The 560102-nt window shown below is 48.9% G+C and overlaps 1 protein-coding gene and 1 long non-coding RNA gene across 8 annotated transcripts; both read left to right on the top strand.

Annotated features, from left to right (window-relative positions):
- The first annotated feature begins 33000 nt into the window (after positions 1 to 33000).
- Positions 33001 to 33335, top strand: LOC138301846 (uncharacterized). Its single transcript, XR_011205118.1, has 3 exons — positions 33001 to 33054; positions 33140 to 33203; positions 33290 to 33335. It is a non-coding gene; the product is annotated as an uncharacterized lncRNA (long non-coding RNA).
- Positions 33336 to 95218: 61883 nt separating this feature from the next.
- On the top strand, positions 95219 to 527986 carry RAPGEF1 (Rap guanine nucleotide exchange factor 1). Of its 7 annotated transcripts, none has more exons than XM_069237096.1 (26): positions 95219 to 95565; positions 241257 to 241396; positions 241568 to 241746; positions 274359 to 274515; positions 300442 to 300530; positions 301588 to 301749; positions 302730 to 302853; positions 327867 to 328050; positions 334421 to 334906; positions 368372 to 368574; positions 377408 to 377563; positions 437066 to 437347; positions 441398 to 441490; positions 445241 to 445329; positions 447564 to 447675; positions 465385 to 465460; positions 465690 to 465778; positions 484963 to 485051; positions 487439 to 487627; positions 494101 to 494185; positions 511589 to 511683; positions 512736 to 512814; positions 515317 to 515418; positions 515709 to 515806; positions 522635 to 522763; positions 526160 to 527986. In XM_069237096.1, exons 1-26 carry the CDS (start codon positions 95541 to 95543, stop codon positions 526308 to 526310), a joined length of 3663 nt encoding a protein of 1220 aa, XP_069093197.1. In that variant the 5' UTR covers positions 95219 to 95540; the 3' UTR covers positions 526311 to 527986. The 7 variants fall into 7 exon arrangements, with proteins under 7 accessions (XP_069093197.1, XP_069093195.1, XP_069093194.1 ...); XM_069237094.1 differs by lacking the exon at positions 95219 to 95565 and adding an exon at positions 174572 to 174687 and having other exon boundaries at positions 465690 to 465774; positions 484959 to 485051; XM_069237093.1 differs by lacking the exon at positions 95219 to 95565 and adding an exon at positions 174572 to 174687.
- Positions 527987 to 560102: the final 32116 nt, after the last annotated feature.

Here is a 560102-nt window from a genome sequence, read left to right as displayed (position 1 = left end):
AACAATATATCACCATTCAATACTTACCCCATTCCACGGGTAGACAAATTACTCGAAAGGCTGGGCAAAGCCCAATACATGTCCACATTAAATCTTATCAAGGGTTACTGGCAGATTCCCCTGTGCCCTTCTGATAAAGAGAAAACAGCTTTTTCTACTCCATTCAGATTGTACCATTTTACAGTCCTTCCTTTTGGGTTGCACTGGGCCCCTGCAACATTTCAGAGACTGATGGACAGATTATTACGACAACATTCCGAGATGCAGCTGCATATCTTGATGATATCATGATTTATAGTGAATCTTGGGATGAACATGTATTCCATTTAAGTAACATATTCTATACACTAAGAGCGGCGGGACTCACCGCTAATCCAGAGAAGTGTAAGTTGGCATGTGATAATATTGCTTATCTTGGCTATCACATAGGAAAAGGCCAGATCAGACCGCAGTTAAATAAAGTGTAATCTATTCTCAAGGTACCAACCCCGACTTCAAAGAAAGAGATACAGTCCTTTTTGGGGTTAGTGGGCTATTACAGACGGTTCATCCCGAATCATTCCACCTTAGCCGCCCCCTTAACTGACCTATTAAAAAAAGAAAAACATGCAAAGATAACAGGATTAAGTCCCCTACAACACCGTAGTTACAAAAATCTCAAAAGAAGCCTAACCACCGAGCCTGTATTATGTTGTCCTGATTTCGCCAAAGAATTCTATTTACAGACAGACGTCTCCTACGTGGGGATAGGTGCCGTCCTATTTCAAAAAGATGAACAAAATAACAACCATCCCATTGTGTTCATCAGCAGGAAAGTCTTACCACAGGAACAACGATACCCTGTCATTGAAAGGGAATGTTTGACAATCAAATGGGGGATAGAAAATCTCCAATACTATCTCCTGGGCCACCCTTCTGTATTACATACTGATCATGCACCTCTTACTTGGTTGTCAAGGCACAAGGATACGAATCCAAGAATATTGCAGTGGTTCATGGAACTTCAACCATTTAAATTCCAGGTACGTCATCTACCAGGGAGCAAGTTGTGCACTGCTGATTTCCTTTCCAGACATCCCCTGGGTCAGGGTCTTGAACAGCCCTCTCCAAGGGGGAGTGTATGTAACAGGGTCCATGCAACCCTGTTATACGACGATGCCCTGTGACCAGTAACACAGTATCCCGGGGGCACCATCGACAGCAAGGAAGAGGAAACGCCTTGCCATAACCCGGACATCCGGGTTAAAAGAGGGACGAACACTGAAGATGGACGGGATCAGGAAGTGAAGACAGAAAGCGAAGGAGACGACGAAGGAGACGCCAGCCATGGAACGCCAAAGACGCGAGGAGACGAAGTAAGGAAACCTGAGAACCGGCTCCTGGAGACATCACCGCCAAAGGTCGGGACAGAAAGCCACAGAACCCGCCCAGTCCCTGGAGGGACGTGGCTTACGCAGGTACGTGCCTGCTTCACTAATCCTACAGGGTGCTGGTGGTGGGAGAGGTAAGGAAGGGAGGAGAAGTGGATAAAGTATTTGCCTCCCAACACCACGAGGACGGAGGTACCGAGGTGTTTTCTTTTTGTTTTGTCTCTCATTCCACTCTTACCCTCTGATTAACCATTACCCACTGGGCTTCACCCCACTTGGCAACCTTACGGAGCGGAGACACAAATATAAAAATGTTTTTTTAATTATGTTTGTTGATACAAAAAAAGTATTCTTACTTATCATTTATATTTCTATAATCTTTCACCGAGATCTCTTCACACTCGCTTGGTGTTCCTTCCACACATATACTAACACTTTGTTAAAATTGAAGAAAGAAAGATCACTTACCTTTTTCCTTGGTTCTGTTCTCACTTCCCGGGCCCGACAATGGTAAGTGGCATCACAGAGGGACAAGCCTAGAACAGAGAAGGAAAGGAAACAAAGGAAAGAGGATTGCTGAACCAGAAGAAAAAGAACCGCAAATAGTTAAGAAAGGAGGAGAAGAAAAGAAACAAAGAAGAAGAGAAAATAATTACCTAAAGAGACTAAAAGAGTATATGTGGATGAGAAAAACCCAAAACCTTTAATAAAACCATAATAAAATAATTCAGTGACTCAATTGATATCATTGTCTCCCTCAATCTGACCCAGAGAACCCTTACAGTGGTGTAAGACGTGGGATTTGGGAGACGAAATTCGCAGGAAGGATCTACTAGTACATAAGGAAAACGGAAGCTAAGCCTCCATTAGAAGATATGATTCAGAGGTTGGCCGAAGGACAGCGTCACTTGCAGGTTGTATGGGAAGAACAACAAAGAGAGGCTCGGAATGACAGAGAGCCACTTCAAAACGTTGTAAAAAGTCAGGCTACAATAATAGCCAACAACCAGTTAGTGCACGAATCCGTCCTACAAAAATTAACGGATACTATTGTAGCAACCCGAGTACACCCCAATGTCCCTAGTTTGGTTCTTCAAAAATTCCAAGAAGGGGAGGGCCCATATGCGTTGTTTAAAAACTTTGATAGGGTAGCCACTTCTGCTACTTGGCCAGAGGACAGGTGGGGCCGGAACTTTACAGGCAGCATGTCAAGCTTACTAAAATAATTCAGTGACTCAGTTGATGTCATTGTCTCCCTCAATCTGACCCAGAGAACCCTTACAGGGATCTTCTGCATTTCATTGCCCAGCAGACATATGCCCCTTTGAGCCCAAACAGCCATACTTTCTGTAGACAAGGGAGTCCGTGTGTGCTTAGCTTGTTCTGAATGATCTGAGTGAGTGGGCCAACTACATCCAAGAGTTTATCTTGGCAGCTCCTACAGGATCTATCAATGCCCTTTTTAGGGTATTTCATATACTTGATAAAGAAGGTGCATAATTTGGGATCTATATCTGGCGTTGACGCCACTTAGCCTTGTAAGGAGGATCTGGGGCACTCGGCTCTGAGTCTCGCTCTAACTTCTTAATCTAGAGGTTGGCAAATTTAATTAGCCACGTTGTCTGCTACTTTAGAATCTGGGGTCCATTCGGAAGATCTTGGATGATAAATATCTGCAGTATCAAATATATCTGAATGTCCTGCATCTCCCTCAGAGGAATCAGAAGAAAATGAAGCAGGACGCCATGGTCTGCCCACATCCTGATCCTCGTCAGAGGACATTTCCCCATCCAACACGTCCTCCCCACCATGAGGCACCCCACTATCAGGGCCTACATTTTGTGCGACAATATTTCTTTTTTCCCCAGGTTTGTCTTTCAGCTAGCAGGGTAGGTTTTTAAGCATGCCCACATTCTTACAGAATGTCTTGGTAAGTTTATCGAGACCCTCCTGGTGCCCTGTGTCACACATATTGGCCTTTTTACCCCAGTCTTAATATCACTAGGACCGACTCTAGCTTGAATGTGATCACTGAAAACCCCTCCCTAGGATACTTTTGGCCAGTTTATCAACATGGTCACGCAGAGGGACCCACGCTCTAGAAATTACCATGGAAAGCGCTTAGTCCACTCCTGCAGGAAGAAGTTGAGGAGGCCATTCTTGCTCTGCATCCAGAAAGGCTGCTTGTTCTATGTCATTGGAATGTTCCATGTTTATTTGTGAGGGTGATAGTACAAAATGATAATGTCTTTATAAAAAAAATATAAATATCACACCCAAATTATACAAGCAGGGTAGCCCCCTCGCTGATGCTCAAAAAACGTGCAGAACAGTGTTAATTGTGAGAAATTGCCACGAGGTGGAGTTTGTTTAGTAAAGAATATAGGGGGTGATTCCGACCCCGGCGGTCCTTGACCGCCAGGGCCGGGGTCGGCGGGAGCACCGCCAACAGGCTGGCGGTGCTCCCATGGGCATTCTGACCGCGGCGGTTTGGCCGCGGTCAGAAGCGGAAAACCGGCAGTCTCCCGCCGGTTTTCCGCTGCCCATGGGAATCCTCCATGGCGGCGCAGCTTGCTGCGCCGCCATGGGGATTCCGACCCCGTCACCGCCATCCTGTTCCTGGCGGGTTTGCCTGCCAGGAACAGGATGGCGGTGAGGGGTGTCGTGGGGGCCCTTGCAGTGCCCATGCCAATGGCATGGGCACTGCAGGGGACCCGTAAGAGGGCCCCACTTTGAATTTCAGTGTCTGCTTAGCACACACTGAAATTCGCGACGGGTGCTACTGCACCCGTCGCACACCTTCCACTCTGCCGGCTCCATTCGGAGCCGGCTTCCTCGTAGAAGGGTGTTTCCCACTGGGCTGGCGGGCGGCCTTTTGGCGGTCGCCCGCCAGCCCAGTGGGAAACCCAGAATGACCGCCGCGGTCTTTTGACCACGGTACGGTCTTCTGGCGGTTCCCGCTTGGCGGGCGGCTCCTGCCGCCCGCCAAGCTTGGAATGACCCCCATAATGTGTAAAAAACAACCGCAACAGCGGTGAAAGAAGCGAGGGTTGGTTTGGGGAAAAAGCAAATATCTAAATGGAGTTCCCAATAAGTTTTCCCAAGCGGCGTGTATGCGACAGATGAAGCTCTGAAGAGATTCACTTCAGCAGCTCACGACACGCCTGACAGGGCTGAAGAAGGCATGCAATAGTGCCCTCACAGAATGTACAATGTACTAGGAAAGAGTGCTCAGGCGAGAGCCTACTGCGCATTGGAATAAACAATCATTTATCAATAACAATGAATAAAACCTTCTATTCAAGCAGATATATTTGAATGTCACACAAAAAAATGCATAGTTAAGGAGAATGTTGGAAAGGCCTTTCTTTCTGGCATAGTTATCTCCACTTTTTGCCTGATATCAGTGTGCGTAGACTGCTTTCACTGGTATACCGCTAATCAGGACCCCAGTGATTGTGCTCTCTCCTCCAAATTTGGTTGTCTTGGTACCTCTTACACCTCACAATTGTCATACTGGTGCACCGAACCTAGGTATGTTTGGTATCAAACATGTCAGCATCATACCCCAATACTGATCTCAGTATTGGTGGCATTATCCCATGCAGTCTGGGAGTTCCTTAGAGGATCCCCCAGTTCTGCTCCTACCAGTCTTCCAGGGTCTGCGGGCAGCCCCCTAGACACGATTCTGCCCTCCTGCTGCCTGACCAGCTCAAGCAGGGGATACCAGAAAAATGATTTCCCGTAGTAGAGGGGTGCAACCTACTCTCCTTTGGAAATAGGTGTTACTGGGCTGGGGAGGGGTAGCCTCCCCATGCCACTGGACTGCTTTGAAGGACACATTTGGTCCCCTCCTTGCATGATTCGGTTTGCACCAGCTCAGGGACCACTGGTCCCTGCTCTGGCATGAAACACACAAAGGAAAGAGGAGAGACCAATCACCTGTTGAGCTCCACCCACAGGGTGGTGCCCAGAGCTCCTCCAGGTGGCCACTTGGTTCTGCCAACTTGGAAACAAGATGTGCAGAGCCCCCTGGGAGCATATGACTGGGTAGGCCAGGTAGCCGACGTCAGTGACCCCTTCTGATAGGTGGACACCCCAGAGAGTGACCAAACCCCCTTTTTTTGGCTTTTTATGGACTCCCTTGAGGGTGGGTCCAGGATTTGTCATGCAAGACTCCACTAGGAACTCTCTGCAAAGACAGCTTCTGCTCCTGGCCTCTGGAACTGCTGCTGGGCTACATAGGAACCGAACAAGGCTGCATCACCTGAGACTTCTCCTTGCAACATTGTTTCCAGGGCTCCTGTCAGCATACTGCAACATCTCCAAGGCTGTGCATCCTCTGGGTTCAGCAACAGTTCAGTTGTACCAAGAAGCAAGAAGAGATCTCCCTCGGACTGAAGGCGTCACCCCCTGCATCCGCAGGCACCTAAGGCAACTTCGTTCAGCTGGTGGGATCTTCTGTCCTCCGGATCTGTGAAAATTCTCCAATACAGGTGGTGGTTCTGAGGGATCCCCTGGATCTTCTCTGCCTTCTGTCCAACCTGGGAGATGGTGAGCCTTTGCCTCTTCTATTGGGACAGAATCCCTGTGCGCCATGACTCTTGCGCCAACCAAGGTTCATTGACCCCTGCTCTGAGGGATATTCAGGCTCCAAGTAGCCCCAGCACTCTACCTCTCCAAGGACAGTCTCCTCTCTGCTGCTCCAGCGACTCCTCTTCAAGTGTGCTTACTGGGCCTCACTACGACTTACTGTGTCTCCTGCCAGTGGGTTGCTTGTGGGGGCTCCGACTTCTTCTGCTGGCTCTCCTGTCTTGTGAGGATCAGCCAGGACCCCCCCCTCTAAAGGTCGAGTCCCCAGGACCTTGTTGGTCCTCCACAGTTCTGCAAAGATTCCAACAGCTCCATTTGCATTTTCATGTGCTTGTTGGTGGCCCTCCTGACCACCGACCCATCTGCAATCTGGCAACCGTCGAGGGACAGCTCGTAGGAGACTCCCGAGACTTCTCAGCAGCTCCAGGACTCCGCAGCTGGACTTCATCCATCACATTGACCCAGAAGGGTGGGCATGAGTTCCTGCCTCACCTGGACATTCCTGCGTAGACTGGACTCTGTCCCCTTCTTTTGCAGGTCCTCCTCACCCAGAATTCACTCTTGGGTTCCACTGGTCCGGTCCTGCTTCTGCATTCTCCAACTGTGTTAGCCTGTGGGAAAACCGGGTAACTTACCTCTTTGAAACATCGATGCTGCAGATCTTCTAGGTACATACCTTCTGGAGTTTCACTCTTCCCCATTGCTTGCTAACTATTCCATACACTCTGGTGGAGGACGCCCGTTCGCATTCCATTTTTAGGTCGAGCTGCAAGCGCTTCCAACCTGTTGTTAGTATTGGGAGCTTTTCACCCTTTTAACCACTCCCACCACACACTCATCAGTATCACTCGTTCGTGGGCTTGTCTTTCAAAAATCCTTTGCTATCATTGGTAAATGCTTTACATTTGTCCCTCCTTGGGGCAGTTTGGTTACGCCTTGGACACCGACCCTGTTACGTGGATAATTGCACGTTTGACTGTGAGCAAACTTCTTTTTCTTTTTGTGTCTCACCTTCGCCCTCATGCTCATGGCAGTCATGGCGCTTCGAATTGGCTCGATAATGTCAACTGTTTTACTTTTCATTTTCAACTTAAGTGGCAGGAAACGTTCAGTTAGGAATTTACAACACTAATAGCTCTAACTTGAGCAAACACGAGACCCATTGCATTGCAAATGCTTGTTTTAGTATACGGTTTGCCCCACCCCCCCCTATAGGGCCTGTGACGGGGCCCGGGAAACAACGAAGAGCGGGCTGATGTGTGAGTCCCCCAGGGGACTCACGAGAACTTGTTGGATGCAAGCACGACCGGACGTGCTTACAACATCAGGGATTCCCTCAATGGATGAAAAGCCAGAAGGAGGAACAGGGACGTCTATGCAGGAACGGAGAGGAGAAAGCCAGAAGACGGACGACTGGAGAAGGAGCAGTGCAAGCAGGAAGACGGACGAGGACAGGAAACAGAGCGACCGGAGAAGGAGAAACAGGAGGAGACGGAGAGCAGAGACCCAGGAGCAGAACAGGAGAGCCTGGAAGCAGCCACAGGGATGGGGGAGAGTGGGAAAGTCAGCCACGTCCCTAGAGGGACGTGGCTCTTTCAGGTACGTGACTGCTTGCGCAGTCAACTTTCAGAGTTGGTGGGGAAGGTCGGAAGGGATTGGGGAGGAGGGCTGGGGCACAGGGAAGCACGGGCACCTAGAGGTGAAGAGGGCAAAGACCTGGTGAGCCACTACCCAATAGGAAAGAGCACCTTTTAAGCACTGTAGTTTGTTTTGTTTCCTGCGTGAAAAACCCTGTAAGACTTGTGGTAGCAATGCTGGAGGTCCTCCAAGGAGCTTCAGGATTGGGGCATGATTCTGACATGTTTGATACAAAACATGCCTAGGTTTGGAGTTACCATTATGTAGCAAGACATAGGTAGTGACTTATGTCCAGTACACGCATAAAATGGCGTCTCCGCGAATGTATGTCGGAACAACGCATGCTGGAACAACGCATGTCTGAACAACCAGGTCGGAACAACGACCACATTGATACCACTAATGCCCTTACGACGATTGCCTTAACAACGATTTTTCATTGTAAAGGCATTCCTGGTAAAGGCATTAGTGATAGGCATGCATGGTTCCAGCATGCGTCACCCCTGGCCCCCCACCCCTAAAAATTACTACCAACCCCCACCCTTGCCCCTAAAACTACCCGAGCCCCCCACCCTGCCCCTAAAACCTAAACCCCCTCAACCCCCCACCCACCCCTAAAATTACCCGACCCCCCAAACCCACCCCTAAAACCTAAAACCACCCCATCCCCCACCCCTAAAACAACCCCAACCCCCACCCATCCCTAAAACCTAAACTACCCCAACCCCCACCCCTAAAACCACCCCAACACCCCCGCCCCTAAAACTACCCCGAGCCCCCAGCCCCATCCCTAAAACTTAAAAACCCCCAACCCCCCCACCCCGCCCCTAAAATTACCCGACCCCCCAACCCACCCCTAAAACTTAAAACCACCCCAACCCACACCCCTAAAATTACCGCAACCCCTCACCCCACCCCTAAAACCTAAAACCGCCCCCACCCCTAAAACCTAAACCACCCCAATCCCCCACCCCACCGCTAAAACCTAAAACCACCCCACCCCTAAAACCTAAACCTCCCCAATCCCCCACCCCTAAAAACCTAAACCACCCTGACCCCCCACCCCCAAATACAAAAAATACCCGGCCCCCCACCCCGCACCTAAAACTAGAAATACCCCTCCCCAAACCTAAACCGCCCGACCCCCCCACCCCTAAAACTAAAAATACCCTGACCCCCAACCCTCACCCCTAAAACTAAAAATACCCCTCCCCTCCCTCTAAACCTAAACCGCCCGACGCCCCCTCCCCTATAGCTAAAACCCCCAACCCCCCACCCCCGCCCCTAAAACTAAAAATACCCCAACCCCACACCCCACCCCTAAAACTAAAACCCCCCGACCCCTGCCCCTAAAACTAAAATCCCCCGACCCGCACCTAAAACTAAAACCCAGACCCCCCACCCCTAAACCGCCCGACGCCCCCTCCCCTAAAACTAAAACCCCAACCCTCCTACCCCCGCCCCTAAAACAGAAAAGACTCCGACCCCTGCCCCTAAAACTAAAACACCAACCCCCCACCCCGCCCCACTTACCTGACTCATCGCGTCGTCCTCCTTAGCCGACTCCCTTGTTTTGTGCCTTAACCACACATGTGCGTGGTTCAGCACATGCGTGGTTAAGGCACAAAACAACGAAGTGGTGGTTAACGAAAGCGTTCTGCTTTCGTTGCCCACGGCTTCGTTGTTCCGGAGTCGGCATTCAGGGCAATTCCCGTCTCCACACTCACGAAGTCCAGGACAATAGAACTGGAGTTTGTGGGGGCACCTCTGCTAGTGCAGGGGTGCCCTCACACGCAGGTACCTGCATCGTGCCCTCTGGGCTAGGAGGGCCTGCCATAGGGGTGACTTACAGTGACCTGGTGCAGTGACCTGTAGTGAAAAGCCTTTCACGCAGGCTGCAATGGCAGGCCTGCAGAACACTTATCATGGGCTCCCTATGGGTGGCATAATTACATGCTGCAGCCCATAGGCATCCCCTGGTACTCCAATGCCCTGGATACCTGGGTACCATATACTAGGGACTTACACGGGGACACCAGTATGCCAATTGTGGGGTGTGCAGAGTCCTAAGCAACCAAATTTAGAGGGAGAAAGCACAATCACTGGGGTCCTGGTTAGCAGGATCCCAGTGAAAACAGTCAAAAAACACAGATAGAAGGAAAAAACTAAAAGTGGGGGTAACCATGCCAAAAAGAGGGTAATTTTCTAGACTGGCTTCCTGGACACTGTATCACTAAACTAATTGGGGTTTGCCTGGACCCAATACAAGGTGTAACACCATAGGTGTCCACCACACACTGGGCCAGCTTCCTACAAAGACAATTAACTTAATTGATGAGCTGCCCACATTCATGAGGAAATTCATAACAGAAAAAAAAAAAATATTAACAGGCTTGCCCCTGGTGACCACATTGGTCCAGTCACGCGCGGGGCAGGCCAACAGCATTTAGCAGGGCCGTCATAGGTAGCGCTTTCGCAGTATGAATAATTGATGCTCTGCTGACTCCAGGAGCTGGACAACTATATCCCAAATTTGTGCACCCCACCCCGAGAGTTATTTCCCGCACAAATGGTACAAATATTGCTTATTAGTGCGGGAAATAGCCCAATCAGGCAACACTGTGAGCAATGAAGAAAGAGGAACTGGAAGTGACATCATACACTTATATACTGCGGACTGCATTGGGACTATGTTACTGTACTCTCAATCCTTCTGGATATGTAGTCTTTAATGTTTTTTATTTATTATCTTTGAAAATTGTTGTTTTACCAAAGTGAAGAAAGTAATGCGTAGTCCTCACCTCTGGTCCTCACATAGAATAAGAAACCTCTGGTCCTGACACAGAATTACTTGTAGTTTTTCCAGAGTTAGCACCACAAAAGTACAATTTTCTGTGCTATGCTTCCTCATTCTGGTCTGTTTTCTATTTTACTGATCGCCGACCTCACCTACTTTTATGTCTGTAAATTGCTTTATGGTTTTCCAAGCCAGGGGAATGTGTTTGTTCTGGTAAACCAGTGTGACAGTGGTGTGGCGTGGGTGTCAATGCCCCCGTCCATGAAGGCGTCAGCTCTCTATCCCTCCCTCTGGCTCAGCGGTGGTGCCACAGCCCTGGCCACCCTCCCGGCATTGCAAGGCCCTCCGCCGGTATGGTGGTGGCGCTGTAGTCTGAGGCGCTTCTCTCCACCTGTCCTGCACTCTATGGCCCAGCACTTGTGTTCTCTGTGACCAAACTAGCACTGCACCTGCCGGCCTCATGGTGGCGCTGCCATTCTATGTCAGGACCAGAGGCTCTGATTATGCTTCTCAGTCTTTACTACTCCGTAAACAGCATCCAATAGAAAAACAGCAAAAACAGAAAACACACTATAAAACATGAGGCTTTGAACCACGCCTCTCGTATAACCCACCAATAGTAGTCCAACACGGTCTACAAAATCGAGAGGCACCATCTGACTTTCTCTTTCTTTGCTGCTCCGCAGTCAAGATAAGTGCCTCTCTATTTTGTATATTTTCACTATATTGTGTGGTTTATACTTGCCAGCTATATAATTATTGGCAATGCCACTCCGCGTCTTATGCGATCTTTCATTACGTTTCCCCCGTTTGGCTAGGTGCGTGTTGTGCCTACTCTAAATTCCCTAATTTATATTTTGCTGTTTTTTCCCTGGTTCCTTTCCCCCATCCTCCCTCCTCCCGATCCTTTTCCCCATCCGTCCCAGGTCTCCGGCAGGTCAGGCAGCTCTGTGCCTGACTTCCGTAGACCCTCTGCCTGGAAGTGAAGCCGCCCAACGTAGCCCAATTGGGCTACGCGCACGTGCTATTTCAGAGAGAGGCAGCCGTGACGCTTCCCCAGGCTGCAATAATGGGGGTTCTAATTGCAGGAATAACATCGTTAAGTCCCATTTTTCTCTGCTGGAAAGGACATTTTGTTAAAATTGCTTTCCTCGTTAAGGGATCATTTTTGGAAACATTTCAATTTATGCCTGTCATCAGATCCACTCCCACTGACGTCCCAGACCTAAGCAACCAAAGAAGGCTGGGGCTGTAATAATAATTGGATTTGGTCCATCTATACTATATTATCAGCCCTAATTAGGGCTTTATTATTTTTGGAGGACCTTTGCTTCCCATTGAGATATATATTTGATAGCTTCCACTATCATGCCTGATTATGAGACCTGTTGTGTTGAGGTCTGGGAATCTCAACACACTTGGTAAACTGGTCGCGCCCTTCAAAAACACTCACGCGACACAGTCGTTCAATTTGGACGTGGCGTGGTCGCGGAAGGCCGGATCGGCGGTCGATGCTGCAGCACTGATCCGTCTGCTAGCATGCCGTGTGCGTCCCTGCCTCGCGGCCACGCCCCAGGTTTATTTATAGCTCTGGACGCACCGCCTCGGAGCAAACCACACACTTGTGAAAGGAGGGGGAATCTACCCGGCAACATCCGGGGATTCCCCCACATTCTGAATACCATGTCGACTGGTCGGTTACATCACCGACCAGCGACATTACATTCCTCCCCAAAATTTAAGAAAATCAAATAACAACAAAAATACCACACAGTTCGGTAGTCACATAACATAGTCACGCAGCCGAACAGAAGGGCCAGGGTTGCTACGCAGGATGTATCGAATAGATTCCGACCGACGATACAGCACATCCGGACCCACATCACTAGACACAGGGACAGCCGAGACAGGAACGGGATCAACCTCAGACTGACCAGCAGAACAGGACGTTGAGTTCTCCAAACCAAATCCTGAATTATCCGCACCAAGTCCTGAATTGTCCGCACAAAGTCCAGGAGACAGTGGACTTGTTTCATCTGCCTCACAGACCTCACTTCGAACGACGCCTTCAGGAGAATGGAACCTTTTAAATAACGATATGTTGCGGGTTACAGTCTCTTTACCACGTTGGGCCACAACAGCTAAACCATTTTGTTGCACAATTGTCCAAGGGACTGTGCTAAACGGCGTTTGAAACTTGCTTCCCAGCAGTGTTTGCTTTAACAGCACTTGATCGCCAACTCTCAGATCGGATAGCATCGCCCTGCGCCCACAGCTTGCCCGCTGATTTGACATCCTTCTCTTTTCCTGAACTAAATCACTGAACAGAGCGGGAGGAATCCAAGAAGAATGGTGAGGAATTGCATCCAATGATACCCTCCCAAACACAAGATGAGTCAGGGCTCTATTGGTGGTGGAATGTGGCATCTGCCGGTAATTCCTCAGGAATGAAAATATGGCATATTCAACCGCCTGACCACCAGCTACAGCAATTTGAATAACTTTATTTAGAGTCCTCATGAATCTCTCGACCTCACCATTAGCTTGAGGCCATTGTGGAGTGATCCGACGGTGACGCGTACCTGTGACGTGAAGATACTCCGCCAACTCTTTACTTTGGAAAGGAGGCCCATTGTCTGTCTTTATCTCAGATATCAAACCGTGGGTGGCCATTGCTTTTTCTAAACAGGAAATCACGACTTCAGCAGTGAGGGTGGGGATGATCTCCACTTCAGGATATTTTGAAAAGTCATCGATGAGGACCATTGTGTGACGACCATCAGGTAAACTTCCAAAATCCAAGCTAGCTGACACCCAAGGGCCTGCCGGGGCCGGCTCAGTCTGGACCGGATGAGGTCTACTCGGTTCACCTGTGGCCTGGCACCATCTGCAAGACCTCACTAGACTCTCCACTTGTTCGTCCATCAAAGGAAACCACACCTTCGACCAGAGACGGCTCTTTGTTTTAACCATCCCCTAACCATTGACCATTATGAGACAACTCCACCGCCCTGGAAGTGAGAGAAGATAGAACAACCAAACGATTTCCCCTCAACAAGCACCCATCAGCGTCAGTAGTTAGCTCATCTTTCACATGGTACAGACTTCCAATAATGCGTTGAGAACTTGGGGTTAGCAGAGGCATTTGTCCTTTCAGGCGGTGCCACTGATTATTTTGCATGGCCACCATAACTTTCTGCAAACACTCATCCTGTTTAGTGGCTCTCACAATTTCACTCATTGTCATTGGTATCGGCCGGGACCTGTCCGTGACATATCGAACATATTCTTCAGTCTCTTGCGCCTCTTCCATCTACACCAAAGATGCCTCTCGGGGATGCCTTGACAAATAATCAGCAGGATTTTCATACCCTGGCCGGTATTCTAACTGGCACCGATAGTCTTGTAACTGCAACATCCATTTCTCAATCCTGGGAGGTGGTTTAGACGCAGTGCCATTGAAAAGGGGAAGTAGCGGCTTATGGTCAGTAGTCACTATAAATGGGCGGCCATACACATAAATATGGAAATGCTTACAGCCCCAATGTACCGCAATTGCCTCCTTTTCGATCTGTGAATAACGCTGTTCAGTGTCAGTAAGCGACCTACTGGCATAGGCCACAGGGGACCATATTCCTTTGGCATATTCTTGCAGTAATACAGCCCCTAAGCCTTTTGGCCCAGCATCAACAGCAATTTTGGTGCGTCGTTTTGGGTTGAAAAATTTCAAAACAGTTTCACTGGACAGTGCATCCTTAATCAGGTCAAATGCTGCCTGCTCCGGGACTCCCCACCGCCATGGCTCAGAAACTTTGGTAAGACTCCGCAAAGGCTGTGTGAGGTTAGACAAATATTTAATGAAACGGCCACAATAATTCACCATTCCTAGGAAACTCCGGACCTCAGTGATACTGGTGGGAGGGGGCGCATTTTTAATGTCACTAACTTTGGCCGGATCTGGAGCTACCCCGTTCGAGGAAAACACGTAACCAAAGAACTGTATTTTGTCTTTCAAAAATTCACACTTTTCTCGATGAAGGATGAGTCCCGACTCCTGAATACGTTGTAGAACTTTCTGTAACCGGAAATGGTGCTCTGCGACAGTGGGTGCATGCACAAGAATGTCATCACTGACATTGATCGTCCCAGGCAAACCAATCAGCAGCTCCTGAATGACATTTTGGAACACCTCTGCAGCACTGGATACTCCAAAGCTCAATCTCTTATACCTCCGGAGCCCAACATGTGTAGAGAAGGTCGTAATGTAATGTGAGTCTTTGGCCAATACCAGCTGGTGGTATCCAGACCTAAGATCTAGTTTCGAGAACCATCGCGATTCACTGAGTTCCCCCAGGATATCATCTATTGTTGGCGTGAGATGTCTTTCTCTTCTTATGGCAACATTAGGGAGGCGCATGTCCACACAAATTTGCACTTCGCCAGGTTGTTTGGGTTTCCTTGCCACCACAATGGGGGAGACCCATGGAGTGGGTCCAGACACCTTCTCAATGATCCCAGCTTTTTCCAAATTCTCAAGTTCCTTCTCCACTTTGGGTCGAAGATGGAAAGCCACCCGCCAGTGACGAAGAGCTACTGGTTGCACCGTGGGATCAATGTGGAGCTTTATTTCTCTACCTCGGAGGCAGCCTATGCCTTTGAAAACCCCTTCATACCGGGCGACCAGTTCCCCTACGGACTCTTGATGAATGCTGAAAGTGAAAGTCGCAATCGCCAACTCTTCTGCAGCTTTGCATCCCAATAGCATTCCTGTTCCACCTTCAGTTACATAGACTTTTGTCAAGGTGGACTGTGACCCATGCGAGAGATTGGTTTGGAACATGCCTCTCAGCTCCAAAGGGGTACTCTGCCCATACGCATACACTTTGATGTTTGTCTTGGTTAACGCTGGAGTCGGCACCATGCGACCGTACTCTTCTACAGCCAAAAGGTTTATGGAGGCTCCTGTGTCCACTACCGCCACAATCTCATGCTCACCCATCACGATTTGGCACCTTTGAAGTGACGCTTGTTGAGGCTAGAAGGTTTGACAGCAAATAGGGAATGGACCACATGAATCACCGTCTCATCGACATCCATGTCACTCCCTCGCTCCACTTTTTCTGGAAGAGCTCCTTCCAGTGCAACATTGACAGATGAATTTGCAGCTCCCTTCGATCGGCAAACCTTTGCAAAATGAGTCATCTTTCCACGGATGGAACATACTTTTCCTTTTGCTGGGCACTCAGACGATCTGTGCGGTATTCCTCCACAATACCCGCATTGCCTCGCTCGGGCTTTGTTCAGTCTTTGTCTGGGCCTGTTCACAGGCATGTTGACTACATTGACCACCTCTTCCTTTATGGGTCGTTGTAACGCAGCCTCCATGTGTGAGGCTCTGGCTCTCGACAGTTCTTTCGTACGCCCTAACTGCAAAATGTCTGGCAAAGACTTTCCAGATTCCTCCAGGATGCGCTCTCGAAGTCTTAAAGAGGCACACCCTTGAATCAACTGCCCTCTTACTTCCTCCGTCTCATCATTGAATCTGCACGTGCTCGCCAACTCCCTCAACCTTAGGTGGAATGCATCTAGCGATTCTTCCATTTGTTGCCTCGCTTGTCTAAATATGAACCTTTCATAGTCCCTGTTAACCATAGGTTCAAAATGCCTGTTGAGCGCCGCTATCTGCGTAGCATGTGTTTTTGGTTCATTCTCCACTAGGTTTTTTGATATTTTGTAGATATCTCTACCTCCTATGTGGACCAGCAACGCACGCTTCTGGTCATCTTCTACCTTGGTGGCCTCAAAGAATAGGAGTACTCTTTCTACCCACTCTTTCCATTTTGGCGTCTGGGTAGATGGTGCTCCCTCTACAATGAATGGTTCAACCGGAGGTATAGCTTACATTGTGGCTAGTTGGGCTGATGAGCTGCAGTGGACTTGATCTTGCCGTGCCGGTATTAGAGGTGTGGGCTGATGAGTTGTAGTTGTGTGCTTCTATGCTTCCAACACTCCCACTTTTTTTTTTTTTTTTTTTTAGAGAATTGTGAATAGGAAGAAGTCCTTATCAGGGTTACACAGGGGGCCCTTTGGTTATTTAATTGTGTTGTCTTTGTCCTGTTTCACTACTTGACAGAGCAGGCACGAGCACCGTGTCATGCATGGCCGCCTCTCTCTCTACAGACACAACGACTTTCAAAGGGAACCAAAGGCTCTGCAGACATGACGACTTTCAACGGGAACCAAAGAAAACAAATGGAGCTGGCACGAGCACCGCCGTTTCTGTTTCTGGCAGTTAGCCAAGATTTTAGAATTGGCTCTTCAAGCTCAAGAGAAAGGGGCCTCCATCTGCCCAAAAGTTTTGGCCGGATGGACTCAGCGAGCAATCTGCTTTTTTCGGTAATGCAAACTGTGGTCTGGCTTCAGAAAGAAGAAAATCTGTTCTGCTTTGCATTGATCCTCGACTGGTGGATCTGGCGTCTGCTGAGGCGGGGCCCTTGGCTGAGGGTCAGTTATTTGGGGATCGCTTCGTAAAATACATTGCGAAATTCGCTTCGCTTGACAAATCACAAGTCTTCCCTCAAGCGCATATTCAATCTCCTTTTTGGAAGGGCCGGTCGTTTTTGAGGACAGCCGACCGGCTGGGGCTACCAACAAGGTCCTTCAAGGGGAATTTATCAAAGACGCAGAGGTTATGCTCAGGACCCTTGCAGGTGGGTTTCTACATGTCCAGGACCAGAATGGCATGAGGCCGCAGCTTCCGGGGCTCCGGCAGAGGTTAAAGAACCATTGAAAATTCCTCCGCAGGTAACAGACCTTTCTTTTCCTTCTCTTCCTTTGGGGCAGAATTAAAGATTTCATTCACTCTTGGGGCAACATTTCTTCAGATGTCTGGGTGTTAAACACAGTACAGAGCTATGCCATCAAACTAACCGCTATTCCCCAGCAACCCTCTCCCCCTCTCCTTTTTTCCCAACTAGACAAATCGTTTATCGACTGCGAAATTTGAGATTTGCTAGCAAAGCAAGCTATCGCCCCAACCTCCCGGCATCCAAAGGGCTTCTGCAGCAACGTTTTCCTAGTTCAAAAGATAGGAGGTGATCAGAGGTTGGTTCTCAACCTCAGGAATTCCAATCCTTTTATGGTTTACTTCCATTTAAAAATGAAGGGTATCCATCTGTTGAGAGATCTCCATCGAGAGAGAAGTTGGATGGTCCATCTCAATCTCAAAGATGCATACTTAACAGTTCCAATTGCTCGCTCACACAGAAGGTATCTCCAGTTTCTTTGGAGGGACAAATGGTACAAATATCAGACTCTCCCATTCGGCCTCTCCTCAGCCCCTTGGGTTTTTACCAAACTTTTGAAACCCGTTATGGAACACCTGCGCTGAAGGGGAATTTGCATGATCATTTACCTCAACAATATGATTCCTTTAGCACAGGATGAGGCTCTTCTGCTAACCCATCTGTTGGGGGCAGTTTCTCTATTGCAAAATCTGGGGTTTGTGATCAATCTCAAGAAATCCTCTATGATCCCTTCCCAGTGACTCAAATTTTTGGAGTTTCAGGTGGACTCAGTCAGGGCTCAGTTTCTGCTCCCTCCACAGAAAATGAAATTGATCAAGAGATAGTTAAGGGTGACATTGTCGAATCAGATGGTTTCTTTGAGATCCAGAAAGAATGTGGGATTACTTGCTTCCTCGATTCAAGCAGTTGTTCTGGGGCCTCTGCATTATAGAGCCTTACAAAGATTAAAGATTCAGGGCCTGATTCTGACCCTGGCGGCCGGTGACCGCCAGGGTCACCGGCCATGGGAGCACCGCCGACAGACCGGCGGTGCTCCGAAGGGCATTCTGACCGCGGCGGTTCAGCCGCGGTCAGAAAGGGTAAGCCGGCGGTCACCCGCCGGTTTACCGCTGCCCTTCTGAATCCTCCATGGCGGCGGAGCGCGCTCCGCCGCCATGGGGATTCAGACACCCCCTACCGCCATCCTGTTCATGGCGGGAAACCCGCCATGAACAGGATGGCGGTAGGGGGTGCCGCGGGGCCCCTGGGGGCCCCTGCAGTGCCCATGCCAATGGCATGGGCACTGCAGGGGCCCCCATAAGAGGGCCCCGCAAAGTATTTCAGTGTCTGCTATGCAGACACTGAAATACGCAACGGGTGCCACTGCACCCGTCGCACCTTCCCACTACGCCGGCTCAATTCTGAGCCGGCGTCCTCGTGGGAAGGTTGATTTGCCCTGGGCTGGCGGGCGGCCTTTTGGCGGCCGCCCGCCAGCCCAGGGCAAATCTCAGAATCACCGCAGCGGTCTTTCGACCGCGGTGCGGTGTTCTGACGGGGTTACTTTGGCGGGCGGCCTCCGCCGCCCGCCAAAGTAAGAATGACCCCCTCAGTATCTTCAACAGGGTCTCTCTTATGACTATCTGATTCCCTTATCCCTCGAAGCCCGGGAAGAGCTCCAGTGTTGACTTTTGCACATGGAGGTTTGGAACGGCAGAGCCATTTTCAGAGCCTCTCCAGAGATTGTGATAGAGTCTGATGCCAGCCGATGGGGCTGGGGAGCGAGATATAGACATTTCTCAACAGGAGGTCGGTGGTCATCCGAGGAGCTACGGCTCCACATAAACTGCCTGGAGCTCTTAGAGGGTTCCCTCGCCATCAAGTCCCTCTCTCCTCTCAAAAGCAACTGTTGCATCCTTTTGAGGATGGACAATGTGGCAGCCGTTCGTTACTTCAACCGCCTGGTGGGGAAAATGGCAGGGTGTTCTAGCATTTTTGCCTTTCACAACAGATCATGGTAGTTGCAGAATTACTCCTGGGGAAGGACAACTGGGTGGCAGATTGGAATTCTCAGTTACTGATGTATTCCAGTGATTGGAAACTCCATCCGTCTATATTTCAGAGGATCATGTTCATTCTCAGTCCGTGTCATTCGGATCTGTTTGCATCTCGTCTCAGTTATCAACTTCTGAGATTTTACAGTTGGAGACTAAATTTGATAGCTCTGGCAATGGATGCCTTTCTACAAGATTGGTCGAATCAAATGAATTATGCTTTTCCTCCGTTCGCCATGATTCCGAGAGTGGCGGGGCTCACAAGGCGTCAATCAGCAACTTTGATTCTTATCACCCCAGTGTGGAAGAGTCAACCTTGATTTCCCTCCCTTCTGGAGTAATCCATTGCTCCTCCCCTTCTTCTCTCAGTCTTCCCTCATCTCCTCCTGGATCCAGTGAGATTCCCCACCCTCTTCTGTTAGCAGGTCGATTGACCCTCATGGCCTGGAAGATATCGGGAGACATGTGCAAGTGTAGGGCATTTCGTCTTCAGCTGCCTCTTTTATGCAACAAGCTTGGGCTCCTCTTTGGCATGGAGGACGTGGGTGGGTTGGTGCCTTAAAGGGGAAGTGGATATGAGGAATGTACAGCTAGTTATAGAAACAATCCTCTAGGTGCTCTCCTGATTGCAATTCAGAAACCTTTTCTCCCAGTCTGAGCCGCCACTTTGGCTTCTTGGGTTTGTTGGGTTATTTCCGAAGCAGGCATAGATGTATCTGTTTCTGGTGCACACTCCTCTAGAGGAGCCATGGCTTCGAAAGCTTTTCTTTTGGGTTCTAGGTTGGAAGATATTCTGCATGCAGCAAATTGGTCAAATGATTCCATGTTTAGAATGTTTTATTATATACCAGTTGGACATGTTTCTTCTTTGGTTGTTGACCAGCTTTGAACCAGCATAATCAGAGCCTCCGGTCCTGACAGGAATACAAACTTTTCTAGCTTTGCGACAAGAATTTTAGATTATAATAAGGACACGGAGGCGAGGATTATCCCATCCGTTGGGACAAGTTTTCTTGCTGATTAGTTGTAGTGCTTGTGTTGCATTGATAGATCAAGTGTTTTTTTGCCCTCCCTTAATTTAGTCTGTTGGAGCAGAGTTGGAACTCATAATTTCTTTTCTTTCAGGAAATGTTTTCAAACAGATGTAAGGGGTTGTGGCTCTCAAGTTTTCTGTTGAGTACAAGAGTTGGTTTTAATTTCTCTTGGAATTGAAGTAATCCATGGGATCATGGCTGGACCCTTTCATCGTCGAGCAGTGTTGGACTGTTTTGCAAAGAAAGAGGAAGTCAGAAGTCAGATGGTGCCTCCCTATTTTGTAGACTGTGATAGACTACTATTGGTGGGTTATACGAGAGGCGTGGTTCAAAGCCTCCTGTTTCATAGAGTGGTTTCTGTTTTTACTGTTTTTCTATTGGCTGCTGTTTCTGGAGTAGTAGAGATTGAGCAGCATAATCCTCACCTAAGTGTCCTTAATAGAATCTGAAATTCTTGTTGCAAAGCTAGAAAATGTTGTAACGGATCAGACCTTCTACCCCACCAGAACTCGTGGGGGCCACCAATGCTTCTGCAGCGGCTACGGCAGGGGCCAGCAAAGAGGCAACTCATAGGCAGGATACTCAGGTGTACCGCATCCAATTTAGGACATCATCATTCCTCCATCCTCATCACCACTTCTCATCCCTCATCGCTGTTTCTCCTTCATCATTCCTCCCTCTCATCCATCATACATCATCCCTGCTTATCATCGATCATCCCTAATTCTCATCCATCATACATCATCCCTACTTCTCATCATCCCTAATTTTCATCCATCATACATCATCCCTACTTCTCATCGATCATCCCTAATTCTCATCCATCATACATCATCCCTACTTCTCATCCATCATCCCTAATTCTCATCCCTGCGTCTCATTTCTGCTTCTCATCCATCATCCCTACTTCTCATCTATCATCTCTATCATCCCTACTTCTCATCCATCATCCTTACTTCTCATCCACCATCCCTACCTCTCATCCCTGCATCTCATCCCTGTTTCTCTTCCATCATCCCCACTTCTCATCCATCATACATCATCCCTACTTCTCATCCATCATCCCTGATTCTCTTCCATCATCCCTACTTCTCATCCCTCATCCCTGCTTCTCATCCATATTCTCATTCCATCATTCCTACTTCTCATGCCTCAGCCATCATCCCTACTCCTCTATTCTCATCCCTCAGTCATACCAACACATTTTCAGTTTTGTGAGACACACCGGCACACTGATTGGCTGCCAACAGCCAATCAGAGTTATGAGAGAGGCCTGCATTCTATTTCACTGAAAAACAGCCTTCTCTTTGCACATGGTGGGTGAAGACAGAGGAGAGGAAATGTAATTGAGTGTTTGTTTCCTGTGAATTCAAGGCTGCACAATATTTCATTTTATGTAACTGTGTTTTTTGATGTTTACACAGGCCTCTGCAGAAAGCTCTGCTGGTTTGGGAAATACAAGGAGCCCACAGCTTGCGCCATAAATCACCTCTTACAGGAAGGGTGGTTTTTTTTTTTCTGAAACCAGAAAGGTTTTCAATGAACTGTAGATGAGCTGTATAACCCTTTCTGTAAGAGCTGAGTTATGGCCCAAGCTGGGGCTCCTTGTAGTTCACATAATAGTAAAGCTTTCTGCAGAGGCCTCTGTAAACAGAAAAACACTTAGTTAAATAAAATGAAATGTTGTACAGCCTTGAATTCACAGGAAACAAACACACCGTTGCATTTCCTCTCCTCCCTCTTCACCCACCACCTGCAATAAGAAGGCTATTTTTCAGTTAAATAGAATGCAGGCCTTTCTCATAACTCTGATTGGCTGTTGCCAACCAATCAATGTAAAGGTGTGTTTCACACAGCTGAAATGTGTTGGTATGGCTGAGGGATGAGGAGTAGGGATGATGGATGAGGAGTAGGGATAATGGCTGAGGCATGAGAAGTAGGAATGATGGAAGTTGGATGAGAAGTAGGGATGAGAAACAGAGATGAGGGATGAGAAGTAGAAATGATGGATGAGGAGTAGGGATGATGGAAAAGAAGTATGGATAAGAAGCAGGCATGAGGGGTGAGAAGAAGGGATGATGGAAGAGAAGTAAGGATGATGGATGAGATGAGAAGTAGGGTTGATGTATGATAGATGAGAAGCAGGAATGATAGATGAGAAATAGGGATGATGGATTAGAAGTAGAGATGATGGATGAGAAATAGGGATGATGTATGAGAAGTAGGGATGATGGATAATAAGGATGATGTATGATGGATGAGAAGTAGGGATGAAAGATGAGAAGCAGGGATGATGGATGACAAGTAGGGATGATGTATGATAAGTAGGAATGATGGATGAGAAGCAGGGATGAGGAGTGAGGAATGAGGATGTCCTACAACGGATGTTGTACAGGTGAGTCTCATACCGTTATTAAATGTGATTTGGGGGGGCAGGATCAGATTATTTCTTCACAACTGGAAGTCTCTGACTCAGGACCTGTGGGTCCTCGAGTCTGTAATGGGGTACAAGATGGAGTTCTTCAACCCAACCTCAGGAGCTACATTTTTCCCAACAAGATCGGGAACTCATTTCAGAGGAGATTTCCGCTCTTAGGCAAAAAGACGCCATATGTTTTTCTAGCCCTCATCAATGTTCTTCCCCCCACCGCGCAGGCCTCTCTGCCAAGCGCACACGTTGTTCTTCACGTCGCTGCCTGCATCACACGTCACTACCTGCATCACACGAGAGACTGAAACCATACGTCAGCGGTACATTTAAAAAAAGAAACAGCGGGAAAACACGGTCACTCTCTTTGCGGCAGAGCGGGACAAGAAAGGGCAGTGCAGCGACCCGAGGAGAACCCCCTGCACTAGGAGAGCACCAAATGAAAGCAGGTAAGGGTGCTTAGAGGGCATCTTCTCTGCTCTCCTTTCATTTTCCTTCAGATGGCTGTACTGGCTTGCCTACCAAACTGCTTTTAGTCACTTTTGCGCTGCCCAGGGTTTCTACAACCTCAGAGAACATGTCCGCCGCTGTGATGCAAATCCGAGATCAGAGCTCCCAGTAGCTGTGCGGGGTTCACGAGATATCACATGCAGCAGCGAGTGTTCCATGAGCTGCTCATAGAGCATCCCTTGGGCTGCTTGGTGGTACTTGCATATACGCGTGCTCGGCAGACATGTTCTCTCTTTGGGTTACCAGGCTGTGCACGATAGGGTTTTTATTTGGTTGCCACCTGCCTCAGAGACAGCGACCGGGCATTTGTGCGGGTTTTGTCGGTTCTGGAAGGTCAGAAGCCGGTACTTTAAAAAGAGTTCAAGGATAATTAGTGGTGGAGTTTAATGACTTTCCGTTTTTTTTTTTTTAACTTAACATGAAAATACCAGCCAGACCAGAATGGTACTGGTCAGTTGGTGACCTTATTCCCAGTCCCAGAGTATGTGGGTCCTGTGTAGATCCAGACGTTTATAATTGACAACACCTACTATTTTCTACCGTATACAAGTTGGTTGTTGTATGGTATCAATTAATGTTTATGTACTTAATTGGACATGTAATCACCTCTGTGAGCTGGTGCCAAGGGGTTTAAACCTGTGACGCTGAGATTACCCTCGCTCCCCGCAGCAGGCACATGAACCCACTGAACAACAGGGGCCCGGTGCGCACTGGTACATAAAGGCACACCGATTAAGGCAACATTAAAGAGAAGCAAACGGAGGTTGCCCATCAATTGTGAAACTGTTGAGGTGACTCCTTCGTAGGTTGTTTCCGCTTGTTGTCAATGTGTATAAAAGTGACACCGCCGGCCAGTAAATACCTCAGGAGATGGTTTATTTCACGTCCAAGGAAATGACGTCATCCAGCTCTTTCTGTCCTCCTCAGCCGTCATCTCTCTAATTCACATCCTAACATACCTGGAACTCCAAGCTACAGTCTAACTCTGTGTGACGGGTTCTTTATCCCCGGTAGAAGAGATATTGGAAGAAGGCGACAGGCGCGCGAATTGAGGGGTTAATTAATTTATTTCTGTTCGGTTTTAAGACGGTGTGATCATCTCCTCACAATGCCAGTCTTGTTTTAGTCAACCAAAAAAAAAAAAATCCCTTTTTTCTTTCTTTCAGGGTTCTTGTGGTGCTCTGGATGTGGTCTGGTCCAACTTTGAGAAGGGTCCGGTCTTCCCATATATCAGCGGCCCAGGTTCTCCCAAAATAAAGAAGGACAAAACAGGTAAGTGGGGAATAGGATAATATCTATATTTATTGGGTTAGTAGGGTGGTGGGAGAATAGGTAGAAGTGAAGGGAGGTGAGGGATTACTTTTGTTTTGTGTTTTCCCCCTGTGTTTTCTTCGAAATCTCCCTTTCTTTTGGAGCAGTTATTTTGGCTTGTTGGGGTTTTCGTGAGGTTAGAGTTATCTAAGGGTTTCCTTTATACAGTCTCCCCTTCCTTACAGGACCTCTCCCTTTTTCCCTTAATCCCCCTTATTCTTAATAACCACCCTGAGCCAAAACCCCAGTTACGGTACGATCGTACCTGTGGTGGCCACGCCCCTCCAGGGACTCGGCCGGCTTTCTGGCGATCTCCCGACTTCTCTGGGACAGGGGCGGGAGGTTCCCTGAGCTTTTCTCTTCTCTGTAGTCTCTCTTCCTCTGCTGTGGGACCCTCGTTGTCGGTCCGCGGTGTTCGTCGTTCGTCCTCTTCACGTCGCTCTCTCCTAGCGTCTCTCTCCGTCTCTGGTCCTTGGCTTCCGGGTCCGTCTTTTCTGTCTATTTCTTCCCTGACGCAGACGGCGTCCGACGTCATAACCCCTAGAACTTCTCGGGTTCCCCCGGGGGTATCCTTCTGCAGCGGCCGTACCTTCTTGTGAGCCGGCGTCGGGAGACGTCCGGTTACACATCCCCTCCCTCGAATGGGGCTGTTCGAGACCCACAGGTCCCGGGAACCGGGACAAATAGTCAGCCTGTCCCATAAGGTCACCAGGGAGATGGCAAACCTGTAAGGAGAAAGGTTGAAGCTCCATAAACCATCTCAGAATACGATTGTTGGTATCTTTATATCTCGAGAGCCAGGTAAGGGGAGCGTGATCCGTATATAATAGGAAAGATCTTCCCAAAAGTTAATATTGGAGGCTTTCGATTGCCCACTTAATGGCGAGACATTCCCGCTCTATAATGGGATATTTCTGTTCCCTGGGAAACAGTTTCCGACTAATAAAGACCACGGGATGGCTTATATTGTTTTCATCTTTCTGGAAAAGCACAGCTCCCAGCCCTACGTCGGAGGCATCAGTTTGAAGGTGGAATGGGGGTATCAAACTCAGGGCTTTTTAAAATCGGTTGAGTAGTGAGACATCTTTGTAAGGTATGGTAACTATGGTGTTGAGCCGGATTTAGTTTCGTAATATTTTTGGGTTGGCCTTTCCTTAGAATGTCGGTCAGGGGGGCGGCCAAGGTGGAATAATGTGGTATAAACCTTCGATAGTATCCCACTAGGCCTAAAAAGGAACGGACCTCCTTTTTCGTTGTGGGAGCATTGATGCGTAGGATGGCTTCAATTTTATTCATTTGTGGTCTAAGTATACCTTTTCCGATGTGATAGCCTAGGTAAGAGATATCATTAAAGGCCAGTTGGCTTTTGGAGGGGTTGGCTGTCAGTCCAGCCCTTCGTAACGCTGTAAAGATTTTGTCTAGATGCGTTAAATGGTCTTCCCAGGTCTCGCTATAAATAACGATATCATCCAGATATGCGGCAGCGTATCTGGTATGAGGTAGTAGAATGGTGTCAATGAGACGTTGGAAGGTGGCGGGTCCCCCATGTAACCCGAAAGGAGAACATTAAAATGATATAGTCCTGAGGGAGTAGAGAAGGCCGTTTTCCCTTTGTCTTCTGGTGCCAACGGGATCTGCCAGTATCCTTTGGTCAAGTCGAGGGTAGACATGAACTTAGCTTTTCCCAATTTTTCTAAGAGTTCGTCTACCCTTGGAAGGGGATACGTGTCAAACTGGGATACAGAATTGACTCGTCTAAAGTCAATACAAAAACGTATAGACCCATCTGGCTTGGGCACCAATACCACCGGTGAACACCAGGGACTTTGGGAAGGTTCTATAATGTCCAGGTCTAACATTTTTTCTATCTCACTTTCTACCAGAACCTTCCTAGCTTCAGGGATACGATAAGGCCGTAACCGTACTATCTTACCAGGTTGGGTTATGATTTGATGATGTACCAACTTGGTTCTACCGGGTATCGTGGAGAACACATGGGTATGATCATCGAAGAGTTGGTTTAATTGCTTACTCTGTTGAATCGATATTTCTGTATTTATTGTAGTTACCTCGCTTCCGTTAGGGCGATCAGTGGGGCACCACCCTATCTCCAATTCCTTAACTGTGTTAACTAGACATCCCCGGTTCTGGTCTGGCAGAGGTTCTTCCCATCTTTTTAACAAATTAACATGAAAGATCTGTGACCTATTGGGACTATCGGTGAGCTGAATCTTATAGGTCACGGGTGTTACTATCCCTGTCACGTTATATGGTCCCTGCCACTTTGCTAACAGTTTGTTGTCTGAACTGGGGAGAAGCACTAATTCCTTATCTCCTACGGTAAAAGTCCTTAATTGAGTATTTCTATCATAATTTCTTTTCTGTTTATCTTGAGCCTTCTCCATATGTTCCCTTACGTTTTCCCACACTGTGTGTAGGTGGGATTTTAATTCACGGGTATATTCCAGGATGGACTTTTCCCCATCCTCCTCCTCCCATAACTCCGCTGCCATGTCTAATAAGGTCCTGGGCTGTCGTCCGAACAACAATTCAAACGGACTATGGCCCGTAGAAGCTTGTTCCTGGGTCCTGATAGCGTATAATACTAAGGGGAGTTTCCTATCCCAGTCTTTACCTGTCTCTGAAATAGACTTCTTTAGAAGAGTTTTCAGAATACGGTTATATCGTTCCACCAAGCCATCTGTCTGTGGATGATAAACCGACGTCCGCAACTGTTTGATCCCCAGAAGTTGACATATTTGTGTCATCAAGTTGGACATGAATTGGGTACCTTGGTCTGTTAAGATTTCTCGGGGAAAACCGATTCGGGAGAAGAACCCTATCATGGCATGGGCAACACTCTTGGTGTTAATACTGGTGAGTGGGATGGCCTCGGGGTATCTGGTGGCGTAATCTACTAACACTAGTATATAACGGTAGCCTCTAGAAGAGGGTAAGAGAGGGCCTACAATGTCCATTCCTATTCTTGAAAAAGGGATATCTATGATGGGAAGAGGCTGTAAAGGGGCTCTTCTCGTTGAACCAGGATCAATCATTTGGCATTTAGGACACTGCTGACAGAATTTCCTAATTTGTGAAAAGACCCCAGGCCAGTAGAACTTCCTCAAAAGATACTCTTCCGTTTTCTCCCTTCCATAGTGGCCACCCCCTGGCTGGCTGTGGGCTAGGTGTAGGACTTGTTGTCTATAAGGTTCGGGAACTATCAACTGCTTCTTTTCTTCTCGGTCATTGCTAATGACTCGATATAACAGATTTTTAACTATTGTGAAAGATGGACCCTTGTCTTGGAGGGTTCGGGGTCGTGCACTTTTCCAGGCATGAACCAAACTTGGATCTTCTCTTTGACAAGTACGGAATGGGGGAAGGGCAGTAAGGGTAAGGACTTGTGTAATTACCCTATCGGGACTCGAGTTTTCTTGTGCGTAGGCTTTTCTGGTTTCTCTTTTTTCATTTCGGGAGGGTTTGTATCGAACTATCGGAGGTGGTATAGGTATGTTAGAGAAAGGAGAACTTTTCCACCAGGTACTCATATCTTCAGAATTTTTTGTACTATCAAGAAGTTCCGAGAAGTCTGTAAAGTCAGTTCCTATAATAGCTTCTTCAACTAGTCGTTCCACTACCCCCATCCTTATGGGGGTTTCTTTTCCTTCCCAGGATAGGGTTGTCCAGATTAGGGGATATTCTCTTGTGTCCCCATGAATACAACAGATGGATACAGTAAGTCCTGAAGTAAAGGTAGGGCTACCTAGTAACTCAGCTCGGATTACGGACTGATTGCACCCTGAGTCGATGAGGGCCACTGTGGTTCTTCCATTGATAACAAGTCTCTTCTTATAATGGGTTTCTTTTCCCCCTGTATAAAAGACTCTCCCCCTAGTAACTCCTATTTCCATTGGTTCTGGTTTTACTGTTTTTAGGGGGCAAACCCGGGCGATATGTCCCCATTCTCCACAGCTAAAACACTGGGGTTGTTGTATATATGGTCTTTCAAGTCCTCGCGTTTTTCCCGGGTCCTCAGTGGTTCTTTGCCCCAATGATGAGGATGGTCCGGGGCTCTGTCGAATGGGGTTAGGCGTTGGCCGAAAGGGGGGGGCCTTGAACTCGAGGGAGCGGTGAAAGGCACAATCTAACTCAATGGTGGTGTTAGTATCTGGGTTTGGGTGTTGTTTGATCCAGTTACGCGTGTTGGTGGGTAGGGCGTCTAGATATTGTTCTAAGAGGACGATCTCAATGATATCTTCCCTATTAGTCCCAATGGGGCCTAACAATTTGAGACCCAAATCTTTAATCCGGAAGTATAGGGCCCGGGGATTTTCGGAGGGTCCCCACTTGGCTTTTCTAAACCGGACTCGGTAATGTTCTGAATCAAAACCCACCCGCTCCAGGATGCTCTTTTTAATGTCCTGATAGGGAGTTGTTCCGCCTGGGTTTACCGCTTGTTAAGCCGCTTGGAGGGTTCCTGTTAATAACGGGGCGATATATTGGCCCCATCTATCCTGGGGCCAGGTAGCGGAAGTGGCAACTCGCTCAAAATTGGTGAAAAAGGCATCCGGGTCTTCGCCTTCCTGATACCGCTGTAGGACCGAGCTGGGCACATTCGGATGCACCCGGGTGGCTGCAATTGTATCCGTGAGATTTTTTATGGCATTCTCATGAACCAATTGATTGTTGGCCATGATAGTGGCCTGACTTTTAAGAGCGCTTTGCAGGACCTCCCTTTCCACTTTAGCCTCCTTCTGTTGCTCTTCCCACACAATTTGCAGATGCCTCTGTCCCACGGCCAACTGCTGCATCATATCGGATATCGTGGGTGTACCCTCCATGGTCTTAGATTACCTGTCGCCTGGTCCAATACCCCACTTCTGACACCACTGTGACGGGTTCTTTATCCCCGGTAGAAGAGATATTGGAAGAAGGCGACAGGCACGGGAATTGAGGGGTTAATTAATTTATTTCTGTTCGGTTTTAAGACGGTGTGATCATCTCCTCACAATGCCAGTCTTGTTTTAGTCAACCAAAAAAAATAAAATCCCTTTTTTCTTTCTTTCAGGGTTCTTGTGGTGCTCTGGATGTGGTCAGGTCCAACTTTGAGAAGGGTCCGGTCTTCCCATATATCAGCGGCCCAGGTTCTCCCAAAATAAAGAAGGACAAAACAGGTAAGTGGGGAATAGGATAATATCTATATTTATTGGGTTAATAGGGTGGTGGGAGAATAGGTAGAAGTGAAGGGAGGTGAGGGATTACTTTTGTTTTGTGTTTTTCCCCCTGTGTTTTCTTCGAAATCTCCCTTTCTTTTGAAGCAGTTATTTTGGCTTGTTGGGGTTTTCGTGAGGTTAGAGTTATCTAAGGGTTTCCTTTATACAGTCTCCCCTTCCTTACAGGACCTCTCCCTTTTTCCCTTAATCCCCCTTATTCTTAATAACCACCCTGAGCCAAAACCCCAGTTACGGTACGATCGTACCTGTGGTGGCCACGCCCCTCCAGGGACTCGGCCGGCTTTCTGGCGATCTCCCGACTTCTCTGGGACAGGGGCTGGAGGTTCCCTGAGCTTTTCTCTTCTCTGTAGTCTCTCTTCCTCTGCTGTGGGACCCTCGTTGTCGGTCCACGGTGTTCGTCGTTCGTCCTCTTCACGTCGCTCTCTCCTAGCGTCTCTCTCCGTCTCTGGTCCTCGGCTTCCGGGTCCGTCTTTTCTGTCAATTTCTTCCCTGACGCAGACGGCGTCCGACGTCATAACCCCTAGACCTTCTCGGGTGCCCCGGGGGTAACCTTCTGCAGCAGCCGTACCTTCTTGTGGAGAAGTGTGGCACAATGGTTAGAGCGGCAGACCCTGAAGCAGAGTTCTGGCTCAAGACCAGGGTTCAAGTCCCGCTTCGGCAGGTCTTGGGCTCAATTCCCTTGGACCAGATAATTCTTGCCTCAGTGCCTAATCTAACTAATGAATGCAACTCTGGGCAATAGCTTGCTTAATCTCCACACCGGCCCCAACAGCGCTTGGATGACTGGCCTCACCCTGGGGGTGCCCACTAGTGGGCACCTCACAGGGAAAAGCCAGGAGGGGTTCCATAGCGGTATGAGTACAGCGCCTTGAGACCCTAACGGGTGAGTAGTGTGCTATACAAGTGCAAAGTTAAGTTAAGTTCTTGTGAGCTGGCGTCAGGAGACGTCCGGTTACACTCTGCCTAAGTTCCGTGCACATGCCTGGAACCACGCAAGATACCGCAAGGTGCCCATTGACAGCCTTGAATACATTGTGCAATACAGTTTAATAATCATTTTTTAGCTCCTAAGCGTGCATGCTCCACATTCTTACCCTGTGAGATACTGAATGGTAATTGATTGGAAGGGACGAGGTACTTGTCATTTAGTATTAAAAATCCCAGCGGCCCACACTCCTCACTCCTCAACAGGTTGATTCCCTCGCCTCCAGCAGGCCCACTGTCCCTTTACATTCATAGTCCGCTCATATCCCTCTACTAATAAAATCAAACTCTTGCCTGAGTCTTCTTTATTCTCTTCTGCCTGTAATTAAGAGAGGAGTCCACAGACGCGGTGGCTGCTTGTGCTGTCCACTTGTTATCTCAGGACAGTACCCTAATGGGCAGGATTAAATACTGTAAACTTTGCACTTGTATAGCACACTACTCACCCGTTAGGGTCTCAAGGTGCTATACACATACCACTGTGGAACCCCTCCTGGCTTTTCCCTGTGAGGCGCCCACTCCTGAACAGCCCCAAGGGGAAGCCAGGCATCCAAGCGCTGTTGTGGAGATTAAGCAAGCTATTGCCCAGAGTTACACCCATTAATTAGATTAGGCACCAAGGCAAGAATTATCTGGTCCAAGGGAATTGAGCCCAAGACCCGCTGAGGCAGGAATTGAACCCTGGTCCCGATCCAGATCTCTGCATCAGGGTCTGCCGCTCTAACCATTGTGCCACACTTCTCCACCAGGATTTCCTGCGCTTCTGCTGCACGGATCGATGCTCTCCATGGCTTGCAGTGATAGCTGGGTCTGGCAGACAGAAAGTCATCTGCCATACATTTTCAGGTGGTAATGTAGCAAGTTCACCAGCGTTGGTTTGCAGATAACTCCTTTTATGGAGGCATATGAGTGCATGGATTGTTTTTCCTCCTGCAGCTCCAAGCACAGCTGGCCATACTATGGCCCAATTCCCTTCCAGTGACCTTCCATAAACATTGAGCTTTCCCAGTTCTAGACAAGGAAACCCTAACTTTGTAAGGCGAAACACCAGGGGACAGTGATGGGATATTTGTGTAGACACAATTTGAAATACATCCCTTCTCAACATGACACATGCCCTGATGCCTGAAATGTATGTTACTAAATTGCTTTGTGTACCAAAGATAGGTGAAAGCAATGGTGCTGGAACTGCTGAAAGACATTAAAAGCCAGGCAACAACATATTGCTCGATTTCGTTTTATCCAAGCTCAAATAGGGATTTGCTCTAATAGCCTGCTATTCCAAAATACCTGTGCAATCATGTGAGTGCGTGCACACACACACAGCACACATGCGTGCGCATGCATACACATATAAAAACATCAGTCTCTACTTTCATCTCTGCGCATTTCTTTTTTTTTTTTTGCAATGAAACTGTTTTCCCTGCCGGACTTCCTCCAGGCCTTTCGCTGCATTTACATGATAAAAGAGAATGCCTTGGGTTCTCAAGACAGGGGCCTGCCGTGCATGCACAGTGTATTGTGCTGACCAGCAGCAGCCGCCACAAATGTCAAGGGAAGGGGACGGAGATGGAGGAAAAAAAAAAAAAAGGAATAACCTTACCGACGTCTCCTGCCACCTCGCACTGCTTTTCCCTCCGTGTGGTGTCCCATTTCCTCCTCCTCTTCTCCTTTTTCAATCGTCCTCCACTTTGTAACCGTTTGCGCTACATTATGCCTGCGGCAGGCATAATGTATGCAAAGGGAGCGTTCCCCTGGTAGGGGGGGCCGTAAAAATAGCACAAAGAAATCTAACAGATTTCTTTGCGTCATTTTTTCCAGGAGTTTTAATGCCTGCTCAGAGAAGGCATTAAAAGGAGTCTCTCCTTGGTTTCAATGGGCCTCTGGGTGCTTTGCAGGATTAGCGTCAACATATATATAACTCCTATAACCTATGCTAAATATCTTCTTTCCAATTAGAGTCAACATTTGGATCTGAATGGGCAGGTGTGAGTACCGAGGAAGACCAGGTAATTCTGCAGACCCTCCAGGTGGGATTAAGGGTCTCTAGATAAGTCACGTTCATGATCCATACCTTTGCTTCTATTACAGGTTTGTCGGACCGAGCAAGTTATAGATTTGAATGGGCCGACATGCGTAGAAGCATAAGGACCAGGTAATTATTTGGTAGGTACCTCATCTGGGTCACCTGGCACATTATAATATGACAACATGCTGTAACCAACTGTTAACCATCTTTTCTTCTGTTGCAGGCATCTCAGACAGGACTGGTGATAGATGAGGACGGGCAGACCGGAGGAGCAGCAGAAGGAGCAGGTTATTATTTGCTAGTTTTTCCTTGTGGTGCATCTGAGACATTGAAACGATCAGGTGCTATAAATCATTTATTCCTCTTTTACAGGCATCTTAGACCCTGCTACACATAACTTTGAACAGGCACATGTGCATAGAAGCAAAAAGACAAGGTAATAATTTAGCAGATGTTCATTGTGGCGCACCTAGTACAGTGGAAGGTGACAACCTACTTTAATCACCTTTTCTTCTATTGCAGGCATCTCCAACAGCACTACTCGTAGATTACAAAAGGCACATGTGAGTAGAAGCAGAAAGACAAGGTAATTATTTGGTAGATTTCACTTATGATGCACCCAGTACATTATAATATAACAACATTCTTCAACCCCTTTTTTTGTTCTTTTGCAGGCTTCCTAGACAGTGCTAATCATAGATTAGAAAAGGCAGATGTGACTACAAGCAGTAATTATTTAGTAGTTTTTCTTTCTATTGCAGACATCTCAGACTGTGTTACATCTACAGGCAGGTGTAAGAACAAACAGAAAGGCCAAGGTAATTAATTGCTACATTTTCCAAGAGATAGCCCAGACTTGTCTGGTAGACTGCATTCAATAGCATAAAAACCAACTTTAAATAATGTTCCTCACTTTAAAAAATGTTCCTCTTTTTGTTTTTTGCAGGCTTTGCAGCATAGTAGGCTCAGACTGATTGCCACCAAAATGTTCAAGTGCAAAGCTGTGACTTCTGCAGAGCGCAGTGCTTCACCACAAAGGAAGAAATGCTGCCTTGTGTTCAAAGAAGAATGGCTGAAAGAAATTGTGGAGACCGAGACACAGAAGTCACTAAGCAAGGTTCGTGTACAACTGGGAGAGCTATTTCTATACAATCCAGAAGTAGGCCTGATTTCCAAAGTATGTGCAGAAGCAAAGATCGCAGGGGACTTTTCTACTGGGAAGAAATGGACTGATGGCTGGAAGCTGGACTACTTGAAACGCCATCTATGTAGCAAAGTTCATGAATCTGCTTTGGTGACCCTAAGGAATAAAAATGCAGCTGCCAGGCTGGCTTTTGGAATGCGCACCATGCTGACGGAAACCGCCAGTGACAGAGCAAACAGACTGTGGTTGAACGACAAAGATGTCTGCCCGAGGAGATAAAGATTCTCATCAACAATGTGTTGCTAGCAGTCAAAATGAACACTTCAGTGTTATCTGTTCAAGGCATCCATGACCACGTCGCATTGTATGTGACGATACCAGACAGCTGTAGGAGCAAGAACTATGCCTTTGAGTTTTTGGGGGCCATCAACAGTGTGATACGCTCTGACTTCATGGCAGAACTTCGCAGTGCTCTGTATCACACATTGATAATTGATGAGAGCACAGATATTTCAGTTACAAAATTCCTCATCCTATACTTCAAATTCCGATCTGTAACATCAACAGAGCAGTGTTTGGGGGAATTGTAACTCTGAGTACATGCAATGCGGAGGCTATCACTATAGCTGTAAAAGACTTCTACGCTGCCAACAAAATGGACCTTATGAAAATGGTCTTGTTCACATCAGATGGTGCATCAGTGATGCTGGGAAAGAACAATGGTGTTGCTACCCGTCTGTAAGGAAATGCCTCCTTGGTGTGGTTACCCCCTAACGTTTTGCCTTTGCTGAAGCTAAGTTATGATTTGAAAGTGTGCTGGGACCCTGCTAACCAGGCCCCAGCACCATTGTTCTTTCCCTAAACTGTACCTTTGTCTCCACAATTGGCACAACCCTGGCACTCAGGTAAGTCCCTTGTAACTGGAACCCCTGGTACCAAGGCCCCTGATGCCAGGGAAGGTCTCTAAGGGCTGCAGCATGTCTTATGCCACCCTAGGGACCCCTCACTCAGCACATGCACACTGCCTCACAGCTTGTGTGTGCTGGTGGGGAGAAAATGACTAAGTCGACATGGCACACCTCTCAGGGTGCCATGCCAATCTCACACTGCCTGTGGCATAGGTAAGTCACCCCTCTAGCAGGCCTTACAGCCCTAAGGCAGGGTGCACTATACCATAGGTGAAGGCATATGTGCATGAGCACTATGCCCCTACAGTGTCTAAGCAAAACCTTAGACATTGTAAGTGCAGGGTAGCCATAAGGCTATATGGTCTGGGAGTTTGTCAAACACAAACTCCACAGATCCATAATGGCTACACTGAAAACTGGAAAGTTTGGTATCAAACTTCTCAGCACAATAAATGCACACAGATGCCAGTGTGCAATTTATTGTAACATATACCCAGAGGGCATCTTAGAGATCCTGTCACGACTCACGTGCTGCTTGCGCCTGGAATCTGCAGATCTGGTGGCGTGGATGTTGAGTGTTCGGCTTTGGCCCAAAAAGGGGCGACTCTTTCTGGTAGCCACGGTGCTGTAGGCAATAGAAACGCCAAGAACAGACTGTGACCTTCAGAAAATAGTGCCAGAGGGAAAAAAACCTTTACAAAAAGGGGAAAAAACCTCCAAACAGAATAATTCCTGAAAACAAGAACAAAAATACAGGAATCAAAAGAACTAAATTCAAATAACACAGAATTGGCGAAATCCAGAACCAAAAGGCAAGGAAATCAGGAGCGAGGACACCATCCGAACAGAAAGTGTTGCAGCGCAAAGAAAAGAAGAAAACACATCCTTTATATACCAAAAAACAGGAAGTGACCCACAGGAAGAAAAAGGACACCATCTTAGATAGGGAAAAGTACATAGAACAGAATAGAGTAGGAACCATAGAGAATAGGGAATAAGGAATGCTGGGAAGAAAAAGGTAACCTGGGAAGGGGGAAAAGACATAAAGGAAGGTGCAACAAAAAGACCCAAGAAAGAAGAAAAGAAAAAGAAGGAGCAAGAACAGGTAAGAGGGATCAGGAGACCCCAAAAATGCGGAGGGAGAAAGCAGAGCGAGGCCCCATGCCAATTCTGGGGCCTCGTAAAGTGCAGGAAAGGCTAGGGGCGCGCCGCGTTTTGAAAACGCGATGCGCGGCCCAAGCCGAACGCCCGGCTTGCGCCGAACACTCGGCTCGCGCCGCACCACGCGGCGCGACAGTAGGTCCCCCTCCCGAAGGCCCAGGTTTGAGAGGAAATAAACGGTGAAAGCGCTGAATCAGAAGAGGTGCGTGAACAGAAGATGCATCTTCCCAAGAGCATTCACTGAGAGGATAACCCTTCCAATGAATCAGATACTGAAGACGTTTGTGAAAAAGACGAGAGTCACAAATTTCCTGTACCTCATATTGAGGACCATCATCCACTAATACAGGAGGAGGACAAGGAAACTGACGAGAGTAAGGGTCAGGTACATAAGGTTTGAGCTGGGAAACATGAAAGACTGGATGAATCTTCCATGTATGAGGCAAGTGAAGACGGACAGTGACAGGATTAATCAACTGAAGAATACGGAAAGGCCCGTAGTAGCGAGGTGTGAACTTGTTCTGAGAAAGGCGTGAGGGTAAGAATTTGGAGGAAAGCCAGACTTTATCGTGCAGATGGTAGTCTGGAGTGGACCTACGTTTCTTGTCTGCTACTTTCTTCATATATCTCTTGGTGTGTAATAAATTGGATCGAATTAGTCTATGGATTTGTAGTAGTCGTTTGGAGAGATAAGTAATAGCGGGCAGAGGAGAGGTAGACCGAGGAGAAGTAGGGAAAGAGGTAGGATGAAAGCCGTAAGAACAGAAAAAAGGAGTGACCTTGGAGGCACTATGAACAGTATTATTGTAGGAAAATTCAGCAATAGGGAAATAAGTGTTCCAGTTGCTTTGGGTAGAATTGCAAAAACAGCGAAGGTATTGCTCTAATCCTTGGTTCAGACGCTCGGTCTGTCCATTGGTCTGAGGATGGAATCCCGATGACAGGGCTCTATTGATATTAAGTGTTTTACAAAAATATCTCCAAAACCGGGAAATGTACTGAGGTCCTCTATCAGATATAATGGTATGTGGAAGTCCATGGAGACGGAAGATATGATCGATAAATATCTGGCTTAGTTCTTGGGCTGTAGGTAGCTTTTTCAGGGCAGTGAAGTGAGCCATTTTAGTAAAGGAATCCACAGTGACCATGATAACCCGGTTTCCTGCTGATGGTGGAAGCGAACACATGAAATCAGTAGAGATGGTGTGCCATGGAGCTGGCGGAACAGGCAAAGGCTGGAGCAATCCTGCAGGTCTGGTACGGGGAATCTTGACTTGAGCACATATGGGACAAGCCTGAACGTATCTTTCAACATCCAGCTTCCAGGTAGGCCACCAGAAAAATCGTGAAAGAAGTTCTTGTGTGGCTTTGATGCCTCTATGACCAGCAACCGGTGAATCATGGCACATTTGTAATGCCTTTTCTCTAACTCTGTTAGTAGGGAGGAATAACAGGTTCTGATAATAATAAAATCCTTGTCTCTTACGTAATAAAGGTCTCAGGCCCATATTTATACTTTTTGACGCAAAACTGCGCTAACGCAGTTTTGCGTCAAAAAAATTATCGCCGGCTAACGCCATTCTGAAGCGCCATGCGGGTGCCGTATTTAAACAATGACGTTAGCCGGCGTTAGCCGCCGGCGCTGCCTGGTGTGCGTTGAAAAAAACGACATACACCAGGCAGCGCCGGCGTAGGGGGATATGGAGCTTGGGCGCCAAAAAATGGGGCAAGTCAGGCTGAGGCAAATTTTTCGCCTCAACCCGATTTGCGCCATTTTTTTAGACTCCCAACCCCCATAGAAATGACTCCTGTCTTAGCAAAGACAGGAGTCATGCCCCCTTGCCCAATGGCCATGCCCAGAGGAATTCTGTCCCCTGGGCATGGTCATTGGGCATAGTGGCATGTAGGGGGGCACAAATCAGGCCCCCCTATGCCACAATTTTTTTTTTTTTAAAACACTTACCGGAGCTTACCTTAATGTCCCTGGGATGGGTCCCTCCAGCCTTGGGTGTCCTCCTGGGGTGGGCAAGGGTGACAGGGTGTGTCCCTGGGGGCATTGGAGGGCACCTCTGGGCTCCTTCCGAGCCCACAGGTCCCTTAACGCCTGCCTTTTACAGGCGCTAAAAAACGGCGCAAAAGCGGCCGTACGTCATTTTTTTTTACCCACCCACTCCCGGGCGTAAATTTTGCCCGGGAGTGTAAATACAGCGCACATGCCGCGGAATCAATTTTTTAGACGGGAACGCCTACCTTGCATATAATTAACGCAAAGTAGGTGTCCACGCTAAAAAATGACGCAAACTCCATAGACTTTGGCGCTAGACGCGTCTAACGCCAAAGTATAAATATGGAGTTAGTTTTGCGTTGGAATTGAGTCAAATAAAACGACGCAATTGCGGTGCAAACGGAGTATAAATATGCCCATTAGTTTCTCTACTTCGTGATCAGATAGGCTGGAGTATTCAAGTTGTACCTCCTCCAGAAAAGACTGAGCTACTCCAATGATCTTACTGGGTTCCAGTAGATACTGAGATGGGGAAGGAGTACAATCTGGATAACGGCGAGACAGAGCATCAGCCAGAATGTTTTGGGAGCCAGGAATATAAGTAATGTAAAAATCATACTGACTGAAGAAAAAGGCCCAACTAGCCTGGCGACTATTCTGGCATACAAAATTTCGTAAACATTGTAAATTACAGTGGTCTGTTCTCACCTCAAAAGGCTCCTTGGAACCCATCAGAAACTGTCTCCATTCTAGGCAGGCTGTTTTCAGAGCCAATAATTCCCTTTCAAGTACTGAGTAATGTTGTTCTGCTGTAGAGAGTATATGAGACAAATAGAAAACAGGGTGTTCAAGACCATCATCCTCTTGTTGTTGGAGTAAGACAGCTCCAATGGCTCTTTCGGAAGCATCGGTAACTACAATAAATTGTTTGTTGGTATCTGGATGTCTTAAGATGGGAGCTTGAGTGAAAGCCCTCTTTAAATCTTGAAAGGCTGTTTCAGCCGCATTAGTCCAGACAAACCCTTTCGTTAAATTTTCCTTCTTTAAAGTGTGAGTTATGTGGCTGGTCTGTTTCGCAAAGTCTAAGATGAATTGCCGATAAAAGTTTGCTAATCCTAGAAAACATTGTGTTTCTTTAATAGAAGATGGAGAAGGCCAATCTAGAATAGCTTGTACTTTCTCTTGATCCATGGCTATGCCGGTGGGACTTAAATGATAACCCAGATATTTGACTTCCGTTTTGTCGAACTCACACTTTTCTGGTTTGCAAAATAGTTGATGTGCCCTGAGTCTTTGAAGGACTTGTTTCACATTGGAAGAATGGAGTTCGGGATTTCTAGAATAAATAAGAATATCATCTAAGTAGATTACAACTGTCTGGTTCAGAAGGTCAGAAAACACAGAGTCCATAAATCTCTGGAAGATTGCGGGGGCATTAGTGAGACCAAAAGGCATAACTTTGTATTCAAAGTGACCAAATGGGGTCCTAAAGGCTGTTTTCCACTCGTCTCCTTCTTTAATGCGTAAAAGGTGGTAGGCTCCCCGTAGATCTAGTTTGGTAAAACGTTGAGCCCCTCTGACTGCTTCTAGAATATCCCTGATGAGAGGCAAAGGATAACGATCTTTAATAGTTATCTTATTCAGGCCTCGAAAATCCAGGCAAGGACGAAGATCCTTTGTCTTCTTGGGTACAAAAAAGAGAGGAGCCCCGGCTGGAGAAGACGATGGAACAATAAGTCCACTCTGTACATTTTCTTCCAGATACTCTTTTAGAACTTCCTTTTCGGGTTCCGTGAGAGAATACATCCTCCCAAAAGGAACGATAGTGCCAGGTTCCAAGGGAATAGCACAATCGTAGTCTCGATGTGGAGGTAACACAGGTCTGAATGGTTTTTGGAACACATCTTGAAACTCCAAATAGTGTTCAGGGACTCCTTGGACTGTATTAATGGAATAACCGGTAGTACCTTCAGTAATTATTGATCTTTTCGGTGACCAATACTTGTCGGAAGCAAAACAGTGCTCATGACAAAACTATGAAGACAAGGAAACAGTCCGGGTTACCCAATTCACATACGGATTATGTCTGATGAACCACGGAATTCCAAGAATGATGGTATGGTTGGGGGATGTTATGAGATCAAAGGAGATGTGTTCTTGATGGTTACTGATCTGTAAACTCAACATCAGGGTAGTAGTATCAACTGGACCAGAGGATATCAAGGATCCGTCCACTGTGTGTACTTGTTCGGGAATTTCTTTGGGTTGTGTAGGAACTTGTTTAGTAGTGGCCCACGTCTTATCCATGTAAATACCACTAGCATCACAATCTAGTAATGCCATAGTCTTTTCTTGACGGCCGTCAGGAAATTGTAACATGACTGGTAATATGAACAAGGATGTTGTATGGTCATTAAAGGCACTGATGGAAGGTATAGCCGACGATCCCGTCCCCTCCCTTCTTACAGAGGACGGGAAGTGGTGTTTCCCGATGGTCTTGGTGGACGTACAGGACAGGTACGAAGCATGTGACCAGCAGAACCACAGTACAGGCACAACCCTTTCTTTCGTCTGTCTTCCCGCTCGCTAGCGGAGAGCGGGCCTCGAGTAGTATCCACCTGCATGGGTTCTCCTTCGATGTCTCTAGCAGGAGGGCGAGGTTCCTCAGAACGATGCGGATAAGCTCGTGAAGTGCTTGGCTGGGAAGACCCTCTACTCCTTCTCTTCTCCGATCTCCGTTCCTGAAGACGGTACTCGATGGAAAGTGCTTGATCCATCAGGCCACGAAGATCTTCCACTCTGGTGGAATGTACTAATTCATCTTTTAATTCTTCTTTGAGTCCTCTACGAAACAAAGTCACCAGAGTACGTTCCACCCAGGTGGTCTCTGCCGCTAGTTGACGAAAACGTGTTATATATTGAAGGACATCTTGTGAGCCTTGTTGGATGTCGCATAAGGCTTCTTCCGCAGAGGCCTCCAATCCTGGACGACTAAACATTTGTTTGAAGCGATTCACGAAGGTGGAATAGTCCGACAATACCGGATCGTTGGATGATACCATCGGAGTTGCCCAGGCCAAGGCAGGACCGGATAAGGCACTGATAAGATAACCCACCTTTGTCCTGTCATGGGAGAATTGGGTAGGTCGGAAGGCGAAGTACACCGTCAATGCATCAAGGAACTCACGCAGTTTGGTTGGTTCACCGGAGAAACGAGGGGTAGAGGCGGAAATAGTCGGAACATCACTACTGCGGAAAGCCAAAGCCTGTCGTAATGCAGCATTCTCATTGCGTAGTTGTTGCAATTCTTGAGCTTGTTGCTGAATCGTTGTCAGAAGAGATTGATCCGGATCTGCAGCAGCCACCACTGTGTCATCCATGGTGTTTGAAGACGTCGGGATGGTTTGGCGCTGCAATCTGTCACGACTCACGTGCTGCTTGCGCCTGGAATCTGCAGATCTGGTGGCGTGGATCTTGAGTGTTCGGCTTTGGCCCAAAAAGGGGCGACTCTTTCTGGTAGCCACAGTGATGTAGGCAATAGAAACGCCAAGAACAGACCGTGACCTTCAGAAAATAGCGCCAGAGGGAAAAAAAACCTTACAAAAAGGGGAAAAAACCTCCAAACAGAATGATTCCTGAAAACAAGAACAAAAATACAGGAATCAAAAGAACTAAATTCAAATAACACAGAATTGGCGAAATCCAGAACCAAAAGGCAAGGAAATCAGGAGCGAGGACACCATCCGAACAGAAAGTGTTGCAGCACAAAGAAAAGAAGAAAACACATCCTTTATATACCAAAAAACAGGAAGTGACCCACAGGAAGAAAAAGGACACCATCTTAGATAGGGAAAAGTACATAGAACAGAATAGAGTAGGAACCATAGAGAATAGGGAATAAGGAATGCTGGGAAGAAAAAGGTAACCTGGGAAGGGGGAAAAGACATAAAGGAAGGTGCAACAAAAAGACCCAAGAAAGAAGAAAAGAAAAAGAAGGAGCAAGAACAGGTAAGAGGGATCAGGAGACCCCAAAAATGTGGAGGGAGAAAGCAGAGCGAGGCCCCATGCCAATTCTGGGGCCTCGTAAAGTGCAGGAAAGGCTAGGGGCGCGCCGCGTTTTGAAAACGCGATGCGCGGCCCGAACCGAACGCCTGGCTTGCGCCGAACACTCGGCTCGCGCCGCACCACACGGCGCAACAGATCCCCCTGAATACCAATTGGACTTCTAGTGTAGGCAGACCAATTTCTGCCAGCCTGCCACACACCAGACATGTTGCTGGCCACATGGGGAGAGTGCCTTTGTCACAATGTGGCCAGGAACAAAGCCTGTACGGGGTGGAGGTGCTTCTCACCTCCCCCTGCAGGAACTGTAACACCTGGAGGTGAGCCTCAAAGGCTCACCCCTTTTGTTACAGCTCCCCAGGGCATCCCAGCTAGTGGAGATGCCCGCCCCTCCAGCCACTGCCCCCACTTTTGGCGGCAAGGCTGGAGGAGATAATGAGAAAAATAAGGAGGAGTCACCCACCAGTCAGGACAGCCCCTCAGGTGTCCTGAGCTGAGGTGACCCCTGCCTTTAGAAATCCTCCATCTCGAGTTTGGAGGATTCCCCCAATAGGATTAGGGATGTGCCCCCCTCCCCACAGGGAGGAGGCACAAAGAGGGTGTAGCCACCCTCAGGGACAGTAGCCATTGACTACTGCCCTCCCAGACCTACACACACCCCTAAATTCAATATTTAGGGGCACCCCAGATCCCAGGAAATCAGATTCCTGCAACCTGAAGGACTGCTGACCTACTCCCTGAGTCTCCCACAGCGACCCCTGCAGAGAGAATCCAGAGGCTCCCCCTGACCGCGACTGCCTGTGACAAGGGACCCGACACCTGGAACCAACATTGCACCCGCAGCCCCCAGGACCGGAAGGAACCGAACCTCAGCGCAGGAGTGACCCTCAGGCGACCCTCTGCCTAGCCCAGGTGGTGGCTGTCCCGAAAAGCCCCCCCGTGCCTGCCTGCGTGCACCGCTAGAGTGACCCCCAGGTCCCTCCATTGTTTCCTACCTGAAACCCGACGCCTACTTTGCTCACTGCACCCGGCCGCCCCTGTGCCGCTGAGGGTGTGTTTTGTGTGCCTACTTGTGTCCTCCTCAGTGCTCTACAAAACCCCCCTGGTCTGTCCCCCGAGGAGGCAGGTACTTACCTGCTGGCAGACTGGAACCGGAGAACCCCTGTTCTCCATAGTTACCTATGGGGGTCATTCTGACCCTGGCGGTAGACTACCGCCAGGCCAGCGACCGCGGATGCACCGCCAACAAGCTGGCGGTGCATCCATGGGCATTCTGACTGCGGCGGTACCGCCGCGGTCAGAAACGGAAAACCGGCGGTGTCCCGCCGGTTTCCCGCTGCCCTGGGGAATCCTCCATGGCGGCGCTGCAGGCAGCGCCGCCATGGGGATTCCGACCCCCTTACCGCCAGCCTGGCTCTGGCGGTTTTGACCGCCAGAACCTGGCTGGCGGTAACGGGTGTCGCGGGGCCCCTGGGGGCCCCTGCAGTGCCCATGCCACTGGCATGGGCACTGCAGGGGCCCCCTAACAGGGCCCCACCAAGATTTTCAGTGTCTGCCAAGCAGACACTGAAAATCGCGACGGGTGCAACTGCACCTGTCGCACCCCTTCCACTCCGCCGGCTCCATTCGGAGCCGGCATCCTCATGGAAGGGGGTTTCCCGCTGGGCTGGCGGGCGGCCTCCTGGCGGTCGCCCGCCAGCCCAGCGGGAAGCTCAGAATTACTGCGGCGGTCTTTTGACCGCACAGCGGTATTCTAACGGCGGTACTTTGGCGGGCGGCATCCGCCGCCCGCCAAGGTCAGAATGAGGCCCTATGTGTTTTGGGGCTCCAATTTGACCTCTGCACCTGACGGGCCCTGAGCTGCTGGTGTGGTAACTTTAGGGTTGCCTTGAACCCCCAACGGTGAGCTGCCTATGCCCAAGAACTGAGACTTGTAAGTGTTTTACTTACCTCCTAATCTAACCTTTACTTATCTCCCTCCGGAACTGTTGATTTTTGCAGTGTCCATTTTGAAAATAGCTTATTGCCATTTTTACAAAGACTGTATATGATATTGCTTTTATTCAAAGTTCCTAAAGTATCTCAGTGAAGTACCTTACATTTAAAGTGTTTAATGTAAATCTTGAACCTGTGGTTCCTAAAATAAACTAAGAAAAGATATTTTTCAATATAAAACCTATGTAAATGTAAAAATGTAAATGGCCTGGCCTATTGGCCTGGAGTAAGTCTTTGAGTGTGTGTTCCTCATTTATTGCCTGTGTGTGTACAACAACTGCTTAACACTACCCACTGATAAGCCTACTGCTCGACCACACTACCACAAAATAGAGCATTAGAATTATCTAATTTTGCCACTATCTTACCTCTAAGGGGAACCCTTGGACTCTCTGCACACTATTTCTTACTTTGAAATAGTATATACAGAGCCAACTTCCTACACCGCCTCAAACAATCCATTCCCCATCTAGTTGAGCAGCACTGTGTTGCACACAGAGAGGATTTGGGAGTTGATGATGCCTGGAAAAAAGTGCTGATGATCAGGGAAATAGAAACATGACTGAGGACTGTCTACACTGTATTCTCCCGCTCAATTGTAAGGAAGTCCAAGCTGAACGAAATTGCTTTGGTCACTGAATGTGAAGCGGTCTCCTTTCGGCCACTCAATGAAGTGCGGTGGCTTTCAAGGCATTTTCCTGTTGGTGCACTCTTGCGTAATTATGAGGTTGCTCTCAAATACTTTGATCATGAAAGTGTTGAGGAGAATGACCCAATTGCTAAACATTGCTACAAAAAACTATCTGACGCCAACTACCATATTTCCTTTGCACACTGAATGACATTCTGGGTGAACTTGCATCTTTGTGAAAGTTGTTTCAGAAAAGCCCTTTGACCAGTGTTGAAGCTGTACAATATGCAAGAGCAAAAATTGGCCAAATAAAGGAACAGTACTTGGGCGACACTATATTTTGGAGCAACACAGTAAGAGATCTGATGATCAGTATGATAGTGAGCCAATGTTATCTTTCATTAAACGTCTTTGTGAGCACATGGAAAGAAGGTTCCCAGAAGATTAATTGAAGGAATGGACAAGCTTTGATTTCCATGCAGTAGCAACACAATCACAGTTTGATTTTGGGACTGAGAATGTACAAAGACTTGTTGAAAAGTATAAGAAGGTCGTGGTCCTGGGTGATGGTGACACCCCTGATGATGTTGTTCAGCAATACAGAGATTATAAATATGTGGTGGCATAACATATAAAAAGTGGATTGTTTAGGAACGTTCAAGATATGGTGAATTTCACTCTGCGGAATATGCACAGTTTAGTGTTGTATCTCAGCTTGTTGATGTCTGTGCAACTTTCCAGGCTTCAAGTGCAGACTGTGAATGAGGATTCAGCCTCATGAGTGCATCAAGTCCAAATTAAGAAACAGACTCTAGGAGAATCACCTAGATATGCTGATGAGGACAAAGGCCTACCTCTCAAATGGAAGGTTGACTGAGACCGAGTTTATCAGCACTGGAAGAATGGCAAGGATCGGCGAGAGAAACTAACATGCCACACATCTAATGTTGGCACCTGACTTGTCCAAACTCTGATGCAGCACCTCCTACAGTCCATGTGTGGCTTGGGTAAGAACATTTCTCAGCCTGTCTCTTGGCAGGAGCCTCATGGCATTTATCAGTAGTGTGTTCATCAAATTGTAAATGTTAACTAATTGTACAACTTGCTCTGTTTAATGTGCATGGCCCTCTGTAGCACACAGAGAGTATTCATTAAAGTTTCATAATGGTTCAACCTCCTGATTTCAGTTTTCTCTCATTGGGGTGTAGGTGGCACTCAACAGGTCATGTCCTTGGGGTGTGCCACCAGGTCACAGAACTGCCTTAATGCCCAATTACATGGAGCAATGTTTATACAAATATCCCTTTTTTGCTTTAGTGGTAAAACAAAGCTCTGGAGAGGCAAATGCCAAAGATCTTGGTAGTCATGCGCTGCGCTCGCATGAATTGTCAATTTCTTGGCACACGTATGCTTGGCTGCAGCGCATAGAGACCTTACACTGCTGCATACAGTGGAAACAAATTAGAGGGAACATTTCCCCTCATCCCGGGGGATTAATCAGAATCATATTTCTGGTCAGCAAAAGAGGAGGTGGGGCGCGCTTAGTGCTCAATCTAAAACTTTCCAATTCTTGGATTGTCTACTGACATTTCAAGATGGAAGGTATTCACCTTCTTCGAGATCTATTGCAAGAGGGCCACTGGATGGTCCGTCTGGACCTAAAAGACGCGTACCTTTCAGTTCCCATCTTTGCTCCCCACAGGCGCTTTCTTCAGTTCTACTGGCTCGGTCACTGTTACGAGTACAAGGTCCTTCCTTTATGACTCTCTTTGGCTCCATGGTGTTTCACCAAGCTGATGAGGCCAGTGGTAGAGGCTCTTCGAGCTCGAAGCATCAGGTTAATCATTTACCTAGATAAAATCCTCATTATGGCCCAGGATCCTCAGACGGTAACTCTGCATTTGTCATGGACAATTCAACTTCTGCAGGACCTGGGGTTCATCACCAATCAACCAAAGTCGTGCCTGGTTCCCTCCCAGCAGATGGAATTTGTGGGATTCCAGATAGATTTGGTGTTGTCACAGTTGATCATTCCATCGCAGAAGGTCCAGTCGATCAAGAAGGAATTGAGGTCTGCGTTACGAGGCCAGACAATGGCCCTCATTATGAACATAGCTGCAATCACCGCTCCGCTGGCGGTAACTACAGCCAACAGGCTGGCTGTCCGGACCGCCAAATAATGAAGCAATTGTGAAACCAGTAGCGGTCCATCTACACACCGCCATCATTGGAGTGCCGACAATGACGGAAGAGGCCGCCCACAGGCCGACAGAAAGGCCCCACCCGCCCAACAAATAATGAAGCACATGACCACCATCAGTTCCGGGGCGGGAACCACCGCCATGCAAAGCGTGGCGGAAACTAACCAAATAAAAGGAAACGCTCACCATAGGCACATACAACACGCCGAAGCAGACATGGAGAGAGAGTTGCAAATAATGCCAGTCCTGCTCCTTGCAATATACCTCCACGACTGTGACCGCCGACAAAGACAACAACGGTAAGTACTACAACCTAGTAAACATTGGAAGAAAGGGCACAGTTACACACCCACCCCACCTCACCCACCCTGCAATGCACTCCCAACCCCTCCCACCATCACAAGCCATACACACCAGAATAAGAGGTACTTACCCGACACAAGGCAACAAAGACCTGCCTAAAGTACACACATTTGCACCCCACGCCCCCACAATAAAACGATGAACCAAGTCTCCATATTGAGCCAACAGCACCACTGGGCATACAAACTTTAATACAAAAGTAAAATAGTAATGTCCAAATGAAGCCATTGGCCAGTCCATGGAGAATACCCTGAAGGGCCCAAATGGGCCGGACTTGACTCCCACATGTGCACAGCGTACTCCACCGTAAAGGGACATCAATGGGGCAGCCAGGCACCTCAGGGAACAGGGGCAGGGGGTGGTGGGGACTTACGCCTGGTAGGGGGAGGCTTGGGCTTATGTTTGGGAGGTGGAGGGGGTTTGGGTTTACCCTTGGAAGGTGGGGGAGTGGGCTTGGACCAGGGGATGGCAGAGGGACCTGGGGCAACACAGGGCTTCTTCCTCTCTGGGGAAGGGGCACGGGAATGGGAAGGGCGGACTGGGGCGGACTTGGCGAGGAAGGACTGGACAGGGGAAGGAGATGGGCATGTTTAGGGACAAGACGGGGTGGGCCAGTGGGTTCAAACAGGTCAACACGGGAGAGGAAAAGTTTCTTAGGGGCAGTTGGGGTGGATATGGAGGAAGGTGTGGGAGTGGAGGTAGGGGGAGTGGTTGTACCAGGTGTAGGTGTGCTGGACGTGGACACAGGTGCCTGTACAGTATGCTGAGGTGTGGTAGATGTGTGTTGAGTGGGTGTCTGGGAATGTTTGAGTGTCTTGGGAGGCGGGGCTGGACACAGTGGGACAAGACAGGCTGCCAGTGTAAATGGATGTTGTCTGTGTGTCTGCAGGTCTGGTGAGTGTGCTGCATGTGTCAGTCAATGTAGTTGTGGTGAGTGCAGGTGTGGCGTCTGGGGTTGATGACTGGATGTCAGATGTTGTGATGACGGCAAGAATGGGGCCAGCAGCAGTGACTGAGGGTGCAGTGCTTGTGGGTGTGCATGTGGAGGTGACAAACAGGGAGGCGGGAGAGGTGGACACACTGGGGGAAGTAGATGTTGGTGTGTGTGCATGTTGGCTGTGTGTATGCCTGTGGTGGGAAGTGTGGTGCACCTTGTATGTTGAGGTGTGTGCATGGCTGTCTGAACGTCTGCTTGGGAGGGATGAAGGGAGTGGGGTGCTGGAAGGGGTAGAGGTGGTTGGAGGGGGGACGGAAAGACCAGGGACACTGGCTGCCGTCAAAGAGGAGGCCAGAGCCTGAAAAGATCTCTGTAGGCCAGTCATGGCACAGTGAATGCCTTCCAGGTATACATTGCAAGGCTGCATCTGGGATGCTAGCCCCTGGATGGCATTCACAATGGTTGTCTGCCCTACAGAGATGGTCCTCAGGAGGTCAAAAGCCTCCTCTGTGAGGGCAGCAGGGCTGACTGGGGCAGGGAATGAGGTGCCTGGGGCGAAGGAGACACCCACCCTCCTGGGTGAGCGGGCACGGGCAACTGGGTGGGGAGCAACTGGGAAGGCGGTGATGGCATGGGGGGTGGCGGAAGATGACAAAGAATGGGTGTGCCTACTATGGTCCGCCACCACCAGAGAGCGCCCATCGGAGACGGTATCAGAGTCACTACCGCCAGTGGTAGTTACCTCCCCCATGGTACTTCCCTCCAACCCACTGGTCCCCTTGGGCTCCGCCAACTCTGCCTCCTTGGAACCGTGGGCTGCTGCATCCCCACTCGCCGGTGCCACTGCTCCCTCGCCAGATGATGCTGATGTACACAGACAACACAAGAGCACAGGGGTGGGGAGACAAAACTTGAGAGAAATCTGTAAATACTTGAATGAATGTATATATTTGGTGCACATACACTCCCATCCAGCTTACACACCTACAAGCAGCACCTACAACAGTCATGACTATGCCTCTGACTAGTGGCCACTACCCCAGAATGTAACTCATTTCCCACATGAAACACGGACCTGATGAACTGTGTGAACTACACACATGGGGGACCATGGCCAGCCAATGCACCCACTAGTCCATGTGCCCACAAAGAATCCTACAGTACAGGTAGATCAACCCCCAAAAGCCTATTGTGACCGTTGACACCTGCCCCACACCATTTCCATGCCCATGGGGGGCAGGACTGCTGGAACACACTTGACAGAGTGCCTGGCACTAGACAGCAGACATACCACAGCACCCAAACACATCCATCAAAGTGGTATTAAACTGTGTTGATACTCACCCCCGTGTGGCTGCTGTGCTGCCTTCAAGTGCCCATCCAAATCCAGATATGCCAGCACCAGAATGTGGGATATTAGGGGGGTCAGGATCCGAAAGGCACCCCTTTCTTGTTGGGAGGCCTTCCCCAGCTGGGCCTCGCAGGTTTTCCTGGCCCAGGGCCGCAGATCTTCCCACCGCTTCCTGCAGTGGGTACTCTGCCTGTTGTAGACCCCCAGGGTCCGCACCTCCTTGGCGATGGCTTGCCAGAGTCCCCTCTTCTGATGGGCACTGACCTGTATGGGACACACAGAGAAGAAAAACAGACGTCAGGATATGCCCATCTGATACAGTTGACATGTCGTCCCCTATGGGACGGGAACTTCACAGGATCATTTTACCAACTCAGTAACAGTACATGCCATACAATCTCCGCCTGTGCTGTTACAAATCGAGCACACATGCATACAGGCATCCGGGGGTTCATATCGATCGTAGGTTTGCAGTCGGAACCACGTCTCAACATTAACCATAGAGGTTTCTCTCAACGCGATGTCTGCCCCGAAGAGGCCCCGCATTTAGTTTTTGAAGGGTTCTGCTTTCCCTAGTATGGGCAGCCCAAATATTTGAAGGATTAGGTACGTTTTTTGAGGTCCTGACGAATCGCATAGCGAGAAACATGTTGACCATTGATGTAGAGTAACACAGGGGACCCTGTGTTTACCTTATTTCACCTATACCACTCCCTAGTATGAGAGGCGGTAGCTATAAATAGCATTTTTCACGTTTTATGGGGAGTGTAAACATTATTTTACTTTATCCCTAGTCTTTTGCTTTTAATCATGCCAGAGGGTAAAACATTTAATTAAAGAATTCAATAGTCTTTTACCTCTAGACATTTTTAACCTTTTCTATTCCAATCCTCGTTTTCTACTTTTGACCGGTACGCATTTTTCACTCTAAAAGATCTCCGGCAAAGAGCCCCCGTGTGGGGCCCGTCAGGCATTGCAGCGCCGGCTTGACGAGGAGCACAGCCCTATGATGAAGCATGTCACCGAAAGGTGAGTGAGGGCTCGTGCTTACAACCTTTTGGTTTCCCTGATTTGCAGAACCGGTAGATATTACTTCCCGCCTTTTGGAACCGTGTGTGCAATTTTTTGGTTTATACAGGCATCCGCCACCATCACACACATCCATGCAAGACAACCGCCAACTCACCTGCTCCTCTGGTCGCTCATATAACTTGGCATACAGGGGTAGGACCCCATCCACCAGCTTCTCCAGGTCCTCCGTGGTGAAGGCCGGGGCCCTTTCCCCTTTGACTCGTGCCATTGGAGTCAGGACACAGCAGCACACTCAGTGGAGTACTTGCATGCACGGGAATCGGGAGTCAAGTGAAACTGGGGTGACGACATGGCGTACGCTCCGTGGCGATGTACACCGTCACCGGCGATCATGATAAGCCCAGTTTCCCCATTGACAACCATGTAAACCAATGAATGGGTGCACTGCGGTGAGCACCGCCTTCCGCCATCACAACTACCGCCAGCGGAATGATGTCACTTCCACTCCTTCAGATCTGGATGGCAGGAGGCTACCATTTTGCTACCACCACGTACATATTTCCTGGTCAGGGGCCCCATTCAGGGCCTTCAAATCCCAGCCCTTAGTCGCCTGCCCACATGAGTGTCTGTTGTAGTCAAGTGTTCCTCACATTAGACCAGAAATATCACTGCATACATGTGCCTAAAGTTGTACATCATACATCGCTTATGTGTGTAACCTACGTATTGCACATTAGTTATTCATTCACAACATGTTTTGCATGTGTATGTGTGTCCCTCATATGTGTTCATTCCTCCCCATAGGTACAGACCCATGTGGCGAGAGAGGGCCCTATCTGTGTACAGACCTCTTGTTGATTTGGAAACCATGGATGAACGTAACATATTTGTCACCTACAGACTCAATCGTTCAACAATCCAGGACCTATGTGCTTTACTGGATCCTGTACTGAGACTGGCTAATCGGAATCAGCATGCCATCCCTACTGAAGTGCAAGTGCTCTCTGTACTCCATTTTTCAGCTACGGGCTCACTTCAGGTGACAGTGGGCATGGGTGCAGGATTCACATAGACAGTTTTTAGCCTCATCCTGTCCAAATTCCTGGATGCATTTGTACAACACCTGCAGACATATGTTCAGTTTCCCCAAAGGGCTGAACTCCCTGCCATCAAGTATGGAGTTTATGCCTTTGCTAACATACCCCATGTGATAGGTGCCATTGATGTAACCCACATAGCTCTCACCCCCCCCCAGAGTGAATGAACAGGTGTACAGGAACATAAAGAACTTCCACTCAATGGACATACAATTGGTGTGTACTGCTGACCAGTACAGATCACATGTAAATGCCATGTTTCCAGGATTAGTTCATGATTCCTTTATCCTGAGGAACAGCAATGTGATACACATGATGGAACAACTACATGGGGACAGCAGTTGGCTCATAGGTAAGTGTGTATGACACTAGATCAGTACATAGCTGACAGCCAGGCTGTATGCAAGTAATGGCAGTTTGTTCAAGTCCTCTTTCGCCCAGTTTTGCAGGTGGTTCTTTCTACCCCAACTTGCAATGGCTCCTGACACCTGTGAGGAATTCCAGGACAGATGCAGAAAGGAATTATAATGAGGGCCATGGACGTTGAGCGCATTATAGGTCTCCTGAGGGCTAGATTTTGTTGCCTCCATCTCTCTGGGGGTTCCCTGTGCTATGGCCCTGAAAAGGTGTGTAGAATAGTGGTGGCCTGCTGCATTCTGCACAACGTGGCTGGGAGGAAATCTATCCCCCTACTAGAGGAGGAGGGTGCTGTACATCCAGACCTGCAAACTCTGAGACGGGATGAGAGTGATGATGAGGATGAAGAGGGGGAAGATGTCCACTCCAGGAACCAGCTGATCCACCTATACTTCCAGTGACTATGAGGTACTGTTCACTGATGCTGTTGCCTACACTGTATAATGTTTGTCTGACTTATTTGTTTGGGGAAGTGGTGTCTGTAGTCATTGACACTGTTACCTGAAGACTGAGGTGGCATGTGCCATGTAGACAACCATGGTGTACATTTTGAGTTACTCCAGACACTGTTGTGCATGGGTTACCATTCCTGCAATAAAGATATGATTATGGAATTGACTGGTTAATGCATTCACACTAACAATTGGATATTCATTATGGCAGGGGGCATATGAATTTGTGTGAATGTGTTTTATTACATCTCACAATTTCATAGGTGCGCTGTACAGTGATAGGGAGTGGGCTCATGGTGCATGTCCATACCAGGTACATGGGCTCAGCGATTGGTGGCAGTGAGTATTGGTCCAAATGTCCCTTGCAAGTTGGTATGTTGCTATTGGTGGGTCAAAATGATAGCACAGTGGGGGGAGCGTGTCCAACATGGCAACCGGGTGGGGCGCATAAATTGCAGCTCCGTCCCCGTCCCAGAATAGATATCCTGAACCAGACGCCAGGGTCCTCCGCGAGGACGGAAACCACCCTCCCCAATCGTTGGGACATCGCGTCGGGAACGGCAGCGGTCGCAACATTGAGGGGATCGGTTGGATCGGCTGGAGCGCAGCCGTACCGCGGGGCGACCGAGGCGCCCTACCTCGTGGCGTCGTCGCTCTGAGAGGCACCCGGGCGCTGCCCGGGCGGAGGATGCGACCCGGCCTGCACCGAGATCGCGCTCAAGGTCCAGTACCCAAACAGAGGTGAGTTGCGGCTAGTCGAGGCGGGCGCTGTGAGCTGTGATTTGACGCAGCGCGTGTACACCCAACGAGCCCCTCGCGTCCCCCTGATAGGTGCAGGGGCCCGAAGACAGGCATAGCGAGAACTGGGTGTGCCGAGCGGACCCCCAAAATCCGTCTGAAGGACATATGTAAGCTGCTGGACCACAACACTATAGTTACCTAACAGCAGAAGACGTGTGTAAGGAAATGCCTCCTTGGCATGTGTTCAGTATTAGGGAAAGATGCGGAAGACATTGTAACGCGAAGGGTTAATTAGCTTGAGCAGTGTAGATGAGCGTAATGCCTGTTGAAACCCCCTCCCAAACATCGTGGAAAAGTTCCTGATATTATTTTCACGCTTGTTTGTGTAGAAGACTCCGTCTCAACCTTGAGAACAAGAGTACAGGGAGAAGATGGAATGAAAACAAAGGCTGGAGCAGAGCAGCCAAGTACTGATAACATAGCTAGAAAATGCCAGAATGAGATAGAATCCAAGCTTCGAGTGAATTAAGCATTGAAGTGTGGGTGAGGGATTTGGAAGCTCGCAGATGGAATTGTGGAAGCTGCCATGGCCCAGCGCTGCCTCCCTGTTTGCTCGTGGTGCTTGAGGGGAGAGAGGTCCAAGCAGGCGGTAGAGGGCTCCCCAGCATGTCGTGGATTAAGTTAAGTTTCCACACAGGGGTAAAATACCTTTGTTTCTCTACTCTATTATTATGACTGATTATTTATGCCTGCACTGTTTATAACCTGAAGTATTCAGCTCGTTTACATTTTGCTTTCTAAACCTATTAGTGTGAACTGCTACAATAACTGAAACATGCATTTTGGTGTGCAGTAAATCAAAGCTTATCTGAAGTATTCAACTCATTTATATTCTGCTTCCTAAATATCGTAGTGCAATGCATTTTAGTATACAGTTAATTAAAACTTATATCTGTCAATTAGTTCTTTGCTTATATATATAAATAGATGCTTTTCATTGCTATTCTTATTCTACTATTGTTAATGTGCTAAATGCCTACATTTTACCTGCAATTCTAGTAAAGCTAAATTGTATTTATAATTGGTGTGTGGTCCTTCATTGAGCGTCCTTATTGACTTATACCGAACAGGTGTCAACCAGACACCTGGATAAGACAGCATGGTTACCCCCTGACTTTTTGCCTTTGCTGATGCCAAGTTATGATTTGAAAGTGTGCTGAGGCCTGCTAACCAGGCCCCAGCACCAGTGTTCTTTCCCTAACCTGTACCTTTGTTTCCACAATTGGCACACCCTGGCATCCAGGTAAGTCCCTTGTAACTGGTACCCCTGGTACCAAGGGCCCTGATGCCAGGGAAGGTCTCTCAGGGCTGCAGCATGTCTTATGCCACCCTGGAGACCCCCCACTCAGCACAGAAACACTGCTTGCCAGCTTGTGTGTGCTGGTGGGGAGAAAATGACTAAGTCGACATGGCACTCCCCTCAGGGTGCCATGCCAACCTCACACTGCCTATAGGTATAGATAAGTCACCCCTCTAGCAGGCCTTACAGCCCTAAGGCAGGGTGCACTATACCATAGGTGAGGGCATAGGTGCATGAGCCCTATGCCCCTACAGTGTCTAAGCAAAACCTTAGACATTGTAAGTGCAGGGTAGCCATAAGAGTATATGGTCTGGGAGTCTGTCATATACAAACTCCACAGCACCATAATGGCTACACTGAAAACTGGGAAGTTTGGTATCAAACTTCTCAGCACAATAAATGCACACTGATGCCAGTGTACATTTTATTGTAAAATACACCCCAGAGGGCATCTTAGAGATGCCCCCTGAAACCATACCCGACTACCAGTGTGGGCTGACTAGTTTTAGCAGCCTGCCACACACCACACATGTTGCTGGCCACATGGGGAGAGTGCCTTTGTCACTCTGTGGCTAGTAACAAAGCCTGTACTGGGTGGAGGTGCCTCTCACCTCCCCCTGCAGGAACTGTAACACCTGGCGGTGAGCCTCAAAGGCCCACCCCCTTTGTTACAGCACCCCAGGGCACTCCAACTGGTGGAGTTGCCCGCCCCCTCCGGCCACGGCCCCACTTTTGGCGGCAAGGCCGGAGGAGATAATGAGAAAAACAAGGAGGAATCACTGGCCGGTCAGGACAGCCCCTAAGGTGTCCTGAGCTGAGGTGACTCTGACTTTTAGAAATCTTCCATCTTGCAGATGGAGGATTCCCCCAATAGGATTAGGGATGTGCCCCCCTCCCCTCAGGGAGGAGGCACAAAGAGGGTGTAGCCACCCTCAGGGCTAGTAGCCATTGGCTACTAACCCACCAGACCTAAACACACCCCTAAATCGAGTATTTAGGGGCTCCCAGAACCTAGGTAACTAGATTCCTGCAACCTAAGACGAAGAAGGACTGCTGAGCTGAAAAACCTGCAGAGAAGTCGGAGACACCAACTGCTTTGGCCCCAGCTCTACCGGCCTGTCTCCCCCCTTCAAAAGACCTGCTCCAGCGACGCGTTCCACAGGGTCTAGCAACCTCTGAAGCCTCAGAGGACTACCCTGCATCTAAAAGGACCAAGAACTCCAGAGGACAGCGGCTCTGCTCCAAGAAAGAAGCATCTTTGCAACAAAGAAGCAACTTTGAAAGAACACACGTTTCTCGCCGGAAGCGTGAGACTTTGCACTCTGCACCCGACGCCCCCGACTCGACTTGTGGAGAACCAACACTACAGGATGGACTCCCCGGCGACTGCAAGCCCGTGAGTAGCCAGAGTTGACCCCCCTGAGCCCCCACAGCGACGCCTGCAGAGGGAATCCAGAGGCTCCCCCTGACCGCAACTGCCTGCTTCTAAGAACCCGACGCCTGGTAAGGACACTGCACCGGCAGCCCCCAGGACCTGAAGGATCCGACCTCCAGTGCAGGAGTGACCCCCAGGTGGCCCTCTCCCTTGCCCAGGTGGTGGCTACCCCGAGGAGCCCCCCCTTGCCTGCCTGCATCGCTGAAGAGACCCCTAGGTCTCCCATTGAACTACATTGCAAACCCGACGCCTGTTTGCACACTGCATCCGGCCGCCCCCGTGCCGCTGAGGGTGTACTTTTTGTGTTGACTTGTGTCCCCCCCGGTGCCCTACAAAACCCCCCTGGTCTGCCCTCCGAAGGCGCGGGTACTTACCTGCTGGCAGACTGGAACCGGGGCACCCCCTTCTCAATTGAAGCCTATCCGTTTTGGGCACCACTTTGACCTCTGCACCTGACCGGCCCTGAGCTGCTGGTGTGGTAACTTTGGGGTTGCTCTGAACCCCCAACGGTGGGCTACCTTGGACCCAACTTTGAACCCTGTAGGTGGTTTACTTACCTGCAAAACTAACAAACACTTACCTCCCCCAGGAACTGTTGAAAATTGCACTGTCTAGTTTTAAAATAGCTTATTGCCATTTGTGTGAAAACTGAATATGCTATTTTGCTAATTCAAAGTTCCTAAAGTTCCTAAGTGAAATACCTTTCATTTAAAGTATTGTTTGTAAATCTTGAACCTGTGGTTCTTAAAATAAACTAAGAAAATATATTTTTCTATATAAAAACCTATTGGCCTGGAATTGTCTTTGAGTGTGTGTTCCCCATTTATTGCCTGTGTGTGTACAACAAATGCTTAACACTACCCTCTGATAAGCCTACTGCTCGACCACACTACCACAAAATAGAGCATTAGAATTATCTCTTTTTGCCACTATCTTACCTCTGAGGGGAACCCTTGGACTCTGTGCACACTATTTCTTACTTTGAAATAGTACATACAGAGCCAACTTCCTACATTGGTGGATCAGCGATGGGGTACAAGACTTTGCATTTGCTGGACTACTCAGCCAATACCTGATCACACAACTAAATTCCAAAAATTGTCATTAGAAACAGATTTTTGAAATTTGAGCTATTTTTCTAAATTTTTAAAAGTGCTGCTAGGGCCTTGTGTTAGTCCCTGTTAGCATTTCTTTTAGAGTTTAAAAGTTTTGTAAAAGTTTGAATTAAGTTCTAGCGATAGTTTTAGATTCTTAAAAAGTATTCCAACTTTTAGAAACATAGGGGGTCATTACAACATTGGCGGTAAAAGGCGCTTACCGCCGTGCAGAAGACCGCCAATACACCGCCGCGCCCGTGGAATTCCGCCACAGCTATTATGACCCACAGCTCGGAATCCGCCGAAATTCAGACACCCACACAACTCCGCCACACCAAAGCTCAGTGATAAACTGGCGATAACAAAACCTCCACCTCCACGCCAACAGAAACACGCCCATTCTATTACGACCCACGAATCCACGCGGCGGTCTTTCAACTGCGGTATTCCATTGGCGGTACACACCGCAGCGCTCAAAATACACACACATCTCCAAAACACCGCCACATTGGACAATTACAAATACACACACCTGATACACATACACACACCACTCCCACACACCCAATACTATATAAAACACACACCCACATCACCCGCAAACCCCTACGAGCGAAAAATCACGAACGAAGGCCAGAGAGAGAGCACAGAATAGACAACCCCATCACACAGAGGCACACAACACCATCACCCACACAACATCCACGCACCAAACACCACACACCACTACACATTACCACACTCATCACCACATACACCACCCCACACATCACACACACCACCCCATGTCACGCCAAAGACAGCCCCGCTTCTCCGAGGAGGAGCTCAGGGTCATGGTGGAGGAAATCATCCGGGTAGAGCCACAGCTATTTGGCTCACAGGTACAGCACACATCAATAGCCAGGAAGATGGAGCTATGGCACAGAATAGTCGACAGGGTCAACGCCGTGGGACAGCACCCAAGAAATAGGGAGGACATCAGGAAGAGGTGGAACGACCTACGGGGGAAGGTGCGTTCAACGGTCTCCAGGCACAACATCGCGGTGCAGCGGACTGGCGGCGGACCCCCACCTCCTCCCCCACAACTAACAACATGGGAGGAGCAAGTCTTGACCATCATGCATCCTGAGGGCCTCGGAGGAGTCGGTGGAGGATGGGACACTAGTAAGTCAAATCTGAACTATCATATCCCCACCCTACCTGCATGCTCTCACACACCCCCACCCTCACACCCTCCCCTATCACTCCAACTCCTCACTAATGTACTAATAACACAAACCACAAATCCCAACACCAAGCCCTGCATGACACAACTAAGCATGGTCACCCCTCACTAAAGCATGCTCACTGCACATACCCAGAACAACCCCCTAACCATCATCACACAAGCCCCAACACAGGAATGCTTGCACTGGGGTACACAGACGCCCACCCATTGCACACCATCACACACACACATGCAATAATCATGCTCTTATGCCCCTGCAGGAACACGAAGGACTGTCACCACACCAGAGGGTCCAGACAACACCACTCCACCCCCAGAAGAGGCCCACAGTGACGATAGCAGCTCTGCCCTACTGGATCCTGATGACCAGCCCGGACCATCGTGGGCCTCGGGACAGTCGGTTCCCCTTGCACAGGTACAGCCCAACACTGACCTTCCACCCTCTGGTAACACCAGCACAGCACCCACACAGCGGGCCCAAACCTCCCTACCCAGGACAGTTCAATCAGCGGTGTGTCCACCACTACAGGGAACCCAGGATAACCCACCACCCCAACAACAACAGGGACCTGGGGGCAGTGGTAGTGGGCACACGGTCCAGGGGATGGAGGCACAGGAACACAGGGGAACTGGGAGGGCTGCTGTGCGACAGGGGGCGGACAGGCCAAGGGAACCCACTCTCCACGAGGCCCTCTCCTCCATCATGGGAGCATACCACCACTCCCAGGAGACGAGGGCCACGGTCCTGGCCAAGTTTCAGGAGACCCTGCGCCTGCAGGAGGAACAGTATTTGGGGTTCAGGGAGGAGCTCAAGACCATCAGCTCCGCCTTGGGCACCATCGTAGGGGTGCTGAAGGACATACAGCAGACCATGAGGGACACCGTGACACTCCAAGGGGCACCTGACACTAGCCAGGACGATGAACTGCCCACCACCTCCGCCGGCGCTAGTGGACAGGACGCCCCGCCACAGGACCAACACACCAGCACCCCACCCCCTGCAGACGGACAACCACCACGCAAGCGGTCCCTGAGATCCAGGAACAGGACAGAGCAAGATGGCAAGACCCCCGCCAGAAAATGAGACCACCCTGTTTGTCCTCCCACTGTACCACCTTGTTACCCTGTCCATACTTAAACTGCCCCAGCTCCACTTCCAATGCCCAGATGGGCAGTGCACCTGTGAGACTAATAGACTGGACTCTGCCATGGACATTCCTCCACCATCACCCATCACCATTTTACCACCCCCTCCAATAATTAGCACTTCAATAAACACCCTTGAAACACAAAACAATCTGGAGTCAGTCTGTGATTTAGTAAATATGTATTATCAATGACAGTGTGATAATGCGTTTCCCATTGTAAGGCTAACATACCTATGTCACACATCACAAGTCCTTGAAGGATGCAAGTAGATGACACGTTGGTAACCACACCTGTGAAACCGTAATGGAAAGGTACAACTCTGTTACCAAATAGTGATTGTAATCGACAAACAGGATAGAGGTAGACGTGTGAAAGTTAATGTAATGTTAAACATGAAAATGTTCTCACCTGTGTGTCACTGGAAATATTGCTGTATGACTGACTCCCTGTTGTCGTTGTCTTCTTCCTCAGCTTCCTCCTCATCACTGTCCACAGGCTCCACAGGCTCCACAGGCTCCACAGGCTCCACAGCTGCAACAACACCGTCATCTGGATCATCCTCCTGCAGAAAAGGCACCTGGCATCGCAAAGCCAAATTATGGAGCATGGAGCAGGCGATGATGATCTTGCAAACCTTCTTCGGTGAGTAGAATAGGGATCCACCTGTCATATGGAGGCACCTGAACCTGGCCTTCAGGAGGCCGAAGGTGCGTTCGATCACCCTCCTAGTCCGCCCATGGGCCTCATTGTAGCGTTCCTCTGCCCTCATCCTGGGATTCCTCACTGGGGTCAATAGCCAGGAAAGGTTGGGGTAACCAGAGTCCCCCAATAGCCATACGCGGTGCCTCTGGAGTTGGCCCATCATATCAGGGATGCTGCTATTTCGCAGGATGTAGGCGTCATGCACTGAGCCAGGGAACATAGCATTTACCTGCGAGATGTACTGGTCTGCCAAACAGACCATCTGGACATTCATTGAATGATAACTCTTCCTGTTTCTGTACACTTGTTCACTCCTGTGGGGAGGGACCAGAGCTACATGGGTCCCATCAATGGCACCTATGACGTTGGGGATATGTCCAAGGGCATAGAAGTCACCTTTCACTGTAGGCAAATCTGCCACCTCAGGGAAAATGATGTATCTCCTTACGTGTTTCAGCAGGGCAGACAGCACTCTGGACAACACGTTGGAAAACATAGGCTGGGACATCCCTGATGCCATGGCCACTGTTGTTTGAAAAGACCCACTTGCAAGGAAATGGAGCACTGACAGCACCTGCACGTCAGGGGGGATTCCAGTCGGATGGCGGATTGGTGACATCAGGTCTGGCTCCAAATGGGTACATAGTTCCTGGATTGTGGCACGGTCAAACCGGTAGATGACGATGACATGTCGCTCTTCCATTGTCAACAGGTCCACCAGTGGTCGGTACACCGGAGGATTCCGCCATCTTCTCAACTGTCCCAGCTGACGGTGCCTACGAAGGACAACAGCGAAGAATCGGTCATTATTCCTCCAGGTATGTATCCACGACTACACACAAGACTACACCACTCACCCTTCCTGTATGTGTGTTGAGTGTAGGCCTAGCTATGTGTGACGCAGAGGTAAATGAAGCCATGTGGGCCCCAGAAATGGCGGCTGCCTGACCTCTAAAACTGGGAGAATGGGATTGTGGGGTAACTGCGCTGGCGTTGCACACCGTCGCGGTAGGCGGTCGTAGACCGCGGCGTAATGCTGCATTGGTTAACATTGGACCCTATGGGTCCCAGGAGCCAATGAACAGGTGTGCCGGCGGTGATGATGCGCACCGCCGCGGACGTAACCGCCGCGGACGTCACCGCCATTTTCTATCTGTTTAATCACTAGATACCTGACCTTTGACAGGAGAGGACCTACACTGCAACTGCTGCTGTAACCTCGGTCTGGAAGCGACGATGGCTGCTGCGTCTGGGGAAAGGGCACCTGCCTTCACTGCACAGGAGTTGGAGAAACTGGTAGACGGGGTCCTCCCCCAGTACACGCTACTCTACGGTCCTCCAGATCAACAGGTTAGTACACAGGGAGCACGTGGTATGGGCTAGGCCTGGGTGGAGAGGGCTGGCTGGAAGAGGGAAGGGGGCAGAGTTCATAGTACATTAATGCATGGGAATGAATGGGCCACATGGCAAGAGTAGGGAGGGGGCCACTCACAACGACGGTGCAGTTGTTAATGACTGGTCCTCTTTCCTTGTGCATGTCATGTAGGTCAGCGCCCACCAGAAGAGGGACATTTGGCGTGCCATCGCCAAGGAGGTCCGGACCCTGGGGGCCCACCAGAGACGGAGCACCCACTGCCGTAAGAGATGGGAGGACATTCGCCGCTGCAGCAAGAAGACGGCGGAGGCTCAGCTGGGGATGGCCTCCCAACGTGGGAGGGGTGCTCGTCGCACCATGACCCCCTGATGTTCCGGATCCTGCTGGTGGCCTACCCGGAGTTGGATGGGCGCTTGAGGGCATCACAGCAGACACAAGGGGTGAGTACACTCTCATTCTGCAGACTTTGCGCACAGTGGAGGTGTCTGGGTGGGGGAGGTGGGCTGTGGGTGTCCCTAGGCCAGGGCGAGTTCGGTAGGCAAGGCCCCTCCGTAATGTAGGCCATGTGGCACTCTACCTCACCTCAGCAGAGTGCCAAGTCGAGGTATAGTTGCCCCTGTGGCATCCATGTGCGCAGATGTCCAGCATTGCCATGTAGGCCATATCCCAGGAATTGCATGTGCAGAGGGCAGGAGCACGGCGTAATGCAGGTGGCTGCTGTGTCTGTCTTGTCCGCCAACGGTAGCGGTATGCCATGTACTAAAATTCTCTTTCTTCTGTCTCCCCCCCTTTTTCTGCTCTCCCTGTCCTTTTGTACATCAGCATCATCAGGCGGAGGTACAGTGGCACCGGAGCACGAGGGAGCTGCATCCCACATGGCCATGGAGGGCCATACCACGGACTCTGAATGCACCAGTGGGACGGAGGGCGAGGGGAGCTTCATGTCAGCCACCGGATCACCAAGCAGCGACACGGACTCGTCCGCCGATGGGGGCTCCCTTGTGGTGGCGGCACCATCTGTGCGCCCCACTTCTACAGGTACAGCCGCCACCTCCCCTACCAGCACCGCCCTCCCAGCAGCCCCTCAGCGTTCGCCCCGTGCCCGCTCACCCAGGAGGGTGGGCATCACCTTCGCCCCAAGCACCTCAGCTCCTGCCCCAGTCACCCCTGCTGCCCTCAGTGAGGAGGCCATCGACCTCCTCAGGTCACTCACTGTTGGACAGTCTACCATTGTGAATGCCATCCAGGGTGTAGAACGAGAGTTGCAACACGGTAATGCATTCCTGGAGGGCATTCATTCTGGTCAGGCTGTCCTTCAGCGAACCCTGCAATCTCTGGCCTCAGCACTGATGGCAGCCATTGTCTCTGTGTCTCGCCTCCCCCCTCCAACCTCCTCCACCCAGACCCAATCTCCTGTCCCCCAGCCCATCCCAAGCACACCTACAGACCAGCATGCACACAAGTCAGCACACACAGGTAGCTCAAGCAAACATAGGCACCACACAACCCACAGGCACTCACGCAAGCCTCACCCACGTACAGACACAGCAACATCCACTGCCTCCACTGTGTCCCCCTCCTCCTCTCCTCCCTCCTCCCTCCCAGTCTCGTCTACACACACACCTGCATGCACCACATCTACATGCACCATGAATCGCACAAGGAGACCCAGCACCACAAGCCGCTCACCTGCACTCACCACCTCCACTTCCATTTACACGTCCCCTGTGTCCTCTCCCAGTGTGTCTGTGACGCCCCCTCCCAAAGTACCCAAACGCCGGCAATCACTCACCCAACATCCATCCACCTCACAACAGCCTCCAGTACCTGCACCTGCACCCAAAACACCTAATGTGACACCTCCGACAACCACCTCCTCTTCCTCCACTCCCAGGCCCCCTCCAACTACCCATCCCAGTGTTCGTCAGAAACTGTCCCTCTGTAAAGTTTACCTTTTTGCCCCCCCCCTCCAATTCATCAGTCCCGTTGTAGCGCCTCAGCCAAAAAGCCTCCAATACCAGTGGTGCCTGTTCAAGGTTTGTGGAGTGCACCGGCCACCAGGGCAGGCAGTATGACCCGGAGCCAAGGCACTGGCAGCCCACCCCCTGTAAAGGCTCTAAAATTGGAGAGTGGACGACGGGACCGTGTGAAGACTCCTGGTGGGAAAACAACTCACATGGGTTCCAAGGGGATTGGAGAGTCAGCTGTGACTCCACCAAAGGTGGGGAAGGGCCAGAGGAAGTCTGCCCAGCCTGTTGTGAGTGTCACGGCGGAGAAGTGCGCCATCATTTCCGGCGGTCGAGACACAACCGCCAGCACCGTCGTCACTGGTCCAGAGACCACCGCCAGAGTCATTGCCCAGGAGGGCCCAAGTATCGTCACTGGTCAGGAGACCACTGCCCGAGTCACAGCCCAGGAGGGCCCGAGTATCGTCACTGGTCAGGAGACCACCGCCGGAGTCACAGCCCAGGAGGGCCCAAGTATCGTCACTGGTCAGGAGACCACCGCCGGAGTCACAGCCCAGGAGGGCACAAGTATCGTCACTGGTCAGGAGGCCACCGCCACCGCCGGAGTCACAGCCCAGGAGGGCCCCGGCTGCCACAGCCCAGGTGGGCTATGATGGAACGTCATGCCACACACCAATGCCCAGTGTAGGGAACGTCATGCTACACACCAATGCCCAGTGTAGGGAACGTCATGCCACACACCAATGTCCGTACCAGAACCGCCATGGCAAAGCAGCGCTGAACAGTCCTGAACTGCCATGTCGAAGCACCTCTGAACAGGGCAAAGACCGCCATGGCAAAGCACCGCTGAACAGTCCTGAACCGCCATGTCGAAGCACCGCTGAACAGGGCAAAGACCGCCATGGCAAAGCACCGCTGAACAGTCCTGAACCGCCCTGTCGAAGCACCGCTGAACAGGGCAAAGACCGCCATGGCAAAGCACCGCTGAACAGTCCTGAACTGCCATGTCGAAGCACCGCTGAACAGGGCAAAGACCGCCATGGCAAAGCACCGCTGAACAGGGCAAGCACCGGGTAGGACTGAATAGACCACCACATCAGGCATCCTTATCCAATGTGCAGCTGGGACAGTGACAGGACAGGAACTTTCACGGGGAGACTCATCCAGTCTGGGCACCAGTCCCTCTCCAGAACCAGTGGAGACCTGCATCCACTCTGTCTGTCCTGCACAGGATGAAGCACTCTGGGCACCAGTCCCCCCCAGTACCAGTGGAGACCTGCATCTACTTGAGAGACTGTGGCTTTGCACTCCCCAGGATGGCACAGTGGGCAAGCCACCCACTGTAGAGACTTGAGAGACTGTGGCTTTGCACTTCCCAGGTTGGCACAGTGGCCACCCCACCCACTGTAGAGACTTGAGAGACTGTGGCTTTGCACTCCCCAGGATAGAGCAGTGGGCAAACCACCCACTGTAGAGACTTGAGAGACTGTGGCTTTGCACTCCCCAGGATTGTACAGTTGGCAACCCACCCACTGTAGAGACTTGAGAGACTGTAGCTTTGCACTCCCCAGGATGGCACAGTGGGCAAGCCACCCACTGTAGAGACTTGAGAGACTGTGGCTTTGCACTCCCCAGGATGGCACAGTGGCCACCCCACCCACTTGAGAGACTTGAAAGACTGTGGCTTTGAACTCCCCAGGATACATAAATGGGCATGGAGCCCCGTCGTGGATCTGGCTTTGCAGTCATCCGGCTGAGGTGCCCCCCCTTCCCTTCCCCCTGAGGTGCCTGTAGTATTTCTATCTGATGCCCCGGCAGTGTTATCTCCGATTGTGGTCAAGTATCCTTTGTGGGCCTCGCCCATGCATTTTTGGACTGTTGGTGCACGGACATTGTTGTGTACATATCTGCACTACTTCTCGTACTGTATATTATTATGACTGATTTTCATATATATCTGTATATTTTTGTATGACATGTATATTGCCACATTACAATGTTTGACCAAATTTCGCTTTGTCTTTTCATTCTTCCGGGGGGATTGTAGGTTGTTACTGTGATTTTTGTGAATGCATTGGTGTGTATGTTGTATAATGCGAGGTTGGGGGTGGGAGTGTTTGGTGGGTGTCCCCCTAACTTTTGCCTCCCCCCTTCCCCTATGTCGTAGGTGCAGTACTCACCGTTGTCTTCGGCGCCTACGTAGATGATGGCCGTAGAGGAGCAGAAAGACAAGGGCAGGGAGTATTTGAAGTTCCTGGTCCATGGAGTCCTCGTTCCTCGTGTGATGTGTTTAGGTGAGCGTTTTCCCATTGCCAAAGCTGTTTCCGCCGTGTTTTTATCCACGGTGAAACCGCCCCGGAAAAGGTGGCGGATTGGCGGGTTGTGATACTATGGGCGGTACATTGTCTCCCGTCTGGCTGTTGGCGGTGACCGCCGTGCTGCTTGTCTGTACCGCCGTGGCGGGCGGTGTGTTAAAGTGGCTGTCTTTGTTGGCAGTTTCCGCCACGGTCATAATTCCATTTTTTTTACCGCCGGCCTGTTGGCGGTTTTACCGCCGCTTTAACACCGTCCGCCAGGGTTGTAATGACCCCCATAATGTCTGCTGCAGAAGAGATAGTGATGGAACTCAACCTCACCCCTTACCTGCATCTTAGGATGTCAGAGTTAAGATCCCTCTGCAAAATAAAAAAGATAAAGACTGGTTCAAACCCTACCAAAGTACAGCTCCAGGAGCTTTTGGCAGAGTTTGCTAAAAACAACCCCTCTGAGGATACCCTCCCAGAGGGGGAAGCTAGTGATGTGGAGGATTTCCCACCCCCACTCCTAGTTAGGGAGACCAGGGTCCCTCAAACCCTGTCTCCACAAGTGATAGTCAGAGATGCTGCTTCTCTCACAGGAGAGTCCAGCAACTCTGGAAGCATTGAGGGCAGCCTCAATGAAGATGACCTCCTGTTAGCCAGGATGGTCAAAATATTGGTTTTACAGAGACAGCTCCTAGCCATAGAAAGGGAAAGACAAGAGATGGGCCTAGGTCCCATCAATGGTGGCAGCAACATAAATACGGTCAGAGATTCTCCTGACATGTTGAAAATCCCAAAATGGATTGTAACTAAATATGAAGATGGTGATGACATCACCAAATGGTTCACAGCTTTTGAGAGGGCTTGTGCAACCAGAAAAGTAAACAGATCTCACTGGGGTGCTCTCCTTTGGGAAATGTGCACTGGAAAGTGTAGGGATAGACTCCTCACACTCTCTGGAAAAGATGCAGAATCCTATGACCTCATGAAGGCTACCCTGAATGAGGGCTTTGGATTCTCCACTGAGGAGTATAGAATTAGGTTCAAGGGTGCTCAAAAATCCTCGATCCAGACCTGGGTTGATTTTGTAGACTACTCAGTGAAAACACTGGATGGTTGGATTCATGGCAGTGGTGTAAATGATTATGATGGGCTGTACAATTTATTTGTGAAAGAACACCTATTAAGTAATTGTTTCAATGATAAACGGCATCAGCATCTGATAGACCTAGGACCAATTTCTCCCCAAGAATTGGGAAAGAAGGCGGACCATTGGGTCAAGACTACGGTGACCAAGACTTCCACAGGGGGTGACCAAAAGAAAGGGGTCACGAAACCTCCCCAGGGAAAGAGTGTTGAGACATCCAAGGGAAAAAGTAAAGAGTCTTCTATAGGGCCCCAAAAACCTGCTCAGGAGGGAGGGTCCAGAGCCTCGTCACAATCCAATTTTGGGTACAAGGGTAAAAACTTTGATCCCAAAAAGGCCTGGTGTCGTAGCTGTAATCAGCAAGGACACCAAACTGGAGACAAGGCCTATCCCCAGAAAGGTTCCACTTCTAACTCTACTCCAGCTAACACTGGAATGGCCAGTCTCCAAGTGGGATCAATAGTGTGCCCAGAGCAAATCAGGGTTCACAATGAAGCTACATTAGTCTCTGAGGGTGGGGTGGATTTAGCCACACTAGCTGCCTGGCCCCCTAATATGCAAAAATACAGGCAGCAACTCTTAATTAATGGGACAAGTGTAGAAGACCTGAGGGATACAGGTGCCAGTGCCACCATGGTGACAGAGAAACTGGTTTCCCCTGGTCAATACTTGGCTGGACAAACTTATCCAGTCACCAACGCTGACAATCAGACTAAAGTACATCCCATGGCTATGGTAACTTTAGAGTGGGGAGGAGTCAATGGCCTGAAACAGGTGGTGGTCTCCTCAAATATCCCTGTAGACTGTTTCCTTGGAAACGACCTGGAGTCCTCAGCATGGGCTGAGGTAGAACTCAAAACCCATGCAGCCATGCTGGGTATCCCTGAACTGGTGTGTGTCAAGACAAGGGCACAGTGCAAGGCTCAGAGTGAAAAAGTGGTGTTGGAGCCTGGAAAAAGGGCCCAACCCTCCAAGAGAAAAGGAAAGAAGACTGGGGAACCAGCTTCCACACAACAAGAAAAAGAGAACCTCTCTTCTCAGGAAGAAGTTCTGCCCTCTGAGGGAACTGAGCCCATGGAGTTAGAACCTTATCAGGTTGAGCTCCTAGGCCCAGGGGGACCCTCAAGGGAACAGTTGTGTAAGGGGCAAGAAACGTGTCCCTCTCTTGAAGGCCTTAGGCAGCAAGCTGCTGAAGAGTCCAATGGAAAAACAACAGGAACACATAGAGTCTATTGGGAAGATGGACTCCTTTACACTGAGGCAAGAGATCCCAAACCTGGTGCCACTAGGAGAGTGGTAGTGCCTCAGGAGTTAAGGGAGTTCATTCTGACCTTAGCTCATGATATTCCTCTTGCTGGGCATTTGGGACAGACCAAGACGTGGGAGAGATTGGTCAACCACTTCTACTGGCCCAACATGTCCCAGAAGGTCAAGGAGTTTTGTGTCTCCTGTGCCACCTGTCAAGCCAGTGGCAAGACAGGTGGACACCCAAAGGCCCCCCTCATTCCACTTCCAGTGGTGGGGGTTCCGTTTGAAAGAGTGGGTGTGGACATAGTGGGTCCACTTGAACCTCCCACTGCCTCAGGGAATCAACACATACTATTAGTAGTGGATCATGCTACTAGATATCCTGAAGCAATTCCCCTTAGGTCGACTACTGCCCCTGCAGTAGCCAAAGCACTCATTGGTATTTTTACCAGAGTGGGAATTCCTAAGGAGGTGGTGTCTGACAGGGGTACCAAATTCATGTCAGCATACCTGAAACATCTGTGGAATGAGTGTGGAGTGACTTACAAATTCACCACACCATACGATCCACAAACCAATGGTATTGTAGAAAGGTTTAACAAGACATTGAAAGGCATGATCATGGGGCTCCCTGAAAAACTCAAAAGGAGATGGGATGTCCTCTTGCCATGTCTGCTTTTCGCCTACAGAGAGGTGCCTCAGAAGGGAGTAGGGTTTTCCTCCTTTGAACTTCTGTTTGGCCATCCTGTAAGGGGACCACTAGCTCTTGTAAAAGAAGGCTGGGAGAGACCTCTTCATGAGCCTAAACAAGATATAGTGGACTATGTACTAGGCCTACGTTCAAGGATGGCAGAGTACATGGAAAAGGCAAACAAAAACCTTGAGGCCAGCCAACAACTCCAGAAGATGTGGTATGACCAAAAGGCTGCTATGGTTGAGTTTCAGCCAGGGCAGAAAGTCTGGGTTCTGGAGCCTGTGGCTCCCAGGGCACTTCAGGACAGATGGAGTGGCCCTTACCCAGTGCTAGAAAGGAAGAGTCAGGTCACCTACCTGGTAGACCTAGGCACTAGCAGGACCCCCAAAAGGGTGATCCATGTGAACCGCCTTAAGCTCTTCCATGACAGGGCAGATGTGAATCTGTTGATGGTAACAGATGAGGGCCAGGAAGCTGAGAGTGAACCTCTCCCGGATCTCCTCTCCACAGACCCTAAAGATGGCTCAGTTGATGGAGTGATCTACTCAGACACCCTCTCTGGCCAACAGCAATCTGACTGTAGGAAGGTCCTGCAACAGTTTGCTGAGCTCTTTTCCCTAACCCCTGGTCAGACACACCTGTGTACCCATGATGTGGACATACGAGACAGCATGCCTGTCAAAAGTTTTTTTTCAGTCTGACCAAGTTAAGGAAAGCATCAAAGTGGAAGTCCACAAGATGCTGGAATTGGGAGTCATTGAGCACTCTGACAGCCCCTGGGCTAGCCCAGTGGTCTTAGTCCCCAAACCTCACACCAAAGATGGGAAGAGAGAGATGAGGTTTTGTGTGGACTACAGAGGACTTAATTTTGTCACCAAGACAGATGCCCATCCCATTCCAAAGGCAGATGAATTGATAGACAAACTAGGTGCTGCCAAATACTTAAGTACCTTTGACTTGACAGCAGGGTACTGGCAAATCAAAATGGCACCAGGAGCAAAAGAAAAGACAGCATTCTCCACACCTGATGGGCATTATCAGTTTACTGTTATGCCCTTTGGTTTAAAGAATGCCCCTGCCACCTTCCAAAGGTTGGTGAATCAAGTCCTTGCTGGCTTGGAGTCCTTTAGTGCAGCTTATCTTGACGATATTGCTGTCTTTAGCTCCAGCTGGCAGGATCACCTGGTCCACCTGAAGAAGGTTTTGAAGGCCCTGCAAGCAGCAGGCCTCTCTATCAAGGCATCCAAATGTCAGATAGGGCAGGGAACTGTGGTTTACTTGGGACACCTTGTAGGTGGAGGCCAAGTTCAGCCACTCCAGCCTAAGATCTAGACTATTCTGGACTGGGCAGCTCCAAAAACCCAGACTCAATTCAGAACATTCCTTGGCTTGACTGGGTACTACAGGAGGTTTGTGAAGGGATATGGATCTATAGTGACACCCTCACAGAACTTACCTCGAAGAAAATGCCCAAGAAGGTAAACTGGACTGTAGAATGCCAACAGGCCTTTGACACCCTGAAACAAGCCAAGTGCACAGCACCAGTTCTCAAAGCTCCAGATTACTCCAAGCAGTTCATTGTGCAGACAGATGCCTCTGAACATGGGATAGGGGCAGTTTTGTCCCAAACAAATGATGATGGCCTTGACCAGCCTGTTGCTTTCATTAGCAGGAGGTTACTCCCCAGGGAGCAGCGTTGGAGTGCCATTGAGAGGGAGGCCTTTGCTGTGGTTTGGTCCCTGAAGAAGCTGAGACCATACCTCTTTGGTACTCACTTTTTAGTTCAGACTGACCACAGACCTCTCAGATGGCTAATGCAAATGAAAGGTGAAAATCCAAAACTGTTGAGGTGGTCCATCTCCCTACAGGGAATGGACTTTATAGTGGAACACAGACCTGGGACTGTCCATGCCAATGCAGATGGCCTTTCCAGGTTCTTCCACTTAGAAAATGAAGAGTCTCTTGGGAAAGGCTAATCTCATCCTCTTTCTTTTGGGGGGGGGATTGTGTAAGGAAATGCCTCCTTGGCATGGTTACCCCCTGACTTTTTGCCTTTGCTGATGCCAAGTTATGAATTGAAAGTGTGCTGAGGCCTGCTAGCCAGGCCCCAGCACCAGTGTTCTTTCCCTAACCTGTACCTTTGTTTCCACAATTGGCACACCCTGGCATCCAGGTAAGTCCCTTGTAACTGGTACCCCTGGTACCAAGGGCCCTGATGCCAGGGAAGGTCTCTCAGGGCTGCAGCGTGTCTTATGCCACCCTGGAGACCCCCCAATCAGCACAGACACACTGCTTGCCAGCTTGTGTGTGCTGGTGAGGAGAAAATGACTAAGTCGACATGGCACTCCCCTCAGGGTGCCATGCCAACCTCACACTGCCTATAGGTATAGATAAGTCACCCCTCTAGCAGGCCTTACAGCCCTAAGGCAGGGTGCACTATATCATAGGTGAGGGCATAGGTGCATGAGCCCTATGCCCCTACAGTGTCTAAGCAAAACCTTAGACATTGTAAGTGCAGGGTAGCCATAAGAGTATATGGTCTGGGAGTCTGTCATATACGAACTCCACAGCACCATAATGGCTACACTGAAAACTGGGAAGTTTGGTATCAAACTTCTCAGCACAATTAATGCACACTGATGCCAGTGTACATTTTATTGTAAAATACACCCCAGAGGGCATCTTACAGATGCCCCCTGAAACCATACCCGACTACCAGTGTGGGCTGACTAGTTTTAGCAGCCTGCCACACACCAGACATGTTGCTGGCCACATGGGGAGAGTGCATTTGTCACTCTGTGGCTAGTAACAAAGCCTGTACTGGGTGGAGGTGCCTCTCACCTCCCCCTGCAGGAACTGTAACACCTGGCGGTGAGCCTCAAAGGCTCACCCCCTTTGTTACAGCACTCCAGGGCACTCCAGCTAGTGGAGTTGCCCGCCCCCTCCGGCCACAGCCCCACTTTTGGCGGCAAGGCCAGAGGAGATAATGAGAAAAACAAGGAGAAGTCACTGGCCAGTCAGGACAGCCCCTAAGGTGTCCTGAGCTGAGGTGACTCTGACTTTTAGAAATCCTCCATCTTGCAGATGGAGGATTCCCCCAATAGGATTAGGGATGTGCCCCCCTCCCCTCAGGGAGGAGGCACAAAGAGGGTGTAGCCACCCTCAGGGCTAGTAGCCATTGGCTACTAACCCCCCAGACCTAAACACACCCCTAAATTGTGTATTTAGGGGCTCCCAGAAGCTAGGTAACTAGATTCCTGCAACCTAAGATGAAGAAGGACTGCTGAGCTGAAAAACCTGCAGAGAAGACGGAGACACCAACTGCTTTGGCCCCAGCTCTACCAGCCTGTCTCCCCACTTCAAAAGACCTGCTCCAGTGACGCGTTCCACAGGGTCCAGCAACCTCTGAAGCCTCAGAGGACTACCCTGCATCTAAAAGGACCAAGAACTCCCGAGGACAGCGGCTCTGCTCCAAGAAAGAAGCATCTTTGCAACAAAGAAGCAACTTTGAAAGAACACACGTTTCCCGCCGGAAGCGTGAGACTTTGCACTCTGCACCCGACGCCCCCGACTCGACTTGTGGAGAACCAACACTACAGGGTGGACTCCCCGGCGACTGCAAGCCTGTGAGTAGCCAGAGTTGACCCCCCTGAGCCCCCACAGCGACGCCTGCAGAGGGAATCCAGAGGCTCCCCCTGACCGCGACTGCCTGCTTCTAAGAACCCGACGCCTGGTAAGGACACTGCACCCGCAGCCCCCAGGACCTGAAGGATCCGACCTCCAGTGCAGGAGCGACCCCCAGGTGGCCCCCTCCCTTGCCCAGGTGGTGGCTACCCGAGGAGCCTCCCCCCTTGCCTGCCTGCAACGCTGAAGAGACCCCTAGGTCTCCTATTGAACTACATTGCAAACCCAACGCCTGTTTGCACACTGCACCCGGCCGCCCCCGTGCCGCTGAGGGTGTACTTTTTGTGTTGACTTGTGTCCCCCCCGGTGCCCTACAAAACCCCCCCAGTCTGCCCTCCGAAGACGCGGGTACTTATCTGCTGGCAGATTGGAACCGGGGCACCCCCTTCTCCATTGAAGCCTATGCGTTTTGGGCACCACTTTGACCTCTGCACCTGACCGGCCCTGAGCTGCTGGTGTGGTAACTTTGGGGTTGCTCTGAACCCCCAACGGTGGGCTACCTTGGACCCAACTTTGAACCCTGTAGGTGGTTTACTTACCTGCAAAACTAACAAACACTTACCTCCCCCTTGAACTGTTGAAAATTGGACTGTGTATAGTTTTAAAATAGCTTATTGCCATTTGTGTGAAAACTGTATATGCTATTTTGCTAATTCAAAGTTCCTAAAGTTCCTAAGTGAAATACCTTTCATTTAAAGTATTGTTTGTAAATCTTGAACCTGTGATTCTTAAAATAAACAAAGAAAATATATTTTTCTATATAAAAACCTATTGGCCTGGAATTGTCTTTGAGTGTGTGTTCCCCATTTATTGCCTGTGTGTGTACAACAAATGCTTAACACTACCCTCTGATAAGCCTACTGCTCGACCACACTACCACAAAATAGAGCATTAGAATTATCTCTTTTTGCCACTATCTTACCTCTAAGGGGAACCCTTGGACTCTGTGCATGCTATTTCTTACTTTGAAATAGTGCATACAGAGCCAACTTCCTACAACATGGTGCTGCAAACGTGTTCAAGGACTCTTATACCCCCGAACAAAACAGTGTACATAAGTCTCCAAAGCACATCATACCGGGGAAGGAAACGCAACGCAGTTCTAAGCTGGCAGGTTCGTGTAAAGGAACATTATATTAACACAAGAAGTTAATAGATAAACCAAGAGTAGCAGAAAGTATACTGCAGGGGTAGCTGGCCCAAATAGTAACCTGAGGAAACCGTGTGTCGAACTTATACACACTGAGCTCCTGTAACAATAATAAATCCAGCTGCCCAATATCCTCAAGAACCGGGACAAATTAAAGCCCCTTTGCATCATCCTAAATACGATACCAGCATAAAAGCATCAAACTAGTACAATATAACCAACTAACGCTGCGCAAGTCTCAACTACCAATAATAGCACTGCACAGAAGCCAACCAATGGGAAAACCAAAGACCCCACGGGCGCCCCCAGGAACCATGGACCCCGGTACACCGCATCCACCAATTGGGGTCTCAGACACATATCAAGCTCTACAGAAAATGGAAGAAACACTGCAAACCCACTCAATACAACTTGAAAGGGTGTTGCAAGCTATACTAGACACTAAAACAACAGTGGAAGCGAAAATTGGCTTAGTTACTGAGGATGTTAACCTGCTGCGAACAGACCAGCAGGTACTAGCCGAAAAGGTTGCTGGGCTGGAAAAAGACACGTCGCACCTCACACCATCCATACTCGAAATTCAATCACGACTGGGAGCAGTAACAGCAGAGGTGGAAGCACTAAAACGCAGGGCTGAAGATGGCGAAGGCAGATCACGCCGAAACAACATCCGGTTTGTGGATTTTCCTGAACGTGCCGAAGGCCCCAGCGTAGAACTCTTCATCGAACAATGGCTAACTGAGTCGGTCTTGAAGAACAATGTCCCAAAGTTTTTTTCCATCGAACGCGCCCATAGGGTCCCAGGAAGACCCCTGCCACCGGGCACTCAACCTCGCCCCCTAATAGCAAAATTCCTGAAATACTGTGATAGAGACCTCATATTACGGCTATTCCGTAAGTCAGGCCCAATGCGCTTTGAGAATACGCAAATAACAGCCTACCCAGACTTCACAGTAGAGGTGCAAAAAAAACGAAATTCATTTTATCGGGTCAAAGAGCGGCTAAGAGACCAGAACATCAAATACGCCCTGTTGTTCCCTGCCAAACTTCGAATACAAGACAACACCCGCACTCTTTTCTTCTCTACTCCTGAAGATGCATGGACATGGCTCCACGCAAAAGGCCTAGCTGACAAAAACCTACCTCTGAGGGTTAAACGCAGACCCCACAGAAAACAAGATGCCAAACCCACCCCTGAACAATCTCGCGTAAAACGTTCACTACTGTTACAGACTACATCACGCTTTGCCAACGCATCCCCAACATCTATGTCTGCGCAATCGGAAGCAGACCCTGACCTAGAGATAAACTCCGACTCAGCAGAATCTGCCCGCGGCCCCAGCCTCACCCCACGGTCAGCAGACGACATCTGCTTTCTTTTCAACCCTACACATGGGAAAGTGACTCGCCCGCTACTCTTATATGGATACTTTTGAGGCATGTCGCCGCATAATTATCTCGCTCAGCTGGTCCGTTTGGTTTGCTGTCGCTCCCGGACGGCAAAGGCACCAACATGCGCAAAATGGGCCGGGGTCACGACGGTCAGGAACTCACGATCTTGGATCACCCCCCGCTCCATATGGACCGTTACATCAGGATGGCAAGTCCTGTATCTATCCTGTTCTTGCCACAATCACAGTTATTGTTAAGAATAGTAAATGTTACAGTTACAACTGAATGGGACGTTTCCCTGTTACACGTATTGACATATATCAATTGCAAGGCGTCACACCACAATGCAAACCTAAAGGACAAGTCACACAATCCAGAGGCAAAGAGGCTAGGCGTAGCGAGCGCGCACCACACCACTAACAAATATGGGCTTGAGCATGCACAGGCGATACCCTCCCACGCTGACCCACTTAAACTCCATGGCTTCTCAAAATCAGCGATACACCTCACACTATAAAATACTCACATGGAATGTAAAGGGCATGGCGTCCGTAAGGAAACGACAACGGATCCACGCATATCTCAGGAGGCACCAGATACACATTGCCATGTTGCAAGAAACACACTTAGCCAAGCCCTTGTTCGAAAATACCAAAGCAAAATGGAAGGGCCAACTATATAGCACCACCTCCTCAACATATGCCAGAGGAGTAGCAATCTGGATAGCCCCCGGGGTCCCATACACTATGTCCCGTGCACAAAGTGACCCAAACGGATGGTACGTGATCCTAGAAGGTACATTAGACGGTAGCCCCATAGCCCTGATAACATTATATGCTCCCAATGTAAATCAACGTGACTTCCTCTGGACACTAAACAATAGTATGCTCTGCGACCCTGCATCAGACGCCGTATGGGGAGGAGATTTTATCTGCGTCCTAGATATTCTGAAAGACCGCTCCACCCCTCCACTAATCAACGCCCCAGCTAAACGAGCGTCGCTCGACTTGGCAGATTGGGCCTCCAACAATGGGCTAAACGAAATCTGGAGAACTACCCATCCCACCTTACGCGAATACTCTTTTTATTCACCAGTACATAAACTTTACACCAGGTTAGATATGTTTTTCGCTTCGTCCGGCATAATCCCAAAGATAGCTACATCCGGCTATCTAGCTTGCACTATATCAGACCACAACCCACACTACGCCACATTGCTCTGGGGCTATACACACGCTCGTATCCCAACATGGCGCCTACAACCAGATGCCCTAACCGACCCACCTTTTAATGCTAAGTTAGCCAAGTGTCTGTCGGATTATTTCTCTCTAAATATAAACTCAACATCAACACGTGCCACTGAATGGGATGCCCACAAAGTCGTAATCAGGGGGCATTGCCTGGCAGCATCTGTAGGTATAAAAAAAATGCTCACTACGGAGCTATTAAAATTAGAAGCCAGCATACACAGGGCGGAGATTGAGGCCTCAACAAGCAATACCCCACCAGAAACACTAATTTCACTGAAAGCGAAATACAGAGAGACTGACAACAGACTCAGCAGGCACGACTACAGACACTTTAAAGAGAGACAACACACTGAAGGAGACAGATCGGGCAAACTGTTAGCATGGCTGTTTCGTCAACCATCGCAATGATTGCCGATAGGTGGGATCAGGCTACAAACAGGAGAAGTGGTTAACAATCAAGTTGACATTAACAGGGCCTCCTACATGTACTATCGTTCGCTATACCAATCCTCTACCCCCCCTAAAGAACAACAACTGTTTGATCTACTAGCTCAGATTCCCAAAAATCCAAACATTACCAACAACGCTGACATATTAGACGGCCCCATCATTATTGAGGAACTCCGTTTGGCCCTCTCCCAGATGGCACGCAGCAAGACCCCTGGTTCAGATGGACTGCCAGCAGAATACTACAACTCACAAAGCACTCACCTCCTGCAGCCGTTACTAGAAGTGTTTAACGAAGTGCGCAATAGGAAACAGCTGCCAGACCCTATGCGTGAAGCACTAATAGTGGTCCTACCAAAACCAGGCCGCGACCCACTGGATGTCAAATCTTACAGGCCACTTTCCCTCTTGAACTCCGACTGCAAACTCTTAGGGAACATCCTAGCAAATAGACTGCTCCCCCATCTATCGAACTTAATACACCCTGATCAATCGGGATTCATTCCGGGTAGAAATACCTTCTTAAATATAAGACGTCTAATCCGTATCATGCATAACACCACAGAATCAGGTACTGTGACCGTGTCTTTAGACATAGAAAAAGCATTTGACACGCTTGGTTGGGATTATCTCTTCCGTACCCTTAAAGCGTTTGGCTTCCAGAGTGGCTTTATCAACTGGATTGCCACACTATACTCCAAACCAACAGCCTGCGTCAAGACTGGTCAAGTAATATCGGAGGCTTTTCCTATTGGCAGAAGCACCAGGCAAGGCTGTCCGCTTTCTCCATTATTGTTTGCAATAGCTATGGAGCCACTCGCAGTTAAGCTCCGTAGCTATACGCATAAATTGGGCATACAAGAACTTAATGCATATCATATAATATCTTTGTACGCAGACGATGCCCTGATATACCTGCGCAATCACTCCACCTCCCTAACTGAGGTAATGCATATCCTGAACACGTTTGCTCTTGTCTCCGGCTTGCATGTGAATTGGACTAAATCCTGTATTTTCCCTCTCACTCGCATACCCACTGAGCAGCAAACGACTCTTCTCATGCACCAACTACCATGGGCACACCAGACCTTCAAATATTTGGGCGTTGAAGTATATCACTCTATGTCAGACCTAAGGGAAGGGAATCTACAGTATACAGACTGCTCCTTTCCACCCGTGGCTCCTTGAAATTTTGGAGCTCACTACCTTTATCGCCTATGGGCCGGACAGCCATAGCCAAGATGCTGATATTACCGAGATTCTTATATTACTTCACCGCGCTTCCGGTAATCTTGCCGCGCTCTTTTTTCCACAAAGTACATTCCTTACTGACTGACTTACTCTGGGGCAGGGATAGACGCAGAGTAGCACTAGCCATCACACAATACCCACAAGAAGAAGGCGGTCTTGGCATGCCGAACCTCGAACTATATTACGCAGCAGCCCAACTCCAATGGGTCACTATGTGGCTCAACGAACCGACCACTCCAGAGTCCATAGCAATGACTGCTTACACAACACCAAAAATGATATTGGCCTTTTTACTAGCAGGACCTCCCCACCCACCAAACAATTCAGCTCTACTGGACACGGCCAGACACTGCTGGCGGAGATATGTACAGGGCAGAATACTGACCCCCCCTTATTCTCCCCTGCTACCAATGTCACAGGTGCCGGGCATTCACGCTCTATCCTCCTATCATGATATACGGGTGGTTAACACCCTGAGCATGGGAGACCTCTATTCAGGCTCCAAAGCAATGAAGTTTGCAGATTTGGTGGCTGCGGAAGTAATGCAACCCGGGGCCTTCCTGACATTTAATGCCATAACTAATCTCCTACACAATCTCTGGGGCCGTGGACCCAACGAACCGAATGAATCCCTTCTACTTACTGCAATACTCTCTATGGGCGTCGTAAAAGGCGTCGTCACCAAATTATATAAAATACTCCTAGCAAGTAACTGCAAGGCCTTAACTCAGGCCAAATACCGCTGGGACACTGTCCTTGCCACACCAATTACCCAAAAATCCTGGGAAGCAGCCCTTATATCAATTAAGTCTGCATCCCGCAACTCTAGACTAAGATATACGCAATTTAATTATGTACATCAAGCATATCTTTCCCCAGCCCGTATTCATAAAATATACCCAAGCTCTAAATCAATGTGCCCAAGATGCGCCACCCCTGCAGCTACTTTTTACCATATGGTTTGGGAATGTCACGCGATTAACACCGGCTGGAACCGCGTCGTCGACACCAATGCAGACGTAGCAGACCACGTGTTAATCCCTACTCCAGAATCCTGCCTACTTGGCATACGTCACTGTACAAAAGGTGATAAACACATCAACAAGTTTGTAGATTTAGCATTTGTGATATACAAATGCCTGATTGCCACACACTGGAAGGCCCCAAACGCCCCTCCACACTCTCTTTGGCTGCGAGACCTGCATGGTTACACATTGGCAGAGGCTCAAGCATTAAGACAGCTACAACACAAGGGACAGATACAAGGTGGAACTGAAAGCTGGGACCTTTTTGTAGTAAGAATAGAATCCAGAGACGACACGTATCCTCAGTGAGTTAGCCCTCTAGCACTGTCTTGACATGATACCACCATACTTGCCCAAAGCAAACAAACAATTGTTAAACATAGCTTCACCCAACCGTACTGCAGTGTCAAGCCCATATGCCATCAACCCGCCAGCCCCTCCCTGTTACTCGTATCTACCCACACTAAACACATACAAAGCAACGTTGCCCTCAGTGCCTGTATAGCCTAATGCTACCATCATTATATCTGACGCCAATACATACAGTATATTTAAGCGCAATAATTGCTATGTCTAGTGTCAAAAGTTACACAATGTTAAGTTGTATGCCAGTACACTAAAATGCAATCGTATTGAACAAAGAACTATAAATACGAAAAGATATGCACGTGTAGAGAAGATGTGTATTCTCTCACCAAGTTATAAGTAATGTACTGCTGCTCTTGTACTATGTTTTGAATTACGTTGAATAAACAGATGATAGCACAGTGGCACACTTGGGAGACAGTTCAGGTCAGAGTCACTTCTTAGTGGGGGCCTTGGTCTTAGCAGGTGTTCCAGTGCCATATCTGGGTCTGAGGTGCACGTTTGAGTGACTGGTGCTGGGCTGCAGGGGTAGGGGTACTGGTCTCCTCTGTGTCCTCTGCCAGTACCACCAGTCCATGTACTGCTGCAGATGTAGAGGGCAGGTCTGTGTCCTGGGCAGTGGTAGGGGCTTCCAGGTGTGTGGGGGTCTCAGGCTGGCTTGGGTGGTGCTGCTGCAGTACCCCTGCAATGGTGGCCATGGTGGCAGTGAGTTGTTTCCATTGCTCCATGGCCTCTTGGTGTTGTGCTATCTGCAGCCTTTGATTCTGCTCCAGGGTGGCCAGGGTCTAGCCCATCCTGTCTTGGGTATGGTGGTATGCTCCCAGGACCTCAGAGATCACCTCCTGGGCTTCAGCATCTATCCTTTGGCTCCCCCCCTGGGCCACTGATGCCCTCCCACTTGGCCTAGCCCCCTGTGCCTTTGTCCCCTGCACAGGTCTGGCAGCCCCACTTGCACTGGGGCCATCATCATCCTGCCTGTTAGTTGGTGGTGACTCTGGCCTCTGTACATGTGATCTGCCAGTCTGTGGCCTGGAGACACTGGTGTGGGGTCGTTTGGCCACAGCTGATGGTGGTGGCTGGGTGGTAGGGGTGTCAGTGGTATCCTGGATGGGGCTGCTGAAGGGTGACAGTCCAGGACTGTGTGACGGGCCAGGGTATTCCTCACTGTCCATACATCCCTCTTCAGTCTCCTGAGTGGGGCCTCTGTCTTCGTGTGGGGTGCTGGCACTCCTTGGCCTTTCCGTCCGGGTGGCATGGGTGGTGGTGCCTGTGGGGGGAGTGGACATGTATGTTACATGTACAAAAATGGATAAGGTTGCATAGCCCTTCCCTATTTTTTGCTGTTTATTCCCCTGTCAGGCCATGCAGGGACCTTTTGTGGGATTATCCTTTCATTTTGCATGGGATGTGAAGGTGCATTGTGGGTGCTGTAGGCCATTGTGAATCCTTGCAGGGGTAGGTGACTGTGCACAGGGGGAGGGATGTGGGCCTGTTAGTGGGTTTATGGGCATGCAGGGTGACTGGATGTAGTTATTGTGGCCTGGGTGGGGTGGTGGTCCTGGTGGTAGTTGGAGGGGTGGGGTGGTGCATGCATTACAGGTGTGGTGGATATGAAGTAATTGTAGATGACTTACCCGAATCCAGTCCTCCAGTGAGGCCCTCCAGGTGCAGGATAGCCAGTACCTTCTCCTCCCAGTCGGTGTAGCTGGGGGTGTAGGTGGGGGTCCTCCCCCAGTCTTCTATACCGCAATGTTGAGCCTGGATGCCATAGACCTACCTTCCAGCGCAATTCGTTCCATCTCTTGCAGATGTCGTCCTTTGTGCGTGGATGGTTTCCAACTGTGTTGACCTTGTTTACAATCGTCTGCCATTACTCCATCTTCCTGGCGATGGGTGTGTGCTGGACCCGTGCCCCGAAGATTTGTGGTTCAACTTTGAGTATTTCATCCACCATGGTCCTCAGCTCCCTATCTGTGGAGCGTGGGTGCTTAGGGGGTGTCATGGTGTGTGTTATGGGTGTGGTGTTCTGGCTGTACTGGTGAGGGTGCTTTTGTGTATATGTGTGTGTGCCTTTTGTTATGTTGTGTACAGTGTATGCGTGTAGTGTTGTTAGTCTGATATGTGCAATTGGCGTTGCAAAGGATTGTTGGGTTGTGTATGTGAGTGTTTTATAGTGTTGTGGATGTGTCTCAGGTGTGTGAGTTTCAAACTTGCCAATGTGTGCATTTCTTGCTGTTGGGTCCCATTGCAGGCCGTGGAGGTCCGTACTGCCAATGGTCGTTCGACATCCACTATCCACCAGGGTGATTTGTGCATCATTATTTCGTGGGCGGAGGATTTGTCTGCTTGGTGGTGGCGGGGTGGGGTGTACAGCCTTTCTGCCATCATGGGCCCTGGAGGTGGCTGGAGGTTGCTGAATTTTTGGAGGTTTCTGTTTTTGCCATCATTATATGGCGGTATGCTGTTCACTGCCACTGGCGGTCTTCTGTTCATCGTCGCCACGGCGGTCATCGGTGTTTCCTGCCATGTTCAAAATGACCACCAATATCATTGAGGTCAGTAGCTAGTATTGGGGGCCTACTGGCCTCCTCCATCCAGCTCATATTTCCAGGTCCCTTTCATTACAGGGCCCTTCAGAGCCTCAAGATGAAACATCTTCAGAAGGGGTTGAGTTACTCGGAACAGATACAGCGCTCGCCGGAAGCCAGGCTGGAGAGGAATTGGTGGTTATCCTACATGGAGGTCTGGAATGGCAGGGTAATATTTGGCAATACTCCCGACATTATCTTGTAATCGGATGCCAGCAGGCGGGGATGGGGAGCCTGATGCGGGTCCCTCCCCAACAGGAGGCCATTGGTTGGAGCAAGAGCTTCAGCTCCACATCAATTGCCTAGAATTTCTAGCGGGTTCCTTTGTAGTCAAGAGCTTATCGCTGTCCAGGACAGATTGCTGGATTTTACTGCAGTTGGACAACATCTCAGCAGTCAGGTATGTCAACAGGCTGGGAGGTACGAAATCCCGGATGTTGACGGAGATTGCCAAGGACTTTTGATATTTTTGCCTGCAGCATCAGATCTCTCTCATAGCGGAATATCTGCCAAGATCGAAAAATTCGGTGGTGGATTGGCACTCTCGCCACCTTTGGAATTTCAGTGATTGGAGGTTACACCTGAGGGTTTTCTTCCATCTCATTCGCAGAAGGGCCCCCTGCTTGGTGGACCTCTTTGCCTCTCTGCTAAATCGCCAGCTTCCACTTTTTTTCAGTTGGGATCCCGATCTAAAGGCTTTGATGACAGATGTGTTTCTGCAGGGTTGGTCGCCTCACCTGGGTTATGCTTTTCCCCGTTCAGCATGATACCCAGAGTACTAGTTCAAATGCGGCGTCATGGCTTTGGACATGAAATGCGATGTCCCTCTTCTGATCCAATTGAAGCACAATCTCCCTTGGACCCAGCGAACCTTCCTCATCCATTGATCATGTCAGACCAGTTGAGGTTAGTAGCTTGGAGGGTTTCCAGAAAAGATAGAAATTGCCAGGCATTTCGGCACAGGCTTTGGCCTATATCCTCCAGGCCTTGGCACCTAGTACCCACAAACGGTATGCATCCGCTTGGCAAAGATGGGTTTCTTGGCGTAACAAAAGGAATGCAGATCCCTCGCGAGCAGATGTCTGTCTTATAATAAATTTTCTATCCTCATTGGCAGAATCCGGTTTAGCTTACAGGTCGGTAAACAACTACAGATCAGCTATTTCAGCAGGCCATATCCAGGTTAATGGAAAACCTGTTGGTGAGAATCCCTTAGTGTGTAAGTTGCTGAGGAGTTTTGTAAACCTCCCCAAGCCAGATATTCAACCCTGTGGGATGTGAACATTGTGCTTCGGTTCCTGATATCATGGCCTGACAATAAGTACCTATCGCGTAAGCAGTTATCAACTAAATTAACCATGATGTTGTGCCTGATTTCTTGCAAAAGGATCTCAGATGTCCGAGCTCTAGATATCAGAGGTAGGAACTTTTCTCCAGAGGGGGTCAGTTTTTCCATATCCCACAGAACTAAGACTAACATCAAGTAAGTTTCTTATCCAGTTTTTCCTGCTAACAAAAAGCTTTGTGTGGTGGAATGTATCAAAGCCTATGAGGCGACTACCAGTGAGTTTCGGGTAGAGCCCAAGGGCCAATCACTCATCGCTCCCCCGAAACCTTTTGGACTGGTGTCATCAGCCACTCTGTCTAGATGGATGCGATGGTTGCTCTCTGAAGCAGGAATTGACATCTTGATTTTTGGTGCTCATTCATTGAGAGGTGCTATACCGTAAAAATCCTTTGTGTTGGGATCTCGTCTGGAAGATACAATGGAAACAGCGGGCTGGTCTCAGAATCCACTTTCAAATCATTCTATTACAAGCTGATTGTGGATGTGGCGTCTGTGGTGGTGCACAGCTTTAAACAAGCATAATCGGAGCCTCCGGTCCTGACACAGAATAAAAAAAATTCTAGCTGACGTGATAAGAATTTTCAATTCTATTAAGGACACAGAGGCAAGGATTATCCCAGCCTGAGTGATGGCATTACGATGTTAGGTATAAGTACATGGTTTTCAATACTTCCAATGTATGAAATATTCATTCCCACCCGTTGTTATTAATGCTTATGCATGATATAAATACAGATTTTATGGCTCTGTTTCTTTTCCTAGGTAACAAATGGGACTCCCTCGCCACCTTCTTTCACCGCAAGATCACAGACATCCACGACAGCTTCAAGAACAAGACCCCACGAGCAGCCACCATCACCTCCAACTCTTCTCCCCCCAAACACACCAACCTCCTGCTCTCCAGGACTCACGTCAACAACGATGACACCGCCAAAGTAATGAACACCATTCATTCCGGCTCTCCATCTGACCCCTGCCAGCACTACATCTACAACAGAGCGAGCTCCATCATCGACCCCCAACTCCGTATGATCATAAACAGCTCCTTCGAGACCGCCACCTTCCCAGAAAGCCGGAAGCACGCCTTACTCAAAAAAACCATGGCGGACCCTAAGGACCTAAAAGAATACCGGCCCATCTCCCTGCTTCCGTTCCCGGCAAAGGTTCTCGAGAAGATCGTCAACAGGCAACTGACCCACTACCTGGAGGAAAACAACACTCTGGACCCATCCCAATCTGGCTTTCGCAGCAATCACAGGACCAAGACCACCCTCATCGCCTCCACCGACGACATTCGGACCCTCCTGGACAAAGGAGAAACCGCAGCCCTCATTCTCCTTGACCTCTCAGCAGCCTTTGACACCTTCTGCCACCACACCCTGCGCACATGCTCCACAATGCAGGGATCTGCGAAAAGGCCCTGGACTGGATCACCTCCTTCCTCTCCGACAGAACACGGAGAGTCCGCCTCCCTCCATTCCTATCTGAAGCCACCAAGACCATCTGCGGCATACCACAGGGCTCCTCCCTCAGCCCGACACTCTTCAACGTCTACATGGCACCGCTCACCAAAACCGTCCGATCTCACAACCTCAACATCATCTTTTACGCTGACAACACCCAGCTGATCCTCTCCCTCACCAAGGACCCCGCCACCGCCAAAACCAACCTCCACGAGGGTATGAAGGCCGTCCCCAACTGGATGAAGTGCAGTCGACTAAAGCTTAACTCAGATAAGACAGAGGTCATCATCATCGGCCCCACCCCCTCCGCTTGGGATGCCTCCTGGTGGCCGCCCATGCTGGGAGCCGCATCAGCGCCCACCAACCACACCCGCAACCTGGGTTTCATCCTTGACCCATCGCTCTCTGTGACCCATCAAGTCAACGCCGTCTCATCCTCCTGCTTCAACACCCTCCGCATGCTCCGTAAAATCTACAGATGGATCCCTACCAAAACCAGAAGGATGGTTACCCAGGCCCTCGTCAGCAGCAGACTGTACTATGGCAATGCTCTCTAAGCAGGAGCCACGTCAGCTCTCCAGAAAAGACTGCAACGGATACAGAACGCCTCCGCACGCCTCATCCTCAACATCCCCCGCTACAGCCACATCACAGCCCACTGGAGAGAACTACACTGGCTTCCCGTCAACAAAAGGATCACATTCAAACTCCTGACCCACACCCACAAAGCACTTCACAACGCCGGACCAGCATACCTCCTACACCCCGAACCGCCAGCTCCACTCTTCCGACCTCACCCTCGCCACCGCCCCACGCATCCACAGGACAACAACCGGCGGCAGATCTTTCTTCTATCTCGCTGCCAAGACCTGGAACCCCCTCCCCATCCACCTACGGCAGACCAAGGACCTACTGACCTTCAGGAGACTCATCAAGACCTGGCTGTTCGAGCAGTAGCAGCTCCCCACCCCCAAGCGCCTTGAGACCCTCACGGGTGAGTAGCGTGCTCTACAAATGCAATGATTGATTGATTGATTGATTGAAGCAAGCTTGAATTGGTGTTTTGGTTCCAAATGGTTTGGCAGTTTTGCAAAGTCTTCTTCTGAATAAATTCCGTGTCCTGTTCCGTGACAATTCAGACTCTGTTCGATCCTGTTATTTTATGGAGTTTGACTTTTCACTTCAGGTTGCAAAGAAAGAGGAGGTTAAGATGGTGGAAGTGCCTCTTGAGGGGCTGAGTCGTTGGGGATTGGTCCATGTGATACACAAACTGGGGTTCATGGGATTTGTAGTTTTTCATTGCAGTTTTATTGTTCTTGTATTTGATTGGCTGCTGTAAAATATATAGTAAAGAAAGAGAAGCATAATCCTCACTTCCGAGTCCTTAAAAGAATTGAAAATTCTTAGTCCGTCAGCTAGAAAACAAATTATTGTCCTCTTGGTGTGCACGCCTTGGCCTGCACTGTGCTCCTCCGGCCTGGTGGTGCCGCTGTAGACCGAGGCATTAGTATCCGCCGCCTGGACCGCACTCCATGGCCCTTTTGCTCTTCCATGACTCTTTAGACCCAGGCCTGCGCCGCACGGAAATATTTTCAAGCATACATGACAAGGATTTTCACTCTTTTAAGGTCACGGAGGCGAGGATTATGCTTCTCCTTCGTTGCTGTTTATTAATCACAAAACACAGCAGCCAATAAAATAAGAGTTGTACAAAACTACAAATCCCATAAACATGACGTCACGCCTCACTACCAATGGACGTCCATACTGTCACATATTTACGCTAACCGCCATACTCATTCCTCTTTCTTTGCAGTGCGGAATAAAGTCTCAAATGTAATAATCAAACAGTCTTAACGAGAAACTGAGAACTGGATTCAAGGTCGAATCGGCAGGTTCCTCAAAACAGCAGGTCAACATAGCGGAAGGAAGATGTATTCTCCGTTAGATGCATCACAAAGTCTTCTGATTGGATTCTGGAATAAAAGAAAAAATGTCTACATAATATTCGGTTGGATATTGTGTGAATACATGCATTATACCATGCAATCCTAGAGAAATATACATTGCAGTATATATTGCGATAATTAAAAGACAACAAGATCAAAATGGCATTGAATTAGGTGAACAATTGAATGAACACACTAAGCTGATACAACATTTCTGGGTGGGCAAAACCTAGATCCATTGGGCAGGATAATCCTAGCCTCCGTGTCCTTAATAGAATTGAAAATTCTTGTTGCGTATGCTCGAAAAATTTTCATTCTATAGCAGGACCGGGGGCTCGGATTATGCTTGCTGAAAGCTGTTGTAAGACAACCGAGGCTACTTCCAAAACTGGTTTATAAAAAAACGTCTTGAATGTAGAGTCGGATGACTAGTCTACTGCCCTCATTATTTCTTGTAGCTGAGAGGAAAAGACTTTGATGCCATGGCACCTCTCACAAAGTGGGCTCCAAATACAGAAGATACTGGATAAAAAGGTTTCTGAAGCGCAATTAAAAATTGGCCCCTAGGATATTGATGAAATTCTCTGGTACGGTCCTCATACTCCTTTAAACAATGTACCACACATAGGCCCTCATTATGAAATTGGCGGTAAGTACCACTTACCGCCATGCTGACTGCCGCCAACATACCGCCACCGCAGCGGATCACCGCCACCCATATAATGACCCACACATAGCAATCCGTCACTATACAGCCACACACACAAGTCCGCCAGCCCAAAGGTCAGTGATAAACTGGCGGTAGCAAAACCCACACCGTTACGCCAACATAACTACGCCCAGAGCATTATGACCACGAATCACTGCGGCGGACATTCAATGGCACTAAACCATTGGCAGTACATACCTCTGCGCTCAAAATACACACAACCTAACAAAACAACACCACATTGGACTATTTGAATAACACAAACCTGGTACACATACACACACCACACACACACCACTATAAAACACACACCCATGTTACCCACAACCGTTTATGAATACAAACAATTGCCACACGAGAGATAGCAAGACCACAGACAAGACCACAGCCACACACCACCATCACCTATACACCATCCACGCACCGCACATCAAACACCCCAACACATCACCCCACAAACCCTCACCCACACCACTCGCACCACAATGACACCCCAGGTTCTCAGAGGAGGAGCTAAGGGGCATGGTGGAGGAAATCATCCGGGTAGAGCCACAGCTATTCGGATCACAGGTGCAGCAGACATCCATTTCTAGGAAGATGGAGCTATGGCGGAGAATCGTGGACAGGGTCAACGCCGTGGGACAGCACCTCAGAACAAGGGATGACATCAGGAAGAGGTGGAACGACCTATGGGGGAAGGTACGTTCCACAGCAGCAAGACAACAAACAGCTGTACAGAGGGCTGGTGATGGACCCCCACCTCCTCCCTTACAACTAGCAACATGGGAGTAGCAAGTCTTGGCAATACTGCATCCTGAGGGCCTGGCGGAGGACTGGACTCTGGTAAGTCAAATCTCTATTACTATCACCCCCCAATACCTGCCTGCCATCACAAACCCCCACCCTTACTCTCACTCCCATCACTTCACCACCTCACACACACCCCACCATCACAACCCACCCCTCTCAATACCAAGCCCTGCATGTAACACCAATGCATGGACCCCCATCACAGACCTGCATGGACACCCATCACTAATGCATGCACACTAGAGAGAATCACCTAGGCCACAAAATAACTACTCACACAAGGCAAAGCTGACAGGGCAATAACAACCATACAGGGCAACACACCCATGAACAAGATGACACACGCAGAAACAATAACACTGCATTTACATCCCCACAGGTCCCCCACCCAGCGTCACCGGAGAGGAGGTGCCAGCAACATCCAGTTCCCCCCCAGAAGAGGCCCACAGTGATGACAGCAGCTCTGGACGCCTGGATCTGGATGACCAACCTGGCCCATCAGGGATCTCAGGACAGCCGGTAACCCAGGCACAGTCCCATACCACCACAGAGCCTCCCCCCTCAGGAAACACCAGCACAGTACCCACCCAGTGGGCCCATACCTCTGTCTCCAGGTCCAGGACACGTCAATCAGCAGTGTGTCCACCACTACAGGGACCCAGACCACCCCACAAACACAGCACGATCAGTGACCTAGGATCAGTGGCAGTTGGCACACGGTTCAAGGGACAGAGGCACAGGACAACAGGGAAGGTGGGAGGACTGCTGTGCGACGGGGGAGGACAGGCCCAGGGAACCGACCCTCCAGGAGGCACTCACCAACATCCTGGGAGCATACCACCATTCCCAGGAGATGATGGGCCAGATAGTGGACAAGTTGCAGGAGACCCAGCGGCTGCAGAAGGGACAGTATCTGGGGATCAGGGAGGACTTGAAGGACAACAACACCACCCTGGTCACCATTGCAGGTGTGCTGGCAGACATGGCCAACACCATGAGGGAGGCAGTGGCACACCGGCGGGCCTCTGACACTAGCCAAACTGATGAACAGCCTTCCACCTCCGCTGCCGCTACTGGACAGGAGGCCCCGCCACAGGAACAACAGGCCACTAGCACCCCACCCCCTGCAGAAGGAGAACCACCCCGTAAATGGTCCCTGTGATCCAGGCAGAAGCCAGAGACTATTGCCAAGACCCCCATCAGGAAATAAGACTCTCCTGATTGTCACCCTTGTGTCCCACTCTGTCACCCTGTCCACCTAGAACTGCCATTGCTCCACTTCCTATGCCCCCTTGGACAATGCACCTGTGACACAAATAGACTGGAATCTGACCTGGACATTACTCCGCCATCATCCCAGCCCATTGCACATCCCCCTCTACTTATTAGCACTTAAATATACACAATTTGAATAAATACAAGTATGGAGTCTGTCAAGTGATTGAACTATGTATTTGTTTAACAAGCTTTAAAGACTGCAATACAACTGTACTGTAATGTATACATAGGAATGACCTGTAGTTGGCTGCAGTCAACGCACTCGGAGCGATAGAGGGGCACAATTATCTGAAAATAGAGATGCCAAAGGGTAAGTGGCCAAAGAAGTGGGAAAATCAGCCTGCCAGTGACAATGTCAAACACAAAACTGTCAATGTAAAGTGAAATTACAGTGTCTTGCCTGTATGTCATTGGAAGTATTGTCGTATTATAGCACTTCTGTTGTCCTCATCCTCATCCTCTGCCTCCTCATCTTCACTGTCCACAGGGTCCGCTGCTGCCACACGCCCATCTCCAGCCTCATCCTTTTGCAGAAAAGGCACCTGGCGACGTAAGGCAAGGTTGTGCAACATACAGCATGCCATGATGATCTGGCACACCTTCTTGGGTGAGTAGTACAGGGATCCACCTGTTAGATGGAGGCAACGAAACCTGGCCTTCAGGAGGCCGAATGTCCTTTCTATTATTATTCTTGTTCGCCCATGTGCTTTATTGTAACGTTCCTCTGCCCTTGTCCTGGGATTCCTCACAGGGGTGAGTAGCCATGAGAGGTTGGGGTAACCACAGTCACCTGCAAATATCGAGGGACAACTGTTAGACACACACTAACCCTTAGGGCCCAAACCATACCCATACACCAACACCTACTGGGTGAGAGCCAGGGCTCACCTATTAGCCACACCCGGTGCCTCTGGAGTTGAGCCATCACATATGGGATGCTGCTATTCCTCAGGATGAAGGCATCATGCACAGACCCAGGATACTTTGCATTGACTTGGGAGATGTACTGGTCTGCCAGGCACACTATCTGCAAATTCATGGAGTGAAAGCTCTTTCGATTTCTGAATACCTGTTCATTTCTACGGGGGGGACAAATGCAATATGTGTACCATCTATTGCCCCAATAATGTTGGGGATATGTCCCATTGCATAGAAATCTGCTTTCACTGTGGCCAAATCCTCCACCTGGGGGAAAACGATGTAGCTGCGCATGTGTTTCATCAGGGCAGATAAGACTCTGGTCAGCACTATTGAGAACATTGACTGAGACATTCCTGCTGCCAAGCCCACTGTCACTTGGAAGGAGCCAGTTGCCAGTAAATGAAGCACTGATAGGACTTGCACAAGAGGGGGGATCCCGGTGGGCTGACGGATGGCAAATATCAGGTCAGGTTCCAATTGGGCACACAACTCTGTGATTGTGGCCCTGTCCAGTCAATAGGTGATGATAATGTGCCTGTCCTCCATTGTTGCCAAGTCCACCAGGGGTCTGTACACGGGGGATGTCTCCATCTCCTATTCATCCGCAGCCATTGGAATCTAGGGGGCAAATGGTGAGCAGCTGGTCAGTATTCCATATTTCCAAACACTACACTGCACTGCATGTTGTGACTCTAACAGTATATTGTTGGATAGGCCCAAATGGTGCCTATGTGTACTGTGACGCAGTTAGGTGCCCTGGCCTGCCCCCTCCCTGAAATGGCGTCCGCCTGTCCTGTATGGAGGGACAGGTGGAAATGAGGTAATTCCGCTGATGTTGTGGGCCGTTGTGGGAGGCGGTCGATAACCGCCGTGCAACTCCTCATTGTGTACCATTGGGCCCTATGGGATACAGTGGCCAATGGTGATGTACGCCAGCGGTGACGGTATGCACCGCCGCGGACGTAACCACTGTTTTCTATCCGTTCCCTCACTTGCTACCTGACCTTCAACAGGAGAGGACCTACACTGCAAGCGCTGCTGTGACCTGTGTCTGGAACCGACCATGGCTCGTGTGACTGGGGAATGGGTATCTGCTTTTACCGCTGCGGAGTTGGAGTGACTGGTGGATGGGGTCCTACCCCAGTACGGACTGCTGTATGGGCCTCCAGACCAACAGATGAGTACACTGTGAGCACGATGCATGGGGCATGAATGCAAGGCGTGCTCTTTGTGAGGGCCTTGTGTGGGGGGGGTTGGTGGAAGGGCCCTTGGCATAGCGCTGCATGTATGGTGGGCAATGTCTGTGCGTAAGGGGATGTGATGGCTATGATGGGCCATGAGTGTAACAGGCAGGACGGTCTGGCTGATACCTTTTCCTATGTGTATTTCTCTGTAGGTCAGCGCCCATCAAAAAAGGGCATATGGCGTGCCATCGCCAAAGACGTTTGGACCCTGCGGGTCTACGGCAGGCAGAGCACCCACTGTCGGAAACGGTGGGAGGACCTGAGACGCTGGGCACGGAAGATGGTGGAGGCCCAGCTGGGGATGGCCTCCGAACAAGGAAGGGGTGCACGTCGAACCCTGACACCTCTGATGGCCCGCATACTGGCGATGGCCTATCCGGAGCTGGATGGGTGCTTGGGGGCATCACAGCAGCCACAAGGACGTGAGTACAGTGCCCCAATATACTACTTGCGCGTGGTGGTGTGGCATCCGGGTAGGGGATGTGGGCCTGTGGGTGCCCCTAGGCCAGGCTGGATATTGCAGGGTAGGGCCATGTTGGGCAGGGTCTAATGTACACCTCCTCCAACCAAGCTAGTAGGCATCCACTACTGGGCAGGTGTCTGTGGGTCTCAGGTATGCTGCAATTGGTGTTAGGTATCCCTGTCCATGGGCTGGTGACTAGCATTGTGACTGTTAGTGCAGTGCCTAGTGCGTAGGGCTGTTCCCTGTGTGTGTGTGCGTGTGTGTGTCTTGTACGCCAACGGTGGTGTTGTTGCCGCCATTGGCCAAGGGTATCCTTTGTCTCTCCCCCCCTTTTTGTTTTGTCACCCTGTCCTTATGTGCATTAGCATCATCTGGTAGGGGAGCAGAGGTACAGGTGACGGGGAGAGCTGCATCCCATAAGGCCCAGGAGGCCGAATCCACTGATGGTGAGGGCACCAGTGGGATGGAGGGCAAGGGGAGCACCACGGCGGAGACTGGAGGGGACAGTTCTGACAGTGTTACCTCCCCCAATGGAAGCTCCCTGGTGGTGGCGGACACTTCTGTGCCCACCCCAACTACAGATACAACCACCACCCCGTACCAGCACCACCCTCTCAGCAGCCCCTCACCATGTTTCCCGTGCCCACTCACCGAGGAGAGTGGGCATCTCCTTCGCCCCAGGCACCTCAGGCCCTGCCCCAGTTAGCCCTGCTGCCCTGAGTGGGGAGGCTATTGACCTCCTGCGATACATCTCTGTTGGGCAGTCAACCATTGTGAATACCATCCAGGGGCTGGCAGCCCATTTGCAACAAATAAATGCATTCCTAAAGGGCATTCACTCTGGCATGGCAGCCCAACAAAGATCAATCCAGGCTCAGGCCTCCTCCCTGATGGCAGCCATTGTCCCTGTTTCTAGCCTCCCCCGTCCAACTTCCTCTGCCCAATCCCATTCCCCTCAACCCCAACCTATCCCAAGCACACGGGCAGACCAGAATGCACCCAGGACAACACACAGGAGTGGTTCAGGCAAGCAGAAGCACCACAAATCATCACACAGGCACTCATACAAACACCATCCAGATGCAGACATACCAACATCCGCTGCCTCCACTGTGTCCCCTCCTCCTCCTTGTCCACCTCCCTCCCAGTTGCATCTACACTCACACCTGCATGCACTACATACTTATCCACTACCACCATCACGCCCATCACTACACGCCCCTCACTGGCAGTCCCCACATCCATGCACACGTCCTCTGTGTCCTCTCCCACTGTGTCTGTGCCCACTCCTCCCAGAGTACACAAATGCAAGCACTCAGACTCCCAACAGCCATCCACCTCACAACAGCATCCAGCCCATGCACCTGCACCCAAACACAGCAGACACCTCCTACAACCACTTTCTCTTCCTCCACTCCCAAACATTCACCCTCTTCCTGCCCCAAAGTCCCTAAGAAGCTTTTCCCCTCCACCATTGACCTCTTCCCTACCACTCCCCCACCCCCGTCCTTCTCGTCGGGCCAGGGTGGTCATAACCCAGGCCAGCACCTCAGCCACCGAGTCCACGGCCACAGTAGTGTCGACAACTACTCCAGGTGGGAGAGGATACTAGGCAGCAACACTGACAGGGTGCCTGCACCAGGTGCATCAAGGAAGGGCAAGGAGACACCACCAGCTGAGACAGGGAAGGGCAAGGAGGCACCACCAGCAGCGTCTAGGAAGGGAAAGGAGGCACCACCAGCTGCAGGAGGGAAGGTCAAGAAGCAATCCCCGGCTGCTGACAGGAAGGGCAAGGGGCATGCACCAGCAGGCAGGAAGGATAGGACCCTGGTGCTGAGACTCATTTGGAGCCCCCACCACCAACTATGGTGGTTCAGCCATCCGAGGCTGCAGGGGAAGGGCTGGAGCCTTCCCCCACCACTGCCAGCACCGCCACCAGCACCACTACCAGCAGCAGCAGCCCCAGTGGGCAGCCATCCGAGGCTGCAGGGGATGGGCTGGAGCCTCCCCCCGCCACTGCGTTACGCGAACATGACTATTGCTCTGTTTCAGGACCTGGGTTTTGTGATCAATGCGGAGAAATCCTCTCTTCTCCCGTCGCAGTCCACGACCTTCCTGGGGTTTGTAGTGGACACTACATTGGTGACTCTGAAGTTCCCAGAGCACAAAATCTCCAAGATCAAGAAGGAGATTTCCAAGGTGCTCTGCAGAGACAGGACCTCCCTCCGCCAGATTGCCGGGATTGTGGGTATTCTGTCGTCCTCTATCCAGGCGATCTTTCCGGGCCCCTTGCATTACAGGGCCCTGCAACGTTTGAAGGCGTTGCATCTCAGGAAGGGACATTCGTATTCGGCACTGGTGGAGCTTTCTTCGGAGGCTCGATCGGAGATGCAGAGGTGGTTGTACCATATGGACGCATGGATTGGAAAAGCCATCTTTGGCTCACTTCCCGAACTATTGATAGAGTCGGATGCCAGCCGACTGAGTTGGGGAGCCAGGTCTGGTCAGAATTCCATGGGGTTTGAAGTTATATTTGATTCTCGATCATGTTTGAACTTTGAAGTTGCTGTAGTTAATAAAGTGGAGAAAGGACTGCATAATCCTCGCCTCTGGTCCTGATGTAGAATTTTTCATTTATGACCCTTTCGCTCTTTCATGGGTCTTTGGACCCAAGCCTGCACTGCTCTCCTCCAGCGTGACGGAGGCGCTGCAGTGGGAGGCGCTCCTATCCTCCTAGACAGCACTCTATGGCCCTTTCGCTCTTCCGTGGCAACTACGTCCAGGCCTGCACTGTCCTCCGGCCAGATGATGGCGCTGCAGATCAAGGCGCTCCTATCCGCCTGGACCGCACTCTATGGCCCAGCGCTTCTCTTCTCTATGGCCGGACGTCACGGCGGCGCTTGCGCTCTCCAGGCCCAAGCCTGCAGTTCCGCCCCCCGCCTGGCGGTGCCGCTCTCCCCCGGCTCTCCAGGCCCAGGCCCGCTCCGCCCTCCGCTCCTCAGCCCGCACCGCCCTCCTCCGCCCAGGCGGCGGCGCTGCAGCCCAGACCCTGCCCGGGAGGAGGCGGGGGCCGGGCCGTCGGCAGACAGCAGCTCCGGGGAGGCGGCGGACGGGCAGCTGCACAGGCCGGCCAGGGGCGCAGCACGGGTCGGCCACAGCCCCGGAGGGGAGCCGGGCCCTGGGGGGAGCGCAGCCCGGGCCTCGGGGGCGCCTGCGAGGAGGGGGCGCCCGCAGACATGTCCGGGAAGATCGAGAAAGCAGGTAGGGGCGGCCGGGGGGAGGGCCGGGGGCCTGGGGGTGCCGGGGTCCCTCCCCGCGGCGCAGGCCGGGCCCGGGCAGAAGGGGGAGCCGGGGCAGCAGCGCCTAGGCCGGGCGGGGGGTGCTGGAGGGTGGGGAGCGCTGCCCGGGCCGCACCTTTATTTCCATTCTTAAATGAGAGCACCGGTGTCTGTTACCCAGACGGGGCCCAGCCTCCGTGGGGGGCCAGGGAGCTGCAGCTCAGCCGTGGCAGGCCAGGGGGTGGGGTGTCCGGGGGCACCACCCCAAGACTGGGCTCCCAGAAACACATAGGGTACAGTGATGAACCCCTGGGACTAGGGGACGGTGCACATCTAGAGGGGGGGCAGGACAAGCCCCCCGCCCTCCCCCCAAGGTGGCGGTGGGATTGGGAGCACCCCCAAGGAGGTGGTGGGGATAAGAGCAGGGCTCCTGGGGTGGTATCTACAGGAGATTGCTCCTGCTGAAGTTGGTGGTGGTGGAAATAAGAGCAGGCCTTCTTGGGGTGATGGTATCTTTAGCTCCTCCTGAAGGTGGTGGGAACAAAAGTACCCCTCCTCTCGGAGGTGGTGGGGTAGTAAGAGCAGCCACTTGAGCTGTTGGAGATGTCATCAGAATATTGCCCCACCCCCGGAATGTAGTAGGGGGCAGGAGTACGCCCTCTTGAAGGTGGAGGTGGGACTAAGAGGGAGGCTGTTGGGGTGGTGGTATCAATAGCAGCTTGTCTCCTCCCCCCCCCCCCCCCCCCCAGGTGGTGGTAAGAATAAGAGCAGGGATCCTTGAGGTGTTGGTATCAACAGGAGCCTACTTCCCCTGGAGGTGGTGGTGGGGGGAACAGGAGCAGGCCTCCCTGAAAGAGATGGTAGTGGGGAAAAGAGCAGGGCTCCTGAGGGTAATAGGAACATGAGCAGGTCCCCTGGGGAGGGTGAAAACAGGAGCAGCTCCCCTGGAGGTGGTGGGATCAACAGGACCAGCTCCCCTGGAGGTGGTGGTGGTGGTGGTATCAAAAGGCTGTTGCTCCCCGTAGAGGTTTAACTGGATCTTTTAGAATTCTTTTGATAGTTAGTTGTTACCACTTTATGTAGCCGAACTTGTTGCAGTTTCCCTATTTGCTGTTTCCATGTTAATTTGTACCCAAGCACATTTTTTCAAATGTTTGACTAGATATTGAATATTTTACTCATCCAATTTGTGGCCAATTGGAAACTGACCAGCCTTTGTTATTATAACTAAATGTTTCGTTCATGATGGATGGAGGCATTTAAGGCTGACAGTACTTTTATTTCCACATCTGATACTTTCTCGTAATCGTGTTCATCAGATTCTTTGTAAGTCCGACATCAGAAGGAAGAAATACGTGGTCAACAATCTGTGGTTTGGTTTCTATTTGTGCAAATGCGTATTTCATATAATACGCTATACTGCTTTTTAAATGTCGCAAGTTCACCCCACCACCTATCTAAATATTGGCCTGAGTGAGGCGTGAATACTCTGTCCCCCAATATTGTTCTGATCTTGCGCAGAACGCCCAAGAGTGGTCTCCATGGCGCACATCTGGACTGAGTGTTGCTCCACATCAGGATTAGTGGTGGGCGGAAGGCTGCGTGTGTGTTCGTAATATAGACACGCCTAGTCTCAAGATGAGAACGTAAAAGCCGCTTGTAGTCTCGACTGTCATCACAGCACACCATCATTGTTTCCACACAGCTGAGGGTGCTGTTTGGACCGTCTCACATCTGGAGTGCGCATTTCTCTACATCGCAAGTGGATGTGAGAGAAACAAACTGCACGGTGTTCACAGGGCAGCATGTAACCCCCAGGTTTCCACACATGGGAGCGTGCTGTTTGGACCGTCTCACATCTGGAGTGCGTGTTACTACACATCTGAAGTGTGTATATGAGAGCGAGACTGCGTGGACTTTCTGGGGCAGTGTATAACGCCTAGTTTGTCTCCACATGCTTTGTATGAGTGTTTCCGCACAGGACAGGGTGCTCATTGTACGATCTCACACTTACAGTGCGCGTTACTCTACATCTGAAGTGTGACTGAGAGAATTACTGCTTGGTCTTCATGGGCCAGCGTAAACCCCCCTGTTGTCTCAGCTGCCTGCCCTTCCACGCTATACATAGGAATCACTGTCTCTACCCCCGAGAGGTTGCTCTGTGTACGTTCACATCTGTAGAATGCATTACGGTATTCACGGGGCAGTGTAAATCCTTGTGCTGTCTCAGCTGTCTGCCCTTGAGCGCTGCCATCGTTGTTTACACACTGCCTTTCTCGCCCGCCTTTGGGCAGTGCTGGGTTGTTTCCCACCCCTGTCATTTAATGCATTGTGTATTTTTAAGTGTGTTCTGAGTTTGGGTTGTGACACGCCTTGCATGTTTTTACATAAATACATAACATGCACCTTTTATCTCAGCGGCTGCTTACCATTGGCGGTAACCAACTACATTGTTTGTAACCGGCTTCTGTTCACAGCTCTTGTATGACTGCATAGATTTCAGTTGTTTGGAAGCAGATTGTCCTTTTGCAGCTGAAGTCTTCAGTTCCCAGCGTCGTCTATAAAGTGTCATATGTTTCTGCCATGCAGGACTAACTATGTATCCCCAGGGGAGTACACATCCTGCTATAGTAGTGTATTGCTGTCATTTGGATATTATTTTGGAGTTTGTTTTTTGTCTGTGCACAGCGTCATGTTAAAAGCCATGCCCTGGAGATCAAGGCTTGCAGGCTGGTGACTTATTTCAGACGCCTGTGCAGCTGTGCATTCACATGTGCTGCCTGGAATAATTACTGGCTGCTTCCTTGGTTCAGGGGAGAAAAGAGGTATTGGCTTTAATTTGAATAAAGCAGAGGTTCAATTACAGGTAGGCTTTCCTGTTTTCAGTTTCTCTGTTGTAAATTCTTTTTTTTTTTTTTTTTAAATCTGTTTTCCAATGCTTTCAATTTTATTTTATTTTTTACGCTATACGTAATCATGGAATGGTGTTTTTTCCAGTGCTTTTAAAGAAAGTTGCTTTCATTTGCTACCTTTCCTTATGCCTTTCACATTATCAATTATTCCCACTTGCCTTACGTCTCCTAACTCCCTTCTTTGTGCCCTTTAATTGAATTTGCTCTTTCCAAGTACCTTTTCATTTTTTCTCTCACTGCTTATCTAATTTCCGAGTACCAAAATTCTTCTTTCCAGCAGTCCAAGCCCACCTCATGTCAACAAAGTCAATGAATCAAATATATGTTTGCACCCTGTTAAGATTTCATGGTAGCAGATGAAAGATCAGCCGTGGGTGCTGAACACGTCCTCCTTCTGCTCTGTTCTTTAGACAAATGGCAAAGATTTGCTGAATGAAGATTTTCTACTAAGGACATGATATAGACAGTGTACAGCCCTTGAAAAATCTATTCCCCCACACTCTGTGGTGAGCCTGATTGTATCCAAGCAATGTACTATCTAGAGAGCTTGTGCTGGCAAAGAACAGGTGTTTTGCTCATTCAGAAAGTGAATAGGCAATAAAGTTGCCTTTTTAAATCTTGTTTTTATCATGTCACATTTGCTGGAAATTCAAAAACAGAGGCCAAATGTTACCTTATGTCTTCTTACAAATTATTGCTCATTTTATCCTGGAGATTGGTGATTACGTTTCTTTCTTTGACTGCAACATTAGAGGATTTTGGAAAGTGAGTTGTCTGGCAATTGTTCTCAAGTGCAGAGCATGTGATTTTTATTTTTTTTAACACGCATTTCCAATAGCTTGTAAGTCAACTGTACGATATCTACAAAATATTCCTGCAGTTAAGAAAGCATTTTTTTTGTTATTCTAAAGTGTGATTGAAACAAAGATTTTAGTAGGATCAAGACAAATCAGAATACTTTATTTGGTGATGTGTAAATGGTAAATATTTGCTGCAACCTGACGTCCACACATTCTTGCTTTTGTACACCATATAGTTTTGTCATTAAAACTTAGTGTCTGTGGGAAGGTTGCGGTCATTTCAATAAAAAATGTGCGGTCTGTAAATGACAGTGCTCTGCCACGTCAAGATTTAGTACTGTTTATTAAAAGTGAGAAATTTTAAACATGAACTGAGAAACCGCCCTACCTCCATCTGGATGATGCGATCAATGACCTCGGAGGTTCGGTTAGGGGTCATGTGTACCCTCTATCCTGGCTAGATTCTTATTGTATGCATAGAAAATATATAGTCTATTGCTGAACTTGCATATTTGAAGGTGCCCTCCTGTGATAATGAAGAATAAGGCAACTCAGTGAAATATTAGCCTAAGATCACACAATTTGAGACGAGTTCATGGGTCAAGAGCATTACAGGTGGGCCGAGTAAACTATTACATTCACTAGACCTGCAAGTCTGGTAACTTTTTTTTTTCAAGGCCTTGTGGGGTGCTCTGTGCTTATTAATTGCAAGTTGTCACTCTGTTTTTTCCTTTGCCTTGAGATACCAAAAAATAACTTGGCTAATGTGTTGTTACTGTTTGATCTGGGCCCGTCCCTGCTCTACCTGGTCATGGGGGAGAGGCTTGTCTAGAAATCACCAGGCTTTTAGCCATTGGGTCACTGGTTAGAGCGGAGTGTGTTGCTGCATGCAGAAGTAGCTAAGGAATAATGAGTGCAGCTCAATATGTTTTCATTAAATGTGGTCTCTGTGTTTTGTACAGGTGATGTTGCTAAGTCTACGGGCTTGTTTCAGCACCATAAGTTCCAATTTTGAACTGTGAAACAGCCCTGATGATGATGCTTTTAGTGACCTAATAGTCTGGTTAAGGGGTCATGTCTACCCTTTATGTGGGCTAGATTCTTATTTTACACAGAAAAAAATGAATATAAATTGTATGGACCAGGTGATCCTGGGGATGTATGTCAATGCACAGGTTCGTAATGGATCCTAACTGTATGAAGATATTCAACTCCCACAAGTATGCTTTTTACACATTACTATGTAAAACTCGGGAGTGGTCGGTGCAGGGTTCTATACAAGGCCATCTGGAGCAATCTATTCGCACAATGATAGTTGTTCCACACTGGTGATAACTGTGCTTTTAGAAAGTAACGTTCAGTGCAGCTCTGAATGAAGGAAGGGGGAATATTGGAGATTCTGCTTGCCCTCACTGAGATACTTTTGAGAGTTGAGCTGTGAACCTGCTGGCCACTACACAGCAAAAGGCGTTGAACACTGAACTGAAGCCATATGTTGTGAGCCATGTTCTCGAAATGGAAGTAGGTCCCCCAGGGGGGCGGGGCAGGGGGTTTGAGGAATCTGTTGGATGTCCACAAGGGCATATTAAGTGTCTTTGCGTGAGCCAAGTGAGCCATAGCAGGAATATTCATTACAGAAATGTGCTTAGAGGTAGTGGCTGAAATTATACTGTTTGATACCAGAGTGTGCAAAAGCAGTACATATATAGCAAAGTCCAGTATTTTTCAGTTTCTACTGAAAAAGAAAAATAATTTTTGGTAGTGTTCATTAGTTATAATTGGTTTTAATTGAAAACAGGAAACCCTACTTAAAGGCCATCTTGTGCTCTCCTTGAAATTTCTTTGACCCTTACAGCACCAGACCAGAAATTGCTTCTGGTTCGGAGATTTACTTCCAGGTTTTAAAGTTTGGGGTCCTGTGTCTCACTTTTGGGTCAGGACATTCACTTGTGGATCACACATTTTCAGACTCTAATCTCTGGGTAGCCCTCTAGGTTTTACTCTGCCCAGATGTCTGTCTGTCTGATGGGAGTAAGCTTCTAACTCACATCCATCCTTCCTACATTTTGATCACCTTGTAAGTGGTATTAAAGCTGGAAACAGTGTAAGTTAACCACATTACCATCTTAGTGAGTGTGTTAATACCAGGGCTTCCTACTTGCTGGGTGTGAAACCGTTGGAGTGTTTATGAGCCCAGAGCCATGTCTGTAGTTAGAGAGACATTATGAACCGCAGGGGTAGGGAAAAGAAGGTTGGGGGAGGTGTATAACATATGTTGGTCTACCTCTTCCCCCTGACCTTGGTGGCCTATGTAGACAGGGATAGACGTCTTGGGCCATGATGCTGAAAATGTGCTGCATTAGTATTTTTCTTCTTCCAGATCTGGTCTTCAGAGTTCTTACTTGGCTGGTGTCGGTCTGTATCAGAAGGGAATCATTTTAGCAACTTCTTGTTTTACTACAGGACTTCGTTGAGAAGTATCTCTGCCAAACCATTGACAACATTAACTAGTCGTGGTTATTGTATTGCAGCATTTATATTGCGCTTACCACCCCAGTGTGGTACGCTGAAGCGCTTCATATATGGGTAGCATGCAACAGTGTAGGGTGAGCGGTTGAAAGGATGTTGTCTTTGTTTCAATCCTATGTGGGAAGTATTTCCACATTGTCTGTGATGACCACCAGGCTGCGGCCATCATGTTATGGGACGCAGCGCATAGCAGCATGGTAGACTGTGAATTGTGAGAAACCGACACTGAGTGTTATAGTTTTCAGTATGTTGTTAGTTTTGAACGACTCTGCAGGGCCCTTTATGGCAGAGGTATTCAAACTTTTTGATATGAGACCCCTCTGTTAAGATTTTTGGGGCGTAAGGAGCCCCTCCTGACGAAAATGTCTAAAATCTCCTACTACTCATCCTCGACAACCATAATTGCCCTAACTCCCACAGCAAATCATTTTTGCAGTGGGAAAATAATATTAAACAGTGTTTAGCAAACCAAATGTTAGTGGGTGACTGTGGTTTGGTGTCAGAGACTTACCACACAGCTCAAACAAAAAAAGTTTCCAAAAATAATTACCCCCAAAATGCACAATGGTGTTTTTTTTTTTTTCCACAAACAAAACATAATTTGGCAAAACTTATTTAGATCATAACACCTTTCTGAACTAATCCAGTATCTGTGGTTGCACCTTTTTAATACCAGTTTAACACTGAGATATAGCAATAAGCGACAGAAAGGTGATCAGTCCTGCTTTGCAAAGGACCTTCCACTGTGCAGCAACATGTGTTCCTGCTTTTTAGTAACGTTTGATCCGTTTGAGCTACACTCAAATTTTTTGTTGTTGTTGTTAAACTCAGCGGATTATGTGGCAGATGGTTGATTGTGGCAAATGCGTCAAATCTGTAATTAAGTGAAAATCGCCGCACAATCATATAATTCCAGTGGACCTGGGTATAATGGCCGTACCTCATGGGCTACGTGGCAGTGCATGGCATTCGAGGACAACCATGCAGTATTTCATGGGTTGCTGATGGCTTGGCTTTTGCAGCTGCATGGAACTGTAGGTTGCCGAACGTCATTCATCGTAATTAAAACACACCATTTACAATCATTAATGATGAACTGTAAGGTGAAACTAGGATGCTTTCTTTAATTCTAGGGGAGGACGTGGTCCCTTAATCTTTTTCCACATTTTTTTTCTAAAAAGGTTTTTATTTTTTGCTAAAAGAAAACAAATGCTTCTTTCTATTTTAGCAAAATACGACTCTAGGTTATTTTAATTTGATGCTGTTTTTTTTACTTCAGTTTTTAGGTATTTCACCATTGAGTAGCTAAACATAAAATAACTGGCAGTTTAAATGAAAAATAAAAAGAAGTTGTTACTCTGTGGGAAATGCAATATATGCATTATGAAACCTCTATGAGTTAATGCACTGCAGAAGTCTGTGCGTAATCAAAGAGCCACATAAATGAATCTTGGTTGGTGCAGTGGAGAATAGTGTTGTGCATATTTAGTGCTACAAGACACAGCCTGTGACCGGCAGCACTGTGAATACGTAAGTCATTATTTTATATTTGCATTACACACAGTATAAAGTAGACTACTACAAAATGAGCAAAAAGTTTTACCATAAAATGGTGCTTCCAAAATATAATTTTTAATAACACCCAGATCATATGTAATACAACTCTTTTTACGTAACTGTCCCTTCAGCACCTCCTTAGGGGTAGTAAACACTGTAATTACAGTTGAAAGCACACACTTCACAGTTCAGTTAACTCTTTTTACTACCACTCAAAAAGAATACATTTTTGTCATCACAAAGTTTCCAGTGATTCAATCAGTTAAAGCTAGTAGGGCTCCCAAGCATCCTTTACATTTGCATATTACCCTTTAAATTTGCAGATTAACTGGTAGCGCATATTTGCATTTCTTTCAGGCAAGCAGGCCCCCTGGCAAGAACGCTTGTTTAGGTGTCTACCCCTCCCTCAGTTTCACTTAAAAGGCGGCTCACTGAATGACAATTCAGCTGAAGCTTTTTAAACTATCAAAATGAACGTTTTGGATTAGAGGCAGAAGTGAGGCTGCGGAAAGCGTGCTTCTCTTCCAATGACTCCACAGCCCCCCGGGGGTCGTGACCCACAGATCTCTGCTTTATGGTATGTCTTATGGTATAGTCTGATTAGCTTGTCACTGCACTGGGTTGTGCAATCTGAAATGTTGTGTATAGTTGTTCTGAGCTGGCGGATGATAAATGTGGGTGTGCCAAGGCATAGGCTGTTGGCATTTTCAAGCTTGGAGGTTAGGAGTGTAAGGATCGCTTACAGTTTGTCAGTATGTAATGTATGGGAAAATGCAAAGTATGGTTTTCATTGTTTAGAAAACACCCTTTGTGACGGTGTTAACGTGGTATCAAGGATAGGTCTGAATCAAGGTTACTCCTGTGTTTCTAAGTTCTCTTAATGTTTTCAGGGCTTCAAATTCCTTTGCCCATATGGCAGTAGGCTGGAATTTTTGCCATTGTCCACAAGTCCTAATCTTTGTCTAGGAGGTATTGAGCTTTAAATGGTTATTTGTCATCCATGTGTTAATGACACGGAGGCAGTCATCAATTTGTGAATTATGGGGGCTATCCATTTTCAAAATGATTCAGGTGTCATCTGCATAGTTGTAACAGGTCCGATTGTATGATTTAATCAGATTTCAGAAGTGGTGTCCGTAGATACTGAATAGTAGAGTGGATATGATGGACCCCTGAGGAATACCACAGTGTGGTGTGTGAGTAGGTGATGTGAGAGATGGTGGGTAGACTACACATTGCCTGTCTGAGTTGAGGCAATCCATTTTAGAGCATTTTCATGGATTCCGAGATCGTATATTTCTAACCTAGTCAAGATGCAGTGAAGCATGGTACAGGGTCACAGGCACAAATACAGTCGGTGAACAAAGGGATAGGAAACTGGGTTCTGAGAATGAGGAGCGTGTTTGCGGAGCCCCGCTTTCAATATGGTGTGCATGTCTGCAGCTAAGACTATCTCTTTGCAGTCCAGCCTGGTGAGGGCCCCAGACTTGTGTTCCTGTGGTGCAGGACTGGGTGCTGGGGATTCTAGGACAAGTCATACGTAGGAGTTATAGCCACAGGGCATACACCTCCCGCCTCCCTGGTAGTTACCTGTGGTTGAGTGAGCAGCTGTGTCCAGTCCTACTCAGAAGTTGACTGATCCTTAGATATTGTTGCAGTTTATGCTTACGTCATTGAGGGACCAGTGTGTGATGCTATAACATTCTAAAATCTGAACCCGTGTCCGTGTGAAGGCCTTCTGAACAGCTCTGTGAGAGCCTGCGCATTTACCCCTTCCCTGCTCCCTTTCCACTTCCGGGGCCTGGATTGATGTAGGTTCTGAACCGTGGACGAAACATGTGTCCTTATACCAAGGTGTGTTAGGGGAGCCTTAGACCTGTTTTTGTAAGATAAATCTACTGGTGTTGCAGGTGCATACGTTTTGTCCATGCATTGTACGCACAACACGTGTCGCATGTGCATTGTGAATTCGGAAGAAGAGCTGTGTGAGTTAGATAGTTCGGGACTCTGCAGGTCTGTGGAATTTCCCAGATGCGTCCTAAGTTTGTCAGCAAGTGCCCGCGCAACCTTGTAAACACAGGCCTGCAGTAAACGCAGATCTTGCTGAACTAATAGGTAAAATGAGGGAATCCGAGACGTTATCAGTTTTAAAAATGTTATGTTTTGGTTGTTTGCTTTTACAGGAACCCAACTTTTCCTAACTTTATTTGCATATTTTCTTTGAAAAAAAAAACATTCTGACCGCTCCTATTTTTTAAGCTTCTCAACAAAAATTGTGAAGCAACGCATACTGTTTACGTCGATTTCACCTCCATAAACTCTGATTTAATTTGTTTCTCCCTCACTGAATATCTGTGGCAAGTCGGTGGTATTGAGTACAAAGGCGCATGTTGTGCAGGTTTTAGAATTGCAACACATCTGCTTTAGTGTAGTTCGTTGTCAGCATCTTAGACGGTGCAGCTTCTCCTTGGCTCACTCAGTCATTTGGGATCATATTAGGATATTCTTTGGGTCCATACTAGGCAGGTGGCGCCTGACTCGATGTCCGGGCAGCCGTGTCTTTTTTTTTATTTTTTATATAATTATTATTTATTTCTGTGATTTGAGATGCACTTTAGTGTTATAACTTGCTGTTCGGTGAAATCGGACATCCCAGAATGTCTTAAAGCCGTATTTTCGGGGGTCAATATTCAAGCGGTCAGACTACTGGGTTGAAATGGTTTCCGGAGACATTTGGCTGCTTACGCGGCGAGCCGGCGGAATGTTAAATGGCTGATTTTTTTATGAATGATGTAACCTTCACAGAGCTGGTGTCTGAGCAGGAAGGCGGGACAGCCGAGCACAGGACCCCGCAGGGAGAGATGCCAGACCTGTCTGGGGCAGCAGTGTGCCTACGACAAGACGTGAATGTGGGGGCGCAGCCAGCCTGTGATTTCATGCGTCCCCCCCCCCCCTCCCCATCCAGGATAACAAGCCTGAAGAAGTGATGTCAGGTGGTGGTTGAGGCACACGGCATCCATACACTCCCCTAGAGTACAGCTGAGTAGGGTGAATACGTGGAAATGAGATCATAGGGTATATGCGGCAGCAGTAGGCATGTCACTAGAGAGCCCACACCACCCACACCCCTTTCTATGTACCCTGAAGACATGTCAGAGGGTGTTTGAGATACAAAACGTGTACCTGCGCCCACTTAGGGCCCCTGATTTCTTGCACCTCCCCATCTCGGGTACCCTTTGAGCAGAGGCATCCTATGGAGATGTGCTGATGGGGGTCATGTGAGGCAGGGGTACCCCTGCCACTAGAGAAGGGTCTTCACACCGATTCCAGGGGGCGGGGGCGGGGGCGCCAGGCTCTGGTCAAGAGAAGTATAATGCTGACAAGAGGGCTTTGTTTTAAGCAGAAAAAACGAGCAGCAGTAACCCGCTCTGTAAGGGGCCATCACTAACATGTTTTGCCGTTTATATCCAAGCTGGGAGTGTGTGTCACATGGAAGGGACTCCAAATACTCTTCAAAACCCCACCCCTTCTAGTGATCACATGGCGGATACTTTTACACGTTAGTAAGGCCTGTCTGACCAGGATAGTATGTTTGGCATCATGTATTTTGTTGCATCTTGAAACAGAACCTAACTTAACTGCAGTGCTTAAAGAATTCTACACATGTAAACATCGCCAATTTAATAGAATATTTTTAAAAAAATCGTGTGGGCGTTTTTTTCACTGGGTGGGACTCTGTATTGAAAGGTTTGAAGACCACTGGCAAGTCCGACCCCCCTCCCACCACCCTAACTGAATACAGGACCCCAGAGAGATGACTTGTCAGAGGGTCTCTGGGGCAGCAGGATGTTTCTCACCACAGACTTGTAGGGGCCTCGGATCTCGTGTTAGCCCTCTCCTCCCCTCCCCTATAACGAACCCCAAAGAGATAACATGCCAGAGCGTGTCCAGGGCCATCACATGAGATCCATATGGAACTATCTGTGGGCTTTCTTCTGGTCTCACAATAACCCTCCTCCCTTTCCGTGCAGGACCCTCTGAAGAGATAATACTCAGGCTTGTCTGGGGCATGGGGGCTCAGTGCTCCTCTCTCACCCCCCCCCGTGCAGGACCCTCTTAACATAGAACACACTAGTGTGAGTGTGTGGGGGGCTGGCATAGGGGGCTTCCCCTGTTATCTAGTCTAAACACCATCCCCCACCACCCCGTGCAGTTCCTTCTGAAGAGGGAACACGTGTGTGTGTCTGTGTGGCGCATTGGGGGCTTCCCCGGTCTCTAGTCTCACCCCCTACTCTTGCAGGACCCTCTGAAGAGAGCACGCCAGGGTGTGTGTGGCGCATTGGGGGCTTCCCCTGGTCTCTAGTCTCACCCCCTCCCCTTGCAGGACTCCCTGAAGAGAGAACACGCCAGGGTGTGTGTATGGAGCATTGGGGGCTTCCCCTGGCCTCTAGTCTCACCCCCTCCCCTTGCAGGACCCTCTGAAGAGAGAACACGCCAGGGTGTGTGGGGGGGCTATAAGGGGCTTCGCCTGGTCTCTAGCCTCACCCCTCCCCGTGCAGGACCCCCTGAAGAGAGAACACATGGGGGGGGGGGGCATAAAGGGCTTCCCCTGGTCTCTAGTCTTCGAGAACCTTCAAGACCACAACTCCACCTCCCTCATAGACAACCTCACCAACCTCGGACTCAAACAACTGGTCACCTCACCCACCCACTCAGCAGGACACACGCTCAACGCAATTTTCACCTCAAAGCAACACATAGCCTACACCCACACCACCAAACTCCACTTGACTGACCACCACTGCGTCCACTTCTCCTTCACCAAACCCCCCACACACCACCATCAACACACCACACCCTACCGCATGTGGGACAAGATCCCCACAGCACGCCTGAACTCCCAACTGGCTCACAATGCCCCCCCCCCCCCACACCAACGAACCCAACACAGAAGCACACATCCTCTCTAAATGGATCACTACCTGCGCAGACACACTAGCCCCCCTCAGAAAACACATCACCACCCGCAACATACAGAACGCCCAATGTCTCACCCCCGAACACCAAGCGCAAATTCCGCCAAGCGGAGAAAATATGGCGACAAGAACCCTCTACAACCAACTTCCCCACCCTCAAAACCACCATTCGCACCCATCACCAGCTCATACGCACCGCCAAAAGAGATCACTACAAGACATGCCTTGACAACAACTCTCAAAACAGCAAAGAACTCTTCACCATCATAAATGAGCTAGCCAAAGCCAGCAACAGAGACTCCACACACACACAGCCCCTATGTGACGCCCTCTCCAACCACTTCCACCACAAATTCCTAAACATCCACAACAGCTTCATAACACACACACACACCCAACTCAACCCCTACTCATGACCCCACCACCACACTCACCACCTGGGCCCCCACCACACACGAAGAAACCGAAAAATTAATGAACTCCATCCACTCCGGATCCCCTACCGACCCCTGTCCTCATCGCATCTACAACAAAGCCAGCCCAACCATCGCCCCCATACTCCGCAACATAATCAACTCCTCTTTCGACTCCGCCACCTACCCAGACCCCCTGGAAGCACGAAGAAATCACTGCTCTCCTAAAAAACAAAAAAACAAAGCCGACCCGGAGGTCCTCTCCAACTATCGCCCCATCTCCCTCCTCCCTTTCCCCGCCAAGGTTGCTGAGAAACTAGTCAACGCCTACCTATCCCACTTTCTCAAAGAAAACAACACGCTTGACCCCTCACAATCCGGGTTCCGCAAGAACCACAGCACGGAAACCGCCCTCATCGCATGCACTGATGACATCAGGACCAAAGTCGACAAAGGCTAGACCGTCTCACTCATCCTCCTAGACCTCTCCGCAGCCTGTGACACTATCTGCCACCACACACTCCGCACAAGCCTCCACAACACAGGAATTCGCCACAAAGCCTTAGACTGTCTCATCTCCTTCCTCACCGACCAGACCCAAAGAGTCCGCCTTCTGCCTTTTCACTCCACCGCTACCAAGATCATCTGTGGAGTCCCCCAAGGGTCCTCCCTCAGCCCCACACTCTTCAACATTTACATGATCCCCCTAGCCAACATCCTCTAACCACACGGAATCACTATCCTCTCCTACGCAGACGACACCCAACTCATCCTCTTCCCTCACCCGCAACCCCACCACCACCAAAACCAACCTACATGCTGCTCTCCTCGACACCGCCAACTGGATGACCACTAACCACATCAAGCTTCACTCCAACAAATCCGAGATCATTATCTTCGGCCCCAACAAAACCATATGGGACGACTCCTGGTGGCCCACCGCCCTAGGCCCCGCACCCTGCCCCGCAAACCATGCACGCAACCTCGGCATCATCCTGGACCCCTCCCTCTCCATGACACAGCAAATCAATGCACTAACCTCCTCTTGCTTCCACACACTCCGCACTCTAATCCTTCAAATGGATTCCCCCAGAGACCGACAGTCACCCATGCACTCATCAGCAGCAGACTAGACTACAGTAACTCCCTCTACGCCGGCACCACACTCAAACGCAAACTCCAGAGAATCCAGAACACAGCTGCACGCTTCATCCTTGCCCTCCCCCACCACGAACGAATCTCACCACACCTTAAATCCCTTCACACTACGCACACAAATCCTTCCACAACACCGGCCTGACCTACCTCAACGAAAGAGTGAACTTCCACACTCCCACCCGCAACCTCCGATCAGCCGACCTCGCACTAGCTACAATCCCCCGCATCCAACGAACCACCACAGGAGGCAAGGCCTTCTCCTACCTCCCCCACATCCTGGAACTCCTTCCCCACCAACTTCCGCAAAACCAAAGACCTCCTACTCTTCAGAAAAAACCTCAAGACATGGTTGTTCGAACAGTAACCCCCCCCCAACCGCGCCCCACAAGCGCCTTGAGACCCTCACGGGTGAATAGCGCGCTCTATACATTTTTTTGATTGATTGATAGTCTCACCCCTTCCCGTGCAGGACCCTCTGGAGAAAGAACATGCAAGAGTGTCTCTGGGGCATACAGGCTCCCCCTGGCCTCTGATCACACCCCCACTCCTTCCGTGCAGGACCCTCTGAAGAGAATACCTGCGTGTGTGTGTGTGAGGTAGGGGGACTTCCCTGGTCCCACAGTATCTCTATAACCCGCCCCACCCCACCAGTTTCCCTAGGGACCCTCTGAAGAGATAAGACGCCAGTGTGTGTCTGGCGCATGGGGGCTTCTCCTGGCTTCTGATCTCACCCCACTCCTTCTGTGCAGGACCCTCTGAAGAGAATACCTGCGTGTGTGTGTGTGAGGTAGGGGGACTTCCCTGGTCCCACAGTATCTCTATAACCCGCCCCACCCCACCAGTTTCCCTAGGGACCCTCTGAAGAGATAAGACGCCAGTGTGTGTCTGGCGCATGGGGGCTTCGCCTGGCTTCTGATCTCACCCCACTCCTTCCGTGCAGGACTCTCTGAAGAGAACCCCGAGTGTGTGTGTGAGGTAGGGGGACTTCCCCTGCCCCTGGTCCCACGGTATGTCTATAACCCACCCCACCCGTTTCCTTAGGGACCCTCTGAAGAGATAAGACGCCAGTGTGTGTCTGGCGCATGGGGCTTCCCCTGGCCTCTGATCTCACCCCCACTCCTTCTGTGCAGGACCCTCTGAAGAGAACCCCCGAGTGTGTTTGTGTGTGTGAGGTAGGGGGACTTATCCTGCCCCTGGTATCTCTATAACCCACCCCACCAGTTTCCGGTGTGTCTGGCGCATGGGGCTTCTGTGGCCTCTGGTCGGATGACCACACAGCCACCCCGCTGGGGGTCAGAGCATTCCAGCAGCGGGCGCCCGAGGAAAGTGGTGGGTTTGTCTGGTGGGGATGGGGTCTCTGTGGGAGTGGCCTCTCTGGGATTGTCTTGTGGGATTGCACGCGGTGTGCACATCACAAGAGTTGTGGCTGGCTCTCTCACGCCCCCACCAGACTGTACCAAAGCATATGGTGGACTGGCCTGGTACTACTTGTGCACAGTTGGGCCGGAGGAAGACAAGGGCAGCTCATGGCGGTAACTGGACATTACCCTTCAAAAGGGGCAGTGTGTGAAATCGAGGCTTGGTGAGGATTGTGTGTGAGATGGGGGCAGCGGGGCTGGAGAGCACGGAGGGGCCGCGGGGCCTTAGGGGATGGCTTTCTGCGGCCGACCGAAGGGGCTCTTCCTTGGAAGTCCGGGGAGCTATAGGCCTCACCTGCGTGTTCGGTGGGTACCAGTCACAAGCCACCCAACCTGCAGGAGTATTTTCTAACCCCTGTGTTCGCTTTTTTGTATTCTTGTTTATGTACAGTGCGCCAAAAAGACATGTGGGCGCTATATCAGATACACCTAAAGAAAGACGTAATGTTTCCGAAAATGTCAACGAAATTGCAGCTAGGGAAACGAGATAACATCTCAACCTTTGACATTGTGGCCCTGTAAACATGCTGTCCACCCTACACAGCCCGCCGGGTAGGAATGCCGTGCGAGGCACACGCACGGCCCCCAACAAAGCCTCCCTGGGGCAGGGCGCGCCCCTGGATCGCGTCAGCCCCCTGGGGTGTCTCTGAAGTCCTGATCCGATCGGCATTCATGCAGAGTGCCTGGAAGTGCCGGAGGGCGTGTTGGGAGAGTGAGACACGTGTGCCTTCGAGCAATCTGCCTTATCTCCCCAAGAATGTCAGGAGCCGGCACCCCTCGTTGTCTCTAATCCACATAGCTGCTCCCTGGGCATCGGCACCCCCACCCCCGGGCACAGATTCCTTGTGCACTAAAGAGACAGTGCTCTTTGCAAAGAGTGAACCCTCCTCCCGTGAGATAACCACAGGGGCTGCTCCTCCGTAGGCAGACGAAGTTGATAGAGTGGGGGTGCTGCTCAGCTAACTAAAACAATTGTGGTTTTTAAAAATAAGTTCAAGAATCTCCCAGAAACCTTCGTATTCCCATCAGAGGTATTGGTGCCCATTTAAACCGGTTAAAATGAGGCCAAGAACAAAATAAAATCAGATCAGAGCCACTGGGCAGATTTTTGTAAGATAGTTGGCCATCTTGACTTGCCAGGGGGAGCATTGCGTAGCTTTAAGCTGCTTATAAACATGTATTTAAAATTAGGATAATACTTATTTATCCTTGTTAGTATTTGCGAAGTTCTGTAAGAGAGTAAATAAATCTATGTTCCAACTCTTGGCCAACCTGCCCCTCACCACCTGTGCCGCATAGAATACTTTACTGCTATTAAAGAACAGATTCTGCCCCCCCGGGGGCACTTATGGCCGGAGTTCATAGTTGAATCCGAAGGGACACAGACCTGAAGCACGGGGGCTGTCTGCTTTCCAAAGATAAAACAGGCTCCCAACAAACTAATGCTGTTCGCGAGTGAAAAAACTGATGAACTTTTATTAATGTAAGAATATTTTCCCCCTCTTCCCCTAAGACTGGATTACGCTGGCCTTGCGCGCCAGGCGGCCTCGTTGAAGTGTAGACTTGGCCTCATGGGGCTTGTGCTGTGAAGGGGACCTGGTCGGGGGGCCCCTTAGACCAGCAGCATGCTTCAGGTTGGTTCCACTCTATATGGGGTGGCATTGATTGACGTGTGCGTTCCTACTCTACATTTTTACAAAGCTTTCATTCGTGTCCCAACTACTCTGTGAATATTGGGACTTTATTTTGTCTTCGAACGATATTTTTATTTTTTTACTATATTCTTTAGGTCAGTGTTTCGTTTTGTTTTCTTTGTGATTGTGGTGTTTTTTTGTGCATTCTTATGGTTTGTTTTAAACGTGAATACGCTATAATTACACGGAATAGAAGGGGACCTCAAAAGTCGCACTCGAATCCCTTCCCAACACCCCAATGTTGGAGGCGTCGCAGGGTGGAAGGCAGAATAACAGCAAAAAAACAGCACCTATTTCCAGTCCAGTGAGTTTGAATGGAATACTTGCTTGTGTTAAACTGATGGGTTTATACATTTGCTGTCCACGAGGTTCTAGCACTGACTTCCAGCACGTGTACCTGACTGATGGTGGCTGCGATGCCATGACAAGGTACCGACTTCTCACGGTTTCCTTTCAGGCAGCTGAAGGGCCCGGATGGGATTACAGCTTGGGCTCTGCCGCCGGAACAGTCCAGGATATTCTCAGAGGATGCCTGGGCTTGTGAGGGCTCATGGGGCGGGATGCGGAGAGCTCTGAACAATGCAGGGCCAGATATTGTTCCCGGGCAGTCTCACGTTTGAGTCACAAAGCCTGGACTCTTCGTGTTTTATCTTCGTGTGCCAGTGATTATTCTCCTCCGTCCAAGAGGAAGCTGCCCGAAATGTTGGCGCGGTGCCCTGGCATATCCAGGCCGTGCCCCTGCACCACCCTGGACTTGTTTAAGGTTGTCACAGCCCAGAAGGCCCCCCCTGTGACCCCTCGGAGAGGCCTCCTGCGCCAAGAGCAGCTCTGCCAGGGGCCAGGTCACCCTGGTGGTGGTCCTGAAGTGAGTTACGCCTCCGAGTGAATTCTGAATTGACAGCGGTGAGCAGGTCAGCCCTTTACAGATCTGTCCCTGGGGTTGTCCCATAGAAAGGGAGTGCAGAAGCAAATGTCAGCTGTTGACATAGATGATAGTTGCTTGCCCTTTCATAGCCTTGCTTCTGTCAGTGGTGTGTGTATCTACTCTCCTGTGTCTTGTAGTCCTGCGCACGAAGCTGACTTTTCCAAGTACTTACTACACCTCCTCGGCGTCCTTTTGTCCTGTGGGGTTAGTCACAACAAAGGTAGACATTGGAAGGTCCAGGGGTGCAATGTCTCTGGCCCCGCGTGTTTGAACTGGCAGTCATTACTTAGAGTGAGGTGTAGACTTGAGAGAGTAGTATGTGAGATGTATAGGCCTCAGAGAAGGGCACGGTGACTAGCAGTGTAGACGCTTCGGCTCCACCTGTGGACCGCCAGCTTTTGGCCACCAGTTGGGAGGTGGCAACCTTAGCCAGTTCGAAGATGTCTATTACAAATGGATGCTCGGAGTGTGTCCCCGCATCAGTGTGCTTTAAAGCACCACCTCTGGGATTAAATATTCTTGCCTGTTTTAATGCTGGGCCCGTGGGTAGTCTGAGAAGGCTTTCTAGACTTACTTGAAATAATTCACTGGGAGGTGGGGAGCAGCAGGTGGAAGGGTCCTACGTGATCTTATGTACAGCACAAGGCACCGTTGCACAAATGGCATACTCCTACCCCAAGCCCCTGAGGTCCTTGGCTTGGAGTCCGAAAGAACCTCGGGCAGGTAGGGAGGGAGTGCCTGGAGTACAGAGAGGGGGTAGTAGGATGCTAAGTGTCATTTTAGCTCTCTTACTTTTAGCTGTCTATGGTTGGATGTCTGTAATGGACCATAACAGAAACTTCCAGTGGGCTTGGAGCCCACCCTTTGCTTATCCTTGAATAGCTCTATTCTCTCTCTCATTTGATGGCTTATCTTCCCCTTGTTTGTCCCTCCCCCATAGCCTGTTTACCATCCTTTTTATTGGCCTATTTAAATCCTTGAGTTGCTCACATTTATACAACTACTTTATTCTTTTTCATTAAGCACTATAGGAGAGAGTACGTCTATTTTCTTGCTCTCTTGTTTGCTTATCCGTACCACACCTGCCCATTGTTGCTGCCCCTTCACCCTTCAACAACGTGCAGCCTATCAGCTTTGCCAATGCTCTTTTTTAATACTAAATTGTGAGGTTTGTTTTTGTGCTCGATAGTGGGAGGATTTTTTGAACACCGGGACGGGAATAGATGGCCAAGGTGTGATGGGTGTAAGAGCAGATGCTTTTACATTTCCGAGTATGACTGGAAGAGGGGTGCCTGAGGGACATGAGACCCTGTTGTGCATGGCCATCACAGATCAGCTGACAGGGGAGAGCTTACACACCATAAAACTGTGCCTGGGGAGCTGCTGCAGTAAGGTGGAGTTTCCCTTCTCTCAGTTCGAGGTGATGTCGTACACATTTGAAGCTTTGCTGTTTTCTCTCTAACTGATATCATTGGCAATCCATTTTTTGGTATTGAGAAGCCTTTGTATCACCAAATTTCACTAATGCCCTGTGTAGATTTACACGTCCTGGCCCAGTCGGTTCTAATATGCAGCCAATCTCAGCCCTTCAGTTTGTGTACACTTTCATCTTGGTCTCTGTGTGTGTCAAACAAGCTCTGCTGTGTGTATAATTAATTCTAATGAAAACTAAACCCTCACATTAATGATGAAAGTGTAGATTTCATTAAAACTTGTATGTTTTCAGCTTGTATCCAGATTATATCTGCCTGCAGCTGGGCCTGTGTTGTACCACTACACAACACGCTCTTCTGCGTTTTGGGTTTTTGTCAGCAGCAGCTTGTGGTGGGGTGATCCTTGGCCCAGCCAAGACCAGCTCTCCGAGGATCCTCTTATCTGCCTCAGCACATGCCAGAAATAACATCCTAGAAGCTCGCCAGCCCACTTGAACACATCACTAAACGTAGGAGATGGGTGAAGGAACACCCAGAGCATGTCTTAAACCTAAAAGATGGCTTCCTTGTTCTGCCGGCTCTGATAACCTGTGGTGTCCACGTTTCTACTCAGCATGGTAACTCCCTGTCACCTCCGGCTGGGGCTTCCTCACTGGGCTTCTCACTATCTCCACAACGTCCATTGTCTGTTGCCACCATCAGCGATGCGCATTTCTACCCCTCGGGTCTTCCTCTTGTGCGCCACCCTGGTGATACAATGCTGCTCTCCTTATTCCATGTCTCTCCTCCTTCCAAAGCCACCCACCCACCACTCCCCATCCTCCCCCCTGAGTACACCTTCTTCAGGTGCCACCCAGTCACCACTCACCATCCTCTCTCTGAGTGCACCTTCTACCAACGCCACCCAATCACCACTCCCCATCCTCTGAGTACACCTTCTACCAACGCCACCCAATCACCACTCGCCATCCTCCCCCTGAGTACACCTTCTTCAGGTGCCACCCAGTCACCACTCACCATCCTCTCTCTGAGTGCACCTTCTACCAATGCCACCCAGTCACTCACCATCCTCCCCCTAAGTGCACCTTCTACCGACGCCACCCAGTCACTCACCATCCTCCCCGAGTGCACTTCTTCCAACGCCACCCAATCACTCGCCATCCTCTGAGTGCACCTTCTACCAACGCCACCCAATCATCACTCCCCATCCTCCCCCTGAGTGCACCTTCTTCCAACGCCACCCAATCATCACTCACCATCCTCTGAGTGCCCCTTCTTCCAACGCCACCCAATCATCACTCACCATCCTCTGAGTGCACCTTCTACCTTTACCACCCAATCATCACTCCCCATCCTACCCCTGAGTGCACCTTCTACCAACGCCTCCCAATTACCACTCACCATCCTGAGTGCACCTTCTTCCAACGCGACCCAATCATCACTCGCCATCCTCCCCCTGAGTGCACCTTCATCCAACGCTACCCAATCATCACTCACCATCCTCTGAGTGCACCTTTTTCCAATCCCACCCAATCATCACTCGCCATCCTCCCCCTGAGTGCACCTTCTTCAGGTGCCACCCAGTCACCACTCACCATCCTCTCTCTGAGTGCACCTTCTTCCAACGCCACCCAATCACTCACCATCCTGAGTGCACCTTCTTCCAACGCCACCCAATCATCACTCACCATCCTGAGTGCACCTTCTACCAACGCCACCCAATCACTCACCATCCTCTGAGTGCACCTTCTACCAACGCCACCCAATCACTCACCATCCTCTGAGTGCACCTTCTTCCAACGCCACCCAATCATCACTCACCATCCTCTGAGTGCACCTTCTTCCAACGCCACCCAATCATCACTCACCATCCTCTGAGTGCACCTTCTTCCAACGCCACCCAATCACTCACCATCCTCTGAGTGCACCTTCTTCCAACGCCACCCAATCATCACTCACCATCCTCTGAGTGCACCTTCTTCCAACGCCACCCAATCATCACTCACCATCCTCTGAGTGCACCTTCTTCCAACGCCACCCAACCACTCACCATCCTCTGAGTGCACCTTCTTCCGAATCAAATCAAATCATTAGCATTTATAAAGCGCGCTACTCACCCGTGCGGGTCTCAAGGCGCTAGGGACAAAGGGGGTGGTTATCGCTGCTCGAACAGCCAGGTCTTTAGGGGTCTCCGGAAAGCGGAGTGGTCCTGGGTGGTCCTGAGGCTGGTGGGGAGGGAGTTCCAGGTCTTGGCCGCCAGGAAGGAGAAAGATCTCCCACCCGCCGTGGAGCGTCGGATGCGAGGGACGGCGGCGAGTGCGAGGCCAGAGGAGCGGAGGGGGCGGGTGGGGACGTAGAAGTTGAGGCGTCTGTTGAGGTATTCCGGTCCCTTGTCGTGGAGGGCTTTGTGTGCGTGGGTGAGAAGTCGGAAGGTGATCCTTTTGCTGACTGGGAGCCAATGCAGGTGTCTCAGGTGTGCGGAGATGTGGCTGCTGCGGGGTACGTCGAGGATGAGGCGGGCCGAGGCGTTTTGAATGCGTTGTAGGCGATTTTGGAGTTTGGCTGTGGTCCCAGCGTAGAGGGTGTTGCCGTAGTCCAGGCGCCTCGTGACGAGGGCGTGGGTCACGGTTTTTCTGGTGTCGGCGGGGATCCAGCGGAAGATCTTGCGGAGCATGCGGAGGGTGAGGAAGCAGGCGGAGGACACGGCGTTGACTTGCTTGGTCATGGTGAGAAGAGGGTCCAAGATGAAGCCGAGGTTGCGGGCGTGGTCTGCGGGGGTCGGTGCGGTGCCGAGGGCCGTGGGCCACCAGGAGTCGTCCCAGGCAGACGGGGTGTTGCCGAGGATGAGGACTTCAGTTTTTTCAGAGTTCAGCTTTAGGCGGCTGAGCCTCATCCAATCTGCGACGTCCTTCATACCCTCTTGTAGGTTGGTCTTGGCGCTGGCGGGGTCCAACGCCACCCAATCACTCACCATCCTCCCCCGAGTGCACCTTCTACCTACACCACCCAATCACTCCCCATCCTCTGAGTGCACCTTCTACCAACGCCACACAATCATCACTCCCCATCCTCTGAGTGCCCCTTCTACCAACGCCACCCAATCACCACTCGCCATCCTCTGAGTGCACCTTCTACCAACGCCACCCAATCATCACTCCCCATCCTCCCCCTGAGTGCACCTTCTTCCAACGCCACCCAATCATCACTCACCATCCTCTGAGTGCACCTTCTTCCAACGCCACCCAATCACTCACCATCCTCTGAGTGCACCTTCTACCTTTACCACCCAATCATCACTCCCCATCCTACCCCTGAGTGCACCTTCTACCAACGCCTCCCAATTACCACTCACCATCCTGAGTGCACCTTCTTCCAACGCGACCCAATCATCACTCGCCATCCTCCCCCTGAGTGCACCTTCATCCAACGCTACCCAATCATCACTCACCATCCTCTGAGTGCACCTTTTTCCAATCCCACCCAATCATCACTCGCCATCCTCCCCCTGAGTGCACCTTCTTCAGGTGCCACCCAGTCACCACTCACCATCCTCTCTCTGAGTGCACCTTCTACCAACGCCACCGAGTCACTCACCATCCTCCCCCCCCCCTGAGTGCACCTTCTTCCAACGCCACCCAATCATCACTCACCATCCTCTGAGTGCACCTTCTACCAACGCCACCCAATCACTCACCATCCTCTGAGTGCACCTTCTTCCAACGCCACCCAATCACTCACCATCCTCTGAGTGCCCCTTCTACCAACGCCACCCAATCACCACTCGCCATCCTCTGAGTGCACCTTCTTCCAACGCCACCCAATCACCACTCGCCATCCTCTGAGTGCCCCTTCTACCAACGCCACCCAATCACCACTCCCCATCCTCTGAGTGCACCTTCTTCCAACGCCACCCAATCATCACTCACCATCCTCCCCCGAGTGCACCTTCTACCTACACCACCCAATCACTCCCCATCCTCTGAGTGCCCCTTCTACCAACGCCACACAATCATCACTCCCCATCCTCTGAGTGCACCTTCTACCAACGCCACCCAATCATCACTCCCCATCCTCTGAGTGCCCCTTCTACCAATGCCACACAATCATCACTCCCCATCCTCTGAGTGCACCTTCTACCAACGCCACCCAATCACTCACCATCCTCTGAGTGCACCTTCTACCAACGCCACCCAATCACTCACCATCCTCTGAGTGCACCTTCTTCCAACACCACCCAATCATCACTCACCATCCTCTGAGTGCCCCTTCTTCCAACGCCACCCAATCACTCACCATCCTCTGAGTGCCCCTTCTACCAACGCCACCCAATCACTCACCATCCTCTGAGTGCACCTTCTTCCAACGCCACCCAATCACTCACCATCCTCTGAGTGCACCTTCTTCCAACGCCACCCAATCACTCCCCATCCTCTGAGTGCACCTTCTTCCAACGCCACCCAATCACCACTCGCCATCCTCTGAGTGCACCTTCTACCAACGCCACCCAATCCCTCACCATCCTCCCCCGAGTGCACCTTCTACCTACACCACCCAATCACTCCCCATCCTCTGAGTGCACCTTCTACCAACGCCACCCAATCACTCCCCATCCTCTGAGTGCACCTTCTACCAACGCCACCCAATCACCACTCGCCATCCTCTGAGTGCACCTTCTACCAACGCCACCCAATCACCACTCGCCATCCTCTGAGTGCACATTCTTCAGGTGCCACCCAGTCACCACTCACCATCCTCTCTCTGAGTGCACCTTCTACCAATGCCACCCAGTCACTCACCATCCTCCCCCTAAGTGCACCTTCTACCAACGCCACCCAATCACTCACCATCCTCTGAGTGCACCTTCTACCAACGCCACCCAATCACTCACCATCCTCTGAGTGCCCCTTCTTCCAACGCCACCCAATCACTCACCATCCTCTGAGTGCCCCTTCTTCCAACGCCACCCAATCACTCACCATCCTCTGAGTGCCCCTTCTACCAACGCCACCCAATCACTCACCATCCTCTGAGTGCACCTTCTTCCAATGCCACCCAATCACTCACCATCCTCTGAGTGCACCTTCTTCCAACGCCACCCAATCACCACTCGCCATCCTCTGAGTGCACCTTCTACCAACGCCACCCAATCACTCACCATCCTCCCCCGAGTGCACCTTCTACCTACGCCACCCAATCACTCCCCATCCTCTGAGTGCACCTTCTACCAACGCCACCCAATCACTCCCCATCCTCTGAGTGCACCTTCTACCAACGCCACCCAATCACCACTCGCCATCCTCTGAGTGCACCTTCTTCAGGTGCCACCCAGTCACCACTCACCATCCTCTCTCTGAGTGCACCTTCTACCAATGCCACCCAGTCACTCACCATCCTCCCCCTAAGTGCACCTTCTACCAACGCCACCCAGTCACTCACCATCCTCCCCGAGTGCACTTGTTCCAACGCCACCCAATCATCACTCGCCATCCTCTGAGTGCACCTTCTACCAACGCCACCCAATCATCACTCCCCATCCTCTGAGTGCACCTTCTTCCAACGCCACCCAATCATCACTCCCCATCCTCTGAGTGCACCTTCTTCCAACGCCACCCAATCATCACTCACCATCCTCTGAGTGCACCTTCTTCCAACGCCACCCAATCATCACTCGCCATCCTCTGAGTGCACCTTCTTCCAACACCACCCAATCATCACTCACCATCCTCTGATTGCACCTTCTTCCAACGCCACCCAATCATCACTCACCATCCTCTGAGTGCACCTTCTTCCAACGCCACCCAATCATCACTCGCCATCCTCTGAGTGCACCTTCTTCCAACGCCACCCAATCATCACTCACCTTCCCCTGAGTACACCTTCTTCCAACGCCACCCAATCACCACTCGCCATCCTCTGAGTGCACCTTCTACCAACGCCACCCAATCCCTCACCATCCTCCCCCGAGTGCACCTTCTACCTACACCACCCAATCACTCCCCATCCTCTGAGTGCACCTTCTACCAACGCCACCCAATCACTCCCCATCCTCTGAGTGCACCTTCTACCAACGCCACCCAATCACCACTCGCCATCCTCTGAGTGCACCTTCTACCAACGCCACCCAATCACCACTCGCCATCCTCTGAGTGCACATTCTTCAGGTGCCACCCAGTCACCACTCACCATCCTCTCTCTGAGTGCACCTTCTACCAATGCCACCCAGTCACTCACCATCCTCCCCCTAAGTGCACCTTCTACCAACGCCACCCAATCACTCACCATCCTCTGAGTGCACCTTCTACCAACGCCACCCAATCACTCACCATCCTCTGAGTGCCCCTTCTTCCAACGCCACCCAATCACTCACCATCCTCTGAGTGCCCCTTCTTCCAACGCCACCCAATCACTCACCATCCTCTGAGTGCCCCTTCTACCAACGCCACCCAATCACTCACCATCCTCTGAGTGCACCTTCTTCCAACGCCACCCAATCACTCACCATCCTCTGAGTGCACCTTCTTCCAACGCCACCCAATCACTCACCATCCTCTGAGTGCACCTTCTTCCAACGCCACCCAATCACCACTCGCCATCCTCTGAGTGCACCTTCTACCAACGCCACCCAATCACTCACCATCCTCCCCCGAGTGCACCTTCTACCTACGCCACCCAATCACTCCCCATCCTCTGAGTGCACCTTCTACCAACGCCACCCAATCACTCCCCATCCTCTGAGTGCACCTTCTACCAACGCCACCCAATCACCACTCGCCATCCTCTGAGTGCACCTTCTTCAGGTGCCACCCAGTCACCACTCACCATCCTCTCTCTGACTGGGTGGCATTGGTAGAAGGTGCACTTAGGGGGAGGATGGTGAGTGACTGGGTGGCATTGGTAGAAGGTGCACTCACTCACCATCCTCCCCCTAAGTGCACCTTCTACCAACGCCACCCAGTCACTCACCATCCTCCCCGAGTGCACTTGTTCCAACGCCACCCAATCATCACTCGCCATCCTCTGAGTGCACCTTCTACCAACGCCACCCAATCATCACTCCCCATCCTCTGAGTGCACCTTCTTCCAACGCCACCCAATCATCACTCCCCATCCTCTGAGTGCACCTTCTTCCAACGCCACCCAATCATCACTCACCATCCTCTGAGTGCACCTTCTTCCAACGCCACCCAATCATCACTCGCCATCCTCTGAGTGCACCTTCTTCCAACGCCACCCAATCATCACTCACCATCCTCTGATTGCACCTTCTTCCAACGCCACCCAATCATCACTCACCATCCTCTGAGTGCACCTTCTTCCAACGCCACCCAATCATCACTCGCCATCCTCTGAGTGCACCTTCTTCCAACGCCACCCAATCATCACTCACCTTCCCCTGAGTACACCTTCTTCCAACGCCACCCAATCACTCACCATCCTCTGAGTGCACCTTCTTCCAACGCCACCCAATCACTCACCATCCTCTGAGTGCACCTTCTTCCAACGCCACCCAATCATCACTCACCATCCTCTGAGTGCACATTCTTCAGGTGCCACCCAATCACCACTCGCCATCCTCTGAGTGCACCTTCTTCCAACGCCACCCAATCACCACTCGCCATCCTCTGAGTGCACCTTCTTCCAACGCCACCCAATCACCACTCGCCATCCTCTGAGTGCACCTTCTTCCAACGCCACCCAATCATCACTCACCATCCTCTGAGTGCACATTCTTCAGGTGCCACCCAATCACCACTCGCCATCCTCTGAGTGCACCTTCTTCCAACGCCACCCAATCACCACTCGCCATCCTCTGAGTGCACCTTCTTCCAACGCCACCCAATCATCACTCACCATCCTCCCCCGAGTGCACCTTCTACCTACACCACCCAATCACTCCCCATCCTCTGAGTGCCCCTTCTACCAACGCCACACAATCATCACTCCCCATCCTCTGAGTGCACCTTCTACCAACGCCACCCAATCACTCACCATCCTCTGAGTGCACCTTCTACCAACGCCACCCAATCACTCACCATCCTCTGAGTGCACCTTCTTCCAACACCACCCAATCATCACTCACCATCCTCTGAGTGCCCCTTCTTCCAACGCCACCCAATCACTCACCATCCTCTGAGTGCCCCTTCTACCAACGCCACCCAATCACTCACCATCCTCTGAGTGCACCTTCTTCCAACACCACCCAATCACTCACCATCCTCTGAGTGCACCTTCTTCCAACGCCACCCAATCACTCACCATCCTCTGAGTGCACCTTCTTCCAATGCCACCCAATCACCACTCGCCATCCTCTGAGTGCACCTTCTACCAACGCCACCCAATCACTCACCATCCTCCCCCGAGTGCACCTTCTACCTACACCACCCAATCACTCCCCATCCTCTGAGTGCACCTTCTACCAACGCCACCCAATCACTCCCCATCCTCTGAGTGCACCTTCTACCAACGCCACCCAATCACCACTCGCCATCCTCTGAGTGCACCTTCTACCAACGCCACCCAATCACCACTCGCCATCCTCTGAGTGCACATTCTTCAGGTGCCACCCAGTCACCACTCACCATCCTCTCTCTGAGTGCACCTTCTACCAATGCCACCCAGTCACTCACCATCCTCCCCCTAAGTGCACCTTCTACCAACGCCACCCAATCATCACTCCCCATCCTCTGAGTGCACCTTCTTCCAACGCCACCCAATCATCACTCACCATCCTCTGAGTGCACCTTCTTCCAACGCCACCCAATCACTCGCCATCCTCTGAGTGCACCTTCTTCCAACGCCACCCAATCACTCGCCATCCTCTGAGTGCACCTTCTTCCAACGCCACCCAATCATCACTCACCATCCTCTGAGTGCACCTTCTTCCAACGCCACCCAATCATCACTCACCATCCTCTGAGTGCACCTTCTTCCAACGCCACCCAATCATCACTCACCATCCTCTGAGTGCACCTTCTTCCAACGCCACCCAATCATCACTCGCCATCCTCTGAGTGCACCTTCTTCCAACGCCACCCAATCATCACTCACCTTCCCCTGAGTACACCTTCTTCCAACGCCACCCAATCACTCACCATCCTCTGAGTGCACCTTCTTCCAACGCCACCCAATCACTCACCATCCTCTGAGTGCACCTTCTTCCAACGCCACCCAATCATCACTCACCATCCTCTGAGTGCACATTCTTCAGGTGCCACCCAATCATCACTCACCATCCTCTGAGTGCACATTCTTCAGGTGCCACCCAATCACCACTCGCCATCCTCTGAGTGCACCTTCTTCCAACGCCACCCAATCACCACTCGCCATCCTCTGAGTGCACCTTCTTCCAACGCCACCCAATCACCACTCGCCATCCTCTGAGTGCACATTCTTCAGGTGCCACCCAGTCACCACTCGCCATCCTCTGAGTGCACCTTCTACCAACGCCACCCAATCACTCACCATCCTCCCCCGAGTGCACCTTCTTCCAACGCCACCCAATCACTCACCATCCTCTGAGTGCACCTTCTTCAGGTGCCACCCAGTCACCACTCGCTATCCTCTGAGTGCACCTTCTTCCAACGCCACCCAATCATCACTCACCATCCTCTGAGTGCACATTCTTCAGGTGCCACCCAATCACCACTCGCCATCCTCTGAGTGCACCTTCTTCCAACGCCACCCAATCACCACTCGCCATCCTCTGAGTGCACCTTCTTCCAACGCCACCCAATCATCACTCACCATCCTCTGAGTGCACATTCTTCAGGTGCCACCCAATCACCACTCGCCATCCTCTGAGTGCACCTTCTTCCAACGCCACCCAATCACCACTCGCCATCCTCTGAGTGCACCTTCTTCCAACGCCACCCAATCACCACTCGCCATCCTCTGAGTGCACATTCTTCAGGTGCCACCCAGTCACCACTCGCCATCCTCTGAGTGCACCTTCTTCAGGTGCCACCCAGTCATCACTCGCAGTCCTTGACCTCACAGGCCGGGTGTTCACCTTACCTGAGGGGGCAGAGGTGCTTTTTTGGCGGGTGCACTGCGCTGCTTCCGGTCAATGAGCCCTCTCCATGTCCAGTGTAATGCTCTACCGCTTGCATACCATTACGCAAAGTATTACCACCCCCTTACTGGTAGCTGCTCGCGTGCAATCTATGTATCCTTTGAAAACAGCCCCGAATTTCTTTTTTAGATGAAATGAGAGGCTTTGAGAGTGGGTTCCTCGCCCGCCGCTGCCCCTGTGCCCCTGGTGGTATGTTGACCCGGAAGTGGCCGATTGAGGCTGGAGTCCGGCCTCCTGCAGACCAGGGACGTGCCCTCCCGGGGCAGTAACCTTCTGGGGACAGGTCTCACCGCCCGTGGGGCCGGCTCACACTGTCATCATTCCGAGATCAGTCCAGTCCCATCCTGTCTGCAGCAATAGCGCCATGCTTCGATGCCTCCACCACCGAGGAGGCAACACTGAAGTGAACCTTCTGTTCAGCGGGGGCATCCGCCTGCTGCGAGCACCGGTCCTCCCTGTGAAAGGTACCGTCTTAGGCATGTCTACCCGATCCGCTCCAGGCTCTGCGTGTAGACGATCTGTACTTTCTGGTGCCTGATCGCTATGCAAAGCGCTGTATCACCCCGTGGAGGCGGCTTCTTCGCGCTGTAGTTACCTCATCCCTCCGCCTTCTTTGTTTTTCTTCTTTCTTTTTATTGTTTTTTATTTCTTTGTTTATCTGTTTCTTTTTTTCATTCTTTTTAATCTTTTCTTTCATTTCCCCGTTTCTCTTTTTCTGTTTGTGTTTTTTCGTTTTTCGTTTTTCCTGCTACCAAATAGAGTCATCCACAACGGGAAGATAAGACTTTGGAGGCAGACGTACGTCCTCAGACCTCTTCCACCCCGTGTCCTCCTGTCGGCTGCACCGGGGGGCGGCTTTCTTCCTCCCCGCTTTTGTGTGACTTAAGGGGGTGCTTGGAAGGAGGCCAGGCCGCCCGCTGTGATTGGGGTGCGTTCCTGGGTATTACCGTCCAGGTCGGAGCCCCCACTCTTCGGAGGGGCCGGGATCCGACAGGCTGGGGCGCCCTTTGAAGGCAGGCTCAGCTTTCCTTGGCCTGGGGGCCCACATGCCTGGCGTGCCTGCCCGGAGAGGCGTGGCGGGCAGCTGCAGCGCTGCGGAGCCAGGCTTCGAGGGGGTGGGGGTGCAGACAGATGTTTTCTGAGTCCCAGGGAGTAAGTACGAGGCCAGATCCGTGCACATTCCCAGCGCACCCGCCGCAGCCTTTAGCATGAGTAATGCAGGAGGAATGCGAGCCCAGATGCACTGCTCGTCTGCGGCGAGCCTGGAAGTCCTTCCCGGGAGGGGTGGGTCGAGCCCTAGGCACCCCCTGACTCCACGCCTGCTGCCTCTAGGGCTGGCCCTTGTAACACAACATTGAGACCTCATGCATCACCTCCACGATCCCCCGTGTTCATTTAAAAAACCTTTCGAGCACCTTTTAGTTCGTGTCCACCATGCACACCTTGGTATCTTCAGAGCCATGGCAGGTGAACCAGGTACGGCGCTCATGCAGTGCTGGCCTAGCGCTTACCCTCTGCTTTGGTGCTGCAGCGCTACGAGGCGGATGCGGTTCGGGTTTATCCTTTAAAGAAACACACCCCATGGCAGAAAGTAGCTCGCGAGCCCTCGCCTCCCTCTGTGCAGTCCGTTGCACCCCTTACTCCGCACCACCAAGCCTCCCATTGCGGTGCATGGACAGTACAGCCTGCATCCTTACGCAGATGGGTTTGTGATTAGCTTTGCTCTGCAGGTTATAGAAAGCAAAGCAGAGAAGGAGGCTCACCTTGCGAGCCAGACACGCCGGAATGGAAGAAGGAGAGAGGTGACCAAGCTTAACATCTTTTTATTTGTTGCAAGCGTGGGCAGTGTTGAGGGCGTCTCTCGTTCATTCCTTTCCAGCTTGGTCCTGTCCCGGTTTGTGGCATTTGTTACCCGGCTCCATACATCTTGGGACACGTGTCCATCTCGCCACACATACTCAACTCTTTGCTAACAGGGGTCCAGGTTGGGTTCTTGAACTCCTTGCTAATGGCGGTCCAGGTTGGGTTCTTGAACTCCGTGCTAGCAGTAGTCCAGCTTTGGTTCTTGTACTCTTTGCTGGCAGGGGTCCAGGTTGGGTTCTTGAACTCCTTGCTAATGGGGGTCCAGGTTGGGTTCTTGAACTCCTTGGCAGTAGTAGTCCAGGTTGCGTTCTTGAGCTCTTTGCTAGCAGGAGTCCAGGTTGCGTTCTTGAGCTCTTTGCTAGCAGGAGTCCAGGTTGCGTTCTTGGAACTCTCAGCTAGCAAGAGTCCAGGTTGCGTTCTTGAACTCTTTGCTAGCAGGACACCGGGTTGTGTTCTTGGAACTCTCGGCTAGCTCCAGGTTGGGTTCTTGAGCTCTTTGCTAGCAGAAGTTCAGGTTGGGTTCTTGAACTCTTTGCTCGCAGTAGTCCAGTTTGGGATCTTGAACTCTTTGCTAACACAAGTCTAGGTTGGGTTCTTGAACTCTTTGCTAGCAGTACTCCAGGTTGGGTTCCTGGAATTCTCAGCTAGCAGGAGTCCAGGTTGGGTTCTTGAACTCGGTGGCGTAACAAACCCCCCATAGCCTCTGCTATGGACGACCCCGTCCTGAGTTCCCGGGAGCCCTCTCAGCACAGCACCCTGATCTGAGAGTGGGTGGGTGGGGTCGCTCCATGTTCCTTGCAGGGGGAGACCTCTTCCAATTTCCTTATGACATTTCTTGAACTCTTTGCAAGCAGGAGTCCATGTTGGGTTCCTGCACTCTTTTCTAGCAGGATTCCAGGTTGGGTTCTTGCACCCTTTGCTAGCAGGATTGCAGGTTGGGTTCTTGCACCCTTTGCTAGCAGGAGTCCAGGTTGGGTTCTTGCACCCTTTGCTAGCAGGAGTCCAGGTTGGGTTTTAGAACATCTTGGTAGCAGGAGTCAAGGTTGGGTTCTTGAGCTTCTTGGTAGCAGGAGTCCTGGTTGCGTTCTTGAATTCTTTGCAAGCAGGAGTCCAGGTTGGGTTCTTGAACTCTTTGCCAGCTGGAGTCCAGGTTGGGTTCTTGAATTTTTCTTCTAACAGGGGTCCAGGTTGGGTTCTTGCGCTCTTTGCTAGCAGTAGTCCAGTTTGGGTTCTTGCAGTCGTTGCTAGTAGGAGTCCAGGTTGGGTTCTTGCGCTCTATGCTAGCAGGAGTACAGGTTGGGTTCTTGAGCTCTTTGCTAGCAGGAATCCAGGTTGGGTTCTTGAACTCTTTGCTAACAGGAGTCGAGGTTGGGTTCTTGAACTCTCAGCTAGCAGTACTCCAGGTTGGGTTCTTGGAACTCTCAGCTAGCAGGAGTCCAGGTTGGGTTCTTGATTTTTTTTTACTAGCAGTAGTCCAGGTTGGGTTCTTGAATTTTTTGCTAACAGGGGTCCAGGTTGGGTTCTTGGAACTTCTTGGTAGCAGGAGTCCAAGTTGGGTTTTTTAACTTTGTTACCAGGAGTCCAGGTTGGGTTCTTGGAACTCTCGGCTAGCAGTAGTCCAGGTTGGGTTCTTGGAACTCTCGGCTAGCAGTAATCCAAGGTTGGGTTCTTGGAACTCTCGGCTAGCAGTAGTCCACGTTGGGTTCTTGGAACTCTCAGGTATCTGGAGTCCAGGTTGGGTTCTTGAGCTCTTTGCTTGCAGGAGTCCAGGTTGGGTCCTTGAGCTCTTTGCCAGCTGGAGTCCAGGTTAGGTTCTTGAATTTTTTGCTAACAGGGGCCCAGTTTGGGTTCTTGGAACTCTCGGCTAGCAGTAGTCCAGGTTGGGTTCTTGGAACTCTCGACTAGCAGGAGTCCAGGTTGGGTTCTTGAGCTCTTTGCTAGCAGGAGTCCAGGTTGGGTTTTTGAACTTTTTGTTACCAGAGGTCCAGGTTGGGTTCTTGGAACTCTCGGCTAGCAGGATTCGAGGTTGGGTTCTTGAGCTCTTTGCTAGCAGGAGTCCAGTTTGGGTTCTTGAGCTCTTTGCTAGCAGGAGTCCAGTTTGGGTTCTTGAGCTCTTTGCTGATAGGAGTCCATGTTGGGTTTTTTAACTCGATGCTGTCAGTACTCCAGGTTGAGTTTGTGGAACTCTCAGCTAGCAGGAGTCAAGGTTGTGTTCTTGATTTTTTTTGCTAGCAGGAGTCCGGGTTGGGTTCGTGAACTCTGCACGTGAAGGCTTCTTGGCGCCATACGTATCCTATCTATCATGAAGCAGGAGCTGAGGACCGGCAGTCAGTATTGAAGAAGTAATTAAACATTCCTCTCCACGTTGCTCCCAAGTATACATCGGCCCTCTTTGTAAACCACTGTTTCTAATGAAGTGTTTACATATTTTCCATTGTGTAGCTCGTGTTCCAGGGTGTAACTCGGACTTGTGTTGTGTAAATCTTTACCCCTGTGCGCCTTACTGGAGATCACTGGCTTGTTGCCACCCATTTCTACCAGGCTCTTGTATTCCTGAATCCCAAGCAGACACAGGACCGGTCTGTGCGTCATGGTGTTGACATTTCTACTTATGAGGCAGGTATGGTGACGTGGGAGGGCGGCTCCTCTTCGCCTCTAGGGGAGGAGAGAGTATGTTTCCTATATGTAATGTTGCATGTGTTCTGTTTCTCTATGTTTTGAGTGACTGTCCCCTGTACATCGTGATGCTTAGTAGCCCCTTGTCGTGTATGGGGCCTTTCCCCACTAAGCACAGGCTAGTTTGATCTATTTCTAGGACAGCACATTGCCATTGGTACCCATTTGGGTCACATGCCGGCGAAATATTGGTGTTTTTGCAGTCTCTCAAGAACATCTTGCAAAGATGGGGGTGAAAATCAGAAATCAGAGTTAATCACCTTGTGTATACTCAACCTAGAAGAAATGTTAATTGTGCTGGTGAGTTGTGCATTTTGTTTTACGTGAAATTCCTGAAATTAGTTGAAAGTTTACATTACTCAGGTGTACATAATGTTCTCAAATGAGACCTGTTCACACAAAATCTCTTTGGGAATTTTTTGCTCAAACCAGTCTCCTGCCCATGTGCAATTGTGTAAGAAAAATCAGGCAAACCACATTTTTGCCATGAAAGTATTAATCTGCGAAATTGCACGGTAGTCGTAAAATTGAATAGAAAAAAAGTATGTGACAGAAGGGAGGTGGTGTTTGTGTGTGTGTGTATACATTGCAGTTGTATCTATATGCCCCTTGATGAGGCGTCAAAGCGCTTTTTGGCGAATAGCAGCACTCTACTACCTAACTCACAAGGATTAATGGTTTATTAGTATAGGGAAATATGAGTATAGTATTTGTATTGGGAGGTAGGAGTTAATTTGAGCGGAGGGCATGCAAGTCTGTTAGCTGGATTGAAATTAAATAATTGAGGGATAGAAGAGGGAAGAGTCTAGAAAGTGTAAGTTGGGAGATCATAGTAGCAAGATGAAGTTTGGGATGAGTCAAAGGAGAGAGATAAGGCAAATTTAGTAGGGTTGTTTGGGAGATCATAGTAGTAAACTGTGGTTTGGAGTGAGTCAGGAGGGGTAGAGGAGGGAAGAGTCTAGGAACAGTTATTTTGTAGATCATAGCAGAATGAGACTTGGAATGACTCGAGAGTGGAGTAATCGAGGTTGGGTTCTTGAGCTCTTTGCTAACAGGAGTCTAGGTTGGTTTATTGAGCTGTTAGCTAACAGTAGTCCAGGTTGGGTTCTTGGAACTCTCGACTATCAGGCGTCCAGGTTGGGTTCTTGCTCTCTATGCTAGCAGGACTCCAGGTTGGGTTCTTGCTCTCTATGCTAGCAGGAGTCCAGGTTGGGTTATTGAGCTCTATGCTAGCAGGACTCCAGGTTGGGTTATTGAGCTCCTGTGCTAGCAGGAGTCCAGGTTTGGTTCCTGAATTTTTTGCTAACAGGGGTCCAGTTTGGGTTCTTGGAACTCTCGGCTAGCAGTAGTCCAGTTTGGGTTCTTGGAACTCTCGACTAGCAGGAGTCCAGGTTGGGTTCTTGGAACTCTCGACTAGCAGGAGTCCAGGTTGGGTTCTTGGAACTCTCGGCTAGCAGGAGTCCAGGTTGGGTTCTTGGAACTCTCGGCTAGCAGGAGTCCAGGTTGGGTTCTTGGAACTCTCGGCTAGCAGGAGTCCAGGTTGGGTTCTTGGAACTCTCGGCTAGCAGGAGTCCAGGTTGGGTTCTTGGAACTCTCGGCTAGCAGGAGTCCTGGTTGGGTTCTTGGAACTCTCGGCTAGCAGGAGTCCAGGTAGGGTTCTTACTCTCTATGCTAGCAGGAGTCCAAGTTGGGTGAGACAGAGTAATACATTGGAGAGAGTGATGTTCTGATTTTATTTTCTTAACCTTTTTTTTTTCTTATGCAGTAGGACTGTAATGGTTGCGCATATATATATATATATATATATATGTATATATTTATTTATTTTGGGACCTGGCTCTTTTTGTAGGGTAATACCCAAGCTTTTTGCCTTATTCCTCCTATTTTTTCTGACCTGTTTTTGTTGGCTTTAGGACTCTGGGCACTTTACCACTACTAACCAGAGCTAAAGTGCATATGCCCTCTGTCTAAAATGTATTGGTGATTGGTTTCTTCATGATTGGCATATTTGATTTACTAGTAAGTCCCTAGCAAAGTGCACTATGTGTGACGTGGGCCTTCAGCACGGATTGTGCCACCCACATGAGTAGCCCTGTAAACATGTCTCAGACCTGCCACTGCAGTGTATTCGTGTGCAGTTTTAAACTGCCATTTGACCCTGCCAGCGCACCCACTTGCCAGGCTCAAACCTTCTCTTTTACTACATTTAAATCACCTCTTAAGTAGGCCCAAAGCAGCCACATGGGACGGGTGAAGTGTATTTAAAAGGTAGGACAAGTACTGGTGTGTTTTACTTGTCCTGATAGTGAAATACTACTAAATTCATTTTTCTCTATTGCAAGGCCTATCTCACCCATAAGGTAACATGGGGATTGCCTTGAAATAGCTTTTAAGTGTAATTTCCCGTTAGGAGCAGGTAGCGATATGGAGTTTGGGGTCTCTGAACTCACAATTTAAATATACATCTTTTGGTGAAGTTGTTCTTTGATTTCTAAGTTTGAAAATGCCACTTTTAGAAATTGGGCATTTCTTCCTTAACCATCCTGTGCCTCTTCCTGTCTGCTGAATACACGTCTGGGTCAGGATGACTGTTGGGCTGTTTGTTAATTCTCTCTAGACTTCCACACAAAGGGAGCTGAGGTGTGCCCTGCATATCTATATGGCCCATTACCAGGCTGATGGGTCTTCCTGAGCTAGAGTAGTGGGAGGAGCGGAGACTTGCACCTGAATAGAGGTGTGGCTGTCCTCACACAAAGCAGTCTCCAACCCCCTGGAGTGTGTCTGGGGCCATAGCAGGGAAACGCAGGGTCTTGTGCACTACAGAGACTTCTCTTTGAAGTTTGCCTACTTCAAAGGCAGAAATGGGTATAAGTACTGGACTTCTGACCCCACATAGTTAGAACACTTCTGGACTGAGGCCATTCTGCTAGGACGGAGAGCTGGATGCTGTAGGAGGGACTGCCACTCTGCCTGTTGCTCTGTTGTACTGGCTTGCTGCTTCTGTCTTGGGAGTGAAAGGACTGGGCTTTGCTTTCTACATCCTGCTTTCAAAAGTTCTCCACGGGCTTCATCTGAACTTGCCTCCTGCTAAGTCTCAGGGCCATCAAAGACTTACCCTGCCAGCACCTGGGCTCTGTTGCTCGGAGCCCTGACTTGCTAAGTGGTGCCAATTCCAATCCCTGGGCCCTTGGAAGTGCGTTCTGGTGCTATTAAGGAGAAGATCCATGCATTGACTCCCTGTGCCGCTGTAAATCGATGTATTGCTGGCAGGATTTGGTGCATCCTCTGCTTCACCTCTGTAGACCAACAGAGAGTGTCTGGATTTTGCGACGCATTATCCCTGGGCACCAATTTCATCTGCACTGCAGTAAGGAACCTAGGCTGCGTGTTTGGTAACTCTGACACATTACCTCCTTTGACTGTAAGGAACCGACACATCACCTCCTGCGACAGGAAGAATCCAACACATCACATACTCTGGCAGTAAGGAACCAACACATTGCTTGCTTTTTCTGCACCTCACCTCCCCTGCTCCTGTTCTTGTCTTTGATTTTTGACGCATCTAAGGTACTTTGCCCTAAAACAAAAACATCCATTGAATTCTATGGACTAAACATGCTTAAACTTTTAAAAATGATATCTTGATTTGTGTATGTTGGGTTTTTGTAATTATTGGTCTTGTTTTACTTGGATAAATATTAGCAATTTTTCTAAACTAATGTGGAGTATGTTTGTGGTGTTTTCTCTCTGTGCAACTCACATACACAGTAACAAATACTTTACACATTGCCTCTGAGATAAGCCAAACTGCTCGTGCCAAGCTACCAAGAGGGTGAGCAGGGGTTATCTTAGTTGTGTGACTACCTTACCCTGATAGAGTAAGGGTCCCTACTTGGATAAGGTGCAAACCACTGTCAATTAGGGGCCCCATTTCTAACATGTATATTTTTATTCTATCTCTAGGGCCAGGTGCATCTCAAGGGTTACCTGGTCCATAGACCTGCACCTGAACCTAGAGCACTAGGTGTCATTGTGGAGGTGGATTAATGGTGGAAGATGTAGGAAATACTTTTTTGTATAGTTTGACAAAGTCTAACTTGGTGTCTCAGAGAAGCAGGTCTAATATGCCAGTTTCAACTTTTACATTGTTTTTTTTGCCTTCTTATACTCCTCTTGGAAATGTCTTATTCTGAAACCCCGACAATACTTAGTTGTGAAATCGAAAGCATAGGCATATCCTCATGAAGCCACTTGTGGGGGTTCTATGCCTCCAGTCCACTTTGGTTAAACGTGGCTGTGAAATTAGAAGAGTTTCCAGAATAAAGAACATCTTCCTTTAGTTCCTCAATATGTAAATACCCCATACGTTGTCTTTATATCCTTTGTTTAGTAAGACTATAATTCACGCAACTCATGTTGCAGTTCATTTTCTTTCTGCACTTGGTACAAAAAAGCCTTAGTTGTAACTTACATCTGTATGCATACCGTACTTTATGCTTGACCAGTTCTTTACGCTACACATTGACTAAACTTTGGTTCACCGACAGGAGTATCGCCTCCTGCTGTAGTTGTTCAGTGTATCATTCATACAAGCTCAGACCCTTTTCACAAACATTGCAATGAAGGACCAGCCCTTAAGATACACAGTTAGAGTAACAGTTGAAGTAATGTCTTGCAGAAGGCACCATAGTACATTAGTTTTCCAAAAGAACTCGCTGTGCGACGGCCGAAAGTACAGAGCTCAAACTATAGAACCGTAGTGCTGACAAAACTGGTGTCCGACCTCTCCAGACAGATCGCTGTGGCGGTCTCACTGCCCAGGATAAGAAAACAACGTAGCACTCTGGGAACTTACAAGATGACCAGATCCAGCTGATGGTGGTACCGCTGGAAAAGCAAGGCAGTACCATTCACCGCCTGATAGCCTGGTCAGAGGACCTACCCTGAGCTGTTCACCAGATCTAGCTGAAGGTGATACCGCTGGAAAAACAAGGCAGTACCATTCACCGCTGGATAGCCTGGTCAGAGGATCTATCCTGAGCTGTCCACCAGATCTAGCTGAAGGTGGTACAGCTGGAAAAACAAGGCAGTACCATTCACTGCCTGATAGCCTGGTCAGAGGACCTACCCTGAGCTGTTCACCAGATCTAGCTGAAGGTGATACCGCTGGAAAAACAAGGCAGTACCATTCACCGCTGGATAGCCTGGTCAGAGGATCTATCCTGAGCTGTCCACCAGATCTAGCTGAAGGTGGTACCGCTGGAAAAACAAGGCAGTACCATTCACTGCCTGATAGCCTGGTCAGAGGACCTATCCTGAGCTGTTCACCAGATCCAGCTGATGGTGGTACCGCTGGAAAAACAAGGCAGTACCATTCACCGCTTGATAGCCTGGTCAGAGGACCTATTCTGAGCTGTTCACCAGATCTAGCTGAAGGTGATACCGCTGGAAAAACAAGGCAGGGATAGGGAGTGCAGGTGTCCCTTGGCTACCTCTAAATGTCACCAGCACTTGCATATCGTGCTGTTTAGCCTTCATAGTAATGGAGCGTAAAGCCCTTCATACCTCTTTCTTATGCCTCAGGATTGGAGATGTTAGAGGTTTGGTAGGAAGAATGCCCTAAAGATGGAGGGTCCCAAGTACAAAACATCATTCCCAGGATTGCTTCCTCAGTGGGCGCCAACATCAGCTTGGAACTCACTTCTCAGAGACTTTAAACCCCAGTTTTTACTCCTTCTCCTCCGGAAGTTACTTAAGAGACAGACTTTCGGTTTCTACCTTCACTGATTGAGGTGTCTCAGTCTTGTTCTATTCCATCCGTTTTCCTCGCTTTCTCTGCAATAGCCTCCATTGACTTCAGGAGCCACTCAAGATGCACATTCTTCATCTATCCTCACTGCACCGTCTCCCTCTCCTCCCCGACGTTGTTTTGTTCCATCCTCTGTGCATGTTTTGCTAGATATACTTTGGTTCTGTTGTATTGTGAAGCCACCCAAACGTCTTTCATCTGCCGGTGCGCTAAAAAAGGCCAAATAAACAGAAGAGTACGTGGTATGGGTGATGCTAATTTGAGGTTGACAAGATAGTAGGTTCACCTTGAGGTTGGGCTAAAGTTTGTTTTGCTGATGGAATGGTAGGTTGTCCATACTGCTGCCTGCTGTGCCCTAGAACCTGTGACCTTCCCAAAGCAGTGGCATCAGCCTTGGAACTGGGCGATGGCTTCAGCTGGGAGCCAGGACCACCTTCAGCCTTTCTCCTGACGGTGGGCGAAGGTTTCCCTCCAACCTTTTGATAGAGACGGATAGTAGCATCCTAAGAGATAGCTTCGGTGGGGACACTCCACGATTGAAACACTTTTAGCGGATTCCTCTTGCAAAAACGCTTTGTGCAAACGTCAACAAGTGAAATAGCTGATCTATGTTAACTTGCGCCACTTGTGCCGACTTGGAAAGTGCAGTAGAAAACTGCCCCCTTTCCAGGTTGTTGAAGCTTCTTCCGAGTGCCCCCGAATGTTTCACCATCGGTGTGGCATGGGGGTGCCCCCTGGGAACAGCCCAGCAGCATCAGCCCTTGTCTGAAGTGGTCGTGCAGATCTCTTGTCCCTAAAGAAGAGACATCCGTATGAATCGGTGCCTCATCTACAAACTCGAGGACAGGCTGTTGAAAAGACACGTGGAATCATAGAAGTAATAGTGTGCCTTCCCTTGTGATTGCCCAGGCTAGTGTCGCGGATCGTAGGGGTCTGGTATCATTAACTAGTGCGGATTCGGCTCACTTGTCCGCAGTATGGACCCTCACCCTCTGTTTCCTTCCTTCCCTGTCTGAAGCTGTGCTTCTTTCCCCCTGTCTTACGGTCCTTTTATGGGCGAGTGCAAAGCGCTCCGTCCATTCTGTAATCTCTCTTTGGGCTTCAAGCCACACCCATGTCACGTCAGTCACTTTCATTGGTGGGTGGGCTTCTCTTTTAAAATATGCTTGCTTTCATTTGTGAAAGGCATGCATACATCATGCCTTTTTTGGTGTTTAGCCCACCTACACAGCACCGATAAACTACTAAAAACATACGAGGCTCGATGTTTTCATCCTGGGGTCTGGACTACTTTTTCTGTTTATTTTCCACGCAGCGCGATAGCTTTAACTCAAGCAAATGCGAGACCCATTGCTTTGAAAATGCTTGTTTTTATTACTGTCAGGCGATGACTTCTCTTCGGCTGTCAGTGTGTGCCCTCTCTTCGTCTGTCAGTGTGTGCCCTCTCATCTGCCGTCATTGTGTGCCCTCATCTGCCGTCAGTGTGCCCTCTCATCTGCCCTCTCGTCAGTGTGTGCCCTCTCGTCAGTGTGTGCCCTCTCGTCAGTGTGTGCCCTCTCATCTGCCCTCTCGTCAGTGTGTGCCCTCTCGTCAGTGTACGCCCTCTCATCTGCCGTCAGTGTACGCCCTCTCATCTGCCGTCAGTGTACGCCCTCTCATCTGCCGTCAGTGTACGCCCGCTCATCTGCCGTCAGTGTACGCCCGCTCATCTGCCGTCAGTGTACGCCCTCTCTTCGGCTGTCAGTGTGTGCCCTCTCATCTGCCGTCATTGTGTGCCCTCTCATCTGCCGTCATTGTGTGCCCTCTCATCTGCCGTCAGTGTGTGCCCTCATCTGCCGTCAGTGTGCCCTCTCATCTGCCCTCTCGTCAGTGTGTGCCCTCTCGTCAGTGTGTGCCCTCTCATCTGCCGTCAGTGTGTGCCCTCATCTGCCGTCAGTGTGCCCTCTCATCTGCCCTCTCGTCAGTGTGTGCCCTCTCGTCAGTGTGTGCCCTCTCGTCAGTGTGTGCCCTCTCGTCAGTGTACGCCCTCTCATCAGTGTACGCCCTCTCATCTGCCGTCAGTGTACGCCCGCTCATCTGCCGTCAGTGTACGCCCTCTCCTCTGCCGTCAGTGTACGCCCGCCCATCTGCCGTCAGTGTACGCCCTCTCATCTGCCGTCAGTGTACGCCCTCTCCTCTGCCGTCAGTGTACGCCCGCCCATCTGCCGTCAGTGTACGCCCGCCCATCTGCCGTCAGTGTACGCCCGCCCATCTGCCGTCAGTGTACGCCCGCCCATCTGCCGTCAGTGTACGCCCGCCCATCTGCCGTCAGTGTACGCCCGCCCATCTGCCGTCAGTGTACGCCCGCCCATCTGCCGTCAGTGTACGCCCGCCCATCTGCCGTCAGTGTACGCCCGCCCATCTGCCGTCAGTGTACGCCCGCCCATCTGCCGTCAGTGTACGCCCGCCCATCTGCCGTCAGTGTACGCCCGCCCATCTGCCGTCAGTGTACGCCCGCCCATCTGCCGTCAGTGTACGCCCGCCCATCTGCCGTCAGTGTACGCCCTCTCATCTGCCGTCAGTGTACGCCCTCTCCTCTGCCGTCAGTGTACGCCCTCTCCTCTGCCGTCAGTGTACGCCCTCTCCTCTGCCGTCAGTGTACGCCCGCCCATCTGCCGTCAGTGTACGCCCGCCCATCTGCCGTCAGTGTACGCCCGCCCATCTGCCGTCAGTGTGTGCCCTCTCGTCAGTGTGCCCTCTCGTCAGTGTGTGCCCTCTCGTCAGTGTGTGCCCTCTCGTCAGTGTGTGCCCTCTCGTCAGTGTGTGCCCTCTCGTCAGTGTGTGCCCTCTGCCCTCTCGTCAGTGTGTGCCCTCTCGTCAGTGTGTGCCCTCTCGTCAGTGTGTGCCCTCTCGTCAGTGTGTGCCCTCTCGTCAGTGTGTGCCCTCTCGTCAGTGTGTGCCCTCTCGTCAGTGTGTGCCCTCTCGTCAGTGTGTGCCCTCTCGTCAGTGTGTGCCCTCTCGTCAGTGTGTGCCCTCTCGTCTGCCGTCAGTGTGTGCCCTCTCGTCTGCCGTCAGTGTGTGCCCTCTCGTCTGCCGTCAGTGTGTGCCCTCTCGTCTGCCGTCAGTGTGTGCCCTCTCGTCTGCCGTCAGTGTGTGCCCTCTCGTCTGCCGTCAGTGTACGCCCTCTCGTCTGCCGTCAGTGTACGCCCTCTCGTCTGCCGTCAGTGTACGCCCCGCCCATCTGCCGTCAGTGTACGCCCGCCCATCTGCCATCAGTGTGTGCCCTCTCGTCAGTGTGTGCCCTCTCGTCAGTGTGTGCCCTCTCGTCAGTGTGTGCCCTCTCGTCAGTGTGTGCCCTCTCGTCAGTGTGTGCCCTCTCGTCAGTGTGCCCTCTCGTCAGTGTGTGCCCTCTCGTCTGCCGTCAGTGTGTGCCCTCTCGTCTGCCGTCAGTGTGTGCCCTCTCGTCTGCCGTCAGTGTGTGCCCTCTCGTCTGCCGTCAGTGTGTGCCCTCTCGTCTGCCGTCAGTGTGTGCCCTCTCGTCTGCCGTCAGTGTGTGCCCTCTCGTCTGCCGTCAGTGTACGCCCTCTCGTCTGCCGTCAGTGTACGCCCTCTCGTCTGCCGTCAGTGTACGCCCCGCCCATCTGCCGTCAGTGTACGCCCGCCCATCTGCCATCAGTGTGTGCCCTCTCGTCAGTGTGTGCCCTCTCGTCAGTGTGTGCCCTCTCGTCAGTGTGTGCCCTCTCGTCAGTGTGTGCCCTCTCGTCAGTGTGCCCTCTCGTCAGTGTGTGCCCTCTCGTCTGCCGTCAGTGTGTGCCCTCTCGTCTGCCGTCAGTGTGTGCCCTCTCGTCTGCCGTCAGTGTGTGCCCTCTCGTCAGTGTGCCCTCTCGTCAGTGTGCCCTCTCGTCAGTGTGTGCCCTCTCGTCTGCCGTCAGTGTGTGCCCTCTCGTCTGCCGTCAGTGTGTGCCCTCTCGTCTGCCGTCAGTGTGTGCCCTCTCGTCTGCCGTCAGTGTGCGCCCTCTCGTCTGCCGTCAGTGTGCGCCCTCTCGTCTGCCGTCAGTGTGCGCCCGCTCCTCTGCCGTCAGTGTGCGCCCGCTCCTCTGCCGTCAGTGTGCGCCCTCTCCTCTGCCGTCAGTGTGCGCCCTCTCCTCTGCCGTCAGTGTGCGCCCTCTCCTCTGCCGTCAGTGTACGCCCTCTCCTCTGCCGTCAGTGTACGCCCGCTCGTCTGCCGTCAGTGTACGCCCGCTCGTCTGCCGTCAGTGTACGCCCGCTCGTCTGCCGTCAGTGTACGCCCGCTCGTCTGCCGTCAGTGTACGCCCGCTCGTCTGCCGTCAGTGTACGCCCGCTCGTCTGCCGTCAGTGTACGCCCGCTCGTCTGCCGTCAGTGTACGCCCGCTCGTCTGCCGTCAGTGTACGCCCGCTCGTCTGCCGTCAGTGTACGCCCGCTCGTCTGCCGTCAGTGTACGCCCGCTCGTCTGCCGTCAGTGTACGCCCGCTCGTCTGCCGTCAGTGTACGCCCGCTCGTCTGCCGTCAGTGTACGCCCGCTCCTCTGCCGTCAGTGTACGCCCGCTCCTCTGCCGTCAGTGTACGCCCGCTCCTCTGCCGTCAGTGTACGCCCTCTCCTCTGCCGTCAGTGTACGCCCTCTCCTCTGCCGTCAGTGTACGCCACGCCCTCTCTTCTGCCGTCAGTGTACGCCACGCCCTCTCTTCTGCCGTCAGTGTACGCCACGCCCTCTCTTCTGCCGTCAGTGTACGCCACGCCCTCTCTTCTGCCGTCAGTGTACGCCACGCCCTCTCTTCTGCCGTCAGTGTACGCCACGCCCTCTCTTCTGCCGTCAGTGTACGCCACGCCCTCTCTTCTGCCGTCAGTGTATGCCTCCTCTTCCGATGTCCGTGTATGCCTCCTCTTCCGATGTCCGTGTATGCCCTCTCTTCTGCAGTCAGACCATGGTCGTTCTTTCACCATCAGTCCATGACTGTTGTCCTGCCGTCAGTTCATTGAATCTCTTTGCTGTCAGTCCATGGGCTTTTTTTCTGCTGGCATCAGTCCCTGGTCTCCTTTTCTCCCGCTGGCATCAGTCCCTGGTCTCCTTTTCTCCCGCTGGCATCAGTCCCTGGTCTCCTTTTCTCCCGCTGGCAGCAGTCTACGGTCTCCTTTTCTCCCGCTGGCAGCAGTCTACGGTCTCCTTTTCTCCCGCTGGCAGCAGTCTACGGTCTCCTTTTCTCCCGCTGGCAGCAGTCTACGGTCTCCTTTTCTCCCGCTGGCAGCAGTCCCTGGTCTCCTTTTCTCCCGCTGGCAGCAGTCTACGGTCTCCTTTTCTCCCGCTGGCAGCAGTCTACGGTCTCCTTTTCTCCCGCTGGCAGCAGTCTACGGTCTCCTTTTCTCCCGCTGGGAGCAGTCCACAGCAGTCCAGTCTTCTTTTCTCCCACTGGGAGCACTTCACGGTCTCCTTTTGTCCCACTGGCAGCAGTCCTGATGTCTGTTTCTTCTGCTGTCAGACCACATAGCCTCTCGTCGGCCGTAAGGCCACGGCCTCTCTTCTGCTTACTTTATTGATCCAGTTTCTTTTTGTGGCTCCATGGCACTACTTATTGGCTTAGTTCATTTTTATTGCCATTGGGGAAGGTGTGTGTGTGATTAAATGTTTTTTTTTTTTTAATCCTAATAATTTTTAAGAATAATAGATGATCAGATTGTGCAGCGTGCTTGATAGAAGCAATCAATTTACATGATATTTGTAACAATGCGTCCTGACGCGTGCATTGGACGTGGGCCTAGAGAGCTACATTGATCTTACTTTTTGGGTACCAGGGCACACAGAGAAATGATAGTATATACACCCAGTGAGTTACTTCAGTTATTGACTGGGACTGACAGACACTCACTAAATAGCCTATGTAACAGAAGAAGACATTGACTCTCACACTGGGACGGAGAGAGGATTCTCTTTTGTACTCTGACAGATATTGAAGAAGAAACAGGGTCAGGGAGACTTCAACTGTAGTAGATGAAGACATTACCTTGACTTCTAGGACAGGAAGACGCAGATGTGCTCACTTTGAGAGGTGGACAGAGGCCTGCATTTGTAATATGGAGTCAATGACAAGCGAATCACAACTAAAACATGAACCCTACTGCGATGACGCTTGAGGGACGGTTGCAGGACTGCAGTCTATCCGTGGGAACCCTCATGCTTGGGAAGAAGCACAAGCTTCAGGCAACCGCAAGCATTCTAAAAAAAACAACCTCTCCAAGAGGGTAAGTGAGTTGCATAATGTAAAGAAGAAGGGATATGATATGCAGAAACCGTGTAGTGTGCCACAGCACTTGCACAACGGACTTTAGATTTTATTAGCCTCTGTTTTTTTTTTTTGTTTTTTGTTTTTTGTTTTTTTAAGAATGCTTTCACCTCCTGTGGCAGCTTTGATCTGTAGCTAATCTTTGAATCTGTGGCTATTCCTCCACCGGTGATAAGATTTCTAAAGGTACATAGAGTGATGGTCTGCGTTAAGTGTGATGAGACACAACAAGGTGATGGATGAAATGCTTGAATTAATCTCAGCCACTTGCAGTCACTTGGGGCCGCATTCCAATCCATTGTTTTTTGCCCACCACGCCACCTCAGTTTGGACCCTGCCATCTGCAAATCAGTCTTGACCTTGCTCCTCATGGGAACAGTCCTGACCGAACTTCCAGGCCAGGTCCTCCCTGAACCGAACACAAGCAACCTATGACCAGGTTTGCCCTAGTTAGGGCTCTTCAGCCAGGTATAGGTTGGTTCCAGTGGCAGAGTAACTCCGGGACCCACGTATGGGCAAACTCTGCGCACTTAGGGCCGCAAACCAAATAACAACAAGGTGATGGACTGAATGCTTGACTTATTCTCAGCCAAAAGAGTGGGCATTTAAGAGCAGGACTGTTGTTGAGTTATACACTACTTAATCTACTTTACATAGTTAGATATGCAAAACCATGGTAGATGGGGCCAGATCTTCCACAGTGACATGGAAACGGGTGCCTCCTCTTAGGATTCTGCAAGGGTACCTATCAGTGTGCTACTTGGTGCACATTGATCTGCTTCTATGGCAGTTGGTGTTTCGTGAAATATGTCCTCCATGATGGAACGGGCCCCTTGTTCACGCAAAGGCACTGGTAGCAAGTCTCCCATTCTTGTTTCTTTGGAGTTGTGTTGTTGCCAGTCTTGCTGAGGGATGACTTTGCAGGCAACACGTTGTTACCACGGTCTGTGGCGCTCACGGTTCGAGACTGCCTGCAAGCGAGTGCTTGTTTTATTTGGAAACTGTGGGAAAGACGTATAGGAGATCTGTGTTTTAGAAGGTATAATGCTTCTGCAGAAGCTGCTCCCCCAGATATAACCCCCCCCCCCCAAAAAAAAAAGTTCAAGAGAGACTCTTGAGAGGCAGCTGAGCAGTACTGACACCATTCCTACATCTTAGGGTGCTCTTGCCAGGATCCACCTTCGTCTTACCCACAGTGAACAACACCTTAAGTGTTCACCCAGCCGGGCCCTCCTCCCTCGTGGCTTTGCAAGTTTAAACCAAGCCGAAGACCACTTAGAAAACTAGTCTATTCCTTAAGACCTTGGTTATTAGCTAACATGCATTTATTTCCCTTGTGTGGTGAATTTGGTTTTTGATATTTTCATCTCATCTTGATTCTAAAATTGTCTTAAACATGTTTTTTTTTAAAATATCTGTGTAAATACCCTCATTAATTGAGGGTGTGTGTTTTTTTTTTTTTGTTTGTTTTTTGAACCAAGGTCTCGGTTTCTCCTTCTTAGATCTGTCCAAAGACTGCCATATTACAAGTACTAGCACTGAGAAAGTGAGTTTGAGTCGGCCATTGGATAGCAGGTGTTTTTTCGTGGTTTGTCCTTGTTTGTATGTCATCCGTTGAGTTTTGTGAATGATTACATTTTCCCATTTGTGTCTCTATCAGAGTTTGGTGAATGGGTTCAGTTACTCCTGTTGTTAGATTAATTAAATCTATGTGCTCTGTGGTGACACAGCATTTGAATGGCTGTTTTATGTTTTTTTAGGTTTTGCCTGTACAGTGCATTTGCTGGGGTGCTATGCACATTGTTTACAATTCAGAGTGCTTACAACTCGCCCACAGAATACCATTGGTTGTTTTCGTTGAAAGTCTTATCTTTCAATTGCTTAGTACCCGTAGGCTTCCCTTTTTTAATTTATTTTTTTATTGTAGCTCCTGCTTGGAGCATGGACCAGGCACATGTGCTTTTCCATGTCTTTGTTCTTCCTCGTCTTTTTGCAGTACACTATTATTGATTCATCAGCGTTTTGGTATTATTCCTGGCCATGCAATATGCTTTTCTACTTTTAGCACATGCATAAAGCTTCTTATTTTTGTTGCTTTCACTCTATCTGCCATCGTCATTGATGCATTAGTTACACCCACAACTTTAATATTCTATGCCACTCTACACTGCTCCACTCTATGCCTCTACACAACTCTACCCCGCTCCACTCTACCACACACGCCATTTAACTCCACACCACTCCACCCCAACCAGTGACTCCACAGGCTAGCCACTCTGCTCCCCCCTACACCACGCCACTATCTTCTAGGCATGCTGAACAGCAGCCACGCTGCCCCACAACGTGGCTAGAAACATTGGCAAAGCCAATGGCCCTCACATAGGTGAAATCTATCGGCTTTGCGAGTGTTTATGTTTAGGGATTGCTTGCTGTTTGGATTTCTTAGTGTGCTCTAAAGCAGTGCTATTAACTAATCTCCCTTGCATGTTCATTTGTTTTGCTTTGACACATCATGATAACCTCTTGTTGGATTTAGAGAATGTGCGCATGTAAGTTTTTTTTCTTAAAAGTTCAACGAAATACTGGCACTTTGAAATATTTACATTGTGTGACTCCTTTCATAGCACACTATAATGCTGTTGCAGTCTTTTACAGCAAAGGATCCCTACTTCAATTTCCAAAAATGTTGCTTCATCATGGAATTTTCTTTCCTGCACTGCTGTGGTAACACACACAAAGTGGCCATCTATAACCAAGCACCTTCTGTAACAAGAGCCAGGCCTTCTGAATTTGCCAATGCTTGTTCCATTTTTTTGTATGGTTTTTGCGGTTCTCCTGTGGAAGCTCGCCATTTATTAATGCGTCTTTGTAAACACGTTTGAACAAATGTGGATTTTTGTTTTTCACTTGGCAGTTGTTTACAAATGTGTCAGTTTCTTAATCCAGTGTATTGAAATCAACAGCATTGGGACCCCTGTTTTCATGATGCTCCATGCAGTCTTTGGTACGATCTCTTTAATGTGGTTTAGCCTGGTAGCAAAGAGGCAAAGCCAGTTCTACCTGGAGCTTCCGCCATGCTTTAACTCACCAATGTGCTCTGATCTTGCCCAACTTCTACTCTCCCCACAAGGGCACTGGTAGGAATTTTCAAATCTCCCGATATATGTTTGTTGAGACAAGTTTTAAAACCTGCTAAAACTTTTTTTGGGCTTGTGTGCCCTGAAGCCCTTTGTTAGGAATCCTGAGACAGCACATGCGTTGTCACTTACAAAGGTCGTTTGTTAACTTAGAAGTGGACTTAGAGCCCACCCACTTCTTACCATTGGCTGTATTCTTTGTTACTCTTCCTTGCTTCTCCTTGATCATTGGTTGAAATTTCACTTTCTCTTCATGTCCCTTTGTTCCTTTGATGGCGCATGGAACAGATACTGATTAATTTAGTTATAGAATCCCTTCTGCTGGTTGCGCTCCGTTTTAAAGACTTTTTTCTCCTCCTTCCCGATCTGTTGCTTGTTGCCGGACCCGTCCCTCCTGCTCGCGGCTGCTCCCTCTCGGGTTGTAGCAAGGCTGCGCCATGATGTAGCACCTTGGATTGAAGCAGAGGCTGTTCTTTTTCCCCCCACAAACTTTATTGCATTTCAATAAGACACTAGCCATCATATCACAGCATCTCCAATTCAAAGGCCAACACTTTACAATGTAACCACAATATGTGGTTCCTGATGTTAAATAAGAAAAGGCATTTATAACATACAATGCATTATTGTAATTGTCTATTGAAGCAGAGGCTGGTTAACATCTTTAGGTGGACAACACTGGCATTAGGCAAGTATAGCGACCTTTTCAGACTTCTAGGATGGCACCCAGTTCCTTTGCCTGGTAGACCACTCCAACACACAGAGGACACTTCTTCCTAATGTAGCACACACTGACTTGCATCCTGACTATTAGTGGAAATGCTATTGAGGCATAGCCGCAACCCACACAGTGATGCAGTACCTCAATGTCATGGATGGCGGGCGGAGACCCGCCAACTGTTGTGCCAAGGTGGTTAGAGAACGCGCTAGGGCAGGGGCTTTCAAACTGGGGGGTTTGGCCCTCCTGGGTGGTGGGAGAGCTCAATTAAACCCAGGGGGCACCAGGTTCTTGCCAAAAGAATCATTGTGCTGATAGCAGGGCTTTGTTTTAAGCTGCAAGAAATGGGCAGCAGTGAACCTCTCTGTAATGGGCCACCACTAACATGTTTTGTCATTTATATCCAAACCGGGAATATGTCTCAAAAGGGAAGGGACTCAAATTACTCTTCAAAACTCCCACCACCAATAATCACACTTGTTAGTAAGGCTTGCCTGACCAGAATACCATGTTTGGCATCATGTATTTGATTGCATTTTAAAACAGAACGTAACTGCAATGTTTAAATAAGTCTAGACATATTTAAACATTGCCAATTTAATAGAATAATTGTGAAACTTTGGAGGGGGGCACCCATGATTCTCCCCCCCCCCCCCCCCCCCCCCCCAGCCCCTCCACTGGGTGGGGCGGCATGAAAAAGTTTGAAGGCCACTGTATAAGGGTCTCTCTCGTCCACCACCTGGGCAAATGGGAGGTGGGGCTTGAACGCGTCTTTCCCAACAAAGAGTGGGACAGAGTGCTGGATTATCCAGCCACACGCTCTTGTAATGCAAAGTTCAAAGGTATCCCATTTTTTTGTGTCACAAAGGGCGTGTTTATCCCCTGGCACAATTATCAAATTATTTTCTGGGGTAAATGTCTGCTACCGCGATCTGTGCCACATGATGTGGTCATGCCCCTCACCTTCCCACTGGTAGTCTGTACTGGTGGCCCAGCTTTTACAAACATGGATGACTCTCCTCCATAGCTGGGAAGTATGTGCCTTGAGCTCTACCCGCTTACCAAAAAAAACAACCTAGCACTTCTCCAGGTTGAACACTGCTGGAAGGTGCCCCCCTCCCCTCCCTCCTGTGATTGTGGCGTGGCACCAATCACTGAGTGCCTGGGTCACAGCGGAGGGTACCATCCTGAGAACTGGAGAGGCAGAAGGCGCTCTCTTGCTATGCACTGGGATGACCGAGTAGTTCTCGTCTAGGCAATGGCCAAGAATAGGGCTCTCGGTTTTATGGTATTTTATTTTTTTAACATTTCTGTCTGTATTTATCCATATTTATTTTTGTCCATCTTATTATCATTTATCCATATTTATTTTTGTCCATCTTATTATCATTTATCCATATTTATTTTGTGGTTTCTGAATAAGTGATGTCAAAAATGGTACATTTCCTGATTTATTTAACTGCTAAACATGCACTCATTCTTTAATGCCTGTTGTATTTTAGAAAATTCAGCAGCCAAATATAGCAAAACACTACACCCGCAGCTACATATTAGCAATTTACTACCAATATATTTTAACATATGCCTGTTTTGAAAGCTATCTTAATCTGTTGTTTAACTCCCCATGCTGTCATCTGCTCATACGCATGCCTTCTTGGAATTCACAACAGACAGCATGTAAAGTCACTCATTAGAAGCAGAATTTTCAGTATGTTTCTACTTTTAAAGTAAATACAAGCAGGAAACATATTGTTTTTTTGTCTGTAATTTTCTGTCGGAAACCTGGGAGCCTTAATCAAGAGTGACTCCCTCTGTAGGGATACGTCTTGCTGTGCATTTTAACCCACTCGCTGCTGCATTGCCACCCTGAACCCCTCCGCATGCCTCTAGCGCCCTTCCCTGCTGTGGCAGGGCTTTGGGTCTCTTTCCCCTTTGACAGGTGGCTCCCATGTACCTCTCCACGGCCCTTAGTGTGAGCTTGTCCAGCTATGCCCCACTCGCTTCCCTCTTGTGTTTAATGTTGTCACGCTGCTTTCCTCCCCAGGCGACTCATTGATTGCAATCTCTTGCACAGCCTTCTGCTCGCGTTTCATCAGAGCTGTTTCTGTGTAGCTCACTTCTCTAATAGATGTGATCTAAGGATGCGAGATACAAGGATGTGACCTGATGGTTACAAATCTCTGTATAATCACCAGTACTTACGTTTGTTGTGGCCAGGGTCACAGGAATTATGCGGCAGTGGTATTTTTTATGCGGCATAGTTGACTATGCGGCAAGGAAAGCCAGATTATATGGCGCAATAAAGCACATTTTGTGGTATTACTCCATTATTTTATCATTTTTGCACGTTTTAAAACTGTCTGGGCAGGGATTGCAGCTAATTAGTACCAGTTCAACACCCAAACATAGCAATAGGCAAGAGAAATGCAACCAGTCAACATTTGCAAAGCACCTGCGACTGGGTTGCAGGACATGTCACTGCGTTTTTATAAACTTTTGAACCCTTTTAGCTAGAAACATTTTTTGTTGTTGAAATCTGCAGAGTATGCAGCAGATGGATTATGTGGCAAGTGCAGCCGATCCTTAACTGTGCAAAGAACGCCGCAGCTGCACAATCGCATAATTCCAGTGGCCCAGGTTGTGGCTACAATTAGAATTTGTCGCTGCAAAAGCGCCATGTTGTAAAGCTGGCACATGTATTTTAAAAACACAATAAAAAGATGTAAATACCAAAACGATGCAATAACTTGGATTGATACATAGCGCCCAGCTGCTTCCAAGGCGTTCTTGCCCTGGGCTCGGCTGGTTGTGCTGGTGCATTTAATTGAAGATGTAACAAGTACTTTCTGGAATTGTACTCTTGTAGTTAGTCCGCTACTTCCCAAACCAAAGAGCGCTCTCGGAATATGTGGTTTGGTACCTTTCTTCACACATTGCGTGGCAGGTACCAAATCAGAGCTCTGCCAACTCTCTTCTGGAAATCTTACCACGCCAGAGGGCTTTTCTGTGGCGGCAAACCTTCATTTGTACTCCGTGGCAGCTGTGGCTCCTTCGGGTATCACTGCCTCACGTTTCATACCTGTTTGTTCCCCTTTATGCATCAGCTGCGGCTCCTCCTAGTACCACTGTCCCACCACATGCCTTATGCTTCATACCTGCTGATTGGACTCATTCTCTCCTCACTTTCACTGTCGCCCCTTGCTTATCATAGCTTAAGGTTTTTTTTTTTTTTTTTTAAACACTGGCCACTGTGCAGCTTTTTTTGTTTTTTTTGTTTTGGTTGAACGCTCTCTGCCTTGACCTGTTAGAATTACTGGCTTTTAACCACACCCACCGCACGCCCATCACTATCACTCGTTCATGGGCTTGCCTTTCAAAAATCCTTAGTTTTCATTGGTAAATGCTTTACGTTTGTCCCTCCTTGGGGAGGTTTTGTTACCACCTTGCAGACTGACCATGTTACATAGATAATTGCACATTTGCTGATACGTTTCACTGCTAGCGAACTTCTTTTTCCTTTTGTCTCTCACCTTCACACTCATGGCGCCTGTGGTGCTTTGAATCTGCTCGCTTATGTCAACTGTTTTACTTTTCATTTTCAATTTATATGGCAACAATAGTTCAGTTAGGGATTAACAGCTCAAATACCTCTAACCGGAGCAAAGGCGAGACCTTTTGCATTGTAAATGCTTGTTTTATAATGCTGGCCTGAGGTATCTGCACCCTCTTTGTTGCACATTCTCCCTCTGAGATACCTCCCGCAAGCAGTTTAAAGAAAAAAAAAAAAAAAGCAGCAAAAAAAAAAAAGCAACATGGCCTGGCCCGCGCTGGCAGTGTCCTAGTTTTTTTTTTTTTTTTTTTTTTTTTTTTTTTTAACCTTGAGGCGTGCTCTGTTTTGCATGCCATACCTTGCCATCACTGAGTAGCACAGAATTACAAGGAACTGTGCAATATTTCTAAAGTAATTGACAAAGCCAATAGTTCTCGTTGCCTTTGCCAAAGCTTGTTTAGCTGTTCGTTTCCCTAGATACTGCTGTCATTGCAGGGGCGTGCCCGTTATTACCCTCTCATTGGTCTCATTCTATTATCACCCCCTTGCTTGTTACGACCGAAGGTTTAAAACAAAATTGCTTTTATGCAGCCAACCCTGGCCACTGCACGCACTTGTTCTTTCTTATTTGTATATCTGGCCTGAGGTGTCTCCACCCTCTGTTGCACATTCTCCCTCCCACAAGCAGTTACAAAAATAAATATTGATTATAAAGCACCATGACGTGGCCAGCACTGGTGGTGTCCCAGCTTTTACATTTTTTTTTTTTTTTTTAAATAGCTTTTAGACGTGTTGTGCAGCATTGCTAAAATCACTGGCAAAGCCAGTAGCTCTGATTGGCTTTGCCGGTGCTTGTTTAAGTGGTGGTTTCTCTGTATGCTGTTGTAACTACAGGGACAAGGTAGAAGATCTTATGTTGATTGCCATAACATCGTGATGATGTCTTTGAGCCTTATTGTGGTGAAGGGCGATTCATTGAGTGTTTACCCCCTTCTCCTGAAAGGCCAGGCCTGAGTTTAGTTAGATTAGTCACCCGGAGTCTGAAACTACAGGCCAGCCACAGCTCCCGGGTATTTTTTGCTGAAGATTGAGTGGTAGTTTCTCCTGTCATCAAGTCGGTTTAGGCGCCACCACAGCAGTGAACATTTTTGTCCTGGCTCCAGGTGTATCTTGGGCAGTACGTTTCGCAGATCCAAGGCTCGTCTGTGTTTTGGAGAAGAAAGTCGTTGGTATCGGGTCCAAGGAGCCCGTCCTCTGGATTAGGTTTTGACAGTGGTGCTTCGGTGTCGCTGCCACAGGCAATTATATGGGTTTCACAGGAAACTGCACAGCTTCCTTCCTGGATGGCGGCCATTGGCGGAGGCTTAGGAAGTGGCGCTGTTCCAGGAGAAGGCCCTCTTTCCTTCGGTGTTGCTGAAGCTCAGCCAGTGGTGCTGCTCGGGGGGGTGGGGGGTTGTCCTGTTTCCCACAGCCGTGCTGAAGCCTAGCGAATGGTGCTGCTCCAGGAGAGGGTATCGTCTCCCACAGCATTGCTGAAGCCCAGCCAGTGGTGCTGCTCCAGGAGAGGGTCCTGTCTCCCACAGCATTGCTGAAGCCCAGCCAGTGGTGCTGCTCCAGGAGAGGGTCCTGTCTCCCACAGCATTGCTGAAGCTCAGCCAGCGGTGCTGCTCCAGGAGAGGGTCCCGTCTCCCACAGCATTGCTGAAGCTCAGCCAGCGGTGCTGCTCCAGGAGAGGGTCTTATCTCCCACAGCATTGCTGAAGCTCAGCCAGTGGTGCTGCTCCAGGAGAGGGTCTTATCTCCCACAGCATTGACTGACGCTCAGCCAGCGGTGCTGCTCCAGGAGAGGGTCCCGTCTCCCACAGCATTGCTGAAGCTCAGCCAGTGGTGCTGCTCCAGGAGAGGGTCTTATCTCCCACAGCATTGCTGAAGCTCAGCCAGTGGTGCTGCTCCAGGAGAGGGCCCTGTCTCCCACAGCATTGCTGAAGCTCAGCCAGCGGTGCTGCTCCAGGAGAGGGTCTTATCTCCCACAGCATTGCTGAAGCTCAGCCAGCGGTGCTGCTCCAGGAGAGGGTCCTGTCTCCCACAGCATTGACTGAAGCTCAGCCAGTGGTGCTGCGCGAGGGTCCCGTGTCCCACAGCATTGACTGAAGCCCAGCCAGTGGTGCTGCTCCAGGAGAGGGTCTTATCTCCCACAGCATTGATTGAAGCTCAGCCAGCGGTGCTGCTCCAGGAGAGGGTCTTATCTCCCACAGCATTGCTGAAGCTCAGCCAGTGGTGCTGCTCCAGGAGAGGGTCTTATCTCCCACAGCATTGACTGAAGCCCAGCCAGCGGTGCTGCTCCAGGAGAGGGTCTTATCTCCCACAGCATTGCTGAAGCTCAGCCAGCGGTGCTGCTCCAGGAGAGGGTCCTGTCTCCCACAGCATTGCTGAAGCTCAGCCGGCGTTGCTGCTCCAGGAGAGGGTCTTGTCTCCCACAGCATTGCTGAAGCTCAGCCAGCGGTGCTGCTCCAGGAGAGGGTCCTGTCTCCCACAGCATTGCTGAAGCTCAGCCGGCGGTGCTGCTCCAGGAGAGGGTCTTATCTTTCACAGCATTGCTGAAGCTCAGCCGGCGGTGCTGCTCCAGGAGAGGGTCCTGTCTCGCACAGCATTTCTGAAGCTCAGCCGGCGGTGCTGCTCCAGGAGAGGGTCCTGTCTCCCACAGCATTTCTGAAGCTCAGCCAGTGGTGCTGCTCCAGGAGAGGGTCCTGTCTCCCACAGCATTGCTGAAGCTCAGCCAGTGGTGCTGCTCCAGGAGAGGGTATCGTCTCCCACAGCATTGCTGAAGGTCAGCCAGTGGTGCTGCTCGGGGGGGGGTGGAGGGGGTGTCCTATTTCCCACAGCAGTGCTGAAGCCTAGAGAATGGTGCTGCTCCAGGAGAGGGTCTTAACTCCCACAGCATTGCTGAAGCTCAGCCAGCGGTGCTGCTCCAGGAGAGGGTCTTATCTCCCACAGCATTGCTGAAGCTCAGCCAGTGGTGCTGCTCCAGGAGAGGGTCTTATCTCCCACAGCATTGCTGAAGCTCAGCCAGTGGTGCTGCTCCAGGAGAGGGCCTTATCTCCCACAGCATTGCTGAAGCTCAGCCAGTGGTGCTGCTCCAGGAGAGGGTCTTATCTCCCACAGCATTGCTGAAGCTCATCCAGCGGTGCTGCTTCAGGAGAGGGTCCTGTGTCCCACAGCATTGACTGAAGCTCAGCCAGTGGTGCTGCGCGAGGGGGAGGGTCCCGTGTCCCACAGCATTGACTGAAGCCCAGCCAGTGGTGCTGCGCGAGGGGGAGGGTCTTATCTCCCACAGCATTGACTGAAGCCCAGCCAGCGGTGCTGCTCCAGGAGAGGGTCTTATCTCCCACAGCATTGCTGAAGCTCAGCCAGCGGTGCTGCTCCAGGAGAGGGTCTGGCCTCCCACAGCATTGCTGAAGCTCAGCCAGCGGTGCTGCTCCAGGAGAGGGTCCCGTCTCCCACAGCATTGCTGAAGCTCAGCCAGCGGTGCTGCTCCAGGAGAGGGTCCCGTCTCCCACAGCATTGCTGAAGCTCAGCCAGCGGTGCTGCTCCAGGAGAGGGTCTTATCTCCCACAGCATTGCTGAAGCTCAGCCAGCGGTGCTGCTCCAGGAGAGGGTCCTGTCTCCCACAGCATTGACTGAAGCTCAGCCAGTGGTGCTGCGCGAGGGTCCCGTGTCCCACAGCATTGACTGAAGCCCAGCCAGTGGTGCTGCTCCAGGAGAGGGTCTTATCTCCCACAGCATTGATTGAAGCTCAGCCAGCGGTGCTGCTCCAGGAGAGGGTCTTATCTCCCACAGCATTGCTGAAGCTCAGCCAGTGGTGCTGCTCCAGGAGAGGGTCTTATCTCCCACAGCATTGACTGAAGCCCAGCCAGCGGTGCTGCTCCAGGAGAGGGTCTTATCTCCCACAGCATTGCTGAAGCTCAGCCAGCGGTGCTGCTCCAGGAGAGGGTCCTGTCTCCCACAGCATTGCTGAAGCTCAGCCGGCGTTGCTGCTCCAGGAGAGGGTCTTGTCTCCCACAGCATTGCTGAAGCTCAGCCAGCGGTGCTGCTCCAGGAGAGGGTCCTGTCTCCCACAGCATTGCTGAAGCTCAGCCGGCGGTGCTGCTCCAGGAGAGGGTCTTATCTTTCACAGCATTGCTGAAGCTCAGCCGGCGGTGCTGCTCCAGGAGAGGGTCCTGTCTCGCACAGCATTTCTGAAGCTCAGCCGGCGGTGCTGCTCCAGGAGAGGGTCCTGTCTCCCACAGCATTTCTGAAGCTCAGCCAGTGGTGCTGCTCCAGGAGAGGGTCCTGTCTCCCACAGCATTGCTGAAGCTCAGCCAGTGGTGCTGCTCCAGGAGAGGGTATCGTCTCCCACAGCATTGCTGAAGGTCAGCCAGTGGTGCTGCTCGGGGGGGGGTGGAGGGGGTGTCCTATTTCCCACAGCAGTGCTGAAGCCTAGAGAATGGTGCTGCTCCAGGAGAGGGTCTTAACTCCCACAGCATTGCTGAAGCTCAGCCAGCGGTGCTGCTCCAGGAGAGGGTCTTATCTCCCACAGCATTGCTGAAGCTCAGCCAGTGGTGCTGCTCCAGGAGAGGGTCTTATCTCCCACAGCATTGCTGAAGCTCAGCCAGTGGTGCTGCTCCAGGAGAGGGCCTTATCTCCCACAGCATTGCTGAAGCTCAGCCAGTGGTGCTGCTCCAGGAGAGGGTCTTATCTCCCACAGCATTGCTGAAGCTCATCCAGCGGTGCTGCTTCAGGAGAGGGTCCTGTGTCCCACAGCATTGACTGAAGCTCAGCCAGTGGTGCTGCGCGAGGGGGAGGGGTCCCGTGTCCCACAGCATTGACTGAAGCCCAGCCAGTGGTGCTGCGCGAGGGGGAGGGTCTTATCTCCCACAGCATTGACTGAAGCCCAGCCAGCGGTGCTGCTCCAGGAGAGGGTCTTATCTCCCACAGCATTGCTGAAGCTCAGCCAGCGGTGCTGCTCCAGGAGAGGGTCTTATCTCCCACAGCATTGCTGAAGCTCAGCCAGCGGTGCTGCTCCAGGAGAGGGTCTGGCCTCCCACAGCATTGCTGAAGCTCAGCCAGCGGTGCTGCTCCAGGAGAGGGTCCCGTCTCCCACAGCATTGCTGAAGCTCAGCCAGCGGTGCTGCTCCAGGAGAGGGTCCCGTCTCCCACAGCATTGCTGAAGCTCAGCCAGCGGTGCTGCTCCAGGAGAGGGTCTTATCTCCCACAGCATTGCTGAAGCTCAGCCAGCGGTGCTGCTCCAGGAGAGGTTATCGTCTCCCACGGCATTGCTGAAGCTCAGCCAGTGGTGCTGCTCCAGGAGAGGGTATCGTCTCCCACAGCATTGCTGAAGCTCAGCCAGTGGTGCTGCTCGGTGGGGGTTGAGGGGGTGTCCTATTTCCCACAGCAGTGCTGAAGCCTAGCGAATGGTGCTGCTCCAGGAGAGGGTCTTAACTCCCACAGCATTGCTGAAGCTCAGCCAGCGGTGCTGCTCCAGGAGAGGGTCTTATCTCCCACAGCATTGCTGAAGCTCAGCCAGTGGTGCTGCTCCAGGAGAGGGCCCTGTCTCCCACAGCATTGCTGAAGCTCAGCCAGTGGTGCTGCTCCAGGAGAGGGTCTTATCTCCCACAGCATTGCTGAAGCTCAGCCAGTGGTGCTGCTCCAGGAGAGGGCCTTATCTCCCACAGCATTGCTGAAGCTCAGCCAGTGGTGCTGCTCCAGGAGAGGGCCTTATCTCCCACAGCATTGCTGAAGCTCAGCCAGTGGTGCTGCGCGAGGGTCCTGTCTCCCACAGCATTGACTGAAGCTCAGCCAGTGGTGCTGCGCGAGGGGGAGGGTCCCGTGTCCCACAGCATTGACTGAAGCCCAGCCAGTGGTGCTGCTCCAGGAGAGGGTCTTATCTCCCACAGCATTGCTGAAGCTCAGCCAGTGGTGCTGCTCCAGGAGAGTGTCTTGTCTCCCACAGCATTGCTGAAGCTCAGCCGGCGGTGCTGCTCCAGGAGAGGGTCCTGTCTCCCACAGCATTGCTGAAACTCAGCCGGCGTTGCTGCTCCAGGAGAGGGTCTTATCTTTCACAGCATTGCTGAAGCTCAGCCGGCGGTGCTGCTCCAGGAGAGGGTCTTATCTTTCACAGCATTGCTGAAGCTCAGCCGGCGGTGCTGCTCCAGGAGAGGGTCCTGTCTCGCACAGCATTGCTGAAGCTCAGCCGGCGGTGCTGCTCCAGGAGAGGGTCCTGTCTCGCACAGCATTGCTGAAGCTCAGCCGGCGGTGCTGCTCCAGGAGAGGGTCCTGTCTCCCACAGCATTTCTGAAGCTCAGCCAGTGGTGCTGCTCCAGGAGAGGGTCCTGTCTCCCACAGCATTGCTGAAGCTCAGCCAGCGGTGCTGCTCCAGGAGAGGGTCCTGTCTCCCACAGCACTGCTAAAGCTCAGCCAGCGGTGCTGCTCCATGAGAGGGTCCTGTCTCCCACAGCATTGCTGAAGCTCAGCCAGCGGTGCTGCTCCAGGAGAAGGTCTTATCTCCCACAGCATTGCTGAAGCTCAGCCAGTGGTGCTGCTCCAGGAGAGGTTATCGTCTCCCACAGCACTGCTGAAGCTCAGCCAGTGGTGCTGCTCCAGGAGAGGGTATCGTCTCCCACAGCATTGCTGAAGCTCAGCCAGTGGTGCTGCTCTGGGGGGTGTGGAGGGGGTGTCCTATTTCCCACAGCAGTGCTGAAGCCTAGCGAATGGTGCTGCTCCAGGAGAGGGTCTTAACTCCCACAGCATTGCTGAAGCTCAGCCAGCGGTGCTGCTCCAGGAGAGGGTCTTATCTCCCACAGTATTGCTGAAGCTCAGCCAGTGGTGCTGCTCCAGGAGAGGGCCCTGTCTCCCACAGCATTGCTGAAGCTCAGCCAGTGGTGCTGCTCCAGGAGAGGGTCTTATCTCCCACAGCATTGCTGAAGCTCAGCCAGCGGTGCTGCTCCAGGAGAGGGTCCTGTCTCCCACAGCATTGACTGAAGCTCAGCCAGTGGTGCTGCGTGAGGGGGAGGGTCCCGTGTCCCACAGCATTGACTGAAGCCCAGCCAGTGGTGCTGCTCCAGGAGAGGGTCTTATCTCCCACAGCATTGACTGAAGCTCAGCCAGCGGTGCTGCTCCAGGAGAGGGTCTTATCTCCCACAGCATTGCTGAAGCTCAGCCAGTGGTGCTGCTCCAGGAGAGGGTCCTGTCTCCCACAGCATTGACTGAAGCCCAGCCGGCGGTGCTGCTCCAGGAGAGGGTCTTATCTCCCACAGCATTGACTGAAGCCCAGCGGTGCTGCGCGAGGGGGAGGGTCCCGTGTCCCACAGCATTGACTGAGGCTCACTGCACTGCTCCAGGGAGGGCTCTCGTGCGCAGCACTGCCAGTTGCTGACTCTAACCTTTGACCCCAGTGGGAGGAGCCTCTCCCTCACTGCGCTCCCAGCATGCAGCCCCAGGACAGCCCTGCATGGCTGCTCCGGAGGTCCCCGCACTGCAGTAACTTTAAAGGACCGCAGAGCATTAGAGACACGGATAATTGCTTGGGTCTCTAGTACGGGAAGAAAGAACATGGTAACTTCAAGTCACCCCCTCCGAAAGCTGTTGATCATTGACTAGTGCTTCAAGCGAGCCGCTTCTTATCTCAGTGTACCCCGGTCTCGAGCTCTCACAGGAAGTAACTTACTTTGCGTGGTGGCAGATTTTGAAATTGGGGAGTAAGCTGAGTTTTCCAAAGAGACATCCATCCCCACGTCTTGCGCCTGCGCATTGAATCTGAGCTGCCAGTCTCCCTAGGCTTGCGGAGTGATGTGATGGGGCTTGTCAAGTAGTTCCTGGCTCTCATCCATGGCACAAGACAGAGGCCTTCGGCATGGGAAGCGCTCCCTCCCCGAGCTCCTGAGAACCACTGCAGTCTCAATTCCTAATCGGGTTCATAACACGGTGCGGACAATAACAATGGCACTCTTGGTTGCCCAGGGTAACACTGTCTCCGTTTTCCCCACGGGCTCCTGGTGCTCATTAAAACAGTGGCAGTCTGGCGGTTCACCCCTGGGTTGTGTCGCTGTGCAGAGGGGCACTGTGCCAGGTTACACAGGGTGCTAATTACTCACCTACAGATGGCAACCTGGAACTAAGACTCTTGGCTACTGCATTCGCCAAACCGGCGAGGGCTCCACAAGAGCAGTGACCGGTCAGTGTGTCCGCCACCAGCCCCTCCATCGGGGGCTCTAGCTAGGGCAAGGCCTGGCTGCCGACGGGGGCTCTCTCGCTGTCGTGACTATGGGTTATGTTGGCATCTGAAAGTGAGTTTGACTAATATGTTATATAACTACCTGGACACTGAATTGCAATATCTAAGAATTAGATTTTGTATGACACATCCACCTTGAGGTGGTCCCATCACAAAAGCTATTGGCATAGACCGGCCTTCTGCCATTGTCCGCAGCAAAACTGAAGATGTTTCACCAAGAAAACCTGTTGGACAAACTGTGGCGTGTGGGCAGGCGACAGATGTAAAGCTTTGATGTTCAGCCCTGGTCAGGAAATCTACTCCTTTACCATTGGGAAAAAGCATCGTAGTGAGTGTGCGATAAGAGAGCTCGTGCTGGTGGTACCGAACTGTCTAAGGAGGGATTGTGAAATCTAGCTTGTGTAGTCGTCAGTGGTGGTTTTACAAACGCAGGTTATGCTAAAGTCATTTTGCTTTGTTTGACATTTTGCTCTTTCGCCTAATGAAGTACCCTTTTTTAATGCTTCATCGCAACCCCTTTTATGTCTCTTCCAATCGGCTTTATTCGTTTGTTAATCATTTCCTCACTGCCTCCTGCGTCTCTTCCAATGGCTCTGAACTAGGGATGCAAGAGATGCCTTTTGTATCGTCTCGTGGCTCTGTACCTAGAGATGCAAGGGATGCCTTTTGTCTCATCTCGTGACTCTAGAACTAGGGATGCAAGAGATGCCTCTTGTTTAGTCTTGTGGCTCTGGAACTAGAGATGCCTCTTGTATCGTCACTCTGGACCTAAGGGTGGAGGAGACTCCTCTAGTCTCGTCACTCTGGATCTAGAGATGCAAGAGGTGCTTATTTTCTTGCTGGTCTTGTCTGGTGACTCTGGATCTAGAGATACAAGACGTGCCTCTTGTCTTGTGGCTCTGTACCTAGAGATGCAAGATATGCCTCTTGTCTCCTGGCTCTGGAACTAGAGATGCAAGAGATGTCTCTTGTCTCCTGACTCTGGAACTAGAGATGCAAGAGATGTCTCTTGTCTCCTGACTCTGGAACTAGAGATGCAAGAGATGTCTCTTGTCTCGTCACTCCTGATCTAGAGATGCAAGAGATGCCTCTTTTCTCCTGGCTCTGGAACTAGAGATGCAAGAGATGCCTTTTGTCTCGTCTCGTGGCTCTGTACCTAGAGGTGCAAGGGATGCCTTTTGTCTCATCTCGTGACTCTAGAACTAGGGATGCAAGAGATGCCTCTTGTTTCGTCTTGTGGCTCTGGAACTAGAGATGCCTCTTGTATCGTCACTCTGGACCTAAGGGTGGAGGAGACTCCTCTAGTCTCGTCACTCTGGATCTAGAGATGCAAGAGGTGCTTATTTTCTTGTCTCATGGCTCTGGAACTAGCGATGCAAGAGATGTCTCTGGTCTTGTCTGGTGACTCTGGATCTAGAGATACAATACGTGCCTCTTGTCTTGTGGCTCTGTACCTAGAGATGCAAGAGATGCCTCTTGTCACCTGGCTCTGGAACTAGAGATGCAAGAGATGCCTTTTGTCTCGTCTCGTGGCTCTGTACCTAGAGATGCAAGGGATGCCTTTTGTCTCATCTCGTGACTCTAGAACTAGGGATGCAAGAGATGCCTCTTGTTTCGTCTTGTGGCTCTGGAACTAGAGATGCCTCTTGTCTTGTTGCTCTGGACATAAGGTGGAGGAGACTCCTCTTGTCTCGTCACTCTTGATCTAGAGATGCAAGAGATGCCTATTGTCTTGTCTCATGGCTCTGGAACTAGAGATGCAAGAGATGTTGCTTGTCTTGTGACTTTGGAACTAAGAGTGGGGGAGACGCCTCTTGTCTCATCACTCTGGATCTAGAGATGCAAGAGATGCCTCTTGTCTTGTGGCTCTGTACCTAGCGATGCAAGAGATGCCTCTTGTCTCCTGGCTCTGGAACTAGAGATGCAAGAGATGTCTCTTGTCTTGTCCAAAGCTCTGGAACTAGGGATGCAAGAGATGTCTCTTGTCTTGTCCAAAGCTCTGGAACTAGGGATGCAGAAGATGCATCTTGTCTTGTCTCGTGGCTCTGGAACTAGAGATGCCTCTTGTCTCGTGGCTCTGGAACTAGAAATGAAAGAGAGGTCTCTGGTCTTGTCTGGTGACTCTGGATCTAGAGATACAAGACGTGCCTCTTGTCTTGTGGCTCTGGAACTAGAGATGCAAGAGATGCCTCTTGTCTCCTGGCTCTGGAACTAGAGATGCAAGAGATGTGTCTTGTCTCGTCACTCCTGATCTAGAGATGCAAGAGATGCCTCTTTTCTCCTGGCTCTGGAACTAGAGATGCAAGAGATGCCTTTTGTCTCGTCTCGTGGCTCTGTACCTAGAGATGCAAGGGATGCCTTTTGTCTCATCTCGTGACTCTAGAACTAGGGATGCAAGAGATGCCTCTTGTTTCGTCTTGTGGCTCTGGAACTAGAGATGCCTCTTGTCTTGTTGCTCTGGACATAAGGTGGAGGAGACTCCTCTTGTCTCGTCACTCTTAATCTAGAGATGCAAGAGATGCCTATTGTCTTGTCTCATGGCTCTGGAACTAGAGATGCAAGAGATGTTGCTTGTCTTGTGACTTTGGAACTAAGAGTGGGGGAGACGCCTCTTGTCTCATCACTCTGGATCTAGAGATGCAAGAGATGCCTCTTGTCTTGTGGCTGTGTACCTAGCGATGCAAGAGATGCCTCTTGTCTCCTGGCTCTGGAACTAGAGATGCAAGAGATGCCTCTTGTCTCCTGGCTCTGGAACTAGAGATGCAAGAGATGCCTCTTGTCTTGTCCAAAGCTCTGGAACTAGGGATGCAAGAGATGTCTCTTGTCTTGTCCAAAGCTCTGGAACTAGGGATGCAGAAGATGCATCTTGTCTTGTCTTGTGGCTCTGGAACTAGAGATGCCTCTTGTCTCGTGGCTCTGGAACTAGAAATGCAAGAGAGGTCTCTTGTCTTGTCTGGTGACTCTGGAACTAAGGGTGGATGAGACTCCTCTTGTCTCGTCACTCTGGATCTAGAGATGCAATAGATGCCTGTTGTCTTGTCTCGTGGCTCTGGAACTAGAGATGCAAGAGATGTCTCTTGTCTGGTGACTCTGGAACTAAGGGTGGATGAGACTCCTTGTCTCGTCACTCTGGATCTAGAGATCCAAGAGATGCCTCTTGTCCAGTGGCTCTGGAACTAGGAGTGCAGGAGCTGCTTTACTGTCTTGTCCAAAGCTCTGGAACTAGGGATGCAGGAGATGCCTCTTGTCTCGTGGCTCTGGAACTAGAGATGCAAGAGATGCCTCTTGTCTCATCTCATGGCTCTGGATCTAGAGATGCAAGAGATGCCTCTTGTCTTGTCTGGTGACTTTGGAACTAAGGATGGAGGAGACACCTCTTGCCTTGTGGATCTGGAACTAGATATGCAGGAGATGCCTCTTGTCTCGTGGTTCTGGAACTAGAGATCCAAGAGATGTCTCTTGTCTGGTGACTTTGGAGCTAAGGGTGGAGGAGACGCCTCTTGTATTGTCACTCTGGATCTAGAGATGCAAGAGATGCCCCTTGTCTCGTCTTGTGGCTCTGGAACTAGAGATGCAAGAGATGCCTCTTGTGGCTCTGGAACTAGAGATGCAAGAGATGCCTCTTGTCCCTTTTTGTGGCTCTGGAACAAGAGATGCAAGAGATGCCTCTTGTCCCTTCTTGTGGCTCTGGAACTAGAGATGCAAGAGATGCCTCTTGTCTCGTCTGGTGACTCGGGAACTAGAGATGCAGGAGATGTCTCTTGTCTTGTCCAGTGGCTCTGGAACTAGGAGTGCAGGAGCATCTTTACTGTCTTGTCCAAAGCTCTGGAAATAGGGATGCAGGGGATGCCTCTTGTCTCTGGAACTAGAGATGCCTCTTGTCTCGTGGCTCTGGAACTAGAGATGCAAGAGATGCCTCTTGTCTCGTCTTGTGGCTCTGGAACTAGAGATGCAAGAGATGTCTCTCTTGTCTTATCTGGTGACTCTGGAACTAAGGGTGGAGAAGACTCCTCTTGTCCAGTGGCTTTGGAACTAGAGATGCCTCGTGTCTGGTGGCTCTGAAACTAGAGATGCCTCGTGTCTGGTGGCTCTGGAACTAGAGATGCCTCGTGTCTGGTGGCTCTGGAACTAGAGATGCCTCTTGTCTGGTGGCTCTGGAACTAGAGATGCCTCTTGTCTGGTGGCTCTGGAACTAGAGATGCCTCTTGTCTGGTGGCTCTGGAACTAGAGATGCCTCTTGTCTGGTGGCTCTGGAACTAGAGATGCCTCTTGTCTGGTGGCTCTGGAACTAGAGATGCCTCTTGTCTGGTGGCTCTGGAACTAGAGATGCCTCTTGTCTGGTGGCTCTGGAACTAGAGATGCCTCTTGTCTGGTGGCTCTGGAACTAGAGATGCCTCTTGTCTGGTGGCTCTGGAACTAGAGATGGCTCTTGTCTGGTGGCTCTGGAACTAGAGATGCCTCTTGTCTGGTGGCTCTGGAACTAGAGATGCCTCTTGTCTGGTAGCTCTGGAACTAGAGATGCCTCTTGTCTGGTGGCTCTGGAACTAGAGATGCCTCTTGTCTGGTGGCTCTGGAACTAGAGATGCCTCTTGTCTGGTGGCTCTGGAACTAAAACTTCACGAGATGCCTCTTGTCTCGTCTCATGGCTCTGGAACTAGAGATGCAAGAGATGTCTCTTGTCTTGTCTGGTGACTTTGGAACTAGAGATGCAAGAGATGTCTCTTGTCTTGTCTGGTGACTTTGGAACTAGAGATGCAAGAGATGTCTCTTGTCTTGTCTGGTGACTTTGGAACTAAGGATGGAGGAGACACCTCTTGTCTCGTGGCTCTGGAACTAGAGATCCAAGAGAGGTCTCTTTTCTTGTCTGGTGACTTTGGAGCTAAGGGTGGAGGAGATGCCTCTTGTATTGTCACTCTGGATCTAGAGATGCCTCTTGTCTCGTCTTGTGGCTCTGGATCTAGAGATGCAAGAGATGCCTCTTGTCTCGTGGCTCAGTACCTAGCGATGCAAGAGATGCCTCTGGTCTTGTCCGGTGGCTCTGGAAGTAGGAGTGCAGGAGCTGCTTACTGTCTTGTCCAAAGCTTTGGAACTAGGTATGCAGGGGATGCCTCTTATCTCTCTTGGTGACTCTGAAACTTGGGGTGCAGGAGATGGCTCTTGTCTCGTCTGGTAGCTCTGGAACTAGAGATGCAGTAGATGTCTTGTCTCTTCCGGTGGAATTAGCGATGCAGGAGATGTCTCTTGTCTTGTCCAGTAGCTCTGGAACCAGGCGTGCAGGAGATACTTTTTGTCCATCCAGTGGCTCTGGCACTAGGGGTGCAGGAGATGCCTCTGGTCTTGTCTGGTGGCTCTGGAACTAGGAATGCGGGAAATTTCTTTTGTCCAGTGGCTCTGGAACTAGGCGTGCAAGAGATGCTTCTTGTCTCTTCCAGTGGCTCTGTAACTAGAGTTGTAGGAGATGCCTCTTGTCTCGTCCGATGGCTCTAGAACTAGAGATGCAAGAGATTTCTTGTCTTGTCTGGTGGCTGTAGAACTAGGGGTGGAGGAGATGCCTCTTGTCAGTCTGGTGGCTCTGGCACAAGGGGTGTAGGAGATGCCTTTGGTCTTGTCTGGTGGCCCTGAACTAGGGATGAGGGAGATTTCTCTTGTCTTGCCCAGTGGCCCTGAACTAGGGGTGCAGGAGATGTCTCTTATTTCGTTTGGTGGCTCTGGAACTAGGGATGCAGGAGATTACTCTGGTCTTGTTGGTGGCTCTGGAACTAGGGGTGAAGGAGATGCCTACTGTCTCGTCTGGTGGCCCTGGAACTGGGGGTGCTGGAGCGTCATCTTTGTTGGGAGCTCTAGTACTATGGGTGCAGAAGAAGCCTCTAGTCTCCAAGTGGCTCTGGAATTAGGGGTTGCCGCAGATGCCTCTTGGTTCGTCCAGTAGGTCTGGAACTAGGGGTGCAGGAGATGCCTTGTGTCGTGTCCGGTGGCTCGGGAACTAGGGGTGCAGGAGATGTCTCTTGCGCCTCTTCCAGTGGCCCTAGAACTAGGGGTGCAGGAGGCGCTTCAGTCTCGTACAGTGACAGTAGACTCTGAGAAAGAGGGTGCAACGCTATTTTACATGTGGGTGCAAAACCCCATACCTTGCCGGGACAACCGTCCGACATAATTAAATCTTATACACAGAACCATCGTGGCTAACAAAGTACTGCAGTTCTGTTATACCACAGGTCTTGGTTTATGTTTGTGAAGCGTTCTGGAACTTGAAACTGAGAACCCCTTTACAAAGGTCCCTTAAAACAATTTTGCATTTGTTTTACAAAGTGTGCAAATATTTAAAAAAATGTGACCTTCATAGGAACAAAGACATGCTGCTGCCTCTTTAGTAATTAGGTGTTTCAGAAAGAAAGATGTTTTTTTCCTAAAAAGTTGCATAGATTTACAAGATTTAGAGATCAACAAATCAGTGTGTTTTGTAGCATCACATGTTATCGCATCATAACAAGTCCAAGGCATTTAAAAACTAATATTTTACGCTTTTTTTTTTATATATTTGAGTAGCCTTTCCATTGTGCGGCTGGTACTTTACCTCTCTCCTGTTGTTGGATCTGTTCTGCCTGGGCCTGAAGCCCTTGGACCCCACTGGACCTACCATAGCATCTAAAATATGGGTTCGCGTCCACCCTCCTGGTCCGTTGCAGTTCACACAGCCCGAGGACACTGCGGTGCAAGGCATGTGGTGAACAGAGTTCCTGAAACTCGACAGACCTCTAGGCGCTACTCCATTGAAAGCGAATGGCGACCTCCAGCCGGATGTCTAGTTGAGGAAGATGTCGGTAAACCGGTTTTAAATTATACTGTTCGACAGGAAGCTTAGTATTAGGTGACTACAAGTTTCTAATTAGCATCTCGAATGGAAAATTGGTAGCAGCAGCCAATTAGCTTTCATTTTCCACATTTTGCTTGTGATGTGCTTCTGCGACTTGAGGCACCTTCACTGACGTTTGTGTATTCTGCAGACGCCAAATATAAAACCTGGCAAAGCCAACTTGACCGTCCATCCTTTTGAGGTCAATACATTAAGTACCAATAAATGTGGTAATAGTAGTGAGTATGTGTGGGGTTTAGGAGAACTACAATCACTTAATTTTGAGTTATATAAAAATACATTATGTTGTATTCCTCAGTGCGGTGCTTCTAAGCTAACTGGAGGGGATACAAAGGTTTCTCGTGTTGGGTTAGAGACCAGCCCACTTCAGATTTCTTCCTGTTAAAGGGGATCTGACAGTGACCTGTTGGCTCTCCATTACATAGCCAGGCCCCTCTGGTGCATCTGGCTAAGGTGCAGTGTTCAAAGTATGTGAGATTTATCACCATCGTTTTATGAATCGCCTGCAGTGCCCGATGAGGTTGGTCCTTATCTGGAAGGCCACATTGAGCACACAAAAGATGAACTGAAATGTAGTCCGAGTCATTACTAGTAGCTTTACACCCTTGCAGGGCACTGATATGCGGCATTGTTTTTAAATGATGCACACTGTTCTTCCAGTGAGTTTCTTTCCTGGGTAAACTTTAAATGAATCCACCTAATATCGAGGACAGAAACATGAGTGAACGTATCAAAGTCCTGCACCCACTTTTTAGAGTGTATTATTAATGTCCATGTCCTGCATCCACCAAACTCTGACTCTGGGTATTGTTACCAGGAAAACATTTAAAGTAGGTGTGTCTTCGTCATCATGACATTGAAGACGTAGGGGACTTCTCAGGAACAGGGTGCTGAACCAACCTGTTAACTTGAAGTAGAACAGTTCTGAGTTGCTCAGTTATATAGAGTGTTAAGTACAATATGGGATGTATTCATTCGACTGTAGGGTTCTGTTGGTGGTAGTTGGAGGGAGGATACTCTGGATGTGGAGTATCCACCAATGCTCCTCAGATGAAATAAACTCATTTCTGGAATCTGCAGTGTTTTACTACATAAGAGTCGACGAGGACAACTGAGGAGCAAGAGCCTGTGTATTTTTGGAGTCACATAGTGAGGATCTGTGGATTTGACAGCATGGCCACCTCTGAACCTGGTTCCGCTTTGGGAGGGCACATCGTGAACACCTCGGACCCATACTTTAAAGGTCAGACTTTGTTTAAGACTTATTTTTTGGGCGACCGCTTACTCTGTCTCATGCTGGGTCATTGGTGTACGGTCTTCATAGACTGAATGTGCCGCTCCACGTGGTTACTTGTAGGTGCTGCACCGCGTGCTGCTGCTTGCCTGTGGTGCACGCTTTCTCTGGATCGCTGCTACTTGGCTCAATTGTTAGGGAGGGGACATCATCACGCGGCATCACACTACACGACCTTGCATGTCCGCCATGTTGGATTAGGCGGAAACTGCTCTTTCAACGGTTTTAATCATTTTACAAGTGTCATATAATTTCCTATTCAAGTTATGGATCTTCTGGTTACTCTTGGTAGGCAAGATACCAACTTTTAATTTAGCTTTACTTATGGCAACTGTGCTCTAATTGTAATGGGAAATAAAGGACAGTCAACTAGTCCATTGGTGAAGAGTGGACACTTGACAAATCCATTAATTTGCATATTGAGCACATAAAGTTTTAACATCAGCCATCCCCAGGCATTTTGGCTATCGGTACCCTACCTTAAAGTGAGCAGAATTGAAAGCGTACTTCTCGATTTATATTGTAGCAGTGGATGAGTCATGCGAAATGTTTCCGGGGCAAAAGAAGAGGATTTTGTTGCACTCTTTGGTGCCACAAGTATTAAAGGTGTACAGTCAAGTGACTAAAGCACATGTTTCTGTTGACACTAATGTTTTTGACTTTGTGTTCTTAGATTTAGATAATTTCTTTGCACCCAAGGTTTATATTGGATTTACAAGATTCAAATGTTTTTCAAGGGAGACAAGGCAAACTAGAGTAAGTGGGTGAATGTGTCTCGGAGTTTAAAAAAAATATATAATAATTGGTGTTGGATTGCAAGTTTGGGAATCTTCATGGTGATTTGATTAGAGATCAGGCAGTCATGCACACTTGTAATCCTGCAGTTCAGGAGAGGCTTTTTGGTTAATGGCAATACTACATTGGAAGAGGTTCTGGTCATTGTACGCAGAATGGAAATTTTCAGACGTGCAGTAACTCTTAAACGGACACACAAGATAATGATGTTGTGGGAAAAGTAAATATTTGTATGGATAGGATAGAATTCTCTAAGTTTCGCAAAGAGAAAATGAAAGGGAAGGAACACGCTAGATGCTACTGGGGTGACAGCAAGGATAATTTAGCTTATAGCAATAATTGCCCTGTAGCTCAACAAAACTGCAGCAACTGTGGGATTACAGGACACTTTGCAAAAGTATGTAGGGAAAAAATATGTGTGAAATGTGTAAGTGGTGGTGGGGTGGACGGTTGCAGTGATGATCCAGAGTATGAATTACAAAGTAATAATTAAGAAAACAATCTTGTAATTAATGTTAATAATGACCTTGTGTTAAACATTAATGATTCCTCGTGCTAGAACACACCTGAATGCTGGATGACTGTTGAAGACTTTTGTTTGCCATAAACCATTATTTATGAAAAATTGTGGAAATCGTGTTTTGTACATTAAGTTTGTGCACAGTTGTTAAAACCTGACATACACTGTGCGGGTATAGTGTTGGGGGGATGTAGGGGATTGACATGTTGAGGTACAGGTGGTTCACTTTCAAGTTTAGAAACAGGGATACTTGGGGAAAATTAAATGTAGCCAACACAAGTCCACCTGGTTTGACCGGAAAAAGTTACACATTATTTTAAATCCCAATAGTAAGGAGCAGGTTTTCGTGGTGGATGAGGGCAGTACATTAGGTAACTGGATGTTGAACAATTTCCTACTGTGTTCAGTAATACCTTGAGTAATCTCAAAGGATTTTAACACAGACTAATCCTTAAGGAGGATGCCTTTCCCAGGGTGCACAAAGTTCTCAACATACCAGTGCTGGTAAGAGATGAGGTGTCAAAGGAGCAAGATAAATCCATAAGTCATCGAACCAATTAAAGCCTCAACTTGGATTTCACCCTTGGTGGTGGCCAAACGAAGCAACAGAAAATAAAGAATATGAGTGGATTTACGCCATTTAAATAACAATGTTGTTATAAGCAAGTTTCCTTTGCCAAGGATAAAAGAGGTGGTCACTTAAAGATGCTAAATGCTTTTCCACCATGGATCTTTCCTCTGCGTCCCACCAGATTTCATTGTCATTGTAATCAATGAAATTTACATAAATTGTCACTACTTTTGGCTTCTTCCAGTTTAAACGCATGCCAATCAGGCTGGCATCAGCAGCTGCTGTTTTTCAGCATGGTTCCAATTATTCAGCAGGGAAAATGGAATAATATTTTTTCAGGACAATATTTTAGTATTTGAAACAAATAAAGAAGAACGTGATTCAATGTTATTGATGGTTTTAAGAATTTTGTAGCAGGGACTTTCAGTGGAGCATTCAAAGTGTAGGTTTGCAAAGAATAACGTCACTTATTTAGGACACATCATTGATGAGCACAGTGTTAAACCAGAACTGACTTTAGTGAGCTCCATTGTGAACGTGCCCATTCCAACAAGGATGATGTTATATGATTCTGAGGCGTGGCTGAGTTTTGCGCAAAGTATGTTCCCAACTACTGTAGAAAAACTACACAATAATCCCCAGTTACTTTTTTTTTTTTATTTTTTTTTTTTAAGTATGTTCAATTGGTCCTCTGATTGTGATGTGGATTTTAGAGTTAACAAATCAGTGATTGCCAATGCCAGTGTCCTTAGGAGTTTTGACACTGTATGGAAAGAATCATTACTACAGATAAGAATAACAAAGATTTGGGGGCAGTCTTATCACAGATGATGAAGGGAGACAGCATATAATTGGTTATGCTTCTAGATCATTATCACCTACTGAGGAGAAGTATCCAATTATTGAGAGGGAGGCTTTGTCTTGTGTGTGGACTTTGGAACATTTCAAATCTTTCAAATGTGGGAAGTCATGTATGACTCGTGATAATAAAGCTGGTCAAAATCGTAACTGCAGAAGGTTCCATCACCGCATCTCAAGACTTGCCAGGATTACAATGGGCCTGGAAAATGTTGTTTACAAAATGGTCTACACTCCTGGGACAGACAGTGTAGTTGCCGATTTTCTTTCAGGGATGTCTGTTATGTTAGAAGAGTGTGAGGATGAAGCATGGAATAGATTTCAGGTGGCCTTGGTACATAGTAATGTTTTTTCTTCGATAAACATGGATGACAGAATACATGAATGACACGGTAATGCCAGAGGTTATGTGGTACATGTTGAATGGTTGGCCTAAGAAAGAGAGTTTAAATAGTTTTATTAGACCTTTTGGGGAGGTGAGGTCAGAATTGGAGGTGGATAGTAGAAGACCATCTAGAGGCCATCGGATTATTCTTAAACCTGAAGGTTTACACAACTGTTGTGGAATGATGCCGTGAAGGGCATTCCGATACAGTCCGAACATTCTGTTTTGACAAAATTGTTTAAAGCTGTTGATTTAAATTAAGACTGTTCATGTTTAAGTAAATAGCGCTTTGTGGCTGTAAATCCTGGGTCACAGTGAAGGGTCTGGCCCAAACTACAACCACAAAAGGGAATCTTGTTTGTTGTACGGTTAACTACATCATTCGGTTTTTACACAAGTTCCAAGCTTTAAGTTAAAATATATGTATCTTTCATTCCGAAACGTACACATAAACCATCTTTTTGTCATGCTTAAGTGTTACTGTCAAATATTTCACGTCCTGTTTTCTGCGCTCTACGTACTCCAGTATGAACAGAGTCTCATTTAGATGTTTTAATTCTTATCCAAGATCCTCTTATGTCTTCTTTGGACATCCTGCCTGTTCGTGATCCTTCTGTGCGCCTGCTGCCCTGCCCTGCACTGACCCTTCTGTGCGCCTGCTGCTCTGCACTGCAGTGACCCTTCTGTGTGCCTGCTGCCCTCCACTGCACTGCAGTGACCCTTCTGTGCGCCTGCTGCTCTGCAGTGACCCTTCTGTGCGCCTGCTGCCCTGCCCTGCAGTGACCCTTCTGTGCGCCTGCTGCCCTGCCCTGCAGTGACCCTTCTGTGGGCCTGCTGCCCTGCAGTGACCCTTCTGTGGGCCTGCTGCTCTGCAGTGACCCTTCTGTGGGCCTGCTGCTCTGCAGTGACCCTTCTGTGGGCCTGCTGCTCTGCAGTGACCCTTCTGTGGGCCTGCTGCCCTCCACTGCACTGCAGTGACCCTTCTGTGGGCCTGCTGCCCTGCACTGACCCTTCTGTGCGCCTGCTGCCCTGCACTGACCCTTCTGTGCGCCTGCTGCCCTGCACTGCACTGACCCTTCTGTGGGCCTGCTGCCCTGCACTGACCCTTCTGTGGGCCTGCTGCCCTGCACTGACCCTTCTGTGCGCCTGCTGCCCTGCACTGCAGTGACCCTTCTGTGGGCCTGCTGCCCTGCACTGCAGTGACCCTTCTGTGGGCCTGCTGCCCTGCACTGCAGTGACCCTTCTGTGGGCCTGCTGCCCTGCACTGCAGTGACCCTTCTGTGCGCCTGCTGCCCTGCAGTGACCCTTCTGTGCGCCTGCTGCCCTGCACTGCACTGACCCTTCTGTGCGCCTGCTGCCCTGCACTGACCCTTCTGTGCGCCTGCTGCCCTGCACTGCACTGACCCTTCTGTGCGCCTGCTGCCCTGCACTGCACTGACCCTTCTGTGCGCCTGCTGCCCTGCACTGACCCTTTTGTGGGCCTGCTGCCCTGCACTGCAGTGACCCTTCTGTGGGCCTGCTGCCCTGCACTGCAGTGACCCTTCTGTGCGCCTGCTGCCCTGCCCTGCACTGACCCTTCTGTGCGCCTGCTGCCCTGCACTGCAGTGACCCTTCTGTGTGCCTGCTGCCCTGCACTGCACTGACCCTTCTGTGCGCCTGCTGCTCTGCAGTGACCCTTCTGTGGGCCTGCTGCCCTCCACTGCACTGACCCTTCTGTGCACCTGCTGCCCTGCACTGACCCTTCTGTGCGCCTGCTGCCCTGCACTGACCCTTCTGTGCGCCTGCTGCCCTGCACTGACCCTTCTGTGCGCCTGCTGCCCTGCACTGACCCTTCTGTGCGCCTGCTGCCCTGCACTGACCCTTCTGTGCGCCTGCTGCCCTGCCCTGCACTGACCCTTCTGTGCGCCTGCTGCCCTGACCCTTCTGTGGGCCTGCTGCCCTGCACTGACCCTTCTGTGGGCCTGCTGCCCTGCACTGACCCTTCTGTGGGCCTGCTGCCCTGCAGTGACCCTTCTGTGGGCCTGCTGCCCTGCAGTGACCCTTCTGTGGGCCTGCTGCCCTGCAGTGACCCTTCTGTGGGCCTGCTGCCCTGCAGTGACCCTTCTGTGGGCCTGCTGCCCTGCAGTGACCCTTCTGTGCGCCTGCTGCCCTGCACTGACCCTTCTGTGCGCCTGCTGCCCTGCACTGACTCTTCTGTGCGCCTGCTGCCCTGCACTGCAGTGACCCTTCTGTGGGCCTGCTGCCCTGCACTGACCCTTCTGTGCGCCTGCTGCCCTGCACTGACCCTTCTGTGCGCCTGCTGCCCTGCCCTGACCCTTCTGTGGGCCTGCTGCCCTGCACTGCAGTGACCCTTCTGTGGGCCTGCTGCCCTGCACTGACCCTTCTGTGCGCCTGCTGCCCTGCACTGACCCTTCTGTGCGCCTGCTGCCCTGCACTGCACTGACCCTTCTGTGCGCCTGCTGCCCTGCCCTGCACTGACCCTTCTGTGCGCCTGCTGCCCTGCACTGACCCTTCTGTGCGCCTGCTGCCCTGCACTGACCATTCTGTGGGCCTGCTGCCCTGCACTGACCCTTCTGTGCGTCTGCTGCCCTGCACTGACCCCTTCTGTGCGTCTGCTGCCCTGCACTGACCCTTCTGTGCGCCTGCTGCCCTGCCCTGCACTGACCCTTCTGTGCGCCTGCTGCCCTGCCCTGCACTGACCCTTCTGTGCGCCTGCTGCCCTGCAGTGCACTGACCCTTCTGTGGGCCTGCTGCCCTGCAGTGCAGTGACCCTTCTGTGGGCCTGCTGCCCTGCACTGCAGTGACCCTTCTGTGGGCCTGCTGCCCTGCACTGCAGTGACCCTTCTGTGGGCCTGCTGCCCTGCACTGCAGTGACCCTTCTGTGGGCCTGCTGCCCTGCACTGCAGTGACCCTTCTGTGGGCCTGCTGCCCTGCACTGCAGTGACCCTTCTGTGGGCCTGCTGCCCTGCACTGCAGTGACCCTTCTGTGCGCCTGCTGCCCTGCCCTGACCCTTCTGTGCGCCTGCTGCCCTCCACTGCACTGCACTGACCCTTCTGTGGGCCTGCTGCCCTGCACTGCACTGACCCTTCTGTGGGCCTGCTGCCCTGCACTGCAGTGACCCTTCTGTGCGCCTGCTGCCCTGCCCTGCAGTGACCCTTCTGTGGGCCTGCTGCCCTGCAGTGCAGTGACCCTTCTGTGGGCCTGCTGCCCTGCAGTGCAGTGACCCTTCTGTGGGCCTGCTGCCCTGCAGTGCAGTGACCCTTCTGTGGGCCTGCTGCCCTGCAGTGCAGTGACCCTTCTGTGGGCCTGCTGCCCTGCACTGACCCTTCTGTGCGCCTGCTGCCCTGCACTGCAGTGACCCTTCTGTGCGCCTGCTGCCCTGCACTGCAGTGACCCTTCTGTGCGCCTGCTGCCCTGCACTGCAGTGACCCTTCTGTGCGCCTGCTGCTCTGCACTGCAGTGACCCTTCTGTGCGCCTGCTGCCCTCCACTGCACTGACCCTTCTGTGCGCCTGCTGCCCTGCACTGCAGTGACCCTTCTGTGCGCCTGCTGCCCTGCACTGCAGTGACCCTTCTGTGCGCCTGCTGACCTGCACTGCAGTGACCCTTCTGTGCGCCTGCTGCCCTGCCCTGACCCTTCTGTGCGCCTGCTGCTCTGCACTGCAGTGACCCTTCTGTGCGCCTGCTGCCCTCCACTGCACTGACCCTTCTGTGCGCCTGCTGCTCTGCAGTGACCCTTCTGTGCGCCTGCTGCTCTGCAGTGACCCTTCTGTGCGCCTGCTGCCCTGACCCTTCTGTGCGCCTGCTGCTCTGCACTGCAGTGACCCTTCTGTGTGCCTGCTGCCCTCCACTGCACTGACCCTTCTGTGCGCCTGCTGCTCTGCAGTGACCCTTCTGTGCGCCTGCTGCTCTGCAGTGACCCTTCTGTGCGCCTGCTGCTCTGCAGTGACCCTTCTGTGGGCCTGCTGCCCTCCACTGCACTGCACTGACCCTTATGTGAGTCTGCTGCCTTGCACTGCACTGACCCTTCTGTGCGCCTGCTGCCCTGACCCTTCTGTGCGCCTGCTGCCCTGCCCTGACACTTCTGTGCGCCTGCTGCCCTGCCCTGACCCTTCTGTGCGCCTGCTGCCCTGCACTGACCCTTCTGTGCGCCTGCTGCCCTGCACTGACCCTTCTGTGCGCCTGCTGCCCTGCACTGACCCTTTGTGCACCTGCTGCCCTGCACTGACCCTTCTGTGCGCCTGCTGCCCTGCACTGCACTGACCCTTCTGTGCGCCTGCTGCCCTGCCCTGCAGTGACCCTTCTGTGGGCCTGCTGCCCTGCAGTGACCCTTCTGTGGGCCTGCTGCCCTGCACTGACCCTTCTGTGCGCCTGCTTCCCTGCACTGCACTGACCCTTCTGTGCGCCTGCTGCCCTGCACTGACCCTTCTGTAGGCCTGCTGCCCTGCACTGCACTGACCCTTCTGTGGGCCTGCTGCCCTGCACTGCACTGACCCTTCTGTGGGCCTGCTGCCCTGCACTGCACTGACCCTTCTGTGGGCCTGCTGCCCTGCACTGCCCTGCCCCTTCTGTGCGCCTGCTGCCCTGACCCTTCTGTGCGCCTGCTGCCCTGCACTGCCCCTTCTGTGGGCCTGCTGCCCTGCACTGCAGTGACCCTTCTGTGCGCCTGCTGCCCTGAACTGCAGTGACCCTACTGTGCGCCTGCTGCCCTGCACTGACCCTTCTGTGCGCCTGCTGCCCTGCACTGACCCTTCTGTGCGCCTGCTGCCCTGCAGTGCAGTGACCCTTCTGTGCGCCTGCTGCCCTGCAGTGTAGTGACCCTTCTGTGCGCCTGCTGCCCTGCAGTGTAGTGACCCTTCTGTGCGCCTGCTGCCCTGCAGTGACCCTTCTGTGGGCCTGCTGCCCTGCAGTGTAGTGACCCTTCTGTGCGCCAGCTGCCCTGCACTGCACTGACCCTTCTGTGCGCCTGCTGCCCTGCAGTGTAGTGACCCTTCTGTGCGCCTGCTGCCCTGCACTGCACTGCCGTGACCTTCCCATGTGCCTGCTGCCCTCCAGGGACCCTGCGCCCGCTGCCTGAGTACCCTGGCACCAGGGGGCATGTGCTGGCGCTGCCCACAGATCGGAAGTGGAGTGGACATGAGCAGCTCCCCCCGAGGCTCGGTGGAGAGCAGTGACTCGGGCTGGTTACTTGAGAGGTTAGTGGTTCACTGCCGGAGCCACCCTGTAGGGTGCTCGGTGGCCGCCTATTCTGGGACCTGCGGGCTGAGTCACACCGAGGAGCCCGGAGTGTCACATCCAAGCTTCGCCCTCAGACGGCCGGAGAGGAGCTGCTCTGCTCGGCGCCCTTGGCCTCTGGACCCTCTCGGAGACCCCGGAAGCTGCAAGTGGCCTCCCTGGGAAAGGCGCTGCGAAGCACCTATTCCAGCCGCGCTCTCCTCTCCTGCAGAGCTCGATGGGCGCCGGGCGGCACAGCGGACCAGCGAGGTACTCGAGGCGCTTTCCAGCAGGGCTCGGCTCACACCCGGTGCGTGAAGAGGCGCTTGGATCCCAATGGGGAACGCGACCGGAACCCCACCGTCCTTGAAGTGCTTCGACTCCGGCGCAGCGAGGCACAGGAAGAGAGGTAGCTATGCACAAGAAGCTCCGAGGCCTGGGCCCACACCCAGCCCCCCGGGACACTTTTAGATCCAGAGCCGGGGGCTTGTTCGAGGAGCTTCAGTCCTGGCAGCTGCTCGGGTTATTATTGGTCTGTTCTGGGGGTCTCTGAGGCCCGCAGTCTCTGCTTCTACGCGTAATGCGAGACATCTGAAGGGGAGTCTCTTCCGCCAGGACCCCTGTTCATTTATAGCATTACCTGTTTGTTTAAGAAGTTACATTCTTTCTGCTATGCTTGTCCCTCCCTCTTCTTAAATCCTAAATTACAATGATACCGATTTGGGGTGATCAGAGACAGGGGGAGCGTTCACCCCTCATTCTGAATCCCTTCCATGCAGTGTGTGCCCCTGCAGTACACGTGTACCTTCCGCACAAGCTGCCATGCTTTGGCTGCTGAAAGGTACTCGAATCCTTCATGTGTTTAGTGCTGACCTTGTGTACAGGTAAGGATCGTGGCACGAAACGACTGAGTGTTGCAAAAACGGGGCTGCGCGAGCTCTGGTACTGTTGGTAGATTGGTGATCGTCCGCCCCTTACAGAGAAAACGGGGACAAGCGAGGCGGGTAGGACTGTTTGGGATTCCTCCTCCGTGAAAGGGTTTCCGCACAGCTCCGTTCTTCACTCTTGTGTGTGGCTGGTTGCGTCTGAGGGCCCTTGTGAACTCCTTCAAAGACTGACTTTCAGCACAGCTCCGTTCTTCACTGTTCTGTGTGGCTGGTTATGTCTGAGGGTTCATGTGAACTCCTCCAAAGACTGACTTTCAGCACAGCTCTATTCTTTACTTTTGTGTATGGCTGAGGGCCCATGTGAACTCCTTCAAAGGCTGACTTTCAGCACAGCTCCATGCTTCACTCTAGTGTATGGCTCGTTATGTCCGAGGGCCCATGTGAACTCCTTCAAAGGCTGACTTTCAGCACAGCTCCGTTCTTCATTCATGTGTATGGCTGGTTATGTCTGAGGGCCCATGTGTAAAATCAACATGTCATGAGCGAGCTTCAAGCTCTTTAACAGTCCAGCCTCATTTTACCTCACAAAGATTGTCTTCTTTTTCACAGTGGACAGTCCCATCACTCAAGTGGTATTCTTTGCCCCTCCCCTTCCTTCGAAAGAGGAGAAGAAACTATTATTTGGATCCCCAAAAGAGCACTGTATCTCTCGTACCAAGGACCATCATGTGGACGATCAGCTCTTTGTTGGGTCTCTGGGAGACAAAGTCACTGTTGAAGAAGCCATCATCCAGGCAAAAAGTCCTCTGTACCAAGATTTGAAACGCGTGGCAAAGAAGTAACCTCCAGAGGGGTTGAGGCCCTATTCCCTCAGAGCCATGGCTGCTAGCTTCGCATTAGCTCCCAGGCTGCCAGTCCTAAATATCTGTCAGGTTGCAGCATGGGCATCAGTAAACATGTTCACAAAGCACTACTGCCTTCTCAGTTATGGCCAACGGAAGGGATATTTTGGCTGTTCAGTTCTGCAAGCCTTTTGGTTTGTCTCATTTCACAGACCCACCACTAGGAAGTGCTGCTTTGGTACCTGTTCTAAAGGTGAGGAATTTGTGGCTAGAAGTATCCGTTAGAAGAAGGTAACACGCTGTCTGGTGGTCAGCCGATCGAACGCAGATTCCTCATAATCCTTCTGCCTTATTTTTTTGTGGCATGAACTCTTTTCCATCTAACAATGTCCTAAGTAGGTGGTCTTGCACACTGGCATAATGGATTACTTTTAGGTTCCACATGTAGGGGAGCAGGAGATGTCAAGAAAAAAAATTGGCATCAGAGTGCTTGAGTAGTGCCCTGTAAATCATTTCCAGGACCGAACCCGTTGGAGTATCAATCAGAAAGAGTATTACCGAAACTAGGTAACTTGTTAGTCTGTAACTTTGCACACAGTCTGTGGTAATGCCTGTGTTGGCACCGTCTGCATAGCCAGTGCTCCCTGTGTCTGCATCCTATACATTGACTGCTCATCTGTGACCTATTTATAGACCTGACACTCACTGTGCAGAGTTTGCAGATATTGTGCCACCTTCGCTGTTACTCCTATGTCGTGACTCATTCATCCTCATCTGAGTGTCCTGCCGCCCAGTGCCAGGACCATACACTCCTTTCGAAGGCTGTTCTTCAAAGCACAGCAGCCGGCACCTTAGTGCATGCAGCCACCAAACCTGACATGACCCTTCCTTTGCACTGTGGGGTACTGATGCCAGTTACCTTTTTACCCATGATTTACTCTGAGCACCAGCAAACCAGTATGTCTTACTCCCTGTATGTCTCGATACTTACACACAAGCTTACAGACAGCCAACTGTTACTTGGTAGGGCCTGTCCACCCTCTTCCACTAGAAGAAATTCAACTTCATCTTGCAGAGTGACAAGATGTAAGTGAATGCACTTCGAAAGCGGGCACCTGGTGAGGCCCAGAGGTCCATGAATGGTCAGCCTTTGCAAGACGAAAGCTGAGCTGCTGCATGGGGACATGCCTCCATGTCCACGAATGTCGCCCTTTTCCTAAGGCACTGAACTTGGTTGAAGTATTTGGGTTTGGAACTGTAGGCGCGTGACCAGGCCCTTGACCTCCCATGCCCTGGGAAGACTTTCTAGACTGATGTAGTGCTCCAGCATTATAAAGCATACCATTGTGTCTAGACTACTAGGTTCTGTTCCAGTGGTCCTCCAGCAGCACAAAGCGTACACCGACCGTGATGTCTTGACCACTACATTACATTCTGATGGCCCTTTGTCACTAAAAAGCACATATTACCATCCCTAGACCACTAGGTTCTGATACTCCTCAATCAGTACAAAGTATGTACTTTTCCGCATAGACCCCTACGTTCTAATGGTTCTACTGCATGAAAAAACAGATACCATCACGTCTAGATCATTAGTCTTTGTTTCAATGCTCCTCCAACAATAGAAAGCATATACCATCATGCTTTTTAGCAGTACAAAGCATATACCATCATGTCCAGACCACTAGGTTCCTTTCAGGTGGTTTACCACCGTTACAAAGCGCTGGCCATCACCTCTAGTCTGTTGAGCTTCATTCCTGCTGGTCCAGTGGTACGAAGCATATGCCTTCATGCCTAGACCACTTGGTTCCATTCTCAAAGGTACTCCAGTAGGGCTAAGCTTATACCAGTCTGTCGTTCAATGCTGCGAAGTACGTACACCACCATGTCTAAACCACTAGGTTCCTTTCCCAATGGTCCTTAAGCAGTGCAAAGCACATACCAGCCCGTCCTTCCGCGGTGCGAAGTACATACACAGTCATGTCCAAACCACTAGGTTCTGCTTCCAATGATCCTTCAACAGTACAGAGTATATACCATCCTGTGCTTTAGCGGTACGAAGTATGTACACCATGTCTAAACCACTAGCTTCCATTCCCAGTGGTCCGTCAGCAGTGCAAAGCATATACCAGCCTGTCCCTCAGCAGTACAGGGTATATACACAGTCATGTCTAAATGACTAGTTTCCATTCCCAGTGGTCCTTCAGCAGTACAAAGTGTGTACCATGATGAACTGATGACTAGTTTCTGCATGCCAAGCATATACAACTCTGTCTAAGCAACCAGGTTCCACTCAAATGGTCCCCTAGCAGTACACAGCAGGCTCCAGGACCCCCACATCAGAGCTTGTCAAGGGTGTCAATCAAACAAGGTCTTTCAGTTGTTCAAGGGGAGGAGGGGAATCATTGCTGCTTCCTGGTGCTGGCAACTGCGCACTGATGACCACTCCAACGCTCCGGGGTCTCCCAGGCCAGAGCTCAGCAGACGCCATATGCAGTGTCTTGCTCTCTTCCAGGGCTGTGCAGAGAGTACACAGTCATCCTGGTTTCTCGCTCAATGAGAGACATCTGGGCTGTTGCTGGATCTGTTGCCTAGTTTACCATGTATCCATCTGACACACACAATTGTTGTAATGGGCGTGATTGGAAAGGCACGTGTTTTTTAATGTAAGGAAAACAGTCACCCCTACCTTTCTGTTTTTGTTTTTTAAATAACGAGAACCGTCCTGGGACGGTTGACATGCTTCAGCAGAAGTCTAAGGCAGGGAGTCTCCTGTGCTGTCAAACCAAGGGAGGGGTAGACAGCTAAACAAGCCTTCTTGCCAGGGTGCCTGCTTCCCTGAAAGTAAATGTGCATAAGTGGTCAATCTGCAAATGTAAAGGGTGACTGGACCGGTATTGACTTTAATTGATGGAATCGCAGGCTGTGACCTCGTAGTACCAACCAGGATTCAATTCTCTGACTCTCTGGTTACACACTCAGACCTCTGCAGTGCATGAACTAATAAAGGTGTCATAATGTACACTAGTGCAGTGGTTCCCAACCTTTTGACTTCTGAGGACCCCCCACTGAGTCATTAATGGAAGCCGGGGGCTCCGGCCTATACATTGGCGATCTGATCCGCAAAACAATGTACAAAAAATACAGAAACAAGCATTTCATCAAAAACATACACAAATGATAACACATGGAGCTTTTCGAAAATGCAATTGAAGCCACACATCGTCCATACTATATTCTGTTTGATGCAACTGCACTCCTCCCACAAAACAATCTGAGGATATTAGTTTAATTTTTTGCCCCCAATTTAAAATTCCTTGACATTTACAATATATTTTAAGATTTTCAATTGTACATTTAAGCCACTTTGTTTATAGCTACTTTATTAATCTTTTAATATTATTTAATTTTCTAAGAAGTCAATGGCCCCCTGAGGAAGCTTTGTGGGTCCCCAGACCACAGGTTGGGAACCACTGCACTAGTGAAATTCCCACTGATTAACTTTACGCGCATCTAATTTTCACTTAAGCTCTGTTTTTTTATTTTTATATGGAGTTATCTGGAAAGGAAAGCCAAAAGAAGTTACAGAATACTTTGTAGGCATGCTCTGTAGCCCTCAACTAGCATCTAATTTTGATTTAAGCTGTGTGTTATTTTATATGTAGTTACCTAAAAGTCAAAGACCGAACAACGTTTCAGAATACTTTTTCAAGGCACGCTCCTTGCATCTAATTTTCATTTAAGGTGTGCGTTACTAGCTTGAGCGCACCTGCGCTTTGACCTGTTGTTAAGTATTGTGGGCTTTAAACCACGCCCACTGCACGCCCATCACTATCACTCATTCCTGGGCTTGCCTTTCAAAAATCCATTATCACTGGTAAATGCTTTACGTTTGTCCCTCCTTGGGGTGGCTTTGTTACTGCCTTGGACACCGACCCTGTTAGATCGATAATTGCATGATTTCCAATATGTTTGACTGCGAGCGAACTTCTTTTACCTTTTGTGTCTCTCCTTCGCACTCATGCTGATGGCGGCCGTGGCGCTTTGAATCAGCTCGCTTATGTCAACTGATTTACTTTTCATTTTCAATGTATGTGGCAAGAAAAGTCCAGTTAGGAATGTACAACGCCAATAGCGCAGTTTTTTTATGTAGTTACCTGAAAGTGAAAGACTGAAAAACGTTACGGAATTCTTTGTAGGCGCGCTCTATCCCCCGCCCCATCTCAGTTCCAATACTTTATTAATGCACTTGGACCGCTGGACACGCAGCTAGCCTCACCACCCGTCTCTCTGCCTTTCAGTGCATCCCAACAGATTCTGCCCCGTTCAGGCGATGTCGGCCTCAGGCTCCTAAATAGAAAGCCTCTTGTGATGTCTAGAATTGCTGTGTTTTCGTTCGAGCACTGTGCTCCGATGCTCTTTGCTGATAAAGAAAATGAGTTCCCCCAAAAGTAAGTCAGTTTACAGGTGGGGAAGAATAGATTTCAAATACCACGGAACCCGCTTAACCTGTGGTTGCCACTCTACAAAAAAAATATTGTTTATTCATTTTTATTTAACAATTTCCATAAACCTTGTCTCATAACTATCTTATTTTCATGGTGTCACAAAACATACGCATATGTACAGCTTCTCTGCTATAATTTACTCAGGCTAACAAAATTTGCAAGAAAAAACTTGCACAAGACACAATACATTACCACCAATCTTTCAACAAGCCATATGACCCCGACAGAGGTGGTGCTTGGCTGACACTCGTGCTGTAGAAGCCTCTGCCTTGGTAATGGAAGAGCCATGCAGTGCCTGGGTAGAAATCACTGCTGACTCAGTGGTTCTGAAGGCACTGCCGCCCTGGTGCTTGCGGTAGGAAACCGCTGCTCCTGGAGTCAGACCCCTACTGCTTCGAGGCGCTTCCGTCCTGGTGCCTACAATGACCATAGCTCTGTCCCCTCAGTGCCTGGAGTCAGATCCCTACTGCTTCGGGGCTGCTCGAGGCGCTTCCGTCCTGGTGCCTGCAGTGACCATAGCTCTGTCCTCTCAGTGCCTGGAGTCAGATACCTACTGCTTCGAAGCTGCTCGAGGAGCTTCGGTTCTGGGGCCTGCAGTGACCATAGCTCTGTCCCCTCAGTGCCTGGAGTCAGATCCCTACTGCTTCGGGGCTGCTCGAGGCACTTCCGTCCTGGGGCCTGCAGTGACCATAGCTCTGTCCCCTCAGTGCCTGGAGTCAGATCCCTACTGCTTCGGGGCTGCTCCAGGCACTTCCATCCTGGGACTTTCAGGGATCATGGCTGGTCCTGCAGTGATCATAGCTCTGTGTCTGCAGTGCCTGAAGTCAGATCACTCCTGACTCGATGCTGCTTCAAGCTCTGCAGTCCTGGGGCTAACAGTGAGCATGGCTTTGTGCCCCTAGTGCCTGGAGTCAGTTCACTGCTAGATGAGGGCCGCCAAGGCACTTCAGCCCTGGGGCCTGTAGTGGACAGGTTTTGTGTCTGTGCTTGCAGTAGGCATGGTTGTGTCTGCAGTGCCTGGAGTCGGATCTCTGCTGACTTGAGGCTCCTACAGGCACTGCTGTCCTGGGTCTTGCAGTAGGCACGGTTTTGTGTCTCCAGTGCCTAGAGCCCGGATCTACAGGCACTGCGGCCTGGGGTTTGCAGTAGGAATGGTTGTGTCTGCAGTGCTTGGAGTCGGATCACTGCTGACTGTAGGCTGCTCCAGGCATTGCCATCTTGTTTCTTGGCTTTTGTGCTGCCAGTAGGCGGATTTGTGTCTTCCAAAGTGTTAATTAAGTGATTCGGAACACATGCTTCACTCTGCACCTCCCACCTAGAAATGGAAAACCTTGGTAGGACTGATAAATGAAGAAGCTAATGGCTTCTATGTTTGCACACACTGTACTCACACATCCTCGTGATGCCCAGCGAGGGAGCTGTCTACCACAGAGGCAAGTGGAGGAGGGCAGGCTGTGAACAGGGGGAGTGCTAAAGGGCACAGAAAACTAGCTGTTATTTTTAGGTCTGGCCTCGTCCTGGGTTTTTTGTTTTTAATAAAACAATATTCTTATGGGGGCTTTCAGCCAGCTTTTGCTTTCGTTGGCCTGTCAGCGTGTCACACTTTTCTTCTGCCCAGCACAGCATACAGCAAGGGGCACAGGGACAACCCACTGTAGACATGTGCTTGCCTCTGTGAGTCACATAGTTGTTTTTACGCGGTCTGCATTTGCACACAAAAATAGGTCCCCTTTTGTAATTTTACAAAAACGACAAGCATTAGCAATCCAAAAGATGCCACCTGTTGCCGACCTCACCCCTTACCTCAGAGTCCTTCATTGGCTCCCTATCCGAAAGAGATGTCAGTTCAAGATCCCCCTCATACGTCTTCAAAGCCTTACACAATCAAGGACCGTCATAAATCAACCGCCGTCGACCTGCCAGACACGTGCACTCCACCTCCCGGGCTCTCGCACACACCCCCACGCATCCGTCGCAGCGGTGGCTGCTGCTTCTCTGCCGCCAAGGCCTGCAACGGCCTCCGTACAGCACCCTCCCTTGCGGACTTCAGAAAGAAACTCAAGACCTGGCTCGTCAAAGGGAGACCTCCCACTCCAGCGACCAGATATCCCCAGGGGTGATCGCGCTGCACTCTGCAAAGGACTGACTGATTGATTGATTGACCTGTTGGCAATGCTTGTTTTGTATGTATAGAGCCTCTCTGCTCCCCTTCGATGAAACACTGCAGTGTGGGGGGAGGGGACGGCTCGTTCTAGTGAAGCACAAATGTGACCTTAATGGATCATTTCATGATTCCATAGCTCTCACTCATGGGTACGGCTGACCTCTTGGTGATGGGCCCCATCAGTCGACTATTGATTGACCACGCTCCGTTTGGTGTTTTCCATGTACTGATCATATATGGTACGGGTCACGGGAAGGAGTTTCCGTCCCTCATGGTTTGAGAATGGTTCGATGGACCAGCGCCTGTACCAACCACCTGAGCTTTGATGTATCTGTGTCTGGCAAGGCAAGCACCCTCTGAAACTCTTGTTGTATTTATTTTATAAATGTTCTTTGTACTAGTGAAGAGCTAGTCACGTGGTCTCATAGCGCTTTACAAGCAACGAAGGCAGAGACTCAGAACATTCCATTTGTACAGGATAGAAAGTGAGTCATCAGGGTGATGAGTGTGATGGTACAGCGTGTTTGATGAAGGCGCTGCAGGCGAGCTCTTCATTACACCATCAGCAGCTCCTAAGAGAACTCACTGGCCCAACACTCCTAAGTGCAGGAGAGATTGGGCAAGAAACACTATTCTCTGTTCTTCTGGTAGAAATGTCATATCCTCAGTGTGATTGCGGAGGGGTGTGGGTGGCTATTGCATTTTTGGTCCTGAGAGGTAATCAAACATCATGGGTGGACTGAGAAGGCGAACCCCTGCAGCCTGTGCACCCGGAGAAAGGCCTTATGGGTACTGCCGTGTGACATTAAAGAACAGACCGCTTCATTCAATATGGCCGCTTCCTCTCGACCGTCCTTGTGCTCTGTATAACATGTACGGTACCTCGAGATGCGTTATCGGAGGTTGTCTAGAGCAGCAGGATACCTCTCACAAGAGATGTGTAATGGGCCACCCTGGAATCTGATCTCATGCTAACTCTCTCTACCTCCTCCTCCCTTAAACCACCTCACTACAGATGTGTAAATTGGTGCCCCGGCATCTGATCTCATGCCAACCAGGAGCGAGTTGCTGCATGTTTGAGTGGGGTGGGGTTAATTTAAAATAATAAAAAACAAAAAACACCTGAATCGCTGCTGCAGTGCTCCTCTTGCCTTCACTGCAGGCACAGGCTCCCATCCTGCCCTAAGCCAATCTGATCGCTCTTGTCATGCTGTGAGCAGCATGACAGCAGCGTTCGGATTGGTTGGAGCGCCCAGCCAGGGCGCCCCAAGGCAGAGTGGGAGTCTCTGCCTGCTCTCCTCCACCCGGCAACGCTTTGCTGGGTTGGAGAGAGGATAGTACGCATGTGTGTTTGGCTGGCCCGAGACGGCTGGCCAAAAATACATGCGCACTGAGGGGGGGTGCTGTACACTCCTCCTCTTCCCCCGTCACGCTCCATGCCCTGCCCCGCCCCGCCCCTTGTACTAAAAAACGACGATAAATGTAGTGGGGGGGGGGGGGGGGTCTCCTAGATAGATACGATACCACCTCAGACAGGGCCCAGCCATATGCAAATCAGCCTCGGTCCTGCTGCTATAGGGTGAGTCGAGCCTGAACTGCAATCTCTGTCTAGAGGGACAGTGTTAGAAGAATGATGGACTGGACTTGTAATGTGGCCTTTTCTACTCTTCACTTCTCAAACTCGAAACGTGCTACCCTCACTGGATGGAGTTTCTACAACCCCCCACTTCTGTGCACATTGTGTTTACTTTGGGCTACCTTGATTGTGAAGGGCTTCCCTCTTTCCAGGCACTCACCTGCAACTCGGGCTCATAGCTCAAGTCAAGGGCCTTCATCATCCGGTATAGCTCCCAGGTGGACTACAGATTACAGCTGGTAGAAGTTGCTCATTTCGGACAGCCTCTCAAACATAGCCAGAGTGGGCAGAACTATTCAAGGTTCTGTATAGATGGCACTAGACGATGGCGAGCCAAGAAGGCTTAGAGCCTGGCTCAGGCTAAATCTTTTGCTCTCGCCCATCCCAGTGGGGAGTGACGAGCCACACTTGCCATGCCAGTCGCTGTACCTTCCCTTCCCTTCCTAAAGCAATTTTAAATCACAAAACCCGCTGAGTGCATTAAATCTAAAATAAAATGATGCATTTGTCTTGGAAGTGTGTCTGACTGCAGCCGAGCTGCTTTTACACATCATTGGAGTCCTGTGCAGGATGTCTGCATCCTGTTTGTTTTCTTAACTATGTAGTTGTTATCACTAGGGTCCTTAACAGTTTAAGCCAGGGTATGGGGTTGCTGTTAACATAAAAATAGTCTTCTGCCTTCCCTTACACTAAAGTTTTTTTTTTCCCTAAGAAAGTGTACATGTATTCTCTCTCTCTCTCTCTCTCTCTCTCCCTATCCAGAATTATATTACTACTTGGTTCAGAGTACCCGACACAACCTAGATGCAGAATTGTATGTTCATTAATGAGCCTCCCCCTGATGCAGGTGAAATGAGTTCACTCTATGGCTGTCGATAGGTCCCCCTTCTCTCTAGCCATTGAGATAAAGGATTAGAAGGAATTTGCATATTGTTACTGTCACTTAGAGACATGTATCTCATTGATGAATTTTTCATAACATGTGGAATTGTTTATATATGAGGATGTTGGAAAACTTGAATTGATATATGTATGTTTGTTTTCATAGTTCTTTTTTTTCACATTTTCTTAATCTTTAGAATTTTAGTTGAGTTAGCACTTTTGCACTAGACACTTTGGATAATATGGCCGTCATTTGATACTTTGACATCGTAATAATCATTTATATAGTTCATCAACATGTATGTTTAAATGCCTGTCATATGGTGAGCTATTGATTACTATTTTATATTTTGAGCGACTGTTTCTTAGGTACACTGCTGCTATTTAACATCATGCTTTTTTAACAATTGCACAGAGGATTTATGCACTAGGCACTTTAGCGACCTGATTATGACAAGATTGATGTTTTCAGGTTTAAAATTATTTATATCACCAATTATGTATATATTAATATATGTGGTTTGACCTAATTTTTATTCAATATGTAGAATTCTGCTAAAGAATGACTGATAAGTGACCATAGTTTGTCCCTGTTTAAACATAAATCGCCTCTCTCACAATCCTGCGATCCACTATTGTCGATTGTAGGCTGTGTTTGTAACAACGTACATGCTTCAAGATGGCTGTCACAGACGTTTTCACTAGTGTGTCACTGCAATAAATGAAGGACTATGATTATATTCATAGATGTGCTAAAAAGATGGCTGTCAATGTCCAGTAGAAGGCGGTAGCCGAAACGCGTAGACATTTCTGTGGAGACAACGTTGTTTCGGTTTTAATCAACAATAAAGCGGATGAATTATAATTGAAGAATTTTTTTTTTTCTCTGCGTCCTTTGGAGCCATATTCAACTTGGTGCAGCCGGTTGAGTATCTTCTCGTCCTTTGTGGATTTTATATATATATATATATATATATACACAGGGAGTGCAGAATTATTAGGCAAATGAGTATTTTGACCACATCATCCTCTTTATGCATGTTGTCTTACTCCAAGCTGTATAGGCTCGAAAGCCTACTACCAATTAAGCATATTAGGTGATGTGCATCTCTGTAATGAGAAGGGGTGTGGTCTAATGACATCAACACCCTATATCAGGTGTGCATAATTATTAGGCAACTTCCTTTCCTTTGGCAAAATGGGTCAAAAGAAGGACTTGACAGGCTCCGAAAAGTCAAAAATAGTGAGATATCTTGCAGAGGGATGCAGCACTCTTAAAATTGCAAAGCTTCTGAAGCGTGATCATCGAACAATCAAGCGTTTCATTCAAAATAGTCAACAGGGTCGCAAGAAGCGTGTGGAAAAACCAAGGCGCAAATTAACTGCCCATGAACTGAGAAAAGTCAAGCGTGCAGCTGCCACGATGCCACGTGCCACCAGTTTGGCCATATTTCAGAGCTGCAACATCACTGGAGTGCCCAAAAGCACAAGGTGTGTAATACTCAGAGACATGGCCAAGGTAAGAAAGGCTGAAAGACGACCACCACTGAACAAGACACACAAGCTGAAACGTCAAGACTGGGCCAATAAATATCTCAAGACTGATTTTTCTAAGGTTTTATGGACTGATGAAATGAGAGTGAGTCTTGATGGGCCAGATGGATGGGCCCGTGGCTGGATTGGTAAAGGGCAGAGAGCTCCAGTCCGACTCAGACGCCAGCAAGGTGGAGGTGGAGTACTGGTTTGGGCTGGTATCATCAAAGATGAGCTTGTGGGGCCTTTTCGGGTTGAGGATGGAGTCAAGCTCAACTCCCAGTCCTACTGCCAGTTCCTGGAAGACACCTTCTTCAAGCAGTGGTACAGGAAGAAGTCTGCATCCTTCAAGAAAAACATGATTTTCATGCAGGACAATGCTCCATCACACGCGTCCAAGTACTCCACAGCGTGGCTGGCAAGAAAGGGTATAAAAGAAGGAAATCTAATGACATGGCCTCCTTGTTCACCTGATCTGAACCCCATTCAGAACCTGTGGTCCATCATCAAATGTGAGATTTACAAGGAGGGAAAACAGTACACCTCTCTGAACAGTGTCTGGGAGGCTGTGGTTGCTGCTGCACGCAATGTTGATGGTGAACAAATCAAAACACTGACAGAATCCATGGATGGCAGGCTTTTGAGTGTCCTTGCAAAGAAAGGTGGCTATATTGGTCACTGATTTGTTTTTGTTTTGTTTTTGAATGTCAGAAATGTATATTTGTGAATGTTGAGATGTTATATTGGTTTCACTGGTAATAATAAATAATTGAAATGGGTATATATTTTTTTTTGTTAAGTTGCCTAATAATTATGCACAGTAATAGTCACCTGCACACACAGATATCCCCCTAACATAGCTAAAACTAAAAACAAACTAAAAACTACTTCCAAAAATATTCAGCTTTGATATTGATGAGTTTTTTGGGTTCATTGAGAACATGGTTGTTGTTCAATAATAAAATTAATCCTCAAAAATACAACTTGCCTAATAATTCTGCACTCCCTGTATATATATATTTTTATTTTATTTTTTTCACTTAAAAAAACAAAGGTTTGAGTGACATTATAGTTAGGTGAAAATTTCAGTGCCAACGTATTGTTTTAAACGTGAAAAAAAAAGAAAAAAACAACGCACTGAAATTCAGCGCTTACTTATTCTTAGTAACTCTTAACTTGCGCATCCTTGTCATCAATGATGTAATTTCAAATGTTATAGTGAAGTTACCAGTGATGTTATAGAACTTTTCATAAGTGATGTAATATGTGGGATAATTAGAATTGAATGGCAAGGGCACTACATTGCTTTTAATTTCTAAATAAAAACGTGCTGGTGCCCAGAGCTCTACTCTTAAACTTGTGGCTGCTGCAATTAAATGTGGAAGCCTGGAATACTGAGGCAGCGTAATCCTGAAGCCTTCTCAGGCCTCTTTAATCCATTTACAGCCACTCCCTGCCCCTTCAGCTCACTCTTGCAGCTTTCTGCTTTCACCCTGTGTGACACTTTTTCGTTTTTCTCTTCCTCCGTCTTTCTCATATGTCTCTTTTGCTCTCAGCAAATGCCTGAGGCAGAAATATAAGCGCCGGCCCTCAAAAATAAGCACTGGAAACAACAAACACAAATGAAGCACTGGGGCACGAGTTACAGTTACCTTAGGGCATGAGTTGTAGCTACTAGGGCTAACTATACCTGGTGTTTTTCAATGTTTTTGTAAGATTTAAACGTTAAGTTTACTCAGAAATTTCACCTAAGTAGAGCATCACTTTAACTTTTGTTTTTTTCAGTGAATTTCTATTTTTAGAACAATCTGTAAAGCAAATTCCCCTCCATGCGTGACCTTTGGCCAAGTGGGGGATGGGTTGGGGGGGTTGGCCACCGGGCCTGCACCCAACCCCTGGCAGGCCAGCAACCCCTGCCACGCATGGCCGAAGGCGCACAGCCTCCCTCCCCATGCCACTATTGGACCCATGAGCCCCGTGCCCTGGGCCAAGAAATATATTCCCTCCTCCCTGAACCAGAAGAGGCCCTGGGGGCTCCCTCCCCGGGGGCTAAAAACCTATTATGGAAGAGGGCCTTGTGGCACCCAGCCCCCATCCACAGGTGCTAAATACTAATTATCACAGAAGGAGCGCCTGGCACCCTTTCCGAGTGCAAATGGGTGCTGAGGACCTATCTCTCTGGGCCAAACACTGTTAATAGGAGATAGTGGCAAGTGCCCCCCACTACCCCTCTGAGCCTTAAGAGGTCCCTGGGACCCCATCCACCGAACCTTTTCTATGTGCCCACCTGAGTCTCCCACAAAACATATTGTTGGGGGCCGTAGGGGGATGCCCCAGGGTCAGAGCCGGCATTGCTCCCACCCGATGGGAGCAGCTATTTCTGCTCTCGGTAGGAATTCGATTTTTGACTTGTATCGGCCACTAGAGCCATCATTTGCGATTTGGAAGGGTCATACGTGTACAGGAGAGTGAGTGTTTCTCTTGCCCCATATTGAAATGTTGTAATTGACAGGGTACTTGACTGGGGTTCCCTCCGCCTGTACCCGGGATCCTTCGTGTATAGATATTTTTTGTTGTTTTGTGTTACTAAGCCATTGTAATCAGCACTAAGCCGCAGGCTAGGTAAGCGAATCAGTGCAAACCACAGAAATCCAGTTGTGTTTTGATTTATGTTTGAATGTGGAAACATTGTAACAAGAGTCTGGTAACATGGTTAACAATGTTGCAGTCTGTTTTTGTTTTCTTTTGTTTATCACTCAACTGATACTTTAAAAGGTAACCTGAGTGACGCTGCAGGTCATGTGATCAAGATCTGTGTTATGGCCGAAACATGTTGTTGTGTTGTTAGCTAGATTAAGGATATTAAAGGACACCGATTAAAGTGGCTCGTTCCTTGCGCTGGACTAAAGTGTAAAACCATTGATAATAGTCACCCACATCAAATACATGTTTTATTTGAAGAAAAAAAAAATAAGCATTGACAAAGCCAAAATAGTGGCAGCCGCGTCAGACGTATTGTCTTTGCCCATGTGTGTTTCATTTAGCGCTAGACACCTCACTTGTGCCTTTTTGAGTTGAACGTAAGTGTATGACCTCTTGTATACTTCTAAGTATACTTCTGTGGGTTTCCAGCTATTTCATTTTTTAGTTTGTCATTTAAAAATCCTTGCTTGCTAGTGGTCAGTCATGCCTCTTTGTTCCTCCTTCTTCTGTGTGGGAGCAGGGAAGAACTACTGTATTATTACGCTTTGTCCTGCTTATCTGGTCTGTGGGGAGGACTTTTTTGTATACTTTGTTTCCTATTCCTGTCCAGGAAGGATTCCCTTTTCATTTGCAGAGCATTCTTCCTCTGAGCTTAGCTGTAAACAAGGCTATAAATCAGGCTGTTGTCTTGGTCACATTTGGTCTTTGTGGGCTCTCTGCACCCTTTCTCAGCTGCCTGGCTCCCACCCTTCTTTGGCTTGGATTTTCTTTACAAAGTGTACCTGCCTGTGGTCCCCAGTGCTGACAGCAAGGGCGAAGGATCACTTGTAATTGCTTATAGCCTAGGCACCCAGCTCTACCACGGCTCTGCAATCCTTAGAGACAGTGATGACTTCTGCTCCATACTGAGATCCCATTCGCAGCTCCATCAGTACACCTCAGTTCACACACTCCAAGCTCTCAGTGGTGCCAGCGCCAGGAACCCCACACGCGATGTCTGCCAGAGCACCTCAGTTCTTGCGGTCAGTACCCTCTCCTGCTCCCGTACTGTGACCTTAATGGAACTCCATCAGTGCACCTCAGTTCACAAACTACAAGCCTCTCAGCGGTGCCTGTGCCAGAAACTCACACGTCTGCCAGAGCACCTATTTTCCTATAGTCAGTACACACTGCTGTTCCAGTACTTGGACCTCGGGCGCAGCTCCATCAGTGCACCTCAGTTTACACACTCTAAGCCCCTCAGCTGTGCCCGTTCCAGAACCCCAGACAAGCTGTCTGCCAAAACACCTCAGTTCTTACAGTCAGTACACACTGCTGTTCTAGTTCTCAGCTGCATCAGTGCAACACATTTCTCACACACTCAAGCCCGTCAGCCGTGCGCGTGCCAGAACCCCACACATGCTGTCTGTCAGAGCACCTCAGTTCTTAGAGTCCGTACACACTGCTGTTCCAGTACTGGGTCCTAGGGCACAATTCCATCAGTGCACCTCAGTTCACAGACTCCAAGCCCCTCAGCTGTGCCAGAACCCCACAAACGCTGTCAGCCAGAGCACCTCAGTTGTTTCAGTCAGTACACTCAGCTGTTCCAGTACTGGGACCTCAGACGCAGCTCCATCAGTGCACCTCAGCTTTACACCTGCGAGGTCACCTCCTTTCCTATACTGGGACCCCGCTCACATACAGTTCCATGACAGCAGCTCAATTCTAATATTCAGTCCCACTAATAAGCCAATATTGGACCCAAAAGAGCAAAAAACAGCCCAGCCAGTGCACCTCAAGTCTACCATCCAACGCCACTGTTGATGGGAACCACCACAACTCCGCCAGAATCCATAATTTTTAACATTCAGTGCACGTTTCTTCTAAGTACTAAGGCTCACACACACGCCCCTCATCACTTCTGTGGTTCAGAGGCAAAGCCACTCCCATGCTGGGCCCCGTTCGCAGCTTCACCAGGGTACCTCCAGGCTAACACTCGGCAACACTGGCTTGCCAATAATAGGGTCCACACACAGCTTCATTAACATACCTCACTTCTGACCGTTTGTGACTGCTGTTAATATTCTAGTACTGCAGCCCACACACAACTGTCGGTGCACCTCAACCCTAACCTGCAGCACCCCATTATTCCAGTACAAGGAATTACACGGCTCTCCATTGCTCATTCCTCACCCACTGCCTTTCTGTTGTTCCAGCACTGGGCTGGGACACAGCTCTGTCTATACCCCCAATCCTGATCTGAAGCGCCTCAATATTTGATGTATTGGGGTTCACATACAACTCTGCTAATGCACATCCTGCTGTTCTGCAGTGCCCCTTGCTGTTTCACACTCTGACTTCTGTTTGAGGATGTGGGGGAGCCAATTAAATCTCTTCTTAGCTGCCATCTTTATCTGGGAGAGTCTGTTTCACCTGTCTCACTCTATTCTTTCCTTTACTCTGTGTATTCTTTTTCCTAAACTTTTCTCAATCCAGCTCTTAAAATCCACGTTAAGTTTCCCTCTTTCTTTCAACTGTTTATTTTTACTCCTCTCCCTTTTTTTTTTTTTCCTCTTCCTACCTCCTCTCTCAAACTCTCAAAATGTGGTTATTTCTTTCCTTGTTTCGTTCCTCTTTTTTTCTTTATCAGGCGTTCATTCTTTCACTTTTTTTTTTTCTCTTCCCTTTATTCTTTGTCTTTTTTTTATTTGCTCTTTCCTTGACTCGGTATGCGTCCTTTCACTTTTTTTATTTTTTAGATCTTCCTTCCTTTCTCTGGAGTTTTTCTTATCTTTATCTGTCAATTCATGTTTTACTATAAAACCCTCTTTTTCCCGTCTGTATGTGGCAGCCACAAGTAACGTGTCCGAACCCGAAGTGTCGAAGTAGTTTATCCAGTCTGTGTCTGTGGGAAATGTCAGTACATACATGCCCTGATTCTTTTGCTACTTGTTTCTCTCACCATCTCTTTTTTTTCTCTAATGTTCATTTTTCTCATTCTTTTCACACTTCTTTCATCATTTTTCCTCTTTATCTTTTGTTCCGCTAGCTTCTTTCCCTTTTTTCTTTTGTCTCACACCAGCTCTATTTCTTCTCTTAGTTGTTTTCATTTTCTTGTTCTTTCTTTCCCTTCTTTGTTTTATTTCTTTGCGACCCCTTCTCTTTCTTCCTTTTTCCTGTTGTATTCCTTTTGCTTCTCTTTTTCTGCCACATCTGCTTTCTCTCCTGAGGCCTAGTTATCAGTGGAGCAACAGGTGCTGTGGCATCAATGCCCACAGACCTACGGACCTCACTCAACTCTAATTACCGCTTTATTTTCCTATTGAAATTCCAGTCAACCATTTTCCTTTCTTACTCCAAGGCCCATGACACCGTTACTACGCCACTTGTCCTCCCCATCTTTACTCCCGACTCCCTTTTTCCTTTCACCCTCCAATCCTCCCAAATGATATTTTTGTTATGGTGTTTGAGCATTACACTCTAATGCCAAAAGTTTATTTCTGATAAGGGTTTATATGATAATTGTATATATTTTAAGATAGGGGAAGAAGGTAAATGGAGGTGCTTTAGTTAAATGCTAGATTACTGGAATTATATGGCAGCAAAAGACGACATTATAAGGCAGGGTTGACCAATTTATGTGGCCAGAAAAGTCCAGTTATGAATTTGCAATGCCAGTAGCTCTAACTCACGAAAATGTGAGGCCTATTGCATTGAAAATGCTTGCTATAATTGCTGTAAGTAACAAAAGTCAACAGAACCGGGTTTATGGTACTCTTTCCACTCTCCAGGCACTTCCCTTGCTCTTTGTACATCTTGCAAGTTAATGGTGGTGTCTCCCATCACTATCCTTGTTCACGTGCGTCTTCCACATTAACAGTGGTGCCTCTGATAGCTACCCTTGTTCTTTGTGAGTCTTCCACATAAACGGTGTTGTCTCCGATCACTACCCTTGCTCTGTATGTGTCTTCCACGTTAATGGTGGTGTCTCCGATCCCTACTCTTGTTCTTTGTGCGTCTTCCACATTAATGGTAGTGTCTCCCTTGTCTTCGATCGCTACCCTTGTTCTTTGTGAGTCTTCCACATAAACGGTGTTGTCTCCGATCACTACCCTTGCTCTGTATGGGTCTTCCTCGTTAATGGTGGTGTCTCCGATCGCTACCCTTGTTCTTTGTGTGTCTTCCACATTAATGGTGGTGTTCCGATCGCTACCCTTGTTCTTTGTGCGTCTTCCACATTAATGGTGGTGTCTTCCAGCACTACCCTTGTTGTTTGTGCGTCTTCCACCTTAATGGTGGTGTCTCTGATCCCTACCCTTGTTCTTTGTGAGTCTTCCAAATTAATGGTGGTGTCTCCCATGTCTCCGATCGCTACCCTTGTTCTTTCTGCATCTTCCACATTAATGGTGGTGTCCCTGATCGCTACCCTTGTTGTGTGTGCGTGTTCCACATTAATGGTGGTGTCGCCGATCCCTACCCCTGTTCTTTGTACGTCTTCGACATTAATGGTGGTGTCTCTGATCGCTACCCTTGTTCTTTGTGCGTCTTCCACACTAATGGTGGTGTGTCCGATCGCTACCCTTGTTCTTGGTGCGTCTTCCATATTAATGGTGGTGTCTCCCATGTCTCCGATTGCTACCCTTGTTCTTTGTGCGTCTTCCACATTAATGGTGTCCCTGATCGCTACCCTTGTTCTTTGTGCATCTTCCACATTAATGGTTGTGAGTCTTCCACATTAATGGTGGTGTCGCCGATCCCTACCCCTGTTCTTTGTTCATCTTCCACATTAATGGTGGTGTCGCCGATCCCTAACCCTGTTCTTTGTGTGTCTTCCACATTAATGGTGGTATCGCCGATCCCTACCCCTGTTCTTTGTGCGTCTTCCACATTAATGGTGGTGTCTTCGATCCCTACCCTTGTTCTTTGTGCATCTTCCATATTAATGGTGGTGTCTCCCATGTCTCCGATCGCTACCCTTGTTGTGTGTGCGTCTTCCACATTAATGGTTGTGTCCCTGATCGCTACCCTTGTTGTGTGTGCGTCTTCCACATTAATGGTGGTGTCCCTGTTCGCTACCCTTGTTGTATGTGCGTCTTCCACATTAATGGTGGTGTCCCTGATCGCTACCCTTGTTGTGTGTGCGTCTTCCACATTAATGGTGGTGCCCCTGATCGCTACCCTTGTTCTGTATGTGTCTTCCACATAAACGGTGGTGTCTCCCAGCACTACCCTTGCTCTGTGTGCGTCTTTCACTCTAATGGTGGTGTCTTCGATCGCTACCCCTTTTCTTTGTGAGTCTTCCATATAAATGGTGGTGTCTCCCAGCACTCCCCTCGCTCTGTGTGTGTCCTCCACGTCAATGGAGAGGGGAGTGCCCTTCCCAGCGAGGTCAGGCGTGCACCGGGTGCGAAGCAGGGTTCAGACGGGTCCACCCAGAGCCTTCCTGTCCCAGGTCCCTCCGTACACAACCTCTCTGAGAGCACTCTCCTCAGGGGCGTCTAGGGAATTACCTCATTCCCTGATTAAAGTGCTCCTTGGGTGCCAGGCAACCGGAGTCCGCAGCTGAGACTGGGCTTCGAGGCTCTGACCGCTGCCAGATGTAGAAGGATGCTTCCCATGAGAAGGCCTGGTCCTCCAGGGGTCCTGTGTGCGCAGGCATAGGAGCTTGCATGGGTAGGGCTGCGCGGGAGCTTCCTTTAGAGGTCCCTTTTGTCAGTCTCTCCCAGTGTGATGGTGAGCGCAGGCATAGGAGCTTGCATGGGTAGGGCTGCGCGGGAGCTTCCTTTAGAGGTCCCTTTTGTCCGTCTCTCCCTGTGATGGTGAGTGCAAGCATAGGAGCTTGCATGGGTAGGGCTGCGCGGGAGCTTCCTTTAGAGGTCCCTTTTGTCCGTCTCCCAGTGTGATGGTGAGCGCAGGCATAGGAGCTTGCATGGGTAGGGCTGCGCGGGAGCTTCCTTTAGAGGTCCCTTTTGTCCGTCTCTCCCTGTGATGGTGAGCGCAGGCATAGGAGCTTGCATGGGTAGGGCTGCGCGGGAGCTTCCTTTAGAGGTCCCTTTTGTCCGTCTCTCCCTGTGTGATGGTGAGCGCAGGCATAGGAGCTTGCATGGGTAGGGCTGCGCGGGAGCTTCCTTTAGAGGTCCCTTTTGTCCGTCTCCCAGTGTGATGGTGAGCGCAGGCATAGGAGCTTGGATGGGTAGGGCTGCGCGGGAGCTTCCTTTAGAGGTCCCTTTTGTCCGTCTCCCAGTGTGATGGTGAGCGCAGGCATAGGAGCTTGGATGGGTAGGGCTGCTCGGGAGCTTCCTTTAGAGGTCCCTTTTGTCCGTCTCCCAGTGTGATGGTGAGCGCAGGCATAGGAGCTTGCATGGGTAGGGCTGCGCGGGAGCTTCCTTTAGAGGTCCCTTTTGTCCGTCTCCCAGTGTGATGGTGAGCGCAGGCATAGGAGCTTGGATGGGTAGGGCTGCTCGGGAGCTTCCTTTAGAGGTCCCTTTTGTCCGTCTCCCAGTGTGATGGTGAGCGCAGGCATAGGAGCTTGCATGGGTAGGGCTGCGCGGGAGCTTCCTTTAGAGGTCCCTTTTGTCCGTCTCCCAGTGTGATGGTGAGCGCAGGCATAGGAGCTTGGATGGGTAGGGCTGCTCGGGAGCTTCCTTTAGAGGTCCCTTTTGTCCGTCTCCCAGTGTGATGGTGAGCGCAGGCATAGGAGCTTGGATGGGTAGGGCTGCTCGGGAGCTTCCTTTAGAGGTCCCTTTTGTCCGTCTCCCAGTGTGATGGTGAGCGCAGGCATAGGAGCTTGGATGGGTAGGGCTGCTCGGGAGCTTCCTTTAGAGGTCCCTTTTGTCCGTCTCCCAGTGTGATGGTGAGCGCAGGCATAGGAGCTTGGATGGGTAGGGCTGCTCGGGAGCTTCCTTTAGAGGTCCCTTTTGTCTGTCTCCCAGTGTGATGGTGAGCGCAGGCATAGGAGCTTGCATGGGTAGGGCTGCGCGGGAGCTTCCTTTAGAGGTCCCTTTTGTCCGTCTCCCAGTGTGATGGTGAGCGCAGGCATAGGAGCTTGGATGGGTAGGGCTGCTCGGGAGCTTCCTTTAGAGGTCCCTTTTGTCCGTCTCCCAGTGTGATGGTGAGCGCAGGCATAGGAGCTTGCATGGGTAGGGCTGCGCGGGAGCTTCCTTTAGAGGTCCCTTTTGTCCGTCTCCCAGTGTGATGGTGAGCGCAGGCATAGGAGCTTGGATGGGTAGGGCTGCTCGGGAGCTTCCTTTAGAGGTCCCTTTTGTCCGTCTCCCAGTGTGATGGTGAGCGCAGGCATAGGAGCTTGGATGGGTAGGGCTGCTCGGGAGCTTCCTTTAGAGGTCCCATGGGTAGGGCTGCTCGGGAGCTTCCTTTAGAGGTCCCTTTTGTCCGTCTCCCAGTGTGATGGTGAGCGCAGGCATAGGAGCTTGGATGGGTAGGGCTGCGCGGGAGCTTCCTTTAGAGGTCCCTTTTGTCCGTCTCTCCCTGTGATGGTGAGCGCAGGCATAGGAGCTTGCATGGGTAGGGCTGCTCGGGAGCTTCCTTTAGAGGTCCCTTTTGTCCGTCTCCCAGTGTGATGGTGAGCGCAGGCATAGGAGCTTGGATGGGTAGGGCTGCGCGGGAGCTTCCTTTAGAGGTCCCTTTTGTCCGTCTCCCAGTGTGATGGTGAGCGCAGGCATAGGAGCTTGGATGGGTAGGGCTGTGCGGGAGCTTCCTTTAGAGGTCCCTTTTGTCCGTCTCCCAGTGTGATGGTGAGCGCAGGCATAGGAGCTTGGATGGGTAGGGCTGCGCGGGAGCTTCCTTTAGAGGTCCCTTTTGTCCGTCTCTCCCTGTGATGGTGAGCGCAGGCATAGGAGCTTGGATGGGTAGGGCTGTGCGGGAGCTTCCTTTAGAGGTCCCTTTTGTCCGTCTCCCAGTGTGATGGTGAGCGCAGGCATAGGAGCTTGGATGGGTAGGGCTGTGCGGGAGCTTCCTTTAGAGGTCCCTTTTGTCCGTCTCCCAGTGTGATGGTGAGCGCAGGCATAGGAGCTTGGATGGGTAGGGCTGCGCGGGAGCTTCCTTTAGAGGTCCCTTTTGTCCGTCTCCCAGTGTGATGGTGAGCGCAGGCATAGGAGCTTGGATGGGTAGGGCTGCTCGGGAGCTTCCTTTAGAGGTCCCTTTTGTCCGTCTCCCAGTGTGATGGTGAGCGCAGGCATAGGAGCTTGCATGGGTAGGGCTGCTCGGGAGCTTCCTTTAGAGGTCCCTTTTGTCCGTCTCCCAGTGTGATGGTGAGTGCAGGCATAGGAGCTTGCATGGGTAGGGCTGCTCGGGAGCTTCCTTTAGAGGTCCCTTTTGTCCGTCTCCCAGTGTGATGGTGAGCGCAGGCATAGGAGCTTGGATGGGTAGGGCTGCTCGGGAGCTTCCTTTAGAGGTCCCTTTTGTCCGTCTCCCAGTGTGATGGTGAGCGCAGGCATAGGAGCTTGCATGGGTAGGGCTGCTCGGGAGCTTCCTTTAGAGGTCCCTTTTGTCCGTCTCCCAGTGTGATGGTGAGTGCAGGCATAGGAGCTTGCATGGGTAGGGCTGCTCGGGAGCTTCCTTTAGAGGTCCCTTTTGTCCGTCTCCCAGTGTGATGGTGAGTGCAGGCATAGGAGCTCCTTTTGTCCGTCTCCCAGTGTGATGGTGAGCGCAGGCATAGGAGCTTGCATGGGTAGGGCTGCGCGGGAGCTTCCTTTAGAGGTCCCTTTTGTCCGTCTCCCAGTGTGATGGTGAGTGCAGACAGTGCAGGAGAGGGTGAGAGAGAGGAGTGAGAGACGATGTTAGAGACTGAAACTTCCTTTTAAGGGTCACATTTGTCTGTCTACCCATGTGATGGGGAGTCCTCGCAAGGCAGGAGATAGAGAGACTGAGACTTCCTTTAAAGGGTCTTCTCGTCTGCCCCCTATGTGATGGTGATTGCTGGCAGGGCAAGAGAGAGAGTGAGCTTGTGTGAGAGAGAGAGAGACAGAGGGAGGGACTAAGACTTACTTTTAAAGGGTCTCGTCTCCTGCCTGCCCATGTGAAGGTGAGTGCTGGCGAGGCAAGAGAGAGTGAGCTTGTGTGAGAGAGAGAGACACAGAGGGAGGGACTGAGACTTCCTTTTAAAGGGTCTTCTCATCTGCCCCCCATGTGAAGGTGAGTGCTGGCAGGGCAAGAGAGAGTGAGCTTGTGTGAGACGGAGGGTGAGACTGAGCCTTCCTTTTAAAGGGGCTTGTCTCCTGCCTGCCCATGTGATGGTGAGTGCTGGCAGGGCAAGAGAGAGTGAGCTTGTGTGAGAGAGAGAGAGAGAGAGACAGACAGAGGGTGAGACTGATCCTTCCTTTTAAAGCGTCTTGTCTCCTGCCTGCCCATGTGATGGCGAGTGCTGGCGAGGCAAGAGAGAGTGAGCTTGTGTGAGAGAGAGAGACACAGAGGGAGGGACTGAGACTTCCTTTTAAAGGGTCTTCTCATCTGCCCCCCATGTGAAGGTGAGTGCTGGCAGGGCAAGAGAGAGTGAGCTTGTGTGAGACAGAGGGAGCGACTGAAACTTCCTTTTAAAGGGTCTTGTCTCCTGCCAGCCCATGTGATGGTGAGTGCTGGCGGGGCAAAAGAGAGTGAGCTTGTGTGAGACGGAGGGTGAGACTGAGCCTTCCTTTTAAAGGGTCTTGTCTCCTGCCTGCCCATGTGATGGTGAATGCTGGCAGGGCAAGAGAGAGTGAGCTTGTGAGAGAGAGAGAGAGAGAGAGAGAGAGAGAGAGAGACAGACAGACAGACAGAGGGTGAGACTGAGCCTTCCTTTTAAAGGGGCTTGTCTCCTGCCTGCCCATGTGATGGTGAGTGCTGGCGGGGCAAAAGAGAGTGAGCTTGTGAGTGAGTGCGTGAGAGAGACAGAGATAGAGTGAGAGACTAAGACAGACAGACAGACAGACAGACAGACAAAGCTGGCAGGGCGTGAGAGAGTGAGCGAGAGGCTGTGAGACTTCCTCTTAAAGGGGCTTGTCTCCTGCCTGCCCATGTGATGGTGAATGCTGGCAGGGCGTGAGAGACTGAGCGACTGAGCCTTCCTCTTAAAGGGGCTTGTCTCCTGCCTGCCCATGTGATGGTGAATGCTGGCGGGGCGAGAGAGACTGAGCGACTGAGCCTTCCTTTTAAAGGGGCTTGACTCCTGCCTGCCCATGTGATGGTGAGTGCTGGCAGGGCAGCGGGACGAGGACTGTTAGCTTCCCTTAAAGAGCCGTCTCGTCTGTCTGCCCAAGTGATGGTGAGTGCGGGCCGGGGGAGGAGAGAGAGGGGGGTCCTGCTACTCAGCATCATTTAAAGGGGCCACCTCACCTGGGACATTGTCTCACGATGATCTTCGTGTCTCTCGGTGGCCTCGCCTTTTGGCCGGGTTCTGTCTTTAAGCCGTCTTTCCTTTTCTATACTTTGTCAGCTCAGAGTATTAGGCTGAGCTTCGTTTGTAGGTAGAGTATCACAGGGCAGGGTGGCAACTAGAAGTGAATCTGTAAAGCGCTTAATATCCTATTTCAAAGCGTCGAAGCACATCAGGGGAAGGGTAGCACATGCACACCCGTCTTTCTGCTTGGCGCAAATTGAAGCATAAACGCTGCTCCCCAGTTGTAGCTTCACAGTCCGTTCTAGTGATAGTCAGACAGGACCCCACACCCATGGGCGTAGGAAGTGTGGGGGACGCAGGGGATATGTCCCCCCCCCCCCCCCCCCCAGATTTTGGAGTGGGGGTGACACAGGGGACAAGGGTGGGGGGGATGAGGGGACAGAAGAGTTTTCCATTCTCTTCCGTAATTCGCAGGGCCATTAGCGCATGAAAGCGCAACCTATACTGGCCCTGCACTTGACCTGTGACCAGCCTCCAGGACACTCGCCCTCTGCCCTTTTGTTGTGCTGCAGCACACAAGGGATTCCTTCTCACCTTGCCATCAGCTGCCTGCAGTATGCACTTCTGAGAACAAAGGGAGATGAGAGAGGCCCTTTGTTGATTGGTGTCTGCATCCCCTCCCTCCTGAGCCCGACCTTCCTGTCCCTTGAAGATCGAACCCTGAAGACAGCAGCCTGGCTTCTACACACTGCCTAAACTTCACTAATAAGGTGATACCTGGACCTTGGATAAGGTGATAATACCATAGGTACTCACCACACACTAGGCAAGCTTCCTACATCAGAGAGCTCCTTTTTTTCTCCCCCGCAAGTTATAAATTAAAACTGAATATATAACAGTGAGCAATTAATTCATTAAAGAGCTGCATGGAAACATCAAGGTATAGATTAGAGCGTTATGATTTCCCCTCACTTTTTCATTAACTTAATGTTGCAAAACAAGTTAATTTGAGCGCAAATCAATTCTTATTATTGAACCATTGTGTTATGTTTTAAATTCAGAGTTTGCGCTTCTCCAGATAAAGCACTCTTAAACTTTACCTGCTACCAGTATGGATGACCTGTGACACCTACACCTTGTGGTCCTCTGTCTTATGTAACATTTCATATACACTGATTTACACACACATGATGATTGTCTCTGCGTAATGTCTGTGTGATGTAAAGTGCTTTGACACCCTAGACTGGTGTGAGGGATGAATGATGGACCAACACATGCGTATATCGTGCATGCCTTAACATCGCGGTCTCAACGACGACCGTGTCTTTACTACGCATGCCTTTACAACAAATGTTGTTGTAAAAGCATTTTTGGTGAAGGAACAAGCGTGGTAAATTCTCCCCGCCCTGCTCCCTTACACCTGATACCATACTCCACCCCGCCCAAGCACTTAAAACTGCCTCTGCCCTGATCCCTAACCCCCCCGGCCCTGAGCCCTAAAAGTAACCCTGCCCTGTCCTAAAAACGACCTGACCCCCACTCTGAACCCTAAAACCTACCCTGAACTGCCCTAAAAACTACCTTGATGCTCCTGCCCCCACCCTGAACCCTAAAACCTACCCCGCTCTGTCCTAAATACTACATAACCCCCACCCTGTCCTCTAAAACGTACCCCATACTGTCCTAAAAGCTACTTGTCCCCCAGGCCTTTGTCCTGAACCCTAAAACCTACCCCACCCTGTCCTAAAATCTACCCTGACCCTACCCTATCCTAAAAATGACCCCAACCTCCCACCCTAAACCCTGCCACAGCCCTACTTACCTCTCTTCTCTACTTCTTCCTGTTCCACCCAGACTGCTAGACTGCTCTCTATGCTGTAACCACGCATATGCGTGGTAAAGACGTGTGGTAAAGGCATGTGTGCTAGACCCATATCTGTGGCAATGGCAGTGTGGTCATTGCATTGCATTGCATTGCATTGATTGCGTTGTAAGGGATATTTCCTGGTATGAGTGGTGCTATAAAACTAATGAAATGCATCTGAGAGAGAGAGTGGTGATGGATAGTAGTGAGGAAATCCGTGGCAGAGGTGGTCACTGGGGGGGTGCCAACAAACAATGTCGCACAGGGCGACACCAGCACTAAGGCCGGCCATGTCAGACAGCACAGCAGTTCACAGGAAGGCGGCAGCACAGAGACTGCCACTTGACAGTCAGACAAGGACCTAGCAGCAATCATAGGCCTTACTGGCCTTCATAGGCAGGCGGGGGGCAGAGACTGACACAGCCTGACTAGAAAGAAAGCTCCCAACAGGCAGCACAGTGCATGGCAGGCAGCACAGGAATCAACAGGAAGCACTGTACCCAGCAGGCAGCACAGGCCTCATAGGACTTCACACAGGCGAACAGCAGCACAGAGCCTGTCGCTGTCTAACAGGCAGCAAAGGGTCTAGCAGACAGGGAATTGCAGGCCTCACAGGACTCGACTGGAAGTGATCCCCTTCCCCTATCTACCCCCCCCCCCCCCCCCCCTCCCCCCCACACAGCAACCCTTCTGTGTGCAAACTTTGTGCAGGGGGCCCACCTCAAGGTTGTCCCTGTCCCCCCCAGAAATTTAGTGTCTCCTACGGCCCTGCCCACACCCTCCCAGCCAGCCCCACAGCTTGTGCGGTCTGTCCCTCATTCATCACCCACTACCCACACAAGGACAGCGACTTGCGCCTGGGTTAGGGCCGCGCTGCCGACCCTGTCACCCCAGCGATCTTTATTCACCAGTCTGCCCGCCTCCTTGCGTCTCTGGCATTGTTTGCTAATTACATTCAGTCTGTCGGTGAAAGACCTATGTACCTGTAATACATCGATGAATGAATGGATGAATAATCGAAGCCTGGCAATGTCGAGCTGGCCAGGAGGGCAGTCTGGCAGTGCCCGTGGGCTGGTCTTACAGGTCAGTGCGTTGAACCTTTTTATTTTTTGCCTGTTTTTCTTATTTTAAAGTCCGGTGGCCCTTTTTTTTGCATTCGGTTTAGCTGATATTACAACAAACATTGACTGCAACACACACATGCAGCCCGTCTTTACAATTTTAAATCCACCCGATTTACGATGTGGATCAGTTTTTCGCCTCTTGATTCCCCAAAGCTGCCGGCACTTTCATATTGGTGCCCGGACCTCTTTTTGTCCCAGTCCGGCCCTGCAGCGAGATGACGCCTTCTTCCATGCCTCCCAGGCCACCGTCCACTCCCGAGGACCGTGCGCCCTGGGTTGGCAGCATCCAGTGAGAAGCCAAGGTTTGAGTGGGCACAGGCTGTGCTGGCTAGCGGTGCCCTCTTCATCTAGCAGGGCTCTGCCGAACGCTTTCACTGCCAGGCACGAGGTTCCGGTCACCCAGCCAGCACCATAAAACGCCAAGCATTTACACCCTGGTGCCAGTCCTCGTCGTGCGCACAGGGAGGGGTGCAGTCTGCCTCTGTGCAGTGAGGCCTGGCCTGCCCCTCTGGGCCCAGCTGAGGAAGTGAGCGCAAAACGAGCGTCCAGTGGAAAGGGGCATGAAGGGAGCTGTGCCACGCAGCTCCCCTGGAAAGGGCCACGCAGGGAGCTGTGCCAAGCGGCACCTTACCTGCCAGTGGAAAGGGCCACGAAGGGAGCTGTGCCAAGCAGCTCCTCACCTGCCAGTGAAAGGGGCACGAAGAGAGCTGTGCCAAGCAGCACCTCACCTGCCAGTGGAAAGGGCCACGAAGGGAGCTGTGCCAATCAGCACCTCACCTGCCAGTGGAAGCAGGGGGCACGCAGGGAGCTGTGCCAAGCAGCACCTCACCTGCCAGTGCAAAGGGCCACGAAGGGAGCTGTGCCAAGCAGCACCTCACCTGCCAGTGGAAGCAGGGGGCACGCATGGAGCTGTGCCAAGCAGCACCTCACCTGCCAGTGAAAGGGGCACGGAGAGCTGTGCCAACCAGCACCTCACCTGCCAGTGGAAAGGGCCACGAAGGGAGCTGTGCCAAGCAGCACCTCACCTGCCAGTGGAAAGGGCCACGAAGGGAGCTGTGCAAAGCAGCACCTCACCTGCCAGTGGAAGCAGGGGGCACGCAGGGAGCTGTGCCAAGCAGCACCTCACCTGCCCGTGCAAAGGGCCACGAAGGGAGCTGTGCCAAGCAGCACATCACCTGCCAGTGGAAGCAGGGGGCTGTGCCAAGCAGCACCTCACCTGCCAGTGCAAAGGGCCACGAAGAGAGCTGTGCCAAGCAGCACCTCACCTGCCAGTGCAAAGGGCCAAGAAGGGAGCTGTGCCAAGCAGCACCTCACCTGCCAGTGCAAAGGGCCACGAAGAGAGCTGTGTCAAGCAGCACCTCACCTGCCAGTGGAAAGGGCCACGAAGGGAGCTGTGCCAAGCAGCACCTCACCTGCCAGTGGAAGCAGGGGGCTGTGCCAAGCAGCACCTCACCTGCCAGTGGAAGCAGGGGGCTGTGCCAAGCAGCACCTCACCTGCCAGTGCAAAGGGCCACGAAGGGAGCTGTGCCAAGCAGCACCTCACCTGCCAGTGGAAGCAGGGGGCACGCAGGGAGCTGTGCCAAGCAGCACCCCTGGAAAGGGGCACGCAGGGAGCTGTGCCAAGCAGCTCCTCACCCGCCAGTGGAGAGGGGCATGAAGGGAGCTGTGCCAAGCAGCTCCTCTGGAAAGGGCCACGAAGGGAGCTGTGCCAAGCAGCTCCTCACCTCCCAGTGCAAAAGGGCACCTAGGGAGCTGTGCCAAGCAGCTCCTCACCCGGCAGTGGAAAGGGGCACGAAGGGAGCTGTGCCAAGCAGCTCCTCACCTGGCAGTGGAAAGGGGAACGAAGGGGACTGTGCCAATCAACTCCTCACCCGCCACTGGAAAGGGAGAGAAAAGACTTGTGCCATACCCTGCTAAGATCAGCGCAGAAAGGGGTGCGAAGAGAGAGAGCTGTGCCGCTAAGAGAGCGGTGCCATGCACCTCCATGACCAGTGCAGGAAGGGGGCGCAAAGAGAGTGATCTGTGCCATACACCACCAATGACCATTATTAGGTGTATTTAATGTCCTCAGCAGGCGAACAAGCCAGGTGTGTGCCAACAGAGGTGTGTGTAATGTCACCAGCAGACGAGCAAGCCAGGTCTGAGGTGTATGTAATGTCAGCAGATGAGCAAGCCTGCTATATGGCAACAGAGGTGTGTGTAATGTACTCCTTCACCCCTACGAAAAGCGGACGTCACCACACAATGCCTTTCACCCTGAGAGGACATGTGCTCCAAATGTACGGTTGATGTGTGTGCACCAATACCAGGCCTAAAACACTCTCACTCCCTGTTCGTATTTCACATTAGTAGAAAAAAAAAAATATATATGCATTGATAGCAGAGAAATGGATTTGAAGTTTGCACTCTAACGCTGACAGAAGCAGTAACTAAAATTCTGCAGTGCAAAACGAAGGACTGGTCTGTGTGAGGCGTGCATGGATGAGATATATAATTAAATGTGCGGTGGCAGAGGTCTCGTCAGATATAAATAGTCCCTTATGCATTCCATTGTAGCACAACAGTACATCTTAACAATCAATAGAAAGAAGACGAGACTGAAATAGACCCTGGAGCTTATTCCACATGGGGCTGATAGTCTCCAGCGAATGGGTGAAGGTTTCTGAGCCAAAGAAGCCAATGACTGAAGAGGGCTGAATCGGGTCCCTTCAAAGTGTGTATAGAGCAGTGGTTCCCAACCTTTTGATTTCTGTGGACCCCCACTTTATCAATACTGGAACCAGGGGAGCCCACTGAATCTTTACTGGAATCTGGGGACCCCCCCAGCTGAGTCATTATTGAAAGCTGGGGACCTAATCTGTTAATAGGATTTAATTTTCTAAGCAGCCGCGGCCCCACTGAGGAGGCTTCACGGACCCCCAGCGCTCCACGGACCACAGGTTGGGAACCACTGGTATAGAGTACAGCATGTTTGCCGTTGGACTCCAGATTCTGAAGTGCTGCTTGGAGTAACCTGATGTGCTGTTCTCCTGGGAGGTTATAGAACGACAGATGGTGGAGCACCTATTCATATGCTCACCTCCACCCCTGCGCTGTTAATTTGTGGAATACATGTGGGATAAATTATACTTACAGAAGTGTATGGATAGCTGTCAGTTACACAAGCAGTCCTGATTGGACTATGCCATTGTCCTTTACGATGGACTTCTGCAGTATCTGCTGTAGAAACTATGAACTGGTCAGAACGCAGCTGTCCATCTGACTCTCTAGTTACCTAGGTGAACGTCTATCTCGTCTCATCTGAGGAAGCTACTCTGGCTTCCTGTTAAAGGATCCAGTTTAAGACCTTGACCCCCATGCTTAGGGCTTTGCACCAGTCTGGACCTGTATATCCGTCCTCCAGGATTCAATTCTCCTTCCCCCCTTAGAACACTGCACTCATTCCTCGGCCATTTTGCCAAAGTTCCAAGGGTAAAACAGACAAAAGGTAGAGGTAAATCATTCCCCTTCCTGGACCCGCAAGCTTGGAACAGCATGCCTGCTGAGCTACGTTAAATGGACAATGAACGGTCTTTCAGAAAGCAACTTAAAACCTGGCTTTTTAATCATTAATTCTCCCCTTTTCACTCTTACTTTCTAACCCAGCACCGGGACACTCCCTGGAGTAGCCACGCACTTTAGAAATCCCGACCATTCATTCATTGACCTGTGTTGTCACTCAGAACCCTCAGTGGGAACAAACCTGATACTGAAAGCTACCAAGTTCTTATAAAGTGTGTTTGTTCTTTCCCTGCCCCTGGTCGTTAACGACTATTGGAAATATTGTCACTTTCTTGTATTGCACTCAAGCAGACAGATAATAAACTAAGCAGACACTAGATGCTGGTCTGGACAGACAACATAGAAGCAGGCATGCCAAGGCACACGCTTACCAGTGCCATGACATTCACGCCCGACAAAGTAGTGCAGAGTATCACGAGGTATATGAAGAAGAACAGAGTCATATGGCCCCTTGGCACTGGGAGCTCCTGGCCCCTTGTTCTGATGGTTTTGGCATCCTCTGGTGTCACCGTATTTGATTTGCTCCTTTAGCACCTTGTGGTTGTGTTTACAGCCGTTGAGGTCCAGCTTCTCAAGCCAATGAAGTCCGGACCCCCTATTGTGATGGTGATCGTAGGGACCAACATCACCAATGTTTGATGCTGGTTCGTAGCCACTTATTGTTGTTGCATTTACAGTCATTGAGATCCATCTTTTCAGGCCAGGCTCTGAACCTCCTGATCTGATGATGATTGCAACCTTTGCGGTCACCCATCTTGAGGTAATCTCTTGACTCGTTCTGATGATGATTGTAGCCTCAGAAGTCATCCTTCTTGAGATAGTCTCTTGACTCCTTCTTCAGATGATTGCACCCACTGAGTTCACCCTTCTTGAGATAGTCTCTTGACCGCTTCTTCTGATGATGATTGAAACCTCCGAGGACACCCTTCTTGAAACCACCTCCTCATCCCTTACTCTGATGGTGATTGTAGCTTTTGGGGCCATTCTTCATGAGGCTGGCTCCAAAGGTCCACAACTGACCCCATGTTCTGGTAGTGATTGCAGCCTCTGAGATAATTGGAGGCCACCTCCTCACCCCTTGCTCTGATGGTGATTGGAGCCAGCCTCAAGAGCCTGAAGAAGAATGCCCCCAGAAGCTACAATCACCATCCGAACAAGGGGGCAGGGGTTTCCTCAGAAGCTACAATCACCATCAGAGTAAGGGATGAGGAGGTGGTCTACGAAAGAGGACCTCGGAGGCTACAAACCCTATTAGAGCAAGGGGTGGGAAGGTGGTGTCAAGAAGGGTGACCTCAGAGCCTATCAAAGCAAGGGGTCAATAGACGACCTCAATCGGACCTTTGGAGCCAGCCTCAAGAAGAATGGCCCCGGAAGCTACAAAGGTCCGCAAATGACCCCATGTTCTGATTGCAGCCTCTGAGGTCATTGTTTTTAGGGCCATCTTATGACCCCTTGTTCTGATGACGATTGCAGACACTGACATCACCCTTCTTGAGGTCTCTCGACCCCTTGCTTTGATGGTGATTGTAGCCTCTGAGGTCACCCTTCTTCAGACCACCTCCTCATCCCTTACTCTGATGGTGATTGTAGCTACTGAGGTCACCCTTCTTCAGACCACCTCCTCATCCCTTACTCTAATGGTGATTGTAGCCTCTGAGGTCGCCCTTCTTCAGACCACCTCCTCATCCCTTACTCTGATGGTGATTGTAGCTACTGAGGTCACCCTTCTTCAGACCACCTCCTCATCCCTTACTCTAATGGTGATTGTAGCTACTGAGGTCACCCTTCTTCAGACCACCTCCTCATCCCTTACTCTGATGGTGATTGTAGCCTCTGAGGTCACCCCTCTTGAGTCCACCCCTGGTCCTTTGTTCGGACTGTGACTGGAGCTTTCAGGGCCATGCTTCTTCAGGCTGGCCCTGAGAGTCCGCTCCTGAGCCCTTGTTCTGATGGTGATTGTAACCTCAGAGGTTACCCTTCTTGAAGCTGGCTCCGAAGGTCTCCTCCTGACACTGTGACGGCGAAAATAGTCTCCTAACATACAAAATATTGCTGGCTGAAAACATCCAGGGCTGGCTGAAAAAACAGTAATCACCATGGCCTTCCTGTTGTATATCACTATGTGCCCCTGCTATACAACACCATCTTCCCTTGCACTGTACATCACTCAGAGCTCTTCTAATCCACAAACCCAGTGCTCCCATCATGCCTCCATCCAGCGCTCACCTCATGCCCCATGAACTGGATCCCTTGGATTTCATTCAACGTGCACCAGTGATGTGGTCTTGCTGCACTAATGTCCTGCGCTTTCTCCTCATCGCACAATCCATGGCTGCTCAGCATCTAGTCATTCCCTGCTGCAAAATATCCTGTCCTCTCAGTCTACACATTATCCTTCACGCCTCTGCTGCACATCTTCCTGTCCTTCCTTGCCGCACGTCTTCCTGTCCTTCCTTGCCGCACGTCTTCCTGTCCTTCCTTGCCGCACGTCTTCCTGTCCTTCCTTGCCGCACGTCACCCTGCCGTCCTCCCCTGCACGTCACCCTGCCGTCCTCTCCTGCATCCTCTCCTGCACATCACCCTGGAAAATTCTGCTGGATATGAACCTGGGATCCTCTGCTGCACATCATCCCGGGATCCTCTTCTGCAAATCACCTGGGGAAATGTGGCCGCAGGACAGCGTGACACCCTCGGCCCCAGGAAGGTGTGGCTCCTCAGCTGCACCCCATCCTGCCCTCCCGTGCTCCACTTCACCCCGTGCTTCTCTCCTGCACCTCACTTTGTCCGTTCCTTGTTACAGATAGTCCTGCGCGCCGCCAGTGCTTGGAGGCGTGCGTTAAGGCGCTGATGAGCCAGGGCAGGTTGTGGGGAAGACCCGGGGACGGGAAACGCCCCTCTATTTCCAGAATTGATTCCGCGGAGGGGATTTTTCTTCTGTGCCTTAGTCATAAAAGAAGCGCCGGGCGGGGTGCGTGGGTGCCGGGGTGCGGGCTCCGATTACGCGGGGTGTGGCCCGTAGCCGAGTCGGCTTTGGGACCCTTCATGCCCGGGGTCCCGTTCAGTGGCTCTTTATTTGCCTCCGTCCATTGTCCGGCACCGAGCGCGTGTTCACACTGGGGTTTAAATATTAGAAACCTTTAGGGCTCGGTGCGCACTTCGGCAGAGCCCTGGATAACACTCGCTTTGGGGGTTAGATTATCTGCTCACCGTCTTTCTCGAGAGTCTGGAAATGTCCGCAGTGTACGCGGGGCTGAAATTAGTTTCTAATAAGATGACCTCGCTTTGATAGTTTTACGAGGGGCCAGCATGAACCTATTTGTGCATTAGTCCTGGCCCTTACTGTGCGCTGCCACAACTCCTGGTCCGGGCCCTTAGTGCACACCGCCAATCCGGGTCCTGGCCCTTAGTGCGCGCTGCCAGTGCTGGTCTGTGCCTTTCCTGTGCACTCCAGTTCCTGGTCCTTAGTGCGCGCTGCCAGTCCCGGGTCCTGGTCCTTAGTGCGCGCTGCCAGTCCCGGGTCCTGGTCCTTAGTGCGCGCCGCCAGTCCCGGGTCCTGGTCCTTAGTGCGCGCCGCCAGTCCCGGGTCCTGGTCCTTAGTGCGCGCCGCCAGTCTGGGGTCCTGGTCCTTAGTGCGCGCCGCCAGTCCCGGGTCCTGGTCCTTAGTGCGCGCCGCCAGTCCCGGGTCCTGGTCCTTAGTGCGCGCCGCCAGTCTGGGGTCCTGGTCCTTAGTGCGCGCCGCCAGTCTGGGGTCCTGGTCCTTAGTGCGCGCCGCCAGTCTGGGGTCCTGGTCCTTAGTGCGCGCCGCCAGTCTGGGGTCCTGGTCCTTAGTGCGCGCCGCCAGTCCCGGGTCCTGGTCCTTAGTGCGCGCCGCCAGTCCCGGGTCCTGGTCCTTAGTGCGCGCCGCCAGTCCCGGGTCCTGGTCCTTAGTGCGCGCCGCCAGTCCCGGGTCCTGGTCCTTAGTGCGCGCCGCCAGTCCCGGGTCCTGGTCCTTAGTGCGCGCCGCCAGTCCCGGGTCCTGGTCCTTAGTGCGCGCCGCCAGTCCCGGGTCCTGGTCCTTAGTGCGCGCCGCCAGTCCCGGGTCCTGGTCCTTAGTGCGCGCCGCCAGTCCCGGGTCCTGGTCCTTAGTGCGCGCCGCCAGTCCGGGGTCCTGGTCCTTAGTGCGCGCCGCCAGTCCGGGGTCCTGGTCCTTAGTGCGTGCCGCCAGTCCGGGGTCCTGGTCCTTAGTGCGTGCCGCCAGTCTGTGGTCCTGGTCCTTAGTGCGCGGCCGCCAGTCTGGCTGCTGGTCCTTAGCGTGCGCCGCCAGTCCGGGGTCCTGGTCCTTAGCGCGCGACGCCAGTCCGGGGTCCTGGTCCTTAGCGCGCGACGCCAGTCCGGGGTCCTGGTCCTTAGCGCGCGACGCCAGTCCGGGGTCCTGGTCCTTAGTGCGCGCCGCCAGTCCGGGGTCCTGGTCCTTAGTGCGCGCCGCCAGTCTGGGGTCCTGGTCCTTAGTGCGCGCCGCCAGTCTGGGGTCCTGGTCCTTAGTGCGCGCCGCCAGTCTGGGGTCCTGGTCCTTAGTGCGCGCCGCCAGTCTGGGGTCCTGGTCCTTAGTGCGCGCCGCCAGTCTGGGGTCCTGGTCCTTAGTGCGCGCCGCCAGTCCCGGGTCCTGGTCCTTAGTGCGCGCCGCCAGTCCCGGGTCCTGGTCCTTAGTGCGCGCCGCCAGTCCCGGGTCCTGGTCCTTAGTGCGCGCCGCCAGTCCCGGGTCCTGGTCCTTAGTGCGCGCCGCCAGTCCCGGGTCCTGGTCCTTAGTGCGCGCCGCCAGTCCGGGGTCCTGGTCCTTAGTGCGCGCCGCCAGTCCCGGGTCCTGGTCCTTAGTGCGCGCCGCCAGTCCGGGGTCCTGGTCCTTAGTGCGTGCCGCCAGTCCGGGGTCCTGGTCCTTAGTGCGTGCCGCCAGTCTGTGGTCCTGGTCCTTAGTGCGCGGCCGCCAGTCTGGCTGCTGGTCCTTAGTGTGCGCCGCCAGTCCGGGGTCCTGGTCCTTAGCGCGCGACGCCAGTCCGGGGTCCTGGTCCTTAGCGCGCGACGCCAGTCCGGGGTCCTGGTCCTTAGCGCGCGACGCCAGTCCGGTGTCCTGGTCCTTAGTGCGCGACGTCAGTCTGGCTGCTGGTCCTTAGTGCGCGACGTCAGTCTGGCTGCTGGTCCTTAGTGCGCGACGCCAGTCTGGCTGCTGGTCCTTAGTGTGCGACGCCAGTCCGGGGTCCTGGTCCTTAGTGCGCGCCGCCAGTCTGGGGTCCTGGTCCTTAGTGCGCGCCGCCAGTCTGGGGTCCTGGTCCTTAGTGCGCGCCGCCAGTCCCGGGTCCTGGTCCTTAGTGCGCGCCGCCAGTCCCGGGTCCTGGTCCTTAGTGCGCGCCGCCAGTCCCGGGTCCTGGTCCTTAGTGCGCGCCGCCAGTCCGGGGTCCTGGTCCTTAGTGCGCGCCGCCAGTCCGGGGTCCTGGTCCTTAGTGCGTGCCGCCAGTCCGGGGTCCTGGTCCTTAGTGCGTGCCGCCAGTCTGTGGTCCTGGTCCTTAGTGCGCGGCCGCCAGTCTGGCTGCTGGTCCTTAGTGTGCGCCGCCAGTCCGGGGTCCTGGTCCTTAGCGCGCGACGCCAGTCCGGGGTCCTGGTCCTTAGCGCGCGACGCCAGTCCGGGGTCCTGGTCCTTAGCGCGCGACGCCAGTCCGGGGTCCTGGTCCTTAGCGCGCGACGCCAGTCCGGTGTCCTGGTCCTTAGTGCGCGACGTCAGTCTGGCTGCTGGTCCTTAGTGCGCGACGTCAGTCTGGCTGCTGGTCCTTAGTGCGCGACGCCAGTCTGGCTGCTGGTCCTTAGTGTGCGACGCCAGTCCGGGGTCCTGGTCCTTAGTGCGCGCCGCCAGTCTGGGGTCCTGGTCCTTAGTGCGCGCCGCCAGTCTGGGGTCCTGGTCCTTAGTGCGCGCCGCCAGTCCCGGGTCCTGGTCCTTAGTGCGCGCCGCCAGTCCCGGGTCCTGGTCCTTAGTGCGCGCCGCCAGTCCCGGGTCCTGGTCCTTAGCTTGCGCCGCCAGTCCCGGGTCCTGGTCCTTAGCTTGCGCCGCCAGTCCGGGGTCCTGGTCCTTAGCTTGCGCCGCCAGTCCGGGGTCCTGGTCCTTAGCGCGCGCCGCCAGTCCGGGGTCCTGGTCCTTAGCGCGCGCCGCCAGTCCGGTGTCCTGGTCCTTAGTGCGCGCCGCCAGTCTGGGGTCCTGGTCCTTAGTGCGCGGCCGCTAGTCTGGGGTCCTGGTCCTTAGTGCGCGCCGCCAGTCTGGGGTCCTGGTCCTTAGTGCGCGCCGCCAGTCTGGGGTCCTGGTCCTTAGTGCGCGCCGCCAGTCCGGGGTCCTGGTCCTTAGTGCGCGCCGCCAGTCCGGGGTCCTGGTCCTTAGTGCGCGCCGCCAGTCCGAGGTCCTGGTCCTTAGTGCGCGCCGCCAGTCCGAGGTCCTGGTCCTTAGCGCGCGACGCCAGTCCGGGGTCCTGGTCCTTAGCGCGCGACGCCAGTCCGGGGTCCTGGTCCTTAGCGCGCGACGCCAGTCCGGGGTCCTGGTCCTTAGCGCGCGACGCCAGTCCGGGGTCCTGGTCCTTAGCGCGCGACGCCAGTCCGGGGTCCTGGTCCTTAGTGCGCGACGCCAGTCCGGGGTCCTGGTCCTTAGCGCGCGACGCCAGTCCGGTGTCCTGGTCCTTAGTGCGCGACGTCAGTCCGGTGTCCTGGTCCTTAGTGCGCGACGTCAGTCTGGCTGCTGGTCCTTAGTGCGCGACGCCAGTCTCGCTGCTGGTCCTTAGTGCGCGACGCCAGTCCGGGGTCCTGGTCCTTAGTGCGCGCCGCCAGTCTGGGGTCCTGGTCCTTAGTGCGCGCCGCCAGTCTGGGGTCCTGGTCCTTAGTGCGCGCCGCCAGTCCCGGGTCCTGGTCCTTAGTGCGCGCCGCCAGTCCCGGGTCCTGGTCCTTAGTGCGCGCCGCCAGTCCCGGGTCCTGGTCCTTAGCTTGCGCCGCCAGTCCCGGGTCCTGGTCCTTAGCTTGCGCCGCCAGTCCGGGGTCCTGGTCCTTAGCTTGCGCCGCCAGTCCGGGGTCCTGGTCCTTAGCTTGCGCCGCCAGTCCGGGGTCCTGGTCCTTAGCGCGCGCCGCCAGTCCGGTGTCCTGGTCCTTAGTGCGCGCCGCCAGTCTGGGGTCCTGGTCCTTAGTGCGCGGCCGCTAGTCTGGGGTCCTGGTCCTTAGTGTGCGCCGCCAGTCTGGGGTCCTGGTCCTTAGTGCGCGCCGCCAGTCTGGGGTCCTGGTCCTTAGTGCGCGCCGCCAGTCCGGGGTCCTGGTCCTTAGTGCGCGCCGCCAGTCCGAGGTCCTGGTCCTTAGCGCGCGACGCCAGTCCGGGGTCCTGGTCCTTAGCGCGCGACGCCAGTCCGGGGTCCTGGTCCTTAGCGCGCGACGCCAGTCCGGGGTCCTGGTCCTTAGTGCGCGACGCCAGTCCGGGGTCCTGGTCCTTAGTGCGCGACGCCAGTCCGGGGTCCTGGTCCTTAGTGCGCGACGCCAGTCCGGGGTCCTGGTCCTTAGTGCGCGACGCCAGTCCGGGGTCCTGGTCCTTAGTGCGCGACGCCAGTCCGGGGTCCTGGTCCTTAGTGCGCGACGCCAGTCTGGCTGCTGGTCCTTAGTGTGCGACGCCAGTCTGGGGTCCTGGTCCTTAGTGCGCGCCGCCAGTCCGGGGTCCTGGTCCTTAGTGCGCGCCACAACTCCTAGTTCGGGCCCTTAGTGCACACCGCCAATCCGGGTCTGTGCCTTTCCTGTGCACTCCAGTTCCTGGTCCTTAGTGCGCGCCGCCAGTCTGGCTGCTGGTCCTTAGTGTGCGCCGCCAGTCCGGGGTCCTGGTCCTTAGTGTGCGCCGCCAGTCCGGGATCCTGGTCCTTAGTGCGCGCCGCCAGTCCGGGGTCCTGGACCTTAGTGCGCGCCGCCAGTCCGGGGTCCTGGTCCTTAGTGCGCGCCGCCAGTCCGGGGTCCTGGTCCTTAGTGCGCGCCGCCAGTCCGGGGTCCTGGTCCTTAGTGCGCGCCGCCAGTCCGGGGTCCTGGTCCTTAGTGCGCGCCGCCAGTCCGGGGTCCTGGTCCTTAGTGCGCGCCGCCAGTCCGGGGTCCTGGTCCTTAGTGCGCGCCGCCAGTCCGGGGTCCTGGTCCTTAGTGCGCGGCCGCCAGTCTGGCTGCTGGTCCTTAGTGCGCGGCCGCCAGTCTGGCTGCTGGTCCTTAGTGCGCGGCCGCCAGTCTGGCTGCTGGTCCTTAGTGCGCGGCCGCCAGTCTGGCTGCTGGCCCTTAGTGCGCGACGCCAGTCTGGGGTCCTGGTCCTTAGTGTGCGACACCAGTCTGGGGTCCTGGTCCTTAGTGTGTGACGCCAGTCCGGGGTCCTGGTCCTTAGTGTGCGACGCCAGTCCGGGGTCCTGGTCCTTAGTGTGCGACGCCAGTCCGGGGTCCTGGTCCTTAGTGTGCGACGCCAGTCCGGGGTCCTGGTCCTTAGTGTGCGCCGCCAGTCCGGGGTCCTGGTCCTTAATGAGCGCCCGCCAGTCCGGGGTCCTGGTCCTTAATGAGCGCCCGCCAGTCCGGGGCTGAGCCCTTAGTGTGCGCCCGCCAGTCCGGGGCTGAGCCCTTAGTGCGCGCCCGCCAGTCCGGGGCTGAGCCCTTAGTGCGCGCCGGCAGTCTGGGGCTGAGCCCTTAGTGCGCGCCACCAGTCCGGGGCTGAGCCCTTAGTGCGCGACGCCAGTCCGGGGCTGAGCCCTTAGTGCGCGACGCCAGTCCGGGGCTGAGCCCTTAGTGCGCGACGCCAGTCCGGGGCTGAGCCCTTAGTGCGCGACGCCAGTCCGGGGCTGAGCCCTTAGTGCGCGACGCCAGTCCGGGGCTGAGCCCTTAGTGCGTGACGCCAGTCCGGGGCTGAGCCCTTACTGCGCTACGCCAGTCCTGTCCCTTAGTGTGCGCCCAGTCTGGGTCCTGGCCCTTAGTGCGTGCCACCACTCCTGGCTCTGTGCGCGCCACCAGTCCTGGTACTTGCCCTTAGTGCTCGCCGTCAGTCCTGGGCCCTAGCTTTGCACCGCCAGTCCTGGTCTGCGCCGCCAGGTGCGCGCCACCCGCCTGGGTCCTGGCCCCTTGGTGCGCGCCACCCGCCTGGGTCCTGGCCCCTTGGTGCGCGCCACCCGCCTGGGTCCTGGCCCCTTGGTGCGCGCCACCCGCCTGGGTCCTGGCCCCTTGGTGCGCGCCACCCGCCTGGGTCCTGGCCCCTTGGTGCGCGCCACCCGCCTGGGTCCTGGCCCCTTGGTGCGCGCCACCCGCCTGGGTCCTGGCCCCTTGGTGCGCGCCACCCGCCTGGGTCCTGGCCCCTTGGTGCGCGCCACCCGCCTGGGTCCTGGGCCCTTGGTGCGCGCCACCCGCCTGGGTCCTGGGCCCTTGGTGCGCGCCACCCGCCTGGGTCCTGGGCCCTTGGGGCGCGCCACCCGCCTGGGTCCTGGGCCCTTGGGGCGCGCCACCCGCCTGGGTCCTGGGCCCTTGGGGCGCGCCACCCGCCTGGGTCCTGGGCCCTTGGGGCGCGCCACCCGCCTGGGTCCTGGGCCCTTGGGGCGCGCCACCCGCCTGGGTCCTGGGCCCTTGGGGCGCGCCACCCGCCTGGGTCCTGGGCCCTTGGGGCGCGCCACCCGCCTGGGTCCTGGGCCCTTGGGGCGCGCCACCCGCCTGGGTCCTGGGCCCTTGGGGCGCGCCACCCGCCTGGGTCCTGGGCCCTTGGGGCGCGCCACCCGCCTGGGTCCTGGGCCCTTGGGGCGCGCCACCCGCCTGGGTCCTGGGCCCTTGGGGCGCGCCACCCGCCTGGGTCCTGGGCCCCTGGTGCGCGCCACCCGCCTGGGTCCTGGGCCCCTGGTGCGCGCCACCCGCCTGGGTCCTGGGCCCCTGGTGCGCGCCACCCGCCTGGGTCCTGGGCCCCTGGTGCGCGCCACCCGCCTGGGTCCTGGGCCCCTGGTGCGCGCCACCCGCCTGGGTCCTGGGCCCCTGGTGCGCGCCACCCGCCTGGGTCCTGGGCCCCTGGTGCGCGCCACCCGCCTGGGTCCTGGGCCCCTGGTGCGCGCCACCCGCCTGGGTCCTGGGCCCTTGGTGCGCGCCACCCGCCTGGGTCCTGGGCCCCTGGTGCGCGTCACCAGACCTGCTCTGGGCCCCTGGTGCGCGTCACCAGACCTGCTCTGGGCCCCTGGTGCGCGTCACCAGACCTGCTCTGGGCCCCTGGTGCGCGTCACCAGACCTGCTCTGAGCCCTTGGTGCGCGTCACCAGACCTGCTCTGGGCCCTTGGTGCGCGCCTCCAGTCCGGATCCTGGCCCCTATTGAGCGCCGCCAGTCTGGCTCTTAGTGCGCGTCACCAGTCATGCTCTGGGCCCTTCCTGCTCCTCACCAGTCCATCCCACTTACTGATGTTTACACCTGTTTACAGGGGGGAGTGCAGGGAATCTCTTCTGCGGCTTTCCCCGGTATTTGACAGTTAATGTTTGTTTTTATCGTTCTCGCTTCATGGGATCGGCAATCCTTGCCCATCGTGTTTGGGAAGGTTTCTGCTAGTGGCTCCTTCTCCGTTTTCCACTGGGGTTCATACCAGGCAATCATTGAGGGTACTGGTGCTGGAGAGGTCCTGGCAGGAGCAGTATTCCAAATGCATAAGGTCTCTGTGCTCCTGTAACAGCGGGCCAGTGGCTGAGCACAACATTGTGATGCGCACAGTTTCAGGATCACCCCCTCTGCCGCGTCCTCTCACTGATGGAGGCTGGAAGCACCATCTTGGAATGGAACTGGGAGGTTGGATGTACTTGGGATCTTGCTATATAAATAGAAGGGACTATTTTTTTCTGAATATTGAAAAATACAGCTCGTTTGCCCTGTCGAAGAAACAAATACTTTTATAAAAGTAGCAAAACAGGTGTTGGCCCTTCGTTCTTGGTCCTTCGTTCTCTTTTAAGTATTAAACAGTGATGTATCTATATACTCAGAACTAGTCTCGTGTGGTTCTGAGCACTGCATTAACTACCTGTGACAGTTGCTGTCATGGTAACTACCTGCTAGTACTTTAGCGCTAGTCCTCAAACATTGCCCTTGCGCGGCTGCAAGAGTGATTCGGTGCCAGGTCCTCGGGCACGTGCACCGTCTGGGCACAAGCGCTTCGAGTACCCCTTGGTGGAAGAGGCTCCGGGTGCCTCGTTTGTATTCTGAAGCCCTGACCCCGTGCAAGTACCACAAGGAGGTCTCTGCCTTCTCCCGAGTCCTTCAACTCGGAGGTGGGTCGATATTTCAAGGCTCTTTAAATTTAAAAAACAAGTCTCTTTTTTGTGGTTTAATGTACTAGCTTTACTTACATGAGTACTTAGTGTAACATTTATTAAAATAAGGTAAAGCACACGTTTAAAAGTTTGAAGTAGGGAATCACGGAGAATGCCATGGTTTGCAGTTACATTTTTGCTGTCCAGTACATGTGGTCCATGGTGCAGCTATGCAGTGAGCATTGATGTCTCTTGTCTGTGTGTACTGTCTCCTGTGAGCCTGTAGATTTCCTCTGGGGCGCAGTGAGGGGAAGTTGTTCGGCCGAGTTAGGACAACCTGGATTGGAGGCCAGGTTTAGGGCAATGTAATGAATCAATACTACACTCCGTCGTAGGTATTATTAAGTATTATGGTTCATTTGTGAGTAATCCTTGGTACCGTCAGTGCGCCCTCTTCAGCCAGCTGTGAACCGCAACCCTGCAGCCTCCAAGGACACAGAACACTACACAACATTCCACTTTAAAGATATACACACAGGGGTGTGGAATTTATTAAAATATCTACTTGTCCAGGGGACAGGTTGCTTCTCAAATCTACTTGTCCTGTAAAAAGATCTACTTGTCCCTTTGGTGCCATGTAGTGTGGCGACAAATTATGGCAGCAATCTCATTATGTAAGAGCTCTGATAATAGCCTCTCTGATTATGCCAGGGCTACTACCATAATAGGGCTTGAATACTTGCAGTTTTAATCCCTACTGTAGCAATTTCCTTATTTTGCCACCTTTCTGCAGATCTGCATACTGGGGCTGGAGGAAGCAGTAAGCAATAGTTCCAGGGCTGGAATGCCTTTGAGTCTGCAAACCTACTAACCTGCATGTTTTAAAGATTTTCACCAGCTTCTCTCTAATATTTTCCCATAATAAGAAAGGTTGGACATTTACTCCTGACAATGGCAGAATTAGAACTTCTTCCAGGGTTGGGAAGAAAGTGGCCGGAGGGAAAATGAACTTGCAGATGCTCAATAGATTTTCACATGAGCAAATCTACACATGCGTATTTACCCATGCTAAAATACAGTTCACAAATATTTTATAGGGGTACGACATATACCATGGGTGCACTTTTGTGACTTTCTTTAAGAATTTGGGGCCACATGTAGGTAGGTTCAGATTTGCGACCCGCAAATTGCGAGTCGCAAATCCGAATGTAGGATGGTGTCCCTGACACCATCTGTGATTCGCAAGGGCTTCGCAAATGCCCACCTAGTGAATAATCATGAGGTGGGTCGCAATTTGCGACCCCCTTGCGAATAGCGGCCCTCATAGGGATGGTGGCCTGCTGGAGACAGCAGACCACCATGTCTGTGACTGCTTCCTTAAAGGAAAACGAGATGCATTACAAAAACGAAAAATTAAACGTTTTTGTTTCATTTTTTCAGAGCAGGCAGTGGTCCGCAGGACCACTGCCTGCTCTGAAATTTTTTTTACAGTGACATTCACAATGGGGAAGGGGTCCCATGGGGACCCCTTCCCTTTTGCGAAAGTGTTAGCACCCATTTGAAATGGGTGCAAACTGTGATTGGTTTGCGCCCGCGTTCGCGGTCACAAAACAATCCTACATTGCACCTCGAGTCGCAATTAGGAAGGGAACACCCCTTCCTAATTGCGACTCGCAATCCCGTTTTGCGATTCGGTAACCAGGTTACTGAATCGCAAAACTGGGTTTGTGCATCGCAATGTGCTTTTTGCACGTCGCAAACAGCGAAAGTCGCTGTTTGTGACATGCAAAAAGCTACCTACATGTGGGTCTTGGTCCCTAATTAGGTCTGGTGTTAAAGACATTTTGTTTAATAAAAACTTCGATTTCTCTCTCTTTTGGCTGGCTTTACTGTGAGTGATTGCATTCTGCTCTTCCACAAGGAGCATATTGGCACACAAAGTAGTTTTGTTCAGTGTCGGGAACTACAGTGGCAATCAGTGACGTAACGAAACTGGAGGGTGCCCCTTTGCAAAGAACATGGAGGAGCCCCCTCTCCAGACTCACTCAGGGCAGGTGCTGTGCTGAAGGGGCCCCCTGGAGGGCAGCTGCGGGGCCTTTGTTATGCCACTGGTGGCAACATGTGCTTTTAGAGTTCAAAATTTTTTTTTTTTTTTTTTTTGGCAGTGTTTGTTACAATGTTGAGGGCCTGGTAGCTCCCACAACAATAAAGTGTTACAAAAGCCATGTCAAAACAAGACACGCATTGATGAAACTAAAAGACTTATAAAAATATGTCAGATCAGTTGGCTTTGTCAGTGTTTGTTTATTTTCATGCTTCCCATATTCGTGTTGAAAATGGTTACACTGATTTTCCATTAGAAATGTTTTTGGGAAATACTAGCATGCATCAACACATTTTACTAAATGACACTTCATTTGCATCTAATCAGAGAGCATTCTGGGAGCATTATACTTAGCCTCATAGCCTAAAGTTTTCAAACATGTGTATACACAGCTGTTTGTTTTGTACTGGAACCAACGTCAGTAGTGAAGTGTGACCTTAAAACATTTATTTACAGCACTCACCCTAATAATCAAGGCTTTCAAATAATGAACCATAAATACAAGTTCGAACAGCATTATCTTTTGGAAACACATTACCTCAACTGCAGAGAGTTCCACTCTCTGTAAACAGGCAGCCGAAGGGTTTGTGCTGCAGTGGGTTGGGCCTACTTGTCCCAAGGACAAAGTAAACATAAAAACTTGTTGCCCTTGACCCCAAACAATATGTCCCGGGCGTCGGGAGATAGGAATTCCACATCCCTGACACACATTACAACATCTCTTCCCCCTTTATAGACCTTGGATACATTCTCCCATATCTTCCCCCCTGTACATTAAATGAGTGCATCATAACACGTATACTATTCTTATTCAAACAACTACACTTTAATAACACTATTCTCCCTTATAATTATGACTATGTTAGAAGACATAATCTTCTAGTTAGTTCGGTGGCATTCTTTGTCATATCCCTCTTGATACTTCTACTACTCTCTCACTTTGCTTCTCAATCTCTGTATCTGTGCATTGTTCACTCCCCTCCTTGTCCAACATTTCCTTGTCATCCATGATCATGAACCCGCAAAACTTCTCTCTATTTGTTTCATACCTGTCACCACCTCACCACTATTTTCCCTTTCATGCACCGATACCCTTCGCATGTTCCACTGCTCTCCATTCTCCTTAACTTTGTATGGACCTCGGAATTTAGCTAACCCACCACCAAACCTACCAGGCTTCACCTTCACCCAGTCTCTAGTTTTTATTCTTCTTCCATTCTCTCCCAGACTCTTATCCTGCTCTACAGCCATATCAGAACCCTGGGACACAAGAATCTTCATCCATGCGGGACATTTTGGTCCTACCTTTCCTTCCCTTCATTATTTCAAAAGGTATTTTCCCCGTAACTCCATTTTCGGTGGGACGATAAGCTCATACTAAGTCACACACCATCCTCCTTACATTCTTTCTCTTTGCTATATCCATCTGAATTGCTCCTTTCACCATGAAGTTAGTCCTTTCTACAATACCATTTGCTTTGGGGTTATATAGCGAGGTGCATGAATGTGACACACCAACGTACTCCAGATGCCTCTTAATTTCTTCTGATGCTAATTGGGTTCCATTGTCTGTGACTAATCTATGCCAGTACCCTTCCTCCTTGAACACTTCCTCCAGTACCCTAATGGTGCTCTCCGTAATAATTTCACACATGAATCTTACTATTAACCATGGACTATGGACATCCACCATTACTAAAGCATACCTTAGTTCCGAAATCAATTTCCTTTTTTCTCCTTCCTTACAGTCACCACAATGTTCCACCCATTCATCCACTTCTTTAGCCATACCTGGCCACCAAAAATGTTCTCTTAACCTTTTTTTCGTTAACATTTGGCCTAAGTGACCCTCATGGGCCAATGTAAACAATTTGCGTCTTGGATTCTCAGGTGGCATTACTTTATCTCCCCTCATAACGATCTTATTGTCACACACCATCAATTCATCAATAACTTTTACCTTCTGCCTCACCAATAGCGGTAACGTACTCTCCCTCCTACTGCCTTTTATCACCATGTTCACAACCTGTTGCAATACTAGATCTTTGTCCATACTCTCATACCAATTTCCTTTTCCCTATCGCTCCTTCTATCTACTCTACTACATCTTCTACACTTGCTACTGCACCTTCACCCCGCAACGCTTCCACTTCGCCCTTATCAACTTCATACCACGGTGAGGGTAATCTAGACAAACCGTCCGCTTGGACATTCTTCCAACCTGGAGTATATTCTATAATATACTGGTATTTCTGCAATTGTGCTGCTAATCTAGCTAGTCTTGCCAACGCTTTTCCACTTCCACCCGGTACTAAGACTTTCCCTAACGGTGTATGATCAGTACGTATTGTGACTGGTGACCCCCATAAATACACCCTGAAGTACTCTACTGCCCACACTCCTGCCAGTGGTTCTCTTTCAATCACTGAATAGTTGCGCTCTGTGTTAAAGAGCGCAAAGCAAACGCTATTGTTTTTTCTCCACTTCCACACCTTTGCGTAAACGCAGCTCCCAACCCTACCGCACTAGCATCCACTGTAATTAGGGGTGTACGTTTTGTGTCAAACGGAGTTAATATCCCCGCTAACCAAATTTCTTTTATTATATCCTCAAAAGCTCTCTGTTGATCTTCCATCCACTCATATTTGCACCCCTTCCTTAATTTTTTGATGCTTTGTTTTTTTCTGCAAAATTCCTTACAAATTTTGAATAAAACTCAATGAGACACAGGAAAGATCTCAACTGATCCTTGTCCCCAGGGCAGGGTGCCTACCTTATCACGTCTATCAGGTCTCTCTTCTGCCTAACCCCAAACAAAATGTAAATTTCTCTTTTTAAGTATCAATCCTCTATTATTCTATCTAACACTCTTTTAAGGACCATGTTGTGATTTTCAGTGGTATCAGCAGAGACCAGGATGATGTCTTGAAAATATACTACTCCGTCTATTCCCTTCAACACTTGAGTTATCCTTTGAAATACCCTAACTGCTGATGATAATCCAAATGGCATCCTTGTAAATTGGAATACCCCCTCTGTTGTTATTTACACACATTACAACAGATAAATGGGATTAAAGACCAGGTGTAGGACACAGGGGTTGGAGGCCAGGTGTAGGACACAGGGGTTGGAGGCCAGGTGTAGGACACAGGGGTTGGGGGGCCAGGTGTAGGACACAGGGGTTGGGGGGCCAGGTGTAGGACACAGGGGTTGGGGGGCCAGGTGTAGGACACAGGGGTTGGGGGGCCAGGTGTAGGACACAGGGGTTGGGGGGCCAGGTGTAGGACACTGGGGTTGGGGGGCCAGGTGTAGGACACTGGGGTTGGGGGGCCAGGTGTAGGACACTGGGGTTGGGGGGCCAGGTGTAGGACACTGGGGTTGGGGGCCAGGCGTAGGACACTGGGGTTGGAAACCAAGTTCAGAACACTGGGATTGGCGGTCAGGTTTAGAGCTCTGGGATTTGAAGGCAGCGTTTCAGCTCAGGCAGCAGACAATCCCAGGAGACATTGCTTATACCAAAGGACGCTGCTTGGTGCATTTCTGTTTTTGTACGAAGACTGTAATTAGTAAAAGTTAAGTGTAAGGCATATGAATTCCTGTGATAACACTTCCTGACACTCTGTAAGGTCTCTGTGTGTGACCATGGCAGGTATGCCAAATGTGATTCGCTTACAAAAGGATCAGAGCATTCAAGAGAATGAATACATGTAAAATGAATAGATAACCAGAAAATGATAAAGAATAACCCTCTGTACACAGTATAGCACACATCTCTTGTGTAGAGGCGAGTCGGAAATCCAAACCCAAATTCACTCAAACAATACAATAGGGCTTTCCATTCATTTGAACAAAAAACATATAATTTATTGTTATGTGAACAAAAGGCCAGGGCACACCAAAGCAAAATCCGTGTGGTTGATCCAAGTGGTCATTCAATTAAAGTCGACGTCCAAAGAACAAGTGAAACTGGACATTTATTAGCGGATGAAAGGGTGTGGTCAATATTCAGGTCAAAGACCACATGTGTTACAAACAATCCAAAAAACAGCCAGCAGCCGCTAATAAATGTCCAGTTTCACTTGTTCATTGGACTTCGACTTTAATTGAATGACCACTTGGATCAACCACACGGAATTTGCTTTGGTGTGCCCTGGCCTTTTGTTCACATAATTTATGTAACCACTGACCGTTCTCCAGTCAGCGGTATTGGACACCTTGGGTGGTAGGTGCCCGGCCAGTTTGGCACCCATCGTATTTCCAATGCTGGATATGCTTAAAGACTGTTGTTTATGGACACTGCTCAGAAACCTGTGTTGATGTGCGAGCGCTGTGGCATCTTCCACCTTCTCCTTGTGTACTTTACATCATTTATTGTTGCCAGGATTTCATATTTGTTTGTAACCAACGCGCTTCGGTCACTTTGAACTTCTCCAAGGCTATAATAAAATATAAATATGCATCATTTTATTTTCAGTGTATAATTAAATACATTTATATGTGCAGTCGCTTTTAAAGCAACCAGTAAGCAAATGCTTCATCTAATGCAGCCGAATGGGACGCGTACAAAGAGGGGCAGTTAATAATCTTCATATACGGATATCTATCTATCTATCTATCGTATCCCGTAAGTGGCAGAGACTCCAGCACTGATATTATTCGACTCTGCACTGTGTCCGACACCAGTAATCTGGCTGGTGAGTACTTTCTTGTCTAAAACCCCTGTGAGGACCCTGCTTGTGGGAGCTGGAGGCAGTGAATAGCAGTAAATGTCTAGTCCTTTCCAACCAGGCCTGGATGCCCCCCCTCCGGCAGTGCCTGAGCCAGCCAGCCCTCCTCCCCCCCAAGTAGTGCAGGAGCCAGGGTCCCCAGTAGTGCAGTCTCGTATATAGCTCTTTACTGGACACCTGAGTGTACCTCCACCGTGTCCTGCTCTCAGTTTCTGCGTATGCAGCAAAGTTTCAGAAGAGATGGACCAGCGGTGTGTTCACAGCCCCGGATCCTGCTCTCAGCTTGTGCACCGGCGGTCTGCAGCATCGTGTCAGAAGCGATGGACCAGCGGTGTGTTCACAGCCCCGGATCCTGCTCTCAGCCTGTGCACCTGCAGTCTGCAGCATCGTTTCAGAAGCGATGGACCAGCGGTGTGTTCACAGCCCCGGATCCTGCACTCAGCTTGTGCACCTGCAGTCTGTCTGCAGAATCGTTTCAGAAGCGATGGACCAGCGGTGTGTTCACAGCCCCGGATCCTGCTCTCAGCTTGTGCACCTGCAGCATCGTTTCAGAAGCGATGGACCAGCGGTGTGTTCACAGCCCCGGATCCTGCTCTCAGCTTGTGCACCTGCAGCATCGTTTCAGAAGAGATGGACCAGCGGTGTGTTGACAGCCCTCGATCCTGCTCTCAGCTTGTGCACCTGCAGCATCGTTTCAGAAGCGATGGACCAGCGGTGTGTTCACAGCCCTGGATCCTGCTCTCAGCTTGTGCACCTGCAGCATCGTTTCAGAAGAGATGGACCAGCGGTGTGTTCACAGCCCCGGATCCTGCACTCCCGGATCCTGCTCTCAGCTTGTGCACCTGCAGCATCGTTTCAGAAGAGATGGACCAGCGGTGTGTTCACAGCCCCGGATCCTGCTCTCAGCTTGTGCACCTGCAGCATCGTTTCAGAAGCGATGGACCAGCGGTGTGTTCACAGCCCCGGATCCTGCACTCAGCTTGTGCACCTGCAGCATCGTTTCAGAAGAGATGGACCAGCGGTGTGTTCACAGCCCCGGATCCTGCTCTCAGCTTGTGCACCTGCAGCATCGTTTCAGAAGAGATGGACCAGCGGTGTGTTCACAGCCCCGGATCCTGCTCTCAGCTTGTGCACCTGCAGCATCGTTTCAGAAGAGATGGACCAGCGGTGTGTTCACAGCCCCGGATCCTGCTCTCAGCTTGTGCACCTGCAGCATCGTTTCAGAAGAGATGGACCAGCGGTGTGTTCACAGCCCCGGATCCTGCTCTCAGCTTGTGCACCTGCAGCATCGTTTCAGAAGAGATGGACCAGCGGTGTGTTCACAGCCCCGGATCCTGCTCTCAGCTTGTGCACCTGCAGCATCGTTTCAGAAGAGATGGACCAGCGGTGTGTTCACAGCCCTCGATCCTGCTCTCAGCTTGTGCACCTGCAGCATCGTTTCAGAAGAGATGGACCAGCGGTGTGTTCACAGCCCCGGATCCTGCTCTCAGCTTGTGCACCTGCAGCATCGTTTCAGAAGAGATGGACCAGCGGTGTGTTGACAGCCCTCGATCCTGCTCTCAGCTTGTGCACCTGCAGCATCGTTTCAGAAGCGATGGACCAGCGGTGTGTTCACAGCCCTGGATCCTGCTCTCAGCTTGTGCACCTGCAGCATCGTTTCAGAAGAGATGGACCAGCGGTGTGTTCACAGCCCCGGATCCTGCTCTCAGCTTGTGCACCTGCAGCATCGTTTCAGAAGAGATGGACCAGCGGTGTGTTCACAGCCCCGGATCCTGCACTCCCGGATCCTGCTCTCAGCTTGTGCACCTGCAGCATCGTTTCAGAAGAGATGGACCAGCGGTGTGTTCACAGCCCCGGATCCTGCTCTCAGCTTGTGCACCTGCAGCATCGTTTCAGAAGCGATGGACCAGCGGTGTGTTCACAGCCCCGGATCCTGCACTCAGCTTGTGCACCTGCAGCATCGTTTCAGAAGAGATGGACCAGCGGTGTGTTCACAGCCCCGGATCCTGCTCTCAGCTTGTGCACCTGCAGCATCGTTTCAGAAGAGATGGACCAGCGGTGTGTTCACAGCCCCGGATCCTGCTCTCAGCTTGTGCACCTGCAGCATCGTTTCAGAAGAGATGGACCAGCGGTGTGTTCACAGCCCCGGATCCTGCTCTCAGCTTGTGCACCTGCAGCATCGTTTCAGAAGAGATGGACCAGCGGTGTGTTCACAGCCCCGGATCCTGCTCTCAGCTTGTGCACCTGCAGCATCGTTTCAGAAGAGATGGACCAGCGGTGTGTTCACAGCCCCGGATCCTGCTCTCAGCTTGTGCACCTGCAGCATCGTTTCAGAAGAGATGGACCAGCGGTGTGTTCACAGCCCTCGATCCTGCTCTCAGCTTGTGCACCTGCAGCATCGTTTCAGAAGAGATGGACCAGCGGTGTGTTCACAGCCCTCGATCCTGCACTCAGCTTGTGCACCTGCAGCATCGTTTCAGAAGAGATGGACCAGCGGTGTGTTCACAGCCCCGGATCCTGCTCTCAGCTTGTGCACCTGCAGCATCGTTTCAGAAGAGATGGACCAGCGGTGTGTTCACAGCCCCGGATCCTGCACTCAGCTTGTGCACCTGCAGCATCGTTTCAGAAGAGATGGACCAGCGGTGTGTTCACAGCCCTCGATCCTGCACTCAGCTTGTGCACCTGCAGCATCGTTTCAGAAGAGATGGACCAGCGGTGTGTTCACAGCCCCGGATCCTGCTCTCAGCTTGTGCACCTGCAGCATCGTGTCAGAAGAGATGGACCAGCGGTGTGTTCACAGCCCCGGATCCTGCTCTCAGCTTGTGCACCTGCAGCATCGTTTCAGAAGAGATGGACCAGCGGTGTGTTCACAGCTTCGGATCCTGCTCTCAGCTTGTGCACTGACAGTCTGCAGCATCGTTTCATTTATTCATTCATTCATTCATTCTACTGCCGGTCCCCTTTTGGAAAAAAAATAATAAAGGGGCGCATGCGCGATTGAAAATAACATGATTACATCAGTCGCACCCCAAGCTATAGAGGTACCCCTCTTTTATGTGTCAGCCTCCGCCTGCCTGGGTGACCCGTCGATCTCTGGTTTCAGATGTGAATGGAGGAGGGTGTGGTTGCCACAACCTGTGACTCAGTAGCCACACCAGAGCCCCCCCCCCCCCCCCCCCCCCCCCCCACACCCTGCACATCCCAGGGTGGGGGTCCGAATGGCACAGGCTCTAGATCTGGTGTGGGGGTGTCAGGCAGGAGTCCACCCACCGTGGCTGCCCCCTCCCTCCCCTCGCAGCCATGTGTTTATATCCTGCTTTTTAAAGCTCCGAGGGGGCTATAAATAACCGGAAGCAACCCATCTTTGCAGCCGAGGAATGCGCCGGCCCCCCCATTATAAATAGTGTTTGCTTACCCCGTCTATCACCCCGCAGCCAGCACCTGTGCCCGGTGCGGCAGCGCCATCCAGCGGCGACTCAGGTGCACTGATGGCAGAACAGCATGGACCGGCCTCTCCGGGGCTGCTCTGAAGGATGCGCTCATCAGTCCTCACTGCACCGTCTCTTTCTCGGCATGCTGTTCCCCCCCAAGATGTCTGTACCAAGCTTACTGAGACCACCAGCTTAGCAAAAACAGCTTTTTAAGGTCATCACTGGACATAGTTTCCAAACCCTCCCAAAGCTGCGTGGATCACGTGCAATGCCTGCTTGAGAAACACTGTGCACATATTTAAATAACTCCTCAATAGAAGGAGGGTCCTGGAGACATCCATGTCCTGGAAATCTCTCGCCTTGCGAGTAAGATTTAGTTAAATTCTCTTGATCCGTTCCAACATACACAAATTGGGGGCTTACCTCGATGTCCGGCTGTTTCACTTATAGTGTTACTCAGTGTTCTCGTATGAGGACAGCACAGGACATTCCATAACATGTGTAAGTCATTCCCCTGCTTTGATTCACATTTCAGGCAGGAGGGGGGGGTCTTGTCCTCTACTATTGCCAAGTTTGGAGTCCAGTAAAGCCCTATGAATTGCAAAGAAATGCTTCTTTAGGCTGGGCTGATTTTACAACAGAGTATAAAACTCTTAGGGTCCTGTAGCACATGTTCATACAGCTCTTAGAAACCCCGCGCCACGGATGGTCCAAGGGTTCACTTGGTTCATGTTGGTGGTCTCCTTGGGAGTGTGTGTTGTGGTGCTATCGTCTTGTGAGATCCATTATTTGCTGCACAACAAATCTCCATAACAGCATATTCTCTTCGTTTATTGCAGCAGTGTTCACTAGGCCTTAAAGAGCGCTTGGGCTTTTTGGCGCTATATAGTTGAGGGAAAGTGCTAGTTAACCGAGGGAGTCATCCAGGCACTGCATGTAAAGGTTTTCAGGATGGAGCCCAGGGGAAGCAGAGAAGAGTTCTTCCAGACACTGACATCTGCAGTCGAAAAGGCATAACCTCTTACCAGCTCTCTGCTAGTCTGTGGCAGACAATCTGAAAAAAGCAAAGGCAAACCTGAGAGAGAGAGTTGGAATTTGTTTTTTAAAATACAGGAACTTCTGAGCTCTGCTGGGCTGGTGTAGAGCTCAGAGCTCCTTTAAGCGGACTTTCTTCAGTACTTGAAGCCAGTGCAAGGTGCACAATTGACACTGATGGTGTTTCTTTGAGGCTGTTGGAGCAGTGGGCGAGTTGCCACGGGTGGCACGTGGTGCGGTCAGTGGTGGCCGGCAGCTTTGGGAGGGAGGCGGGTGGGCGGGGCAGACACACACACACACACACACACACACACACACACACACACACACAGACTGTAGGAAGTTGGCTCTGTATGCACTATTTCAAAGTAAGGAATAGTATGCACAGAGTCCAAGGGTTCCCCTTAGAGGTAAGATAGTGGCAAAAAGAGATAATACTAATGCTCTATTTTGTGGTAGTGTGGTTGAGCAGTAGGCTTATCCAAGGAGTAGTGTTAAGCATTTGTTGTACCCACACAAGCAATAAATGAGGAACACACACTCAGAGACAATTCCAGGCCAATAGGTTTTTGTATAGAAAAATATATTTTCTTAGTTTATTTTAAGAACCACAGGTTCACATTTTACATGTAATACTTCAAATGAAAGGTATTGCAGGTAGGTACTTTAGGAACTTTGAATAATCACAATAGCATATATACTTTTCACATAAATCACATATAGCTATTTTAAAACTAGACAGTGCAATTTTCACAGTTCCTAGGGGGAGTAAGAGTGTGTTAGTTCTTGCAGGTAAGTAAACCACCTACGGGGTTCAAGTTTGGGTCCAAAGTAGCCCACCGTTGGGGGTTCAGAGCAACCCCAAAGTTACCACACCAGCAGCTCAGGGCCGGTCAGGTGCAGAGGTCAAAGTGGTGCCCATACCGCATAGGCTTCAATGGAGAAGGGGGTGCCCCGGTTCCAGTCTGCCAGCAGGTAAGTACCCGCGTCTTCGGAGGGCAGACTAGGGGGGTTTTGTAGGGCACCGGGGGGGACACAAGTTAGCACAGAAAGCACACCCTCAGCAGCACGGGGGCGGCCGGGTGCAGTGTGCAAACACACGTCGGGTTTCCAATGTAAATCAATGGGAGACCAAGGGGTCTCTTCAGCGATGCAGGCAAGGGGGGGGGGGGGCTCCTCGGGGTAGCCACCACCTGGGCAAGGGAGAGGGCCTCCTGGGGGTCACTCCTGCACTGGAGTTCCAATCCTTCAGGTTCTGGGGGCTGCGGGTGCAGTCTCTTTACCAGGTGTCAGGATCTGGTAGTCGGGCTGTCGCGGTCAGGGGGAGCCTCGGGATTCCCTCTGCAGGCGTCGCTGTGGGGGCTCAGGGGGGGCAACTCTGGCTACTCACGGTCTCTCAGTCGCCGGGGAGTCCTCCCTGAAGTGTTGTTTCTCCACAAGTCGAGCCGGGGGCGTCGGGTGCAGAGTAGCAATTCTCACGCTTCCGGCGGGAGATGCAGTTGTAGTCCTTTGGAAACAAAGTTGCAGTCTTGGGTGAACAGGGCCGCTGTCCTCTGGAGTTTCTTGGTCCTTCTAGAGCAGGGTAGTCCTCTGAGGATTCAGAGGTCGCTGGTCCCTGGGGAAAGCGTCGCTGGAGCAGTGTCTTTAGAAGTGGGGAGACAGGCCGGTAGAGCTTGGGCCAAAGCAGTTGGTGTCTCTGTCTTCTCTGCAGGGTTTTTCAGCTTAGCAGTCCTCTTCTTCTTAGGTTGCAGGAATCTGAGTTCCTAGGTTCTGGGGAGCCCTTAAATACTAAATTTAAGGGCGTGTTTAGGTCTGGGGGGTTAGTAGCCAATGGCTACTAGCCCTGAGGGTGGGTACACCCTCTTTGTGCCTCCGCCCAAGGGGAGGGGGTCACATTCCTATCCCTATTGGGGGAATCCTCCATCTGCAAGATGGAGAATTTCTAAAAGTCAGTCACCTCAGCTCAGGACACCTTAGGGGCTGTCCTGACTGGCCAGTGACTCCTCCTTGTTATTCTCATTATCTCCTCCAGCCTTGCCGCCAAAAGTGGGGCCGTGGCCGGGGGGGGCGGGCAACTCCACTAGCTGGAGTGCCCTGTGGTGCTGTAACAAAGGGGGTGAGCCTTTGAGGCTCACCGCCAGGTGTTACAGTTCCTGCAGGCGGAGGTGTGAAGCACCTCCACCCAGTACAGGCTTTGTTACTAGCCACAGAGTGACAAAGGCACTCTCCCCATGCGGCCAGCAACATGTCTCGAGTGTGGCAGGCTGCTAAAACCAGTCAGCCTACACAGGTAGTTGGTTTAAGGTTTCATGGGGCACCTCTAAGGTGTCCTCTGGGGTGTATGTTACAATAAAATGTACACTGGCATCAGTGCGCATTTATTGTGCTGAGAAGTTTGATACCAAACTTCACAGTTTTCAGTTTAGCCATTATGGTGCTGTGGAGTTCGTGTTTGACAGACTCCCGGACCATATACTCTTATGGCTACCCTGCACTTACAATGTTTAAGGTTTGGCTTAGACACTGTAGGGGCACAGTGCTCATGCACTTGTGCCCTCACCTATAGTATAGTGCACCCTGCCTTAGGGCTGTAAGGCCTGCTAGAGGGGTGACTTATCTATACTGCATAGGCAGTGTGAGGTTGGCATGGCACCCTGAGGAGAGTGCCATGTCGACTTACTCGTTTTGTCCTCACCAGCACACACAAGCTGGCAAGCAGTGTGTCTGTGCTGAGTGAGGGGTCCCCAGGGTGGCATAAGAAATGCTGCAGCCCTTAGAGACCTTCCCTGGCATCAGGGCCCTTGGTACCAGTTACAAGGGACTTACCTGGATGCCAGGGTGTGCCAATTGTGTAAACAAAAGTACAGGTTAGGGAAAGAACACTGGTGCTGGGGCCTGGTTAGCAGGCCTCAGCACACTTTCAAATCAAAACTTAGCATCAGCAAAGGCAAACAGTCAGGGGGTAACCATACCAAGGAGGCATTTCTTTACACAGACACACACACACACTCATTCTTTCACACACAGACACACACACACTCATTCTTTCACACACAGACACACACACACTCATTCTTTCACACACAGACACAGACACACCCACTCATTCTTTCACACACAGACACACACACACACATTCTTTCACACACACACACACACACACACTCATTCTTTCACACAGACACACACACACTCATTCTTTCACACACACACACCCACTCATTCTTTCACACACAGACACACACACTCATTCTTTCACACACAGACACACACTCATTCTTTCACACACAGACACACACTCATTCTTTCACACACAGACACGCACGCTCATCCATTAACAACACTCATTCCATTCAAACATGCACGCGCGCACCAAACATTCATTTTACAAGATCACACACATTCATTCTTTCACACACGCACGCATGCACATCCATTAACAACTCTCATTCCATTCAGACATGCACGCGCGCACCAAACATTCAATGTAAAACATAACACACACACACACACACACACACACTTACCTTTAGCCTCCAGGTCCCAGGAGGGTTGGGACTGCTGCCTTCCCTCATTGAGGTCAGCCAATGAGGGAAGGCAGCAGTCCCAGCCTCGCCACAGAGTGGGATGGGGTCAGTGAGACTGCTGACCCCACCCCACTCTGTGACAAAGTGGCACTGATTGACACTCGCCCTGGGGACTTCAGGGCTTAAACTGAAGCGCCCAGGGAGAGTGTCAATTGGTGACGCTTTCCTCGTCACCCAGGGGAGGGCCTCGAGGCACCTTTGCTGGGCCGAGGAGGTCACGCCCATAGGAGCTGTGATCTCCTCAGCCCAGCAAAGTTCAGCTGAGGCAGCCAGGAGTCTGCGCAAATCGCGCATGTCTGCTCCTGGCTGCCTGACCTGAGCATGAAGAGTGTCTGTCAGGCTGACCTTTGTTCAGCCTGACAGACACTCTTCATGGGGAGGGGGGGCGTGGCCCCTCCGCCCTAAAGGACGGGCCGCCACTGCACTGGGTACATGGTAATGGTACACTTGAGTGCAGCTTGTTAGTGTAATCCTGGGCTAAGATGGCCAGGTCTATGATGGCCCTCGGAGGAAGGCCATGTAAGGGAAGCTACCTCCAAAGGTTTATTTGGGACTAATATGCACTGATTTTGCACCAGAAAAGCAAGTCTATCTTTGAGGACACGAGTTTCCTAAACTTACAGTATACATTATATCGAAGAAGGTACGACCTCAGCACCTCATATTTACCCTTGTATTATAACACGAAATTATAGATTGTAAATATAAATTATATATTTGATGAGTTGCTGCATTATTAAATGACATAACATTTGAATGTAGACTCCTTCCTAAGTAAACTGCATGAAGAAAGGCTAGAATACACTAGGTTTTGGTTTGGAGACCTCCAAGGGTGCGAGGAAGTCAATGACCAGAGCAGGGGTTGGACATTAGGACTACAAAGCAAAGCGTCTCATCTCTAGCATCAACAGTCTCCTGGTCCTCCCCGGCTACGTTTTTAGCAGCTCTGTTCACTACTGGTTCAGAAGTGTCACCATTCACTCATTTCAGGTGCTCTTGGGCTTCCCAGAATGTGGTTTTGCTGCCAGAGTCAAATGTTTGCATGTCCAGATCACACTGTTGAAGGTCCACATTATGCATGTGTAGGTTCGAGAGAAAGTGTGTTTTGTTCCTGGCCACTTTGATGCGTTTAAAGGTCACACACATTCCCTAGGTCACGTGGTCGCTTCTGTCCTGGGTAATTGCGTTTGGGCCCAGGTCACAAGTTTGTGTCCCCGGATGACATTCACTATAGTGCATATGTGTTATACGTGTATCTTACACAACATGTACAGGGCAGACTCAGCAGATTGTGGGCTGGAGTGTTTAGGTGCCAGGGAACGTGGGGTGGCATATGTGTTATACGTGTATCTTACACAACATGTACAGGGTAGGTTCGGAAGATCAGGGTCTGGAGTGGGTGCCAGGGTAGACTTTGAGCTTGGTAAGTAGGGTGCTATATGTGCTATACGTGTATCTTACACAACATGTATAGGGCAGCCTCAGAAGATTATGTCTGCAGTGGGTAGGTGCCATATGTGGTATACGTGTATCTTACACAACATGTACAGGGCAGACTCCGCAGAATGTGGGCTGGAGTGTGTAGGTTCCAGGGAGCGTGGGGTGGCATATGTGTTATACGTGTATCTTACACAACATGTACAGGCAGGGGTGTGGAATTTATTAAAATATCTACTTGTCCAGGGGACAGGTTGCTTCTCAAATCTACTTGTCCTGTAAAAAGATCTACTTGTCCCTTTGGTGCCATGTAGTGTGGCGCCAAATTATGGCAGCAATCTCATTATGTAAGAGCTCTGATAATAGCCTCTCTGATTATGCCAGGGCTACTACCATAGCAGGGCTTGAATACTTGCAGTTTCAATCCCTACTGTAGCAATTTCCTTATTTTGCCACCTTTCTGCAGATCTGCATACTGGGGCTGGAGGAAGCAGTAAGCAATAGTTCCACGGCTGGAATGCCTTGGAGTCTGCAAACCTACTAACCTGCATGTTTTAAAGATTTTCACCAGCTTCTCTCTAATATGTTCCCATAATAAGAAAGGTTGGACATTTACTCCTGACAATGGCAGAATTAGAACTTCTTCCAGGGTTGGGAAGAAAGTGGCTGGAGGGAAAATGAACTTGCAAATGCTCAATAGATTTTCACATGAGCAAATCTACACATGGTATTTGCCCATGCTAAAATACAGTTCACAAATATTTTATAGGGGTACGACATATACCATGGGTGCACTTTTGTGACTTTCTTTAAGAATTTGGGGCCACATGTAGGTAGGTTCAGATTTGCGACCCGCAAATTGCGAGTTGCAAATCCGAATGTAGGATGGTGTCCCTGACACCATCTGTGAGTCGCAAGGGCTTCGCAAATGCCCACCTCATGAATAATCATGAGGTGGGTCGCAATTTGCGACCCCCTTGCGAATGGCGGCCCTCACAGGGATGGTGGCCTGCTGGAGACAGCAGAGCACCATGTCTGTGACTGCTTTTCAATAAAGCAGTTTTTTTTTTTGTAATGCAGACCACTGCCTGCTCTGAAAAAATGTTTACAGTGACATTTATAATGAGGAAGGGGTCCCAGGGGGACACCTTCCCTTTTGCAAAAGTGTTAGCACCCATTTGAAATGGGTGCAAACTGCGATTGGTTTGCGCCCGCGTTCGCAAAACAATCCTACATTGCATTGCGAGTTGCAATTAGGAAGGGAACACCCCGTCCTAATTGCGAGTCGCGAACCCGTTTTGCGATTCGGTAACCAGGTTACCGAATCGCAAAACTGGGTTTGTGCATCGCAATGTGCTTTTTGCGACATGCAAAAAGCTACCTACATGTGGGTCTTGGTCCCTAATTAGGTCTGGTGTTAACAAAGACATTTTGTTTTTATTAAACTTCTATTTCTCTCTCTTTTGGCTGGCTTTACTGTGAGTGATCGCATTCTGCTCTTCCACAAGGAGCATATTGGCACACAAAGTATTTTGTTCAGTGTCAGGAACTACAATGGCAATCAGTGACGTAAGGAAACTGGAGGGTGCCCCTTTGCAAAGAACATGTAGGAGCCCCCTCTCCAGACTCACTCAGGGCAGGTGCTGTGCTGAAGGGGCCCCCTGGAGGGCGGCTGCGGGACCTTTGTTATGCCACTGGTGTCAACGTGTGCTTTTAGAGTTCAAAGACGTTTTGGTTTTTTTTTGCCAATGTTTGTTACAATGTTGAGGGCCTGGTAGCTCCCACAACAATAAAGTGTTACAAAAGCCATGTCAAAACAAGACACGCATTGATGAAACTAAAAGACTTATAAAAATATGTCAGATCAGTTGGCTTTGTCAGTGTTTGTTTATTTTCATGCTTCCCATAATCGTGTTGAAAATGGTTACACTGATTTTCCATTAGAAAGATTTTTGGGAAATACTAGCATGCATCAAAACATTTTACTAAATGACACTTAATTTGCATCTAATCAGAGAGCATTCTGGGAACATTATACTTAACCTCATAGCCTAAACTTTTCAAACCTGTGTATACATCTTTTTTTTGTACTGGAACCAACGTCAGTAATGAAGTGTGACCTTAAAACATTTATTTACAGCACTCACCCTAATAATGAAGGCTTTCAAATAGTGAACCATAAATACAAGTTCGAACAGCATTATCTTTAGGAAACACATTACCTCAACTGCAGAGAGTTCCACTTTCTGTAAACAGGCAGCCAAAGGGTTTGTGCTGCAGAGGGTTGGGCCTACTTGTCCCAAGGACAAAGTAAACATAAAAACTTGTTGCCCTTGACCCCAAACAAGATGTCCCGGGCGTCGGGCGATAGGAATTCCGGAAGATTGTGGTCTCCAGTGGGTAGGTGGCATACGTGTTATACGTGTGACATGTACAGGGCAGGTTCAGAAGATCATGGTCTGGAGTGGGTCGGTGCCAGGGTTGAGGCTGCGTTTGGTATATAGGATGGTAGCTTTACTATACATGTTTGTTAGTACCACAAACCACTGGGCAGGTTGAGGTGATAGTGGTTTGTGGTGGCTAGGTTGCACTCTGCTTTTGGGAGTTAGGGTGGATTTTTTGTCATGCAAGTAAACAACGAGAAGGGAGGTTGGTGCTAAGCTGGACTCTGCACACGGTGTCTAGGGTGGCTTCTGTTATACCTGTAACCAGTAGATTCAGCAATGGTTGTTACAGTGGTTGATGGTATGTTTGCTCTGAACTAGTGGTTGGTAGTTTGTGTATGTTTTTAACACACTGGAAGCTCAGCCTTACTCATTAACCGAATGACGTCACTTCCGTAGCAGCCTTGAAAGGTAGGAGGAGGATTTATTGACCCTGCCATTGCCAGGAAGTCTCACTCCACCCACCTGTCAGCATGTTCGAGTCAGACAGAGTCTGCCCTGTCTTGCATTCCTAGAAGTTACTTTCTCACTTTCTAAGCTCTGCTTTATTCTGGCCAAGCAAGAGGGGCCAAGCTCACCCTTTGTCCCGGTTTCCTGGGTATATTAAATTCATAAAAGACTGTGTAAAAACACGTTCACTACGTGGCCACGAAAGACAGTGTGATTAGCCACGAAAGACAGTGTGATTAGCCTAGAGCTAAAACTTGTATGAAAGGTGCATTTCAAGGAAACAAACCGCTGTGCAACTTAAAGATCACACAGATTCCCACACTTGTCCATCTCCTCCGAAGCTGCTGAAGCACTTGAGTAGCAGTAAATAATGTAAACCTTTATCAGTAATGTAGGCCAGAAATATAAAAATTCATTCGTATTCTAGGCCAGAAATGTAAACCTTCATCTGTAGTCTAGGCCAGGAATGTAAACCTTCATCTGTAGTCTAGGCCAGGAATGTAAACCTTAATCTGTAGTCTAGGCCAGAAATGTAAACCTTCATCAGTATTCTAGGCCAGAAATGTAAACCTTCATCCGTATTCTAGGCCAGAAATGTAAACCTTCATTAGTATTCCAGGCCAGGAATGTAAACCTTCATTAGTATTCCAGGCCAGGAATGTAAACCTTCATTAGTATTCTAGGCCAGGAATGTAAACCTTTTATCTGTATTCTAGGCCAGAAATGTAAACCTTTATCCGTATTCTAGGCCAGAAATGTAAACCTTTATCCGTATTCTAGGCCAGAAATGTAAACCTTCATCAGTATTCTGGGCCAAGAATGTAAACCTTCATCAGTATTCTGGGCCAAGAATGTAAACCTTCATCAGTATTCTGGCCCAAGAATGTAAACCTTCATCAGTATTCCAGGCCAGGAATGTAAACCTTCATTAGTATTCCAGGCCAGGAATGTAAACCTTCATTAGTATTCCAGGCCAGGAATGTAAACCTTCATTAGTATTTCAGGCCAGGAATGTAAACCTTTATCTGTATTCTAGGCCAGAAATGTAAACCTTCATCAGTATTCTAGGCCAGAAATGTAAACCTTTATCCGTATTCTAGGCCAGAAATGTAAACCTTCATCAGTATTCTGGGCCAAGAATGTAAACCTTCATCAGTATTCTAGGCCAGGAATGTAAACCTTCATCAGTATTCTGGGCCAGGAATGTAAACCTTTATCCGTATTCTAGACCAGAAATGTAAACCTTCATCCGTATTCTAGGCCGGAAATGTAAACCTTCATCAGTATTCTGGGCCAAGAATGTAAACCTTCATCAGTATTCTAGGCCAGGAATGTAAACCTTCATCAGTATTCTGGGGCAGGAATGTAAACCTTCATCAGTATTCTGGGCCAGGAATGTAAACCTTCATCAGTATTCTAGGCCAGAAATGTAAACCTTCATTAGTATTCTAGGCTAGAAATGTAAACCTTCATTAGTATTCTAGGCCAGAAATGTAAACCTTCATCCGTATTCTAGGCCAGGAATGTAAACCATCATCAGTATTCTAGGCCAGGAATGTAAACCTTCATCAGTATTGTAGGCCAGGAATGTAAACCTTCATCAGTATTCTGGGCCAGGAATGTAAACCTTTATCCGTATTCTAGGCCAGAAATGTAAACCTTCATCAGTATTCTGGGCCAAGAATGTAAACATTCATTAGTATTCTGGGCCAGGAATGTAAACCTTCATCAGTATTCTAGGCCAGAAATCTTGCTATCCTGTGAATTTACCAACCCCATAAACGTCTTCTTTAAGTAGCCCCAGAGGACACTTTAGAACATTGTAGCAAAGCAAACCCCTTGCCAGAGCCCCTTTGTTTTTTTACTGGAGCTAGACAACCACTGTTCCAGGTCAGTAACTCCTGACTGGGGCTAGACAGCCTCTGATACAGGTAAGTAACTGCTGGGGATAGACAGCCTCTGATACAGGTAAGTAACTTCTGGGGCTAGACAGCCTCTGATACAGGTAAGTAACTGCTGGGGATAGACAGCCTCTGATACAGGTAAGTAACTTCTTACTGGGGCTAGACAGCCTCTGATACAGGTAAGTAACTTCTGGGGCTAGACAGCCTCTGATACAGGTAAGTAACTGCTGGGGATAGACAGCCTCTGATACAGGTAAGTAACTTCTGACTGGGGCTAGACAGCCTCTGATACAGGTAAGTAACTTCTGACTGGGGCTAGACAGCCTCTGATATAGGTAAGTAACTTCTGACTGGGGCTAGACAGCCTCTGATACAGGTAAGTAACTTCTGGGGCTAGACAGCCTCTGATACAGGTAAGTAACTGCTGGGGATAGACAGCCTCTGATACAGGTAAGTAACTGCTGGGGATAGACAGCCTCTGATACAGGTAAGTAACTTCTGACTGGGGCTAGACAGCCTCTGATACAGGTAAGTAACTTCTGACTGGGGCTAGACAGCCTCTGATATAGGTAAGTAACTTCTGACTGGGGCTAGACAGCCTCTGATACAGGTAAGTAACTTCTGGGGCTAGACAGCCTCTGATACAGGTAAGTAACTGCTGGGGATAGACAGCCTCTGATACAGGTAAGTAACTTCTGACTGGGGCTAGACAGCCTCTGATACAGGTAAGTAACTTCTGACTGGGGCTAGACAGCCTCTGATATAGGTAAGTAACTTCTGACTGGGGCTAGACAGCCTCTGATACAGGTAAGTAACCTCTCCTTCCGCAGCTTTCTCTGTACACTCAAGCTGGAGGAAGCCATCTTTGATGTTTTTTGGTAGCTTTAGAGGCAATGCAGGTGATTGCTTTCAGGACACAGCGAGAAAGTGAAATGAAGCACTTAGACATGCTGCAGAAGCACCACGCCAGGGACTGATGGCCATTCTGTGCTCAGTATTAATAGCTTTAATTACTTTTGATCGTTGGGTGCAGAGGCTAATGATGAAAGCCACGTCCGCACCCTGTTAATCCACTGCTGTTTGTTTTGCACAGTTGCCTGTAGCAATCCTCACAGCTTCCTCAGTCCCGACATGAATGCTGTTTTGGAAAATTCATAATGGCAATAATGCATGTCAGGTTGCTATACATCTACAAACATAGCCTTCAAGTGCTTAACATGTTTAACCTTGAAGCTCCAAGTCCCAGAAGGCTCCAAACTTTGACCAAAAAAGAGGACTGACTGAAGGGCCCACACATGTGAAGCCCTTGATAACGTAGCTGACCCATCACATGCATATTATATATAGATACTCTTCAGGCCTGCTCAACAAATGTATATATTACTTACCAAGATATATACACTATGCTTAACATGTTCATAGGTCATTGCATTGATTAGATGCTTATAAGCCTCTGTTTTATTTATCTATCCCAATAGGTAAATATTACCATAACTAATATTCTACAAGCACTTCACTATTGAAATATTGAGGAGCAGATAAAAAATACAGAAATAAATTACCTTTAAATACTGCGACACTTGAAAGTCTGCATTTATCCAATACAACTTTAAATCTCTATATTATCTTCCTTACACATATATTCTTTCTATGTAATCATGTATCTGTATATTTCTTTTACTTTACTCCTACTCTAGAAGAGAGAAACAAAATCGCGCTCTCCAATGCACTACTCACACCCCATATCTCTTAATCTGCCCTTTACCTCCACTCTCTGACTCATCCTAAACCTCATTCTCCTTCTATGATCTCCAACATAACTTTTCCTAGACTCTTTCCACCTCTGTTCCTCCCGGCTCATCCCAAACCTGTTTACTGTGATCTCCCAAACAACCCACTAAATTATTTTCTCATGTGTATCTCCTTTTTCTCACCTCAAACCTCATTTTACTACGATGATCTCCCTCATACCTTTGTACAGACTCTTACCTCCTCCATCTCTCCTTTACTCGTCCCAAACCTCATCTTACTACTACGATCTCCCAGTTAACACTTTCCAGATTCTTCCCTCTTATCCGTCCATTATTCTATTCAATCCAGCTAGCAGACTCACACGCCCACTGCTCAGAATAACTCCTTATTTCCCTATTCTAATCCACCACTAATTATTTTAGGTTCCGGAGTAGATTGCTATAAGACAAAAAGCGCTTCAACACCTTGTCAGGGTTAGTAAGCGCTGTATAAATACAATACAGTGTAAGGAAGAGACTCCTTTGAGATTGACTGGACAGACATACCTTGGTTCGATCTGCCTGGGAAGCCAGACTGGATACTAGCACAGCAGCACGTCAGTCTCATGTCCAGTTGTATGGTGGCTGTGTGCTCCACGTCCACAACACAGGAATGGCTGCAGCACACTGTAATAATGTCAATTAACAATGTCAGAGCTTCTCAGTTAACAATCCATAGCGAGTGAGAAATTGAGCCATTCATTCTGCGAGAACGCCTGTGTGCTGCTGGTAATGTTTAGGGTCGGGCAGTCATGTACATCTGAGGCTTAGCATTCCTTCTTTGTATTTTTCAGACTCTCAGCGGTCCCACCTATCTTCCTTCACCATGAAGCTGAAAGACAAGTTCCACTCACCCAAAATCAGGCGCACAAACTCCAAGAAAGGGAAGTCGGTTGACCTGACTGTGAAGCCAACGGAGAAACCAGTGAACAAGGTGAGTGGAGCAATGCTGTGTCCTCTCTCCATGTATTGATCCTTTATCCTAGGTAAATATCTCAATGGGCTGGGGCGCCCTGCAGGGAGGGATGGAGAGGATCTGGCACACCCAGGGATTGCAGACCGTGAGTAGGTGGACCTCTAATAGCTTCTCTCCTTTTCTCCTCAGAGCTTAAGTCATTTGGAGGAGCAGGAGAAAGACGTAGTCAGCGCCCTGCGGTACTTCAAGACCATTGTAGACAAGATGGCCATCGACAGCAAAGTCTTGGAGATGCTGCCAGGTTCAGCCAGCAAAGTGCTAGAAGCCATCCTGCCCCTGGTGCAGGTGGACATGCGTGTTCAGCAGAGGTTAGTCCATCCAGCTATTTTCTCTTCTGCCTTATCTCGCTCTATCTTTGTCTCTCACTTTCTCTTTCTTCTGTTACTCTGTCTCTCTCAAGATTTCTTTTTGCCCATCCTTTGCTCCTTCCTTAGGTCTTTATCTCCTGCTCGTGGTCTGTTTGCCTGGCTTCCGAACAGGGGAATCCTCAGTTCACCTGTGCCTTTTTGAGCAGTTGCATCTTTTCATTGCGCACCAGAGCTGCCTCTGCGGATTGACACTGGATCTTTGTGGATAATGTGGTGCGGGAGGCACATATGAAGTTGCATAATATCGGAGGGCGTAGAAGGAGGGTTGTGCAGTCTGGTCTGTTCACCATTCTGATGCTCTGCAGAACAGGGAAAATTGTTAGCGCTCATGTAACGCAGTGGAAGTTCACTTCTTTTCAGCATGGCGTAAAGGCACATCAGAGAAGCTCGCATGATCACCCCTGTTCCCTTGAGAGGTGACATCCATGGATTTCACCCAAGAAGAATGAAAGCCTAAGAAGACTGTGGTTGTACCTGTGTCCCTGAACTTTAGCAGCCGAGCTTAGCACTGGCTAAAATACCAGTCCCAGAAGCAGCCTGGGTGTATGGTTAGAGCAGTGTGTTCTGACCACTAGGTTGGAAGAGTCCTGGATCTATCATGTCAAATGTGGGGTTCACTGGCAGAGATGTGTGAGGATTCTCAATACCACAGCAGCTGGGGCGCTGCGGATCCAGGTTGGGATTCACTGGCAGAGATGTGTGAGGATTCTCAATACCACAGCAGCGGGGGCGCTGCGGATCCAGGTTGGGATTCACTGGTAGAGATGTGTGAGGATTCTCAATACCACAGCAGCGGGGGCGCTGCGGATCCAGGTTGGGATTCACTGGTAGAGATGTGTGAGGATTCTCAATACCACAGCAGCGGGGCCGCTGCGGATCCAGGTTGGGTTTCACTGGTAGAGCTGTTTTGATGCGGCTGCAGTACTAGAATGAAGCCTTGTAGTGCACTTGTAGGGAGAGGTTCACACTAATAGTCAAGTTTGAGATGCACCTCATAGATCTGTGTGAGGTTCATGTGCTGCTGGTCATGGCTTTGCTTCACATTTTGGAGGCTTCTGGCCTGTTCTGGCTCTATGGGGCAGTGACAGGTCAGCGTGTCAGAAGCCCTCATTTTTACTGCAGACTCACCTTTTACTGTCAATTGCCACTGAAAAACACTTTATGGCTGCTTAGAGAAAAGACTTGATTTCAAAGCAACTTTTGCAAAATGTAGGGATCACGAGATAAAGGGGAATGCACAGTGGAAAATGCATTGACAAATCCAGTAGGTCTGATCTTGGCAAGCCTTCAGTTCATGTATATTTGTTTGCAAGCATTATGCAATAGTCATTAATAATTTAAAAGTGATAAAAATGCTGCTGGCTAACTGTGGTGTGCACACTTGTTAAAAAAAACAAGTAAAACCTGACTCATCACAAAAGAAGCATGAGAAGAAATCAGAGAGGGCTCCATCAGTCTTGGCGCGTTAACTACTTTTTAGACGGATGAGCACAAGTGAAATGCTTGAGCTGTCCAGTATGTGAAGAGGGTTGAAGAAAGCCTATGTGTGTCTGTATATATATATATATATGTGTGTGTGTGTACATTGTGTGTGTGTGTATATATGTGTGTATATATATATATATATATATATATATATATATATATATATATTTAATATGCTGGTGAGATAGATAAAGCTGTCTCGATAGAACTAATAATGGAAGTTAAAGCAGATGAGGCAAGCAAGAGGGCTGTGTGTTCGGTGGCAAAGCAGGCAGATATTGATCTAGCCTTGAGCGCTCCTAGCTGGACCTTTATTGAGTTTCCAGTAAACACGTTTGAATTCCTGTCAGAATTCCAGTTTCCCGCAGCTACAAACTTGCCTTCTTGCATGTTGGATGATGTAGCTGTTTTTCATCCGAGTGAGAAACTGCTGGATGAGTAGTTTCCAGAGAAATCACTCATCCATCAGCTATTCTGATGAAGATGTTACGGATAGTATTTGATGTTTGGAAATTCAGGGTGTTGTCTGTGGTGAGGCCTTTGGCAGGTGCAGGCTTCATGCATGACCCCTGAGTTGGAGCACTGCCCAGAGGGTCCCTGCACACACAAGAGACTTTGCATCAGACGAAGTTTAAAAGGCCACCCTGCATGCAGACATAGGACCAGGTTTGAGGTAAGTGCAGTCCTTCTCCTTTTCGGCTGTGGCTCGCCGGGCGCAAAATGGGAGTTATTATGCAATGCAGGTCCTGTTGATGTGCCCCTGTGTTTGATTCTAGTGGTGTGCATGACCTGTTCAAGTCCTGAGGGTACAGAGTGGTTGTGAGTCAGGAGGAAGGATGCATGCAGAGTGGTAGAGCTGGTCTGCCGGCTGGAGGCAGCTGCCACTGCTCAAGCTCTGCTAGTACAGGATGAATTGAGATCAACTGAGGGCATCAACTTGCTGGTGTGTGTGACCCTGTATCACCACTTATCTTCCCTCCTATTGAAAATTATCTTCTTGAAGATTGTACTCTTGAATATGCGCGAGTTCCTCAGTCTTGTGTTGGTAGTTGTAGGAAGTTGGCTCTGTAGGTGCTATTTCAAAGTAAGGAATAGCATGCACAGAGTCCAAGGGTTCCCCTTAGAGGTAAAATAGTGGTAAAAATAGATAATACTAATGCTCTATTTTGTGGTAGTGTGGTCGAGCAGTAGGCTTATCCAAGGAGTAGTGTTAAGCATTTGTTGTACATACACACAGACAATAAATGAGGTACACACACTCAGAGACAAATCCAGCCAATAGGTTTTGTTATAGAAAAATATCTTTTCTTAGTTTATTTTAAGAACCACAGGTTCAAATTTAACATGTAATATCTTGTTTGAAAGGTATTGCAGGTAAGTACATTAGGAACTTTGAATCATTTCAATTGCATGTATACTTTTCAAGTTATTCACAAATAGCTATTTCAAAAGTGGACACTTAGTGCAATTTTCACAGTTCCTGGGGGAGGTAAGTTTTTGTTAGGTTTACCAGGTAAGTAAGACACTTACAGGGTTCAGTTCTTGGTCCAAGGTAGCCCACCGTTGGGGGTTCAGAGCAACCCCAAAGTCACCACACCAGCAGCTCAGGGCCGGTCAGGTGCAGAGTTCAAAGTGGTGCCCAAAACGCATAGGCTAGAATGGAGAGAAGGGGGTGCCCCGGTTCCGGTCTGCTTGCAGGTAAGTACCCGCGTCTTCGGAGGGCAGACCAGGGGGGTTTTGTAGGGCACCGGGGGGGACACAAGCCCACACAGAAATTTCACCCTCAGCGGCGCGGGGGCGGCCGGGTGCAGTGTAGAAACAAGCGTCGGGTTCGCAATGTTAGTCTATGAGAGATCTCGGGATCTCTTCAGCGCTGCAGGCAGGCAAGGGGGGGGTTCCTCGGGGAAACCTCCACTTGGGCAAGGGAGAGGGACTCCTGGGGGTCACTTCTCCAGTGAAAGTCCGGTCCTTCAGGTCCTGGGGGCTGCGGGTGCAGGGTCTCTCCCAGGTGTCGGGACTTTGGATTCAAAAGAGTCGCGGTCAGGGGAAGCCTCGGGATTCCCTCTGCAGGCGGCGCTGTGGGGGCTCAGGGGGGACAGGTTTTTGTACTCACAGTCTTAGAGTAGTCCTGGGGTCCCTCCTGAGGTGTTGGATCGCCACCAGCCGAGTCGGGGTCGCCGGGTGCAGTGTTGCAAGTCTCACGCCTTTTGCGGGGAGCTTGCAGGGTTCTTTAAAGCTGCTGGAAACAAAGTTGCAGCCTTTCTTGGAGCAGGTCCGCTGTCCTCGGGAGTTTCTTGTCTTTTCGAAGCAGGGGCAGTCCTCAGAGGATGTCGAGGTCGCTGGTCCCTTTGGAAGGCGTCGCTGGAGCAGGATCTTTGGAAGGCAGGAGACAGGCCGGTGAGTTTCTGGAGCCAAGGCAGTAGTCGTCTTCTGGTCTTCCTCTGCAGGGGTTTTCAGCTAGGCAGTCCTTCTTCTTGTAGTTGCAGGAATCTAATTTTCTAGGGTTCAGGGTAGCCCTTAAATACTAAATTTAAGGGCGTGTTTAGGTCTGGGGGGTTAGTAGCCAATGGCTACTAGCCCTGAGGGTGGGTACACCCTCTTTGTGCCTCCTCCCAAGGGGAGGGGGTCACATCCCTAATCCTATTGGGGGAATCCTCCATCTGCAAGATGGAGGATTTCTAAAAGTTAGAGTCACCTCAGCTCAGGACACCTTAGGGGCTGTCCTGACTGGCCAGTGACTCCTCCTTGTTATTCTCATTATTTTCTCCGGCCTTGCCGCCAAAAGTGGGGCCTGGCCGGAGGGGGCGGGCAACTCCACTAGCTGGAGTGTCCTGCTGGGTTGGCACAAAGGAGGTGAGCCTTTGAGGCTCACCGCCAGGTGTGACAATTCCTGCCTGGGAGAGGTGTTAGCATCTCCACCCAGTGCAGGCTTTGTTACTGGCCTCAGAGTGACAAAGGCACTCTCCCCATGGGGCCAGCAACATGTCTCGGTTTGTGGCAGGCTGCTAAAACTAGTCAGCCTACACAGATAGTCGGTTAAGTTTCAGGGGGCACCTCTAAGGTGCCCTCTGTGGTGTATTTTACAATAAAATGTGCACTGGCATCAGTGTGCATTTATTGTGCTGAGAAGTTTGATACCAAACTTCCCAGTTTTCAGTGTAGCCATTATGGTGCTGTGGAGTTCGTGTTTGACAGACTCCCAGACCATATACTCTTATGGCTACCCTGCACTTACAATGTCTAAGGTTTTGTTTAGACACTGTAGGGGTACCATGCTCATGCACTGGTACCCTCACCTATGGTATAGTGCACCCTGCCTTAGGGCTGTAAGGCCTGCTAGAGGGGTGTCTTACCTATACTGCATAGGCAGTGAGAGGCTGGCATGGCACCCTGAGGGGAGTGCCATGTCGACTTACTCGTTTTGTCCTCACTAGCACACACAAGCTGGCAAGCAGGGTGTCTGTGCTGAGTGAGGGGTCTCCAGGGTGGCATAAGACATGCTGCAGCCCTTAGAGACCTTCCTTGGCATCAGGGCCCTTGGTACTAGAAGTACCAGTTACAAGGGACTTATCTGGATGCCAGGGTCTGCCAATTGTGGATACAAAAGTACAGGTTAGGGAAAGAACACTGGTGCTGGGGCCTGGTTAGCAGGCCTCAGCACACTTTCAATTGTAAACATAGCATCAGCAAAGGCAAAAAGTCAGGGGGCAACCATGCCAAGGAGGCATTTCCTTACACAACCCCCCCCCAAACGAAAGAGGATGAGACTAACCTTTCCCAAGAGAGTCTTCATTTTCTAAGTGGAAGAACCTGGAAAGGCCATCTGCATTGGCATGGGCAGTCCCAGGTCTGTGTTCCACTATAAAGTCCATTCCCTGTAGGGAGATGGACCACCTCAACAGTTTAGGATTTTCACCTTTCATTTGCATCAGCCATTTGAGAGGTCTGTGGTCAGTTTGAACTAGGAAGTGAGTCCCAAAGAGGTATGGTCTCAGCTTCTTCAGGGACCAAACCACAGCAAAGGCCTCCCTCTCAATGGCACTCCAACGCTGCTCCCTGGGGAGTAACCTCCTGCTAATGAAAGCAACAGGCTGGTCAAGGCCATCATCATTTGTTTGGGACAAAACTGCCCCTATCCCATGTTCAGAGGCATCAGTCTGCACAATGAACTGCCTAGAATAATCTGGAGCTTTTAGAACTGGTGCTGAGCACATTGCCTGTTTCAGGGTGTCAAAGGCCTGTTGGCATTCCACAGTCCAGTTTACTTTCTTGGGCATTTTCTTGGAGGTGAGTTCAGTGAGGGCTGTCACAATGGATCCATATCCCTTCACAAACCTCCTGTAATACCCAGTCAAGCCAAGGAATGCCCTGACTTGAGTCTGGGTTTTTGGAGCTACCCAGTCCAGAATAGTCTGGATCTTGGGTTGGAGTGGCTGAACTTGGCCTCCACCTACAAGGTGTCCCAAGTAAACCACAGTTCCCTGCCCTATCTGGCATTTGGATGCCTTGATAGAGAGGCCTGCAGATTGCAGAGCCTTCAAAACCTTCCTCAGGTGGACCAGGTGATCCTGCCAGGTGGAGCTAAAGACAGCAATATCATCAAGATAAGCTGTGCTAAAGGACTCCAAGCCAGCAAGGACTTGATTCACCAACCTTTGGAAGGTGGCAGGGGCATTCTTTAAACCAAAGGGCATAACAGTAAACTGATAATGCCCATCAGGTGTGGAGAATGCTGTCTTTTCTTTTGCTCCAGGTGCCATTTTTATTTGCCAGTACCCTGCTGTCAAGTCAAAGGTACTTAGAAATTTGGCAGCACCTAATTTATCAATGAGCTCATCAGCTCTTGGAATTGGATGGGCATCTGTCTTGGTGACAGAATTGAGCCCTCTGTAGTCCACACAAAACCTCATCTCTTTCTTTCCATCTTTGGTGTGAGGTTTGGGGACTAAGACCACTGGGCTAGCCCAGGGGCTGTCAGAGCGCTCAATGACTCCCAATTCCAGCATCTTGTGGACTTCCACCTTGATGCTTTCCTTAACATGGTCAGATTGTCTAAAGATTTTGTTCTTGACAGGCATGCTGTCTCCTGTGTCCACATCATGGGTACACAGGTGTGTCTGACCAGGGGTTAAGGAGAAGAGTTCAGGAAACTGTTGTAGGACTCTCCTACAATCAGCTTGCTGTTGGCCAGAGAGGGTGTCTGAGTAGATCACTCCATCTACTGTACCATCTTTTGGGTCTGATGACAGAAGATCAGGGAGAGGTTCACTCTCTGCCTCCTGATCCTCATCTGTTACCATCAACAGATTGACATCAGCCCTGTCGTGGAAGAGCTTAAGGCGGTTTACATGGATCACCCTTTTGGGGCTCCTGCTTGTGCCCAGGTCCACCAAGTAGGTGACCTGACTCTTCCTCTCTAGTACTGGGTAAGGGCCACTCCATTTGTCCTGGAGTGCCCTGGGAGCCACAGGCTCCAGAACCCAGACCTTCTGCCCTGGTTGGAACTCAACCAGTGCAGCCTTTTGGTCATACCAAAACTTCTGGAGCTGTTGGCTGGCCTCAAGGTTTTTGGTTGCCTTTTCCATGTACTCTGCCATTCTAGAGCGAAGGCCAAGTACATAGTCCACTATGTCCTGTTTAGGCTCATGGAGAGGTCTCTCCCAGCCTTCTTTAACAAGGGCAAGTGGTCCCCTTACAGGATGACCAAACAGAAGTTCAAAGGGTGAGAACCCTACTCCCTTCTGTGGTACCTCCCTGTAAGCGAAAAGCAGACATGGCAGGAGGACATCCCATCTCCTTTTGAGTTTTTCTGGGAGCCCCATGATCATGCCCTTTAATGTCTTGTTGAATCTCTCAACCAAGCCATTAGTTTGTGGATGGTATGGTGTAGTGAATTTATAAGTCACTCCACACTCATTCCACATGTGCTTTAGGTATGCTGACATGAAGTTGGTACCTCGGTCAGACACCACCTCCTTAGGGAACCCCACTCTGGTAAAGATACCAATGAGGGCCTTGGCTACTGCAGGGGCAGTAGTTGACCTAAGGGGAATAGCTTCAGGATACCTGGTAGCATGATCCACTACTACCAGGATATACATATTTCCTGAGGCTGTGGGAGGTTCCAGTGGACCAACTATGTCCACACCCACTCTTTCAAAGGGCACCCCCACCACTGGAAGTGGAATGAGGGGGGCCTTTGGATGCCCACCTGTCTTACCACTGGCTTGACAGGTGGGGCAGGAGAGGCAAAACTCCTTAACCGTGCTGGACATATTGGGCCAGTAGAAGTGGTTGACTAACCTCTCCCACGTCTTGGTTTGTCCCAAATGTCCAGCAAGGGGAATGTCATGGGCCAATGTTAGGATGAACTCTCTGAACAGCTGAGGCACTACCACTCTCCTAGTGGCACCAGGTTTGGGGTCTCTGGCCTCAGTGTACAGGAGCCCATCTTCCCAATAGACCCTATGTGTTCCATTTTTCTTGCCTTTGGACTCTTCAGCAGCTTGCTGCCTAAGGCCTTCAAGAGAGGGACAGGTTTCTTGTCCCTTACACAGCTCTTCCCTTGAGGGTCCCCCTGGGCCTAAGAGCTCAACCTGATAAGGTTCAAGCTCCAAAGGCTCAGTTCCCTCAGAGGGCAGAACTTCTTCCTGAGAAGAGAGGTTCCCTTTCTTTTGCTGTGTTGCAGTTGGTTTCTCAACTGACTTTCCTGTTCTCTTGGTAGGCTGGGCCATTTTTCCAGACTCCAGCTCTACTTTTTCACCCTGTGCCTTGCATTGTGCTCTTGTTTTCACACACACCAGTTCAGGGATACCCAGCATTGCTGCATGGGTTTTTAGCTCTACCTCAGCCCATGCTGAGGACTCCAGGTCATTTCCAAGCAGACAGTCCACTGGGATATTTGAGGAGACCACCACCTGTTTCAGGCCATTGACCCCTCCCCATTCTAAAGTAACCATTGCCATGGGATGTACTTTTCTCTGATTGTCAGCGTTGGTGACTGTGTAAGTTTTTCCAGTCAGGTATTGGCCAGGGGAAACCAGTTTCTCTGTCACCATGGTGACACTGGCACCTGTATCCCTCAGGCCCTCTATTCTAGTCCCATTAATTAAGAGTTGCTGTCTGTATTTTTGCATGTTAGGCGGCCAGACAGCTAGTGTGGCTAAATCCACCCCACCCTCAGAAACTAGAGTAGCTTCAGTGTGGACCCTGATTTGCTCTGGGCACACTGTTGATCCCACTTGGAGACTAGCCATACCAGTGTTACCTGGATGGGAGTTTGGAGTGGAACCTTTCTTGGGACAGGCCTTGTCTCCAGTTTGGTGTCCATGCTGTTTACAGCTATGACACCAGGCCTTTTTGGGATCAAAGTTTTTACCCTTGTACCCATTGTTCTGTGAAGAGGCTCTGGGCCCACCCTCCTGTGCAGGTTTTTGGGGGCCTGTAGAAGACTCTTTACTATTTTTAGTTTTGGTTGTCTCATCACCCTTCCCCTGGGGAGTCTTTGTGACCCCTTTCTTTTGGTCACCCCCTGTTGAAGTTTTGGACACCCTTGTCTTGACCCAATGGTCCGCCTTCTTTCCCAATTCTTGGGGAGAAATTGGTCCTAGGTCTACCAGATGCTGATGCAGTTTATCATTGAAACAATTACTTAACAGGTGTTCTTTCACAAATAAATTGTACAGCCCATCATAATTACTTACACCACTGCCTTGAATCCAACCATCTAGTGTTTTCACTGAGTAGTCAACAAAGTCAACCCAGGTCTGGCTCGAGGATTTTTGAGCCCCCCTGAACCTAATCCTGTACTCCTCAGTGGAGAATCCAAAGCCCTCAATCAGGGTACCCTTCATGAGGTCATAAGATTCTGCATCTTGTCCAGAGAGTGTGAGGAGTCTATCCCTACACTTTCCTGTGAACATTTCCCAAAGGAGAGCACCCCAGTGAGATCTGTTCACTTTTCTGGTTACACAAGCCCTCTCAAAAGCTGTGAACCATTTGGTGATGTCATCACCATCTTCATATTTAGTTACAATCCCTTTAGGGATTTTCAACATGTCAGGAGAATCTCTGACCCTATTTATGTTGCTGCCACCATTGATGGGTCCTAGGCCCATCTCTTGTCTTTCCCTCTCTATGGCTAGGATCTGTCTTTCCAAAGCCAATCTTTTGGCCATCCTGGCTAACTGGATGTCCTCTTCACTGGAGTTATCCTCAGTGATTTCAGAGTTGTTGGTCCCTCCTGTGAGGGAACTAGCATCTCTGACTATTATTTGTGGAGTCAGGGCTTGAGAAGCCCTGCTCTCCCTAAGTAGGACTGGAGGGGGGGAATTTCCCTCCAAGTCACTATCTTCATCCTCTGAGTTGCCATCCTCAGAGGGGTTGGCCTTTTCAAACTCTGCCAAAAGCTCCTGGAGCTGTACTTTGGTAGGTTTGGGGCCCATTGCTATTTTCTTTAGTTTACAGAGTGACCTTAGCTCTCTCATCTGTAGATGGAGGTAAGGTGTGGTGTCGAGTTCCACCACATTCACATCTGTGCTAGACATTTTGCTTCTAAAAGTTGGAATACTTTTTAAGAATCTACAACTGGTTCTAGAATCTAATTCAAACTTTTACAAACTTTTAAACTCTAAAAGAAATGCTAAACAGGATCTAACACAAGGCCCTAGCAGGTCTTTTAAGAATTTAGAAAACTTTTCAAATTGCAAAAATCAATTTCTAATGACAATTTTGGAATTTGTCGTGTGATCAGGTATTGGCTGAGTAGTCCAGCAAATGCAAAGTCTTGTACCCCACCGCTGATCCACCAATGTAGGAAGTTGGCTCTGTAGGTGCTATTTCAAAGTAAGGAATAGCATGCACAGAGTCCAAGGGTTCCCCTTAGAGGTAAAATAGTGGTAAAAATAGATAATACTAATGCTCTATTTTGTGGTAGTGTGGTCGAGCAGTAGGCTTATCCAAGGAGTAGTGTTAAGCATTTGTTGTACATACACACAGACAATAAATGAGGTACACACACTCAGAGACAAATCCAGCCAATAGGTTTTGTTATAGAAAAATATCTTTTCTTAGTTTATTTTAAGAACCACAGGTTCAAATTTAACATGTAATATCTTGTTTGAAAGGTATTGCAGGTAAGTACATTAGGAACTTTGAATCATTTCAATTGCATGTATACTTTTCAAGTTATTCACAAATAGCTATTTCAAAAGTGGACACTTAGTGCAATTTTCACAGTTCCTGGGGGAGGTAAGTTTTTGTTAGGTTTACCAGGTAAGTAAGACACTTACAGGGTTCAGTTCTTGGTCCAAGGTAGCCCACCGTTGGGGGTTCAGAGCAACCCCAAAGTCACCACACCAGCAGCTCAGGGCCGGTCAGGTGCAGAGTTCAAAGTGGTGCCCAAAACGCATAGGCTAGAATGGAGAGAAGGGGGTGCCCCGGTTCCGGTCTGCTTGCAGGTAAGTACCCGCGTCTTCGGAGGGCAGACCAGGGGGGTTTTGTAGGGCACCGGGGGGGACACAAGCCCACACAGAAATTTCACCCTCAGCGGCGCGGGGGCGGCCGGGTGCAGTGTAGAAACAAGCGTCGGGTTCGCAATGTTAGTCTATGAGAGATCTCGGGATCTCTTCAGCGCTGCAGGCAGGCAAGGGGGGGGTTCCTCGGGGAAACCTCCACTTGGGCAAGGGAGAGGGACTCCTGGGGGTCACTTCTCCAGTGAAAGTCCGGTCCTTCAGGTCCTGGGGGCTGCGGGTGCAGGGTCTCTCCCAGGTGTCGGGACTTTGGATTCAAAAGAGTCGCGGTCAGGGGAAGCCTCGGGATTCCCTCTGCAGGCGGCGCTGTGGGGGCTCAGGGGGGACAGGTTTTTGTACTCACAGTCTTAGAGTAGTCCTGGGGTCCCTCCTGAGGTGTTGGATCGCCACCAGCCGAGTCGGGGTCGCCGGGTGCAGTGTTGCAAGTCTCACGCCTTTTGCGGGGAGCTTGCAGGGTTCTTTAAAGCTGCTGGAAACAAAGTTGCAGCCTTTCTTGGAGCAGGTCCGCTGTCCTCGGGAGTTTCTTGTCTTTTCGAAGCAGGGGCAGTCCTCAGAGGATGTCGAGGTCGCTGGTCCCTTTGGAAGGCGTCGCTGGAGCAGGATCTTTGGAAGGCAGGAGACAGGCCGGTGAGTTTCTGGAGCCAAGGCAGTAGTCGTCTTCTGGTCTTCCTCTGCAGGGGTTTTCAGCTAGGCAGTCTGTAAAGAAATGGCTCCCTGTTGCAGTTACCCCCCACTTTTTGCCTGATACTGATGCTGACTTGACTGAGAAGTGTGCTGGGACCCTGCTAACCAGGCCCCAGCACCAGTGTTCCTTCACCTAAAATGTACCATTGTATCCACAATTGGCACACCCTGGCATTCAGATAAGTCCCTTGTAACTGGTACTTCTAGTACCAAGGGCCCTGATGCCAAGAAAGGTCTCTAAGGGCTGCAGCATGTCTTATGCCACCCTAGAGACCCCTCACTCAGCACAGACACACTGCTTACAAGCCTGTGTGTGCTGGTGAGAACAAAATGAGTAAGTCGACATGGCACTCCCCTCAGGGTGCCATGCCAGCCTCTCACTGCCTATGCAGTATAGGTAAGACACCCCTCTAGCAGGCCTTACAGCCCTAAGGCAGGGTGCACTATACCATAGGTGAGGGTACCAGTGCATGAGCACTGTGCCCCTACAGTGTCTAAGCAAAACCTTAGACATTGTAAGTGCAGGGTAGCCATAAGAGTATATGGTCTGGGAGTCTGTTTTACACGAACTCCACAGCACCATAATGGCTACACTGAAAACTGGGAAGTTTGGTATCAAACTTCTCAGCACAATAAATGCACACTGATGCCAGTGTACATTTTATTGCAAAATACACCCCAGAGGGCACCTTAGAGGTGCCCCCTGAAACTTAACCAACTAGCTGTGTAGGCTGACTGGTTCCAGCAGCCTGCCACACTAGAGACATGTTGCTGGCCCCATGGGGAGAGTGCCTTTGTCACTCTGAGGCCAGTAACAAAGCCTGCACTGGGTGGAGATGCTAACACCTCCCCCAGGCAGGAGCTGTGACACCTGGCGGTGAGCCTCAAAGGCTCACCCCTTTGTCACAGCCCAGCAGGGCACTCCAGCTTAGTGGAGTTGCCCGCCCCCTCCGGCCACGGCCCCCACTTTTGGCGGCAAGGCTGGAGGGAACAAAGAAAGCAACAAGGAGGAGTCACTGGCCAGTCAGGACAGCCCCTAAGGTGTCCTGAGCTGAAGTGACTCTAACTTTTAGAAATCCTCCATCTTGCAGATGGAGGATTCCCCCAATAGGGTTAGGATTGTGACCCCCTCCCCTTGGGAGGAGGCACAAAGAGGGTGTACCCACCCTCAGGGCTAGTAGCCATTGGCTACTAACCCCCCAGACCTAAACACGCCCTTAAATTTAGTATTTAAGGGCTACCCTGAACCCTAGAAAATTAGATTCCTGCAACAAGAAGAAGGACTGCCCAGCTGAAAACCCCTGCAGCGGAAGACCAGAAGACGACAACTGCCTTGGCTCCAGAAACTCACCGGCCTGTCTCCTGCCTTCCAAAGATCCTGCTCCAGCGACGCCTTCCGAAGGGACCAGCGACCTCGACATCCTCTGAGGACTGCCCCTGCTTCGAAAAGACAAGAAACTCCCGAGGACAGCGGACCTGCTCCACGAAAAGCTGCAACTTTGTTTCCAGCAGCTTTAAAGAACCCTGCAAGCTCCCCGCAAGAAGCGTGAGACTTGCAACACTGCACCCGGCGACCCCGACTCGACTGGTGGAGATCCGACGCCTCAGGAGGGACCCCAGGACTACTCTGATACTGTGAGTACCAAAACCTGTCCCCCCTGAGCCCCCACAGCGCCGCCTGCAGAGGGAATCCCGAGGCTTCCCCTGACCGCGACTCTTTGAACCTAAAGTCCCGACGCCTGGGAGAGACCCTGCACCCGCAGCCCCCAGGACCTGAAGGACCGGACTTTCACTGGAGAAGTGACCCCCAGGAGTCCCTCTCCCTTGCCCAAGTGGAGGTTTCCCCGAGGAATCCCCCCCTTGCCTGCCTGCAGCGCTGAAGAGATCCCGAGATCTCTCATAGACTAACATTGCGAACCCGACGCTTGTTTCTACACTGCACCCGGCCGCCCCCGCGCCGCTGAGGGTGAAATTTCTGTGTGGACCTGTGTCCCCCCCGGTGCCCTACAAAACCCCCCTGGTCTGCACTCCGAAGACGCGGGTACTTACCTGCAAGCAGACCGGAACCGGGGCACCCCCTTCTCTCCATTCTAGCCTATGTGTTTTGGGCACCACTTTGAACTCTGCACCTGACCGGCCCTGAGCTGCTGGTGTGGTGACTTTGGGGTTGCTCTGAACCCCCAACGGTGGGCTACCTTGGACCAAGAACTAAGCCCTGTAAGTGTCTTACTTACCTGGTTAACCTAACAAATACTTACCTCCCCTAGGAACTGTGAAAATTGCACTGTGTCCACTTTTAAAACAGCTATTTGCGACTAACTTGAAAAGTATACATGCAATTTTGATGATTTGAAGTTCCTAAAGTACTTACCTGCAATACCTTTCGAATGAGATATTACATGTAGAATTTGAACCTGTGGTTCTTAAAATAAACTAAGAAAAGATATTTTTCTATAACAAAACCTATTGGCTGGATTTGTCTCTGAGTGTGTGTACCTCATTTATTGTCTAGGTGTATGTACAACAAATGCTTAACACTACTCCTTGGATAAGCCTACTGCTCGACCACACTACCACAAAATAGAGCATTAGTATTATCTATTTTTACCACTATTTTACCTCTAAGGGGAACCCTTGGACTCTGTGCATGCTATTCCTTACTTTGAAATAGCACATACAGAGCCAACTTCCTACATTGGTGGATCAGCGGTGGGGTACAAGACTTTGCATTTGCTGGACTACTCAGCCAATACCTGATCACACGACAAATTCCAAAATTGTCATTAGAAATTGATTTTTGCAATTTGAAAAGTTTTCTAAATTCTTAAAAGTCCTGCTAGGGCCTTGTGTGTTAAGTCCCTGTTTAGCATTTCTTTTAGAGTTTAAAAGTTTGTAAAAGTTTGAATTAGATTCTAGAACCAGTTGTAGATTCTTAAAAAGTATTCCAACTTTTAGAAACAAAATGTCTAGCACAGATGTGACTGTGGTGGAACTCGACACCACACCTTACCTCCATCTTAAGATGAGGGAGCTAAGGTCACTCTGTAAAATAAAGAAAATAACAATGGGCCCCAAACCTACCAAAATACAGCTCCAGGAGCTTTTGGCAGAGTTTGAAAAGGCCAACCCCTCTGAGGGTGGCAACTCAGAGGAAGAGGATAGTGACTTGGAGGACAATTCCCCCCTACCAGTCCTATCTAGGGAGAACAGGGTCCCTCAAACCCTGACTCCAAAAATAATAGTCAGAGATGCTGGTTCCCTCACAGGAGAGACCAACACCTCTGAAATCACTGAGGATAGCCCCAGTGAAGAGGACATCCAGTTAGCCAGGATGGCCAAAAGATTGGCTTTGGAAAGACAGATCCTAGCCATAGAGAGGGAAAGAAAAGAGATGGGCCTAGGTCCCATCGATGGTGGCAGCAACTTAAATAGGGTCAGAGATTCTCCTGACATCCTAAAAATCCCCAAAGGGATTGTAACAAAATATGAAGATGGTGATGACATCACCAAATGGTTCACAGCTTTTGAGAGGGCTTGTGTAACCAGAAAAGTAAACAGATCTCACTGGGGTGCTCTCCTTTGGGAAATGTTCACTGGAAAGTGTAGGGATAGACTCCTCACACTCTCTGGAAAAGATGCAGAATCTTATGACCTCATGAAGGGTACCCTGATTGAGGGCTTTGGATTCTCCACTGAGGAGTATAGAATTAGGTTCAGGGGGGCTCAAAAATCCTCGAGTCAGACCTGGGTTGATTTTGTAGACTACTCAGTAAAAACACTAGATGGTTGGTTAACTGGAAATGAAGTGTGTGACTATGTTGGGCTTTATAATTTGTTTATGAAAGAACACATTTTAAGTAACTGCTTCAATGAAAAGTTGCATCAGTATCTGGTAGACCTAGGTCCAATTTCTCCCCAAGAATTGGGAAAGAAGGCAGACCACTGGGTCAAGACTAGGGTAACCAAAACTTCCACTGGGGGTGACCAAAAGAAAGGGGTTACAAAAACTCCCCAGGAGAAAGTGGGTGACACTAGAAACAAAGAAAAAGAGTCCTCTGTAGGCCCCCAAAAACCAGAACAGGTGGGTGGGCCCCAAGACACAACCCAAAACAAAGGTGGGTACCAGGGTAAGAACTGGGATGCCACTAAGGCATGGTGCCACATCTGTAAACAGTCTGGGCACCACACCAAGGACACTTCTTGTCCCAAAAACAAACCTCAGAACAAAATTCCAGGGGTAACCAGTATAGCCATGGGAGATGACTCTTCAGATGAGGAGGTCTTCATAGCCTTCAACTGGAAACAGGGCCCAACAGGTGAGTTGGAGATTCCAGAGGGAAGTAGACACTTCCACCACCTACTGGTGAATGGAATCCCAACCACTGCCCTGAGAGACACTTGTGCCAGTCACACTATTGTGCATGACAGGCTGGTGCTCTCAAACCAGTACATCCCAGGTGAGACTGCCAGGGTAAGAGTTAGCCTAGACAGGGTCACTAAGAGGCCTGTGGCTTTAGTACCCATAGAAGTGGGTGGCACTCTTAGCTGGAGAAGGGTAGTAGTCAGTACAGACCTCCCCCTTGATTGTCTCCTTGGAAATGACTACCCAGAGGTTAGTCAGAGCTCAAGAGAGGAACTGGTCCAGTGCCAGTCCTCTCCCAAGGTTTCTGGAAGTCCTGCCTCTGCAGTAAATGCAAGCAGGCCCCAGAAGAAGAAGAAAAGAAAACAGAGTAGGAAGGGTGGACAACCTTTAGCCAAGGTTACAGCAAGCCAAGGAGATTCTGCTCCAGTAGGGGAGAACTCCAAAAATGGCCCTGATAAAGTCCAACCTGACCCACAAGAAGTCCTGGCTAGTCAGGCAACTGTTAAACCTGAGTGGGTGGCTCCTCAGCTAACAGAAGAAAGAGTGGAAGAAGGGTGTTCACTACAAGATGTGGTAACCCCCCACTCCAATACAGCAGACAGGCAACCTGAACCCAAAGAAGCCTGTAACTTAGCCCCTTCCCTTTTAGGTGAAGAGCTAAAGGTGTGGTTCTGGGCACTGACAGCTGTCAGTGGCCTCTGCTGGGTGTTAGCCTTTATGGCTGCACTATCCTTGGCATGGTGGTCTGACCCCATGCCAAATAACAAGTTAGGCCCCCTGACCCTGTTGGTCATGGTGGGGTTACTCCAGCTCTGGGTAACCTCTTTGGGTAAGCTAGGGGTGACCTTGGCTAAGATAAGATTAGCAGAGGTGGATACCTCTGACCTCAAAATAGAGAGAATGGGTGAAGACATAAAAAGCACAGACAAGAGGCAGTTCAGACTAGGTCCTATCACTGTGGAAGTGGGTCAGTTCCCCAGAGGGAATGACCTGAACAGGAGGATGTAAGGCAGAGTAGGCCCTGCAACAAACCAGCCATTTCCTCTACTCTTCCTCGCCTGACAGACTAGGAAGACTCTTCCAGCGTTGGCTGAGTCTCCTGGCCTGTGGGCTGGGGGGGGCTTGTGTAAAGAAATGGCTCCCTGTTGCAGTTACCCCCCACTTTTTGCCTGATACTGATGCTGACTTGACTGAGAAGTGTGCTGGGACCCTGCTAACCAGGCCCCAGCACCAGTGTTCCTTCACCTAAAATGTACCATTGTATCCACAATTGGCACACCCTGGCATTCAGATAAGTCCCTTGTAACTGGTACTTCTAGTACCAAGGGCCCTGATGCCAAGAAAGGTCTCTAAGGGCTGCAGCATGTCTTATGCCACCCTAGAGACCCCTCACTCAGCACAGACACACTGCTTACAAGCCTGTGTGTGCTGGTGAGAACAAAATGAGTAAGTCGACATGGCACTCCCCTCAGGGTGCCATGCCAGCCTCTCACTGCCTATGCAGTATAGGTAAGACACCCCTCTAGCAGGCCTTACAGCCCTAAGGCAGGGTGCACTATACCATAGGTGAGGGTACCAGTGCATGAGCACTGTGCCCCTACAGTGTCTAAGCAAAACCTTAGACATTGTAAGTGCAGGGTAGCCATAAGAGTATATGGTCTGGGAGTCTGTTTTACACGAACTCCACAGCACCATAATGGCTACACTGAAAACTGGGAAGTTTGGTATCAAACTTCTCAGCACAATAAATGCACACTGATGCCAGTGTACATTTTATTGCAAAATACACCCCAGAGGGCACCTTAGAGGTGCCCCCTGAAACTTAACCAACTAGCTGTGTAGGCTGACTGGTTCCAGCAGCCTGCCACACTAGAGACATGTTGCTGGCCCCATGGGGAGAGTGCCTTTGTCACTCTGAGGCCAGTAACAAAGCCTGCACTGGGTGGAGATGCTAACACCTCCCCCAGGCAGGAGCTGTGACACCTGGCGGTGAGCCTCAAAGGCTCACCCCTTTGTCACAGCCCAGCAGGGCACTCCAGCTTAGTGGAGTTGCCCGCCCCCTCCGGCCACGGCCCCCACTTTTGGCGGCAAGGCTGGAGGGAACAAAGAAAGCAACAAGGAGGAGTCACTGGCCAGTCAGGACAGCCCCTAAGGTGTCCTGAGCTGAAGTGACTCTAACTTTTAGAAATCCTCCATCTTGCAGATGGAGGATTCCCCCAATAGGGTTAGGATTGTGACCCCCTCCCCTTGGGAGGAGGCACAAAGAGGGTGTACCCACCCTCAGGGCTAGTAGCCATTGGCTACTAACCCCCCAGACCTAAACACGCCCTTAAATTTAGTATTTAAGGGCTACCCTGAACCCTAGAAAATTAGATTCCTGCAACAAGAAGAAGGACTGCCCAGCTGAAAACCCCTGCAGCGGAAGACCAGAAGACGACAACTGCCTTGGCTCCAGAAACTCACCGGCCTGTCTCCTGCCTTCCAAAGATCCTGCTCCAGCGACGCCTTCCGAAGGGACCAGCGACCTCGACATCCTCTGAGGACTGCCCCTGCTTCGAAAAGACAAGAAACTCCCGAGGACAGCGGACCTGCTCCACGAAAAGCTGCAACTTTGTTTCCAGCAGCTTTAAAGAACCCTGCAAGCTCCCCGCAAGAAGCGTGAGACTTGCAACACTGCACCCGGCGACCCCGACTCGACTGGTGGAGATCCGACGCCTCAGGAGGGACCCCAGGACTACTCTGATACTGTGAGTACCAAAACCTGTCCCCCCTGAGCCCCCACAGCGCCGCCTGCAGAGGGAATCCCGAGGCTTCCCCTGACCGCGACTCTTTGAACCTAAAGTCCCGACGCCTGGGAGAGACCCTGCACCCGCAGCCCCCAGGACCTGAAGGACCGGACTTTCACTGGAGAAGTGACCCCCAGGAGTCCCTCTCCCTTGCCCAAGTGGAGGTTTCCCCGAGGAATCCCCCCCTTGCCTGCCTGCAGCGCTGAAGAGATCCCGAGATCTCTCATAGACTAACATTGCGAACCCGACGCTTGTTTCTACACTGCACCCGGCCGCCCCCGCGCCGCTGAGGGTGAAATTTCTGTGTGGACCTGTGTCCCCCCCGGTGCCCTACAAAACCCCCCTGGTCTGCACTCCGAAGACGCGGGTACTTACCTGCAAGCAGACCGGAACCGGGGCACCCCCTTCTCTCCATTCTAGCCTATGTGTTTTGGGCACCACTTTGAACTCTGCACCTGACCGGCCCTGAGCTGCTGGTGTGGTGACTTTGGGGTTGCTCTGAACCCCCAACGGTGGGCTACCTTGGACCAAGAACTAAGCCCTGTAAGTGTCTTACTTACCTGGTTAACCTAACAAATACTTACCTCCCCTAGGAACTGTGAAAATTGCACTGTGTCCACTTTTAAAACAGCTATTTGCGACTAACTTGAAAAGTATACATGCAATTTTGATGATTTGAAGTTCCTAAAGTACTTACCTGCAATACCTTTCGAATGAGATATTACATGTAGAATTTGAACCTGTGGTTCTTAAAATAAACTAAGAAAAGATATTTTTCTATAACAAAACCTATTGGCTGGATTTGTCTCTGAGTGTGTGTACCTCATTTATTGTCTAGGTGTATGTACAACAAATGCTTAACACTACTCCTTGGATAAGCCTACTGCTCGACCACACTACCACAAAATAGAGCATTAGTATTATCTATTTTTACCACTATTTTACCTCTAAGGGGAACCCTTGGACTCTGTGCATGCTATTCCTTACTTTGAAATAGCACATACAGAGCCAACTTCCTACACAGTCCTTCTTCTTGTAGTTGCAGGAATCTAATTTTCTAGGGTTCAGGGTAGCCCTTAAATACTAAATTTAAGGGCGTGTTTAGGTCTGGGGGGTTAGTAGCCAATGGCTACTAGCCCTGAGGGTGGGTACACCCTCTTTGTGCCTCCTCCCAAGGGGAGGGGGTCACATCCCTAATCCTATTGGGGGAATCCTCCATCTGCAAGATGGAGGATTTCTAAAAGTTAGAGTCACCTCAGCTCAGGACACCTTAGGGGCTGTCCTGACTGGCCAGTGACTCCTCCTTGTTATTCTCATTATTTTCTCCGGCCTTGCCGCCAAAAGTGGGGCCTGGCCGGAGGGGGCGGGCAACTCCACTAGCTGGAGTGTCCTGCTGGGTTGGCACAAAGGAGGTGAGCCTTTGAGGCTCACCGCCAGGTGTGACAATTCCTGCCTGGGAGAGGTGTTAGCATCTCCACCCAGTGCAGGCTTTGTTACTGGCCTCAGAGTGACAAAGGCACTCTCCCCATGGGGCCAGCAACATGTCTCGGTTTGTGGCAGGCTGCTAAAACTAGTCAGCCTACACAGATAGTCGGTTAAGTTTCAGGGGGCACCTCTAAGGTGCCCTCTGTGGTGTATTTTACAATAAAATGTGCACTGGCATCAGTGTGCATTTATTGTGCTGAGAAGTTTGATACCAAACTTCCCAGTTTTCAGTGTAGCCATTATGGTGCTGTGGAGTTCGTGTTTGACAGACTCCCAGACCATATACTCTTATGGCTACCCTGCACTTACAATGTCTAAGGTTTTGTTTAGACACTGTAGGGGTACCATGCTCATGCACTGGTACCCTCACCTATGGTATAGTGCACCCTGCCTTAGGGCTGTAAGGCCTGCTAGAGGGGTGTCTTACCTATACTGCATAGGCAGTGAGAGGCTGGCATGGCACCCTGAGGGGAGTGCCATGTCGACTTACTCGTTTTGTCCTCACTAGCACACACAAGCTGGCAAGCAGGGTGTCTGTGCTGAGTGAGGGGTCTCCAGGGTGGCATAAGACATGCTGCAGCCCTTAGAGACCTTCCTTGGCATCAGGGCCCTTGGTACTAGAAGTACCAGTTACAAGGGACTTATCTGGATGCCAGGGTCTGCCAATTGTGGATACAAAAGTACAGGTTAGGGAAAGAACACTGGTGCTGGGGCCTGGTTAGCAGGCCTCAGCACACTTTCAATTGTAAACATAGCATCAGCAAAGGCAAAAAGTCAGGGGGCAACCATGCCAAGGAGGCATTTCCTTACAGTAGTCATTCCTTTCCTTGGCAGTGTCAGCTCAGACTACACTATCTGTCTCTTCTACCTTACGGTTGAGGAAGGAGTTGCAGGCTTTATTCCCAGATGGTGTTTTTCTTCCCCTACGGGTCAGCACTGTCGAGGGAACACAATCTTTGGTCGATGACGAGCTTTGTGGGTCACACTTTCTGCACCATGGCAGATGTTTTTCTAGCAAATTTAAGTATTTTCTGTCCTAATGTGTCAGTACGAGTCACATTCCATCCAATCATTTGAACCCTTGGCAGACATTGGCATGTGCCATTCTCTAATGTGCTGGTGTTTGACACAGAACCAGAGCGGGGTTGCCTCACTTTGGCATGGTCTGATGGTAGTGGTTAACTAGAGGGCTTTGGGGAGTCCATTTCCATAGCGGAAACTTAAGTGAATCAGAGAAGATGGCTAAATATATACTGCACAACCCTTTACAAATGCATGTAGAAGAATGGCAGTGGCGCCTGGCACACAGGGTGGAGACCCCCCCAGAAATGGCTTCTTAAGATCTATGTTTTCAAGTTCTTTTCTGCTCGGATGCTTTTTTCATCTTTATCAGCATTATAGCCTCATCACAGAACCAATGTGCGCTCTGACAAGCCTGGTTTTTTTTCAGGATCAGAGAATATGACTAGACTGAGGCAGATGAATGTTGCTCTTCCCTGGCACACAGCTGCATGACATCTCAGGTGGATGCAGTTAGCAGGACTTTTTTGTTCCGCCTCGTTGATCCATATGGGATCTGACCATTAGTTTCCATGCTCTGCAGGATGATGTGTGGAGAGCAGCGACTGTAACATAGAAGTAAATCCTGAACTCAACCCAGGCTAATGGGCTCAGGTTCCACATACTTGGCATCTTTTTAATGTAGATGAATGAATTTACCTCCCGGTCCCATGCTTGTGCTCTTCCTGTTATGCAGAAGGCTAACTTGTACCTCTGCTGTCCTTCCTCTGGTACCAGTGACCCTGTAGTGCTGTTCTTTGTGAAGGACCCTGGTCCTCTCACCTGTGTTCTGTGTGTGTGTGTGTGATGGAGTCTGGAATAGCTTCTGCTGCACCCGTTACTTTAGATGGTTGATGTACCATTGCTGTTTGTTGTGTGAGAGGACAGCTTACGCTGCTCTCAGCTGTTCGGTACCTGTTGTCTCTGTGAGTTAACATTTAAGCTTCCACTGTCCATGCCTCATATTATTGAGGAAAGCATTCCCTGCTCTTTTCTGAGACTTCTGACTTCAGATTCCTCAACTTTTGTATTCTCCTGGAGATGGAAAGGATCTGCAATTCTTTTTAGCAATTTCTCCTGCGTGTTGTTACATATCACCACATGACTCAACGTTGGCTTTATCCCACCTCCGAAAGTAATGGAGCGGAGCAATACATAGGCGCCTTCCTTGTGCCTGATGCCAGTTCCTTTATTCTGCACTCTTCGAAGCAGCTCCAAAGCTCTGCTTCAGAACTTTGTTGGTGTTTTAACAACTCTCAAAACCGTGTTTTTTGTGACTGTGTGCTAGGGATGACTCCAGAATCATATTGTGAGTCAAGTCATGTGTCAGATGCTCCCTGATGCCCTTAAAAGCCACGAGGCGCGGAAGGCGAGGTTCTACGTAGCCAAGCAAAAGTTAGCCCCACTCAAAATTGCACTCCAGGTCAAGGGAGGTCCCTCCCTCGCATAATTCTTAGACTGACAAGGAAAAATGTCATCACAGCCACAAAAAAAAACAGATGGGAGTCCTATGGTTGCCTACAGTGGATACCTACGCTGGTGTGCTTACTGAAAGTTTGCAGACAGTCCCTGCAACTTCAGGGACTTTAATGTCCTTCAGTGAAGCGCTGCCGGACACTTGCTGCACCGTAGGCTAAGCCCTGCTCTGCTGGTCGGTCACAGCATAGCTAGGCGTTACAATGCATTTCCTACTGCTCCACCTGATCGACAATCTAAGCATATTAATTTACTTTGCAAGAGGGTGTTCTCCTCTGCCAGTCTGATATTACGATTTTTCAATGCGCTCTGCCTGTTGGGCAACATACCCGCACGCTGTGGCACATAGTGAGTGGAATCCTGCCATGTTTCAAACCTTAGAACAAACAGTCCGTGACTGGCGTGACACGGCTAAGTACATTTCGAGGTCTAGGATTCAATACTACAGATGGTGTAAGGCTGTCCCATAGGCCCTGTTGTGCTGATTAGTTTTCCGCATGGATTCCACAGATTATTCTGGGGGTGTCCAAGCATACCTCATGGTTATGCCTTCTGACAGCCCAGGCTGATCAGAGACATGGCGGATTCCGCCTTGCAGTGGTTTAAGGAAAGCCATGCTACAGACAGCTCCTTTGGCTTGTTTGCACCAGTCCATCAGTTACCTCATCAGTACAGAAATTGAGGGAATACTTTCAGGGCCTGACTTACTGCCAGATGCAAGCCATATTGGCCCATGCCGCAGTCCGTCAATCCCAGTGATGGAGACAGAAGACTGGGGCACAACATCATGGCCAGTCCTGGTCTTCCTTTTCCCCTGCTGCAGCCAAGCAGCACTGATTGCCCCCTTGAGGAGTCACTTGTGGCCAGTGGGTGGCAGAAAATGCTTGGACCTACCCAGCTGAGATGCAGTTACTTCGGATCAGTGTGTTCTGCAGGTTGTCCTCTTACACCCTTGTCTTTTGTCACCTGTCCCTACACTTCCTCCTCTTTCCATCCGGCTTCCACCTTGGCCAGAGAGGTTCATTCATTGCTGGCCAAAGGAGCAATGGAGTGTCACACATAGAGAAGGAGAGGGGCAACAGATGCTATTCCTATCACTTACTGGGGCCAAAACGGACAGTCGAGAAAAGATGAAAAATTATCAGAGGATCTGACGAACAAGGCTAAAATGCTAGTAAAACGTATTCACCTTCTGATCAACAGGCCGTCTTAAGCAAGAAACATACAATATATCATTAAATTAGAATGCATTAAAACCTGGAAATGTTGCTTGAGAATATGGTCTGGGATAAAGATACTTGTGAAAAAAAAAAGTATGATTATGTAGAACGGATACACACTGCACTGATGTGTTTATGCGGTTGTATGTGTGATCAAGATCAATGAAAAAGATATGTTTTAAAAGCGGATGGACTAACACTAATTTTGGATCTTTGGTTTTTGATCACTTTCCCTCGGAAGGACACATTCAAGATGTTGACTGTGGCCCAGGTCCTCTTCACTCTTTACCTTGGGGATTGGATGGTGTCCTTGGACTTGTGGTATGTGTGCTTTCATGTACCAAACCTAGAGCCCACTGGCCTTTCCTCTGCTTGGTTAGGGTAAATCAACTCATTCAGTTCACTGTCATTGCCCTTTGATCTCACCTAGGCCTCCCGAGTATTTACAAAGGCGATGTACGACTTTGCACGTTTAGAGTGCACACATTCCTGTATCTCAGTGACTTCCTATTGAAAACGGGCTCATCACAGTCTATCGCGGACCACCTGCAGACAACCATCCCTCTCCTATCTTCCATGGTCTTTTCATCAACAAGCCGTAATCCCATCTTCAGCCAGTGCAAAGGATTATCTTTATAGGGGCCATTCTGGAAACTGCGATGTACAAAGTTTTCCCACTCCGACAGCAAGTACAGAAGATTCTTATGTTTCACACTCGGTTCTGTTTCGGGCTGGATGGTTATGAGAATTCTTTGTCTCCTGGCCTCATGTGTCATGCTAGTGCCTCATGCCATATGCTGGCTCAAGGCTGGGGATGTATCTTGGTCAACATCTGTGTGTAAGACGAGGCGGCATGGGACCTTCAGTGTTAGATGAATGATTCCAATTTGACTTGGAGCAGGTCATTCTCCCTACCCTAACCAGAGCACTCAGTGGTGATGGATGCATTAACTATGGGCTGAGGGGGCCACCGGAACATGATCAAGATCAGGGAGTTCTGTTCTCCGTTGTAGCAATCAATCAATCAAAAAAAGTTATAGAGCGCGCTACTCAACCGTGAGGGCTCAAGGCGTTGGGGGGAGGGGGGTTGATTACTGCTCGAACAGCCACATCTTGAGGTTCTTTCTGAAGAGCAGGAGGTTCTGAGTCTTGCGGAGTTTGGTGGGGAGGGAGTTCCAGGCCTTGGGGGCAAGGTAGGAGAAGGCTCTGCCTCCCGTGCAGAGGTATCACTTTAGTCTCCTCAAACTGTATGCCATCCAGCTGGCTTTCGGGTGATAATACCTTCCATTAAGGGCAGTTGTGTGCAAGTTTCGACGGACAGTAAGACCACCATGTTGTAGTACTACTGGGTGGTGTGGTATTGTTCTTTGCTGGTAGGTGCCAAAGCTGTGGCGCTGGTTGCACTATCAGGGAACGTCCTTCACAGTGCAAAATTAGGTCCCCCACCCAAGGATGTGGAAGAGTTAGACGGTAGCTGAAGGAACTCGGGACCCCAAGAGGTGAGTACCTAGGTGACCCCCAGTGACCAGGAGAGCAGAGGTAAGTTACCTGGTCTTCCCAAAGACTAAAAAGGAGACTTGGAAAAGGAAGTTTGCAAGACCAGGACCAGTCTAGTGGAACCCAACAGTGGATTCCGGAAGAAGAGGACCCGCAAGAGAAGGGGACAGAGTCCACTCCACGCAGGAGTGTCCAGGTGGGGCAGGAGCCTCTGCCCCTTTTTCTGTGGATGAAGATCTGGGTCAATGAGGGAAGATCAGCTGTAGAGCTCAGGAGCTGCAGAGAGGTCCTTGCAGTTGTGTAGATGATGTCCGTTGCCGGGTCTTAGATGGTCAGTGGTCAGGAGGATCACCAACAAGCCTTGGCAAATGCAAATCTGGGCGAAGAGGATTTGCATGGAAGAAGAGGACCAGCAAGGGCCAGGAGACTCGACCGTTGGAGGGGAGTACGGGCTGACCATCAGCAGTTAGGCGAGCCAGCAGAAGCAGTCGCAGCCCTCACAGGCAACCCACTGGCAGCAGGCACAGTAAGTTGCAGTGAGGCCCAGTCAGCACACTGGGAGAGGAGTCCCACGTCACTGAAGCATCAGAGGAGAGACTTTCCTTGCAAGGATGAAGTGCTGTAGGACGGGGCTACTTGGAGCCTGAAGATCCCTTAGAGCAGGAGTCAACAAGCCTTGGTTGCTGTAAGAGTCACAGTGCACAGGGGAACTCTCCTGCGAAAAGACGCAAGGGCTCACCATCTCCTAAGATCGGCAGAAGGGACCACTCAGAACCACCACCTGTGTTGGAGGATCCACGCAGGTCCTGTGGAGAGCAGATCCCAGCAGCCAGATGTCATTGCCTTAGGTACCTGCGAATGCAGGGGAGTGACTCCTTCATTCCAGGGGAGATTCTTTCTTGCTTCTTTGATGCAGCTGAAGTCTTGCTGACCCCAGAGGATGCACAGCTGTGGAAATGCTGCAATTACTGGAAGGAGCCGAAGAAACAATGTTGCAAGGCAAGGTTGTCTTGGGAGTTGCAGGCTTGTTTGGTTCCTGTGAAGTCCAGCAGAGGTTCCAGTGGCCAGGACCAGAAGAGTTTGATGCAGGGGAGTCCTGGTGGAGTCTTGCACGTGGAATCTGGGGACCCACCCACAAGGGAGTCCCTAAATAGCCCTAACAGGGGGCTTGTTCACTCTGCAGGGTGACCACCTATCGCAGAGGGTCACTGACGTCAGGCACCTGTGCTGACCAATCAGATGCTGCCAGGGTCCTCTGCACATATTGTTTCCAAGATGGTAGAATCAAGTGGCCATCTGGAGGAGCTCTGGGCACCACCCCAGGAGTGGTGATGGACCGGGGAGTGGTCACTCCCCTTTCCTTTGTGTGCTTTTATGCCAGAACAGGGACCAGGGGTCACTGGTCTGGTGCAAACCGGATTATGCAAGGCCAGCACTAAATGTGCCCTTCAAAGCAAGCCGGTGGTGTAGGGAGGCTACCCCTCCTCAGCCTTGTAACACCTATTTCCAAGTGAGATGGTGTTTGCCCTCCTCTCCTGCAGGAAATCCTTTGTTCTGCCTTCCCCTGCTTGAGCTGGTTGTAAGGAAATGCCTCCTTGGCATGGTTGCCCCCTGACTTTTTGCCTTTGCTGATGCTATGTTTACAATTGAAAGTGTGCTGAGGCCTGCTAACCAGGCCCCAGCACCAGTGTTCTTTCCCTAACCTGTACTTTTGTATCCACAATTGGCAGACCCTGGCATCCAGATAAGTCCCTTGTAACTGGTACTTCTAGTACCAAGGGCCCTGATGCCAAGGAAGGTCTCTAAGGGCTGCAGCATGTCTTATGCCACCCTGGAGACCTCTCACTCAGCACAGACACACTGCTTGTCAGCTTGTGTGTGCTAGTGAGGACAAAACGAGTAAGTCGACATGGCACTCCCCTCAGGGTGCCATGCCAGCCTCTCACTGCCTATGCAGTATAGGTAAGACACCCCTCTAGCAGGCCTTACAGCCCTAAGGCAGGGTGCACTATACCATAGGTGAGGGTACCAGTGCATGAGCATGGTACCCCTACAGTGTCTAAACAAAACCTTAGACATTGTAAGTGCAGGGTAGCCATAAGAGTATATGGTCTGGGAGTCTGTCAAACACGAACTCCACAGCACCATAATGGCTACACTGAAAACTGGGAAGTTTGGTATCAAACTTCTCAGCACAATAAATGCACACTGATGCCAGTGTACATTTTATTGTAAAATACACCACAGAGGGCACCTTAGAGGTGCCCCCTGAAACTTAACCGACTGTCTGTGTAGGCTGACTAGTTCCAGCAGCCTGCCACACCAGAGACATGTTGCTGGCCCCATGGGGAGAGTGCCTTTGTCACTCTGAGGCCAGTAACAAAGCCTGCACTAGGTGGAGATGCTAACACCTCCCCCAGGCAGGAGCTGTGACACCTGGCGGTGAGCCTCAAAGGCTCACCCCTTTGTCACAGCCCAGCAGGGCACTCCAGCTTAGTGGAGTTGCCCGCCCCCTCCGGCCACGGCCCCCACTTTTGGCGGCAAGGCTGGAGGGAACAAAGAAAGCAACAAGGAGGAGTCACTGGCCAGTCAGGACAGCCCCTAAGGTGTCCTGAGCTGAGGTGACTCTGACTTTTAGAAATCCTCCATCTTGCAGATGGAGGATTCCCCCAATAGGGTTAGGATTGTGACCCCCTCCCCTTGGGAGGAGGCACAAAGAGGGTGTACCCACCCTCAGGGCTAGTAGCCATTGGCTACTAACCCCCCCAGACCTAAACACGCCCTTAAATTTAGTATTTAAGGGCTACCCTGAACCCTAGAAAATTAGATTCCTGCAACTACAAGAAGAAGGACTGCCTAGCTGAAAACCCCTGCAGAGGAAGACCAGAAGACGACAACTGCCTTGGCTCCAGAAACTCACCGGCCGGTCTCCTGCCTTCCAAAGATCCTGCTCCAGCGACGCCTTCCAAAGGGACCAGCGACCTCGACATCCTCTGAGGACTGCCCCTGCTTCGAAAAGACAAGAAACTCCAGAGGACAGCGGACCTGCTCCAAGAAAAGCTGCAACTTTGTTTCCAGCAGCTTTAAAGAACCCTGCAAGCTCCCCGCAAGAAGCGTGAGACTTGCAACACTGCACCCGGCGACCCCGACTCGGCTGGTGGCGATCCAGCACCTCAGGAGGGACCCCAGGACTACTCTAAGACTGTGAGTACAAAAACCTGTCCCCCCTGAGCCCCCACAGCGCCGCCTGCAGAGGGAATCCCGAGGCTTCCCCTGACCGCGACTCTTTGAATCCTAAGTCCCGACACCTGGGAGAGACCCTGCACCCGCAGCCCCCAGGACCTGAAGGACCGGACTTTCACTGGAGAAGTGACCCCCAGGAGTCCCTCTCCCTTGCCCAAGTGGAGGTTTCCCCGAGGAACCCCCCCCTTGCCTGCCTGCAGCGCTGAAGAGATCCCGAGATCTCTCATAGACTAACATTGCGAACCCGACGCTTGGTTCTACACTGCACCCGGCCGCCCCCGCGCCGCTGAGGGTGAAATTTCTGTGTGGGCTTGTGTCCCCCCCGGTGCCCTACAAAACCCCCCTGGTCTGCCCTCCGAAGACGCGGGTACTTACCTGCAAGCAGACCGGAACCGGGGCACCCCCCTTCTCTCCATTCTAGCCTATGTGTTTTGGGCACCACTTTGAACTCTGCACCTGACCGGCCCTGAGCTGCTGGTGTGGTGACTTTGGGGTTGCTCTGAACCCCCAACGGTGGGCTACCTTGGACCAAGAACTAAGCCCTGTAAGTGTCTTACTTACCTGGTTAACCTAACAAATACTTACCTCCCCTAGGAACTGTGAAAATTGCACTGTGTCCACTTTTAAAACAGCTATTTGTGAATAACTTGAAAAGTATACATGCAATTTTGATGATTTGAAGTTCCTAAAGTACTTACCTGCAATACCTTTCGAATGAGATATTACATGTAGAATTTGAACCTGTGGTTCTTAAAATAAACTAAGAAAAGATATTTTTCTATATAAAAACCTATTGGCTGGATTTGTCTCTGAGTGTGTGTACCTCATTTATTGTCTATGTGTATGTACAACAAATGCTTAACACTACTCCTTGGATAAGCCTACTGCTCGACCACACTACCACAAAATAGAGCATTAGTATTATCTATTTTTACCACTATTTTACCTCTAAGGGGAACCCTTGGACTCTGTGCATGCTATTCCTTACTTTGAAATAGCACATACAGAGCCAACTTCCTACACTGGTCAAGCAGTAGGAGGGCAGAAACCTGTCTGAGGGGGTGCAGCAGTGTGGGCTTTCCGCACACCCTGAAAGACTGGTAGGAGCATTACTGGGGGGGTCCTCTAAGGAGCCCTCCGAGTGCACGGAATCATGCCACCAATACCAGAATTAGTATTGTGGTATGATTCCGACATGCTTCATACCAAACATGCCTAGATTCGGAGTTACCATTATGTAGCTGGACTACAGGTAGTGTGACCTGTGGCCAGTACATGGGTAAAAAGGCTTCCCTGCACTTACGAAGTCCAGTGCATTGGAGCTGGAGTGCGTAGGGGCACCTCTGCTCATGCAGGGGGGCCCCTCACACACAGGGACCTGCATCCTGCCCTCTGGGCTATGAGGGCCTACCATAGGGGTGACTTACAGTGACCTGGTGTAGTTACCTGTGATGAAAGGGTGGATGCACCTTTTCACGCATGGTGCAAATGGCAGGCCTGCAGACACAGTTTGCATGGGTTCCCATGGGTGGCACAATACATGCTGCAGCCCATGGGAGACCCCTGGTGTACCAGTGTCCTGGGTACCTAGGTACCATATACTAGGGACTTATAGGGGTACACCAGTAAGCCAATTGTGGGGTGTAAAGGGTACCAAAGCAACCACATTTAGAGGAGCGAGCACAATCACTGTGGTCCTGGTTAGCAAGATCCCATTGAAAACAGTCTAAACACACTTATAGAAAGGCAAAAAGTGGAGGTAACCATGCCGGAAAGAGTGACGTTCCTAGAGGGACCTCACTACAGAATGTGATGGGGGGATAGAGGACCTAGTACCCTGACTTGCTGAGTATGAGAATCTGTGCCCCGCTCCATCTCTTTTTGGGAGGAACTGCACCTTCATGCGTGGGGATTGAGTGGAATCTGCTGAGCAACCTGAAGCGCTCGATTGGTTGGCGGATGTCATCTTCACATCCTGCTGCCCACAGTCAGTCCATTTTGGAAATGGGCAAAGTTTGGGCCTGATATGAGGACCATCATGTCAGTCTGCTTCAGGCTAAAGTTCCTGATGTACTGCTGTTTGTCCTGTCTCTAGCCCAGCAAGGCCTTGCCATTTCCTCTGTTAAAGATTGTTTGTTGGCGTTGTCGGCCTTTTTATGTTTACCTCATCAGCCCTCTAAGTTCAAGTCACCGGTTGCGATACGTTTTTTGAAGGGTCTTATGTCCATGTTTCCCCTGCTCCTTTTGATATACCTGAGTGGGACCTTAATGTAGTTGTTAAGTGTCCACACCCTTTGCGCCTATCCACAGCTCTTCCTTAAAACTGTTGATCAGGAAAACTGCCCTTCTCTTATTGTGATCACCTCCTTGTGTCATGTCAACTGTAGACGCTGTCAGTGCAACCACCAGATATCACCTTCTTTCCGGACGAGCTGCTGCTTTGGACTCTAGCATAATTTCTACCAAAGGTGGAATCTCCTTTTCATGTGGGGCAGTCCATCATGCTTCGCTCGGCCACAGCCCTATAAGGAGGAGGAGCGGCTGCACTGGCTAGATCACAAGAGAGCCCTTCACTTTTATATCAATAGGATTCAAAAGCGCGGAGTGAATGGCTAACTTTTAGTGAGGGTTCTCTGGTGCAAGAATCCGAAGGGCAGTCCAGAATCAGACTTTGTTCTTGTACATCTTTCTCTTCAATAAAATGTATTATGCCTCATCCTAAAAGGAACCTTCTGAAAGTGTTCAGACTACTCATTCTACCAGCGCTGAAGCCACCTGCTTGGTCCTGCAGGATTTCCTGGTATTAAGTCCACTACTCAGACCTTTCACCTTTTGGGAGGTACTACCTTGATATCTATTCGAAAAATGAGGAATATACAGTTAGAATTATCCATTAGAACAAGTTACTGGGAACTGTGTGGTGGATACTCTAAACACTGTTTGCTGGCGAACCCACCTTCATTCCCATTCTGTGAAGTGAGCTTTTAGATATTAATCAGGTTCCATTTTAGGCAATCTAAATGGAAGCTGATTAATATCTAGAAGCTCACTTCACAGAATGGGAAGGAAGGTGGGTTGGCGAGCAAACAGCGTTTAGAGTATCCACCACCCAGTTCCCACTGTCATGGTCATCTGTTACTGATGCTCCATACCGAAGGCCAAGCAATTCTTTCTTGCAAACTGACATTAAAGTGAAGGTGTGGCTCCTGCAAACTGCTCCACTGCGTCACTTCTGGTGATGAGATAAAGCAGACGTTTAGTGCTGGCACCTATGGGCACACTGGAGCAACTTCTAAAAAGGTTCCAGATCCAGTCTAGGACCTGGCGAAATTCAGAAGGAATCTGTCATTAAAGTATTCACCAAAAAGTGTTACCAAAGGTAAGTAAAACTTGCAGGTCTTTTCATTATCTATTTAGTCTGCCAAAGTGGAGCTTGGCATTCTCATGTTTTGCAGTACACGTTTTGTATGTCTGGGGTAAGTTTGCACTGTTGATGACCTTAGTCTGCCAATATTTGTGCAATTAGCGGTTTCATTTCTGTTAAGTTGAAAATGGTACCATTTATGGAAATGGTCTTAAGGCTCTGTCCTTGAACATAGTTTAGTCACTTGACTGTGGGAGTTATGAGTAGAGATGTGATTGTTGCTGATGGAGCCCTATGGATAACAGGTGATGGCTAACACCTGTACTTAGTGCGTGACCCCTTGTCTTCTTTCACCCACAGCTCAGCTGTATCCTCCTGCTATAGTCGTGTGTACCAGAGCCTTGCCAATCTCATTCGATGGTCGGATCAGGTGATGCTCGAGGGCATAAACTCTGAAGATAAGGAAGTGGTCACCACGGTCCGAGAAGTCATAAAGGCGGTCTTGGATGGAGTCAAGGTATGGTGCTGAAATGATGCCGACATTGGAGCCAAGATAAATCAGCATTTACAAAGCCAGTCGATCTGGCATTGGCTGGCAGCCTTTTGGCTTTATCAGTGCTTGCATTGTTGTGGAAGTTGCAAGGCTTGCCAGTGTTCAAAAAAGAAAATCAGTGAAAGCAGAATTAATAGTTTGTTCTAAAAATACACACATTGCCATAGTAGTCCTTGGCACGGAAGGAAGTACTTTGTAGGGATATGTGCCTTGTGAAAGAGCAGAATGCCATCACTGAGTCGGAGGCTGAAGTGGGCTGACCGATTGCCCCACGCTGTAGCGGGTGGAATTTAAACATGAAGGACACAACAATAGCATTTGATGAAGAGGGCTGGTTTGAAAGCCCCCTATAAGTAAGGAAGTGTGTATACGTATCCATCGGTCTATATTTATGTATCAAAAGATGTGTGTGTATATATAGATATATATATATGTTCGATGGCATGTGTAGCTGCAGATACACATGCTGTGCATATCCTGCCATCTAGTGTTGGGCTCGGAGTGTTACAAGTTGTTTTTCTTCGAAGAAGTCTTTTCGAGTCACGAGATCGAGGGACTCCTCCCCTTTCGGCTCCATTGCGCATGGGCGTCGACTCCATCTTAGATTGCTTTCTTTCCGCCATCGGGTTCGGACGTGTTCCTCTTCGCTCCGTGTTTCGGTTCGGAAAGTTAGTTAAATATCGGAAAATTCGACGGTTGTCGATTGTTTGCGTTCGGTATCGGGTTAGTTAACGCAGATCGACACCGATTCAAGAAAAGCTCCGGTAGCCCTTCGGGGCTTCGATTCCCCGGCGGGGCCTGGTCGGCCCGACCGCGTGCGTCTTCAAGGCTAATGGAACGGACCCCATTCCGCTTCTGCCCTGAATGCCACAACAAGTATCCTTCCACAGATCAACATCTGGTCTGTAATTTGTGTTTGTCCCCCGAACACAAAGAGGATACCTGCGAGCCCTGTCGGGCGTTTCGGTCGAAGAAAACGCTACAGGACCGGAGAGCACGAAGGCTTCAAATGGCGTCGGCGCCGCCAGGACACCACGACATCGAGGAAGATGAGACTTTCTCCAGTGCTGACTCGGACGAGCCCGAAACAGAGCAGACGCCGAAAACCGTGAGTAAAACCGCCCCGGCCAAAACTCACGCAAAAATCGTGAAGGCCATGGCTTAACCCGTAAAATCTGTGACCGACCATCGGCACCGAAAAAGGGCACACATGTGTCGAAGTCATCCGACTCCGGTCGAGATACAGGCACAGAACATACTCGACACCGAGACTCTGGTTCCGACCAAACTCGACATCGAGATACCGGCACCGAGATGAGTCGGCACCGAGAGATCGGAACACCGAAACCAAAAAAAGTGGCTTCAGAGCCAAAAAAAACTGTAGGAAAGGTTTCGGTACCGAAACATCCAGCTTCGGAGCCGAAAACAAGCTCATATTCAGAGGAGCAAGGCCTTTCAGCACAACTGCAAGGCCATAAATTTGGACAAGAACTAGAAGCAGGGGAGCCAGATTATACACAAAGAAGGCTCCATATTCCAAAGGATACAGGGAAAATAAGAACTCTCCCTCCTATAAGGATGAAAAGGAAACTTGCTTTCCAAGACAAAGACAAACAACCACAACCACAAGCAAAGGTGGCAAAACAAGTAACTCCACCACAAATTTCGCCACCACTATCACCACACCACTCACCACAACCATCACCAATTGCTACCCCACCTATGATGCAGTATCCAACGCACACAGGGATGAGTCAGGAAGACCCAAATGCATGGGATCTCTATGATGCGCCTGTATCAGACAATAGTCCAGACTGCTACCCAGCGAGACCATCACCACCTGAAGACAGTACTGCTTACACGTAGGTGGTGTCCAGAGCAGCTGCTTTTCACAATGTGACACTGCACGTTGAACCGATTGAGGATGACTTTTTATTTAATACTTTGTCGTCAACACATAGGGGGTCATTCAGACCCCGGCGAGCGGCGGGAGCCGCCCGCCTGGCGGGAACCGCCGAATGACCGCACCGCGGTCAAAAGACCGCGGCGGCCATTCTGTGTTTCCCGCTGGGCTGGCGGGCGACCGCCAGAAGGCCGCCCGCCAGCCCAGCGGGAAACCCCTTCCCACGAGGACACCGGCTCCGAATGGAGGCGGCGTAGTGGGAAGGGTGCGACGGGTGCAGTTGCACCCGTCGCGAATTTCAGTGTCTGCAATGCAGACACTGAAATTCAAAGTGGGGCCCGCTTACGGGGGCCCCTGTAGTGCCCATGCCATTGGCATGGGCACTGCAGGGGCCCCCAGGGGCCCCACGACACCCCTCACCGCCATCCTGTTCCTGGTGGTCGGAACTGCCAGGAACAGGATGGCGGTGAGGGGGTCGGAATCCCCCATGGCGGCGCAGCAAGCTGCACCGCCATGGGGGATTCCTCAGGGCAGCGGAAAACCGGCGGAAGACCGCCGGTTTTCCTGTTCTGACCACGGCCAAACCGCCGCGGTCAGAATGCCCTGCGGGGCACCGCCAGCCTGTTGGCGGTGCTCCCGCCAACCAGGACCGCCGGGGTCGGAATGACCCCCATAGTCAGTACCAGAGTCTTCCAATGTTGCCAGGAATGTTGAAACACACGAAGCAAGTATTTTAAGAGCCTGTCAAAGGCAGGGCCATCACACCTAGGGTGGAGTAAAAGTACAAGCCTCCCCCTACAGATCCTGTGTACATCACGCAACAACTGACACCTGACTCAGTAGTAGTAGGTGCAGCACGTAAAAGGGCTAATTCACACACCTCTGGAGATGCACGACCACCTGATAAAGAAAGTCGAAAGTTTGATGCAGCGGGGAAAAGAGTTGCAGCACAAGCAGCCAATCAATGGCACATTGCCAACTCCCAGGCTTTGTTGTCAAGATATGACAGAGCTCATTGGGATGAAATGCAGCACTTTATAGAACATCTGCCCAAAGAGTTCCAAAAGCGTGCACAGCAAGTGGTGGGAGGGGGCCAAAGTATCTCGAATAACCGGATACGATCGGCAAGAATGCAGCAGACACAGCCGCAGGAACTGTGAATACAGCGGTCACTATTCGGAGACACGCATGGCTACGCACCTCCGGATTCAAGCCCGAAATCCAACAGGCTGTACTTAATATGCCTTTTAATGGACAGCAGTTGTTTGGGCCAGACACAGCTATAGAGAAACTGAAAAAGGACACGTATACGGCCAAGGCCATGGGCGCGCTCTACTCCCCACAGAGCAGAGGCACATTTAGGAAGACACAATTTAGAGGGGGGTTTCGGGCCCAAGCACAGAACCCTCAACCTCACCAACCAGACCCACATACCAGAGCCAGTATCAGAGAGGAGGCTTTCGGGGACAATACAGAGGTGGACAGTTCCCAAAAACTAGAGGAAAGTTCCAAAGCCCAAACACCCCTCAAAATAAACAGTGACTTCAGTGTCACAAATCCCCAACACATAACACCGGGGGGGTGGGGGGGAGACTTACAGATTTTTACCAAAACTGGGAAGAAATAACAGACTTGTGGGTGCTAGCCATTATCCAACATGGTTATTGCATAGAATTCCTACAATTACCACCAAATGTGCCTCCAAGAACACACAACATGTCCAAACAACACATGGATCTATTACAGCTGGAAGTCCAAGCGTTGTTGCAAAAAGACGCTATAGAACTAGTACCCAATCAACAGAAAGGAACAGGTGTTTACTCCCTGTATTTTCTAATACCCAAAAAGGACAAAACTCTAAGACCCATCTTAGATCTCAGAACACTAAATCTTTACATCAAATCAGATCACTTTCACATGGTGACACTTCAAGACGTAATCCCCTTGCTCAAACAGGACTACATGTCAACATTAGATCTCAAGGATGCGTACTTCCATATACCCATACATCCTTCGCACAGGAAATACCTAAGGTTTGTAATCCAAGGGGTACATTACCAATTCAAAGTGTTACCATTCGGGATAACAACAGCACCAAGGGTATTTACAAAATGCCTTGCAGTGGTGGCAGCCCATATCAGAAGACAGCACATACATGTATTCCCGTATCTGGACGATTGGTTAATCAAGACCAATACGCAAGAACGGTGTCTTCAACACACAAATTACGTCATAGAAACCCTTACAAACTAGGGTTCTCACCGAACTACCAAAAATCACACTCACAGCCGTGTCCAATACAACAATACTTGGTAGCAACAATCAACACAAAAAAAGGGATTGCCACTCCAAGTCCACAAAGGGTACAAGCATTCCAAAAGTAATACAAAGCATGCACCCAAACCAAAGGTTCCAGGTAAAATTTGTGATGAAACTACTAGGCATGATGTCCTCATGCATAGCCATTGTCCCAAACGCAAGATTACACATGCGGCCCTTACAACAGTGCCTAGCAACACAATGGTCACAAGCACAGGGTCAACTTCAAGATCTAGTGTTGATAGGCCGCCAAACATACACCTCGCTTCAATGGTGGAATCCTATAAACTTAAACCAAGGGCGACCTTTCCAAGACCCAGTGCCTCAATACGTGATCAAAACAGATGCTTCCATGGTAGGGTGGGGAGCACACCTCAACCAACACAGCATCCAGGGTCAATGGGACACTCGACAGAAACAACTTCATATAAATCAGTTAGAACTACTAGCAGTGTTTCTAGAGTTGAAAGCATTTCAACCACTAATAGCCCACAAACACATTCTTGTCAAAACAGACAACATGACAACAATGTATTACCTGAACAAACAGGGAGGGACACACTTGACACAGTTGTGTCTCTTAGCACAAAAAAATTGGCATTGGGCGATTCACAATCACATTCGCCTAATAGCGCAATACATACCAGGAATTCAAAACCAGTTAGCCGACAATCTCAACAGGTCCACAAATGGGAAATTCATCCCCAGATACTACAAAACTTACTTCCAAAGCTGGGGAACACCGCAAATAGACTTATTCGCAACAAAAGAAAACGCAAAATGCCAAAACAGTGCATCCAGGTACCCACAGCCTCACTCCAAGGGCAATGCGTTATGGATGAGTTGGTCAGGGATATTTGCTTACGCTTTTCCCCCTCTCCTTCTGTATGTCGTAAACAAATTGAGTCAAAACAAACTCAAACTAATACGAATAGCATCAACTTGGGCACGAAAACCTTGGTACACAACACTACTAGACCTGTCAGTAGTGCCACATATCAAACTACCAAACAGACCAGATCTGTTAACTCAACACAAACAACAGATCAGACACCCGAATCCAGCATCGCTCAATCTAGCAATCTGGCTCCTGAAGTTTTAGAATTCGGACATCTAGACCTTACACAAGAATGTATGGAGGTCATCAAACAGGCTAGAAAACCTACTACAAGACATTGCTACGCAAATAAATGGAAAAGATTTGTTTATTACTGTCATAATAATCAAATTCAACCATTACACGCATCCGCAAAAAACATTGTAAGCTACTTACTACACTTACAAAAGTCTAAGTTAGCTTTTTCATCCATTAAAATACATCTCACAGCAATTTCGGCCTATCTGCAAATTACACATTCAACTTCACTATTCAGAATCCCAGTCATAAAAGCATTTATGGAGGGTCTAAAAAGGATCATTCCACCAAGAACACCACCAGTTCCTTCGTGGAACCTCAATATTGTATTAACACAACTCATGGGCCCACCATTTGAACCCATGTGCTCTTGTGAAATACAATACTTAACCTGGAAAGTAGCCTTCCTAATAGCTATCACATCTCTCAGAAGAGTAAGTGAAATACAAGCCTTTACCATACAAGAACCCTTTATACAAATACACAAACATAAAGTGGTTCTACGCACAAATCCCACATTTTTGCCAAAAGTCATATCAGCATTCCACTTAAATCAAACAGTGGAACTCCCAGTGTTCTTTCCAGAACCAGACTCTGTAGCTGAAAGAGCATTACATACATTAGACATAAAAAGAGCACTAATGTATTACATTGATAGAACCAAACAAATTCGCAAAACAATTGTTTGTAGCTTTCCAAAAACCTCATGCAGGGAATCCAATATCCAAACAAGGCATTGCCAGATGGATAGTTAAGTGTATTCAAACCTGTTATATAAAAGCAAAGAGAGAACTGCCTATTACACCAAAGGCACACTCAACTAGAAAGAAAGGCGCCACCATGGCCTTTCTAGGGAATATACCAATGACAGAAATATGTAAGGCAGCCACATGGTCTACGCCTCATACATTCACTAAACATTACTGCGTGGATGTGTTTACAACACAGCAAGCCACAGTAGGACAAGCAGTATTAAGAACATTATTTCAAACAACTTCAACTCCTACAGGCTAAACCGCTGCTTTTGGGGAGATAACTGCTTACTAGTCTATGCACAGCATGTGTATCTGCAGCTACACATGCCATCGAACGGAAAATGTCACTTACCCAGTGTACATCTGTTCGTGGCATGAGACGCTGCAGATTCACATGCGCCCTCCCACCTCCCCGGGAGCCTGTAGCCGTTATAAGTTGATAAAAATGAAACTTGTACATTTGTAAATTTGTAAATATATCACTTTTAGTCACATTATGTACATACATACTTACTCCATTGCATGGGCACTATTACTATATACACAACTCCTACCTCACCCTCTGCGGGGAAAACAATCTAAGATGGAGTCGACGCCCATGCGCAATGGAGCCGAAAGGGGAGGAGTCCCTCGATCTCGTGACTCGAAAAGACTTCTTCGAAGAAAAACAACTTGTAATACTCCGAGCCCAACACTAGATGGCGGTATATGCACAGCATGTGAATCTGCAGCGTCTCATGCCACGAACAGATGTACACTGGGTAAGTGACATTTTCCATATATGTATCATTCAAAAAGTCTTGCCTAACGCCAGGCCTAAAAAAAAAAAATTGAAGACCTGTTGTGACTCCTCTCTTGTTCTGGAGTGCATCAGCTGAGCGGCTCTATCACAGATTTGCTTCCGCCGTCGGCTCATCCTCGAGAGGCTGAAGGAAAGTTGAAACGTTAAATACACTATACTACCTTTGTCCTTTCTATTGTAGTTCTGCAGCTTACTATTGCACCCAGGAGATGAAAAGAGCAACTTTACATTAAAGGTCTTCGAATTTCAGAATTAACTCTAAGGCCCTGCGAGATTGACTCGCTGCTTCTCCTTTAAGGCCTGTTGAGGTTAGCCTTGAGAATGCACTGTGGACTTAGTTATAGAGCAAACTCCATTCCAAGACTTTTGCTGACGTCCTGGACGGGATGCTGAAAGAACGCTTCATTCACGCGGACATAGGCAGAATCCTCACTAAGCCTCCGGCTGCAGGAGTTTTCCCTATTGCGCAAAATCTGTGATTGACCTTCAAGAGAAAACCTCATTCACACACTCCTCTACCACAACCAAGCCCTAAGAAAGTTAGTTATTTGTCTACTAGCCCTACTTTCTTCTCACCGCTACGTTCCACACCACCATTGCCTCCTCTATCTCAACATTTCCCCCTTAGGCAAGCAGTCCCTACTACCCTGAGGACCTAAAATTCCTACCTAATGTCTCATCTTTTCACATCAACCAAACTATTACGCTACCTGCTTCCTCCAACTAGAATATGTACCTGAACGGTTGCTTCACGCTCTCAATGTTGAAGAAAAAAAAAATCATGTTTTATTTGGACAGAACAAAACCATTCTCAGTCTGATCAATTTTTGTAGCCTTTATAAAACCTAATAAGGGATCTGCCTTTTCCAAAGCTGGCATTTCCTGATCTGTAGGTAATTTATCTAAACATATTGTACAAAGACTAAGCACACACTATCCGTGCTGCCAAGAGCACATGTGCAAAGACTAAGCACACACTATCCGTGCTGCCAAGAGCACATTCTACAAGGAAAAAGGAAGCCACACTAGCCTTTCTGGGTAACATCTGTATCTTGGATATACGTAAGTCTGCTACTTGATAAACACCAAATACGTTTACCAAGCATTATTGTGGAGACGTGCTCGCAAGCTAACAAGTTCTAGTTGGCCAAGCGGTTTTAATAACACTTCTTGTTATGTAGTGTATTTGTTAAGTGGAGTATCACCTGCAAACGTATCTTGACATTTGTTTGCCTAGCCCTGCCAGTGGTAGGTTGGTTAATTGAAAAGCCAGGTCTTGAGCTTCTTGTAGAATTTAAGAAGAGAGGAGGAAGCTCTGATGTGGAGTGAGAGATAATTTATCGCTTTGGAGTGATGTAAGTAAACACCTGTCATACTGATCTGTTTCTGTGTATGTGTAGGATATATGCATGGGATGAGTGCGAGTAGCAGTCCTGCGAAGGTGTCTGGTTGCTTGGTGAAAGGGGATGCAATTGTGCAGGTGGGTGGGGCTTCTGCTGTGTATATTGGCTTAAATGTGCATGTGAGGGGTTTGAAATTAGATAGTTTGTGTATTCGGAGTTGTGGTGTGCTGCCAAGTTCTGGATGGTTGGTAGTCTTCTAGTGAGTTGCTTCATGATCCCAGCATAGAGGTGTCCACATAGTCCAACTTGCTGGTGACAAGGGCGTGAGTGCCAGTTTTTTGTGTGTTTGGGAGCCTTTTGAAGATCTTCCTTAGCATCTTCAGAGTGTGGCTGTTAAGTGACAGTGTTGACTTGTGAGCTCATGTCCAGTTTGCGGTCTGATTATTTCAGGGTTCCTGGTGCGGGTCTGAGTTCCACTGCTCCACCTGTTGAAGTCCCATTTGAGGTGTTCTTGCTGAAGGTCACTACTCTCTTGTCTGTGTTGCGCTTGAGACGGTTGGCTTTCATTCAATTAGCCCCTTGGGTCAAGCAGACGATTAACTTGTTTGTTGTGTTAGGGTTCTCCGAGAGAGAGCAATATATGTTTTTCAAACATTTGCATCACTGTTAGCTGGCTACAGCTTTTTCTAAAGCATTACATGCTACAAACACATGGTTACAGAGTAAGTAACAATTTTCCATATTACAAAGTGGTTGTGGCCACTGTATAGTTGTAGTTATGTCACGGTTTCCATTTGAAGAATGTGTTTTGTTTTGCTAATACTTTTGGCACCATTTGATTGAATTTGCACAAAACCTTCCCAAAAATGTTCATCCACCACAGCCCTTTCCTGGAAAGTTTTGTGGAGATCCATCAAGGTGAGGCCACGAAAAAAAGCGGGTTGGCAGGAGTCCTAAAATGCTGCCTTTCCATGTTAATTTTGCAGGAAACCTTTCTCGCTGATACAGAAAAAATGTCTGAACAGAATTATACAACTTTGACAAAGTTAAAACTTCACTTATAAAGTGTGAATTTTGCGATTTCGAGTAAATCTGTTCTGCTGTTTTCTAAAATTGCATTTAAAGAGGTGATTAGGGTAGTCTTGAAGGTGTTAAAAAATGGATATTTCTAACTGCAGATTCCTCAAATTGTAAATACCCCAGGGGCCAATCTGGAAATTTTCTCTGCATTGCTACTGCATGTAAGGAGGTGGCATTGTGCAGCTTTGCGTCTGCTTCGTCCCACCAAGAAGTGATGATTGAGCCACATATTCATGCCAGCCCTGCATGCTGATGTCAGTTTGTTTCTTTCCGTGCCATTTAACATAGACCTGGAGCTCACTCCTGTAACCTTTTCTCATAAGTTTGCTGGATTTTTAGCTAATATGTTCTCTTACTGAGGAAGGGATTATGTCTACACCAAAGACTACAAGACTTAAACCTTGTATGGACCGTTACAAGGAGATGTCTGTGACAGGTCCATCTCAGGTATGTCTCTGGTTCTTAGTGTCTCCATCCAACTTCAAATCTTGCAGGGACTGCACCCGGATGAATCCCAGAGCAATCCAGGACTGTGAAGCCTAGCTCTATCTCACTGGGCACCATTATGGCAAATAAGGGCAACTTCCATTCCAAGTTCAGGATGCTCACCGGTTCCCGTTTTCAAGGCTGTTCCTGTAAAAGGTCCTCTTCACACTCCAAGTCTACAGGTAAGAACAACCCCTCCCCCCCCCAAAATACAAAAACACAAGATAAAGCATGACTCTCTCTCGTCACCCGATTCTTATCAGGACGATATCAGGGTGCCTCTTGGTCCCAGTATCCGACCAAATAACTGATTCCACAGCTCATACTGATGCAATCCCTATATCCAGGCCCATTGATGACACTGCAGCAAATAGAAGCTTGCAAGGAAGCCATGTTGCACATCTTTGGCACCCTTCCAATTCCCTTTGATGCCTTTGGAATCCAAGGAGGTCTGCAGACGCTGCTGTTGGCGGATCCATCTTTGACCCCGTTTGTGCCCATTGACTCCATTGCAAAGTCTGCCCTGATTCCGAGGCCGATGCCCAACCAGACTTCGAATCCATTGCCATGATCCTTGATGGTCCTTCCTGTGTCGTTACCGCAGGAAGAACCCATTGTCTTATCAAATTCAGAAATGAACTGAATACAACTTCCATCTGTTGAAGTAAAGGCTAGTGTCCTGACTAAGGTTTTGCAACCTAGGCAGACGTCCACAGAACCACTCAACAGATGGGCTGCCAGAAGATACATACCTGCCCCTGGTGAGCTTCCTTTCCTCATGCAGCACTCTACACCTGAAAGGTTGGTGGTCCAGGTGTCCACGAGTAGGCTGAACTCTAACTCATTCCCTACTAAGCCTCCTGGTAGGGAATCAAAAGCATATGAAGACATTCAAGAACAGAATGCCCTTAGCTAGCCTCGCTCAGTAAATGCCAGCTGTCTCCTAGGACAATACTCACAATCATTGTGAGTTATGGTCAGTAAGATCTTGCTGTTAGTCCCCAAAGACTACCGCACCAACCTTGTACAGATCATCCTAGATTGTCATGGTGCCGCAAAGTATTTCATCCTCTCTGGGGTGGACACCACTGATTGCTTGGGAAGAGCAGCTGGTATCAATGTAGTGCTTCAACACCACACATGGATGAGATCCATAGGCTTCTGAGGTGATGCTGAGTCTTCACTAATGGACATTTTTTTTATGGCAATTGTTTCTTCAGAGATGAGGCAGACTCAGCCTGGAGCGCTTCAAGGAAGGCAGGGTCACAGCCTTTCTGTGTCCATGCAGCACTATCTCAAATAGTTTTTTCCCTTTTCGAGGCTACGGCATGGACTTGGCACAAAGACACCAAGGTCGGCTTCCACAGCAACAGTCCACCCACAGTCATTTTAACATCTGGGTCAGGGATCCAGCCGACAATGTCCAGGCCCTCAAGAACAGAGCACTGCTCAGTCCCATACCCCTCCTGCTACCGCCACCAAGCATCTTTACCTTGCCTTCTGCAGCACTTGGCCACCCTGTTGGAGAAAGTATAAGTTATTAACTCCATGCATGGCAAAATATCACAATCGACAGATTTGTGCTTCAGTCGTCTGACAAGGTTATGCCCTACCATTCTTTCAGAGGCGCCACATATTCCACCAACATCATAGTGGCTGTTGAAGGGTCATTTGTCCATTTTGCGGCAGGTCGTCAAGACTCTTTGGGACAAAAGAGCCATAGAGTATGTCACGGCATTGGAAATGTGATCTGGATGTTGCTCCAGTTATTTCCTGGTTTTGACGAAGGCTGGAGACCTTTGCCCTCTCCATTTCTTCCTGAAAAAGGACACATAAGTTCTAGATGCTGAAACTGGACCAAGCTGTATCTACCCTGGATCCTGAACTTGTTGGTCTTCACATTTCTGTTCTGCAGTCCCATAGGCACTGCCCAAGGTTCAAAGTGGCCAAGAGCTTTTTCAGCTCTCCATGCTCTCTTTTGGCCTCCCTAGTGGCCCTCGGTTGTTCATGAAAGTGATGGCAGAGATTGTAACGCACCTTTGGAGGTTGGGGTACCAATTCCCCTCCCCCCCCCTCTCCACAATTGGCTGTTGAAGACAGGCTCACCGCAGTCAGTTGCAGTCAGTCAACAGCAGACCTCTTAACATTTTCGGTGTTTTTGATTAATGCAACAAAGTCACAACTGACTTCTCCACAGAAGCTCCCATTCATCTGAACTATCCTGGATACGGTACGATTTCGAGGCTTTCCTCCAGTTCAGCCAATTCAGAATATTCGGGCAATGACTTCAACATTTCAACTTCGATCCAGTGTCTCAGTGAGAGTACCTTTGATACTCTCGGCCTCCGGCATCCTGCTTGTCAACTATGCTGTTAAAGCTGAAGTGAAGAAGTCTTCAAATAACGGAGGAGCCCGTCATGGGGAATCTCCAATATCATTTACTGTGCTTCCGCTGCAGCAGTGGAGTCTCTGAGCGTTCGCCAGAGAGTCTGCTTCAGCTTACAAATTGCTAAGCTTATATATATATTTGTAGTCAAATAGGAAATAGTGAAAAACGATTTCAGCAGAAAATTACCATAAAATACAAAGGTCCTTGAGAGATGCTGCTGTAGTGGTAAGATCTCATACAGCTTGCCATTTTTCATTAACGATTTTTTTTGGTTTCCTTCCTTTCTCACATGCCTGGTTACACTTTAAACAAACCGTTATTCGCGGACCTTGACAACACAGTTGGGAGTTTGAGGTACTTATAACTAATCTTATGAGAATATCACAGCTGCCTTACCAGCTATCAGGCCCTGATGACAATTTACAAGACTTAAGTTAGAGGTAACATTCTGCAGTAGAAGCCTTTACTTAGGCACATAATTCAACTACCCTCTCTATGAACCCAGCTGCACTCAGCTAAGCAAGATTATCCTAGGAAAAAGTTCATGTAAAGGATCAAGAAAAGAGAAAAAAGCAATATTAAAAAGGACAATCTATCAATTAAAGAAGGCACATGCAGGCTCTCCAGTGGGATCTGAAGTCTGTGGGATCAGCACCAAAGGAGCTTGTCGGAGTTCATCTGGGCTTTAGAGGAGAACGCAGTGGTGGCTGCTTGGCTGCAGTTGGTCTAGCAGCAGACCCCTATCGCTATCTCACCCAAAGCTGTCGGATGCATCACAATTCGGCTGGGGAGGGCATCTGACAGATGTGGAGATCAGAGGACTGTTGTCTCTGGTGGAGGCTCATCTTCCATCAACTTGTTGAAGTTATGGGACATGCGCTTGGTATTTGAGACATTCCTCCGTCTAGGCTGATCGAGGTCCTCAGTGACAGCAGCACCACCATACGGTCCTGTAACAAACAGGGCAGAGTGTGTTTCTGTGCTCTGGTCACCTGTGAACTGCCTGGTGAGATCTTTGAACGGCATGATGGACGGACTCACCTGCCGATGCCTAGCAGATCACAAGTGACAGCTACACCTGGAGGTGGCACAGGGCACCTTCCAGCAATGTGGGAGAACACTAGCTCGATCTATTTGCCACTGCAGAGAATGAGCAATGTCTGTAAATTTCCCAAGAAGTGTCTCACAGAGACTTATTTCGCCTAGTGTGGAGCATGGAAATCTTTTATGCCTTCTTATCCCTACCTCTCCTGCCGTGAATTTTCAAGAAGATGGGGAACAGCTGGACCCAATTCATCTTATTGGCCCTGGATTGGGCAGGAGAGCCTGGTATCAAGAACTTTGGGACATGAGCATCTGTCCTCTGATCAAACTGCTGCTTTGGAATGATCTTCTATTGCCGAAGCAGGGCAGGGTCCTGCACCCGGGACTGTACAATGTACACCTACATATAGGGAGGTTAGGCGGCTAACGTTGACTTCCTCTTCCCCAGACAAGCATCCATCCATGAAAGCTGTTCATGCCAGATGCTTGTAGAAGTTGTGGCCTGCTGTAATGTCCTCCATGCACACCTATTAGTTGTTGAATGTTTTGCTTTTTGTGCTGTCATTGGCCCAGCAATAACTCGCTGTGGCACTTTTAAAGGGTACTTGTCGTCCCTTTGGGCATATTTGCATTTACCCGACCAGCTATCCTTATTTAAATCATCTGTTGTGATGCTCTTGCTTAAAGGTCTGGTCAGTATGTTTACCTTTTTTGACAGTGGAACCTTAATTTGGTCCTCGCTTTTCTTAGATGTGCCCCGTTTAAACCAAGGCACTGTTGTTTGTGTCTACTAACACTTGTAACCATCTTCCTCATAGCAATAACCTCAGCTTGTTGTGTTAGTGAGCTACAAGCTCTGTCCGTTGATCTACCGCACACTGCTTTTTTTCTCCCCCCCCCCTCCATAAAGAGCTGGAGCGGAGATCAGTAGGGCGCATCCTTACTCGTTAGCAAGGCCTCAACAGTACATTTTTTGGAGCAAACACTGTGGAATTGTGTGTTCCAAGATAGCCTCACTGAAGCATAGACTTTGAATTGGCCTTCACTGTAGCAAGAATTAAGGAATTGATTTGCTGGAGCATTGACTCCGAAGTAGGCGTCACTAGAGTAAGGACTCCAGAATGGGCTTCACTGAAGTATGGTCTCTGCAGTGGCTTCACCAAAGTATGGACTAAATTGGGCTTCACCGGTGCAAGGACTCTGGAGTGGGCCATACTGAAACAAGGTCTCAGAAGTGGGCTTTATTGGAGCAAGGACTCCAGAATGGACTTCACTGAAGTATGGACTTATGTGGGTTCACAGGAGCAAGGACTCTGGAGTGGACCCCACCTGAACAAGGATGCAAGTCTGTGCTTTATTAGAGCAAAGACACCAGAATGGACTTCACTGAAGCATGGAGTTTGGAGTGGGCTTCACTAAAGTGTGGACCGGAGTGGGCTTCACTGGTGCAAGCACTCTGGTGCTGTGTCACTGAACCATGGACTAGATTGTGCTTCTCTGAAGCAAATAGCCTTTACTGAAGCATGGATTCTGGAGTGGGCTTCATTAGAGAAAACACTTCGGAATGGGGAGTGATATATATTGCAACCTTCTAAAGCAGTGGTTCCCAACCTGTGGTCCGGGGACACCTGGGGGTCCGCAAAGCCTTCACAGGGGGTCCGCGAGAGCCTAGAAAATTAAAAAATATAAACAATTATTGACAAATTAGGTCCCCAGCTGCCAGTAGTGACTCAGGTGGGGGTTCCCGGATTCCCATGATGATTCAGTGGGGGTCCCTGGGTTCCATTAATGTTAAAGTGGAGGTCCACAGATATCAAAAGGTTGGGAACCACTGTTCTAAAGAAAGAACTCTGGAATGGCACCCGTCAGCACATACAGGGAGTGCAGAATTATTAGGCAAATGAGTATTTTGACCACATCATCCTCTTTATGCATGTTATCTTACTCCAAGCTGTATAGGCTCGAAAGCCTACTACCAATTAAGCATATTAGGTGATGTGCATCTCTGTAATGAGAAGGGGTGTGGTCTAATGACATCAACACCCTATATCAGGTGTGCATAATTATTAGGCAACTTCCTTTCCTTTGGCAAAATGGGTCAAAAGAAGGACTTGACAGGCTCAGAAAAGTCAAAAATAGTGAGATATCTTGCAGAGGGATGCAGCACTCTTAAAATTGCAAAGCTTCTGAAGCGTGATCCTCGAACAATCAAGCGTTTCATTCAAAATAGTCAACAGGGTCGCAAGAAGCGTGTGGAAAAACCAAGGCGCAAAATAACTGCCCATGAACTGAGAAAAGTCAAGCGTGCAGCTGCCACGATGCCACTTGCCACCAGTTAGGCCATATTTCAGAGCTGCAACATCACTGGAGTGCCCAAAAGCACAAGGTGTGCAATACTCTGGGACATGGCCAAGGTAAGAAAGGCTGAAAGACGACCACCACTGAACAAGACACACAAGCTGAAACGTCAAGACTGGGCCAAGAAATATCTCAAGACTGATTTTTCTAAGGTTTTATGGACTGATGAAATGAGAGTGAGTCTTGATGGGTCAGATGGATGGGCCAGTGGCTGGATTGGTAAAGGGCAGAGAGCTCTAGTCCGACTCAGACGCCAGCAAGGTGGAGGTGGAGTACTGGTTTGGGCTGGTATCATCAAAGATGAGCTTGTGGGGCCTTTTCGGGTTGAGGATGGAGTCAAGCTCAACTCCCAGTCCTACTGCCAGTTCCTGGAAGACACCTTCTTCAAGCAGTGGTACAGGAAGAAGTCTGCATCCTTCAAGAAAAACATGATTTTCATGCAGGACAATGCTCCATCACACGCGTCCAAGTACTCCACAGCGTGGCTGGCAAGAAAGGGTATAAAAGAAGGAAATCTAATGACATGGCCTCCTTGTTCACCTGATCTGAACCCCATTGAGAACCTGTGGTCCATCATCAAATGTGAGATTTACAAGGAGGGAAAACAGTACACCTCTCTGAACAGTGTCTGGGAGGCTGTGGTTGCTGCTGCACGCAATGTTGATGGTGAACAGATCAAAACACTGACAGAATCCATGGATGGCAGGCTTTTGAGTGTCCTTGCAAAGAAAGGTGGCTATATTGGTCACTGATTTGTTTTTGTTTTGTTTTTGAATGTCAGAAATGTATATTTGTGAATGTTGAGATGTTATATTGGTTTCACTGGTAATGATAAATAATTGAAATGGGTATATATTTTTTTTTGTTAAGTTGCCTAATAATTATGCACAGTGATAGTCACCTGCACACACAGATATCCCCCTAACATAGCTAAAACTAAAAACAAACTAAAAACTACTTCCAAAAATATTCAGTTTTGATATTAATGAGTTTTTTGGGTTCATTGAGAACATGGTTGTTGTTCAATAATAAAATTAATCCTCAAAAATACAACTTGCCTAATAATTCTGCACTCCCTGTAGACTAACTAGAGTGAAGCAGTTAACTGTACTCTTAACAAATATTCAGGAGTTTTTATGGAAGGAAAGCCACAGGAATGCTTGGGACACAAACTCAGTTGTTTCCCCAAATAAGACGGTGGTTAAACAACATACACAAGTTCCACATGATTTTGGAAACTCTTCCAGTCATCGCATGTTACCAACGCATCTGTCTTCGGAGATAACCACGTGGAAGAATTGAATTTATATCTTTGTGTGGCATCAGCAAAACGACTATTATAACTGTATTCTGTCAGTGAGTGGAAGAAAGGACCCAGGAATGTTTGACCCAAACTTGAACTCTTTCCCCTAATGGGACAGGACTTAAAAAAGAGCACAAGATTGGCACTCAGTGTTTAAAACTTCTCCAGATGTTGCATATTTCCAGTGTATCTGACATCATGATGTAAGCGTACTTTAGCAAGAATGTTGGAACGAAATTGAAGCCACTGACTTCCCTTAAGCTTTCTTACTACTCCAGGTACTAACAATTCTAATCCTTGTTTTTAAATTGTTGCTTCCCCTTTTCTGAGCTCAGACTCCTACATGTTTTGTTATGTTATACACTAGGAAGAAACTGCTTTGGCTTAGACTCTTCAACATGGTGTAGCATTGAGCTATTTCTATGGTCATTAGAGGAGTTATGTTTGTAGTCCTATTCCAGGACCAGTGACCTGGATTCAGAGCATTCAGTGATTTCACTGTTGATAATTTCTATGCCAAGTAACCTCGCTTTCCCCACCCCCGACTAGGTTGTGTACCCTTAACATCTCCATAACATAACACAAACTATTTACTCTCCCCACATCACCTCCAAGTGCCTTCTCTGGGTTGACCATGTCCCGATCCCTGGTCGTCTTCATCTATTTACTTGCTCACCTGTGAAGAAAAATTAATCCTCGACGATTTTGTTCGAAGCAAAAAAGAGTGCTGGTTGATAGATTGGAAAAAGGGGAGAGAACAAAATCAATACCACCACTCAACACATGCAGTAAAGTTATTTAAAAAAAAATGGGTAAACCTCGAAGGCAGTGAGGTTTTCTAAGTGATCTCCCCTTAATCATGTGTTCGATGGCATCTGTCGCTGTAGATACGCATGTTTTGCAATAGCTCGCCATCTGGTGTTGGGCCGTAGTGTTACAAGTTGTTTTTCTTCGAAGAAGTCTTTCGAGTCACAGGACCGAGTGACTCCTCCTTTTGGCTCCATTGCGCATGGGCGTCGACTCCATCTTCGATTGTTTTTTTTCCGCCATCGGGTTCGGACGTGTTCCTGTCGCTCCGAGTTTCGGAACAGAAAGATAGCTAATTTCGGAAGATTTTCGTCGGTATTGTTGCGTTCGGGATCGGCGTAGTTAGATTCAACACCGCATCGAAGATCGAAGAGCTCCGGTGCCCTTCGGGGTAGTTTTTCGATCCCCCGTCGGGGCCTGGTCGGCCCGACCGCGTGCTGGAGAACGCCGATGGAACGGACCCCGTTCCGTTTCTGCCCCAAATGCCACAATAAATACCCCTATACAGACCAACACTTGGTCTGTAACCTGTGCCTGTCACCTGAGCACAGTGAAGACACCTGTGAGGCCTGTCGTGCGTTCCGGTCCCGAAAAACACTCCGAGACCGTCGAGCCAGAAGACTTCAGATGGCGTCCGCGCCGACAGCCCACCGAGAGTTCGAGGAACAAGAAGAGGAAGGTACCTTCTCGATCCAAGACTCAGATTCCGAAGGATTCGACGATACACAAACCGTGAGTAAGACGTCGAAAACCACACAGAGGAAGATTTACAAGGCCCAGGGGACGCCACTGCCATCAGGCCATGGCTCCACCCATAAATTCGGTGACCGACCGTCGGCACCGAAAAAGGCCCAAACAGTGCCGAGATCGTCCGACTCCGGTCGAGACACCGGCACGCAGCCTTCTCGGGACCGAGAAAGTGCTGGAGACAAGCCTCGACACCGAGATGCCGGTGTGGACACGGCTCGACGCCGAGACAGCGGCACCGAAGAAGATCGACGCCGAGAGGTTTCGGCCCCGAAAAAGAAAAAAGTCACCTCGGAGCCGAAAAAACACGCAGACAGGGTTTCGGTGCCGAAACAAACTGCAAGCCACCCAGCTTCAGGCTCTTATACAGAAGAGCACTCGCTAACCTCCCAAATGCAAAAGCATAGGTTTGAGGAAGAGCTACAATCAACTGATGTGGACCATACGCAAAAGCGTATTTTCATACAGCAGGGGACAGGAAAAATAAGCACCCTTCCCCCCATTAGAAGAAAGAGAAGGTTGGAGTTCCAAACTGAACAGACACCACAACCAAAAGTGGTGAAAAGAGTTACCCCACCACCCTCTCCTCCGCCCGTGATTAACGTCTCACCAGCACAAACTCCATCACACTCCCCAGCTCACACCACCATAAGCCAGGGTGACCAAGATCAAGACGCATGGGACCTATACGACGCCCCAGTGTCGGATAACAGTCCGGAGGCATACCCTACGAAGCCATCTCCACCAGAGGACAGCACCGCGTATTCTCAAGTGGTGGCTAGAGCAGCACAATTTCACAACGTAAGCCTCCACTCAGAACAGGTCGAGGATGATTTTTTATTCAACACACTCTCCTCCACCCACAGCTCATACCAAAGCCTGCCTATGCTCCCTGGTATGCTCCGGCACGCAAAAGAAATCTTTAAGGAGCCGGTCAAAAGTAGGGCAATCACACCAAGGGTGGAAAAAAAGTATAAGGCGCCTCCTACAGACCCGGTTTTCATCACTACACAGCTGCCACCAGACTCTGTCGTTGTAGGAGCAGCTAGGAAAAGGGCCAACTCCCACACATCTGGAGATGCACCACCCCCAGATAAAGAAAGCCGCAAGTTCGATGCAGCTGGTAAGAGAGTTGCAGCACAAGCTGCAAACCAGTGGCGCATCGCGAACTCCCAGGCACTACTTGCGCGCTATGACAGAGCCCACTGGGACGAGATGCAACATCTCATTGAACATCTGCCCAAGGACTTACAAAATAGGGCAAAACAAGTGGTTGAGGAGGGAAAGACCATTTCCAACAACCAGATCCGCTCCTCCATGGACGCTGCAGATACAGCTGCACGGACAAGTAATACATCTGTAACTATCAGACGGCATGCATGGCTCCGAACGTCTGGATTTAAACCAGAGATTCAACAAGCAGTTCTCAATATGCCTTTTAACGAAAAAGAACTGTTCGGTCCAGAAGTGGACACAGCGATTGAGAAACTCAAAAAAGATACGGACACTGCCAAAGTCATGGGCGCACTCAACTCCCCGCAGAGCAGAGGGAATTACAGCACATTCCGTAAAACACCCTTTCGAGGGGGGTTTCGGGGTCAGAGCACACAAGCCAGCACCTCACAAGCAACACCGTCCAGTTACCAGGGACCGTATAGAGGAGGTTTTCGGGGACAATATAGAGGAGGGCAATTCCCTAGGAATAGAGGAAGATTTCAGAGCCCCAAAACCCCTACTACTAAACAGTGACTCACATGTCACTTACCCCCTCCACACAACACCAGTGGGGGGAAGAATAAGTCATTATTACAAAGCATGGGAGGAAATCACTACAGACACTTGGGTTCTAGCAATTATCCAACATGGTTATTGCATAGAATTTCTACAATTCCCTCCAAACATACCACCAAAAGCACAAAATTTGACAACACACCATTCCAATCTCCTGGAGATAGAAGTGCAGGCACTATTGCAAAAGAATGCAATCGAATTAGTGCCAAACATACAAATAAACACAGGAGTTTACTCACTGTACTTTCTGATACCAAAGAAGGACAAAACGCTGAGACCAATCCTAGACCTCAGGGTAGTGAACACTCATCAAATCAGACCACTTTCACATGGTCACACTACAAGAAGTATTGCCATTGCTAAAACTACACGACTACATGGCAACTTTAGACCTCAAGGATGCTTATTTCCATATACCAATACACCCATCGCACAGGAAATACCTAAGGTTTGTATTCAAGGGAATACATTACCAATTCAAGGTACTGCCTTTCGGATTAACAACCGCACCAAGAGTCTTTACCAAATGTCTAGCGGTAGTCGCTGCACACATAAGAAGGCAGCAAATACATGTGTTCCCATATCTAGACGACTGGCTAATCAAGGCCCATTCGTTAATAGAGTGCTCAAATCACACAAATCATATCATACAAACCCTCTTCAAACTAGGGTTCACCGTCAATTTCACAAAATCCCAAATTCTGCCGCGCAAGGTACAACAATACCTGGGAGCCATAATAGACACATCAAGAGGAGTAGCCACTCCAAGTCCACAAAGAATTCAAAATTTCAACACCATCATACAACGCATGTATCCAACACAAAGAATACAAGCAAAGATGATATTACAACTCCTAGGCATGATGTCTTCATGCATAGCCATTGTCCCAAACGCAAGACTGCACATAAGGCCCTTACAACAGTGCCTAGCATCACAATGGTCACAAGCACAGGGTCACCTTCTAGATCTGGTGTTAATAGACCGCCAAACTTACCTCTCGCTTCTGTGGTGGAACAACATAAATTTAAACAAAGGGCGGCCTTTCCAAGACCCAGTGCCACAATACGTAATAACAACAGATGCTTCCATGTCAGGGTGGGGAGCACACCTCGATCAACACAGCATACAAGGACAATGGAACGTTCATCAAACAAAACTGCATATAAATCACCTAGAACTTCTAGCAGTTTTTCAAGCACTAAAAGCTTTCCAACCAATAATAGTTCACAAATACATTCTCGTCAAAACAGACAACATGACAACAATGTATTATCTAAACAAGCAAGGGGGGACGCACTCCACGCAGTTAAGCCTGCTAGCACAAAAGATTTGGTGTTGGGCAATTCACAACCAAATTCGCCTAATAGCACAATTTATACCAGGGATCCAAAATCAACTCGCAGACAATCTCTCTCGAGATCACCAACAGGTCCACGAATGGGAAATTCACCCCCAAATTCTGAACACTTATTTAAAACTCTGGGGAACACCTCAGATAGACTTGTTTGCGACAAAGGAGAACGCAAAATGCCAAAACTTCGCATCCAGATACCCACACAAACAGTCCCAAGGCAATGCCCTATGGATGAACTGGTCAGGGATATTTGCTTACGCTTTTCCTCCTCTCCCTCTCCTTCCTTACCTGGTAAACAAACTCAGTCAACACAAACTCAAACTCATATTAATAGCACCAACTTGGGCAAGGCAACCCTGGTACACAACGCTGCTAGACCTATCAGTAGTACCCTGCATCAAATTGCCCAACAGGCCAGATCTGTTGACACAGCACAACCAAAAGATCAGACACCCAGATCCAGCATCGCTGAATCTAGCAATCTGGCTCCTGAAATCCTAGAATTCGGGCACTTACAACTTACCCAAGAATGTATGGAAGTCATAAAACAAGCCAGAAGGCCATCCACCAGGCACTGCTATGCAAGTAAATGGAAGAGGTTTGTTTGCTACTGCCATATTAATCAAATACAACCATTACACACAACTCCAGAACATGTAGTGGGTTACTTGCTTCACTTACAAAAATCTAACCTGGCTTTCTCTTCCATTAAAATATACCTTGTAGCAATATCTGCATACCTGCAGACTACCTATTCAACTTCCCTATATAAGATACCAGTCATTAAAGCATTCATGGAGGGCCTTAGGAGAATTATACCACCAAGAACACCACCTGTTCCTTCATGGAACCTAAATGTTGTCCTAACTAGACTTATGGGTCCACCTTTTGAACCCATGCACTCCTGCGACATACAGTTCCTAACCTGGAAGGTGGCATTTCTCATCGCCATTACTTCCCTAAGAAGAGTAAGCGAGATTCAGGCGTTTACAATACAGGAACCTTTTATACAACTACACAAGAATAAGGTCGTCCTAAGGACCAATCCTAAATTTTTGCCAAAGGTTATTTCACCGTTCCATCTAAATCAAACAGTGGAACTTCCAGTGTTCTTTCCACAGCCAGATACCGTAGCTGAAAGGGCACTACATACATTAGATGTCAAAAGAGCATTGATGTATTACATTGACAGAACAAAAAACATCAGAAAGACTAAACAACTATTTATTGCATTTCAAAAACCTCATGCAGGGAACCCAATATCAAAACAAGGTATAGCCAGATGGATAGTTAAATGCATCCAAATCTGCTACCTTAAAGCTAAACGACAGCTGCCCATTACACCAAGGGCACTCTCAACCAGAAAGAAAGATGCTACCATGGCCTTTCTAGGAAACATCCCAATGCAAGAAATATGTAAGGCAGCCACATGGTCTACGCCTCACACATTCACCAAGCACTACTCTGTAGACGTGTTATCCGCACAACAAGCCACAGTAGGTCAAGCCGTATTAAGAACATTATTTCAGACTACTTCCACTCCTACAGGCTGATCCACCGCTTTTGGGGAGATAACTGCTTACTAGTCTATGCAAAACATGCGTATCTACAGCGACAGATGCCATCGAACTGAAAATGTCACTTACCCAGTGTACATCTGTTTGTGGCATCAGTCGCAGTAGATTCGCATGTGCCCACCCGCCTCCCCGGGAGCCTGTAGCAGTTTGGAAGTTACCTTCAACTATTTATATATGTATCATCTCAACCTTAAATAGGTGCATACTTAGTCACTCCATTGCATGGGCACTATTACTACAATTCAACTCCTACCTCACCCTCTGCGGGGAAAAACAATCGAAGATGGAGTCGACGCCCATGCGCAATGGAGACAAAAGGAGGAGTCACTCGGTCCCGTGACTCGAAAGACTTCTTCGAAGAAAAACAACTTGTAACACTCCGGCCCAACACCAGATGGCGAGCTATTGCAAAACATGCGAATCTACTGCGACTGATGCCACGAACAGATGTACACTGGGTAAGTGACATTTTCATTCCTTATCATTTCTGTTCCCACTTGTCTACCAGGGCAGAGTCGATCTCCCATCCCGCTCCTCCTTTACTTAATCCCGTTTCTTACCTTGCCTTCTTCCTAACTTTTCAGTGGTGCTCTAGAGCATCACAGTGTATTCCTTAGTTTTTTTCCCTCTCCACTCCTGACTCTTCAGATGGAGGTGGCATATTACCATATCTGTCTATAGCACCCCCGGTCACTGGCTTTCCAGGTTTTGGCTAGAGTGCAGATTGTAATACAGTTTCCAGTTTTGACGCTGGCAATTGCAAACCAAGGAGCCCACCTTATCTGTCCCGGTGGTGTCCAAGGGTTTGGTGGAGGGACAAGGTGGCTAATCTCAGAGGATAGTGGACACCGTCACTGGAGTTCGGGCAAGTAGTTCCCTGTGCTGCTCGATGGAACTAGTAGCTAAAGATGCTGCAAGCTCACCATATATCTCCTTTGAGATGTTTGTAAGTTTGGGGAGAGGGTCTGTATCCCAGGATGTACCTCTTGAGGGAGAGTGTTTCTGCTGATGGAGGCTCCTAATAGAGTGGGGTATCCACTGTGGGAATAGGTGAGTATATGAGCCGGTGGCCACCTGGCTGGTTCCAAGGAATCCCGATTGTGGTTTTACCTCTGAATCGTAAGGGCTAAGAACAGAATTCCATTGGTTCTGCAGTCTGTAAAGTCCCCTACAGCCGAGGGCATGGGACATATGGCCTTAGGTCCACACTCCTCAAGATGCCACAGCGCGACTGAAGAGGTAAGACCCACCGCCGGGCAGGAGGTAGTTCAGAAAGGAAGAAGGCTCATTTTTCTCGATCTCAAAGTCAAAAGAACCTCTTCAGGACCAACATACCATTGTGTTTGGTATTTCTTTGCTTGGTAACTGTCTGTCATGGCCTCTCATTTCTGGCGAAGGTTTGTGCATCAAATCCGTCCCACGCAGTTCCTTCCAGCAGCCGGACTCTTCTTCTGATAAGTGCACTCTAGCTGTGCTGCAGGCAGTTAGGGCTTCCTCTCTTCCAGGTCCAGCCATGTGAGTCAGATGGTATTTGCCAGTCGAAATGGGAAACGGCGATGCTGGCAGCAGTGCGATCGGTCTCTTGTAAGTTGTCTCGCCCAGCGAGTACGCATGCTGTCCTTGGTCGTCAGCTAGAGATGTTGAGGCACGTACTGATTGAGGAGACCGGTATTCAGCTTCCCTTGTTGGCCAAGCCTGTCCAGCCAGAGGGGAGCTGCAACTTTCAGATCCTGGGGGCTCCTCCAATCCTGGAGGAGTATGACCCTAGCATGACTATCTCACAGCTGAGTTACACGGCTCTGCTGCCCTCCCGAGACTAGTTTGGGCTGCCTTGGGTTGGATGTGGAATACCTCCAGGCTTGAGGCCATTTCCAGAGGAATGCAGATCTCCTGCAGGTATATGACTTGGGGCAAGATCCAGTGTCCAAGATGGACATTGGAATCTCATACAAGAGCACCACTAACTTGTGTGATGATTACTCAGATGGATATTGAGCCTCACAGAAAGCTGTCCATTGGCATGAGTGTTAAAGTAAGTCTAGATCACTGAAATGAGACAAAAAAAAACCTCTCTTTTAATCTCTATTCCCTTTAGTCTGACATTCCTTGCATAAAATCATAACCTCCCAGTTAAAATGCAATGGGGTAGAGAAGAGTGGAATTCAATACTTATTTTACTGTACCTTGGTTCTTGCCAGTGACATCTTAAAAGTGCAGCTTAAAAGGACACTATGTAAATGGAGCCGGGGCATCAAATTCTGTAGATTCTTCTCATACTGCACCATATCAGCTTCAGAAACATACTAGTTTTTCAGGTTTCAGTGTATGAGAGAGACTCAGATATTTTCTTTACCAGTTCTGCACCACACCAGCTCTTACCCAAGATCTAGTAGGGTGTAAAACACTGTTGGGACTGCAAAGAGAAGGGCTCAAACAATGGGCTTTTAAGACATAGGCCATGTATTCATCTTGATCCACATGGGATGCACCCCACCCAGTGTGAACAACACAAAAACTTTTGTTGCATTCCTCCCACTAAGTAAAGAACTCACCAACAGTTGGAGCTTCCAGGTAGATGGGCTGTAGGACAGCCACTGAGCAGGGACTGGACCGAGAACTGGGCCCAGATTTGGTGTAAAGCAGCCGGCAGTCAGCAAGCATTCGTTTTACCAGCTTCTTTTCTTCTTTCTAATTAGGAGCTGGTCCGGCTGACGATAGAAAAACAAGAACACCCGTCGCAAACAAGTCCCACCAAACCCAGTCTACCTGCATGCAAGTCTGACAGGTGGGTCACTGAAGCCATTCTACATGTCTGTCTTAAAGGAAGGATTCTTGTCTATGTTTATACCTGTGTATGATTGTTTCCACTAGGAGTAATATTCTTGATATTGTTAGTCAAAAGCTTTAATGCTGCATATGAGATAAGGCCCTGCTCTCTGTTTAAAGCTATGGCAAGTCACTGGGGATTTCCTTGACTACATAGAAGAATTACTCCAAATAATGATATCCCTTATAAAGTCACAGAACCTAAAATTGAGTAGGAATGTCCTTGTGTAAGGAATGGTAGTGGGCATTTATTTCCTTATAATATATGGTCACACTAGTCATCATTTCCCCACCCTTTTTTTTTGCATGCTTTATCTTTTTTATGAACTATTGGTGTTATTGCAGGTACATTGGATAAACGTGAAATCTCTACTATCGAAGTGAAAAGCAGCTGTAGTTCAGAATGTGTAGTAGCATATGAATTAATTTCTTCTTATGAAATCCAGCCTGTGCAATAAATAAGCATATTAGCTTAAAGTTCACCTTATCGACGAATAACTTCTCAGAGAGGAAATAAGTAAGAACTAAAAAGCTAGCTACGCATTTCACTGTTTAAAACACTTTTAATCCTTCTCAGTACCTGCCTTAAACACAGTTTAACTCCCGGCACCATTACAATGTCACTCCTGAACTGTAATAAGTTATAACAGTAGAGTAGCTAAGCCATTTTCTTATTGTACCTGACCAATAAGATCACAGCTTGACTTTAGTAAGAAATTAGAGATAACTTTTCATAAATGCATGGCAAACCATTTTTACTGCAATTTAGAAACATTGATTTTATTATTCTTTGCTTCTCCCAGTCTGGTGTAGGCCACAGGCCTGATGGATAGGAGAGGTCTAATGTAATTCTTAATTGAGAGCTTTTGACTTCAGCAGTCCTGTTCCCCAGCCTCTGACATGGGCTAAGTGGATGTACCCCATTTTTTGTGTAGCACACATACGTTTTCCAGCTGCCTATTTGTATCTGTAGATGTCTTGGTGTGTATATACATTAACCCTCTATTCTTCTTAAGTATCTGCAGCACAACGGATCTGCCTCTGACAGAGCGAGAAATGGAAATCCTGAACAAGTCAAGCCCGGTCACACCACCCGTTGAAGAGCTACCTAATGCAGATGAGGAAGAGGAGGCCCCGCCAAAGCCCCCCCTACCTGGAATCCGAGTGGTGGAAAACAGGTCTAGATCTCTAAGACTCCATGTATTCTTCATCTCTTTAGAATTCATTCTTATTTTTAAGTTCTGGCAGCTCGCCACAGAAGGGATTGGGTGTTGTGAACGCATTATTCCGAAGGGGATGTGACTGCAATAGAAACACAAAGCACATACCTTTTTCATGAGCAATGTGCATTTTATTGATGTTAAATTATCCAGCTGTTGGTTGCAGTGGTGCTTTTTAGGTATGGCATAAAGTGAACAGTTCAGAAAGGTTGCCCAGAAATATTGGGGTTTTTGGTTACCTGTAGCAAGCGGAGGGCTTATTCTGGGCTTCTCCTTTCTGTAAAGCTCTGGAGTTTCCCTAGAAATACATAATGTAGTTCATTAAGCTATTAGGGCTGCTTTGAAGAAGTTTGTCATACATCAGACTCACATAATTTCTATACTGATTGTAGCGCCTCAGTGCAGTGCCGCACCACTGTATAGGAGCCTATGATCTGTAGGTGGTCAATGCCAAGAGAATGAGATCAGGTTGAGGATGTACCGCACGCCCACCAGAAAGTCTGGTCAGATACTGGTAAGCCAGTCTTTCTCAGCGTCCCTTCTTCATGACAGAGAGAGAGGATGCAGACCTGAAAATCCTATTAACTTTGGTTAGCCCTGGATGAGACGCTGGGTAACAAATAGGAGTTTAAAAAGTTATTTTTGTTTTATCTTACAAAACACCATTGAGTTTGAAGTTGTGAGAATATTCTATTACTCCCCCAAGATAGGAAGGGGTGAATAGTTAATGGACGGGCGTACTTTTACGCCCAGGTGTATCCACTACCAGCCTCAGCCCCTTGACACCTTGGCAGACAAGGCCAGCGAGATGACCTCGGTCCAACCTCCGCAAGGTTGACCCAAAGCTCTATTGATGCCTGACCAGGGGGACTGTTTTCCCAGTTTTTGTGCATATGTTTTAATTAATTTACTTAAAATTTCTGTTTTTTTCCCTTCAGTCCACCACCTGCATTACCACCGAAAAAGAGGCAGTCGGCACCATCCCCTACCCGGGTGGCAGTTGTGGCACCTATGAGTCGGGCGACCAGTGGCTCCAGTTTACCGATTGGAATCAGCAAACAGGTATGACTAAAGTGCAGGAAGTTTCCAAGCACATTTGGGCTGTGCAACCTAAGAGACTTGTATGTGCGTGGCACATGCTAATGAAGACACTGTATGCGTGGAATATGTGGAGGGCATTGCAAATGTAAGGTATCCTGAGGGTTCTGCACACGTGACTCTTGTCTGAGGACACTGACCCTCAAGAAAACAAAACTTTTTTCGACATTCTGATTGTCATAAGAAATTCTATTAGTTGGCCACCGTGGCCTACATGGGGAGGTCTTATGAACTGCCAGTGTTCAGACTTGTTACACAATGTCCTAGGCTATGAGATTTCTCTCCTACCTTCCTCTCAAACACCAAGTGGGTGAGGGAAGTAAATCCCCTTGATATGCAATTAGCAGGGTCTCTGGTTTTGAATGCTTTTCTTGTCCACACCGTTGCCAGAAACAAAGGGTGCTGGTAAGTGATTTGAAGTGGACCTCTCACTAAAATGCTGATATTCATAGCATGTGTTGGCTGCAGAAACGCGTGCTGTGCACACTCCTGCCGTCTAGTGTTGGGCTCGGACTCTGTCACGTGTTTTTGATGAAGGTCTTTTTATTGCTGACATGACATCAAAACACCTCCTCTTCGAGAATGTGCATCTTCGATGGCTCCATTTTTAGATTGATTTTTTTTTTTTTCCCGCTATCGGGTTCGGACAGATTGCATCGGAGTTTGGTGCAACTTCAGCGCCTCACGTCCTGTTGACGCAATAGAGACTCAAAGCAGCTCCTAATTGTTACGGGAATCCTACTCTACCTCGACTTTGCCAGCCGTTGGATTAATGTTTAGTGAGCTTCATCTTTTCACCGATTGAGACATCTTCTATACCCCTTCCTCCGTACTGCTGAGAAGCTCTCCGTGGGCAATGAAAGGTACAAAAAAAAAAAAAAACAGCTCTTCAGAATGTGTCCTCAGTGTGGGTCAAAGTACGCATAATCAGACCAACCCGACGTTTACAACCTCTGCTTGTGCCGTAGCACAATGAACAGGACTGCACTGTCTGCAGCCTGTTCAAAAACCAGAAAACTCTACTCCCTCAACACAACCGGCAGGAGGTAAAAGCATTCATGTTGAAAGGCTCCATAGAGCCTGTTCCAAAAAGTCACCATGGCAAAGGGGTATATTCCCTCTACTTTCTAATACTCAAAAAGAAAGGGACGCTCAGGTCCATACTAGACCTGCACCCCCTCAATCAGTAGGTTATGTCAGAACACTTTCACATGGTGACCGTGCAAGATGCATTTCCACTGTTTCAAGAAGGCGACTTCATAACAGCAGTCGATCTGAAGGACGCTTACTTTCATATACCGATTCATCTGGCACACCGCAGTTACCTCAGGTTTGTGGAAGTCACTACCAGTTCAAGGTTTTGCCATTCAGGATGATGAGACCCACATAGCAGTTGTGGCAGCCAATCTGAGAAGACCCAAAATTCCCATCTTTCCACATTTGGACGATTGGCTGATAAAGTCCAGGCAGGCAGCTATGCCTTTAGGACACACAGACAACGATCAATCTGTTACATAAATTGGGCTTCACATTCACTGCCACCATGTCCCACATACAACCTCTCCAGAAACATCCCTGTCTGGAAGCGATCCCCAATTCTGTCTCAACCAAAGCATACTCCAATGCACAGAGGGTTCTCTGTCTCTAGAACTAACTGGCTCCTTTTCAGCCACATCATCTCCTGCCAGTTAGAACAGTGATGTGCCTGCTGGCGCAAAGTCTTCTTTAGCAATCGTACCACATGCCGGGGAGCATATGCACACCTTACAGGAGTGCCTAGCATCTCAGTGGTTACAACGGGGGGCAGTTTAGAAGATCCTGTAGTAGAGCACTACTTAAGCGAGGGCCACAGAGGTATCCAGTGGCAAGTGATCAGTGTCCTCAGATTACCTGAAAGAGGAGGAAATTTGGAACCATTGCTTAGTACAGAAGAATTGAAATGGATTCTGGAGATGGGCACCATGAAAACGGGGCTAAACGACAGTAGGAATGGACTAATTTGATTTTAACTGGCATAGTGAAATTTTTCCCTTTACCTAATGGACTGGATATTGCCTGGAATGTTCTTATGTGCCTTCCTGGGTAGTCCCCAGGGGTTTCATCAGTTTCCCATCAACTGTGTCCATTGCTGCAATCCATTGTAATACTTTTTTTTTTTTTCCATTTGTGATTCTTGTATTTATTTTTTATCATAATCCCCTTTTCTTTCTCTTTCAACGTTTATCTGTATGTTCTGCAAATATCTTCCTTTCAGCCTCTTTTCCAAGATGGCGGCCACTAGACACAGGTTCTCCTTTTGTATACTCTGGGCTGTCCTTTCTCTAGCTATTTTCATGACCCAGGTGTTCAAATGTAGGGCAGTCCCTCCTTCAATTCTATTACCCAGGAGAAACAACGTTTGTTTGGAGCACACCCAGCCCCCTTCACTCCGCTCTCACGTCATGCAGTTTTGTCTGCTGTCAAGAAAGATCTTCCGGTACTCCGATGGAGGCCATTTTATATTTCAGAAGTGTCTCACTCTGCCCCGCTCACATTACATGTATGTATCATCATCATAGGGCATTCATTCCTACATTGGCAATTTTTGACGGCTTTAGGAGTCTATACAGCCCTTGCACAGGTAATTTTGAGACTGTTGAGATTTACTGTAATTCCCATTCATTGTCTCCCTCCCCCCTCCATTTTTTTCCCACCATTTTGGCTGATTCTTTGTGTATTTTGAATCAAAAGATGTAGCTGATTTGAACCCATTGGTGCTTTCAGCAATGCTTGATTGGTATCTAGTGAGTCTCCACTCTTTGTATACATTGGAGTCCTATATTGTGTCCTTCTCTACTCTGACACTTTATTTTCTGTGCTGTAGGAAGTTGGCTCTGTATGCACTATTTCAAAGTAAGGAATAGTGTGCACAGAGTCCAAGGGATCCCCTTAGAGGTAAGATAGTGGCAAAAAGAGATAATTCTAATGCTCTATTTTGTGGTAGTGTGGTCGAGCAGTAGGCTTATCAGAGGGTAGTGTTAAGCATTTGTTGTACACACACAAGCAATAAATGAGGAACACACACTCGGAGACAATTCCAGGCCAATAGGTTTTTGTATAGAAAAATATCTTTCCTTAGTTTATTTTAAGAACCACAGGTTCAAGATTTACATGTAATACTTCAAATGAAAGGTATTGCAGGTAGGTACTTTAGGAACTTTGAATTAGCAAAATAGCATATACAGTTTTCACATAAATCACATATTGCTATTTTAAAACTAGACAGTGCAATTTTCAACAGTTCCTGGGGGGAGTAAGAGTTTGTTAGTTTTTGCAGGTAAGTAAACCACCTACGGGGTTCAAGTTTGGGTCCAAGGTAGCCCTCCGTTGGGGGTTCAGAGCAACCCCAAAGTTACCACACCAGCAGCTCAGGACCGGTCAGGTGCAGAGGTCAAAGTGGTGCCCAAATGCATAGGCTTCAATGGAGAAGGGGGTGCCCCGGTTCCAGTCTGCCAGCAGGTAAGTACCCGCGTCTTCGGAGGGCAGACCAGGTGGGTTTTGTAGGGCACTGGGGGGGACACAAGTCCACACAGAAAGTACACCCTCCGCAGCACGGGGGCGGCCGGGTGCAGTGTGCAAACACGCGTCAGGTTTTCAATAGAAATCAATGGGAGACCAAGGGGTCTCTTCAGCGATGCAGGCAAGGGGGGTGCTCCTCGGGGTAGCCTCCACCTGGGCAATGGAGAGGGCCTCCTGGGGGTCACTCCTGCACTGGAGTTCGGATCCTTCAGGTCCTGGGGGTTGCGGGTGCAGAGTCTTTACCAGGCGTCGGGATCTGAGGAGCAGGCAGTCTCGGTCAGGGGGAGCCTCGGGATTCCCTCTGCAGGCGTGGCTGTGGGGGATCAGGGGGGGCAACTCTGGCTACTCACGGTCTCGCAGTCGCCGGGGAGTCCTCCCTGAAGTGTTTGTTCTCCACAAGTCGAGCCGGGGGCGTCGGGTGCAGAGTAGCAAGTCTCACGCTTCCGGCAGGAAACGCAGGTTGTTTTAAAGTTGCCCCTTTGTAACAAAGTTGCAGTCTTGGGTGAACAGAGCCGCTGTCCTCGGGAGTTCTTGGTCCTTCTAGAGCAGGGCAGTCCTCGTCTCCGTCTTCTCTGCAGGGTTTTTCAGCTTAGCAGTCCTCTTCTTCGGTTGCAGGAATCTGAGTTCCTAGGTTCTGGGGAGCCCCTAAATACAGAATTTAGGGGTGTGTTTAGGTCTGGGAGGGCAGTAGCCAATGGCTACTAGCCCTGAGGGTGGCTACACCCTCTTTGTGCCTCCTCCCAAGGGGAGGGGGTCACATTCCTATCCCTATTGGGGGGAATCCTCCATCTGCAAGATGGAGGATTTCAAAAAGTGAGTCACCTCAGCTCAGGTTGCCTTAGGGGCTGTCCTGACTGGCCAGTGACTCCTCCTTGTTTTTCTCATTATCGCCTCCAGCCTTGCCGCCAAAAGTGGGGCCGTGGCCAGAGGGGGCGGGCAACTCCACTAACTGGAGTTCCCTGTGGTGCTGTAACAAAGGGGGTGAGCCTTTGAGGCTCACCGCCAGGTGTTTCAGTTCCTGCAGGGGGGGGTGTGAAGCACCTCCACCCAGTACAGGCTTTGTTACTAGCCTCAGGGTGACAAAGGCACTCTCCCCATGTGGCCAGCAACATGTCTCTAGTGTGGCAGGCTGCTAAAACCAGTCAGCCTACACAGGTAGTTGGTTAAGGTTTCAGGGGGCACCTCTAAGGTGCCCTTTGGGGTGTATGTTACAATAAACTGTACACTGGCATCAGTGTGCATTTATTGTGCTGAGAAGTTTGATACCAAACTTCACAGTTTTCAGTGTAGCCATTATGGTGCTGTGGAGTTCGTGTTTGACAGACTCCCAGACCATATACTCTTATGGCTACCCTGCACTTACAATGTCTAGGGTTTTGCTTGGACACTGTAGGGGCACAGTGCTCATGCACTGGTGCCCTCACCTATGGTATAGTGCACCCTGCCTTAGGGCTGTAAGGCCTGCTAGAGGGGTGACTTATCTATACTGCATAGGCAGGGTGAGGTTGGCATGGCACCCTGAGGGGAGTGCCATGTCGACTTACTCGTTTTGTCCTCACCAGCACACACAAGCTGGCAAGCAGTGTGTCTGTGCTGAGTGAGGGGTCCCCAGGGTGGCATAAGACATGCTGCATCCCTTAGAGACCTTCCCTGGCATCAGGGCCCTTGGTACCAGGGGTACCAGTTACATGGGACTTACCTGGATGCCAGGGTGTGCCAATTGTGGAAACAAAAGTACAGGTTAGGGAAAGAACACTGGTGCTGGGGCCTGGTTAGCAGGCCTCAGCACACTTTCAAATCAAAACTTACCATCAGCAAAGGCAAAACGTCAGGGGGTAACCATGCCAAGGAGGCATTTGCTTACATGTGCTCTTTCAGTTCTCTATTTTTCTCGGCCTCAAGTATTCTTAGAGTCCTGATGATAATTCTTTCATTTGTCTAAAGGATCTAAACGTTGTTGACTAGTTATACTCACCTAATTTGATTGTACATAAGAACAAAATACTCTGTTCTTACTTGACATGCGCTATTGATCACTAGTGGATAACCTGTATGAGAGCACTGAGCATGTTTCTCACCACACCCTGTGCACCATCACATAGTTTTTAACATTTTTATAATATACAATTGAATAAATCGACCATTTGATGTACTTACACATTGATAGTGATATCTATTGTCTCAGGACCACTGTTCCCTGCACTTATGCCGGGCATCTGCGTGGGCATTCCTCCATTCATTCATGAAACACTATTGCCTGGACAGCCAAGTCTGCAGAGAAGGGCACTTTGCTCAGTCAGCAGGACTTTCTGATTTGAGTAAGTTCACAGCCCGCTTCTATTTAGGTACTTCTTAGGTATCTATTGGTATCTAAGGTGAGGTATCTGCAACTAGAAGATTGTCAGAAGAATATTACTTAGCTTTGGTAACACTCGTTCTAGTAGAGGTTCTGTCTAGCTGCAGATTTCTCACTGACCCTCCCTTTCTCCCCGCTCTGTGGTTGGACTGTATCCTTTAATAAGATCACAAGTCTAAGAATCTGCACAATTGTCTATAAGTTTGCTTTTGTGGCTCCACATCAAGGCGCGCAAACAGTCTTGAAAGCAACTGACAGTTCGCAGGAATGGCACCTATATAAGCCCTGCACATCCTTCTGGAGCGTAACATCAGTATGGAGCCACATGGCAACACCTTCCGGCAAGCAGAGGTACAACGGAAAAGTTTCTGCCTAGGGAATATTCAAAAGGTGATTTACCTGCAGCAAGAAAAATCTCTACCAGAAAAAGAGGTTCGATGGCATCTGTCGCTGTAGATACGCATGTTCTGCAATAGCTCGCCATCTGGTGTTGGGCCGGAGTGTTACAAGTTGTTTTTCTTCGAAGAAGTCTTTCGAGTCACGGGACCGAGTGACTCCTCCTTTTGTCTCCATTGCGCATGGGCGTCGACTCCATCTTCGATTGTTTTTTTTCCGCCATCGGGTTCGGACGTGTTCCTGTCGCTCCGAGTTTCGGAACGGAAAGATAGCTAATTTCGGAAGATTTTCGTCGGTATTGTTGCGTTCGGGATCGGCGTACTTAGGTTCCACACCGCATCGAAGATCGAAGAGCTCCGGTGCCCTTCGGGGTAGTTTTTCGATCCCCCGTCGGGGCCTGGTCGGCCCGACCGCGTGCTGAAGAACGCCGATGGAACGGACCCGTTCCGTTTCTGCCCCAAATGCCACAATAAATACCCCTACTGTAGGAAGTTGGCTCTGTATGTGCTATTTCAAAGTAAGGAATAGCATGCACAGAGTCCAAGGGTTCCCCTTAGAGGTAAAATAGTGGTAAAAATAGATAATACTAATGCTCTATTTTGTGGTAGTGTGGTCGAGCAGTAGGCTTATCCAAGGAGTAGTGTTAAGCATTTGTTGTACATACACATAGACAATAAATGAGGTACACACACTCAGAGACAAATCCAGCCAATAGGTTTTGTTATAGAAAAATATCTTTTCTTAGTTTATTTTAAGAACCACAGGTTCAAATTTTACATGTAATATCTCATTCGAAAGGTATTGCAGGTAAGTACTTTAGGAACTTCAAATCATCAAAATTGCATGTATACTTTTCAAGTTATTGACAAATAGCTGTTTTAAAAGTGGACACTTAGTGCAATTTTCACAGTTCCTAGGGGAGGTAAGTATTTGTTAGGTTAACCAGGTAAGTAAGACACTTACAGGGCTCAGTTCTTGGTCCAAGGTAGCCCACCGTTGGGGGTTCAGAGCAACCCCAAAGTCACCACACCAGCAGCTCAGGGCCGGTCAGGTGCAGAGTTCAAAGTGGTGCCCAAAACACATAGGCTAGAATGGAGAGAAGGGGGTGCCCCGGTTCCGGTCTGCTTGCAGGTAAGTACCCGCATCTTCGGAGGGCAGACCAGGGGGGTTTTGTAGGGCACCGGGGGGGACACAAGTCCACACAGAAATTTCACCCTCAGCAGCGCGGGGGCGGCCGGGTGCAGTGTCGAAACAGGCGTCGGGTTCGCAGTGTTAGTCTATGAGAGATCTCGGGATCTCTTCAGCGCTGCAGGCAGGCAAGGGGGGGGTTCCTCGGGGAAACCTCCACTTGGGCAAGGGAGAGGGACTCCTGGGGGTCACTTCTCCAGTGAAAGTCCGGTCCTTCAGGTCCTGGGGGCTGCGGGTGCAGGGTCTCTCCCAGGCGTCGGGACTTTAGGTTCAAAGAGTCGCGGTCAGGGGAAGCCTCGGGATTCCCTCTGCAGGCGGCGCTGTGGGGGCTCAGGGGGGACAGGTTTTGGTACTCACAGTATCAGAGTAGTCCTGGGGTCCCTCCTGAGGTGTCGGATCTCCACCAGTCGAGTCGGGGTCGCCGGGTGCAGTGTTGCAAGTCTCACGCTTCTTGCGGGGAGCTTGCAGGGTTCTTTAAAGCTGCTGGAAACAAAGTTGCAGCTTTTCTTGGAGCAGGTCCGCTGCCCTCGGGAGTTTCTTGTCTTTTCGAAGCAGGGGCAGTCCTCAGAGGATGTCGAGGTCGCTGGTCCCTTTGGAAGGCGTCGCTGGAGCAGGATCTTTGGAAGGCAGGAGACAGGCCGGTGAGTTTCTGGAGCCAAGGCAGTTGTCGTCTTCTGGTCTTCCGCTGCAGGGGTTTTCAGCTAGGCAGTCCTTCTTCTTGTAGTTGCAGGAATCTAATTTTCTAGGGTTCAGGGTAGCCCTTAAATACTAAATTTAAGGGCGTGTTTAGGTCTGGGGGGTTAGTAGCCAATGGCTACTAGCCCTGAGGGTGGGTACACCCTCTTTGTGCCTCCTCCCAAGGGGAGGGGGTCACAATCCTAACCCTATTGGGGGAATCCTCCATCTGCAAGATGGAGGATTTCTAAAAGTTAGAGTCACCTCAGCTCAGGACACCTTAGGGGCTGTCCTGACTGGCCAGTGACTCCTCCTTGTTATTCTCATTATTTTCTCCGGCCTTGCCGCCAAAAGTGGGGGCCGGGCCGGAGGGGGCGGGCAACTCCACTAGCTGGAGTGTCCTGCTGGGTTGGCACAAAGGAGGTGAGCCTTTGAGGCTCACCGCCAGGTGTGACAATTCCTGCCTGGGGGAGGTGTTAGCATCTCCACCCAGTGCAGGCTTTGTTACTGGCCTCAGAGTGACAAAGGCACTCTCCCCATGGGGCCAGCAACATGTCTCGGTTTGTGGCAGGCTGCTAAAACTAGTCAGCCTACACAGATAGTCGGTTAAGTTTCAGGGGGCACCTCTAAGGTGCCCTCTGGGGTGTATTTTACAATAAAATGTACACTGGCATCAGTGTGCATTTATTGTGCTGAGAAGTTTGATACCAAACTTCCCAGTTTTCAGTGTAGCCATTATGGTGCTGTGGAGTTCGTGTTTGACAAACTCCCAGACCATATACTCTTATGGCTACCCTGCACTTACAATGTCTAAGGTTTTGGTTAGACACTGTAGGGGTACCATGCTCATGCACTGGTACCCTCACCTATGGTATAGTGCACCCTGCCTTAGGGCTGTAAGGCCTGCTAGAGGGGTGTCTTACCTATACTGCATAGGCAGTGAGAGGCTGGCATGGCACCCTGAGGGGAGTGCCATGTCGACTTACTCGTTTTGTTCTCACTAGCACACACAAGCTGGCAAGCAGTGTGTCTGTGCTGAGTGAGAGGTCTCCAGGGTGGCATAAGACATGCTGCAGCCCTTAGAGACCTTCCTTGGCATCAGGGCCCTTGGTACTAGAAGTACCAGTTACAAGGGACTTATCTGGATGCCAGGGTCTGCCAATTGTGGATACAAAAGTACAGGTTAGGGAAAGAACACTGGTGCTGGGGCCTGGTTAGCAGGCCTCAGCACACTTTCAATCGTAAACATAGCATCAGCAAAGGCAAAAAGTCAGGGGGCAACCATGCCAAGGAGGCATTTCCTTACACAACCCCCCCCCAAACGAAAGAGGATGAGACTAACCTTTCCCAAGAGAGTCTTCATTTTCTAAGTGGAAGAACCTGGAAAGGCCATCTGCATTGGCATGGGCAGTCCCAGGTCTGTGTTCCACTATAAAGTCCATTCCCTGTAGGGAGATGGACCACCTCAACAGTTTAGGATTTTCACCTTTCATTCGCATCAGCCATTTGAGAGGTCTGTGGTCAGTTTGAACTAGGAAGTGAGTCCCAAAGAGGTATGGTCTCAGCTTCTTCAGGGACCAAACCACAGCAAAGGCCTCCCTCTCAATGGCACTCCAACGCTGCTCCCTGGGGAGTAACCTCCTGCTAATGAAAGCAACAGGCTGGTCAAGGCCATCATCATTTGTTTGGGACAAAACTGCCCCTATCCCATGTTCAGAGGCATCAGTCTGCACAATGAACTGCTTAGAATAATCTGGAGCTTTGAGAACTGGTGCTGAGCACATTGCTTGTTTCAGGGTGTCAAAAGCCTGTTGACATTCCACAGTCCAGTTCACTTTCTTGGGCATTTTCTTGGAGGTGAGTTCAGTGAGGGCTGTCACAATGGATCCATATCCCTTCACAAACCTCCTGTAATATCCAGTCAAGCCAAGGAATGCCCTGACTTGAGTCTGGGTTTTTGGAGCTACCCAGTCCAGAATAGTCTGGATCTTGGGTTGGAGTGGCTGAACTTGGCCTCCACCTACAAGGTGTCCCAAGTAAACCACAGTTCCCTGCCCTATCTGGCATTTGGATGCCTTGATAGAGAGGCCTGCAGATTGCAGAGCCTTCAAAACCTTCCTCAGGTGGACCAGGTGATCCTGCCAGGTGGAGCTAAAGACAGCAATATCATCAAGATAAGCTGTGCTAAAGGACTCCAAGCCAGCAAGGACTTGATTCACCAACCTTTGGAAGGTGGCCGGGGCATTCTTTAAACCAAAGGGCATAACAGTAAACTGATAATGCCCATCAGGTGTGGAGAATGCTGTCTTTTCTTTTGCTCCAGGTGCCATTTTTATTTGCCAGTACCCTGCTGTCAAGTCAAAGGTACTTAGAAATTTGGCAGCACCTAATTTATCAATGAGCTCATCAGCTCTTGGAATTGGATGAGCATCTGTCTTGGTGACAGAATTGAGCCCTCTGTAGTCCACACAAAACCTCATCTCTTTCTTTCCATCTTTGGTGTGAGGTTTGGGGACTAAGACCACTGGGCTAGCCCAGGGGCTGTCAGAGCGCTCAATTACTCCCAATTCCAGCATCTTGTGGACTTCCACCTTGATGCTTTCCTTAACATGGTCAGACTGTCTAAAGATTTTGTTCTTGACAGGCATGCTGTCTCCTGTGTCCACATCATGGGTACACAGGTGTGTCTGACCAGGGGTTAAGGAGAAGAGTTCAGGAAACTGTTGTAGGACTCTCCTACAATCAGCTTGCTGTTGGCCAGAGAGGGTGTCTGAGTAGATCACTCCATCTACTGTACCATCTTTTGGGTCTGATGACAGAAGATCAGGGAGAGGTTCACTCTCTGCCTCCTGATCCTCATCTGTTACCATCAACAGATTGACATCAGCCCTGTCGTGGAAGAGCTTAAGGCGGTTTACATGGATCACCCTCTTGGGGCTCCTGCTTGTGCCCAGGTCCACCAAGTAGGTGACCTGACTCTTCCTCTCTAGTACTGGGTAAGGGCCACTCCATTTGTCCTGGAGTGCCCTGGGAGCCACAGGCTCCAGAACCCAGACTTTCTGCCCTGGTTGGAACTCAACCAGTGCAGCCTTTTGGTCATACCAAAACTTCTGGAGCTGTTGGCTGGCCTCAAGGTTTTTGGTTGCCTTTTCCATGTACTCTGCCATTCTAGAGCGAAGGCCAAGTACATAGTCCACTATGTCCTGTTTAGGCTCATGGAGAGGTCTCTCCCAGCCTTCTTTAACAAGGGCAAGTGGTCCCCTTACAGGATGACCAAACAGAAGTTCAAAGGGTGAGAATCCTACTCCCTTCTGTGGCACCTCTCTGTAAGCGAAAAGCAGGCATGGCAAGAGGACATCCCATCTCCTTTTGAGTTTTTCTGGGAGCCCCATGATCATGCCCTTTAATGTCTTGTTGAATCTCTCAACTAAGCCATTAGTTTGTGGATGGTATGGTGTAGTGAATTTATAAGTCACCCCACACTCATTCCACATGTGCTTTAGGTATGCTGACATGAAGTTGGTACCTCTGTCAGACACCACCTCCTTAGGGAAACCCACTCTGGTAAAGATACCAATGAGGGCCTTGGCTACTGCAGGGGCAGTAGTCGACCTAAGGGGAATAGCTTCAGGATACCTGATAGCATGATCCACTACTACCAGGATATACATATTTCCTGAGGCTGTGGGAGGTTCTAGTGGACCAACTATGTCCACACCCACTCTTTCAAAGGGAACCCCCACCACTGGAAGTGGAATGAGGGGGGCCTTTGGATGCCCACCTGTCTTACCACTGGCTTGACAGGTGGGGCAGGAGAGGCAAAACTCCTTAACCATGTTGGACATATTGGGCCAGTAGAAGTGGTTGACTAACCTCTCCCACGTCTTGGTTTGTCCCAAATGTCCAGCAAGGGGAATGTCATGGGCCAATGTTAGGATGAACTTCCTGAACAGCTGAGGCACTACCACTCTCCTAGTGGCACCAGGTTTGGGGTCTCTGGCCTCAGTGTACAGGAGTCCATCTTCCCAATAGACCCTATGCGTTCCATTTTTCTTGCCTTTGGACTCTTCAGCAGCTTGCTGCCTAAGGCCTTCAAGAGAGGGACAGGTTTCTTGTCCCTTACACAGCTCCTCCCTTGAGGGTCCCCCTGGGCCTAAGAGCTCAACCTGATAAGGTTCAAGCTCCAAAGGCTCAGTTCCCTCAGAGGGCAGAACTTCTTCCTGAGAAGAGAGGTTCCCTTTCTTTTGCTGTGTTGCAGTTGGTTTCCCAACTGACTTTCCTGTTCTCTTGGTAGGCTGGGCCATTCTTCCAGACTCCAGCTCTACTTGTTCACCCTGTGCCTTGCATTGTGCTCTTGTTTTCACACACACCAGTTCAGGGATACCCAGCATTGCTGCATGGGTTTTTAGCTCTACCTCAGCCCATGCTGAGGACTCCAGGTCATTTCCAAGCAGACAGTCCACTGGGATATTTGAGGAGACCACCACCTGTTTCAGGCCATTGACCCCCCCCCATTCTAAAGTAACCATTGCCATGGGATGTACTTTTCTCTGATTGTCAGCGTTGGTGACTGTGTAAGTTTTTCCAGTCAGGTATTGGCCAGGGGAAACCAGTTTCTCTGTCACCATGGTGACACTGGCACCTGTATCCCTCAGGCCCTCTATTCTAGTCCCATTAATTAAGAGTTGCTGTCTGTATTTTTGCATGTTAGGCGGCCAGACAGCTAGTGTGGCTAAATCCACCCCACCCTCAGAAACTAGAGTAGCTTCAGTGTGGACCCTGATTTGCTCTGGGCACACTGTTGATCCCACTTGGAGACTAGCCATACCAGTGTTACCTGGATGGGAGTTTGGAGTGGAACCTTTCTTGGGACAGGCCTTGTCTCCAGTTTGGTGTCCATGCTGTTTACAGCTATGACACCAGGCCTTTTTGGGATCAAAGTTTTTACCCTTGTACCCATTGTTTTGTGAAGAGGCTCTGGGCCCACCCTCCTGTGCAGGTTTTTGGGGGCCTGTAGAAGACTCTTTACTATTTTTAGTTTTGGTTGTCTCATCACCCTTCCCCTGGGGAGTCTTTGTGACCCCTTTCTTTTGGTCACCCCCTGTTGAAGTCTTGGACACCCTTGTCTTGACCCAATGGTCCGCCTTCTTTCCCAATTCTTGGGGAGAAATTGGTCCTAGGTCTACCAGATGCTGATGCAGTTTATCATTGAAACAATTACTTAACAGGTGTTCTTTCACAAATAAATTGTACAGCCCATCATAATTACTTACACCACTGCCTTGAATCCAACCATCTAGTGTTTTCACTGAGTAGTCAACAAAGTCAACCCAGGTCTGGCTCGAGGATTTTTGAGCCCCCCTGAACCTAATCCTGTACTCCTCAGTGGAGAATCCAAAGCCCTCAATCAGGGTACCCTTCATGAGGTCATAAGATTCTGCATCTTGTCCAGAGAGTGTGAGGAGTCTATCCCTACACTTTCCTGTGAACATTTCCCAAAGGAGAGCACCCCAGTGAGATCTGTTCACTTTTCTGGTTACACAAGCCCTCTCAAAAGCTGTGAACCATTTGGTGATGTCATCACCATCTTCATATTTAGTTACAATCCCTTTAGGGATTTTCAACATGTCAGGAGAATCTCTGACCCTATTTATGTTGCTGCCACCATTGATGGGTCCTAGGCCCATCTCTTGTCTTTCCCTCTCTATGGCTAGGATCTGTCTTTCCAAAGCCAATCTTTTGGCCATCCTGGCTAACTGGATGTCCTCTTCACTGGGGTTATCCTCAGTGATTTCAGAGGTGTTGGTCTCTCCTGTGAGGGAACCAGCATCTCTGACTATTATTTTTGGAGTCAGGGTTTGAGGGACCCTGTTCTCCCTAGATAGGACTGGTAGGGGGGAATTGTCCTCCAAGTCACTATCCTCTTCCTCTGAGTTGCCACCCTCAGAGGGGTTGGCCTTTTCAAACTCTGCCAAAAGCTCCTGGAGCTGTATTTTGGTAGGTTTGGGGCCCATTGTTATTTTCTTTATTTTACAGAGTGACCTTAGCTCCCTCATCTTAAGATGGAGGTAAGGTGTGGTGTCGAGTTCCACCACAGTCACATCTGTGCTAGACATTTTGCTTCTAAAAGTTGGAATACTTTTTAAGAATCTACAACTGGTTCTAGAGTCTAATTCAAACTTTTACAAACTTTTAAACTCTAAAAGAAATGCTAAACAGGATCTAACACAAGGCCCTAGCAGGTCTTTTAAGAATTTAGAAAACTTTTCAAATTGCAAAAATCAATTTCTAATGACAATTTTGGAATTTGTCGTGTGATCAGGTATTGGCTGAGTAGTCCAGCAAATGCAAAGTCTTGTACCCCACCGCTGATCCACCAATGTAGGAAGTTGGCTCTGTATGTGCTATTTCAAAGTAAGGAATAGCATGCACAGAGTCCAAGGGTTCCCCTTAGAGGTAAAATAGTGGTAAAAATAGATAATACTAATGCTCTATTTTGTGGTAGTGTGGTCGAGCAGTAGGCTTATCCAAGGAGTAGTGTTAAGCATTTGTTGTACATACACATAGACAATAAATGAGGTACACACACTCAGAGACAAATCCAGCCAATAGGTTTTGTTATAGAAAAATATCTTTTCTTAGTTTATTTTAAGAACCACAGGTTCAAATTTTACATGTAATATCTCATTCGAAAGGTATTGCAGGTAAGTACTTTAGGAACTTCAAATCATCAAAATTGCATGTATACTTTTCAAGTTATTGACAAATAGCTGTTTTAAAAGTGGACACTTAGTGCAATTTTCACAGTTCCTAGGGGAGGTAAGTATTTGTTAGGTTAACCAGGTAAGTAAGACACTTACAGGGCTCAGTTCTTGGTCCAAGGTAGCCCACCGTTGGGGGTTCAGAGCAACCCCAAAGTCACCACACCAGCAGCTCAGGGCCGGTCAGGTGCAGAGTTCAAAGTGGTGCCCAAAACACATAGGCTAGAATGGAGAGAAGGGGGTGCCCCGGTTCCGGTCTGCTTGCAGGTAAGTACCCGCGTCTTCGGAGGGCAGACCAGGGGGGTTTTGTAGGGCACCGGGGGGGACACAAGTCCACACAGAAATTTCACCCTCAGCAGCGCGGGGGCGGCCGGGTGCAGTGTCGAAACAGGCGTCGGGTTCGCAGTGTTAGTCTATGAGAGATCTCGGGATCTCTTCAGCGCTGCAGGCAGGCAAGGGGGGGGTTCCTCGGGGAAACCTCCACTTGGGCAAGGGAGAGGGACTCCTGGGGGTCACTTCTCCAGTGAAAGTCCGGTCCTTCAGGTCCTGGGGGCTGCGGGTGCAGGGTCTCTCCCAGGCGTCGGGACTTTAGGTTCAAAGAGTCGCGGTCAGGGGAAGCCTCGGGATTCCCTCTGCAGGCGGCGCTGTGGGGGCTCAGGGGGGACAGGTTTTGGTACTCACAGTATCAGAGTAGTCCTGGGGTCCCTCCTGAGGTGTCGGATCTCCACCAGTCGAGTCGGGGTCGCCGGGTGCAGTGTTGCAAGTCTCACGCTTCTTGCGGGGAGCTTGCAGGGTTCTTTAAAGCTGCTGGAAACAAAGTTGCAGCTTTTCTTGGAGCAGGTCCGCTGCCCTCGGGAGTTTCTTGTCTTTTCGAAGCAGGGGCAGTCCTCAGAGGATGTCGAGGTCGCTGGTCCCTTTGGAAGGCGTCGCTGGAGCAGGATCTTTGGAAGGCAGGAGACAGGCCGGTGAGTTTCTGGAGCCAAGGCAGTTGTCGTCTTCTGGTCTTCCGCTGCAGGGGTTTTCAGCTAGGCAGTCCTTCTTCTTGTAGTTGCAGGAATCTAATTTTCTAGGGTTCAGGGTAGCCCTTAAATACTAAATTTAAGGGCGTGTTTAGGTCTGGGGGGGGTTAGTAGCCAATGGCTACTAGCCCTGAGGGTGGGTACACCCTCTTTGTGCCTCCTCCCAAGGGGAGGGGGTCACAATCCTAACCCTATTGGGGGAATCCTCCATCTGCAAGATGGAGGATTTCTAAAAGTTAGAGTCACCTCAGCTCAGGACACCTTAGGGGCTGTCCTGACTGGCCAGTGACTCCTCCTTGTTATTCTCATTATTTTCTCCGGCCTTGCCGCCAAAAGTGGGGGCCGGGCCGGAGGGGGCGGGCAACTCCACTAGCTGGAGTGTCCTGCTGGGTTGGCACAAAGGAGGTGAGCCTTTGAGGCTCACCGCCAGGTGTGACAATTCCTGCCTGGGGGAGGTGTTAGCATCTCCACCCAGTGCAGGCTTTGTTACTGGCCTCAGAGTGACAAAGGCACTCTCCCCATGGGGCCAGCAACATGTCTCGGTTTGTGGCAGGCTGCTAAAACTAGTCAGCCTACACAGATAGTCGGTTAAGTTTCAGGGGGCACCTCTAAGGTGCCCTCTGGGGTGTATTTTACAATAAAATGTACACTGGCATCAGTGTGCATTTATTGTGCTGAGAAGTTTGATACCAAACTTCCCAGTTTTCAGTGTAGCCATTATGGTGCTGTGGAGTTCGTGTTTGACAAACTCCCAGACCATATACTCTTATGGCTACCCTGCACTTACAATGTCTAAGGTTTTGGTTAGACACTGTAGGGGTACCATGCTCATGCACTGGTACCCTCACCTATGGTATAGTGCACCCTGCCTTAGGGCTGTAAGGCCTGCTAGAGGGGTGTCTTACCTATACTGCATAGGCAGTGAGAGGCTGGCATGGCACCCTGAGGGGAGTGCCATGTCGACTTACTCGTTTTGTTCTCACTAGCACACACAAGCTGGCAAGCAGTGTGTCTGTGCTGAGTGAGAGGTCTCCAGGGTGGCATAAGACATGCTGCAGCCCTTAGAGACCTTCCTTGGCATCAGGGCCCTTGGTACTAGAAGTACCAGTTACAAGGGACTTATCTGGATGCCAGGGTCTGCCAATTGTGGATACAAAAGTACAGGTTAGGGAAAGAACACTGGTGCTGGGGCCTGGTTAGCAGGCCTCAGCACACTTTCAATCGTAAACATAGCATCAGCAAAGGCAAAAAGTCAGGGGGCAACCATGCCAAGGAGGCATTTCCTTACACCTACACAGACCAACACTTGGTCTGCAACCTGTGCCTGTCACCTGAGCACAGCGAAGACACCTGCGAGGCCTGTCGTGCGTTCCGGTCCCGAAAAACACTCCGAGACCGTCGAGCCAGAAGACTTCAGATGGCGTCCGCACCGACAGCCCAACGGGAGTTCGAGGAACAGGAAGAGGAAGGTACCTTTTCGATCCAAGACTCAGACTCCGAAGGATTCGACGATACACAAACCGTGAGTAAGACGTCGAAAACCACACAGAGAAACATTTACAAGGCCCAGGGGACGCCACTGCCATCCGGCCATGGCTCCACCCATAAATTCGGTGACCGACCGTCGGCACCGAAAAAGGCCCAAGCAGTGCCGAGATCGTCCGACTCCGGTCGAGACACCGGCACGCAGCCTTCTCGGGACCGAGAAAGTGCTGGAGACAAGCCTCGACACCTAGATGCCGGTGTCGACACGGCTCGACGCCGAGACAGCGGCACCGAAACAGATCGACGCCGAGAAGTTTCGGCCCCGAAAAAGAAAAAAGTCACCTCGGAGCCGAAAAAACACGCAGACAGGGTTTCGATGCCGAAACAAACTGCAAGCGACCCAGCTTCAGGCTCTTATACAGAAGAGCACTCGCTAACCTCCCAAATGCAGAAGCATAGGTTTGAGGAAGAGCTACAAACAACTAATGTGGACCATACGCAAAAGCGTATCTTCATACAGCAGGGGACAGGAAAAATAAGCACCCTTCCCCCCCATTAGGAGAAAGAGAAGGTTGGAGTTCCAGACTGAACAGACACCACAACCAAAAGTGGTGAAAAGAGTTACCCCACCACCCTCTCCTCCGCCCGTGATTAACGTCTCACCAGCACAAACTCCATCACACTCCCCAGCTCACACCACCCTGAACCAAGATCAGGACGCATGGGACCTATACGACGCCCCAGTGTCAGATAACAGTCCGGAGGCATACCCTACGAAGCCATCTCCACCAGAAGACAGCACCGCGTATTCTCAGGTGGTGGCTAGAGCAGCACAATTTCACAACGTGAGCCTCCACTGAGAACAAGTCAAGGATGATTTTTTATTCAACACACTCTCCACCACCCACAGCTCATACCAAAGCCTGCCTATGCTCCCTGGTATGCTCCGGCACGCAAAAGACATCTTTAAGGAGCCGGTCAAAAGTAGGGCCATCACACCAAGGGTGGAAAAAAAGTATAAGGCGCCTCCTACAGACCCGGTTTTCATCACTACACAGCTGCCACCAGACTCTGTCGTTGTAGGAGCAGCTAGGAAAAGGGCCAACTCTCACACATCTGGAGATGCACCACCCCCAGATAAAGAAAGCCGCAAGTTCGATGCAGCTGGTAAAAGAGTCGCAGCACAAGCTGCAAACCAGTGGCGCATCGCGAACTCCCAGGCACTACTTGCGCGCTATGACAGAGCCCACTGGGACGAGATGCAACATCTCATTGACCATCTGCCCAAGGACTTACAAAATAGGGCAAAACAAGTGGTTGAGGAGGGACAGGCCATTTCCAACAACCAGATCCGCTCCTCCATGGACGCTGCAGATACAGCTGCACGGACAATTAATACATCTGTAACTATCAGAAGGCATGCATGGCTCCGAACGTCTGGATTTAAACCAGAGATTCAACAAGCAGTTCTCAATATGCCCTTTAATGAAAAAGAACTGTTCGGTCCAGAAGTGGACACAGCGATTGAGAAACTCAAAAAAGATACGGACACTGCCAAAGCCATGGGCGCACTCTATTCCCCGCAGAGCAGAGGGAATTACAGCACATTCCGTAAAACGCCCTTTCGAGGGGGGTTTCGGGGTCAAAGCACGCAAGCCAGCACCTCACAAGCCACACCGTCCAGTTACCAGGGACAGTATAGAGGAGGTTTTCGGGGACAATATAAAGGAGGGCAATTCCCTAGAAATAGAGGAAGATTTCAAAGCCCCAAAACCCCTGCTACTAAACAGTGACTCACATGTCACTCACCCCCTCCACACAACACCAGTGGGGGGAAGAATAGGTCATTATTACAAAGCATGGGAGGAAATCACTACAGACACTTGGGTTCTAGCAATTATCCAACATGGTTATTGCATAGAATTTCTACAATTCCCTCCGAACATACCACCAAAAGCACAAAATTTAACAACACACCATTCCAATCTCCTGGAGATAGAAGTGCAGGCACTATTGCAAAAGAATGCAATCGAATTAGTGCCAAACACACAAATAAACACAGGAGTTTACTCACTGTACTTTCTGATACCAAAGAAGGACAAAACGCTGAGACCAATCCTAGACCTCAGAGTAGTGAACACTTTCATCAAATCAGACCACTTCCACATGGTCACACTACAAGAAGTATTGCCATTGCTAAAACTACACGACCACATGGCAACTTTAGACCTCAAGGATGCTTATTTCCATATACCAATACACCCATCGCACAGGAAATACCTAAGGTTTGTATTCAAAGGAATACATTACCAATTCAAGGTACTGCCTTTCGGATTAACAACCGCACCAAGAGTCTTTACCAAATGTCTAGCGGTAGTCGCTGCACACATAAGAAGGCAGCAAATACATGTGTTCCCATATTTGGACGACTGGCTAATCAAGGCCCATTCGTTCATACAGTGCTCAAATCACACAAATCAGATCATACAAACCCTCTTCAAACTCGGGTTCACCGTCAACTTTACAAAATCCAACATTCTGCCGCGCAAGGTACAACAATACCTAGGAGCCATAATAGACACATCAAAGGGAGTAGCCACTCCAAGTCCACAAAGAATTCTACATTTCAACACCATCATACAACGCATGTATCCAACACAAAAGATACAGGCAAAGATGGTATTACAACTCCTAGGCATGATGTCTTCATGCATAGCCATTGTCCCAAACGCAAGACTGCACATGAGGCCCTTACAACAATGCCTAGCATCGCAGTGGTCTCAAGCACAGGGTCACCTTCTAGATCTGGTGTTAATAGACCGCCAAACTTACCTCTCGCTCCTGTGGTGGAACAACATAAATTTAAACAAGGGGCGGCCTTTCCAAGACCCAGTGCCACAATACGTAATAACAACAGATGCTTCCATGACAGGGTGGGGAGCACACCTCGATCAACACGGCATACAAGGACAATGGAACGTACATCAAACAAAACTGCATATCAATCACCTAGAACTTCTAGCAGTTTTTCAAGCACTAAAAGCTTTCCAACCAATAATAGTTCACAAATACATTCTCGTCAAAACAGACAACATGACAACAATGTATTATCTAAACAAGCAGGGGGGGACGCACTCCACGCAGTTAAGCCTGCTAGCACAAAAGATTTGGCATTGGGCAATTCACAACCAAATTCGCCTAATAGCACAGTTTATACCAGGGATCCAAAATCAACTCGCAGACAATCTCTCTCGAGATCACCAACAGGTCCACGAATGGGAAATTCACCCCCAAATTCTGAACACTTATTTCAAACTCTGGGGAACACCTCAGATAGACTTGTTTGCGACAAGGGAGAACGCAAAATGCCAAAACTTCGCATCCAGATACCCACACGAACAATCCCAAGGCAATGCCCTATGGATGAACTGGTCAGGGATATTTGCTTACGCTTTTCCTCCTCTCCCTCTCCTTCCTTACCTGGTAAACAAACTCAGTCAAAGCAAACTCAAACTCATATTGATAGCACCAACTTGGGCAAGGCAACCCTGGTACACAACGCTGCTAGACCTATCAGTGGTACCCTGCATCAAATTGCCCAACAGGCCAGATCTGTTGACACAGCACAACCAAAAGATCAGACACCCAGATCCAGCATCGCTGAATCTAGCAATCTGGCTCCTGAAATCCTAGAATTCGGGCACTTACAACTTACCCAAGAATGTATGGAAGTCATAAAACAAGCCAGAAGGCCATCCACCAGGCACTGCTATGCAAGTAAATGGAAGAGGTTTGTTTGCTACTGCCATATTAATCAAATACAACCATTACACACAACTCCAGAACATGTAGTGGGTTACTTGCTTCACTTACAAAAATCTAACCTAGCTTTCTCTTCCATTAAAATACACCTTGCCGCAATATCTGCATACCTGCAGACTACCTATTCAACTTCCCTATATAAGATACCAGTCATTAAAGCATTCATGGAGGGCCTTAGGAGAATTATACCACCAAGAACACCACCTGTTCCTTCATGGAACCTAAATGTTGTCCTAACTAGACTTATGGGTCCACCTTTTGAACCTATGCACTCCTGCGACATACAGTTCCTAACCTGGAAGGTGGCATTTCTCATCGCCATTACTTCCCTAAGAAGAGTAAGCGAGATTCAGGCGTTTACAATACAGGAACCTTTTATACAACTACACAAAAATAAAGTCGTCCTAAGGACCAATCCTAAATTTTTGCCAAAGGTTATTTCACCGTTCCATCTAAATCAAACAGTGGAACTTCCAGTGTTCTTTCCACAGCCAGATACCGTAGCTGAAAGGGCACTACATACATTAGATGTCAAAAGAGCATTGATGTATTACATTGACAGAACAAAAAACATCAGAAAGACTAAACAACTCTTTATTGCATTTCAAAAACCTCATGCAGGAAACCCAATTTCAAAACAAGGTATAGCCAGATGGATAGTTAAATGCATCCAAATCTGCTACCTTAAAGCTAAACGACAGCTGCCCATTACACCAAGGGCACATTCAACCAGAAAGAAAGGTGCTACCATGGCCTTTCTAGGAAACATCCCAATGCAAGAAATATGTAAGGCAGCCACATGGTCTACGCCTCACACATTCACCAAGCACTACTGTGTAGACGTGTTATCCGCACAACAAGCCACAGTAGGTCAAGCCGTATTAAGAACATTATTTCAGACTACTTCCACTCCTACAGGCTGATCCACCGCTTTTTGGGGAAATAACTGCTTACTAGTCTATGCAGAACATGCGTATCTACAGCGACAGATGCCATCGAACTGAAAATGTCACTTACCCAGTGTATATCTGTTCGTGGCATCAGTCGCAGTAGATTCGCATGTGCCCACCCGCCTCCCCGGGAGCCTGTAGCAGTTTGGAAGTTACCTTCAATTATTTATATATGTATCATCTCAACCTTAAATAGGTGCATACTTAGTCACTCCATTGCATGGGCACTATTACTACAATTCAACTCCTACCTCACCCTCTGCGGGGAAAAACAATCGAAGATGGAGTCGACGCCCATGCGCAATGGAGACAAAAGGAGGAGTCACTCGGTCCCGTGACTCGAAAGACTTCTTCGAAGAAAAACAACTTGTAACACTCCGGCCCAACACCAGATGGCGAGCTATTGCAGAACATGCGAATCTACTGCGACTGATGCCACGAACAGATGTACACTGGGTAAGTGACATTTTCATTACCAGAGGTAAGTAACTTATTATTTTAGGCCTGTGGAAGAACAGAAGGGTACGTGACCTGCACTCTGTGACCTTTCAGGATCTCTGAAGGACTAGACCTGCTTCCCCTGTACTCAGGAGGAAGAAGTAGACTCCAAGGGTCAGTTGGCTGACCTCTACACAAAAAAGCTGCAACAGACCTTTTCTCTACAATGCCTAGCTGATAAGTGGCAGCTGCAACATGGACTGGACTTTGCTGGTGGCCTTTGCCAGGCGCACTGTAGTCTGTACAGTTCGCGTTCTTTTTTTTGTTTGTTTTAGTCTTATTTTACACCTAACATTTTTTTCTCTGATAGCCTTTCAAAGATCAATCCCTCCACTGTTTCTTACTTTGGTGGTGAGGGGTGCTTTGGCGCCAGCTTTGATGCCAGTTGTGGCTGAGGTTTTGGTGTTGATTTCGGCTCCGAGTGTGGGTTTTCGAACTCTTACTGACAAGACGGCATCAGCAGGAATAGTCGGGAAGGCAGTCCAAAGTCCCCCAAATACCACATCCAATGGTGTGGACACCTTTTGTGTCATGTTACCAGGAATTGTAGACAGGTTTATTTTATTTAATTTGTGTGACATCTAGGAGGCGGTGGCTTTCTTCTTTGAAGAGGACACATGTCCACCTCAAATAATACTCCACTTTCCTACAGTCATATCAAGAAATTAGTTATTGCTCACAAAATTTTGGAATACTATGTTAGAAACAGTGTTTGGGGCAAACGTTCTATTAAGAAGGATCCTATTAAAAACCTGGAAGATGACCTCTTTCAACATAGCAGAAATCATTTTATTACATCATATACACTAGTCAAATGTTATTCAGCTGCCTACTAGACAGCATAAGCACATCCCCTTTTTAGGGTTGAGCACGCAAGTGCTCTGGCCCCTGTTGTAATCTCTCTGTGAGCTTTTAACCTCGCCCATGTCACGCACATCAGTTTGGTTGGATCGTGGGCTTGCCTTTTAAAATTAGTTTGATTTCATTAGTGAAAGACCTTTTCTGGTGTTTAGCCCTCCTCGAGAGCACCGGTAAACTACTGGAATACTTTTTATTTTTATTTCCTATGCAGCGTGATCTCGCTGGGCAAACTTCTGTTTCCTTTTGTATAGATTTCCTTCATGCTCATGGTGGCCGTCGGCTCGCTTATGTGAAACTGTTTAACTTTTCATTTTCAGTTTATGTGGAAAGAAAAGTCTGGTTAGGAGTTTACAACGCTAATAGCTCTAACTCGAGCAAATGCAAGACCCATTGCATTGCAAATGTTTGTTTGGTTTGCTAGTCACTAAGCAAGGTAAGGTAAATGTGCCTCAGCAACCCACGTATGGGAGGTCATGTCAAATTCTACCTTATTTATCAACAGCTTGAAATGTCTATGCGGAGACTCACATTGGCATTATGGAACAAACAAAACAAAACTACACTAAACAAGCTTCCAAACTACATTAATGCTGCTGTTAGCAGTAGATTTTGATGCAAAGGGACACAACAGGAACCAACTGAAGTCTAAGTTGCAGAATTATTCCCTTCATTTAGTCGACATGGTGTTCAAAAAAATGTTACAAGAAAACATAGGCGTGGGACAATTTATCTAGAATAAATGAGATATGAATGTGTTACAAGTTAATGGGAAGTACAAAGAACAGTGTAAAACTTTATGCTGCGAGGAGAGGTTCTGTATACAATGTATTTACTAAGTCAGGGCTTGAGGTTAAGAGAAGCAAGGCTGAGGTAGTAATGATTTTGAACAAAGATGCCCAGAGCTTGATGTTCAATTAGAATGTCTTTGAGGTGCGCTTTTGATGCATACATTATTATGGGCTGTTTTTAAAAACAAAAAGTAAAACATTGAGAATGAACTGGGATCAGTTTGTAATTATGTGGTTTTATGATTTAAAATTTGTGGAAGTCATTAAATGTGTTTCAAGTCTCCTGGTGTAGTACTATTTGTTCTAAAATACATAGCAAGTTTTTTAGTCTAGGTCACTTTCACATTGTTGAATGCATTCAGTTTGAGTTTTGTTGAATTATAAAAATAAAAAAAAGTGATAAAAACTGAAACATTTGAGATTTAATTGTATCCATGATATTAATTGCTTTCTGTATATGCATTCTGTATATCGCACAGCCATACCCCTGCGGCTCACAGACGCAGAACTTGGCAAACCCATTGGCTCAATACAGCCATTCTGTGATCTGTACTTTCCAGCAATATACAATGTATTCTGCTTCTCTGTTTCCCACTGACTTCCTGCTCCTCTTGTCCCAGGATTTTGACGTTGACTGCTATACCCCGCGACGGCTCTCGGGAGGAAGCCACTCATACGGAGGAGAGTCCCCCCGCTTGTCACCTTGCAGCAGCATAGGCAAACTCAGCAAATCCGATGAGCAGCTGTCCTCGCTGGATCGAGACAGCGGACAGTGCTCTCGCAATACAAGCTGCGAGACTCTAGGTGAGTGTCCAGCCAAGCAGCTGCAAGGCACGTTTTGTTGCTTCACTTCATATTTTTTCAAAACTTTTGTATTGAGGTTATATACACAATATTTCTTGCATAGAAAGCAACTTCAGCCAGGGGGAGGAAGGTGGAGGTTTACAGTACTTGTGCAGTGGCGTGTTTCATAGTCATTCGTCGGAGAAAACAAATAGGTAGTGAAAAAAGAACATTCCAGTAAGGCAGATCATGGCATTGCAAATTGGATAATAATTGATATCATTGTAAACACAATATGAGCCTCATGCAAAGAAGTTCTGTAGCATGTATGTGAACCAACATCTCTTTGGGTTGTAGGCAGTGGGAGGATCCCTGTGGGATTACTGAGCTAAGTGGCTGCGAAGGAAAGAAACAAACACCTCTTCGATATGGGGAGGGGAAAGGAGCAACTAGAAACTGGGGAAGTGGTTAGGGGTGAGATAATCAAACTGGGAAGTACAGTATCTCAGATGTTGTCAGTGAGTAATGTTGAGATATAATAGCTGTGGCGTGTGCAGAGTTGTGCCAGTAGGAGTGTGCGGGGGGCTGATGGGGTAGTGAACACTGGTGTATGTCTTCCAGGGGCACATCTATGGGCATGGGGGGGGTAGTCAGGAGTGGTGTGTATAGTCTCTGATGGCCTGAGGGCTCCTGGAAAGGGGGATCAGGGGTTATAGTCTGGGTAGTAGAAAGTGTGGGGAGGTGGGGTCAGCTTTAATGAGGTCTTTAAGTTGCATGAGCATTGTGTCCCAGCCTGCCACGATGGGGCGTCTGCAGAGTCATCAGGCCTCTTGCCATTGTAATGTTGAACTTTCCACCTCCCCCATCGGGGCATTATTCGTTGCCATTGGTGTGTGGTCGGAGAGTGCTGAGCTCTCCAATGGAGGGAACCCAAGCTGGCAAAGCATGCTCTGGTGCTTCACCTCATTATCCCTCGAGTTCTTGCCTCGTGTTGCTGCCCCACCTTCAGCCTGTGTCAGCGCTGTAATATTCCCTACCTTTAAGAAGGTCTTTCATGGTTATGTCTCCGGAGAAAGAATCTGTTGCTTAATGTACAGCCTTACCGAAAAATCTAATTGTTTTTTAGTAAGTACAGAGTATTCTGTTCTAATGTGCTGAAGGTTGCCAGGTTCTTGTGCTGTGCTGGGATTCACCCATAGCGCAGTGAATGCTTGTTGTGGTCACAAACTGCTTTTTTGTGTGTACTAGCTGTTTTGCCATTGTATTGAATAGGGGTGCTGCCCTGGTAGAGTGATTGCTCACAGACTGACTTGTGTGTGGTTATTGTAATTATTCTACTTATCAGTGAATTGTCACCTAACTACTTTATCTGTGCACAATATTGTCTCGGCACAGTGAATGCGCAACGGTGCCTTAACTATGGGTGCTGTAATAGACCATCATAGCACAGCGCATGCTCTCACGCCTTATTACTGGGTGTTGTCAGGTGCTGTCCTGGCACATTGAAGACTCTCAGGTTGTTTGTGTGAATTGTAGCTATTCCCCAATATTGTATTGAATGTTCAGACTCCCACATTTGTGGACAATATAGGATAAAGTCATGGCACAAGGAATGTTCTCAGTCTTACTTGCCAATATGTGTTGTAAGATGTTGTCAAGGCTATCAATGTTGTTAATGTCTGTGGCCGACTCGTTTGCAGTAGGTGATAGAGGTGTGTCTGGCCAGGGTGTGTTTGCAGTAGGCAATAAGGATGTCTGTGGCCAGCCTTTGTTTCCAGTGGGTGATAGGGATGTTTGTGGCTGACGTTTGTTTGCAGTAGGCAATAGGGATGTCTGTGGCTGGTGTGTTTGTGGTAGGCGGTAGGGATGTTCGTGGCCGGGGTGTGCTTATGGTAGGGACATCTGTAGTCAAGGTATGGTTGCAGGAGACGGTAGAGACGTTAGTGGCCAGTGTTTGTAGTAGATGGTAGGGATATATGTGGCTTGGATGTATTTGTGGGGTGTGTTTGCAGCAGGCAATAGGGATGTCTGTTGCAAGGGTGTGTTTGAAGCAGGAGTGTTTGCAGTAGGTGATAGGGATGTCTGTGGCCTCAGTGTGCTTGCATAGGGACTTCTGTGGTTGGTGTGTGTTTGCAGGAGCTGATAGGGATGTCTGTGGCTCGGATGTCTTTGCTGTAGGGACATCCGTTTGTGTGTTTGCGGTAGGTATGTCTGTGGCCAGGTTGTATGTCTGTGTCCGGTATGAGTTTCCAGCAGGCGGTAGAGATCTCTGTTGCCAGGGTGTGCTTGCTGTGTGCAAGTAGGATGTCTGTGGCTGGGATGTGTTTGCAGTAGGTGGTAGGATGTCTGTGACTGGGGTGTGTTTGCAGCAGGCGGTAGAGATGTCTAGAACTGGTATGTGTTTACAGCATGTGATAGGGAATGTCTGTGGCTGGGGTATGTTTGCAGCAGACTGTAGGGATGTCTGTGTCTGGGATGTGTGTGCAGCAGGCTGTAGGGATGCCTGGCTGCAGTGTGTTTGCCATAGGTGATAGGGATGCCTGGGCCTTCACTGAGCTGCAGACAGCCTAATGTGTTGCCTTTCTGCCATCACACGCGGTCTGAAGGGTGAGCCTTGTGTAGCAGATGTTAAAAGACCAAGTCTGCACTCTGCGCCCGTAGCATAGGCCAGGGTGTGTTAGAAGTGCCATCTATGAAACAAAGACCACGCTTTCTCCTGATAATGACGCCTAGGCAGGGTCATCGTGGGTAAAGAGGAAGGTAAGCATCCAACACACTTCCTGTTCTGTCGCTTCCTTGGTGACGTGGGACCATCATTTCTCTTAACTTGGTCCAGTTTTAGAACATGGGACTGCTTTCGTGGGTAACGTCACATGTTCACATCCCTTCCCACAACAGTGCCCACTTTCTGCGGGTTCAGGAAGCTGCGTCGTTCTTCCCCTAATTGGTAGTCAGAAAGACTCTCTTCTGCAGTTTTTTTCTGTTGCAGAATTGTTCAGGGTGCTGCTTTGAACGTATCTGTTCTGAAATTGTCTCAAGTTGACTTGTTGAACGCTTTATATCACAAAACAGTATGAGGTGCTAGTCTGCCACGATTTCCTGCTTGAAAGGTGATGCTTCATTTGATTTAACGTGTTTGGCATGGTCTTCGCTCTTGGTTTCTGTGAAGGACTGTGTTGTTGAAGTTATGGTAGAGTGCTGTGGTGGGCCCATGGTGGACCCTTTCCTGAAGTGGGGCCTCAGTTGTCCCTCCTCTATTCAAAGACACCAGGTTGTGTCAGAAGTTTGTGGATTTGCCAACAGGTCCTCTCCTGAAGCACATAATGTCTGAAGGAAGGGACTTTGTTTACTGAAATACTAATTTGCTATTTTATTGTGCAGAATGTGTGCAACAAATAGATATCACCTCATTAATGATATTACAGTTTTAATACTTGGCTTATTGTGAAACCGTCAAGAAATGTGACAAACCCAGCATTAAGAATAAAAAAAGATAGCAGAATACATAGCGAAGGCATAGTCTTAAATGAAAGATGCCGTCATAATTTTGATATGAGTTGCATGCAGTCAGACTTTTAACGAGATCACTTTTGAGCATTGTGTTATTGAAGCTGACGGCAACTCAATGCAGGAAGAGGAGGGCCTTTTTAGTTCAAAGCCTGCCAGGCAGTGAGGCCGTCTGGTTTGTTAAAGACAGCTGAGGGAACATTCACTAACCTGCCTTGGGAATGCATTCCTCCTGTTGCTTTCCATTTCCTTTGCGGTTTGTAACTCACGTTTTCTGGCTTTCTATTTGCTGACTTTGTTTTAGGCTGTCCCGTTTCAGTTGGTCCCTCCGTAGGAGCAAAGCCTTTTCACACTACCTCTTCCTTTATTCTTCCACAAGTGCTCCTTCTTGTAAACAGGCCTGTAAAACTTGTTCTTACCTTGTCACATTTGTTGTGCATTGAAAGGCAGAGGTCAAATGTCAGGCTCTGTGTTCTGGGGAAGATTGGTGTTTACTTTTCTTTCTCCAACTTCAACGTGGGAATTTGTGACAATCTTGCTGGATACCAGGGTTAAAGGAATGGGCTTTGTTATTGCATCAGAACATTTAAAATAACTATTTCAGAATATATCAGAATTAGCAACACACAAATGAAACACACTTCTAAATTCTGAAGTGTGTGAAACATACTTTAATGACTGGATGATGCCATTTCCACACACTATCTTTTGTGTGACTTATAGCTTTAATAGTAACCTGTATGTCTGTGCAATAATGGCAGTGCGCGACCACACCATGCATAATCCACTTCACGTCACTGCACTCTACTCTGCACCACTCAACGCCACGCCAGTCTTTCACTGCACTCTATTCTGCACCACTCCACTGTACACCACGCCACTCTAGTCTATGGCAGTGCACTCTAGCCACTCTACACCACGCAGTCTAGACAACTCCAATGTACTCTGCACAGCTCCACTCTATACCACGCACAACGCTGCACTCTACGCCTTTACACTCTGTGCAATACACTCTACCCCAATGCAGTCTACTCTGTTCTACTCCATTCTACACCCCTGGCCTCTGTGCTAATCCACTGTACGTCTCTCTAATCTACTCTATACCACTGCACCCTCTACCACTTTACGTATTACTCTAAGCCACTGCACTCTATCCTGCACTACTCCACACCACTTTTCTCAACTCTGAAACTCCTCTGCACTCTTCGCCACTCTACTCTGCACCACTGTAGTCTACGCCAGTTGCTCCGTATGGAACTGCACTTAGCGCCACTTCTGTCACCGCCACTTCTGTCACCGCCACCTCTTTGCCACCCTGTACTCTCCACCACTGAACTTCATGCCACTCTACTCTGCACCACTGCAGCAGTTCCCTCTGCACTCCACATTACTGTATTCTACTCTACACTACTGCACTCTATGCCACTTTACTCTGCACCACTCTACGCACCTGTACTCTATGCTCCGCCACTGCACTCTACTCCTCTGTATTCTGTGCCATTCCCCTCTGCTCCATTCCACACCACTAATCTGTGCCACTGCATCTATGACGCTGCATTGTACACCAATGAATTCTGTGCCACTTCATTCTACGCTACTATACTCTGCAACACTACGCCTGAGTACTCCTTACTTTTCCACTCTAATGTGCACCACTGTGTACCCTACTCTAGATCACTCTACGCCACTGCACTCTACTCTGAACAACTGTACTCAAGGCCTCTGTAGTGAACTCCACTGAATTCCCCCACTCAACTCTGCACTAGTGCATTCTGTGCAAAAGCACTCTACACTACTCTGAATCACTCGACTCTGCACTACTGCATTCTGTGCAAAAGCACTCTACACTACTCTGAATCACTCGACTCTGCGCTATTGCATTCTGTGCAAAAGCACTCTACACTACTCTGAATCACTCGACTCTGCGCTACTGCATTCTGTGCAAAAGCACTCTACACTACTCTGAGTCACTCGACTCTGTGCTACTGCACCCTGCAGCGCTCCTCTCTATGCCACTACACTCCGCGGCACTATACTCTCCTTTGCACCACATCAGCACTGCACTCTGCCACTGCCTTCTACTATGCAACACACTAATCTATGCCACTGCATTCTATGAAACTGCATTGTACGCCCCTGAATTCTGTGCCACTGCACTCTACTCTGCAACAGTCTACACCAGTGCACAATACACCAGTCCACTGTACGCCACTTTGTGTTCCTCCACTCCATGCCACTCCACTACCCAACACTCTCCTACTCCGCTTTGACACTGCACCACTTTTCGCCCTTACACTCTGACACTCCATACCACTCTCCTCTATACCACTAACCTTTAGCCCTGCTGAACAGCAGCCGCGCTGATGTACAGCTTGCCTCAAGCAAATTGGCAAAGCCTGTAGCTCTTGCAAAAGCGAGACCTATTGGCTTTGCCAATGCTTGTTTAGCATTGTGCCATTGAAGCTGATGGCAGCTCTGTGCAGAAAGTGGTGCATTGTGTCATTGAAGCTGATGGCAGCTTTGTGCGGGGAGGGCAATTTTCAGCATTGTGCATTGAAGCTGATGGCAGCTCTGCAGGCAGGGTAGCATCGTGCATTGAAACTAATGGCAGCTCTGACAATGCACACCTATGTTACACAGCCTATAGCTACAGGCCTTGTAGCTGCTACTGGTGAGACTCACTATCTCTCGATCTCACTGTGAGCCCTGATGCATGCCTCTTCTCATCAGGTGCCTGTCCATCACCAAAGCCTCTGTACATGAGTCTGTTGGGAGTGTGGGATTACAAATGATTGGTGTGCAATATTATACTAATTGTTACAGATCTATGCCTTCTTTGTTATCTAATTTCTGGTCTTTTCTTTTGTTTTTCTTTTGAAACCAGATAATTATGATCCTGACTACGAGTTCTTGCAGCAGGACCTGTCAAGTGCTGACCAGATCCCTCAGCTGACTCCGGGCGTTCTCAGCCCCCTGCCAGAGTCCCTGGGAGAGCTGGGCTCCCCCTTCCATGGTCAGGTCTTCCAGATGCCCCCTGGTGACTCTCCTCAGACTGAGGCCATGCAGGGCGGCGATGCCCCTCCGGCCCTACCGCTGAAGAAGCGAAGGAGTACCACGCCTCACCTCTCGGACATCTCTAGCTGTCGTATCTCCTATGAGAGACACCCTTCCCAGTATGACAACATCTCCGAGGATGAGACGTCTCTTTCCTCTCTGCCCAGTGCCTCTGTGCCTCCCTTCTCAGGCATCTCACCCTTCCAGCAGGCAAACTCTTCCGGCTCTGTGGACTTCATGGGGGACTTTGCAGCACTGGAGTCGGATGGACTTCCGGAAAAGCCTCCACCTCTGCCGGAGAAGAAGAACAAGCACAGTAAGTGGTGGCCAGTTATCTCCTGGGAATTATGCTGGTGGCCTCCTTAGCTCTTGGAATCATATCTTGTGCTTCACATCTGAGTGCAGTCAATGTTCATGGTCAGAAGAGAGCTTAAGCATAGGCAGGACTGGGTAATGCTGATGGTCCTCCCTGACCACCACCTTGGGCTGTATCCTCCTGCTTTAGACCTGGCTGCACTCAACGTTCATGGTCAGAAGGGAGGGTAGGGCTATGTGTGTTCTTAACCAAATCCTCGGCTAGAAATCCGGCTTGGATTTCTTGAAGCGTATCCAGAATTGACCCAATTAAGTAAACTTCTGTGAAAATGAACCAATTTTTTTAAAAAAAAGACAAGATCACAGACCTTATGATCCCACCTGAGGTGTGCATGACTGTGAGGAGTTGTTCTCCAAGAGGCAGTGGGTGAGAGAGAGGTGTTGGTGGCTGGTGCTTGTGTGACAAGATTACAGGTGAGGTGGGTTTGGTGACCAGTAGTCCATGCAATGTGGGTCTGATTGCCAGGAGTTGTTGAGCCTGTGGGATGGGGTGGGAGAAATGGGCTGGTGGCCTGCTGTTCATGCAGGGTTGGATAACAGAGGAATAGTTGCTGTCAGCCATGTGGGGAGTTGGCCGGATGAGAGGGTCTAATGAGAAGATCAGTGGTCTCCAAACTTTTCTGTAGTGAGAGCTACTTCTGATCAGTGAAAATTATTGTGAGCCATTGAAGGATAAGCAATTCATGCATTACCAGATGCCCCCATACGCAGCTTAGCTGACCTTAAGTCTATTGTCCATAGAGCCAGATACTATGCTTTGAGCAAAATAATTTGACTAGGGGCACTATGACAGGGCTGCCATTCGTGTCCGTGAGAGCGTGGTCCTTGTGAGGGATGTTTGAACGTGTGCGCATGAATGGGATACATTTGTACAGGTGATTGAGAGACTATTTTATGTACTTTTGGTACAGGACATACCTTTCACCATATGTGACACCATTACATGTATAACACAAACATAAATCCATTTGTTTAAATGTAAGAAATTTCAAGTGCAGAAAAACTTTCTGCAAAAATGTTCAGAATATGGAACATTTTTCTGCACTTTAAATTTCTACCACTTAAAATAATGACTGTATTTTTCACTTATAAATATGACACTGTCAAGAAAATTAAACTGAAGAGTTAGCTTTGTTCATATGGACTCCATAAAACTCTTCATTACATTTGTTCCCATTTCCAATTGTCACATTTACATACACCAGGCATCTTGCTCCCAGGGGCCTGTGGACATGGCGCCATATTTGTAACAGAAAATACATTTGTTTAAATGGGAGGAATTTTAAGTGGAGAAACACTCAAACCACACGGGAAAACCGACAAAGCCCAGGGGATGCCACTGCCAACAGGCCATGGCTCAACCCATAAAGTAGGTGACCGTCCATCGGCACCGAAAAAAGGCGAACTGGTGCCGAGGTCGTCCGACTCGGGTCGAGACACAGGCACGCAGCAATCTCGGGACCGAGAAAGTGCTGCAGAAAAGGGTCGACACCGAGACAGCACCACCGAGGCTGCTCGGCACAGAGACAGCGGCACCGTAGATGGTCAACGCCGAGAAAGTTCGACACCAAAAAAGAGGAAAATCTCGTCGGAGCCGAAAACAACAAAAGACATGGTTTCGGTGCCTAGACGACCAGCAACCGAACCGACAGTCAGTTCGTACTCAGAGGAACAATCACTGTCCTCCCAAATGTGCAAACACAGGTTTGAGGAAGATTTACAAACCACAGATGTAGACCACACCCAAAAGCGGATCTTCATACAAAGTGGTACAGGGAAGATCAGCACTCTTCCCCCAATCAGGAGGAAAAGGAAACTCGATTTCCAACCACAAGAAAAGACACCACAAGCAAAAGTGGTAAAGAAGGTAACTCCACCACCCTCTCCACCACCGGTAACTCATACATCACCGGCACAGACTCCGTCACATTCACCAGCTTATACCACTATGAGCCAACATGACCAGGATGCGTGGGATCTCTATGACGCCCCAGTATCAGACAATAGCCCTGAGTCGTACCCTACTAAGCCCTCACCACCTGAAGACAGTACAGCGTATGCACAGGTGGTAGCTAGGGCAGCAGAGTTCCATAACTTGTCGTTACACTCAGAGCCTGTCGAGGATGACTTCCTTTTCAACACCCTCTCCTCCACCCATAGCAATTATCAAAGCCTTCCTATGCTCCCGGGAATGCTAAGGCACGCTAAACAGATCTTTAAAGAACCTGTCAAAAGCAGAGCAATAACTCCAAGGGTGGAGAAGAAATATAAAGCACCGCCCACAGACCCTGCTTTTATCACATCGCAACTGCCACCAGATTCAGTTGTCATAGGAGCAGCTCGTAAAAGAGCCAACTCGCACACATCAGGCGACGCACCACCTCCAGACAAGGAGAGCCGCAAATTCGACGCAGCTGGGAAAAGGGTTGCAGTACAAGCTGCAAACCAGTGGCGCATCGCTAACTCGCAGGCGCTCCTAGCGCGATATGACAGAGCCCATTGGGACGAGATGCAGCATCTCATCGAGCATCTACCCAAAGAATTCCAGAAACGGGCAAAACAAGTGGTTGAGGAGGGACAAAATATCTCCAACAACCAAATACGTTCCTCTATGGATGCAGCGGATACAGCTGCAAGAACAATAAATACCGCGGTAACCATAAGGAGGCACGCATGGTTGCGCACATCCGGCTTCAAACCTGGGATACAACAGGCAGTGCTCAATATGCCGTTCAAAGAACAACAATTGTTTGGACCCGAAGTGGACACGGCAATTGAAAAATTGAAAAAACATACTGACACAGCTAAGGCCATGGGCGCACTCTATTCCCCGCAGGGCAGAGGCACTTTTGGCACGTTTCGCAAAACAACCTTCAGAGGGGGGTTTCGAGGTCAAACCACACAAGCTAGTACCTCACAAACAACACCGTCTACCTACCAGGGACAGTACCAAAGGGGAGGCTTTTGGGGCCAATACAGAGGGGGACAATTCCCTAGAAACCGGGGAAAATTTCAGGGTCCCAAAACCCCACCAACCAAACAGTGACTCACAAGTCACTCAACCCCTTCACACAACACCAGTGGGGGGAAGACTAAGCCAGTTCTACAAATTTTGGGAGGAGATAACAACAGACACTTGGGTCTTAGCAATTATCCAGCATGGTTATTGCATAGAATTTCTCCAACTCCCTCCAAACATCCCACCAAAAACACAGAATATGTCAAAACAGCATTTAGACCTGCTAGATCTGGAAGTTCAAGCATTACTACAAAAAGACGCAATAGAATTCGTACCAGGTCCACAAAGAAACACAGGAGTTTACTCACTGTACTTTCTAATACCAAAAAAAGACAAAACATTGAGACCAATCTTAGATCTCAGAACACTAAACACCTACATCAAATCGGAACACTTTCACATGGTCACGCTACAGGACGTATTACCACTGTTGAGACAGCAAGACTACATGACAACCTTAGATCTAAAAGACGCGTATTTCCACATACCGATACATCCCTCGCACAGGAAATACCTAAGGTTCGTATTCAAGGGAATACATTACCAATTCAAAGTGTTGCCGTTCGGTATAACAACCGCACCGAGAGTCTTTACAAAATGTCTAGCAGTAGTAGCTGCACACATCAGAAGGCAGCAAATACACGTGTTCCCCTACCTAGACGATTGGCTAATCAAGACCAACTCCCTAACAAGGTGTTCACACCACACAGATTATGTCATACAAACCCTCTACAAACTAGGGTTCTCCATCAACTATACAAAGTCACACATTCTGCCGTGCCAAACACAGCAATACTTGGGAGCGACAATCAACACAACAAAAGGGATAGCCACTCCAAGTCCACAAAGGGTTCAACATTTTTACAAAGTCATACAAGCCATGTATCCAACACAAAAAATACATGCAAAGATGGTGTTAAAACTCCTAGGCATGATGTCCTCATGCATAGCCATTGTCCCAAACGCAAGATTGCACATGAGGCCCTTACAACAGTGCCTAGCATCACAATGGTCACATGCACAGGGTCAACTTCTAGATCTGGTGTTGATAGACCGCCAAACATACATCTCGCTTCAATGGTGGAACAGTATAAATTTAAACAAAGGGCGGCCTTTCCAAGACCTAGTGCCACAATACGTGATAACTACAGATGCTTCCATGACAGGGTGGGGAGCACACCTCAATCAACACAGCATCCAAGGACAATGGGACGTACATCAAAAAAGGTTTCATATAAATCACCTCGAATTGTTAGCAGTATTCCGAGCGTTGAAAGCATTTCATCCCATCATAATCCACAAATACATTCTTGTCAAAACAGACAACATGACAACAATGTATTATCTAAACAAACAGGGGGGGAACACACTCGACACAGCTGTGTCTCCTAGCACAAAGGATATGGCAGTGGGCAATTCACAACCACATTCGCCTAATAGCACAGTTTATTCCAGGGATCCAAAATCAGCTAGCAGACAATCTCTCTCGGGATCACCAACAAGTACACGAATGGGAGATTCACCCCCAAATTCTAAACTCTTACTTCCAAATTTGGGGAACACCTCAAATAGACCTATTTGCAACAAAAGAGAACGCAAAATGCCAAAACTTCGCATCCAGGTACCCACACCAGCAGTCTCAAGGCAATGCTCTATGGATGAATTGGTCAGGGATATTTGCGTACGCTTTTCCCCCTCTCCCTCTTCTTCCATATCTAGTAAACAGATTGAGTCAAAACAAACTCAAACTTATACTAATAGCACCTACATGGGCAAGACAACCTTGGTATACAACACTACTAGACCTGTCAGTAGTGCCTCATGTCAAACTACCCAACAGACCAGATCTGTTAACACAGCACAGACAACAGATCAGGCATCCAAACCCAGCATCGCTGAATCTAGCAATTTGGCTCCTGAAATCCTAGAATTTGGACACTTAAACCTCACACAAGAATGTATGGAGGTCATAAAACAAGCTAGAAGACCATCCACTAGACACTGCTATGCAAGTAAATGGAAAAGATTTGTTTGCTACTGCCATAATAATCAAGTTCAACCATTACATGCATCTCCAACGGATGTAGTAGGATACTTACTACATTTGCAGAAATCAAATCTGGCCTTCTCTTCCATAAAGATACATCTCGCAGCAATATCTGCATACCTGCAGATTACTCATTCATCTTCACTGTTTAGAATACCTGTCATTAAAGCATTTATGGAAGGCCTAAAGAGAATTATACCACCAAGAACACCACCTGTTCCTTCATGGAACCTCAACATTGTCTTAACAAGGCTCATGGGTCCACCTTTTGAACCCATGCATTCATGTGAAATGCAATACTTAACGTGGAAAGTTGCATTTCTCATTGCCATCACATCTCTAAGAAGAGTAAGTGAAATACAGACGCTTACCATACAAGAACCATTTATTCAAATACACAAAAATATGGTAGTTCTAAGAACCAATCCAAAATTCTTACCAAAAGTTATCTCACCGTTCCACTTAAATCAAACAGTAGAACTACCAGTGTTCTTTCCACAGCCAGACTCAATAGCTGAAAGAGCACTACATACATTAGACATCAAAAGAGCACTAATGTACTACATTGACAGAACAAAACCAATTAGGAAAACAAAACAACTATTTATTGCATTTCAGAAACCTCATACAGGTAACCCAATATCAAAACAAGGTATAGCCAGATGGATAGCTAAGTGCATCCAAACCTGCTACCTTAAAGCAAAGAGAGAGCTGCCTATTACACCAAGGGCACACTCAACCAGGAAGAAAGGCGCTACCATGGCCTTCCTAGGAAATATTCCAATGAACGAAATATGTAAGGCAGCAACATGGTCTACGCCTCACACATTTACTAAGCACTACTGTGTAGACGTGCTATCTGCACAACAAGCCACAGTAGGTCAAGCTGTACTAAGAACTTTATTTCAAACTACTTCCACTCCTACAGGCTGAACCACCGCTTTTGGGGAGATAACTGCTTACTAGTCTATGCACAGCATGTGTATCTGCAGCTACACATGCCACAGAACGGAAAATGTCACTTACCCAGTGTACATCTGGTTCGATGGCATCTGTCGCTGTAGATACGCATGTTCTGCAATAGCTCGCCATCTGGTGTTGGGCCGGAGTGTTACAAGTTGTTTTTCTTCGAAGAAGTCTTTCGAGTCACGGGACCGAGTGACTCCTCCTTTTGTCTCCATTGCGCATGGGCGTCGACTCCATCTTCGATTGTTTTTTTTCCGCCATCGGGTTCGGACGTGTTCCTGTCGCTCCGAGTTTCGGAACGGAAAAAATAGTTAATTTCGGAAGATTTTCGTCGGTATTGTTGCGTTCGGGATCGGCGTACTTAGATTCAACACCGCATCGAAGATCGAAGAGCTCCGGTGCCCTTCGGGGTAGTTTTTCGATCCCCCGTCGGGGCCTGGTCGGCCCGACCGCGTGCTGAAGAACGCCGATGGAACGGACCCCGTTCCGTTTCTGCCCCAAATGCCACAATAAATACCCCTACACAGACCAACACTTGGTCTGCAACCTGTGCCTGTCACCTGAGCACAGCGAAGACACCTGCGAGGCCTGTCGTGCGTTCCGGTCCCGAAAAACACTCCGAGACCGTCGAGCCAGAAGACTTCAAATGGCGTCCGCACCGACAGCCCGACGGGAGTTCGAGGAACAGGAAGAGGAAGGTACCTTCTCGATCCAAGACTCAGACTCCGAAGGATTCGACGATACACAAACCGTGAGTAAAACGTCGAAAACCACACAAAGAAACATTTACAAGGCCCAGGGGACGCCACTGCCACCAGGCCATGGCTCGACCCATAAATTCGGTGACCGACCGTCGGCACCGAAAAAGGCCCAAACAGTGCCGAGATCGTCCGACTCCGGTCGAGACACCGGCACGCAGCCTTCTCGGGACCGAGAAAGTGCTGGAGACAAGCCTCGACACCGAGATGCCGGTGTGGACACGGCTCGACGCCGAGACAGCGGCACCGAAACAGATCGACGCCGAGAGGTTTCGGCCCCGAAAAGGAAAAAAGTCACCTCGGAGCCGAAAAAACACGCAGACAAAGTTTCGATGCCGAAACAAACTGCAAGCGACCCAGCTCCGGGCTCTTATACAGAAGAGCACTCGCTAACCTCCCAAATGCAAAAGCATAGGTTTGAGGAAGAGCTACAAGCAACTGATGCGGACCATACGCAAAAGCGTATCTTCATTCAGCAGGGGACAGGAAAAATAAGCACCCTTCCCCCCATTAGGAGAAAGAGAAGGTTGGAGTTCCAGACGGAACAAGCACCACAACCAAAAGTGGTGAAAAGAGTTACACCACCACCCTCTCCTCCGCCCGTGATTAACGTTTCACCAGCACAAACGCCATCACACTCCCCAGCTCACACCACCATGAGCCAGGGTGACCAAGACCAGGACGCATGGGACCTATACGACGCCCCAGTGTCAGATAACAGCCCAGAGGCATACCCTACAAAACCATCTCCACCAGAAGACAGCACCGCGTACTCTCAGGTGGTGGCTAGAGCAGCACAATTTCACAACGTAAGCCTCCACTCAGAACAGGTCGAGGATGATTTCTTGTTCAACACACTCTCCTCCACCCACAGCTCCTACCAAAGCCTGCCTATGCTCCCTGGTATGCTCCGGCACGCAAAAGACATATTTAAGGACCCGGTCAAAAGTAGGGCAATCACACCAAGGGTGGAAAAAAAGTATAAGCCGCCTCCTACGGACCCGGCTTTCATCACAACACAGCTGCCACCAGACTCTGTTGTTGTAGGAGCAGCTAGGAAAAGGGCCAACTCTCACACATCTGGAGATGCACCACCCCCAGATAAAGAAAGCCGCAAGTTCGATGCAGCTGGTAAGAGAGTCGCAGCACAAGCTGCAAACCAGTGGCGCATCGCGAACTCCCAGGCACTACTTGCGCGCTATGACAGAGCCCACTGGGACGAGATGCAACATCTCATTGAACATCTGCCCAAAGACTTCCAAAATAGGGCAAAACAAGTGGTTGAGGAGGGACAGACCATCTCCAACAACCAGATCCGTTCCTCCATGGACGCTGCAGATACAGCTGCACGGACAATTAATACATCTGTAACTATCAGAAGGCATGCATGGCTCCGAACGTCTGGATTTAAACCAGAGATTCAACAAGCAGTTCTCAATATGCCTTTTAATGAAAAAGAACTGTTCGGTCCAGAAGTGGACACAGCGATTGAGAAACTCAAAAAAGATACAGACACTGCCAAAGCCATGGGCGCACTCTACTCCCCGCAGAGCAGAGGGAATTACAGCACATTCCGTAAAACGCCCTTTCGAGGGGGGTTTCGGGGTCAAAGCACACAAGCCAGCACCTCACAAGCAACACCGTCCACTTACCAGGGACAGTATAGAGGAGGTTTTCGGGGACAATATAGAGGAGGGCAATTCCCTAGAAATAGAGGGAGATTTCAAAGCCCCAAAACCCCTACTACTAAACAATGACTCACATGTCACTCACCCCCTCCACACAACACCAGTGGGGGGAAGAATAGGTCATCATTACAAAGCATGGGAGGAAATCACTACAGACACTTGGGTTCTAGCAATTATCCAACATGGTTATTGCATAGAATTTCTACAATTCCCTCCAAACATACCACCAAAAGCACAAAATTTAACAACACACCATTCCAATCTCCTGGAGATAGAAGTGCAGGCACTATTGCAAAAGAATGCAATCGAATTAGTGCCAAACACACAAATAAACACAGGAGTTTACTCACTGTACTTTCTGATACCAAAGAAGGACAAAACGCTGAGACCAATCCTAGACCTCAGAGTAGTGAACACTTTCATCAAATCAGACCACTTCCACATGGTCACACTACAAGAAGTATTGCCATTGCTAAAACTGCACGACTACATGGCAACTTTAGACCTCAAGGATGCTTATTTCCATATACCAATACACCCATCGCACAGGAAATACCTAAGGTTTGTATTCAAAGGAATACATTACCAATTCAAGGTACTGCCTTTCGGATTAACAACCGCACCAAGAGTCTTTACCAAATGTCTAGCAGTGGTCGCAGCACACATAAGAAGGCAGCAAATACATGTGTTCCCATATCTAGACGACTGGCTAATCAAAGCCCATTCGTTAATAGAGTGCTCAAATCACACAAATCATATCATACAAACCCTCTTCAAACTAGGGTTCACCGTCAATTTCACAAAATCCAAAATTCTGCCACGCAAGGTACAACAATACCTGGGAGCCATAATAGACACATCAAAAGGAGTAGCCACTCCGAGTCCACAAAGAATTCAAAATTTCAACACCATCATACAACGCATGTATCCAACACAAAAGATACAGGCAAAGATGGTATTACAACTCCTAGGCATGATGTCATCATGCATAGCCATTGTCCCAAACGCAAGACTGCACATGAGGCCCTTACAACAATGCCTAGCATCACAGTGGTCTCAAGCACAGGGTCACCTTCTAGATCTGGTGTTAATAGACCGCCAAACTTACCTCTCGCTTCTGTGGTGGAACAACATAAATTTAAACAAGGGGCGGCCTTTCCAAGACCCAGTGCCACAATACGTAATAACAACAGATGCTTCCATGACAGGGTGGGGAGCACACCTCAATCAACACAGCATACAAGGACAATGGAACGTACATCAAACAAAACTGCATATCAATCACCTAGAACTTCTAGCAGTTTTTCAAGCACTAAAAGCTTTCCAACCAATAATAGTTCACAAATACATTCTCGTCAAAACAGACAACATGACAACAATGTATTATCTAAACAAGCAGGGAGGGACGCACTCCACGCAGTTAAGCCTGCTAGCACAAAAAATTTGGCATTGGGCAATTCACAACCAAATTCGCCTAATTGCACAGTTTATACCAGGGATACAAAATCAACTCGCAGACAATCTCTCTCAAGATCACCAACAGGTCCACGAATGGGAAATTCACCCCCAAATACTGAACACTTATTTCAAACTCTGGGGAACACCTCAGATAGACTTGTTTGCGACAAGGGAGAACGCAAAATGCCAAAACTTCGCATCCAGATACCCACACAAACAATCCCAAGGCAATGCCCTATGGATGAACTGGTCAGGGATATTTGCTTACGCTTTTCCTCCTCTCCCTCTCCTTCCTTACCTGGTAAACAAACTCAGTCAAAGCAAACTCAAACTCATATTGATAGCACCAACTTGGGCAAGGCAACCCTGGTACACAACGCTGCTAGACCTATCAGTGGTACCCTGCATCAAATTGCCCAACAGGCCAGATCTGTTGACACAGCACAACCAAAAGATCAGACACCCAGATCCAGCATCGCTGAATCTAGCAATCTGGCTCCTGAAATCCTAGAATTCGGGCACTTACAACTTACCCAAGAATGTATGGAAGTCATAAAACAAGCAAGAAGGCCATCCACCAGGCACTGCTATGCAAGTAAATGGAAGAGGTTTGTTTGCTACTGCCATATTAATCAAATACAACCATTACACACAACTCCAGAACATGTAGTGGGTTACTTGCTTCACTTACAAAAATCTAACCTAGCTTTCTCTTCCATTAAGATTCACCTTGCAGCAATATCTGCATACCTGCAGACTACCTATTCAACTTCCCTATATAAAATACCAGTCATTAAAGCATTCATGGAGGGCCTTAGGAGAATTATACCACCAAGAACACCACCTGTTCCGTCATGGAACCTAAATGTTGTCCTAACTAGACTTATGGGTCCACCTTTTGAACCCATGCACTCCTGCGACATATAGTTCCTAACCTGGAAGGTGGCATTTCTCATCGCCATTACTTCCCTGAGAAGAGTAAGCGAGATTCAGGCGTTTACTATACAGGAACCTTTTATACAACTACACAAAAATAAAGTCGTCCTAAGGACCAATCCTAAATTTTTGCCAAAGGTTATTTCACCGTTCCATCTAAATCAAACAGTGGAACTTCCAGTGTTCTTTCCACAGCCAGATACCGTAGCTGAAAGGGCACTACATACATTAGATGTCAAAAGAGCATTAATGTATTACATTGACAGAACAAAGAACATCAGAAAGACTAAACAACTCTTTATTGCATTTCAAAAACCTCATGCAGGAAACCCAATTTCAAAACAAGGTATAGCCAGATGGATAGTTAAATGCATCCAAATCTGCTACCTTAAAGCTAAACGACAGCTGCCCATTACACCAAGGGCACACTCAACCAGAAAGAAAGGTGCTACCATGGCCTTTCTAGGAAACATCCCAATGCAAGAAATATGTAAGGCAGCCACATGGTCTACGCCTCACACATTCACCAAGCACTACTGTGTAGACGTGTTATCCGCACAACAAGCCACAGTAGGTCAAGCTGTATTAAGGACATTATTTCAGACTACTTCCACTCCTACAGGCTGATCCACCGCTTTTGGGGAAATAACTGCTTACTAGTCTATTGCAGAACATGCGTATCTACAGCGACAGATGCCATCGAACTGAAAATGTCACTTACCCAGTGTACATCTGTTCGTGGCATCAGTCGCAGTAGATTCGCATGTGCCCACCCGCCTCCCCGGGAGCCTGTAGCAGTTTGGAAGTTACCTTCAATTATTTATATATGTATCATCTCAACCTTAAATAGGTGCATACTTAGTCACTCCATTGCATGGGCACTATTACTACAATTCAACTCCTACCTCACCCTCTGCGGGGAAAAACAATCGAAGATGGAGTCGACGCCCATGCGCAATGGAGACAAAAGGAGGAGTCACTCGGTCCCGTGACTCGAAAGACTTCTTCGAAGAAAAACAACTTGTAACACTCCGGCCCAACACCAGATGGCGAGCTATTGCAGAACATGCGAATCTACTGCGACTGATGCCACGAACAGATGTACACTGGGTAAGTGACATTTTCATTCGTGGCATTAGTCGCTGCAGATTCACATGCGCCCACCCGCCTCCCCGGGAGCCTGTAGCCGTTTGGAAGTAATCTCCAACATTTGTACATTTGTAAATATATTACCTTAACCTTTATTTTGTACATACTTATTCATTCCATTGCATGGGCACTATTACTAACATACACAACTCCTACCTCACCCTCTGCGGGGAAAACAATCTAAGATGGAGTCGACGCCCATGCGCAATGGAAACAAAGGAGGAGGAGTCCCTCGGTCTCGTGACTCGAAAAGACTTCTTCGAAGAAAAACAACTTGTAACACTCCGACCCAACACCAGACGGCGGACTATGCACAGCATGTGAATCTGCAGCGACTAATGCCACGAACAGATGTACACTGGGTAAGTGACATTTTCCTTTGTTCTCACACTCTAATATTGAGTCAAAAAGGACTTTTATGTAAGAGTTGAATTCTTCAGTTCTTCACCTCTGTGCCCCAGTCTGGCCCGTAAATCTGACGGAGCTCTGCTCATTACCAGGCTCTGCTATCTGCAGCCTAATGATAATCATGTAAAGTAAACACCGCTTTCCCTTAAGCTTTAAAGAAATATGTGACTCTGTGCTTTGCTTATTTAAAGATGAACTTGAGGCAAGCTACTCTGAAGGTATGTGGGAGCTACTGGTAACTTCCGATCGACTGGTTGGAGACACCTGGCTTAGATGTATATTAGTAAGAGGTCTGCTCTCCTCAAGTTGCAGCAATTTAGAAGGGTTTGTGCCATAGACTCCACAACAGATGGGACTGGTGTGGAGGTGAGGGTGCAGGCCAAGAAGTACTGTCCTCGCCAGGCGCCTGGGACGAGATATGCCATTTCTTTGTTTCATCATGTGGGGCCCCATAGATCCAGTGTGCACTTCAGTTACTCGTGCCTGACTCGGACTTGAGAGACAGAGCTGGACAAAATGCGTTTCCCACCTGATAGCCTATCTGCATCAGAGTACTCTAGAATAGAGTACATGGGGAGGGGACGCAGCGTAGCACTCTCTTGCTAGTGGGTGGCCCAGCAGAATAGTTTTATTGAGAAGAACATCATACTGACAACATGCACCCTTTACCATGGTGAAGCAGCGGTACCCACTACGCCGTGTGAAGGGAGGTAATTGTTAATTGTGGAAGTGCCAGTCAGCAAGGGATAGGTGCACATCAGTCAGTAGGGGGGAGGTGCCAGGCAGTTTAGGAGATGCGTGTCCATCGCTTGATGTCTTGCACAATCATTGTTGCTCAAACTGCATGACAATAAACTACAAAAAAACAAATATTGTGATTTTTGGTCGGAAAAAGAAAAAGGCAGTTGATGGCATCTTAACAACCATTGTCTGACCATATCCAATAAAACAAATATATGGGGTGCGGGCTAGATGATAAGGAAAGTCATTTATTGCATCTTAATTCATTAAAACTAAACACTGCCTCACTACAATTTGCCTTTCAATCCATCTTAAAAGCACAAAACAGCACACCTTGCAGAAAATAGATACTGCCAAACGTACTCTGGCCTTGACATCTGGGTCAGAAGCATTCCCAGGGACCTCTAGCACCTTTTTGAACAACTCGCAGAGTGCAGTATCCAGGACATTGTTCAAACTCCCGCACAATACCTCAGCCCAGATTAGGTTGGAATTTAAGTTGTGACCAAATTCTCATACAGCAGTCCGTGTCTTAAGGTAGATGCACTCTGCACACGCCGCAAAAGAAGGCTCTCTGAAAACCCTTTTCTGGCTTGTAATTTCATCTGACAACACAGCCTGAGGCATCCAGACGCTTGGTCAAATGCCCTTTCCGGTGCCCTGGCGATAAAAGGTGCCACAGTCTTGTGCAATCTAAATCTACCGCACCCACAGTTTAAAGCTGCCTTGAATAAAAAGGTTCAGATGCAAACTTTTTTCATCGGACTACCAGACTTTCAGCAAAAGAAAACCTGCTGCGTTAGTTCTTGCCAGCTATGCTCAAAGAGGGGTTCAAAGATACTTCATGGAACCGTTCCCGTCCTACTATAAAGCCAAATTTTGCCAACTTCGAATGGGCTGTTTCTCATTGTTAGACCTATTAGACCTATTGTTCCCCCCCCCCCCCCCCCCCCCCCCCCCCCCCAATAGGTGTGTCAACCAGCCACGAAAACGTGCTGGTTATGTGGCTTGTTCCAGAAATATTGAGCACTTTTGTTTTGTATATGTCCCGCCTTACTTGAACGCAGACGATTCCTCTGACATCCTTTGATCAAAGCAGGGACACAGACAATTTCAGCAGCGGACACATTTCTTCTGAACTATGCTCAACCCCATGTCATTACCAGACTCCAAGTTAATAAGGCAAAAAAGAAACACTGTTTCAAATGCCCCAGAGTCATAGGCCCAGTTTCAAAGCCTCAGAAACAAATAATTCCTGCTGGTGCTTCAACATCTTAAGCCCTTGGCTTTTTTTAATATTTCCTTCAGACTTTTAGAGAATCACTGCAGTGCCTTAACTACCAGGTTGTGCTGTTTAATCTCTTAGTTTTAGAATTGGAGAAATTAATTGCCAAGTGCCAAATTTTCTGCCTTGTACGGAATCAGTAAGACACATTTTAAACTTTGTATGTTCTGTGCTGCTATTTGCGTTCTCTCTACAGGAATTGATAGAAATTCCATGATTGCGATGCTGCTATCTGTCCTCAATTTTATTTTAATCTGTTTAAATTTATGAATTATGACTATTTTTATTCGCACATGACACTTTAATGGACTTGATTGTCTAAATAAAGTATGATATCTCTCTCTGCCCATCGCATGTCAGTCACATGCAATTTAAAGGATGGATGTACATGTCAGTGAATGAAGGAGTGTCTGTGACAGTCAGTAGTCTGATTTCAGGCATGTGCACAACACGCGCACCCCGCACCCACAAACACGCCTGAATGCACCCTGAAGGGCGTGACATAGATTGTCTCTAGTCATTTAATACACTGACACACAACTTCCTCCAGGGCAGAGTCTGGGCTTGTCAGTGGGCGAGGGTGCATGCAGCTGGCCTGGTGCCAGCCATGAGGTCACTGCTTCAGCTCTGCAGGACGGCTCGGGCCTGGCTCCCTGCCATCATTCAGGAATGTGGCCATGTGCATAGGCGTGCTGCAGGAGTGTTGGGGCTGGCCCCAGACCGCCACTGTACGCATTGGTAGAAAAGAACCATTCCGCCCTGAGCACTTTCATCTTGTGTGCTCTTGACAGCCATGGGTATTGGTGTACATGCGTCCTGCACACTGACAGCCTTGTGTCTGTGCACGCGTCCTGCACACTGACAGCCTTGTGCCTTGTGAATGTGTCCTGCACACTGACAGCCTTGAGTCTGTGTACGCGTGCTGCACACTGATAGCCGTGGCTGTCAGTGCACCCAGGTCCTGCACCCTGGTAGCCGTGGCTGTTGGTGTACCCGCGTCCTTCCTGCATGTTGACAGCTGTGGCCGTCAGAGTACAGGAGAACAGCAGAGTGACAGGGCTGTCGGCATACACATGTCCTGCACACAACCATTACGACATTGGGCACCTCTAGGTGAGCGTCACGGTGCCAAGTGGATAATTTGAGTGCATCATTGTGAAATATTCCATTATAACAATGTAATTTTAAAATGAAAACCACCGGTAGAAGCACAGTGAAAGTAATATTAAAACTAACATCTAATGTAGAACATATAACGTTTAAATAGTAGTTGTAGGAGGCTGCCCTTCTTGTTTCCAAGATGGCAGAATCAACTGGCCACCTGTCAGAGCTCTGTGCACCTCCCTAGAGGAGGAGCTGGACAGGGGAGTGGTCACGCCCCTATCCTTTGTGCAGTTTCGTGCCATAGCGGGAACCAGGGATTCCTGAACTGGTGCAAACCGGTTTATGCAAGGAGGGCACCCCAGCCCAGGCTAGAGCCACCTATTTCAAAGCTAGAGGTGGTCACACCTCTCCCTTCCAGGAAATCCTTTGTTCTGCCTTCCCCTGCTTGAGTTAGGCTCATTAGCAGAAGGGCAGAACCGTGTCTGGGGGTCGGCAGCAGCGTGGGCTGGCAGCCATCCCCCGTAAGGCTGCACATGCTAAACTGTGGGAGCCTCTGAGAAACCCCCAGAATACATGGGATCATGCACCTAGCACTGGAATCAGTGTCGCTGCATGATTCCATCATGTTTGATACCAAACATGACCAGGTCCAGAGAAGCCTTTATTTAGTTGGACCACTCGTGTTGACCAGTGTCCACTACATACCTTAAGATGGCTTCCCTGCACTTACAAAGCCTAGGGAATTGAATCTGGAGTTTGTAGGTGTATCCCGCTCATGCAGGGGTAACCTCACACGTAAGGACATGCACCCTGCCCTTCGGCTGAAGTGCCTACAATAGGGGCGGCTTACAGTGACCGCGATATAAGACAAGCCTTATATCTGAAGTGAAAGGTGCATGCACCATTTCACGCAGGCTGCAGTGGCAGGCCTGCAGACACAGTTTGCATGGGCTCCCATGGGTGGCATAATACATGCTGCATCCCATGGGAGACCCCTGGTGCACCAGTGCCCTTGGTGCGTAAATACCATATACTCAGGACTTACACGGGTACACCAGTATGCCAATTGTGGGTGTAAAAAGTTTAACAGCAACAAAATTTAGAGGAGTAAGCAAAGACACTGGGGTCCTGATTAGTAGGATCCCAGTCCACTACAGTCTAAACACTCTGACACCAGGCAAAAAGTGGGGGCAACTATGTCAGAAATATGCTACTATCCTACACATGCCACATATAACATAGGAAAATGATCAAGTATTGGATAAAAACTGACTCTGACGTTGTCTTGGTTCTTTTCCAAATCTAAAAAAATACTCCTTTCAGTTAGTACAATCTATTGCTCAATTCCAAAGCCTTCACATTGGGCACTCTTTTGGACGTAACTAAAGTAAGCAATGTAGCTAAGTTATTTCCCTTAGAGCCACAACGTATTCAATGGCCACTTTTAAAACAATTTAAAAATCAAGTGAGCATACCAAAGAGACACACACCTGGTTTGGGGTGGCTTTTTAAACAAAACTCCATTCAGAACTCTGCAAATCAAAGGACTTGTAACCTCAGATGAACCATTCAATTGAGAACTTCCTGGTGCTATAAGTAACCTGTAACAATTTACTACTTGTTACTCGTACCTTTTCCAAATAAGTCTGTCAACAAAAGATTGCAATTGCAAACATGACCTCATCAGCCTCTCTGGGATCCAGAACTCTTGCCACGCACCAATGGAACCAGATATTTCAGGTACCTTTGAATCTTTTCTGAGTCCTTGTTGCCAATTCTTCATTGAGGCTCTCTGTAGCTTCTCCAGAAAGACGAGTGAATCTCCCTGAATTCATTACTTTTTCTAGGCTGGGGGGCTTAGCACTCCTGATTAGATTATCCAACGCTCCTCTCTTTTTACACCTGCCAGCAAAATACTGGAGGCAAATTTTCACTATCTGTTCCAAAATTGAAGGAATGCATGACTGACTTGTTTAAATGGGGAGTCATGGGACCGGTCTGGCAATTGTCCATTTAGGTGCAGTAACACTCTCTGAATAATTGTGAAATGAGAAAAAGCATAGCCTTGTATCCCTTTCCAAATCTGACTAAATGCATCCACTGGCAGAGCTCCTGAGTCTGGGTGACAACTGATGTACTTCTCTAACTAAAAAGTCAGATGGGAAGCTAATATATCCACAGCTTATGTTATGCAGATTTGTACAACGCACTATCACCTGGGAGGGTATGCTGGAGCTGACCAGATGTGAGTCTAGCCTAAACTAGGTCGTAGTGGAACTGTTCAATCTTGCAGAAATCAAGAAGTGAGTAGGAGGCTCTTATGTGTGGTAGCAAGACATCTCACGCTTTAGGAGTGATGGGAGACGAGGCTAGACCGCCCAATCTGGTTTTCCATATGTATGGAACTTGTGCAGTCAGGAGTACAGACGAGCAGAGATGTCTAGAAGGTTTGTGAAAGCTGATGTGATTGTTGGGGATGCTGGACTAGAGTTACGGAATGCCCTAAAAGTGTGGGTAAGGAGTTTGAATTGAGCTCATTTGTGAAAGGGGAGCAGTGGAGCTCCTTCAGGTGTGTTGCTATGCAAATGCACCTTGGGAGGTTGAGATTGATTCTAGCTGCTAAACTCTGAATGGCCTACAGCCCTCTGGTGGACCTAAATAGTGCTATATTTTCTGAAACATTTCCCTTTTCAATCTCCAATGTCTCAAATCCAGTAAAATGTGAGAATTCCACACCACTCTACATTCTCCTTTCCTGGTAAATGCTGTTCTTTCAAACCACCTATCTCGTGCCCTAGACAAAATTCCCACATCTACTTAGCGATTTCAGTAGTCTCATTGTCCTGCTCCCCCTAATTTGTTTATGTAGGTCACTGCTGTTACATTGCCCGACACCAACACTGAACATCCTCGAATTTGTCTCTTGAAACTGCAAAGTGCAAAATCGCCTGCCATAAGCTCCAAAAATTAATACGTTTTTCTTTCCTGTACATGGCAATTCCCACAGCACCCTGAAGCCCTACCCCTCCCCCCATTCCATGGTTTTAAGTTTTATATCCGCCCACTCAACTCTTTCTTTGCATCTCATGTAAAAACTACTTTGTCTCTGTACCAAAGACACTTTGATAATCCTACATTCTTCAGACGACATAATGCTGTTATGTAATGGCCCTGTAAACACAACTTGGATAGAGGAAGACAACGAGCCAGTTACTCGAGACAACGCTTAAACTTGCTTCCTGTTTTCCTAACAAATGGGTCAACTTCTGTTTTATCATTTTTAGTTTTTTTTTCTCTGGTAACTAAAGTTGAACCTTCGCTCAGTGTAGCTTGAATCCCAGACACTGAAATCCAAGCTCTGAGCTGGAAAGAAAATAGATTTCTCCTGATTTACAATGAACCATAAACTCCCCAACAAAGACCTTACCAATATTAACTGAAACTGTAATAATTCTACATCCTGATTCATAACCAATATGTCATCCAAATAAACTATATTTGTTTACTCCACACTCTCAGGTACCCTTCTAGTGGTATTAGGACTTTTGCAACAGCCCAAAGAGTGGCTGAAAGGCGAAATGATGCACTGAAATTGATGTCACTGACCTTACCAGCTGAATTGTAGGAACATGCGACTCTCCAAAGCTATGGGCACTTTGAAATATGCATCCTTCTAGTCTAGTTTCACCATTCAAGCTAGATTGTGTGACATATCTCTCAATAAATGCACTCCATATATCTTGAAGTGCCTGTATATCACACTGTACTTTTAACTGTCTAAATTTATTACATGCCTGCCGACCTTACTCTTTATTTTTTTGTATTTTTTTTTGTTTTTTTACAAAAAACAGTGTTCTAACAAACCTTTTTATTCTTCAACACGCCTCGTTCTAATCTTCCTGAAAACTTAATTCCCTTGATTTCTTCTCTCTAAATTGAGGAGAACTGAACTCTATCTGATAATCTGACACTGAACTGAGGATCTCTAGTAATTCTTTTAAATCCGCCAAATAATCTCAAAACTTACCTCCCACTCTTCCTTTGGATAACCAGAAATAGTCTAAGTACTCACCTTGCTGTGAAATGGAAAACTGTCCTCAACCTTTTGGAGGTCTGTTCCTTCCACTTCTGCCTTTTGCAGGAAAAAAAGCTGATGTTCTTTGATTCCCTTTATACATACCTCTTAACTTGTCTACACCGCGACTTGTAATATCTACAAACAAAAGGTTGCCCTCTCTTTCCGGCCCTGCCATATAAATTATTTACACCAAAATACCTTCCACGTTAATGACGGAGCTTTATTTTAAGGCAGTAAATGTGGCTACACATTTTCCAAGAGATTTTACCAGCCCCTCGATAAACAAAGGCCTCTTAGGAAGACTCCTTTTTGACCATGTCTCCCGTTTGTTCTCAATAAAATGTCCTCACACCTTTCTGATGTGAGGCTTGCATTTGCATTGCCAAAAAAGCAAAGTGCTCTCTGGCTCCAATCTCAAATGTTTAAATCAATATCTCCACCCTTAACATATGCCTCTTCCTCCAAATCACAAATTTTAGCAAGAGATCCCAAGACATCCAAAAATGTATCTTTGCACTGCCATAGAGAACGTTCCAACCCTTTGCTTTGATCTTGGTCACTCATACATAGATAAGTTATTATGTTAGGATCTAAATTATTTTCCATTGTCTGTCAGCAGTAACAGGGCAAGAACATTCTTCTCTCATCACATTTCTGTGTCTTCTTTTTAAGGGCTTTCTAATCCAAAACCTTATATACCCTGACATTTATTCTAATGGTCATCAATCAGAACTTAGTGCATGTTTGATATTCCTTGGAACAGAGAGTTTATAACCCACTGAGTCTTTCGCCGTACTTCAGATTTTGAATTATTACTGTCTCCAAACTCATTCCGTGAAAAATCATCATTGTTAGGTCCAAAATGTATTCATCCATAATCCTGTTCAGGTCATTTGGAAACAAGGTGTGTTGAAATAACTCCTCCTTTGCGGGGATATGCTGCGAGTGCCACTTTGGACCCCCTTTTGTCGTGAGTTGCTTGGGACTCCAAAGACTTGAAGCATTTGGTTCATTCAGTTGTTTTATTTTTCTGTGCATTTTCCTTCTGGGTCTTTTTTTTACCCTATCACCAGCTTCTGACGGCTGCCACAAATCCTTGTCCTACACCAATTCTCCTTTCATTTTACTTCCCAGTGGTGATTTAACTGTCTCACGGAACCGTATCCCTTAATTATTTACTTATTCTTTTATTAATCTCTTGTGTCTCTGTTGGAAATATACGAATGTCCTCTGTCATATTTAAAAAACAATTCATAATATTGTAATTTTAAGTATCTATATAGAATAATTTTCACAATATTTTCTTTTTTGTTCAGGTAACCTTCAAATTATCCTATTTATTTTGATCTAAAACCACTTAACTATGTAAAACAGGGCACAGCCAACACAAGGAATCTGCCAACTGACAGAATCGTACTTGCACAATCAGCGGTGCCCGATTAACTCTTTAAGAAACAAAGGCATCTCCAGTCAATTCATGTGACAATCTCAATCACCTATTGAAAATAACAGTGTCTCGTGTAGCGTGGCTACTCAGAGCCCACAATAAATTTACTCCCTTGCAACTTTAAATCAATGCCTCTGATTCTCCCTCAGTGTCATACCCACAGTTTTTTGTGTCAACTTGAACTCGCTTCCTCAAGCGGATAATTGACCATGCAAGCACTTGCTCAACTAAAAAAAACCTCGAATGATAGTCTTCTATTTCACAAGATATTTTACAAATACTATGACTAATTTCTATCATACCTAAAACGGTCTTTTGGTTTAATAATGATATGTAAATGCATTTTACTTAAAATATTGATCACAACAGTTTAGATGTTAATCAATATCGACGCTATGTTTATAATCAGGTCCTGGGTTTTGCATTTAATACATTGATTTATTAATTAAAACAAAAGAATCTCAGTAGTAAAATTGTTCTTTGAGGAAATATTTTGTACAATTTCAATTTTTCTTTTGGTTTGGCCTGCTTTGAGCAGTCTCACCAGCCTTATGTTTTAAAAACAAAAAAAGCATGATACAAATAATTACACGTATACAGATAAAAGGAAACATTGTCAGCCCCCTATTTAAGTTTCAGCAAACATGTTGTGCTTCCGCAGCACAGATTACGAGGCAGTCAGTCTGCCCACTTCATTCTTTGGCTGTCTTACACTGTGAGTGATGTCATTTTTTCTGCTCACAGGTGCGCTGCCACTTAAAAATGAATGAACGTCAGTGCAAAGGCTGGTGTGCCTTGGCTACTGTGCTTATTTTTATAATTTGAATATGTTTTCTAAGCTTTTTAGTTTCTTGTGTTATTTTTTGTTTTGTTTTTGTTTGACACAATGTATGTTTGCCAAAAAAATGAATACATAAGGCCAGACCGTTTGGCCTTGCCAATGCTAGGTGTGATCTGTTCCTATAACCTGATACCATTTGCTGCTTTATTGTATGTAGAAATGTATGTTAAGCTTGATTTAAAGGAATGTAATGTTAACATTACTTTTCATTAAGCTTAACAGTTAGATTCAGATTTCCTCTTTTTATCCTTGCAATTCGCTATTTTTCTTATCGTTGTTTTTGTGTACCTTGATGTTACGTTTAAAGTATTGAGTTGGACTTCTTGGCCACACAGACGTGCCTCTGTCCTGTTTGAGCACAGTTAGTGAGGTATTGTGTGCTGCGTTGCAGAGAGTTTGTGGATGCCAGTGTTCAGGGCCATGTTGCTGATCTCAGTCACTCAGTTTTAGGTTTGTTCTCAGATGTTATACAGTCTTGGTCTTCACCATGAGTGCTTGAGAACTTTTATGGCTTGTTTGATGTCTTCACATTTCTTCCAGCAGAGAGCTGGTTTTGCCTTCTGAAGACAGTAATGCTTATGAGGCTGCCCTGCTGACAACTTGTTCCATCCCTGAAGTGCCTAGGACAAGCTGTACCAAGCACATTGATGATTGTGCACACTATACCTCACTCTGATAAAGTATGTTCGATGGCATGTGTAGCTGCAGATACACATGCTGTGCAGATCCCGCCATCTAGTGTTGGGCTCGGAGTGTTACAAGTTGTTTTTCTTCGAAGAAGTCTTTTTTCGAGTCACGAGATCGAGGGACTCCTCCCCTTTGGGCTCCATTGCGCATGGGCGTCGACTCCATCTTAGGTTGTTTTTTTTCCACCATCGGGTTCGGACGTGTTCCTTTTCGCTCCGTGTTTCGGTTCGGAAAGATAGTTAGAATCTCGGAAAATTCGACGGTATTGTTTGCGTTCGGTATCGGGTTAGTTACAACAGATCGACACCAACTTTTGAAGAGCTCCGGTGGCCCTTTGGGTTTTTTTATTATCCCCCGTCGGGACCTGGTCGGCCCGACCACGTGTCTCTTCAAGGCTGATGGAACGGACCCCATTCCGATTCTGCCCCAAATGCCACAAGTATCTGTATACAGATCAGCACCTGGTCTGTAACTTGTGTTTGTCTCCAGAACACAAAGAAGATACTTGTGAAGCCTGTCGAGCGTTTCGGTCGAGGAAGACACTAAGAGACCGAAGAGCAAGAAGACTGCAAATGGCGTTGGCACCGACAGGACAAACACGCTTGGAGGAGGAAGAAGAAGAAACCTTCTCCATCCAGGACTCAGACGAGCTCGATCCCGAAGAGACGCCTAAAACCGTGAGTAAGACGTCGACACACAAAACTCATGAGAAGAGCACAAAAGCCCAGGGGACGCCACCGCCAGCAGGCCATGGCTTAACCCGAAAAATAGGTGACCGACCATCGGCACCGAAAAAGGGCACGCATGTGTCGAAGTCATCCGACTCCGGTCGAGATACCGGCACACAGCAAACTCGAGCCCGAGACAGCGGGTCCGAGCAAGTTCGGCACCGAGAGAGCAGCACCGAAACAAGTCGGCACCGAGAGACCGGGACGCCGAAAATAAAGAAGGTGTCGTCGGAGCCGAAAAAAGCTACCGAAAAGGTTTCTTTTCCGAAACATCCAGTCTCGGAACCGAAATCAGGTTCCTACACAGAGGAACAGGGACTGTCCTCCCAAATGCAAGGACATAAGTTCGGACAAGAACTACAATCAATGGAGCCAGACTACACTCAAAGAAGGCTCCACATCCAAAAGGGCACAGGGAAGATAAGTATTCTTCCCCCAATTAGGATGAAAAGAAGACTTGCCTTTCAAGAAAAGGACAAACAGCCACAGGCAAATATGGGAAAACAAACAACACCGCCACCATCCCCACCACCATCAACGCACACATCACCGGTAGCCACTCCACCACTGATGCAATCCCCAACTCATACTGGAATGAGTCAGGATGATCCCGACGCATGGGATCTTTATGATGCGCCAGTGTCAGATAACAGCCCAGACTGTTACCCAGCGAGGCTGTCGCCACCGGAGGACAGTACAGCTTATGCACAGGTGGTGTCAAGAGCGGCTGCATTTCATAACGTCACCTTGCACGCAGAACCTATTGAGGTTGACTTTTTGTTTAATACACTATCCTCCACTCATAGCCAATATCAAAGCTTACCTATGCTACCCGGAATGCTAAAACACTCCAAACAGGTGTTTCGGGAGCCTGTGAAGGGCAGGGCCATAACTCCAAGAGTAGAAAAAAAGTACAAGCCACCGCCAACAGACCCTGTATATATCACGCAGCAATTAACACCAGACTCTGTGGTAGTAGGGGCAGTTCGCAAGAGAGCAAACTCTCACACCTCAGGAGACGCACCACCTCCAGACAAGGATAGTTGCAAGTTCGACGCTGCGGGGAAAAGGGTTGCAGCACAAGCTGCCAACCAATGGCGTATTGCCAACTCACAGGCACTGCTGGCAAGATATGATAGGGCGCATTGGGACGAAATGCAACATTTCATTGAACACTTACCCAAAGAGTTCCAGAAGAGGGCACAACAAGTGGTGGAAGAAGGACAAAGTATCTCAAATAATCAGATACGGTCAGAAATGGATGCAGCAGATACAGCTGCTAGGACAGTAAATACAGCAGTAACCATAAGGAGACACGCATGGTTGCGTACGTCAGGATTCAAGCCGGAAATACAACAAGCCGTGCTTAATATGCCTTTTAACGGACAGCAGTTGTTTGGGCCGGAGGTGGACACTGCTATCGAAAAACTCAAAAAAGACACTGATACGGCCAAAGCCATGGGCGCACTCTACTCCCCACAGAGCAGAGGCACATTTCGCAAAACGCAGTTCAGAGGGGTGTTTCGAGGACAAGCTACAGAACCCACAACCTCACAAACAAGGCCCACTTATCAGAGCCAATATCAGCGGGGGAGTTTTCGGGGACAATATAGAGGGGGACAATTCCAAAAGAGTAGAGGGAAGTTCCAAAGTCCCAAAACTCCTCAAAACAAGCAGTGACTTCCAAGTCACAAATCCCCAACACCTAACACCTGTAGGGGGAGGCTAACCAAGTTTTACAAACATTGGGAGGAAATAACTACAGACAGTTGGGTCCTAGCAATTATCCAGCATGGTTATTGCATAGAATTTCACAAATTCCCTCCAAACGTCCCACCGAAAACACACAATATGTCAAAACAACACATGGATCTTCTAGGACTAGAGGTCCAAGCGTTGCTACAAAAAGGAGCAATAGAATTAGTACCAATTCAACAGAAAAGAACAGGAGTTTACTCTTTGTACTTTCTCATACCCAAAAAGGACAAAACTCTAAGACCCATATTAGATCTCAGAACATTAAATACTTACATCAAATCAGATCACTTTCACATGGTGACATTACAGGACGTAATCCCACTACTCAAATAACAAGACTACATGACAACACTAGACCTAAAGGATGCATACTTCCATATACCGATACATCCTTCACACAGAAAGTACTTAAGGTTTGTATTCCAAGGGGTACATTACCAATTCAAAGTGTTGCCATTCGGGATAACAACTGCACCAAGAGTTTTTACAAAATGCCTGGCAGTAGTAGCTGCTCATATCAGAAGGCAGCAAATACATGTGTTCCCGTACCTAGACGATTGGTTAATCAAAACCAACACGCAAGAACGGTGTTCACAACACACAAAGTATGTCATAGAAACCCTCCACAAGCTAGGTTTCTCACTCAACTACACAAAGTCACACCTTCAGCCGTGTCAAACACAGCAATACTTAGGGGCGACTATCAACACAACAAAAGGGATTGCCACTCCAAGTCCGCAAAGGGTACAGGCATTTCACAATGTAATACAGGCCATGTATCCAAAACAAAAGATACAAGTCAAGATGGTGATGAAACTACTAGGCATGATGTCCTCATGCATAGCCATTGTCCCAAACGCAAGATTGCACATGCGGCCCTTACAACAGTGCCTAGCATCACAATGGTCACAAGCACAGGGTCAACTTCTAGATCTAGTGTTGATAGACCGCCAAACATACACCTCGCTTCAATGGTGGAACAACATAAATTTAAACAAAGGGCGGCCTTTCCAAGACCCAGTGCCACAATACGTAATAACAACAGATGCCTCCGTGACAGGGTGGGGAGCACACCTCGATCAACACAGCATACAAGGACAATGGAACGTACATCAAACAAAACTGCATATAAATCACCTAGAACTTCTAGCAGTTTTTCAAGCACTAAAAGCTTTCCAACCAATAATAGTTCACAAATACATTCTCGTCAAAACAGACAACATGACAACAATGTATTATCTAAACAAGCAAGGGGGGACGCACTCCACGCAGTTAAGCCTGCTAGCACAAAAGATTTGGCGTTGGGCAATTCACAACCAAATTCGCCTAATAGCACAATTTATACCAGGGATCCAAAATCAACTCGCAGACAATCTCTCTCGAGATCGCCAACAGGTCCACGAATGGGAAATTCACCCCCAAATTCTGAACACTTATTTCAAACTCTGGGGAACACCTCAGATAGACTTGTTTGCGACAAAGGAGAACGCAAAATGCCAAAACTTCGCATCCAGATACCCACACAAACAGTCCCAAGGCAATGCCCTATGGATGAACTGGTCAGGGATATTTGCTTACGCTTTTCCTCCTCTCCCTCTCCTTCCTTACCTGGTAAACAAACTCAGTCAAAACAAACTCAAACTCATATTAATAGCACCAACTTGGGCAAGGCAACCCTGGTACACAACGCTGCTAGACCTATCAGTAGTACCCTGCATCAAATTGCCCAACAGGCCAGATCTGTTGACACAACACAACCAAAAGATCAGACACCCAGATCCAGCATCGCTGAATCTAGCAATCTGGCTCCTGAAATCCTAGAATTCGGGCACTTACAACTTACCCAAGAATGTATGGAAGTCATAAAACAAGCCAAAAGGCCATCCACCAGGCACTGCTATGCAAGTAAATGGAAGAGGTTTGTTTGCTACTGCCATATTAATCAAATACAACCATTACACACAACTCCAGAACATGTAGTGGGTTACTTGCTTCACTTACAAAAATCTAACCTGGCTTTCTCTTCCATTAAAATACACCTTGCAGCAATATCTGCATACCTGCAGACTACCTATTCAACTTCCCTATATAAGATACCAGTCATTAAAGCATTCATGGAGGGCCTTAGGAGAATTATACCACCAAGAACACCACCTGTTCCTTCATGGAACCTAAATGTTGTCCTAACTAGACTTATGGGTCCACCTTTTGAACCCATGCACTCCTGCGAAATACAGTTCCTAACCTGGAAAGTGGCATTTCTCATCGCCATTACTTCCCTAAGAAGAGTAAGCGAGATTCAGGCGTTTACAATACAGGAACCTTTTATACAACTACACAAGAATAAGGTCGTCCTAAGGACCAATCCTAAATTTTTGCCAAAGGTTATTTCACCGTTCCATCTAAATCAAACAGTGGAACTTCCAGTGTTCTTTCCACAGCCAGATACCGTAGCTGAAAGGGCACTACATACATTAGATGTCAAAAGAGCATTGATGTATTACATTGACAGAACAAAAAACATCAGAAAGACTAAACAACTATTTATTGCATTTCAAAAACCTCATGCAGGAAACCCAATATCAAAACAAGGTATAGCCAGATGGATAGTTAAATGCATCCAAATCTGCTACCTTAAAGCTAAACGACAGCTGCCCATTACACCAAGGGCACACTCAACCAGAAAGAAAGGTGCTACCATGGCCTTTCTAGGAAACATCCCAATGCAAGAAATATGTAAGGCAGCCACATGGTCTACGCCTCACACATTCACCAAGCACTACTGTGTAGACGTGTTATCCGCACAACAAGCCACAGTAGGTCAAGCCGTATTAAGAACATTATTTCAGACTACTCCCACTCCTACAGGCTGATCCACCGCTTTTGGGGAGATAACTGCTTACTAGTCTATGCAGAACATGCGTATCTACAGCGACAGATGCCATCGAACTGAAAATGTCACTTACCCAGTGTACATCTGTTCGTGGCATCAGTCGCAGTAGATTCGCATGTGCCCACCCGCCTCCCCGGGAGCCTGTAGCAGTTTGGAAGTTACCTTCAACTATTTATATATGTATCATCTCAACCTTAAATAGGTGCATACTTAGTCACTCCATTGCATGGGCACTATTACTACAATTCAACTCCTACCTCACCCTCTGCGGGGAAAAACAATCGAAGATGGAGTCGACGCCCATGCGCAATGGAGACAAAAGGAGGAGTCACTCGGTCCCGTGACTCGAAAGACTTCTTCGAAGAAAAACAACTTGTAACACTCCGGCCCAACACCAGATGGCGAGCTATTGCAAAACATGCGAATCTACTGCGACTGATGCCACGAACAGATGTACACTGGGTAAGTGACATTTTCATTACACCAAAGGCCCACTCAACTAGAAAGAAAGGTGCTACCATGGCCTTTCTCGGAAACATACCAATGACTGAAATATTTAAGGCAGCCACATGGTCTACGCCTCATACATTTACCAAACATTACTGCGTGGATGTGTTAGCAACACAGCAAGCCACAGTAGGACAGGCAGTATTACGAACTTTATTTCAAACAACTTCAACTCCCACAGGCTGAACCACCGCTTTTGGGGAGATAACTGCTTACTAGTCTATGCACAGCATGTGTATCTGCAGCTACACATGCCATCGAACGGAAAATGTCACTTACCCAGTGTACATCTGTTCGTGGCATGAGACGCTGCAGATTCACATGCGCCCTCCCACCTCCCCGGGAGCCTGTAGCCGTTTTAAGTTGAGAAAAAATCAGACTTGTAAATTTGTAAATATATTACTTTTAAACACATTATGTACATACATATTTACTCCATTGCATGGGCACTATTACTAGATACACAACTCCTACCTCACCCTCTGTGGGGAAAACAATCTAAGATGGAGTCGACGCCCATGCGCAATGGAGCCCAAAGGGGAGGAGTCCCTCGATCTTGTGACTCGAAAAAAGACTTCTTAGAAGAAAAACAACTTGTAACACTCCGAGCCCAACCCTAGATGGCGGGATGTGCACAGCATGTGAATCTGCAGCGTCTCATGCCACGAACAGATGTACACTGGGTAAGTGACATTTTCCATACAGAGCCAGCTTCTACTAGACCGAGTCCAGGGGTTCCCAAGAGGCTAAAGTAGATTATACTAATGCTCTATTTGTGGTAGTGTAGTCGAGCAGTAGGCTTATCAGAGGGTAGTGCAAAGCATTTATCGTACACCCACAGACAGTAGAAGAAGCACACACTGAAGGACTTAACTCCAGACCAATGGTTTTTATATAGCAAAAATATATTGTGTTACTTTATTTCTGGAACCACAAGATTCAGTTTTCAGGTAAGTACATTTGCAAGTATATGTACCAACACCACTTAGTTTCAATACGGTTTTCAAATAAATAGCAGTAATCTGTTTTAAAAGTTGACAATGCAATTTTCAAACAGAGTTCGGGGGGGGGGGGGGGGGGAGTTAGTACAGTTTTGAGGTAAGTACAAGACTTACAGTTCCATTGTCCGGGGGTTAGGATTTCCACAGATTGGGGTTCAAGTTAACCCAAAATACCCACCACCAGCAACATGGGGCCTGCTGGGTGCAGAGATAAAAGTTGATGCAAGATTTAGAATGGGCTCCTATGGAGACTGGGGGCACTCTGAATTGGATCTGCCAGCAGGTAAGTACCTGCGTCTTCAGAGGGCAGACCTTGGGGGTATAGGTGACCACTGGGGGGAGAGGGGGAGGTCTGCAGTTCAACACCAGACACACAACCTCAGCGGTACAGGAGCGGCCAGGTGCAGGGTGCAGACTCGGAATCGGATTCCCAATGCTTTTGGGTAGGGGAACCCCGGAGGTCATAAGTAGGCTGCAGACTGGGTCCAGGAGGTTGGTTCAGGGAAACCACAGGATGGACATAAAGGAGGACCTCCTACTGAACGTTGCTGGACCGATGGTTGGTTTCCCCAAGGCCGGGGGGCTGCGGGTGCAGGGGTGCCTTTGGCATTAGTAATCTTCGTCCAGTTCTCTCGTGGTCAGGGGGGTTCTCCGGGTTTAGGCTACAGGCGTCCTGTTGGCCAGTAGGGGGCAACCCAGGGTGGACACAGGGTCAGAATCGCCTAGGGACCTGCTCTGGACCAGTGGGCCACCTGGACGTGGGCGTCTGGTGCAGAGTGAGCAGGACTCATGGATCCGGGCAGTTTTGGGTCCTTTTGGAGGGTTTCTTCTGGACAGGGCCGCTGTCCTCAGGAGTTCTTGGTGCTCTGGTGGGCAGGCAGTCCTCTCGGGACTTTTAGGAGGTCGCCAGTCCTGCAGGATGCGATGCTTTTTTATAGCAGGGGCTTCAGAAGCTGGAGACAGGCCGGTAGGGCTGGGGCCAAATCAGTTGGGGTCTTCAGTCTTCCGGGGGTAAGCTTAGCAGTCCTTCTTTCTTCTTGTCGTTTTCTTGAGGTCGCCAGGAATCTGGTGATTTGGGTTCAGGGGTGCCCAGTGCTTAATTTGTAAATAAAAACATGTTGGTGCCCAAAGCCTTCCTCTTAAACATGCGGCTGCTGCAATTAAATGTGCGGACATGGATTACTAAGGCAATGTAATCCTGAAGCCATCTCAGGCCTCTTCAGTCTATTTACAGCCACTTCCTGCCCCTTCAGCTCACTCTTGCGGATTTCTGCTTTCTCCCATTCTGGCGCTTTTTTGTTATTCTTTTCCTCTGTCTTTCCCATATGTGTCTTTTGCTTGCTGTAAATGCTTGAGGCAGAAAAATGAGTGCCGGCCCTCAAAAATAAATGCCAGTGCTTAGCACCGGAAACCACAAGCACAAATCAAGCACTGGTGGTGCCCCTAAATACTAGTCCTAATTCTGGTGCCTACTCCCTTTGAGGAGGGGGGCATATTCCTAACCCTATTGGTCCCTGTCCTCCAAACCACAGTGGAGGGTTCTGCAGGGAGGGGGTCACTTCAGCTCTGGACACCTTAGGGGTGGTACTGGTTGGAGTGGTCATTCCTCCCTGTTTCACCTAATTGTCCTACTAGACTTGCCAACAGAGTGGGGCTTTGTCAGGGGATTGGGCATCTCCACTAGCTGGCGTGCCCTGGGGCTGTAACAGGAGGCCTGAGCCTTTGAAGCTCACGGGGAGTGTTACTGTTCCTGCATGGGGGGAGGTGTGAAGCACCTTCACCCAGAGCAGACTTTGTTTCAGGCCTCAGACGGCACAAAGGCCCTCACCCCAGGGAGTCAGAAATGTGTCTGCTAGGGGCAGCCCTACACTAGAGGGTTGGGTAAAATACAGGGGGCATCTCTAAAATACCCTCTGTATACTTTTTTACAATAAATCCAACACTGGCATCAGTGTGGGTTTATTGCGCTGAGAGGTTTGTTACCAAACTTCCCAGCCTTCAGTGAAGCGATCATGGAGCTGTGGAGTTCGTAATGACAAACTCCCAACCCATGTACTTAATATGGCCACGCTGCACTTACAATGTCCTAGAATCCTCATGCAGCTATGCCCTTACTTGTGGTATAGTGCACCCTGCCTTAGGGCTGTTGGCCTGCTAGAGGGGTGACTTACCTATGCCACAGGCAGTGTTTTGTGGGTATGACACTCTGAGAATGAGCTTGTTGCATTCTCAAGACTCCTTGTGCCCTCACACTCTTGTACCTACCTCTTGGTGATCCTGGGAAATCAAGAAGATTTTAGCACCGGCCTCTCTGCGATTAGCTGGAGGAAGCCACCCTCATTGGGGAACATTCATATGTTCTTCCTGGCCCTTTGTGTTCTTAAAATATTGACAGTTGACCTATCACCATGAGTCCTGAGTACTTGTCAGTGGTCCAGTGATTGAGTGACTTTGGCACCCACTGGAGTTGCCACCAAACCTTGGGTCTCCCCGCGGCTGGAAAATTTGTACGACTGTTGGTCAGTACTAAAGATCAAGACATCAGCCACCTTTGACCAGTTAGAGAAACACAGGGTGAACTGAGCACCCTTGTCAGCCACTGTTCTTCGAGTAGTCCAGCGATCACTGGACTTTGGATTCCTGGAACTGGTCACCCCTCCTATGGGACGACACCACGTACCCTTAAGATTTACTTTGCGGAAGTCATTGGACATGTAGGGATATTTATAAAGCCCAAACCTAGTAGAGGAGGATGGGACGTTACCACACAGAGGCCAAGAGTAACATTGAAGACTGGTTATTACAGAAAGAGAAAGCCGAACAAGTGAGATGATAGTGTTCTGTGAATAGACACATATTCATTGTTGAATTTCATGGCAAGTGTGTCCTGAGAGCAGCTATGCAGGACCTGAAATCAAAGTGCAATCAGCACAAACCACAGTTAACAGGACTGTTAGCCTCTTTAAAGAAATTGTGAGGTATTCTGACGTTTGAATACTTAAGAACAGCCCCTAGTGCAGCTGACCTTACCCCCCCTCCCCATCACATACCATTGGTCATAGGGATCAACGATAAACTAAAGTCTGGTATTAAGATGTTATAAAATTAGAGTTGGTTCTCAGCACTTTTGGTTTTCAATGTATTTCTGTTTAGTATGTTGATTTGTTACCTATAATAAAAATCTCTCTCTGTACAAAGATCAGAGCTGCGTGGACCGTCAGTTTGTTAGGTGTTGAGTGCCTCACGTCCAACCTCACGTTGGTGAGTAGAACTGGAGTAAGCTTTGACTGCCCGGCCTCGCTACCCTGCGAGTGTCAGGTGCTGGAATGGAATATTTGGTGATCCAGTTGTGCAGCAGTATTGTAACCTCAGTGGTAAATTTCCCTAATTGTTACAGTAAGCTATTACTGCCCCAAGACTTCAAGAAAGAGCTTTAAAACAGCTCTACAATTTTCAGCACAAATTGCTGTCTTTAACTACCCTAAACAGCATCTACCACCTTAGTGCAGACTTAGCCAATTTGAGGAAAATGCTCCAACAACTTATGAAATATTTATCGTGATCTCATTTTCATGCTTCTTCAAACAAACATATGACTAGGCACGAAGTGTCCTTGAACCCTCTTCATGCCACTGCTGCTCGCCTCCCTGTTTGTTCTCTCATGGTAATAATAGAAGGAGGTCTCTCAAACAGTCACAAAACTAGAAGCCTTAATGTCCCATGCAGTGCCGAGGGCTTCTAGAGTTCAGGTAACAGCAGTCAGGCGCTAGATGGGCTGGAGAACCATTCCTTCCCTTCTAATGTCCCTGCTGAGGTCTGAAAATGGCTGCTGGCTCTCTTTTGACCCTAAGCTGATATCAATGGTGTGTTTGTGTGCAGGCCGTGAATGTGTTCATTCTCCTTTCAGTGCTGGCCTACATGCAGCTGTTGGAAGACTACTCAGAGCCTCAACCGTCCATGTTCTACCGGACTCCTCAGCACGAGCACGTGTACCAACAGAAGAACAAGCACTTGAGGGAGGTATATGGCTTCAACGACTCCTTCAGCAGCATTGACTCTGGCAATGAGCTCGCCCCTCCACCGGCCCTACCACCCAAGCAGAGACAGATGGTGAGTGACTTCCACTAGGGGAAGAGGAGCAGGGTCCTTCAGTATTACTTCTCTGGAAGGGGGCTGAGGGAGTGGGCGAGGGGTCAGACGCGCCTGCAGCCAGTGATTCGCTCATAGGTCAACCGTACATTGAGAGTCTCATCCAGACTTGAAGATTCAGTGGAGGTTGAGCAGACTCTTCTCCTATATCCACCAGTTTCCGGCTTGTGAACTTTAACAATGAATATGCACCCATAGACTCTGCTTCTCACACATTGTTAAAAAATAGCCCTGGTGCAGTGGATATTGGTGAACTAGTTTAGTAAGTAGCCTACTCAGGGGAAGATGAGAAGTTTTTGGTTTTAAGGTCTGGCGTAGAGACAGCTTTGTGTCGCGATAGGCACATGTTTTCCACAAAATCATAATAAACTGCTAGGAGTGAAATTGCATTCATTTGATTGTCCACCTACTGTCTGCAAAGGTAAATGGTTCAGGAACAATTTGATGTCCAGTGATGGCAAAAACAGATTTTTGGGAGGAACAGATCTGACTGGTGACAGCTTTTATGTCTTATCTGAGCTATAGGCAAGAACAGAGTATTTTCTTCTGGGTTGCTTTGTTTTTCTTGCAGTAGACGCCACAACCTGCAAACCCACTAGAGAGTTTCCACCTTTTAACAAGAGACTTTTAAGATCGGCCCCGCCTCCCAAAGTAAGACATGACACCTATATAGTTCATTACCCATGGTGGGATGATCACCAGCAGTTTCTTCCTAGCAAATGTTCAACACAACCCCAGTAATTGTGATCTTTGATTTTCCTCTGCAGTCTTGTTTCCTCCAGGTTGTGGGCGTGTGAATGTGTCATCTTGCTGGTTTGTGTTTAAGGGCTGTGCCTGAAGTGAAGCTTCATTGTAGGCCGAAGCAGAAGTCACCTTCCCTTCCATTATGAATAGATTTCCCCTGCTCCCCTCAGACATCTAACTTCCTCCTTTCCTGTGTTCTGCAGATTGTCACCAGGCAACCTAAGCTCTGGGCCTAAACCAGCTTTTCTCTAGTGCACAAAATACCTTGATCAGTTTGCCAATAACACCTACATGGAATAGCCAGCTTAAGCAAATTCCTGTTTTTGCATGATCACTCCCAAGTTTTTGGACTGATGGTGCTGATTTTTCAAATGTTAAGATGCACTGAGTCCTGCTAAACAGACCTAAGTGCCATTGCTCTGACCATTAAATGGTATATTGTCTTATTGACTTACCCACAATTAGCCTAAGTTAACTTACTTAAAATGTCCTGATATATATGGCACCTGGCGTACCCGGGGCCTCTAAGTTAGTCTCTCTCATGGCCTGCAGCACTTACTGTGCCTCGTGAGTGTGACAAAGAAAAGCATGACTCCCAGTACACCATTGCTGGCTGGCAGAGCAGTTTTCTACTGCTAACTCGACTTAATGGCAAAGCCCGGACCGTCCTTTTTATGGTCGATCCTGCGTTGCATGCGCATGCGTTTCGCTTGCGAGACCCTTTAGTAGTTAGAAAAGGGCTCAGAGCCCTATCCATGTCACGTCAGTGTCTTTCATTGGTTCGTGGGCTTGCCTGTTAAAATCTGCTTGCTTTCATTAGTGGAAGGCATGCATACGTCATGCCTTTTCCGGTGGTTAGCCCTCCTCGAGTGCAGCGACCAAGTACTGAAAACATGCGAGGCTCGCTGTTTATGGACTACTTTTTATCTTTTTCGCAGCGCGATCTCGCTTGGCAGAAGTTGAGCGCTTTCCATGACATCGACCCTGTTACATAGTTAATTGCACTTTTGCCGGTTACGTAGATAACTGCACTTTTGACAATAGGTTTCACTACGAGTGAACTGTAGCAGCGCGATCACGCTCTTTTTTCCATTTAATGTGGCAAGAAAAGTCCGGTTTGGAGTTTACAACTGCTACTAGCTCTAACTTGGAGAAATGCGAGACCCGTTGCATTGCAAATGCTTGTTAATATTTATTAGTCACCCATAATGCATGTCTACTGAGCCCTAAAAGCAGGGTGCATTATATTAACAAGTTGAATGTGTTTTTCTTAACTTTACATGTCCTGACAGTAAGAACCCTGCATTGTCATTTTTTACTGTGAAAAAGCTAGGAGCCCTAATGGCGAGTACAGGATTACATGCTAACCACTCAGCAGTGCTGATCTCTGAATGGGAGTACTAAATATGATACTGCAAGGTATCAAAAGAATTGTTGGGTTAAACCCAAATTGATGCTGTTTAAATCGAATTTAATGTAACGTTTGCACAAAGGACAACTTTAGTAAGCAGCCACTCTGTTGTCTAATGCTTTCGCACCAGCGTGTACAGTTTTTGGCCACAAGACATTCTTCTGCCCTCCTGAGAGAAGTGTCAGCGACACTGAGGAAGGAACACAATGGGCCTTCTGTTTGAAGAGGTGTGACCCTCCCTGGCAGGAAGACCAAGCAGGGTGTGAGCCCAGTAACCAAGCCTTTGGAGGGCACATGGTGGACACACACCAGAGAGGCGGCTCTTGTGGACAGGTTGGTATTGGGAAGAGCGAGGGGAATGCCGTGGCCAAACTGATTTTCCGTGGGGGTGTAGCCCCCAGGTAGCCACACATGTGATGGGCTAGGGAGCGCCACATGCCTGGAGAAGGGCTTTGCTGTGTTGGGAGTGGTCAGCTTTGTGCATTCTGGACTAGCTAGATGCCACACTTTACAGGACGCTGTCACTAGACAGAAGGGGACCTGGTACCCCATTTGGCTGGTAGTCGCTGCATCCCCTGAGGGTACAAACTGGGCATAAAAGTGCCACATCTCTCACCCAGTCCTCAGTTTATGTATATACTGGAGAGAGGTCCAATGAAGGACTGCCTTGCTGTTCCCTAGAACTAGCAGAGAGAGGCTACACCAAAGACTGGACTGCACCTGTTGCTCCTTGGGCTGGCATAGAGGAGACTGCCTGTGGTGCACTGCTTAACGAAACATCATCTTGAACGTCAGACAGAAGATGTGACTACAAGAGCCAGTTGTTTGACTTCCTGTTACTGCTACAGAGCCACAAAAGTAGAAGAAGCCTATCTTGGTGAGTTTGTAGTTAGGAACGCTTGTCCACCACTCTCTGCCAAAGTGGTGCCTGGGACACCAATTCCCGACCTTCAAATTTGCACCTCCGTCTGCTTAGCCCATTAGAGTTGTTGGTGTGCAGTTTGGTCACTCAGCTGGGATGTTATCACCAGTTATAGGGAACCGCTGGTTTCACAGTAACCAGTAGATCAGTGGCAACTGGGTTTTGACTGGGTTTCACCATGGCTTCAGCCAACGTGATGAAAGCTTTATGGTTGCGAAGCTATGCGCATCTCCCGCCCAGGTCTAGACACAGCACAGATGAGCACAGCGTTTAGCAGGGATTGCCTCTGGCAAGCCTTTCACACTTTGTAAGGTGACCTCTACCAGAGAAGTCTGCAGTGCAGGGACGCTAGTTTTCATAGCCTGAAGGCCTGCAACAGAAGCTACAAATGTCTTGCCTAAATGTGTCCTTTGCTGTTTGTCTTCACGGCAGCCTGGGGGCACATCTTGCGTCTGCATTTCTGCTTCTAGAACAGAAGCTCTTCTTTCAGAAACTGGTAGTCCCACTTCAGCCTCCGGCCTTTCAGCTACTTCCACTTTTACCATAACTAATGCTTTGTATTTAGGGCATGAAGTCAAACGTTGTCTTTGTCAGACCTCAAAAGTTGTGCCATTCAAGCTGTTTAAGTAATGACTGCCTTGTGTTCACCATACCATGCAAGCCAGATGTGTGGAGTGTTTGGGATGTTGGTATCACATGCTTACTTTGACCTTAAAAGACCGTATTTCTTTCAATGTTGCCAGCCTCTTGATAGCCTCTGAAAAGATTCTTTCTTGGTTAGTCTCCTAGTTGGGTGGGACATCTTTGTCTAGACCGGATAGAAATGGCCTTAATACAGGGGAAATGTGAGGCTCTTGCCTTTTATCTGCACTAAGCATCTCACCTGTGCCGTTTCACCACTTGAGGTTTATTTGACAGTGCCTTGGTGCTGCTGGTAGAGTGTTTGGTTTGAAACACTACCCAGCAGCAGGAACTTGCATGAACGAATAAATTAATCGTAAAGTTATGTGAATTGCTAGTACGTATGGAGGCCAATAAGCCCGGTGTGTGAATTTGAGGGTGATGGGTTACACCTGCTCTTACTGAGAATTGCTGTTACAGAAGTGCAGAAGCTGTTCAATTTATATTTTTGATTAATTTTTCAAAATTTTCTAAAATATGTCTTTCACTTGGATGTGGTATAAATAAATGAAACACAATTTGAATGCACTTTAATTATAGGTTATAACTGTTTTGAAAGGGAGCATTGACTTTCTGAAAGCACTATAGGAGACCGTGCACTAAGTCACTTAAAGGCGCAGCCAGCAAGCCGAGACGGTTAAAGAGCATTGACGTCACCTCTTCAGCTCCCTCGATGCTTCCTGCATCACAGGCCTACTCGCCTCTGTGAGACCCTTTGTAGAGGAATTCTCCCCTTATCCCCTCTAGATTTCGTCCAGCACTTCTACAAAGTTGTGGGTCAATCTGTTGTATGAAACATTTTGGAGTTGTCTTCCTCTCCTTTGTTTCATGACAGCGTATTAAACCTTCTGCCACCACTTGTTCCACTGCTGGCACCAGAACACATGAGGACAAGGCCAGAGCACACCACAAGTCCTAGGTGAAAGCAGGGGAGGCTCAGTCCCGTCTACAGTCCGTTGACCCAGTGTGTATCTCCAGTAGAGATTTGTCAAAGTGCACCAACGCCAGGTTCACGCTGATGCCACAGGGTTGTGCTATTTGTGGCTTTGCTGCAAGATTTTGGATTGGCTTACAGTGCCAGCCCTGGCTCGAAAGGCCTTTCTCTACTCAATCTTAAGATGTATTTAGGAGAGAAGATGCATGGTAGCTGCAGACCACAGCCATTTCTGAAAGATTACCCCCAGAAATACCCTCCCAGTTGAAGACTTAACCCTTGGCTCTCCTCTGGCCAATAATGTTGACCACGGTGCTCCTTTTTATAATGTCGCTAGATGAATTTGCTCCACCAGCCTCGTTTCTGCATGTAAATGGACATTCTAAGCCAGGATTTTTCCTCCTAGGTCACAGAACATGTTTGGAAGAACATTGACGTGCAGCTTCCAGCACTGGTTTTGAAACTCCGCCTAGAATCCATTCTCAGCCACTTTACACTTACATGCACTGCAAAGTCTTTAAAGGGGCCGGTTAGATTTTCACCAAACATTCTGTTATTGGTTTAAAACAGCTGGAAAATGGCGCTAATGATTTAAGAAAGAATGTTGTTGTATAAGGATAGTTCATCTTCCTCTTTTCAGTTTTCATCTGAACCGGTCATTTATTGATGAGACGTATTTTTAGGCTGAGTGTCTACCTGTAGGTCATTCGTCCCTGGCAAACACCACCTGGCTTGCTGTTCACGTCCTCTCAGACACAAGTGGTGGTTTTCGGTTTACATAATCTGGGTCCTGACCTGAGCACTGGTGCCACCTTAAACCAATACATCATGTTCCAGTGACTAAGCCTCTCACAGACTCTGTGTAGCTTCACATGCCAGCGTTTGCCACAGGCCCAGCCTGTTTCTTATGATTGAACTGCTGATATTCGGAGTCTGCGCATTTAGTATTCACTAATGAAATTCGCATTTTGTGCATATTGCTAAAACATAAAGAGAAATTAAGACTCGTGTGAATATTTGTAGTTGAATGTAAGGGCACAAAATGTAGTTTCTGACAGGCAAATGCATAAACATGTCTATCATTTATACTGAGGCATCACCAGGTGAGTGCTGGGGAGAGAAAGCCATGCATCTTCTCCGTGCAAATGCCAGAGATGAGAAGGAAGAGTATTGAGGAAGGAGGGAGGCTGGATCAGCCTCTAATTTATAAAGGTTCCTTGGAGGAGACACAGTATACACTGCAGGCTGGATTCATAGAAAAGTTAATTGATACTGAAACCAATAAGTATAGATTTGCCTGGAGAGGGAACGAGTGTAAATGTCCTTCCTAGTGGCATCCCACGTTTTACTGTTTAACTGACCGCTCACTGTGCAGAGGTTTAGCTACATGTGAGAATCCTGTAATAAACTAGAAAGTGACTTTGGGACGGAGAATCAGATTAGGGACATCACCTTACCCCTGGATGGCTCCAGCAAAGAATGTTCACAAAGTCCAGTGCCAGTTCAGTTACATCTGATCTGGTTCACAAGAAGCCCTACTATGCCCTGTTATGTCCATGGCGTCTACTGTGAGATCAGTCTGTGATCCTTTCTCAGAACAAAACACACAGACCTTGATTGGAAATGTTGTGACCTCACCCCAGGGTTCAGCATTGTCTTCTATCGCTCCAAGTCCTTTACTACGTGCACTTGTGATTTGGCTGTCCTCTTCCACGTTTTCAGTTTTCCAGCTGTGTTATGTCTTTTGTAGCATCACAAGCGGTGCTTGTGAGGCTAACAGGCCACTCACATGACCTCCAGCTCCTCTCTTCTCTTCAGGGGCTTTGTCTGTAGTCTTGTAGGTGACAGGCAGTGGGAATATGCCTACAAATGTGATGCTTTTATCTTAAGTAGCACCTAGCAGGGCTGTGGACGAGTGTGCCTTTACTCTGATCATCCACCCTCTCCACTCCCTAGTTTATGATGTACAGGTTTCACATTGCAGAAACTTGACAAAGTGAATGGCCACTTCAAAGCATTTAAATGTCAACTGCTAACAGTGGAAAAATTGCATCGATTCTCTCCCTTTCAAAAAAGTGCTGCTCTCTTTCAGACAACTGGCTTGATGACCTCTGATGCTAAGCCTTCTGGTACAAATAGGCTGCAACCATATGTTCGAGTCCTGTATGGCTGTAGATTCACATGCTATGTATACTCCTGCCATCTAGTGTTGGGCCTGGATGTGTGCAAGTTGTTTTCAAGATCTTCTTTGGTGCCAAGCCACAGCAGGGTGTGGGGTCTGAAGTGGTGGTTCAGTGCTGACCACAGCCATATCAGTGGTGTCCCGGATGCTTGTCACAGAGCATTAAGAGTGCCTATCTGGCCCTTGGGAAGGAGAAGGGTGCTCAGAGTGTGAGTAATGTTGAGGTGGTAATGGGAGCAGGGACCATACTCGCGTCCTATTGAGCATATGGAAAGTCTTTGCTCTCCAGGTCAGAACCGGAACTTGCGTTGGGTGAGCATGCTTGGGTGGCTGACTGCTCTTGTTGATGTTCCCCCTAACATTCTGGGTGCCGAAGAGGTTTGGGTGCCATCTCTCCTTCTGCGTGACATATTGAGGCAACGTGCCCAGCAGTTCAGAAGAGTCTTTTTAGAACTGAAGGAGCAGCAGGTGTCGCAGAGGCCTCATGAGCAGCGAGAGGCAAAGGTTGCAGACCTAATGGAAATTGCGGTAGGGGTATTTGGCACGACACTGAGGACTGAACCGGAGCTCAGTGACGTGTGAACCAGACGACAGAAACAGTCTAACAATGGAGCCGATGCCCATAAGCAGTACTAGGAAGAGGTGGAGTCACACTACCTCGTGAGTCGAGAAGACTTCTCGGAAGAAAAACAACTTACACACAACGGGCCCAACGCTAGATGGCAGGATTATGCACAGCATGTGAATTTAAAACACTCTGTTCCACAAACAGATGCCTTCAGGATAAGTAACAGTTCTTCCCCTCCCCCTCCCCTGCTCTTACAGCATCCCAGCTTTGCTTGACCTTTGGAGATTCAAAGTAGCAATGGGCCTAGTCGACCCTTACCCATTCCTCCCTTATTTCAACTTTGTGCTTACCAGGACTGTGCAGTTGTCCCCTCTTGCAGCTTTAGGCTGTAGGTATCTGCAGGGACCAGCAAAGGAAGTCATTCCCTGCCCTTCTGTAGCACCACCACCTGAAAAGGTAAATTAAATTCATTTAAATGCAAATACCAGCACCCTTATAATGAGGCTTACAACTTACCCCCACATTATAAAGGAAACACTTGAACTGAGAAACCAGTTAGCAGTTTCTCAAAGCATAGTTGATCAAAATACCGGCAGTGTCTAGCAGAGGAAGATTAGGGGAGCCATGCAGACAAAGTGGATGTTCCTGAAGGCCCTAATTTTGCTTTAGGCCAGTTTTAGTTGTGCAGAAAACTTTCAGTCAGGCCAGACAAGCCTGGGGCAATGACCTTTTTAATAGATTGAGCTGCAGACCGTAATCTTCGTTCAGGCCAGTCAGAGCTGTGAGTAGTAACATTCAGTCGAGCAAGCATAGCTGTGGGCAGTAAAGCTTCACTCAGGTTGAGCTGCATGCATCAATCTTTGTACAGGCCAGGCAGAGCGGTGGGCAGCAACCTTCATTTAGGGCAGATAAAGCTGCAAGCACTTACAATAGTTCAGACCACACAGATACCTATGGCACTAACCTTTGTTCATGCAAAACTTGGGGCGGTAAGCTTCAGTCCAGACAGAGCTATGGGTAGTAACCTTCTTCAGGTCAGCCAGAGCTGTGGGCAGTAACCTTGTTCATGCTAGGCCGAGCTTCTTCTAATCGCTCCTGTTAGCCATGTGCCTTTGTGGGGTCGGATGAAATGTGGTTTAGGTGTTCCTGGGACTTTTTCTCTATTTGGGTTCTGTAGTACTTCTTTTTTGCTTATACTTGGACTGACGTGTATGGATTATTTTACCTTTTCACTGCCCGTGAAAATGAAACCTCTGATTCAACCTTAGCTTTCCTGCCACACTGTTCTTATTCACAGCTGTTCTAGGGTCTCTGCCTTTCTCACCTGTTTCTCCTTCTCCTCTGTCCAGCAGGGCTCCTATGCTGCCTCTCACCTCTCCTCTGTCTCCTACTGCCTACAGCCTACTAAAGGGCCCTTGGCGTGTGAGGATCCTAGCGCCGCTCAGGGCATCAGTGTCTCGCTCTCTAACTGCTTTCTCAGCCGGCACGGCTCCTTGCCCATGCATTCGGTGAGTCTCTGCAGCTTGCTTTCCTCTATCCTTCTGTGCCCCATCTTCCTTCCTGATTGCTTGTCGAGTGTAACTGCAGCAACGCAGAGGATGCTGGATCTCAGCATCCTTGACACCCTTCTATCTGGATTCAGTGTCAGCACCTCTTCAGTATGCAAACCTTGATCCTGTCTGGTTTTTGCAAACCTCATGAGATCACCAGGGGAGGCTGGCTTTGGGTGAGGTGGACGCATGCGGTTGGCCTCTAATAGCAAATGGTTTGGAACTGAGGTAGACGCACCACAAAGCTATTTTTAAGTGCAACTTAACAAAATGTCTGTCTGTGAAGTTGGGAAAGGTGTTGCATCCTCTACAGTTACATTGAACAGTAATATGTTTCTGTGAACTTAAAAGATACCTGTTGTAAGTTTGACACAATAGAGATTATTCCACTCAATTTAGGGCTTGCAGTAGCTTTGTGACCTATGTGGGTTTAGGTTTTGAAAAGCACCATCTAATGTTTAGTATATCAAATTGTTAATTTTGTGTTCAAAAGGTTATATTATTTCTGTTTTCTATAAGTTGGCAATATAAACGATACGTACCCATATATCACCAACACTCAATCCTCCAAACGCACCTGTAGGCACACAAACGCATTCAATTACAGGCCAGGTTTATTTATTTATTTTTAAGGAATGTTTTTATTCACTTTAGAGTGGAATTAACGACCAAGACTATGTTGGCCAGTGGACACAACATATTGATCACACACTGCAAAGTTTTAAAATCATTTTAACATAACTGTGGATAGGACATGAAAAAAATCTTGACAGAAGTCTTGGGCTGGAAGTGCTTGTTGCCTCCATGCCAGATGTGGAGCTTTAAAGATGGGCATCCACAGACCTCCAGAATCTGTAGCAAGAGTAAAGGGGTCTTAGAGTGTCACCCACGGATGCAACCATAAAGCTGCTGTAAAAACCCTTGAAGAGAAGGGCGAAAGGACCCCACAGATACCTCTAGTAAACCGCATTAGAACACTCAATTGCCTCTGCATAGATCTAACCATGTGTAGGAAAGTGCCACTGTTGGCATGGTTACCCCCCACTTTTTGTCTAGTGTTGATGCCAACTTTGAAAGTGTTGCTGGGACCCTGCTAACCAGGCCCCAGCACCAGTGTTCTTTCCCAAAATCTGTACCTTTGTTTCCACAGTTGGCACAACCCTGGCACACAGGTAAGTCCCTTGTAAATGGCACCCATGGTACCAAGGGTCCTGTGGCCAGGGAAGGTACCCAAGGGCCGCAGCATGTATTAAGCCACCCTGGGAGACCCCTCACCAAGCACATGTACACTGCCTATCCAGCCTGTGTGTGCTGGTGGGGAGAAAAAGGCAAAGTCAACATGGCACCCCTCTCAGGGTGCCATGCCCCAAACCACTGCCTGTGGCATAGATAAGTCACCCCTCTAGCAGGCCTTACAGCGCTAAGGCAGCGTGTACTATACCACAGGTGAGGGCATAGCTGCATGAGCAATATGCCCCTTCAGTGTCTTAGTCCATTCTTAGACATTTTAAGTGCAGGGTAGCCACATTGAGTATATGTCTAGGAGTTTGTCATTACGAACTGCACAGTTTCATAATGGCTTCACTTAATATTGGGAAGTTTGATATCAAACTTCTCAGCACAATAAACCCCACTGATGGCAGTGTTGGATTTATTGAAAGATTCACACAGAGGGCATCTTAGGGATGCCCCTGTTTGTTAGCCAAACTGCTAGTGTAGGACTGACCGGTCTTTGCCAGCCTGCCACTTTCAGACACGTTTCTGACCACATGGGTTGAGAGCCTTTGTGCTCTCTGTGGCCAGAAACAAAGCCTGTCCTTGGTGGAGGTGCTTCACACCTCCCCCCTACAGGAACTGTAACACCTGGAGGTGAGCCTCAAAGGCTCAAGCCTTGTGTTACAGTCCCCCAGGTAGTGGATTTGCCCCCCTCCCCCAGACAAAGCCCCACTTTTGCTGGCAAGTCTAGCGGTAAAATTAGGGAACACAGGGAGGAGTGACCACTCCAGCCAGGACCACCCCTAAGGTGTCCAGAGCTGAGGTGACCCCTTTCACTGCAGAATCTTCCATCTTGCTTTGGAGGACAGGAACCAATAGGATTAGGGTTGTGCCCCCTCCCCAAAGGGAGAAGGCACAAGGAGGGTGTAGCCACTCTCAGGGACAGTAGCCATTGGCTACTGCCCTCTAACCCCTAAAACGCCCCTAAATCCAGTATTTAAGGGCCTCTCTCAACCCAGCTCACCAGATTCCTGGCACCCTGACAGGAAGGAGGACTGCTTAGCTGAAACCCTCAGCAGAGAAGAAGTTAAGGCGACAACTGCTTTGGCCCTATCCCTACTGGCCTGTCTCCTGCTTCTGTGAGAAATCTATATCTCGGGTCCGGGTAGGCAGAAGCAGCACTGCACTTGGCAATGTACTGTACAAAGGGATTTGGGCTGGCACCTCCCACTGGCAGATTCTGGATTTTTTCTCCATAGCAAGTTTTCAGAGTTTACGTTCACCCATGCAAAGTTGTTCTCGTATTAGAGATTTGTTTTCACTGTATAAAAAGATAATTATCTGTCTAGTCAAACCCATCTATGCTGTACAGTGCATACAGACTTTTTCTCAGGGGCTTTATCTTTTGCTGAGCATTTATACGCAGTGACATTATGTAAAGAAATGGCTCCCTGTTGCAGTTACCCCCCACTTTTTGCCTGATACTGATGCTGACTTGACTGAGAAGTGTGCTGGGACCCTGCTAACCAGGCCCCAGCACCAGTGTTCTTTCACCTAAAATGTACCATTGATTCCACAATTGGCACACCCTGGCATCCAGATAAGTCCCTTGTAACTGGTACCTCTGGTACCAAGGGCCCTGATGCCAGGGAAGGTCTCTAAGGGCTGCAGCATGTATTATGCCACCCTAGAGACCCCTCACTCAGCACAGACACACTGCTACAAGCCTGTGTGTGCTAGTGAGAACAAAATGAGTAAGTCGACATGGCACTCCCCTCAGGGTGCCATGCCAGCCTCTCACTGCCTATGCAGTATAGGTAAGACACCCCTCTAGCAGGCCTTACAGCCCTAAGGCAGGGTGCACTATACCATAGGTGAGGGTACCAGTGCATGAGCACTGTGCCCCTACAGTGTCTAAGCAAAACCTTAGACATTGTAAGTGCAGGGTAGCCATAAGAGTATATGGTCTGGGAGTCTGTTTTACACGAACTCCACAGCACCATAATGGCTACACTGAAAACTGAGAAGTTTGGTATCAAACTTCTCAGCACAATAAATGCACACTGATGCCAGTGGTCATTTTATTGTAAAATACACCACAGAGGGCACCTTAGAGGTGCCCCCTGAAACTTAACCGACTATCTGTGTAGGCTGACTGTTTCCAGCAGCCTGCCACACTAGAGACATGTTGCTGGCCCCATGGGGAGAGTGCCTTTGTCACTCTGAGGCCAGTAACAAAGCCTGCACTGGGTGGAGATGCTAACACCTCCCCCAGGCAGGAGCTGTAACACCTGGCGGTGAGCCTCAAAGGCTCACCCCTTTGTCACAGCACAGCAGGGCACTCCAGCTTAGTGGAGTTGCCCGCCCCCTCTGGCCACGGCCCCACTTTTGGCGGCAAGGCTGGAGGGAACAAAGAAAGCAACAAGGAGGAGTCACTGGCCAGTCAGGACAGCCCCTAAGGTGTCCTGAGCTGAGGTGACTCTAACTTTTAGAAATCCTCCATCTTGCAGATGGAGGATTCCCCCAATAGGATTAGGGATGTGACCCCCTCCCCTTGGGAGGAGGCACAAAGAGGGTGTACTCACCCTCAGGGCTAGTAGCCATTGGCTACTAACCCCCCAGACCTAAACACGCCCTTAAATTTAGTATTTAAGGGCTCTCCCTGAACCTAGAAAGTAGATTCCTGCAACAACAAGAAGAAGGACTGCCTAGCTGAAAACCCCTGCAGAGGAAGACCAGAAGACAACAACTGCCTTGGCTCCAGAAACTCACCGGCCTGTCTCCTGCCTTCCAAAGAACTCTGCTCCAGCGACGCCTTCCAAAGGGACCAGCGACCTCTGAATCCTCTGAGGACTGCCCTGCTTCGACGACGACAAGAAACTCCCGAGGACAGTGGACCTGCTCCAAAAAGACTGCAACTTTATCCAAAGGAGCAGCTTTAAAGAACCCTGCAATCTCCCCGCAAGAAGCGTGAGACTTGCAACACTGCACCCGGCGACCCCGACTCGGCTGGTGGAGAACCAACACCTCAGGGAGGACCCCCGGACTACTCTACGACTGTGAGTACCAAAACCTGTCCCCCCTGAGCCCCCAACAGCGCCGCCTGCAGAGGGAATCCCGAGGCTTCCCCTGACCGCGACTCTCTGAAACCTAAGTCCCGACGCCTGGAAAAGACCCTGCACCCGCAGCCCCCAGGACCTGAAGGACCGGACTTTCACTGCAGAAGTGACCCCCAGGAGTCCCTCTCCCTTGCCCAAGTGGAGGTTTCCCCGAGGAAGCCCCCCCTTGCCTGCCTGCAGCGCTGAAGAGATCCCTTGATCTCTCATTGACTTCCATTGCGAACCCGACGCTTGTTCTAACACTGCACCCGGCCGCCCCCGCGCCGCTGAGGGTGAAATTTCTGTGTGGGCTTGTGTCCCCCCCGGTGCCCTACAAAACCCCCCTGGTCTGCCCTCCGAAGACGCGGGTACTTACCTGCTGGCAGACTGGAACCGGGGCACCCCCTTCTCTCCATTGAAGCCTATGCGTTTTGGGCACCACTTTGAACTCTGCACCTGACCGGCCCTGAGCTGCTGGTGTGGTAACTTTGGGGTTGCTCTGAACCCCCAACGGTGGGCTACCTTGGACCAAGAACTGAACCCTGTAAGTGTCTTACTTACCTGGTAAAACTAACAAAAACTTACCTCCCCCAGGAACTGTGAAAATTGCACTAAGTGTCCACTTTTAAAATAGCTATTTGTGAATAACTTGAAAAGTATACATGCAATTGAAATGATTCAAAGTTCCTAATGTACTTACCTGCAATACCTTTCAAACAAGATATTACATGTTAAATTTGAACCTGTGGTTCTTAAAATAAACTAAGAAAATATATTTTTCTATACAAAACCTATTGGCTGGATTTGTCTCTGAGTGTGTGTACCTCATTTATTGTCTATGTGTATGTACAACAAATGCTTAACACTACTCCTTGGATAAGCCTACTGCTCGACCACACTACCACAAAATAGAGCATTAGTATTATCTCTTTTTACCACTATTTTACCTCTAAGGGGAACCCTTGGACTCTGTGCATGCTATTCCTTACTTTGAAATAGCACATACACAGCCAACTTCCTACATTGGTGGATCAGCGGTGGGGTACAAGACTTTGCATTTGCTGGACTACTCAGCCAATACCTGATCACACGACAAATTCCAAAATTGTCATTAGAAATTGATTTTTGCAATTTGAAAAGTTTTCTAAATTCTTAAAAGTCCTGCTAGGGCCTTGTGTTAGTCCCTGTTAGCATTTTCTTTTAGAGTTTAAAAGTTTGTTAAAAGTTTGAATTAGATTCTAGAACCAGTTTAGTTTCTTAAAAAGTATTCCAACTTTTAGAAGCATAATGTCTAGTACAGATGTGAATGTGGTGGAACTCGACACCACACCTTACCTCCATCTTAAGATGAGGGAGCTAAGGTCACTCTGTAAAATAAAGAAAATAACAATGGGCCCCAGACCTTCCAAACTACAGCTCCAGGAGCTGTTGGCAGAGTTTGCAAAGGCTAACCCCTCTGAGGATGGCAACACAGAGGATGAAGATAGTGACTTGGAGGGTGATTCCCCCCCACCAGTCCTATCTAGGGAGAACAGGGCTTCTCAAGCCCTGACTCCAAAAATAATAGTCTGAGATGCTGGTTCCCTCACAGGAGAGACCAACACCTCTGAAATCACTGAGGATAACTCCAGTGAAGAGGACATCCAGTTAGCCAGGATGGCCAAAAGATTGGCTCTGGAAAGACAGATCCTAGCCATAGAAAGGGAAAGACAAGAGATGGGCCTAGGACCCATCAATGGTGGCAGCAACATAAATAGGGTCAGAGATTCTCCTGACATGTTGAAAATCCCCAAAGGGATTGTAACAAAATATGAAAATGGTGATGACATCACCAAATGGTTCACAGCTTTTGAGAGGGCTTGTGTAACCAGAAAAGTGAACAAATCTCACTGGGGTGCTCTCCTTTGGGAAATGTTCACAGGAAAGTGTAGGGATAGACTCCTCACACTCTCTAAAAAAGATGCAGAATCTTATGACCTCATGAAGGGTACCCTGATTGAGGGCTTTGGATTCTCCACTGAGGAGTATAGAATTAGATTCAGGGGGGCTCAAAAATCCTCGAGCCAGACCTGGGTTGATTATGTTGACTACTCAGTGAAAACACTGGATGGTTGGGTAACTGGAAATGAAGTGTATGACTATGTTGGGCTTTATAATTTGTTTATGAAAGAACACATTCTAAGTAACTGCTTCAATGAAAAGTTGCATCAGTATCTGGTAGACCTAGGTCCAATTTCTCCCCAAGAATTGGGAAAGAAGGCAGACCACTGGGTCAAGACTAGGGTAACCAAAACTTCCACTGGGGGTGACCAAAAGAAAGGGGTTACAAAGCCTCCCCAGGAGAAAGTGGGTGACACTAGAAACAAAGAAAAAGAGTCCCCTGTAGGCCCCCAAAAACCAGACCAGGTGGGTGGGCCCAGAGACACAACCCAAAACAAAGGTGGGTACCAGGGTAAGAGCTGGGATGCCACTAAGGCATGGTGCCATAACTGTAAACAGACAGGGCACCACACCAAGGACACTTCTTGTCCCAAAAACAAACCCCCTAGCAAAACTCCAGGGGTGACCAGTGTAGCTATTGGGGATGACTCCTCAGATGAGGAGGTCTTCATAGCCTTCAACTGAAGAAAGGGCCCAACAGGTGAGTTGGAGATTCCAGAGGGAAGTAGACACTTCCACCACCTACTGGTGAATGGAATCCCAGCCACTGCCCTGAGAGACACTTGTGCCAGTCACACTATTGTGCATGACAGGCTGGTGTTCTCAAACCAGTACATCCCAGGTGAGATGGCCAGAGTAAGAGTTAGCCCAGACAGGGTCACTGATAGGCCTGTGGCTTTTGTGCCCATAGAAGTGGGTGGGACTTTTACCTGGAGAAGGGTGGTAGTCAGTACAGACCTCCCCCTTGATTGTCTCCTTGGAAATGACTACCCAGAGGTTAGTCAGAGCCCAAGAGAGGAACTGGTCCAGTGCCAGTCCTCTCCCAAGGATTCTGGAGTGCCTGCCTCTGCAGTAAAGGCAAGTAGGCCCCCGAAGAAAAAGAAAAGGAAACAGAGTAGGAAAGGTGGACAACCTTTAGCCAAGGTGCCAGCAAGCCAAGGAGATTCTGCTCCAGTAGGGGAGAACTTCAAAAGTGTCTCTGATAAAGTCCAACCTGACCCACAAGAAGTCCTGGCTAGTCAGGCAACTGTTAAGCCTGAGTGGGTGGCTCCTCAGCTAACAGAAGAAAGAGTGGAAGAAGGGTGTTTACTACAAGATATGGTAACCCCCCACTCTAATACAGCAGACAGGCACCCTGAACCCAAAGAAGCCTGTAACTTAGCCTCTTCCCTTGTAGGTGAAGAGCTAAAGGTGTGGTTCTGGGCACTGACAGCTGTCTGTGGCCTCTGCTGGGTGTTAGCCTTTATGGCTGCACTATCCTTGGCATGGTGGTCTGACCCCATGCCAAATAGCAAGTTAGGCCCCCTGACCCTGTTGGTCATGGTGGGGTTACTCCAGCTCTGGGTAACCTCTTTGGGTAAGCTAGGGGTGACCCTGGCTAAGATAAGATTAGCAGAGGTGGATACCTCTAACCCCAAAATAGAGAGAATGGGTGAAGACATAAAAAGCACATGTAGGAAGTTGGCTCTGTATGTGCTATTTCAAAGTAAGGAATAGCATGCACAGAGTCCAAGGGTTCCCCTTAGAGGTAAAATAGTGGTAAAAATAGATAATACTAATGCTCTATTTTGTGGTAGTGTGGTCGAGCAGTAGGCTTATCCAAGGAGTAGTGTTAAGCATTTGTTGTACATACACATAGACAATAAATGAGGTACACACACTCAGAGACAAATCCAGCCAATAGGTTTTTGTATAGAAAAATATCTTTTCTTAGTTTATTTTAAGAACCACAGGTTCAAATTCTACATGTAATAGCTCATTCGAAAGGTATTGCAGGTAAGTACTTTAGGAACTTCAAATCATCAAAATTGCATGTATACTTTTCAAGTATTTGACAAATAGCTGTTTTAAAAGTGGACACTTAGTGCAATTTTCACAGTTCCTAGGGGAGGTAAGTATTTGTTAGTTTTACCAGGTAAGTAAGACACTTACAGGGTTCAGTTCTTGGTCCAAGGTAGCCCACCGTTGGGGGTTCAGAGCAACCCCAAAGTCACCACACCAGCAGCTCAGGGCCGGTCAGGTGCAGAGTTCAAAGTGGTGCCCAAAACACATAGGCTAGAATGGAGAGAAGGGGGTGCCCCGGTTCCGGTCTGCTTGCCGGTAAGTACCCGCGTCTTCGGAGGGCAGACCAGGGGGGTTTTGTAGGGCACCGGGGGGGACACAAGTCCACACAGAAATTTCACCCTCAGCAGCGCGGGGGCGGCCGGGTGCAGTGTCGAAACAAGCGTCGGGTTTGTAATGGAAGTCAATGGGAGATCTAGGGATCTCTTCAGCGCTGCAGGCAGGCAAGGGGGGGGTTCCTCGGGGAAACCTCCACTTGGGCAAGGGAGAGGGACTCCTGGGGGTCACTCCTCCAGTGAAAGTCCGGTCCTTCAGGTCCTGGGGGCTGCGGGTGCAGGGTCTCTCCCAGGTGTCGGGACTTTAGGTTCAAAGAGTCGTGGTCAGGGGAAGCCTCGGGATTCCCTCTGCAGGCGGCGCTGTGGGGGCTCAGGGGGGACAGGTTTTTGTACTCACAGTCTTAGAGTAGTCCTGGGGTCCCTCCTGAGGTGTTGGATCGCCACCAGCCGAGTCGGGGTCGCCGGGTGCAGTGTTGCAAGTCTCACGCCTTTTGCGGGGAGCTTGCAGGGTTCTTTAAAGCCGCTGGAAACAAAGTTGCAGCTTTTCTTGGAGCAGGTCCGCTGTCCTCGGGAGTTTCTTGTCTTTTCGAAGCAGGGGCAGTCCTCAGAGGATGTCGAGGTCGCTGGTCCCTTCGGAAGGCGTCGCTGGAGCAGGATCTTTGGAAGGCAGGAGACAGGCCGGTGAGTTTCTGGAGCCAAGGCAGTTGTCGTCTTCTGGTCTTCCGCTGCAGGGGTTTTCAGCTGGGCAGTCCTTCTTCTTGTTGCAGGAATCTAATTTTCTAGGGTTCAGGGTAGCCCTTAAATACTAAATTTAAGGGCGTGTTTAGGTCTGGGGGGTTAGTAGCCAATGGCTACTAGCCCTGAGGGTGGGTACACCCTCTTTGTGCCTCCTCCCAAGGGGAGGGGGTCACAATCCTAACCCTATTGGGGGAATCCTCCATCTGCAAGATGGAGGATTTCTAAAAGTTAGAGTCACCTCAGCTCAGGACACCTTAGGGGCTGTCCTGACTGGCCAGTGACTCCTCCTTGTTATTCTCATTATTTTCTCCGGCCTTGCCGCCAAAAGTGGGGCCTGGCCGGAGGGGGCGGGCAACTCCACTAGCTGGAGTGTCCTGCTGGGTTGGCACAAAGGAGGTGAGCCTTTGAGGCTCACCGCCAGGTGTGACAATTCCTGCCTGGGAGAGGTGTTAGCATCTCCACCCAGTGCAGGCTTTGTTACTGGCCTCAGAGTGACAAAGGCACTCTCCCCATGGGGCCAGCAACATGTCTCGGTTTGTGGCAGGCTGCTAAAACTAGTCAGCCTACACAGATAGTCGGTTAAGTTTCAGGGGGCACCTCTAAGGTGCCCTCTGTGGTGTATTTTACAATAAAATGTACACTGGCATCAGTGTGCATTTATTGTGCTGAGAAGTTTGATACCAAACTTCCCAGTTTTCAGTGTAGCCATTATGGTGCTGTGGAGTTCGTGTTTGACAGACTCCCAGACCATATACTCTTATGGCTACCCTGCACTTACAATGTCTAAGGTTTTATTTAGACACTGTAGGGGTACCATGCTCATGCACTGGTACCCTCACCTATGGTATAGTGCACCCTGCCTTAGGGCTGTAAGGCCTGCTAGAGGGGTGTCTTACCTATACTGCATAGGCAGTGAGAGGCTGGCATGGCACCCTGAGGGGAGTGCCATGTCGACTTACTCGTTTTGTCCTCACTAGCACACACAAGCTGGCAAGCAGTGTGTCTGTGCAGAGTGAGAGGTCTCCAGGGTGGCATAAGACATGCTGCAGCCCTTAGAGACCTTCCTTGGCATCAGGGCCCTTGGTACTAGAAGTACCAGTTACAAGGGACTTATCTGGATGCCAGGGTCTGCCAATTGTGGATACAAAAGTACAGGTTAGGGAAAGAACACTGGTGCTGGGGCCTGGTTAGCAGGCCTCAGCACACTTTCAATTGTAAACATAGCATCAGCAAAGGCAAAAAGTCAGGGGGCAACCATGCCAAGGAGGCATTTCCTTACACAACCCCCCCCCAAACGAAAGAGGATGAGACTAACCTTTCCCAAGAGAGTCTTCATTTTCTAAGTGGAAGAACCTGGAAAGGCCATCTGCATTGGCATGGGCAGTCCCAGGTCTGTGTTCCACTATAAAGTCCATTCCCTGTAGGGAGATGGACCACCTCAACAGTTTAGGATTTTCACCTTTCATTTGCATCAGCCATTTGAGAGGTCTGTGGTCAGTTTGAACTAGGAAGTGAGTCCCAAAGAGGTATGGTCTCAGCTTCTTCAGGGACCAAACCACAGCAAAGGCCTCCCTCTCAATGGCACTCCAACGCTGCTCCCTGGGGAGTAACCTCCTGCTAATGAAAGCAACAGGTTGGTCAAGGCCATCATCATTGGTTTGGGACAAAACTGCCCCTATCCCATGTTCAGAGGCATCAGTCTGCACAATGAACTGCTTAGAATAATCTGGAGCTTTGAGAACTGGTGCTGAGCACATTGCCTGTTTCAGGGTGTCAAAGGCCTGTTGGCAGTCCACAGTCCAGTTCACTTTCTTGGGCATTTTCTTGGAGGTGAGCTCAGTGAGGGCTGTCACAATGGATCCATACCCCTTCACAAACCTCCTGTAGTACCCAGTCAAGCCAAGGAATGCCCTGACTTGAGTCTGGGTTTTTGGAGCTACCCAGTCCAGAATAGTCTGGATCTTGGGTTGGAGTGGTTGAACTTGGCCTCCACCTACAAGGTGTCCCAAGTAAACCACAGTTCCCTGCCCTATCTGGCATTTGGATGCCTTGATAGAGAGGCCTGCAGATTGCAGAGCCTTCAAAACCTTCCTCAGGTGGACCAGGTGATCCTGCCAGGTGGAGCTAAAGACAGCAATATCATCAAGATAAGCTGTGCTAAAGGACTCCAAGCCAGCAAGGACTTGATTCACCAACCTTTGGAAGGTGGCAGGGGCATTCTTTAAACCAAAGGGCATAACAGTAAACTGATAATGCCCATCAGGTGTGGAGAATGCTGTCTTTTCTTTTGCTCCAGGTGCCATTTTTATTTGCCAGTACCCTGCTGTTAAGTCAAAGGTACTTAGAAATTTGGCAGCACCTAATTTATCAATGAGCTCATCAGCTCTTGGAATTGGATGAGCATCTGTCTTGGTGACAGAATTGAGCCCTCTGTAGTCCACACAAAACCTCATCTCTTTCTTTCCATCTGTGGTGTGAGGTTTGGGGACTAAGACCACTGGGCTAGCCCAGGGGCTGTCAGAGCGCTCAATGACTCCCAATTCCAGCATCTTGTGGACTTCCACCTTGATGCTTTCCTTAACATGGTCAGACTGTCTAAAGATTTTGTTCTTGACAGGCATGCTGTCTCCTGTGTCCACATCATGGGTACACAGGTGTGTCTGACCAGGGGTTAAGGAGAAGAGTTCAGGAAACTGTTGTAGGACTCTCCTACAATCAGCTTGCTGTTGGCCAGAGAGGGTGTCTGAGTAGATCACTCCATCTACTGTACCATCTTTTGGGTCTGATGACAGAAGATCAGGGAGAGGTTCACTCTCTGCCTCCTGATCCTCATCTGTTACCATCAACAGATTGACATCAGCCCTGTCGTGGAAGAGCTTAAGGCGGTTTACATGGATCACCCTTTTGGGGCTCCTGCTTGTGCCCAGGTCCACCAAGTAGGTGACCTGACTCTTCCTCTCTAGTACTGGGTAAGGGCCACTCCATTTGTCCTGGAGTGCCCTGGGAGCCACAGGCTCCAGAACCCAGACTTTCTGCCCTGGTTGGAACTCAACCAGTGCAGCCTTTTGGTCATACCAAAACTTCTGGAGTTGTTGGCTGGCCTCAAGGTTTTTGGTTGCCTTTTCCATGTACTCTGCCATTCTAGAGCGAAGGCCAAGTACATAGTCCACTATGTCCTGTTTAGGCTCATGGAGAGGTCTCTCCCAGCCTTCTTTAACAAGGGCAAGTGGTCCCCTTACAGGATGACCAAACAGAAGTTCAAAGGGTGAGAACCCTACTCCCTTCTGTGGTACCTCCCTGTAAGCGAAAAGCAGACATGGCAGGAGGACATCCCATCTCCTTTTGAGTTTTTCTGGGAGCCCCATGATCATGCCCTTTAATGTCTTGTTGAATCTCTCAACTAAGCCATTAGTTTGTGGATGGTAAGGTGTAGTGAATTTATAAGTCACTCCACACTCATTCCACATGTGCTTTAGGTATGCTGACATGAAGTTGGTACCTCTGTCAGACACCACCTCCTTAGGGAAACCCACTCTGGTAAAGATACCAATGAGGGCCTTGGCTACTGCAGGGGCAGTAGTCGACCTAAGGGGAATAGCTTCAGGATACCTGGTAGCATGATCCACTACTACCAGGATATACATATTTCCTGAGGCTGTGGGAGGTTCCAGTGGACCAACTATGTCCACACCCACTCTTTCAAAGGGCACCCCCACCACAGGAAGTGGAATGAGGGGGGCCTTTGGATGCCCACCTGTCTTACCACTGGCTTGACAGGTGGGGCAGGAGAGGCAAAACTCCTTAACCATGTTGGACATATTGGGCCAGTAGAAGTGGTTGACTAACCTCTCCCACGTCTTGGTTTGTCCCAAATGTCCAGCAAGGGGAATGTCATGGGCCAATGTTAGGATGAACTCTCTGAACAGCTGAGGCACTACCACTCTCCTAGTGGCACCAGGTTTGGGGTCTCTGGCCTCAGTGTACAGGAGCCCATCTTCCCAATAGACCCTATGTGTTCCATTTTTCTTGCCTTTGGACTCTTCAGCAGCTTGCTGCCTAAGGCCTTCAAGAGAGGGACAGGTTTCTTGTCCCTTACACAGCTCTTCCCTTGAGGGTCCCCCTGGGCCTAAGAGCTCAACCTGATAAGGTTCAAGTTCCAAAGGCTCAGTTCCCTCAGAGGGCAGAACTTCTTCCTGAGAAGAGAGGTTCCCTTTCTTTTGCTGTGTTGCAGTTGGTTTCCCAACTGACTTTCCTGTTCTCTTGGTAGGCTGGGCCATTCTTCCAGACTCCAGCTCTACTTGTTCACCCTGTGCCTTGCATTGTGCTCTTGTTTTCACACACACCAGTTCAGGGATACCCAGCATTGCTGCATGGGTTTTTAGTTCTACCTCAGCCCATGCTGAGGACTCCAGGTCATTTCCAAGCAGACAGTCCACTGGGATATTTGAGGAGACCACCACCTGTTTCAGGCCATTGACCCCTCCCCATTCTAAAGTAACCATTGCCATGGGATGTACTTTTCTCTGATTGTCAGCGTTGGTGACTGTGTAAGTTTTTCCAGTCAGGTATTGGCCAGGGGAAACCAGTTTCTCTGTCACCATGGTGACACTGGCACCTGTATCCCTCAGGCCCTCTATTCTAGTCCCATTAATTAAGAGTTGCTGTCTGTATTTTTGCATGTTAGGCGGCCAGACAGCTAGTGTGGCTAAATCCACCCCACCCTCAGAAACTAGAGTAGCTTCAGTGTGGACCCTGATTTGCTCTGGGCACACTGTTGATCCCACTTGGAGACTAGCCATACCAGTGTTACCTGGATGGGAGTTTGGAGTGGAACCTTTCTTGGGACAGGCCTTGTCTCCAGTTTGGTGTCCATGCTGTTTACAGCTATGACACCAGGCCTTTTTGGGATCAAAGTTTTTACCCTTGTACCCATTGTTTTGTGAAGAGGCTCTGGGCCCACCCTCCTGTGCAGGTTTTTGGGGGCCTGTAGAAGACTCTTTACTATTTTTAGTTTTGGTTGTCTCATCACCCTTCTGCTGGGGAGTCTTTGTGACCCCTTTCTTTTGGTCACCCCCTGTTGAAGTCTTGGACACCCTTGTCTTGACCCAATGGTCCGCCTTCTTTCCCAATTCTTGGGGAGAAATTGGTCCTAGGTCTACCAGATGCTGATGCAGTTTATCATTGAAACAATTACTTAACAGGTGTTCTTTCACAAATAAATTGTACAGCCCATCATAATTACTTACACCACTGCCTTGAATCCAACCATCTAGTGTTTTCACTGAGTAGTCAACAAAGTCAACCCAGGTCTGGCTCGAGGATTTTTGAGCCCCCCTGAACCTAATCCTGTACTCCTCAGTGGAGAATCCAAAGCCCTCAATCAGGGTACCCTTCATGAGGTCATAAGATTCTGCATCTTGTCCAGAGAGTGTGAGGAGTCTATCCCTACACTTTCCTGTGAACATTTCCCAAAGGAGAGCACCCCAGTGAGATCTGTTCACTTTTCTGGTTACACAAGCCCTCTCAAAAGCTGTGAACCATTTGGTGATGTCATCACCATCTTCATATTTAGTTACAATCCCTTTGGGGATTTTCAACATGTCAGGAGAATCTCTGACCCTATTTATGTTGCTGCCACCATTGATGGGTCCTAGGCCCATCTCTTGTCTTTCCCTCTCTATGGCTAGGATCTGTCTTTCCAAAGCCAATCTTTTGGCCATCCTGGCTAACTGGATGTCCTCTTCACTGGAGTTATCCTCAGTGATTTCAGAGTTGTTGGTCCCTCCTGTGAGGGAACCAGCATCTCTGACTATTATTTGTGGAGTCAGGGCTTGAGAAGCCCTGCTCTCCCTAAGTAGGACTGGAGGGGGGGAATTTCCCTCCAAGTCACTATCTTCATCCTCTGAGTTGCCATCCTCAGAGGGGTTGGCCTTTTCAAACTCTGCCAAAAGCTCCTGGAGCTGTACTTTGGTAGGTTTGGGGCCCATTGCTATTTTCTTTAGTTTACAGAGTGACCTTAGCTCTCTCATCTGTAGATGGAGGTAAGGTGTGGTGTCGAGTTCCACCACATTCACATCTGTGCTAGACATTATGCTTCTAAAAGTTGGAATACTTTTTAAGAAACTAAAACTGGTTCTAGAATCTAATTCAAACTTTTACAAACTTTTAAACTCTAAAAGAAATGCTAAACAGGATCTAACACAAGGCCCTAGCAGGTCTTTTAAGAATTTAGAAAACTTTTCAAATTGCAAAAATCAATTTCTAATGACAATTTTGGAATTTGTCGTGTGATCAGGTATTGGCTGAGTAGTCCAGCAAATGCAAAGTCTTGTACCCCACCGCTGATCCACCAATGTAGGAAGTTGGCTCTGTATGTGCTATTTCAAAGTAAGGAATAGCATGCACAGAGTCCAAGGGTTCCCCTTAGAGGTAAAATAGTGGTAAAAATAGATAATACTAATGCTCTATTTTGTGGTAGTGTGGTCGAGCAGTAGGCTTATCCAAGGAGTAGTGTTAAGCATTTGTTGTACATACACATAGACAATAAATGAGGTACACACACTCAGAGACAAATCCAGCCAATAGGTTTTTGTATAGAAAAATATCTTTTCTTAGTTTATTTTAAGAACCACAGGTTCAAATTCTACATGTAATAGCTCATTCGAAAGGTATTGCAGGTAAGTACTTTAGGAACTTCAAATCATCAAAATTGCATGTATACTTTTCAAGTATTTGACAAATAGCTGTTTTAAAAGTGGACACTTAGTGCAATTTTCACAGTTCCTAGGGGAGGTAAGTATTTGTTAGTTTTACCAGGTAAGTAAGACACTTACAGGGTTCAGTTCTTGGTCCAAGGTAGCCCACCGTTGGGGGTTCAGAGCAACCCCAAAGTCACCACACCAGCAGCTCAGGGCCGGTCAGGTGCAGAGTTCAAAGTGGTGCCCAAAACACATAGGCTAGAATGGAGAGAAGGGGGTGCCCCGGTTCCGGTCTGCTTGCCGGTAAGTACCCGCGTCTTCGGAGGGCAGACCAGGGGGGTTTTGTAGGGCACCGGGGGGGACACAAGTCCACACAGAAATTTCACCCTCAGCAGCGCGGGGGCGGCCGGGTGCAGTGTCGAAACAAGCGTCGGGTTTGTAATGGAAGTCAATGGGAGATCTAGGGATCTCTTCAGCGCTGCAGGCAGGCAAGGGGGGGGTTCCTCGGGGAAACCTCCACTTGGGCAAGGGAGAGGGACTCCTGGGGGTCACTCCTCCAGTGAAAGTCCGGTCCTTCAGGTCCTGGGGGCTGCGGGTGCAGGGTCTCTCCCAGGTGTCGGGACTTTAGGTTCAAAGAGTCGTGGTCAGGGGAAGCCTCGGGATTCCCTCTGCAGGCGGCGCTGTGGGGGCTCAGGGGGGACAGGTTTTTGTACTCACAGTCTTAGAGTAGTCCTGGGGTCCCTCCTGAGGTGTTGGATCGCCACCAGCCGAGTCGGGGTCGCCGGGTGCAGTGTTGCAAGTCTCACGCCTTTTGCGGGGAGCTTGCAGGGTTCTTTAAAGCCGCTGGAAACAAAGTTGCAGCTTTTCTTGGAGCAGGTCCGCTGTCCTCGGGAGTTTCTTGTCTTTTCGAAGCAGGGGCAGTCCTCAGAGGATGTCGAGGTCGCTGGTCCCTTCGGAAGGCGTCGCTGGAGCAGGATCTTTGGAAGGCAGGAGACAGGCCGGTGAGTTTCTGGAGCCAAGGCAGTTGTCGTCTTCTGGTCTTCCGCTGCAGGGGTTTTCAGCTGGGCAGTCCTTCTTCTTGTTGCAGGAATCTAATTTTCTAGGGTTCAGGGTAGCCCTTAAATACTAAATTTAAGGGCGTGTTTAGGTCTGGGGGGTTAGTAGCCAATGGCTACTAGCCCTGAGGGTGGGTACACCCTCTTTGTGCCTCCTCCCAAGGGGAGGGGGTCACAATCCTAACCCTATTGGGGGAATCCTCCATCTGCAAGATGGAGGATTTCTAAAAGTTAGAGTCACCTCAGCTCAGGACACCTTAGGGGCTGTCCTGACTGGCCAGTGACTCCTCCTTGTTATTCTCATTATTTTCTCCGGCCTTGCCGCCAAAAGTGGGGCCTGGCCGGAGGGGGCGGGCAACTCCACTAGCTGGAGTGTCCTGCTGGGTTGGCACAAAGGAGGTGAGCCTTTGAGGCTCACCGCCAGGTGTGACAATTCCTGCCTGGGAGAGGTGTTAGCATCTCCACCCAGTGCAGGCTTTGTTACTGGCCTCAGAGTGACAAAGGCACTCTCCCCATGGGGCCAGCAACATGTCTCGGTTTGTGGCAGGCTGCTAAAACTAGTCAGCCTACACAGATAGTCGGTTAAGTTTCAGGGGGCACCTCTAAGGTGCCCTCTGTGGTGTATTTTACAATAAAATGTACACTGGCATCAGTGTGCATTTATTGTGCTGAGAAGTTTGATACCAAACTTCCCAGTTTTCAGTGTAGCCATTATGGTGCTGTGGAGTTCGTGTTTGACAGACTCCCAGACCATATACTCTTATGGCTACCCTGCACTTACAATGTCTAAGGTTTTATTTAGACACTGTAGGGGTACCATGCTCATGCACTGGTACCCTCACCTATGGTATAGTGCACCCTGCCTTAGGGCTGTAAGGCCTGCTAGAGGGGTGTCTTACCTATACTGCATAGGCAGTGAGAGGCTGGCATGGCACCCTGAGGGGAGTGCCATGTCGACTTACTCGTTTTGTCCTCACTAGCACACACAAGCTGGCAAGCAGTGTGTCTGTGCAGAGTGAGAGGTCTCCAGGGTGGCATAAGACATGCTGCAGCCCTTAGAGACCTTCCTTGGCATCAGGGCCCTTGGTACTAGAAGTACCAGTTACAAGGGACTTATCTGGATGCCAGGGTCTGCCAATTGTGGATACAAAAGTACAGGTTAGGGAAAGAACACTGGTGCTGGGGCCTGGTTAGCAGGCCTCAGCACACTTTCAATTGTAAACATAGCATCAGCAAAGGCAAAAAGTCAGGGGGCAACCATGCCAAGGAGGCATTTCCTTACAGCACAGACAAGAGGCAATTCAGACTAGGTCCTATCACTGTGGAAGTGGGTCAGTTCCCCAGAGGGAATGACCTGAGCAGGAGGATGTAAGGCAGAGTAGGCCCTGCAACAAACCAGCCTATTTCCTCTACTCTTCCTCGCCTCCCAGACTAGGAAGACTCTCCCAGCTTTGGCTGAGTCTCCTGGCCTGTGGGCTGGGGGGGGCTTGTGTAAAGAAATGGCTCCCTGTTGCAGTTACCCCCCACTTTTTGCCTGATACTGATGCTGACTTGACTGAGAAGTGTGCTGGGACCCTGCTAACCAGGCCCCAGCACCAGTGTTCTTTCACCTAAAATGTACCATTGATTCCACAATTGGCACACCCTGGCATCCAGATAAGTCCCTTGTAACTGGTACCTCTGGTACCAAGGGCCCTGATGCCAGGGAAGGTCTCTAAGGGCTGCAGCATGTATTATGCCACCCTAGAGACCCCTCACTCAGCACAGACACACTGCTTACCAGCTTGTGTGTGCTAGTGAGAACAAAATGAGTAAGTCGACATGGCACTCCCCTCAGGGTGCCATGCCAGCCTCTCACTGCCTATGCAGTATAGGTAAGACACCCCTCTAGCAGGCCTTACAGCCCTAAGGCAGGGTGCACTATACCATAGGTGAGGGTACCAGTGCATGAGCACTGTGCCCCTACAGTGTCTAAGCAAAACCTTAGACATTGTAAGTGCAGGGTAGCCATAAGAGTATATGGTCTGGGAGTCTGTTTTACACAAACTCCACAGCACCATAATGGCTACACTGAAAACTGAGAAGTTTGGTATCAAACTTCTCAGCACAATAAATGCACACTGATGCCAGTGTACATTTTATTGTAAAATACACCACAGAGGGCACCTTAGAGGTGCCCCCTGAAACTTAACCGACTATCTGTGTAGGCTGACTGGTTCCAGCAGCCTGCCACACTAGAGACATGTTGCTGGCCCCATGGGGAGAGTGCCTTTGTCACTCTGAGGCCAGTAACAAAGCCTGCACTGGGTGGAGATGCTAACACCTCCCCCAGGCAGGAGCTGTAACACCTGGCGGTGAGCCTCAAAGGCTCACCCCTTTGTCACAGCACAGCAGGGCACTCCAGCTTAGTGGAGTTGCCCGCCCCCTCTGGCCACAGCCCCCACTTTTGGCGGCAAGGCTGGAGGGAACAAAGAAAGCAACAAGGAGGAGTCACTGGCCAGTCAGGACAGCCCCTAAGGTGTCCTGAGCTGAGGTGACTCTAACTTTTAGAAATCCTCCATCTTGCAGATGGAGGATTCCCCCAATAGGATTAGGGATGTGACCCCCTCCCCTTGGGAGGAGGCACAAAGAGGGTGTACTCACCCTCAGGGCTAGTAGCCATTGGCTACTAACCCTCCAGACCTAAACACGCCCTTAAATTTAGTATTTAAGGGCTCTCCCTGAACCTAGAAAGTAGATTCCTGCAACAACAAGAAGGACTGCCTAGCTGAAAACCCCTGCAGAGGAAGACCAGAAGACAACAACTGCCTTGGCTCCAGAAACTCACCGGCCTGTCTCCTGCCTTCCAAAGAACTCTGCTCCAGCGACGCCTTCCAAAGGGACCAGCGACCTCTGAATCCTCTGAGGACTGCCCTGCTTCGACGACGACAAGAAACTCCCGAGGACAGTGGACCTGCTCCAAAAAGACTGCAACTTTATCCAAAGGAGCAGCTTTAAAGAACCCTGCAATCTCCCCGCAAGAAGCGTGAGACTTGCAACACTGCACCCGGCGACCCCGACTCGGCTGGTGGAGAACCAACACCTCAGGGAGGACACCCGGACTACTCTACGACTGTGAGTACCAAAACCTGTCCCCCCTGAGCCCCCAAAGCGCCGCCTGCAGAGGGAATCCCGAGGCTTCCCCTGACCGCGACTCTCTGAAACCTAAGTCCCGACGCCTGGAAAAGACCCTGCACCCGCAGCCCCCAGGACCTGAAGGACCGGACTTTCACTGCAGAAGTGACCCCCAGGAGTCCCTCTCCCTTGCCCAAGTGGAGGTTTCCCCGAGGAAGCCCCCCCTTGCCTGCCTGCAGCGCTGAAGAGATCCCTTGATCTCTCATTGACTTCCATTGCGAACCCGACGCTTGTTCTAACACTGCACCCGGCCGCCCCCGCGCCGCTGAGGGTGAAATTTCTGTGTGGGCTTGTGTCCCCCCCGGTGCCCTACAAAACCCCCCTGGTCTGCCCTCCGAAGACGCGGGTACTTACCTGCTGGCAGACTGGAACCGGGGCACCCCCTTCTCTCCATTGAAGCCTATGCGTTTTGGGCACCACTTTGAACTCTGCACCTGACCGGCCCTGAGCTGCTGGTGTGGTAACTTTGGGGTTGCTCTGAACCCCCAACGGTGGGCTACCTTGGACCAAGAACTGAACCCCGTAAGTGTCTTACTTACCTGGTAAAACTAACAAAAACTTACCTCCCCCAGGAACTGTGAAAATTGCACTAAGTGTCCACTTTTAAAATAGCTATTTGTGAATAACTTGAAAAGTATACATGCAATTGAAATGATTCAAAGTTCCTAATGTACTTACCTGCAATACCTTTCAAACAAGATATTACATGTTAAATTTGAACCTGTGGTTCTTAAAATAAACTAAGAAAATATATTTTTCTATACAAAACCTATTGGCTGGATTTGTCTCTGAGTGTGTGTACCTCATTTATTGTCTATGTGTATGTACAACAAATGCTTAACACTACTCCTTGGATAAGCCTACTGCTCGACCACACTACCACAAAATAGAGCATTAGTATTATCTATTTTTACCACTATTTTACCTCTAAGGGGAACCCTTGGACTCTGTGCATGCTATTCCTTACTTTGAAATAGCACATACAGAGCCAACTTCCTACACATTATACAGGAGGCAAGCAGGACAAAAGCACTAACAATTCTGCAGCATGAATGTTTTCTGGATTCACATGCTGTGGATTATTGTACTATCTAGTGATTGGGTCTGGAATTGTCTTCTTTCCAGTCCTTTCCCCAACAAACCTTTTCCTCTCCTCCTCCTTGTGGATGTCCTAGTAGACCATTTTGTGTAATGTCACTCCTTGCTTTTCATCAAATGTACTTCCAGAAGCCATCTGTGTGGTCACAATCTTCAATTTTTTTTTTCTGCTATGGATATGGACTCTGGAAGTAAAGTCCGGCTCTCCAGAGCTGTGGAAGTGCCAGACTGGATTAGTTGAGAACACACAGGAAAGGATCAGAAAACACCAGCAAGAAAATGCAGGACAAACACAGAGGAAAATTATTTGTCCATCCCCCGCCCGCCCTGAAAGGACCTTAACCTCATGGCTCGGATAATATTTAACTGAAAAGTTGGTGGTGTTGAGGATGGACTACCCTCATTAGGTACCACCCAAAAACCCACCGCAGGTTTGCCCAGAACAGCATCCGCAAGGTTTGTAGTGTCTGCCAAAGGATCAGAGCTTGAAGGGGTCAGATGTGTTTGCAGAGTTCTTACCCAATACCCTGAAAACCAGGGAGGAACAGTGGTGGTCACGCTACACCATGAAATAGTTACCACACAAACAACCCATCCTTAAAGTGTCTTGGTCTGTCTAGCGAGTAGTAGAACCTCAAGAAAACTGAAGTGGCACAGGAGAATGGTCCAACACAAAGGGGGTAGTTGTCAAAGCAGAAAAACAGGCATCAAAAGGGGTGTGAAGTAAAGAAGAACAAGAGACCAGGTCACAAACCATATGGGCCAAGCAAGACTGAACCAAAATCCTATGGCATGAATTCCTCGAAGGCTCCCCTGATGCTGAAGTGATTTACAGGAAGACATAGCATAGGATCCCCATGTGTTGACGTTGAAAAACATCTTTGGCAGTAAGCCCTCAGAGCCACCCTCCACTCCCAAAGGGAATGTAGAGTGTGGGATTCAGACACATGCCAAATAAAAGGAACTTGGACACAGAAAAAGGCAACATCAACACAGAACAGAAGGCACTCCTTATCGAAAAGAAAAAGCGATGTTTCCAGGCAGAGCTGGAAGCGTGGATAAGGAAGATAGCATTAGATAACTTTCTGGAGGGATTCCAAATCTATTTATGTACTTTGTAGAGCATGAGCGAAGAGGAAGAGCAGGTGGAATTGAAACCTCCAGCAGCACCAGAGCCTCAAGAGGAAGCGCTCTCCTAAGAAGAAGGGTACCAAGTGATAGTGAAGTTTGAGCAGGGCTCATTCCAAGACTCAGAAACATTAGGATGTGGCAGGACCTAGATGCTGATTCATCGGAGGAGGCGCTCAATACACCCAACTCAAGGCCCTCGCCACCTGATGGCATTGCAGTCTGCAACAAGTTAATTAATAGGGCAGCATTTTCTGGCCATGAACCATCTCCAACAAGGAACTGCTCATAAGTTGCAAGCAAGGTAGCATGGATTGAATCCAGAAAAACAGTCACCCAGGAGCTCGTCAGCAGTAAGCCGGTGTAGGAAGTTGGCTCTGTATGCACTATTTCAAAGTAAGGAATAGTATGCACAGAGTCCAAGGGTTCCCCTTAGAGGTAAAATAGTGGTAAAAATAGATAATACTAATGCTCTATTTTGTGGTAGTGTGGTCGAGCAGTAGGCTTATCCAAGGAGTAGTGTTAAGCATTTGTTGTACATACACAAGACAATAAATGAGGTACACACACTCAGAGACAAATCCAGCCAATAGGTTTTTATATAGAAAAATATCTTTTCTTAGTTTATTTTAAGAACCACAGGTTCAAATTCTACATGTAATATCTCATTCGAAAGGTATTGCAGGTAAGTACTTTAGGAACTTCAAATCATCAAAATTGCATGTATACTTTTCAAGTTATTGACAAATAGCTGTTTTAAAAGTGGACACTTAGTGCAATTTTCACAGTTCCTAGGGGAGGTAAGTATTTGTTAGGTTAACCAGGTAAGTAAGACACTTACAGGGCTTAGTTCTTGGTCCAAGGTAGCCCACCGTTGGGGGTTCAGAGCAACCCCAAAGTCACCACACCAGCAGCTCAGGGCCGGTCAGGTGCAGAGTTCAAAGTGGTGCCCAAAACACATAGGCTAGAATGGAGAGAAGGGGGTGCCCCGGTTCCGGTCTGCTTGCAGGTAAGTACCCGCGTCTTCGGAGGGCAGACCAGGGGGGTTTTGTAGGGCACCGGGGGGGACACAAGTCCACACAGAGATTTCACCCTCAGCAGCGCGGGGGCGGCCGGGTGCAGTGTAGAAACAAGCGTCGGGTTTTCAATGTTAGTCTATGAGAGATCTCGGGATCTCTTCAGCGCTGCAGGCAGGCAAGGGGGGGATTCCTCGGGGAAACCTCCACTTGGGCGAGGGAGAGGGACTCCTGGGGGTCACTCCTCCAGTGAAAGTCCGGTCCTTCAGGTCCTGGGGGCTGCGGGTGCAGGGTCTCTCCCAGGCGTCGGGACTTTAGGTTCAAAGAGTCGCGGTCAGGGGAAGCCTCGGGATTCCCTCTGCAGGCGGCGCTGTGGGGGCTCAGGGGGGACAGGTTTTGGTACTCACAGTATCAGAGTAGTCCTGGGGTCCCTCCTGAGGTGTTGGATCGCCACCAGCCGAGTCGGGGTCGCCGGGTGCAGTGGGGCAAGTCTCACGCTTCTTGCGGGGAGCTTGCAGGGTTCTTTAAAGCTGCTGGAAACAAAGTTGCAGCTTTTCTTGGAGCAGGTCCGCTGTCCTCGGGAGTTTCTCGTCTTTTCGAAGCAGGGGCAGTCCTCAGAGGATGTCGAGGTCGCTGGTCCCTTAGGAAGGCGTCGCTGGAGCAGGATCTTTGGAAGGCAGGAGACAGGCCGGTGAGTTTCTGGAGCCAAGGCAGTTGTCGTCTTCTGGTCTTCCTCTGCAGGGGTTTTCAGCTAGGCAGTCCTTCTTCTTGTAGTTTGCAGGAATCTAATTTTCTAGGGTTCAGGGTAGCCCTTAAATACTAAATTTAAGGGCGTGTTTAGGTCTGGGGGGTTAGTAGCCAATGGCTACTAGCCCTGAGGGTGGGTACACCCTCTTTGTGCCTCCTCCCAAGGGGAGGGGGTCACAATCCTAACCCTATTGGGGGAATTCTCCATCTGCAAGATGGAGGATTTCTAAAAGTTAGAGTCACTTCAGCTCAGGACACCTTAGGGGCTGTCCTGACTGGCCAGTGACTCCTCCTTGTTTTTCTCATTATTTTCTCCGGCCTTGCCGCCAAAAGTGGGGCCTGGCCGGAGGGGGCGGGCAACTCCACTAGCTGGAGTGTCCTGCTGGGTTGGCACAAAGGAGGTGAGCCTTTGAGGCTCACCGCCAGGTGTGACAATTCCTGCCTGGGGGAGGTGTTAGCATCTCCACCCAGTGCAGGCTTTGTTACTGGCCTCAGAGTGACAAAGGCACTCTCCCCATGGGGCCAGCAACATGTCTCGGTTTGTGGCAGGCTGCTAGAACTAGTCAGCCTACACAGATAGTCGGTTAAGTTTCAGGGGGCACCTCTAAGGTGCCCTCTGTGGTGTATTTTACAATAAAATGCACACTGGCATCAGTGTGCATTTATTGTGCTGAGAAGTTTGATACCAAACTTCCCAGTTTTCAGTGTAGCCATTATGGTGCTGTGGAGTTCGTGTTTGACAAACTCCCAGACCATATACTCTTATGGCTACCCTGCACTTACAATGTCTAAGGTTTTGTTTAGACACTGTAGGGGTACCATGCTCATGCACTGGTACCCTCACCTATGGTATAGTGCACCCTGCCTTAGGGCTGTAAGGCCTGCTAGAGGGGTGTCTTACCTATACTGCATAGGCAGTGAGAGGCTGGCATGGCACCCTGAGGGGAGTGCCATGTCGACTTACTCGTTTTGTCCTCACTAGCACACACAAGCTGGCAAGCAGTGTGTCTGTGCTGAGTGAGAGGTCTCCAGGGTGGCATAAGACATGCTGCAGCCCTTAGAGACCTTCCTTGGCATCAGGGCCCTTGGTACTAGAAGTACCAGTTACAAGGGACTTATCTGGATGCCAGGGTCTGCCAATTGTGGATACAAAAGTACAGGTTAGGGAAAAAACACTGGTGCTGGGGCCTGGTTAGCAGGCCTCAGCACACTTTCAATTGTAAACATAGCATCAGCAAAGGCAAAAAGTCAGGGGGCAACCATGCCAAGGAGGCATTTCCTTACACAACCCCCCCCCAAACGAAAGAGGATGAGACTAACCTTTCCCAGGAGAGTCTTCATTTTCTAAGTGGAAGAACCTGGAAAGGCCATCTGCATTGGCATGGGCAGTCCCAGGTCTGTGTTCCACTATAAAGTCCATTCCCTGTAGGGAGATGGACCACCTCAACAGTTTAGGATTTTCACCTTTCATTTGCATCAGCCATTTGAGAGGTCTGTGGTCAGTTTGAACTAGGAAGTGAGTCCCAAAGAGGTATGGTCTCAGCTTCTTCAGGGACCAAACCACAGCACAGGCCTCCCTCTCAATGGCACTCCAACGCTGCTCCCTGGGGAGTAACCTCCTGCTAATGAAAGCAACAGGCTGGTCAAGGCCATCATCATTTGTTTGGGACAAAACTGCCCCTATCCCATGTTCAGAGGCATCAGTCTGCACAATGAACTGCTTAGAATAATCTGGAGCTTTGAGAACTGGTGCTGAGCACATTGCCTGTTTCAGGGTGTCAAAGGCCTGTTGGCATTCCACAGTCCAGTTTACTTTCTTGGGCATTTTCTTGGAGGTGAGTTCAGTGAGGGCTGTCACAATGGATCCATATCCCTTCACAAACCTCCTGTAATACCCAGTCAAGCCAAGGAATGCCCTGACTTGAGTCTGGGTTTTTGGAGCTACCCAGTCCAGAATAGTCTGGATCTTGGGTTGGAGTGGCTGAACTTGGCCTCCACCTACCAGGTGGCCCAAGTAAACCACAGTTCCCTGCCCTATCTGGCATTTGGATGCCTTGATAGAGAGGCCTGCAGATTGCAGAGCCTTCAAAACCTTCTTCAGGTGGACCAGGTGATCCTGCCAGGTGGAGCTAAAGACAGCAATATCATCAAGATAAGCTGTGCTAAAGGACTCCAAGCCAGCAAGGACTTGATTCACCAACCTTTGGAAGGTGGCAGGGGCATTCTTTAAACCAAAGGGCATAACAGTAAACTGATAATGCCCATCAGGTGTGGAGAATGCTGTCTTTTCTTTTGCTCCAGGTGCCATTTTTATTTGCCAGTACCCTGCTGTCAAGTCAAAGGTACTTAGAAATTTGGCAGCACCTAATTTATCAATGAGCTCATCAGCTCTTGGAATTGGATGGGCATCTGTCTTGGTGACAGAGTTGAGCCCTCTGTAGTCCACACAAAACCTCATCTCCTTCTTTCCATCTTTGGTGTGAGGTTTGGGGACTAAGACCACTGGGCTAGCCCAGGGGCTGTCAGAGCGCTCAATTACTCCCAATTCCAGCATCTTGTGGACTTCCACCTTGATGCTTTCCTTAACATGGTCAGACTGTCTAAAGATTTTGTTCTTGACAGGCATGCTGTCCCCTGTGTCCACATCATGGGTACACAGGTGTGTCTGACCAGGGGTTAAGGAGAAGAGTTCAGGAAACTGTTGTAGGACTCTCCTACAATCAGCTTGCTGTTGGCCAGAGAGGGTGTCTGAGTAGATCACTCCATCTACTGTACCATCTTTTGGGTCTGATGACAGAAGATCAGGGAGAGGTTCACTCTCTGCCTCCTGATCCTCATCTGTTACCATCAACAGATTGACATCAGCCCTGTCGTGGAAGAGCTTAAGGCGGTTTACATGGATCACCCTCTTGGGGCTCCTGCTTGTGCCCAGGTCCACCAAGTAGGTGACCTGACTCTTCCTCTCTAGTACTGGGTAAGGGCCACTCCATTTGTCCTGGAGTGCCCTGGGAGCCACAGGCTCCAGAACCCAGACTTTCTGCCCTGGTTGGAACTCAACCAGTGCAGCCTTTTGGTCATACCAAAACTTCTGGAGCTGTTGGCTGGCCTCAAGGTTTTTGGTTGCCTTTTCCATGTACTCTGCCATTCTAGAGCGAAGGCCAAGTACATAGTCCACTATGTCCTGTTTAGGCTCATGGAGAGGTCTCTCCCAGCCTTCTTTAACAAGGGCAAGTGGTCCCCTTACAGGATGACCAAACAGAAGTTCAAAGGGTGAGAATCCTACTCCCTTCTGTGGCACCTCTCTGTAAGCGAAAAGCAGGCATGGCAAGAGGACATCCCATCTCCTTTTGAGTTTTTCTGGGAGCCCCATGATCATGCCCTTTAATGTCTTGTTGAATCTCTCAACTAAGCCATTAGTTTGTGGATGGTATGGGGTAGTGAATTTATAAGTCACCCCACACTCATTCCACATGTGCTTTAGGTATGCTGACATGAAGTTGGTACCTCTGTCAGACACCACCTCCTTAGGGAAACCCACTCTGGTAAAGATACCAATGAGGGCCTTGGCTACTGCAGGGGCAGTAGTCGACCTAAGGGGAATAGCTTCAGGATACCTGGTAGCATGATCCACTACTACCAGGATATACATATTTCCTGAGGCTGTGGGAGGTTCCAGTGGACCAACTATGTCCACACCCACTCTTTCAAAGGGAACCCCCACCACTGGAAGTGGAATGAGGGGGGCCTTTGGATGCCCACCTGTCTTACCACTGGCTTGACAGGTGGGGCAGGAGAGGCAAAACTCCTTAACCATGTTGGACATATTGGGCCAGTAGAAGTGGTTGACTAACCTCTCCCACGTCTTGGTTTGTCCCAAATGTCCAGCAAGGGGAATGTCATGGGCCAATGTTAGGATGAACTCTCTGAACAGCTGAGGCACTACCACTCTCCTAGTGGCACCAGGTTTGGGGTCTCTGGCCTCAGTGTACAGGAGTCCATCTTCCCAATAGACCCTATGCGTTCCATTTTTCTTGCCTTTGGACTCTTCAGCAGCTTGCTGCCTAAGGCCTTCAAGAGAGGGACAGGTTTCTTGTCCCTTACACAGCTCCTCCCTGGAGGGTCCCCCTGGGCCTAAGAGCTCAACCTGGTAAGGTTCAAGCTCCAAAGGCTCAGTTCCCTCAGAGGGCAGAACTTCTTCCTGAGAAGAGAGGTTCCCTTTCTTTTGCTGTGTTGCAGTTGGTTTCCCAACTGACTTTCCTGTTCTCTTGGTAGGCTGGGCCATTTTTCCAGACTCCAGCTCTACTTTTTCACCCTGTGCCTTGCACTGTGCTCTTGTTTTCACACACACCAGTTCAGGGATACCCAGCATTGCTGCATGGGTTTTTAGCTCTACCTCAGCCCATGCTGAGGACTCCAGGTCATTTCCAAGCAGACAGTCCACTGGGATATTTGAGGAGACCACCACCTGTTTCAGGCCATTGACCCCTCCCCATTCTAAAGTAACCATTGCCATGGGATGTACTTTTCTCTGATTGTCAGCGTTGGTGACTGTGTAAGTTTTTCCAGTCAGGTATTGGCCAGGGGAAACCAGTTTCTCTGTCACCATGGTGACACTGGCACCTGTATCCCTCAGGCCCTCTATTCTAGTCCCATTAATTAAGAGTTGCTGTCTGTATTTTTGCATGTTAGGCGGCCAGACAGCTAGTGTGGCTAAATCCACCCCACCCTCAGAAACTAGAGTAGCTTCAGTGTGGACCCTGATTTGCTCTGGGCACACTGTTGATCCCACTTGGAGACTAGCCATACCAGTGTTACCTGGATGGGAGTTTGGAGTGGAACCTTTCTTGGGACAGGCCTTGTCTCCAGTTTGGTGTCCATGCTGTTTACAGCTATGACACCAGGCCTTTTTGGGATCAAAGTTTTTACCCTTGTACCCATTGTTTTGTGAAGAGGCTCTGGGCCCACCCTCCTGTGTAGGTTTTTGGGGGCCTGTAGAAGACTCTTTACTATTTTTAGTTTTGGTTGTCTCATCACCCTTCCCCTGGGGAGTCTTTGTGACCCCTTTCTTTTGGTCACCCCCTGTTGAAGTCTTGGACACCCTTGTCTTGACCCAATGGTCCGCCTTCTTTCCCAATTCTTGGGGAGAAATTGGTCCTAGGTCTACCAGATGCTGATGCAGTTTATCATTGAAACAATTACTCAATAGGTGTTCTTTCACAAATAAATTGTACAGCCCATCATAATTACTTACACCACTGCCTTGAATCCAACCATCTAGTGTTTTCACTGAGTAGTCAACAAAGTCAACCCAGGTCTGGCTCGAGGATTTTTGAGCCCCCCTGAACCTAATCCTATACTCCTCAGTGGAGAATCCAAAGCCCTCAATCAGGGTACCCTTCATGAGGTCATAAGATTCTGCATCTTGTCCAGAGAGTGTGAGGAGTCTATCCCTACACTTTCCAGTGAACATTTCCCAAAGGAGAGCACCCCAGTGAGATCTGTTCACTTTTCTGGTTACACAAGCCCTCTCAAAAGCTGTGAACCATTTGGTGATGTCATCACCATCTTCATATTTAGTTACAATCCCTTTAGGGATTTTCAACATGTCAGGAGAATCTCTGACCCTATTTATGTTGCTGCCACCATTGATGGGTCCTAGGCCCATCTCTTGTCTTTCCCTCTCTATGGCTAGGATCTGTCTTTCCAAAGCCAATCTTTTGGCCATCCTGGCTAACTGGATGTCCTCTTCACTGGGGTTATCCTCAGTGATTTCAGAGGTGTTGGTCTCTCCTGTGAGGGAACCAGCATCTCTGACTATTATTTTTGGAGTCAGGGTTTGAGGGACCCTGTTCTCCCTAGATAGGACTGGTAGGGGGGAATTGTCCTCCAAGTCACTATCCTCTTCCTCTGAGTTGCCACCCTCAGAGGGGTTGGCCTTTTCAAACTCTGCCAAAAGCTCCTGGAGCTGTATTTTGGTAGGTTTGGGGCCCATTGTTATTTTCTTTATTTTACAGAGTGACCTTAGCTCCCTCATCTTAAGATGGAGGTAAGGTGTGGTGTCGAGTTCCACCACAGTCACATCTGTGCTAGACATTTTGCTTCTAAAAGTTGGAATACTTTTTAAGAATCTACAACTGGTTCTAGAATCTAATTCAAACTTTTACAAACTTTTAAACTCTAAAAGAAATGCTAAACAGGATCTAACACAAGGCCCTAGCAGGTCTTTTAAGAATTTAGAAAACTTTTCAAATTGCAAAAATCAATTTCTAATGACAATTTTGGAATTTGTCGTGTGATCAGGTATTGGCTGAGTAGTCCAGCAAATGCAAAGTCTTGTACCCCACCGCTGATCCACCAATGTAGGAAGTTGGCTCTGTATGCACTATTTCAAAGTAAGGAATAGTATGCACAGAGTCCAAGGGTTCCCCTTAGAGGTAAAATAGTGGTAAAAATAGATAATACTAATGCTCTATTTTGTGGTAGTGTGGTCGAGCAGTAGGCTTATCCAAGGAGTAGTGTTAAGCATTTGTTGTACATACACAAGACAATAAATGAGGTACACACACTCAGAGACAAATCCAGCCAATAGGTTTTTATATAGAAAAATATCTTTTCTTAGTTTATTTTAAGAACCACAGGTTCAAATTCTACATGTAATATCTCATTCGAAAGGTATTGCAGGTAAGTACTTTAGGAACTTCAAATCATCAAAATTGCATGTATACTTTTCAAGTTATTGACAAATAGCTGTTTTAAAAGTGGACACTTAGTGCAATTTTCACAGTTCCTAGGGGAGGTAAGTATTTGTTAGGTTAACCAGGTAAGTAAGACACTTACAGGGCTTAGTTCTTGGTCCAAGGTAGCCCACCGTTGGGGGTTCAGAGCAACCCCAAAGTCACCACACCAGCAGCTCAGGGCCGGTCAGGTGCAGAGTTCAAAGTGGTGCCCAAAACACATAGGCTAGAATGGAGAGAAGGGGGTGCCCCGGTTCCGGTCTGCTTGCAGGTAAGTACCCGCGTCTTCGGAGGGCAGACCAGGGGGGTTTTGTAGGGCACCGGGGGGGACACAAGTCCACACAGAGATTTCACCCTCAGCAGCGCGGGGGCGGCCGGGTGCAGTGTAGAAACAAGCGTCGGGTTTTCAATGTTAGTCTATGAGAGATCTCGGGATCTCTTCAGCGCTGCAGGCAGGCAAGGGGGGGATTCCTCGGGGAAACCTCCACTTGGGCGAGGGAGAGGGACTCCTGGGGGTCACTCCTCCAGTGAAAGTCCGGTCCTTCAGGTCCTGGGGGCTGCGGGTGCAGGGTCTCTCCCAGGCGTCGGGACTTTAGGTTCAAAGAGTCGCGGTCAGGGGAAGCCTCGGGATTCCCTCTGCAGGCGGCGCTGTGGGGGCTCAGGGGGGACAGGTTTTGGTACTCACAGTATCAGAGTAGTCCTGGGGTCCCTCCTGAGGTGTTGGATCGCCACCAGCCGAGTCGGGGTCGCCGGGTGCAGTGGGGCAAGTCTCACGCTTCTTGCGGGGAGCTTGCAGGGTTCTTTAAAGCTGCTGGAAACAAAGTTGCAGCTTTTCTTGGAGCAGGTCCGCTGTCCTCAGGAGTTTCTCGTCTTTTCGAAGCAGGGGCAGTCCTCAGAGGATGTCGAGGTCGCTGGTCCCTTAGGAAGGCGTCGCTGGAGCAGGATCTTTGGAAGGCAGGAGACAGGCCGGTGAGTTTCTGGAGCCAAGGCAGTTGTCGTCTTCTGGTCTTCCTCTGCAGGGGTTTTCAGCTAGGCAGTCCTTCTTCTTGTAGTTTGCAGGAATCTAATTTTCTAGGGTTCAGGGTAGCCCTTAAATACTAAATTTAAGGGCGTGTTTAGGTCTGGGGGGTTAGTAGCCAATGGCTACTAGCCCTGAGGGTGGGTACACCCTCTTTGTGCCTCCTCCCAAGGGGAGGGGGTCACAATCCTAACCCTATTGGGGGAATTCTCCATCTGCAAGATGGAGGATTTCTAAAAGTTAGAGTCACTTCAGCTCAGGACACCTTAGGGGCTGTCCTGACTGGCCAGTGACTCCTCCTTGTTTTTCTCATTATTTTCTCCGGCCTTGCCGCCAAAAGTGGGGCCTGGCCGGAGGGGGCGGGCAACTCCACTAGCTGGAGTGTCCTGCTGGGTTGGCACAAAGGAGGTGAGCCTTTGAGGCTCACCGCCAGGTGTGACAATTCCTGCCTGGGGGAGGTGTTAGCATCTCCACCCAGTGCAGGCTTTGTTACTGGCCTCAGAGTGACAAAGGCACTCTCCCCATGGGGCCAGCAACATGTCTCGGTTTGTGGCAGGCTGCTAGAACTAGTCAGCCTACACAGATAGTCGGTTAAGTTTCAGGGGGCACCTCTAAGGTGCCCTCTGTGGTGTATTTTACAATAAAATGCACACTGGCATCAGTGTGCATTTATTGTGCTGAGAAGTTTGATACCAAACTTCCCAGTTTTCAGTGTAGCCATTATGGTGCTGTGGAGTTCGTGTTTGACAAACTCCCAGACCATATACTCTTATGGCTACCCTGCACTTACAATGTCTAAGGTTTTGTTTAGACACTGTAGGGGTACCATGCTCATGCACTGGTACCCTCACCTATGGTATAGTGCACCCTGCCTTAGGGCTGTAAGGCCTGCTAGAGGGGTGTCTTACCTATACTGCATAGGCAGTGAGAGGCTGGCATGGCACCCTGAGGGGAGTGCCATGTCGACTTACTCGTTTTGTCCTCACTAGCACACACAAGCTGGCAAGCAGTGTGTCTGTGCTGAGTGAGAGGTCTCCAGGGTGGCATAAGACATGCTGCAGCCCTTAGAGACCTTCCTTGGCATCAGGGCCCTTGGTACTAGAAGTACCAGTTACAAGGGACTTATCTGGATGCCAGGGTCTGCCAATTGTGGATACAAAAGTACAGGTTAGGGAAAGAACACTGGTGCTGGGGCCTGGTTAGCAGGCCTCAGCACACTTTCAATTGTAAACATAGCATCAGCAAAGGCAAAAAGTCAGGGGGCAACCATGCCAAGGAGGCATTTCCTTACAGCCGGACTACGGCAATGCACTCTATGCAGGCACCACCTAGAAGCTCCAAAAGAAGATGCAAAGAATCCAGAACACCTCTGCTAAACTTATCCTGAACGTCCCCCACCACAGCCAATTCTCTGGGCACCTGAGAGACCCACACTGGCCCCCAATCAACAAAAGTCACCGTCAAGCTTTTCACGCATGCCTACAAGGCCCTCCACAGTGTTGGACATCCATACCTCAACCACCACCTCGCCTTCCACACGCCCACCATACACCTCAGATCAGCTCACCTGGCCATGGCCACCATCCCACGGATCCACAAGACCACAGCCAGTCGAAGATTCTTCTACCTCACCGCTAAGACCTGGAACTCTTCCTCTTCATCTCAGGCAGACTCCCTCTCTGCCTCAATTCAGGAAGGACCTCAGGACTTGGATCTTCGACTGAACGAGCCATCCAGCACTTCGACTGAGCTGCAGAGCTTTCCCCCACCCCCTCCCTTCACCCCAGCGCCTTGAGACCTAGACAGGTGATTAACCCTGATTGGTTGATTGATTCCTACCATCATTATGAAAACAAGATGGATAGGACCCACCATCAGAAGAGAACAATATTCCATCACGAACAGTTGTCCACCAGAGCACAGAAGGCAAACAAAGAGAGGCATGCGAAAGAACATCTGGAGGCAAACTGTGGAAACAGAATTCAAGACCCTGAATCACATTGTGGGGGCAGTGTACAGAAACTTGCCCAGGACAGGCGAAGTGAAGGCCCTTTGTTGCTCCCCTACATGCCAGTCGATTAAAAAAGGCAGTCCATAAGACACATCCATGGCATCCACCTTAAGGAAGAACAGACTCCTGCCTCCTGCTAGAAACTATGCTTCTGTCACAGAGTAAAAAAATAAACAAAACAACTTTACAATGCTACCAAGTATCGCGGATAAAGGGAGGGAAGCTTGTAAAGAGTTGTCTTTAGCAACAACTGTGATACAAGCGGTGGAAAAAGTACAAACGTTCTTCCCAGGAGGCCATCTACATTATGGGCAATGGAGCTGCAGACTCCAGCGTAGTGTCCACTGTGAGAAAGAGAGCCAGCGTGCCCGCTTCTATAGCGCCCGCACCAGATAAGGAGAGCCAGGGGGTATAATTGGCAGGAAGCACAGAGAGAAGCCGCCTCACAGTGTCAGGAAGCAAATTCCAGGTTGCTGCTGAATAGCAGAGGAGCATGGTGGAAGGTATACTCCCAGAGCATTATCAAAAAAAAAGGAGGGGGAGGCAAGAACCACCATTTCAAATAGCTGCCTGAAGTGCTACCTGAGGGTGTTGGAGTCTAAGCAAGAGTTCAGGCAGCAATAATAAACATACCCTTCACAGGGAAACCTCTTCAGAGTGGCAGTAACTCCAGAGGATGAAGAAGGGCAATGATACTGCTCCAGTGAGGGGGCCTTGCAGTTCAGAAATGCATTCTGGAGAGGAACTTCACCTAGCAAGAGAATCCCCACAAAGGGAGGGCAGTAGTCCTGTACCACCACCTCCTTTATAGTACAGATCAGTGCACAGAGCACTGCACCCCAGTGCCTGTACCCCACTACACCATGGCAGCCCTTCAGGGCAACAGCAGAGATAAAGGTCACACCCAAGGGGTCAGGGCCTGCAGATAGGTGCCTTGCCAAAGGAGGTCCTTGTGCATAAAACGAGGGGGGGAAGGGCAGAATCGGAGAATTCCTCCCCGAATCAAGAGCAGTCACCTCTGACAAATGGATACTCAGCATGATACATCATGGATATGAAAGGGAAATTGTGCAAATACCACCAGCAGTCAGGGAAGAGATCAAAGACAGTCTAAGCAAGCAGGCAACAGAGAAATTACAAGAAAAAGCACAAACTATGGCGTTTACACCATTTACTTTCTGGTACTTAAGTCACTGAGGTTTGTCCGGGACCTCGGCTACTTTAACAAATTCATCAAAACACAAAGGTTTAAGATGGTTACTGTAAGAAAATGGATTATTATTTGGGATGGGACACTGCTCACTTCAAGCAATAAACCCTCAAAGTCACTAAATTAACCTGAGCTTCAACCCCCCGGTACCTATTGCACGGAGAAGACCGGTTTAATTTAGGATAATGTGCTAAGTATTTATGAACTAACAAAACGGCAATAAAGACAAAATACAAAACAATTAAAATCACAAAAAGGATTAGCGAAATAGAGTAAATGACACCAAAATGATAATCCAATAGACTCGGAGGTAAGTGTTTTTAAAGATTTAAGAAAAATAGTGCCACAAAATGTCAATTATAGTAGATGGTTGTGGTAGACTGAGACATAGACTCAATTTCAAGCTGACCGCGAAAGAACGCTGGTCAGACACATCAACCAGGTTCATCCTGGTCAAAGATTTTACCTTCAGACTTAATTTACGTCCCAATCTATCAGAAGAGTTCACTTCTAAAGTCCCCCAAGAACTCAGAGGAGGCGCTTAGAGACTCTCAGGGTGTCACGTTGGGGCCAACAGAAGAGTCCAGATCAGGGCCAAATGCTATTGGTGAGCTAGGTATTTCCAGGAAAATAGTACTTAAGTCAAAATACAAAACAGCAAAAATCTCAACTTAGAAAAGTAGAGTAACCTGTTATAACCAAAATGACAAAATCCAATATGGGGATTTAGAGATTATTTTTTTTTTTTATTTAAGGGAAACTGCTTTAAAAGCACAAATCACCAATGAAGGTCGCTGTAGACTTTGGACCTAGGTGCAATTTGATGCTGTCCGTGATGGAGAGTAGCTTGAATACTGCCATCAGCTTCGTCCTGGTTAAATATTTTACCCTCTGATTTAGTCCTTTATTTCCCAGTCCACACAGGATTATACTTTTAAACCCCCCCTGGACCTCAAGGACGTTCTCAAAGACTCGCAGGGTGTCAGGCAGAGGCCAGCAGCAGGCTCCAGTGGAGCTCAACTTGCTATGAGGCAGTTGAAGGAAATCTCTCTTCAGAATTGTTGTAACGCTAAAGCTTGAGCAAGGGATGATCCTTAAGGCTTGGAGTCCACCTCTTTGTTCTGAGTACAAGAGGGAGGGGAGCAGATCCAGTCCTTCAGGGCTCCTCTCGGGTCACAGGCAGCAGGTTCAGCCTCCTGCTGGTCCAGCAGTGTTCTGCAGTCCGTGCCTGGTGGTGCGACACTTACACCTGGCACAGGCGAGTGGGTGGGAATGAGTCTTGGACACGCGCTCACCAATTGGGTAAAAGTTCTGGATCCAAAACCGCCCCACTTCAGGCCTTTTAAAGATGGTGAAAGTCTTCAGCCACAATAAACTCGGACTCCGAGGACTGGGGTGTGTACCGTTGTAATCCTAGTGTCCTCCCACACCCATTCCAAAATCCAGTTTGTAGCAACCACTTTACCCTTAATATACCCAGAGTCACAAGAACTCACTGGTAAGACAAAAGCAGGGCTTTTCAGCAGCCAGACAATAGATGCACAAGAATTGTCTTGCCATCCTGTTTTCTTCCTTTCAAGTGTTCCTCGTGTTATATGTAAACACCAACGGGCCTGTCAGGCAGGATTTGACACTCCAGCAGTATGGAAAGGATGCCCGCAGTCTCCACCCTGCATATTCCTTGAGGTTCAGCAGAGTCATGTCTGCCCATCAGTGTCATGTTGTGTAGCTCCTGGGGGATTTTCTCACCTATTCAAATGCTAATCACTGGCTGGGAGGAGTTGGAGATTAAATGCAAATTAACATCCAGGAATTTCAGACAGGGAAAAGGTAACATACGTTTCCTTACTATATATAAAAAATCGGTCCCTACCTGCATTTGATTTTAATAGGTATTAAAAGTAACTGTTTGTTTTACCTAGTCCCATTCCTGAGGGACATTATTAAGATTTAAATCTTACTTTGGTTTTCTACATTGTCACAGTGAAAAATAGTTTGTGGCTGCCACATGCTACAAATATGTTTCCATTCGTCCCACTTTCTGATACCATGCACCCTGACTTGCGGGCTACAAAGTGTACATAGAGGATGACCTAATATTTAAAATGGAGGTTTTGACTCGGCAAAAGGGTCTGACGGGTCGAATTGCAGTCATGCTGCAATAGTAGGCTTGAAGCCATGTTCGCACCGCCACTGGAATTGATGGCACAAAATGTGCTGCAATCCACGAGAGGCGTTTAACTTCCAAGCCACGGGCACAATTTGTATCATATACTAGGGACCTATAAGCAAGTTAATTATACCAATTAGGAATACGACAGTTTGACCATGTTTAAAGAGGAAGCACAGGCACTTTACTTGGTTACTTAGTTGGGGTAAAGCGCACAGAGGCTGAAAGCTAGCAAACAAAAATAAGGTCCAGCAAAGGGGAAAAATCCAGGGTGACCATGGAGAAAAGGCAGATCTCCTATGGTTACACTACAAGATATCGTCCCACTCCTGCAAAGATTGCATATGTTGACCGTAGGCCTCAAGATGCTTCTCTGCACTTACGATGAACAGCAGATGCAAGCAGTTCCTCAAGTTTATGCACAGGGTACATTGTCACTTCAGGTTACTTCCTTTTGGGGGTTTTACTAAGTGCCTTTCAGAGGTGAAAGGTTCTCTCAGGAAGCTATTAAAACAGGAAATAGCTTTAGCCTGTCATAACGATACTTTTGCAGTGAGTCTACAATTTGCACTTTCTAAACTCAGTTGTGCACTATCACTTCTCTATTCATGCTCGGCTGGGATTTTATCGCAAGTATTCCTTACTTTGAGACAGTGCACGTTGTAGTAGACAAAAATTTATATTTCTTTACTAAATAAAGTATCCTGTGGCAGGGACCAGACGTGCTTGTCCCTGGTACTAGGCCACTGTCTAAGAAGGTTAATACTCTTAATAAGGCTTGGAAATGTTCCTCTGAGATCTCCTTAGGGCAGTTTGTTGGATCGGGGAAAAGATTCTTATATGTGTTAGCTCTCAAGGGAGGCAGCCAAGATTTGCGCCAGGTGTTCCTTTTTTGTTCAGTTCTTGCTGAATCTCGTAGACTTTATTTTTTTCTCTTGTAGTTGTAATATGACAAGTAAGGATGATTATTTTGTTCCCTCCTTACGAATGTGTGTGCTATATTTTTTTTTTTTGTTTACATTTTTTTAAAGAGTTTTTGAAGATACTTTACTTAGGTTTTGAATTGAGTTTATTTGTTGATATTTGGTTGAAGGAACTACTGAAACCTTTTAGAGTCTTGCTGTGTTTGTATTTTGTAGGATTGTTGATCTCAGTTGAGGTCTAAATCAATCTGTTAATAAATTTGAAAGTTGAAAAGTGGCGATAGTGCTCTTGAGAAGGCAGATTGATGCAGGTCTACCTCTACCTGGCCGATTGGCTGGTAAAGGCAAAGTTACGCACAATGCCAGTAAAGCTAAACTAAAGCCGTTCGCGGGTTAGGATTCGCCCTGAGCCTACAAAATCCATCCCCAGTCTCGGAGAGACCAAAGACATTCCTGTGAGTTGAGGCTACATTTGACAGAAGCCAGGAGGGTTTGCTGTACAAAGAGTGTCCTAGCATAACTGGGCAAACCTGTCCCTAAGAAAAGGGACAAGGTGAGCATAATGGCATTGTGCATACTCCTTATACTTAAAGCCGGACTCCACATCAGACCAATCCAGATGGAGAAACCGAGCATCATGGGTCCATGGAGCACATAGAAGCACTGAAACCGATTAATGAGCTTGAACTAGAGATGGTCTTCCTGGCCCGACGGCTTTTCAGACTTGCATCAAGGGGAGGACATTGCAAAACCTTATGAATTAAGAGCACCTGCTGCAGAGTTCCTTGTGAGTCCAGCTTTCAAGCAGCAATAAAAATAGTCAAGATAACTCTTGTGATTAATGTTCCTGCTAGAGAGAGAGCGACATATCAGAGTTTTGTCAAGTGGCAGTTTTGACTCGCTATGAAGTAGCGCAGAGGGTTAATGTGCCTGCTGTGAAGAACAGATCTGTATTTTATGTGAATAGCAGCATTTACCAGTGCTTTAAAACAAATGGAATGTATGTGAGCAAGTGTCTATGGAGCGTTGAGGGGCACTTTTGCCAGTTGGTAGTGAGGGAATTCAAGGAGGAGGTCTTGGTGGGGGTGGGGGCGGAGTCCCACTCACTTATGAACTCAGCCTCGCCCTGGTTTCCTCCGCTCTTGGCATTTCGCGCAGCAGGCTGTGCTTCACCCACCCTGAATATGGCACGCCCCCTCCTTTTGCACTGTATCTGCCCCATGCTTTTGTGTAACTTGGAGGGGGGCTCTGATAGACATCTCCCCCCTCCTTCTGCACAGTATCTGCCACATGCTTGTGTGCAACTTTGGGTGGCATCCCTGCCGAGTGCCATGCATCTCACATTAGAAGAACGCTTTTTCAGTAATTTTCCCGCATTAGCACAGAGGACCATGTCCTGAAGTGTGATAAAACTGTAGTTCCAGTTTCTCACTTTGCCGGGACACACAAAAGCGAAGTTCTGAGAACTGTTTACTAAATGCCACAAGGTGGCGCAGGTGTACAACGGCAGGTTTAGGATTCTTGATCAGTCGCGGCTCACAGTAGGGAGAAGGTGGTGGGGTGTTGGGCAGTGCGACCAAAAAATAATAATATATATATATTTTTTTAAAGTACCTGTTTCTCCGCGCCACCTCCAAACCGCACCTCATCTGGCTGGACAGGCTCAGGCTCTCAGCTTGCCCCGCATCCAATCCTACCGCTGCTTTCATGCTGCTGGCCGCATGAAAGCAGCGGTAGGATTGGGCGGAGCCTGCTGGCTGGGTGCTCGGAGGCAGAGTGGGAGCCTCTGCTTGCTCTCCAATCGGCACTGCGTTGACGGGTATGACAGAGCCTACTGCGCATGTAGGTGGGGCCGGCCCGAGACGGCTGGCCAAACATACATGTGCACTGAGGTGGAGTGCTGTGCAGTCCCTCCCCGTCACGCCCATGGCCCTGCCCCTTTTGTAGTAAAAATATAATAACTATACTTTATTATGTTTTTACTGTAAAAGTTTAGCAGCTGCTGCCCCTGTTCTCGATATAGTACGACAACTATCCCATTATCACAGACTCCTATCGCAGCAAAGCGAACTACAGAGACTTGGAGACCTCAACACAAAACCACACACCCGCCTAAACAATGTTCGGAAGCACCCCCTGCCTAAACCATGGTCTCAAACAGATGTGGATCTCCAGCCACAAAACCAAGCTTCTAGGTACATGCGAAAACCTGGTAAAGGAGGGGCCTAGCTGGAGACCTTTAGAGGGAGGAGGAGGTGGGATGAGATGTGGCCTCGGGATCAGAACTACTTTAGAACCGTAGAAGAGAACTTGAATCCCGGCCTCGGCTCAACATTCTGTGATCCTGGGCAAACCATCTTACTCCTGCTAAACAACGATGAATCTGATCCTCATGTAAAGCGCCCCGGGTCAGTTCACGCATGAAGGACGTCACATATATTTCTAAAAATGATCTCTTGACATGAATACAAGTGTCTTAATTCACTCACAATAAAGTTTCACTCAGTGGCGCACAAAAGGATTAAAATGTTACACACAAACGCCTCTACTCACGGGAATGTCACACACAAACTGAAAACTTGGCAGCTGTGGGGGGGGGGGGGGGGGGGGGGGCACCACCTCCTCCACCCCCCCCCACCCACCCTATACGTAGTTGCAGTCATCCTGCTGACTCGCCCCCCAATGCTCATCTCCGGCCTCCTTCCGGGCTGGGCTGCATGCTTGGAATTCCAGGGTGGGGGGGGCTCGGGTGTGGTGGGGGGGCGTGTATCAGGCTAGAACCCCCCCCCCCCCTGCACAGCGCTTCTGTTCCTGCCCCTGCGATCACAGCGCATCCCCTGGATGCCTCAGGCCAGAGCCCTGCAGTGCCCCCTGGTGATAGACCTGAGCGAGTGCACCCCGCTCCTGACCTGCAGCACCCCTGCTCTGCCGGTACTGTGACCCCCCACACACGGCTCTGCAGCTCCTCCTCTAGTATATATAGTACTGGAGCCAACACCCCCGGTCCTGACCTGCAGCACCCCTGCTCTACCAGTACTGTGACCCCCCACACACGGCTCTGCAGCTTCTCCTCTAGTATATATAGTACTGGAGCCAACACCCCCGGTCCTGACCTGCAGCACCCCTGCTCTACCAGTACTGTGACCCCCCACACACGGCTCTGCAGCTCCTCCTCTAGTATATATAGTACTGGAGCCAACACCCCCGGTCCTGACCTGCAGCACCCCTGCTCTACCAGTACTGTGACCCCCCACACACGGCTCTGGAGCTCCTCCTGTAGTATATATAGTACTGATGCCAACACCCCCGGTCCTGACCTGCAGCACCCCTGCTCTACCAGTACTGTGACCCCCCACACACGGCTCTGCAGCTTCTCCTCTAGTATATATAGTACTGGAGCCAACACCCCCGGTCCTGACCTGCAGCACCCCTGCTCTACCAGTACTGTGACCCCCCACACACGGCTCTGGAGCTCCTCCTGTAGTATATATAGTACTGGAGCCAACACCCCCGGTCCTGACCTGCAGCACCCCTGCTCTACCAGTACTGTGACCCCCCACACACGGCTCTGCAGCTTCTCCTCTAGTATATATAGTACTGGAGCCAACACCCCCGGTCCTGACCTGCAGCACCCCTGCTCTGCCAGTACTGTGACCCCCCCACACACGGCTCTGGAGCTCCTCCTGTAGTATATATAGTACTGGAGCCAACACCCCCGGTCCTGACCTGCAGCACCCCTGCTCTACCAGTACTGTGACCCCCCACACACGGCTCTGCAGCTTCTCCTCTAGTATATATAGTACTGGAGCCAACACCCCCGGTCCTGACCTGCAGCACCCCTGCTCTACCAGTACTGTGACCCCCCACACACGGCTCTGGAGCTCCTCCTGTAGTATATATAGTACTGGAGCCAACACCCCCGGTCCTGACCTGCAGCACCCCTGCTCTGCCAGTACTGTGACCCCCCACACACGGCTCTGCAGCTTCTCCTCTAGTATATATAGTACTGGAGCCAACACCCCCGGTCCTGACCTGCAGCACCCCTGCTCTGCCAGTACTGTGACCCCCCCACACACGGCTCTGGAGCTCCTCCTGTAGTATATATAGTACTGGAGCCAACACCCCCGGTCCTGACCTGCAGCACCCCTGCTCTACCAGTACTGTGACCCCCCACACACGGCTCTGCAGCTTCTCCTCTAGTATATATAGTACTGGAGCCAACACCCCCGGTCCTGACCTGCAGCACCCCTGCTCTACCAGTACTGTGACCCCCCACACACGGCTCTGCAGCTTCTCCTCTAGTATATATAGTACTGGAGCCAACACCCCCGGTCATGACCTGCAGCACCCCTGCTCTGCCAGTACTGTGACCCCCCACACACGGCTCTGCAGCTCCTCCTCTAGTATATATAGTACTGGAGCCAACACCCCCGGTCCTGACCTGCAGCACCCCTGCTCTACCAGTACTGTGACCCCCCACACACGGCTCTGCAGCTTCTCCTCTAGTATATATAGTACTGGAGCCAACACCCCCGGTCCTGACCTGCAGCACCCCTGCTCTGCCAGTACTGTGACCCCCCCCACACACGGCTCTGGAGCTCCTCTAGTATATATAGTACCGGTGCCAACCCCCCCCCCCCCCCCGGTCCTGACCTGCAGCTCCCCTGATCTACCAGTACTCTGACCCCCACACACAGCTCTGCAGCTCCTCTAGTATATATAGTACTGGTGCCAACACGCCCGGTCCTGACCTGCAGCTCCCCTGATCTACCAGTACTCTGACCCCCACACACAGCTCTGCAGCTCCTCTAGTATATATAGTACTAGTGCTAACACCCCCGGTCCTGACCTGCAGCTCCCCTGCTCTACCAGTACTGTGACCCCCACACGTGGTTCTGCAGCTCCTCTAGTATATATAGTACTGGTGCCAACACCCCTGGTCCTGCAGCTCCCCTGATCTACCAGTACTCTGACCCCCACACACAGCTCTGCAGCTCCTCTAGTATATATAGTACTGTTGCCAACACCCCCGGTCCTGACCTGCAGCTCCCCTGCTCTACCAGTACTGTGAACCCCACACACGGCTCCGCAGCTCCTCCTCTAGTATACAGAGTACTGGTGCCAACACTCCCGGTCCTGACCTGCAGCACCCCTGCTCTACCAGTACTGTGACCCCAACACACAGCTCTGCAGCTCCTCCTCTAGTATATATAGTACTGATGCCAACACCCCCGGTCCTGACCTGCAGCACCCCCTGCTCTACCAGTACTGTGCTGTGACCCCCACACACGGCTCTGCAGCTCCTCTAGTATATATAGTACTGATGCCAACACCCCCGGTCCTGACCTGCAGCACCCCCTGCTCTACCAGTACTGTGCTGTGACCCCCACACACGGCTCTGCAGCTCCTCTAGTATATATAGTACTGATGCCAACACCCCCGGTCATGACCTGCAGCACCCCTGCTCTGCCGGTACTGTGACCCCCCACACCCGGCTCTGCAGCTCCTCCTCTAGTATACAGAGTACTGGTGCCAACACCCCCGGTCCTGACCTGCAGCACCCCTGCTCTACCAGTACTGTGACCCCAACACACAGCTCTAGCTGCTCCTTCTCTAGTATATATAGTACTGATGCCAACACCCCCGGTCCTGACCTGCAGCACCCCCTGCTCTACCAGTACTGTGCTGTGACCCCCACACACAGCTCTGCAGCTCCTCCAGTATATATAGTACTGATGCCAACACCCCCGGTCCTGACCTGCAGCACCCCTGCTCTGCCGGTACTGTGACCCCCCACACCCGGCTCTGCAGCTCCTCCTCTAGTATACAGAGTACTGGTGCCAACACCCCCGGTCCTGACCTGCAGCACCCCTGCTCTGCCAGTACTGTGACCCCCACACCCGGCTCTGCAGCTCCTCCTCTAGTATACAGAGTACTGGTGCCAACACCCCCGGTCCTGACCTGCAGCACCCCTGCTCTACCAGTACTGTGACCCCAACACACAGCTCTAGCTGCTCCTTCTCTAGTATATATAGTACTGGTGCCAACACCCCTTGGTGCCAGTGAACCCCCGTCCTGACCAGCAGCACCCCTGCTCTACCAGTACTGTGACCCCCACACACGGCTCTGCAGCTCCTCTAGTATATATAGTACCAGTGCCAACCCCCCCCGGTCCTGACCTGCAGCACCCCTGCTCTACCAGTACTGTGGCCCCCACACACGTCTCTGGAGCTCCTCCTGTAGTATATATAGTACTGGTGCCAACCCCCCCCCGGTCCTGACCTGCAGCTCCCCTGATCTACCAGTACTCTGACCCCCACACACACAGCTCTGCAGCTCCTCTAGTATATATAGTACTGGTGCAAACACCCCCGGTCCTGACCTGCAGCTCCCCTGCTCTCAGTACTGTGACCCCCACACACGGCTCTGCAGCTCCTCTAGTATACATAGTACTGGTGCAAACACCCCCGGTCCTGACCTGCAGCTCCCCTGATCTACCAGTACTGTGACCCCCACAAGCGGCTCTGCAGCTCCTCTAGTATATATAGTACTGGTGCCAGTGATCCCCGCTCCTGACCAGCAGCACCCCTGCTCTACCAGTACTGTGACCCCCACACACGGCTCTGCAGCTCCTCCTCTAGTATACAGAGTACTGGTGCCAACACCCCCGGTCCTGACCTGCAGTACCCCTGCTCTACCAGTACTCTGACCCCCACACACGACTCTGCAGCTCCTCTAGTATATATAGTACTGGTGCCAACACCCCCGGGCCTGACCAGCAGCACCCCTGCTCTACCAGTACTGTGACCCTCACACACGGCTCTGCAACTCCTCCTCTAGTATATATAGTACTGGTGCCAACACCCCTGGTCCTCACCTGCAGCACCCCCTGCTCTGCCAGTACTGTGACCCCAACACACAGCTCTGCAGCTCCTCTAGTATATATAGTACTGGTGTCAACACCCCCGGTCCTGACCTGCAGCTCCCCTGCTCTACCAGTACTGTGCTGTGACCCCCACACACGGCTCTGCAGCTCTTCTAGTATAAACAGGGAGTGCAGAATTATTAGGCAAGTTGTATTTTTGAGGATTAATTTTATTATTGAACAACAACCATGTTCTCAATGAACCCAAAAAACTCATTAATATCAAAGCTGAATATATTTGGAAGTAGTTTTTAGTTTGTTTTTAGTTGTAGCTATGTTAGGGGGATATCTGTGTGTGCAGGTGACTATTACTGTGCATAATTATTAGGCAACTTAACAACAAAAAAATATATACCCATTTCAATTATTTATTATTACCAGTGAAACCAATATAACATCTCAACATTCACAAATATACATTTCTGACATTCAAAAACAAAACAAAAACAAATCAGTGACCAATATAGCCACCTTTCTTTGCAAGGACACTCAAAAGCCTGCCATCCATGGATTCTGTCAGTGTTTTGATCTGTTCACCATCAACATTGCGTGCAGCAGCAACCACAGCCTCCCAGACACTGTTCAGAGAGGTGTACTGTTTTCCCTCCTTGTAAATCTCCCATTTGATGATGGACCACAGGTTCTCAATGGGGTTCAGATCAGGTGAACAAGGAGGCCATGTCATTAGATTTCCTTCTTTTATACCCTTTCTTGCCAGCCACGCTGTGGAGTACTTGGACGCGTGTGATGGAGCATTGTCCTGCATGAAAATCATGTTTTTCTTGAAGGATGCAGACTTCTTCCTGTACCACTGCTTGAAGAAGGTGTCTTCCAGGAACTGGCAGTAGGACTGGGAGTTGAGCTTGACTCCATCCTCAACCCGAAAAGGCCCCACAAGCTCATCTTTGATGATACCAGCCCAAACCAGTACTCCACCTCCACCTTGCTGGCGTCTGAGTCGGACTGGAGCTCTCTGCCCTTTACCAATCCAGCCACGGGCCCATCCATCTGGCCCATCAAGACTCACTCTCATTTCATCAGTCCATAAAACCTTAGAAAAATCAGTCTTGAGATATTTCTTGGCCCAGTCTTGACGTTTCAGCTTGTGTGTCTTGTTCAGTGGTGGTCGTCTTTCAGCCTTTCTTACCTTGGCCATGTCTCTGAGTATTGCACACCTTGTGCTTTTGGGCACTCCAGTGATGTTGCAGCTCTGAAATATGGCCAAACTGGTGGCAAGTGGCATCGTGGCAGCTGCACGCTTGACTTTTCTCAGTTCATGGGCAGTTATATTGCGCCTTGGTTTTTCCACACGCTTCTTGCGACCCTGTTGACTATTTTGAATGAAACGCTTGATTGTTCGATGATCACGCTTCAGAAGCTTTGCAATTTTAAGAGTGCTGCATCCCTCTGCAAGATATCTCACTATTTTTTACTTTTCTGAGCCTGTCAAGTCCTTCTTTTGACCCATTTTGCCAAAGGAAAGGAAGTTGCCTAATAATTATGCACACCTGATATAGGGTGGTGATGTCATTAGACCACACCCCTTCTCATTACAGAGATGCACATCACCTAATATGCTTAATTGGTAGTAGGCTTTCAAGCCTATACAGCTTGGAGTAAGACAACATGCATAAAGAGGATGATGTGGTCAAAATACTCATTTGCCTAATAATTCTGCACTCCCTGTATAGTACTGGTGCCAACACCCCTTGGTGCCAGTGAACCCCCGTCCTGACCAGCAGCACCCCTGCTCTACCAGTACTGTGACCCCCACACACGGCTCTGCAGCTCCTCTACTATATATAGTACCAGTGCCAACCCCCCCCGGTCCTGACCTGCAGCACCCCTGCTCTACCAGTACTGTGGCCCCCACACACGTCTCTGGAGCTCCTCCTGTAGTATATATAGTACTGGTGCCAACATCCCCGGTCCTGACCTGCAGCTCCCCTGCTCTACCAGTACTGTGCTGTGACCCCCACACACGGCTCTGCAGCTCCTCTAGTATATATAGTACTGGTGCCAACACCCCAGGTCCTGACCTGCAGCACCCCTGCTCTGACAGTACTGTGCCCCCCACACACAGCTCTGCAGCTCCTCTAGTATATATAGTACTGGTGCCAACACCCCCGGTCCTGACCAGCAGCACCCCTGCTCTACCAGTACTGTGCTGTGACCCCCACACACGGCTCTGCAGCTCCTCCTCTAGTATATATAGTACTGGTGCCAACACCCCCGTCCTGACCTGCAGCTCTCCTGCTCTACCAGTACTGTGACCCCCACACACAGCTCTGCAGCTCCTCTAGTATATATAGTACTGGTGCCAACACCCCCGGTCCTGACCTGCAGCACCCCTGCTCTACCAGTACTGTGAACCCCACACACAGCTCTGCAGCTCCTCTAGTATATATAGTACTGGTGCCAACACCCCGGTCCTGACTTGCAGCACCCCTGCTCTACCAGTACTGTGGCCCCCACACACGTCTCTGGAGCTCCTCCTGTAGTATATATAGTACTGGTGCCAACACCCCCGGTCCTGACCTGCAGCTCCCCTGCTCTACCAGTACTGTGCTGTGACCCCCACACACAGCTCTGCAGCTCCTCTAGTATATATAGTACTGGTGCCAACACCCCCGGTCCTGACCTGCAGCACCCCTGCTCTACCCGTACTGTGAACCCCACACACAGCTCTGCAGCTCCTCTAGTATATATAGTACTGGTGCCAACACCCCCGGTCCTGACTTGCAGCACCCCTGCTCTACCAGTACTGTGCTGTGACCCCCACACACGGCTCTGCAGCTCCTCTAGTATATATAGTACTGGTGCCAACACCCCCTGTCCTGAACTGCAGCTCCCCTGCTCTACCAGTACTGTGACCCCCACAGACGGCTCTGCAACTCCTCTAGTATATATAGTACTGGTGCCAATGCCCCCGGTCCTGACCTGCAGCTCCCCTGCTCTACCAGTACTGTGCCTCCCCACCTCCCTCTGCAGCGCACCTCCACCTCACCTCTGCAGCTTTACACAGCTAGGCCGGTGCACCCCATCCATGCCTGACCTGCAGTGCTCCTGCTCTCCAGTACTGGGCTCTTCTGCTTCCCCTCTCTACCAACATACGCACCCCACCCCATGCCTGAGCCTCAGCTTCCAGCCTTGTTGTACTGAGTGATGAGGACGTTGAATCCTGCGACTCGTCAGCATTGCAGGGCATGCATACAGGGCTGTCCATCCTTGGCAGCAGCCTCTGTCTAATAAGCAGATGCCAGGGCCACCTGTCTGCCCAGTATGGGCCTTCACAAATCTATTTCTTGGAACCTAGGTGCCCTCCTTTCTCCCTCCCCCAATAGTTCAACATTGAATCCACACAGCTACAGGAGAGTTTCAACCTTTTCAGAGGGTGGTGACAGGGCGTTGTGAATTCAGACCTAAGAAACTCCTAGCCTGAGGAGAGGAATCACCTCCCCTCACTCCTATGCAGGCCTCTTCTCAGTTGGTGCACCTCGCCCAGGTCTAGAAGGGCTCTCCAGAAGTGCCTCACAGGTGCATCCGAACCCTTTTGTAGGCTACAACCTCCCAGGGCCCAACCAGTCTATCAGCGCACTCTTGTCTACTCCAAGAGGGGCCAGCGGACTGCAGATAGCCCTGGGCTAGGGACAGTGCCTGCACGTGTTCTGCGGACTTGCTAGGTGCATGGCTGATTAAAGCACCCAGGAGCCCCCGGGCTAGGGACACTACCTACACGTGTTCTGTGGACTCAAAGGGTGCATGCCTGAATGCCCCTGGGCTGGGTACGGTGCCTGCATGCACTCTACGCGATCTCAGGATGCATGCCTGAATGCACCCAGTAGCCCCAGGCTTGGGACAGTGCCTGCATGTGGTCTGCGAGCTCTGACTAGGGATAGTGCCTGAGTGCACTCTGCGGACTTGCAAGGTGCATACCTGGATACACCCAATAGCCCCAGAGCAGTAGGAAAGCCACTCTTTTTGGCATGGTTACCCCCACTAAACAGTACCCAAGTGATTGTGCTCTCTCCTCCACATTTGATTGCTTTAGTACCTTTTACACCCCACTATTGGCATACTGGTGTACCCCAGTAAGTCCCTAGTACCTAGGTACCCAGGGCATTGGTACACTAGGTGTCCCCCCTGGGCTGTAACATGTATTATGCCCCCCATTGCAAACTCTCTATAGGCCTGCCAGTGCGGCCTGCCTGAAAAGGCGCATGCATCCTTTCACGGCATGTCACGGCACCAGGTCACTGGGAGTCACCCCTATGGTAGGCCCTCCTAGCCCAGAGGGTAGGGTGCTGGTGCCCGTGTGTGAGGGCACCCCTGCATGAGCAGAGGTGCCCCTATGAACTCCAGTTCCAATGCACTGGACTTCACAAGTGCCGGGAAGCCATTTTACCCGTGTACTGTCCCCCGTACCTGTTGTCCAGCTACATAATGGTAACTCTGAACCTGGGCATGTTTGGTGTCAGACATGTCAGAATCACACCCCGACACTAATGCCAGTATTGGCGGCATGACTCCATGCACTCTGGGGGCTCCTTAGAGGACCCCCCAGTATTGCTTCTACCATTCTTTCAAGGTTTGGGGGCAGCCCGCACTGCTGCAGCCCCTCGGACAGGTTTCGGCCGTCCTGCTTGACCAGCTCAGGCAGGGGAAGGCAGTACAGAGGATTTCCTGTGGAAGAGGGAGGCAGCGCCCTGTCGCTTGGAAACAGGTGTTACATGGCTGGGGAAGGGTAGCCTCCCTACGCCACCAGCTTGCTTTGAAGGGCACATTTGGTGCCCCCCTTGCATAATCCGGTTCGCACCAGTCCAGGACCCCTAGTCCCTGCTCTGGTGCGAAAGCACACAGAGGTGGCCATCACCACCCCAGAGGTGGTGCCCAGAGCTCTTCCAGATGCCCACTTGATTCTGCCATCTTGAAAACAAGATGTGTAGGGGCCCCTAGGAGCATCTGGTTGATCAGGACAGGTGACTGGCGTCAGTGGCCTCCTCTGATAGGTGGTCACCCTGCAGAGTGTCCTATCCCCCTGGTAGGACTATTTAGGGACTCCCTTGCGTGCAAGACTCCTCTGCAACTACCTCTTCTGCTCCTGGCCACTGGAACCACAACTGGACTCTTCAGGAACCAAACAAGCCTGCAACTCCCGAGACAACCTTGCCTTGCAACATTGTTTCCACGGCTGTGCATCCTTGGAATGAAGGAGTCACTCCCCTGCATGCATAGGCACCTAAGGCAAACAAGGACCGGCTGCTCGGATCTTCTTCCATTCAGCTCCAGGAAGAATCTCCAACACAGGTGGTGGGTCTGAGCGGTCCCCTTGGTCCTCTCTACCCCTGCTGTCCAACTTGGGAGACGGTGAGCCCTTGCCTTTCCTTGCAGAATGGTACCCCTGTGCACTGTGACTCTTGCAGCAACCAAGACTTGTTGACTCTTGCTCCAAGGGATCCTCAGGGTTCAAGTATCCCTGGCCTCTAGCACTTCATCCTTGCAAGGACAGTCTATCCTCTGCTGCTCTAGCAACGTGGGACCTCTTTCCAGGTGTGTTGACTGGGCCTCACTGCAACTTACTGTGCCGGCTGCCAGTGGGTCGCCTGTGGCGGCTGCGACTGCTTCTGCTGGCTCTCCCGAGTGCTGAGGGTCAGCCCGGACTCTGCTCCCTTGGGCCTTGCTGGCCCTCTTCAGCTCTGCAACTCTTCTTTTGCTCCAACTCGCATTTGCCAAGGCTTATTGGTGGTCATACTGACAAACTGCGACCTGGCGACCAACGTGGGACATCAGCTGCATGGCTCTAATGACTTCTCTGTAGCGGCTGGGCTCCAGAACTGATCTTCAACTTCACTCGTTGACCTGGTTCTTCATCCACAGAGGGGTGGGTAGTGGTTCCTGCCCCTTCTGGACACTCCTGTGTGGACTTGACTCTGTCCCCTTCTTTTTTAGATCTTCTTCTTGGTCCTGGTCTTGCAATCTTCCTCTTGGTAAGTCCTCTTGTTAGTCCTTGGGAAGGCCAGGTACCTAAACTATGCTCTCCTGGTCGCTGGGGGTCACTTAGGTACTCACCTCTTCGGGTCCCGAGTTCTCCCAGCTCCCCTCTAACTACTCCATATCCTTTGATGGATGACTTCACTTTGCATGCCACTATTTTAGTATATGGTTTGGGCCACCTAAATGGCCTGTAGGAAAGTGCCCTCTTTCTTGGCATGGTTACCCCCCATTTTTCTGCCTGTTGTGAGTGTGTTTGACTGTGTCCACTGGGACCCTGCTAACCAGGACCACCCCATTGGTTAGGCCGTCTCCCTTCTAACTTGGTAACTGTACAGTTGTCTTCCCACAATTGGCATACTGGTCTCCCCAAGTAAGTCCCTAGTATATTGTACTTAGGTACCCAGGGCATTGGGGTTCCAGGGGATCCCTATGGACTGCAGCAGTGTTCTGCCACCCATAGGGAGCCCATGCAAAGGGTTCTGCAGGCCTGACATTGCCCAGGTTCAGAGTTACCATTATGTAGCCAGACATAGGTAGTGACCTATGTCCAATACACACATAAAGTGGCATCCCCGCACTCACAAAGTCCAAGAAAATGGGCCTGGAGTTTGTGGGGGCACCTCTGCAAGTGCAGGGGTGCCCTCAAACACAGGTACCTACACCCTGCCTTCTGGTCTGAGAGGACCTACCATAGGGGTGACTGGTGGTGACCTGGTGCAGTGACCTGTAGTGAAAACTGGTGCATGCACCTGTTTCACCCGGACTGCAATGACAGGCCTGCAGAACCCTTTGCATGGGCTCCCTATGGGTGGCAGAATAACTGCTGCAGCCCATGGGGATCCCCTGGTACACCAATGCCCTGGGTACCTAGGTACTATATACTAGGGACTTACATGGGGGGACCAGTATGCCAGTTGTGGGAAGTTAGATGGGAGAGGGGTTAGCAGGATCCCAGTGAACACAGTCAAACACACGGACAACAGGCAGAAAATGGGGGTAACCTTGCCAAGAAAGAGGACACTTTCCTACAGTGAGATTACGAACCAGCCCCAGCTGTAAACAGACATACATAGACCAAGAGATACCAGCTGTGAACAGACATAGCGAGAGCAGGGTTACGAGCAAGTCCAAGCTGTAGACAGACATCCTTACAGCAGTGATTTCAACAGCTCCACACTGTGAACAGACCTACAGAGAGCAATAGATACCAGCTGTGAACAGACGCACAGAGAGCAAGAGATACCAGCTGTGAACAGACACACAGAAAGCAAGAGATACCAGCTGTGAACAGACACACAGAAAGCAAGAGATACCAGCTGTGAACAGACATACAGAGAGTGGGCTCACGAATAAGTCCTAGCTGTAAACAGACCTCCTTAGAGCAGTAATTTCCATAGGTCCACACTGTGAACAGACTGACAGAAAGCAATAGATACCAGATGTGAGCAGACATCACTTGAGCGGTGGTATGAATTGGTTAAGTGCAGAGGCAGTTACAGACACCAAGGTTGTGTGCTTGCAATCACCTTTTGTTTTCTCCTGCAGATGTTGTCTGTTTTCCTTTTCCATCTCTTCCTTGGTCTCTCTGTTTCCTCCTTTTATCAACCGTGCTGTTCATCTGCAGTGGGCGTTCATCCCAGTCTTACTCACTGGTGTAAACCTAACCCTGTCCGGTGTTGCTAACGGGGGAGATGCCTAGAGGTACCCTGCCTGGTGTCTCTTGGCTGAGGTTCACTCCTTCCATGTGCTGCTGAGTGCTTAGTCACCCAGTGTATTTTTGCCTAGGTCACAAAACACTTCCCTACCTAGTTTGTCCCAGTGTTTCCCTGCCCAGTGCTCTCCATTGTAGCTGCCCGGCCTAATGATAACAAATTCCTTCTTACCTACTCCTTCTCAGGCTAGTGTTGCCCACTGCTTCATTGCAAATTGTATATCCGATTACTTCCACACAGCCTTCCTCTTTGTATATTTTCCATTTTTAATTTTAAATATAAATATTTTTCTACTTGGTTGTGACATTCCTTGATACTCACTTTCTATGGGTGCCATGCACATTTAATGAGACCTGATGAACTGTGATTCTGCATCCCTTGTAGACCCAGGGTGCCTAGCACTGATACAGATGCTTTCCGTAATGCATTTCAATGTCTGTACACAGTGATACTTGGGTGGGATGTTGATTAGAAGCCACTGACACACGGTCAGCCTCTGAGTCTGCTTGTCCTGTCTGCCCACTTAGCGGCAAGTAGCCTGTTGATCTTCCCCTACCATTTGACATAGCATACTCCACTGAAGTGCCTTCCGCTTCCCTGAACCCTGGTCTTCTGCCAATCTAGGGACCCTGCTCTGCTGAAGTGGGCTATCCCTCTTAATGCATTTTTCTCTGCATCTGATGATGTACCCTGCTTGGGCACTTCAGCGGCTTTACACACCTTGCTCATCCGCTGAGGTTCATTCACCCTGCTTGAATCCCTGCCTGTCATCGTGCCATGCCTGCTCATCTGCGGTTAATTCAACATACAACACTGGCTCTCTGTGTTTCATGTCTGGCCCCGTCTTTCTGGTGATCCATTCTCCTTTCCTTCATCTTTCTCCTTAGAATTTTGCCTGTCATGTGGGTTTTTAGTTTCGCTACAACCAGCTGTGTTTTTGAGATCCTTCTCACCTAAGGTGGTTCATTCACCCTCCCACCCTGACGTTTCACGTGTCACCCATTTGCTCGGGTGCAAACCGGCCTGCCCTTTTCACACTCCTTAGCTCTCTCATTCAGTCTGTCCTACTCCACTGCACTGCTTCCAGACTTGTTACATCCCTTCTGCTACTAACGTTGCTTCCTTACCTGCTGCTGCGTCTGTGCCTTTCTAGTTGTGATCTATGTGCTGAGGCGCCTTCGGATCTCATACACACATGGTGCTGCGTGTCCTACCTACTCCGCTCCACTCAGCTGCTTTGAGAAATCTGCTTTATGTTGTTTTGTTTTATCACCCCTTCACCTGCTAGGGTTTGCTCTTCCTCCTTACTCCATGGTCAATGTAGGTCATATGTCCATGTTCTCCCAAGTTGCTCTCCCTCTTACTAAACCCCTATCTCTTCCTGTATCTTTGTTCTACTAAGGCCTTTTCTGCTTGTTGCATGTGATCAGACGTACTTTGTATCGGTCACCCTCCTTGCAACCTTACCCCTCTCCATGTCCTGTTTGCCCCAATCTGCTGAGGTTCCTCCAGTCCCCCTCACATATCTTTTTTGCTCCTCTCCACTAAGGAAAGGTGCGCACAGTCTGCCAGCTCTCCTAGCTTTCCTTACATCCTTTTTATACCATTCCACTAAGGAGCACCTGTATTCGTACAACCCTGACTGTCCTTCCTGTCTGCCATGCTAAGGTGTACTTAGTCTGCCTACGGCACTTCCCGAACTGTCCTGTCTGTCCCTATGTGCTAAGGTGCACCCTGTCTGTTACATTATCTATATGTCATTTCTATAGTGCTGACGACGCTTGTGGCATTGTGATGTAGTGTCCTCTAAAGAGGTGAGTCTTCAACCCTTCCTAAATTGGAATAGGAGATGGACAGTCCTGATGGCTACTGGAATGTCGTTCCAGATCCTGGGTGGATAGATGGAAAAGGCCTGTTGTCTTGTTTTTTCTTTTTTATAGTTTTCAGTCTGTAGTCTGATGGTGTACTGGCTGCACGTGTGCTGAGTGTAGGAAGTTGGCTCTGTATGTACTATTTCAAAGTAAGAAATAGCATGCACAGAGTCCAAGGGTTCCCCTTAGAGGTAAGATAGTGGCAAAAAGAGATAATTCTAATGCTCTATTTTGTGGTAGTGTGGTCGAGCAGTAGGCTTATCAAAGGAGTAGTGTTAAGCATTTGTTGTACACACACAGGCAATAAATGAGGAACACACACTCAGAGACAATTCCAGGCCAATAGGTTTTTGTATAGAAAAATATATTTTCTTAGTTTATTTTAAGAACCACAGGTTCAAGAATCACAAACAATACTTTAAATGAAAGGTATTTCACTCAGGAACTTTGAATTAGCAAAATAGCATATACAGTTTTCACATAAATGACATATAGCTATTTTAAAACTAGACACAGTGCAATTTTCAACAGTTCCTGGGGGGAGGTAAGTGTTTGTTAGTTTGTGCAGGTAAGTAAACCACCTACGGGGTTCAAGTTTGGGTCCAAGGTAGCCCACCGTTGGGGGTTCAGAGCAACCCCAAAGTTACCACACCAGCAGCTCAGGGCCGGTCAGGTGCAGAGGTAAAAGTGGTGCCCAAACCGCAGAGGCTTCAATGGAGAAGGGGGTGCCCCGGTTCCAGTCTGCCAGCAGGTAAGTACCCGTGTCTTCGGAGGGCAGACCAGGGGGGTTTTGTAGGGCACCGGGGGGGACACCAGTCCACACAGAAAGTACACTCTCAGCGACACGGGGGCGGCCGGGTGCAGTGTGCAAACAAGCGTCGGGTTTTCAATAGAAATCAATGGGAGACTAAGGGGTCACTTCAGCGATGCAGGCAAGTGGGGGGAGGGGGCTCCTCGGGGTAGCCACCACCTGGGCAAGGGAGAGGGCCACCTGGGGGTCGCTCCTGCACTGGAGGTCGGATCCGTCAGGTCCTTGGGGCTGCGGGTGCACTGCGTCTACCCGGTGTCGGGTTTTTGAAGCAGGCAGTCGCGGTCAGGGGGAGCCTCGGGATTCCCTCTGCAGGCGTCGCTGTGAGGGCTCAGGGGGGTCAACTCTGGCTACTCACGGTCTCGCAGTCGCCGGGGAGTCCTCCCTGAAGTGATTGTTCTCCACAAGTCGAGCCGGGGGTGTCGGGTGCAGAGTGCAAAGTCTCACGCTTCCGGCGGGAAACGTGTGTGGCTCAAAGTTGCTTCTTTGTTGCAAAGTTGCAGTCTTTGGTGAACAGAGCAGCTGTCCTCGGGAGTTCTTGGTCCTTCTAGATGCAGGGTAGTCCTCTGAGGCTTCAGAGGTCGCTGGTCCCTGTGGAACGCGTCGCTGGTGCAGTGTCTTTAGAAGTGGGGAGACCGGTCGGTAGAGCTGGGGCCAAAGCAGTTGGTGTATCCGTCTTCTCTGCAGGTTTTTCACTTCAGCAGTCCTCTTCTTCTTAGGTTTGCAGGAATCTGAGTTCCTAGGTTCTGGGGAGCCCCTAAATACTGAATTTAGGGGTGTGTTTAGGTCTGGGGGGTTAGTAGCCAATGGCTACTAGCCCTGAGGGTGGCTACACCCTCTTTGTGCCTCCTCCCAGAGGAGAGGGGGGCACATCCCTAAGGAGGATTTCTAAAAGTTAGTCACCTCAGCCCAGGACACCTTAGGGGCTGTCCTGACTGGCCAGTGACTCCTCCTTGTTTTTCTCATTATCTCCTCCGGCCTTGCCGCCAAAAGTGGGGCCGTGGCCGGAGGGGGCGGCAACTCCACTAGCTGGAGTACCCTGGGGTGCTGTAACAAAGGAGGTGAGCCTTTGAGGCTCACCGCCAGGTGTTACAGTTCCTGCAGGGGGGGGTGTGAAGCACCTCTACCCAGTACAGGCTTTGTTACTAGCCACAGAGTGACAAAGGCACTCTCCCCATGTGGCCAGCAACATGTCTGGTGTGTGGCAGGCTGCTAAAACTAGTCAGCCTACACGGTTAGTCGGTGAAGGTTTCAGGGGGCACCTCTAAGGTGCCCTTTGGGGTGTATGTTACAATAAAATGTACACTGGCATCAGTGTGCATTTATTGTGCTGAGAAGTTTGATACCAAACTTCTCAGTTTTCAGTGTAGCCAATATGGTGCTGTGGAGTTCGTGCATGACAGACTCCCAGACCATATACTCTTATGGCTACCCTGCACTTACAATGTCTAAGGTTTTGCTTAGACACTGTAGGGGCATAGTGCTCATGCACTTATGCCCTCTCCTATGGTATAGTGCACCCTGCCTCAGGGCTGTAAGGCCTGCTAGAGGGGTGACTTATCTATACTTCATAGGCAGTGTGAGGTTGGCATGGCACCCTGAGGGGAGTGCCATGTCGACTTACTCATTTTGTTCTCACTAGCACACACAAGCTGGCAAGCAGTGTGTCTGTGCTGAGTGAGGGGTCCCCAGGGTGGCATAAGACATGCTGCAGCCCTTAGAGACCTTCCCTGGCATCAGGGCCCTTAGTACCAGGGGTACCAGTTACAAGGGACTTACCTGGATGTCAGGGTGTGCCAATTGTGGAAACAAAAGTACAGGTTAGGGAAAGAACACTGGTGCTGGGGCCTGGTTAGCAGGCCTCAGCACACTTTCAAATCAAAACATAGCATCAGCAAAGGCAAAAAGTCAGGGGGTAACCATGCCAAGGAGGCATTTCCTTACAATGGGAGTGATACATTTATATTTCTTCAGGCCCTCAATGAGACGTGCTGCAACGTGAAGGATGCCTCTGAGAGATGCCAGTGTGGAGTCTGGGAGGCCATGTAGTTGGGCATTACTTCCATCCAGATGCAAGAGAACAAGGGCGTGAGCAGGAGTTCTAAAGCTGATTTCTGGAAAAAACTGTGGCTTTCTTTAGAAGAGACAGCTGGTACCAGGTCGCCTTTGTGTGTTCTTTGAGGGAGAGGTTCTTGTCCAGGGTGACTCCAACTGATTTTGGTATTTGGTGAGAGTTGGTCTTTAAAGCTGTCAAGATTCATGCCACAGAGTCAGGATTGTACTGTAACTTGTTTGTTGTTCTTGGCGAACAATACAAGTTCTGCTTTAATTGGATTGTGCTTAAGGGAGGTGCTGGACATCCAGGTCTGGCTGATGTGCAAGCCTACGCCCCTCACTCTGTCCTGTTTGTCCCTCTCCAAGTTGCTCCCAGCCTGTCTACACTACTGGTCCTCTGTCCTGTCTGTTCCTCTCGTCTGCCTACACTTCGGGCCCTCTATCCTGTCTGTCCCTCTCTACTAAGGTGCACTCAGCCTTCCTGCTCGACTCACTCTGTCCCGTCTGTGTGTCTGCTATTGTGCAGTCAGTCTGCCTATCTTTGTCCTGTCTTTCGTGCTCATATGAGATGTACTTGGTCCACCTATGCGACTCCCTGTCTGTCCCTCTCTGCTAAGATGCCCATAGTGCGTCTACATTCTTTGCCCTCTGTCCTGCCTTCCATACTGCTACTAAGCTGCACTCAGTCTGCCTATCCCAGTGGCTGTCTGTTCTTCTCCGTTAAGGTGCCGATAGTCTGCCTACATTCCTTGTGCGGTCTCCTGTCTCGCTCTGTCATGGAAGGTGCTCTTCATCTGCCTACATTCCTGGATCTCTGTCCTGTCTGTCCCTCTGTGCCAAGGTGCCCATAGTCTGCCTACACTCCTTGTGCTGTCTCGCCCTGTCATGGAAGGTGATCGTCTGACTACATTCCTGGATCTCTGTCCTGTCTGTCCCTCTGTGCTAAGTTGTACTTGTCTGCCTATGCCACTGGCTTGCTGTCCTATCTGTTCCTTTGTACCAAGGGGCCCATAGTTGGCCTACACTCATTGCTCTCTCTCCTTTCTGTCTCTCTGTGCCAAGGTGCCCATTGTTTTTCTACACTACTTGATCTCTGCCCTGTCTATTCCTGTCTGATAAGGTGCCCATAGTTTGCCTACTGTCCTGGATATCGGTCCTGTCTGTCCCTCTGTGCCAAGGTGCCCATAGTCTGCCTACACTCCTTGATCTCTGTCATGTATGTTCCTATGATCTGAGGTTCCCATAGTTTGCCTGCACTCTGATTTTTGCTGTGTCTGTCCCTCTGTGCAAAGATGCACTCAGTTTCTGCCTACACTCTAGGCTCTGTCTGGTCCGTCCTGCTTCTCTAAGGTACACTCAGTCTATCTACTCTCCTGCCTCCAGTCCTGGCTGTCCCTCTCTGCTGAGATGCACTCAGTGTCCCTACGCCCTAACGTTTTCAGTTTTAGATCTTTCTCACTCGTTTGCAGTGTGCTTTACTCTCCCTATGTATGTGCAGGCTGGTGCTCTGACCTGTGTGTCCTTCTCTAGGGTGCTCAGCCTGCCTACACTCCTGGTTGTCTGCTGCACTTTCCTAACCCACCCTGAACTCCAAGTCTAGGGTACCTTGCATTCACTGTCTGTGGCAATATATGCAGGAGAGGGATTCCTCTGTCTCTCGCGCTGCACTGAGCGTGTGTTGTCTGAAGTGATCTAATTCTAACAGCCTTTTCTTTTGTCTGTCTTTCCCTCCTTTTCCGTTTCCCCCTTCCACTACCCAAACCCCTTCCACCTCTGCCCTTATAGTACAAATCTGTGTTCCGGTCATACTCGCAGGACTTTGCCTCCCGAAGCCCAGCTTCTGTTCCTTCTCACCTGTCCTCTGCCACCTGTTATTCTTCCCATTTCCCTCCTGTCCACCTGTCTGAGAGCTCTGGGCCGATGGGGCCACTCGCTGCAGAGCCATCACCGAGTGGCCCGGATGAGCCTGTCGGCTCCCTCTCCTCTCAGGACAGCAGTTCTAGCGGGATCGCGCCTCACTGCCTTGCTTCTCAGTCTTCTTTCACTGATTCTCTCCAGACGCCTGTGGTGAGAAATGCGGCGTTTTGTGGGTGGTGTGGCGGTGGGCAGGGAGGGCATCCTTCTGAAATTAGAACTTTGTGTTCCACTTTGTGTGTGTACCCTCTTAGTTAGGAATGACATGACTACTCAAAGGTATAGCTCTTCATGGTATTCAGTGGCAGAGTTTTTAGACATATAAATATGTCCCTCTTTAAAAAGTGCATTACATGCCAACACTGAGGCAGCGGTAATAGTATTTCAAACACGGTTTGTCCATATCTGGCCCATAAATGACGTCCTTAGATAACCACTGTCCTTACATGAGGAGTGACGTATTACCCATCCAGGGTGTGTGATAAACCATGAACAATAGTTGGCTTGTGGTAGACTAGTCTGTGGTGGGGTTTGGTAAATTGTGGTGGCTGGCGTGTACCCTAAGAAGGTGTGTATCCACCAGAATGAATGTGAATGTACACTGATGCCTTTGTTTCAGGCAAAATCAAGACAGTTGCTTGTAGATGCACTTGACTGCTCTGCACTGGGCAAGGCATGCACAAAAGGCACAGGCCTTGGCTCATTAGAGGGGCCTTGAGGGGTGACTTTGGTTTGACATGCTGCAGCAGGCAGATTCTTGGTATGCTGAAGCTGTGTAGTGCTTGAAGAAGTGAGCTCAGGATGCTGCATATGCAAGCAGGAGTGGGCTCAGCAAGTTGCAGATTCACAAGCAGTGACTCTTCTTGCTGCAGGCTCAGAGGTGAACTGTGCATGCTGCAAATTCATAAGAGGCTAAATCTGCAGGCTGCAGATTAACAAGAGGTGAAGTAAGCCTGCTGCAGAATCAGGGGAGGTAGGATATTCATACTTTTAGGATTTAGGAGAGGTGGGATAAATACACTACAAAGTCAGGAGTATTAGCCTGCTTGTTAAGTAGGAGTTCCTTGTGCTGCAGCCTCAGGAGGCTTGGTATCTGCTGTAGGAGATGGTGGCTCTGCCTGCTGCATATTGAGCATACCTGGGCTCTGCCTGCTGCAGAGTGAGGAGACCTGTGCTCTGCCTGCTGCAGGGTGAGGAGACCTGTGCTCTGCCTGCTGCAGGGTGAGGAGACCTGTGCTCTGCCTGCTGCAGGGTGAGGAGACCTGTGCTCTGCCTGCTGCAGGGTGAGGAGACCTGTGCTCTGCCTGCTGCAGGGTGAGGAGACCTGTGCTCTGCCTGCTGCAGGGTGAGGAGACCTGTGCTCTGCCTGCTGCAGGGTGAGGAGACCTGTGCTCTGCCTGCTGCAGGGTGAGGAGACCTGTGCTCTGCCTGCTGCAGGGTGAGGAGACCTGTGCTCTGCCTGCTGCAGGGTGAGGAGACCTGTGCTCTGCCTGCTGCAGGGTGAGGAGACCTGGGCTCTGCCTGCTGCAGGGTGAGGAGACCTGGGCTCTGCCTGCTGCAGGGTGAGGATACCTGGGCTCTACCTGCTGCAGAGTGAAGATACATGGGCTCTATCTGTTGCAGATTGGGAACACCGGAGCTCTGCTTGCTACAGATTGAGGCAACCTGGACTCTGATTGCTGCAGATTGAAGAGGAGTGGGCTGCCTTCTGCAGATTGAGGAGACCTAAGCTGTCCTGCTGTAGATGGAGGCCTGAGCTCTCCTGCTGTAAATGGAGGAGACCAGAGTTGCACCTGCTGCAGATTGAGGAAAATTGGGCTCAGCCTGCTAAAGATTGAGGAAACCTGGACTCTACCTGCTGCTGATTGAGGAGACTAGGGCTCTGCCTGCTGCAGATTAAGGAGACTAGGGCTCTGCCTGCTGCAGATTAGAGACTTGGGCTCTGCCTGCTACAGATTAGAGACTTGGGCTCTGCCTGCTACAGATTAGAGACTTGGGCTCTGCCTGCTACAGATTAGAGACTTGGGCTCTGCCTGCTACAGATTAGAGACTTGGGCTCTGCCTGCTACAGATTAGAGACTTGGGCTCTGCCTGCTACAGATTAGAGACCTGGACTCTGCCTTCTGCAGATTCAGGAGAATTGGGCTCTGCTTCAACAGATTCAGGAGACTTGGGCTCTGCCTTCAACAGATTCAGGAGACTTGGGCTCTGCCTTCAACAGATTTACTAGACCTGGGCCCTTCCTGCTGCAGGTTGAGGGGATTTGGGGCCTTCCTGTTGCAGATTGAAGAGACCTATGCCCTACCTGTTGCAGATCGAGGAGGCCTGGGCTCTGCCCACTACAGCTTGAGGAGGCCTGTGCTCTGCCTGCTGCAGATCCATGAGATTTGGGCTCTGCCTTCTAAAGATTAAGAGGGCCTTGGCTCTTCCTGCTCCAGTTTGGAGACCTGGGCTCTGCTTTGCGGCAGAGAAATGCTACCGTAAACTTTCCTTCCAAATATCCTGGGCTCTGTCTGCTGCATATTAAAGATACCCAAGCTCTGTCTGCTGCAGATTGAGGAGACCTGAGCTGCGTGTGCTTCAGGTTGAGGAGACCTGAGTTCAAACTGCTGCATATTGAGGAGACCTGGACAGTCCCTGATGCAGAGTGAGGAGACCTGGACAGTCCCTGCTGCAGAGTGAGGAGACCTGGACAGTCCCTGCTGCAGAGTGAGGAGACCTGGACAGTCCCTGCTGCAGAGTGAGGAGACCTGGACAGTCCCTGCTGCAGAGTGAGGAGACCTGGACAGTCCCTGCTGCAGAGTGAGGAGACCTGGACAGTCCCTGCTGCAGATTGGAAGGGCCCTGGGCTCTGCCTGCTGCAGATTGGAAGGGCCCTGGGCTCTTGGACAAAAAGAAAAAAGGGAGCACACTGCCTCACACTCCAGCAAAAAGTTAGCCCCAATGCATCATGGTAAATGCAGTCACTTTGTTTTGTGTTGAAAAAGTAATCAAAAGTCTTTCACCTAAGTAGGTGCAGCAAGTGCTGTGTATCTCTGGACACGTGTTTCTAGGTTTAGCCCGTCATCAGCAGAGAGCAGCCAAAGTCTGTGGGGTTGCTTGAAATGCCGCCAAAAGTCTTCTCAGGACCTGGGCTCTGCCTGCTGCAGATTGAACAGACCTGGGCTCTTCCTGCTGCAGAATCAGGGCATCTGTGCTCTGCCTGCGGCAGTCCGAAATGTCCTGGTCTCTGCCTGCGGCAGTCCGAAATGTCCTGGTCTCTGCCTGCTGCAGACTGAGGAGTTCTAGGCTCGTCCTGCTGCAGAATGATGGTTCCTGGGTTTGCCTGCATCAGACTGGGAACCTAGGTTAGTCCTGCTGCAGAATCAAGTTACCTGGGCTCTGCATGCAGCACATTCAATAGATTTGGATTGCGTATGTTACAGATTTGAGGGTATTTGGGCACTGCATTTTGTGAATGGATGAAACCTGTATGAGGAGACTTGACATCTGCATTCTGCAGTTTGTGGATGGGTGACCCTTGAAAGCTGCATGCTAATGATACCTGGGCCCCTTTGAGCTACAGCAACATTGCACAATAGTTGGGTCTGGTACAAATAAAAGGAAAATGGTTTAGTTTTAGCTTGCTGCAGCAGTTTGACTAGTCTTTAACTATGACTGGGACTGCGCCAACCATGAGAGAAAGATTTCTTCCATGGCTGGAAGCAGAGGCTAAAGGCTCAGGGTTTATACGTTTGGTTCAATGGGACGATGGGATGTGGAAATAAGTGAAAGATGCATTGGTCTTACAAAGACTTTGGAGTGAGTCAACGTTTTGGTGTCTACCGCCTCAGTGATGACACTGCCCGATTTCAATAAAGCACTTCAGACACGGTTGCTTACAGCCTATAGGAGAAGCTCGGGAGGTGGCAGAAAGCAGTGGCTGGTGGATGAGATATCCAAGGTCTGAGAGCATAGCCATGACTTTCACAGAAGGTTGGCAATGGGTCTCTTAATCAGGTTGGTAACTTGAAGCTAGGTGGCAGTGCTGGCCCAGTCTTGAGTAAGGGTGCAGAATAGAAAAAGGTATGTAACACAGCATTGGGGTTGTGTGAGTGGGAGACTCGCTGTAAAGTGTGAGTGAGACCTGTGTGTTTAAAATTGATGCCAACCATTGAAGTGGTTGCCTGTCATGCTTTCCTTTCATCCTGTCTCTTCCCATAGAGTGAAAACGCCAGCGAGGAGGCAGGGGAGGGCGAATACGTCAATCTCTATTCCTCCAGCCAAAGCAATGGAGAGCTCCCTCACTCTGACGGAGTAAGTACTGCGCAGGGTGAGGTGCTGGGGCCATCCAGCTTGCTTGGTGCATGCATGCTTCCTGCAGGGCTGTGGTCGCTGGCCCCTGTCTTCTGGTGCTTTTCTGCTCTGCTAAGCCAATGCTTCAGATGTGCTAACTGTGGTACAGAAGAAAACTTCCCTTAAGTGCACCCATCCCTCCTACACCTATCAATGGCAAGGCTTTGTTGATCAATTTGTTTGACAGTCACTTTCCCCACTCACGATGCAGGAAGTGAAGAAGTACAAACAATCCTACGCAACAAAGATACTCCTAACGTTGGCAAGGAGCGTTCATTTATTTGATGAGCATGCTGATCGCTCCTCATTGGAAATGACCAGCAGATGATGCTAACCTTTAACTTTAACCGCAAACCTCTTGTATGCAACATTGATTTGTTGGGCTGGCTCATGAGGTCTCATAGTTCAGCAAGTTTAACCCGCCATAGGAATAAGATGTACATGAAATTCAGAAGCGGAGCACTCCAAATGTATATCCACTTTTCAGATTATATGTAATTCCTAGCCCTATCATGAGACATTATAATCATTTTTTATCACTCCATAAGCCAGCACACTCCATTCCCGTGTTGCAGCCATCCAGGAAAAAAGTTGCTAGTGTGATCGACATTTTTTTATCCGAAGGGCTGTAATGCGTAAACAGTATTTGCTGGTGAATGGAGTGACTTATCAAAATAGGATTATAGTTTATCACAAATTTACTCATTTCTATATGGCTTAATGTTGTCCTTTTCTTTCACAATGGCGCACATGTAATAACAAATGTTATTGTTTTTGATTTTCTACTGTTTGCCCTTCCCGCTGGAAACCTTGTTCGTGACTATCTTTGTGTCAAGTCTGGGGGAAGACAATGTCCCAGAAATAGCCTTGACAAAGTCCAGGGAGTGGACGAAACATGTCTGCTGAATCATCTATATTTCATCTTGTGTCTGGCCATTGGCTGAATTTACTCTATCAGCACAACTATTTAGTTGTGTACACCAGGAGGAAAAAAATACACCAACTCAGCACAATATCAATGTTTGAACATTATCAACTAAAGGAACACTTTTTTGGTTACAAAATCTCTAAAAATATGGATTAAAATGTCTCATGATAGGGCTAGGAATTCCATATAATCTGAGAAGTGGATATACATTTGGAGTGCTCTGCTTCTGAATTTCATGTAGTACATATCGTGGGAACAGATGCGATAAGTCCGTTTAAACACCAGTTAAGTGTTTACTATGCTGTGACTACCAGGTGATGTGCGACAGCTATACCACAATCGCTTGTGTATGTTTGTGTTCAATATAGGAATGAGATGAGCCTGCTTAATTGTGGTGCTAACCGCCTTCATGGCGTTGAAGTATGTTTCCTCCTTCGGGAATACCAGTAATTTTCTAGATGGTCTCGAGAACAGCCTCATCACAGAGCATACCCCCTAAGTGACACCACAAGGAAGTACTCGTCAAATATTACTACCATTTGACCCCACATCCACGTGTACATTGAAATAATTTTCACTTAAAGAGCGTCATTGTTTTTGGGTTTTTTTTTGTATCACTACAAACAATTTGTGAAAACCGGTGTTCCCAATTAAAGAACTGTTTAAAGAATTATGCAAGAATAGGATTCTCTTGGGAGCACACCTAACATATATACCAAAGATTTTTAAAAACTGTGGAGCCTGCCACAATTTAATTGTATTACCCAAAAAGTCATCACCAGAAAGGTCACATCATACATTGGATGTTAAAAGCTGATGAGTTCCTTGAACTTTGTTTCCCAATCTAAGGACTCCGATTAACCAACGTAGGAATTGGACAACAGATTGGCCAATGTGAAGAATTGTGTTGTTCTTCAGTCACTAGAGCAATTGTACTTTAAACATAAAAACACTACATTGAACTTTCCTTCCAAATATCTCTTTGCCAGATGTACGGAAGGTTGCAACACGTCCCTCCATTCATATTTTTAATATTATTTTTGGGTAGCTATGTCTGCAAGACGAGGCTGCGGGAAATCGACAATACTTAGAAATCTCTTTGCATTCAAATTCTGCTTTGTATTTCGAGCGCCGTATGTGAATCTGTTGTAGATTCATGCTACAAAGCTCCTTATAACAGTACTTTTGAGCTTGAAAGCAGTATGGATTTGCAGTTACCCCTCTCGCCATTCCCATCGAGATGGGGTAGCAAACCAGTGTGCCACAGAAGCTGTGCTATCTCACACTATGCAAGGTTGGAGAGGAATACACAATTAGACGGGTGGCTGTGATGTGGGAAATTGAGGGTTTCAAGTTGCTATCCCAGGGTGTTTCAAAATACATCTATTGTCGATGTCACTTTTTTCCATTTACTTATGAACAAGATACTATTCTGAGCCCAGTCACTGGATGAAGGAATTGTGTAAAGTATGTGAATTTAGGATATTGATCTGCAGAATTGTTGAAGGTAAGTACATTTGCCTTTTCTCTAGTTCAGATGAGAAGGTCTTAGCATTGTGTGCATCATTTGTATAACTGTAGCATTAAGCTCTTGCAGGAAATCTGGAAAATGCAGGTAACATTTAGGGCATGGGTGCCTTCTGGCGTTTAGTTGCAGGGCCTTGTTGACCTGGGTTTGGTACAGGGGCACTGGTGTGGTTCTGAGATACCTCTGCTATACAGGACCAGAGTCTGCTTCTAGGACCATTCTCCTCCTCTTTTCTTATATACAGTGTGTTTCTTGCTGCTCTAACCTAGAGTTTGAGAGTTGAAATAAGTCTTCAGAAATCCATTACTTGCAGTTTGTAGTGTACGTTAATCCACAGTTTTGGGCCTTGCTGACACTGGAGAGGCGATGATTTTTAATAAATGTGTCTACTCGGACTGTGTTTGCGAAGGGAATGTGAGAACATGGGTTATCTGACCATTAGCTAAAATGTCTTACTCATCCAGCTATTTCTTGAATCTAAAAAAACAGATTAACAAAGCACATACTAAGTGCCCATTACTTCGCCCAAAGACCCGCAGGCCTCTGTGGTTTGGGTTTTTGTAAATGTATATTGATTTGTGTGTTTTCTAACCTACCTAATTGGTGTGATTAGGGGGTTTATTTCTGAAACTCCCAAGGCTTTATGGTCTATACTTTATTGGCCCTTGATTCAGAAATGCAAGATAGTATTTGTCCATGTGTCCCCCACCCCAGAAGGCTCAATCCAAGGCCCTTGTTATTCTGAGGTTGCCTGGGTCTCTGGGACCCCTTCTATGGTTACTTATAATGGAGACAGATGCTCTGCCCTAGAGAGCCTCTGGGACAGGTAGGTATTGACTCTTCTCTAGATAGCCTCATGAAGGATCCTTGTTTAATCCAGTGTTTACTTTGCCTCTTGGTATCCTCATCGGTGTTCCCTCATTATTCCAACTGGCCCCTGGGAGCCTTGGCCATTTGTATTCAGGTTTGCCATTGGGCACCTCATCAGCAATCGCCTCAGTACTGAGTTTTTAGTACTAGTCTGAGTGCCTCCATCTGGACCCTTTGCTATCAAGACATTAGCTCTTAACTCATGAGCCTCACTCTGGGTTTCATTATTTTCATTTTGGCCCCTCCTTAACCCGCATGGTGCTACTCTCTGTGCATGGTCGGAGAGATGGGGTGCTGGGGGGGGCTTGCACTGTTGCCAGTGCAACACTACCTCTGGCTTGTGTGCGATATGCAGAGATCTTCTCACAGTGTTGTCTCCCCACAGGATTCCCCACCCCTGAAAGATGGCTTCCAGGAGGATGGATTGCCACATGCTGGCCCGTCTGGGAAGGAGAGCCATGGGTCCTTGGAAAGGTGAGTGTGCAGCTCCTGGTGCAGGTGAAGATCAGAGCACAAAATGGCTGACCAATGGGAAGTGGAAGCAAAAGGTGACTTGGGACACCCCTGCTCTGAACACCCTGTAAAGTATGTGTGGGCATGATTGTGGACCTAAATGCAGTGATCGTGCAACACAGGAAGCCTAGTCAAGTAAGGAATCTGATATACTGAGCAACACAAGTATAACATAAAATCATCCTGCACATGCGCACACATCACAGATGCCATCGCGCATGACGTCAGTGAGTCTGCTCCGGGGGCTGGAGCATATCATTCAAAGTTTGGCTATTGGCGTCAGCGTTTGCCCCCAATTTTCTGGGCTCAGTCATCAGAAGAGTACAGTAAGCTCTGGGGTGCAGGGGATTTGCACACAGGATGGAGTGTATGGCATGTACCCACAGATCACTGCACATGGCCAAAGAGCGTGCTCTGGGCTCTTGGAGGAGGTGTCCTAAGTGCAGGCCTGGGATAAAGGCCCCATGCAAAGAGCTCACTGGACATGCTTGTAGGTCCTGACCAGTGGATGCTGGAAGTACTGGTGTTAGTCAGTCACTGCACCCAGAGCAGACCATGCACAGCTGAAGGCTTTTTCCAGTGAACTGAGTCAATCTATCAAGGGAAGAATTTGTACCCTATAAGCAAGGCAGACATACTGGTTATCCAAACTTTCAATGAAGGGTGCATCTTTCCTGCATGAAATGCGGACAGCAAAACCATCCACTCACTCTGCCCAAACAGGTCTCAGCAGGACCCATGCACACCTTAAAATTAACGTCAAACTGCCCACTCAGCTGCAAATTAGTCAAGGGAAGAAGTAATCTCTCCCTAGCCAGTCTGCATATTGAATCATAATGTCAGTTCTCACTGGCCTCATCTAACAACGTAATTTTCCCATTTGACATACACTTTGCACCTTTGTATCATGCGCCAGTACATGTTCACAGACAAAAACAGTGGAGTAGAGAGAGAGATTTTTTTTATGACTATGCTAAAGTTTAGTACTCGTATTCTTCACCCCCTCTTTGTCATCACTTGTGTCCTAATCTTCACTCCTCTGATTAGCCTTTTCTCTGCATCAGTCTCTGCCTTACAACTAGTAGTCCGTGTCACGAGCCCCCCAATTAATAATTTTGGATCCAGATCAATCTCATCAGAGGGGCTGAACCTCCTTTCAGCACAGTGCACTGTTGGGGTGTTCAGCACAGAACCTAGTCAGAGGTGAGGCTCTGCACCCGAGGCCCTTGGTCACTTCCAGTGCATGCTTTGAGGTCAGTACCTTTGACCAAGCGTGGCCTGCATGGTGCCAGTGCCCGCAGCTTCCTGGATCCAGCCATTGCTTGAACCCAGGAGATTCAGTGGTGTGAAGTTCCTTCAGTGATATAATCAGTGATTTAATTAGATGCATGATATGTGATGCCATCAGCCATATGTGATCTAAATTGTGACGTCATGTGAGGTCATGAGAATTGCCTTAGGTGTGTTGTTGTTGTGTTGCGCATCGTAGCTGGCTCATTTCAGTTCTCTCTAAGGTGAAGACTGTTACCATTATAGACCCTCAGATGAAGTTTTTAGGGGGAATTCTTTCTATTTTAGAACATTACTTTCACTGTGGAGAGCCATAACATCAATTTAGGATGTAGTTTATCCTATGGTCATTGTAAGACTTGCTTCATGTACCTTGTGTTGTGAGCACCTGACACCAGGCATGACACACTGGCCCATTTGCTCGAAATGCTAGTGTTTGTGAACTGTTCGAAATCAGAACATGAGCACATCCATGGTAAACACATAAGTGTGCAACACAAAGATGAAAATACACAGGTGTCTGGGGAGATGGAATTGGGCTAGAGAGAGAGGGGGTATAGGAAAGAGAAACCGTAAATCTGGCTTTGCTGCAGCCCTTGCAAAGTGAAAATAATATAACTTGTAGAGGAAAACATTTTCCATAAGTTCTTCTCCCCTCACCAACACTCAGAGAAGGGTACAGCTGGTGAGACATGCTGTGGGTGCCCTAACTGGTGTAGACAGAATGGGTTACGAGATGGAAGACCTCTGATGCTTGTTAGGCTCATACATGGCTTGGTGTGGCCAGTTTCCTTCACCTTGAACCAGACATTACAGTGGTGTGGGTACAGTTGTGTCACACAAGGGTTTACATGAGAATTCAAGCAGGAGTCTTTGTTACTGACTAAAAAGATTTCCATTCACAGGCATCACACGCTACCGGACTCACTGAACGAGGAGGAGGACCTGGACGAAACACACGAGCTGTTTCTGATAGACCACAACGAGATCATGTCGAGGCTCACCCTCAAACAAGAGGTAGGTGAACCAGGGCCCCCTCATTAGCTGCTAAGGGGGGGAGGGGGGGGAGATTTGTGTAAAAAAAAAAAAAAAAGCAGGGTGGGGGGTCCGACGGACAGCAGGTTCTGAAAACGGGGCTTAGACTCCATCTTCTACTTAATAGCTTTTCACGCTGCCCTCGACTGAAAATTCCCATGTTTTGGTAAAAACAGAAAACAGTTTTTACAATGCAGAAAAGGGTTAATTGTTGCAGAGCCTTCCAACTCTTTTTCAAGGGGAGGGATTCTACAGCAAGGCAGGCACACTGGATAAGCACACTTCAAATGCCTGCATCATTCCTCTGCCCATACCCAGATCATCAACTTCACTGACTAGATTGCTCTAGCAGGGCCCATGAACACTGCAAAGAGCTCCGAGTGAAGAAGGCACCAGCCCAGTCCACACGCATGAAGATCAGGAATAATATGGTGAAACCCAACAATGTGTTGATCAACGGGCCCTTTCTACCCCCCTTCTGCAGGTCACCTTTACAAAATACTCGTCTCATTGTGGGGTGGGCTGCTCACTTCTGTTACATAAATATACAAGGCACCTGGAGCCCTCAGTACCAGTGGCAGCACATCACCTACCTGGAACTTCTACGCTTTTGCCTTGCTCTTAGAGCCCTCTTCCAACTCAATTGAGGCAAGACAGTCCACATAGAAGGGTATGACTGCTGGGTATTACATCCAGAAACAGGGTAAACCCTCTCCCTCCAGCTCTCTGCACTGGTTCAAGAAACCTGTCTCTGGGTACTCCACAACAACATTCACGTGTTGGCATAGCATTTGCAGAGGGTGAAGACCTACTTTGCAGACCTGCTTTATCAGAACCCACCAACCAGTCCACAAGTGTAAACTCCACCCACAAATACTTCAGAACTACTTTCTTTGTAGTGCGGTGGTGAGAGTCCCACCATTGACCTGTTGGCCAGCCCTCAAAAAACGTAAAATTCCAAAACTTCATCGCCAGGTCTCTGCACCCACAGCCCATGGGCAATGTACTATGGATCAGCTGATCGTGGATATTTTCCTATGCTTTCCTACTCTCCCCCTCATCCAATATATAGTGAGGAAGATGCAGCAGGTGCCCATGACCTTCATTCTAGTAGCACTAACATAGGCAAGATAGCCTTGATACTCTGTGCTTCTGGCGATGGCCGTCTGTCCCTAGGAGACGCTCCCTCTGAGGCTGGGCCTTCTTACTAAACATCTGGGCCTGGTCAGACACCGAGGTCCCAGGCAGCTCAACCTAACAATCTGGCACCCAAGTTCCTAGAGTTTGGCTACCTCAGACTTCCAGAGGACGGTATGCTTATTCATTGGGCAGCACACATACACACTACATGAGTGTGCTACGCAGCCAGATGGAAGACATTCATAATATGCACTATCTTCAGACAGTTAGACCCCTTAAAGGGCTCCGTGCAGGTGTTTGTCTGCTGCCTCTTACATATATGCAAGGCAGGTATTGTTTAAACTTCCATACACCTAAATTTAAGTGTTGTTGCAGTGTACTTGCAAATCAGGCAACTCATCACTTTGCAAAGTATCTGTCATTATGGTTTTCATTGAGGGCCTCAAAAGCTGCTTTGGAAAGGAACTCCTTAACAGTCTATGCAGAGCATGTGCTTCTACAGCCACACACCCTACGAACAGAACATTTTACACTGTAACTATCTGTTCGTACAGATAGCTTCACATTCACCCATCCCTCCTTCAGAAGCCAGAGATTAACACGTTTTGTTTCCTTTCCATTCACAATGCACAACAGACTCTCTTCAACACTGCTCTCCATTTAGACTACTCTCTCGCTGAATTAAAAACAACTTGAGATGGAGATAATACGCTTGTGCATTGTGGACTAAGGGCGGAATCGCAGCAGGTCTTGTGACTCAAACGTCTATGAAGAAAAAGATTTCAATGCTTGGGCTTCGCACTAGAAGGTATGGGTATGCAGAACACTGCATGTAAAATATATATATATATATATATATGTTCAATGGCATGTGTAGCTGTAGATACACATGCTGTGCATTAGTTCGCAATCTAGTGTTGGGCTCGGAGTGTTACAAGTTGTTTTTCTTCAAAGAATATTTTCGAGTCACAAGATCGAGTGACTCCTCCTCTCTGTAATACTGCGCATGGGCATCGAGTCCTTTGTTAGATTGTTTTCTTCCCACTGTTGGGTTCAGACGTGTTTTCTCTTGCTCCTGGACTTTTCGGTTCGGTATACTCTGAACTTTTCTAAACTTTGTGTAAGGAAATGCCTCCTTGGCATGGTTGCCCCCTGACTTTTTGCCTTTGCTGATGCTATGTTTACAATTGAAAGTGTGCTGAGGCCTGCTAACCAGGCCCAAGCACCAGTGTTCTTTCCCTAACCTGTACTTTTGTATCCACAATTGGCAGACCCTGGCATCCAGATAAGTCCCTTGTAACTGGTACTTCTAGTACCAAGGGCCCTGATGCCAAGGAAGGTCTCTAAGGGCTGCAGCATGTCTTATGCCACCCTGGAGACCTCTCACTCAGCACAGACACACTGCTTGCCAGCTTGTGTGTGCTAGTGAGGACAAAACGAGTAAGTCGACATGGCACTCCCCTCAGGGTGCCATGCCAGCCTCTCACTGCCTATGCAGTATAGGTAAGACACCCCTCTAGCAGGCCTTACAGCCCTAAGGCAGGGTGCACTATACCATAGGTGAGGGTACCAGTGCATGAGCATGGTACCCCTACAGTGTCTAAACAAAACCTTAGACATTGTAAGTGCAGGGTAGCCATAAGAGTATATGGTCTGGGAGTTTGTCAAACACGAACTCCACAGCACCATAATGGCTACACTGAAAACTGGGAAGTTTGGTATCAAACTTCTCAGCACAATAAATGCACACTGATGCCAGTGTACATTTTATTGCAAAATACACCCCAGAGGGCACCTTAGAGGTGCCCCCTGAAACTTAACCGACTATCTGTGTAGGCTGACTAGTTCCAGCAGCCTGCCACACTAGAGACATGTTGCTGGCCCCATGGGGAGAGTGCCTTTGTCACTCTGAGGCCAGTAACAAAGCCTGCACTGGGTGGAGATGCTAACACCTCCCCCAGGCAGGAGCTGTAACACCTGGCGGTGAGCCTCAAAGGCTCACCCCTTTGTCACAGCACCGCAGGACACTCCAGCTAGTGGAGTTCTCCGGCCCGGCCCCCACTTTTGGCGGCAAGGCCGGAGAAAATAATGAGAATAACAAGGAGGAGTCACTGGCCAGTCAGGACAGCCCCTAAGGTGTCCTGAGCTGAGGTGACTCTAACTTTTAGAAATCCTCCAACTTGCAGATGGAGGATTCCCCCAATAGGGTTAGGATTGTGACCCTCTCCCCTTGGGAGGAGACACAAAGAGGGTGTACCCACCCTCAGGGCTAGTAGCCATTGGCTACTAACCCCCCAGACCTAAACACGCCCTTAAATTTTGTATTTAAGGGCTACCCTGAACCCTAGAAAATTAGATTCCTGCAAACTACAAGAAGAAGGACTGCCTAGCTGAAAACCCCTGCAGAGGAAGACCAGAAGACGACAACTGCCTTGGCTCCAGAAACTCACCGGCCTGTCTCCTGCCTTCCAAAGAACTCTGCTCCAGCGACGCCTTCCAAGGGACCAGCGACCTCTGAATCCTCTGAGGACTGCCCTGCTTCGAAAAAGACAAGAAACTCCCGAGGACAGCGGACCTGCTCCAAACAGACTGCAACTTTGTTTCCAGAAGCAGCTTTAAAGAACCCTGCAACTCCCCGCAAGAAGCGTGAGACTTGCAACACTGCACCCGGCGACCCCGACTCGGCTGGTGGAGAACCAACACCTCAGGGAGGACCCCCGGACTACTCTACGACTGTGAGTACCAAAACCTGTCCCCCCTGAGCCCCCACAGCGCCGCCTGCAGAGGGAATCCCGAGGCTTCCCCTGACCGCGACTCTCTGAAACCTAAGTCCCGACGCCTGGAAAAGACCCTGCACCCGCAGCCCCCAGGACCTGAAGGACCGGACTTTCACTGCAGAAGTGACCCCCAGGAGTCCCTCTCCCTTGCCCAAGTGGAGGTTTCCCCGAGGAAGCCCCCCCTTGCCTGCCTGCAGCGCTGAAGAGATCCCTTGATCTCTCATTGACTTCCATTGCGAACCCGACGCTTGTTCTAACACTGCACCCGGCCGCCCCCGCGCCGCTGAGGGTGAAATTTCTGTGTGGGCTTGTGTCCCCCCCGGTGCCCTACAAAACCCCCCTGGTCTGCCCCCCGAGGACGCGGGTACTTACCTGCTGGCAGACTGGAACCGGGGCACCCCCTTCTCTCCATTGAAGCCTATGCGTTTTGGGCACCACTTTGAACTCTGCACCTGACCGGCCCTGAGCTGCTGGTGTGGTAACTTTGGGGTTGCTCTGAACCCCCAACGGTGGGCTACCTTGGACCAAGAACTGAACCCTGTAAGTGTCTTACTTACCTGGTAAAACTAACAAAAACTTACCTCCCCCAGGAACTGTGAAAATTGCACTAAGTGTCCACTTTTAGAGTAGCTATTTGTCAATAACTTGAAAAGTCTACATGCAATTGAAATGATTCAAAGTTCCTAATGTACTTACCTGCAATACCTTTCAAACAAGATATTACATGTTAAATTTGAACCTGTGGTTCTTAAAATAAACTAAGAAAAGATATTTTTCTATACAAAACCTATTGGCTGGATTTGTCTCTGAGTGTGTGTACCTCATTTATTGTCTATGTGTATGTACAACAAATGCTTAACACTACTCCTTGGATAAGCCTACTGCTCGACCACACTACCACAAAATAGAGCATTAGTATTATCTCTTTTTACCACTATTTTACCTCTAAGGGGAACCCTTGGACTCTGTGCATGCTATTCCTTACTTTGAAATAGCACATACAGAGCCAACTTCCTACATTGGTGGATCAGCGGTGGAGTACAAGACTTTGCATTTGCTGGACTACTCAGCCAATACCTGATCACACGACAAATTCCAAAATTGTCATTAGAAATTGATTTTTGCAATTTGAGAAGTTTTCTAAATTCTTAAAAGACCTGCTAGGGCCTTGTGTTAGATCCTGTTTAGCATTTCTTTTAGAGTTTAAAAGTTTGTAAAAGTTTGAATTAGATTCTAGAACCAGTTGTAGATTCTTAAAAAGTATTCCAACTTTTAGAAGCAAAATGTCTAGCACAGATGTGACTGTGGTGGAACTCGACACCACACCTTACCTCCATCTTAAGATGAGGGAGCTAAGGTCACTCTGTAAAATAAAGAAAATAACAATGCGCCCCAAACCTACCAAAATACAGCTCCAGGAGCTTCTGGCAGAGTTTGAAAAGGCCAACCCCTCTGAGGGTGGCAACTCAGAGGAAGAGGATAGTGACTTGGAGGACAATTCCCCCCTACCAGTCCTATCTAGGGAGAACAGGGTCTCTCAAACCCTGACTCCAAAAATAATAGTCAGAGATGCTGGTTCCCTCACAGGAGAGACCAACACCTCTGAAATCACTGAGGATAACTCCAGTGAAGAGGACATCCAGTTAGCCAGGATGGCCAAAAGATTGGCTTTGGAAAGACAGATCCTAGCCATAGAGAGGGAAAGACAAGAGATGGGCCTAGGACCCATCAATGGTGGCAGCAACATAAATAGGGTCAGAGATTCTCCTTACATGTTGAAAATCCCTAAAGGGATTGTAACTAAATATGAAGATGGTGATGACATCACCAAATGGTTCACAGCTTTTGAGAGGGCTTGTGTAACCAGAAAAGTGAACAGATCTCACTGGGGTGCTCTCCTTTGGGAAATGTTCACAGGAAAGTGTAGGGATAGACTCCTCACACTCTCTGGACAAGATGCAGAATCTTATGACCTCATGAAGGGTACCCTGATTGAGGGCTTTGGATTCTCCACTGAGGAGTATAGGATTAGATTCAGGGGGGCTCAAAAATCCTCGAGCCAGATCTGGGTTGACTTTGTAGACTACTCAGTAAAAACACTAGATGGTTGGATTCAAGGCAGTGGTGTAAGTAATTATGATGGGCTGTACAATTTATTTGTGAAAGAACACCTGTTAAGTAATTGTTTCAATGATAAACTGCATCAGCATCTGGTAGACCTAGGACCAATTTCTCCCCAAGAATTGGGAAAGAAGGCGGACCATTGGGTCAAGACTAGTGTAAAGAAATGGCTCCCTGTTGCAGTTACCCCCCCACTTTTTGCCTGATACTGATGCTGACTTGACTGAGAAGTGTGCTGGGACCCTGCTAACCAGGCCCCAGCACCAGTGTTCCTTCACCTAAAATGTACCATTGTATCCCCAATTGGCACACCCTGGCATTCAGATAAGTCCCTTGTAACTGGTACTTCTGGTACCAAGGGCCCTGATGCCAGGGAAGGTCTCTAAGGGCTGTAGCATGTATTATGCCACCCTAGAGACCCCTCACTCAGCACAGACACACTGCTTACAAGCCTGTGTGTGCTGGTGAGAACAAAATGAGTAAGTCGACATGGCACTCCCCTCAGGGTGCCATGCCAGCCTCTCACTGCCTATGCAGTATAGGTAAGACACCCCTCTAGCAGGCCTTACAGCCCTAAGGCAGGGTGCACTATACCATAGGTGAGGGTACCAGTGCATGAGCATGGTACCCCTGCAGTGTCTAAACAAAACCTTAGACATTGTAAGTGCAGGGTAGCCATAAGAGTATATGGTCTGGGAGTCTGTCAAACACGAACTCCACAGCACCATAATGGCTACACTGAAAACTGGGAAGTTTGGTATCAAACTTCTCAGCACAATAAATGCACACTGATGCCAGTGTACATTTTATTGTAAAATACACCCCAGAGGGCACCTTAGAGGTGCCCCCTGAAACTTAACCGACTATCTGTGTAGGCTGACTAGTTTTAGCAGCCTGCCACAAACCGAGACATGTTGCTGGCCCCATGGGGAGAGTGCCTTTGTCACTCTGAGGCCAGTAACAAAGCCTGCACTGGGTGGAGATGCTAACACCTCCCCCAGGCAGGAATTGTCACACCTGGCGGTGAGCCTCAAAGGCTCACCTCCTTTGTGCCAACCCAGCAGGACACTCCAGCTAGTGGAGTTGCCCGCCCCCTCCGGCCAGGCCCCACTTTTGGCGGCAAGGCCGGAGAAAATAATGAGAAAAACAAGGAGGAGTCACTGGCCAGTCAGGACAGCCCCTAAGGTGTCCTGAGCTGAAGTGACTCTAACTTTTAGAAATCCTCCATCTTGCAGATGGAGGATTCCCCCAATAGGGTTAGGATTGTGACCCCCTCCCCTTGGGAGGAGGCACAAAGAGGGTGTACCCACCCTCAGGGCTAGTAGCCATTGGCTACTAACCCCCCAGACCTAAACACGCCCTTAAATTTAGTATTTAAGGGCTACCCTGAACCCTAGAAAATTAGATTCCTGCAAACTACAAGAAGAAGGACTGCCTAGCTGAAAACCCCTGCAGCGGAAGACCAGAAGACGACAACTGCCTTGGCTCCAGAAACTCACCGGCCTGTCTCCTGCCTTCCAAAGAACTCTGCTCCAGCGACGCCTTCCAAGGGACCAGCGACCTCTGAATCCTCTGAGGACTGCCCTGCTTCGAAAAAGACAAGAAACTCCCGAGGACAGCGGACCTGCTCCAAACAGACTGCAACTTTGTTTCCAGAAGCAGCTTTAAAGAACCCTGCAACTCCCCGCAAGAAGCGTGAGACTTGCAACACTGCACCCGGCGACCCCGACTCGGCTGGTGGAGAACCAACACCTCAGGGAGGACCCCCGGACTACTCTACGACTGTGAGTACCAAAACCTGTCCCCCCTGAGCCCCCACAGCGCCGCCTGCAGAGGGAATCCCGAGGCTTCCCCTGACCGCGACTCTCTGAAACCTAAGTCCCGACGCCTGGAAAAGACCCTGCACCCGCAGCCCCCAGGACCTGAAGGACCGGACTTTCACTGCAGAAGTGACCCCCAGGAGTCCCTCTCCCTTGCCCAAGTGGAGGTTTCCCCGAGGAAGCCCCCCCTTGCCTGCCTGCAGCGCTGAAGAGATCCCTTGATCTCTCATTGACTTCCATTGCGAACCCGACGCTTGTTCTAACACTGCACCCGGCCGCCCCCGCGCCGCTGAGGGTGAAATTTCTGTGTGGGCTTGTGTCCCCCCCGGTGCCCTACAAAACCCCCCTGGTCTGCCCCCCGAGGACGCGGGTACTTACCTGCTGGCAGACTGGAACCGGGGCACCCCCTTCTCTCCATTGAAGCCTATGCGTTTTGGGCACCACTTTGAACTCTGCACCTGACCGGCCCTGAGCTGCTGGTGTGGTAACTTTGGGGTTGCTCTGAACCCCCAACGGTGGGCTACCTTGGACCAAGAACTGAACCCTGTAAGTGTCTTACTTACCTGGTAAAACTAACAAAAACTTACCTCCCCCAGGAACTGTGAAAATTGCACTAAGTGTCCACTTTTAGAGTAGCTATTTGTCAATAACTTGAAAAGTATACATGCAATTGAAATGATTCAAAGTTCCTAATGTACTTACCTGCAATACCTTTCAAACAAGATATTACATGTTAAATTTGAACCTGTGGTTCTTAAAATAAACTAAGAAAAGATATTTTTCTATACAAAACCTATTGGCTGGATTTGTCTCTGAGTGTGTGTACCTCATTTATTGTCTATGTGTATGTACAACAAATGCTTAACACTACTCCTTGGATAAGCCTACTGCTCGACCACACTACCACAAAATAGAGCATTAGTATTATCTCTTTTTACCACTATTTTACCTCTAAGGGGAACCCTTGGACTCTGTGCATGCTATTCCTTACTTTGAAATAGCACATACAGAGCCAACTTCCTACACTTTCTATAAAACATCGGTATAGTTTTGATCCCGTTTTCTTACTGTCGATAGCTGATCAGATTATAATCATCAGGTCTGAGTGGACGCCCTTAGGGACGACCACGCCCTTTCTGGGCCTTCTTCGATGCATTATTTGATTGAATAATGTAAGCTCATGGAACATACTCAGTTTTGTTTCTGTCCTCGGTGTCACGCAAAATTTCCTCACACCGATCAACATTTGGTGTGCAACCTCTGTTTGTCTCCGGAACACAGAGAGGAGACCTGTGACGCTTGCAGATCATTCCGATCCAAAAATACTGTTCGGGACTGGAGCGCACGTCTGATAAAGATGATGTCCAAGTCGACAGACCACACACCCGACATTTTAGGAGGATTCGGATCGAGACTCAGATAGGGACATCACACTGGCACAGTACGTGAGTACAGCAGTCCCTTCACAACAAACCAAGATGATAAAGACTCCTACATCAGTCTTCGGTCCTCCACTGCCTTCTGGCCATGGTCGGACCTGAACAATACCTTCGGAAAAACCAACCCTCGGGTTTGGCACCAAAGCAGAAGACCAAAGAGCAGCCAACATATACCAAACAGGCTGCCGCACTGCTTTCGGTGCAGAGTCGAAAATCAGACTCCTCCGCTTTGGAGCCAAAAAAGAGGCTACCACTTTCGGAGCCAACAGTTTCAGTTGCAGTCAAGCATTCCACCAAAATTTCAGAATCGACAGATACCAGTGGTAAACGTTCTTCAATTACTAAGGAGTCTTCGGAAATTCAACCTATTTTGGAGGTTATGGATACCAAACTAAGAAAGATCCATATACACAAGGAGATAGGGAGAATTATAGTATCTCCTCCTCCAGCAACCAAAGGAAAATTTAGTTTTCAGGAGACTCTAGACGTTGGATCTCCACCAACTAAAGTCAATAAGCAAAAAGAGAAGCAAAAGACAATACAACGCAGTCTTCACCCCCTCACTCTCCTGATCTCCCTATTTAACCACCAACACCACTCTCACCCACACATTTGGCACAGTTTTCACCACAGGCCTCACCTATATCACCATTGGCTCTGGCCAAAAGAGGCATTATTCAGATAAGTGCTTTTTTTTTTTTTTTTGCAGAAAAACATTTATTCCTTTTTTTTTAAAGGTTACAGAACTTAACTGCAATGTTTAAATAGGTCTAGACATACTTAAACATTGCCAGCTTAATAGAATATTTGTGAAAAATTCTGAGGGGGGACCCCAAAGATTTTATTTTCCCCACTGGGGCGGCACAGCACTAAAAAGTTTGAAAACTACTCCCCTACATCAACAAAGCAGTGACTTATTAAACATCCTCACAGACCATACATCTCCTGTGGGAGGAAAACTGGCGAATTTCTACTCCCAGTGGCAAAACATCACCACAGATCAATGGGTTCCATCAATTATCCAACATGGTTAGTGCCTAGAACTTTTCTCCACCAAACATTCCCCCACGTTCACATGGAATGACTCAGGAGCATCTTACTCTCTTAAAACAAGAAGTACAATCAATTCTCATCAAAGAAGCCTTAGAGATAGTGCCTATATCCCAACAGGGATCAGGAGTGTATTCACTATTCTTCCTCATACCAAAGAAAGACGGTACTCTCAGACCAATCTTAAATCTCAGGCCCCTCAATCTATACAATCTATCGGAACACTTTCATATGGTCACTGTACAAGATGTAATTTCCCTATTACAAAAAACAGGACTACATGACGGCATTAGATCTCAAAGATGCTTACTTTCACATTCCAATACATCCAGCACATCGAAAACACCTAAGATTTGTAATAGCAAGAGAGCATTACCAATTCAAAGTGCTAATGTTCGGGGTAACAGCACCAAGGGTGTTCACAAAATACTTTACAGTGGTTGCAGCATTTCTCAGAAGGCAACACATACATGTTTTCCCATACGAGATGATTAGCTCATAAAAGCCACAACAAAACAGACTTCCCATCAGCATGCTCCGTATACAGTAAACAGCCTACATAAGTTAGGATTTACAGTCAGTTACCAAAAATCTCATCTTCAAGCATCCCAAATACAACCGTATCTAGGAGCAATTCTAAACGCTCAATCAGGGTTGGCATATCCAAACGTACTAAGGATCCAAGCTTTCCATAATCTATCAACTGCAGTACAACCACAGTTATACAGTAAATCTAGTGATGAAACTTTTAGGAATGATGGCCTCATGTACAGCCATAGTTCCCAAACCAAGATTGCACATGCGGCCACTACAGCAGTGCCTTTCTCGACAATGGTCTCAGGCACACAGTCAACTTCAGGATGTACAGGGAGTGTAGAATTATTAGGCAAATGAGTATTTTGACCACATTATCCTCTTTATGCATGTTGTCTTACTCCAAGCTGTATAGGCTCGAAAGCCTACTACCAATTAAGCATATTAGGTGATGTGCATCTCTGTAATGAGAAGGGGTGTGGTCTAATGACATCAACACCCTATATCAGGTGTGCATAATTATTAGGCAACTTCCTTTCCTTTGGCAAAATGGGTCAAAAGAAGGACTTGACAGGCTCAGAAAAGTCAAAAATAGTGAGATATCTTGCAGAGGGATGCAGCACTCTTAAAATTGCAAAGCTTCTGAAGCGTGATCATCGAACAATCAAGCGTTTCATTCAAAATAGTCAACAGGGCCGCAAGAAGCGTGTGGAAAAACCAAGGCGCAAAATAACTGCCCATGAACTGAGAAAAGTCAAGAGTGCAGCTGCCACGATGCCACTTGCCACCAGTTTGGCCATATTTCAGAGCTGCAACATCACTGGAGTGCCCAAAAGCACAAGGTGTGCAATACTCAGAGACATGGCCAAGGTAAGAAAGGCTGAAAGACGACCACCACTGAACAAGACACACAAGCTGAAACGTCAAGACTGGGCCAAGAAATATCTCAAGACTGATTTTTCTAAGGTTTTATGGACTGATGAAATGAGTGAGTCTTGATGGGCCAGATGGATGGGCCCGTGGCTGGATTGGTAAAGGGCAGAGAGCTCCAGTCCGACTCAGACGCCAGCAAGGTGGAGGTGGAGTACTGGTTTGGGCTGGTATCATCAAAGATGAGCTTGTGGGGCCTTTTCGGGTTGAGGATGGAGTCAAGCTCAACTCCCAGTCCTACTGCCAGTTCCTGGAAGACACCTTCTTCAAGCAGTAGTACAGGAAGAAGTCTGCATCCTTCAAGAAAAACATGATTTTCATGCAGGACAATGCTCCATCACACGCGTCCAAGTACTCCACAGCGTGGCTGGCAAGAAAGGGTATAAAAGAAGGAAATCTAATGACATGGCCTCCTTGTTCACCTGATCTGAACCCCATTGAGAACCTGTGGTCCATCATCAAATGGGAGATTTACAAGGAGGGAAAACAGTACACCTCTCTGAACAGTGTCTGGGAGGCTGTGGTTGCTGCTGCACGCAATGTTGATGGTGAACAGATCAAAACACTGACAGAATCCATGGATGGCAGGCTTTTGAGTGTCCTTGCAAAGAAAGGTGGCTATATTGGTCACTGATTTTTTGTTGTTTTGTTTTTGAATGTCAGAAATGTATATTTGTGAATGTTGAGATGTTATATTGGTTTCACTGGTAATAATAAATAATTGAAATGGGTATATATTTTTTTTTGTTGAGTTGCCTAATAATTATGCACAGTAATAGTCACCTGCACACACAGATATCCCCCTAACATAGCTAAAACTAAAAACAAACTAAAAACTACTTCCAAAAATATTCAGCTTTGATATTAATTAGTTTTTTGGGTTCATTGAGAACATGGTTGTTGTTCAATAATAAAATTAATCCTCAAAAATACAACTTGCCTAATAATTCTGCACTCCCTGTAGTGTTGTTGGACTGCCAAACTTACAATTCTGTGCAATGGTGGAATTCCACCAACCTCTCAAAAGGGCGGCCCTTTCAAGACCCTGTGCCACAGACCATAATCACAACAGAAGCATCACTTATAAGCTGGGGAGTACATCTCAACAACCTCACCATACAAGACAAGTGGGATTCACAACAACAAACTTTTCATATAATTTACTTGGAACTCCTAGCAGTATTCCTAGCGTTAAAAACCTTTCAGACACAAATTACACACAAAGTAGTGTTGATACAGACAGACAATATGACCACAATGTATTATCTGCAAAAAATTGGGGGGGGAGGGGCACTTGTCCCAATTATCTCTCTTAGCACAGACATTATAGAACTGGGCAGTTTACATTCAGATCCAGTTATTAGCAGAATATCTTCCAGGCACACATAATCAACTAGCGGACCTCTTAAGCAGGATGTATCAACAAGTCTACGAATGGGAAATTTACCCACTGGTGATTCAGCAATATTTGATGAACTCCATACAGAGATCTGTTTGCCACAAAAGAAAACGCCTAAGCTCCAGGTACCCACACCCTCAATCCAAGGGCAATGCTCTATGGATGAATTGGTCAGGAATATTTGCTTACACTTTTCCACCTCTCCCACTAATTCCATCTCTCATAATAAAGGTGAAATAAACCTTACTAACAATGATACTCGTAGCTCCAACCTGGGCACATCAACATTGGTACACAACACTATTGGATCTGTCTGTAGTACCACATTACAAGCTGCCAAACAGACCAGACTTGTTGACTCAAAGAAAGGGTCAAATCGGACATCCAAAACCCAGCATAATCAACCTGGCGATTTGGCTCCTGAGGTCAGAGTTTGGCTATTTACAACTTCCATCTGAGTGCATGGATATTATAAAAGAAGCATGCAAACCCACAGCTAGACAATGTTATGCAGCTAAATGGAAACGCTTTGTGTACTGTTGTCAACCAAAACATATTGATCCACTTAAAGCTTCAGTACAAGATATTGTTTGTTACTTGCTTCATTTACAAAAAGCAAATTTGGCATATTCATGTATTAGAATTTATCTAACAGCTATAGCTGCTCATCTTCAAAACAGACAGCAAACCTCATTATTCAGGGTTCCTGTTATTAAAGCCTTTATGGAAGGCCTTAAAAGGGTTATACCACCTAGAGTGCCTCCAGCACCTGTGTGGAACCTTAATATTATACTTACACGACTTATGGGACCACCATTTGAACCCATGCGTTCTTGTAGTCTACAGTTTTTATCTTGGAAGATAGCTTTCTTATTAGCTATTACTTCATTAAGAAGGGCTAGTGAGATTCAAGCATTCTTTCAAATTCATAAACATAAATTATTTTTAAGAACAAATCCTAAATTCTTACCAAAGGTGGTTTCACATTTTCATATAAATCAGTGGAATTGCCAGTCTTCTTTCCACAGCCAGATTCAGTTGCTGAAAGGGCTGTTCATACTCTTGATGGTAAAAGAGCTCTTATGGATTATATAGACAGAACAAAGGAGTTTAGGAAAACAAAACAGGTATTTGTAGCTCTTTCACAAACTCACATAGGTAATCCGAAATCTAAAAATGGATTAGCCTTATGGATAGTCAAGTGCACTCAAACATGTTGCTTTAGCCCATGCGCAGTATTACAGAGAGGATGAGTCACTGGATCTCGTGACTCTAAAACATTCTGAGAAGAAAAATAACTTGTAACACTCCGAGCCCAATACTAGATGGCGGAATTATGCACAGCTTGGGAATCTACAGCACTACATGCCATGAACGGATGTCTACTGGGTAAGTAACATTCTTAAAAACCACAGGTTACAAGGACATTATAGTTAGGTTCACATTTTAAACGTACTACAAAACCGTAGAAATTCAGCTGTTATAGTTAGTTATCTCAAGTAACTATAACTCATGCCCTAAGGTAACTATAACTCATGCCCCTGCCATGCAGTTTTTTTTTGTCAAACATTTTACTGCAAATATTAAATTATTATCAATGATGTTATCGAAGATGTCATGAGTGCAGTATTTTGTAGGATAATTAGTAGTGCATGGCGAGGGCGTGAGTCTCTGTCCGCATTCAGTTTTATTAAAGCACCGGGAAGATGGCAGTCCCTGGCATTGATTTTCCTTAAAGCCCGGGGAGGTGGCAGTCGCTGGGGCTGCAGGAGAGGAGTGGGAGGCAAGCCCTCCCCCTCCCATATTTAAATGTTTCCAGGACCTGACACACCCATGGGCTTTTTAGGTTTCGGCAGCTCCTCTGCGACTCCAACTGAAACTTTTTTAAATTATGCTTTTTTGCTCTGGGAGATGTCACACTGTGATCCCAGTACCAGAGCTAAGGGGTCAGGGTGTACGAATACTAGCCCCTTTCCTTTTTCTTTTTTAAATATTTTTTCTGGGACTCTGCGAAAGGCTAGTCCCAAAATGGCTGCCAACACTTCCTTGTTGAAGTGTTGTCAGCCAGTCGGATCTCAGCACGAGATCGGGAGGGTTCACCGAGCCTACGTGTCCCTATATATACACACAAATGTGTTTTTTCTTTAAATTCTCAAAAACTACTGAACAGATTTACAAAATAACAAAAATGGCACTTTCTTGACCATGAGTGCATGAACATCTTGAAGGAGTCCAGACGACCTTCCACGCGGCGTTCTTACGCGTTCAAGTTGAAGAGGTTCTACATATGGTGCTGTCAGCAAGGGCAGAATCCCATACATTTCTGCCAAATTTGTTGTAATTCCGTCCAGTGGTTGGGGCACTATAAATGTTCTAAATCCTGATGGGAATTTACATAGGAAACAGACCTTTTTATGGCCCCCTTTTTTATCGGCCCCGCTCAACGGATCACACCAAAACTTTCCAGACAGCAGCTGATGTGAGCTTCGAATATTTGAGGAAAATGTTGTGAAGATTTGTCAACCGGTGCCAAAGATATAAGCAAGTACGCTTATAAAATGCAAGCTTTCAACTATAGAGTGTCACCAGGACTCTAGATCTTTGTCCAAAGTTCTAACTTAGTTACAATTGCAGACCCAAGCATTAGATGGCAGTATAATGCTCAGCATCCCAATCTAAAAGAAACTCAAACTTCAAAACTATTGTTACAGCTAAGTAGCAAGTTTCTTACTAGTCAAGGCTAATCTTTCCATGATAGAGTGAACAGAGGGGTTCTTTTGATGAATGTTCAACAGTTAGTATTCATATCATGGACTCTCGTCCCTGGAACGTCAGATCAAGAACAGTAACTCAGCCGGTTGGTCAGTACCCTTGTCCTGAACTTCACTCCCTTGACTAGACTTTGCTCTAGACTGGTCTCTAGCTCACAGGTAGTACTTCTGTCCTGGGCTCCTCCCTGCTGAACTTAGGATCCAGATAAGTCTATGCACCTCTCATTTAGTACTCTTGCCCTGACCTTCCCTCGCCTTACTAATTTAGGATCCAAGTTGTTCTTATCGAAGGGGCCAATTCTGCTTTCGGCATTGATTTATCAAATGAAAAGCCCCTGGACTTTCTTTCATAGTGCTTGTCTTGCTGCATTGACACACAGAGAAATAAATGATGCGACCATCAGATATTTTGAGAGCAGCAGGATGCTCAGGCATGAACTAAAGATATGGTGACCCTGGGATCCAGCCAAAGCCCCGGAGGAGGGGTGCTGCACCAGTGTAGGAGTGTTGCAGTACCACCTGCATCCTCATAATATCAGGTCTCCCTGATGTCCTGTCAAGATGTCCAGTCTAACAGACATTTAAATACTTCAAGGTGTGCAACTGGATCTAAGTCCTCTCAGCTCTTGGTACTCCAGGGTAGTTTGATAAACCTGGCAATGAAAGTGATAGTTCAATGAAAATTGTTTGTAAACAAGCATTGTCTTTGAAGTGTATTGATTTCCAGTGGTGTTGCTCCCTTATTTGAAATATCTTGTACAATTTTCTAAACTTTTTTTAAAGGAGAAGCAAAAGGCCTAATTATATCCCTAACCTCAGTATTTGGCCAACGCTAACTGAACATAACGTGGTCCTTAAGCCCAACCCTTGCCTTTGACCTTCCCCTTAACTAGCTACATCTGTTTTGAAAGCTTGGTGCTAAACCGTACCATAACCCTTGCCCTACTCAAACATCTGACTCTAGCATTTTCTATAAGTGCAGCCCTTTGTCTTGGCTTCAGTCCAGCCTTATTTCCAAGCATACCCCTTGGCTGGAACCGACAGCTAAATTCATCTAAATGAATCCTGACTTTATTCTTTCCTTGTTCCTAAATGTTACTCAAACCTTAGTCCTCAGTTTATTTATGTATCCCCAAACTCAATTTCAAGGTTCTCCCTGGCACCAGTTCTTTCTCGTGCCGTTAAACCCAGGCTAACCCTCCCCAAACCTTCTTGCTATGTCTAACCCTCAGTTTAAAGCGATACCCAAACTAACTCTGTCCTTACTCAAACCAGCACCTCAGTCTTTTCATTGAAATGTTTTTCACTGACGTTGACTGGTTTCCAGGGAGAGGATTCTGTATAGGAGATCCGGAACCAGGGAGCCATGCGTGTATAGAAGAGATTTGGTGCACAAGTGCACAATTGAAATTTTGGTATCAGTGCAAAGGGGTATTACATCTTATCTTGGGGGAGGGGTGGGGTGTTGAATCATTCATAATGCTTTGAACCTAGTAAGTGACGAGTTGTGAAGAGTAGCACTGGCCAGGAAAGGTACATATTTGTGGGAGAACAACCAAGGCAAGCCGTAGCTGGAGACTTTGCAGGCCTGGTAGTGTGAAAGCAAAGACCCAATCGGAGATCTGGTCTGGTGGGTGATCTTAGTAGAATCCCACTACAAATGAGCGCTGCCCATATGTGCACCTTCTAACGCTAACCACTTTATTACAGGGCGACGATGGCCCCGATGTCAGGGGTGGATCTGTGGACATCCTGCTGGTCCACGCTACAGAGACTGATCGCAAAGGTAGGGCCCCTGTGCAAGGGCTGACTTAGGGGATGCTTTTCTGGGTGTGCCTGAGGGACAGGAGCGATGGTTGAGTTTCAATATTAGAGGTCAGCACTGACCTGCAGCTGTTGATGGTAATCTCTTCCCCTCTGGTGTCTATTGGCACAGAAAGCCAATGCCATATTGTGATAAATAGGTGCCTCCTACGCCGGTTCACTTGTCTGTCTGACTTTTCTTGCTTCCCTAGATCTGGTCCTATATTGTGAAGCTTTCCTGACGACTTACCGCACTTTCATTTCTCCAGGAGAGCTGATCCAGAAGCTGCAGTACAGATATCCTTTGTGTGTGGTGCTGGGGTGGTGCTGTGTGGTGCTGGGGACCGTTCGGGGAGGGGGGCTCCGGTCTCACCACTACCCTGATAAGACACCCAGCGTGTTTATTGTAACTCAGCAGCAGTGACGCAAGCCCCCGACTGCACTTTTGTGATAGCAGTGGCACCAGGCCCCAGTCTGTAGATGTAGGTGTTACGGGATCAGCTGTTTTGCTCTAATTGGCTGCAGCCCATTGCAGTTGATCCATAGATCACAGTATTTTCGCATGAAGTCAGTTAGGTTCCAGTGGTGGTCGGTGTGCACACATACTCTCTACTTGGGAAGATATTTTTAGTGATTGGTTTTTGATTAAATCCAGGTGTAGGGTTGAGAAAAAGTTCACTTCGCTGTACAAACCTCGCTCGTACTCTTCCTTTATTTCTCTCTGGTTGACCACATGCACCCTTCTGTCCCAACTCAACATCGCCTATACTCCAGGTACTACTCGATGGAACATCTGCCTACCAAGGTGTGTACATTCTCCAGGTACCAGTCAGCAGAACTTCTGTGGGCCATGAAGAGGACTCTATGTGTAGCCCGTTCTCCAGGTACAAGTCAGCAGAACTTCTGTTGGCCATGAAAAGGACTCTGTGTAGCCCATTTTCCAGGTACCACTCAGTAGAGCATCTGTGGCCCAAGAAGAGGACTGTGGTGTCCGTACTCCAGGTGCATGTCAGGAGAGAGCACCTGTGGATCAGGGAGTGGACTCTGGTGTCTGTAGTTCATACTACAGGTACACGTCAGGAGAGCATCTGTGGACCAGGAGAGGATTTGGGTGACCATAGCCTGTTCTTAAGGTATGTGTCAGCCTAGCATCTGTGGACCAGGAGAGGATTTGGGTGTCTATAGTCTGTACTGAAGGTAAGTGTCAGCCTAGCATCTGTGGACCAGGAGAGGAGAGGATTTAGGTGTCTATAGCCTGTACTGAAGGTATGTGTCAGCCTGGCATCTGCTAAACCAAGAGAGGATTCCTGTGTCCATAGTCAGTCCTCCAGGTACCAGTGAGCAGGACATGCGTGGACCAAGAAGCAGAGTCTGGTGTCCATACTCCATGTATATGTCAGCAGAACACATGTGGAACGAAAAGTGGACTCTGGTGTCCATAGTCTACTCCAGGTACGTGCCAGAAGAACATCTGTGGACCACGGAGAGGACTCTTGTCTGCAGTCCATAATCCATGTACCTGTCAGTGGGACTCCTGTGAACCGAAGAGAGGACTCCTGTGTACATTGTCTGTACTACAGGTGTATGTCAGCAGAACTCTTGTGAACCGAAGAGAGGACTCCTGTGCACATTGTCTGTACTACAGGTGTGTGTCAGCAGAACTCCTGTGAAACAGAGAGGACTCCTGTGCACATTGTCTGTACTACAGGTGTGTGTCAGCAGAACTTCTGTGAAATGGAGAGAGGACTCCTGTGTACATTGGCTGTACTACAGGTGTGTGTCAGCAGAACTCCTGTGAACCGAAGAGGACTCCTGTGTACATTGTCTGTACTACAGGTGTGTGTCAGCAGAACTCCTGTGAAACAGAGAGAGGACTCCTGTGTACATTGTCTATACTACAGGTGTGTGTCAGCAGAACTCCTGTGAAACTAACAGAGGACTCCTGTGTACATTGTCTGTACTACAGGTGTGTGTCAGAACTCCTGTGAAACGGAGAGAGGACTCCTGTGTACATTGTCTCTGTGAATCAAGGACTCCTGTGTACATTGTCTGTACTACAGGTGTGTGTGTCAGCAGAACTCCTGTGAAACGGAGAGAGGACTCCTGTGTACATTGTCTGTACTACAGGTGTGTGTCAGCAGAACTCCTGTGAAACGGAGAGAGGACTCCTGTGTAAATTGTCTGTACTACAGGTGTGTCTCAGCAGAACTCCTCTGAACCGAAGAGAGGACTCCTGTGTACATTGTCTGTACTACAGGTGTGTGTCAGCAGAACTCCTGTGAAACAGAGAGAGGACTCCTGTGTAAATTGTCTGTACTACAGGTGTGTGTCAGAACTCCTGTGAAACGGAGAGAGGACTCCTGTGTACATTGTCTCTGTGAATCGAGGACTCCTGTGTACATTGTCTGTACTACAGGTGTGTGTCAGCAGAACTCCTGTGAAACGGAGAGAGGACTCCTGTGTACATGGTCTGTACTACAGGTGTGTGTGTGTGTGTCAGCAGAACTCCTGTGAAACGGAGAGAGGACTCCTGTGTACATTGTCTCTGTGAATCGAGGACTCCTGTGTACATTGTCTGTACTACAGGTGTGTGTCAGCAGAACTCCTGTGAAACGGAGAGAGGACTCCTGTGTACATGGTCTGTACTACAGGTGTGTGTGTGTGTCAGCAGAACTCCTGTGAAACGGAGAGAGGACTCCTGTGTACATTGTCTCTGTGAATCGAGGACTCCTGTGTACATTGTCTGTACTACAGCTGTGTGTCAGCAGAACTCCTGTGAAATGGAGAGAGGACTCCTGTGTACATGGTCTGTACTACAGGTGTGCTCCTGTGTACATGGTCTGTACTACAGGTGTGTGTGTGTCAGCAGAACTCCTGTGAAACGGAGAGAGGACTCCTGTGTACATGGTCTGTACTACAGGTGTGTTTGTGTGTGTGTGTGTCAGCAGAACTCCTGTGAAACGGAGAGAGGACTCCTGTGTACATGGTCACTTTGAATCAAAGAGAGGACTCCTGTGTACATTGTCTGTACTACAGGTGTGTGTCAGCAGAACTCCTCTGAACCGAAGAGAGGACTCCTGTGTACATTGTCTGTACTACAGGTGTGTGTCAGCAAAACTCCTCTGAACCGAAGAGAGGACTCCTGTGTACATTGTCTGTACTACAGGTGTGTGTCAGCAGAACTGTGAAACGGAGAGTGGACCCCTGTGTACATTGTCTGTACTACAGGTGTGTGTCAGCAGAACTCCTGTGAAACGGAGAGAGGACTCCTGTGTACATTGTCTGTACTACAGGTGTGTGTCAGCAGAACTCCTGTGAACCGAAGAGAGGACTCCTGTGTACATTGTCTGTACTACAGGTGTGTGTCAGCAGAACTCCTGTGAAACAGAGAGAGGACTTGTAAGGAAATGCCTCCTTGGCATGGTTACCCCCTGACTTTTTGCCTTTGCTGATGCTATGTTTTGAATTGAAAGTGTGCTGAGGCCTGCTAACCAGGCCCCAGCACCAGTGTTCTTTCCCTAACCTGTACTTTTGATTCCACAATTGGCACACCCTGGCATCCAGATAAGTCCCTTGTAACTGGTACCTCTGGTACCAAGGGCCCTGATGCCAGGGAAGGTCTCTAAGGGCTGCAGCATGTCTTATGCCACCCTGGAGACCCCTCACTCAGCACAGACACACTGCTTGCCAGCTTGTGTGTGCTGGTGAGAACAAAACGAGTAAGTCGACATGGCACTCCCCTCAGGGTGCCATGCCAGCCTCTCACTGCCTATGCAGTATAGGTAAGACGCCCCTCTAGCAGGCCTTACAGCCCTAAGGCAGGGTGCACTATACCATAGGTGAGGGCACCAGTGCATGAGCACTGTGCCCCTACAGTGTCTAAGCAAATCCTTAGACATTGTAAGTGCAGGGTAGCCATAAGAGTATATGGTCTGGGAGTCTGTTTTATACGAACTCCACAGCACCATAATGGCTACACTGAAAACTGGGAAGTTTGGTATCAAACTTCTCAGCACAATAAATGCACACTGATGCCAGTGTACATTTTATTGTAAAATACACCACAGAGGGCACCTTAGAGGTGCCCCCTGAAACCTAACCGACTATCTGTGTAGGCTGACTGGTTCCAGCAGCCTGCCACACTAGAGACATGTTGCTGGCCCCATGGGGAGAGTGCCTTTGTCACTCTGAGGCCAGTAACAAAGCCTGCACTGGGTGGAGATGCTAACACCTCCCCCAGGCAGGAGCTGTAACACCTGGCGGTGAGCCTCAAAGGCTCACCCCTTTGTCACAGCACCGCAGGACACTCCAGCTAGTGGAGTTGCCCGCCCCCTCCGGCCCCGGCCCCCACTTTTGGCGGCAAGGCCGGAGAAAATAATGAGAACAACAAGGAGGAGTCACTGGCCAGTCAGGACAGCCCCTAAGGTGTCCTGAGCTGAGGTGACTCTAACTTTTAGAAATCCTCCATCTTGCCGATGGAGGATTCCCCCAATAGGATTAGGGATGTGGCCCCCTCCCCTTGGGAGGAGGCACAAAGAGGGTGTACTCACCCTCAGGGCTAGTAGCCATTGGCTACTAACCCCCCACACCTAAACACGCCCTTAAATTCAGTATTTAAGGGCTTCCCTGAACCTAAAGATTTAGATTCCTGCAACTAACAAGAAGAAGGACTGCTGAGCTGAAAAACCCCTGCAGAGGAAGAACAGAAGACACCAACTGCCTTGGCCCCAGACTTACCGGCCTGTCTCCTGCCTTCCAAAGAAACCTGCTCCAGCGACGCTTTCCAAGGGACCAGCGACCTCTGAATCCTCTGAGGACTGCCCTGCTTCGAAAAAGACAAGAAACTCCCGAGGACAGCGGCACTGCTCCACAAGAACTGCAACTTTGTTACAAGGAGCAGATTTAAAGACCCCTGCAACTCCCCGCAAGAAGCGTGAGACTTGCAACACTGCACCCGGCGACCCCCGACTCGACTGGTGGAGAACAACCAACTCAGGGAGGACCCTCCGGCGACTCTACGACTGTGAGTAACCAAAGTTGTCCCCCCTGAGCCCCCACAGCGACGCCTGCAGAGGGAATCCCCAGGCTCCCCCTGACCGCGACTGTCTGAACTCCATTTCCCGACGGCTGGGAAAGACCCTGCACCCGCAGCCCCCAGCCACTAAAGAAACGGAACTTCTGTGCAGGAGTGACCCCCAGGAGGCCCTCTCCCTTGCCCAGGTGGTGGCTACCCCGAGGAGCCCCCCCCTTGCCTGCCTGCATCGCTGAAGAGACCCCTTGGTCTCCCATTGAAAACTAAAGGAAACCCGACGCTTGTTTGCACACTGCACCCGGCCGCCCCCGCGCTGCTGAGGGTGTACTTTCTGTGTGGACTTGTGTCCCCCCCGGTGCCCTACAAAACCCCCCTGGTCTGCCCTCCGAAGACGCGGGTACTTACCTGCTGGCAGACTGGAACCGGGGCACCCCCTTCTCTCCATTATAGCCTATGCGTTTTGGGCACCTCTTTGACCTTTGCACCTGACCGGCCCTGAGCTGCTGGTGTGATAACTTTGGGGTTGCTCTGAACCCCCAACGGTGGGCTACCTTGGACCAAAAACTGAAACCTGTAAGTGTCTTACTTACCTGTTGAAACTAACAATAACTTACCTCCCCCAGGAACTGTGAAAATTGCACTAAGTGTCCACTTTTAAAACAGCTTATTATGTTTTATATGAAAAGTATACATGCTAAAGTAATGATTCAAAGTTCCTAGAGTACTTACCTGCAATACCTTTCAAATAAGCTATTACATGTAAAATTTGAACCTGTGGTTCTTAAAATAAACTAAGAAAAGATATTTTTCTATAACAAAACCTATTGGCTGGATTTGTCTCCGAGTGTGTGTACCTCATTTATTGTCTATGTGTATGTACATCAAATGCTTAACACTATTCCTTGGATAAGCCTTCTGCTCGACCACACTACCACAAAATAGAGCATTAGTATTATCTCTTTTTACCACTATTATACCTCTAAGGGGAACCCTTGGACTCTGTGCATGCTATTCCTTACTTTGAAATAGCACATACAGAGCCAACTTCCTACATTGGTGGATCAGCGGTGGGGTACAAGACTTTGCATTTGCTGGACTACTCAGCCAATACCTGATCACACGACAAATTCCAAAAATTGTCATTAGAAATTGATTTTTGCAATTTGAAATGTTTCTAAATTCTTTAAAGTCCTGCTAGGGCCTTGTGTTAGTCCCTGTTAGCATTGCTTTTAGAAGTTTAAAAGTTTGTTAAAAGTTTGAATTAGATTCTAGAACTAGTCTTAGATTCTTAAAAAGTATTCCAACTTTTAGAAGAATAATGTCTAGTACAGATATGAATGTGGTGGAACTCGACACCACACCTTACCTCCATCTCCAGATGAAAGAGCTAAGGTCACTCTGTACAATAAGAAAAATAATAATGGGCTCCAGACCTACCAAACTACAGCTCCAGGAGCTGTTGGTAGAGTATGATAGAGCCAACCCCTCTGTGGATGGCAACCCAGAGGATGATGATAGTGACTTGGAGCGTGATTCCCCCCCACCAGTCCTATCTAGGGAGAACAGGGCTTCTCAAGCCCTGACTCCAACAATAATAGTCAGAGATGCTGGCTCCCTCACAGGAGGGACCAGCACCTCTGAAATCACTGAGGATAACTCCAGTGAAGAGGACATCCAGTTAGCCAGGATGGCCAAAAGATTGGCTTTGGAAAGACAGATCCTAGCCATAGAAATGGAAAGACAAGAGATGGGCCTAGGACCCATCAATTGTGGCAGCAACATAAATAGGGTCAGAGATTCTCCTGACATGTTGAAAATCCCCAAAGGGATTGTAACAAAATATGAAGATGGTGATGACATCACCAAATGGTTCACAGCTTTTGAGAGGGCTTGTGTAACCAGAAAAGTGAACAAATCTCACTGGGGTGCTCTCCTTTGGGAAATGTTCACAGGAAAGTGTAGGGATAGACTCCTCACACTCTCTGGAAAAGATGCAGAATCTTATGACCTCATGAAGGGTACCCTGATTGAGGGCTTTGGATTCTCCACTGAGGAGTATAGGATTAGATTCAGGGGGGCTCAAAAATCCTCGAGCCAGACCTGGGTTGACTTTGTAGACTACTCAGTAAAAACACTAGATGGTTGGATTCAAGGCAGTGGTGTAAGTGATTATGATGGGCTGTACAATTTATTTGTGAAAGAACACCTGTTAAGTAATTGTTTCAATGATAAACTGCATCAGCATCTGGTAGACCTAGGACCAATTTCTCCCCAAGAATTGGGAAAGAAGGCGGACCATTGGGTCAAGACTAGGGTGTCCAAAACTTCCACAGGGGGTGACCAAAAGAGAGGGGTCACAAAACCTCCCCAGGGGAAAGGTGGTGAGACAGCCAAAAACAAAAATAGTAAAGAGTCTTCTACAGGCCCCCAAAAACCTGCACAGGAGGGTGGGCCCAGAGCCTCTTCACAAAACAATTCTGGGTACAAGGGTAAAAACTTTGATCCCAAAAAGGCCTGGTGTCGTAGCTGTAGTCAGTCTGGACACCAAACTGGAGACAAGGCCTGTCCCAAGAAAGATACCACTTCTAACTCCAATCCAGCTAAAACTGGAATGGCCAGTCTCCAAGTGGGATCAACAGTGTGCCCAGAGCAAATCAGGTGTCACACTGAAGCTACATTAGTCTCTGAGGGTGGGGTGGATTTCGCCACACTGGCTGCCTGGCCCCCTAACATGCAAAAATACAGGCAGCAGCTCTTAATTAATGGGACAAGTGTAGAGGGCCTGAGGGATACAGGTGCCAGTGTCCCCATGGTGACAGAGAAACTGGTTTCCCCTGGCCAATACCTGACTGGACAAACTTATCCAGTCACCAATGCTGACAATCAAACTAAAGTACATCCCATGGCAATGGTAACTTTAGAGTGGGGAGGGGTCAATGGCCTGAAACAGGTGGTGGTCTCCTCAAATATCCCAGTAGACTGTTTGCTTGGAAACGACCTGGAGTCCTCAGCATGGGTTGAGGTAGAACTAAAAACCCATGCAGCCATGCTGGGTATCCCCGAACTGGTGTGTGTCAAGACAAGGGCACAGTGCAAGGCACAGGGTGAAAAAGTAGAGCTAGAGTCTGGAAAAATGGCCCAGCCTACCAAGAGGAAAGGAAAGTCAGCTGGGAAACCAGCTGCAACACAACACCAAAAAGAGAACCTCTCTTCTCAGGAAGAAGTTCTGCCCTCTGAGGGAACTGAGCCTATGGAACTGGGACCTTATCAGGTTGAGCTCTTAGGCCCAGGGGGACCCTCAAGGGAAGAGTTGTGTAAGGGACAAGAAACCTGTCCCTCTCTTGAAGGCCTTAGGCAGCAAGCTGCTGAAGAGTCCAAAGGCAAGAAAAATGGAACACATAGGGTCTATTGGGAAGATGGACTCCTGTACACTGAGGCAAGAGATCCCAAACCTGGTGCCACTAGGAGAGTGGTAGTGCCTCAGAGTTTCAGAGAGTTTATCCTGACCTTAGCCCATGATATTCCCCTTGCTGGGCATTTGGGACAAACCAAGACGTGGGAGAGGTTAGTCAACCACTTCTACTGGCCCAATATGTCCCAGAAGGTTAAGGAGTTTTGCCTCTCCTGCCCCACCTGTCAAGCCAGTGGTAAGACAGGTGGGCATCCAAAGGCCCCCCTCATTCCACTTCCAGTGGTGGGGGTCCCCTTTGAAAGAGTGGGTGTGGACATAGTTGGTCCACTAGAACCTCCCACAGCCTCAGGAAATATGTACATCCTAGTAGTAGTGGATCATGCTACTAGGTATCCTGAAGCTATTCCCCTTAGGTCGACTACTGCCCCTGCAGTAGCCAAGGCCCTCATTGGTATCTTTACCAGAGTGGGCTTCCCTAAGGAGGTGGTGTCTGACAGAGGTACCAACTTCATGTCAGCATACCTAAAACACATGTGGAATGAATGTGGGGTGACTTATAAATTCACTACACCATATCATCCACAAACTAATGGCCTTGTTGAGAGATTCAACAAGACATTAAAGGGCATGATCATGGGGCTCCCAGAGAAACTCAAAAGGAGATGGGATGTCCTCTTGCCATGTCTGCTTTTCGCTTACAGAGAGGTGCCTCAGAAGGGAGTAGGATTCTCACCCTTTGAACTTCTGTTTGGCCACCCTGTAAGGGGACCACTTGCTCTTGTTAAAGAAGGCTGGGAGAGACCTCTTCATGAGCCTAAACAAGACATAGTGGACTATGTACTTGGCCTTCGCTCAAGAATGGCAGAGTACATGGAAAAGGCAAGTAAAAACCTTGAGGCCAGCCAACAACTCCAGAAGTTGTGGTATGACCAAAAGGCTGCACTGGTTGAATTTCAACCAGGGCAGAAAGTCTGGGTTCTGGAGCCTGTGGCTCCCAGGGCACTCCAGGACAAATGGAGTGGCCCTTACCCAGTACTAGAAAGGAAGAGTCAGGTCACCTACCTGGTGGACCTGGGCACAAGCAGGAGCCCCAAGAGGGTGATCCATGTAAACCGCCTTAAGCTCTTCCATGACAGGGCTGATGTAAATCTGTTGATGGTAACAGATGAGGACCAGGAAGCTGAGAGTGAGCCTCTCCCTGATCTCCTCTCATCAGACCCTAAAGATGGCTCAGTAGATGGAGTGATCTACTCAGACACCCTCTCTAGCCAACAGCAGTCTGACTGTAGGAAGGTCCTGCAGCAGTTTGCTGAACTCTTTTCCCTAACCCCTGGTCAGACACACCTGTGTACCCATGATGTGGACACAGGAGACAGCATGCCTGTCAAAAACAAAATATTTAGACAGTCTGACCAAGTTAAGGAAAGCATCAAGGTGGAAGTCCACAAGATGCTGGAATTGGGAGTAATTGAGTACTCTGACAGCCCCTGGGCTAGCCCAGTGGTCTTAGTCCCCAAACCTCACACCAAAGAAGGAAAGAGAGAGATGAGGTTTTGTGTGGACTACAGAGGTCTCAACTCTGTCACCAAGACAGATGCTCATCCCATTCCTAGAGCTGATGAGCTAATAGACAAATTAGGGGCTGCCAAATTCTTAAGTACCTTTGACTTAACAGCAGGGTACTGGCAAATCAAAATGGCCCCTGGAGCAAAAGAAAAGACAGCATTCTCCACACCTGATGGGCATTATCAGTTCACTGTTATGCCCTTTGGTTTAAAGAATGCCCCTGCCACCTTTCAATGGTTGGTGAATCAAGTCCTTGCTGGGTTGGAATCCTTTAGTGCAGCTTATCTTGATGATATTGCTGTCTTCAGCTCCACCTGGCAGGATCACCTGGTCCACCTGAAGAAGGTTTTGAAGGCCCTGCAATCTGCAGGCCTCTCTATCAAGGCATCCAAATGCCAGATAGGGCAGGGAACTGTGGTTTACTTGGGACACCTTGTAGGTGGAGGCCAAGTTCAACCACTCCAGCCTAAGATCCAGACTATTCTGGACTGGGCAGCTCCAAAAACCCAGACCCAAGTCAGGGCATTCCTTGGCTTGACTGGGTACTTTTGGAGGTTTGTGAAGGGATGTGGATCCATTGTGACAGCCCTCACAGAACTCACCTCCAAGAAAATGCCCAAGAAAGTAAACTGGACTGTAGAATGCCAACAGGCCTTTGACACCCTGAAGCAAGCTATGTGCACAGCACCAGTTCTAAAAGCTCCAGATTACTCCAAGCAATTCATTGTGCAAACAGATGCCTCTGAACATGGGATAGGGGCAGTTTTGTCCCAAACAAATGATGATGGCCTTGACCAGCCTGTTGCTTTCATTAGCAGGAGGTTACTCCCCAGGGAGCAGCGTTGGAGTGCCATTGAGAGGGAGGCCTTTGCTGTGGTTTGGTCCCTGAAGAAGTTGAGACCATACCTCTTTGGGACTCACTTCCTAGTTCAAACTGACCACAGACCTCTCAGATGGCTGATGCAAATGAAAGGTGAAAATCCAAAACTGTTGAGGTGGTCCATCTCCCTACAGGGAATGGACTTTATAGTGGAACACAGACCTGGGACTGCCCATGCCAATGCAGATGGCCTTTCCAGGTTCTTCCACTTAGAAAATGAAGACTCTCTTGGGAAAGGTTAGTCTCATCCTCTTTCGTTTTGGGGGGGGGTTGTGTAAGGAAATGCCTCCTTGGCATGGTTACCCCCTGACTTTTTGCCTTTGCTGATGCTATGTTTTGAATTGAAAGTGTGCTGAGGCCTGCTAACCAGGCCACAGCACCAGTGTTCTTTCCCTAACCTGTACTTTTGATTCCACAATTGGCACACCCTGGCATCCAGATAAGTCCCTTGTAACTGGTACCTCTGGTACCAAGGGCCCTGATGCCAGGGAAGGTCTCTAAGGGCTGCAGCATGTCTTATGCCACCCTGGAGACCCCTCACTCAGCACAGACACACTGCTTGCCAGCTTGTGTGTGCTGGTGAGAACAAAACGAGTAAGTCGACATGGCACTCCCCTCAGGGTGCCATGCCAGCCTCTCACTGCCTATGCAGTATAGGTAAGACGCCCCTCTAGCAGGCCTTACAGCCCTAAGGCAGGGTGCACTATACCATAGGTGAAGGCACCAGTGCATGAGCACTGTGCCCCTACAGTGTCTAAGCAAATCCTTAGACATTGTAAGTGCAGGGTAGCCATAAGAGTATATGGTCTGGGAGTCTGTTTTACACGAACTCCACAGCACCATAATGGCTACACTGAAAACTGGGAAGTTTGGTATCAAACTTCTCAGCACAATAAATGCACACTGATGCCAGTGTACATTTTATTGTAAAATACACCACAGAGGGCACCTTAGAGGTGCCCCCTGAAACCTAACCGACTATCTGTGTAGGCTGACTGGTTCCAGCAGCCTGCCACACTAGAGACATGTTGCTGGCCCCATGGGGAGAGTGCTTTTGTCACTCTGAGGCCAGTAACAAAGCCTGCACTGGGTGGAGATGCTAACACCTCCCCCAGGCAGGAGCTGTAACACCTGGCGGTGAGCCTCAAAGGCTCACCCCTTTGTCACAGCACCGCAGGACACTCCAGCTAGTGGAGTTGCCCGCCCCCTCCGGCCCCGGCCCCCACTTTTGGCGGCAAGGCCGGAGAAAATAATGAGAACAACAAGGAGGAGTCACTGGCCAGTCAGGACAGCCCCTAAGGTGTCCTGAACTGAAGTGACTCTAACTTTTAGAAATCCTCCATCTTGCCGATGGAGGATTCCCCCAATAGGATTAGGGATGTGACCGCCTCCCCTTGGGAGGAGGCACAAAGAGGGTGTACTCACCCTCAGGGCTAGTAGCCATTGGCTACTAACCCCCCAGACCTAAACACGCCCTTAAATTCAGTATTTAAGGGCTTCCCTGAACCTAAAGATTTAGATTCCTGCAACTAACAAGAAGAAGGACTGCTGAGCTGAAAAACCCCTGCAGAGGAAGAACAGAAGACACCAACTGCCTTGGCCCCAGACTTACCGGCCTGTCTCCTGCCTTCCAAAGAAACCTGCTCCAGCGACGCTTTCCAAGGGACCAGCGACCTCTGAATCCTCTGAGGACTGCCCTGCTTCGAAAAAGACAAGAAACTCCCGAGGACAGCGGCACTGCTCCACAAGAACTGCAACTTTGTTACAAGGAGCAGATTTAAAGACCCCTGCAACTCCCCGCAAGAAGCGTGAGACTTGCAACACTGCACCCGGCGACCCCGACTCGACTGGTGGAGAACAACCAACTCAGGGAGGACCCTCCGGCGACTCTACGACTGTGAGTAACCAAAGTTGTCCCCCCTGAGCCCCACAGCGACGCCTGCAGAGGGAATCCCCAGGCTCCCCCTGACCGCGACTGTCTGAACTCCATTTCCCGACGGCTGGGAAAGACCCTGCACCCGCAGCCCCCAGCCCCTAAAGAAACGGAACTTCTGTGCAGGAGTGACCCCCAGGAGGCCCTCTCCCTTGCCCAGGTGGTGGCTACCCCGAGGAGCCCCCCCCTTGCCTGCCTGCATCGCTGAAGAGACCCCTTGGTCTCCCATTGAAAACTAAAGGAAACCCGACGCTTGTTTGCACACTGCACCCGGCCGCCCCCGCGCTGCTGAGGGTGTACTTTCTGTGTGGACTTGTGTCCCCCCCGGTGCCCTACAAAACCCCCCTGGTCTGCCCTCCGAAGACGCGGGTACTTACCTGCTGGCAGACTGGAACCGGGGCACCCCCTTCTCTCCATTATAGCCTATGCGTTTTGGGCACCTCTTTGACCTTTGCACCTGACCGGCCCTGAGCTGCTGGTGTGATAACTTTGGGGTTGCTCTGAACCCCCAACGGTGGGCTACCTTGGACCAAAAACTGAAACCTGTAAGTGTCTTACTTACCTGTTGAAACTAACAATAACTTACCTCCCCCAGGAACTGTGAAAATTGCACTGTGTCCACTTTTAAAACAGCTTATTGTGTTTTATATGAAAAGTATACATGCTAAAGTAATGATTCAAAGTTCCTAGAGTACTTACCTGCAATACCTTTCAAATAAGCTATTACATGTAAAATTTGAACCTGTGGTTCTTAAAATAAACTAAGAAAAGATATTTTTCTATAACAAAACCTATTGGCTGGATTTGTCTCTGAGTGTGTGTACCTCATTTATTGTCTATGTGTATGTACAACAAATGCTTAACACTACTCCTTGGATAAGCCTACTGCTCGACCACACTACCACAAAATAGAGCATTAGTATTATCTCTTTTTACCACTATTTTACCTCTAAGGGGAACCCTTGGACTCTGTGCATGCTATTCCTTACTTTGAAATAGCACATACAGAGCCAACTTCCTACAGGACTCCTGTGTACATTGTACTACAGGTGTGTGTCAGCAGAACTCCTGTGAACCGGATAGGATTCCTGTGTCAATAGTCCGTACTGCAGGTACCAGTCAGCAGAACTTGTGTTGACCAATAAGAGGAGGCTGGTGTCCGCACTCCATGTTTGTCAGCAGAACATCTGTGGACCTAGTAGAGGACTTGGTTGTCGTTCATCTGTACTCCAGGTATGTGTAAGCTGAAAATTGGTGAACTCAGGAGAAGAGTCGGATGTCCATAGTTCATACCCCAGTTAAGTGCCAGCAGAACATCCGCGTATCAGTGAAGGATTCTGGTGTGTCTAATTCATATCCTGTTTACCTGTCAGCAGTACATCTGGGGTCGAGGACAATGACTCAGGTCTCCATAGTCCGTTCAATAGCCACACATCAGCAGTACATCTGGGGTCCAGGATGATGACTTGGGTGTCCATAGTCCGTACTCTAGGCAACTGTCAGCAGTACATCTGGGGTCCAGGACGATGACTCAGGTCTCCATAGTCCGTACTCTAGGCACACGTCAGCAGTACATCTGGGGTCCAGGATGATGACTCGGGTGTCCATAGTCCGTACTCTAGGCACATGTCAGCAGTACATCTGGGGTCCAGGACGATGATTCGAGTGTCCATAGTCTGTACTGCAGGCACTTGTCAGTACATATGTGGTCCACAAAGATGACTGGTGTCCATAGATGGTGCTCCAGGTACCGCTCAACAGGACCTCTTTGGTATGAGAGGACTTTGGTGCCTATAGTCTGTACTCCAGGTACCTGTCAGCAGAGAATCTGTGGTATGAGGAGAGGACTCTGATGTCCGTAATCCGTACTCTATGTACCTGTCAGCAGGACATCTGCAGTATGAGAGTACTTTGGTGTCCATAGTCTGTACTCCAGGTACCTGTCAGCAGGATGTCTATATTATGAGGTGAGGACTCCGGGTACCTGTCAAGGACATCTGTGATCTGAGGAGTGGACTCAAGGTACCTGTCAGCAGAGCATCTGTGGTATGAGAAGAGGACTCTGACATCTGTGGCTGTACTCCAGGTACCTGTCAGCAGAGCATCTGTGGTATGAGAAGAGGACTCTGACATCTGTAGCTGTACTCCAGGTACCTGTCAGCAGAGCATCTGTGGTATGAGAAGAGGACTCTGACATCTGTAGTTGTACTCCAGGTACCTGTCAGCAGAGCATGTGTGGCCTGAGGAGAGTGCTCGAGTATCTATAGTCCGTGCTCCAGGTACCAGTCAGCAGGACATTTGTGGTCTGAGGTGAGAACTACAGGTACCTGTCTGTAGGACATCTATGGTATCAGGAGAAAACTCTGATGTCCGTAGTCCGTACCCCAAGTACCTGTCAGAAGAGCATCTGTGGTATGAGGTGAGGACTCTGGTGTTTGTAGTCCAGTCTGTATGTTCGGGGCAGCGCGACATCTGTGGTCTGAGGAGAGGACTCTTGGTACCTGTCAGCAGGACATCTGTGGTCTGAGTTGAGGATTCCACGTACCTGTTTGTAGGACATCTATGCTCTGTACTCCAGGTAGCTGTCAGAGGACATCTGTGGTGTGAGGAGTGGACTCCAGGTACCTATCGGCTGTACATCTCTGGTCTGAGGAGTGGACTTCAGGTACTTGTCAGCAGGACATGTGTAGTCTGTGGAGAGGACTCCGGGTACCTGTCAGCAGGACGTCTGAGGAGTGGACTCCAGGTACCTGTCAGAGGACATCTGTGGTCTGAGGAGAGGACTCCAGGTACCTGTCAGCAGGACATGTGTAGTCTGTGGAGAGGACTCCGGGTACCTGTCAGCAGGACGTCTGAGGAGTGGACTCCGGGTACCTGTCAGCAGGACATCTCTCGTCTGAGGAGTGGACTCTAGGTACCTATCGGCTGTACATCTCTGGTCTGAGGAGTAGACTTCAGGTACCTATCAGCAGGACATCTGTTGTCTGTGGAGAGGAGTCCAGGTACCTGTCAGCAGGACATCTCTGGTCTGGGGAGTGGACTCCAGGTACCTGTCAGCAGGACATCTCTGGTCTGAGGAGTGGACTTCAGGTACCTGTCAGCAGGACATCTGTTGTCTGTGGAGAGGAGTCCAGGTACCTGTCAGCTGGACATCTCTGGTCTGAGGAGTGGACTCCAGGTACCTATCGGCTGTACATCTCCGGTCTGAGGAGTGGACTTAAGGTACCTGTCAGCAGGACATCTGTATTCTGAGGAGTGGACTCCAGGTACCTGTCAGCAGGACGTCTGCGGAGAGGATTTCAGGTACCTGTCAGCAGGACATTTCTGGTCTGAGGAGTGGACTCCAGGTACCTGTCAGCAGGACACCTGTGGTCTGAGGAGTGGACTCCAGGTACCTGTCAGCAGGACGTCTGAGGAGAGTACTCCAGGTACCTGTCGGCAGGACATCTGTGGTCTGAGGAGAGGACTCCAGGTACCTGTCAGAGGACATCTCTGGTCTGCTGAGTGGACTCCAGGTACCTGTCAGCAGGACATCTGTAGTCTGTGGAGAGAACTCCAGGTACCTGTCAGAAGACATCTGTGGTCAGAGGAGTGGACTCCAGGTACCTGTCACCAGGACACCTGTGGTCTTGGAGAAGACTGTTCACATCGGTGAGCTGCGGAGAGTATGTGGGTCAAGCGGTCGGGCAGGTCTGGCCACCTGCATCTACGCCCAGTGACAAATGTGTAGTTTGTAGCCATCTGAAAAGCTGTTGCAAACCTCCAAAAATATTCTATAACCTCGGCTGCTGTTGTGAATGGGCTCTCTGACCACACTCGGGGCGGGGTCAGTCCGACAGGGGCCTCTCAGACTCCTGACCCCCTGGGCACAGACTGTCATTCCTGGCAGGTGTCCCAGATCCATGCCTGGTGTGCTGCTCCAGTCCAGGGTTTTTCATTTGAATTCTGGGACCTGTAGTTTAATAGAATAAACGAAACAAGTCCGAGAATTCAGATTAAAAACCTGGACTGGATCAGCACAACACGCACGGACCTGGGAACCCTGGCCGGGCTGCGTGACAGCAGAACAGTGGTGTGTGAATGTGCGGGGCTTTCTGAGCCTTGTTAAGCGTCCTTTGTTAACTCTTAAACACTCCTAAGGGGCCAGGCCTTCTTCCCCTCTTATTCTTGAATTGCTGTAAAGGTAGGGAGTGTGCGGGGCCACGCACCCTCCCTTGGGCTCTCCAGAGAGCAGAGCGGCCCAGCCCTGGGACCCGGGGCTGGTGTACAGCGCCCAGACGCCCGCACCGTGTTTGCAGCAGGTGGGCGGTTTGGAGCGGGGATTGGTGTGCTGTGCTTCCAGATGTGAGAGCCTGACCCTGCTGATGCGGTCATGAGCATCCTGGGAGGATGATGTCACCGGCCCATGATTGTTACCTGCTGGACCACACGTGGTTCTGCGCCTAAAGGAAGGAGCCTGGAGGCTGTGAGCGTCAGACATGGGCCGCGGCTGACATCTGCTGACCGACACATGGGACTGCAGCGAGAGGAGTCCAGATCCGAGACAGGTTTCTCTCTCTGCCAGACATCTCCTGGCTGGCACGTGGGACTACAGTGAGAGGAGTCTAGAATCTGAGACATGGTCTCTGTCAGACATCTGCCTGCCACGTGGGACTGCAGTGAGAGGAGCCTAGAATCCGAGACATAGGCTCTGTCAGCCATCTATATCCAGACTGACACGTGGGACTGCAGTGAGAGGAGTCCAGAAGCCGAGACATGCTCTCTGTCAGACATCTCCTGGCTGGCACGTGGGACTACAGTGAGAGTAGTCTAGAATATGAGACAGGGTCTCTGTCAGAAGTCTAGAATCTGAGACATGCTCTCTGTCAGACATCTCCTGGCTGATACGTGGGACTGCAGCGAGAGGAGTCTAGAAACCGAGACATTGCCTCTGTCAGACATCTCCAGGCCGAGGACTCTAGAATCTGAGACATGGTCTCTGTGCCAGACATCTTCTGGCCGAAACGTGGGGCTACATTAAGAGGAGTCTAGAAACAGACATGGTCTCTGCACCGGACATCTCCTGGCCGACACGTGGGAATAAAGCGAGAGGAGTCTAGAAACCGAGACGTGATCTCAGTCAGACATCTCCTGGGCGACACGTGGGACTGCAGTGAGAAGAGGCTTGTTATTTAAGAAACAGAGAGATAGCTCTGTGTCGGGCATGGCCCGCTGCTGCCACCTCCTGGCTGACACCGGGGACTGCAGTTTGAGTCCAGATGTCTTGAATGAGACGGTCACCTGCTTTAATTTAGGACATGGCTGCCATCTGGTAAGGCTGCAAGGGAAGGAGTGTCGATGCTGTTGTAGGAAGTGGAGGTAGATTGTGCCACCGGCTATAGAATAACACGGATGGTGTCATCGGCTGGCAGGCATCTTGGAGTGGTAGAGGAGCGCTGGAGGACTCGTTGTGTGAGAGAGGCTGGCCTTGGTACCCAGCTGTTTCTTCGATCTCTCCTGGAGGAAGGTGGCACCCTGCTCAGTGTGCAGACTTTGTGTGGGCGGGGTCCTGTGAGCACCCTCCTCCACACACCGCTCCCTGGCCTGTACCGCCCTGGCCCTTTACACTTGGTGAGTCCTACACCAGCTTGTGGCAGTGAAATGCACTGTTCCTCCTGCATCTTCAAGCTGGGGCTCAGCCATGCAGGGGGTGAAGCGTGAAGCCCCTTCCCACCCGATCAGGTGAGTAGCCACGCTTTACAAAGACTGATTGATTGATTCTCACATAACCCCGCCCTAGCACAGGGGTGGCAGTGCCCCTACTGGGAGACATTGCATGTATTTGTCTGTCTTCAGTCAGTTGTGCAGAGTTTTGTCAGGTGTTTAACAACAAAGAGGCAAGTAAAACCGAGCAGGCTCTGTGTGACTCTGGTGCCTCCATGATGGATCAGTCGGTATGTGAGATCATGTTTGAACAATTGTATCGTCTGACGCATTCCAGCGACCGGTGCTGGCAGAATGTCACCATGCTGTACCTTGTGGGTACATTGGTCAGCCCATATATGGCTAACTCATGATAGTATGACTGTCCGGGTACCCGTCAGCGGGCACTGCTTCTTTAGCGAGGAAGGGGATGTGTAGGAAAGTGCCCTCTTTCTTGGCATGGTTACCCCCATTTTCTGCCCGTTGTCAGTGTGTTTGACTGTGTTCACTGGGATCCTGCTAACTAGGACCCCAGTGAAGATGCTCTCTCCCTTTAAACTTGGTTTCTTGAGCCACTTACACCCCACATTTGGCATACTGGTGCCCCCATGTAAGTTCCTACTATATGGTACCCAGGTACGTTAAGCAAAATGTTCTAAGGACTTGGGGCAGAATCATTAATTTAGCAGTTGGTGTATTCAGAAATTGCCACTGGTGCATGATTAAGGGTGCATCAAAAAGCAAGTAAAAACTGAAGACTTAACCATCATACCTCTGGGTGGATTGTACAGTAAATGCAGTGTGTGGCTTTAACCTGTCTTAATTCACCGAAGGTGCTCGCAGCTTGTGGTGGCTGACATAGTGACGGGTTAGCCGTAAACAGGGGTGGTCAGAGGGGACAGACAGTCTGTAGGTGAGCAAGACAGTACAGGACCCAAGCCTTGTGTCATGTCGTTATTACTTAACCTCCCACCACATATGAGAAGTTCTGTCCCTTCCCGGACACCTTCAAGAAGCGGGTCAGCAAGAACACCTTCTTTGTGTTGGTGCGGGTGGTGGACGAGCTCTGGTAAGTGCCTTTATTTTCTTGCGAGTCTAACGTTTCGCTCTCAAGTCACCTCATCGAGGCATCGGTACACAAGCCCCCCCCTTTACTGGCACACCTGGGCCTATTCTGTCCTTCTTTGAAGGTCCCCTAACTGTGCAGGCTGAACAACATACAGTGGCGCAGAGCTCATTCCTTCGGCCTCACTCCCTCTGGCTGCAGTCGCGCCATGTGTCAGTGGTCGAACATTGGTGGGTGATGGAGCCAGTGCCCACTTTCACAGAGTGTACCGCCTGTATGAAGGGCTTCTGTGCCTCCCTCCCTGGCACAGTCACCCTCCCTGGCACATTGTCACTATCTGTCAGTAAGGCCTAGGGTTATGTCTGCTTGGTGATGTGTGACTGGGCGAACATGGTGGGTGATGGAGCCAGTGCCCACTTTCACAGAGTGTACCTCCTGTATAAAGGGCTTCTGTGCCTGCCTCCCTGGCACAGTCACCCTCCCTGGCACATTATCACCCTCTCTACAGTAATGCCTAGGTTTGTCTCTGCTTGGTGATGTGTAAGGTTGTATAATGGAGAGTTGTAGTTGGTGTCTCAGGCTCCACCCTGGCACTCAGCTAGCACGGCCTACCCAGTAATTAGTCTGAACCGCCCCTTACATCCATTGCACCCCGCAGTACCCCCCTTTAACCGTGGAGCCTTCCTTGCTGCAGAAGCACTCCTGCTGCGACAGCTTCCAAGGTGGTAGTTTTCTTAATTCGAGGGCGGGCCCAGGGCAGGCTTGTGAGGACTTGAAACCTGCAGTAGACACGACATCACATTGTGAAGCTGACTCAACATGTTCTTTGGTTTTCATCTTCTTCTCTTGTCCGCCTCTCCCCAACCTCACTTCCTAACCTGCTCTGCCTACTGCCACCTTCGTGCACTCATTCTCTGCACTTCGCCACCTACCTCTCTGCCCTCCTATCACCCCTCTCTCTAACCTATCCGCTCTGCCTTCTTGCCCCTCTCAACACTCCCCACCTCTGCACCCTTCCCCACCTCTGCACCCTTCCCCACCTCTGCACCCTTCCCCACCTCTGCACCCTTCCCCACCTCTGCACCCTTCCCCACCTCTGCACCCTTCCCCACCTCTGCACCCTTCCCCACCTCTGCACCCTTCCCCACCTCTGCACCCTTCCCCACCTCTGCACCCTTCCCCACCTCTGCACCCTTCCCCACCTCTGCACCCTTCCCCACCTCTGCACCCTTCCCCACCTCTGCACCCTTCCCCGCCCCTCTGCACCCTTCTCCACCTCTGCACCCTTCTCCGCCCCTCTGCACCCTTCTCCGCCCCTCTGCACCCTTCTCCGCCCCTCTGCACCCTTCTCCGCCCCTCTGCACCCTTCTCCGCCCCTCTGCGCCCTTCTCCGCCCCTCTGCGCCCCTCTGCACCCCTCTCCGCCCCTCTGCACCCCTCTCCGCCCCTCTGCACCCCTCTGCACCCCTCTCCGCCCCTCTGCACCCCTCTCCGCCCCTCTGCACCCCTCTCCGCCCCTCTGCACCCCTCTCTGCCCCTCTGCACCCCTCTCTGCCCCTCTCTGCCCCTCTCTGCCCCTCTCCGCCCCTCTCCGCCCCTCTGCGCCCCTCTGCGCCCCTCTGCGCCCCTCTGCGCCCCTCTGCGCCCCTCTCCGCCCCTCTCCGCCCCTCTCCGCCCCTCTCCGCCCCTCTGCGCCCCTCTGCGCCCCTCTGCGCCCCTCTGCGCCCCTCTCCGCCCCTCTCCGCCCCTCTCCGCCCCTCTGCGCCCCTCTCCGCCCCTCTGCGCCCCTCTCCGCCCCTCTGCGCCCCTCTGCGCCCCTCTGCGCCCCTCTCCGCCCCTCTGCACCCCTCTGCACCCCTCTGCACCCCTCTCCGCCCCTCTGCACCCCTCTCCGCCCCTCTCCACCTCTGCACCCCTCTCCACTTCTGTCCATCGCTGCACCCTTCCCCACCTCTGCTCCCTTCCCCACCTCTGCTCCCTTCCCCACCTCTGCTCCCTTCCCCACCTCTGCACCCTTCCCCACCTCTGCACCCTTCCCCACCTCTGCACCCCTCCCCGCCCTTCTCTCCCCTCCGCCTCCTTCACGCCCCCTGCATCCTCTTCTCTACTTTCTGCTCTCTTTTCATCCTTCCTCTCTGTAACCTTCTCTTCCACCCCCTCTCCTCCTCTGCACCCCGTTCATACCTCCTCGCTGTACCCTGTTCTCCCCTCACCACCCCTCTCCGCCTCTGCACCCCTCTCCTCCGCATCCTTCACACCCCCCTGCATCCTCTTCTCTACTTTCTGCGCTCTTTTCATCCTTCCTCTCTGTAACCTTCTCTTCCACCTCCTCGCTGTACCCTCCTCTCCCCTCTGCACCCATCTCTTCGCTCTGTTTGCTCTGATTTCCAGCCTAGTGGAGCTGACGGATGACATTCTGAAGCAGCTCATGGAGCTGGTTTTCCATCTGGTTTGCAACGGGGAGCTCAGTCTGGCAAGAGTCTTGAGGAAGAACATCTTGGATAAAATGGAGAACAAGAGGGCGCTGCGCTATGCCAACTTTGCCAGCAGGCCCCTGGCTGCCAGGGGCGTCGCCGCCAGGTAAGGTGGATAAATGAGGATGATTGGGTAAGGAGTACAGAGGCAGGAACTTTAGATTCTCACTCTTGGGGCATGGCAGCTTTGTAAAGCAGGGTCATAGATGAAACTGATGGATGAAGATGTGTGTAGTGCACCCCCACGCTGTGGCACTTTAATGCCAGGCTAGGCATGATAACCCACACCCTGTTCCCATGCCCTGAGAAGGCAGGTCTGCATTGGTATTCTGCCCGCCTGCAGCACTACTTCACATACATGCTTGAGACTGACCTGCATTGGGGTTTCGCTGTATCAAAACCGAAACTACTGGTAGCACTGCACAAGTTTTATTTTAGGTAAATCTGCATTGCATTTGTGGGGCAGTTTGACCACCTGAAAGGCAGGGCTGGGCAGTTTTTTTCTTTTGAGTTCAGCACTGTACAAAGTCTCCTTGTTGAGTAATGCTGCAAAATGATGTCACTTGAGGTTAGCAACGGGTTTGAGGGTAGCACTGTTTGAGGATTGAGAGTATCACTGCATGTAGATTGCATCACTGCATGACAGTAGCACTTCATGAAGATTATGTTTAAGGACAGCACTGCATGATTGTGCTTGAGGGCAGCACTGTATGATGATTGTACTTAAGGCAGCACTGTATGATTGTGCTTGAGTGAGGGCAGCACTGCATGATTGTGCTTGAGTGAGGGCAGCACTGCATGATTGTGCTTGAGTGAGGGCAGCACTGCATGATTGTGCTTGAGGGCAGCACTGCATGATTGTGCTTAACGGCAGCACTGTATGATGATTGTGCTTAACGGCAGCACTGCATGATTGTGCTTGAGTGAGGGCAGCACTACATGATTGTGCTTGAGTGAGGGCAGCACTGCATGATTGTGCTTGAGTGAGGGCAGCACTGCATGATTGTGCTTGAGTGAGGGCAGCACTGCATGATTGTGCTTAAGGGCAGCACTCCATGATTGTGCTTAAGGGCAGCACTCCATGATTGTGCTTAAGGGCAGCACTCCATGATTGTGCTTAAGGGCAGCACTGCATGATTGTGCTTGAGGGCAGCACTGTATGATGATTGTGCTTGAGGGCAGCACTGTATAATGATTGTGCTTGAGGGCAGCACTGTATGATGATTGTGCTTGAGGGCAGCACTGTATGATGGTTGTGTTTGAGGGCAGCACTGTATGATGGTTGTGCTTGAGTGAGGGCAGCACTGTATGATGATTGTGCTTGAGGGCAGCACTGTATGATGATTGTGCTTGAGGGCAGCACTGTATGATTGTGCTTGAGGGCAGCACTGTATGATTGTGCTTGAGGGCAGCACTGTATGATGGTTGTGCTTGAGGGCAGCACTGTATGATGGTTGTGCTTGAGGGCAGCACTGTATGATGGTTGTGCTTGAGGGCAGCACTGTATGATGGTTGTGCTTGAGGGCAGCACTGCATGATGGTTGTGCTTGAGGGCAGCACTGCATGATTGTGCTTGAGGGCAGCACTGCATGATTGTGCTTGAGGGCAGCACTGCATGATTGTGCTTGAGGGCAGCACTGCACGATTGTGCTTGAGGGCAGCACTGTATGATGGTTGTGCTTCAGGGCAGCACTGCATGATTGTGCTTCAGGGCAGCACTGCATGATTGTGCTTCAGGGCAGCACTGCATGATTGTGCTTGAGGGCAGCACTGCATGATTGTGCTTGAGGGCAGCACTGCATGATTGTGCTTGAGGGCAGCACTGCATGACGATTGTGCTTGAGGGCAACACTGCATGACGATTGTGCTTGAAGGCAGCACTGCATGACGATTGTGCTTGAGTGAGGGCAGCACTGCATGATTGTGCTTGAGTGAGGGCAGCACTGCATGATTGTGCTTGAGTGAGGGCAGCACTGCATGATTGTGCTTGAGTGAGGGCAGCACTGCATGATTGTGCTTGAGTGAGGGCGGCACTGCATGATTGTGCTTGAGTGAGGGCGGCACTGCATGATTGTGCTTGAGTGAGGGCGGCACTGCATGATTGTGCTTGAGTGAGGGCGGCACTGCATGATTGTGCTTGAGTGAGGGCGGCACTGCATGATTGTGCTTGAGTGAGGGCGGCACTGCATAATTGTGCTTGAGGGCGGCACTGCATGATTGTGCTTGAGGGCGGCACTCCATGATTGTGCTTGAGGACAGCACTCCACGATTGTGCTTGAGGACAGCACTGCACGATTGTGCTTGAGGACAGCACTGCACGATTGTGCTTGAGGGCAGCACTGCACGATTGTGCTTGAGGGCAGCACTGTATGATGGTTGTTTTTAAGGGCAGCACTGTATGATGGTTGTTTTTAAGGGCAGCACTGTATGATGGTTGTGCTTGAGGGCAGCACTGTATGATGGTTGTGCTTGAGGGCAGCACTGTATGATGGTTGTGCTTGAGGGCAGCACTGTATGATGGTTGTGCTTGAGTGAGGGCAGCACTGCATGATGGTTGTGCTTGAGTGAGGGCAGCACTGCATGATGGTTGTGCTTGAGTGAGGGCAGCACTGCATGATTGCTTGAGTGAGGGCAGCACTGCATGATTGCTTGAGTGAGGGCAGCACTGCATGATTGCTTGAGTGAGGGCAGCACTGCATGATTGCTTGAGTGAGGGCAGCACTGCATGATTGCTTGAGTGAGGGCAGCACTGCATGATTGTGCTTGAGTGAGGGCAGCACTGCATGATTGTGCTTGAGTGAGGGCAGCACTGCATGATTGTGCTTGAGTGAGGGCAGCACTGCATGATGGTTGTGCTTGAGGGCAGCACTGTATGATGGTTGTGCTTGAGGGCAGCACTGTATGATGGTTGTGCTTGAGGGCAGCACTGTATGATGGTTGTGCTTGAGGGCAGCACTGTATGATGGTTGTGCTTGAGGGCAGCACTGCATGATTGTGCTTGAGGGCAGCACTGCATGATTGTGCTTGAGGGCAGCACTGCACGATTGTGCTTGAGTGAGGGCAGCACTGCATGATGATTGTGCTTGAGTGAGGGCAGCACTGCATGATGATTGTGCTTGAGTGAGGGCAGCACTGCATGATGATTGTGCTTGAGTGAGGGCAGCACTGCATGATGATTGTGCTTGAGGGCAGCACTGTATGATGATTGTGCTTGAGGGCAGCACTGTATGATGATTGTGCTTGAGGGCAGCACTGTATGATGATTGTGCTTGAGGGCAGCACTGTATGATGGTTGTGCTTGAGGGCAGCACTGCATGATGGTTGTGCTTGAGGGCAGCACTGTATTATGATTGTGTTTAAGAGCAACACTGCTTGAAGAATGTTCTTGAGTGAGGGCAGCACTGCTTGAAGATTGTGCTTGAGGGCAGCACTGCTTGAAGATTGTGCTTGAGGGCAGCACTGCTTGAAGATTGTGCTTGAGGGCAGCACTGCTTGAAGATTGTGCTTGAGGGCAGCACTGCTTGAAGATTGTGCTTGAGGGCAGCACTGCTTGAAGATTGTGCTTGAGGGCAGCACTGCTTGAAGATTGTGCTTGAGGGCAGCACTGTATGATGATTGTGCTTGAGGGCAGCACTGTATGATTGTGCTTGAGGGCAGCACTGTATGATGATTGTGCTTGAGGGCAGCACTGTATGATGATTGTGCTTGAGGGCAGCACTGCATGATTGTGCTTGAGTGAGGGCAGCACTGCATGATTGTGCTCGAGTGAGGGCAGCACTGCATGATTGTGCTCGAGTGAGGGCAGCACTGCATGATTGTGCTTGAGTGCAGCACTGTATGATGGTTGTGCTTGAGGGCAGCACTGTATGATGATTGTGCTTGAGGGCAGCACTGTATGATGATTGTGCTTGAGGGCAGCACTGTATGATGGTTGTGCTTGAGGGCAGCACTGTATGATGGTTGTGCTTGAGGGCAGCACTGTATGATGGTTGTGCTTGAGGGCAGCACTGCATGATGGTTGTGCTTGAGGGAAGCACTGCATGATGGTTGTGCTTGAGGGAAGCACTGCATGATGGTTGTGCTTGAGGGAAGCACTGCATGATGGTTGTGCTTGAGGGAAGCACTGCATGATGGTTGTGCTTGAGGGCAGCACTGCATGATTGTGCTTGAGGACAGCACTGTATGATGATTGTGTTTAAGAGCAACACTGCTTGAAGAATGTTCTTGAGTGAGGGCAGCACTGCTTGAAGATTGTGCTTGAGGGCAGCACTGCTTGAAGATTGTGCTTGAGGGCAGCACTGCTTGAAGATTGTGCTTGAGGGCAGCACTGCTTGAAGATTGTGCTTGAGGGCAGCACTGCTTGAAGATTGTGCTTGAGGGCAGCACTGCTTGAAGATTGTGCTTGAGGGCAGCACTGCTTGAAGATTGTGCTTGAGGGCAGCACTGCTTGAAGATTGTGCTTGAGGGCAGCACTGCTTGAAGATTGTGCTTGAGGGCAGCACTGCATGAAGATTGTGCTTGAGGGCAGCACTGCATGAAGATTTTGTTTCGGGGCAGCACTGCATGAAGATTGTGCTTGAGTGATGGCAGCACTGTTTTAAGATGTTTTTTGACAGTACCGCATGAGACCTGTGTTTGAGGGCAACACTGCTTGAAGATTGTGCTTGAGGGCAGCACTGCATGAAGATTGTGCTTGAGGGCAGCACTGCATGATGATTGTGCTTGAGGGCAGCACTGCATGATGATTGTGCTTGAGGGCAGCACTGCATGATGATTGTGCTTGAGGGCAGCACTGCATGATGATTGTGCTTGAGGGCAGCACTGTATGATGATTGTGCTTGAGGGCAGCACTGTATGATGATTGTGCTTGAGGGCAGCACTGTATGATGATTGTGCTTGAGGGCAGCACTGTATGATGATTGTGCTTGAGGGCAGCACTGTATGATTGTGCTTGAGTGAGGGCAGCACTGTATGATTGTGCTTGAGTGAGGGCAGCACTGTATGATTGTGCTTGAGTGAGGGCAGCACTGTATGATTGTGCTTGAGTGAGGGCAGCACTGTATGATTGTGCTTGAGTGAGGGCAGCACTGCATGATGATTGTGCTTGAGTGAGGGCAGCACTGCATGATGATTGCGCTTGAGGGCAGCACTGCATGATGGTTGCGCTTGAGGGCAGCACTGCATGATGGTTGCGCTTGAGGGCAGCACTGTATGATGGTTGCGCTTGAGGGCAGCACTGTATGATGGTTGCGCTTGAGGGCAGCACTGTATGATGGTTGCGCTTGAGGGCAGCACTGTATGATGGTTGCGCTTGAGGGCAGCACTGTATGATGGTTGTGCTTGAGGGCAGCACTGCATGATGGATGTGCTTGAGGGTAGCACTGCATGATTGTGCTTGAGGACAGCACTGTATGATGATTGTGTTTAAGAGCAACACTGCTTGAAGATTGTGCTTGAGGGCAGCACTGCTTGAAGATTGTGCTTGAGGGCAGCACTGCATGAAGATTGTGCTTGAGGGCAGCACTGCATGAAGATTGTGCTTGAGGGCAGCACTGCATGAAGATTGTGCTTGAGGGCAGCACTGCATGAAGAGTGTGCTTGAGGGCAGCACTGCATGAAGATTGTGCTTGAGGGCAGCACTGCATGAAGATGTTTTTTGACAGTACCGCATGAGACCTGTGTTTTAGGGCAACACTGCTTGAAGATTGTGCTTGAGGGCAGCACTGCATGAAGATTGTGCTTGACAGCACTTCTGTCAGAATCTTGCGTGAGGTTAGCACTATGGGCATTTTGTATGAGGGACCTCTCATAGGTCTTTCTAGGTCTTGTACTTGAAATTAGTAATTTGCTGGAGGACAGTTCTGAGATTTCCATTTTTTTAAGATCTATGTTGTATAATTTTGTATGAGGGCAGAATTGCATGACAATGCTGCTTGATGGAAGCACTGCATGCATTTTGGACAGTAATTCTACATGAATTTTTCTTAAAAGTGGTCCTGCATGTGCTCTACTTGAGGGCAGCGCTGCATGAAGGATTTGCAGGAGGGCAGGCGTCGCATGAATGATTCATAGGAGGGCAGCGGTGCATGAAGGATTTGCAGGAGGGCAGCTCTGTATGAAGAATATGATGGAGGGCAATTACTCTAGGAGAATTTGCCAGAAGGGTGCTGTGCATAGGTGTTGCTCGAGGAAAGCACTGAATGAGTTTTGCTGGAATGCTCCATAAGCGCTGTACTTGGAGATGGCACCACTCAGGTGGGTATTGCTTCAAGGCTGCACTGGATGAGGTGTTTGTTTGAGGACAGCTCTGCATGGGATTATTGGTGTAGGGGCAGTACTAAATGGGTTGTACCTCATGTCAACACTGCATTAATTCAGCTTGAGAGCAGAATAGCACTGCATTCTGTTTGTTTGGCTAGCAGTGCCCCGGGATTCTGCCAGTGTGAGACTGTCTCTGTATCCTGTCCATAGATAGCACTCTGTTCAGGTCCTAGGGCTGTTCTACATAGGAAAATCCTTCATTGGTATTTTGTTGGGCGGAACGTTGCGTGGACTGATGTTTCTCCTCTTCTGTTTCAGACCGGGCACTTTACATGACTTCCACAGCCTTGAAGTTGCTGAACAGCTGACCCTGTTGGATGCTGAACTCTTCTACAAAATTGAGGTATATGAACACAGATTAAATGGGGGGTGCAGTTGCATTGAGTCGTTGCCACAGGCGTCTCATGCTGCTTAAATGGAACATTGACTTGAGGCCAATAAAATGCTGGCACTTAGCATCGGTAATGGGTCCTGCCCTTCCTTGGCAGGGAAAGAGTCTTGCCTATGAGTAGGAACTAAAAACTTCAGTTGTAGTCCATCAAAGCTGTATTCACTCTTGCAAACTACTAACCCTCGTCCAGCACACCATGGCCTCTTTCCTGATGCCTTTAGAGTTGCCTTCAAACTTTCTGCTGACTCCCTACCTCCACACACTAAACCGCAGCTCATCTGGTTTGATGTCAGACTATGAAAAACCATAGGGGCAACTAAAAGTATATGAGGGATAACAAAACAAGGTGAGAGAAGTTGAAATTTGCCATCCTTTGTTACTTTCTTTATTTCCTTTCATCTCAACATTGTTATACTGCTTTCGTTAGGAGTTTAATCTTAGGAATAGATGTCATTTATTTGCTTCTGAAAAGATAATATAATTGTAAAAGAGGAGGCGAAAATTAAGAGACCAGTGACCAAGAAGGAATATGAAGTATTAAGAGGATCCATGGTGATTAGCTAATCGGAATGAAGAGTACAGGGGGCTGTAACTATGCATTAATGGAGGAGAAAATTTAGAATTGATGGAGACCTGCGCCTCTCCTGATGTCATAGATGCTGCCGCTGTAGCAACACAAGGTTTGCCTGAGTGTGTTATTTGTGGCATCTCCATCATGTTTGCAGGTTTGGGTTGGTGTTATGCACACACTTTCTCCATAGTCTAGGTCCAGTGCACCATACCAGCCATCAGTGCCCATTAGTAGGTTGACCAGTGTTGCTTCTGCCCAAGATCCTTTGAGAACTGCATTTTACCTTTAGTGTTTGATCTTAAAACTTCTGGTCATGTTTGTGCTTCTCAGTCCCCTCCTCCATACTATAAACGTTTGTCATCAGGTGGCCTTGCACAGCCTCCCAGAGTCACTGACACCAGGTTTTGGAGCATGTCCACATACTAGCAGATGGCAGCAGCCTCAGTGTGTTGGTGTTAGACTTGTTGGTAGCCTTTAACCAGATGGATCACTCCGTCTTGTCTAGCCTGTCGTACCATGTAGGGATCCGTCGGGTAGCTTTGAGGTATACTTGAACATATTTCACCGGAAAAACCCAGCTGATAAAACTCTGCTCCTGCACCCCTTTGAGTCCAGCTCCAAAGGGATCAGAATTGGGATTACAAAAGGGCCCATTCCTCGTTCAATTGCTTTTCAACTTAAATATGAGGTTCTTGGTGGATGTCATATGATGCTGTGTGTTTAGGTCTGCGTATTTGCTAAATGACACATTTTTGCAAAATAAATATCAGTTAAATTTTTTATTTTGCATATCTCGGACTATGGTGCTTTTTGTTTTGTGAGAAATTCACCTAAAGTTTTTAAATAGCTTAAAAGAAGTGTGCCTTAATTCAGAGAGGCATAATTATAAAGGAGAAAGCTAGTTGTAGTAGGTTTTCCTGTATCCTACTCTGTTGGAGACCTGGGATTACAGATATACTTACCTTCCCCTTTTCGAGAGAGAGCTGTAGTATGCATCTTCAAATAGTGTAGGACTCTCATTGCCTTCTGGATGACTAAAATCCTCTTTTTAAACCCTTCTAAAACTGTAGATGCTTGTAAAATAAAGAACAGTGCTTTGGTCTCAGAAGCCTGGTCGCGCAGATACATAGTTTGGTCGCAAGTAGATGTTGAGGGCTTGCTCCATAGTCAGCAGCGGTCACCAGGAGCTGTTCTGTTGAGATGGAATTGCCATAACTGACTTCCTACGTGGCATTTCCACAACAAATGTCCACAGTTAAATGCATTTTGTGGTTTGGGCAACAGTGCAAAAACTGCAAAACTCAGAGGCTCTGGTGCTGCTGGGACTCAAATGTTACTGTTGCTCCTCAGCTTTACAAGCGACACACCGGCTACCAGTGGAGAAACAAAATGTGTTCCTGCTAGCTGCATTATCTGGCAGGCATCTTAAGAGGGTCCTTGCCAGTTAAACAAAAATACACTTACCTATTTATATATTAACAAGGTCTGAAAAATCTGCATCGCAGTACCAGATGATGGTGCTGGGTGTTAGATGCCTTTTTAGGTCGATTGCTCCTGCATTCAAACCTCCAATATCACTCCGTTGGTACACTTGGCAGGAAATATCTTACTGTCTCCTTTGTGACAATGGCCCTCAGGGGGAGAGCAGGTGTTCTTTCGAGGCAGGAACGAAGTCCCCCAGGGCTCCTTGGTGGCAAAGAGCACAATCCAGGATACCCTGGGTTTAGTTGATATTCAGTACTAAATTGCCACAAGGATGCCCCATCCAATCAGAGGGCACCATCCAAAAAGAAGGGCATGTTCCTTTGATGTTTACTATGCCCTGTCAGTGGAAACACAACAGTGCCATTTTCACTCTAGCAAGGCAGGTGGTCCCATTGACGAACATGGAGTTTTACTAGCCTCCACCCTCAGTGCCAACTTCCATTTGGAACCACCAAAGATAATACTTAAAGGTATCAAAGTAATCATTGCATTAAATCTGACTCACTGCTAAGATCAGGAAGAGAAAAGTGACTTTAGAAAGTCAACACTTTGTTTGTGAAACCTCCGGTAACCTTTCCTGACTTTGTGCAGGAGCTATCATTGAGAGGGCATGCTGCCCTCCTTCTAGGAAGTGTGAAGCGCTCCCAGGAACAGGGAACAAAGAGAATTATTGGTGAGAAAAGGTGTGGCCTCCTCCAGTAGGATCACCACCTCGTGGTGACTGTCGATGCCCCAGCTTCAAAGAGTCTACCGCCCCACTGAAGCAAATAGCGATCACACCTTCACCTGCCCACTCCTTTGTGTAGGCAGACAGGCTGCCGTCCCCTCCGGAAGGGGAATCTGTTTGTAGGAAGCTGGCCTGGAGTGTGATGGGTACCTAAGATACTTACACCTTATACCAGGTCCAGGGATCCCCTATTAGTGTAACGTAGGAAAGTACCCTCTTTCTTGGCATGGTTACCCCCATTTTCTCCCTGTCAGTGTGTTTGCCTGTGCTTACTGGGATCCTGCTAACCAGGACCCCAGTGATTATACCCTGTCCCTTCTAACTTGGTAACTTGTACAATTTTTCACCCCATATTTGGCATACTGGTGCCCCCATGTAAGTCCCTAGTATATGGTGCCCAGAGCCATTAGGGTACCAGGGGATCCCCCCTGGGCTGCATCATGTATTATGCCACCCATGGGGAGCCCATGCAAAGTGTTATACAGGCCTGCCATTGCAGCATGCATGAAAGGGTGCATGCTCCCTTTTTTCACTACAAGTCACTGCACCAGGTCACATATAAGTCACCCCTATGGCAGACCCTCCTAGCCCAGAGGGCAGGGTGCACGTACCTGTGTGTAAGGACACCCCTGCACTAGCAAAGCTGCCCCCACAAACTCCAGTGTCATTTTCATGTAAATCGTGAGTGCGGGGACGCTATTTTCCGTGTGTACAGGACATAGGTCACAACCTATGTTCCACTACATAATGGTAACTCCGAACCTAGGCATGTGTGGTATCAAACATGTCAGAATCATACCCCAATACTGTTGCCAATATTGGAAGTATGATTCCATGAACTCTGGGGGCTCCTAAGAGGACCCCCAGCATTGCTCCTACCAGCCTTCTAGGGTTTTCCAGGCAGCCCCAGCTGCTGCCACCCCTCAGACAGGTTTCTGCCTTCCTGCTGCTTGACCATCTCAAGCCCAGGAAGGCGGAACAAAAGATTGCCTTTGGGGGAGTAGGTAACACCCGCTCTCTTTGGAAATAGGTGTTACATGGCTTGAGAGAGGTAGCCTCCCCAAGCCACTGGTGTGCTTTGAAGGGCACATTTGGTGCCGTCTGTGCATAAACCAGTCTACACCAGTTCACCTCCAGTCCCTGCTCTGGCACTAAACTGGACAATGGAAAGGGGAGTGACCACACCCCTGTCCATCACCACCCTAGGGATGCTGCCCAAAGCTCCCCAGAGGGTCCCTGGGTTCTGCCATCTTGAATCCACGGTTGGCAGGGACCTCTGGGAGCATCTGAGTGGCCAGGCAGGGGACGTCCGAGCCCCCTCCTGATAGATGGTCACCTGGCTAGGTGACCAATCTCCCTTTCAGGGCTATTTAGGGTCTCTTTTGGGTGGGTCCTCAGATTTGGCTTGGAATATTCCAGCAGGACTCCTCTGCAACCTCCACTTCGACTTCTAGCCACTGGAACCGTGACTGGACCCTCCAGGAACCAGCAATCTGCTTCCACAAAGAAGACTTTTCTTGCAACATTGTTTCCATGGCTCCTTCCAGCTTCTGCAACATTTCCCCGGCTGTGCATTCTCTGAGGGTGGCAAGTCTTCAGTCTGCATGAGAAGGAAGAAGGAATCTCCCTTGGGGTGGAGGAGTCACTCCTCTGCATCCGCAGGCACCAACGGCAATGACGACCGGCTGCGTGGATCTCCTCTCATCCTGAGCTGTGTGGATCCTACATCACGGGTGGGGGTCTGGAGTAGTCCTCTTGGTCCTCTCTGCCAGCTGTCCAACTTTGGTGGAGTTCAGCCCTTGCCTTCCCACGCAGGACAGTACCCCTGTGCACCGCATCTCTTGCAGCTGCCAAGGCTTGTTTGCATCTCATCCAAGGGATCTTCAGGCTGCTTGTAGCCCCAGCCCTCCTTCCTGTGACTCACAGCCCTCTGCGTGGTTCTTCTGCGACGTGAGACCCTTCTTCAGTTGTGCTGCGTGGGCTCTTCTGCGACTCCTGTGTCCCCCTCCTATGGGAGCTGCCTCTGCTCCTGTGGGCTCTCTGTGTTGCTGAGGGTCCCTGTGACTCCCTCTCTCTCCCCCCCCCCCCCCCCCCCCCCCCCACCTTTCCCTGTTGGTCCCTGGCAGCTCCACTCTCCGCCAACTGTGACATTTGCCTTTGCCAAGGCTTGTTTTTTTTTAAATTCCTGCACCTGAACCCAACTGCAATTCTCCGTCCAGCATGGGACGTCGACTCCATCCCTCAGAAACTATTCACCGACTCCAGGGATGCAGTTCTGACCTTCTTCACATCACCGTCGACCAACTCCTGCATCCACAGCAGGGTGGTTAGTAGCTCCTACTCCTCCTGGACTCTTCTGTGACTTCTGGACTTGGTCCCCTTCTTCCACAGGTCTTCCTCTTCAGGAATCCACCTCTGGTTTCTTGCAGTCTTGTCTAGGTGTTGCATTTTCTTCCCTTCTGGGTGGTTTGGGGAAACTCTAGTAATTTACTCCTTTCCTCGTTGTCTCTAGGGGGCACTGTAGTACTTACCTTTGGGGTTTCCTAGTACCCCTAGCTCCACTCTACACATTCCACTTACCTAGCTGGGGGGTCCTGTGTTCGCATTGCTCTTTTTTAGTAGATGCATTTGGCTCCCCCGAGGTCACTATTGTCTAACTGCATTTGCACTGTTTTCTATCACTTTCTACGCCTATTGCTGATAACTAGTGTATATATTTGGTGTGTTACTTACCTCCTATTGGAGGGTTGCCTCTCTAGTACTTTGTGGTATTGTCACTAAAAATAAAGTACCTTTATTTTTGTAACAGAGTGTTTTATTTCATCTGTGTGAGTCCTGTGTGACTACATTGGTATTGCATGAGCTTTGCATGTCTCCCTAGATAATCCTTGGCTGCTCATCCACAGCTGCCGCTAGAGAGCCTGGCTTTTAAACACTGCCTACTCTACACTAATAGGGGATACCTGGACCTGGTGTAAGTACCTTAGGCACCCACCACACACCAGGCCAGCTTCCTACACCTTTGCATAACCAGCTTTCCAAGAGGAGTGTTTTACTATGCTTGGTACCTCCCAGGGGTGTGCCTAGGATTCCACATCTTAGCAGCAGGAAGGTTTCTGTTGTTCCACCTCAGGCAGCTCTAGCTTCCCCTAATGATGCTTGCAGCCCATCGGCAGCTCAGTCAGACTCTCTGGCCAATTCTCTTCTCTTGTCAAATGCTAAGTGTGCTCAACCGAAAGTACACCTTGTCTCCTGGAATGTGGCAGGACTTAAATCGAAATTATTGCTGCCCCACTGGAACGCCCTGATGGACTCTTTTGAAATATGCATCCTGCAGGAAACCTAGCTTATTGAACCAGCCTATAAACTGGACCATGCAACCTACCATCTTTCTGCAATTCCCAGTAAAGGGGGCCGTCCATCGGGGGGGGCCTCCTAATATGGGTGAAAATTGCACTTCAATGTTCAGTGAAATGGTTGCCTATAGATAGCCTTGATATCCTAGGCATTAGCCTCAAGGGGCCCGGTATAACTGCCATTGACACATTTAACATCTATGCCAGGGAACAAGAGGGGCCAATTATTGTGCCACCTTGCAGTCTCCCAAGAATTGACCCCCCCCTTATCGTAGCAGGGGATTGCAACGTCACGTTTGGACCCCTTGGTTTGAGTGACGTGTGATTACCTGGAAGACAACGACATTTGGCACATACCTAGGCTTGAGCTCCCACCTGTGAAGAAGTGGTACCTGGACGCTTTGCAGCTGAACGCCCTGTCCCTTGGCCTAGGTCTTAGGGCATTCAACGGAAGGACAAAGTCTGACAAGCATGCTTCCTATACGTTTAGTGGCCCACAGGGGAAGAGCTGCATTGATTATATCTTGATCGATCTCAGACATTGGTTTCTAGTGGACAACATGGTAGTTAGGAATCGAACCAACAGCGATCACAACCCCCCTTTGCCTCAGCCTAGAGTCCCTATGGGAAAGGGGGCAACCTGTGCCCACTTCTGACCAATTAACCAGGGAGGTACAGTCTTCGAACAACAGACGCCATATAAGATGGTGTAAGGTTGCCCTCCATGACGATATCCTCTGTAGCATTAGCCAAGATCGGATTTCTTGCGTGACATCAATGCCTAAGCTGGCAAAGGAGGAGGGGAATCATTCCATGCTCTTAAACATTCATACTGGGTTCTTTAAAAGACTAGAGCAGTCATTTACCATGCCAACTCCTCAACTCTCCCTCAGATCAACACCCAGTGATGGAGTCCCGTGGTTTAATCGAGAATGTTGGCTGGTCCGGGCTAACTCAGGGCAATTAAGCTGAAAGATGTTTCCCTCATTAGGACCTTGCGGAAAAAGTACAAGCTGACACAGAGCAAGGCCAGGCGGGAATCAGACGAGTAGAGATGGAGGTTTATCAAGGATGCCTGTGACCGCAAAAATTCCACATCCTTTTGGTCTTTGGTAAGCAGTGGCAGCCACGGGGGAGCCGCCCCCTCTGGCAAAAATATCCAACCCTCGGACTGGTTACATCATTTTAGTTCCCTTTACAGTGTAGAGAGCCAATTTATGACCAGTCCTGTTCCTTCCCCTGTTATACAGCTGTTGGGATGGTCTGTTCAATCTGAGTGATATACATTACTCTATTAACAACCTAGTATGTTCCAAAGCTACTGGCCCGATGGCATCCATGGTGATCTTTTCCTGCTTCACAAAGATAATTGGGCCTAGTACATTTTACTGCTATCCAAAGCAATTGCCAGGGGAGTACTGATTCCCGAGTCATGGAGGGGCGCTGAGGTAATACCTATCTATTAGAAAGGCGGTAGGTCCTCACTCAGTAACTATAAGCCTTATAGACACAATACAAAAGGTATTCCTCTGTGCTCTACTATCTAAAATCCACAACTGGATTACTGACAATAACATCTCATCACCATTTCAGGCTGGCTTCAGGTCCAAAACGAGCACTATCGACCAGGTTTTCCGTTTCTTGCTCTTGTACTGGAAAGTTGTGATCAGGAGGGGGAGTCTCGATGTAGCCTTCATAGACCTGAAATCTGCGTTCGACTTGGTCCCCAGAGGCAAACGCTGGGAGATGCTCAGTGACATGGGAATGCCTCCAGCGATATTGGCCATAATTGTTCATCTCCGTGAAGCCAACTCTGCTAGAGTATGTCGGGGGAGGCATGGTCAGCTCACCAATCCAATAAGGGTAGCAAGGGGTGTACGGCAGGGATTTGTTTTGGCTCCAACCTTTTTTTCTTTATACCTGTCCCAAGTTGTCCAGCATCTCACCTTCCAACCCTCGGACGCTCCAGCCTTAGGAATGGATACAATTGTGACAATTTTGTTCGCTGATGACACCTTGTTAGTGTCCAAAACTCCAAGAGGACTCCAACTGCTATTGAATCGTTTCAAAGATTTTTGCTTCCTGAGAGGGATAGAAATAAATACATCCAAAACCAAGTTTATGGTGATCAACCCGCATAAATCCTATAGGGGGTATCCCTCTCTGGGAGGTTCGAAACTAGAACACATCAAAATCTTTGAATACCTTGGGTTTAAACTGTCGGACAAAATGTCCTGGAAAACCCATATCAACTCCATGTCTGTAGGAGGCTGGCCTGGCTTATAGTGGGTACCACTATATGTAGTTCACGTGTGTAATGGTGTCCCCCGCACTCTCAAAGTCCGGGCTAGAGCCAGGGTGCCCTCACACTTATTAACTTTGCACCTAACCTTCACTAAGTGAGGGTTAGACATATAGGTGACTTATAAGTTACTTAAGTGCAGTGTAAAATGGCTGTGAAATAACGTGGACGTTATTTCACTCAGGCTGCAGTGGCAGTCCTGTGTAGGAATTGCCTGAGCTCCCTATGGGTGTCAAAAGAAATGCTGCAGCCCATAGGGTTCTCCTGGAACCCCAATACCCTGGGTACCTAAGTACCATATACAAGTGTTCCAGTATGCCAAAGAGAACTGGTAAAGTTAGTCACTAGCCTGCAGTGGCAATTGTAAAAGCAGAGAGAGCATAAACACTGAGGTTTCGGTTAGCAGAGCCTCAGTGACACAGTTAGGAACTACACGGGGAACATATATAGGGCTCACTTTATGAGCACTGGGGTCCTGGCTAGCAGGATCCCAGTGACCCAGGCAAAAACAAACATGCATATAAGTAAAAATGGGGATAACGTGCGAGGCAAGATGGTACTTTCCTACAACGTCCCTGAAGTTCAGCCAACTGGTCGGGGTTCCCTTGAGGGAGCACCACTCTTCTACTACCAGACCTATAGCTGCAGCCATTAATATTATGACATGAAGTCCGTTCGCTCAGCACTTTACGGGGCGGAACTTTGGGGATTTGAGAATGTAAATGACCTCACTCGCACTGAACATATGTTCTTGAGAAAGCTTGTCTTTGCCCCCAAGTACCCAGCTCCTTCCCCTGTTCTTGTTTGTGGCTCGCAAACCACTTGCAGCAACAGCCAAACTCAGACCACAGAATTATGGCCAGTCCTGCACTGTCCTCTTATGCCGCCGCCTTTAGGGAAGTCTGTTTGTTGGGCACATTTTAAAAGGCTGAGTAGATCAACTCAGTTAAATCATCTTTGATCGCCATTGGGTTGGGAGATTCATGGTAGTGCCTCCCTTCAGGGCCTCTACCTTCTAAAGAAAGGGTGAAGTCCTGCTATTAGAAATGGGTGGTGCAGTCCGCGTTTCTCCCTTCTGCTGTAGCGTGATTAACCAGCAAGCTGTTGGAGCCTTATCTCAATGGTATCTCAGAGCTGAGCGATAGGAAGCCCTTTATGCAATTTCGATTTGGCTGCCTCCCCCTTAATACATTCACTTCTAGATGGCAGAACAGGGCTTCCCCCAACTCGCACTGCTCTTGCTGTAACTTATGCCAGGAGTCCACTGCTCATGTTTTCTTTGCATGCCCTTCCTATGCTTCCCCCTGAAGGAAATGGCTTGCTTCAACTTGCAAACAGTTGGGGACTCATGATTATGCCATAGCCATGAGGATTTTAAAATCAGACACCAGCTTATCTATTGCTGTTGTATTTGCTAAGTTCCTTGAAGGCATGTGGTGTATTAGAAGGAAGTTTGCCATCCCCATTTCGTTGGCGCTTCTCTTGGTGCCAACATTGCCCGCAGAGCGTATTACTACACTGTTCCAAAAGCTTTTGATAACAGAAGACGTGTTTTGTGAAAAGAAAAAGTTAAGGTGAACTTTAGTGCTGTTCTCTTAGCAGAGCACCTCCTCAGAATTTAGCAGTTAAACTGCTTAGTGGAGATCTTAGGTTCTGACGCTGTTGCAATGCCTGAGGAACATTGCGGTCATACAAAGTACGTGATTTGGAGGATAACCACCTCCTTCTTAGTTAATATAACAATACTGATTTAAATCTGGACTTAAAAAATGCGGATGACCTGGACACTTAGCAGAGGAAGTGTGCCTTACACTCAGGCCCTTTTTCAGAGGCAGTATCCTGATTTAAGACTCCGGTATCAGAAAGCCAAGCAATTGATAGACATATAGATGCAAGAGGCCTGCTCTGAGTGGCCCCTACTCTTTGTCCTGTCACCTGAAAGTCAGGTTGTCCAAAAGCCCTCTTTGAAGCAGAACCAGAATGCCTTCCCATATGGTGCATGTGACGGCGCTGAAGAGCTGTTGCTGTGAAATCATTTACTGAACCTGTCTGAAGCCGAGACAGAATTCATAGGAGTTATAATCCACAGGAACGTTATGTTCGATGGCATCTGTCGCTGTAGATACGCATGTTTTGCAATAGCTCGCCATCTGGTGTTGGGCCGGAGTGTTACAAGTTGTTTTTCTTCGAAGAAGTCTTTCGAGTCACGGGACCGAGTGACTCCTCCTTTTGTGTCCATTGCGCATGGGCGTCGACTCCATTTTATATTGTTTCTTTTCCTCCATCGGGTTCGGACGTGTTCCTGTCGCTCCGAGTTTCGGAACGGAAAGATAGCTAATTTCGGAAGATTTTCGTCGGTATTGTTGCGTTCGGGATCGGCGTAGTTAGATTCAACACCGCATCGAAGATCGAAGAGCTCCGGTGCCCTTCGGGGTAGTTTTTCGATCCCCCGTCGGGGCCTGGTCGGCCCGACCGCGTGCTGAAGAACGCCGATGGAACGGACCCCGTTCCGTTTCTGCCCCAAATGCCACAATAAATACCCCTATACAGACCAACACTTGGTCTGTAACCTGTGCCTGTCACCTGAGCACAGTGAAGACACCTGCGAGGCCTGTCGTGCGTTCCGGTCCCGAAAAACACTCCGAGACCGTCGAGCCAGAAGACTTCAGATGGCGTCCGCGCCGACAGCCCACCGAGAGTTCGAGGAACAAGAAGAGGAAGGTACCTTCTCGATCCAAGAATCGGACTCCGAAGGATTCGACGATACACAAACCGTGAGTAAGACGTCGAAAACCACACAGAGGAAGATTTACAAGGCCCAGGGGACGCCACTGCCATCAGGCCATGGCTCCACCCATAAATTCGGTGACCGACCGTCGGCACCGAAAAAGGCCCAAACAGTGCCGAGATCGTCCGACTCCGGTCGAGACACCGGCACGCAGCCTTCTCGGGACCGAGAAAGTGCTGGAGACAAGCCTCGACACCGAGATGCCGGTGTGGACACGGCTCGACGCCGAGACAGCGGCACCGAAGAAGATCGACGCCGAGAGGTTTCGGCCCCGAAAAAGAAAAAAGTCATCTCGGAGCCGAAAAAACACGCAGACAGGGTTTCGGTGCCGAAACAAACTGCAAGCGACCCAGCTTCAGGCTCTTATACAGAAGAGCACTCGCTAACCTCCCAAATGCAAAAGCATAGGTTTGAGGAAGAGCTACAATCAACTGATGTAGACCATACGCAAAAGCGTATTTTCATACAGCAGGGGACAGGAAAAATAAGCACCCTTCCCCCCATTAGAAGAAAGAGAAGGTTGGAGTTCCAAACTGAACAGACACCACAACCTAAAGTGGTGAAAAGAGTTACCCCACCACCCTCTCCTCCGCCCGTGATTAACGTCTCACCAGCACAAACTCCATCACACTCCCCAGCTCACACCACCATAAGCCAGGGTGACCAAGATCAAGACGCATGGGACCTATACGACGCCTCAGTGTCAGATAACAGTCCGGAGGCATACCCTACAAAGCCATCTCCACCAGAGGACAGCACCGCGTATTCTCAAGTGGTGGCTAGAGCAGCACAATTTCACAACGTAAGCCTCCACTCAGAACAGGTCGAGGATGATTTTTTATTCAACACACTCTCCTCCACCCACAGCTCATACCAAAGCCTGCCTATGCTCCCTGGTATGCTCCGGCACGCAAAAGAAATCTTTAAGGAGCCGGTCAAAAGTAGGGCAATCACACCAAGGGTAGAAAAAAAGTATAAGGCACCTCCTACAGACCCGGTTTTCATCACTACACAGCTGCCACCAGACTCTGTCGTTGTAGGAGCAGCTAGGAAAAGGGCCAACTCCCACACATCTGGAGATGCACCACCCCCAGATAAAGAAAGCCGCAAGTTCGATGCAGCTGGTAAGAGAGTCGCAGCACAAGCTGCAAACCAGTGGCGCATCGCGAACTCCCAGGCACTACTTGCGCGCTATGACAGAGCCCACTGGGACGAGATGCAACATCTCATTGAACATCTGCCCAAGGACTTACAAAATAGGGCAAAACAAGTGGTTGAGGAGGGACAGACCATTTCCAACAACCAGATCCGCTCCTCCATGGACGCTGCAGATACAGCTGCACGGACAATTAATACATCTGTAACTATCAGAAGGCATGCATGGCTCCGAACGTCTGGATTTAAACCAGAGATTCAACAAGCAGTTCTCAATATTCCTTTTAACGAAAAAGAACTGTTCGGTCCAGAAGTGGACACAGCGATTGAGAAACTCAAAAAAGATACGGACACTGCCAAAGCCATGGGCGCACTCTACTCCCCGCAGAGCAGAGGCAATTACAGCACATTCCGTAAAACACCCTTTCGAGGGGGGTTTCGGGGTCAGAGCACACAAGCCAGCACCTCACAAGCAACACCGTCCAGTTACCAGGGACAGTATAGAGGAGGTTTTCGGGGACAATATAGAGGAGGGCAATTCCCTAGGAATAGAGGAAGATTTCAGAGCCCCAAACCCCCTACTACTAAACAGTGACTCACATGTCACTCACCCCCTCCACACAACACCAGTGGGGGGAAGAATAAGTCATTATTACAAAGCATGGGAGGAAATCACTACAGACACTTGGGTTCTAGCAATTATCCAACATGGTTATTGCATAGAATTTCTACAATTCCCTCCAAACATACCACCAAAAGCACAAAATTTGACAACACACCATTCCAATCTCCTGGAGATAGAAGTGCAGGCACTATTGCAAAAGAATGCAATCGAATTAGTGCCAAACACACAAATAAACACAGGAGTTTACTCACTGTACTTTCTGATACCAAAGAAGGACAAAACGCTGAGACCAATCCTAGACCTCAGAGTAGTGAACACTTTCATCAAATCAGACCACTTTCACATGGTCACACTACAAGAAGTATTGCCATTGCTAAAACTACACGACTACATGGCAACTTTAGACCTCGAGGATGCTTATTTCCATATACCAATACACCCATCGCACAGGAAATACCTAAGGTTTGTATTCAAGGGAATACATTACCAATTCAAGGTACTGCCTTTCGGATTAACAACCGCACCAAGAGTCTTTACCAAATGTCTAGCGGTAGTCGCTGCACACATAAGAAGGCAGCAAATACATGTGTTCCCATATCTAGACGACTGGCTAATCAAGGCCCATTCGTTAATAGAGTGCTCAAATCACACAAATCATATCATACAAACCCTCTTCAAACTAGGGTTCACCGTCAATTTCACAAAATCTAAAATTCTGCCGCGCAAGGTACAACAATACCTGGGAGCCATAATAGACACATCAAAGTAGCCACTCCAAGTCCACAAAGAATTCAAAATTTCAACACCATCATACAACGCATGTATCCAACACAAAAGATACAAGCAAAGATGATATTACAACTCCTAGGCATGATGTCTTCATGCATAGCCATTGTCCCAAACGCAAGACTGCACATGAGGCCCTTACAACAGTGCCTAGCATCACAATGGTCACAAGCACAGGGTCACCTTCTAGATCTGGTGTTAATAGACCGCCAAACTTACCTCTCGCTTCTGTGGTGGAACAACATAAATTTAACCAAAGGGCGGCCTTTCCAAGACCCAGTGCCACAATACGTAATAACAACAGATGCTTCCATGACAGGGTGGGGAGCACACCTCGATCAACACAGCATACAAGGACAATGGAACGTACATCAAACAAAACTGCATATAAATCACCTAGAACTTCTAGCAGTTTTTCAAGCACTAAAAGCTTTCCAACCAATAATAGTTCACAAATACATTCTCGTCAAAACAGACAACATGACAACAATGTATTATCTAAACAAGCAAGGGGGGACGCACTCCACGCAGTTAAGCCTGCTAGCACTAAAGATTTGGCGTTGGGCAATTCACAACCAAATTCGCCTAATAGCACAATTTATACCAGGGATCCAAAATCAACTCGCAGACAATCTCTCTCGAGATCACCAACAGGTCCACGAATGGGAAATTCACCCCCAAATTCTGAACACTTATTTCAAACTCTGGGGAACACCTCAGATAGACTTGTTTGCGACAAAGGAGAACGCAAAATGCCAAAACTTCGCATCCAGATACCCACACAAACAGTCCCAAGGCAATGCCCTATGGATGAACTGGTCAGGGATATTTGCTTACGCTTTTCCTCCTCTCCCTCTCCTTCCTTACCTGGTAAACAAACTCAGTCAAAACAAACTCAAACTCATATTAATAGCACCAACTTGGGCAAGGCAACCCTGGTACACAACGCTGCTAGACCTATCAGTAGTACCCTGCATCAAATTGCCCAACAGGCCAGATCTGTTGACACAGCACAACCAAAAGATCAGACACCCAGATCCAGCATCGCTGAATCTAGCAATCTGGCTCCTGAAATCCTAGAATTCGGGCACTTACAACTTACCCAAGAATGTATGGAAGTCATAAAACAAGCCAGAAGGCCATCCACCAGGCACTGCTATGCAAGTAAATGGAAGAGGTTTGTTTGCTACTGCCATATTAATCAAATACAACCATTACACACAACTCCAGAACATGTAGTGGGTTACTTACTTCACTTACAAAAATCTAACCTGGCTTTCTCTTCCATTAAAATACACCTTGCAGCAATATCTGCATACCTGCAGACTACCTATTCAACTTCCCTATATAAGATACCAGTCATTAAAGCATTCATGGAGGGCCTTAGGAGAATTATACCACCAAGAACACCACCTGTTCCTTCATGGAACCTAAATGTTGTCCTAACTAGACTTATGGGTCCACCTTTTGAACCCATGCACTCCTGCGACATACAGTTCCTAACCTGGAAGGTGGCATTTCTCATCGCCATTACTTCCCTAAGAAGAGTAAGCGAGATTCAGGCGTTTACAATACAGGAACCTTTTATACAACTACACAAGAATAAGGTCGTCCTAAGGACCAATCCAAAATTTTTGCCAAAGGTTATTTCACCGTTCCATGTAAATCAAACAGTGGAACTTCCAGTGTTCTTTCCACAGCCAGATACCGTAGCTGAAAGGGCACTACATACATTAGATGTCAAAAGAGCATTAATGTATTACATTGACAGAACAAAAAACATCAGAAAGACTAAACAACTATTTATTGCATTTCAAAAACCTCATGCAGGAAACCCAATATCAAAACAAGGTATAGCCAGATGGATAGTTAAATGCATCCAAATCTGCTACCTTAAAGCTAAACGACAGCTGCCCATTACACCAAGGGCACACTCAACCAGAAAGAAAGGTGCTACCATGGCCTTTCTAGGAAACATCCCAATGCAAGAAATATGTAAGGCAGCCACATGGTCTACGCCTCACACATTCACCAAGCACTACTGTGTAGACGTGTTATCCGCACAACAAGCCACAGTAGGTCAAGCCGTATTAAGAACATTATTTCCGACTACTTCCACTCCTACAGGCTGATCCACCGCTTTTGGGGAGATAACTGCTTACTAGTCTATGCAAAACATGCGTATCTACAGCGACAGATGCCATCGAACTGAAAATGTCACTTACCCAGTGTACATCTGTTCGTGGCATCAGTCGCAGTAGATTTGCATGTGCCCACCCGCCTCCCCGGGAGCCTGTAGCAGTTTGGAAGTTACCTTCAACTATTTATATATGTATCATCTCAACCTTAAATAGGTGCATACTTAGTCACTCCATTGCATGGGCACTATTACTACAATTCAACTCCTACCTCACCCTCTGCGGGGAAAAACAATTGAAGATGGAGTCGACGCCCATGCGCAATGGACACAAAAGGAGGAGTCACTCGGTCCCGTGACTCGAAAGACTTCTTCGAAGAAAAACAACTTGTAACACTCCGGCCCAACACCAGATGGCGAGCTATTGCAAAACATGCGAATCTACTGCGACTGATGCCACGAACAGATGTACACTGGGTAAGTGACATTTTCAATATCCACCAGAAGAATTGTTACAGAAGGGTTATTAACGCTTTCATCTTCATGTACAGTGTATATATGTCTTCAAGCTCTGGCAGCTCACGATCTCTGCTTGCCCAGGGTGCAGTGTGTCCTGTGAGCTGTGTACCTGACTGGATCACAATTCATCTATAATAGACATTTAGCTTCTGACCCAGTGTACATCTGTTCGTGGCATGAGACGCTGCAGATTCACATGCGCCCTCCCACCTCCCCGGCAGCCTGTAGCCGTTATAAGTTGATCTTGAACATTTGTAAATTTGTAAATATATCGCTTTAAACCACATTATGTACATACATATTTACTCCATTGCATGGGCACTATTACTATAATACACAACTCCTACCTCACCCTCTGCGGGGAAAACAATCTAAGATGGAGTCGACGCCCATGCGCAATGGAGCCGAAAGGGGAGGAGTCCCTCGATCTCGTGACTCGAAAAGACTTCTTCGAAGAAAAACAACTTGTAACACTCCGAGCCCAACACTAGATGGCAGGATAATGCACAGCATGTGTATCTGCAGCTACACATGCCACAAACAGATGTACACTGGGTAAGTGACATTTTCCATATATGTCTTCAAGCTCTGGCAGCTCACGATCTCTGCTTGCCCAGGGTGTAGTGTGTCCTGTGAGCTGTGTACCTGACTGGATCACAATTCATCTATAATAGACATTTAGCTTCTGACCCACTGGAGTTTGGTAATACTGTTGTTTACATTCCTTTCATAGTTACATTTCTGCCATCAAACTGTGCATAGTTTCTTTCCTGCATTTGTGCACCCTTGTGCTAAGGTACTCTGGAATATTTCAGGAATTAGTCTTCCATGCTCCCCAGGCTGTGCAGGAAAATAAGATATTACCCTTCATCTCAACTGTATGTTCTGTCCTTTGTGTCCTCAGATTCCAGAAGTTCTGCTGTGGGCCAAAGAGCAGAACGAAGAGAAGAGCCCGAATCTGACGCAGTTCACGGAGCACTTTAACAACATGTCCTACTGGTAAGGAAGGGGTTGTGGCACTGCTGACAGGAAGGGGCACTTTGGTGAAGTAGATGATCCTGGGAGAATGCCAGGGTGCTCTAAAAAGGAGCACTTTAGTGAAGTAGTTATACTTTAGGAGGATATATGATCCTGGGAGAATGCCAGGGTGCTGTAGAAAGGGGCACTTTGGTGAAGTAGTTATACTTTAGAAGGATACATGATCCTGGGAGAATGCCAGGGTGCTGTAGAAAGGGGCACTTTGGTGAAGTAGTTATACTTTAGAAGGATACATGATCCTGGGAGAGTGCCAGGGTGCTGTAGAAAGGGGCACTTTGGTGAAGTAGTTATACTTTAGGGGGATACATGATCCTGGGAGAGTGCCAGGGTGCTGTAGAAAGGGGCATTTTAGTTAAGTAGTTATACTTTAGGAGGAAACATGATCCCAAGAGAGTGCCAGGGTGCTGTAAAAAGGGGCACTTTGGTGAAGTAGTTATACTTTAGGAGGATACATGATCCCGGGAGAGTGCCAGGGTGCTGTAGAAAGGGACACTTTGGTGAAGTAGATGATCCTGGGAGAAGGCCAGGGTGTTCTAGAAAGGGGCACTTAGGTGAAGTAGTTATACTTTAGGAGGATAAATGATCCCGGGAGAATGCCAGGGGGCTGTAGAAAGGGGCTCTTTGGTCTGGCGCAGGACACGTGACAGAGGGGTGGACACAGTGAGACAGAATAGTATGAAAATTAGGGGCGGATGAAATGGTTAGCAAAACAAACTGATTAGCGAGTGTGTAAAGTTTTGAGAAAGGGGAAGCTTGGTATTTCATCGGCAAGGAATGGGACAAGTTTCCAGTGCGCAAGTGGTACAGTGGCATTAATGACAGTGCCCTCAATAAATATTATGAAGGGATCCAGGAAGGGGAGGGGGTTTAATGTAAAGTGTTATTATTTTTTTTTTTTTTTTTTTTTTTAATATGAACTGCTGTTCATTTAAGTTAAGATTGTTGGATTTATATCTGTAATATTAAAGCCTCAAACAAACTCAGTTTATATCTTCCTTTAATTATACACACAGGGTCAGGTCTATAATCATGCTGCAGGAAAAGGCCCAGGACCGGGAAAGGCTGCTGCTGAAGTTCATTAAAGTTATGAAGGTAAGATTATCAGGGGCTTAGGTTTTCAGGGCAGGGGTTCAGAAAGTTCACACAGCCCCATTAGTTGATTAATGTTGTGTGTATTTAAATGCCCAGTTTCTTTTGGCTGCTAGCCTGTGTGTTTGTGATTCATCTTTTAGCAGCTAAAGGCACAGTGGTGAGCAGTTAGAGATTTACCCAGAAGCAGACAGTTTGATCCAGTTGGGAAGCCAGGATTATAGCCAGTTGAATTGACCACTGTCTTCATAGCGGTCACCTCCGCTGAGAGGAGCTCGGTGCAGGCCAGTAGCCCTGTTGTTGACGAAAATAGCATTAGGGGAAAAATACAGGGAGTGCAGAATTATTAGGCAAATGAGTATTTTGACCACATCATCCTCTTTATGCATGTTGTCTTACTCCAAGCTGTATAGGCTCGAAAGCCTACTACCAATTAAGCATATTAGGTGATGTGCATCTCTGTAATGAGAAGGGGTGTGGTCTAATGACATCAACACCCTATATCAGGTGTGCATAATTATTAGGCAACTTCCTTTCCTTTGGCAAAATGGGTCAAAAGAAGGACTTGACAGGCTCAGAAAAGTCAAAAATAGTGAGATATCTTGCAGAGGGATGCAGCACTCTTAAAATTGCAAAGCTTCTGAAGCGTGATCATCGAACAATCAAGCGTTTCATTCAAAATAGTCAACAGGGTCGCAAGAAGCGTGTGGAAAAACCAAGGCGCAAAATAACTGCCCATGAACTGAGAAAAGTCAAGCGTGCAGCTGCCACGATGCCACTTGCCACCAGTTTGGCCATATTTCAGAGCTGCAACATCACTGGAGTGCCCAAAAGCACAAGGTGTGCAATACTCCGAGACATGGCCAAGGTAAGAAAGGCTGAAAGACGACCACCACTGAACAAGACACACAAGCTGAAACGTCAAGACTGGGCCAAGAAATATCTCAAGACTGATTTTTCTAAGGTTTTATGGACTGATGAAATGAGAGTGAGTCTTGATGGGCCAGATGGATGGGCCCGTGGCTGGATTGGTAAAGGGCAGAGAGCTCCAGTCCGACTCAGACGCCAGCAAGGTGGAGGTGGAGTACTGGTTTGGGCTGGTATCATCAAAGATGAGCTTGTGGGGCCTTTTCGGGTTGAGGATGGAGTCAAGCTCAACTCCCAGTCCTACTGCCAGTTCCTGGAAGACACCTTCTTCAAGCAGTGGTACAGGAAGAAGTCTGCATCCTTCAAGAAAAACATGATTTTCATGCAGGACAATGCTCCATCACACGCGTCCAAGTACTCCACAGCGTGGCTGGCAAGAAAGGGTATAAAAGAAGGAAATCTAATGACATGGCCTCCTTGTTCACCTGATCTGAACCCCATTGAGAACCTGTGGTCCATCATCAAATGGGAGATTTACAAGGAGGGAAAACAGTACACCTCTCTGAACAGTGTCTGGGAGGCTGTGGTTGCTGCTGCACGCAATGTTGATGGTGAACAGATCAAAACACTGACAGAATCCATGGATGGCAGGCTTTTGAGTGTCCTTGCAAAGAAAGGTGGCTATATTGGTCACTGATTTTTTTTTTGTTTTGTTTTTGAATGTCAGAAATGTATATTTGTGAATGTTGAGATGTTATATTGGTTTCACTGGTAATAATAAATAATTGAAATGGGTATATATTTTTTTTTGTTGAGTTGCCTAATAATTATGCACAGTAATAGTCACCTGCACACACAGATATCCCCCTAACATAGCTAAAACTAAAAACAAACTAAAAGCTACTTCCAAAAATATTCAGCTTTGATATTAATTAGTTTTTTGGGTTAATTGAGAACATGGTTGTTGTTCAATAATAAAATTAATCCTCAAAAATACAACTTGCCTAATAATTCTGCACTCCCTGTAAGATTGCAAAGCTGGAATTTATTTTCTCTCTCAGATGGTGGGTAGCCCTGAGCAGTAAAAGGTGAATTACCCCAGCTTGACAACCAATGGTTTGCCCTGGTGCATGTGTTTTTATAACAGCACACCAATTTGTTTTTCTTGCAACTGATTCTTTTTGCCATTCAAGGGCACCACATCTGGCATCGGTAAATAGTCGCGTGCATCAGGCCAAGTGGCCTAAACTTTACCTTAGTGCAGTCAGGAAACTCCACTTATATTACTCAACACTGTGGAGAAAACATGTCTAAGGTGGAGTCTTTGTTCTGATGCATTGCGGGCTAAGGGAGGAGTCGCAACAAATCTTGAAAATAAAGAAAAAGAACTTCCAACTGAGTCCTTCCCCAGGCGGCGGACATATGCAAAGCATGTGAATCTACAGCACTCCAAGCTACAAACTGGTGGTTAGAGGGTAAACATTGTCAATCTCCTGCAGTGTTTGCTACACCCTGTTCAAAACAAAGGATTTGTTGCATGTCTGTAATTGTAGAACACAGTGCAGTATGCAAAACTTGGTAGATCTTGCCTCCAGTAGTCAAATTTTTGGGTAACATGTCTCCCCTTTCTCCTCACAGCACTTACGGAAGCTAAATAATTTTAATTCCTATCTGGCAATTCTCTCTGCACTGGACTCTGCACCCATCCGAAGGCTAGAGTGGCAGAAGCAGACATCAGAGGTGAGGCACGGCTTAGGGAGTTGCCTGAGGGATTTATGGAAAGTGCAGGTGATTTTACTGATTTGAAAGGGATCGGGGGGGGCAGTGTCTGGGTTGGGTTAAATATTGTCCTTGCCGGTGGTATGCTTCTGACCTTCAATAACTACAAGTCTTAAGTTCTCCCTCTTCATTGCTTCACAGCATGTGTACTGTTCCTGCAGATATCTGGGATTGCTTCGTATGTGCCATTGCTCAACAGATCTCTAGTGTCATGCATTAGACTTAAACTTCATGTTTGTTTTGTTACTCAGGGCCTGGCAGAATACTGCACCTTGATTGACAGCTCCTCTTCCTTCAGAGCCTATCGAGCAGCACTGTCTGAGGTGGAGCCCCCGTGCATACCTTACCTGTGAGTAAGAGTCACCTTCGGATGCACTCTACATTACATTCTCCAACTAGAAATATCCTTATCTGTTGTAAATAAATGGGCTTATGATTTATTTTCTGTAAATTTACTAATGATGCCAGGAGCTTAATACTAGGTGTGAAGGCAGTTGATGCCACTTGTTAGAAGTCGAAACACAAAATATGGTTAATTACATAAAAGTTTAAAACACAATTTATTGTGTACCCACCTGGAAACCTCTTCTGATAACATTTTGGAAATGAGGGCTGGAGATCTGTTTTGATTTACATATGGTTGAATTAGTTTACTATTATGAATAAAGCACTTTAATTTATTTTTCGCACAGTATTGTAGAAGTGACAAATAACAATTATATATTGAAAGGTTCTCAATGTTTAAGGATATTTAAAAGTGTGTCAAAAGAGTTCCTGAGTATTAATAACCACATCTTTTTTTTTAAACACATATAACAGCTTGTTATTGCTGAGAGTCAAAACCTTACATCTAAGAATGTTGAAAACACTAAAGGACTAATTTAGATGTCGGTGCACGGGTTGCTCCTTCACAATCACAGATATCTCACTCCCCGTTTTACACGTGCATTCCATCCAGAGGGACTTATAATATGGTGGAAGGGATATCCTCAATGTCTGATGAAGTAACCCATCTTCCGAGCTCTGAATCAGGCCCTATGTGCGTAGCATGTGTAGCTGTTGATACACATGCTTTGTACACTCCTGCAGTCTAGTATTAGGCTCGGATGCAATTTGTTTTTCTTCAAATAAGCTCCTAGACACAGGATGTTGTCTAACTCATCCACAGTACACATGAGCACCAACTTCCCTTTAGGCTTTTTTTCCCCACCATCGGTTTCGGACGTGGTTAGAAACGACTCCAAGAGCAACACGTTCTTATTGACTTTTTGGGGCCTACCTGTTCTTCTGTTTGAGACAGACAACTGAAGAACAATCACTGCACGTGGTTCCGCTGACAGGTACACTGCTCATCTTTGACTGACCTCAGCTCCCCTAGATAACCAAGGGTGGACCAGCACAGCATTTGCAAACTTTGTCTCTCCCAAGATCAAAACACTACCAACACCAAAAACAGGCCTTTCACGAGTCCCAAGCAGGCAGAGGATAGTTGAGGGGATTTTACACTGTCAACCAGGGATAGAGGCAGCTAAAATGTTGTGTGGACATTCCAGTTCCCAAAGGAGCACAAGTGGATCAAAGAGTATTAAAGAACAAGCCCGTTTTTCACCCACCTTCCGAGAGAAGAACAATACCACTACAACATCATGTGAATCCAGGAATTCAGACTGCAAAGTGAAATTTTACTTACCTGTAGGTGTAGTTTTGCAGGTCGTAGAATTTTCTGAATACACATTGTGAGAAAGTAGCCTCTTTCTAGCATGGTTACCCATGGCCTGTTTGCCAGTGTGTTTGACTGTGTCATTGGGATAATGCTAACCAGGACCCCAGTGCTTATGCTCTCTCCCATTTAAATTTGGTTGTTGGATACTGTTAACACAGTATTCCACTCATAATTGGCATACTGATGCCTCCTTATAAGTCCCTAGTATACGATACCTAGGAACCCAAGGCATTGGGGTCCCAGAGGATCCCTATGGGCAGCAGCATTACTTTTGCCACCCATATGGAGCCCATGCAAATGCTTCTACAGTACTGCCATTGCAGCCTGTGTGAAATGGTGCATGCGCCATTTCACAACTATTTACACTGCACCAGGACTCCCCTGTCCGTCGCCCCCCAGGGGTTGTGCTCAGAGCTCCTACAGAGTGTCCCTGGGTTTTGCCATCTTGGATTCCAAGTTGGCAGGGCACCAGTGCTTTAAATGGAAAAATAGAAGTGCAGGTACTCTGTAATAGAGTACCTGCTTGTTTCTGAGAAGTGCCGGTACTCTCCAATTAAAAGTATTACGTTTTTCCTGAGATATGCCGGTACTCTCCCTCTCAAAATAAAAAAGTGCCGGTACTCAGTACCGGAGAGTACCGGCCCATTTAAAGCACTGCAGGGCACTCTGGGAGCATCTGAGTGGCCAGTGCCAGCAGGTGACGTCCGAGCCCTCCCCCGAGAGGTGCTTGCCTGTGTATCTGACCAATCCCCTTTTCAGGGCTGTTTAGTGTCTCTCTCCTGGGTGTTACGTCAGATTCGGATTGCAAGACTCCAGCAGGAATCCTCTGCATCCTTTACTTCACCTTCCACTGACAAAACTGTATCGGGACCCTCCAGGAACTCTACAAACTGCAATGAAGAAGCAAACACGACTTCTGCAACATTGTTTCTTCAGCTCCTGCCAGCAACTGCAACTGTTTCCAGGTCGTGCATTTTCCGAGAACTGCCTGAAGAACGAAGGAATCTCCCTTGAAGTGAAGGAGTCACTTCCCTGATTCAGCAGGCACCCCTCTGCAGGGACGACCGGTGGCTTGGGTCCCCTCTCCTGAAGAAGTGCATGGATCCAGCAACACGGGTGGTGGACTGAAGTGATCCCGACGATCCTGAAGTCCAGCTGTCCAACTTTGGTGGAGGAAAGAGCTTGCCTCCCCACTCAAGACAGTACCCCCGTACACTGCGTGTTTTGCAGTTGCCAAGGCTTGTTGGTATAGTTCCACAAAGTTCTTCATGCACTTCCAGCGCCCAGCACTCCTTCCTGTGACACACAGCCTCCTGTGTGGTTCTCCGGTGACATGGGATCCCTTTGTGTAGTGCTGCATGGGCCACCTTTTGCACCATCTTTGTCCTCGTGCTGTGGGATCTCTGTGCGGTGCTGCCTGGTCTTCTGAGGGCTCTCTGAGTTGCTGAGAGCCCCCTCTGTCTCTGCCTCCTGGGTAGAAGCCACTAGGTTCCTCCTGGTCCCTGGCAGTGCCATTTTCCGGCGAGCTTTGCGTGTGCCAAGGCTTGTTGGCGGCATCCAGTGACGCAAACCAGGCTGCAATCATCCATCCGGCGTGGGACATCATCTGCACCAACCAGGAACCCACATCCGTCTTCTTGGGTGCACCTTCATCTGGGTTAGCAGGGGCTCCTGTTCTCCCTGGACTCTTCAGTGCTTCTTGGACTTGGTCCCCTTCTTCCACAGGTCCTCAGGTCCAGAAATCCATTGTTGGTGTCTTACAGTCTCTTCTGGTTCTTGCAAAATCTTCTATGACATGCTCTTGTGTGTTCTAGGAAAGTTACTGTGATTTACTCCTGATTTCCTGGGCTCTGGGGTGGTGGGTTTTATTACTTATCTTTGGTGTTTTCTTACACTCCCAGCACCCCTCTACACACTACACTTGCTTAGGTGGGAAAATGACTTTCGCATCCCACTATTTTAGTATATGATTTGTGATCCTCCTAGGCCCTTTTCTAACAATTATGATTTTCACTATTTGCACTGTTTTCGAACTGTTTTTACAGCTATTACTGCAGTCTAGTGTATATACTGTGTATATTACTTACCTTCTAAGGGAGTATAGTCTCTAAGGTATTTTTTGGCATTTGTGTCAGCTTCTTTCATGTGTGTGAGTAGTGTGTGACTAAAGTGGTATTGCATGAGCTTTGCATGTCTCCTAGTTAGGCCTTGGCTGCTCATCCACACTACCCCAAGGGAGCCTGGCTTCTAGACACTGACTATGTTTCACTAATAAGGGATAACTGGACCTGGTATAAGGTGTAAGTACCTTAGGCACCCACTACAAACCAGGCCAGCCTCCTACACACATGCCTCCCTCTTTCTCCTTAGAAATTAGGTGTCTTACAATCTTACAAACTACAGAGTACTAAAGATATTTGCATGTAACAAATCAGGAAGCCCAAGTAACCTTGGATGCGAGGTCGCCAAGGGAAACAAATAATCTGAAAGTGGCGGCCATGCGCAGGGGCTTTTGGTGCACACGCTGACTTCTAAGGGGCCGGATATACCACCAAAGTGAAACCAACAATGCGCACAAAAAGGAAAAAAGGCTGAAAAGAGAAATATTCTAGCCCCATCTAGTAGATGACAGAATAAAGCACAGTATTCAATCTAAAAAAAATCTTCAATGTGTAAAATTACAGTAACAAAATTGTAAGTAACTTTTTTGTTACCTTTTACACCTTCGCAAGGCAGGTCTTGCATATACATACACCCCTGTATGCCACCATATAGCTGCATACATGCAGAAAAGGGAGCACTTATCTGCTTTCAGGATTCCAATGGTTAAGGCGTCCATGTAGGGACTGAAAACAGTGATAGGCCCAAGAATACCTCCAGCGCCGGTTAGGAACCTAATTGTGGTTCTTGGCTCATAAGGCCTCCTTTTTGAACCGCTCCGCTGATGAAACTTAACGGTTCCTCTCCTGGAGATTGGCTTTTCTTGTAGCTGTAACTTCACAGAAAACTGATGGGCATGATGGGTTCCTGCATTCAGCTGCTCCCACATGCTAGGTTACATATGCAACCAAACCAAGAAGGGCTACTGAATCATTGGTCATTAGCAATGGGAAGTTGGAAAGATCTTCTGGTTGCAACACAGAGGGCAGAGAAGAAAATGGCATGGTGGAACTTGAACAATAACAGTAGGCAGACCATTTGTGCAACCATCTCCATCAGTGACCATCACCGCAGATGCATCCTCCATGGGATATGGGTCGCATACATGAGGAACCTCAACATCGGGGGTTGTGGAAAACATGGGAAGTAGTGCAACATACAAACGTGTTAGAGCTAAAGACAGTCTCCCTACCCTTAAGAGCTTTCCACACACAAGTACGGGGAAGGACTGTACATATCCAGATGGCCAACACAACCACAATGTTTAATCTCTACAAGCAAGAAGGGGCAAGGTCCTATACCGTCAAAACTAGCTCAAGACATAAGGAAATGGGCCATTCAGAAACAGACAACATGGATACCACTACATCTACCAGATGTACAGAACGTAGAGGCAGACGGGCAAAGCATACAAGCAACTTTCCCTCATTCATGGTAGTTAAAACAAATGGTCGAGGGAAGGGTTTTCTAAGAATGGGGTACACCGGAAGTAGATCCATTTGCAACACCAGAAAACGAGAAAGTGCCTGACCCCACGTTGGGCACCCACACCACCTATTCCTAGGGAATATAAACTAGTCAGGGAAATTTGCAGATGCTTTTTCCCCCAGAACCACCGATACCCCTCGTAATAAACAGGTGCAACAGTCGCACATGGCATTAATCTTGATACCCGAATAGTGGCCATGGCAAACATGGCTTACTCTCAATGCAGAAGGGTGGAGTTTATCATCCTGGAGAAATTTGGGTCCCGAAAACAGAGCTCTTGGCGTCTCTCCAGGGCAGTCCTGTATTATCTGGAAAAGATTAAACAAATCAGAAAGTGAAGTCAATTCTTTGTCTATTTTTCACGAGGGAACAAGGGCTCACCAGTAACAGAAGTCACCATTGCATGATGTATGGTCCAAACAATTCAAATATGTTACGCAAAGACCGATGTTTAATCAGACGGAAAGAGCAGGGCCCATTTAACAAGGGAAAGAGGAGCACCCTTGCTTTCTTATCTAATATATCTGCTAATGCCGCGTGTATTGCAGCCATCTGAGCACACATCCACACAACATTATTAAGTGGACGTTCAGGTTAACAAAGAAGCACAAGTGGGTCAAAGAGTACCGAAGCATCTGTTTGCAAGCACACTCATTTCAACCAATCCTCCAGAAATAAGGAAGGCACCACTACAAAATAAATGCACAGGTCGAGAAAAGATGCATGCTGCAAAACGAAATGGTTATTTACCTGTAGGTGTAGTTTGGCATCTACACCTTTCCTAGATTTACATGTGACCCTCACCGAAACATGAGGTGCTTTACGAACGAACTATGAAGGGAAAAATGATTTACACTTGTTCAAATCTGGAAGCCCCAAAAAAAGTTATTGCGAGAAAAAAGGAATCTAAAGATGGCCACGATGGGCGGGGGCTTCCAGCGCTCACATCTGATGCTTTACGAGGACACAAATAGACGAAAAGTGAGGTATTCCCAACCCAGCCACTAGATAGCAGAATAATGCACATTATGTGAATCCAGAAAATTCTTCAAGCTACAAAACTACACTATTCAGTATTTTCCATGCCCTTTAACTCCCTTTGCACACCATACTGTGACTTCAACGCTGCACTCCACCTAGCATACTCACCCGCTGAGCGGAAAACACTCTGGGGTCGAGCTAGTGTGCTTGTTCACGGTGGATCAAGGGCAAAATCACATCAGATCTCGCCACTTGAACTTCTTCAAAGAAAAATAAGTTGAAAAATGTCAGGACCAAGTACGAGATGACAGAATTATGCAGAGCATGTGAATTTAAAGCACTATATGTTACTAACTGATGTTTACGGGGCAGTGTTTCAGGTTCTAGCTTGGCCTGAAAATAAGCAGCTTTCCCACTAGAAAGGGGTCATAGTTGATTGCAGAATTATTGTGTTGTCATTTCCTTAGCATTTATCTGGTATTATTTCTATGTATTTTCCAAATATTTCCCATGTGAAGTTAGTTATAAGCCACATCTATTTGGGAATTTGTAATGGTTCCTTTTAGATGTCCATCCCCATGCCCACCATCTCATTTAGAATTCCTCTGTTTTTTCTTTGCACAGTGTCCTCATTGTTATACTAAAACCCAGTTGTTAATAAACCATGGATTGAGGTGGTTCTTTTCATAGCAGGTTTTTTCTTCGAATGGTGCTAGTAAATCTATCTGCGCCCCACTTTTATCTGCAGCCTGTTGAACGTTGCTGCTAAATACCAAGCTGTTGTGGTCAGTAGCTCCTCCCAACACCTTTCGTCTCTTCTTCCAGGGGCTTGATCCTCCAGGACCTCACGTTTGTGCATTTGGGAAATCCAGATCACATCGATGGGAAAGTGAACTTCTCGAAGCGCTGGCAGCAGTTCAATATTCTTGACAGCATGCGATGTTTCCAGCAAAGGTGAGTGTTGACGGCTCGCTGCCAATGCTTACGGAGGGGCACAGGGGGTGTGCTTGAAATGTACACGCATTTTTGGCAGAAGCGAAGCTGTGGCTGCAGAGCAAAGGTGAGAATGCCCAGACTTGCGACTTGTAAAAGATGGATGGTTGTCTCTTAGTTCAGGGTCTCGCTCTCCTTGTGTGCCATAGAACTGTTGGCCACCATCTTGTAGCTTGTGTGATCACATTCGCCATGCCCAGGCCTCTCGAGTAGCAGCTTCTTTCCATGACTGAGAAACCGCTTCCCAGTATTGCTGTCGATTATAGTGTTCTTATGTGGGCATGCAGTCTGATTGCGATGACCCAGGGTTCTCTGTTGACATGTGCCAAGGCCCAATATTGTCTTTAAGGAGGTCCACAGCAAGGGTACCTGAATACTTGCCATTGGTTTGTGCATTGTACCCTTGGCCACTCATTCGAATGTATGCATGGTTACAGTTGTAAGTCACAAACTTGTTCCTTGGAGGTCTCTTGGCACTGGTTAATATGCTGCCTAGGAAAGGAGTGTCTTTGCAGCTTTGCGGAAGATCATGTGGCTAGTAGCCAGCCAATGGCAGTCCAGCAGGGAGCGCCACAGCATTTGCACTAAGACTGCAAAACCTGTTCTCCTTTGTATTTAAGTATAGACCAGGGCAGATGAAGTTTTGTGCTTGGCTGCATAACGTATGCTTAGGGATGTCTGCGTGATATGACTGCAAAACATTTTGGGGCACGGCTGTAAGTGCAATGAAACACCCAGTTGGTTCTTCCCTGACTGGCAGCTTGTGAAGGGAACATCTGGTTAAAGTAATGTGTTCTTCATCTGAAATGCCTTTTTCAGTCTGATGCTTGCATTCTGGGACGTTTGCAGTCCACTGATATGGTTTGCAGGAAGAATTGCATCAGGGAAGTTAGAGTATCCATGTCTTATGTTAGTGATAAAATCCACTGCCAGTGCCTCGTTGCCAGTGTTGAGTATCATGTTTGCATTAAAAGCATTTTGACCTAAAAGGCAAGTGTAAGGATTTTGCCTAGGATAGCTTAGTCAATGTTGAGTTTAAGGAAGAGTTCTCCCTTACAGCTATTACTCTGCTTAAAATGTTCTGTAGGTCATACATTCTAGTATTGTTGCTTGAGATAATGTATACCTGTTTTTCTCAGTGCATAGTTGTCCCCCCGACCCCCTCAAGAGTTGTCAAAGACTGAGAGTAGAGCAGCCATGCAGACTTTAAAGAGGATTGATTTTGGGGTTGGGGGCGTGGTGCTCCCCAGCAGGTGAGCCTTCTTGTGAGAGAAAATAATTTAGTGCATGGTTTTAAGTGTAGAAGAAATCAGAAAAGGTAGTTGGAATGAGATTATCTGAGTGAGCATCCATTTCCGGTCCATCTAGAGGGTTGGACTGACAAACAGAATTGAACACAGAGAGGTAGTGAGCTCTTTTATCCCCATAACTAAGGGTCTTGTCTGAGAACCCCATCAAGGAGCTTTCAAAACCATGTTATAGGGGTTGGCAATTGTGCAGCATTGTGGCAGACCGTGCAACTTGGAATGTTGAGAGAGACTCGTTGGGGGAAACTACTCCTCTCGTATCATCCAGTCTGCACAAGTAAGCTTACCTTGTCCTGCGGGGCATGCTTACCGTGTCCTGCGGGGCATGCTTACCGTGTCCTGCGGGGCATGCTTACCGTGTCCTGCGGGGCATGCTTACCGTGTCCTGCGGGGCATGCTTACCGTGTCCTGCGAGCACGCTTACCGTGTCCTGTGGGCATGCTTCTCCTGTAAGCACAAGTACCGTGTCCTGTGAGCACGCTTACCATGTCCTGTGAGCACGCTTACCGTGTCCTACGAGCACGCTTACCGTGTCCTGCAAGCAGGAAATACACACTTGTTTCTGAAAGGGTAATAGCGAATGTTCCCAATACTTGGGTCTGCAGTGAGTATGGATAATGTTTTGAAAAGCTAGTGACCTGGTTTTGATACTAAGGATGGACATTGTTGTTGGAGGAGCTTATGAGCTGCTCTAACAGGCACCAAGTAGACATATGGATCTGGTTTTACTTAGGGTGTATGTTGGGTGTTAAGTGATGGGATTTTGTGAAGAGCATGATAGTGGTTTTCTGAGGAGTGCTAAAATGACTGTGAGGTGCATAGAAGTGTTTTATGTATTTTAGTGGAGCGTTGATGGTCTGGTGTTGGGAACATAAAAGAGCTGCTTGTGAAGGCTTGGACGAGTGTGTGTGTAAAGACCAACTAGTGGTGCTGATGGAATGGATGGCTCATGAGTACATTAAAGTACTGCAAATACTTGATCACACGTCACTTTTCTCACAAACCCATGTGGACTCTTAGCACCTTGCTCTTTCGTGTTTGTTACAGGCACAAAGAGTAAAAGCTGAATCTGTACTGTGAAGTTAAACACACCAAAAACAATTGGTAACTCTTGCCAAAATGTATTTGGATCAGTTTCATGTAAGCAGATTTGAAAAATGATTTGTTGAAACACTTATAAAATCTACCTTTCCTGTAATGACCTATAGTCTGGGGGAAAAACATATTGCCATAAATAGCTCCTTTCTGCTCAGTGCTTTTCATTTAAAAAAACTTATTGAGGAAGGAAAAGACCGTTCCCTTTTTCCTTGTTTAAACTGTCACTCTAATGATGCTGTGTGACCTGTCTTTCACTCAGTCTGCTGGTTCTGGCAGTAGGCTTTCTGATGTCAGCCCTGACCTGTAATAACTCATTACCGTCAAACTATCTTATTTTATTGTTACAGGCCATTAGATGTGTCATACCTCACCTGTCATGGAAAGTAGAGATTGCTTTTAGTACAGGAACTGCAGTCGCTCATGAATTATAAAATCATTTAACCCTAATGACTGCATCCAGAAATATGTTCAACTTTACAACTTTAAATATGCACACAATTTAAATATTTTCAGTGTTTTGCCATTTTTCACGTCCACTGAGCCCTACTTTCTTTCTGTGTATTTCTCCACTGACACATTGACACTAACCAGTAAATAGCTTGCAAAATCACTGATCCTGGAGTTATTAGTGTTAACTGTCAAATACATGTCTTAAATCTTGAATGTAAATTAAGTGTAAAAGAAATGCCTATCAAACTCTACTGGATTGTTTTCATTGTTACTTCTTGTAACTGAGCTGTCTGAGGGGCGTGGTTGAGGCAGCCCTGGGAGCTTTGAAGGGATGGGGAGGAGCGTGCGTACTTTGTTATGGGAGGGCATGTGAAAGTTTATCAAGATCATGTTAGGAGTTAAGAAGAGCGTGGTTCTCGGTAGTCTTGCAGCACTGGATGAAAAGTTCAGTCTTCATCTGCTATACATAATGCTTTATCTCATCCTGGTCCTGTCTTTTCAGGCACTACGACATCAAACGGAATGAAGAAATCATCTCCTTCTTCAATGACTTTAGTGACCACCTCGCCGAAGAGGCTCTGTGGGAACTATCTTTGAAAATTAAACCCCGCAACATAACGCGGAGGAAGACAGAACGGGAGGAGAAGACTTAGGAGGAGTCAGGAAGGGGGGTACCTGCTCCCCAGACGGCAGCTATTGGACAGCAGGAGGTGGCTGTTTGCACGTGTTACTGGAGCCCACCTTCCTGCGGCAGAGGGAGGGAGCACCAGAAAGTGGCAGGGTTTGGCAACCCTTCTGTGGACGCTGCTTTCTTCGTAGACACAGAGCCACGCAAGGGCGGAGGAGGCTGTGACCCTGGAGAGCTTCTTCTCCACCCCTTCCCACCATCCTCATCTTCACCAGATCTGAATGCTTCCCAAGTGCCATAAAAATGAACCCTGTCAAGGTATAAGGATACAGATTCTCCAGAGTCGCTCAGCTGGTGGCAGATGTGCTGCCCCAACCATTGTGTTTTTTGTTGTATTTTATTTTTGTATACATTTGCTTTTGTTACACTTGTACCTTACGCCCCAAAAAAGAAGATGGAACATGGACTGCTTGGTGGGTTCCTCACACCGTGACAGGGACCTAGGAGGACACCAGACTTGCTGATGCAGCCCCTGTCTGTCTTCCATGAGATGGTAGAGAAGAGCCGCCACCTCCCTTCGATAAAGAGCAGCGGTAATCTCATAATGAACTGGTTCCTCTCTTCAAAGACTTGACATGGAGAGGAATAAAAAGACTCAACGGTCCCCTCCACCACACCCCACCTCAACGCCTGCAGTGGCCCTAACTTTCTCCGCATAGCAGAGATGTTTCCTTGGAGGGAGCGTTGGCCTCTTATTGTTTACAACCCTTCCCCTTCTTCATCCCCTAGTTTTAAATGACAAGCGCCTTTTCGGGCTCTTGCGTCCATGGACCGGTGGCATTGGCTGCTTAGTCAGACCCCGGGGCTAGCGCCTTGCACACAGCATCCTTTAGAGAACGTCCGTTCTGTACATATGTGTTTCGATGGACAGTGATGATGTTGGTTTTATATTTTATTTTCATGCATGACTGAATGGCAAAGATGATTCTTTCAGTTTATTATGTGAAAGGACTAAGGCCTGCACAAGGTAGGAGTCTTGTTGTTGGTGGTGAGACTAGAAGTAGGTCCTGGAGGCCTTCAGCATCAGTTCCATGGTATTGGGCAGCTCCAGAAGGGAGCAAGAGAAGGTGGGCATGTCTCGGTAGCACGAGAGAGGTAAAAGTCCTGGCTCCTTTCAGTTAGTTGTGTCTGCCTTCAGCTTCAGGATGAATGTCTTTAAGCTAGTTTGGATCCTTCCACTCCAGCAGCTCGATTGTTGGCTGCCTGTGGACCCAGCTCTTCTGCTCATTCACCATGTTACAAGTGAGTTGTCGTCTTACATGGTAGGTGTATTTTATGTCGTAAATTTCAATCTTCCTGCTGTGCAAATTTCTCCTCCTCCTCCCAGCGGGGATTTCTACCTTTTTGCAAAATAGAATTTCTTTCCTTTGCTAAAAAAGTTAGCTGTCTGACCTGTGTAACATGTCTCCATTTTAAGAAGATTTAACCAGAATATTGAGGAAACTGTGGTGCAGCCAGCGCAGCTTGACATTTGAGTCATTTAATATTGCTGAGTTAGTGAAATTAGACTGTACCTATGTAAGGAACACACAGGCCGCTTGCCTGATTTTTCTAGTTTGCAATATTGCGACTTGCTTAGCATTCTGCGACTCTTAAAAAAAAAAAAAAAAAAAAAGAGAACCTTAGTGATTTGTTACAGAACAGAGATGAACAAAAGTTAGTCATTGGAAACTGTGCCAGCTGGGGAAGAACGCAGTGGCCATCTTTGCTGAGATGATGCGTATCGCGCAGGCATTGGCTTTTCCTCTCTCACAAGTGGCGGGCGGCCTGTTCTGATTTCCCCTTTGAATTATGGCCTTCAATTTAGGTGCAGCACCCAATAGACTTTGTTTTTAACTATTTTAATGCAACTTTAATGAGACCCACAGTTTGCCGGTGTCCAAGGAAGCTACCTCTGCTTCACAGTGTGAGGGACAAACATGACATGGCTACTAACCTAAGGTTTGGCTGATGTTGCAAATCCAATGTCTTGCACATAACCTCTACCCGATAACAAATTGACAGTCATTTCCTAGTACGCTTACCATTGTAATATGTTGCCATGCCATGAAAGGCTTTATTTACAATGCCAAAGTGCTCCATTTTACCACTCCGCATCCCATAATCTCCACCTCCACCGGGTTTTAATGGGCCTGCCGTAACATATTGCCTTTTGAGGACTCACTTAGACCTCGCTCTACCTTAATAGACAACATAAGCAGGCCCTCTGCCAGAATATTCTGCCCAGAGGATGTGCTGTGGCTTTTGTTTACTGCAGTGTTGTCCAGGTGAGACAGATTTTATTTTTTACCAGTCCCATATCAGGTAGTTGTCTGGTATAAGCAAGAGCACCTCTGTGCTTAGAACTATGTGTCTCGAATTATGCTCTGTGTCTCGAGAGCTTCTCCCCGCTCATGTTTGAATTTGTTGTGAAGTTGCCTATTTTATAGCAGTATTATTTGATTTTACAATGTTGTCCTGTCATTTCAGTATTTCATTTCACCGTCTTGTGCCTGTGTCTTTGTGCCTGTTTAAGGTCCAATACGCTCATTGTACTTCATTAGTCCTTCCATATTATCTCCAAGAGAAGCCCTCTCGTCTCCTCCGATGCCACTGTCGCGAGTCCTGTGGCCGCCTGGGCAGCAGGCACTGTAGGATGGAATTAGCCAGCCTTGTTTAGTCTGTGTAACGTGGCTTTACCCTCTGGGTAGAAGCAGAATCCTAGTCTGTGCAAAACCTCCATCTGTAAGTGGTTTCAGTCATTTTAACATTTCTGGCCGGTGTCCTTTGGACGATTACATTTATGGGGTCTGTAGGAAGATCCCTTGGGCCACAACACCGCAGCTGATACAATGACTGTTGCATCCTCCCGCCCCGGAATCATGTCTCAACACCTTATAAGAGAGCTGTCCTGTAAAGTAGACATCAACAAGAGATGTCCTTAGTGGCCGTTCAGGCTGCGAAAGAGATCAAGTCAATAGCAGCTCTTTGGGCTTTTTATATGGAGTAGATTCACACTCCACTCTGGACTTTTCAGGAGAGCCCCAATTTCACCTTACCTTTTATCTGCTACCACTTACCACCTCAGGCAACTAACTCATATTTTCAGCATTTCAAAATTGTAATTTTTATAATAAATAACAACAAAAAAAGAAAAAAAAAGTCATGCAAATAGAAGGCCAACAATCATGTTTACAATGCATGCTGCGGGTCTGTGTATTAAAGTGACAATCGAGCCCAGACTACCAAATGTGTGTTCTTGTATTTGTGCTTGTATTTTCTTTCAAACACAATTTCTAGAGTCTACCTCCTGAGCCTACACATTAGAGACCGCTTCCTTAAAAACCTCACGACGGCCATTTTATGGTGTTGGAAAGTGTTAGGAAGCAGTAATTCTCAGCTCCATTGACCTGAACCGGTTGTCATGTCCGAGCTCTGATTATAATTAATCACACTTGAGACAGGTTTTCATCACTTAATCAGAGTTTGGGTATTTTGCATTGTTGGAAATAGGTTTCTCCAGTATTGAATCTTTCATAAATTTGCATGCTTGAATTATCCCCATCGTCGAACTGGGAGTACCACTGGAATATTAATAGCAGTCCCATGTTAAACATGGCCCATAAGCAAGTAACACTAGAGAAGCCTATTTACATCTTTAAAAAAAGAAACACATTTCAGCTAATCATAGTAGAGATACACTTTGCTTGAGGCCACCATCCTTCAGATTTCTACCAAATGTCGTGTGCGAAGGGAAACTGTAGGAAGCTCTCTATGTAGTGCACCAAAATGAAATGCACTGTGCAGAGAGTCCAGTGGATCCTCAATTGGTGTTTTAGAGGCAAAAGTAAATAGGACAAATGCTCTGTATGTGGTAGTGTGGGTGAGCAATTAGGCTTATCAAAGAGTTGTGTTAAGCATTTGTTGTACTCACAGAGGCAATAAATGAGACACACTCGAAGAATAAATCTGAGACCAATTTAGAAAAATAACCCTGAAAAACTCTGAATAGGAGAACTTCGTTTTAAGGTAAGTAAATGTTTCAGGAAAATGCTTTACATTTTCAAAAGCCGATAGGGTGCAATTTTTAGAGTTCCCAGTGTTAAACTATTGAGGAAAACAAAGTTCACAAACAAACACAGGGTTAACAGTTACTTACGAAGCCAATCTCAGGGAGTTAACGTAAGTACTGGGATTGATTAGAACCACACCAACAGGTCGCACTAGATGGCACTGAGGTGGATGGGTGCAGGGGTGCAGAGGTGCAGTAAGGCGCCAGGTGCCCATTGATTTCCTATGGGAGTTTGGTGCTCATGAAGACAGGCTGCAGGCTCTGGCTAGGAAGCCAGTCAGGTACGACAAGCAGGTAGGTAGAAGACTTGAGATGTCCTGGAAGGTAGGTGCACCGTTGGGCCTTGTCTTAAGGCCCCAGGGGCGGCTGATTCAAGGGGTGTCCTTTGGGGTCTGGTTTTACTGTCTGGGACTACTCGCTGTCAAGAGGTCTGGCGTGTTGAGGCTGCTGGCATCATCTGGGAGTTCAGCAGGTGGTCAACCAAGGTGGATTCAAGCTCAGGGGAGCCAGGGACGTCATTGGCACCAGTGGCCCTCAGTTGGCATCAGGGACGACAAGTGAAGTGGTTGCTGTAGGTGTGCAGGCAACTTGGATGAGTCCAGGAGAAGTGACACTTGGGTGGACTGAGGCTCAGGACAGCTAGGTATCTGGGAAGAGAGATTATCTTTCTCTTGTTGCGTTGAAGCTGGTTCCCCAGTCTTCTTTCCTTTTCTCTTGGGGGGTTGGGGCTTTTTTCCAGGCTCCAACACCACTTTTTCACCCTGAGCCTTGCACTGTGCCCTTGTCTTGACACACACCAGTTCAGGGATACCCAGCATGCCTGCATTGGTTTTGAGTTCTACCTCAGCCCATGCTGAGGACTCCAGGTCATTTCCAAGCAAACAGTCTACAGTGATATTGGAGGAGACCATCACCTGAGTTGCTGCTTGTATTTTTGCATATTAGGGGGCCAGGCAGCCAGTGTGTCTAAGTCCACCCCACCCTCAGAGACTAATGTTGCTTCAGTGTGAACCCTGATTTGCTCTGGGCACACTGTTGATCCCACCTGGAGACTGGGTATTCCAGTGTTAGCTGGAGTAGAGTTTGAAGTGGAACCTTTCTTGGGACAGGCCTTGTCTCCAGTTTGGTGTCCCTGCTGATTACAGCTACGACCCCAGGCCTTTTTGGGATCAAAGTTTTTACCCTTGTACCCAAAATTGGATTGTGAAAAGGCTTTGGACCCTCCCTCCTGAGCAGGTTTTTGGGGCCCTGTAGAAGACTCTTTACTTTTTCCCTTGGATGTCTCAACATTCTTCCCCTGGGGAGTCTTTGTGACCCCTTTCTTTTGGTCACCCCCTGTGGAAGTCTTGGTCCCCCTAGTCTTGACCCAATGGTCCGCCTTCTTTCCCAATTCTTGGGGAGAAATTGGTCCTAGGTCTACCAGATGCTGATGCAGTTTATCATTGAAACAATTACTTAACAGGTGTTCTTTCACAAATAAATTGTACAGCCCATCATAATCATTTACACCACTGCCATGAATCCAACCATCCAGTGTTTTAACTGAGTAGTCAACAAAATCAACCCAGGTCTGGCTCGAGGATTTTTGAGCCCCCTGAACCTAATCCTGTACTCTTCAGTTGAGAATCCAAAGCCCTCAATCAGGGTAGCCTTCATGAGGTCATAGGATTCTGCATCTTTTCCAGAGGGTGTGAGGAGTCTATCCCTACACTTTCCAGTGAACATTTCCCAAAGGAGAGCACCCCAGTGAGATCTGTTTACTTTTCTGGTTGCCCAAGCCCTCTCAAAAGCTGTGAACCATTTGGTGATGTCATCACCATCTTCATATTTAGTTACAATCCCTTTAGGGATTTTCAACATATCAGGAGAATCTCTGACCCTATTTATGTTGCTGCCACCATTGATGGGACCTAGGCCCATCTCTTGTCTTTCCCTTTCTATGGCTAGGATCTGTCTTTCCAAAGCCAATCTTTTGACCATCCTGGCTAACAGGAGGTCATCTTCATTGAGGCTGCCCTCAATTCTTGCAGAGCTGTTGGACTCTCCTGTGAGAGAAGCAACATCTCTGACTATCACTTGTGGAGACCGGGTTTGAGGAACCCTGGGCTCCCTATCTAGGACTGGAGGTGGGAAATCGTCCACATCACTAGCTTCCCCCTCTGTGAAGATCTCATCAGAGGGGTTGTTTTTAGCAAACTCTTCCAAAAGCTCCTGGAGCTGTACTTTGGTAGGGTTTGAACCAGTTTTTATCTTTTTGATTTTGCAGAGAGACCTTAACTCTGACATCCTAAGATGCAGGTAAGGGGTGAGGTTGAGTTCCATCACTATCTCTTCTGCAGCAGACATTATGTTTCTAAAAGTTGGAATACTTTTTAAGAATCTAAAACTATCTCTAGAACTTAATTCAAACTTTTACAAAACTTTTAAACTCTAAAAGAAATGCTAACAGGGACTAACACAAGGCCCTAGCAGGACTTTTAAAAATTTAGAAAAATAGCAAAAATTTCAAAAATCATTTTCTAATGACAATTTTTGGAATTTAGTCGTGTGATCAGGTATTGGCTGAGTAGTCCAGCAAATGCAAAGTCTTGTACCCTACCGCTGATCCACCAATGTAGGAAGTTGGCTCTGTATGTACTATTTCAAAGTAAGAAATAGCATGCACAGAGTCCAAGGGTTCCCCTTAGAGGTAAGATAGTGGCAAAAGGAGATAATTCTAATGCTCTATTTTGTGGTAGTGTGGTCGAGCAGTAGGCTTATCAGAGGGTAGTGTTAAGCATTTGTTGTACACACACAGGCAATAAATGAAGAACACACACTCAGACAATTCCAGGCCAATAGGTTTTTGTATAGAAAAATATCTTTTCTTAGTTTATTTTAAGAACCACAGGTTCAAGATTTACAATCAATACTTCAAATGAAAGGTATTTCACTTAGGTAACTTAGGAACTTTGAATCAGCAAAATAGCATGTACAGTTTGTCAAAAAAATGGCAATAAGCTATTTTAAAACTAGACAGTGCAATTTTCAACAGTTCCTGGGGGAGGTAAGTGTTTGTTAGTTTTGCAGGTAAGTAAACCACCTACAGGGTTCAAAGTTGGGTCCAAGGTAGCCCACCGTTGGGGGGGTTCAGAGCAACCCCAAAGTTACCACACCAGCAGCTCAGGGCCGGTCAGGTGCAGAGGTCAAAGTGGTGCCCAAAACGCATAGGCTTCAATGTAGAAGGGGGTGCCCCGGTTCCAGTCTGCCAGCAGGTAGGTACCCGCGTCTTCAGAGGGCAGACCAGGGGGGTTTTGTAGGGCACCGGGGGGGACACAAGTCAGCACAAAAAGTACACTCTCAGCGGCACAGGGGCGGCCGGGTGCAGAGTGCAAACAGGCGTCGGGTTTGCAATGGAGTTCAATGGGAGACCCTGGGGTCTCTTCAGCGAAGCAGGCAGGGGGGGGGGGCTCCTTGGGGTAGCCACCACCTGGGCAAGGGAGAGGGCCACCTGGGGGTCGCTTCTGCACTGGAGGTCGGATCCTTCAGGTCCTGGGGGCTGCGGTTGCAGTTTCTTTACAAGGTGTCGGGTTCTTAGAAACAGGCAGTCGCGGTCAGGGGGAGCCTCTGGATTCCCTCTGCAGGTGTCGCTGGGGGGACTCGGGGGGTCAACTCTGGCTACTCACAGGGTTGCAATCGCCGGGGAGTCCTCCCTGTAGTGTTGTTTCTCTGCAGGTCGAGCCGGGGGTGTCGGGTGCAGAGTGCAAAGTCTCACGCTTCCTGCGGGAAACGTGGAGTCCTTTTAAAGTTGTTTCTTTGTTGCAAAGTTGTTTCTTCTTTGGAGCAGAGCCGCTGTCCTCAGGAGTTCTTGGTCCTTTTAGATGCAGGGTAGTCCTCTGAGGCTTCAGAGGTCGCTGGACCCTGCGGAACACGTTGCTGTTGCAGTTTTTCTTGAAGTGAGGAGACAGGCCGGTAGGGCTGGGGCCAAAGCAGTTGGTGTCTCCGTCTTCTCTGCAGGGCTTTCAGGTCAGCAGTCCTTCTTCGTCTTCAGGTTGCAGGAATCTATCTTGCTAGGTTCTGGGAGCCTCTAAATACTCAATTTAGGGGGGTGTTTAGGTCTGGGGGGTTAGTAGCCAATGGCTACTAGCCCTGAGGGTGGCTACACCCTCCTTGTGTCTCCTCCCTGAGGGGAGGGGGCACATCCCTAATCCTATTGGGGGAATCCTCCATCTGCAAGATGGAGGATTTCTAAAAGTCAGAGTCACCTCAGCTCAGGACACCTTAGGGGCTGTCCTGACTGGCCAGTGACGACTCTTTGTTTTTCTCATTATCTCCTCTGGCCTTGCAGCCAAAAGTGGGGCCGTGGCCGGATGGGGCGGGCATCTCCACTAGCTGGAGTGCCCTGGGGTGCTGTAACAAAGGGGGTGAGCCTTTGAGGCTCACCGCCAGGTGTTACAGTTCCTGCAGGGGGAGGTGAGAAGCACCTCCACCTAGTACAGGCTTTGTTACTAGCCACAGAGTGACAAAGGCACTCTCCCCATGTGGCCAGCAACATGGTTGGTGTGTGGCAGGCTGGTAAAACTAGTCAGCCCACACTGGAAGTCGGGTATGTTTTCAGGGGGCATCTCTAAGATGCCCTCTGGGGTGTATTTCACAATAACATGTACACTGGCATCAGTGTGCATTTATTGTGCTGAGAAGTTTGATACCAAACTTCCCAGTTTTCAGTGTAGCCATTATGGTGCTGTGGAGTTCGTGTATGACAGACTCCCAGACCATATACTCTTATGGCTATCCTGCACTTACAATGTCTAAGGTTTTGCTTAGACACTGTAGGGGCATAGTGCTCATGCACCTATGCCCTCACCTATGGTATAGTGCACCCTGCCTTAGGGCTGTAAGGCTTGCTAGAGGGGTGACTGATCTATGCCATAGGCAGTGGGAGATTGGCATGGCACTCTGAGGGGAGTGCCATGTCGACTTAGTCTTTTTCTCCCCACCAGCACACACAAGCTGGCAAGCAGTGTGTCTGTTCTGAGTGAGGGGTCCCCAGGGTGGCATAAGACATGCTGCAGCCCTTAGAGACCTTCCCTGGCATCAGGGCCCTTGGTACCAGGGGTACCAGTTACAAGGGACTTACCTGGATGCCAGGGTGTGCCAATTGTGGAAACAAAGGTACAGGTTAGGGAAAGAACACTGGTGCTGGGGCCTGGTTAGCAGGCCTCAGCACACTTTCAAAGTCAGGGGATAACCATGCCAAGGAGGCATTTCCTTACAGGGGAGCACCAAAGAAATGACAAAAATAGTTTGTCACATCAGCAGATAAAGAAACCAAAGTAGAATAATACAGTAGATGATCACTGCTCTGAAACAGAAAAAGGACGGAGAAAAAAGGCAGAACTGACCACTAGCAAGCAAGAATTTTTAAAGGGCACTGCAACCAACAAATAAAATAGCTTTAAGCCATAAGAAGTATACTTAAAGTGTACAAGAGGTCGAACACTAACAAGCAATCTAAAAAGAGCCCTTTTAGCCAATGTGGCACAGGTAAAAAGACTTTATATACTAGTGACCCACATAAGGATGGCATTTTTGCCATGAATCTTTTCTGGATTCACATGCTGTGCGTTCTTCCACCATCTAGTGATTGGGTCCTGAGTTGTCTCTGTTCAATCTTTTTTTAGATTTTTTTTTTTTTGTGTGTGTGCGCGCAATTGTGTACACGTAGTTAACTTGTCAACCATTTTGTGTTCTTTTCCCCTTAAGTGATGGCAGACATATGCCCCTGATACCGTTTGATATGGTTGTCATATTCAGTCTTATATCCGCTTTTGGGTCTGGAAGCTCAGCTAAGTGCTCCAGAGCAAGAGAGGACAGTTTTTGTAGCATGAATCTTTTCTGGATTCACATGCTGTTCATTATTCTGCCATCTAGTGGTTGAATCCAGAATTTCTTGTATTTAGTAATAGTCCTTTTTTGGGGGTGCTGTGGGGGGAGATGAATCGACCTCCACCATTTGGTGCTTGGAACATCCTCTTGTGATGTCATATGTCCTCCCCGGAAGCCTTCCTCTTGTTCGCAATCTTCAGATTCTTTTTTTGTGTTGTCTTGTCTGGAAACATCAAGAGTATAGCCTTGAGAGAATTATAGGAAGAAAATTTTATTTTTTGTCGAAGGACTGGAAAAGACAATCTAAAAGACTATGCGGAAAGATCCAGTTGCCAACACAAAGTAGGTGGGGTTTTTTCCTGAAGAGAAAACGAAGAATGCTCGTACAGGGGGACCCTTTTTCAACTTGAGATGGAGAACACGCTGTTCCATTTCTGCCCACAGTGCCACCACAAGTTTGCACAGAGAGATAGCCACCAGGTGTGAAATCTTTGTCTGCTGATCGACCACGACTTAAGTTCCTGCCAGGCCTGCACAGATTTCAAGGCAAAGAAATTGAAGACTCAAGAAAACTACGCCATGCAGGGACAGAAGGATATCACTTCACTTTGGGAATTTGGTCTGTCAAGTAAGGAGAAAGATAATGCTGCAGAGGAAGCAGAAGGTGAAAACTTTGTTGAGAAAAACATCATCCGTGTCGAAAAGGAACGTAAAAGATTGAAGAAATAACACACATATATAACCACAAAAGAGATGATGGTGGTTGAGTCCAAAACAGACTATAGAAAGATAAGCCTCAGCGTCCAAAATCTTGCCAACCAAAGGCAAGACAAAGCTCAGAGAAGCCCTCAGGGCGCAGTTGAAGGGTACCGCAGGAGGTAAAAGTGCTGAAAAAAATGTCAATATCAAAGTCAAGACAGAGAGAAGACAGCAGCTACAACAACAGCAGTCAAAACCTCAATGTTGAAAAAGAGATTGTACCAAACTCTCAAGAAGAATGAGCACTCGAAGTAGAGCTCAAGAAAATAAGGCTTGAAGCCGAAATGGCGGCTATACTTCAAAATAAACAACAAATTAGACACAAATGCAGGCTTTCAAAATTCCGCCAAAACCTGTGATGTAAGAGTCAAGATAAGGGCCAATGACCTGGATACTTGAACCATCCCTTACCCCTAAGCCTCTAGACGAAGAAGAACAAGATATCCTCTATGAGAAAGAGGACACAGAGGCAGTTTTTCTATCAAGGCATTGAAGAATATGAAGGAGTCGAAGATCAACGGCAGATCAACGGCAGTACCTCGAGGAAGACTCACCCGAAGAAACCATTGACTCCTACCCCTCAAGACCATCACCCCCAGATGATCAAACAATGTACAATCAGCTGGTGAAGAAAGCAGCAGAATAGTATGGGGCACAGATAGAAGAAGAAAAGACAGAGACTTAGTTCTTGCTTGAAAGTCTGGTACCATCACTGAGCAAAGTGCAGAACCTCCCTATGCTACCAAGCATCATGGGTGAGAGAAGAGAGGCTTTTAAGGAGCCAGCTACCTGTAGAGCAGTTACTCCAAGAGTGGAGAAAAAATGTAAACACTCCTCAAAAGGTCCTCCAATCATACAAGGAAATGTAGTGGCTGATTCAATAATCGCGGCAACAGAACGGGCGAGGGCAAACATTCCTACCACCTCTGGCCCCCCACCAGAGAGGAAAAGCAAGAAAATTGACACAGTTGGTTGACAGTTTGAAAAAGGAGCTGCTACTCAATGAAGGATAGAAAACTCAAGCGCACTTCTCAACAGGTATGCCCATCAGAATTGGGAAGAAATGGCGGAGCTTATGAAGCACCTACCTGAACAATACCCCCAAAAAAGGGCAATGGCGTTAGTGGAAGAAGGGAAGAAGCATTGCCAATACATGCCTAAATTCAGGGCTAGATGCAGCCAAAATGGCAGCAAGACAGATCGTGACAGGAACAACTTCTAGACATCATGCATGGCTTTGCATATCAGCCTGCAAAAGCAAAGTATAAGCCAACATTGTCAACAGCCCTTTCGACAGGGAACACCTGTTTGGAAAGGCTGCAGATGACACACTGCAACAAATTAAAAAAGATGACGATACAGCAAGATCTATGGGGACACCTCAATTTAGAGGCCAGCCAAGAAGAACACCTTCTATTTGAAGACCTGCAAGGTGAGGAGTTTTCCACATCGGAACACCACAGAAGAGCTTACAAAGTACAAGTCAGTCACAACTTGCTCCACAACAATTGCAATTTCAGACACCACTAACAGTCCCTTCGGGTATGAGCTAGAAGTAGAAGCCACCCATTTAGAGGGACGTCAACGCCATCAAAGTGACTCTTTAACTTGGAGCACCAACCCACATACAACACCAGTGAGTTGGGGGGGTGGTTAGGGGGGGTTGGAAACTTCTTCTAGGAGTGGAGGGAGATAACATCAGACAAGTGAGTAATCAGTATAAGACAACATGGATACTGTATAGAGTTGGAAAAACATCCACCAGCGTGTTCCCCAAAACAAAAAGTTCACACAGAGGAAGAAATAACATATCTACAAAAGGAAGTAAAGGAGTTGTTACAAATACAAGATGCAGAAATACCACTCTCCAAGGAGAAAAATCAGGGAAGTCTGTTCAACAAACTTTTTGATTCCAAAAGCAGCCTAGACCTAGTGATCTATAAGAGAGTTAGGGCTTCTAAATAAAATCATAAAACCGCAAAAATTCTAATTGACAACTCTGCAAGAGGTAACTCCTCAACTACAACAGGGGATTTGTATCTAAAGGATGCATACATATGTTCACATTCTAATGAATCCAAGATGCAAAAATGTTCCTGCACTTCGTTATAAAGAAAGATCATTACCAATTCAAAGTGCTACCCTTTGGCATAAAATCAGCACTAAGAATAATCACAAAGTCGCTGTCAGTAGTAGCGGCACATTCGAGAAGGAAAGGAATGCATGTCTTCTCATACTTCGGCGACTGGATGGTAAGAGCAAAACAGAAACATGAGGAGTACATAAAGACAGTAATGACAACACTGCGCAGATTTGGATTCATGATAAACATAGAGAAATCCTTGTCAAAACCAGAACAGAAACTGTTCTTTGGAGCAAGAGTAGACACCATTCAGGTAAAAGCCTTCCCTTGTGACAACAGGGTACAAGTTTTAACACAAGAAGCTCTCCAGTACCAGCAGGGTCTGTCTCTGACAGTGGGGAAGTTACTTGGAATGATGGCTTCTTGCATACCTCTAATTCCGCATACGAGGCTACACACGAGATCCATGGTTGCAGATTCAGTGATCACAAGCAACAGGGGAGCTGGGAAGGTCTAGTGGCTGCGATGCAAAGGGTACAGGAAGAGGTGAGCTGGCGGCAGAGCACAAATATAACAGCAGGAAGACCATTAATGGCCACAGCTCCAACTGTGACCATTACCACAGATGTCGTGCATACCGGATGGGGAGCACACATGGGGAAGTTCAAGGGGAGAGGAGTTCCAAAACCCAAAGAGGTAGTCCAACATATAAATCTGCTGGAGCTAGAAAGCAGTGGTCCTAGCCTTAAAAGCCTTTCAACAGCAGTTGTGGAACACATCAATGCAAATGGACAATACAACAACAGTGTTCTAGTTAAACTAGCAAAGGGGGACTAAATAATTTCCCCCTACCAAGACTGGCACAACAGATATGAAAATGGGCCATTTAAAGACAAATAGCACTAACGGTAATGCATCTGCCTGAAGTGGACAACTTGCTTGCAGACAAACTGAGCAGACAAGAATCCATTTTGCATAATTGGGAGCTAAAGCAGACCGTGTTGCAGACAGTATTCCAAAAGTGGGGAGCTCCGAAAATAGGTTCACAATGCCACAAAATGCCAGTACTTCACGTGCAGGCACCCATACCCCAGTCCATGGGGAATGCATGATCAAAGGCTGCTCAAAGAAATTTGCTTTCCCCTGATAACATTGATCTCAAGAGTGATAAAGAAGTGCAATTAATCACATATGACACCAACATTAATAACCCAACAGTGGACAAGACAAACTTGGTACTCGAAACTCATGGAGATAGCGCAAGAAATGATAAAACTACCAGTATCACAATACCTACTTTCCATGCAGAAGGATAAAGTTCTTCCACCAGAACCAAACACTTTGAGCCTAATGGTATGGCTCCTGAAGACAGAATTTGGTTATTTAGGACTCCCAGAGTTCTCATTGGCATTCCTCAGAGAGGCAAGAAAACCAACTAACAGGAAATGCTACACAACCGAATGGGAAAGTTTCACATATTGGTGTAAAAAAGTCAAATCTACTTCAAAGAAGAACAGAACAAACCACAGTGATTAGATATTTAACACACTTTGCTGGAAGGGTGACTAACTTATGCTTCACTGAAAGTACCTCTGGCAGCAATAGTAGCATGCACAAGAGGCTACATAGGAAGGAGCCTATTTAAAACCCCAGTGATCAAAAGATTTGTCGAAGGGGCAAAAAGAAAAGCACCTCCCAGGTTTGTACCAACACCTGCATGGAATATCAATGTGGTACTCACACAACTAATGAAGGAACCACTCAAACCAATTCACAAGGCAAGTTTAGAATTCATAATACTTAAAACAGTCTTTTAAATGGAATAACATTACTTTGGGGAGTAAGTGAACTGCTGGCACTTACTATACAAGAACCATATATTCAAATACATAATAATATGGTGGTCTTAAGAACTAAGCCACAATTCCTGCCTAAGGTCATCTCACATTTCCATATAAATCAGTCCATTCAAATACTACGTTTTTTTCCAAAATCCAGAAACTCAGAGAAAGCTCTACATACTATGGATACACGAAGAGCAATAATGTATTATAGGGCGAAGACAAAGAATATTAGAAAATGGAAACAATTTTTTTGTCTCATTTGCCAACAATACAGGAGAACCGATTGCAAAGGATACCGTTGAGATATGTCACAAAAAGGCTGCCATTCACTTAGAAGGAAAACCAAGAGCTTACTCCACAAGAAAGAAGGGAGCAATAATCGCCCTTTTAACGAACACACTTTTGAGCGATATCTGTATCGTGGCTCGTAGTCATCAGTACACACATTTACAAATCACTATTGTATTGATGTTGTAATTAATAGAGAAGCACAGGTGGGACAAAGAATGTTAAAGCATCTGTTTACAATTTCTACTTCATCTTTAACCCAACCACCTCAGTGAAGAAATCTGCTACAAAATCAGTTAATAGCATGCAGTTTTGCAGATTGAAGAATGTTCGGGATTCACAAGCGACCCACCCGCCTCCCCAGAAAATGAGGTGATATAATTTAAAAAAATTAAAGCCAAATCTGAAGATAGTGAACAAGAGGAAGGCTTCCTGGTCCAAGCACCAAATGGTGGAGGTCATAGGCACTCAGGAGCAACAACAAAAAAAACTCTAAAAGAAATAGGACATCTACTGAACACAAGAAATTCCTGACCCAGCCACTAGATGGTGGAATAATGCATAGCATGTGAATCCAGAAAATGTTTCAAGCTGCAAAACAGCTCCTACCCGTAAGTAACTATTTCGTTTTCATCGAAAGCACTGAAAATTAGTTCAGGGTTCCGAAGACGAGGACAGTTAACACCTAACTACAGATGGATGTAGAAAGAAAACAAAGGTACCAAAAAATATTGACAAAACAGTGAAAGATGTTTGGACGAATACATCCACTGTGACCACGTATGTTGGGCAATGAGCAAGAGGGATGCATCATCAAATATGCAACATGTGGACAGCCAAGACATCTGCAATCTGTCTTTTGAAGGACCACAGGACAGAAGGGTGTGCTGCACATGCAGAATTTCAACCGAAGACTCTCAGAAGAGGAAAGCAGAGGTGGACGCACTACGCTATGGCTTCATCTCAGCAAAAGCAGGAGCCCCTGAAGGACTTGGAGTTGTCAAGCACCAATGAAGGTACGCATGAAGATTCTGGGGTAGTCTATGGGAAAGATCACAACGTCAACAAGTTTGTAGAAACTGAAATGTAGAAACCATCTAAGAAGATGCTGAAATACATTGAAATAAAGAAATGCCAGGTAAAGCACCCAGGGCCCCAGCAACCAAGCCTAAGAGCTCATCTTTGAGATAGGCCAAAGCAGAAGCCGGGCAAAAGTCAGAAGAGCCTCCTGGGATCCAAGCAGAAGGATGCTGTGGGAGACAAACCCTCTGAACTAGCCTTGATGCTGAAAGAGGATCAAAAGCGTCGGAGGCAAAAAGATACCTTCGGTGAAGGACACCGCAACGCTGACGCTAAATAAAAGAACTGAAACAGTCGACATCAAACAAATGCAACTCAAAAGGATGATGGACGGAGTGCTGAGCAATGCACTCACTCACCCCCAGTCACAGATCTGGGTTTAATCCATCGTTCTTTTACTCACCATGCCACCCCAGTTTGCACCCAGCCATATGCAAATCAGTCTTAGTGAGCAAAAAAACCAATGGATTAAACCCAGATCTTTGTGACTGGGGGTGAATGTTTGCAATGTTCAGCATTCCGTCCATCACTTGTTCTTTTGACATCAAACAAATGTCTCTCAATGTGGAGAGGAAAAACGGCGACTCAAAGCCGAAAGGGAACCCCTGATGCGAAGTACGCAGAAGTTTCGTGACTCTCCTAAATATAAAATTTCTCTAAAACCTCAACTAGACCTTTCACGTACACCAGAGCCACAGGAAGACGTCAAGAAAGAATTGCTTCACTATGGAGAGGAAGAATAAGTTATCTCAGATAGGAACATCTACAGGGATTGGCAGGACTTCTGGGCATCCTCACCGACGGAAGGGTTAGACTTATATCCATTTAGAGCATCACCCGGGTCACGTGACTGCATACAGGGCAGTAATAAGGGAGGCGGCGTGTGGTGTTCAGCTGGAAGAGGAGCAGATGGAGCCTGTTTCCTACTAGAGACTTTGTTGCCTGATCAAAAGAGGAATCGATTCCTGCCCATGTTGCCCAGTGGCCTGGAGCAGGGTGAAGCGGCATTGAAAGAGCTGGCCATCATCCCAAGAATAGAGAACAAAACAGGATCTCTACTAGAGTCCTCCCTTACATCACAGGAAGTTGTAGCTCATTCTTTAGTTGTACCAAAGCACAAAAATAGCCAAAATACCCGACTCCTCTCCATGCCCCCAACAACGCAAACATCCTACACGCAGCAAAGCATTCTCCCAGCAATATAGTGGGCGTAAGGGTCACCCTCACAACATACCTTCCAGGGGAAAGAGGGTTGGAGGGGGGGACAACTTCCAGCAAGTGACTGCACATTAAATCCCTTCCTACACAAGTCACTAGTGGGACTGTAAATCGAAAGGTTTGGAGAAAAATCTTTTTTGACAAATGGATACTAAATCTAAGCCAACTTCTCTGACTTTGTATGCTGAGCAACTGTTAAATAAAAATATATATTTTTAAATCTGATCCAACATGATTATTGCACAGAGCTGTTATGCAAACACCTACAATTAAGACAAATAGGAAAGAGTATCAGCAAGGAAGACAATCATTGGCAAAGCCAATAGGTCTTGCCAATGCAAAAGATATTGGCTGTGCCTATGTGTTTTAGCCACGTTGTACACTAGCGTGGCTGTTGTTCACCATAACTAAAAGTTAGAGGCATAGAGAAGAGTGGCCTGGAGTGTCTTAGAGTGGAATGGCGAAGACTGGAGTAGAGTGTTGCAGAGTGTGTTGTTTTGGTGTGGCATTGTGTGGAGTCTGATAGTGTCATACACTGGAGTGGCGTAGAATAAAGTGGAGTGGCATTGAAATCAGCGGCATACAATGTAGCATTGTGGAGTGGCACAGAATAAAGTGGGATACAGTGCAGTGGTGTCGTAGAGGTGAGTGAGGCAGAGGGCAGTGGTGCAGAGTAGGGTCTAGTGCAGTGATGTAGCTTCCAGAGTAAAGTCGAATGGCATACTGTAGTGGTGTAGAATGGTGCAGAGAAGAATATAGTGCCGTGGCGTAGAGTGAAGTAGTGCAGCGTAGAGTGGTGGTAAGTGAAGGTTTGCAGATTAGAGCGTCAGTGCTGTTAAGATCACTGGCGAGTACAGTGATACAGAGTAGAGTGCAGTGACAGTGCATTTGCAGAGAATGCCTTGGTGAAGAGTGCAGTGGTACAGGGTTGAGTACAATGCCATGGGATGGAGTGGAGTAGAGCGCAGTGGCTTAGAGTGGAGTGGTGCTGGGTGGAGTGCAGTTGTTTTGAGTGGCATATAGTACAATGGTGTAGAGTGCAGTGGTGCAGAGTAGATCAGAGTGGTGTAGAGTGGATTGGCAATGGCTGAGTGTTGCAGAGTATTGTAGAGTTTAGTGGCGTAGAGTGGAGTTATGTAGAGTAGATTGGTGTGGCCTAGACTCTGGGGTGCTGTAGAGTGCAGTGGTGAAAAGTGCAGTGGTGTAGAGTGGTAAAGAGTGCATTAGCATAGAGTAGAGTGCTACACGGTGGAGTAGGGAGGCATAGCATGAATTAGAATGGAGTAGTGCAGGAGCTTGGAATGGTGTAGAGTGGAGTATTCATGATGTGGGTGTGACCATTACAGACAACACATTTCCTATTAAAATGACGATTACCTTTGCAGAGACATACAGTTTTACTAGTAAAACTGTTCAGTGCACAGACAAATTGCATCACCTAGTTTATTGATTTGTTTTGATCGTATTAAAGTGTTTGTTTCTAACACGTTTCAGCTGCTAGAATAAAAACATTTGTACCCCCACTATCCAGCAAGATTGTCACATAAATCCTCTCACTTTGAAGTCAGAGAAAGAAAAGTAACCAATCACCCTTGGAAGTCAGTGCCTGGCATTTGCACTTGGTCTTTGAATGCACAGCAGATGAGCTAAGGTAAGATTAAGACTTACAGCCATGTTTACAGAAAGGGACCGCTCAGAAGGATTCTGTGAATAAGGTTTTGCCAATGAAGGAGTCTGGCCAGCCTAAAACAAATAAAGCCAGCAAATACAAGGAAAGAGCATGTGAATTGCAAACAATGGGCAGAATGAATTCCTACGTCAACTTTCTGAATGTACCCAAGATGTCTTTAGCAATGGTAGGCTGCGACCTAAAAAAATTATCCTTGTGAAAAGACGTCAACTACGTCTTAACAAAGAGGGCATTAGAACTAGTACAGATGAAAGAAAGAAACCAAGGAATCTACTCAAGCTATTTCGGGGTACCGAAACCAGACAAAACACTTAGGCCCATACTAGAGCTACGGGCACTCAGCAGATCAGTTAAAACACAAAAGTGTGAAATTATTTTACTGCAAGAGGTTAAACATCTGATGCAGAAGGGAAACTTTATGGCAAGTATAGTCCTGAAAGAAACCTGCCTCCACATTCCAGTGAACAGACGGCACCAAAAAATTCTAAGATTCGTGGTAGGCAAAGTTCACTATCAATTCGAGTACTAACCGTTGGCATAAAGCCTGTACCAAGAGTCTTCACGAAGGATTTATCCATAGTAGCAGCAGCGTACCTCAGAAGAAGCAGAATGGCGACTGGCTAGTAAAGGCAAAGACGTTCAAGCAGTGCAATGAAACATACACGCGGTCATGAGAACACTAAGCAATTTAGGGTTCTCTTCAACTTAAAAACATCATTACTAATCAGGGGTAAAAAGCTTTCTATGGGCGACCGTAAACAGAAAAAACCAAAGCCTTGCTGATAACAGGATAGTCTAAGCAATAGTTGAGAAAGATCACCTCTACCAGAAGGGACAACGTATGACCATGAGAGTCCGGGGGGAAACCCTGGGCTAATTACGGCATCTTGTATTCCCCTATTGCTCGAGATGAGGTGGTAAATGAGACCACTGCATCAGTGGCTATAGCAACAATTGTCAAAGTAAGCCAGGAGTTGGGATGATCTAGTAATTGATAGACAAGGCACAAAAGGAGCCATTACAATGGGCAGACCCTTCAAACCACCATCTCCCTTATTGTCTCTGGCCTTTTGATGTTATGTCCATCCCCCTATGATGTCAGACGTGCGCTCCAGAAGCCCCTGCGTATGGTTGCCATCTTCAGATTCTTTTGCCCGGCATTGGGTCTGGAAACATCAGCTGATGCTCTGCGGACGCCGGATAAGAGGCGTGAGAAGCTTGATGAATGGTCAAAGACACCAAGGGGAAAATACACTATGCAGGACATCTGTAGAGAGAGGAGGGAGAGAACTGAAAAACATCAAACATCACCGAAAAGTAGGTGGACCGTGTGAGCAACCGACCAGATGGTCGGAGGATACAGAACCAGGAACCATTGAGGGAAATGCAGAAGACTCCCTTTAGTATCTGTCCTAAGTGTCAAGAGCAGTTCCAGAGCTGGGCATCCTTGCTCGCATTTTAAAAGGGACAATGACATGGCTAAAGCCATTGGGCGCTGCACTTTTGAGCGCACCAGCGAAGAGGAGCAACCCCCTTAAGGAGACCAACTAGAAAGAAAAGTTTCCAGGGTGCACTGCTGCAGGGCACAGTAAGTGGCTATGCAGCTTACGCAGTTCATTGCAACCCAGCTCCAGTCCTTTCAGGGTAGAGAGAAAGGGAGAGGCCAGTCCTCCAGAGACGCAACATCCTAGAACAAGTGACTGGATTCCAACCGCCCCACCACAAAACACCAGTGGGGTGAGGAGCAGAATCTGGGCCTTCCTTCACAGCGGAGGAGGGGCATGTCAGACAATTGGATTCTCAGCATCATCAAACACAGTAATTGCATAGAGCATATAAAGACACCACCAGGGGTCAGACCGAAGAAACCAGGGAAACTTCTCAGCATGCTTCCTTGTCCCAAAACCACACAACCGCTTGAGACCAATTCTGGGCCTAAAGACATAAATATTCCAAATGACAACACTTGGAGGTCATCCTGTGGCTGCATAAAAAGGACTGTATGGCAACTATACACCTAAAGGAGGCTTACTTGCACATCCCCATGAACCACAAAAGGTACTTTTGGTTTGTTGTAAACGAAAATCTCTATCAGGTCAGCGTGTTTCCCTTTGGGATCAAGTCCGCACCCAGAGTGTTTACAAAATGCCTAGCTGCAGTAGCTGCATAGTTAAGAGGAAAGGGATTACATGTATACTCCTGTCTTGACTAGCTCATTCTCCCAGTGCAACAGAAGCATCAAAACAGTCATGGACACCGTTCACAAACTAGGGTTTATGAGAAACCTGGAAAAGTCATCAACGCAGCCAGACAGAGAAGAAAACTTTCTAGGTGCAAGAATCAACACAATGGAAGCGAGAGCCTTCCCCACCCTCAAAAGGATTCATGCGATCACAGACCAGGCTGTCAGCTACCACAAGGATTATTCTCTGACCGTGAGAGGTATGGGGGAAATGATGGGCATGATGGCCTCCTGCTTCCCACTGTTTCCACACTCAAGACTCCATATGAGACCTGTTCAGGAATGGATCCGAAATCAATGGTCAGAGATAACTGGGATTAGGGAAGATATGTTGGGTATAATGCAGAAAAGTACAGGAAGAGATAACGATGTGGAATGTGAACAAAATAAGGTTTCAGGCCCTTCATGCAACCAGCTCCAACGGTGACCATTACCACGGACACATCCCACGCAGGCTATTCATAAATGTAGCATTTCATGTTATCTAATTAACAGAGGAGAGAAATATTTTGCTTATTCAATACTTTAATGTAGAGCAAGATTTAAATATACAAGTATCCTATTCATGTCTCCTTTAGGGTGGGACACTTGAACCCCATCACCACTTCCTTCTAGAAAACGAAAATACAAACATTCTGTCCCGGAAGTCCAGCCCTGATGGTTTTACAAAATATAGCTTGAATCTCCTCCTTCATCCAGATTCAGTACCGCCCTCTAGAGCTCATATTGCGTCAGCGTTTTGGTCCCCTTTTTAGTGATTCATGGAGACCATCTTCAGGGCAGGATGGAGGTCCATCCATTCAGAGGTAGTAGGATTAGAACAAAGCTAAAATCACTTAGCATGCAGTACCATCTGCTCTTTATCTTCGTCATCAGAGTGTTCCTTTAAACCACTTTTTCTCCAGTCGGCTTCTTATTCACAAACTGCCAGCCGCAGCTTGTGCTCCCATCCTCAAAACTCTGACTCTGATTGAGGGGCAAACCAGTATTTGAAGATGTGTCCAGTCCACACATCTCTCCTAGTTCCTCATACCAGACCATAAATGTTGGGGTGTCTAACTGGTATTCTGAAGGGTCCAGTGACCCCTCCCACTCTTCCCCTATGCCTGGCAGCTCCAGAAAATGTTCAGGCAACGACCTGTCGGCTCAAAATTGGCATCGCTCGACATTGTTCCGAGTTGTCGGGAATTAGAATGAGGCTGGAGCTGCCAGTGGGTGCTGTGAGCATCTGCGTTGGGCCGGCACAGGTCACGTTGGCGCGACGCCGGATCCATGATCAGATCCACGAGACCCCATTGGAGCAGTTGGTGTGGAACCTGATGGGGCCTATTCCAACCCCATGGGGCCCGAAGCCGCTCCAGAGGGCTTGGCCCTTTCAAATACACGGAGCATGGCCTCGTAGACCTCCTTGATTTGAGAGGGGGTCGCTCTGTCTCCTGGAAATGGGGGAGGCGTGTAGTCGGACCTGAGAATGTCTGCGGAACCGTGCCTGGAACGCTGATGTTTCGAACTTGCCTCGTCAGCCGACGGATGAGGAGACATCGAAGACCTCTTCGACTTCCTTTTCTTGTGCCTCTTCCCTGAATGTTTCAATGGCTTTGAGTGAGATGAAGAGGACTTAGGGCTCCTGGAATGGTCCAGGAATGTTCTTGATTGAGACTAAGACCTCCTAGGAGTCGCGCTACCTGGCGTCGACTGCCGTCTGCAAACAGCTTTAGGGGCCGCTCTCTCAAACTTTTGGCTCCATAGCCTGGCAGTCCGAGCATGACTTCAAGTCGCGGTCGCACTCGAGACACCATAAGCACACAAAGTACGGGTCTAGTACTGACATGGCTCGGTGACAGGCGCCACACGGCTTAAACCTTACCATACAGGATGACATCCTCGACACACTTCAGAAACAGTCTACAAAATGTCGAAAAAAGCCTGTCAAAAGGAGACTGAGGGGTAGCTCTTCTCCGGATCAGCGCTAACTGGCACAGGAAGAAAACAACTGAAGTCTGCGCGCTTGGGTTTTGCCTATGTATGTGACCGTGACGTCCCTTCCGGAGCCACGTGGAACTGATTGAAGCCAACCACGTGCGCGCAGGGGTACTGCCCATGCAGAAATCTTCCAGATCCAGTCTGACGTCTGGGAAATTCAAAGGTAAGGAATCTGCCGCTATAGGTTTCTAAAGGATCATGTGTTTTAACACTTTGTCCCACCTGGACGTTATTACTGGCTTGAATGAGCCAACAGTAATTTTTTGTTAGTCTGTCTAGAAGACCATGTGGCTGCTCATTAAATATCACTTAGCAATGCTTCTTAGGTAGGCGAGGTTTGATAAATGTTTCCTTGTTGAGCCTCTTGGCCTGTAAGGAAATGCCTCCTTGGCATGGTTACCCCCTGACTTTTTGCCTTTGCTGATGCTATGTTTACAATTGAAAGTGTGCTGAGGCCTGCTAACCAGGCCCCAGCACCAGTGTTCTTTCCCTAACCTGTACTTTTGTATCCACAATTGGCAGACCCTGGCATCCAGATAAGTCCCTTGTAACTGGTACTTCTAGTACCAAGGGCCCTGATGCCAAGGAAGGTCTCTAAGGGCTGCAGCATGTCTTATGCCACCCTGGAGACCTCTCACTCAGCACAGACACACTGCTTGCCAGCTTGTGTGTGCTAGTGAGGACAAAACGAGTAAGTCGACATGGCACTCCCCTCAGGGTGCCATGCCAGCCTCTCACTGCCTAAGCAGTATAGGTAAGACACCCCTCTAGCAGGCCTTACAGCCCTAAGGCAGGGTGCACTATACCATAGGTGAGGGTACCAGTGCATGAGCATGGTACCCCTACAGTGTCTAAACAAAACCTTAGACATTGTAAGTGCAGGGTAGCCATAAGAGTATATGGTCTGGGAGTTTGTCAAACACGAACTCCACAGCACCATAATGGCTACACTGAAAACTGGGAAGTTTGGTATCAAACTTCTCAGCACAATAAATGCACCCTGATGCCAGTGTACATTTTATTGTAAAATACACCCCAGAGGGCACCTTAGAGGTGCCCCCTGAAACTTAACCGACTATCTGTGTAGGCTGACTAGTTTTAGCAGCCTGCCACAAACCGAGACATGTTGCTGGCCCCATGGGGAGAGTGCCTTTGTCACTCTGAGGCCAGTAACAAAGCCTGCACTGGGTGGAGATGCTAACACCTCCCCCAGGCAGGAATTGTCACACCTGGCGGTGAGCCTCAAAGGCTCACCTCCTTTGTGCCAACCCAGCAGGACACTCCAGCTAGTGGAGTTGCCCGCCCCCTCCGGCCAGGCCCCACTTTTGGCGGCAAGGCCGGAGAAAATAATGAGAAAAACAAGGAGGAGTCACTGGCCAGTCAGGACAGCCCCTAAGGTGTCCTGAGCTGAGGTGACTCTGACTTTTAGAAATCCTCCATCTTGCAGATGGAGGATTCCCCCAATAGGGTTAGGATTGTGACCCCCTCCCCTTGGGAGGAGGCACAAAGAGGGTGTACCCACCCTCAGGGCTAGTAGCTATTGGCTACTAACCCCCCAGACCTAAACACGCCCTTAAATTTAGTATTTAAGGGCTACCCTGAACCCTAGAAAATTAGATTCCTGCAACTACAAGAAGAAGGACTGCCCAGCTGAAAACCCCTGCAGCGGAAGACCAGAAGACGACAACTGCCTTGGCTCCAGAAACTCACCGGCCTGTCTCCTGCCTTCCAAAGATCCTGCTCCAGCGACGCCTTCCGAAGGGACCAGCGACCTCGACATCCTCTGAGGACTGCCCCTGCTTCGAAAAGACAAGAAACTCCCGAGGACAGCAGACCTGCTCCAAGAAAAGCTGCAACTTTGTTTCCAGCAGCTTTAAAGAACCCTGCAAGCTCCCCGCAAGAAGCGTGAGACTTGCAACACTGCACCCGGCGACCCCGACTCGGCTGGTGGCGATCCAACACCTCAGGAGGGACCCCAGGACTACTCTGATACTGTGAGTACCAAAACCTGTCCCCCCTGAGCCCCCACAGCGCCGCCTGCAGAGGGAATCCCGAGGCTTCCCCTGACCGCGACTCTTTGAACCTAAAGTCCCGACGCCTGGGAGAGACCCTGCACCCGCAGCCCCCAGGACCTGAAGGACCGGACTTTCACTGGAGAAGTGACCCCCAGGAGTCCCTCTCCCTTGCCCAAGTGGAGGTTTCCCCGAGGAATCCCCCCCTTGCCTGCCTGCAGCGCTGAAGAGATCCCGAGATCTCTCATAGACTAACATTGCGAACCCGACGCTTGTTTCTACACTGCACCCGGCCGCCCCCGCGCCGCTGAGGGTGAAATTTCTGTGTGGGCTTGTGTCCCCCCCGGTGCCCTACAAAACCCCCCTGGTCTGCCCTCCGAAGACGCGGGTACTTACCTGCAAGCAGACCGGAACCGGGGCACCCCCTTCTCTCCATTCTAGTCTATGCGTTTTGGGCACCACTTGGAATTCTGCACCTGACCGGCCCTGAGCTGCTGGTGTGGTGACTTTGGGGTGGCTCTGAACCCCCAACGGTGGGCTACCTTGGACCAAGAACTAAGCCCTGTAAGTGTCTTACTTACCTGGTTAACCTAACAAATACTTACCTCCCCTAGGAACTGTGAAAATTGCACTAAGTGTCCACTTTTAAAACAGCTATTAGTCCATAACTTGAAAAGTATACATGCAGTTTTGATGATTTGAAGTTCCTAAAGTACTTACCTGCAATACCTTTCGAATGAGATATTACATGTAGAATTTGAACCTGTGGTTCTTAAAATAAACTAAGAAAAGATATTTTTCTATATAAAAACCTATTGGCTGGATTTGTCTCTGAGTGTGTGTACCTCATTTATTGTCTATGTGTATGTACAACAAATGCTTAACACTACTCCTTGGATAAGCCTACTGCTCGACCACACTACCACAAAATAGAGCATTAGTATTATCTATTTTTACCACTATTTTACCTCTAAGGGGAACCCTTGGACTCTGTGCATGCTATTCCTTACTTTGAAATAGCACATACAGAGCCAACTTCCTACATGGCCTTTTTAGCGGTATTCCTGCAGTTTTGTGGTAGTGCTCCATTACTTGCATTATCCATCGCACAATAGTCCCAATGTAACAGGGGAGCCACTTCAAAGAATACGAAAAAGTGTTCTCCTTTTCTGATTGGTTTAGTATTTTACAAGTAATACATAATTGCCTGTTTCACATCTAGGGATTGTAGGGTTATTTTCAGCTTGCATTTTGGGTTGTCGAAAGAAGGCAGATATAACTTTAGACTTGGTTGTACATGAAAACGTGATACCACTTTTGATATAAACAGTGGGTTCGTTTGCATGATTACCTTGTAAGTATGGCTCCTGGATCATAAGCACATGTATTTTGCTATCCCTCCTTAATGATGCAATGACAACTGTGAAGGTTGGTTTCAGTGGAAGGTATTTTAGATCTGAACTATGCATAGGTTCAAATGATGTTTTAATTAGTCGTGTTAGTAATAGACTGAGGTTTAATATAGTGTGTGGGTGCTTCCCTGGGGGCTGTAATCCCTTTTGCCACTTCCTGGAATCATTTTATGACGTGTTGCACAGAAGCTTCTGCCTGTATCACCCATTGTGTATGCCACTATGGCCGGTAGTCAACCCTTCAGTGAGGTTCAATTCAGCTGTTTATCTAGCAAATGTCTAAGGTACCTGGCCAGGGTAGTGTCTACTGTTCAGCCCCTCCACAGGCTTTACTCTGTTACACCAATGCATGAATCTGTTCCACTTGTGTATGTAAAAATGTCTTGTGGTATGTTGCTTGCCTGCCTAAGTATTTCCTGGGATCCTGGCAACAGATTTACATGTCTAACTTATCAATCGGTCTGAGAACGAAATGGTTACTTACTGCTAGGAGTACGTTTGCTGCTTGAAGTATTTTCTGGATTCACATAGTGTGCATTATTCTGACTTCTAGTAGTTGGTCTGAAGGCTTCCTGTTGTATTTGAAAGGTATTGTAGTGTCTTCTCAGCTTTGTAGCACCTCCCTTCTAGCGGCGGTGGATGGATCACCATGAATCCAGAACATTCTTGAAGCTGCAAAACTGTTCCTACCAGTGAGTAACTAAGCTGGTTTGCAGTGTGAAACTTCTGGATTCACATGCTGTGCATTGATTTTGTAGCAGTATCCTTGGTCACTCTTGGAGATGGGGTTGAAATGAGATTGAGCTTGCAAACAAATGCTTCAGTTCTGTCACACCTGTGACTCTCTTCACTTGGATGTACAGGCAGTAGTGTCTTATGAAGATGTGAACGGATGACCATGTGGCTGCCACACGTATGTTGTTTATAGGAATGTTTGCTTGAAAGGCAAGGGTAGCTCCCTTTTGCCTTGTGGAATGTGCTGTGGATCTTGCCTCCAAACGCATGCCCGCCTTTAGGTAGCATATCTGGATTGTTTGAACTATTGTCACCACTGAGCCTTTGTTGGAATTTGCAAATGATACCAAACACTGGCTTCCTTTCTTCCATCTAGGTCCACATCTAGAGCATGAGGGGTTTTTGGCTTGCATTTTAAGGTGCTGGAAGTGACCTGGTAGCTGAATTGTTTGATTCACAGAGCTATGAGATGATCTTTCGAAGGAAGCATGGATTGGTTTGCATGACTCCTCTGTGTTTGTGCATTTGCAGCTAAGGCTCCTGGGTAGTTTGAACTTGCTGCTCACTGACCCTCCATAACAATGTGATGGCAATGGTCTTTGTTTTGCCTTGTGGAGTGGTTCAAAGTGCGCCTTCATTAGATGTGTCAGCACCAGGGTGAAGTTCCACATGGGTGTTGGTGCCGACTCAGACTGCTGGGGTCAGGATAGTGAACCCTGCGTGGAGAGTAGGTTTTATGTTGCTGGTAGTCTTTTTTTTGTTTCCTATGCCATTTCCACTAGGTCTGAGAACCATGTCTGAATTGCTCACTTAAGATCAGTGACATTTGTGACTGTTTACAATTTGTTTTTTGTTTTTTTATCACCAGAGGTATGAAATGAATGGGCGGGCATGCGTGCACCCATCTCCCTGACCAGTCTATAGATAGTATTGAAACCAACAAGGGCAGCAAAGGTCCTTGACCTCAAACTTCCCTCTGTGGAGGTCAAGACTAACCTGTTGACGGAAATGCTTCAGCCTGGGGCTTCCTCCTCTGAACCCCTATTGCCCTCTAACGAAGCACTGACTGATCTCCTGCTGAGAACTAGGTCCAAGCCCAGCACAGGGGCTCCTGTGAATAGGACAATTGCCTACCACCATCGCCCTGCCCCAGGTTATCTTAGTTTCCTCACCCAACACCCCATCCCTGAGAGCTTTGTAGTCCAAACCTCAAATTCCCATGGTGGTTTCCCTACCGCCCGCCACACACAGGGAATCCAAAAGGCTGGACACACTTGGGAAAATGTTTTCTTCCACCTGGCTAGCATTGTGGCCAGCGAAAACCGCATGTCTTTTGGGACGTTATTCCCATACCCTGTGAGATATGGCTGCATAGGTGCTGCCATAGGTCCCGGAGGAGGCCGGGCCATCCTCTCCCAAGCAGTGAAAGACGGGAGAGATGCAGAAAAGTTCACCATCAGGTGTGATTTGGAGACAACTGACTCACTGAGCAGACCAGTTTCATTTACAGTGGCCTTGAGGTACCACACCTGGCTGAGAACATCTGGCTTTTCAGGGGATGTCCAGACAAACCTCATGGACATACCTTTCGATGGGACTCGTCTCTTCGGAGAGAAGGCATACTTGGAGCTAGAGTGCTTCAAGGACTCGGGGGATACAGCCAAGTCCTTGGGCCCCTCAGTGACACCGCACCCCCAGTTCGCCTTTCGTCTCTTTCGTTGCTATGGAAGGGGCGTTCCACCAAGCCGGACCCTATGCCAGACACCATCCTGCGCAAGCTTCTCAAGCTGTGCAAGGACGTGGTGAATTCCAACCCCGTGGGTCTGGTAGCCAGAAGACATCCTCCACCATCCCCCCGGCAGCTGTAGCCTCTATGTCCTCCTAGTTTAGTTCTGCAAAACCATGGGTGCCTACTTGGAGGGAGAATCCAACATCATCTCCTCCGCTGGCAGGCCATCACATCGGACAAATGGGTCTTGCAAATCATTTAGAGGGGCTACTCCCTCCCATTCCAACCTTCCCCTCCCCCTAATGCGCCAACACAAGAATGGCTGATGGAGGATTATCTGTCTTTGCTCCAAGAGTAAAGCTCTCTTGGCCAAGGGAGCCATGGAGATGGTTCCAATATCAGAAGTAGGCAGTAGGTGTTATTCCTGCTACTTTCTGTTTTTCAAAAAGAACAAGGGGCTTCTAGATCTCCATACTATCAATCTCTTCTTTAAAAAGGAGAAATGTAAGATGCTTACTGTGGCTCAGGTCTTGTCTGCCCTAGACCAAAAAGACTGGATGGTAGCATTGACCGTGCAGAATGTGTATTTCCACATTCCCATACTGCCTGCCCACAGACGTTACTTGCGGTTCAAGGTAGGCCACAAGCACTTTCAGTTCACCGTGCTTCCTGGCGCCTTTTGGTTGTTCACCAAGGTGATGGCGGTGGTAGCAGCTCATTGGCAAAGACTAGAGGTATCAGTCTATCCTTAGCTCGCCCCAGGCTGGTGTCTCCCCCCTTCAGACTGCGGTGGACCTCCTGTATTTGCTGGTATTCACTATCAGTGTGCTGGAGTCGCATCTGGACACAGTGCAGTTTCAGGCTTATCCTCAAGTCCAGGATATTCTGGCTATGAAACCGATGTTTCAGCCTCTGTCCTGTGTTTCAGTGAGAATGACTCTGAGGCTGCTGGGACTCATGGCCTGCTGCATCCTGCTGTTGAATCATGCTACATGGTTATGTAGGCTCTGCAGTGTGATCTGAAGTTCCTGTGGGCGCAGCATCAAAGGAATCTCTTCAACATGGTCCAGATCTCAGAGGGAACTGCAAAGGACCTGCAGTGGTGGCTGACGAACCGCGATTGGGTCAAGGCAGACGTTTCTCTCTTCCCCAACCAGATCTCTCAGTAGTGACAGATGCATTACTCCTGGGATGGGGCGGCCACATGGGAGAGGCGGAGATGAGAGGGCTGTGGACTCTGGCGTAATCCGGACTCAACAACAACTTGCAGGAGTTCTGAGCGATCCGGCTAGCATTGAAAGCACTTCTTCCCTCTGTCAAGGGGAAGATGGTGCAGGTGTTCACGGATAACACCACCGCCACATGGTACTGCAACAAGCAGGGCGGGTGGGGTTGTGAGCCCTTTATCAAGGGTTAAATGTACCAAGGTATACCTTCTTTACCTATTCCAGCTTCTGATAGAGCCAGAAGGTGTGTGATTGACAAGTTGTGCAGCTCCACTATCTTACATGCTGCACTGCATTGCGCTAGAGCAGCATGTCTGATATGTACTGTGTATGTGTGAGGCCAGGCTGCAACAGTCTCCACCTGATGCATGTGCAATAGAACGAGTTGTGAGAACAGGCCTCTTTTGTCATGGTTAGCCCCCACTTTTTGCCTTTTATGTGATGTAGCCTCAAAGTTTTTAGTGCCCAGGGTCCCTGCTAACCAGGTTCCCTGGGCCAGATCTCTTTCCCTAAAACTATTGTGATGCATTGGCACAATTGGCAACACATTTAGCTGTCACCATAAGTCCCTGGTACTTAGATGCCCAGGGCATGGGGTACTAAGGTTAGGCCCCTGACGGCTAGAGAAAAGATTTTGCCACCCTCTAGAGCCATACATTCAGATGCACCCAGCACTGCCATTGCAGGCTGAGCGTTCTGATGCAATCCTAAAAGACAAACTCGACATGGCACACAGCCTCTGTGCCCTGTCCACTACATACTGCATGACCTATAGATAAGTCACCCTACTGGCAGGTCTTCCAGCCCTAAGGCAGGGTGCACTATATGGTATATGAGGGCGCAGCTGCATGAGCAATATGCCCCTACTGTGTCCTTGCCAAACCTGGGACATAGTAAGTGATCAGGGCAGCCATTTTAATACATGTGCTGGACACTGGTCAGTCCGAGTTTCACAGCTATATGATGGCCACTCTGAACCCTGGGTTGTTTGGTATCAAACAACTCAGAAGGATAAACCAAAACTGGTACCAGTATTGGATTTACCACAAAATATACCCGGGGGTCACCTTAGGGGTGTCCCCTGCAAAAGCTAACTACCCTGGCATGGTTGCTGGCCATTCACAACCAGCTGCCACCACCAGACAAAAATCTGAGCCCCAGGGGTGAGCCTGCTCTTTGGGACTCAGAACTAAGCCCTTCCTGGGTGGAGGTGCTAACACCCTCTCCCTCGGGAATGTGCACTACCCTGCTTTCGAACTTCAAAGGGCTTATCACCCTTAAAACTCAATCCCAAGGCCTACTGCTAGCAGCAGATGGCCACCCCTGTTGCAAACCCCCACTTTTGACATGCGCAACGGCGAGAAACCAGACAATTAATAGGAGTGGTCATCCCCAGCTTGCATCACCCCTAAGGTGTTGCAGGCGAGGAGACCTCTCATTTAATTTTCCTCCATTTTGGATATAAGGAAAATAGCCAATCAGGTGTAAGGAAGTGATCTCTGCCACAGGAAGTGGTCACTTTGTGGGTGTAGCTACCAGGTACCCCTTAAAACGCCCACTAAATACAGTATTTAGTGGGCATCCTTAGACCAAGAAATCAGATTCTATGGACAAAAGAAGACCAGCAACAAAGAAGACCACAGGCTCGAGAACTCAAGTCCTGCTGCACCAAAAAAAGGCTCCAAACACTGCCTGCTGCTCCCAGGACTTGATAATCGCAGCTGAGGGGTTGCTTGGATGATGGACGGACTCTACAAACCCCCAGATGACCTCCACTCTTCACAAATCGCCAAAGATCTCCCTCCAGAGTGAAGGCATTACTCTGCAACACCAAGGAACCAAAGACCCAGTGAAGGGCACTTCACTGACTGGCTACTGACCAAGGAATCGGATGCCGCAGCCAGACCAAACTTCACCTATTGGACCACGAGGACAAACCCTCCAGTGTGCCAAGTTTGGTGGCACTGTACCCTCCAGTGGCCAGACCATGCAATAACCCTAGGTACTGGTCAACTCACATCATACACCCAAAAGAACCGTCCACACCAGACCGAAAAAGGACCAGGAGGAAGCCCCAGTTCAGGGACTTCAGGAACCACCTGGACCTCTCACCAGAGTACCCCTGCTGTCCTGCAAACAACCCTCCAAGGTACTTAACACCTGCTTCCAAGGGCACCTTTACGCACAGCTCTCTGGCTCACCGATTTCCTCTGCACCTGGCTGTCGTGTGCCCTGCACCAAAGAACCAGCTGTGCCCCAAGAGTCTCCCGACTCTTGCAACCTCGACAATCAAAGGGGACCCACTGGCCTTACCTTTAAGTCCACCTGTGCAGCGCTTTTGAAAATGGTCCCCTGCAGTGGCCTGGTACCAGCTCCAACTACTTTCTGCAGCTGCTCCCACCAAAACGGGGAGCTGCTTGAACTTCTCCAGCTGGTCCACTGTGCCCACCAACTACCTCAACATACCTGCAAAGGGAGACATTTGTAAATGCACTGCCTAATTTTATATGCATTTTTAGAGTATTTTCTCCTTTGATTTCCATGGTGCATAGTTACGCACAGAAAGACTATTTTTAATAAAACTCAAAAAATTAATAACTTAAAAAGTACTTACCTGATTTTGATGATCTTGGTCTTAAACTTTATATAACAATTGGAGGTATTTTTATAAATTGGTCTCAAGTTATTCTTTTTTAGTGTGTGATCTCCTTTATTAATACTGAGTGCACAACAAATGCTTTGCACTTCACCAAGATTAGCCTAACTGCTCGACCAAGCTACCATAAAAATTAGAGCATTGGATGGTCTAGTTTTTACCTCTGGAACCAATGTGTCGTTGCCTGGACCCTGTGCACAGTGTGCCTAGTTTTGCACACTCCATAGAGGACCATACCTCCTACACTAGTGGAGCCCTCTTCTGCTGGCAAGGTGATATTACAGCTTTTACATGCAAACAAACGATCTGTGAGATTGTTTTGTTTGTATAAAAACTGTAACATGCCAGGCAGTAGTGGCACAGGGAGGCAGGGGTCAATGCTCTGGCACCCCCTAGTGGCAGCTGCTACTGCCGTAACTTACACCTCCATGCATGGAAATTGAGTGGTGGCAGTTCACTGCATTTAATTTGCCACTTGCCACCTTTGCTGCCAGACGCCCTTACTCAAAATCTATCTGTGCTTGGAGAAGTACGTACCCTGGGATGGTGCCTGGCATACTGACCCCTTTTGTTTGGTTTGTCTTTCGTCTGGCAAGGCCTTGCAGTGGGCACTGTCAGAAGATTATTTGCTGTCCCATTCAGCTTTGCTGGACCAACCGTCCTTGTTCAAATCACCTGTTGTGATTAGGTTTATAAAGGGTTTAAGAATGATTAACTAAAGGAATGATTAAAGAAAGGCTAACTGATGTGCAGGGTCTCCTCCTTACCTCCAGAACGTGTACCTCAAACACCATTAACTCTAATCTCTACATAAAAACACAATGTTCTGACCAAGATGGTGCAACATTAACAAGGGGAACAAATAGTACCATTTGGGATAT

The sequence above is a fragment of the Pleurodeles waltl genome, chromosome 6 (genome assembly GCF_031143425.1).
Source record: "Pleurodeles waltl isolate 20211129_DDA chromosome 6, aPleWal1.hap1.20221129, whole genome shotgun sequence".
Lineage (NCBI taxonomy): Eukaryota > Metazoa > Chordata > Amphibia > Caudata > Salamandridae > Pleurodeles > Pleurodeles waltl.
This window is presented reverse-complemented; position numbering and strand designations above follow the sequence as displayed.

Excerpts from the sequence above, each read along its gene's own strand:
- RAPGEF1 (XM_069237094.1), top strand. The coding sequence starts at position 174,615 with ATGGGGAACGCGACCGGAACCCCACCGTCCTTGAAGTGCTTCGACTCC. Across the intron at positions 441,491-445,240 it reads AGCTCCCTCACTCTGACGGA|GATTCCCCACCCCTGAAAGA; the intron begins GTAAGTACTGCG and ends GTCTCCCCACAG. Across the intron at positions 522,764-526,159 it reads ATGCGATGTTTCCAGCAAAG|GCACTACGACATCAAACGGA; the intron begins GTGAGTGTTGAC and ends CTGTCTTTTCAG.